A 405,521-nucleotide genomic window follows, 5' to 3' on the forward strand; every position below is an offset into this window, starting at 1 on the left:
AACATTTATTTATTTTTGAGACAGAGAGAGACAGAGCATGAACAGGGGAGGGTCAGAGAGAGAGGGAGACACAGAATCCGAAACAGAGGGAGACACAGAATCCAGGCTCTGAGCTGTCAGCACACAGCCCGACGCGGGGCTCGAACTCACGAACCGCGAGATCATGACCTGAGCTGAAGTCGGACCCTTAACCGACTGAGCCACCCAGGCGCCCCGGAGATGGGCTATTTTAACGAGATCCATTTGTGCAAGTTTCTCTCAGCCTGGACTCCCCTTCTCTGATGATCATGCTTCTTTCTCCTGATATAGGAGGGCAACTTTCACAAGGGGACGTCATCGTCTGCTCTTAGGAAGAAAAAAGAAATGTCAGATGGCTTTTCTTTCATCTGCTCTTTCCAACTCGAAGTGATCGACATGCCAAAGCGGCATATTCTGGGGTGGCATGTCCTGAACTCTTTCTGCATATTCCATGCTGCCTCCTCTGATGTCTTTTCTCCACAGTGTTAACAACTGTGATCTCAACTGCCATGACCTGGAAGAATTGTTCAAAGCTACCAACTTCGGAGAAAGCGCCCAGGAGAGGAGCCCAGGGGCATTGCCCCGCACAACCTTCGCTTCTGCGTTAGCCCACTTTCTTGAGTATCGCGTTCGGCACTGCGATATTCAAACTCACAAGGGCACCATGTACACGTCTTGCCACCGTTAGCAGAGCCAGCCGTGGCCCACGGAGATTGATTTCCAAGGAAAAATTAAGCCACCGAGGATTCACGGATTCAGCAATAATTAACCTACGTGATAGTGTCATAGATACCACATTTGATAAAATCAACACCTTTTCCTAATTATAAAGTCAACAGTTAAATACACTAGAAGGAGGGCCCTTGAATGTGATAAAGATGCTCTTGGCGTAAAATGAATAAAGATTATATTTAATATGGAACTATCCCAAATCAGGCGCAAACACAAAAAATGTCTTCTGGTATCATCATCGCTTAGATTCTCTGGCTAAATAAGGCAAGAAGTCATGAAACAGAAGGATTCAGTTTGGTGAATTACAACGCTCAAGCACTCGTAAACCGCCTAAGTATATAACTGGAAAAAACAAAGAAATCAGCTAAAAGTGTTCTTAATTAATAAAGACCCATAAAGTGGCTTGGAATAAGAGAAATGCCTAAAAAAGAATAGTATTCCTATGTACTAGTAATAACCAGACAGATGATATCACAGAAAAGAAAAGCAATTCCAAAAGCAACAAATATAAAATACCTCCAAATTCAGTGAGAAATGGATTAAAACTTTTTAAACATTCATCAAGAGATACAATTTTAATAATTAATAGGAAGGGCTACATTTTTACTAGCTGCAAAAATTCAACATAAAGATGTCGAGACCTCTTAATCTGAAATTATTAAAATAATTATATCCAAAACCACAGCAAGACTTTTCTTGGAAGTCATTAGAATTAGCACTAATTCCCAAGCGGGATGCGTTATCTTATAACAAGCACTCAAAACTCTGAACGGGAAAAACTATCAAAACACATTCTTAGGGATCAATCTTGTTGGATATCAGAACATTTTGTAAAACATCCATAATTAAAACTGTGAGTCTGATACGAATATAAAAACATAAACCAAAGGAAAGTAATCAAATACTCTGGAATAGACCTTGTTATATATATGGGTCATATTTATAGAAGGCTTTATAGTTTATGAAGCTTTCTACCTGCATTATCTTTTATGCTTCAAAACCATGCAGTGGAACAAGCACTATTATTATACCTATTTTTTTTTATGAAGCAACCGATGCTTAGAAATTAAGCGACTTGCCCAACGTAGTAAAACTGAGATGAACTTAGACTTGAACCCAGATATTCTGACCTCCCAAAGCCGGACTCTTTTTACTATTGTTCTCACAAAGCAATGAAGAATGCCTTTTTTCTTTCTTTAAGTGATGTTGAAATTTGGGGGGAAAAAATTTAGACTTCTCCCTTACACCATATACCCCTGCTTTACAAAAAACAAAAACAAAAACAAACAAACAAAAAACTGTCCCTGTTTCAAGATACAATACTAAAAATCAAATTATGGATACCTTGACCAAAAAAAAATATATGCTATGTAGAGATATGAGGCTGGGGTGATGTCTGATGGCCTTTCCCTGAACCCACTCAAGAAGTAAGGGGACAGGGCTTTCCCGTTCACTCCTGTTCCCCAGTCCACACAAACCCCATCCACTCCAGATGAATTTCCCATTATTATAAAGACGTAGAAGTGCCCAAAGTGAAATGGAAACTCTCCAGGAAGCAACTGGTAAAAGAAAGTGTAGTCATTCCCTTTCTGGGGAAGGATAGCCATGATGAGAGAATGACCAATGAGGAGCACATATTTAAGAATTAGAACCGGGGCTCCTGGGTGACTCAGTCAGTTAGGTGTCTGACTTCGGCTCAAGTCATGATCTCATTGTTGGCGCGTTCAAGCCCCAAGCTCAGAGCCTGCTTCAGATTCTGTGTCTCCCTCTCTCTCCGCCCCTCCCCCACTCGTTCTCTCTTTCTCTCTCTCTCTCTCTCTCAAAAATAAACATTAAAAAAAAAGTAAGAACCAACATAAAACAAAACGGGTTAAGCAACTAATCTAGAGTGCATCCTATTATGTGTAGCAACTATTCAACTCTGACTTTGCAGCAAAAAAGCAACTGTAGACAATAAACAAACAATAGCCTTAAATGAATGGGCGTGGTTGTGTTCTAGCAAAACTTTATTTCCATAAATCGGCAGCAGGCAGGCGGTACTTTGACAACTCCTGTGTTAGACTGTTTAAAATTAGCCCTTTAGGGGCGCCTGGGTGGCGCAGTCGGTTAAGCGTCCGACTTCAGCCAGGTCACGATCTCGCGGTCCGTGAATTCGAGCCCCGCGTCAGGCTCTGGGCTGATGGCTCAGAGCCTGGAGCCTGTTTCCGATTCTGTGTCTCCCTCTCTCTCTGCCCCTCCCCCGTTCATGCTCTGTCTCTCTCTGTCCCAAAAATAAATAAACGTTGAAAAAAAAAAATTTAAAATTAGCCCTTTAAATCATCCAAAGTACCCTTTAGCTAAGAAATTGGAAGCCACAAAGGGTTACTCAACTTGACCGTTTGACAGAGTAAGACAGGCACAGGACAGAACTAAAAGTGGGGCTCAGGTCTTGTGACTCAAAAGCTGAAAAGTGTGTAGACTTCTCCTTGAACAGCCTCCTATGACTTTGGGATGCTAATTAGATCTCACAGATGTGAAATCTCAGGAGGTGGAAAAGAACCCCAAACAGGTCGGGTTTAATGAAACTAACACTTTTCACACCGAACCAGGAAGGGATTGTGTGAAGGATCCCTGTCATGAGGCATTTCAGGTGGTGGGAAACTATGGTGTGCTCATTGACCTCATACACCCCACCCCCCCCCTTCCATCCTGGACATGAACTCTGCTCCTCTGAACACAGAGCATGCTGGGGTTGTGGAAAGGGGTGTGTGCTTGTATGTGTGAGAGGGGCAGAGCGATTGGTGGTTGCTCACAGAAGTCAGGAAATCCCCGAAACTAAAGTGACCCAGAGCAATTCGTTTCACTTCTCTGAGCCCAATGTCCCCTTTGTGTAGAATGGAAATGTCTTTCCTCGTCCTCTTTTTTTTTCCTTTTTTTTTTTTACAGGATGTCAGAATAATAAAACAGAAAAAAAAAATTGTACAAAGTTCATTGGTACCTCAGGGACACATGTCATGAAATGACACAGTCTTATTGTCACCTGGTATCTCATGACTTCAGCTGGCTCCAGCCCTTTGCATTTCCCTTTCGGCAGGAAACTTTGCCATCTTCGCACTTAACACATCTCTGTGGAGGGAGCAGCACTATTAAGCTTGTACTTTGACAACCACGTCGACAAGAGACCAGGATATATGACATGTAAAGGTGGAAGGACAGTGACGAAGGGGAGCAAATGAGCTTTTAAACAAGCCTGACACCATCCAGCTAGTTTTCATATTGCTTCCTGTGAAAAATCTTGACATATTGGTACATTGCTATGAGTTATTTCTTCATATAACTGTGGATAGTGGCCTAACATTATTTGATCTTGTAGAGTGTTATCTGAGACTACAGACTTATTTTTATTTTAAGCTCAATGACATTTCATCAACAGTTAACACAGCATGAGTAGCTAAAACTCACTTCAGTATGGTACAAGAGGCCCCAGGATTTTGCTGCTTTATTTTTCTTTGAATAGCTAGCTCTCCCACATCCTCGACGTTTGTTGGTTTCTGTTTTTACCCAGCTTTGTGTGTTTTGAGCCACACGTTTTAGTCCGTGATCACACATTATAATATTTATTTCACCGCAAGATTTATGTATTACCTGTAATAATGAAAATTAGTTCACTTCATTTGCCCACATTAGCGACGTCTAAAAAGGGAAGACTTTTCTCTGCAGGTCCTGCTTAGTGGCGGTAGAATGGAAAGGAGGTGGAGACAGTCATTAAAGATTCTCTGGGAAGGTTCCATCCTGGCAAACCTCTGCCCTGGGCCAGGAGAACGAGGCTCAGACGCAGAGAGGGTTCATGTTGAACCTTCGGCGGATTCTCTTAATCTGAGACTGAGACTCTAATGGTGCCTGGAATTTGATAATGCTTTCTGGAAACTCAAAAACTATCCGTCTTAATCCCAATTCAGCTACAGACTCTGTGGTCTTTCCTACTTAAAGCCACAAAATTGTTTATGTTCTAGTTGTCGTTTAATTTTACTTTGTTTTAGGCTCTCTTACTCGATTTCTGCCCAATCAGTAAGATAGGCCATACATTTCATCGGTTTCTATCATCAAGACAGCTGAAAATCCTGCTGATCTTTCAATGTACTATGAGTAAGTTCAGCCTGTATGTAAACTCGGCCCACTTTTCATCAGCTCTGTGACAGCTTTCTCATCTGTAATATGAGAAAACACCCACCTGGGTCAGAGAGTCACCGGAAGAATTATATAACAAACAAGACTGCATTGTATTTGGTGATTGGCAACATGCATTTTCTTAATAAAACAATAACAGCTTATGCCTCCAAGAAGAGAGACGCTAGGTTTCTTGGCCGCTCTGTCTACTGCAGCACTTGGCTGGTGCTTGACAAGAATTCTTAAATCAGGGCGATCATATTAATGAATAAGGGTAGGTATTGATTTTCGCAGTTCTGCACTAATTACAATTTAGCCTTCCCTTATTTTATCATTTTTTTATTCATGGAATTACACAGTGTGAGCACAGGCCTTTCTGAAGCTTCCTTAAAGCTTACCATGTAAAGAAGGGCTAAGCCCTGAAAAAAGTTTGCCTTTTCTAGGCTGACTTGAGGAAAGAGGGCAGGAGGAGGGTGAGAAGTAGAGGAACCAGATAATTTGTCATCCAAACTGGAACACCTTTGAAAGTGAAAGAAGGTTCTCTGCACAATGTCGCTGGGACTGGAGGCATCAACAGTGACTGTCCCCGGCAAACCAGGACATGTAGCCACCCTGGTGAGAAGGAACAGTAGAAGGCAGCAGGGACACATTGGCAGGGAAGATCTATCTTTAAGGTCATAAAACAGAATCCCCTCATGTTGCCTGAGGTGTCTGTGAGACTGGGGGGCTCGGGGCACACTTCCCTCATGTGCTAGAGTGCAGTCAGTGGTAAAACTCAGGTCACCAGATAGATGCTGAGTTCTGGCTCCATGCAAGGCACGACAAGAGCCCAAAGATAGTTCAGGCACTGTCCCTGCCCACAAGAAGCTCAGACCCTAAGAGTGGCTATAAGTTCACAAGTAGGTAAACTGTAAGGAAGCAGCCAGTGGAATACAAATATACGGCATGGGTTCCAAAGACATATACAAAGTGTTTTACGGATTCCAAGGGAGGAGAGATCATGTCCATTGGTGGAATGAAAAAAGCATCATGGGACAGGTAGCAGTTAAGTTACCTTGAGATACCACTCCAACAGCTCCCATCTTTGCACATTAGAATTACCTGGGGAGCTTTTCAAACTCCGGATACCCAGGCAGGACCCCCAGACCAATTAAGTCAGAATCTCTGGGAACAGGATCCAGGCATAAACGCTCCCAGGTCATTCTAGTGAAGACTCAAGTCTGAGAACCCCTATTGTAGAAAGAAGGGTAGGCATTGGCTGGCAGGGGAGGTAAGAAAGAGAGGAGACTGGAGAGAACAGCCGTTAGTATATTCCATCTTTGATGGGCACACGGAGGAGGGTCATCCACTGGGAAATAAATATGGAGGAAAAGCAGCAGGGCAAAAATAATTTAACCCCCCTCAGGAAAAAAAAAATTAATTAATTATGAAACCATTTGCTAAGGCCAATAACAGGGATGGATCGGGAGAGGATGCACTGAACATCAAGGGAACTCAGAGTGGTAATAAATCCATCATAAATCGTACAAGCCATCTGATAACTTCTGTTCCTCACATTAGCATCCCATTAAGCCGCTATTAGGGAGAGCAAGCTGAATGAAACCGGCTTCCTGGCTCAGCACTAGCAGCCGGGAGAGAGTTAACAAGCTACAATCTTTCACCGGCACCTTTAAGGACCTGAGCTCCATTTGTAAAGGATGCCTAGAGGCCCCAAACCTTGACCTATCACGCTCATGCTGAGGGAGTTTGGGGGGGCCAGAATTAATCACAGCAGGGACACAATTTACCGATCAATACCAGCCAATTAGAAGGCTCCCTGCAGCGGAGAGTTCCCTTGGAATGCCAGATGACCTTTGCCCTGGACTTTTTGTGGGGGCAGATGCTGCTTTATCACAGCTACTGATAAGGATGGTATTGGGGGGTGCATAGCTCATTTCACATCATGCCAACCCCGCCAGGGCATCCTGAGGCTGAACTTCTTTAAGACTTATGCATGAGCCACCTGCCAGTGGAGAGGCTAAGGGAAAACAGAGATGGAAATTATATCAGTAATAAATTCACAGCCAAAGTGCCACTTTTCCCATGAACTCAGCCGTGACCTTCAAGAAGCCATTGACAACAACTGAAAGCAAGCAACTCAGTCTCTCCAGTGAATTTGCTACTGTGCCTCTCTCCTACTCTGCTGCTCCTGCTATGTTAGAGAGGAGATTCTGAGGCCTGGAGCATGGCCAGAGGAGCCGGATCGTTACAGGGATTTGCCAATGGCCTACTGAGCAACCACCTAGAGGGAAAAATCCTAGTGGCTATCGCCGTGTCCTATGATGTGGCTGGGACACCCAGACAGAGCTTGAGAGTGGGTCCCAGGGCCTTCCATCCTCCCTTACTTTTGATAGCTGTTTGCCACTATTGTTTACAGAGTTCAGCCAATATTTTTTTAAGCAATTTTCTAAGATCTTGGCCACAGAGGTGGTATGCCCCAGGATACAAAAGTTTAGAAGAAGAAAAACAACTAGATAATTCTGGAAAGTTGTTTATCATTTATTTTTCTGTCATTGACTTGTTTATTTCTATTTTCGGAGAACGATCTATTATTTATGGGGTTTCCTGGAGACTCGAGAACTTCAGCCATTTGGCCCCAATCTCCTCTTGGTTTCATCTCTTCTTGAGGGATTTCAGTCATGGTTCCTTCAGCAGCAAGCTTAAGGAGCACATCACAACTCTACTCCTAAGTCGTCTCCTGCTTCCTGCCCCTAGAGACTCATGGTTTTAAAATTTTTAAAAATAAATAAACAAGTAAAACAAAGTTTTGAGCTGACTTTAGCAGGTACAAGGCCAGGCGCAAATCATACAATGATTCCCTCCCCTCACCTTACCCCAATCCACAAACCTTTTTTATTTAAGTCAAGCTTGATGTAAATGACTATCAAAAATACCCTTGAAGGGAAAAAACAAACTTTTGGAAGGTCAATCTAGGAATTGTGAGTAGTGTGTTAGGGACAGCATCATAGATCTTGTCTTGGAGATGCAGGAGGGGGAAAGTCTCATGAACTGATGATACAAGCCTATTAGCTTCAAGAATACCAGAATATTTAAATGCACCACTTGGCAGGAACCACTTATTTCTGTCTTAGCCTCCTCATCCACTAAATCCCTAAGTGACTAACTCTCTAAGCCCTTCCCCAAACATGCCACAGTCACCCCGTGTCACCTGACCTGAGGGATGGCTCTGTCCCTCTTCTTTACTTCTATAAAAGGGGATAATTGTCACCTTCCTGTCTCATCTAAAAGCTTCGCAATGTTGGCTGTGTTCCAGTCTTGCCAAAAATGTTTAGCCTGAATCTTAACATGAGAAAAAAATTCAAACAAATCCAAATCAAAGGGCATAGATGTGTGTGTGTGTGTGTGTGTGTGTGTGTGTGTGTGCACAAAAGTGGCAAAGTGTCAAAACAATCATTGAGTCTGGTAAAGATTATCAGGATTATTTTATTTTTTCAGCTTTTCTGCAGGTTCAGCATTTTTTCAACATAAGGTTCATCTCTCACAGACACAGCGCTCAATCTGCTGCATTTAGCAGTCCACGGATTAACTGATATTCAGAAACTTTTTTTTCACACTGATATTTGGCACAGAAATGAAGCAGATTATTAAACCAGTTTTAAACAAATTTGGAGATTCTTCATGAAAAGCTAAATTCTCTTTATCAGGAAACAGCCCCTCAAAGGAAAATAATCCGTATCCTCAAAGAAAATAGTTCACCAATTTCCTCATGAAGAGAATTTAGAGAAAGGTCTTCCTTCCATGATAACAAATCCTATTTAAATTACCTCATCAAAAGAGGGAGAGTTCTGGAAATTAACTGAATCAAATGAAATGACAAAATGGCACATTTTCAGGAGGAAACCACTTCACCAGATATGGGAAAATCTCAGAAATAATTTTATTAACTAGTAAATAGGTTTTCTGCAGTGTGAATGACACCAAAAATGTATAACTGTCTTATTTTTGTCTAAGAAATTTTAGACTAAATTATATTTTAAATTTCTTGATTTAAGGTGGCCAGTGATATACATTTATATGTATATCTACACACACATATACACACAAGGATAAATTTAAATACAGATTATTAGTTTTATTTGCCACATTGCTCAGCATTTTTGTGACCAAAGAAAGATTTTCATCAACTTACAGTGTCTGTAAAGAGGTATATTTGACGGGGTCAATAAAAATAATAGACAAGCTTGATAAAATTTCATATTCTAAGGCAAGTATATCTAAGCAGGTATATATACTTATTTATATATATTATATACATCACTATGTATTTGTTTATTTAATTTAGTATTTTTACTTTTATGTAAAATTGCCTATTAGTTCATATCTTAAGAAAGCATTAAAAAGTATAAGAAAGAAAAGACAGGCAAAGGATGAGCCCATCACAACTGTGTATATAAAAGGCAAATATTCAGCACCATCATGTATTTCCAAGGCGATTAACAAAGCTAATAATCTGCATTCAGAAGCATGTGGTCCATGGAGCATGGGCTCCATACGGGCTCTCAGGTTAAGGATCAGAATAATAATTACCAGGAACTTTTCCTAAATGCAAGGGCCAGGCACCCCATTAGTTGCTTTGTATACATGATGTGTCTCACGCAACCCTCATTCTGCAGAGGAAGTTCCTAAGACTCAAAAAAGTTACACGACCCACCCAAGGTCACACGTTTCATAAGGGGTGACACTGAGGTACAGATCCAGGTGTCGAACTTCCGACCCCACACCCATGAACGTTCCAGGCGCCACCTCAAAGTTGTACTTCGCCCCAGGCCGTGGAAGGGAGTGAAGACCCTCTCCCACAAGTCACATCACATGACAAAAACAGTGTAACTTTTATGGTCTCTGTTTCCCGGACCTAGAGCTCAAATATAAGATAAACTCTGCACAGAACTATCTGTAGCTGACTGCATTGTGTGCGGAGTCAGTCATGTGACCTCGGCCCACTCACGTGGGGACTTGGTCACGTGACCTCGGCCCACTCGTGAGGGAGTTAGTCATGTGACCTCGGCCCAAGGCCAGCCCTGCTTTATAGGATTCTAGTACTCAGGCTCTGACTGAGCTCCCGTCTCTGGTCCCCCACCTTCCTACCCACTGTCAGCTTGACCTTGAGCGAACACCTTTGCCAAAGCAGGCAAAGGCCCTGCTGATAGGGAAAAGGATCAGCCTGGAGGGAGTCTAAACAGGAGAGAATTTTTCTCCTCCACAGACCGGAAGTTGAACTAAAGATGTTTGTTGTATCTGACTCGTGAGGTTGACAGCTAAGGAGGAATGAATAAAGCGGCAGGTACTGAGCTTGCCACCTATGAAACACGCAGCAGAAGGCTCTTGTGATAAAGTGTTTCTCTGCACGCTTTCCCGAACAAAGTTGCGTCATCCATCTTTAAAAAAATCTCTGTGCTGGCCTCCAGGGCGGGAGAGGGGGGAGAGTTACCACCAATACAGTCTGAGCGTGGCAGACAGATGGGGCCCCAGGGACCAACACTGTGCAGGGAGACACCCGGATTCTTTCTCCCCTTGAAGTAGTGGCACAGGGCAGAAAGGCGAAATCCTTCCCCGGACAACCTGATGAGAGCACGTGACTTTGAGCAGCATCTACGCCATCACAGGCTACGCTAAATCAAGCTGCGCACAAGCCGTTGTTTCATAAAATTTTTCTCTTTCGTTCCCCCTTCATCGACAATACCATCAGGTTGCCATTTTATGTATGAAAAAGGGTATTTTGTAAGCAAAACATTTTTTTTTCAACATTTTTTATTTATTTTTGGGACAGAGAGAGACAGAGCATGAACGGGGGAGGGGCAGAGACAGAGGGAGACACAGAATCGGAAACAGGCTCCAGGCTCTGAGCCATCAGCCCAGAGCCCGACGCGGGGCTCGAACTCACGGACCGCGAGATCGTGACCTGGCTGAAGTCGGACGCTTAACCGACTGTGCCACCCAGGCGCCCCAGCAAAACATTTTTAAACTGATAGATCATTTCCAGCACACCCTGTCTACAACGTCGCTATGTTTCGGAGGTTACTTGGATTATTTTAATCTGTCAAAAAGAAAAGCTGACATAATACTTTTGGACACTTCAGACTTCTTCCCTTCCCTCTGAGGATGCTCTAGTCTTCTTTTCTCCCCCTTAGCTCATCTCTGTTCAAAAGCAAAATTTTAAAGCCTGCCAAGTAGAAATTGAAGCAACTTCCAGGTTTTGCCCAGCACCTCGCTGCTTCCTCAGGATATTCTTGGTTGTTTTTTAATGCACATTTTAGAGGTAACAATATAATAAACTTTGACCTTTAAAGCCTTCAATTAGCAATAAGTCAATTAGCAAGAGAAAGCACTAGGTAATAAGTAGAATGGAAAAAGATCAAACAAGGATAGGAACTCTGAGAAAAGTCTTCAAATGGAGTGTGTGCGCGCATGTGCTTACTGTTCTCGGTGTGTCTTAAGCAAGCAAATATTGAGGTAAAAATGCAAGAAATGAGAAAAGTAGTAAGCTGCGTTTCAAATTCTTTTATAAGGCAGGGGCACCTGGGTGGCTCAGTCGGTTAAGCATCCGACTTTAGCTCAGGTCATGATCTCCCGGTCTGTGAGTCGAGCCCAACGTCGGCTCGGAGCCTGGAGCCTGCTTCGGATTCTGTGTCTCCTTCTCTCTCTGCCCCTCCCTTGCTCATTCTCTCTCTCCCCACCCCCCTTCTCTCTGTCTCTCTCTCTCTCTCAAAGATAAGTAAACATTTAAAAATTTCTTTTATAAGGCAAAGATTTCAAAGCAAAGAAAAGGGGAAAGGAATCCCAAAACTCAGTGCTATTCTCCATGGCACCTGTTTATACCATGAAGCTCTCACTTTTGCCCGCACTTTGCTTCCATGTTGTCATCGGGTTCCTTGCCCTTGGCTGCTTGGAGGAGGTGGTGATGCTTCCTCTATATCCCTTCTCCTCTTTCTTCAGTTGTCCTCCTCCTTGTCTTCCTTCTCCTCTTCTTTCTTCTTACTCTCCTTCCTTTGCTTGTCATTGCGGTTGGGTACAGAGGGTCTTTCCTGATTTGCTTATAAACATTGTTCCTTTTCTTGGTACAAATGACATTTTGTTTGATAGAGGGAAGATCCGTGAATTAAAACTCCTTCTGTGACTGAAGTTTCTTCCACGTTGTAGCACACAGAAATCTATAATGGAGCCCCCAACATACTGCCACGAACATAGGAACAAAGTCAAAGCCAACGCAAGATGTGTTCAATTGCCGCCCATACATGAAGCGAAGGGGTAAGTACTTCTAAGAGAGGTAACATGTCACTTGAAATTCACTGTGAAATATAAACAGCTAACGTCAAGTCTTTTGCTGGAGCAGACATTGATGAGGGGGAGGGTAGAGAAAGGAAAGAGTGAGAAGGCCTTTAAGAAAGGAGCTCTCAGGGGCGCCTGGGTGGCGCAGTCGGTTAAGCGTCCGACTTCAGCCAGGTCACGATCTCGCGGTCTGTGAGTTCGAGCCCCGAGTCAGGCTCTGGGCTGATGGCTCAGAGCCTGGAGCCGGTTTCGATTCTGTGTCTCCCTCTCTCTCTCTGCCCCTCCCCCGTTCATGCTCTGTCTCTCTCTGTCCCAAAAATAAATAAACGTTGAAAAGAAAGGAGCTCTCAGCAGAATGATAAAATATGCAGGAAAAAAAGAGGCTGGAGCTTGAAGGGTACCTGGACCCGGATCTCTCTTTTGCCCTGAACTTGCTCTGCCCCTCAATTCTTAGACGTGTGAAAGTGTCCAGTTATATTCCCTCAAAGTCAGACAGGAAATAAACACCTATCTCAGAAAAACGGGAAGCATCTCCAGAATGCCAAGCAGTCATGGCCTCATGGAGCCTCTAGTTCGGGCCAGCCAACAACTTTCTGCCCCAACTCCCTCCTAAAACCCCCACCTATTCCCGTCTCACCCAGGAGGTTGGGCAGAGCCAAATTTCCAAGTTTATCACAAGATAGATGTTGGAGTGCTCCCCACCTCTCGTTCCCTGAGCAAATGGGCATTCTGTGAGGCTCTGTTGTCTTACAGATCCTCAACATTGTCTGAAATGTAAGAGTCCTGTTTTTCACTTTTCCCGTCTAACTCCAAAGGTCCATGGCAAGAAACAATTTCTCATTTGCTGAGCATGAATTTGAATGTTTCACTACCTGGGGTGGAGAGTTGTTTTGTGAAACTAAAATATCTCCTTGAGACCGAGTTGCCCCCGTCCTCCCAAAAGTAGTAACTTAATAGGATATAAAGGAAAATTTGTTACCAAAGCTGTGTTATGGCATCCCCAAATTTGGGGATTACCAAAAGTCTCCTAATGTATGTTTTTTCAATGAATGTCAATAATCTGCAATAGCATTTATGTGCGTGCTAATAATAACTGGTCCATTTATGAATGCTCATAATGATTCCAATACTTTACATATATCAGCTCATTTGTGATCAAAATAATCCCATTTTACAAATGATAAAATTGAGCTTTGGTGAGCTTAAGCTGCTAACTAGTGGAGATGATAGGATATGAACCCAAGCAGTCTGACTTTAGAAGCTGGGAGCTTAACCACTGCACCGGAATGTCTTGCTGTATGCTTCTAACCACTACATAATTCCTGTACATGAATCTTTTATGACAGATCAGAAGCTCCTCACATGCAGCTTGTGTTCAGATTTATTCAACTTCATATGAGTGCCAAGGCCAGACCTATAGGAAGATGGTCCATATATTGAGACGTAGTGCATTGAGGAGCCTCCCTGGATGGTAGACAGAACAGCCTCCTATACCTTCCCGTCATACATCTAGGGCCATGGCTATCTACCATGCCATGGGAGAGATACACTAAGCAAGGCTCTACAATGCGATTTGGTCTAGATAAAGGTTCAGTTTTGCATAGGTGGACCTCTTTCTGACTCGAGGAGCCTTTGGTAGCATTTACTTGGAACTAATATGCCTGTCCCAATGGATTTTAGACCATTAAATGAATGGCTTATCTCATCCTAACCAAAAAGGTTAGGTCTCTCTCTCCCTCCCTCCCTCTCTCTCTCTGTCTCCCTCTCCCCCCCCCTCTCTCTTTCTCACACACACACACACACACACACACACTCCATCTGCCTCCTTCTTGATTAAAATTAGACTACACTAGGCACAGTTCCCAAACTTCCCCGACAGGATACCTGACCCATCACCTTTTTCCCAAGGCTGCATTCTTGCTTCTTAAAGAGAACCAAGCCAGAGATGAAACACAGCTTCCCCCCTTGCCTCCCCATATTCCTACCCGGGCAGGCCACTCTGTTCCAAACATGAACGTTGTTCAGTCTGGCTATTTCTGAAGCCTGGGCCATTTGTAACCAAGAAGGAAGCTAGAGTATCACCCCATCTACACTGAGGCAGTCTTGACTGCCATTCAGGTGGCTACTCCTGGTGATGATACTTTTAAAAGTGACTGCAGCCCCTTTAGGAAATTTCAAATGTATCTGGAACATAACAACGGAATGCATCTTGTAAAACTATGTATAACAAAGCCATTTCTGCACCAGCTATTTCAGTGGCCCAGAGTCTGCTTATTTCAGAAGTCCCAGGATGCCTTAGGAATATTTGTCTCATTATCCCCATTATTTTCCCCTCCAGGGAACTGTCCCTAATAAACTTTGCTATGTCTTTTCTCCTGGCTAGTTTTAATGTGAGCCAAGGGAAAGATTTCAGGAAAGCATGAGTTCTTTTCTGCCTGGGCTTGCAAAATTGTCTTTTGCTGCAGATGCATCTGTTAGTAATGATTGAGCCAATCTGTGCCGCACAAGACAACTTGTTGAGAGGTTACTCTAAAAAAGATCCTCTCCCAAAGAACGTTTAACCCTTAGCACCTTTCTATAACAATGGGATCTTTAATGAATGACCACAGAAGCCTAGATGATGCCTTCTCACTAGCAGGACCGTCCTAAAGTAATGCTTGCACCTTGGAGCCAAGAAAATGTTAAGAACTTCAGGGTCCCCAAAACTATTAGTATCACCTAAAGGAATTCTTCAGGTTCAAGTACGATTTCAAGTTCTCACCTTCTTTTAGGGGGCCCAGAATGATTGAGTTTGATGCAGATTCTCTTTGAGACGACTAGAATCCTTTAGCACTTTTTATATGGCTGAGAAGACCTCAGATCTAAGCCAAATATTCAGGAGGCTGAGAACCTCAGAAAACCTCTCAACTGCTTCTATAACCCACTTCTCTCATCTTTCTGCCTCAGTCTGAGAATAAGATCGGCATGGTTTCCAGCTAGAGATGTAGAGTAGCCTGGATATGAACAACTGACCCAATGGGCCCACGACAAAACCAGAGTCCTCTTTGGGTGTCCTATTTCTTTTGTAGCTTTGCTTGCCAATGTGTTAGCTGATACATAAGGCCACCCTGCTGAAGCCAGGGATTACAGACGCAGAGGAGTACGTAGTGACATGCCAGGAGAACAAGAAGCCACGGGATAGACATGGCACATTTTCCTGAAGGCCAATAATAGAGGAAATGCCATTATTTGAGAGCATCACAAACTAGGGTAGAATGCAGACTCGGAGTAAAATGCAAATTTCGTGGACTTTTAAAATAAATCTTAAAACTGCAAATAAATTTTGAGCTCAAGGCAAGAGCTTCCAACTCCTTCCCCACACATCTCAGGGGGTCTAACATTCATTTCCCTCCTCCGTTATGAACATTTTGACGGGTATTTGAGAAAAACTGTCTCAGTATACCTCTCGCAGAGCCCACAGGCATTTTTAAGCTACTCTTAATGAAAAAAAGAAAACTGTTACCAAAAAAAAAATGAATTAAGGAAAAGGCGAAAGAAAGAAAGAGAAAGAAAGAAAGAGAAAGAGAGAAAGAAGAAAGAAGAAAGAAGAAAGAAAGAAAGAAAGAAAGAAAGAAAGAAAGAAAGAAAGAAAGAAAAGAAAAAGTAGGTCTGGGAATCTTCCTATACTTATGACATTAGTCCTCAATACACCTTATTTTATGAAGGTGGAACCTGAGATGCAGAAAGGTTGACCAGGTTTCGCAGCATCACATAATTCTAAGTGGCAAGGCCAAGGTAGGCGATGAGTAGGAACAATGAGATAAGGACAGCCTTCTCCGAATGCCTTGTGTCATTGCCCACTCACCTGACCTCCGTGGAAGAGTCCTCTGGATTTCTGCCAGTCGGTGTGCAGCTGCGGTTCTGCCGCCTGCCCTAGGAAGCATCCCTTCCGCATCACATCCCTAGCAGGAGCCACCTGCCAGACTCGGGAAAGGACAGGGAGCTCAGGTTGATTATCTCCAGAGATACTACTCTTTGTCTCCGGTTTTAATGAGATATCATTGACACACAACATTGTGTCATTTTTAGGCATACCCCCTGATGATTGGATCCGTGTATACATTACAAAAGGATTATCACAATAAATTCAGTTAATATCTGTCACCTCCCATAGTTACAATTTTTTCTACTTGTGATGAGAACTTTTAAGATCTACTCTCTTAGCAACTTTCAAATATACAATACAGTATCGTTAATTCTAATCACTGCATTCGTTGTACACTGTATCCCCAGAACGTATTTATCTTATAACTGAAAGTGCGCACCTTTTGACCACCTTCTCCCGTTTCCCTCATCCCCGAACTCTTGCCTCTGGCAATCATCAATCTATTCTGTTTCTATCAATTCACGTTTTTTTTTTTTTTTTTTTAGATTCCGCATATAAGTGAGATCATACAGTATTTGTCTTTCTCTGTCTGACTTATTTCATTTAGCGTAATGCCCTCAATGTCTATCCATGTGGTCTCAAATGGCAGGATTTCCTTCTTTTTTATGGCTGAATTTATAGACCCATATACACACGTACACATGTATGCAGAGGACACATTTTCCTTACCCATTCATCTATCAACTGACACTATTTACTATTGTAAATAATGCTGCAATGAACACGGGAGTTCTCAGAAGATACTTCTCTGCTGACTTCTATCTATCCCTCCAGCAGGGCTGGAAATAATTTTGATGAGATGCACCTTCTACTCTTGGTCAATAGAAAGGATGTCTTGGAGGAGGACCACATGGAAATTAGGAAATGAACAACCCAAGGATGTTTGGCCAGGTTGATGCTCAGTCTTTGGTTGTCTCTGTGGGCCCCTCTCTGGGTCTCTGAACTATAAATCTACTATTCTGTTTCTTCTTTGGTTTCTATTTCTCTTTTTTTCTATCAATTCTCTATGTCTTCCTTTTCTATACATTTTCTCTTTATTGGATGTGAAAAATTATATCATTTGCCTACAAGCCTGAAGATATACGCATCACAATATGTAATTAAAATACGTAAAGCAAGTGACAGCCCTAGTATATTGCTTGGTTTTGTCACATATTTATTAGTGAATGTATTTATTAATTGTGATTTAACTTGAAATATTTCGCCCCGCACTGTGAGATATTGCGCCTATGCTGGTAAGTTTAAGCTTCCACTCTAGGAGCAATCAGCTGCCTTCATGGGAAACCCACACCCCTGGAGTGTTCGGTTAGCATCATATTTGAAAGGAACACTCTAGAAGCAGCTGCTACAAATGCTTCTGTCTCTTTATCGCAATTGGCAACGAAGGTTTTACTAGTTAGCAGAGTGAATTTTTTAAAGTTTATTTATTTTGAGAGAGCATGCACAAGCTGGGGAGAGGCAGAAAAACAGAGACAGAGAATCCCAAGCAGGCTCCACATGGTCAGTGCAGAGCCCAGTGCAAGGCTCGAACTCACAAACCGTGAGATCACGACCTGAGCCAAAATCAAGAGTCTGGCGCTTAACCAGCTGAGCCTCCCCGGCACCCCTAGCGTAGTGAATTTTAGGAATTTTTAAAGTGGCTCTATTTAAAGCCATTAATTGAATTGTGGCTTTTTAGCTGGTATATCATGAAAGTCTCCACGTATTTACAACACTACTTTTTAAATACCTCATTTAACAGAAGTGGAATCTGAGGCTTTATTGGTGAAATTAAATGTATACAAGAAGCATATCTTGGCTAAAATATTGAAGACTGTCCCCATCCTTGCTTCAAGAGTATCCGAATCTGGACTTTCTGAGTTGGTGCCCAGGGCTTGCTGTCCGAATGGTCCCATCTCCAGCTGTTAGCCAGGAAAATCTCTGGTTGCCTGAACTGTAGAACAGAATCCTGCCTCTGGAATATCACCATGTCTGCCTCAGGTGGACCTTTCACACAGGTGGGGACAAACACAACTGAAAGGACAGAGACCTAGGATGCCATCATGTTTGCAGAGCAGATCATAGAAGCTATTTTGTGCCTGCCTATTTATCTGACTGTGTAACTTTCACATGATGAGGGGTGGGGGGGGGGGAGGAATTTTCTTGAGATCTGCTTTCATTATAACCCAGTAGAAAGGTTGTGTGGGAGGAGCTAACTCTCACCTACATCAAAGTTCTTCAAGGCCCCTGCTACCTACCAAAAAGGACTTGAGAGTGTGCATTAAAAATTGGCTTAGGTCAGGGCTCCTGGGGTGGCTCGGTCGGTTAAGCATCTGACTTCAGCTCAGGTCATGATCTCACAGTTCATGAGTTTGAGCCCCGAGTCAGGCTCCACACGGACAGTACGGAGCCTCCTTTGGATCCTCTGCCTCCCTCTTTCTCTCTGCCCCTCCCCCACTCTCTCTCTGTCTCTCTCTCTCTCTCTCAAAAATAAATATAAATCTATTTTTTTTAATTGGCTTATGTCAGTTCAGAGAAACAATATAAGAAAACCAGAAAAGGCAGCTTTGCTTCGTTTCTGCTGCCTCCAAAGGACTCTGGAAAGAAAACTCTGGGAAGGGCTGGTATAATGACAGAACTCCGCACTAAGAGGCTGTGACGGGCATCTAGGTTCTCCACCACTACCATGAACTATCTGTACAACTTCGGACGGGTCATTTAAGCCTCTGAATCTCAAGTGGTACATCTGTAAAACAGGAATAATTGCTTACTTACAGCAAGGTTCTTGAGTTTTAGAAGTTATTTTTCAAAGAGTTTGCAGCTTTGCTTTTGGGGAACAGTCACCTTCCACAACTTCAAATGCTCCAACTGTTTTTCAATTATTGGAGGTTATGATGTTTGTGGGTAACAGCTCTGCTAAGATATAATTCACATGCCCCACAATTCAGACCTTTAAAGTATACAACTCAATGGCTTTAACTATATTCATAGAGTTTTGTAATTACCACCACAATTTTAGAACATTTTATCATCCCCAAAAGAAACCCCATATTTTAGCTACCCTCCCCAGGGTCCCCATCCATTCCCCTGCCTCCAGCATTAGGCAATCACTAATCTACTTGCTGTCTCTACTTTCTGCCTATCCTGAATATTTCATATAAATGAAATCATATAATATGTGGACTCTTGTCTTTGGCTTCTTTGACTTAACATAATGGCTTCAAAGTTCATCCATACTGTAGCATATGTCAGTACTCCATTCCTTCTTATGGCCAAATAACTTTCCATTTTATGCCCATGACACGTTTTGTTCATGCATTCATCAGTTGACGGACCTTTGGTTTATTTCTACCTTTTGGTTATTATAGGTAATGTTGCTATGAACATTTCATGTACGGATTTTTCTGTGGACATATGTTTTCACTTCCCTTGAGTGTATACCAAAGAGTGGAATTGCTGGGTTCTACTCCGTATGCTATCTCTGTGTTCAATCTTTTGAGGAGCCACTGGACTGTTTTCCAAGATGGCTACATCCCACATTCCAGCAGCAATGTATGCAGGTCCCATAACAAGCTGACAACACTTGTTATTGCCTCTTTTTCACTTTAGCAAGTGTGACATAGTACCTCATTTTGGTTTGGATTTGCCTTTCCCTTATAGCTAATGATGGTTAGCATCTTTTCTTGTGCTTGTTGGCCTTTGGGCTATCTTCTTTAGAAAGATGTCTCCTCAAATCTTTTGCCCATTTTTAAATCTGATTATTATTGAGCTTTAAGAATTCTTTATGTATTCTCAATACAATCTCTTATCAGATAAATGATTTGGAAATAGTTTCTACCATTCTGTAGGTTGTCTCTTCTTTTTTTTTTTAAATGTATTTATTTATTTTGAGAGAGAGAGAGAGCGTGCAAACACACACACACGCACACGTGTAAGCGGGAAAGGGGCAGAGAAAGAGAGGGAGAGAGAGAATCCCAAGCAGGCATTCCACTGTCAGCAGGGAGCCTGACTTGGGGCTCGATCTCATGAACCATGAGATCATGACCCAAGCCAACATCAAGAGTCAGACACTTAACTGACTGAGCCACCCAGGCACCCCTGTGGGTTGTCTTTTCACTTTCTCCATGATACTCTTTGAAGAATAAAAGTTTGTAATGTTAGAGAAGTCCAATTTATCTATTTTTTTTCTTTTGTTGTTCGTGCTTTTGGCATCATATCTGAGCATTCATTGCCAAGTCCAAGGTCACAAAGACTTAGCTCCACATTTTCTTCTAAGAGGCTTATGGGTTTAGCTTTTATATTTAGGCTTTTGATCCATTTTGAGTTAATTTTGTATACAGCGTAAGGTGGAGGTACAACCTCATTTCCTCGCATGCACCAGCACCATTTGTTGGAAAGTCTGTGTTTTCTCCATGAAATGATCTTGGCCCTTTTACCATATAGAAGTTGACCACAGCTATGTTAGTTTACTTCTGGGCGCTCATTTCTACTTCATTGATCAATATGTTAATGCTTATCCCAGTACTGCACTACCCTGATCACTGATGCTTTTTAGTAAATTCTGAAATTGAGAAGCATGAGTCCTCAAACTTTGTTCTTTTTTGAGATTGTTTTGATTATTCTGGGTTCCTTGTATTTCCATACGAATTGTCAACCCCTTTTCAAAATTTCAAAAAGGAAAACTATTCTAGTGTTTGTGGGCTGTAACGTCTATAAATGGGTTTTGATTTTTGCCTTCTGGAGATGTAAAAGCAAAGGAATCTAAAATTTCTACAGTTCTGTGGCTTCAATGTAGTAGGAATTTCCCCCAAACAAGTTCATCCAACTGAACATTCTTTACATTTCCTCTTGCACTAGTTATCCTGCCCTTCCCTAATGAGAGATCCTTTAAAATGGTTCAGCTTGAGGAGTTCTCCCTGCTAAGAATGGTCTCAGACACTGGTATATCTTCCTTAATTCGAAGCTCCTGGAGGTTGTCACTGGTTAGTCAGAGAAGCAGAGACAATGAGCAAGAATTCGCCCAGTATCAATTCAATCTGAAGGAAAAAAAATTCAAGCCACATTCTCTGAAATGGCTCTCTTATTTAAAATTCTTGATCCAGGCATCACCTAATAAAAAGCTGTATGCCCTTACCCCCACTGGGTAATGCAATGATCTCAAGAATCCATATAAAAACCCCTCTCAAATGAGCACATTGAGAGTGGAGGAAAATGGTGTTGAAAGCAGGGGAGACCTGCAGAGAGAGGGGAAGAAAGGATAGAGAGCAAGATAAGGGCAGAAACCAACAGCAACAAAGAAGAGAAGAGAATGAAGAGAGGACGGGGAAGGGGAACTCGGAATGGGAGAGAGAAGCATATGGCAGGTATCAATTATTTACCATTTATGTACATAAAAAAATGCACTTTAACTACAGGAAGAGCACCAAATCCACTCAATAACCATTTAAAAGAATATGGAAATAAAACACAGCCATTTAAAGGGCTGTAATAAATGTGCAAAGCTCTTTGTAATGCCCCTGAAAGAATACAAGTGTTAAGCCTTGGTAAATTACACTTAAAAGTACGTGTAACATAAAAATGAAATTAGGCATACAAATAACCTCACACTTAGGCTTTTTTTTTTTTTTAAGTCTCTTCAAACAGTTAATTGGAAAAGCCTCTAAGGAGCATAACTTTTCTTCTCTCATATTCTCTTCTCTTAACAATAGAGCCAAGCAACTGGCAGGAGCAAGTAAACACAGATGATCCAGGATGCACAGAAGGTCTGCCTTAAATCGTCTGCCCTGGAAAAAGAAGGGAAAAGGAAGGGAAGATAGAAGATACTGCCAGAATTGTCCCCTTCAGTTTTTAGAGGGCTGAATGAAACCCTTTAAACAGGGTCGCAAAAATATGCAGATGGCATCACAGCCTCTGTTTCCCAACCGCACATTTTTTTTTTTTAATTTTTTTTCAACGTTTATTTTATTTTTGGGACAGAGAGAGACAGAGCATGAACGGGGGAGGGGCAGAGAGAGAGGGAGACACAGAATCAGAAACAGGCTCCAGGCTCTGAGCTATCAGCCCAGAGCCTGACGCGGGGCTCGAACTCCTGGACCGCGAGATCGTGACCTGGCTGAAGTCGGACGCTTAACCGACTGCGCCACCCAGGCGCCCCCAACCGCACATTTTGATAGCTTCAGCGTTCCCTTCAAAATGCAATAAGCCAATGAGAAAGTACAATTAACTTCATGTGCCCATTTTTCATGAACGCCTCCTGTGTAATCCCCTCTTATTTCCAGTAAACCAGTCCCAGCACAGTCCAGACTTAAAGGGGAAAGAATCAAAGAGTTTGGCTCCAAGAGGACTGGAGCCATTAGATGCCAGAGTAAAGCCGGGGTCTGGGGTGGGGTGCAGCTGCTGGTGGCATTTGCTGTATTCCAGCCTACAAATTCCACATAAAGGTTCCAGACACAAACAAGAGCTCTCTCCTCAATGAGTAGCACATTGTCTTTTCACCCTACCCCGTCGGCCCTCAGATCTCTTCCATATTTGGGACCTAACACATGACATAACATATCATCAATGTTACAGCTTGGGTTGCCCACGAAGCCATCTCTGGGACAGAGATTAGTGTGCAGGACATTTTTAGGGCATGCTCTTGGGATCCAATACCTGCGGAAGAGAAGCGAAGGTAGTAAAATTGGGTAGAGGGAGAGGTTGGACCACAGTGAAATTGCAATGAACAGCTCAACAAAGCCCCTGGGGAATTCTGAAGATGGACTGACCTCTAAACACTGCCCCCATGGGCAGAGACAGCCAAGTCTCACTGTCCCTTCATCATCAGTCATTGGATGCAGCTGCCCCAAGAAGGGGGCGTGACCTCACCCAAGCCTTCTCTCCTCATCTGAGACAACCCAGAGGGCCTGACAACCAAGGGCACCCAGGGCAGCTGGTGGTGTGAGACCTACAGTCCTGAAATAAGATCTCCGGGTCCACCACAGTGAGCAAACAGAATAGGCCTCTTTGGGTTCATCTATTCATTCAGGAAAGATTTGTGGCATCATTTTAATGGACAAGCCACTGATCTATGATGACCGATTGTGTTAATGTTTTCAGCCCGTCTTTAGGCACAAAACACAAAGAGTTTTATACCCCTTGCCTCCCCGAATTCTCTGCGAAGCAATGTTCTATGAAGGACTCATCTAGGGAAACCAACAATAGTGAAAGTAACCAGGCATTGTCTTTTACGGGCAGGCCCTCCAGTATTTATAGGAAGAAAGGCATCTTGAGGAGATGATAATACACCTTGCCTAGAAATACAAGCAATCCAGGGGCACCTGGGTGGCTCTGTAGGTTCAGCGTCCGACTTCAGCTCAGGTCATGATCTCACGGCTTGTGAGTTCGAGCCTCGTGTCGGGCTCTGTGCTGACAGCTCAGAGCCTGGAGCCTGCTTTGGATTCTGCGTCTCCCTCTCTCTCTACCCACCCCCCCCCCCCCCCCCCCGCTCACATTCTGTCTCCTTCTCTCTCAAAAGTAAATAAACATTTAAAAAATTTTTTAAAGAAATATAAGCAGTCCATTGACACGGAGTTACAGATGGACAGGAAACAGAGATGTCGCTAATGAGAAATTTCCTGGAGCTTTGGATTCTTTCCCCCTCCCTGTCTTCTTTCTATCTTTGTCGATGCTGGAGGGCAAGATCTGGTCCATAAATTATACTCTGACCCCATTTTCTAAATTTCATTAAAAACATTTTCTCTCTCCTTTATCTGAAAATTCCTCTTTCAACTCTTACAAAGACACTCCTGGGTCTGTCTTATTACCCAATAAGTAACCTGCTACTGTTCACCCTGACTGTAATCAAGCCTGTGCTGCTGCCCTCGCGATACACCTAAGTGTGCCACAGACCGCCAGCACTCACCCTCTTGTGTCATTTCACTTAATTAATAAGCAGAACGAAGATTCCGGAAAAGGAAAAAATTTGATTATGCAGCATTGTAATGGCACTCAAGTCTGCTGTAAAGACTGAGTGGGGTCTGCCCCTTAAAATCTCCATTTACTTCACCGCAGTACCATGGAAATGTCAGCTCCAGCCCCCAGCCCCCCGCCCCCACTCGAGGTGACCTTTAGCTGCATCCCTCAGTAATACTAAACCATTAGTCATGCCTGGGTCAGTGATGTGTCAATAACAGAATAATTATTGAAGGAAGCCTTAAGAGGAAGGACAGCAGTCTCGATTCAGAATCGGCGCAACCCAAACCGGCACCACGGCTTGTTGAATAAATGAATGGATGTCGAATAAATGGCCCCTTTGCATCTGGAGACCTAGAGGCTGTTGATTCCATTAATCCAGGGGGGTTATTTGTAGCTGCTAAGCACCTTTTTAGACCAGTAAGTGGCATGGCTTTTACTCCTGCTGACTGCAACCCACTCTTCTCCAGTGGAACAAATCTACTGTACTTAATGGCTCTGGCATTTTAAAAGGAAGTCAGGCAGCAGGCTGTTCAGAGCACCTACACCTTTTGCAGGACACTGGATGCGAGAACCCCTCCCCACTCACAGGAGAGACCATCCTGAGACCCCGAAATTAGAGATGCCTCAACTCTATGCTAGCGCTCCGATGGAAACTAACCAGCAAGGCGCCGAATGAGGGCCTATGAGAGAGGCAGTGTGGCCTAACAGAGTCGGGAACACAAGAGACAGGCCCACACGGGGAAAATGCCACGTGAAGACTGGGGTTCAGCTGCCACGAGCCAAGAAACTACCAGAAGTTGGGAGAAAGATCCGCAGCAGAGCCTTCCTTGGCACCTTCTGCGGGAGCATGGCTTTGCTGGCATCTTGCTCTTGGACTTTCTAGCTTCCAGGGGTGTGAGACAGTAAGGGTCTCGTTATTTCCCCCACTCAGTTTGCGGTGCTTTGTTACGGCAGCCCGAACCAGCTAACGCATTAAGACCGCAACTTGCAGCCGTCAGGGCTTGTGCCGAGCTCTGTCCTCGAGACTGCTTGCTGACCAGTGTGCCATCCAGAGCAAGTTATTTAAGCTTCTTTTCCCTCTATTTCCTATAAGACCGAGACAATAACACACGGTTTACCTACCTCGCAAATTTCTTACGAGAGTCAAAACCTTACGTATGCAACAACACTTTCCAAACTCACAAAGCACGATGGGCAATCCATAGGACGTTAGTGTGTCCAATACAGCATTCTGTATGGTAGTATTTTCCACCCTAAATACGAACAAATTGGGGTCTCCAGGATTCCATCGAGCTCAAAAGGTATTCAGGAAATACACAGACGGACAAAACCCACAAATATCTCTCTCCCTTGCCTTCCAGGCAGACAAGATGGACTTGAGTAGGGAATGGGGAGCCTTTTGAGGCAAAAGGAAGACCCATCTCTCTAGGGTCGCTTCTTCCTAATAGGTTAATGCGGGTGAAAGTGACAGCACACCGAGTAGGCGCCAGCCAAGACAACTGCCGGAGATCTTTCCTTCCCGCTGGAGCGCAGGGGCTCAGGGAAGGAGACAGAACTGGGGAGAGGGGATGGAGCGATGCAGTGTCAATGCTCAATGGCAGCCTCTATCCTGTGACGGTCTTATTAGAAGCCACATGTAATATTCCCATAACGCTTAGTTTGTTTTAATAAGCAGGTGTTTCTTCTATTCATTTGCAACTAGAACAAACTCTGTGGTTCCCTCAGGCCCAGTTATTAAATGAAGCCGCATGAAAAACAACAACGAAGTCTAAGAGGTAAAATGAGTCTGAAAGCCAATCCACTGAGAGTACATACCCTTCATACGATACAATGAAAATGGCACTTCACCCCTGTGGTCTTCCTCCCGAAAACCTGTAATCTCAGTCCAATCATAAGAAAAATAGCAGACAAATTCCAATAGAGGGACATCCTACAAAATACCTGCCCAGTACTCCTCAAAAGTGGCCAGGTCACCAAAAACCAGGAAGGCCTCAGAAACCGCCACAGCCAAAGGACTCTAAGGGCACATGACAACCACATGTAATGAGGTGTCCTGGATGGGATCCTGGGAGAGAGAGAGAACATTAGATAAAAACAAAGCAAATCTGGGGGAGCCTGGGTGGCTCAGTCAGTTAAGCGCCCAACACTTGATTTCAGCTCAGGTCATGATCTCACGGTTCACGAGTTCGAGCCTCATGTCAGGCACTGACGGCTCAGAGCCTGCCTGGGATTCTGTCTCCCTCTCTCTGTGTCCCTCCCCTGCTTGTCTCTATCGCTCTCAAAATGAATTAAAATAAATTTTATTTACTTTTTTAATTTTTTAAAGTATATTTTATTTATTTTTGATAGAGACAGAGCACAAGTGGGGGAGGGGCAGAGAGGGAGGGAGACACAGAATCCGAAGCAGGCTCCAAGCTGTTGGCACAGAGCCCGATGCGGGGCTCGAACTCACAAACTGCGAGATCATGACCTGAGCTGAAGTCGGACACTCAACCGACTGAGCCACCCAGGCACCCCTAAAATAAATTTTAAAAGAAGGAAATCTGAATGAACTATGGACTTTTAGTTAGTAACGAGATGTCAATACTGGTTCATTAATTGAAACAAACATACCACACTGATGTGTGTTCATGATAGGGGAAACTGGGTACATGGTCTTTGTTTTAATATTGCTCTCAAATCTGAAGCCCATTAAAAAATAAAAAAGGCAATCCAAACTTTGCTTTCATCTTTTAAAAAGTATTAAAGGACATTAAATGTATGACTCACAGAAAGACTTCTTTAAAATCCTCTTTCCTCTTCTTTCCAGATATTACACAACCTAACATTTCTCCAGAACCTCTTGCTCTCTCGAGTACCCCCCCCCCCCGCCCCGCACATGCACGCATACACAGACCTGCACGTTCTGCCTGACACCCAGGAACCATGGCCCTTTTGTCCCTCATCCTCGTTTGCCAATACAATGCTATGTCGCTGTTACCAGTCCCCGTCCACAGGTCCTCCTAGAATGGGTCACCACTAAGACTTCTCCAGCCAGCCAGTCACAGCCCCTCTAGAAGCCTGCAGGACCTAATAGTTTCGTGTTCCTGCTCTTCCCTGGCTGCCCATGAAAAAATAGCATGAGGTGCTTCCTTCTCCAGGTCTGTCTGATTTTCTCGTAAGAATTCCAGGGGCACCTGCGTGGCTCAGTTGCGTAAGCATCCGACTTCAGCTCAGGTCATGATCTCACGGTTTGTGGGTTCGAGCCCCATGTCAGGTTCTATGCTGACAGCTCAGAGCCTGGAGCCTGCTTCGGATTCTGTGTATCCCTTTCTCTCTCTCTCTCTCTCTCTCTCTCTGCCCCTCTCCCACTCGTACTCTGTCTCTCTCTCTCAAAACTAAATAAACATTTTTAAAAAAGAATTCTACTGGAGAATTTGAAATAAATACCTCAATATATGATAAATATTTTGAAAGTCAAAAAGTAGATATATTATTAATTTCATTTTCTTCCTACCTACATTTATGAACTAGTGTTGAGTTAAAAGAATGGTACTATTTTGATAAATCTCAAAAAATAAGCAAAAGTAAGGATTATATTGTTTAGTTGTACCTAGATAGGTGATAGAGCTACTTTTTAAAGAAGGAAAGGAGTAATAAAGACAAATTTGGGGACAGTGTTTATGTCCTGGGGAAGGGAGAGTAATGTTCTGGGTCTTACTTTCGATGAGTATTAGTTTGTTTCACTCACACTTACGTTGCATACCCTTTGTTATGCATCAAATAAAAATATGTGTTTTTAAAAGACAATAGGAGGGGCGCCTGGGTGGCTCAGTCGGTTAAGCCTCCGACTTCAGCTCAAGTCACGATCTCACGGTCCGTGAGTTCGAGCCCCGCATCGGGCTCTGGGCTGATGGCTCAGAGCCTGGAGCCTGCTTCCGATTCTGTGTCTCCCTCTCTCTCTGCCCCTCCCCCGTTCATGCTCTGTCTCTGTCTCAAAAATAAATAAATGTTAAAAAAAAAAATTTTTTTTTAAAGACAATAGGAAAGAAAACTAAAAGACCCTAATTGGAATACTGTATCAGTTAGACTCCTGCAGGCAGGGAAACCAACTTCGGCTCATTTAAAGAGAAAAGGAACTTGTTAATAAGAAATTTGGTGGCTCACAGAACAGAAGAATCAACAGTCTAGGGTCAGCCAAGACCTCAAGCAGCAGAGATGACACCACTAAACACAGACACTACAGCTTACGTCTCCAAAGTCACCAACATGAGACACTGACCGCTGATGAAAGCACCTAGAACCCTGTCATGCTGTCTCTCAAAACTAGATGGGGGAGGGGAGGGAGCTCCTGCCACCAAGTGTCCTCAGAGCCCCTGCTTCTTCACACCCTCTAGCTCTAGCTTCCAGCTCTGGGTAAATGAGCCTCACTGGTGGAACCCAGGCGGTGCTCATGTGTCCTACCTACAAGGGAGGCTGGGAAAGTGCTTGGCTTCTACAGTAAGAAGCAGACTCAGCTTCCCCTAAGACTCATAAGGTAGTGAATCTCCCACACAGAAACAGAGACTTCAGATGCTGGGTGTTGAAACAACTGACAAATGTCCACTGTTTTAGCTGTTCAACATCGACATACATCCTTCTTCCCATGCATCTGCTGTTTAAACATACGACTGCTAAACATAATGTAACTATCCCTCCTATAATCAATCGAGGGTCTATACCTTCCGCCCAAAATGGGGACAGGGTGGGTATCCAGACACCCAAGGTCTCATCAGGTCCTGCACCCAGCTTCAAGTGCAAGATTTCTGAGTGTCCATTCTTATAGTAGTTCTATCATGATCTTTTCCTGGTACTTTGTAACTTCTAAACCAAAGTATTAAGCTAACTCTCACCAATACACCCTATAAACATAATGGAGGAAACAGAAAAATGGAAGAGGAAAAGAGGATGAAAATTCAAGTATAAAAACATGTGTTTAACCCAATCAAAAATACTCTAGCTGGTCATGATTCAATAGGTGGTATTTATGAATCTCCCCACCCATTCTTTTTTTTTTTTTTTTTTTAATTTTAGAGAGAGCAAGAGCAGGAGAGAGGGATAGAGGAAGCAAGAGAAAGAATCCCAGGCAGGCTCCATGCCCAGTGCAGAGTGTGATCTCACAACCGTGAGATCATGACCTGAGCCAAAATCAAGAGTCGGTTGCTCACCTGACTGAGCCACCCAGGCACCCTGATCACCCCACCAATTCTAAGTTAGCTTTACCTTTAGCCAGAACATCAACTAGGGATTCTTGACCTTATGGAATGACCCAGAGTCTTTCCTGAGAGATCTGAGTCATTGATGGCCCTATTTGTACCAGATGATTAAGCCTTCCTTTAATTTTTACCACTTCCTTTAAACTGTCCTCCTCCTTCCTGTCTCCCTCTGGAGCCATGATCCCATTTTCTCTCTAGAGTCAGGATCAGTCAACCCAGCAGTGCCATAGCCCTCTCTTTGGCCTTTACCCAGTGGCATGAGATTGTAGTTGGAGTCTCCAGAGTAGGGATGTTTTCATGAGTATATTAGGTTTCTGGTACTGCTGTAACAATTTATCACAGACTTAATGGCTTAAAAATTTTTTTTATTCTCTCTCTCACAGTTTCTGAGATTGTGGGTGATTTTTCTGGCGATTTCTGAAATTAAGATGTCAACAGGGCCATGCTCTCTCCAAAGGCTTCTTGATTCTTGCAACTTCTGTTGGTTCCAGATATGCATGGCTAATAGTAGCATAATACCAATCTCTGCCTCTGCATTCACATGGCCTTCACCACTTGGGTCTCTGTGTGTTAAATTTCCTCCTTATTTCTCTCCTATGGACACCACTCACTGAATCTAGGGCCCACTCTAAATCCAGACAATCTCATCTTGAGATCCCTAACTACATCTACAAAGACCTTACTTCCAAATAAGGTCATATTCACAGATCCTAGGATTTAGGGCTTGGACACATCTTTTGGAGGAACACAATTCAACCTAACACAATAAAGATGCACAAATTCTCTAACTCTGGACTCATTCTGAGATCTATAATCCCCATTCTCCATTCTCCAAATCCTAGGCCAACAATCTATTCCTCTTACCCATCCTGCCCACCCTGCAAAGCATTAGACCTGCCCGTGAATCAGGGTAGATCCTCATCTCAGGTTCTTTCCGTCCAACATGGTCAGTGAGATGTAGCGAGCTGAACCTAAAGTGTGCAGACCAGATCTTCACCTCCAAAAGGAGGTGGGCCGTGAAAAGGAGATGCACTAACCTTACTGCAACTCCAAATAGGTGATACTAGTGATACCCCGCACATGTGATGCTATTCAAGATGCCCTCGGGGGCACCTGGGTGGCTCAGTCGGTTGAGCATCCGACTTCAGCTCAGGTCATGATCTCACAACTCGTGAGTTCAAGCCCCGCGTCGGGCTCTGTGCTGATAGCTCAGAGCCTGGAGCCTGCCTAGGATTCTGTGTCTCCCTTGCTCTCTGCCCCTCCCCCATTCATACTCTCTCTCTGTCTCAAAAATAAATAAACATTAAAAAAAAAAAAAAAGATGCCCTCACCCAGTCAATGATTGTTCGAGATAAACATTTGTAAACTGCTCAGCTCTAGGACAATTACATACGGATGGGATTATTGCGTTGAGACATAGAACTAGCCTATATTCTTCTCTATAGACTGGGACTTCCTCTGAATATAATAAATGTTTCTACTATAATCATTCTGAAAAGAAGCCCATCCTCCGGCCTTGAATGGTGGAGAGCTGGGTTTCTGGAAGGGTGGTTTTCAATTTCCAAATACAACCCATTTTCTGTTATATTGTACTGTCTCTCAAAATATGCCCCAGGTAAGGGGAAATGTAGCCCACCCCCAACATACACTTTGGGCCATATTCCAGTGTCACATAATCATGCACTTTTCAGGTCAGCATTTTTCTTCTTATCCTCACAGATTATTTAAATTTTAGAAAAATGAAACCAAAAATAGGATGGAGACCTTTTTCTTCCATTACTTCCGAATAAGGAAGACCTGACTATCCTCCTCTTTTGTATTTCTTTTTCCTTTACTAAGAAATTTGTCACTCATGCTGTTTCTCTGACAATCAATTCATTGATCTTTACTATTCCACTCCAGGAATATTTGAAATGCAAATAAGGTCACACGTCTCTTTTCCATCAAAAAAAAAAAAAAAAAGGTCGTTCAAAAACAGTACAACAGTGCAGTTCTACGAATCCATCTTTCTAATATGTGTATATACCAACCTTTCTTTTTCCTTAATTTTCCTCTTTGTCAAAGCAGAAAAATAAACTACTAGCAAAAGCGTGCACTAATCTTTCAAAACACAGGAAATCACTATACTGGAAGAATCTTTATTCATTTGACGGAAACCCCTCAATTTCTTAGACACTAAATATCAGCAGACTTAGCAAAGCTCCTTGTATCTATCATCTACTCATGCATCATTCATGTAAAAGGTGACCTGGGTCCCATTAGTTGACTAGCTGATCTGAATCTTTTGGGTTACTCAGATAAGTCATTTCTAGTGGTCCTCCTTTTAAAATTAATGGAATAGAACAGAATACATGCTACTTAAAAGAATATCCTGCTGGGAATTTCTCACTAAAGTAAGGCTAATTCTCTTCTGTATTTCCCCTTTCTTTCTCGCCCTTATTTTTGCTTTCATTCCAAAGGACTGTATTTCTGAATTTATTTCAGATCCAGGAGTAAGAAGATCAATGTCAAGGCCCAGCTGGGACTCAACAACACACATGAATTTGAATCAGTAACTGCCCTCTAGTACAAAGCCTTCTTCTCTCAAAGTGCTGTCTTTCTGCTCAAGGCCTTTGGTAAAGCCCCATGAGAACAATGACCCAGTCACTCCTTGGAAGCCCTGTTGATCAGAGCCTCATAGATAGTCAAGGCTTTCCTTATAACACCCTACAGGTGAGAGTAATTGCTCATTTCCTTATTTGCTATGCAATTATGACTAGCCACAGATATAGTGATAGCTTTTAAAAGCTCATGTCGTGGGAGATTTAAAGAAACGGTCACCCTCTTGCTTTAAAACCCTTCAGTGGTATTCCATATATTTCCACCAGAGTTCAAATTCTGAAGCTTAACACACTACGTCCCAATGATTGCCCCTGCCTGCCTTTCTACCATCATCTCACCCCTCTCCTACACATAATTTTATTTCCACCAGCCTGAGCTGTGTACTGTCCCCCGTGCTTCTGCATTTATGATATCTAGGATGCTCTCAGCCCCTCTATTGTCTAGCTAACTCTTAACTCATCCTCCAATATCAGTTTAAGTCTTATCCCCAGGAATCTTTCAAAACCCACACCCTGATCTAGAAATCCCTACTCTTTGCTGTCAATTACCTTGTACCTACCCCTAAAATAGTGTAAGAAAATTAAAATAACTGTTTACTAATCCAGCTCTAAGTGTTAAAGAAATGGGCACTGGGCTTGACTAGTCTCTAAAATAAGGATGGCCAACCCGACCAAGAATTGATGCTGTGTTTCTTAATATCTTCATTAATAGAACTTTCTTAATCAACTAAGGGAGTCACCATGCGGTGCAGGCCTAAGCATAATTCACTCTATTCAATTAATTATTTGTACATAAAAGTTATTTCAGTTTTAAAATTAAAAAGTTATTTTAATTTTCTTTCATGCGTTCTTTAAACCACAGTGGAAGCTCTGTAAAGCTGCCTTTAGCTGCTGTCTCATGACTTGACCATCTCAACCAGTAGCAAAAACGCCATCCTCCTGAGGATTTATTATGTTATTCTGTAATTTGTGCTGTAATGTCTCCCTTGTATCTCCAAACACCATAATGTTTGCTTTGTTTTAGCCCCTTACATAATCATCCTCTTTTCTACCACCTCACTGGCTTCTTGCTTTCCTCTATAAGTCAAAACTCAGTTGCAAGTGTCAGAAAATACAGCTCAAACCATCATCGACAGACAAGCGAAAAATCAGGCAAGAGTGATTTTGCTGGGACATGTAACTGAGTAATTCAGGGCACACAGCTAGATCCAGGGGTTGAAATAATAGCATGAGGAATCTGCCTCTTTTCCTCTTTATTGATTTTATTCTCCGTCAGGCTTTTTAACAAGAAGAAATGGCCCCATCCACACCTCCAACCTTACACTGCCCTTTCAGCTAGCAAATTCCTAATAAACGGCCACATTCCTGAGAGTTGAAGTCCCAAGGGGAATCTTATTGGCCCAGTCTGAGTCACATGCCCATTCCTAAACCAATCACTGTGGCCAATGAGATGGGTTACTCTGATTGGCTGGGCTGTGTCAAATGCCAACCCCTGGAGTAAAAGTGGGTGAGTCCCATTCAAAGTACAGGGATAAGATTCCCCTTAAGATGGAGGCTTTCTATTACCAGGAAAAAAAAGGAGAAAAGAAAAGTATGCTGGGCAGAGCAAAGCTGGAGACAGATCCTATGTCTCCCCACCCCTTGCAGTGTTTCGGAAAACCAAAAAGGAAGGCAATCCCTAGTACCCTCCAAACGTTTCTACTGAAGAGTTCCTGATGACAAGGGTGGAGTACGTCAGTCAGGGTTCTACCAAAGACACAGACCCAATAGGATATATGGAGATAATATATATACATACATAATATATGCATATGGGTATCAGTACATGTGCATGTATAAATGGACATACACATGTACACAGGTAAACATGCATACATTTCCGGTATCTGGTGAAGGTCCACTTCCTGGCTTGCGGGTGACTATCTTCTCCTGGAGTCCTCATATGGCAGACAGCAGGCAGAACAAGCAAGCACTTTGGTGTCTCATCTTAGAAAGGCGCTAAGCCCACTTGTGAGAACTCCCCCCTCACGACCTAATTACCTGTCAAAGACCCCACTTCCTAATATTATCACATTGATGGTTAGGATTTCAACACACAAATTTTGGGAAGACACGCACATTGAATCCATAGCAAGATCGCATTTTCTTTTACCTCCCCTCACTCAATTCTTTTCTCCCCGACACATCCAAGTGCTCGATAAATACGTGTGAAATAGATACATGAACAAATTCCATTTTAAGTTTCTCATTTGTTCCACTGAATACGAATGGTTGCTCTGTTTCTTTTTATGTAGCTTCTACTGGGTTGAGCGAAATAGTAAAGAAAAAAATTGAACAATGCAAAGCATCTAGCAATCTATAAAATAATTTTTCTATGTATAATAATATTGGTATTGCAGCCATTCATATTCTCTCTTGCAATACAATTTGTAATTGTAATTAACTTACAGATTATTTTGCATGGCAACGTGCTAGGTGCTTCTAATGTTTTATCAGGAGAGTAGCATGATGAGAAGGAAAGACTAATTCAGTTGTGATAGCATATAGGATAGATTGTGGACTAAAAGGGCTTCAGGCCAGACTTTAGGATTATTGCAATAGCCCAGGGCTGAAAGAGGATGGAGACAATAAAATTGGAAAGAAAAAAATGGGTTTACAGACAGAGCAAGAGAAGAGCAGAGAAGATTTGGGTTAATCAATTGCCATGGAGAGAAAATTCCAATGTTTGGAATGGCATGAATGAAAGAATGATGATACCTTAATGAGGCTGGAGAACGAAGTATTTTGATGAGTTAGTTTTCCACTCATTAAGTTTGAAGTTACAGAAACATCCAAGTCAGCAACGTCCATTAGGTAGTTGATAATGCAATAATAACACTCAGAAGTTGACTAGAGTTTCAGATTTGGGCATTGCAGCATGATTGGGCATCAGCAAAATCCAATTTCCTCCAAATCCCGGGCCATGTATCTGTGTGACTGGATGGGTCATATCCAATGCTCTGATCTCCAGAGCATCCCACACCATTCATACACGATCTTCATCTGTGGTCCAGTTTAAAGAAGTTCATTAAGTTGGATTAATAAATATTTGTTGAGCATAGAAGATGGTTCAGGAACTTTGTTCACACTGAGGAAAGAAAGATAATGAAGACCTGCTCTATGCCCTGAAAGAATTATGAATCTGTCAGGAAGACATTCAAACAAGTAGGGAAGGACAATACGTGGGATAGAGGAAAGAGGAAGAGATTTACTCTGCTTATAGGGTTTAGGGAAGGCTTATTGAAAAAGAGCTTCCTAGGAGGACAGCTAGGAGACCACCAGAAGGTGAGAAGAAGCAAGGCTTTCCAAGCAAGAGAAAGATTATGTGGGAGGCACAAGGACTGTGAACCACATGATCCATTAAAAGAAACGAAAGAGACCCCATTGGAGGTCCACTGGTACATACAATGTGAGGCAGCTAATGACTGGAGGTGAGGCTTAAGAATAAGAACCAGAAGGGGTAAGCCTTGTTTGGTGATATGTTTTCATTGTAAGGCATCAACTGTGTGCAGTTGAGGCCCATCATGAGTAAATCTCACATCACTCAACAGCATATAACCTTTGAGCACTAAAGACCATTTCCAGTCACTGGAGGTGTTTGTGAACCTTCTGGCCACAAGGCACTTCCCCCAGATGCAGTGTGTGGAATAAGGGTCACTGTGATTTTCTTGTTGATCTAACCTGTTTCCCCTCCCAATCAAGAGTTCGTTAGCTCTCATTCTATCTATCCCGTACCCTTTAGATTCCTGTCATATATTAGGATATTTAACTGTATGTGACAAGAAACCATTTCAGACTAGTTTAAACCAAAAGGTTGAATTTATCTCATAAAGTTATAGGAACAGCTTACAGAAATTCAAAACAAAAATGCATCATGGACTTAAAAAAGACTGGATCCAAGAACCAGAGAAACATGTAGAAGAATCTTTCCATCTCTTATCTCCTTCCTCCCTGCATGTTGTAAACCAAAGACTGAAGCTAAACAGGCCAGGGAGCTTTCAGTGGCTCAGCTCCCCAGTAAGAATCTGTCCCTCTGTCATTCTCAAATCCAAATCCTCAGGGAAAGGACTCAGGTCCAGGCTGCACTAGGGGCATACCCTTGGACCAATCCATGTGACCAGAGAGCACGGTCCCCTTGTTAAAAATGTACTGTGGGGCCCATCACTGTGGCCATTTGGGCCAGTTGAGGGGTTCATTTGAGCTGGGCAAGTCCTCTAAGGTGGTATCTACACAGGTGAGAAATCCTAATATCACATCACCTGTGCAACTAATTCCTCAGCCTTTCCCCACACAGATCCTTGACTGGCCTTCTCCTTGTACTGGGGAATATCCTAACTTTCATGAGCTGGGTTTTCCATATCAATCACCATTACTAACATTCTTTCTCTGGCCTTCAACCTATTTTGTCCACCTACCTCTGATCCTTTAAACTAGGTCTTTGAGCCCCATCCTACCCTTTGTTCACTTGCTCCAACACAGAAGTCTCATTCTCCTATCATGGATCCACCGGGTCAAGAAAACTCATGTCCTTCATTCGAGATAATAGGCTAGGTGGTGATAGAAAGACTCGTTTAAATCCTTTGCATTAGTTTTTCCACCAACTCAAATGCTCTCAGTCTGATAAATCTCATTAACAAAATTTGGGGCGAAGCACTTATTTTAAAAAGACTACAGGCAGTTGTCACTTTGCATGGTCCCAGGCTAACTCAACTGAGTGCATATCAAAACCATGTCCGCTCTTTTGCACAATTCCATGGTAACATTGTTGCTTACCACTGAACCTTGTGGAACAGTAACAGTTTCTATATGTAAACATTTCATTTAACGTAGTATTGTGCAAAGTGAGGACTGCCTGTGTTCTAATTTGATTAATGGACTAGTGGACAAAAAATTATCCCATGTAATCATGCACCCAATACTCCAAGAGTTCCCCTATTCTGTTCAGCATCCTCCTCAAGACTTACAGTCTTTTCTGCATCAGAAATTAGAGAGATTGGTGGGTGGGAAAGCTGGGAAGCTTCCCGGGCTACCTTTCTTGCTCATTTATCCTGTCAATTTTCATTGTTACTCTTTTATTGTTATCAAGTTTATGGGAGAAAAAGATGGCATCATATTAAGGCATAATTAGGATAATAAACGGGAGCTGTGGTTTGTTTTTGGACTGATTCCAGTTGGGTAGCACACATAATCACCTCTAGCTGACTGCTTGATGATTATGACTTTGACAAAGTGGCATTATTTACAGCTAATGGATGAGATGATGATTTATTACTAATTACTCTCTTTTTCTACAATTTTTATATTATGTTAAATGAAGGATTACCATTGGGGTAATAAATATTCACCAGAAAAAATGTCTAGCAGCAGAGTTCATGAAAGTAGACCCTGAACAGAGGCGCCATTTTAGTTGCTCAGGACTAGCATTTACAGGGAAGTGTGGGCTTCTCTCCCACCTCTCATGTGAGCTTCTCTTTCCTTCCTTCAGCAGTCCTCGCCCCCATCTAGGTCTTTCAAGTCACTCCATCCACCTTCTCTTAGTTTCAATCTGCTTGTCTCCTAACAAGAGGCTTATAAAAACTCAGGCAAAAGAACTAAATTGTAACACAAGCACCTTCGCTGGACTATTCTGGACTTCAGGAATCTTCTGGAGAAGAAGAAGAAGAAGAAGAAGAAGAAGAAGAAGAAGAAGAAGAAAACAAAAAGCTTTCTAGATGCAAAAATCCAAACAAGGGATTAAGATCCATTCCTTTACAGAAACATGAGTGTGCAGAGAAAGTCAGTGTAACAGAAGTGGATGTAATTAAATGTAAATGGGGGGTCCTAACTCTTTTTATTTTTAATTTTTTTTTAATGTTATTTACTTTTGAGAGGGAGAGAGACAGAGCATGAGTGGGGGAGGGGCAGAGAGAGAGAGGGAGACACAGAATATGAAGCAGGCTCCAGGCTCCGAGCGGTCAGCACAGAGCCCCATGCCGGGCTCGACCTCACAAACCATGAGATCATGACCTGAGCCAAAGTCAGACACGGGGGGCAGGGGTCCTAACTCGTATAAACAGTGGTGAGACCCCTGGGGCAGGATGGGGTTCACATTAACCAGTTAAACACGCTCCTCTCGGAAGAGGGACAGATGCAGATCAGGGTGGTCTGCAGTCAGGATAGACCAAGTGTGAGACTTGATGAGCTGAAGGGAGAAGAACTCGTGCTGATGTGGCAAAATGCAGAAGGGTAGGGATACAGGCAGTGTTCGCTGATCTGTCTTGAAGGCGAGGTCAGGCAAGGGAACCAGAGATGACACTAAGGTGAGTGAGATACTAGCCTAAAATCCCCTTGAAGACAGGAACAACGTCTTTATGATCTCCACAATGCCTAGCACGATGTCCAGAGCACAGAAAGCACTCTGAAAACGTTTGTTGACTGATTTTTAACACGTTGGCCAAAGCGGTGAGGAACAACATTCTCTGTCTGCAAATCAATGAATAACTACTTCATTTAAAGTTTGCAGATCTCATTTGTAAAAGATGGTATATTGTTATTATCAGGAAATGCGGTATCATCAACTTAAGCAATATTCTTTTACTTCCCTTTCACTAGGGGTTTTTCATTGCAAGCTAGAATTTCATAGACTCCATAATTAGCAGACACAGCACTATCTGATTTTAATGTTGTATCTGTGATCAAATTTCATTGTTGAGGAAGTTGCTTTTGAAGTTGGTTTATGTTATTCTCTCTTGACTGAATCTGTAGGCCTCTTGTTGCAAACTGTGGCTTCTTATAGCATGTTTTAATATTCTATCAATATTATGGGTGATGGGCATTGAGGAGGGCACCTGTTGGGATGAGCACTCAGTGTTGTATGTAAGCGATGAACCACGGGAATCTACCCCCAAAACCAAAAGCACACTTTACACACTGTATGTTAGCCAATTTGACAATAAATTATGCTAAAAAAATATTACACCAATATCAGATGTATAGTGCTTTATATACAAATATATAATATACAAATATTAAACCGATTTGTTTTGGCTTCTTTTTTCAGATTATAAACATATGAATTGCCTTATTAAGAAACAGCATGTAAAATAAATTTAGTAGTATTTTTTTTTTATTTTAGAAAGAGAGAGAGCACGAGCAGAGGAGAGGGGGCAGAAGGAGAGAGAAAGAGAGAGAGAAACTCTTAAGCAGGCTCCATGATCAGCACAGAGTCCAATGCGGGGCTTGATTCCATGACCCTGGGATCACGAACTGAGCAGAAATCAAGAATCAGACACTCAATAGACTGAGCCACACAGGCACCCCGATATTTTTAATATTATGTGCTTATGTGTCCTAACTGGGCTGTCAGCAAAAGGGAACCCCCCCCACACACACACCCCAATCCTTAGGATCCACTAGAGAAGCCTTTACTCAACCAGTGGTCACAACACTGGACTCTCACCAATGTCACAGGATTTATAGATCTGAAGAAGTCATGTGTGACCTGGGTGCTGAAGGATGAATAGAAGTGAACCAGGCTGAGGAAAGGGGGCAGGATATCCTAGATAGAAAAAACTACTTTTCGGGGTACCTGGGTGGCTCAGTCAGTTGAGCGTCCGACTTCAGCTCAGGTCGTGATCTCGCGGTCCGAGAGTTCGAGCCCCGCGTCGGGCTCTGTGCTGACAGCTCAGAGCCTGGAGCCTGTTTCAGATTCTGTGTCTCCTTCTCTCTCTGACCCTCCCCCATTCATGCTCTGTCTCTCTCTGTCCCCAAAATAAATAAACTTAAAAAAATTTTTTTAAAAAGAAAAAGAAAAAACTACTTTTCAAGGCAGAAAGGCAGAGCACTCAGACAACGGTAAAGAGAGCACAGTAGCAGCAGTGTGTGGTGTGTGAGGGTAGAAAGGAAATAAAATTATCTGGGAAGGTTATTTAGAACTAAACCGTGCTAAGCAATTGCACGGTCGAATTTTAACCTACGGGCGTCTGGAGGCTCAGAGGCTGTACTTGTCAGGATTCTCCAGAGATATAGACCCAATAGGATACACATATCCTGTAATAGGCCAGAGAACTGGAGCGCCTATGGTACAAGTCTCGGTTCAAGGACAGGAGACCAATGTGCCAGCTCACCAGTCAGGCAGAGAGAGAGAATCCCCCCTTCTGCCACCTTTTTGTTCTATTTAGGCTCTCAGTGGATTGGGTGAGGCCCACTTATACTTAGGAATACAGTCTTCTTTATTCAGTCCACCCCTTCACATGCTGATCTCACCCAGAAACACCCTCACAGACAAGCCCAGAAATCATGTTTAACCAAGTATCCAGGCACTCCAGAGCCCAGTCATGTTGACACGGAACATTAACTATCACCGAGGCTTACGAAGAAAAGGAAGATGATTATATCTACACTTTAGAAAGATGGAGCCAGCACAATGCGGCGAATAGAGTTGAAAGGGAAGCGAGCTGCAGAGAGCAGTTGAGAGTTATCCTAGCGACAAAGTCAGAGATGAAGTGTCCAGGATGGTTTCCAGGGATAATTCCGGAGTAACACAAACATCACTTGTAACTTACTAAACATGTGATCAAGAGAGAAAGAGGTGACCCCAACATTTCCAGTCTGACCCTGAGTGTGTGTGAAAAATTCCATATGAAATTGTTTTCTTTTGTTTTGTTTTTTTGTTAACAGTTGCCCCACCAGTCTTTGTCTTCTACACAACTTTGGGCTAAATTGAGTAAAGAAAAACATATACCGTAAAGGAAGAGAAAAAAGAACTCTTTGAGCACCTACTAAGTGCTGACTTTAGGCAAAACATTGACATTTATCCTCACAAAAGCCCTGCAGGGGCAGATGTTATTATTCTTTTTTTTGCAGATTAAGCGACTGGTGCACAGAGAAAATTAATAACCTGGGCAAGGTCGCATAGCTAGTAAATGGCAGACCCCAAAAAATTCAAACTCAGGGTTTTAGTGTCTGAAAGAAATATTTTTTCCACCCTCTTATGTTGCTTCTCAGTAGAATAAAATACATCTTCATAAAACGCTACATTCACATGAGTAATTTCATCAAAGAGAATTCAAAAGGGCTTTGAATTTCCACCCTGGAAATAATAAGGAAAGAAATTAAATAGTCATTCTAGAATTCTGAGTACACACAAACCTCGAATGCCTCAGGTTCCATTAGCAGCTTTAAAACTGGCTGGTGGAGCAGCCATTAGAATTGTTTTATGCGGCTTCATTTGTATTCCCCAGTAGTATTATTAATAGCAATAAAAATTACTCACAAACAAAATGTACCACTTATAATGCATATTCACATTTAGTCAAAAAAGGACTATTTTAAAAATACCAAGTAACATTGGTAGTTCTTTAAAAACTTGCAAAAAACTGGATTTCTAATAGGATATAAATTTGGGTTTTTTGTTGGATTAATATATTCCACAAGGTTCTTCCAGGAAGATACAATGAGGATTTAATATAGCAGAGATGGTTGATTTCACTGGTTGAAAATTGATCAGCACAACTGAATGCTAGTGATTATGGAGTGGTGTCAACCTTCCCATATCAACTCTCCTTTATGGATTTTGGATGGCCAGGACTAAAAGATTCCCTCCACTCATTCCATAAATATGTATTGATTGATTTATATGTGCCAGTCATGTTTTGTGTGCCGGAAATACATATAGCAGTGAGCGGGATAGTCGGGCATGGAGTTTACATGACACAGATGATGAGTGGGGAGGAAAATGGAGAGTAACTAAGTAAACAAGCATAGGTAATTCCAGATAGTCGATTCATGCTGTGAAGACAACTAAAACTGGTACATGGAAGAGTACTGTATTGGGTAGGCGGGCAGGGACTCCTGGGGAGATGGTACTTGAACTGAAATTTGGGAATTGAAGAGAACTATCCAGGATAGTTTCCAGCCAGAAAGAAGAGAACACAGAAGTCCTAGGATGAGTTCCAAGGATGGAACATGTTTGTGGGGGACGTGGGGCTCATCAAGGATGAGCTTGAAATTGGAAGAGGAGGAAGACCAGCATGGCTGGAACCTAGTCCCAGAAAGCTTTTAAGAGGTGGCTGGAGGGCGGTTAGAGGCAACCGGTGGGGGTGTTTAAACACTGTGTGGGGGTGCGCCTGGGTAGCTAAGTCCGACTTTGGCTAAGGTCATGATCTCACCATTCAGTTCGTGAGTTTGAGCCCCGCATTGGGCTGTCAGCGCAGAGCCTGCTTCAGATCATCTGTCCCCCTCTCCCTCTGCCCCTCCCTTGCGCGCGCTCTCTCTCTCTCTCTCTCTGTCTTTCTCTCTCTCTCTCTCTCGAAAATAAGTAAACGTTAAAGAAAAATTTTTAATAATAAAATAAACACTGTGTGTGACAGGATGTCTGGCTTTCCCCAAAGATGCATGCTGACCTCTCCAGACTTGTACCTTTAAGGGTCTCCCTGCCAGAGACTACATTTCCCAGCCTTCCTGGCTTCTGGGTGGGGCCATGTGATCAATTCTCACCAATGGTATGCAAGCAGTATTGGAATGTGGTCTTACGAGTGCCACAACAGTTACGAAGTGGGTGTGCCCTCTCCAGCCACTGCCTCCATCTGCCTGCTGGATGCAGAAGACCCTGGGGCAGCTAGTGAACAGCAGGACCACGAGATAGAAGCTAGGTCCCGGAATCATCCTGTGGAGGCAAATTGCTCTAAACCAGGATCAACTGCGCTGACTGTTGCTTGAACCAGGAGCGAATTTTCGTACGTTAAGCCACTGAAATTTCGAGTTCCATTTATCACCACAGCTAGAATCACTTTAACTATATACCACGATAAGGAGTTTGGATTTTACTCTAACTCCAAACAAATGCTACTGAAAGGTTTGAGAGAGAGGATGAAGATGACCTGGTTTATGTATTTAGAGACCATTGTGGCTGCTGTGTGGAGTCTAAGGGCAAGAGAAACTGAGAAAACAGAGAGGTCTCTACCTTACTGCAGGCGAGAATTAACAAAATTGGTGGTAACAGCAGAGGTGGAGAAGAATGGATGAACTTGAGATTCACTTTGGAGGTTGAGCCAAGGATTTTCTAGCTGATTAGATGTCGAGAGTGAGGGAAGGAAGAATCATAGGGGACGGACCCCTTGCTTGTGGCTTGGTCACATCCTCTGTTCCGATAGCTTGAGGAACATGTTTGTGGGGGACGTGGGGATTTTTTTTTTTTTTGGCTGTGTTATTATATCCACTGTCCAGATGAGAAAACTAAATGTCCTATTTAGTAGTTATAAAAAATTTAAAAACCAGGTACTTATTTATTTATAGCACATAGTCTAAAGGAAACCCTTAGTAACTTGTTTTGCAACCAGTAAAGGGAAAATGCCAGAACTAGAACAAGTGTTGAATTAAAGACACTGATTATTAAACTTTCCATTATTGAAAGTGTAGCAAAGTTAAATAATAAAATTAAAGGCTGTATGAATTACAAGTTGAATGATGAAATCCTGATGAGCAGCACTATTGTTAATGCAAATGTTCGATCAGATTTTTTTTTCAAAGCAGTTACATTTTTTAAGGGTATTTTTCTTTCTTTCTTTTTTTAAATGTGTATTTATTTTTGAGAGAGAGACAGAGAGAGAGAGAGAGAGACAGCATGAGCAGGGGAGGGGCAGAGAGAGAGGGAGACACAGAATCTGAAGCAGGCTCCAGGCTCTGAGCTGTCAGCACAGAGCCCGATGCGGGGCTCGAACTCCAGAACGGTGAAATCATGGCCTGAGCCGAAGTCGGACGCTCAACCGACTGAGCCACCCAGGTGCCCCATAAGCTGGTCTTTTTCAATTCTTACCAATATGAATGTACATTATGCAAATGTTACAAATTATTAGAGGCCTGAAGGATTTTAACACTTACTGAGTAAAATCTTCTCAAATTTAAAAATAAAACAACTTAGCTCTGTAAAAATGCCTTGTCCAAGGTGCCAAAGCTGCAGACCTAGTCTCAGCATTAAGACATCTTGAAACCCTGTCAGAAACTGGAAGCTCTAAAGCCAAGAATCGCTGCCCATATGTTTCACTATGTAGAAGGTTTCCTCAACCAAATAATATTTCAATGAAAATAACTGCTCAACTGAAAGAGAAATCTACAAAAAGAATACTGCATTCAAATCTCACTCAACAAATTTAGCCTCTATTTTTCATCTATCTAATTCCTGTTTCCTTAATCATATGCTTTGAATTCGGTAATAATACGTGTGATATTATGCTAAGACAACAAACATCTGGGCTTTCAAAGTGCCTTGCTTTCATATAAGAACCATCTAGAAGAATCTGGAATAAACACGGAAAGAATGTGCACCCGTGCTTTATTTTTCATTAGAGAAACATAAGACCTCCAGAAATCCTCTGGAGAAATGTGTGGGAGTGGATTGTCCCGTCCTTGTCCCATGGAGGAAGAATTGGGGGTCCTTTGACCCTCTGCCCACCCTCTGCCACACAAAACACCCTGCTAACTAGAAGGGGCTTTGCCACCACCACTTGCATACAGAAGGCAGGCATCTTAGTCCTTGGCAGAATGATCTTAAAGAATGGGGCAGGGGCGCCTGGGTGGCGCAGTCGGTTAAGCGTCCGACTTCAGCCAGGTCACCATCTCGCGGTCGGTGAGTTCGAGCCCCGCGTCGGGCTCTGGGCTGATGGCTCAGAGCCTGGAGCCTGTTTCCGATTCTGTGTCTCCCTCTCTCTCTGCCCCTCCCCCGTTCATGCTCTGTCTCTCTCTCTCCCAAAAATAAATAAACGTTGAAAAAAAAAAAAAAAAAAGAATGGGGCAAAAAAGCGTTGTTGGGAGAACCTAAAGTGTCCTCCAAGATCGCGACTATCCCTGGAGTATAAGCAAACCGAGGAGCAGGCCGTACTTCCATCAGGCAGCAGAAGAATAAAGATAGTCCATGTGAATACCACAGAGGGGAGCCAGGCTGGCACCGTCTTGACAGGACTCTGCCTACAGGGCATCGGGACCCCAACAAAAGAAAGTGCAGTGGGGTATAGAACCAGAGCAAAGAACGGAGGGGATGTCATAAGAGGTCAGCCAAAGAACACATTTCCCCATGCAGGACAAAGATCCCACAAACATTCCTGAGTGAAACCCAGTGTTGGGTCATCTGCCACACTGAGAACAATGGCACCGATTATGCCAGCAGCAGTCAAGTTGGAAACGGTCACTGTCTACCTCTCCTCCCAACTTAGCACCCCAACTCTGTAAGAGTCCAAAGCAGCAGTGTTCTGAGTGGAGACGGGGAGTGAAGGAGCACAGTAGACAAGAGGGAGACCGAGCCATGCCTCCCTGCCCATCTACTGCACTGAGGGATCATGTCTTCTCTGAGCAATGGGGGATGGGGGGGGACTGGCAGGCAGTGTGTGATTAGATAAGAGATTGAAATTTTTAAAAAATTTTTCTTGACGTTTATTCATTTTTGAGACAGAGAAAGACAGAGCATGAATGGGGGAAAGTCAGAGAGAGAGGGAGACACAGAATCTGAAACAGGCTCCAGGCTCTGAACTGTCAGCACAGAGCCCAACGCGGGGTTCGAACTCACGGACCGCGAGATCATGACCTGAGCCGAAGTCAGACGCCCACCAGACTGAGCCACCCGGGCGCCCCGAGAATGAAATGTTTATATTAGATTGGGCTGTGCTATTTGTTAACACTTTGACTGCAAAGCTGTGAGATCAGCCTCACCAAGGAGGCCAAGAAGGAAAATCTAAGTACAATTAAGGACAGTCATGGCAGGAAAATAAATACTGTCTCCTGGTTAACCCCTACCAAGTTTAGCACACTTAATAAACCAATTAAAAGTAGTAACTAGAGGGGCGCCTGGGTGGCGCAGTCGGTTAAGCGTCCGACTTCAGCCAGGTCACGATCTCGCGGTCCGTGAGTTCGAGCCCCGCGTCAGGCTCTGGGCTGATGGCTCAGAGCCTGGAGCCTGTTTCCGATTCTGTGTCTCCCTCTCTCTCTGCCCCTCCCCCGTTCATGCTCTGTCTCTCTCTGTCCCAAAAATAAATAAACGTTGAAAAAAAAAATTAAAAAAAAAAAAAAGTAGTAACTAGAAAACCACAAACTAGATGCCGAGTTAAATATGAGGAAGATATCCAGTTACAGTCCACGCATCTAAGATTCCTTTCCAGTCAAATCCAGTTTCGATAGACCTGCAACTGGGCAAAATGGACTTATAAAGAGAGGCCTAAAAAATGGCTTATAAACAGTTTAAATATTAAATATTAAAAATAAATTGGAGGGGTGTTTTTAAAGTAAAGCAAACTACTGCAAATGAAGCCAAGACCAGGAAACTGATGCTACCAGGGAAGCATCTTTATTAGCCATAGTCAACGTGGTGAGTGGTATTTAGAGGCATACAAAGAATTAGAAGATACGGTTCCTATTCTTGGAATCAGCTGGATGAAATAAATCCATGCTTAGAAGAAAAAAAAAAAAAAAACAACACTAGAGACGAGAATAATAGAGCAGAGTAAGTATAATCAAGTGCTAGAATAAGAGTAAAAGGCTATACTCCAAAACGGAAACGCACACGCATGCAGGTAGAAGCAAAGTGAAGAGAATCTGGAGAGCGACAAGAGGAGAAGCAGACCATCCGGGGAGACAGAGGATCTTGAAAATGCTTTGCTGATGCAGATTTACAAAAAGCTCAGCTACAAAACTCGGATTCACGGGAGTCAATGGAGACTTCCATTCTATGGGCATCTGTTGGCAGTCTCATTATGGAAAAAAAACGAGCACATAAGAAATTGTTAAGTAGCCTTGCTGAGAATTTTACTGCTGGGAGGGATACCATGGGGAAATGGTTAGCAGGGATTTTTTTTTTTTTTTTTTTTTTTTTTTTTTTTTGCTGATCCAAAAGGAAAAGTCAGTTGGCAATCTAAACCTGTCAAGATGCTTAGGGAAAGTGGCAATGGTATGATGGTGTTTTAGCCTTCTAAATACTAAAGGAAATAAATGGAGGTAGCTTGGACTTTCAGAAAATAAGTGTGCCTAAAGCTACATTAATGAAATAATGAAGGCCGCAGTGCAACCCTATCAGAGAAACTGTGAATTTAGCTGACAAAAGGATTTCTTTGAATTTCAAGTTTGACCAGGACAAGAGGTCCTTTGTAAGTGAAACTCCAGCAGCCACTTTCCCCAGTGCCACATGGCCTTGGATTTAGGTCTACCTATAAGGTCTGGTTTCTTTTCGAACTACCTTTGCGATTCCAGGCAGACGTTGCAGGGTGTGTGGGTGGGTTTAGTGGCATAAATGATGCACCTCCTGCCTTATTCCCAGAAGTGTCGGCCATCACGCAATTACCCTGCTGTCTACTTGTTGCGTTGTGGACGTGCTGTCCGTAGTCAGGAACACATTCCAAGAAGTTCTCCCATTCTTTGGGTGTGACAAATCATTTGAAAGAGAGGAAGAGAACACTCTGAACATTAGAGAAGGCTGTTCAGGTTAGGTTTTTGTCAGTTAGAGCACATTAAATTATGCTGACCCAGATACTCTGATTTCAACTGTTTTCCACATCCACTAGAAAATCCTGATATCAGCAAACATGCGGCTTGGCAAGCTGGGAATATTAACCTGAGGTCCCATCAGGGTTCTTCATGACTTTAACATGGTTCAGCCATAGTTAGTAAGGCCGTATGATTCTCCCACTTTGGGTGTGATCCTTGTTGGAACTTGGACTTACAGCAGATGTACATAAGGTAAGACCATCTCTGTCTTGATTTTTTTGTTTTTTGTTTTTACTCTGGCAGTTTTCAGTTAGAAAGGGGGGTATTCTTTTGCATGCAAAGAGGCAGTGCTGGGATCTAAGGCACAGCTCTAGGTCTGATCATTTTCTGAAGAAAATAACACTGTACTGCATAAAACAAGTTAGTCTGTCCTTTTTACCACAAGCTGTAAACTGTAGATTATAATGGACCTCAGAACAGTACAAACCAAAATTATAACTTCTGATTAACTAGTATGGCCTGGCCTGCTGAATCACCAATGTGGAAACCCATCCCTAAAGGATGTGGAGTCCAAGATGACATCGGTCACTATTGTCCACGGAAACAGTGTGATTTTTTTTTTTTTAATCTTTTTATTTAACTCTTTAGTAACCAAACTCATCCTCCAAATTCTGCAGCAAAAGCCCAATCAAAGCAACCAAGGAGGTGTGACAAGTGTCAGGAAATAATTAATAAGTTCTGGGGAACCATAAGTAGTGTTCATGGATCCCTTCCACAAATGTTTGTGAGCATGTGCCGTACATCAGGCACTGGGAAAAGACCAGCGAATTACACCTGTGAGACTTGCATCTGATGTGTCCGGAATCAACATGCACCATCCCAAGTTCAGAAGGATGTCTAGGGCTCCTGGATGGCTCAGTTGGTTAAGCATCTGACTTCAGTTCAGGTCATGATCTCACGGTTCGTGAGTCTGAGCCCTGCATGGGGACCTCTGCTGTCAGCAAAAAGCCCACTTCGATCCTCTGTCTCCCTCTCTCTCTGCCCCTTAACATTTAAAAAAAGAAAGAAGATGGGGCGCCTGGGTGGCGCAGTCGGTTAAGCGTCCGACTTCAGCCAGGTCACGATCTCGCGGTCCGTGGGTTCGAGCCCCGCGTCGGGCTCTGGGCTGATGGCTCAGAGCCTGGAGCCTGTTTCCGATTCTGTGTCTCCCTCTCTCTGCCCCTCCCCCGTTCATGCTCTGTCTTTCTCTGTCCCAAAAATAAATAAAAACGTTGAAAAAATAAAATAAAATAAAAATAAAAAAAGAAAGAAGAAAGTAAGAAAGATGTCTGCATTACCCATATAATCTCAGAGCATTAACCCTTGAGTGACTTCAGATGTTATGAAAACCAGTAAGTGAATCACTTAGGATGTTTTTGTTTGTAAGTAATAGAAAGCCCAATTCAAACTGCCATTAACAATAAAGTTAATTTGTTGGCTCACATAATAGAAAAGGCCAGAAGTTACAGAGGCTCTGGGGATGGTTTGACCAGGGTTCTGACTCCGACTTTGGCCAGACTTTCAACCCTTCTTTCCTTCCTCCCAAGTGTCAGCTTTATTTTCAAGCTTGGTGACCGTGATGGTTAATATTATGTGTCAACCTAACTGGCCACAGGCTGCCCGGATAAAACATTATTCCTGAGTGTGTCTGTGAAGGTGTCCCTCACTAAGATTTAGTTTTTGTGGAATCACAGGACTCAGTAAAGCAGTGTGTGGGCATCAGCCAATCCACTGAGGGCCTTAATAGAGTAATAGGCAAAGGAAGGAGGAATTTAACTCTCTTTGTCTGCTTCCCTGTTTGAACTGGGACATTTAATCTCATCTTCCCTGCCCTTGGATACCACTGGCCCCTCTGGTTCTCGGGCATTTGGCCGAGAATACATCTCGGTGTATTCCGAATTACACCACCAGCTTTTCTGGGTCTCAAGCTTAGAGACAGCAGACCGTGGGACTCCTCAGCCTCCAAAAATCTCATGAGCCAATTCCAATTAATTAATTAATTAATTATGCTGAGATTTTACATATATAAGTATATATTCTATATATGATATGTGGGGCGGGTAATTTTTAACTTTTTTTATTATGAGGAAAAGAGCATGAGCAGGAGAGGGGAAGGGGGGCGGCATCTTAAGCAGGCTCCACGCTCAGGGCAGAGTCCAACATGGGGCTCAGTCCTGTGATCCTGGGATCATGACCTGAGCTGAAATCAAGAGTCAGATGCTTAATAGACTGAGCCACCCAGGGGCTATGTTTTATAGTAACATTGCCATATATATATACAGATATATATATCTCTTATTGGTTATGTTTCTCTGAAGAACACTGACTAATACAGTGACAGAGTGAAAGCTATGCTTTAAAGTCATAGGCCCTCCTTTGCATCAACAGACAAAAGCCTGATTGATTTGGGCCAATGAGGGTTCATGCCTGAACCTGACAGTGGAGGGAATCCCAGCCAACCACACGTCTGCTCTCCCAATAGTGGAATACACGCTAAGAGAGAACCTCTAAGGTGAACCTGAGCATTCATCTCCAGTAGCCAGTGTTAGGAGCACAAAATTTACCAGATGCTTCCTTCCTCTTTAGGCAGAGAACTGGTAAGTTGCAGATAAGGCATACACCCATATTTGTTCACAAAAATCTCAGAATATTCCAGAGAGTTGAGGTGAATTAACTATTTCTCAGTAACATTTCCCTGGACAGTCTGTGAAAGGCAAAACTTATAATGTCCACTTCTGAGAACTTTCAAGGGTTTGCCAAGCTCATGGCCCCTCTTAATGAGATCCTGTACCCTCCTTCACAGTCCTCAATATTTGAACAAAGTGACCTTGAAAAGTTGGCCACAGGTGGCTAGTTCAAAAAAAGAGCTCCTGATCCAAAAGCTACAATCTATCGACTATCCTGGAAGAGGGTCTAGCACAACAGCTCAGTGCGACAGGCAGCCTCCATACTGGATGGTGACCAACTGACCCAGTCAGATCCTCAGAGGGAGTTTGGTTGTAAGACCCATATGTCAGGAAGTATATAGAAATACCACCTTCCTTGCAATCTAACAATTTGGCCTGGCGTACCTTCATGGACGTGGCAGAAAACACAAGACACCTGAGTCAGAGACAAATGACTTACTACTCACAGCACAGCACACAGCAGGAGCTTCGTGTTTGCCCTGGTTCCCCTTCCTTGTCCCCGGCACCGCTCTGAGTCCCAAAAGGGTGACACAGAGCAGCCATGTGATGCAGTAGGTTTGCATCATAGTTGAGGAACATCAGACTTAGGAAACTTAAATCTTTTATACTGGGTTACTGATAAACCTGCCCTACCTTTGTCCCTGACAGAGACATTACTGTACTGAACAGCAGAATGCAGAAATGCAAGACACCGTGGAAGATTGTCTCCCAACAACAACATACAATAGGAAGCTGTAGAAACTGAGAGATGCACAAAGCGTGGGCACCAAGTGCTCACGTGAGGCAGCCGAAGCCACAGGTAGAAAGAAAATGGGAATGAAAATTATTTCATAGCACCAGGAGAAATACGTAAGAAAGGACACAGCATCTTCATAGAATGGAAGCCTCGTGATACTTACAAATACGACTAGAATCATATTCCCTCACTGAAGTACACGACCATGCAGTACTTGTATAGAAGTTACCGGTGAGTGTGGGCAACAACCAACCCCGAGGATCATTTCGTTTGAGAGTGGAAATTTCTCTCATTGTCCACCACAGTACCCATCTTCACAGTTCAGTAAGTCCAGCTAGAATCTCTGGCTCTGTCGGGATTGTGGGTTTTGTAGGAGATTGTGTCACATAGATGTGGGCTAACTACGGCAGGTGATTCACCTCAGAAAGTTAAGCTTTGGAAAAACCATCTCTATCACAGCAGCCATTTCTGTTACAGAAATTGATTTTACACTGTTTTTAGCTTCTCGCATCTTATCTCTTACTTTGCATCTTAATCCAACCCTCTTCTGTAGACAAGAGGTGTTTACTGTTATTTGCCAGTAGTAATGATAGCCAGGTGATTCTAGATATACCCTTGTTAAAGCCAACGCAATTCTCTCTAAGGGGAATACATATTATTGTAGACACTTAGCTTGGCCCCTGTTTCGTATTTGTCTAGTTATGGTGAGTTCATCGTACTTTATCTCCAAAAAACAAATATTTATCGTATTACATGTACACTCCAAGCAAGCATCTTAAGTTGTTACTACCTTTTATTTATATTAAGTATTTTATTCACTTCTACAACAACAACAACAACAAAAAATACTTCCTGTTCATTGATAATTAGATGTTTTGCTTCATTTGGATTTCCTCCAAAGTCTTCTGTTCAGATTCAGCTCTTATAATTAATTATCCTCTTGCCGAACAACTGAAAACTGAAGTCTGACCAAAGTACATCTCATCCCACACAGATGTCCTAGTTACTCCACAAAAGGTTAATTAATCATAAGAGGTGCTTTAGAGCAGGAGGCGCTGGAAGAAATTCAGACCTAGTTTCTGGCAACATAGAAAAACCACCATCATGCCCGTCGCTATTGAGCTCACACTGAGAGAATCGTTTCAATGGAACAAAAATTCAACTGCACAAAATAGCTGTGGATATGATATCATGCCTCAGATAATGGAGCATGCCACTTGCCAGTCACCGATGATTCAGAATCCCAGACTGCCTGTGAGGGAAGGTCAGCCCTGTTTATCCTCATTTAACAGAGGTGCCTGAAACTCCTGAATCACAACAATGGCAAAGCAGTCTTCATTGTTCCTGTCTCTTTGGCTGGGTGCCATTTCATTATATGAAGGAGCCCTCCTCTCCAGCCAAAACAGTCTACACACAGTCTTCCAAATACACCTTCCACTTTTTTCAACCTGTGGTTTTAGTCATCCTAATCCTTCCAAGTCCAGGAATAACCTTGCCTTCTTCCACTGTCTAGCCAGAGCCTATAATTCAGTCGAGAGCCAGTTCAAATACCTCCTCCTCATAAACCTACCCCTAGGACATTCTAACCCACAGGAAGTTCTTCCTCTTTTGACCTAGAAGCAGCCATGGTACAGTAGAAGGAACAGTGTCTTGGGCGACAGAAAATATATGCATTATGGGCTCTATTATGTATACAGCTTTGAGCAAGTGGTTTAACTCCTGTGACCCTAAGGCTTCTGCTCAATAAAGTAGGAAGCATAACAACTACTCTGGGGGCTTTATCATGAAAACGAAATAGAATAAAGTACATGAAAACGTTTGCCATATGCTGCTCAGCACATATTTCCTGGCTTACTTGCTAATTGGCCATTTTTATGTTTTCTTTTCTCTGTTTGTTTTTCTGCCCTTTGACAAAACATATGACAGAATGTCATCGTGGTAGTCCTTACGAGAGTAACCATCAACAAAGTAGGCACACTTAGGAGAATAGGAAGATGGCTCCCCATTCTTCCGGGAACATGGATGTCATAAACCGTGTTTTAAAGGAGTGTGAGAAGACATTTCCAGACCCTGGGAAGGAAACTGTGGGGAGAGCAGAGAAGGAAAGAGATCAGGACTCTTAGACAAAGAATCTGGACCCATCATCTCCAAGCACTGGAGAACCCATTTGTGATACTAGAAGGGGCTGCAGATTGAACGGGAAGAGGGTCCATCCACTACAGTGACTCATGCTGCTGGACATAGCATCCATAGGACATAAGCCCAATTCTGGCTCCCCTCACCCAGTCAAGGGGTGCTTCTGCCACCAGCATACTCTCCTAGACAGTTAGAGAGGCTGTGTATAGATTTCCGGGTCCCTTGGGAGTCAAGAAAGGGGGCTCCATAGTCTGTAGATGGATCAGAAGTGACGCTTTGGTGGCAGCCATAAACTTCCTCACCGTGTCTCATAAGTGATGAGTATGTCTTTTCTCCCCAACTGGACTCTAAGCTCCTGGAGACCAGAAACGAGTTTTACTGAGTCAGTGTGGAGACACAGTAGATTCATTTGTTTCCACGAGCCTCACTAGATGATCCACTTTTCTCCTTCCCTCAGTCTCCCATCCCTTGTCTATTGTTTATTCATGGTTTAAACCATATAAAAGTGAATTCTAAATTAATGCTGAGGATTCTAGATGGCTGATGTCTTCCCCTTGCTGAATGATTTACTCCATTTCTCTTGGAAGCTCCCACTGAAACAAAGAATCAATGAGCTTGAATAAAGGCGAGAGGGCAAAGGAAAAAAGGAAGAGGCTGGGATGCATGGCTCTGCCCCGAGAGCAAAACGTGTGACTTGTCTTTCGAGAATAAGATTCTGTGAGAAAGGCAGCAGTTCTAGTTCCCAGTGGCAGCAAGGTGGCAATGCTGCTTCTGGAGAGAGTCAGATCTTCCCAGCCTCCTTGTCTACTATGTTGATTTCGTTCTCATTTGGAAGTCAGTCTTGAATTCAAGTACAGGGACGATTTCCTTCCTGTCCAAGATGTCAACCTGTAAAACACACTGATTGAAATAAGTAACAATTTGCATTCAGGGCACATTTATTCAAGGGTTCGAGTCTCTTTTCAAGCACGATCATGCCCACTCCTCAGAGATAACAAGGTACTTATCAATTATCTTCATTTCAAAGATGCCAAAACTGAGTCAGTAAAGTCAAATATCAAGTTCAGCCGAATAGAACTGAAACCTAATTCCATCCTTTTTATATATGTAATTATTATAATTATTATCATTCAAAGGCATTTCTGATGCTAACACAGCCCACGGTGCAGAATTCAGCCAGCACCTGAAATGCAGCCAGGGAGACAATGTTTAATAAAAAATAATTCTGAGACCACAGCACTCCCAGTTTTTGAAAGCCTTAAAATAAATTCCAAATTTATTCATAATGGAAATAAATCATAGAATCCAAGGTACAAAATTATTTCCACAGCTGCTCCAATAAACATGAGAAAAGACCTTGCCAACTCCTGACTATTCAGGCGACTGTTGTACAAAAGAGGAGGTTTTTTGTTTGTGTGTGTGTGTGTGTGTGTGTGTGTGTGTGTGTTTTAAAGAGAATAACCCTTTTTGGTCCTCATGAAAAGCGAATAAGCAGGCATTATCAGGTTCTAAAAAGAATATGCTCAATTTCAAGTCTTTTCCAAACCTCCTGGTTATATTTACTCATTTTCTTGATTAGCAGGTGTTTGAAGCCCTGAGAAATGTTCTCACTGCTTTAATTTTATAGTCAATGACATATATACAGACATAGGGAAAGAGATCAAAAGAGACAGAGAGATAGATATGTATCTTGTCTATCTCCCCAACTAGATTGTTAGGCTGTTCGTGAATCTTAACTGGAGTGAGAGTCTTCCTGTATCTCCCAGGCAGATAACGACTATGGTTTACTCTGAAAGGCCTTGAAAAATGCATGTTGATTGATGACTCAGTGTAGATACCCAAACTAATTCTAAATGGTTAGAAAAGTAATGGGTGAGCTCAAGAAATCATCCAGCAGGGTTCCCTGGGTGGCTCAGTCAGCTAAGCAACTGACTCTTGATTTCAGCTCAGGTCATGATCTCATGGTTCCTGGGTCCGAGCTCCATGTCAGGCTCTGTGCTGACAGTGCAGAGCCAGCTTGGGATTCTCTCTCTCTCTCTCTCTCTCTCTCTCTCTCTCCCTCTTTCTCTGCCCCTGCCCCACTCAGGCTGGCTCTGTCTCTCTCAAAATAAATAAATAAAACTTTAAAAATAGATCTAAAAATAAAAATAAATAAATAATCTTTTTTTTAAGTGCTCCTTCCTAATTCTGTGTAAAGGATACATGCTAAAGCCAAACACACCTCCAAAGGTAAGGATGGCCTGTGGTGCTCAGAGAATTCCCCAGAACTATCCAGCACCGATGAGGCTTTAAGAGCAGCAGAGACAGACAGGCAAGGCAGCAGGAGGAAGACACTGCTGTGATAAGGTGGACTAGGGACCCCATGGGCCACAGTGGTATACATTGGAGGTCCCCCTCCCTATCCCGATAATTTAAAGTGATAGAATTGCAGCTATATTGGGCATCAGAGAAATCTGGGTTCAGGTACTAATTCTGTCTCTTACTGGATGGGTGTACTTGACAAGTAAACTTGATCTCTCTAATCCTTACCTTCCTCATCTGTAAAATAGGTGGGACAACAGCTTTGTTGCAAGGATTAAATATGCTAATCCACTCGAATTAATTATTGAGCATAACTGAACATCCAATTCACGTTAGTTTCTTCGCCTTTCTGATTCCTTCTCTACCAAGGCACAGTTTTTCCATAAAAGTGCAGGTTGGATAAATCACTAAATGACCCACCTCTCTTCATCACTGTGCTTCTCAACTTCTAAAACTCCACATGCTCCTCGATCATGCAAAGTTTATCGTTCAACCCCCCTGTTGAGCTTCAGAGCATTGACCACCCCTCCCTAAGATTGGCTGGAAAATTAGAAAGGCAAATAGTACACAGATATTCCCCAAATGTCTCTCCGAACCACAGAGATCGCCGTGGACGAGCCCACATGTCTGCGTGTTGAAGAGTGTGGGTATGTTGTAGAGTGAAGTTTTCATTTGCTGCTCTCCGGTTACTCAGCCCCTGCCATAAGAATTCAATTATTCCCAGAAGTCAGAGACAAGTCAAGTCAGCTATTTTGCTTAAAGGAGCAAGATACAGCTTAAAGCGCCCAGCAGAAAACTAGAGAAAGAAGAAATTGTTTGGGTGGCTAAACAATCACTGACGTTCTTGCCAGCAACCCCAGGCAGGCTCGTACCACCTGACTGTTTTCCAAGAAAAAATGCAAATGAAACATCTATTTGCTTTGCGATTTATCAGTAAGCCAACATGCCTGGTGCTTGCTAAGCCTCTGCATTGGACTATGTGGACCCAGGGAGGAAGGAAGGGACGGAGAAGGGAGAGAGGAAGTGAAACAGGTATTTTGTAGACTTCCTTTGCTGCTTATTCTGTCTGCATCCTGGCAGGAATCAGCCAGACTTGTTCAAATGTATTACCCAATTTGTGCCATCCGTTACACAAAGGGAGCCATGGGGCCCAAGGTGTCTGCACAGGGTTAAGCAATGGCAGGAAAACATTTCCACGATGATCTGTTAGTCTGTAACAGAAAGAAGAGAGTCAGCAGTTTGTATAGCTCACCTCCAAAGAAGCCTCAATGAGAGCTCTTGGGGAGACTTTAAGAAAAAACATTTTTTTTAAAGGGAAAAAAAAGACGTGATATGCAAACTAATTTTAATATGTGCCAAGAAATAGAGATCTCTACAACCTACCCACCACTGTATGTCCCGGTTACCTTTTCTTATATTCTGCAATCTCATTTCTTGATAGAAGCTACATTCTTCTAAATTGGTTTGGTCCAATGCCAATCAACATGTACACACATATATAGCCATGTTCCATGAGACTAAATAACCTTTTGAGTCATAAAATCTGGGCTACAGTAGATATCAGGCATCTCAGGGTAACCTTCTAAGATTTGCAGCTTTTCTCTTCCTAACACACGCCATTTAACACGCATAGGTCATTCTCTGGCAAAGAAAGCAGAGATCAGCAACTGCTTTATCTGAAGAACTCACAGGCATTAGTTTCCAACAAAGCTAACCTAGCGTCGGGCGCGGCCACACAATGCAGCCAGGTCTGCGCGCACACATCACACACACGCGCGCGCACGCTCCAATTCCGCTCTGCCGGCCTGTGATGCTTCCTGCGGGGTCTGGGAGAAACAGACTGAACCTGATCACCCACGTTTACATTTTCTGTCCTCACAACAACCTGATTAGAACCACAGCCTTATTTTTCATTCTGTTCTCTGAGCCATCTTCCAGAAGGAAAATCCACTTGCACAAGGCCAAGTGTGAAGCAATACCTAGAAGTAAATACCGGGGCTCAACGCACGCTTTGTCTTCGACCTGAGTTAAAGGCAACAACCAGCAAGATTGGGAAACAGAGTGGCTCCCTCTCTTAGCCGTGCCTGGCTGCCATCTCTCCGTGTTCAGTGCTGAGCATACAAGACAAAACAGACAGACCAAGTCTTGCTCTCATCGAATTTAGAAGAGCAGTGGCAGAAACAGACCAGTCAAAAGGCAGCCTCGGGACAGCGTGATAAGGATGCCATTGGAGTGCAGAGGGGACCGTCTATCCTGGTGATGAGAAGTTGGCCTGAGGAGGGACAGGAGAGGGAGGCCATGGTCAGGAGCGAGAGCCCAGTAGGAGCCCCGGTGGTCCCTTGTGCCTGGAGTGTGTGAATTCCACAGGGACGTGCTGAGGTGTAGGGCTGCAGGGCTACCCATGGATCAGATCATGGAGGCCTTATAAGCCATGATAAAGATTTGGGGGGTCAGAGAGGTACTTTAAGCAAGGGAGTGACATGATCAGAGCTGCTACTTAGAAGGAGCACTTTGGCCGCAGTGGAGAGAGTGCCCTGGAGAGCTGGGCACAGTTAGAAGTGGGAAGGGCAGTTGCAAGCAGCTGCATTGGTCTGGGGGAAGGCCGACGGTCGCCTGGCTTACCGACCAGGCACAGAAGACCGAGACAGGTGGACAGACTCAAGAATCACTAACTATACTTCCATTAAATGTTTTTTATTAATTTTTTAGTACTTTAAAACATACTCTAAAAAGAAACCTAGAGGGGCGCCTGGGTGGCGCAGTCGGTTAAGCGTCCGACTTCAGCCAGGTCACTGTCTCGCGGTCTGTGAGTTCGAGCCCCGCATCGGGCTCTGGGCTGATGGCTCAGAGCCTGGAGCCTGTTTCCGATTCTGTGTCTCCCTCTCTCTCTGCCCCTCCCCTGTTCATGCTCTGTCTCTCTCTGTCCCAAAAATAAATAAACGTTGGAAAAAAAAAAATTAAAAAAAAAAAAAAAGAAACCTAGAGAGAGAACGAGGAAGGTGAATCCCTACCTTCCTTCAAATAGGGGAACGTTCAGGATGCACCATGCCGGGGAAGGGAACACAAGACATTTTTGCCAAATATTCTTCAACTATAAACTATCATTTCATAGTTTCTCTTAGAAAATCGCCACGTCTCATTCATCTTCTTCACTGGAATTCTTGGTAATTGAAAGAAATATGGAATCCGTCACTATTTTGAACACGGACCGGTCACACAGCCCTCCCGGCCAGCGGCAAACCCTTCTGTAGTCCTCTAGTGGGTACTTTGCAGAGGACCCGTACGGCTACCGTTTCGCTCCTGGCACTTGTTTACCATTCCCCTTTCTCAAAGCGAATGAGTGAGCAAATGGCAATCAATGTTCCCAATAAAAGTTTTAGGAGATAATTACAGTGATGGGAAATGTAGTCATTACAATAGTCATGCTGGGTTTGTTGTGATGCTACCAATCACACCAAGTTTTCTGATTTCATGTAAATTGCAGGTACCTTTAACTCCTGTAGGAATCTCTATTAATAGATAATATCATTATGCTAATAGCTGCTTAAAGTATAATTTCGGAATTTCAAGTGATCTAAGCCAGATATTTTAAAACACTATAATAACCTAACAGATATGAGCCAAAAAAAAAAAAATAAATCTTATCACATTTAAGGAAATTATTTTTAAAGAGAGACACCTGCATTTTGCCAGTAAAAAAAAAAAAAAATAGTTATACTACTTGGAGCTAAGTGATTAAATGTTTGTGTGTTTTTTCAATTACCCAACAAAATGGAAAGTCCAAATGTTCTACTCTCTGAGCTTCGGTTTATTGCTAATCCATGAGTGTTTATACATACACACTGTAGTTATGGAATATGCATATGTATACTGCAATTTATCCATTGGTTCAACAAACATTTATTAAGCACCTACATTATGCCCAACACGATGCTAGGCACTGAGCATCCAAAAAAAGAATCGAACATACTCACAGGCCAGAAGGGGCAACTTATATTCAAATATGCATGATATTGACCTACGTTCCAAATAGAGACAGGTGTAAGGCACTATAATGCTATAAAGATGCGCTTAACTCGATCATGGAGGGCCTCCCAGAGGAGGTGATTTTTAAGGCAGGTCTTAGCAGAAAAGTCAAGAGCTTTACAGACAAATCCAAACAGTGGAGGACAATCCAGAAACAGAAGAAAAGACTGTTCAAGGGTACAGAGGTCCAAAAGGGAATGATGTGATCTGGGAGTTATAAAGGCTAGAACTCAAGGCCCACTAGGGATGGGTCGGGAGAAGACTGAAAAGGGCTTAGTGTGCCATATGAAGGCCACTGGACAAGGGAAGAAGTATAGATAGATTATCTTTGTCTTGCTCTTTAGAAAAAGAAAATCTGTGGGAATGCAAGCCGGTGCAGCCACTCTGGAAAACAGTATGGAGGTTCCTCAGAAAACTAAAAATAGAACTACCCTACGACCCAGCAATGGCACTACTAGGTATTTATCCAAGGGATACAAGTGTGCTGTTTTGAAGGGACACATGCACCCCCATGTTTATAGCAGCACTATCAACAATAGCCAAAGTATGGAAAGAGCCCAAATGGCCATCGATGGATGAATGAATAAATAACATGTGGTATATATATACAATGGAGTATTACTCGGCAATCAAAAAGAATGAAATCTTGCCATTTGCAACTACGTGGATGGAACTGGAGGGTATTACGCTAAGTGAAATTAGTCAGTCAGAGAAAGACAAAAATCCTATGACTTCCCTCATATGAGGACTTTAAGAGACAAACCAGATGAACATAAGGGAAGGGAAACAAAAATAATATAAAAGCAGGGAGGGGGACAAAGCATAAGAGACTCATAAATATGGAGAACAAACAGAGGGTTACTGGAGGGCTGGTGGGAGGGAGGATGAGCTAAATGGGTCAGGGGCACTAAGGAATCTACTCCTGAAATCATTGTTGCACTATATGCTAACTAATTTGGATGTAAATTTAAAAAAAAAATTAAATAAAAAAAAAGAAAAAGAAAATCTATATGGCTAGGACACCATTTGTGTATTTTGTCTATTATAGTTAATGGTATAGTGACCACGTTGTCCAAATCATGACATGGGGTAGGCTACTGCAAAACAAGATTCTTTGCCGACATTCAGGAAATTCTCTCTTCCGCCTCACCCCTTCACCTTGCTAACTCAGACTCATCCTTTGTCTTTGACGTTCACCATCACTTCCTTAAGAAGCACTCCTTGGGGCGCCTGGGTGGCACAGTCGGTTAAGCGTCCGACTTCAGTCAGGTCACGATCTCGCGGTCCGTGAGTTCGAGCCCCGCGTCGGGCTCTGGGCTGACGGCTCAGAGCCTGGAGCCTGTTTCCGATTCTGTGTCTCCCTCTCTCTGACCCTCCCCCGTTCATGCTCTGTCTCTCTCTGTCCCAAAAATAAAAATAAACGTTGAAAAAAAAAATTTTTTTTAAAAAAAGAAGCACTCCTTGACCACTCCAATTAAGTCAATGACCGCACATCTTTGCTTAGCCATGTTGGGAATACACTGTCACCTACATGAGGTCATGTTCAGGCTGTTGTAAAGCACCCTTGCTTCTGTTTATACACACAAATGAAAGCACACATACATACACACACATCCGGGGTTGAAAAGTCTCAATGCTTCCGAAGGGTTTCGTCAGTGTTATCTGGGAGACCCAGTTAATTACCTTGCTTAAAGTTGAATAGTAAAGAATTTATCCAATTAACTCTAGGCCCGTGGTCCTCGCTTAAAATCAGGGCACAGAGGAACTCTCTTTGGAATGGTGGAAGAGGGGCTCTGGGGAGGGGAGGGGCAAAGGGGTAGCAGGAAAGACTGGGGGTAGAGGGTAAGGGCCTTAGTGGAGGGACAGTGGGAAGAAGCAAAGGGAGCCCCAGGAATGGGGGCGAGGGGGCTCTGCAGGGGAAAGAGGTAAGAGCTACTGAGAACTGTCTCTCTGATGAGGGAGCTTCAAGTTCTACGTGTAGAAAATTCCGGAGATATCCAGCGGCCTGACAAAAGCCGCAGAAGAATTTCCTGTCTCAGTCTGGTCTTTTCCGCTCCTCCGGAAGTAGCGCCTTGTTTTATTTAACATCATGATGTTTCTGCCACCCGCATCACCCTTCAACCGTCCCTCCACGACGGAAGCCTGTGGCACTCCGGCCGGGCAGTTGGCAAATGCCTGAAGCCCCACTCAGAGCAGCACTGGCCATCCACATTGAGAGATTTTAATCTTTCCACATAAATCACTCCCTCCGGCTCCTTAATCATAGGTGACACTCGCAGCGCCGGCATCTCGCGCTCTGGTTTCCCTGAAAGGTCTTGCAAGCTAAGCAGGGTGAAGCTGAGTCAGTAACTGAGATGAAAGACACAAGAACCACCCAGGAAATGCACACAAAAGGAGTCCACAGACAGCACATGTCTCTCTGAGCCTCTGCTTCTCACGGTCCGGAAGAGGGACTCCCCGGGTCTAAAACCCCGCTGTTTTCCGAGTGAGGAGCCGGCCCGCAACCCCCACGGCGCGCTGTGCTCACCGGTGGAAACCGGAAGGTACCCCAAAGCCAGGATCCCCCAAAGCCCCTTCAGCTTTCTATGCTCTGCGCCTGTGCTCCCAACTTCCTTTAAGAGGCACGTGATCAGAGTTTTGGCGGAACCAGTCGCGATGGAACTGGCAGGAGGACTTTCAATCCAGCTGGTAAGAATTTTGGGCGTCATCACGATTCCTGGGCCATAGCTGCTGGGAACGAGTCTGTGTTGCAGCACTTTATTATTCTGAGTTTAACCTTCTATAGCCCCATACTTCCTTATCTAGTAAACAGGCTTCTTGCCGATAAACTCTGATCCCTTGCATCTGATTGTGATGTTAAGATTCATGCAAGTCTGTGTATTTGCTTGATCTCCTGAAACGGGACATGAGAAAGGTCTCTAAAGTGCCAATTCTGATAATAACAAGGACCCTTTCCCTCAATGCCTATTTGGAACAGTCCCTCTTCTGAGCACTCTGTTCAGAATCACTAATTTCAGACTTCTCAACAACTCCACAGGGAGATGAGAAATTGACGCACAGAGCCCTTAAGGAACTTCCCTGAGGTCACACAGAGGGCAATAGGCGGTGCCGGGTGGTCTGACCTCAGAGCCCATGGGCACGTCTCCACTGTTCTACCTAGACTTTGCTGTTACTAAAGTTTCTTCCTCTTTTTTTTTTTTCAAACCGATTTTTTAAAGTTTACTTATTTTGAGAGAGAGAGTGCACCCAATTGGGAGAGGGGCAGAGAGCGAGAGGGAGAGAGAGTAATCCCAAGCGGGCTCTACGCTGCCAGCAGGAGCCTGACGCAGGGCTCGAACCCCCGAACCACGAGATCATTGCCCTGAGCCAAAATCAAGGGTCCGACGCTCAACCAACTGAGCAAGTAGTGGTGTCACCTAGAGTGGTTGCAGTGACGTTTGTGAGCGTAAAGCTGGTGGAGGGAGGAAGCGAAGAACGCTGACACAGAAAGGAAGTAGCGAGATCCAGGATGCGGACGGCGCTCAGCACGACTTAGCTCACTCAGGCGTCTCGACCATGCTAGGCTTCCCAACCGGTTCCATTGTCAGGATGAAGTTGAGCCTTCAGTTGAGGTCAGGCAGTGACTAATGCATGGATGTATAGCCAGGCAGCCTGATCCAGAAGCTGAGCTCCTAGTCACTAGGCCCCTGCCTTCACTCCACCGCCCACCCCCTCACCCCCAGGGGGGATCAACAGAGGGTAGAAAGACTCCCCAGCCAAGAAATGCCAGAGGTAACTGCAGAAGCAGGCCTCGGAAGCCGCAGGGAGGGGGTGGTGAGCACAAAAGTAGGGTCAGTCTCTGATGGGAAGACTGGAGCTTTTTTTCCCTCTGAGATAACAGGGCTGAAGTAAAGAAGGAGTGAGCACACAGGGCATCCTAGCAGGGAAGGAGAGGCTAGATCATGTCACATTGGTCTCATTTTCTCAGCGAATTGAAGCAAGGGTCTTCTGCCGAGGTCTGTCATCCTAGAGGGGTTGGTGGGAACTGCAGCCTAAGAGCCTGGCACCTGGGGACAGCAGTTGTGCTGGCCCCCTGCCGATGAATACAAGCAGCGCTCAGCAGCTCTGGGACCTCTTTCTGAGCTTACGGTGTCCTTGTATGAAACCATTCGCCCTGATGTTGTGATTTTCTCCTGCGATGTCCAGCAGTGGAATGAAAGAAAAGGACTGTGGTCTTTTCCTCAGTCTGGGGGGCTACTTATAAACTCACGAACGCCCAGACTGTTAACATTACCCAATTTCTTCTAAAAAGCAGAAGTTTGAGGGCTCGTAACCCCCACAGTGAAAGAGCAAGGCACGCTGAACCCAAGTATCGCCTGGTGGCTAATGGCATTCACACTGGCCTCAAACTTGACTTCACCTCCCATTGGTGCTCTGGGTCGCTGGTGACCTCGGGGAACTCACTTAGCCTCTCTCTGCCTCCTTTTTTGAATCTGTAAAATGGGAGTATTATGGAGCTTACTTTGTAAGGCTGTTGTAAGGATTCAATAATACATACAAAGCACTTAGGACAGTGTCTAAGACATAATAAGTGGTCGATAAATGTTCATTTTTATTAAGACTCAAACAAGGTCTTTACTGATTGTTCCAGTTGCTCAGTGTCCTCACTGATCAGCATTCATTACCAGAAGCACGGCATCTCGTGCATGTATGTGTATGCGCTAAATCACGCGAGAGACTGGAATCTCCCAGCCATGGGCAGTGTCTTTAAATTGTCCCGCTGTGCTGACTAGTTCTTGTTTTCAAATATGAGCAAAGCGGTGGCATAATGGGCCATGAGTTTGCTCCTAGGGAAAGTAGCCAACTGTTCCCTATTTAATGCCAATAAGACCTTGACCTTTCCTGCTTTCTGTGTCAGCCTTCCTCTCATAAAGCAAACCCAGACCACAAGTCTAGCCAGAGAGTCGATATTAAATTAAACTTAGAATTTTCAAAACATTGCCCCGGTCTTTCTCAACAATGACAATCCTTTTGAAGCATGAGCTTTTCCGTGTGGGCTCTCGAAGAGTTGCAGAATGGAGCTAGTGGTATTAATCCTTCTTCCAAATCTCTGTAGTCTATTGAGCGTCATTTCTTTTTATATTCTCTCAGGTGTGAGTGATACTGATTGCCTGGATGTGGGTTCTTATTCTGCCTAACAAAGAGATTTTCTTGAAAATGCGATCAGAATACAGATGCCTCATGCACTTAGACGGGTTAAATGGCTACATTCTAAACTTCCTAAGAATTTCTTTTGCAGGAAAGAGAAATGGTTTTTCTCCTTTTCTGGAAACTGGAAGTAATCAAATACAGAAGCTTAAGAAGCTTAATGACTAAGAATATCCATGGCATCTCTTTCTCCGAATTCTGACGTTGACTTGTGGTCTTTCAGCCATGTCCCTCATTATGGCACATGTTCATCTCTTCTTCCCCATTTGGGCAGGAATATCTTTTGCTTTTCCCACCATTCCTAGCAAGGTCTTACAAGCAGAGAAGTGACCCAATGAAAACTTTTCAATTGACCCAACAGACTTTTTGTTGAACTAATCCATGTAGAACAGGGGACCAGGCAGGTAGCTGAATAATGAAACCAGCTGGGTGGGAGACAGTTAAGAGGAGTAAAAACTGAGGTCATATGGAAAATGGATGTCCCATCTGAGTGGATAGCTGAACTCCACCCGGGCTCACTGTTGCCACCAATGTAGGCCCTGTGTTGCTAAATGTTCCAATTTTTTTTTTATTGAAAAAAAATTCTTTTAGTGTTTATGTATTTTTGAGACAGAAAGAGAGAGAGGCAGAGAGAGAGACAGAGAGAAAAAGAAGGAGTGGGGGAGGAGCAAAGAGAGAGGGAGACACAGAATCCAAAGCAGGCTCCAGGCTCCAAGCTGTCAGCACAGAGCCCGATGCGGGTCTCGAACTCATGAACTGTGAGATCATGACCTGAGACGAAGTCAGATGCTTAACTGACTGAGCCACCCGGGAGCCTCTAAATGTTCCAGTTTTTAGTGGAAGATAGATCTTTAATGTGAAATCTCCCAGGGTTTATGTGCTGGCAACCAATTTTTAAAAAATTACAATTTTAATACAGTCCAGGCCCAATAATAACACATCTGTGGCCCAGGTTCAGCCCAGGCCTAACAGTCTGCAATATCTTAGTTAAAGGAAATTGCTGAGAAATTACGATGAATAATTCAGACTCCCCTTTGTCTCTCCCTTACACCAGACCAACCTTCAAGCAGCTGTGTGGCTGCAGCCTGCAGTCCTATCCCCTGTCTCTTACTACTGCCAGTCACAGCTGCGCTGGTTGTCCTAGCCAGACTCAGCCCTAAGTCAGCATGGAATGACACAAACCACGCATTCGCACAGCCCGCTGAGCCCTTGGATGGTGTCATACAAAAACCGAAATGATGGTAATTGGTAGAGAAGAGGTCCAGGTTAAGTGTTGTGACAAACCTTTTTAAAGGCCTGAATGATTTCGTGATCCTAACGTAGGCCTGGCAAAGCCACCTACAGAAATGACATGGATAATCAAGTGTCATGCTTCAGATGTCAGCTGATTGTCTGTAGTGAGAGACGCAGAAAGGGTGCGAAGGAACATTCCAGTCTTCCCCATCGCTATCAGCTCCAAATTAGCTGGCATAGAGCGAAGATTCCCACTTTCCTAGGAAGCTCGAAAACAAGTCCCTGCTAGAAGAAAATTATTTAAGCCAACAGTGGGCTTGTATTCTTGTCAGAATTCAGAACTTTCCTTTGGCATACCGCTGTCTTCATCCCCCCCCTTGGAGGCTGAGTTGAGGTTCTATACTTTAAAAAAAAAAAAAAAACAACAACAACAAAATGCTGCTGGAATTCCTTGAAAATGGATCCCGTGTCACATCAACCTTTCCATCCCCAGCACCTGGCACAATACCAGTCACGGAACCGAGACTCGACAGATATCTGTTTAATGAATTAATTAATGATGGAATGATTGAGCTCAATCCATGCCTCAAAGGCTCTTGATTTATAGTAATGCTATGGGAAGGGAATGAAAAAAGAAAGAGGACAAAGATCAGCATCTTTAAATGCAACATGCAGTGCTTTGTCTTTGTTTTTAAAATACTTTAGAGAATTGTGTGGTAATTTATCTAATCCACCCTGTCAGGAAGAATCTGAAGACCGAGTCCCTGCCTCCCTGCTAAGTCTTAGCGTGTGCTGATTTCAGGTGGCTCCAGAAGTGAAGCTGAAACAATCAATTGCACTATTAAATAAACACTTTATGTTCCCTTGAAAACCTTTAAGGAGAGCTTCAGTGTCAGAAGAAAAGATGCTGAAACATCAGAACCATGAAAGAGACATTAAATTTCTTTCTGCCTGCAGCCCTGTGGATTCCACTGTCTGCTCCCAAGCCCTGCAAAGTTCACAGTTCTTTAACATGACACTGAGCTTGACAGAGAAATTGCAGGTACTTGAGGACATATCTGCATTACAACAGATGTCAGCATCACGTTTAGGAGGAAATTGAATTACAGATGAAAAGAGCTTGAGAGATGAGAGCATCTGTTACAGGAATCTGGATTTAGAGAATACATTTGAAAAATATGTCTCCTCGACTTCCGAATGAACTAAAATTGTTCATGATTCTCATTGCCATTCTCCCTCTCTCTCTCTCTCTCTCTCTCTCTCTCTCTATCTCTCTATCTCTCACTTTCTCTCTGTCCTTCCCTCCTTCCCTCTGCCTTTTAGAAGGAATGAAAGGAAATTGAAGTTTATCTACACTGCCAAGGTGAAGAGTATTATTAAAAAATACTTCAGAGAATCATGTGTGGTTTTTATTCGTAGTAGAATGCCAATTAGAACTGTTAGAATAGTCTAAAGACTCTTTTCAAATAATGCTAATAACCTTGCCCAAACAAAAAGCACCATCTCGTCTGGGGAATTTTAGAAGTGACCTACCATGCTTGGTCAGCATAAAACACTTAGAACCTGCATGTGACCTTTTTTGTTGTCATTGTCCATTTTGTTTTAGTTAATGTGAGAAGGAACCATTCGATCTGGGTACTTATTATCATTTCATTCAACAAAGAGGGTGCTCTTTGAGCAAACAATTCCCAGAGGAGAGTTTATGGCTCTAAGGAAAACTTCCTGATCAATATGTAGGACCCTTAGGGGCACCTGAGTGGCTCAGTTAAGCGTCTGACTTTGGTTCAAGTCATGATCTCACAGTTCAGGAGTTCAAGCCCCCCATCGGGCTCTCTGCTCTCAGTGCGGAACCTGCTTCAGATCCTCTGTCTCCCTTTCTCTGCCCCTCCCCTGTGTGCTCAATCTCTCTCTCTCTCTCTCTCTCTCTCTCTTTTTCTCTCTCTCATTCTCTCTCAAAAATAAATAAACATTTTAAAAATATATACGTAGGACCCTTAAACTATATACAAGGCACAGCTCAGTCCTTTCCAATCATATTCTATGACTGGTCTCCCGCCTGACAAAACCTATTCTAGTTATGTGGGCTGCAGGCTCCGGGGAAGATTCCCTGAAAGCACTCGCTCATTTTCACTTGGTCCAAACAGCAGCTTCCGGCACTCACACCCTTCAGGTATCCCCAGTCTCATCACCAGGTGTGAAAGGCAGGTGACTTGTGGAGTCTAATAGTGGGACAGTGATAACCTGTGACCTCTTAGGATCACCCTGGAGACCAGCCCACACCTAGACCAGGGTGACTGGGTTTAAATGCCCCTAAACCCTCAGCAAGAATTTAGTCCAGCTTGCCCAACACCCACCCCCCCCCCATCTTCCACCATGAGCCTCAGTTCATCCCTCAGTGTCCTCTAAAAACTAGCTGAGATTCAAGATCCTTCCATGTTGCCCTCGACGTAATTCCCAGCTGGTGCCAATTCAAGCTTTCTACCAACCAAAAGTGGGTGAAAGGAGAGGAACAGGGAGGGCTTTACCCCAAAACAGAAAGCAAATACATAGGGATAGATTCTGTACCAAGGAGACAGGACGGCTGCAGGACCAGGGGCGACTGCTTAAATATAGCTGCGCAAATGACCCAATGGAGGTCATTGGAACTTAGAGCTAGGATCAATTATCCGTAAAATAAAATTGTTACTACCTTTCACAGGAGTTTTTTTTTTTTTCAACGTTTATTTATTTTTGGGACAGAGAGAGACAGAGCATGAACGGGGGAGGGGCAGAGAGAGAGGGAGACACAGAATCGGAAACAGGCTCCAGGCTCTGAGCCATCAGCCCAGAGCCTGACGCGGGGCTCGAACTCACGGACCGCGAGATCGGGACCTGGCTGAAGTCGGACGCTTAACCGACTGCGCCACCCAGGCGCCCCACACAGGAGTTTTAAAGAGACTTCATTCACCTCTACCCCTTGCCCCTTGAGCAGCGGTTCTCCGCTGGGGAGGGGTGTCTCCCTGTGTGAACGAGCTGGGATCAGGACTCTGGCCAGTGTGTTGTCTGACACGTTCCACACCTTCACACTAATCATGATGAATGCCATGGTTTGGACACATCTGGCTAAAGTCAGGAGGGTGAAGCAGCCACATCTGGAGTCTGGCGTTATTTCCTCTCTAATTTAATAGCTGACTTCCTAGTTCTGAAGCTGACAAAGGACTTGAGCGTAGAAAAATGAAAGGGTGTCACTAAACTTCGTTGGCTTCCAAGCACTCGCTCTTGCCTTGGGGAAATTTAGATCCTATTCCATCGAATACGCTGCTCCAGCGACAGTCATAACTCAATAATGGTGCTCACAAGGTTTTCCAAAGAGTGACATCCTTACCGATATTCCTTTAACCTATGGCTGCGGTGAAACCTGCACGGCGGAAATTTCCCCTTGATTTCCCCCTGATGACCATGGGCCCAAGGTCATCAGTTCACCAAGGAAAGAAATATCCATTGCCACTTTCGAACTTCACAATTCATTTTTATTTTCTTTGTCTTCATTAACCTTATTGATCTTCTCACTTGCTTGCACTGTCCCGAGATCATCATTTTTTACATTTTGTTCATTTAGTCCATTAGTTTGTTTTTTAATAATTTTTTATTAGGACAGTCTCTCAAGAGGTCTCTGCTAAATTTTTCCTAGAGATGCTGCCGTTTGGAATATCTTTCTCTTCACGACCTCATTTTTGAATATTATCTCTTGGGCATATCTTTATCTTCTTGAAGACATGGAAACCCCTCACTTTAAGACTCTTATTCTCAGAGTTTACAATTTAACTTCACAATCTTTGCACAAAGCCTGATGGACCAAAGAAATTTACTGTAAGACTTGGAGCCGTGTTAATTTATCTTTGAAATAGAATTCTTTAGGGGAGCCTGGGTGGCTCAGTCAGTTGGGCGTCCAACTTTGGCTCAGGTCGTGATCTCACGGTTCGTGAGTTCGAGCCCCACGTCGGGCTCTGTGCTGACAGCTCAGAGCCTGGAGCCTGCTTTGGATTCTGTGTCTCCCCCTCTCTCTGCCCCTCCCCTGCTCATGCTCTGTCTCTCTCTATCTTTCAATAATGAATAAACATTAAAAAAAATTTTTTTTAAAGAAATAGAATTCTTTATGCAGATCTAATGTGACCATATTAAAACACCTAATTTTGAAAACATAAAGTACGGTACTTTATAACTTCTTTGTGTACTATAATCTTAAATGCATTTAGCTTGTGCTTCTATAGAGGAATATCCACCCATAGAAGTGGTTGGATAATAGAAGACATTACCTGACAACCTGAGGCTCTCAAGAAATTATATTCTCAGAGCACCTGGGTGGTAAACATCCGACTCTTGATTTCGGCTCAGGTCATAATCTCATGGTTCGTGAGTTTGAGCCCCACGTCGGGCTCTGTGCTGACGGTGTAGAGCCTGCTTGGGATTTCCTTCTCTCCCTCTCGGCCCCTCGCCCACTTATACTGTCTCTGTGTCTCCCAAAATAAATAAATAACCTTAAAAAAAAAAAAGAAAAGAAATTGTATTCCCCTTGGAAACATATAATGAGTTCCTACTATGTGCAAAGTGTGAGGCAAGGTGCCAAAGGGATGAAAAAGAAACTTTGAGACAATCCTTGCCTTCCTGGTTACTCATCATCTGGGAGAAAAAGCAGGCCTCTAGAAATATCAAGTAGAATCAAGGCCAGAGGAAATTGGGGGGTTAAGTGCTGGCCAAGTCCTGAATATGCAGATCCTAGAGCAGAAGATGAGTGTCGCTAAACCCTGTCCCCAGAACCAGTAGGTTTTGGAGCCTCCTGTCCCAACAGGTTTGCAGCCAGGAGAGGTGACCCTATGGTGGGGAGGACCCACTACGGTTTACTAGACAGTTTCTATCTGAAGAAACGCAGGTAAGCGTACTCCTAGGGCTCACGTCTACAAAATACAAATGGAGTAGGTGAGCCTCCAAAGGGGTTTATTAGTCCCCGTGTCACAGGCAAAGTCAGCAAGCACGTAGCCACAGCCAAGATCGGAGAGCAGGTGTCGGGGAATGTGCAGCAACGCAGCACATTCCGGCACATTCTCCAACATCCAGGAGCCCCAATCACCTGCTCGTCGGATCCACTTTGGTCACTCTTCAGACACAGCAACCCCTCCCGCGGTATTTCCAACAGTCCACTTCCGACTACCTTTTTATGACTTTACAACACAGTTTTTCCTAGAATTTTATGGCATTTCATTAAAGCCGCCAGAAGGTGATACTGCCCCTTTTCTAGGAGTGAAATAAATTCAAGTTTTATCGCTTCTGGAAATGCCCGAGCAGCTGTCAGGACATTTGATAGATTTTCTCAATTACAGGACTTGTGGAGCATTTTATACTTACATCTGCACCGAAGCCCAATATAGTAGACGCTCCGCCTGCCTCCCTCTCTTTTATCTTGTGCATCTTTTTCCTTTTAATGACCAATTTGTTATTTTTTCTCTTTTATTTCTCCTTACCTCCTTTCTTCTGCATGTTCTCTTTTTTGCTGTTTGGTTTAGAGAATGATGCATTTCTTGTACAAATGTCTACTCTTTGCAGAAGAAAAGGGAAAGAAAAAAAAAACCCTCACTGTGCTCTATAGAAGAAAAAAAGATGTAGATTAAAATTTTAAAGCAAATCAATTTTCCATGGGGGAATTTACTTTCAATACAAGGTACACTTTGCACATGCAGTATTTATTAACGTGACATGACACATGTCAAGTTTTTTCCTAATGGGATAGAGGCTTTGGATTGTGTGACTTTTTGCATAATAGGGCTGTTCGTGGGTATGTTTCTTCGGTATCAGCGCAGAGAATATGATAGAGAAATTAACAGTGACAACTTCTTGGATTATTCAAAACTACAGAACTATGCTCCAAATGGATGCTAAATAAATTTAAAAAGCTAATGTGTAACATAGACCAACCGGTAGAATATGCAGACAGGCTGTGGTTATGGCAATAAAATTTGTTTCACTGACTTCGCATGCATCATCTTGTGGACGGAGCAGAAGCTTCAGAAAGCAAATGGGTGATCAAAATGTCTTTTTTTCTTACAAATGCATTCACTTCGATAACGTTTTTAAATATCGGGGTACTTTCGCAAACATTACTGAGCCTAATTTCCCCAGCAATCCTGGAAGGCAGCCAAGACAAGTGTCATTATCCCCGTATTAGAGATGAGGAAACTGAAGTTCACAAAAGACCAGTGTTCTGGCCAAGGTCAGTAATAGTCTAAGCTCCACTCAAGCTCTTCTAAATCTCAGTGTTTTTTCTCTATTGTTGATCCCCCATACTATCCAACACTCTCAACAAGAAACAACTAATTCCTCTGTTTCTGCATAGGGCACCCTAGCAGTACCTTACATGGGACTTTAAAGTCTTAAGATGTGCTCACATTAGCCTCTCTGAATTTTCCCTGTCGTTCTTCATGCCATGACCCTGTTTAATTGTTTATAACTCAAATTACACTCAGAAATTTTATTCCTTATTTATTTACTCACCCATTTATTTGTTGCAGTTACCAAATGCTGTATAACAAACCACCCCAAAATTTAGTGATTTAAAAGAACAACAAGTTATTATTTCTCGCAAGTCTGTGGTTGACTGGGCTCTGTCGGGTGGTTTCTCTGCCAGACATGATGTAGCTGAGGTCACTTATGTGGTTTCGTTGAGCTGCAAGCTTGATTGGGGCTGAAATGTCCAAGTCAGACTCTCATCTTCCAGGCACTTCCTCCATGTGGCTTCTCAATATTTAGCCATCGAGTCCGAGCTTCTCTACAGCAGAACAGCTGGCTTCCAGAAAGGAAACCTTCCAAGAGCTAAAGCCCCAGTGTGCAAGCACTCCTCAAAGCTTCTGCTTTGTGTCTCATCGGCTAAAGCAGATGACTTGACCAAATCCAGAATGTGGGAAAAGACTACCCAACGATGTGAATGTCATGAGCTACAAATCATCAGGGGTCAACAACGTAACAGTGTAGTCTCGTATTTTGAGAAGAAAGTACTAGAATGTCAACTGTATGAAGGTGGATACTTTGTCATGTTTACTGCTATAACCCTGGCTTTGAACAGCTCCTGGCAAATAACAGAAGCTCAATGAGTATAAATGTTTAATACATGAATAAATGGATGAGACACACACACCTATAAATTAGGATGGGTTTTATTTTTTTAATTTTTTTTTCTTGAAGTCTATTCATTTTTGAGAGACAGAGAGAGACAGAGCATGAGTGGGGAAGGGGCAGAGAGAGAGGGAGACCCAGAATCCGAAGCAGGCTCCAGGCTCTGAGCTGTCAGCACAGAGCCCCATGCAGGGCTCGAACCCATGAAGTGTGAGATCATGACCTGAGCCAAAGTCAGACGCTTAACCGACTGAGCCATCCGGGCGCCCCAGGATGGATTCTGTTAATTTTATCTCCTTTTATTAAAATAAACTTCCATTAATCCAGCCCCTTATGCCCCCTCCCACTCATTATCCCTCTTAAAGGTTAGCTATTAACCCAACTTTTAACACTATTAATGAGTTTTGCCTGTTTCTGGAACGTTTAAATAAATGAAATCACACCGTATATACTCTCTTGTGTCTGGCATCTTTCATCACCATTACGTTCGTGAGATTAATAATCCCTGTTGCTCTGTGAAGCTGTGGATACTCATTCTCGTTGCTGTGTAGTATTTTGTAGTATGAATGTATTTACCCATGTATTTACCCATCCTGTTAATGGGCATTTGACGTATCTCCAAGTCGAAGTTATTATAAACAGTGTTATGAATATTTCTGTTCATGATTTGGGGTGAAAGTATACATTTGTCCTGGGTATGTGATCAATAAGTGGGATGACTGGATCATAGAATAAGCATCTATTCAGCGTTAGATGATACCTGCAGACAGTTGAAACACGTGGTTGTAATGTACACTCCACCCCCAACATGTGGGTGTTCAGCTCATTCTGCATTCTCACCAACACTGACAATTATCTGTCTTTTTGACTTGAGCTTTCTAGGGATGAGAAGAGGCATCCCATTGTTGCTTCTCAGGTACTTGTCCCTGGCAATGAATAAAGGCGGTTTGTTAGTGTATTGCCACACACTTGGGGGCTTAAAACAACACCAGTTTATTCATGGACAGTTCTGCAGCGCAGAAGTCCAAAATCGAGGGACCAAGCGCAGCTGTACTCCCTCTGGAGGCTCTCGAGGAGGATTCGTTCCCTGCTTCCGGTGTCCATCGGCATTCCTTGGCTTGTGTCCGCACCACTCCACCCTCTGCCTCTGTCTCTATGCCACCTTTTCTGTGTATCTGTGCTAAAGCTCCCTCTGTGTCCCTCTTACAAGGACACATGCGATTGCACGTAGGACTCATCCAGATATCTTTTGCCATGCGCGGTGATATTCACAGGTTCTGGGACTTTTGAAGTAAAATATATCCTTGGCGGGGGTGCGTATAGGTGGGCACCTTTTATTTATTTATTTACAGCCAAGTTAGCATATAGTACAACAATGATTTCAGGAAGTCTATTTCTTAATGTCCCTTACCCATCTAGCCCATCCCCCCTTCCCATAACCCCTCCTTTTAACTCCTCTTTTGTGAAGCGTCTGCTCCTTTGCTCACTGTTCCATTGGGTGGTCCGCCCTTAGTGACTCCTTCATCATTCTAAAGACAAATTTTTAGTCAGAAAGACATCTTGCGGATTCTTCTCTCCCCCTGTGACTTGCCTTTTCACTCTTCGAGTAGTGTCCTGTTCTTATTTTAATGTAGTCCAACTTATCTCATTTTTTTTTAATTTTTTTTTTAATTTTTTTTTCAACGTTTATTTATTTTTGGGACAGAGAGAGACAGAGCATGAACGGGGGAGGGGCAGAGAGAGAGGGAGACACAGAATCGGAAACAGGCTCCAGGCTCTGAGCCATCAGCCCAGAGCCCGACGCGGGGCTCGAACTCACGGACCGCGAGATCGTGACCTGGCTGAAGTCGGACGCTTAACCGACTGCGCCACCCAGGCGCCCCTCTCATTTTCTACTAGATTGCTAAATAGGTTCAGAGAAGCCTGGTGACTTCTACAGGACGTGCATCTAACTTGAGAGAAGGGCTTCTGCTCAACCTTGTGCTGCGTTACCCGAAGTTCATTAACGGATGAACGGGGTGCTTTGGCACTGTAAAACCACAGGGTATTTCTAAGTTTCCTTTGGCATTTAGTGTTTTTTGGGGTTTTTTTAATAATAAATCTTTAAATTACATTGTAAAAATCTTAGTTTCTCCAAATCCCAGCTGGCTTCTTTAGAGATACCGACAAGCTGATCCTAAAGTTCACATGGAAATTCAAGACACCCAGAGTGGCCAAACGGTCTGGACAAAGAAAAACAAAGTAGGAGGACTCGTACTTCCTGATTTTAAAACCTACTACAAAGCTACAGTAAGTAAGACCATGTGGTATCCGCATAAGGATAGATCAATGGATTAAGTTTTAGAGTCCAGAAATAAACCCACATATCGGGGCCAATTGATTTTCAACAAAGGTGCCAAGATCATTCAACGGAGAAAGACTAGTCTTTTTTAGAAAACAGTGTTAAGGCACTGAAAACTATTGAATTGTACACTACAAATATGGGAAGAGGGGCAAACACATTCTTTCCTACCCTTCTACAGTAAACCATCTTCAAGTCTATAATTCTATTCATTTGTAATAAATTCAGCAAGACGTTAGCTGGCACAAAAGACCTACACTATAAATGAATAGTGTAAATATAAAATTTTATGAAAAGTGCTCAGGAAAACTCACCACACTTTTTTAAAATGCAATTTTCGTCTGCCTTTCTGGGTTTATTTACCACGTTGTGTTATAACTGCCCAATTATGAAGCTCTTTTTCTAGACCAAAGTCCCATCATAAAGAGCTCAGAGCTTTCTTATTATTGTATTTCCAACAACCTAATGCAGTGCCTAGCAAAGAGGATGCCTTCATTCAGTAAATATTTCTCAAAAGCTCACTGTTTCAAAGTACTGAATACTCTGAATACTTCTGAATCCATTTGCCTAAAGCAACCAGTAAGCACATCAAGAATTATGCCTTTGATTTGCTTTTTAAAAACAAGTTTAGGGGTGCCTGGGTGGCGCAGTCGGTTGAGCGTCCGACTTCAGCCAGGTCACGATCTCGCGGTCCGTGAGTTCGAGCCCCGCGTCGGGCTCTGGGCTGATGGCTCAGAGCCTGGAGCCTGTTTCCAATTCTGTGTCTCCCTCTCTCTCTGCCCCTCCCCCGTTCATGCTCTCTCTCTGTCCCAAAAATAAATAAACGTTGAAAAAAAAAATTTAAAAACAAGATTATTAGGAAAATTTTTGCTGACTTTCTCCTATTTATATGTTTCTGTAAGTTGTTAAACTTCATATTCACACGTCATCACAAAAAGGAGTGTGATACAGATTTTTCACTAATTCAGTCCTTCCCCAAAATTAATCTGGACTGGCAAAGCTTCACTGTGCTAAACCAGTATTTGTTTTCAATTTTGGTTTTAAATATACACATTCTTAAATGCAGACTTCCCATCCCCCATCAATTTACCACTGAATTGGTCATCATGATCCAGGCAAGGTTAGGAGTTGGAAGTAAATGTAAATATGCTTTTGGTTATATTTGCATCAGAACTAATGTTGGCACTTATTTGGGGTGGAGGGTATACAAGTGTTTGTTAGACTATCTTTTGTATTTCCCATACTTTTTAAAATTTTTGAAAAGTAAAAAAGGAGGAAGAAGCATTTGGAAGCTGCCTTGAAAGGTGTCGTAGGAGAAGCTGTTCTGGGCCCGGCAATTAGGATGATCTGGCAGGAAAGCCAAGGACAAGCAGGTCAAACGTATAGAAAGCAAGTCAGTGAAGGATGCGGATGAGCAGTCTAGAGCCTCAAAGGCCAGCACTGGACTCATTGTTTAACTACATGTCAGTGAGCTGGTAGTGTGTTTCATCTGTGGATCAGGGTTTTGTTTTGTTTTGTTGTGCTCATGGATGGTTGATTTTTATATCTGTTAACTACCCAGAAATCACCCTTCAATTCACAATCTTAAATACATTCTCTTTAAAAGACATGCTCATAAATGATGAGCTTTCTATGTCAAGCTAGAATCCAATTCTTCCATAGACCTATCTGTACTTCTATGTTCTTAAACTTCCCTGGCAATGGTTTCTAAGTTGTCTAGGGTGCTCCAAGAAAAAAATAAAGATAGACGGGTAGATAGAAATTTTTACAATACCCAGGGCAACAACAAACAGAGAGAGAGAGAGAGAGAGAGAGAGAAATCCTCCTTGGTGATAATTAGCTTTATTCTGCACATGAGATCACGTTACCCTTGTCTTGGCAGGCGAAGGTTACCCTTCTTCATAAATTTTATCCCATCCACAGACCAATCCAATTATAGCAAATAATTTTGTCATTTCACAATTCTGCTTTTCTCCAACCTGCCCATTATTTTCTATATTTCAGTAATCAGCGGGTACAAAAATTGCATGTTGCATTACTAACTCAACGTCTCTCAAAAAATGTTGCATCCCTAAGTCAATTCCTTCCCCACCCTGCATCAAGAGTGTTATATTCCTCAGTCTTCCATACCATAAAATCTCTCTTCAATAAAGAGTGGTTAATTTTTGATCAGAGAAGTAGGGGTTATAATATTTTTACAACACTGGCAATATTACAGAAACAGAGAAGCAATATTTTATTTGTCAGTGTGGGATGGTAGAAAAAGCACCAGATCGGGAGTCAGGGAATCTAGAGACCTCTTAGCTGTGCGACCTTGGGCAGGTTCCTTTATCTTTCTGAGCTTCAGATTCATCATCTATAAAATATCACCCAGTTTCTAAGGTGACTTTAGGGCTCAAATAAAAAAGTAAAAATATTTGAAAATTTTAAAGAGCTATGCAAACATGGAATATTTTTATTATTACTTAAAATAACAAAAAACTTTTTAAAGGCCTTGCTTCCACTCCATTGGCATGTAGCTCCACATTCCCAAAGAAAACACCCAGATTGAATCTATCTACCATATGTGCCCCCATTTTTACTATTTGTCCCCAGATAAATCTTCCTGCTCTCTCCTTATGTGGCGTTTAGGTTTCTTTTTGTTTGTTTGTTTGTTTGTTTGTTTGGCTTTGTTATTTTGTTGGTTTGGGATTTGTTTTGTCTTGTTTTGTTCTGTTTCGCTGTTTTGATATCAGAGGCGTTGATTTTGTGGCTTTCCCCCATAAGGGGAAGCGAAAATTTTCATAGGCAGAAATTCATCTCCATACGTGCTGTCAGTCCATCACTTCACTGCACCGAGGGAGACAGCCTACAGAACCCTAAACCTTTCTTTAAAGACCCCAGTGATATATGAACATTCATTTCCAAGCGCTCCCACTAGAGTCGTTCTGATCCGGGCAGCTCTGGGACCGTTTGAACGCGGTCTATATGAAGTCGTTTCTCAGACACTTCTTCTCACTGTCATGTCGCCAACAGGCTGAATCAACCACATGCAGTAATGAAAACATCCTGTATTTATAGGAGTATTTCTCCAAGGAACATCCTTCAGCAGGAATGCCTGAAAGAGTTCTAGGAATTGAAGGACATATTTCAGACATGTCCAACCTGTCTCGAAACCCCTATAAAAATGGTCAGGATGCTGAATTGTGCCTTTCCCCGCCTCGCGCTGTAAAATGAAACGAGAGAGTTGTTTGGCTTTATGGCTCTCCGTGTCATTGTGTCTTTTTGCTATTACACGAGTGTAAAAAATAAATAAATAAAAATAAGCTATATTAACCATTACGCCATGTCGCCACCTCACCAAGCACCTACATAACTTCAACTGTGATTTTGTTTTATCTTAAGGAATTTTTTTAAACGTTAGTCTGTGCAAAGTAGCGTACAGGCATATAATTTTTAGATTTTGCCCCACAGACAAAGCTCTTGGCATCCAGAAATACTGGAAGGAGAGAAAAAACAATGTGGAAGATTTATAGCAAACCAGAGTTTATATTTTCTCTTCTTTAAAGTGAAAGGGAGTTAGACTACATTTACTTTAACATCCTTATACTGTTTAAATTCTTGAAATACATAAACAGAGCAAACCAACAGAAGATACAATAGGTATTTTTCAAAAAGCTCTCCCATGGATAGCCTTTATTTCAAGTGACCTAAAAATAGAAAGGCTCTCAGGATTTCTGGAACGAGTGGTTGTTGGCCATTTCCTTGGCCATGGATGGGGGAGGGAGGGGGGCTGAACTCCCCCCAGGAAGGTGCTCACACACCAACGGCCCTAAAACCAGCATCCATTGCAGAAAGGGAAACAAGATAGCAAACCCCACTTGGAGGTTGATAAAGGTAGATCTAACTGATCCCGTTGATCAGGGATTGTTGCTCAAGGATTGGTACTGACCCAAGTAGTATAATTCTCAACCATCCTTTTCTCTGTCCTGGCCAGACTTGGAGAATTGATCATAATTCTGGGCTTCTTCACTTGAAACACAAGTTTAGGGGCGCCTGGGTGGCGCAGTCGGTTAAGCGTCCGACTTCAGCCAGGTCACGATCTCACGGTCCGTGAGTTCGCCTGCGTCGGGCTCTGGGCTGATGGCTCAGAGCCTGGAGACTGTTTCTGATTCTGTGTCTCCCTCTCTCTCTCTGCCCCTCCCCCGTTCATGCTCTGACTCTCTCTGTCCCAAAAATAAATAAAAATGTTGAAAAAAAAAATTAAAAAAAAAAAAAAGAAACACAAGTTTAAAGAAGTGAAACAAGTACAAATAAAAAGTGTGTCCCTTGATCACTATCTAGCACCATGAAGACTGAATAGAGCTACCATATTTTGAGTATCTGTTATGTGGCAGAAACCAGAAAGGTGTATGTATTGCCTTAGTCCAGTGTGGCCAGAAATGGTTCTTTGTTCCCTCCATGACCCTTGTCCCTTCCCCCCACCCCCACCCCTGCACCTCGGGAGGTGACTTCAGCATAGTTATCCAAAGTGATATTACTTCTCGTAATGTGGTCACTACAACCAAAAGGATGTTCTTCTCTGAGGAATTATGGCATGGGGAACAGCTATGACTATACCATGGAGGACCTTGAGAACCTACCATTCCAATGATTTCCTGTCATCACCCTCTAAATATGGAGACAGGAGCAAGAGTTTTACCAGCCTTGGCCATCCTAGTGCCAGGAAAATGGAGCTAAAACATTGGTGGAATAGAGGCAGATGAAAGAAAGAAAGAAAGAAAGAAAGAAAGAAAGAGAAAGAAAAGAAAGAGGAGAGGAGAGGAAAGGAAGAAAAAGGAAGGGAAGGGAAGGGAAGGGAAGAAAGAAAGAAGGAAAGAAAGAAAGAAAGAAAGAAAGAAAGAAAGAAAGAAAGAAAGAGGAAAGGAAAGGAAAGGAAAGGAAGAAAAAGGAAGGGAAGGGAAGAAAAAAAGAAGAAAGAAAGAAAGAAAGAGGAAAGGGAAGGAAAGGAAAGGAAGAAAAAGGAAGGGAAGAAAGAAAGAAAGAGAAAGGAAGGGAGGAAAGAAAGAAAGAAAGAAAGAAAGAAAGAAAGAAAGAAAGAAAAAAAGAAAAAGAGGGAGAGAGGGGAGGGAAGAGGAGGGAGGGAGGGAAGAAAGAAGAAAGGAAGGAAGGGAAATCCTCTTTGATACCCACCAAAGACTAGTTCAGTAGGCCTAGAAGGCAACCCAGTGGAGGAAGTTCTATACCTCACTTTGGACTTTGTGTGAATTCGTGATGCTCATCTGAGACTGAGCTCTCTTAAAGTAACACGCTATTTCTCAAGCCCTTTTAAATGTTGCAGGGTTACAAGATCCTCATTGCAAACTACAAGGTCCAGAAGAAGAAATTGAAGGCCAGAGACGTTATGTAACTTGCACAGGACACACAGCTAGCAAGTAGCAAAGCTAGGATTCCAGCCCAGGGCTACCTAACACCAAAGGCTATGTCTTAGTCACCACACAGCACACCTTCTCACTAATGGCAACCCCTCCACTACGCCCCCTCTATCCCACTAATACACATGGGTCGTATAAAAATTCTATTTTCCGATGGGGGGTGGGAGGGAGGGGAAGGTGGGTGATGGGCATGGAGGAGGGCATCTGTTGGGATGCGCACTGGGTGTTGTATGGAAACCAATTGGACGATAAATTTCATATTGTAAAAAATTCTATTTTCATCATTTTCTTTAGAACAGCTATGTGTGCTGTTAGCATGTTTCTTCACATATTTCTAGGTGCACCATAATATCTGAAATAACTTCTTCCACTATTCACTTCACATTTACTCAACACATAGCTCCTAAGTTCCTGAGCTAAGCCAGGCATTGTGCTGGGGTGCTTTAGGAAGTCACAGTCCACTGGAAGAGATCGCATTAAAATGAAAATAAGTGCTTGGTTTCCCATGGTACAGTAAGGCGTAACCAAGAGATTAGAGCTTGCTTATTGAGCTGCAATCCAAAACCACATTATTGGGCTATAATTTCCGATTTGATTGACAAGGAAGGACTGAGAAACTGGCCCAAGGTCAAGCAGCTAGTCAGCAGCAGTTCATTTCACTTACTTTATTGTCTCTGACATACCATGTTTTCATGATTCACCCTCTCTTAATAGCCTTATGTAATGTTCCAAACATATTTTATGTTTTGCAGACATTTTTAAAATTTTAAGGCCAAAGAAGCAAAAGCGACAAAAGCTAACATTGGGCTGGATCACATTTTGACTGCCAGCTTTAAGGACAGCACAGAGCTTACAAGGCTTGGCTTCCCCCCAAGCGTATTTCCAGGCTATGGAAGCAGTTAATTCTGCCCTAAATGCATGCTGTGTCCTCATCTCCTCAGTAGCCCTCTATCCGGGCTAAGACTTAATTGGTTTGGGTTGGGTAATTCATAGTGCCTCATTAGGGCATCAAAACACATACTAGGCTCTCTAGTAATTTTCTCCCCTGAAAGAACATTGATTGGCTCCTTCATTGGGAAAGGAATTAGCTAAAGGACTCTTGGGTTTGTGCAAAGAGATTAAGTTCACAATGGATAATTTCAAAGTGTGTTCTACAATCAGATTTCTTTGAGCCTTATCTGTCCGATCAAATTTCTCTTCTCTTGCTAAAACCTCTTGCACACCTACCCAACAGCAAGCGAGTGTTAGTTACCTTGCAGAAATTATACAAACTAGAAGGATTTTAAAGTTTTCACCCGCCAGTCTTCCGGTTTTCTTTTGTCTGAGATGAACTTTGTTAATGCACTGATAGGAAAACCACCGAAAGATGGCTTTTCTTCTGATCCTCGTTATTAATGACTCTGCCTCCTGCTCTCACTATAATAGGCTCAGTCAGTGCCCTGTCCATATCCATTCACCGCTACACAGATACTAACTGTGAATACCTATAATTCTCTGTTTACGTGTTCTAGCTTCAAGAGATGGGTCAGCACTCCTATGGAGCAAGCCAACGTGCTGGGGTGTTGATGCCCCTGGAATCAACCAATGACAGAGGGTATTAGGTGGATAAATATCCCAGCTTCCCGGGCAGAGTAAGTTCCAGTTGCCTGAAGTGTTGACTGGCTTAACAACACACCCTTTCTTGACCTCTTTCCCTCCCTGTCTCCCTTCCTTGCTCCACTGCAAGTGTTTCCTGGGATCATCTCCCAAAAATACCACTTCGACTTGACTCCTTGCCTCAGCGTTTGTTTCTGAAGATCCTAAAGGAAAATACTTACCATGGTCCATTCTTTGAAAGTCTTTGACTTTCACCATCTGAAATTTAAATTTTGAGGTCATTGAGACAGTTTTCATGCTGTGGTAAGGGCGGAGCTGTCTCAGTTGACTCTGTGTTCACCATTATAATAATCCAGACATATCTGCTTGGATAAACTCACCCGGAGCCTGTCTTCAGGTTCAAGAAACTTGAACCCGGAGCCTGTCTTCAGGTTCATTAAGGTTCAAGAAACTTCCTGGACAATAACTTAGCCTAAAAGAAGAGAGAGTTGAGACCTACAAACTTGGGCCAAAGCCTTGAGGTCAGTATTGGTGGGAGGAGATGCTGTGGGTTGGCCAGTTTTGAGCATTGTGTTAACATACCTTCTACGTTCTCCTATTCAGGATATCCTTGCTCCATACCCATGCCCTTCTGAAGGCCCTCTAGTGGACAATGGTAGGGGCAAGGGGAGAGAGTAATGAAAAAAGACATAAAAATAACTAGAATAAAACTAGGTTGCTTTCCTTACAGTTTCTGAGGGAGATCAAAACAGAAACTTGCTCTGGTTTTTGTTATTATATCCTATTTTTACCCTCATATCAGTGTGTCACCGGGAAACATTAGGAAAACTTTGATCAGCATTCCATAAATATTACTTCCCTGACAATAGCCAGCCTTGGTGCAGCCAAGACATCCAATTCCTAAAAACCCGCAAACTCTTTTCTCAAGATCGTATGCTGAGACTTTCCTACTGGAAAACAAAGTAAAGCCTATCCCTTCTCTCTACTCATACAAAACATGCATTAGGCACATTGCCATCAACAGTCTCGAGAGGGCTGACCTGCTGACTTCCTTTGTTATCCCTTGCTTTCTTATAAAATTGATATGACCCCTAATATCAGCATGAACAAAATCGTGAATGGGCCATACCCATGGGATTATGGATTCTGAACCCTCCAGGAGTAGTCCCATAATGCCCCTGTCAGTTGGTTTTGCCCTTGGATATCTAATTTAACTGACAAATCTAAAGAATCACATGGAGGCAGCCACCTCCCCAGCAACTTCACAGATGGGAACCCTGCAGTGAATAAGTTATTCCAGCAAGTTTGACATTAGCTTATGTTGAACATTCTCCTGACAGGTCTACTCATTTCTTAACAGCAAAAAACAGCTCACTGTTATTAGGCATGAGCCTCCCTTGACTGGATAAATACTCTTGCCCCCTTTTTGGCTGTTTTTATGGACGTCCTAAAGGCATCTGAATATGGCATTTTACATTTGGCAGACGCTGGTCAACAACAATTGTTTCTAATTAGTCTTGGAGGCCTCAGCCTTCAATGCGCAGGGTCAAAGATTCCAACAAGTGACGGATATCCGACTCTGTGGACAAGTGCACTTTTGAGGGTGCATGGAGGTAGGGAGGGCATTCATACTGCCTGAGCACATGTGGGCACATTTTGCAAAATCAACTTAGCTGCAAATTTAACCTGAAATCAGATCATGTCTTGGCATTATGCCTAGCAGGCATTATATAGTTGTTAGCTTCAATCACAAGAACAATTACTTCAAGTTATGGTGCAGACCAGTTTTAAAAGTCCCCAGGCCAGCAAAGTCTTCATAGGATACAGCTAGCAGAAAAAAAAAAAAAAAAATCGTGGAAGAAAGAAGTGTGGTACTTTACACTTTCAGCTTTTATTAATATTTTGTCAGTCAACTGGCAATAGGCACAGAGCCCTGGCACGATACCAAACACCATGTGCATGGCACCAGGAGAGTACAAATGAATGAAGAAGACATGACCTATGGGCTCAGAAAACGCGAAGGCTACACAGAGAGTCAGATCATACTGAATAAGCACACCCCAAATTGGAAAGAAAATGCAGAACTCTATGCAAAGATCTGATCACGCCTGCAAAGCATTTAGTTCCATGCCAAGGAGGCCCGCAGTAAACACTGAGCCAGGGGGTGGCTCTCATTATTATTTTGTTAGAAAGCTTAATTCCATTAATACTGAGAGAGAACACACTCAGGTTGGAGGGGAGTGATTTCTGAGTCCGATTATAAAGGACTGGGAAGTCAGGTTGGAGCAGAGAAAACATGGGAGCCCGTTCCCACCAAACAGAGCAGCTTAAGCCACAACACAATTGTGGAAGTGGGTGAAATTCGTGAAAGGGCAGCTGGTCTGGCTAACCTCGAAGATTCCATCAAGGAGAGGTTAAAATGAGAGGTTAGCAGTCGCTTTCATGGGTGGGCATTCTCTTTAGGGAGTAGGCACAAGAAGAGTTTAGATTTAATAGGGTCAAAATGAACAAGCTACCATTGGTCCTTTAAGCAGGCCAGCCGCATAATTTTCGGGGCCCAGTACAAAACAAAACTTTGGGGTCCCTTGTTTAAAAATTATTAAGAATTTCAAGACCATGACAGGAGAGCATTAAATCGAGTGCGGAACCCTTCTGAGCCTGGAGCCCTGCATGAATGCGCCGGTCATGAAACCAGCCCTATCGTTCAGGGTGTCATGGCGAAAATACTTCCCAAAGACTATGATTCTAGCATCTGCTCGTGAGATGCATTGGAAAAGAAAAATTTTTGAGGCGGAGATACCCACAAGGTGACTCTTCCCTGTAATTTGCCAAGAGCGATTGCAGAGAAAACTTTGGGAGAAATTGACAACAAAAAAGATGTAAGGCATAAAGGACAAAGAGAGTTTGAAATCACCTCAAGTTAAGCAGGAGGATTAGAACAAGGTAAAATACAGTGGGGGGGGGGGCCGGGGTGCTTTTAACTGACCAACTTATTTCATTAGCCAATGGTGTTATTCCCTCGGTAAAATGTGCTGAGTGATGGCCCAGCACTCTGCGTGCTAGCACGAGATGGACGCTCCAGAAGGGCAAATATTTTTGTCAGTTTTGTTCATTCCTATATTCCCAGATGCCTGACGTAATAGTCAGTGTCTGGCATAGAGATGTCACTAAACAAATATTGAATGAATGAGTGAATGAATGAATGAAATTGTGTTAGTAGATTCCTCTCTAAGACACTCTACTATAAATTAAACTCCTTTTTTTTTAAAAATTTCAGACAGAGAGAGAAAGAGATTGCAAGTTGGGGAAAGGGACAGAGAGAGAGAGAGGAAGAGAGAGAGAATCTTAAGCAGACTGATGCGGGGCTCAATCCCATGACCTTGGGATCATGACCCGAGCCAAAACCAAGAGTCAGATCCTCAACTGACTGAGCCACCCAAGCACCCCTCAACTGAACTCCTTTATCCCAAAACTGTTAATGCCATTTGTATTTGTTGTCGCAATCGTGTGATTTAATCAATTATGGAAAGCAATGAAGTGTGTGTGTGAAGAGAGTTGTGTTTACCAAAACAAAGTTTTCGAATCCTTAGAAAGGCTTGGTGAAGGCTGGCTATTGGAAGAAATTGTATCAATTAGTGGTGGGAAACACAGCCATGCAAGAACAGGGGGAAATAAATACAATTCTAGAATTCTGGACTCAGGTTGCTTTGCAAGTGGCGCTACATTCTCACTCCACTTTAAACAGATAAAAACTGGAAACTACGGCCTATTAGAGATGTGTTTAACGCAAGAGAGACCATGCAGATGTCATGCAGCAGACTCGTGCTCAAAGAAGAGGCCTCAGCCCTACATCAGAATAGAGGTGAGACTGTGCTGTGTATGCCATGTGTTCATATGATGCATTTATCATTTTTTTTTGTAATTCCTAGTGTAACTGAGTTTCTTTGTTAGTTATTGTTACCATTTATTGAGTGCATACTATGTGCTGGGCATAGTAATACCTGCTCTGCTCACATTATCATTGATTTGGAGGCCGACTCTGCCAGGTGGTATCTATCCTTGATCCCATTTTCTAGACAACGAATCTTACACTCAGTGGCTTAGTTAAGTTTTTACTTGCCTCAAGTCTACACAGAAAGTGACAGAGCTGGAGATAAACCCAGGATCCTCTGGCTCCAAATCCTGGCATCTTTCTCCCATATCACAATTAAGTGATTTGCTCAGAATAACTGAGGTCTTCCTACTATAAACCGAATTTACTTTCCATTACATCAAGTTAACTGAATATTTTGATGAGCTGACCAACCACTGGGTCTGATTGCATCAGATAAGAATAAACAAAAGTAAAATTGAATAAATAAGTGAATACGTAAGCAAACTGACTTAAGGGAAATAAACCAAAATGTCAGCATAGTATGCCAATGGCCTAATTATGGATTATAATTATGTGTTATATAATTATCATTATAGATAATAGATTTATATTTATAATTTAATTTCTTTATTATTTTACATTTATATTTAACATATATTTTAATTTCTACTGACCCAATTATTTGCATTCCCTATCCTGGGAAGTCTCTTCTTGACATCAAGTTACCTAGGAGGTGAATTTTCAGCAAAATGCTGATTGGTAAGCACAGAGTAAAAATTGCTTTGGGAGGATATTTTATGCAAACTCTAGAAAACCCTGATGAAATATCCTTACTCCATAACCAAATACACTGCTCTGATGACCAGATAATGACAATCCCAAATTCAGTACACTTTTACATCAAGAGTATGAGTTCCTTTGGCCGGGAAAAAGTGATAAGGAACCAAATTGATAAGCTAGATGTGGCCCCCAAAGGGAGAATGGCCCCCAAAGATGTCCCAGCACTGCTCTCTGGAGCCTGTCGAGGGTGTTTCCTAACATGGCAAAAGGGACCTCACAGAGGTAATTAAGGTCATGGACAGGGACTATACAGGTGAGCCCAATCTAATCGTATAAACGCTTAGAAGCAGGGAATTGTATTTTTCTGTCACTCCTGTTTTTATTTTCTACATCTTCATTGCACACTTACTTCTCATGTAATTAGGTAAAATGTGAATCCAGATGAGAAGAGAAAAGGGGAGATAGAAAACATCTCACCAAACTAAAGGACCTGAGGATGAGCAGGCTGGTTGGAGGGAGGCACGGGAGATATCCGAACGTTCACTTGCCAGCACTGTGTAAGGCTGCAAGTGACAGAAACCAGCTTGGGTCACGTGCCCATCCCTGGACCCAGGATAGTTTCTAGAGAGTGGTGCACCAATTTCGGGTAGAGGAGCCACCACATTCATTTGGAGTATGGGAGAAACAAAGACCCAAAGAAGAGAAGGGCCGTTCACAGAAGAAAGAATCAAGAAGTGCTTACTATCCAACCATGTCCCCAGCCCTAACAGAAAAAGAGGTAAGGTCAGGTGCATGGGGAGAGGATCACAATGAATGGTAGGAAGAAGAGTAAAGGTCATGATTAGTTCAGGGGCACCTGGGTGGCTCAGTTAGTTAAGCGTCCGACTGCAGCTCAGGTCATGATCTCATGGTTCATGAGTTCAAGCCCCGCCTCGGGCTCTGTGCTGACAGCTCAGAGCCTGGAGCCTGCTTCGGATTCTGTGTCTCCGTCTCTCTCTGCCCCTCCCCTGCTCGCGCTCTGTCCCTCTCTATCTCTCTCAAAAATAAATAAACATTTTTTTTTTAAAAAAGGGTCATGTTTAGTTCAGTTTAAACACATTCAAGTCTGCGTGTCAGAAATTGTCTCCAGCGTGGATGCTCTAAAGGCAAATCAAGAAGTAATGAGATTTGCAAGGCGTCTGCTCTGACACGGTAAAACGAGACAGTTTTGTTAGGACCCTTTCTATACCGAGGGACAAAAATCCACCTCCGATTACTTTAAGCCAAGAGACTGAGAAAGTTGGCACAATGCAGAGATTGCACTGGACCTAGTGGTGTGTGCCTTGTTCCATCATCTCTGTCCTACTCGGTCTGCGCTGACTTCACTCCCAGATATGCCTTCCTCACATGGGGGACCAGAGGAAACCAGCAATCTGAGAATCTATGTCACCAAGTTAGTGACACCAGCATAGAGCAGCGTCTTCACCTCAGTCCCAGAGAAGGTCCTGGTGCTCTCTGGGCTACCTTTTGGTCACATCTGGAGCCAATCTCTATGGCAAGATAGGAAGCAATCCGTGGATGGGCCAGCCCTGTTTCAGATGTCCAAGCCTGGAGCCAACAGGAAGGGCCAGCAGAAGTCTGTCAACTGAAAGTGACAGATGCGCATGAAAAGTGCGCCCCGAGAAAAGTCCTTCTCTCTCCCCTCTTTCTTTTGACTTCACCCTGGTTTCCACCCAGTATGTGGACTGAGGTGACCTATACCTTCTTTTTTCTTAAATTTATTTATTTATTTTGAGGGGGAGGGGCAGAGAGAGAGAGAGAGAGAGAGGGAATCCCAAGCAGACTCCACACTCAGCGCAGAGCCTAATACAGGGCTCGACCTCACAACCGTGAGATCATGACCTGATCCGAAGTCAAGAGTCAGACACTCAACTGACTGAGCCACCCAGGCTCCCTGAGGTGGCCTGTATCTTCTGCTGGGCACTCCGTGACTGCTCACTTACTTGCCCAAATTAGATTTGTACATTCACCTCCTTGTCATTATCACACAGGGAGAGGTTCATCATCCTGGATCCCAGGTTGACATTAGTTCTTCCCTGATGAAAATCTTAATGCAGCTGGTTTTCCTCCAAACGTGTGCAAAACATATTATGTTCCTTTGATCAAAATTATGCAAAGAACCAGATGTTTGCTTTTCATTATCTTACAAATAACAGTTGGTATTTGAATGACCTTACCTGGTCTTTTACTGTCCTTGTCCTTCCAATTCTGTTTGGGGGGGGGGGTTCACACACATAACTGTGTTGTTTTTCTCAGATTATTTTCTTAGACTGAACTTGAACATACTAACACAGTGTTTTGGTTTTCTCTTGCTACAGTAACAAATTGCCACACATCTCCAGGCTTAAAATAACATTCATTTATTATTTTGTAACTTCTCGTGGGTCAGAAGTGCGGGCACAGCAGGGCTCAAGGGTTTTCTCTGCTCCAGGTCTCACAAGGCAGAATCAAGAGCTGCCTTCTTTTCTGGAGGCTCTGGGGAAGAATCTACTTCCAAGCTTTTTCAGTTGTCAGAATTTCATTCCTTGCGGTGGTAGGATTGAAGTCCCTGTTTGCTCGCCTGCTGTCAGCCAGGAGCTGCAGTCAACTCCTAGACACCTCTCTTCGCCCCGGCAGGTGTCTCCCTATGCTCAGGGCGGGTAACAGCACTTTGATGCCCTTCTCACGCTTGGAGCCTCTCTCTTGGATTCCCTCTCCTGCCTCCTATTTCACTGCATATCTTTGACTCCAACCAGAGACCGTTCTCTGCTTCAAAGGGCCCACCTGGATTATCCACATCCATAACCATAATTGCAGATGCAAAGCCCCTTTTATCATGCAAGGAAACACATTCCAGGGAGCAGGGCTTGGACACCTTTGGAGGCCATTCTGCCCATCACATATAGCTCATCAGATTCGTTCCTCATCACTTTCTCTACTCCAAAGGAACTCATACTTTTTATGGAAAAGGTACTGAATTTGGGGATTCCATTCTGCGGTGTCACCGGGATGTATTCAGTTTGAAGTAGAGATATTTCATCTGGCTTTTCAGAGTTTACGTAAAATACCTTCCCAAGGCAAATTTTACTCTGTGCTCACCAATCAGCATTCCAAATAAAATTCAACCTCCCAGGTAACTAGATATCATGAAGGAACTCCTTAGGATAGGGAATGCAAAAAATTAAGTCAATAGAAGTTAAAGTAAATAAAAATACATAAAAAAATAATATATAAATGTCAATTTGAAATACATATTAAAATAGAATGATGGCATTCTGATATCAACTGGCATTGGTAATATCAGTCAATAACCAAAAGAATAATCATGTGTAAAAAAAAAAAAAAAGAAAGAATGATCATGTCTAGGAGGACTTAAAACTTCTAGTCTCCTCACTCTGATAGAGTGACTTAACTGAGGCGATCCCGTGAGAGATTGTGTCACCAGGGCCAGATAACAGCCTCATCATCTCTCTCTTCACAAAATCACACCTCTGAAGAGAGATATAGGAAGATAATTTTTACACAGAGGCTGACTGATAGAAGCATAGAAGCTTCTTCAAGAGTGTCTATCAAGACAGAAAATTCAGTAGCCCGGGACCTTGTGAGAAGACACTGGCTATTACTAGGTAGGGGTGGAGAGAGGGGTAATGGAAGTCCCAACTGGGAGGAATGAGCCATTCTGGAAGAGGTGCTACTTTTCTAGCCTTCCTCTCTCAGTATCCTGACTGTAATCGTTAATGAGGCCCACTTGGCATCTCAAGCAATTCCTGGGGATGTTCTTTATCAATGGGTTTTCACATATAACTAAAGAATTCCACCCTGCAGAATGGAAACCAAACCCACATGCATCATACACGCATATACATTATATGCATACACGTACTTATGTGCGTGTGTATATAGATGCATATATATTTAAATAGGATATAGGATTCTATGTGGGATTGTTGTTAATTTACAATCCTTCAGATCTCTGTTGCATCTCTGTGGGGCCAATGGGTCTGCATCAGAGTCTTAAACCCCGCCCCTTTTGTGTCTATATTATTTTGGTTTTCAAGCAGCCATACCTTTATATTATCATTTGACAGTATAGTCTAGGTTCCTTGGCTGGTCTAAATAATTAAGTCAACATAAGACAAGTTAACAACAACAACAATAACCAAAAAAACCTAAATGTAATTTTGTACAAACAAAACCCTCCAAAGATATGAGACTCAGTGGCAGTCAGAGAATTGAGGCTTATGTGCCATCCTGAGCTAAGGAATGTGATAGGGGTCTGGGGCTTCCAAGAGTGTATGGAGGGGGGCAACTCACAGGAAGATAACAAGAGCCCATGTTCAGTAATCAGATGTTTTCCCTGCCATGCAGGTAGGTCTTTCAAGAAAAAAATGCTATCTCTGGTAATAGCTCTCTTTCTGAGCCAGGACGCCTATCTAAATTCTTTAAGGCCACGTAGTATTCCATCGTATATATATACACTGTATCTTCTTTATACTCAACAATGAAAAAGAATGAAATCTCGCCACTTGCCACAACACGGATGAAACTAGAGGGTATTATGCGAAGCAGAAGGAGTCAGAGAAAGACAGATATCACATGATCTCACTCAGAAGCGGAATTTGGGAAACACAGCAGACGAACATAGGGGAAAGGAAGGCAAAATAAGATAAAACCAGAGAGGGAGGCAAACCATAAGAGGCTCTTGAATACAGAGAACAAACTGAGGGTTGGTGGGGCTGTGGGGGGTGGGGGGGTGGGGGGGTGGGGGGGGTGGGGGGGATGGGTTCAATGGATGATGGGCATCGAGGAGGGCACTTTTCAGAATGAGCACTAGGTGTGATATGTAAGCGATGAATCGCTGGGTTCTACTCCTGAAGCCAAGACCATACTGTATGTTAACGAGTTTGAATAAAAATAAACATAAACATTAATTAATTAATTAATTAATTAAGGCTGGTAAGGGATGGGTAAAAGTTTTTCCTGAGTCTACTGGCTCTTGACTGCCTTCAGTTCAAAGTAATCCACATGCTAAAGGGGTCCATTCTGGGGCGCCTGGGTGGCTCGGTCGGTTAAGCATCCGAATTCGGCTCAGATCATGATCTCACGGTCCGTGAGTTCGAGTCCCGCGTCGGGCTCTGTGCTGACAGCTCAGAGCCTGGAGCCTGCTTCGGATTCTGTGTCTCCCTCTCTCTCTGCCCCTCCCCTGTTCATGCTCTGTCTCTCCCTGTCTCAAAAAATAAACGTTAAAAGAAAAAAATTAAAGGGGTCCATTCTGAGGTGGTATACTCCACTCCCTTTCAATACCAAATACTACTTTTCCTTATTAATCACAACTAAACCTACAGAACGAGGGTTCCCCATCCACTGCTTTTCACCTCATATCAGAATTCTTACAACAGTACTGCTTTTTTTTTCAAGTTTATTTATTTTCAGAGAGAAAGAGCCAGAGAGCACGTGTGAGCAGGAGAGGGGCAGAGAGAGAGGGAGAGAGAGAGTCCCAAGCAGGCTCCGTGCTCGGCATGGACTCAGACACAGGGCTCGATCTCACTACCCCTTAGACCATGACCCGAGCCAAAATCTAGAGTCCAATACTCAACCGACTGAGCCTCCCCGGCTCCCCACAGAAGTGCTACTTTTATTCCTATAGTACTCTCTTCAGTATTTTTATTTTTTTTTTTTACTTTCTCGGTGCATGTTTGTTTCTTGTTATTTAGTATTGTATTACTTTCACCACTCGGCAAGAATTTGTGTACTCTCTGTAGACCCTTAAATCACCAGTTTAGGAAGAGGACTAGCAGGTCAAAGAGGAAAGAAGAGACACTCGCCAAACTCCAAATGCAGTCAGACACCATGAATATATCACAAAACAGGTCGACTTTCACAAAGCTTGGTTTTCATTAGATTCCCCTCCAACTTTTTCATAATCTAGGCTTCCTGCCCTGTGTTAATTATATTTCTGACCCAAAACCAACAAACTAAGAGGCTGCATGTTGTGATGGAGAGTGTGCTGGACCAGGAGCCAAAAACTGTGAGGTTTTGGGCCAATTCTGGAGCTAACCAGCTGTGTGACCTTGAACAAGTCACTTCATCTCTCCGAACTGTTGTCCCCTCACTTCTTCAGTGAACACTCAATAAAACTATGTCTATGATTTCTTCCCAACGTTGTGTCATTCTTTGATACTGGTTCCCTTTATTCTTACTGTTAATATACCGTGTAGAACAACATAGTTTACAATTCTTATACCCTATCCTAGGTCCTTATTACTATTTTTTTTTTACCAAACATAAATTATTACTCATGAGCTATATAACACTAAAAATGAGCACTACTGTTTTTGCAATTGCAAAAACAATTTTGTTGAATTTATTCGAGGTATGATTCAGCAAATGAGGTATTTAACGTGACACAGTGAAAGTAAACCTTGCTTTTAAACCCCAGCAAATAAAAACGGGATCTGAAAAGCTGGAGCTAAGACTGGCTGGGGTCCATCATCTTTATGAGAATAGAGGGACTGAGAACATAGCATTTGCCTAAGAACTGGGCAGATAATCTGGAGCAAGAGGGCAGAGGGTGGTAAATTGGTGGGAAAATTAAAGATGCATTTTTCCCCAGCTGTTTGATTTTTCACGCTGTTGAGTTCTGAGGTTACGGTATGTAACTCGAATATGAAACATCACTGGGAGGAAGGGAACTCATTTAATATTATGTTAGTTGTAGAATTATAACTAGGTGTAAAGCAAAGAAAGTAGTTATCTATTATTCATTCCTTCTGAATAGACATTTCCTGTCTGTGAATACAAAGCATGACTAGAATTCACTTGCCGAAACTCAGGGATGCTGCGAGAGAACATTTCATTTTCATTTGATCTGACCTTGTGTATGATAATGGAGCTTCCTTAAAACACTGGCGCTTGTCTGTTCTCCTTCTATTGCACCCCTGAGAATTATTCCTACCCCTGGCCTCACAGGACAGAAAATTAACCTTAGAAGTTTTCGGTGACTTGCTCAAGTCATGGCAGTGTTGTCTCTTTAGGCAATCCTGAAGAGATCTGGCCACAAAAACCAGTCAAGTTACTTATCTGTGTAGCTATATGTGACAGCTTATATGACATGAAACATTTCTCTCACTGACATCTGAACCCACTAACTGGCATGTGAGAGTGACCAGAAATTAACATACCTCATTGCTTAATCCAAGCATCTCTAAACCCGAGAAAGTGGCTTCTCTTTAGAGTGGTGGTAGGAAAGAGTCCCAGTGAGAGACGTCATACAGGACATAGGTGCATGGGACAGAAACATATCGGACACAGGTGGGCTGGCCACACAGATCGATCAGACACACAGTGTCTCAGGATCAACTGCTCACTCGACTGCTCTGTCTCCGCACCAAGGCCACCTTGATCTGAATCAAAGCATAAAACCCCAAGCTGCAAAGAACCTCAGTGAACAGAGATAAGACTCCTCTAGGTTTCCTTCTTTTGTTTTTGTTTTCTCCAATTAAGTTATGCAATAAATCAACTTAAAAATTCAGTTTTGACCTAGAATCTAATCTACTCCTTTGCTAAAAATTATTAAATCAGAACATAATCTCATTGAATTGATGTGTCATCCAGTTCAAGCCTAAATTGATGGCTAGTTGGATGGCTACGTGGGTGGATAGATGGGTGGGTGGTGGAAAGATAGATAGATGGATGGATGGATGGATGATAGATGGATATGAAATGGATGAATTCCCTTTCCTGGACTATAGTTACAGGCTCCAACTTCTAAAAATACATAATGTATATCTTCGTGTAGATACCCCTTTGCTAAAATCCTGCACTGATTAAAAAGTGAATCTAAATTTTCTCTGATAAGCTTTTTATCATGTTCACAAGAAGGAGAAGTCTGATATAAAGTAGTAAAACAAAAATAAACAAACCTATAATTTGGAGTAGCAGCTCTGGGGACAATAACAAGGTTTTCCAATCTCCCAGATCATAATTAACAGTGTAAAGAATTAAAGGGAAGTTCAGGAAGGAGTGCTTAAACCTTTTTGTAAATTTAAAAACAAGTAATGATCTCCATTGCTGTTCTCCAGGTTTATTCAAATTTGGACAATTAGGACAATTAAACATAAAACAGAGACAGTTCTAAAGAGGGAGCTGCAACAAAGCAGAATAATTGCTGGTACGGGCTATCAAATTTACATAAAAAAAGATTAAAAAGCTGATTTACATTTAAAAAACAAGATCAGGCAACATCTAAAATAGATAACACAACCCGCTGAGAAGAGTTCTTTTCATCAATAAAGGAGAAGCAAAGGTGATTATACATAACAAAACTAATCTTCTATATTGCTTTAATCACCTAAAACCACTTTAACTGTTTATTTGGGAACTGTTATGTGAAAAAAAAATATTGCATGTAAAAGTGTCTAATTTCCAGGTTGCATTAAAACATAGACACCATCAGGATTCTGTTTATCACCTGCTCTCTTCTCTAGATCCTGTCTTCTCTTGGTTATCAAAGTTTTCACCAATTGCAAACCTACCCATTCTAGAACTTGAAAATTTGCCATGTAATTGGCTTAACAGATGCTTCCAGAAGAGCAATTCTGTTTATTGTCACAGCATCCCATGAACAATGTAAATTGTAAAGCCTTTTCCTTCCTGGACTGAGCATCTATGCGGCATTTTGAACTTTTTTTCAAAATAAAGAACATAATTACCTGAAGTTCAATGTGTGCCATAACCAGATCCTTTGTTAATATTTACTCTGATGTGGGGTTTTCTTCCAAGAACAGTTATTTATTTGTTAGTTCAGTACCTTCATTATGTGAGCTTAAAGAATCAAAAACACTTAAACAGATCTCAATACTGGGAGCCCATTTGCCATTAATATATATTGTTGTTCTTAAAGCTTCTTGTTAAATCACCCTAGAAGTTAAGAAGAAAATTACAATTATCCCAGGCATGATTTTAGGCTGATTAAAAAAAAACAGACAGAAGCTAGAAATTGGGATAAGTTCCCATTTCAGTCCATTTGTCCACAAGTAATGAAATACTGATGATATCAAGAGATTTTTAAGGTACCAAATGATGGGGTTCAGGACATACTGCCCCCAAATACGGCACCTCAGCATGTTGAATATCTTAAGCTAAAGGAATCTGAGAAACACCGAGTGTAGGAAGGATTCACTAACTTCCCCCTTCTCCCCTAAAGCAGGTGATAAGACCCTAGGTTGGGGCGCCTGCGTGGTTCAGTCGGTTGAGCATCCAACTCTTGATTTCGGCTCAGGTTATGATCCCAGATCATGGGTCTGGGACTCATGAGTCCCAGAGTCGTGGGACTGAGCCCCACATCAGGCTCCATGCTGAGCATGGAGCTTGCCTAAGATTCCACCCGCCCCCCCCCCCCCTCTTAAATACAGAGAACAAACTAAGGGTGGCTGGAGGGGTGGGGGAAGGGAGGGACTAAATGGGTGATGGGCACTAAGGAGGCCATTTTTGGGGACGAGCACTGGGTAGTATATGTAAGTGATAAATCACTAAAGTGTACTCCTGAAATCATTATTACATCTTATGTTAACTAACTTGGATTTAAGTAAAATTTTTAAATAAAAAAAAAAAAAAAAGATGCTCTTGCCCTCTGCCCCTCCCCCATCTGAAAAAAATGAACAAAAATTTAAAAAATGACGATTCTCAGTTGAGAGGCACCCTCCCTATCCCCGGAAGAAACGAACAACCTTGTCTTCCAAGACCAGGAATCTTAACAAACAGGCCTTGCTAAGTTTCCCTCCGTTTACTACCTTTAGCTCGTACCCCTTTGTCCTATCACATTTCCCCATAACTTTCAATTCTTTATCAAACCTATAGCATAAAAACACTGAGGGCCAGCCCTTTCTTTAGGTCTTCATCTCCATATGAAGGCTCCCGTGTCACATGAAACTTATAGTAAAATATTAAACAAATATTCGTCTCTCCGTTGTTACGGGGGCCCCAGCTGAAAACCCAGAAAGGTAGAAGGAAAAAGTGTTTTTCCTCCCTCCACAACAGACCACAGATCAAACGACATGAATGAAAATGAAATTGAAATTTAAGACAAAAAAGGGGAAGATAGATTTGACTTTAGTCTTACAAGTTCTCTGAAAACTCTCAAATTTCCGTAGCTCCCGTAGCTGGCCAGTGCCCGCTGGATGTTATCTACTATTGCGTGTGTTTGTGGATCAAATAGCAATAAAGGACTTCAAATATCTAGCCAAGGGGGGCATCACTCTTCTTCTTGTCGAATGACTCCTATTCCCCACTCATTTCTATTATAAAGAGGACATGTGATCCACAGGAAACAAAGAAAGATTGTGGCCAAAAAAGATGTGGCAAGAAGCCGGTCAGCACTCTGGCCTCTCTTGAACTGTGGTCCCCAGTGTACTGAATTCCCCAGAAACAGAAAACATCAGGTACCTTTACCATGGAGAGGCATCAGTTAACCCCTCCCCTTATCAGGTCGGTAAATCTGTAACTTCCTACATCTGATTTATTTTAAAGTAACGCCTTTAAAGAGTATCACAAAAGCTAGAGGACAAAATAAGTTTAAAGACAAGCCAGTAACCCCCTCCCCCCCCACACACACACATAGAATGAAGCAGTAACATAACTCCTATAATGACAGGATTCCAAAACGTTAAACCTCTACTAATATTTGTGGTTGTACTAATGCATCTCTTTCCTTGGGAACAGGGATGAGAGAAACATGGGATTGAATCCAAGAGAGAGAATGAGCTAAAACTAGGTGAGACCTTCAGTTTTGCCACTAAGGTTCGCCAGGACTCGGGGTCGGAGACTTCACCTCAGCACGTCTTAGCCTCCCCCCTTCAGCAGAATGACCTCGGTGGCTTTCCTGCCAAGCTCTATGAGAAAATGAAAAGATGAACTTAGAAACTGCAAGTCACTATAGACGCCTTGGATACAGGTCCTATAAATATTTATCACTGTCGTTACTTCACCGTAAAACATGCTGCAGCCCCAGACATAACCATTTCAACTACACATACAACAGGAAGAGAAGACACAACTATTTCAACTACACATACAACAGGAAGAGAAGACAACAGCTTGCTTTCACGAGGTACCATATGAACAGGAATCAGTCAGCATTCACCCAGGGAATATTTGTAAACGGCCACGATATGCTCATATAGGAAGTACATAAAAGATACAGCCTATACTTCAAGAATTATGCAAGATAAAAGGGGAAACAGGGCAAAAACATACAGAATATCAAAACATGCAACAAGAAAAGCTGTAAACAAAAGAACAAACAGTAGGTGGCTCTCATAAGCATAACAATGAGTGAAGGAGGCCGGACACAAAGGAATACATACTGCATGATTCCATTCTATATGAAGTCCAAGAATGCCGCACCTAGTCTAGTCTGTAATTAGAAGTCAGAAGAGTGCTTACCTCTTACTGGCAGGTGGATGATAATAGACTGAGAAGGAGCATGGGGCGCTGGAAACGTTCTAGATCTTGATCCAGGTGGCAGTTTCTGGGGAAAATACACATGTAAAAATTCAGCCACCTGCATGCTTGAGATGTATGTCTTTTATGTACGTTATACCATACATTTTTTTAATTTTTTTTTTAAATTTTTTTTTCAACGTTTATTTATTTTGGGGACAGAGAGAGATGGAGCATAAACGGGGGAGGGGCAGAGAGAGAGGGAGACACAGAATCGGAAACAGGCTCCAGGCTCTGAGCCATCAGCCCAGAGCCCGACGCGGGGCTCGAACTCCCGGACCCCGAGATCGTCACCTGGCTGAAGTCGGACGCTTAACCGACTGCGCCACCCAGGCGCCCCTTAATTTTTTTTTTTAAAAGAAGGGTACAGGTGCCTTCAATTTGAGTACAGCTCTGTGGAATTAGGCTTCATGAATGTCAGCGGGATACAGTAGTGCCCAGAGTGGCCAGAGAGACAGGGTCCCTCAGAGATTGATTTAGGCTTCTGTGTGATGAGGGGCTCGATTTGGCAAAAAGGAAGGGCGAGGGCACTTTCCAAAAAGGAAGAGCAAGGAGTTCCCAGAGAGTCCAAGGCCATGTTGGCAAATCATCAAAAATACCAGGGACCTAGGACCACAACCAAAGGCTCATGGACGAAAGATCTGGCCAAGCAGAGCAAGTGGCAACCAGTGTCTCTGACTCAAGAATTTTGGTGACATAAGGTATCCAGAGACAGTTGAGGGTCAGGATGTTTAAAGTCTTCTCACTCCCGGTGAAAGTCAGAGCTCAAACAACTGTTTGGTCCACTGACGTGTCATATGCGGTCATCAAAATGGCGTCTATTTATCCCAAGAGCATCTGAGAAGCAGCGGCTGCCAAATCCACTGCATGCACCACAGAGGAAGAGCACCTTTCTCTCTCCACCTTTCACACTTACCATTTCTCCAGCCATTAGATCAGGAGAAGGGCCAGGCTTCCTGAAGCAGAGCCTGAGATGGGAATTCAAGGGGGTGCATGATTTACTGAGGATGTACTCAAAAGAGAAAACTGTCAGAAGGTGAAAGGGACAGAGTGGGGAAGAGCGAAGGAAGGGAGACCTGGCCGAGGTGCAGCCCTTTAGGCAAGGAGTTTTGCCTTCTGTGCCATCATGTCAATCATTTACCACAGGATGGCTGGAGAGGACAGTAGCCTCCTGTCCGGTGGTTCCTGTTGGCCCCGGGCAATTCCTTGGAGAAAGGGAAGCTGGAGATAATGTGCCAGCCTGGTAGAAGGATGCAGGCTGGGCAGCGGCCACTACAGAAGCTACCAGAGCCCTCCGCTCATCCTTAAATTAGTTCACGTTGGTTGGGGCGCCTGGGTGGCTCAGTCAGTTGAGCATCCGACTTCAGCTCAGGTCACGATCTCACTGGTTCATGGGTTCGGGCCCCGCGTCGGGCTCTGTGCGGACAGCTCAGACTTGAGCCTGTTTCAGCCTCTGTGTCTCCCTCTCTCTCTGCCCCTCCCTTGTTTGCACTGTGTGTGTGTGTGTGTGTGTGTGTGTGTGTCTCAAAAATAAACATTTACAAAAATAAAAATCTTTAAAAAAAAATTAGTTCATGTCCGCAACCAGACCAGCCATTACACTGTCCTCATGATTTCAACTTCTCAAAAAACTTGTTTGTTTGCCCTACAAAAGAAATTTCATCTTAATAGCAGAGACGCAGATTGGTTTTGGTGACACTTCACATCTCCTGTGTTAACAGCAATAGTAAACCAAAATGACAATCATTAGCAGTAGGCTGTGGTAATAGGCTCGTTTGCCTTCAGAAATGAATTCCCTTCAGATCCCGGGAAATTTGGGAATAAGAAACAGAATGAGAGTTCGGGAGGGGGACAGAGAGTGTCTTCTCCCAAGCTATAAATCATAGAAATTGAATTAGATCATCTCAAATTGAGGGACAAAAAGCCAGTTATAGATCCATTTCACGACACTGGCTGACACGGATTCCATTTGTGACTCACTGAGGAGCATTACTTATTCTGAGTGCTCCTTATTGTCAGAATAAGACAATGCAAGCACTTAACATGAAGACATGTGTAACGTTACTGGAGGACAGAGGGAAGAGGGAGATCCCACGGTTTGCCTAGAAAGCAAACAGCGTCAGGCGTATGCATTTCTGAAGACTGCTCTCGGCATCTCTGTGAAATTCTGCTTTTTGCATAGCTCAAAATTTATAAGATCCTATTCTCTTTCCAGACACAGTCAGCACAATCAAATCACTTTAATCGCAACCTTAGGGCTTGACTAGACCAAAACCAGAAACTACGTGTATCAGTCAGCGATCCAGCTAGGGTAACTTAAGGAAGAGTTAGTTAATGAAGAGTTTATTTGTGAGTGTGGGTAGGGTTAAGAGAAACCCACAAGGACGGTGAAGCACCTTGGGGCTAGCATTTCAGAACCGTCACCTGCCCTAGGTGAGAGGGGGAGGGAGCCACCCAGCGGGGCTGGGACCTGAGAGTTGTGGCCTCGGGGGGAAGGCTGCACCTTCTGGGAAAGCGAGCTGGGCAGATGAACACCCCACTCTCTTCTCCTGCCTACCTGTCAATGCCACCCTCGTCTGAATCCATCCAGAATCTGGGGAACTCGGGTCTGCCCAATGCAGTCCACACAGGATACAGAGCAGGTTGGAAAAAATTAGAGGGCAGATCTGGGGCAGCAAGCGGATAATATCCGACTATCCTGAGCATGGAGTTGATATCTTTTCCAAATGTTGGAAGTTACAGTTTTAAGCGGGGGGTGAAAAAAAGTAGTTCCCTTCAATGTATTCCTTCTGGGAAGTGCTTCACGTATTATCGATAATCACAACTGCCATAGGCCAGGCACTGTACCAGATGCTTTACTGGTAGTTATTTTATGTTATTTAACGCTCATCATAAGTCTGTGTGACGGATAAAATTAGCTTCGTTTTGCAAATGGTCAACTTGAGGCATATAGGGGGCCAAGTACCTGGCTTCACAGGGAGGCAGCACAGGAATCCAGGCAAGACCCGGGACGCTCTGATGTCAAAGCGCGCGTGCCGTCTGTTCCATTTCCCTATAGCAAAGATGCTGCCGGTGCTGAAAACACTTTAGAAGTCCTCCCCTGAGTTGCTTCTAGAGTGTTTTTAAAAGCCTTACCCGCGACCCCAAAATCAGTCGCATTACTTTATAGCCACACATTCTTAACAACAAAAGAAGATGGTGATGATTCATCCTCGCCACGTTCACCAGATGTAAGGCCAGATGATGCTTGACTATTTCTAAAAGTCAAATTAGATTCACCCTCAAAGGACTGAGGATATTAAAAGGAAGCTTTGAAACATAACTCCAAGAAAGAAGTCTCAAAAAACAACATCTGTAAGGCTGGACATCCCAATTCAGAAAGGGATGACTTTAAAACCAACGTCGGTTTTCCCACAGAAGACTCCTAGACCCCCAAAAGGGGTCCATCGTTTATTTAGGGGAGCAAGAACATTGGAAACAACCTAAATCTCCCAAAATAGTAATTAAACGTGTTTGCGTACCACCTGTGTCTACACTGCTTCCCACCTCCTCCCCCACCCCCCTTCATCAGATGGAAACCAACAAGGGGCAGGGACCGGCTACCTTGTTCAACTGCTCTACCCAGCTCTGTGTACCAAGCCGGGTACATGGTAGGCCCTCAGTAGATATCTACTGAATGAATGAATGAATGAATGAATGAATGAATGAATGAAATTCCTCTTCCTTCCTAGAGCACAACCTTTGCGTAAATATCCCATACCTTGGTGTCATTCTGCATGAAGAAGAACCAGTTATGATGAACACAAAGTGTTTTGTTCCGTTACATATGAGACCAGCAAATCATCTACGGACTCATCTATGGGAAAGTAAGAAATAAATAACCCCCTCCTCGTCTCATCCTCTACACTACACCCCCACACCAGCTTCCCTCTCTCCCTCACACCCTCAAGTGTCAAAACAATCACCAGTTCTGTTTGGCAGGCACCAAGCATCCTTTTCTTGCGAGGCCATCCAAAAAACTAATGAGTATTATTCCATCTCTTCCACAGCCATACAATCGGCTAATACTAAAAGCGCTAAGAGAGATGGTGTTTTGCTGGTTCACATCTAAAATTTAGACAATCAACCATGAATGCCTCAGGCTGATCACATGCTGGGAGAAGCAATAATAGAACGTCTGGCCAGATTTCCCTGCCAACTGGAAGGCCCAGGTTGGGGAGCAGATGTGCTGGAGAGGTGATACATTTGGTTTTCAGTGGGGAGGGTCTGTGGGTCTCATCTGTCTTCCGCACCCCTACTGGTCAGCTCAGAGCTCAGCGCTAGTGACAGCTGCTTAAGGACCTGCCCTTGTGTGTGCTCTCCGGTCGCGGGGGAGGGAGGTGGCCCACGGAGGACACGGCCCCACAGTGTTCTGTGACCCGCTGGCACTGCAAGGTTTTGCTCACGGGCTCCTTTTTGGTGTAGAGTCACCCCTTCCTTTCCCCACAGCCAGAGTTTGGTGGCATTCTCTTAGGTGATCTCGCCCCCCCGCCCGCCCCCCACCCCGCCACGCTAGGGAAGTCTAGCTCCTGCGTCTGGAAGCAGCCTGCAGATTCCGCGTCAGCTGGAAGCCACGGATGACCAACTGCAGAATCAATAGGCCTCTGTCACTGTCACGTGAGGGAGACCCCGAGCTTATCAGCAGCATCATAATAAGTACCTATTTGCCTGACATCTCTTCAATCAATAACTTTGTTATTGTTTGCATTATCTGACTATAAGTTTGGTCAATATACCCAGCTAATGGGTAACACGAGCCAGGATTGCATTTCAATTTTTTTTCCCCCCTTAAGTTTAACTCTCTGTGTGCCAGGTAGGAGTCGCTAAGGGAAACTCTCCAGCTTTACTTTGCCTTTTAGGAGTTTTATAGAACCTCTCCAAGATATGAGCTGTCTTGAGACAAGGAAATCAATGTTGCTCACGTCTAACCCAAATTAAATAAACCCTGCCTTTCTTTGCTATTATTTTTATTAGGTTTTCACAACGATCGGCAGATGGGTGTGTGTGTGTGTGTGTGTGTGTGTGTTTCCTTTACTTAATGCATTGGAGAGAAGAGAATACACTTGCTAGCAGGTGGATCAAAATGCACAAAGCAAATGGTATCAGCTGGGTGGAAAGGGTGTATGGGTCTAAAGAGGTTTTGAACCCCTCCCCATGATCAGCCCAAGATATATATGGTAACACCACAATAAAAACAAGTACCCTTGAATTGTGTCACAAGTCTGCAACACACTGGAGGGACCTGACCACTGTCGCGTGAATTGCTGGCAGATGGCCCAGCACGTGGCGGTGGCTTTAGCTGGCCTCTGACCCTTCTCAGGATTGCATGTGGCTCTTGGTGGAGATCAGGCCCCAAAAGGTTATGGCTAATAATAACAAAAGGAATAAAACTTGGAGCAACAAAGTGTGCCTTGCACAGAATGCTCTGAAATTCTTGTCACATTAAAAATATTTACTGGCTTCTCCAGTCCAGATTTAGTGGCAACCCCAAGTACCGAAGGAATAAACAAATTACTCACTTACCAGAATGAGTCTGGTAGTATCATCTCCTGTTTCATTTTTCTGCCTTTCGGTGCTTTTTTTTTTTCTTTTTTACATTGGTTCAAAGAAGTCACTCATATACAACTGCACTGATAATGGAGTAGAAATATACAGATCACAGGCAGCTTTCTTTTTAATAAATTAATTTTAAAAGTGTGCTACGGGAGTTTCCCGTCGCAAACCACGGCTTCCCGGGTCGTACCTGGGCAGACCTACAGCCCATCGAGGCTGGCCCCTGAGTTTACAGCTGAGGCCAGAGAGAGGGGGCGGCTGCTCAAGGCAAACCCAGTGTCATCCCTGCTCTAGATCTGAAATCCCTGCCTTCAGTTCCCCTGCTCTCCAGGCCTCCCACACACCTTTGGACTTTTCCGTCCTTATTTCTCCACTTCTCATCCTTCATCTGTTCATTTCTTGGCTGTTCATTAGTGAGGACATGGAGAGAAGGGGTAGCTGCTTAGCATGAGGCAAACATTTGCCCTGTCTCACCCCGGCTGTGTCATTCCGACCCCCTTTGCCTCCTGTAAGGAACAGGAAAACAGGAGGAGGGACATGGGAAACAAAGACAGTGCCAGAGAGTGAAGAATGACATAGGAAAGGTGAGGGCGGTGGCATGCCCACCTAGTCAGCCACAGGAGGTGTGAATAAACTCCTGCCCCAATGCTCTCCTTCCGTCCTGCTCTGACTATTAACCTAAAGTCCTAACAAGAATTGATCCAGCTAACAAATAGATCCAAAGGGGCTAACGGGATGGATATGGATGTATCATGGGAAATAATGAGTCATGGAAAATTATGAATGGAAAACAAGTGTGATCAATACATGGCTATAGATGTGAGGGAGTGGGTAATGATTCCGAGGACTGACTGCTTTGTTTCGCATCATGACTGATGGCGTTCTGGATGTGCTACCCTAAAATACGCACCTTGGTCTGTTCGATATATTTAAGCTATAGGAGTTCAAGATACAGCAGGTGTAGGAGGGACTCTCTAACTTCCTCGTCCCCCCTGAAAGAGGTCACACATAAGAGCGTCACGTGAGAGGTGCCCTCCCTATAAGTGGAGGAAAGGAGTGTCCTCGTCTCCCAAGATGGAGGGACACTGAAAAGAACCCAAGCCAACAGACCTTGCCAAGTTTCCCACAGTTTACGCCATTGAGCTCCTACCCTTTGCCTTATCACATCTTTCCATGACTCTTCATTCCTCATCCAACCTACCATAGAAACACTCAATTTTAACCATTTCTGAAGGCCTTCATTTCCTTATGAAGGCTCTTGTATCACATAAAATTGATGTTAAATAAATATGTTTGCTTTTCTCCCATTTATCTGTCTTTGTCACTTTAATTTTCAGACCCAACCAGGGATCCTAAGAAAGCAGAGGAAAACTTTTTTCCTTCCCCACATGACATTTATCACTGGAACACGTGTGCCCCAGATTGAGCCATACGACCACGACCAAGGTTCTAGCATCCTGTGCTGATGGACTCGACTGAACCCAGCATACTTTTTTTTTTTGATGTTTATGTTTATTTCTTTGTGTGAGAGAGAGAGAGAGAGAGCAAGCAGGGGAGGGTCAGAGAGAGAGGGAGACACAGAATCCAAAGCAGACTCCAGGCTCTGAGCCGTCAGCACAGAGCCTGACACGGGGCTCGAATCCATGAGTTGTGAGATCGCGACAAGAGCCCAAGTCAGATGCTTCACTGACTGAGCCACCCAGGCATCTGAACCCAAGTTACTGCTTTAGCTTTCTTATCTTCTGGCTAAAACCAAATGCCGAGACTCCACATTTAGGTCCTGCTCTTTATCTTTCAGTCACATGATCCTATCTTTCAAGTAGAGGTGACATGCAGAGAGAAGGTTATTGACAGGTGCCACATGATCTCGTGTGCCCGTGAACCTCAGAGAGAGCTCAAGGAGAAAGGAGGGACCAGCTGGGTTGCGTGGAATATTCCTGCACCGGGCATGCTGAGTCGGTGACATAGTCAGTACTCCAGCCTGAACGCAGCCTGTTCCTTTCCCCTTCTGTGCAGACGTGTTGTCCACTTTGTTGCCCACTCCACAGTCTACAATCCTAAATTCTAACCAGGTGTCCCCAGTCGTGAACTGGCAGGTTTTAGTTAATGATCTGCCCTTTCCAACACAGAATTCTGATATAGGACTGACTCAAGGTTTCCCAATTCCTGGCCAGCAAATAACAGGATGCTGTAGAAATTAAGTTCGTTTAAGAAAGCCGGTCCTTTGGGGCGCTTGGGTGGCTCCGTCGGTTGGGCGTCCTGACTTCGGCTCAGGTCATGATCTCACAGTCCGTGGGTGCAGGCCCGGCATCCGGCCCTTGCTGACAGCTCGGGGCCTGGAGCCTGCTTCAGATTCTGTGTCTCCCTCTCTCTCTGCCCCTCCCCCACTCACACTCTGTCTCTCTCTCTCAAAAATAAAATTAAAAAAACATAAAAAAAAAGAGAAAGCCTGTCCTTTGTGCTGTAAACTGAAACACAGCCATTCAGCCTCTCCAGTCATCGTCAGACCCGTGTTTCTTGCACACAGAATGAAGTTGGAAGGTCAAAGCCCGAGTCATCCGTCGCTGCATCCTATGCTCTTGCTTTGTTAGGCTGGCAAGGAAGTGCCTGATTCTGGTATATTTGCATTAGTCCTACTAACACATTTCCAAGTTCTCTCTCACTGCCACATTCCTTGAACCGGGTCAACTCTGGGAGGAGAGGTTTGCTTTTCCTTCCTGTAACCTCCGAACTGATTTAATTAAGCATCTCCTCCAGCCCCGATTTATAGGCTGGAAAGTGTTCTCGCAGCAACCCCTCGATGTGCTGTGTTTTTCAATGAGCAGAAAGGCAGGAAGTTCAACGGAAACACCATTCTGAGTGTCTGCCGCCACCTTGAGAGCAGGTGCCAATGAGCACACTCTTCTCTGAACATTTCATGGCAAAGGGTGAGATAAATGAGCAGTTTTCCTCTGGTAACTTAGCGCAGTTCTAGAAGTGTTGATGAGAGGATCACTAAATCCTTCCCCACCCCGGGCTCCTGGGGAGGGCAAAGCTTTCTCCAGCCTCCTGCCGTGAGGAAATAACCTTTATATCTTTATTTTGGAAATCACACAGTTTTGGGGCGCCTGGGGGGCTCCGTCGGTTAAGCGGCCGGCCGACTTCAGCTCAGGTCATGACCTCGCGCTCCAGGAGTTCGAGCCCCACGTGGGGCTCTGCCCTGACAGCTCAGAGCCTGGAGCCTGTTTCGGATTCTGTGTCTCCCTCTCTCTGACCCTCCCTCATTCATGCTCTGTCTCTCTCTGTCTCAAAAATAAATAAACGTTAAAAAATTAAAAAAAAATTTTAAAAATCACAGGTTTTTTTTCAAGGTTAAAACTAACACTAAGAAAACCTGAACACACAAGGGTAGGAGGGCTGAAGAAAGCAAATGGGCAAAAAGAAGAAAGGATGTCTCTGCTGAGTCTGCCCCTAGTGACATTTGGCTCTACGGTCAGACCCCGGATGTCCTCTCCCCGTTTGACAATCCGGACCTTGCAACCTGCCACCCGGGAAGGAAGGAAACCAAACTTCGCATAGGAAATGCCCTCTCCTGGTCTTTCAAAAGCTTCAACCTCAGAATGAAATCTGACAAAAGAAACAAATTAGATAAATTGCCGCGCTAAGGGTTTTGGATTGCTCAGATTAAAGAAACTGCAGCGTTGTTGGGCCAGGGCGCAATCATCTTCTGCAGTCTGGGGCAAAAATAAAGTTTTCCTCCCTTCAGCTGTCCTCGCTGGCCAGGGTGCATTTTCTGAAGATAATGAATGGACCCAGGGACCTACAGAAACCTGAGCGTCCGTGAAAGCCAGGCAAGTAACATGCGTGAACGAGACTGGATTGGTAAGAAATTGTATGCAATCTTTCCAGATTTTTAAATGTTAACTCATTCAATTAAAAGAAAACACACTGTTCCTTTGATGTTTATTGAGCACTTTCTATGTTCCAGGCATTTATAAATCCATTAGAAAGTACATCCTCACAAGAGCTGTGCGAGGCAGACACCGATCGCGGATGGGGAAAGGTGGGTCTAAGACGCAAGACCAACGTCTGCCCACAGCAGACTCCGCGTTTTATCCGCCACCCCAGACTGCCCGGGAGTTTTCACAGACAGAGAAGCTGAGGCTCCCTGGGGTTAAACAATGTGGCCAGGATCTTAAAAGAGCAGGGTGATTTTTAAAAAGAAGTCATCAAACCACAGAAACAGAACAGAATGTGAAAGAGACCCGCTGGAAAAGAAAAAAGAAACATGAGAAAAAAGATAAATGCCATTGTTAGATCAGGACAGCCTTGACCTAATGGCTGCCCAGGCCATAAGATAAAGATGTTTTATTGAAAAAAATTGTGACATTTCCAGCATAAAGGATGTTGCTTCTATTATTATTGCTTGTGTTTGAAACCAAATGGTGGATGTTTGAAACTCAAAACAGTATCTGTGAGGTTCAAATTTAGTAACCATCCTGTGATTTGTGTGGGCAATGCTGCCCTCTCATGGCCAACTTCTTCATAACATGATTCTGTGAAAAAAACCCCGGACGTTTTCGTGTTCTTTATTCTCCCAAAGTACTTTGAAGAATTTTGCATCCATTTACCGTCATATAGGTGCATATAATACATTAACTTACATAACAAAATACCCTCTGCACATTTTTATATCTATATCTGGAACTGGTTTATGCCATTTTTGCATGTGTTTTATAGGGCATTGGAGGGAATGGAAAAGAAATCATGGTGCTGCTGGGCTCCTGAATTCAGTTCTTCAGGGAGAAATGTTTTTCTCATAACAGAAAACTTAGAAGAACTCCAGAGCAGGAAATTTTTTTTTAATGTCTCTAATCTGAACACAATCTGACGGAAATGACTGTCCCCTTCTATTCCGGGGAGAAGGTTTTGTTACATTTGAAGGAAACAAATCAGTTCATGAATATATTTTTAGGCAAAAACAACTGTTCATGGTTGTGAATGGAAAATCACCTTCTAGTTTCCTGCAGGGACAGATCACCTGAAAATTCAGAGAAATTGCAGACCAGGAGGAGACTGTCAGATAAGATTTATCAAACCAAGGGTAGACACTGCAAGGCAATTTTCTTAGACTGAGTGACAGGTCTCAGAACTACTAACCAGAAGCCTGCTGCCTCCAAGCCTGTGTCATCAGCCCCCGTCCCATGACAGGGCACACCTATGTGGGAGCCGTGATGCGGACAGTGGGTAGACAGCAGCCCTAGGAGAGGAGATGTCTTGAATGGAGACAAAATCGGGGAGCATTTTGTAAAGAAGAAGAAATCGAGCCACCCTCAGGTTCCCTCTTGAGGAACATTTCCAAGTTGAAAGGCAGATTTTCACCCACCAGATCCATTGTTGTTCCTGATGGAACTTTAAAAATATTTGAGCGTGCCAAGAATACACCTAGGCCTGCAAGGCACCCTTGACTTGCTAATCTACTGGTGTGGATGGCAGTGTTTGTTTTTAATCAAGATACTTTCCATTAAAATCCTAGTTTTGATTTTTCCGTAAAATCAGGAGGCCTCACAGCACTGGGTGCATTTTCCCACTAGAGCTGAGGAGTGGCTGTCCCCTTTGGAGGGAACATGCACACCGCCATTTGTCACAGTCACCACCTCTCCCTAACGCATACCCAGCCCATTTTACTGATTTATAATATGTGTCTGTGCCTTACAGGCCTTGTGGTTATATGTATCGTTTTGCTCTAGTTCAGAGAATTGCGATGCACACACTTATTCTCTAGCAGCCACAAGGCTCAGCTCATTTAAAAATTTTTTTTAACGTTTTTATTTATTTTTGAGACAGAGAGAGACAGAGCATGAAGGGGGAGGGGCAGAGAGAGAAGGAGACACAGAATCGGAAGCAGGCTCCAGGCTCTGAGCCATCAGCCCAGAGCCTGACACGGGGCTCGAACTCACGGACCGCGAGATCGTGATCTGGCTGAAGTTGGACGCTTAACCGACTGCGCCACCCAGGTGCCCCGGCTCAGCACATTTAAATGGCAATCCAGTTTGAGGGAGGGGAGAGCCAAGTTTATGAGCACTAATTCTGATATATCTCTTTTCATCTCATGTACGCTTTTCCTCCACTGGCTCCCTTTATCATTACAACTTCCCGTAAGGGGTTCGGGCATTGTCTGGGTTAAAAATTATCCCTAAAGCACCTGAAGTTTTGGTAAAGACAGTTTTTATATAAATCTATACTTAAAATAATTAAAACAGACTAATGGAAAGCACATTGAATTAGGAAGCAGAAAACCTGGAATCTTATTCAAACTTCTTCCCCTGATAACTCTGTGGCATTAAGTAATCCACTTAAACCCTCTTTACCTTTTAATACTTCATAAATAAGAGATAATAATACTTTTTCCTTCTACCTCGCTGGGATTTTGCAACAATAACCATAAATCAGAAGACATCTGAGTCTACAGAAGAAATGTATCCTATAAAGACCAAGATAGCATTACCATGATGCAGCAGTAGATATCAAGTACATATTAAAGTGTTATTCAGGGTGGGCTTTATGAAAAAGGAAGCTACACAATCATATCTTTGGAGAATATACACCAAGAGGTTAATACTAGTTCTCTCTAAGCGTGGGATTTGGGATGGTTTTTCCCCCCTTTGGCTCATATCTACCTTTAACTGTTTTTATAATGAACGTGCGTTAGCTGTGATACACACACACACACACACACACACACACACACACACACACATATAACAAACAATAACAAAAAAGACAAAGGTTGGGAGCAAGGACATAAAACTTCTTACATTTTTCATTTTAATGGACGTGAGCAGTCATTGATTTCTACTAAAACCATTTGTAAATTTCTTTTTTTATAGTTCATGTATATGTAATGTTAGAACCCTAAACATTGAAAACTCCTGGGAAGTATCTTTAACATAGTGCCAGCTGGCAAGCAGGCTGGACTAACCAGAGGGACAACTAGCTGTTTTCTGCCTTCCCCATCCTAGTATTCGTCTGATCAGAAGCAATCAGGCAGACTGATCCAAGCACTGCGGAAGTTTAATCTCCAATTCCCCCTTTCATCCCCAAGAGCACATACACTTCTGTGCCTGGGCTTCCATATCAACAATGTGGGGTTTCTGATTCTCAGCATGCTCTAATAATTTTGCCCTTTGTAGAGAAACTGTCACTACACTCCCAGATTGCAGATCACTGTAAACCAGCCCTTCTCAACTCAGGGAGATATGGCACCCCCCTCGCTCCAACAGGGGACATCTGGCCATATCTGGACATGTTTTTGATGTCACACTGGGGGAGGGACACTACTGGCATCTAGTGGGTAGAGACCAGGGATGCTCCTACATATCCTGTAGGTCACAAGACAAACCCCCACAGCGAAGAATGAATGTGATGACCCCCGCAGTGAAGGGGTTGAGAAGCCTTGCTTAAATGAAAAATGCTCTAAGTTCATATAGAAGTGTCTTTCTGGAGTTACAAGGATGAGGGTTATCAACTTTATGCCTAATAATTAAGAGAGGAGAGGCCTTGCATATCCAGCAAATTTAAATTACCTGATAAGTTGGTATTTCATAAAATATTTGCTACTCCTTTTCATAATATCAATTGCTCCCTATCGAATGAAATTATTTCTTCTTAATACCCAATGTATTTGAACTCTGTGGACGGTGACACCACAGAAGAAAAATCCGGGAAAGAGTCATGAAGAGCTCGATTTGTCACTGTTTACATTTCTCTTTGCTCAGGAAGATGAGAGAGAGAATGAGCTAAATGCTTTGCTGGAATAAAATAAAACCCACACCCACAACATCAGATAATGCTGTGACAAGACATCACTCCCTTGAAACTCAGAAACACTCTCACCAAGAAACGTGGAAGCTCGGGGTTGCATAAATAAAAAGGAATTAAAAAAAAAAAAAACCTTATTCCAAAAAAAAAACAGTGTCCTTAACAAAGGAACATCAGCTCTACATGAGAATTTTTAAAACACTCAGGTTGGAGTAGAACAGGAGCAGGAAGATATATTTAGACACAAATGTCATAAGTGTTTTCCTTTGAAAATCACTCTCCCGAAAGTTCTCTAATTAGGTAAATTAAAGGGATTTTAAATGCCTTCTCATATTTGTTTATTAGTGTAGATTATTGTTTCTTTTTTTTGTTTGCAAATAGTACAAGACAAAACGGGTTTCATCAGTCAAGGATATTATTCAGGATAAAAACTAGCAGTTATTTGGGGGGGGGGGATGAAAATTTATACTTGCTTTTGAAACTCCTATCACCACCTACAGATGAGTTACGGAATAAGAACGGGAAAAGGGAGAGAGAGAAAAAAGACTCATGGAGACTTTGCCTTTAACATCTTTGAGCTGAATTCTTGATATTCATTATTAATGCGTTATGTTCGTAATGGTCATTACAATCAAAACTTATTTGCCCGATTATTCCCTTTTTGACCCATGGGTTACAGAGTATCTTATTTACAATTCCGGTTCAAAAGGAAATTGAAGAAGGGGAAGAACACAAAAATAGCCTCGTTGCTGTGTTGATGAACAAGCTGAGTTGGGCCTCTAAACCCCTGACCTCACTTTTGGGATTTGGTGCAAGACAAATGCGTGTTTAAGGGAGGGCTGGGCAGAATGCCGGCCGAGTACGCAGCACTGGCTCTCATGTAGCCGCTTAGACGCCAGATAACGAGAAAAAAAGACAGACGTGAGGGTTAATGAAAGCCTAATAAAATCTACTTCAAACCACGGCAGGGTAGGGTCAAGAGACCTCGGGAGAATCCCAAAGCGGACATGAGTGACAGCTGAAGTCAGCATCTTTCCCGGAAGGTCCCATTGCCTTACTTTGGTTGGTACCCAGCTCAAGAGCCCATCACACTGGCTCAGGGTCACTCAGCTTGCAGAGCTGCTTCTCCAGCCTTCAAAGCCATCTTAGCTGCTCCCGATGTCCCCCTCGGACCCAGTCAAAGATGTCAAAGCAGACACAGGCTGAACATGCACGGAGGAGGAGGGGGAGGAGAAAGAGGAGGGAGAGGAAATAACCAGAAAGCACCCATGAAAACGTGCATGGGAGAAAAGCAAGCCCATACTTCCAGATGGAGTCTATTTTACTTTTAGATAAATAATTGGAAATATTATATAATACAGGCGACTGGGTGGCTCAGTCAGCTGGGCATCTGACTCTCGATTTCGGCTCAGGTCATGATCTCATGGTTTGTGAGTTCGAGCCCCGCGTCAGGCTGCATGCTGACAGTGCAGACCCTGCTTGGCATTCTCTCTCTGCCCCTCCCTTGCTCGCATCCCCGTTCTCTCTCTAAATAAATAAACTTAAAAAAAAAGAAAAATTATATAATAATAGCTAACTTTTATTGTTTACTACATGCCAAGTTCTTTCTAAATACTCAGCATATATTAACTCACTTAATCTCCACATCAGCTCTCTGTAGTTTGGACCACCATCACCCACTTTATGGATAAGGAAACTGAAGCATATATCCCTGGTTACAAGCTAGTAAATGACAGACCTGGAAAAAGATTCTGGATAGTCTGATTTATGAGCCCGTGCACGTCCTTCACTGTCTTACGTCGGCACTCACTTGCCCAATACCTATACCGGATAGCTATTACCGCATTCTATATTTTATACAGAGACTGAGAAGTAGAAAGGCTGTGTGACCATCCCACAAGTGATGATGCAGTGAGAATCCAAGTGTCTAAGGCTGCTATTATGTTTTTCGGCAGGACTGATCATATTTAAGCAAACAACTTAACGAAAACACCCCTGGAACCAAGTCTTATTCAACAGATACATTAACATTATAAGTAAATAAACACACACACACACACACACATACACACACACACACAAATGAAGATAATATACCCTCTGTACCAGCGAGATTGTTCTCTAATTACTTTATGTACATGAATGCCTGAAATTGCACCAATAAGCCCCTTGAGTGCAGGAACATATATTTTGTTTGTAAATATCCTAGTATACTGACATGAAGCATGCCTGGCAATTACTAGTATAATGAGTCAATCAATCCATCAATCAACCCACATTTATTTGTTGAATGTCTACTATCAGAGGCATCAGAAGATGAAAGGTCATAAGAGAAATAGATTAACCTTAACTTCCATTTAATGGCAAACGGGGTAAAGTAAATACTTTAAAAACCAGGAACAGAAGCATACCCCCCTTCTTCATTATCAAAAGAACTCAATTTTATTGGGGGTGGCAAAGTACCCCTCCCCTCTCCCAGATTCCCTTATGGATAGAGGTGACCGTGGAAATCAGTGCTGGCTGATTGCTAATGAAAGCAAGAATCACAGGGCGGGGCTTCCAGAGGACCGTCTGGGGCAGGGGCACGGGCCTCTGCCTTTCACTCTGCACTTCCTCCTTGTTTAACTTGCTAGAGCATAAACACAATGCCTGGTGGTGAAACCACGGTGACTGGAAGGAGCCCAGGTCCTCAGTGACTTCCTCAGGCACCAGCACCTGCTTTGGACCGCCCGCCCAGATTCTTTGTCCTGTGAGGACAACGCCAGTGTTCTTTGTGCAAGCTGAAGAAACCAGGTCTGTCTTCCGTGCAGGTGAACTAAATCCTAACTGACGGGGATGGCTTACTGGGTCTGAACTTTCTCTCCTTTTCCTGGTTTTGAGGAGTACGTGTCTTCTGATTCCGCCTACATGATCACAGGTAGACATATGAGAAAAAGGGAAAGAAAAACCAAAAGGGGTACAACGAAGCATTACTAATTGTGCATTATGTAACTTTTACAGGTTTAGCTATTTGGGGAAAGTATCTGGAAAGAAAAACAGATTTGTTATAATTTTTTTTTCCTGCCATGTCCCCCCATCTGTTTATTTTTTACACCTCATTTTGATGAAATCACTGCTCATGCTATTTTCCTCCTAAGGTCTCTTCAATATGAGGTTTTGAATGATTTCCTACTTGGCTTCTCCAGTTGGTTTTAATTTCCATTTTTTGCTCCAAAATAAACTCCTAGCGTGACATACAGGATCTTCTAGACCACAGTGGGTTTGCAACATTACGTAGTGTATTCTTAGCGTTGATATCTTTATCACTCCTGAATGGTAGTTGTTCCACTAAAGTCTTCATAGAACTTCTAAGGAGGCCATTAGAAGACTGTTCAAAAGTATTGCCAAAGGAATCAGCATGCCCTTTCCGATGTTCAGATAGTCTTCTGCTCGCCGCCCAGCCCTAATAACCTCAAATAGCAAAGGAAAAAAATATTTAAGTCAAGCTCAGTACTTGTTAAAATATTATATATATTTTCAACTTCACAGAAGTTAAAAAATTAGAAACGTAAAGGTAACGTTAAAAAAAACTTTACGAAGTTAATGTCAATATATCCCCAGGTAAACTCTATATCTCAGGTAAAAACACCATCTCACTGTACTTAAGTGCCTCATTGTTGAGAGAAAACTTGACTTGAGATTAGGAATTCATCAGAATGGCTGCTTTATTTACCGCCAACGTGAGTCCTCCCCAGCTTTCGATTAGTCCATCAACCTAACTTTGAACTTGGTCATAGGAAAAAATAGTCCAACATAGACGTAGTAAATGAAGAAGCAAACTCAGAAAAACTTGCCTGGTCTTTATTCAAGTTCCATAAACTCATAAATAACTAGGAGACGAAGTGTGGGGCGGACGAATTGCTCTGTGGTATGGGAAATTTATTCTCTCCGGCAGTCTCTGGCTACTCTTTGCACAGCCCCTAAGTACAGAGGACTACGCCACCCAGTTTTCTCCAAAACTCCCCTTTCCTCTACCTGTGTTCTTAGGCACTTCTTCCTCCTGGCTCTCCTCTCCCTTCTCCTCCCTGACTATAACCCGTGTGCTATTATTGCAGGACAATTCTGTGGGGGCAGTCGAGGAGAAACAAGGAAAATGTGGGGAAGGACAAAGGGGTAAACCTTCATCCTTCACTCCTTCTGTCCCTTATAGTTTCTTCCATAGCCTGCTGGGGGAGGGAAGAGAAGCCTCCTACCACACACAGCGCACACAAGTCCTTCGTGGCCTGTTTCCTGCATTTTCAAATGTAGCGTAATTGCCTAAATGGACCAATTCCTGGAGGAACCGTACCCAGCTCAGCTGGAGCATCAGCCGGTGTGGGCTAGGCAGCCCCCTGACCTCTTAAGCTGTGCATTCTTCTCCTGCACTCTTTCCGCATTTCACACCTTTCTACACAGGGAGCAGCTTGAGAGCAAAAAACATCTTTCATCTATATTTCCAGGGCCTAGCAGCCTTGCTCAGTGACTGGCTCAAAAAACCGGTTGTTTAAAAAATATTTGTTGTAGCATGAACGCATAGCCCCAAGATTTTTCCAACTGCCTCCTCCCAGAGCCCCTGCTCTGGTCTCCACCCAGGTTTCCCCTCACCAAAGTAACTCCTACGTGGTGAAGAGGGAAGGTGAAGTGAATTGAGGTGTTTTCTTGAAATGGAAATGAAGCTACTTAGGTCCTTTTGCTAGGCTGAGATCCAGAATTATCACCCGTGTGTACCTTGGTTTCTAAATGTGGGGGGTGGGGGGAAGACATAGTAGGGTGTCCCTGGAGAGGCTGACTTCCCTTAAATGGGTGGGGCTTTTTAAAAGAACAAAGGTGAAGATATGGTTACAGATAAAAACAGCCAACATGCAGTTAGCCTTTATTCTTTTAAGATGCTATTGTAAATATGTTACATCTATTGCCTCCTCTACTCCTTTAGTTAATTCTATGATGTCTTAATGTTCTCCCTGAGTTAGAACTCAGGTACCTTTTCTTCAATCCATTAATATCTACTCAACGAAGTATTACTAGGCATTGAGAAAAAAAAGTGTGTGTCTGTGGAATCTTAACAACAACAACAAAAAAGAAACAACTTAGAGAGAACAACAGATTGGTGGTTACCAGAGTCGTGGAGTGAGGGGTGGGGCGAATGGATGAAGGTAGTCAAAGGTACAAACATCCACTTATAAGATATGTACATCCTGGGGACGTAATGTACATCATGGGGACTACTATATTGTATATTTGAAAGTTTCTAAGAGAGTAGATCTTAAAAGTCCTCATCACAAGAAAAAAATATTGATGTTAACCAAACATATTGCAGTGATCATTTCCCAATATATATATGTATGTCAAATCATCGTGTTGACCCCTAAAACTTACACAATGTTGTGTGTCAATTATATCTTAGTAAAGCTGGTGGGTGTGGGGGGGGAATGGAACAGCTTCCAAAAGAAAAACACAGTAAGACCTTGGTTTGCAAGAATAATTCATTCCAGAAACATGCTTGTAATCCAAAGCCCTTGTATATCAAAGCAAATTTCCCCATAAGAAATAATGGAAACTCAGATGATTCGTCCCACACCCCAAAAATATTCATATAAAAATGGTTATAATGCTGTAATATAATACAAAATAATGAAGAAAATACAAAATTTAAAGAAAAATAAATTAATCTGAACTTACTTTTGAAAACCTTCGTGGCTGGTGGGAGGGAGACAAGAGAGAGGAGAGTTATTGTGTAGGACAACTTTCACTATCACTAACGGAATCACTGCTATCTGTTAGCTGAATGGAATCTTTTTTGTAGCACAGTATTAATAAACTTGTCATATACTACACTGAATGTAACTGGCAATAAGGAGCAGAAGAAAGGGTCTCTATCTGCAGGCAGCCTGACCTAGAATGAAGCAAGGCATTCCTAAGCTTATTCTTGTATGGACAAGCAAAGGACTGTATGTAGGTGCTTTGAAGTGACCAAAAATACCCTAGTGCTAGTTGTGGGCACCTCCCAACTTTCTGAAAAATCACTGATTTCAGCCAAACACTGTGGCCTGAGACCAAGCATCTGAGCATGGGAGACGATCACCCACAATCCTACAGACAGAGAGAGGCAGAGAGAAAGGGAGAGAGAACCATGGCCCAGTTGTGATCATGTGACATTTGACATCACGTACTATTCGTATTGCAAATCATCGCTCGTTTATCAAGTTAAAATTTATGAGAAATGTTTGCTCCTTTTGCGGAACACTCACAGAACAAGATACTCACAATCCAAGGTTTTACTGTAAGTAAGTAAATGTGACAGGTACATAGGAGCATAGAGAAACGTGTATTCATTAGTAAGAATGCTAAGATTAAAAGTCTGTGCCCCTATAATCTACAGCCATACAAACATGTAATAAGGACTGAAAGGGAATGTCCAAAAATGAGAGCACTTAGGTTGGAATGATGGATAGTATCTTTTTTTATATGCTATTGCTATTGATAAAAGCTTGTAATATAGAAATGTACTTCCAATGAACTAGACATATGTTTCAATGAATATCAAGGCCAACACATATGGGACTCTATTAGAGAAATTTTTTTTTTTAATTTAAGTAGGCTTTTTTTTTTTTTTAAGTAGGTTCCCAACATGGGGCTCAAATGCATAATCTTGAGATCAAGAGTTGTGACTCAGCCTGACTGACTGAGCCAGCCAGGCGCTCCTCTTAGAGAATTCTTTACTTTCCCGTCATCTTTTATTTTTAGTCTCTCCCTTTTCCCCCAAACCCCCAAGCAGAGTTCTCGCTTTAGACACTGAAAAGAGGGAAGAGAATTGACTTTCATTGAGTTGGTTAAGAAGACTGGGGCTTGGGGCAGTATCTTGGCCTCAGCCTTCGTCTCTCCATTAGCCCCCACCCTATTGACTAGGGACAACCAGTGTTGCCTCCGTCTTGTCTAAAATGGTACATAGAGGCGCCTGGGTGGCTCAGTTGGTTAAGCGTCCGACTTCAGCTCAGGTCATGATCTCACGGTCTGTGAGTTTAAGCCCCGCGTCGGGCTCTGTGCTGACAGCTCAGAGCCTGGAGCCTGCTTCGGATTCTGTGTCTCCCTCTCTCTGACCCTCCCCCGTTCATGCTCTGTCTCTCTCTGTGTCAAAAATAAATAAACATTAAAAAAATTTTTTTAAATTAAAAAAATAAAATGGTGCATAAATACAACTTCAAACCCTTCCTTCCAACCAAACCAGCACCCCTCAGCCCTCCTATAAGGAAATTCTGGAGTCACCAGCAGCAGAATGTCGACTGTATAGCAGGCCCCAGGAGGCTTTTTCCTCCATGGAACAGAGGAGAGAATCTTGGGTCTGAAACAACCAGGGTGGCAGTGAAAGAGGAAATAAAAAAGGTCTTGGCAGAAAGTCAGTGAGAGATGACTCTAAAGCTGAGGAGGATAAAGAGTGGTCTCAACTCAAAGGTTTGCGCTGGAAGGTTGGCCTCCCCATATCTCCTGGCCCCAAGGCCATCCACCCCCAGAAACACATACTCCAGATTGTCCTGCCAAATAGGGATCCTACCTCGCCAACCTTGACTGGCTCAGAAGTGTGAGAATCCCTGACCCCCAAACTGGGCTGGAAGGGAGGTCCAGGGAGGATCAGGCCAAGGCTGCCAGGGAGGATCAGTTCCCAGCTCTCCAAGCCAGAGGAAACTTTCTGAGGGAACTCCTTCTCAGTCCTGCTCATCTCCTTCCGTGGGTCAGACAGTCTGCGAAGTTCATGGGTTTCTGTGGGCTGGGCAGACCAGCCTTGTCTAGGCCTTTAGGCAACTTGCTCAACTGTTTCTATGGGAAAATCCATGCTAAACGTCGAAGAACCAACTACAAATGAGCCTTTGGAACTCAGTTGCCCCTAACTGGACCCTGTCCACACAGTCAACGTGAGTGAGGAATTTGTTGGTCATTGCCCACAGGCTTTTGCCAGATGGTTAATTTTTATTGCCATGGCTCGTTTTCTCGCCATACTCTTTCCCAGCAAATAATTGCTTAAACAGAAATTTATTTTTTTAATTCAGATTTTAAAAATAGATCAATAAGACACTACAGATACAGTTAAATCCTCCCAAAACTCCTCCTTGATTTTGTTGCCTATCCTTATTCTTCAGGTGGGACCATTTCCCTGAATTTGGTCTTTCTCATTCTATGCATGATTCGATAGCTTCACTACATATGTACATACCCATCAGTAACATATAGGTTTGTTTGCATATTTTCAAACTGGATGCAAATGGCGCTCTGGACTTGCATCTCTGTTACTTTGTTTTTACTCAACATTGTTTTTGAGATTTATTCATATTAACACGGCCCTAGTGAATTTATTTTTTTATTGATTATTGTTTTTTTAATTTACATCCAAGTTAGTCAGCGTATAGTCCAATAACGATGTCAGGAGTGGAATCCAGTGACTCGTCCCCTATGTATATAACACCCTGTGCTCATGCCAACAAGTGTCTTCCCCTTACCCGTTTAGCCTATACCCCCACCCACAACCCCTCCAGCAACCCTCAGTTTGTTCTCTATAATGAAGAGTCTCTTATGTTTTGTCCCCGTCCATGTTTTTATATTATTTTTTCTTCCTTTCCCTTCTGTTCATCTGTTTTGTATCTTAAATTCCACATGTGAGTGAAGTCATAGGATATTTGTCTTTGACTGACTAACTTCACTTAGCATAATACACTCTAGTTCTATCCACATTTAATACTCCATTGTGTGTGTGTGTGTGTGTGTGTGTGTGTGTGTGTGTGTGTATGCCACATCTTCTTTCTCCATTCATCTGTCAATGGACATTTGGGCTCTTTCCATACTTTAGCTATTGTCAATAGTGCTGCTATAAACACTGGGGTGCATGAATTTTTTTTAAGAGTAGGGGGGAGCATGATCAGGGGAGGGGCAGAGAGAAAGAAAGAGAGAGAGGATCCCAGGCAGGCTCCACACTGTCAGCACAGAGCCTGACACAGGGCTCAAATTCACAAACCATGAGATCTTGACCTGAGCCAAAATCAAGAGTAAGACACAACCAACCAAGCTACCCAGGCACCCCAATCTAGTGGATTTATCTTCAATTGTAGCATTCTATTATGTAAATACATCACATTACTATTATTAGGGTTGACCCTTGAACAACCACGGGGGGGTGGATGCCCCGCACCGTTGAAAATCTGTGGATACATTTGACTCCCCCAAAATGTAACTGCTAATAGCCTACCATGGACCGGAAGACTTACCTAATACAAACAGTAGATTAACACATATTTTGTACGTTACATGCATTATATACTGCATTCTTGCAATAAAGTAAGCTAGAGAAAAAAATGTTACCAAGAAAACCATAAGGAAGAGAAAATGCAGTTATAGTACTGTACCGTATTTATTGAAACAAATCTGCACATAAGTGGATCTGCACAGTCCAAAGCCACACCAAAGGGCCAACCGTGTTCCATGTTCTATGCCCGTTCCTTTCATTGTGGTATTTAAGTGTAGCATTCTATTACATAAAGATCCCATAGTCTGTCCCTCAGTTCTCAGAAGTGGAACAGCTGAGTGGCACAGCACGAACAGAGCAGATGATAACGTCCAATAGCGGTTGAGCAAGGAGCATCCCAGCAGTGGCTGGGACTTCCTGATGTTTCACAACCTCAGACACACCTGGTATTGCCAGACTCCTGCGTTTTTTGCCCACGTGATGGACGTGACGTGTAATCTCATTTTGGGCACGATCTTTTTTCACAAATTGAAAAAGGATTTTTTTCAAAATTCTCTTTTAGGTCAGTGGTTCTCAAAGTGTGTTCCGGGAACCCTGAAAGGCACCTGAGACCCCTTCAGCCAGTCGTTGGGGCCACAACTATTTCCTAAGAGCACCAAGACGTTATTTGCCTCGTTCACTCCCAGTCTCTCACAAGTGCACATGGAATTCTCCAGAGGCACCATGACAGGCACAGGTGCAGCTGACTGCATCATCACCCAGCTGTCCTCTCTGAAGCCAGACATTAAGGAGGTTGGCAACAGTCTAAAGCAACGCCACTTTTCTAAGGACTTTTACCTTGGCAAAGATGATGATTTCTCATTTTTAAAAAATACGGTACCATAATGGGTTTGTTATCGTTCTTACCTGAATTAATAAATATTTTAACTATTTTGGTATTAATTTCTAATGTAAATAAATATCACAAGATATACATATAAACAAAAGCTCTTTGAAGTCCTCAGTAATATTTAAGAGTGTCAAGGAGCCCTCCTGAGACCCAAAAATTGAGAAGTCGCTTGGATAGAGTACACACTTTTGTTCTCACTGCCCACTTAAAGTAATGCCAGCTGACTTTTAGAGGGTGCTTCCTGCCCTGGACCGTCATGCTAAGTGCCTGAGGGCCACTTTTTCTTTGATCTCCTTGATACTCCTGTAAAGCAGCTACTGTCATTGGCCCCAGCGAGAGAGAGAGAGAGCGGGCTGAGGCTGTGGGTGATTGGGTGGTGTGCCTGAGGTCAGGCACGGGGTTGAAGCCCAGCCCCGTGGCCGGCCGGCAGAGGCCCCCCGCCCTTCACCAGCCCAGACTCTGTCCTCCTTCTCTACCCCTCCGGCTTTCTCCTCTTAATCATTCTCTGAGTCAACCATCTTGAAGCTATCTACTCATCTTTGAATCATCCTCTCCTTTTCCCTTGAAATGAGGTGAATTCCCTTCCCAGGGCAGCAGAGGGGCGGGGGCTCCGAGGCCAGCTTCCTACAGCTGGAGCTGCATGCAGTGAGCATGGCCAGGCCCCAAGCTTCCGGGCAGGGGAGCCAGGAGACCAGGGAGATGCACAGGATGCAGGGCTGGAAACAGACCCCCCCACCCCTCCCAAGAGGGTGCTGCTAAAAAGGACAGCATCTGCAGGACGAGATCTGGAAGGCCAGATTGCCAAGGCCTCGGAATAGAAAGGTAGATCCTTTTCCTCTGGATTTCTTTGCTTCAGGCCCATAGGTGGAGAGGAAGTGTTAAAGCCAGACATCTGCCTCTTACTCATATCCATCTCTTAATCTCTCTTCCCACTCACTGACTTTCTTCATTCAGCAAATACAATGGTGTGATAAGTGGGTTGTGGCGGGGTAATAATAACAGCTGACATTTACTGGTGCGAAAGGACGCAGGTGCCTGGAAATGGGGCTGGAGAAGAAAATGAGAGCCAGCTCCTGAAGGAATGAGATTTTACAAGGAAAGTTTAATCAAAGGAGCAATCTGTTCGGATTTGCTCTTTACAAAGATCCTCTGGCTGCAGAGTGGAGAATGGATTGCAGAAGAGTGAAGCAGAGGCAGAAAATAACGGTGCCTGGAATCGGCATGGGACTAGTAGGGACGGATGAAGTCAAGTGATGGAGAGGCAGCCAGAAGCAAAGATGTGAATGGCTTCTGGTATGCCTCAGATGATTGCCATAGCCTCCTAACTGGATTGCTCACCACCAGGAGTCTTTTCCTTCCAATTAACCCTGAATATCACCACCAGATTAACCTTCCTTATATATGACTTATCACTATAGGAGTCCTAAACACACTACTGATTAAATGCATTTGCTGTAGAGCCAAGTAGCCTGGGTTCAAATCCTATGTCAACCACTTTCCTGTGCCCAAGTTTCCTCACTTAAAAAATGAGACACTGAAAAGAGTGTTTACATCACAGGGTTGCTATGGGTCAATGTATACAAGAGCACTTATACCATTATCTATATACAAGAATCTTCAATTAAAACATTTAAACTATTGGGGCGCCTGGGTGGCGCAGTCGGTTAAGCGTCCGACTTCAGCCAGGTCACGATCTCGCGGTCCGTGAGTTCGAGCCCCGTGTCGGGCTCTGGGCTGATGGCTCAGAGCCTGGAGCCTGTTTCCGATTCTGTGTCTCCCTCTCTCTCTGCCCCTCCCCCGTTCATGCTCTGTCTCTCTCTGTCCCAAAAATAAATAAAAAACGTTGAAAAAAAAATTGTTTATAAAAAAACATTTAAACTATTATAGCATTTGTGTACTCAGAAACCTTCAATAGAAAACCTTCTATTTCCATTTGCTAAAATTCTGCGGCCTCCCTCTCCAGAGCCTTCATAATCCAGGCTCACCACGTTACCCAGCCGCATTAGATTCTGTTCCCCAAATGCGTCCATAAATACACCAGACACAGCACCTTTGTGCCTTGGTCACGCTGTTTCCCTCATTTCAAATGCCTTTCTTTTCCCCATCTCCCCTCCCCAATTCTTCTGTCCCTTAAATGCTCATCACCACTTGTAGAACAATGACTCCAAATGCAATGACTGGTGACCACACCTGTGTAATCATTTTGCTCCAAGCAGGCAGCATGTCGTTCCTCCCAGGAGGCTATCACCCCAAATAACTCACAAAGCCACTCACGCTCATACTTGTCACTGCTTTCTAAATGCTAAGTACTCACAGAAGGCCCAGAGCATAAACTTGTCTTTCTCATGCTTCGTGGAGCACCATGGATGCCCTCAGAAGCCCATAAATAAAAAATAACTTTGGTATGAGTTAAGTTTTCATCAGGACCATCAGCTATGAAATATTTAAAGGCTCTCTTGGGTTATTAAACCAAACCAATGTTGTGTGTTAAAAAGAGACAGGACCGGGGCGCCTGGGTGGCGCAGTCGGTTAAGCGTCCGACTTCAGCCAGGTCACGATCTCACGGTCCGTGAGTTCGAGCCCCGCGTCAGGCTCTGGGCTGATGGCTCAGAGCCTGGAGCCTGTTTCCGATTCTGTGTCTCCCTCTCTCTCTGCCCCTCCCCCGTTCATGCTCTGTCTCTCTCTGTCCTAAAAATAAATAAACGTTGAAAAAAAAAAATTTAAAAATAAAAAAGAGACAGGACCAAAAATATATGAATTAATTGACCAAAATATATTTTAAGGGGAGCAAAGACTTAGCCTAAACAGGACTTCATAATGCATATGTGCCCTTCTACACTTCATGTCTTTTTGTTTTTATGGCTTTATTGAGAAATGATTGACAAACAAGAGACTGCCCAATATTAAAGTGCGCAGTTTGATAAATCTCATGTTCTCTTAACCACAAAGCTTTGTTTTTTTTTGTTTGTTTGTTTGTTTGTTTTTAATTTTTTTGGGGACAGAGAGAGACAGAGCATGAACGGGGGAGGGGCAGAGAGAGAGGGAGACACAGAATCGGAAACAGGCTCCAGGCTCTAAGCCATCAGCCCAGAGCCCGACGCGGGGCTCGAACTCACAGACCGCGAGATCGTGACCTGGCTGAAGTCGGGTGCTTAACCGACTGCGCCACCCAGGCGCCCCTTAACCACAAAGCTTTGTAACAATCAGCATTTGTATCAGACTACTTGAAACTCCCTTCTATTTTCAAACATGATCCTGTAATGATAAAACCCAAGTTTGCCTACAATGGAGGCTCTCTGCACCTGTTAGTTACTAGAAATTCCTCTTGGTTGGGAAAATATGTTCCAGAATGTGAAACTCAGAAACCAAAAGGATTTCTTTTTCATTGACAAATTAGAGCTTTGCATTTTCAACCCAGGACATTGGAGGCACTTGATTTGTTCTTGGCTTGGAAATAAAAGATTGTCTCCAAATTGGGGCCCTCCTTAACTATAATCTCTCTATAGATTGCACTCAATTCAATAGAAGGAGCTTGTTGAGAGACAGAGGAGAACTTCTCTGAGTGTTTTCGGAGAGGTTCACACTGAGAGAATGCCGACCGGTGGATCCTGGCAAATGTTTACTTTTTATTGATTCGCTTATTTAACCAACATTTACTGAGCCCCTGCTTTCTGCTGCTGGGTAGCTCTGTCCCATCAGCGGTTTACAAACTACTGTGAGACATAAGACACAAATTTCCAGTCCTCACAGTGATCCAGCAGGCAACTGTATCCACCTTCCCTGATTCTTAACTTCTCAATATTTTTTCCATGGAATATTCTGTCTGGAACTGAAGTCTTTCCCCGACTTCTAGCCAGCTTAGGGTAAGCCCCAACTGTCAATGACTTTCTCAAAAAAAAAAACAAAAAAAGGCTCCTATTTCCCAAGCCCATAGCTGCCGGCTAATGTCCGGTTGTGAATGGACTCATCATCCAAACTGGCCCGACCACTGGATCACCTTGGACACCTGTCAAAATTACAGATTCTTCGGCCCCAACCCAACCCGATTTGAATCAGCTGTTCTGGGGGAAGGGAGGATCTCCAGATGAGGAAACTGAGGCTCAAAGAGACTAAATCATAGACTGACATCCATACATGTGAGTACAGAGCCAAGAAAGGACCCCCGATTTGTTCAGTCCCACCGCCTTGATGCTATAATTAAACACAGGAGGGGGTGTGGAGCCATGTTTGCTGCAGCCCCACCCCCCGTCTTGAGTCACAGCCTCCTTATTCCATTTCCCGGAGTCATACATTTCCTCAGCCTCTTCAGAACGTAATCCCAGGTCACGAACTCAAAAGCCCAAAATAGACAGGAGGGCACAGGGAAGGACTAGAACAGATTGTGGTGGGGTGAGTGCAGCATCGGAGGAAGGCAAGGAGTCTGGGAAACCAAAGAGTCTTTCCATGTCCAAGCGGGCACCTGCTACTCACCAACCAGCTGTCTCCCAGTGAGAACGTGGGCCCAACAAGATCCAGATTTTCAGGTGAAATCTCAAAATGCCACTCCCATGGTGGCCTTACGCTGTATAACACTCTGTCTCAGAGACTCGAGAGAGAAAATCTGTGGTTGGTCTTGAAGAAGCAAGTCGCTGTGCTGTGAACTGCCTGTGGAGGGGGCCACAGGGCAGGGAACTACAGGCAGTCTCTAGGAAGCGAGGGTCTCAGGCCCAGGCCCAGGCCCAAGGAACCGAATTCTGCCAACAAACCCTGTAAGCTTGGACAAAGATCCAAAATTCCAGAAAAGAATGCAGCGCAGCCAGCATTTTGCTTGGACTTTTGTGAGACCTTAGGCAGAGGACCCAGCTAAGCCATGCCCTGACTCTTAACTTACAGAAGCTGCAAGATGATAAATGTGTGTTATTTTAAGCTACCAAGTTGTGGTCATTCTTACAGAGCAATAGAAAACCAATACACTCTCTGAGGTCTGCTCTTCTCAGACAGGGCTTCAAACTCCAGAGGTTCCTTCTCCCCATCTGCCATCGACATTTCCATCCTTAACCACCCGAGTCTCAGCTGGCTGCCAAGAGAGAAATTAATTGGACAAACTGATTTGCCATTTATGACTTATCTCCCCCTGCTAGGGAGTCTTTGCATTTTGAAAGAGAGGGCTTGGAGAGACACTGGCTCAATCAAAGGTACGATTGACTCAAAATGACAGAATTTCAGAAAATCACTACAGAAAAGTAGAAGTAATTTGGTGCCTGGAGATTGTCCCAATGGACCTCAAGCCACACCATTGTCTTTACCTAGCAATAAAAGTCAGCCCAGCCAAAAACACTCTAAACTTGGAACGGGAGCCAGGAGCCACCTAATTAGGAAGACTTATTAGGGAAAGTCTCCATTTTCCTCTTTGTTACATAGGAGCCAAGACTGCCCCTGCCTGCCTCAAAAGGTTGTTGTTGCACTGTTGGTGGGAATGCAAACTGGTGCAGCCGCTCTGGAAAACAGTGTGGAGGTTCCTCAAAAAATTAAAAATAGATCTACCCTACGACCCAGCAATAGCACTGCTAGGAATTTGCCCAAGGGATACAGGAGTGCTGATGCATAGGGGCACTTGTACCCCCAATGTTTATAGCAGCACTTTCCACAATAGCCAAATTATGGAAAGAGCCTAAATGTCCATCAACTTATGAATGGATAAAGAAATTGTGGTTTATATACACAATGGAATACTATGTGGCAATGAGAAAGAATGAAATATGGCCCTTTGTAGCAACGTGGATGGAACTGGAGAGTGTTAAGCTAAGTCAAATAAGTCATACAGAGAAAGACAGATACCATATGTTTTCACTCTTATGTGATCCTGAGAAACTTGACAGGAACCCATGGGGGAGGGTAAAGAAAAAAAAAGTTAGAGAGGGAGGGAGCCAAACCATAAGAGACTCTTAAAAACTGAGAATACACTGAGGGTTGATGGGGGGCGGGAGGGATGGGAAAGTGGGTGATGGGCATTGAGGAGGGCACCTGTTGGGATGAGCACTGGGTGTTGTATGGAAACCAATTTGACAATAAATTTGATATTAAAATAAATAAATAAGGTCATTGTGATGATCATACCAGTTGATGTGTGCATGTAAGGTAATGGAAAATACATATTGGTCTCTGCCCCCCAATTACTGGCACAGAGGTCCTTTGTAACTTCCTAGGTGATAGGGATGTCTTGTGTTCTAATAAGGTGAATCTGGGTGGGCTCCTGGATGTCTCCTGGATGAAAGGTAGTCACAGGAGAGACTAGGCCATGATTAGAAGCTTGGAATTTTCAGCTCCACACCCCCCAGCCTCCATTCTCTTGAGGAGGGAGAAGGGCTAGAAATGTAGCTAATCCCTGATCATGTCTCATGAAATCATCATGAAATCCCCATGTAATGGGGTTCAGGCAGCTTCGAGGCTAGTGAACACGTCCATGTACTGGAGGGTGACACACCCCAACTCCATGGGGACAGAAGCTTGGGACCCTCCCAGACCTTACCTTATGTATCTCTTCACCCGGCTCTTCACCTGTTTCCTTCATCAGATCCTTCAATAAACTGCTAAGCATAAGTGTTTCCCTGAGTTCTGTGAACCGCTCTAGTAAAACTAATCAAACCTGAGGAAGAGGCCATAAGAACTTCAATGGTCAATTGGATAGAAGTTGTGGGTAGCCTGGGGACCTACAATCTGCGTTTCCTGACCAAACTGTTGACCTGTGGGATCTGACCCTAATTCCAGGTAAGTAATGTCAGAATTAAGTCGAACTGTAGAACACCCACTGGTGTCAGAGAATTGCTTGGTGGGGGTCACATATCTGGTGATCGATGTGTCAGAGGCACTGCAAATGTGATAGGCACGTAACAGTAAAGGAAAACACGGGGAGGAAAAGACTGCATTTTTCTACTCAATGTGAAATCACTCTGTAAGTAAAGAAATATATTCATAAAAACAAAATGAAGTGATATGGCAACCACAGGTCACTTAAGCCAAAAAGATCCCGGTGCACACATTATGATTTCAGCCTTGCAGCTTCACTACTGACCTTGCCCCGTCTATTGTCAGACCTTTGTTTCCTGGCCACCTCTCAGTTTCAGCCGGAGGCTCCCAGCATCCATGCAGCTGACAAAGGCCAGGGAGGACTGAGATGACACTCACCTTACACCCCAGCACGTGCTAATCAGGGAGGAAGAGGCCTTTGGGAAGGTCACGCAGATGTCTGCAGAGTCCCCTGACACCAGACCAAAAGCAGCCCATCAGAGTCCCCAGGCTCCGAAAATGAAATCACCCCTAGAGGTAGCGAGAGCCCGAGTCCTTCAGACCCAAACAGTCAGGGCCCTGAGACCTCTAGAACTCTCTCTCATCAGCAGGGATTCACTGTAGCCAAATCCCCATTTCAAATGGCAGGAGCAAGCGACCACATTTCTCTGATGTCTATGTGGCTTAGCGCGAAACCCACATTAGGCAAGGTGTTTTATTGTATTCAAATGGATAAGAAAAAGAGTGGGAAGGAAGGACAGATGATGATTTATCCTCTTTATAGTCAAACAGACGGAAAAACACAAAAACAAAACACATGAGCAGAAATAAGCCATTCCTGTTTTAAAGCCAGGGGTGGAAGTCAAGGATCACACGACTGATTGGAAGAGGCAAAAACCCCTCATCCCTCACCTAAATTATTAAATTGTAGAATTTAGTAAGGATAGTAACATAATAGTAATTCTAAAACCAGCCATGACAATACTAAACATTTACTGAGCTCAACATGTGCCTGGCCCAGTGTTGAATGGTTTCCATGCATGCTCTCTCTCAATCCTCACCACAGCCCTGAAGGAAAGCCACCATTATTGCTTTTATTTAACTGATGAAGAGGGGCGCTTGGGTGGTTCAGTCGGTTAAGTGTCTGACTCTTGTTTTCAGCTCAGGTCATGATCTCATGGTTTGTGAGTTCGAGGTTCGAGCCCCATGTCGAGCTCTGTACTGACAGTGAGGAGCCTGCTTGGGATTCTCTCCCTCTCTCTCTCTCTCTCTCTCTCTGCCCCTCCCCTGCTTTCTCTCTGTGTCAAAATAAATAAAATAAAACTTTTTAAAAAATAAATAATTAAAAAAAATAAATAATTGATGAAGAAACCAAAGCTTGGCGAAGTTAGACAATTATACAAGGTCATATACAACTAACAAACAGTAAAGCTGGCTCTTGAAGTGGGCTAGGTCTGCCTCCAGAGCCTGGGCTCTTCCCCATTATGCCATCTTGCCCCCCCAAAATGGATGGGCACAACTCTGCCCCCTTGACCACAAATCTGCTCCTGCTTCTCCCACCCTTGTTCTCCCAAGAGCCTTGTCAGATGTGCCTGGAGAAAGGATTCCCTGCACAGTTCCCCGAACCTCATGATGACCTTCCCTTCTTCAGAGAAAAGGCAATAAGCCCCACACGATACCTGTTAATATTAACAGTAGCATCAACACCATTGGTACTCGCTCCTCTCCAGAAATGAAACATACCGTTTTCAGAAAGTGAGAATCTTCTTTATTGGAGGCAATCTAGATAACTCAGCTTCTCCCACAACTTGGTGCCAATAAACAAATGGATATAGTCTTGGCAACTGAGGAAGAAATTGTTGGCTTTGCCTGGAACACTTTCCCTGCGTGGCCAGGACTTGACCCAAAAGCAATAATACCTTTTTATATTGTTGAGGTACTTTGCAAAACTAGATTTGGTTGCGTCATCTTCTTTAAAGACTTAAAATTAGTAAGCAGGAGACAATTGAGGGCTAATAGGTTTACAGTAGCATCGAAGAAAGAAGCATAGGTTAAAAAAGTATCCAACGTTCGCAACCTGAAATTAACAGTGCATTGGAAGAATGTCAAGTTTAGGCAGAAATGAGAGCAAAAACCATAGGCTCCATAGTAGCCTCTGTGTGGCAGAGTAGATGATCATTAAATGGACATATGGTACCCAAAAAGGTCAGCGTTCACTTGAGGTTGCTTTCTCGGTGTTGCTGTTCCACAGAACAGATCTAGTCCTTCGTGTTACAGGGAGTTTCCAGGATTATAGTGGGGACGTGTCTCTAATTATAAAGAAGAAAGGGAAGATGTCAAGGATGAAGGATTAGAAGGAAGACTGAGGGGAAAAGGAAGGAAGGAGAAAAAAGAGGAAAAGCAAAAAACGTGGACTGCAAGTGAAACCCAGTGGGGACAAGTCAAGTCTGTATCACGACAATAAAAAGATTTTCAAATTTCCAAGTATGAAACTTCATACTTGGTAGGTATTAAAAAAATATAAAAACAAAAAAAATCAGATAGCATATTGGAACTCTCGGTATCAGAATCTAACCTGTAATTCAGAAAATAATAATCGCGATGTCTAATGCCACAGGAAGGAGTGGAAGGTCATGGTAAGAGGGAATATTAGTTTGAATGATATCTGTACTATATAGGTAAACTAAATAGCAGTTTTCCAATTTTCAGTTTTCATAATAATAGCTATCATTTCTTAAGTGCCTTGTGTACCCATCTCTTTGCTAAACACTATTTTTAATACTCTATTTGATTTCATCTTCCCAACAGGTGTACCAGATCACTATAATCATCCTCATTCATGTGTGAGAAAATGGAAAATGAGAGAGGGTACATTCCTCAAAGATGCCCAGGCAGTAAGAGGCAGAGCTGCTCCTGAGGGCCAGCCCCGTGTGACCGGACTACTCTCAAACCTGCCCGGTCATAAGCGTCACCACCCCACCACCAGCACATCCACAACAACACCTACTGAGCAGTTTACGTGGAGGGTCACCTCTAACCCCCACCATAACTCCTTGAGGTGGTAACTATTGTCGCTCCCACTTTACAGAATGGGAAACTGAGTCTCAGTTTAATAATGACTTAATAATGCCCATGTTCACCCAGCTAGTAAGGTGCTAGGGTTGGGATATGAACTCAGACAAGCTGACTTCATATGCCAAACCACTGCATGCTTCAATATTCCATACATTTCAGAAATATGAGACTTTCAAACATACTTACACAAATAATACGGAACTAGCATCTCAATGAATGTGAATGAGTGGCTTGCCCTTTTGCACTCTGAACATGAGAATTAGCATTGAAATCAGATCAAATTCAGTTACAAGTCACCTAATGCAGGGACCCGTCAGTTGTGTTTTATTTCCAGTTTCTCATTTTGGTGGAAAATGCTGTAACGAGTTCATTGCGATAAATCACATTAATAGCCTATCGGAGTTAGACATTCAAAAAAGGAGCTGATGGCGAGTCTTACTATCTTTCTAAAGCAACAGTACATGAACAAATTCAAAGCAATATTCTAAACAGAAGACAGTGAAGAAATCTGGAAACCCTTCCCTACTACAGGCTTTGAGGTGTATGTATGTTTGTGGACACAAACAACCTGGGCCAGTAGGTCTTGGTAAACGATTGGGACTTCAGCCATATTTGTCTGGCAATGAGCAGGAAAATTAACAAACTCTGAAGAGTTCAGCTTCTTCCTTTCCCACTCTCTTCCTGCAGCTACACTTTCACAATACATTGACCAAGTTCTAGGTGTTTATCTATCTAATGACCGAGAGGTACTCTAGAACGCACACATTTTATGAAACGTGGCTCAGTCAGGAGGAGACAGGCTATGCTGCATTAAAACGTGAGCCAGTCACTTCGCCCAGGAAAGTTAAATTTCTTGCTCCCACAGAGTGCTATGTCAACTGAACAACTCCCCAGAGTACCCGTCCTTCTTTGGGGACACAGTCATCCAGGCTGCTTCACTATCTCGGCACCTGGCCTGCAAGCTCACAGCAGCACCGGGAGCAGAAAAGACAGAGCGACAGGATCCCACACAGGCTCTGACCAGCACATCTGCTACTCTGCTGACAGTTCAAGGGCCAGCATTTGACTCACGGATGAGAGGGCCCAGAAACGTAAGGAAGCACACGCATGCCTAGCGGGGAATAAATGTCTGACACCGAGCATCATATACACGTTTCTGAATTATTACTACCACTGTCGCTGCTGTCACTACGAATACCATTTATTTATTAAAACCGAAGTTTGTTTCATTCATTTTTTTTTTTTAAAGAACAAATTTGGGGTCTTCTTAATTCCACTAAGATCATTTTGCTTCATTAATTTTGCTTCTGTATTTAAACGTCTGCAAACTCGTCCATTCTTCGGGATTTTGTTGTTGTTGTTTCTTTTGTATCTTTTTAAGCTGGGTACTTGATGTTCAATCTTTCTTGTTTTCTAATAACCTTCAGGCGAGAAATTTCTCTCTGAATGCCACGTGGGCTGCTTTCTACGGTTTTGATACCTGCTACTTTCCTTGCGGTTTCATTCTGAATATTTTGCGATTTTACCCTGACTCCCTCTTTTTTTTTTTTAATTGTTTTTTTTAACGTTTATTTATTTTTGAGACAGAGACAGACAGAGCATGAGTAGGGGAGGGCCAGAGAGAGAGGGAGACACAGAATCTGAAACAGGCTCCAGGCTCTGAGCTGTCAGCACAGAGCCCGACACGGGGCTCGAACTCAGGGACCGCGAGATCATGACCTGAGCCAAAGCCGGACGCTTAACCTGAGCCACCCAGGCGCCCCCTGACTCCCTCTTTTATCCAAAAACCGAATTACTTAGGAATGTGCTCTAATTCCCAAATGTATAGATTTTGAGTGACCCTCTTGTTGTTAATTTATAATCATATTACATTGTAATTAAATAACATGATACCACCTATATGATAATAAAAGACAAGGGGTGCCGGGGTGGCTCAGTCGGTTAAGCGCCCGACTTTGGCTCACAATTCATGAGTTCGGGTCCCACGTCAGGCTCTCTGCTGTCGGTGCAGAGCCTGCTTTGGATCCTCTGTCTCCCTCTCTCTCTGTCCCTCTCCTGCTCTCTCTCTCTCTCTATCTCTCTGTTTCTCTCTCAAAAATAAATAAACATTTAAAAAAATATTTAACATGTAATTTCTTTTGTAGCCCATTAGTGCTCTATTTATCTCACTCTCTAACACAAGGTAAATAATTACATTGGGAGCTTTTACCAAAAAACCTATAGCCCAATGCTTCTTCAGACTACTGGGTCCGAATCGCCAGGGGCAGGGCTAGGCATTGTATTTTCACCTGCCCCTTCACATCCACCACAGCAATCACATACACCACTGGTTGAAAACCTCTGCTCCAATGATTTTGTAGATCTGGAGTTTGAGGAACTGGGAGATTAGGAAAAGATTGCAGGAGGAGCAGACTGGGTTGTAGTAGAAATGAACAATTCTTCCTGGTCATATTAAGTAACTGTATCTGTTCAGCACTGTATCTCCCTTATTGCATACACAGTGCCCGGCACAGAAAAGGCACCAAGAAACATGGATGATTAGATCAATCGCGTTGCCTATGCAACTATGAGCATTACATAATGATAGCTAATAGTGTGTATAACAGAAATAAACTTTATTTCATCCTCTGAAATACCAATCACTTGTGAGAAGGTGTGACAACATTTCCATTACTTTTGTATCTTCTCCCCATGCACAATGTTGAGCACACAGCAAACACTTCATAAATACGTCTTAAATGTAATTTATAAACACATGCTTTCATTTTTTCTATTGCCGCCGGAATAAATTATCACAAACACGGTGGCTTAAGAGAACGGAAATTGATTATCTCAGAGTTCGGGATGTCAGAAGTTCCAAACGGGTCTCCCTGGACTAACCAAGGTGTCAGCAAGGCTACATTCCTTTCTGGAGACTCTAGAAAAGAATCTATTTTTCTCCCCTTTTCCACTTCCAGAGGCTGCACATGCCTTAGCTTGTGGCTCCCTTCAAAGTCATCCGTGGGAGGCCTTCCTCACAGTGCCATTTCCCTGTTTCTGAGTTTTGTTTTGTTTTGTGTGTGTTTTGTTTTGGGTTTTTTGTTGTTTTTTTTTTTTTGTTTGTTTGTTTTTTTGCCTCTGCCTTGCCCTGTAAAGGAATCCCATGATTACATTGGCCCACCAGATAATAATCCAGCATAATCTCATTATTTTAAGGCCAGCTGATGAGCAAGTTTAATTCCATCTGCAGCCTCCATTCCTCTTGCCATGTAGTGAAACATACACACCATTTCTGGGCAGGAATACCTTTGCAGGGGGCCCTTATTTGGTCTACCACAACATGTAAGACAAAACAAAACACCCAGGAAGAACAGAGGAAGAAATACTGGGCAAGAAGTGAACGGCCAAAATGGAGTGGTAACATTAATAACAATAATAAGTAACAAGATTCTGGAACAAAGCAAAAAAATTCTCTAGTCAATGCTACTAACTAAATTTCAAGGGAGCACTGGGAGCACACACATGCACACACACTCACGAAGCCACTAATATCCTGGTTAACTGATGCCACAGCTGGGATATAACCATTTCCTAATTAGACAAATTGAGCAAGAAATGAGTGACATTTTGTTATATATAGAACTTTCGCAGAAAAAGTTCCCAAATTCCTTTCTTCCTGGAGACAGATTATTTTCTTGCCCCCTCCATTCCAGCTCACCTCTAACATTTCTGGAAATTTTCTAGGAGGATGGATAAAAGTCTCAATACTTGCTTACCTGCCTTAACCCATCACTGTGCAAGGATGGCCGGTGACTGTCCCCGCGTACTCACGAAATGGAGCACCACCGCCCTGGTTTACAGGCGAAGTCTGGTCAGCATCACCCCCTCGTGCAGAGAGGCAGAGAAATCATTCTCTGTGGTTACCCAACCAATTTGCTGGATGAAACTTCTCGGCTAAAACTCCATGGAAACCAGTTGTTTGGACAGTGATGTTCCCCAGAGATTTTAGAATCAACGTTTTCATCATTCGAAACCTACATATTGGGAAATCTCTCCAAAATATTGCGCAACAAGAACAATGGTACTGAATCGATACTGCGTGAAAAGATACAACAGCAAAAAACAAATCCGTCATCTCCACGCCTTGGAAAGAGCACTCCGAACGTGACTGCGACAATTCTTTCTGGCTGCGAACCTCCGTTCTCTTCCTGTTCCACAGAGTCGGTAAAATACCAGTATTCTTTTGCATGTTTGGGACATTTTTAAAAAAAAAAAAGGTTTTGGGTTGTTGTTTCTGCTGTGTTGTTTTTGTTGCCGTCTGTGGTCCCCCTTCTGGTTTGAGCTGGCAGTGTGGCTTCCTTGAGTGGCTTCCTTCCCCTTGTCATTTGTGGAAATAGTGACTAGGATACCAAGCTAGTTAGAACTGTAAGCAAAGTGAGATTGGACAGGCTAACAAAGCTGTCTCTTACAAGTACGTGAGATTTCAGCCCAAGCCGGAGTGACATCGCACACACGACTGCCCATTCCAGCTGGAATTTGTGACTCTTTGACACCTATTTGGCTACTTAGAAGCTATTTTTACCTCTTTTCTATTTTTGCTCTGAATAGGTTAGTGTGAATTAGTTATGTTTTGGCAAGATGAAATATTGCTGTATTTTTTCAATGTGCCAAAGTCCCGAAATGGGATGAACGTTCCTTGGTTCTGGGACCAGAGCGGGGCGGGGGGGAGCCCCTTTCAATGTTTATGACAACTTGATATAAAACCAGTGTAAATATCCATTAATAGAATACATAAGTGTGGTTCATCTGTATGATGATGTGGCTATGGACTCTGTATACCACATACACATACGCTGACTGGAAAATATATTTACTGTCATATTGTTTTGTTAGGGGAGGAGGGAGCTTGTGAATAGAAAAATGTTTCCCTCTTTGTCCCCCAGCAGACAGTCCTGAGATGTAGTTCCTAAGCCCCTCGGGAGGTGCCAGCAGGTCAGTAATGCATCCTTCTGTGGGCTGTCCCTCTTTCCCCGATTCACTCCCTCAGTCCTTACCCCTGCTCCCTGCCATCATCTCCCTGCCATCACAAAAGCCTTTGTCTCAGGTTTTGCTTTTGAGAGAAGCTGGGCTGCCTGGGTGGCTCAGTCAGTTAAGTTCAGTTAAGTTCGACTCTTGGTTCTGGCTCAGCTCATGATCTCTCGGTTTCATGAGTTCGAGCCCCACATCAGGCTCCGTGCTAACAGCACGGAGCCCGCTTGGGATTCGCTGTCTCTCCCTCTCTCTCTGCCCCTCTCTGACTCACACGGTCTCAGTCTCTCTCCAAATAAATAAACTTAAAAAAAAAAAAAAAAGACACTGTCAAATGAGAACATGATGTTTACAGCTGCTGTAACCACCTTGCAACCCCGAGGGGAAGACAAAGAGAATTGCCAAGAAACTGACCCAGATCTATGGCATCACTGGGCTACAAGAACAACCGTGTACCTCTAGACATCTTGTTCCATGAAAAGAATAAACCCCTATTAAGTCACTCGCTCTTGGGGTTTCTGTTATTTGCAGCCAAAAGTACTTTAATGTTTTTTTTAACATTTATTTATTATTGAGAGACAGAGACAGAGCATGAGCATGGGAGGGGCAGAGAGAGGGGGAGACACAGAATCCGAAGCAGGCTCCAGGTTCTGAGCTGTCAGCACAGAGCCCGACGCTGGGCTCGAACTCACAAACTGAGAGATCATGACCTGAGCCAAAGTCAGATGCTTAACCGACTGAGCCACCCAGGTTCCCCCCCAAAACACCTTAAATGATACTCATGACCGATCAACATCCTTCTTGGGAATGCTTTATTTAGCTGAAGGTGAGGGATAAGCCCTCTGCACGGGAAGCCTGGAGTGGGGAGCCAGGCAGCTTCTCGTGACCAGAGTTCCAGCTTGTGGAGAATGCTGGTCTGAGAGAAGCAGAGACAAAAGGCCAAGAGACTGAGTCCTGTGGTTTAAATTCTTCTGCCAGTAAGTTCCTCTTTTTGCCCCAAATGGTCAAGGTAGAGTTTCTATCACTTGCAAACAGAAGTCCCACCTAAGTGAAGTACGAGCGCATCCTTGTTAAAAAAAAAAAAAAAAAAAAAAAAAAGGGAGTGTAGTGTGTGAGCATATGTTCCTCTAAGCATGCAAAAAAAATGCGGATAGATGTACTGACAGTAACTAGTAAGACTGGGTCATCATTTCTCTGGGAGAGTTGGAACAGAGTAGGTTCGGGACACACACATCATGTTTACTTTATAATCTTGTTCTTACCAGCTTGTACCATTCATGTAATTTTAAGAGGCTAAAAACTTCAGAAACCCTGAGCTAATAAGTGTGTGTTGCTTTGTGCCGTTAAATTTGAGATATGCGGTAACTGGAAACTAATAGGCGCGATTCATTACAAACTTGGGATCCCCTGCTTTACAAACGACCCAGCAAACCTCAGCCAGCCAACCACAGATTCCAAGACCACATAAAACTAGCAACAACGTGCCCAGTAAGGGACTGAGGCTGGGAAGTTGTATCCAATCTGCCTCTGACTACGGCCCCCAACCCCCCCCCCACAAACATAGTTTCCATTTCCCCAAAAGCCAACCCTAGTAAGTCCACAGTGTAAGTTTTAAACAAACAAACAAACAAACAAACAAACAAAACAGCATGTTTGCTATACAAATAAAAGCAAGCTCATCCACTCACCCCTCTCCAGCCCAGTGCATTTCTAGACAGAAAAGTCTAGAACGGCCACAGCCCCGAGCGTCTGCACAAGTAGCCTGCATCGCTCAAGAGGTGAGCAGTATGCTGGGCCAACCTAAGCACCCAGGCTAATGGGATGGAACCAGGACCAGAAAGGAAGGGTCATGGGAAACTGATACGGCTGGCTCAGCCACAAGCCACTAGGTAAATGGACCAAAGTGCGTAATTGTAAGGACATGACACTCTCGGGGTGGAGATGGCGTCACCAAGTGGAGCACAGACAGCTGAAAGAAAGGCAGGTGACAGTTCTGAGCAAGGCCGGCTGGACCGCAAATGTCGGCTGGAGGAGGCCAAGAGGAGGACACAGGGAGAGCAGCAAGATCTTGTGTGAGACTAAGGGGTTGGAGACAGCATCTGATGATAGGTGGGACCCAGAATTCCAGGCAGGGATACCGAGGCAGAAGTTCAAGGGTCTGAACAGCAAGAGATATAGGTGCATACTTACTGTATGGCGAGTGCTCGTATTTTGCTTCATTCTCCCAAAAACCCCGTGAGGGGGGAATTCTTATTATCTCCATTTTTCAGATGAAGAAACTAAAGTAGACAGATTTGCTCAAAATCACACAGCCCAGTATATTAGTCGGCTCAGGCTGCTGCAGCACAGCACCACGGCCTGGGTGGTTTCAGAACAAAAATTCATTTCCTCGGCATTCTGGAGGCTCAAAGAGCAAGATGGCTGTGCTTGGCAGAGTTGTTCTCTGGTGAAGCCTCTCTTCCTGACTTGCGGACGGCTGCCTTCTTGTCGCCCTCGTACAGCCTTTCTTTCATGTGGGGAAGAGAAAGATCACTGGCTTCTCTTTCTCTTCTTTTTTTTTTTTTACTAAAAAAATTCTTTTAATGTTCATTTATTTTTGAGAGAGAGAGACACACACACACAGAGGGCAAGCAGAGGGGTGGAGAGAAAGGGAGACACAGAATCTGAAGCAGGCTCCAGGCTGTCAACACAGAGCCTGATGCGGGGCTCAAACCCACGAACCATGAGATCATGACCTGAGCTGAAGTCAGATGCTTAACTGACTGAGCCACCCAGGCACCTCTCTCTCTCTTCTTATAAGGACACCCCTCCTATCAGATTAGGGGCCCACCCTTATAAACTCATTTAACCTTAGTGACCTTCTTAAAGGCCCTATCTCCAAGTACAGTCACATTGGGAGCTAAGGCTTCAGCATATGAACTTGGGGGGTGGAAGGAGGAGACACAATTCAGTCTGGAGCTAGCTATTTGCAAACAGACAGTGGGATTCCAGAGCCTGATGTTCTTTATGTGTGTGTATTTTTATGTTTTATTGAGGTATAAATTAAATATTATAGTTCAGTGCTTTTTGAATAAATGCATACATCCATGTGACCCACATTCCTAGCAAGAACTATATACAGTAATTCTCTTGACCACTACGCTCTCCCGTACTAGCCGCTGACAGGAGTGGTAGATTTCATGGCAGCCAGGAGTCATTTCTGGTACTGCACACACAAGCTTTGCTCCCAGGAAGACTCGATTCTGAGTGGGAGCACTCTCTCGAGTGATGTCTCCCTACCCCCCTCTCCCCCCCCCCCCCACACCTGCACACACAGCCTCCTTGCCTGGGTCAGCCCTTATCTCTGCTGCTCTGTGCTGGATCCCAGGAGACTGACCCTTGTGAGCTGTGTTTCCCGGGGTATTTTGCCCCCCCTCTCTCTCTCTGCCGAAGGCAGTGTCTCTGGCATCTCCTCTCTGGCTCCAGCTTTCACCAGACAGACCCAAGGTGGTTTTCCATCACACGATCCTCATGCCTCCCCCGCTTTAGTAAACAAGCATCTCCCCCCGTTGGCCTCCAGTTTAGAAGTAACTGTGGCTTTCAGCTGTTACTGTTCTTTGGGTTCTCAGCTCTCCCCCCCCCCCCTCCTGTATAAACAGTTACGTGCATTAAATTCCCTCTGTTTCAACTGCTCAGCACGGTCTCTCTTTTCCTGGTTACACCTTTATAGAACACTGGTACACTCTCTACTCGTCAGGACCGGCTCAGAAACTGCAGTGCTTCTAGGGGTTAGATGGAGCCCACCCACAGAGGCTGAAGGCTGGAGGACTCATCAGCACAGATTTCCCCAAGCGGGATGGGGGGGGGGGGGGGAGGGCAGGGACGGTATTTACATTTGTTGTGCACTGGTTGACATCTGGTTGGGCCACCTTGTTAGCAAATTAGCGCCTTCCTCCAATTCATTCCTTGCCCAAGGCTCACCTGGTCTTCAGGTGGACCTCTGCAAGCTGTCAAGACTAGAGAGGCTTTTATCACCTGGCTCTTCAGCTATTGTCATGACACTAAGCTACTAATTGGATTTGCCCGACTGCCACTTATTTTCAAAAACACATGTTCGTCTCCGTGAAGCGGTTGGGAAGAAAAGAGTGACTGAGGAGAGCAAGACGGGACACTGCAACAAGAGAAGCCTTCAACAGCCTGTGGGTATCCCCTGGGATCCCGCCAAGCAGCTTAGGGGGTCGGGGAGGAAGCCTGCAACGGAGGCTTAAAAGAGACAGGATGCCTGGCCACTCCGGTTCCAGGTCAGCAGCCTCTGGCGCACTGTAAAATCCGTATGGAGTAGATCCCCAGGACCACAGCAGAAGGACCTCCATCTTGACTTTGGCTGCAAAACAAAGCCTTGTCTTCCAAGAGCCTTTGGCTCCAGGAGGGAGAACCAGGAGGCAGACTGCACCCCAACTGGCTCACTGCCCCATATCCCGGGCCTTCTCCAGATCGGTAACCGCTGTGAGTCAACTTTCCTTTTCTCGCCTCACCCCACCTAAGTAACGGCTGTTGGCCTGTCCCGCCTGCAGGAGCAGGAGCCCGGCTGGCAGGAGGTAAAAGGAGAGCAGACAGTCCCCACTTCTCTTTCCCCCTGCGTGATAAATCACTTCAGCCGGGAGAAATGTTGTGAAACAACCTGGCAGCTAATGGGAGAAATGTAACCCAAAAAAAGAAAGAAACGAAGAAAGAATCCTGTTAGTCACAGAGCTTTTCATCTGAACCGCCAAGCAGGCCCTGGCTTTCTGCGGGAATAATAAAATCACACTGTGTTAGCTCCCTGAACAAAGGCAGCTCCCTCGAATGTAACTCTTCAGGGCTTCGGAGTTGGATTAGTTTTCCCCGGGTCAAGGCACACATGAAAAGGAGAGACCAAGTGCCCTTGAGAAAATCAAAGACGGAAATAAGCTTGCTATTCAAACGAGGAAAGCACAGGCTGTGGGGCAGCTCCGCTCTGTGGTCCGTTCAACACCTGGTGAACAACCAGCATGGTCCCCGCCCGAGCTGGAATTTTCCCACAGTGGGCCGGCAACCTTACAGGCCCAGGAGCACGCCAGCACTGTCTGCTGGCCCTTGGAAAATAGGGTGAGAAGGAAGGGCTGGAAGAGATACTCCGTGCCAAAGGAAAATCACAAAAGCTGAAAGTTCTCGTAAGAGAAAGACCTCAAAGCAGGAGGCTGGAGTTATTTTAGAGGTAAAGAAATACTCTTTGTGGAGATGTGTTTAGAAACACACACACACACACACACACACACACACACACACACAAAGAATGTATGATATCATATGATAGGAACAAAATGTTCTCTCCACAATAAAAAGCCAGTACGGAATTGGTTATTTTAACATCACCTAAGCCTGATGCATGCCACCTAGGCAGCAGTCTGTTCGAGGCAGAGAAATTGGGGCTTGGTAACTCTATCTTAGCCTTCTCCACCCTCCCACCCCATCCTGCCAAGCGCCTGCCTTCAGCAACCCCTTCTTCCAAAGGCATCCAGGACTCTCAGGATTCTCTGAGAAGACTGTTCCTCTAAATTATTCATAATTCAGTGCCACTTACGTCCACCCTTCCCTTCCCAGAAGTATTTGCTACGTAAGAATCCGGCAAAGATGAGCAGTGCCTGAGCACACAGTCACTCCTGATAAGATTTCAAGCACCTGTAGAGATTTCATTAGGGGTGGGAGGAGAGGCTCTTACCCTTGGCCTGTATCATACGACAAATAAAAATATACTGTAAACTTGACCTCTTTTAGAGCATTAATTCACAGTGAACGGGTGTGAGAACATTACTTTTTAAACGCTGACTTTCAAAACTTGAGATCACAACTTTCAATCAAAATAGCCATGTGCCTAAAGAAGGCCAACAGGAAAATACTTATGAATTTATTTCCAAATCGCGTTCTCCTCGTGTTTGAGCTTTTATATCTATAAAGGCGTGGGAAAACCTTTTACAATAACCAACAAGACTTTCTACAATCCTGATTGTAAAAAGTAATTGCTATCCTGATTGTAATATGATACCATACATTGTGTGTGTGTGTTTCTTTTTTTTTTTTTTTTAATTTTTTTTTTCACCGTTTTATTATTTATTTTTGGGACAGAGAGAGACAGAGCATGAACGGGGGAGGGGCAGAGAGAGAGGGAGACACAGAATCGGAAACAGGCTCCAGGCTCCGAGCCATCAGCCCAGAGCCTGACGCGGGGCTCAAACTCACGGACTGCAAGATCGTGACCTGGCTGAAGTCGGACGCTTAACCGACTGCGCCACCCAGGCGCCCCCGTGTGTGTGTGTGTTTCTAAACACATCTCCACAAAGAGTATTTCTTTATCTCTTGTTGATCTTGCCACACTTCTTTTCTTTTTAAAATTTTTTTTTTCAACGTTTATTTATTTTGGGGACAGAGAGAGACAGAGTATGAACGGGGGAGGGGCAGAGAGAGAGGGAGACACAGAATCGGAAACAGGCTCCAGGCTCTGAGCCATCAGCCCAGAGCCCGACGCGGGGCTCGAACTCACGGACCGCGAGATCGTGACCTGGCTGAAGTCGGACGCTTAACCGACTGCGCCACCCAGGCGCCCCGCCACACTTCTTTTCTAGAGGTGCACCAAAAAATTTTGGAAGTGCCTGGTCCTGGTAAGGATAAAATACAATGAATGGTCTATGTTCATAGTTACAAGTGTAAGGGATTCCGATTATAAAATTGACATCCTCATTCCCGATTATGTCAGACTATTACCAGACAGTTACAATAATCCCTCTCAACCGCGTGCTCTTTTTTGAGGTGACTTTGCCACTCTTTGTTCCCAGCAGGAGTTGGAGTCTACTTCCTCTCTCCCCTTGAATCTGGGCTGGCTTTGTGACTCGCTCTGACCGACAGAATCTGGCAGGAGGGACTGACTCAGTGTGATGTCTAGGCTCAGGACTTAAGAAGCCTTAGAATCTCCATCTCATCCTCTTGGAGCCCCAAGCCTCCAGGTAAGGCCGTTCAGCCTATACTACTAGAAAGAGTCTCCTGGAGAAGCACCAAGGTGCCCAGCCCCAGCTGTGTGAGTGGAGCCGTACTGCACCCTCCAGCCCTAGTCACAACCGGCCCGCATATGGAGAAGAGAGACAAGTCTTCTCCCTGAGTCCTGCTCAAATTGCAGACCTCCAAAATCACAAGCGGATTAATTCAGTTTGTTTGGGGGTAGTTTGTTCCATAGCAGTAGACAACCAAAACACCAGGCTCTTACAAAAATGACTAAATTATGCATAGCTATCCAGACTTGACACATTAAAGACATTTGACCTCAGAAAGCATAATCTGTCTCAGTCCAAACACGTGAATGATCAAAGTCCAAGTTACGCTCCAAATCAGAGACCGCTCCCCAAACACTCACGCTCTCCATCTTCTAGGGGAGTGGTTCTCAAAGGGTCGTCCTGGACCAGCATTAGCAGCAACACCTGGGAACTTGCTATAAATGCAATTTCTTGCCTCTTACTGAATGAGAAACTTGTGTTTCAACAAGCCTTGCAGGTGATTCTGATGCATTTACAACTGCTGTTCCATAGCTATAACACTTCTTTGGGTTTTTTGTTTTGTTTTGTTTTACTACTTGTTTATTTTTGAGAGAGAGAAAGCGAGAGACAAAGCATGAGTGGGGGAGGGGCAGAAAGAGAGGGAGACAGAATCTGAAGCGGGCTCCAGGCTCTGAGCTGTCAGCACAGAGGCCAATGTGGGGCTCGAACCCACAAACCCTGAAATCATGACCTGAGCTGAAGACGGACGCTTGGCTGAGCCACCCAGGCGCCCCTGTGGTAAACACACTTCTGATGTTTAACTGGTATAACTGGCCACCTGGATAAAGACTAGGTAAAATGGCCAGGTAAGGCCACAGCTAAGTTTAGGTCAGCAAGAAGTAAGCAAAAATGGGAAAATGGCTGTCCCCTTGTCTGTGTTGTTCACCTTCATGCTGGCTGGAATTCAGATGTGATGGCTGGAGCCCCAGAAACTGTCTTAGACCATGAGATGATCCTTGGGAATGAAGCCATGCACAGCAGAACAACAAGAGGGAAGGAGAAAGAGTCCTGACGCTATGGAGCTGCCACATTGGCTCTGGACCACCTCCTTGACTTCCTGAACATGACCAAGAAATTCCCATTTTGCTTAAGCCTCCGTTTTTTGTTTTCTGTTCCTCCTAGTCAGATCTGACTCTAACTAATACACCATCCTAATAAAGTAGCCTAATAAAGTCGTCCTCCTTCCTCTCCCCTACTGAGATATTCTTTAATATACAAATGTCTTATTCTCCTTGCTTGTCACAGGCTATCTTTCAGATTATTCCTTTAGTTGCTTATTAACTATCTCCCTATTTAACCAGAAACTCCACGAGGAGAGTTTTGTTTTCCTTGTCATCCAGTCCTCAACATCTAACACACGTCTACCCTTACAATAGATTTGGTGAATATTTACTGAATCGAATGGACAGATGGAAGGGTGGATGTAGGCAAACCAGATCTGTCCAGTTTTACAGCACTGATAAAATGACCAAGCCTCAAAATAAATCTTTCTTTTAAACACTGACCGTCCACCAAAACTACCTCCCCCCCAACATCCCACCTCTGCTCCACATTTTAATCTGAATATGAAGTAATAATACTAATAGCCAACACTTTTTTAAGCCTTCAAAGGTGCCAAAGACAAATTTCACGAGAGGGGCATTTTACAGTATACCTGACCGGTATCCCTCAAAACTGCCAAGGTCATCAAAAAATGAAAGAGAAATCGTCATAGCAAAAGGAACCTAAGGAGACACAACTACTGGGTGCAATAGAGTATCCTGGCTGGGTCCTAACACCGAAAATGATATTACCTAAAAACTAGGGAAATCCAAATAAACTACAGACTTTGGTTAATAATAACGTATCAATATGGGCTCATTGATTGTTAACAAATATACCTACTACTGCAGAATGTTAATAAGGAGAAACTGAGCTTGAGGCAGGGTGAGGGGAGGATATATAGGTATATATATTCCATACTGTTTCCTTTTTTTGTGGATCTAAAACTGTTCTAAAAAATTAAATCTACTAATAAAAACAAAGACTTCCATATATTAACTCCTGTTAGGCATACTAATTCTCATAAAGACTTAAATAGGTACTATGATGAGTCCTATCTTATAGACACGAGAGTACACTAAGTTTAGGGGCACCTGGGTGGCTCAGTTGGTTGAGTGTCCAACTTCGGTTCAGGTCATGATCTCGCAGTTCATGAGTTCGAGCCCTGCATTGGGCTCGCTGCTGTTAGCGGAGAGCCCGCTTCTGATTCTCCATTACCCCTCTCTCTCTCTGCGCCCCCCTCAATAAAACTTAAAAAAAGTACACTAAGTTCGGTTTCCTTGACACCTTGAGGCTTAAGCCATATGTTTCTTCTGGATCAAAATTTATTTGATGTAGTCGTTTAAATAATGCACATTGATTAATGTATGTCATCCAGGGACCGAGCTTAGGTAATTCTATGAAAAGAGTCAAAACTGGGAAGGCAGAAAGGGCTTTGGATCTGCCTACTGAAATTCCAAGGGCGCAGCTAAGCATTGTAAAGAATGTACAATTCTAAAATGTGTTATATTTACATGCTGACAGCACATATACTCCTCCAACAGCTAGAAACAACTGAGCTTGATGTCTAATTATCAAGAATATTATTTAATATGAAGCCACCAGATGGCACAGATTGTCAAGAACACATAAATCATACACTGTAAGTTACAAAGCTGATTTGAGAGTGGATTTGTGTCCCAAGTACTGAATAGCTAGGACTCTATCTCTGAGGCAACCCTGGTCTGCACAGAAAGAACACCTCAAATGAGAAAAAGCTCTGTGCCATTGCATTTCTTTCTAAAGATATTCATTATAAACTTCCTTAACTGCTACTTTGGCTAGCAGAACCTTATCATTTCATTACCGGCCACTCTACTGACCGAAACGGATTGGGGCTGGTCAGATTGAAATTCCTGGCCAATGCAGTTTGACCATGAAATGTTATCAGTGCTGACTGTGATAATGAGGTACAGCCAGACAGACCTAAGCTTTATTGATACATTTGTTTACAAAGGGTTTTCCCAATGGGACTTGACTTCCTTACTCAGAACGGTAATATAAGTTGAGTCCGATTTAAATTTCCACCTGAAACAACACCCAAGGGACTACTTTGCATCTGTGATCTCATTGCTTCCCATGGTTCCTTGGGTCTCCTCACTCTGTTTATCCAGAAACAAGTCCAGCTGAGACATTAGCTCCTTCACAAAGTCTTTCTTAACCTGCTCAGTGCAGGCCATTTTCCATATATTTCCACTGCACCTTGTGGAGGTCTCAGTCAGCGGATTTATCAGAGTTCAGTACAATTCAACAAGTATTCAATGGATGCCTCTGAGGCGCCGTTCTGGGCACTTGGGAACCATAGTGAACAAATCAAAGATGCCTGCCCTTGTGAGAAATCTAGCAAGCAACCAACCATAATCAATGAGTCCATTTTATAGCCTGTTACACTGCTAAGTGCTGTGGAAAAAGAAAATGTGGAGTGTGTTCAAGAGGGTGGGGTGGCCCGGACTGCAGTATTAATTCACGTGGTCAAGGGAGGCTTGCTTCAGTGAGCACACAAGCAAAGACCCGAAGGAGGTGAGGGAGTTAAGTCTGCAGATCCTGGAGGCGGTTTTCTGGAAGAGGGAAGAGATAGGGCAAAGACGCTTAGGCAGGAGCATGTCTGGTGAGATTAAGAAACAGCCAGGAGGCTAGTGAGTCTGGAGGAAGTGCCCAGAAGGGAGTAGGAGGGGAAGAGAGGGGTGAAGTGGTGAGCATCCATTGTGCAGGGCCAGGGGAGGAGGGGAACACTGCAAAGACTTCGGCTTTCACTCTGAGTGAGAGCCACAGCTACTGCTGGGTTTCAGGTAGAGGAGGGACGGAGAGCTGCCTTAGCCTTGCAAGATTTATTCAGGCCACTGCGCGCTGACGACAGAACTGTAGTAGGGCCAAGACAAAAGCAGAAAAACCTGTTGGGGGTGATTATAGGTGAAAGATGATGATGCCTTAGGCTAGAGAAGCAGCAGTGGAGGAAGATAGATGGGAGCCAGGTTCTGGATTTAGAGTCTTGGTGGGGTTGGAGGGGTGTAACAAACAGAGGAGAGCCAAAAGTGACTCCAGGGGTTGTGTTCTGAGCGACTCTTACAATGGGGAAGACCATGGAAGCAGCAGGTTAGGATGTGACATGCAGCAACTCAGGAAAGAATGTGAATTTGGTTGTCGCCTGAGAATGCCCTCTGGACTCTTTCTGGAAAGACAAAGCAAGTGCAAGGAGGGTCCGTGCCAGTGGTTGGCGAGAAAATCTGGGATTCGGCAGATGAGACGTTTTAGGAATGCTGCATTTCTCATTTCCAACACTTGATATCACAGAAAACATTGCAAGAAAAAAAACACAGAAATCAACGTCTCTGAGTCAAAAAGTGATTTCAACGAACTAGACTCTGAACATGCGAGAGTTCCTCTTTATATGTGGCCTGAGAATGGAACGTGGTTTTTAAAATCTGTCTATATACGTCTAAAATCTTTCGATATGTAGAAAATAATTTTGACGGTAAGAAATTATCATGTAACAGTTTAATCGGCAGTTTTTTTAATTCGAGACACAAAACTACCCTTTAACTGCATGCAATGAATATGATGGTAAGAATATCTAATACGAATCACTCCCAATGGGTCAGGGACCCAGCGCTAAGGGAGATCCATGGATCTTCTCGTTCTTCCTCATAACAACCCAGGGATGTAGTTACCATCCTCAACCCTGCCCTTTGTAGAGAAAGCTCGAAATCGTGAAGAAAACTACTATGTTTCCTGTATACCCCAAACAGTCTTTGTACTTTGCCATTTTTTTCTTGGAAAAAATCCTCGGCCTCTTATTTAATAAATCCTCACCTTTAAGAATTTTAAGAACACAATCTTTAGCACAAATCTCCCATGCCTCCCTCTCTATTCCACTCAGCTCTCTGATTCTAGTCTCTTGTGTTCTGTGTTTCGGGTGTTGAGTTTGGTTCACTCTGCTCAGGTCAATAACCAGGCACAGAAGGAGGTGCTGGACGAGAGCAATGAGTAAGACTCTGTCCCCAGCCTGGAGGCACTTAGAGTCTATCTGGTTGGGCAGATTACTGCCTGAATGGGTGATACACTTCCTACCACAAGAGAGGAGCTCTGCCTGTATGTGTGCAGCAAGCTCTGACAGTGAAGCCACAACTTAGGACAAGCCCTCATGGAAAGAAAGGGAGGGTGTTTTTTTAAGCTCCTTTGGCTTCATGCTGTGCTATGGGTAATTCCAGTAAACATTCCCGGGCTGCAGCAAGCCGCTTAAGGAGTGTTTTGATCATAAGTCTTTTCACACTTTGCATCACGAAGGCCACAAGAGCAAATGCTATCTGTCTAATCTTGGACTGACAATGACAGAGTAGGTCATATAAAAGCGAAACTAATAGTATGTCAATTATAGCTCAATTAAAAACAAAACAAAGTCCTGAAAATGATTCAGTTCTGCCTTCCTGGAAGAAGTATGAGAAACTCTGACACACAAATAGAAAAGCATTCTACTGGTTCATCTCAAAACCACAGTTACAAAAACGATTTAGCAACTGTGCCATAGAATAGAAATGAGTAACATTTACAGGGTGTTAGAGAGTAACATACTAGATGATAACACCTGCAGATTCATTAGATGAAGCTACACAAGGTAATTGTACTGGGAGGCAGGGGGGTGTTGTCCATCCTGGAAGAAAATCAGTCTAGATAGGAAAACTCCATGAACCTAGAATGAGAAGCCATCCTGTCAAGAGCCAGGGCTGTGAGCACACCAAATTCTAGCAAGTTCAATTCCATTTCACTGATGTTTATAACCCTCATTTGTAGTTTGAGAATAGATTACTAAGGGGCTTCTCATTTTATTATTATTTTTAAATTTATTTTTGAGAGAGAGAGAGCACGCACAGGGGAGGAGCAGAGGGGGACGGAAGGTCCAAAGTAGGCTCACGCTGTCAGCACAGAGCCCGACTTGGGGCTCGAACCCATAAACTGTGAGATCATGGCCTGAGCAGAAATCAGATGCTTAACCAACTGAGTCACTCAGGCGCCCCTAAGGGACCTCCTAGTTTAAGAGGATCTCAGAACTGTGAAGATATTCATTCCAACCGATGGATTAGGACGAAACAAAGTTGTTTTTCTGATCTGCAAATGCACAACCCTAATGATATAAAATCTGCTTGTGCACGTGTGTCCTCCTCAAAGTTCTGTTGGCAAGAAGATATTTCCTAAAAGAAGCAACACTGTGGTTGATGCAGCGTGCAGAAACATACACTAAATCATCATTGACAAGTCCCTAAAAAAAAAAAAAAAGTATGTCAAATACTGAAATATAAGAATTTAGCTGACAAGACCAGATTCCTTGCTAAGTCTACACAGAGCAGGGACACTAGCAATCATGACATTGAAATTTTTAAGGGTTCTTATTCTCATTTGCTGCCTGGAGATGTGTATGGGTTAAAAGATTTATTCCCTCCTTCTCTATCATCCTTGCACACTCAAATAAAAATACTCTTTAAATTCCTTGTAAAAGGGGGGAGAGTGGGGAGGGATTTCAAACGTGGGTGGGAGGAGCTTTTGAAAATGGACAGCACCCCTTCCCCCCGGTACCATCTTTGGATGCTATTGGTAGAAATGTGTTGTGTGAGAAAAAGAAACTTGAGAGCCCCTCACTAAGTACCAGACCACAAAGGTCAAATACCTCGATATGATTAGTTTTAGGAGCCCCACTGACTCCTCTCTCAGAAGCTAACCAGGTTTTGACAGCCTTTCACTTTGCAGAGATGCGATGCCCCTCGGGGCATGGTTTAAACCTCTGTATCCTCTACCTGAGTGTAGGTAGTAACAATTCCTGTTTGGACAGGAGTCGGCTGTGTTGTTTTGCAGCGTCACCAAGACAACATTCATGACTAACCCACAACTAACAGAGCCCAGAAGTGTTTTATCAAGACACATGTGAACTTCAGCGTTAAAATCGACAGAATTACTGACCACTTCATCATTTTCGCCCATATATTGAAAAGAAATGTCACTATTCTGGAGAAGAAATGTGCTCTGGTATTTCTGAGGTGCATCCTATGATAAATTGTATTTTACTTAATCACAGGGAATCATCAAGTTTTTGAAGCCCCCAAAGACAGTTAGTATGGACGTTTTCTTTGTTTCCTGTGAATAGGCACCCGTAGCGTGAGCATAAAGCCCGAAGGAAAGAAGCAAGAACCTAACGAACTAGTTAAAAAGGCAAGAGAATCCCCATCTTTTTATATTATTATTGCTAACATCTAAGGTATTTGACTGTTAACATGAGAGCAGCGCAGACAAAAATGCAGAATTTGGATAGGACTGCATAAAGTAAGCTTGTTATCCTTAGAAAGTCAAATGTCTTCACCTCGGGCCTGCTGATGCTGTTTTCCCACGGTTTCTTGGAAAACACAACTGTTTTCTTTGGGTTCTTTCCAGGTGCTTTACTGAGGGGCCAAGATGGATGAGGAGGAGGTTGTCGCAAATAAGTTGTCACAGAAGAACAGGGAGAGCTGACCTCAATATGCTTCTGTTCTTTCTACATAAAATTCTCTGAGTATAATGCGGAGGGGGCAGGACAGTCAGAAGTATAGCATGGTCATTTGCTGATTGTCCTAGGGCAGCATTTCTAAATATTTTCATCCTAGAGCTTTACTTTTATCCCCTCAATCAGTGTTTCTAACACTATGGTGAAGGACCAAATTTTCTGAATTTCCAATCCAATGTAGGTGTTTGTAAAAGAGGGTAGGAATGATTTACTAGAAGAAATTTAAAAACCAAGAATATAAGACATAACCTCCACATTTTGCATTATTGATTTCGATAGACATACACTACTCTGTTGAGTTGCTGTTAAAGTATTTTTTTAAGTTTATTTATGTATTTTGAGAGAGAGAAAGAGAGGGAAAGTGGGAGGGGCAGGGAGAGAGGGAGGGAGAGAGAGAATCCCAACCAGGCTCCACACTGTCGGCACAGAGCCCGTCGCGGGGCTCGATCCCACAAACTGTGAGATCACGACCTCAGCTGAAATCAAGAGTCAGTCACCCAAACTGACTGAGCCACCCAGGTGCCCTGCTATTAACGTTTATAATAGCTTACTCTTAATTTCTTTTCTGACCTTGTGGCAGACAGGTTAACAAAAATTCCCAACTACAGTTTGAGAGGAACCGCCCAATCCCACACAACACAAACACAGGATGCGTGCGCATCAGAGGCACAAACACACAAGACACGGTTGAGGTAAACTATCCACTTAACAAGTAATTTAAATTTGTATTCGAAAAACTTCACACGAGAAACAGTTTTCAAAACATTACAACTTTTTGAAGAGACTGCTTACCTCCCCGCTCTGTCTTCTCGTGCCCACCCAGAGAGGCCGGCATCTAGCTGTCAAACCTGTCACAAAGCCACCAGTGCCAGTTTCCAACCCCCCCCCCCTCCCCGCCCAACTGACCTTCTGCCTGAAGCTCTCTTCCTCCTTCTCACAGATGCTGTCCTGGTATTCCCTTTGCCTCTCTCCAATGCAGGGGTTTCCTTTCGGATAGATTTTATTACCATTCAAAATATCTGCTAATCCTGCCCTGGGGTGAATTATACTTCCTTACCCCCTTGATGGCCTAGGCCGTGACTTGTGACGTTCCTCTCTATGGAAGGACTGTACATCTCCGCCATGTTAAACTCAGAAGTGACCATGTGACTTACTTTGGCCAATGGCGTGTGTCACTCCAAGGTGGAAGTTGTAAGATCTACTACCTCTTTCTCTCTTTTCCGTCTGCCGCAAGACTAGCCATAATGTCCCAGATAGAGGACTGCATCAGCCTCCGCCCCACTAAGGTGACAACAGAACTACCTGATGAACACATTGGGTGAGTACAAGTTCCACTTCGTTGGAGCCTTTTCCTGTTGGTTGTGACTGTCTCATAACCTAAGCTGACAGATACTCACTTGTTTCCTGGATCTTCTTTATTGGTTTACATTTGGATGATGCATATTGTCTAAGAGTTTCCTAAGAAAGTGTGAAAACCTGACAAGCCTAAAAACAGAATACTGTATTTGAAATACTTTTCCCTCAAGATTAGGAAAGCATTGATACATTGTCTTCGAGCTTCCGATGATGCTGTTGAGAAGGCTGGTGCCATTCTCATTTCTAGTCCTCTGTAGGACACTTCAGTCCCTCCTGGAGGCTTTTACTATCTCTTTTGTTTTTATAAACCGGCATTCTAAAATTGTATGGTTGCGGTGCCTGGGTGGCTCAGTCGGTTAGGCGTCCGACTTCGGCTCAGGTCGTGATCTCACAGTTCATGGTTTCCAGTCCTGAGTTTGAGCCCCATGACAGGCTCTGTGCTGACAGCTCAGAGCCTGGAGCCTGCTTTGGATTCTGTGTCTCCCTCTCTCTCTGCCCCTCCCCCACTCACACTCTGTCTCACTCTGTCTCTCAAAAATAAATAAAAACTGTTAAAACTTTTAAAAATGGTATGGTCATGTGCTCAGACGTGGCCCTTTTGCATCTCTTTCAATCTTCATGCTCATGTTTTTCAAATTCAGGAAAGCATCTTTGATAATTTTTCCCCTTAAGATCATCTTTTATTTCTCCCCACCCCTCCCCCCCCTTTTTTTTTTTTTTGAATCTAGTTTTATTGGGCGCCTGGATGGCTTAGTTGGTTAAGCATCCGACTCTTGATTTCGGCTCAGGTCATGATCTCACGGTTTGTGAGATTGAGCCCTACATCAGCTTGGGCTCGCACTGACACGCGGAGCCTACTTGGGATTTTCTTTCTCTCTGCCCCTCCCCTGCTAGCACTCTCTCTCTCTGTCAAAATAAATATACTTAAAAAAGAAAAAAAGAATCTAGCCTTATCAAAGCTATACATGTTCATAGTTTGAATAGTTCACAGCCTTCTCACTGAATATTTACCCTTCCCTAGAGATAGTCACTGTGAATTTTTTTAGCTAATTCTTTGGAATTGACCTCCATATCTCTACACACACACACACACACACACACACACACACACACACACACACATTTAATTTTAGAGAGAGAGACAGAGTGCAAGCAGGGGAAAGGGGCAAAGGGAGAGAGAGAATCTTAAGCAGGTTCCACACTCAGCCTGGAGCCCAATGCAGGGCTCAAACACACAACCCTGTGATCATGACCTGAGTTGAAATCAGGAGTCAAGACACTCAACCAACTGACCCCCTGGCGCCCCCTACACATATTTCAATTGTGGTAACTTGGTATTTCTGCTTTAGGCATTATTCACTTTGCATTATGGAAATGAGGGTTTATTTTTCTCCCTCTCTGCATGGCCACTACATACATGCTCTTTCATTATATATAACTTTAATTAGATTAATAATTAGTGGTTATATTTTTAGAGCCTTGTATTCCAGTTCTATTTGAGCTGTATAATAGGCTATAATTAATTTTCCTCCTCTTCCCAACTTTTTGTCTTTCCTGGAGTTAATAATTGCATTGTTCTTGTCACTTAGTGGTTGTCTTAAGCACATATCACTCATTCAAAACTCTCCATCACTTTAACTCTCAGCTCAATATATCAGATGTAGCAGGTTTTCTGTTTGGTTGGTTAGTTGGTTGAGTAGTTTGTTGGTTCCTCTGTTTCATGCTGAACAATTTCTTTAAATTCACTGCTGTGCCCCCAAATGGAGGTCCCTTCTCTGCATTTCTCAAGATAGGACAGAATATACTTTAGATAGTGGTTTGTTAGCTGGATTTATAACTTAAAATATTTAGCCAAATGTTCTGTAGGCCTTCCTTTGTACTCTTTTCCTGGGCTCTGTAAATGGGATGTATTAGGTATGACCTCTAATCCCTGAAACCTTCTGGATTTCTATGGGACAAATTACTTCCTTCTTATTGATATCCCCCTGCCCCCCCCCCAACCCCCCCCCCCCCACCGCGGGCACTCAGATGTCAGCTTCTTCCATCTTCCATCTGTTACTTTCCTTCCATCTATCCCATCTTCTAAACATGTGTGGATTCTCTCAACTCCTATGGTTTCCTTTCTTGTTCTTTTCTGTCCTTAGGGAGCAGAATTAATTTAGTATTGCCAATATAACAAATCACCGCAAACTTAAGGCTCAAAACGCAACTGTATTATCTTACAGTTCTGAAGGTCTGAAGTCTAAAAGCAGTCTTAGTGGGCTAAAATCAAGGTGGTGGCAGGGCTCCATTCCTTCTGAACACTATAGGGAAGGATCTGTTTCTTTGCCTTTTCTATCTCCTAGAGGTTTCCGTATTCCTTGGCTTGTGACCTCACCATCTATCTTCAAAACAGAACCTCTTTAAATTTTTTTCTCTCTCTCTGACTCAAACTCTCCCGCCTTCCTTTTGCCCTTATAAGGATCTTTGTGATTACACCCATATAATCCAAACTAATCTCCCCTTTCTCAAAATCTTTAACTTTATTGCATCTGCAAAGTCTCTCTTGCCATGTAAGCTACTATATTCACAGGTTTCAGGAAGAAAGACATGAGTGTCTGGGGGTGGGGTGGCATTATTCTGTTTATACCACAAGGGCTCATACTTTTCTTATTATGGTCCTGTGGAGTGTCAGGGAAGAACAGAGCACAAAGCATGTGTTTAATCATCTTATTTGATCAGGAGCCCAGATAGTATGTGTCCTGGTTCAAATCTCTCAAATTTCTCTCATATCTCTGAAATAGATATAAGTAATGAGAACATACAATAGAAATAACCAAATATCACTAAAGCCGTCAACGTGTATATAAGATTAGGATAGGCTTGAGAATGTTTTCATAAACCCCGAGTGCCACTGTCTGGGAGAGAAGCTAGCAGAGTGGAAATGGAAAGGAAATGAATAAAATGTAAAAAACAGAACCAAGGGGAGGGGAGAAAAGGTTCGTGGAGGAGGTACATATGATAAGATTATGGAATATGGCTGTCACTCAATAATGTGGGTGCCACCTAGGGCCTAGTAGACACAGATCAGAGATGGGAATAGGAAGACAACATTATATATGAAAAAAAGAAAGCTACAGTTATAATTGGAAGCCCTAGGGGCACCTGGGTGGCTCAGTGGTTGAGCATCCAACTTGGGCTCAGGCCCTGATCTCCGGGTTGGTGAGTTCAAGCCCCGCATCAGGTGCTGTGCTGACAGCTCAGAGCCTGGAGCCTGCTTCGGATTCTGTGTCTGCCCCTACCCCGCTAGCTCTCTCTGCCCCTACCCCGCTAGCTCTCTCTCTTTCTCTCTCTCTCAAAAATAAACATTAAAAAAAATAGAATTGGAAGCTCTAAATCCAAACTCTATCTTCAAATTTCTGCCCCTACCCCGCTAGCTCTCTCTCTTTCTCTCTCTCTCAAAAATAAACATTAAAAAAAATAGAATTGGAAGCTCTAAATCCAAACTCTATCTTCAAATTTACAGTTTTATCTTGTTCAAGTAAACCAGGTATCTTGGATATATAGGTGAGGAAACTGAAACTCAGGGAAGTTATCTCAGCTTAAATTAGTACACCTATGTGAAAGACCCTAGTGAGACATCACACAGCAGTTGAATGATAGTTGAATCTGAGTCAGAAAGAAACACCAACTGGAAACTAGCATTATAGCATAGACAAAGATAGCATGAAAACCCAAAAGCTAAAAGGCAGACGAAAAGAAAATTATCTTTGCCATCTCAGGCTAGATGAACTTGCTTCGCCATAAGAAAACTCACCTTGATGCATGGATATATTATTCTATAGAAAAACCACTTTTATTCGTTCAACACAATTTTACTGAACCCCTCCAATGTGAAAAACATCATGCTAGGCATATTGCAATGAATAAGGCAGATGTAATCTCTACCCTCATAGAGATTATAGTGCAGCAAGGAACTAGACAATTCAATCATGACAAGTAAGTGCGATAGGCACTTTGATGGAAACAAAACCAGAGGCGCCTAAACCAGACCGGGGTGTTGGTATGGTGGGGAGAACGGTTAGGACGAACTCGGAGCTAAGGATATACCCTTCCCAGCTCAGCTAAAGAGTAGGAGCCAGTGAAGCAAAGAGAGAAGGGAGTGGTTTGGCAGAGTGTTTCAGGGAGCTTACTCTTTGCCTAGGAAGCATGATATCTTAGAAGCTAGTTGGCCTGATTCTTGTGGCATGGATGAAAGTGGCAATAGGCTGATGTCGGCGGCGGGGGGGGGGGGGGGGGGGGGGGTGCGGGAAGTGTTTGGGTTACGATGGTACTTTCAGAATGGTAAAATTACAATGAAGAAACCATAATTACTTTGCATTCCTTCCAATGCAGAGTCTCTCCCCACTGTTCCCTCTACAACCAGGCAGTGGAGTGCAATGGTTAAGAGCAAAGCTCTAAAGCCAGACTGTCTGGGTTCACGTTCTGACCTTGCCACTTACTAGCTCTAAGACCTCAGAGACATTTCTTCACCCTTTTGTGCTTCAGCTCGCTCATCTATCAAATGTTCGTAATGTTAATATTCTCCTCATTGGGTTATTGTGAGGATTAAATTAATTCATACAGCCAAAGTGTATAGAACAGCCCTTGGCACAAAGTAAGCACTCAATAAATCTTCACTTGTTACCACTACTGACCTCAAATGCCAACCACCGGCCCTCTGGCAATTTCTAGGAGGAGAAGAGGCCATTGACTTTGTTTACATGGTATTGCGTTCAGTCACAGGAAGCTGAGAATGCAGCAGTACTGGAAGCTTACCATTTAGTCCTCAAAATAGAAATTAAAAGTAACCAGAATCTTGCTGGCCAGATCCCCCGTTCTGACTCTGGGACATGAAAAATCAGAAAGCTTCAAAGAGGTCCTCATCTCTTTCAGGTTATATAGAACCAAGACAGAGAGGGTGGCCGTGCTGAAATCAAGCCCCACAAGAAGGCAGTACCTTGGGGGAACCACCATGTTTCAGGCTGCAATATGGAAACTCAATTATCTTTAGATGCATCCAGAGGTGATCAGGCCGAAGGGGATCTGTTTTGACAACCAACGCCAGGAGATTAATATTAGATCCTGAATTTCAACAGCACTCAGTCAAATATTTGAACACCAACTGTATATAAGACACCGTTCTAGACGCTAAGGACACAGCAGTGAAAAAAGAGACAAAAGCCCCTGCCCCAGAGGGGTTAGATGGACAATAAACACAATCAGTGAGTTAAGCAGACAGCACACCAGAAAGTGGTAGGTGCCATGGAGAAAAATTAAGTGGCAAAGGGAGATAAGGACAGCAAAAGAAGAGAGGCGGGGTGTAGGGTAAACAATTTTTATCAGGGTTGTAAGGGAAGGCTTCACAGAAATGGGGACATGTGAGCAAAGATCTGAGGAGATAAGAAAGACGTGGAAATGTCTGGAAGGAGCATTCCAAGCAATTGCACAGTCCCTGAGGAGAGAGTGTATCCGAGACATTTGAGGAACGGCAAGGTGGCCAACATGACCAAACAGAAAAGTAAGGGGAAGAATATCAGAGAGCGAGGGCAGGGAGGTAATGGGGCTTGTAGGCTAATTGTAAGAATCATGGCTTCCACTCTGAGTGAGATGGGGACCTGTGGGAGAATTCTGGACAGTGATGGCATGGTCTGCTTTACGTTTTAAAAGGATGGCTCTGGCTGCTATGTTGAGAATCGAATGAAATTAAGGGTGACTGATACAAAATCATAGTCAAAGCTGACAGTGGTGGCATCAAAGAAGATGGGAAGAGGGGCCATATATTTTGAAGAAAGGGTAACAGGATTTAATGACAGGATTTGGACACGGGGTGTAAAAGTTGCTGAGTCAGCCTCTGCGATGGGAATGATGGTGTTGCCGTTAACTGAGATGGAGAAGGTTGTAGGGAGAGGTTTTTGAGGGGAGAGGAGATCTGGAGTTCAGTTTTGATATAACAGAATGGAGAGGTCCATTGAACATCCAAGTAGAGATGCTGAGGTACTTGGTTATACAAGTCTGGGTCTGAAACTAGGGAGTTGTGAGCTTACTTGTATCTAATGCAATCAGATTGAAGGAGATCACCAAGGGAGAGAGTACAAGAACAAAAGAAGTTCAAGGACAGAGTCCTGAGGCATTCCAACACTAAGAGGTCAGTGAGCAAAGGAAACTGAGAACAGTGACCAGTAGTGTAGGACAAAAACCAGAAGAGCATAGTGTCCTGGAAGCCAAGTGAAGAAAGTGTTACAGGGAGGGGGGAGAGGGATCACCTGTGTTGAAGGCTGCTGACAGGTCAAGCGAGACGAAGACTTAAAAACAGGTCACTGGATTAAGTAACATGGAGAGCAGTCGGGTGGAATGCTGGGGGGCAAGAGCTAGTTGGAGTGGATTTAACAGAAAATAAGAGAAAGGAAACTGGGACAGTGAACATAGAACCCTTTCAAGGGTATTTACGGTAGAGAGAGAGGAAAAAAAGAGAAGAAAAGGAAAGAAAAAAGTGCAACAGTAGCTGGAGGAGGAAGTGAAGTTACGAGTTGTTTTGTTGTTGTTGTTGTTGTTCTTTAAGATTAATTATAGGGGCACCTCAGTCAGTTACATGTCCAACTTTGGCTCAGGTCATGATCTCACCACTCATGAGTTTGAACCCCGCATCGGGCTTTGTGCTGACAGCTCAGAGCCTGGAGCCTGCTTCGGATTCTCTCTCTCTGCCCCTCCCTGCCCTCAAAAATATATAAACATTCAATTTTTTTTTAAAAAGATTAATTTTAAGAAGCAATGTATTAATTTACATGGAGAACTATAACTGGTAAACAGACCAGGAATAGTTGTAACAGTTCAGCACTTCCTCTTTGTTGGAAAACTATCTGGAAAGTATGATGAAAATCACAAGATGACTTCGTGAGCATTGATAACTTGCACTGACTCCAACTATGAAGAGCCTCAAGCATCCCTCTACACTGCAGGGGAAGAACTCAGTAGATCATAAGCCTGCATTGACTGGGCAAGGAACCTCTCCCACTTCAAGTCCCACTTCAGGTGAACATGAACCCTGCTTTGTGTAAAACATGAGCCCGCTTCGGGTGAGCCCCGCTTCTCTCTCTCTCTCTCCCCCTCCCTCCCCCTCCCTGTGCCTCTCCTCAGATGTCTCTCTCTCTCTCTCTTTCTGCCCCTTGCTCAGTTGCGCCCTCTCTCTCTCCAAAAAAAAAAAAAAAAAAAAAAGAAAGAAAGAAAGAAAGAAAGAAACAAACAAAAAGAGGTACATGTACATTTAAGGGACAAAAAACTGAATTAAATAATTAACTATTTGGTATTGGTATTGGAGATATTTGGGCCGTCCAATTTTTTTCTTTTTGCTGTTATAAAGAGGGATATTAATGATTCCAATTGCTTCTTGAACTAGAAATATTTGTTGATATCTATTACATTAAGATTATGAGAAAATTACCAAATAAGAAAACCTTTTATATACCTCCTCATTTAAGTGCAAAAGCAACCAAGAAAATAAATCTGAAGAGTATGAGCCATCTAACACCAACAACAGGCAAGTTGGAAATTCATTCAACAAATATATATTGAGCACCTAATTTTATGTCAGGGCAGGGTTCCAGTATTTGAGATACAGCGGCGAACAAAACAAAGATACTGCTTCTGAAAACTTGTATTTTAGTAGGGGAGTCAGTCAACAATAAACATGAAAAGTAGTAAAATAGTGTACTTGAAGGCAATAAGTGCCACAGAAAAAAAGTATTAACAGGGCATGGGGATTCCAGAAAAGTAGGGTGGGAATGGGGAGTGGTTGAGGTGGGTGTCAATTTGCAATTTTAAACAGTATGGTCAAAAAAAAAACACCCCAAAATGAGGTACCCTCTTTCGCCCATAAATAAACAATCGGAGTAAAGGTGGACTGAGGTGGGACATACAAAGGAGTCTAAATTGCTCTTGTCCTTCTAAATAGCAACTTGACAGCCAAGGACTTGGGAATGCTTCATTATCTTGGCTCCAGTAATTTTCCATCCAGCATGAGGAAGTAACTCTATGTAAAACCTCATGAATAAAGGCAAAAAATAGATAGATGATCGATCAATCGACTGATCGATCGATCATGGCTTTAGTGAGAAAGTGACATGTCAGCAGACTTGAAGGAAGTGAGGGAGTGAGCTCTCTCCATATTTGGAAAAAGAACATTTTACGCACTGGAACAGCCCCAAGGCGCTAAGGCAGCAGTGTGGCTGGTGTATGGCAAGGTAAGAAGGGAACTTCTCTAGAAGCGATTGCAGTCATCCAGACAAGAGATGAGGCTCTTGTAGACTTGGCTCACTTGCAGTGGAGGTAGTAAGCAGCCAGGTTTGGGATACATTTTGAAGGGACAGACAATAAATTTTCCTAAAGGAATAGATGTGGGGTATGAGAGAAAGGAAAGCACTAAGAATCTTGCCAAGATTTTTAATCTTGGCTACAAGGATAGGAAAGGCTGTCAGATATAGATGTGAGGGGGAAAATCAGTTCAGATTTGGATATATTGAGTTTGAGGTATCTGTTAGATGTCTATAGCATCTCAGATCCCTTTGGTCTCCTTGCCTGTGGAGCCTTTGGCCTTTTTCTGTCCCCACTGCCATGGCCAACATACTTCAGGCCGTAACCACCTGACAGTGCTTTGTTTCACGTTCGGGCCCATACAAAATGGAAGTATCTGTGTTTTGGGGAGGACGGTAGCATTATCATTGCGTTGACAGAATCTTGACCAATTCCCCTGACACACTTTTTTTCCCTACTCTTTTCCCAGGAATTATATTCCCAAATAAAATAATAGCACAGAGCTCCTGCCTCAGGTCTGCTTTCTGGGGGTACCCAGGCTAAGTCAACAACCAAGTGGAAGTGTGAGTAAGTACTTGTTTAGATGAGCCTGGAGTTTGGGGGAGTGATTTGGAGGGAAGGTATGATTTTGAAAGTTGTAGCGTAGACCTAGTATTTGCAACCATGAGACTGGCTGGGAGCACAAAGGAGTGGACAAAAAGAAATGTCCGAAAGACGAGAGGATGAAAATTTTAGTGCCTTTGAGACAGAAGCAATGTTTTGTTCAGTACGATAGCCCCAGTTTCTAAACATGGCACAAAGCAGGTATTTAACAGATACTTTTAGAATAAATGCAATGGATCACCATGGCCTTGGAGTTATGTAGGAAAGCAAATTAAGTCATGAGAGGTGTTGAATTAGAATAGGCAGGGTTCGTTGAACTTGAGTTTGTAGTGAAAGTGAAAATTAGGTTCAACAGTATAAATAATAGAGAAAAATAACAGGAAAAGGAAGCCGTGGTTAGAGAAAAGCTCTCAGATATAACTTTCTCCTTGAAGACTTTTATAATCATCTCATGAGACCTTCCCCTTTTCTGATCTCTATGAGGGCACTTATATGTCTTATCTATATTACATTAAGTCAAGTTATATCTTATGTGCTCTTCTCTACTTTCCCCAATATAGATACTTTCCAGGGGTACAACTGAGTCGAAAATAAGGGTAGCTTCTAAGTCCCAGAGACAGAAAATGGATGCTGAAAGTTTGACATTCCTAGTTCATTTTTATGGTTCATGGAGACGGTAGGGAAGAACAGATTAAATCGCGAGACTCGATTTCAAATCTGGAGTGGATCCGAAGGTTTAGTAAAATAACTTGCACTTGGATGAACGGAGGACTGAATGCACGAAGTTAGGTGAGTACAGAGGCCAAGAGAGCAGAGCTCAAGAATACACGGTTTGAGGCCTGTGGGTCTGAAGGCAGGGCACAGGCGAGGAAGTGAAGTGGGCCTTCAGTCAGAAGGCACCTACGAAGTTAGCAAAGTACGATATGAAGAGAGAGAGCCTACATGAAAGTCAGTGTGACCAGACAGGAAGAATATGCGGAAATTTCTACAAATTATAAAAAATGACCATTTTGCTGGGTGATAAAAATAGGCCATGAGGCAATAATTCCAAGAATTTGGCGTTAGGTACAGGGTAAGAAGAGCAAGAGAGCTCAATTCTGAAAATGTATTTGACACAAGGCTGAGATCTGCAAGGAAAAGCTACTAATAGGCAACATTTTAATCAATGCTTGCTACCTGCCAAACATTGTTCCAAGTGCACATTCCCGTCAATGGTCTCATTTCATTATCACAACACTAGGATGATATACGTGTTATGATCGTCTTTATTTTACAGATGGGAAAACTGAGGCACAAGGATGAACAATTAATTGCCCAATGTCACATAGCTAGTAAGTGGCTGAGCAAGGATCTGAACACCAAAATATTAAAAAAAAAAAAAACTTTGCCCAGGACCACTCATATTCATTCTTTATTCAGTAAGTATTTAACAAGCACCGCTACATTCTAGAAATGGCGCTGGTGCTAGGAGTGGGAAGGGAGGGAAACAAGACAGACATAATGCCTAACTTACATGGACATTAAACAAATAAGTATGTATGGTGAGTCAGAAAAGAAAGTGAGAAGTTACTGTTTGGTAGGGGGAGTGGGTAGTAGAAAGAATTCCAGAGGGTAGGGAAAAACAACCGTATACCTTGAAATGAGAGCCTACAGTAGGGAAAAAACACAGAGAGAGAGAGAGAGAGAGGGAACAGCCTAGAAAAAAATGAAAAGAATAATATGGCTGGAGTGCTGAGAGCTAGGGAGACAGCTGGGGGAGCTGGGGAGTATGAGAAGCCCAGATGGTGGAGGGTCTGGTGTTCATGATAAGGAGCTTAGACTGTGTTCGGTAAGCAAAGGGAAACTATTAAAGGAATTCAAGCAGAGTAGTGACTAGATCAGATTTATATTTTTAAAAATATTACTACGGCCACGGTATGGCAAATGGATTGGAATACCCCAAAAACAGTTCTGTAGGACCTGGATGGTAGTTATTGCAGGAACTTCAAAGAATGAAGATTGTTTATACTAGAGAATGAAAAGTGGCTACAGGAAAGGAGAGAGGCCACAAATCCAATTTTCTAAGGCAGACAAGTTTAGGGGGTTCTGATGTGTGTCAGAAGTATCTTAAGTTTCTGGCTTGAACTGAGTAGATGCCCTTTACTAATCCAAGGGCTATGGGAAGAGGATTTTGGAGGGAATATGATATACAGGTTGAGTTTGACATGGCGCAGTCATCCAAACGGAAGTGTAGCAAGGTCAGTTAGGAATATGAATCCAGAGTCCAAGAGCAAGATCTAGGCTTGAGTTATGGGCTGGACAGTCTTTGGCAGAGGGAACCTGAAGCTACTGGATGCGGATGAGACCACCGACAAAGTACACATTAGGGCTCACCTCAGCAGGATTCCAATATCTGGATAACGGAGAAGCTGGTTGTCAAAGAACAATCAGAAAAATAAGAAGAAAACTTTGCTATAAGAGCAGAAGGAAGAGCATATTTAAATGAGGGGTGTGGTCAATAGTGTCAAAAACTAGAATGAGGTCTTGTAAGATGAGGACGGGAAGCTTGCGTGTGACAATTCAGAGCTGCTTCAGGTGAGTGGCAGGAACAGAACCTAGACTGGAAAGGGCTGAGGAATGGAACACGTGAGAATGTCCCCTGGGGAAGAGACAGCTGCAGTCACAGCTGGAGAAAGATTGAAGGAGAGAAACATTTTAAATAAATGAGAGAGTTAAGCATGTTCAAGTAACAGAAAAGCCAGCAGTGAAAGAAGGGTTGAAAATAACAGAAGGAAAGGGGACCCCTCTTCAGCCCAAAGTCCCCAAGAAAGCAGAAGGGGATCTAGGGCACTGGGAAGAGCAACTCTTCTTTGTAACAGGAAGCCAGTAAGGGGTGGGGCTCAGATTTGAACCCTCTCGTTCAGCTTCCGAAAGATAGAGGACAGAAGGAGAATTATAATAGACATGAGCCCTAGGAGAGGACCGCAGAGTTCAGTAAAAAGAAAAAAGAGTCAGAAGCGTGGCCTTGAGCGACCTCTGAGATAGCAGTTTCGGTAGTCGAGGGAACGTTAGTCACACTGTCAGGTTTAGAGTGGGAGTGGGGTGGTGAAGAAAAGGGCACAATGGGTGTAAACCACTGAGGTGGAAAACGGCTATGAAAAGACAGCGACCAGTAAGGTGCCAAAAAAAAAAAAAAAAAAAAAAAGCGGGCAGGTGGGGGAAGGGAGGTCATATTTCGGAGTGTCCAAGAGCAACCTCGATCTGGACAGGTGATTGCTCGGAGGCCCCCGAGGACCGAACAGATCATTCCCGGGCCTGGCTGCCCGGTTGCACCCTGCGAGGTGCCACAAGTCCCTGGAGCTCCAGCTACAACCCCCTCCCCCCTACCCCCCCCCCCCACTACCCCCCGGAGACCGAAGAACAGGGCGGGCGGCCTCCAGGTTTCTCCGCTCACTCACGCAGAGGAGAGGCCGCCGGCGGGGCAAACCCCTCCCACCGGGCTACCACAACGCCGGGGCAGCGCAGCGACCCCGGGTCCCAGCACCCGGCCCGGCCCCCGGGCACCAGGCTTGGCGGCGTTTGCAGAGCCTCCGCCGCCCTTCCTCCCGGCTCGCCCTACTCCGGCACCGAGCCGCGTTCCAGACCCCGCGGCGCGTCGGCCACGTCCCCGCAGCGTTCGAAAGTTCCCGGGGTCGACGGCGTTTAGGGACTAGGGGCTAGGGTCCAGGGCCCACGGCCCAGGGCCCAGGCCGGTCCGCCGCAGCCGCCTTAGAGCCCGCCGCTTACCGCCGCAGGGGCTGGCCCGCGCGGGGGTTTCCACCCAGCCGTCGACACCCCTAGGGAATTCCCCACGGGGCCACATTCACACACACCTTCCTCCGGCAAATTTCCGCCGCCGGGTTTTTATCCGCCAAAACGGCGCGGCTGGACTCAGACCACTCCTCCCTCCCGCCCGTCCCTTCACACTTTCGCCGCCTCCCCCCACTCCCCGCGGAACGCCTTCGCCTTGGCCGAAGGAGCCCGAAGGCCTTCGGCGAGTTCCGCCTCCAGCGCGGGGGGCGGGGCCGCTCGAGCTCCTCCGGGCCGAGCTCGGCTGTTTCCGTGCGCGGCCGCTGCGCACTCGGCACTGGGCGGCGCTGGCTGGCTCCCTGGCTGCGGCTCCTCAGTCGGCGGCGGCTGCTGCTGCCTGTGGCCCGGGCGGCTGGGAGAAGCGGAGTGTTGGTGAGTGACGCGGCGGAGGTGTAGTTTGACGCGGTGTGTTACGTGGGGGAGAGAATAAAACTCCAGCGAGATCCGGGCCGCGAACGAAAGCAGTGACGGAGGAGCTTGTACCACCGGTAAGAGGAGCAGGAGGAGGAGGCAGGAGCCGGAGAGAGCCGGGGGGACGGAGGGGGGACGGGGAGGCGCCGGACACCCGCGCTCGGGGCCTTCCCCTCGCAGGAGGGGCCGCGGTAAAGATGGAGCCTCCGCCCGAGCCCCACAACATCGCCGCCGCTCGCAGCGAACAAAGAATAATGGCGGCGGACTGGAGCCAGCGGCGGCCGGGGCGGCAGCGACTCTGCCTGCAGCCAGCGGCGGCGCTCATGGCGGGGGGCGGCGGGCGGCGGGCGGGGTGGGAGCCGGCGGCCGGGGGTGTGTGCGGGCGGCCGGCCGCGGCGAGCTGGCGCCCGCGTTCCCGCCGCCGCCGCCGGGCCGGGCCGGGCGCGGAGCCGGGAGCCGGGAGCCCGGAGCCGCCCCGGGGGAGGCCGCCCGCCGCCCGCCCGGCGCGGCCCGCCGCTGCCCCCCGCGCCGCCCGGCCGCTCGCCCGGCCCCCGCCGCCCGCCTCGCCCCCGGCCCGGCGTGATCTGGCCCGGCCGTCCGCCGGGGCAGCGCCGCCGGGGTGCCCGCGGGGGGTGGAGGAGGAAGAAGGCGACAGTTGAGGGCAGAGGAGGTGAAGGTGCCTGCCTTCCCGGTAGCCTCGGTGTCTGCCATGCCCGCTTCGCGAGGGGAAGCGCTGCAACGTCTGACCTACTCTTCTCTCCACTCTCTTTGTGCAATAAAGTTCGAAACCAAAGGTTTCCTCTCGTTCTGTATTTTATTCATGCCCTTTTCCCCCGCTCCCACCCCATTGGGGACATACTGTTTTCTGTACTTTTCTGCTTAGTTGAGATGGTGAGAGCCGTGCTTTTTAATATAATTTTTGACTCTTTTCCCTCGCTCTTTTTTTTTTTTTTTTAAAGGCAGTAGTCATGGAAATGCATTCTTTCGGGGAGGAAGGGGGGGGCTAAGAAAAACATATTTGTAAAACTTTTTAAAAAACTGTTGGGATCCTGTAAAAGGGAAGCTGGTGTTTGAAAACAGTTTCGGTTTTAACCCTTTTCAAAAAGGTAATAACCACTTGAGATCTATCATTCTGAAGCACTTCGTTGAAGCGAATATTAGGCGATGCACTTTTGTTTTACATCTATTTTTTATATCTTGGGGGCCAACAATGCCAACCGAGTTTTGGTCCTCCGGATCTCCCACCCCCAACCAAGCTTCCCACATGTCTCTATCTAAACTTAAGTAAGAGATTAATACTAAATCTAAAAATAAGCATTTAGAAGTGTCCAGTGTTTGCTTCCCATGCAGTAAGTAACCCTTGCAAGGAGACGGACAATAGTTGAAGCCACAAGGCTTGTTTTTTCTTTGCCTGTTGGTAAAAGGAACCGCAGAAAAGTCGTTGACACGTTAAAGATTAAAAGACAGTTTTTAAGGGACCTGGAATATGACCTATTTAAGTTTGTCATACCTTCCTAAGAAGTTGGAATTTCATCCTAGACTTCGTTTGCATCAGTTCTGCCTTTAAAGGTTTGGTTTAAAAGATAACTTCGGTTGCCAGCTATTGAAATCTTTTTGCACTCACGGCTCATTTCCTGATTTAAAAGTAAAGCCAAAACGGTTATTTTAGGTGATACAAAAAATGAACACGTTATTTGTTTTGAAAATACTTACTGTCATAGTGTGATAGCATTGTGATGGATACTACAAGGTTTCTTGTTCAGAATAAATACTGATTGGTAATAGAAGCACTGTCTTTTGATTTTTTTCTGTATCCAAGTCACTTTTCCAAAACCTACTTTATCCTAGTGCAAGTCTTAAAAAAAAAAAAAAAAAAAAAAGAACCTTAGGGATTTATCATTGCTGGGAAACTTCATTAAGATACAGTAAAGAGTTTACATAAGGATTGGGAAGATGATCTTACTTCCAAACACTGAAGAAATTATAGTATTGATGATGCGATAGTTTGCTGTGTGTCCTGAAGATTTTCTGCAACCCAGCATCAGTTGAGTAGACTATTTGTCTATTTGTCCCTTACAGAGAATGTGTGACAATGACTCTTTGTGAATTAAAAAAAAAAAAAAAAAATGTCCTGATGGATTTTTTTCCTCTCGTATCCAGGAGATCTTTTACGTTCTGTTTTATTTATAGATTGATAATCTGCAATTCTTAGCAATTCCAAGTGGAACTTTTCAAACTTTTATATTCATTAATATTTGAATGTTCACTTGGAGCATGGCCATAAATTATACTTAACGTCACTTCCCAGGTCAGTAGAAATTACAGTTAAATATGCTTGCACCTTTTTTTTTTTATTGGACACATGTATTCAGAAAGCAAATGAATCTTTGACTGAGACAGACTGAAAAATGTTAAAAGGACACTTAAAACCGATGTTACCCCTTTTTGAATGACTTTTTTTTTTTTCTCACCTGAGAGCCTAAGGAAACTTAGAAACCCAATCCATAAAATGGTACCTTCCTTTTCCTGCTTTTTGACATTCATTTTCTTGATTGTATCTAATTAACAGCATTTTTCATTTTTGTAGAGAAGTAGCTTTACGTTAGCTCTCATCCTAAGACATTGGGTTTTGTTTTTTGGATGTCATGTGGTCATAGTAAAGCCAAGTATGTATTCCCTACTTCACCTCATTTAAAAAATCTTTTCCTGTTTTTCCACAGTACAGAAAATTGTATCTTAATGCTTACAATGTATCGCTGAAATTTATAATTTCACTTACTCCATAAAGTAACTTGTAGAGACGGTTATAAAGACTTGTTTACAGCAGCCTGTGGCAGAGGCTTACGAACGTGTATTCCTGGATGTACAGTGTCACTTTCCTGATGGCTGCGGAGCTCAAATCTGAATTTAAGAACAGCAAATGGAAAAAAATGCAAGGATTTCTTTTTTCTTAGTCCTGTGTGAACTCATCTCTGCTACAGAATCACTTGAGGCAATAGTTCGTGGTAATTCAAATATTTGGTTAGCATTTACTGTGACAATGTAGTTAGTGGAAAGAGCACGGGGTTTGGACTCACAGGCCTGGGTTTCATTCCTGCTGTTGCCACCGCTGTCATGTGCCCACCCTCAGGAAATTTTGTGACCTACGGAAGTGCCTTAATCTTTCTCAACCTTAGTTTCCTTACCTGTTAAATTAGAATACCGCCCAATTTATAGGGCTGTGAGATAATTATAAAGTACCTCCTTAGGGACTCAATTAATGATAGCTATTCATTTTTAAGCTTTATTTTAACTTCCTAGCTATGGGACCTTCAGATTTTCTCCATTCCTCAGTTTCCTTCGTCATAAATATACTCTATCTACCTCATAGAAATGGAGATCTTATATAAGTTAATACATATTAAATGTCAGGCACTTCACAAATGCTCATCAAATATTGCCTAAAATATTAAAAATTATTCAGTAGTAGTAGTAGTAGTAGTGCATTTAGTCCACTGGGCCGAAAGCTACAGAGACTCCAGAGATGGATTACACTGTTTTATCTCTATCCTCAGGAAACTTTGGGGGACATGACGACTAATAAGGCAGAATGTATGTATTTATATTTTCAATTTAATTTTTTTAGTAATTCATTCAGATAGTCCATGATTCACCATAAAATGTAATACAGTAGGTGGTCATGTGATACACCCTCACTCTCATCCCCATTGCTCAAGTGTTACCAATTTGTCCTTGTAGATAATTCTATCCATGTAAAGGCAAATATTGTATGTACTCCCCGCCCTGTGTTGCACATTGTTTTTCTTTTTACAAATGGTATTATATACTAAATACACTATCCTGTATCTTGCTTTCTTTCACCTAATACACCTGAGTAATTGTTTTATTTCAGTATATTAAGGGCTTCATTTTTTTTTTTTTTTTTTTTTTTTTTTTAATGAGACAGTTCATCGTATGGATGTGCCTGTGTTTAACTGGTTAGTGAGCTGGTTTTATTTTTGGGTCTTGTATGACCTTTTAAACTAAGGGAATCTGTCATTATGCCTTTATTTTTTTCAATGAAAGACATTTCTTTTGAATAAGAAATACCAGTTTCTGACAGGAAGTGGTTATTTGAACTGTCTTACTACCTTTTTAGCTCCAGTTTTTAAAAGTTTTAGTGAAGTGATCCAGATGTGCATGAAAAGGCAAGTAAGTTGGGTAAGAGTTAACTCACAAAGTGAGTTTAGTCTGAATGTAACTCTTTTGTTGAGATTCTTACACCCTGAACAGACTACTTCCATTATTGCACCAAAAAAGTGTCTATAGTTTTTTCTCTAAATGAGAAAGAACACCTCAAGTACTTTTTTTTTTTCCGCTTAAGCAGACTGTTCTCATGCGATATTACTACCTCCTAATGCTGATTGGAGTACTAGCTTTGTCCCTGTGGCATTTTGTTTTCACATTAACTTTTTCTTTGATGATTTTCTAGTATTTCTTAGTGTAATTATCAGTGAGTTTTATATTTTATACCTAATTAAGTAGCAATAAATATAGCTAATATATAAATAGAAAGAATGCTTGTCTATATGCTTGCCTACTTAGACTTTACTGCTTACATGGTGTGTGTGTGTGTGTGTGTGTGTGTGTGTGTGTGAGTCCTTGGTCATCCAGTTGGACCAAGTAATACTCATTTCAGCTAGAACACAAAACAGGTTTCAGTACCTCTCTTTTTCTTTTTTTTTTTGGCTCTTCTAGGTAGCATTTAACTATTTGGTACGTTTTACATGCTGTTAGTGTATTTATCTGTAAAATACACATGCTGTAAGTATTTTAAGTTGATTAAACTTAGAAAGAAAATGATAACTAATAATCCTGCAGCAGGGACACACTTAAGGCCCTTATCTTTCAAAAAACAAGTCATTAAATGAAGCTGTTGTGGTGTATCTCATTTTTTGTTTGCTCACATTGCCAGTTACTTGAGCTGAAGTTTTTAGTGTAAGAATATTGCCTTACTATTATTTTGAGGATTTACTAGTATTTCATGTTAAATGCTAATATTTTCTGTTTTTACCTGCTCAGTAAAAGCACTAATCTTTACAGGTTTGGGGAGTTGGAGGTAGATTAGTGAAATCTGCAAAGGCAGAAAATTTTCCTTCTGGAACACATCTGTGGGCGACAGGGAATTAAATGATTTCTCACAGTATGCTGAAATCAGTAAATTGCCTTTTGTGGTAGAAGTAAAGATCATGAACTTAATGGACAAACTGATAATGTGAAAATGACTGTTTTCTGCTGCCAGTTTTACGTGCTAACTCAGTCATGGTTTAAGAGGTGAACCCTGGTCGACTTTCTGAATCCGTAAGAAGAAAAGATGGTTTCAATCTTATTCTATACCATAATATCTGTAAATGTAGGTTTTGAGACATGTTTGTAACTTGGATAAAGAGTAGCCATTGGATTTTCTTCACATTCAGAATGCTTCTCCCCCTTAACGTATACATACTCCTCTTTGTTTTGTTTTGCATTCTTAGCTCTGCCAGATGTGGCCTCATAAAGATAAGTTATGTTATATTTTACCTAGAGTTTTACTCACCTGTTTTCTAGTTTATCAGAAAGAAGAGGGGGAAAAAGGTTAGTCATTCATATTCTGGTATGTATTCCTATAGATAAGTAGAAGACAGTATTTTACATCTCCAGTGATGAAAAATTACCTTCAATATATATTTAATCAGTTCTTGGGGCTAGCTCATGAATTTCAATTTAAAAAAAAGTAGTACTTCTTGATAAACTTTTAAATGTCTGAGTTGCTTTTTCTTATGCTGGGGTAAAAGTAAAAAAGGAGTTTACCACGAATGTGATGGGCTGTCTGAACAAAGATGAAAAGCATTTTTATCAGTTTTCTTTCTGCTGTTGGATTAATCTAGGATCTCTGAATAATCTAACAAAGAGCAAATTGGGAGAGTAAAAGGTGTGAGCGATCATTGGTGAGTTTCTTGCCTCAAGGAGAGAAGTAAAGACTGACCTTTTGTTGTAGAAGAGAGAATCCAGTAGGAAGTTAAAATTGATAATGATGTTGGTGTAGGAGTAGAGGGTAGGTCTGAAAGTTGACTTACACCAATGGTAATAGGAAATTTCTTTCCGAAAGGTTAGTGAATCTTCTGAAACTGAGATTGCTTTCTTCAACTTTAAGAGTATATCTAATGAGCTGGTTATCTGTGTGAGTTTCTGGTTATGATTTTATGACCATATAAATGTAACTAAAAATGTTTGTAATTCAGCCAAAGCTGAATAACCATTATTTCTGAGGGTCATTATCCCTATTTGTGTAGATGGTTGGCAATAGGAGACTCAGAAGTATCACTGAAGTGAAAATTATTGCTTGTTCCGAACTATTTGTACTCTTAAAGGGGTATCATTTCTTTAAAAGTTATCAGTAGCAGCTTTGTTTGCTGTGACGAATAATAATGATGCTTTGGTTTTACTTACTGTCGTTTATCATCCTAGTCATTTATTCAGTGAACATTTATTGACCATTGACTTTAAAGTGAGTGAAATAATCATAAGAAGATTTATTCAGTTAAGTATTTTTGTAGATGTTAAATGAAGTGTCATGCTAGTTGCTGTAAACAGTAAAGCTGGAGAACCTTCAGGAACCTACAATATAGTAGAGATGACAAAAATCATGTAAGAAAGAAGGATTTATACATGACGGAATATCAATTTTTCACTACTGTCTTGAAGGGCTATACAGTTTAGAAGAGAAGGAGTTTGGTGAGGAAAAGTTTTATGAGAAAGACAGAATTTAAACTGAATACTGAAGAACTTGGATAGGTAGCATTGAAAGGCAATGTGTTCTAGGCAGTGGTAAGGACAACCAAAATGAAGACATGGAAGTAGAATGAGGTATAAATCAAGAAATCACAACTTTGAATGAAACATTTTAATTTGAAGCACTATATTTGAGAATTATTTCTTCTGAAGAATTTATTATGATGCTTGTATGAGTATAGTGTATTACTCATAATACTCCACCATATTGGGGGAATTCACGCTTAACAAACTTTTACCGTTAAGGGAGGGAGTAACTCCTTCATTTTTTGCAGATGACTAAACTGAGCTCTGGAGAACTTAAATGATTTATTTGCTGGAAGAGCCTCTTCTCTGAGCAAGAAATAACAGTAAAGCATAGGCTTCATCACTTTTTTGTAGCATTGTCTTTTTGTGATGAAAGTTTTCACATTTCTAGCTTTATTAATGATCTAGAATTTTTGTTTCTAAATAATAGTACTATATAGTAGTTGTATAAATAGGTATATAAAAGTTCACTTGGAGGAAATATTCTAGCCAAGGTATTAAAAAAATATACCGTTATCTTGCTAATTAGATCTACATCAGTAGAAAGACATGATTTGTTTTTTTCCATAATTTGTTGTATTTCTGTCATTTCAAACTGGAAGTTTATGGTTTTAAATCATTGTTATTAAATATTTTTTGGAGGGAATTTATAGGCAAACTGGTCATAACGATTAGTTTATAATTGCCTAGCCCTTTTGTATATAACACATATTTTATCTGTTATTAGCTTGTAAGCTCTTTGAGAGAAAGTTTCTTGTCTGTTTTAAACTGTAGTCCCCATAGTTTTTGGTGGAACACTTCTTATGTAATAGGGACAGAAAATGTATTTGTTTAATGAATGATTCCCTCTTGGGATGGTCACAGCTTTGAAAGGCAGGATTAAAAACAGTTCCTGTAGAGTTGCACAGATTAAAGGAAGCAGACATACATGCTTTAGATAATTAAAACTTACTGAAGTTAAAGATTTATTTTTTTAAACCCAAGGAAATTATGCTCATTTTCCCATAGCTTAAAAAGAAGTTTTTCCACTTTGAGTTTTCATTAACCTCTGATGCCTTACTAATACTTTTTGCCTCTGAGACTTGAGAAATGGCATAAGATTGTATAAATCAAGACGACCTTACCAGAAATCACTACCAGGTCAGTAAAAAATAAATAAGTAAAATAAAATAAGTAAGCTTTATAAAAAGGGGCTCCTGGGTGGCTCAGTCAGTTGAGCGTCTCACTCTTGGTTTTGGCTTAGGTCATGATCTTGCGGTTCATGAGTTCAAGCCCCTTGAGCCCTGCTTGGGATATTCTCTCTCTCTCTCTCTCTCTCCCTCCCTCCCTCCCTCCCTCTTTCTCCCTCTCTCCTGTTCCCTCACTCATGCTGTGTCTCTCAAAATAAATAAATAAGCTTAAAATAATACATCTACCTGAAAGATTGGACTTCATGTTGATTCTTTTAGGAGTAAAAATAAAGATACATAAAATTGAAGTGAATCTTTAAGTAAAACTTTGCTGTTGTCTGTCTGTAATTTATCAGCTTTGTAGCTCAACCACAGCTAATGTTTATTTTTATTTTTTTAAGTTTTTGAGAGAGAGAGCATGAGCACGTGAGCCGGCGGGGGTGGACAGAGGATCCGAAGCAGGCTCTGTGCTGACAGCAGAGAGCCCGATGTGGGGCTCGAAATCACAAAGCCGCAATCGGCCACCCAAATGACTGAGCCACCCAGGCGCCCCAACCATGGCTAATTTTTCAAGGTAGTCCAGTGTGTCCTTGGTCCCTTAGGTGCCAGGCTTTTTCTAGTGAGCAAAACATAATAAAAATGCTTAGCACGTGGCTTAATTGTTCATGCAGTTGCATTGCCAAATATACAAAGAATTCTTCACATTTTCTAATATTGGAGGCTGTGTGGTATAGCCCTGCACAGTCTTGCAGATTCCTTGCAAATCTCTCAACATGTCTAGTTCTCCATCTGTGAAGTCAGAACTAAAAGCAGGATTCCTGTCTTATGACTTCTCCTGTAACATGTGCCGTCTCACTTCAGGAAAAGTGAATTTTCACTCTTCCATGTCTAATTTGTAAATAATTCACCAAGAATAGCATTTCAAAATTTAGTTCAAAACAGAGCTGTCAAAATAATAAATGTTTAACTTTATAAACACACTTGGATATTCATTTTCCATTTGAATGTAGTGATTTTCACATAGTCTCTCAGGTTTTATTGAGTAAATGAAGTAGTAGGCTTTAAATATTTAACTTCAGAGCATAACTTTTGTGGGTCCTTACAGTTTTAGCATTGAGCTAGTTTATGAATCAACTTAAAATTTTAAGAGTTTCACTCTTTAGTCAACACAGAAATTGCTTTTCTAAAAGTAACTGCATGTAGGAGGTGTGTAATCCTTTTATCCTTAAGTCCTTTAAAAAAAATTCAGCTCCAAAAAAACCATTTAGTGGAACTTCGTATGTAGAAGTTTATATAGGCTCACTTCTTTGAAATGCTTAGGTGTAAAAAGCTGTAAACATAGTATTGCATGGGAAAGAAAGGAGAATGGGAAGTAATGGGATAAAATGTTATCTAAAATAATGCACAGTCATGGTTGCTTCCTTGCTAAGCAACACTGTTTGTCTCTTGGTGACCAGATACATGAAGGCTTGTTTGAGAGCCGTAAGTAGTCTTACTTGAAGGCAAGCGAGGCAAATACATTTTGCCAATACTTAAAAAATAATGACTTTGGTTTGAGAAAACACTAAAGCTTTTCTGTTGAAAGGTACTATAGAATTAGTCCTAGGAAGGCTGTCATCGTGCAGTGCATTTCTATAAATCATGTAACATTTTTCTAATTCACCGTGGTAAGTACTTTGAGAACAGTCTTTCTTGTAGCACATGCTACACATTTAAAAATGACTTTAAAAATAGCATCCAGATACTGTGGTAATTATAAAACTGCAATAAATAATAAAATATAAATATTTAACTTAAAGCAGTTTCTCTGAGTTGAGTCCAATAAACAAATAAGGAGTTAATTTTATTAAATAAAATTGGAAAGATTTCCCTTTGCTATATGCTGCCTTCGTTTTTTGGTAGTGGTGGTTGGGTTATACTGATATTTACTACTGATAAAAAGAATTTATAAAAATATATAAGCAATCTTTAGGCTTTTATTTTTGTATTAAAAATGTTTAAAATTCATTGAGTTCAAATCACACAGAATTAACTTCATGTACAACTTCTTGCCTTCCTCTAATATCTGGACTAGAGGCAGATTTATTCTCCCAATTAAGGAAGAAAGACCTTGGTAGGAGCACAGAGTAAACTGTTTCTGAAAACTATGTTAGAATTTACTTAACTTGATAAAGACACCAATTTATTTTAGTTTGTCACATTTCCCATTCATACTCTTTTTCAAAAAATGTATAATTTCATTTTGTTAGGGTGTGATTATTCTAATAAAATTTTACAGTTGAAGTTGATACCTGTTGGAGGGGGGTATATGTGTGTAGGTACGTATATACTTTGAATATGCTGTTTTCCTCTCTGGTTTTAGTGAAGATACGCTATTTTTAATACCAAACGACCATTTACTACTAGCATCAGAAACCTGAAGCATTGCTAAATTTCCAGTATTGATTGCATACATCTCCATTCCACTAGATTGAGCATATTAAAGAGTGACATGACAAGTACTTCAAAGTTAACAATCCCCAAAAAATGTACGGGGAAAAAAAATAGAAGAAAAAACGGCAGTACAGCATAGTTATTGACTGCTGGAAAGCCGAAGTCTTGTGTAGCACCTGAACATTTCATTACTTTCTTTACTAAATTAATCATAACACTTTAGAGAATTAATCAAGACATGCTGGAGTTGTTAAAGAATGTGTTAGAATGCTTTTAAATAGTCATAATATCCTAAAAACGAAATAAGAGGTACAAAACATGTAGAGAGTATTCAGTATCGTCCATAGATGTTTCTACTTATACTTCTGCAAAATATTTCTAGTAATATATTTGACTATGACAATATAATCATATAGTTTTTTGGGTTTTTTTTTTTAACGTTCATTTATTATTGAGAGAGAGACAGCATGAGCTTGGGAGGGGCAGAGAGAGAAGGAGACACAGAATCTGAAGCGGGCTCCAGGCTCCAACCTGTTAGCACAGAGCCCAAAGCGGGGCTGGAACTCACAAACCACAAGATCATGACCTGAGCTGAAGTGGGACGCTCAACCTACTGAACCACCCAGGCGCCCCAAAATAATCATATAGTTTTAAAATCATGTGCCCAAATCTACCTTTCATACATCAAGGAGGTTACTCTGGAGACTTTAGGGTTGTGCTTTCCTTAAATCCCTGGGCTTTGAGTTTAGGAGGCATCAGCCACTTGTTAGGGTAAGGGTGAGGTTTTTTTTCTCATTTATAATTAAGGTCATTTGCATTTAAAAAAAATCAACAGCATGTAATCTTATGTTCCATTAGTTATGGCCGCGTTATTCATAAATCAAAATCCTGGATTAAATTGGTCATAGACTTAAGGAATTAAAAAGTAAACTAGATTGTGGAGGAGATGGGTTTATTTTTTATAAAGTTGAACCTGAATAGAATGTTTAGGATTGTAAGGACTGGGGCACTTCTTGAAGGTCAAAATATTTTGGGAAGCAGAACAAGGTAAAATCTGCAGCATTCATTCCTTTTGTAATGACTTGTCAGCAAAAGTGACAATATGAACTTGCTTTCTTGTTTGCTGAGCTTTGCTTAAGTTGACAGAGGCACATAGATATGAACATAGTGCTGCCAGAAATCTGTCCCTGACTCAGTATAGTGACTGTAGAGGTTCTGTAGAGGTGCTAAGAACGTGAATTAATTAATTAATTAATTTATTTATTTTCATTAAAACTCATTTATTACCAAATTTCAGTTTCAGGTAATTCCCATAATATTGATTCCTATGACAGTTACTTAGAAGGTAATTCCTGACAAGTTCAGACAATTTGATTTAAAAGATTACCACTAATGTATACATGATATACTGGGTCTAGCTAATCTGAGTGAATTAAATGCTGCTTTATTAATGACGTTTTCACTGGTCAGCTTTTAGAATCTTGGAAATCCCTGCAACATCCTTCTCGGCTTTATTTTTTATACACTACCTCTCACCATCTGATTTATTATACATTTTACTTACCTTCTCTCCCTGCTCCCACACACTAGAATGTAAGTTCCACAAAAGGAAAGTGTTTTTAAAAATTTGTGTATTTCTTTTTCCCGAGTGATTTGACAGTGCCTGGCATGTAAGTGTTCAGGTCTGATATCCTAATAAAAGTATAACGTATATAATGTAAGTTGTGAAAATTGGAGATGTTGTTGGTTTTATTTAGTTACTTGTGGTGAATTCTCTCAGGATATATTGCTATATAGAGTAGAAGTGAAATTCACTGCAATATAGAAATTCTAAACCCAGTAACTTTAAAGAGACATCATTCTCAATTCTCATTTTGTCCTAGTAGGTGATTGCTGATAGCTTTAGAGTGACTATTCTGTTATCATTTGTCTTCTCTCCTTGCTTCTGTACAGAATCTGACCCCAGCCACTGATTCACTCATTTCTCTAAAAGCATACTATAATGTCAGCCTTGGCTCATACCATTTTTCTTACCAGAAAAGTTACCCTCCTTCCCCACATTTTTGACTTCTGTGTCCATCCTCAGTGCTGCTTTGGAGTTCCTCCACTCTCTTGACTATTGCAGAACATTTTCTTTTCCTTTAAATGTCATGGAAGCACTCATTTGACGCTTTACTGGGATGTTTTTCTAAACTACATTGTGAAGTTTTCAGTATCTACTGTCTTTACCATGTAAAGGGTACAAAGTGATACCATCTTAGATAAATTTCTTGAAGCTTTCTAAGATGGAAAGGAAAAACTTCTTTATCCTCTTTGAGAATTAAGAAAGGGGACTATAAAACTATTTAATAACTATTTAGTTGATAACTAACAATAAATGTGACCAGAGCAATGTAATGATAAAAGAGACGCTGTCCAACATTGAAAGAGAATCTTTGTTGACTAGTAGTCTGGTCTGGTAGCAATTTTTTTTTTTTTTTTTTTTTTTTTTAAGTACTGCTAATTATCTCAAGTTGTATTGCATTCTCATGATTTTATAAATCAGTAAGTGGTAATAGCTCTGTACTAATCCAAGATCAAGAGGCAGGCTAGGTGACCTATTCCTAGTGAATCTGTCTTCTTTTACTGTGTAAATATTATTATATAGTAAAAGGAAATACTTCATTTATATTAAGTGGCCTGCATAATTAAGTGCACACATAATTACATGTGTGTGTACATGTATCTTGTGTCATTTCTCAGGGTCAGAGCATTTAAAATTGAAAGAACTCTTTTTAATTCATCTTCCTTGTTTTCATGGATGAGGAAACTGAAAATCAAAAAGTTTAATTTTTGCAGTGACTGCTTGGTGACAGATCCAGCTTCCCACCAATTGTTAGGCTCCCTTTCCCCACTACTCACAGCCGCATTGTTTATTTCTCTGAACATTGGGTGAATAATGCAAAGAATCACTTCACTTTTTATTTTTCATAATGAGAGGCAGAACTCTAGAAGACATTATAGCAAAATGGTATGTATCCTTGTGAATTGGCTTAAATATTTTTGATTCTTTTTTAATTTTTTTTTTTCAACGTTTATTTATTTTGAGACAGAGAGAGACACAGCATGAACGGGGGAGGGGCAGAGAGAGAGGGAGACACAAAATTGGAAACAGGCTCCAGGCTCTGAGCCATCAGCCCAGAGCCCGACGCGGGGCTCGAACTCACGGACCGCGAGATCGTGACCTGGCTGAAGTCGGACGCCTAACCGACTGCGCCACCCAGGCGCCCCAATATTTTTGATTCTTTTAGGCATGATACTGTTTTGAAATTTGTTACAAACTTAGGGTTTCCAAAGGATTATATTAATTTTTAGGGAAAAATCAGGAAAATCTCCAAATTTTAAATATCAGTAACCCAGAGTTTTATAATTGTGAAAGTATTGGAAGAAGAACCCCCAGACTGTCAAGCTGATACTACATTTTCAGTGATATCTGAGATCCATTCTGTTACTGATGTTCCAGGCCCAGTATTTATACAACATTCTCTCTGAGCTTATATGTACCTAATCTTTTACTTATTTCATAGCAGTATTCAGTCATTCTTAATTTTTGTATTCCTGAAAAGCATTCATTTGTGTAATGAATTAAGAATCTCCTTTCTTCAAACGACTTTGGACACCCACATATTGGCTGTAGTCATTGATCCTGTGTCTGCATACTGCACTTCTGGCTAGACTGCTCCTGGGATGTTAGCAAAATTGAAGATTGTACATATGATACTGTAACATCTCTCTCCACCTGAAGATACAAACAAAAAAGAGCAAAAGTTTTCAGAGTCCAGAAAGAATGCACCAACTTTAAGTGTTAGTTTAGTCTAGTTGAGAGACTGCTATTTCAGTACCTTGATGGTGAAATAGTGTCTGATTCAGTTCAGTCAGTGAGTTTCTAATCCGAAACAAATTGTTATTACTTAAACAGTTCTCACCTACACTTTGAGAAGAGCACGTTGAGAATTTTCTGATGAAAGACAGTATTTGTGCTGTTGCTTGAGATGTTGATACCTACTTAAGCTAAGAGTTATAAACATTAAGAAGGCTGTCCCCATATCTGAAAAAGATTGGTAATCTTTCTGGATGAAAGAAATGAAAATAAAACAGTGGCAGTTTAGATGAGGGAATCCTACCTGTTGAAAATATTACACTTTTGTTTTTGTTTTTGTTTTTTAAGAATATTACCTAGTTGGGGAGGGAAGAAGGATGAAAGTCCCATTCTTATTTTGAATGTGTCCTTGTAGCTATAATCATTGATGTTAACTAGTGGTTTTGTTTATTATATTTTCTTTTCTGCAACTAAAAGTTATAAAGATGTTCTGTACCTCAAATGTCAGAAAAAAATTAAGTAGTCCTGATGTTGTATAGCAGGGGAAAAAAAAGATACATGATCCGTACCTTAGATTGCTTTTAAGCAAATGGGGGATTGAAACTATATAGATGACAGCACAGGTTTAAAAAAAAAATGTGGCCTGGAATAAAGTTTTTTAAAAATGGTTGGTGTATACTCTGTCTACAAAGGAGGTATGATGATAAAGTTATATTTATCTTTATTCGCATTAAAATGATGACATGGGGGAGAAGACGGAGAAAGTTTATGGATTTCTGCCCATACTTAGCTTGACTCAGTTCAGTCTTGTCCTCAAATGGATTCACTTGCATGTTATTGCGATTAGGTGGTTTTCACATGCTATTTTCTTGCTGACCAAAAGTATGGACAACATTTAGGGTACAAAAACCATTTTATTGTTGACGTTGCCTTGTTGTTAATGTCTTTCTTAAACTTTTTAGTTTAAAAGAGCACAGACTGTAAGTATATAACTCAGTTATCACAAGTGATCATAAAGTTACTCGATAATTTTTAAGAATAGTGTTTCTGCTATTTAGAAATATGGGGTAAGCAATTGAGGCAGGAATTAATAAAAATAGTAATTTCATATAAAAATATCTGAGATTAAAATTTTTTTTCAACAGGTATCTCAAAATCATGATTGAAATACGGTTTTTTGGTTCATAGTTTTCAAAATGTTGTTCATGACTTCTGGAATTAAAATCTTTTAAATCGTACAAGTAATTCTGAAGTGATGCTGATGGGAAGAAAACAAAATACTAAACTATGTAAAAAGTACAAGGTGAAAGTCGTCATCCTATCCAGTTCCACCACATCTTCCTCTGTCCAGAGCTGCCGCTTACAGTTTAGTGTGTAACTTCCCATACTTGTTCGATGCCTACATACGGCGTGTTTTACAACAGTGTGACTTGGTTTTTTTTTTGTTTTTTTTTTTTAATTTTTTTTTTCAACGTTTATTTATTTTTGGGACAGAGAGAGACAGAGCATGAACGGGGGAGGGGCAGAGAGAGAGGGAGACACAGAATCAGAAACAGGCTCCAGGCTCTGAGCCATCAGCCCAGAGCCTGACGCGGGGCTCGAACTCACGGACCGCGAGATCGTGACCTGGCTGAAGTCGGACGCTTAACCGACTGCGCCACCCAGGCGCCCCGTGACTTGTTTTTTTACATAAGTGGGATTCTCCTTTACGGTGTGTTCTGTGACTTGCGCTTCCACTCAGCCTTGGAAAGCTTTATCTGTCGTTATAGTACAGACTCCTTTTTCATTGTTGTAATTTCTTTAATGGTCACCACTTCTGATAATGGATACTTGTTTCCAGTTTTTCAGTGTTACAAAAAACACTACAGTGAATATTCTTGAGCATGTATTTTTGTGAACTAGTCAATAATGAAGGAGTTTCTTGTTGACTAGTAGTTTCTCTGTATTCTAGATGTTACTGTGTCAATTATATATGCAGATGTTTTCTCCCTATGCACTTGTCTTAGTATCTTTTGTCATATGAATGTTTTAAATAACTATGCAGTTAAGTCTGTTGATCTTTTCATTTGTAATCTCCTTTGTGGATTCTATATTTCTATATTATTTATACTCATTTCCACAGAGATATTTTTACTTCCTTTTTTTTAACTGTCACTTGTAAAACTTTTTCTAGAACTCTGAATGATGGCAAAATGTATTCGTATATTATACATTACGATGGTATGTAATAATCACATAAGGATCAGTCACAGTTCTGATGATCTATCAATTTCAGAGTTATAAAATAAATATAATAAATTCTGGAAAAGCATTGGGGCTTTTGTGTTATTTATGGAATCACAGTAGGTAGTCATTATTTTTAGTAAATTCATTTTTGACAGGTAATATGCCAGGCACTAAATGATAACAGTGGTACACAAGTAAGAAGTAATCTCTTTGATTGTGAATCCTTTAGACACAGTTATTACCAGAAATTTATTTCTGTTGTCAGAAATCTTTCCTCAGCATGTAGCTGCTGCTAGGGATTGTTCTCTGCTTACCTATGCTGCCAGTCAGTGCCAGATTACCCAGCAAATATACCAGCAAAGTAGGGTCCCAAAGTAAAAAAGAGCAGCCTTCATTAGCTTACTCAGTTTTGTTTCCTGTATGTGTGCATGTGTAGTGTGGCACACTATACATAGGGTGAGGAGTCAGAACACTAATACTTGAAGTGTCTGCGGCCTCTAATTTGGCTCTGTGGATGTTTATCCCACCTTTCTATCTCGATACCCCACAAGTTGGGCTGATTTTGTCCCAACATTTCCTGTGGAAGTAGCATATAATTTTCTGCTTCTTCCCTATAATAGGAGGGAATACCCTCATAGCAGGTACCATGAAGCCGATACATCTCATAGACCCTGTCATCAGCTCACTTCTACTCTCTACCTTCTTTCCATACCTAATTAGTACAGTTTGAAAAAATTACAGTTTTACTGGTACGCTCCTCCCCTTGTTCATAGAGGAGATTCATGGAAGGGAGGAATCCCTTCTTTCTAGATGGAATACTGTCCCGTTAGGAAGAAGTGACAAGTGAAAAGACAGGTGGTTGTTTTTTTTCCTTTTTGAAGGAACTAGAACTTATACAGCTCAGCAGATTTGGATGAGTTTGACAGTATTTCAGCTAGGTTACTATTTTTTTTGAACTAGATTTGAGTGCATTTGCTAATGTAACCAGTACATATACCTATTCATAACCTGAAATTTGCCTTTAAAGTCACAAAAGCACAAAGCACTGTAGTGCTTGTAACACTCTTCCATGTTATTGTAGGTAACTAAATGACCATGGAATCTGGAGCAGAGAACCAGCAGAGTGGAGATGCGGCTGTAACAGAAGCTGAAAACCAACAAATGACAGTTCAAGCCCAGCCACAGATTGCCACATTAGCCCAGGTATAAAATACATGGAGAGATTCCAAGTTATGTCTCTTCTAAGAGGAGTATGTTTCAGACAGGAAGATTTAGTTCTTATTATAGAGATAAGCATAGAACGAGCGGAGACGTTCTTAGGGTATCAAAGTTCCTGTTTACTTAGTATTATTAGCCTAATTTTAGAAATGATATAATTAATTTAGTAACATAACAGAAAACCGTATTTTTAAACACTAGTTATCTATTTGTAGTGACCTGATTCAGAATAATGACATTTTAATAATGGGTAGATTGTCTCTCTTAAACCAAGGAAGAAAACCTGGTAATGTTAACTATTTCATTTTGTTTTTTTGTTTTTTGTTTTTTGTTTTTTCATATCACACAGATTTATTCTGAGGTATGAGAATTTAGATAATCTGAGAGGCTAAGTTTTCCATGTGCTTAAACTAAAAAACAGGATAAACAAACTGACACACAAGTAAATTTCAAGGATGATAATGGTTTTTGTTTCCTTTAAATATAATTCACGATTCTTTTCTTTGTCTTAAACATTCTATCTCTAAAGTCATATTCTCTCATCCTTATTTTTTGTTCTGGTGTATTTTTCCTCAAATATTTTAAATAATATTAACCATTATTTGCATATAAGTGAGAAAGGTAGTTAATATAAGACATAAACCTGCTAGATAAAAGAGTGTGATACTGTCTCTTTCTGATAAAGGCTCCCAGGAGAATATGATCCTAGCAGAGGCTCTGGGATGTTGAACTTCAGCGTCCTGAAGAACTGAAAAGCCTTCCTAGGGGAGTCCCTGAGTTTGAGTGGGTCTTGGAGAATAGGGGGCTAACCACAGACTAAGGGGGGGCTACTACACTAAGCCAAAGTGTGGGCCAAATACTGGAGCTCCAGCAGGACAGAGTTACAAGGAGTGGGCTGCTGTCTGTTTTCTCCTGATTACTAGGGCCCATCTCCACCCCTCAGGAGTTAAGGCAAAGCAGAATGTATCTGGGGGTGAAGTAAATACTTGGATGAGGCAGGTGCAGAAACACAGGGGGAAAATCCAGGGCTTCATCAAAACGTGGTGGTCAAGGCAAACATGCAGAGGTGAGAGTCTGGATTTATCCAACCATTTGGCCTGGTAAAAAGGTACAGTGCCAGCAGGGATCTTAGTGATGAAAACCTTCCACTTATCTGTCCCTTGGGTGGCACTATTGTGTCTGATCTGGTTGTCCTCTGAGTCTGCTATATAATGCATTCTTGGAAATTCCTTTCCCCTTACTGTCTTTCTCTTAATCGAGTTTGTGTTCTTGACATAGTAAAGCACGTTTTCCGGTGGTTTCTTAAGCAAGTTTGGGTAAAGAAGTCTTGGTAAAGAAATCCTTTTTCTTTCAAAGTTTGAAGGCATTGATCCACAATCACCAAGCAGTGTTGCTGTTTGAAAGGACTGAACCACTTTTTTCTCTCTCTGGTATCTCTTCACAGTGCTTCACCATTTCATTATTAGGACCTTGGCTTAAATAGTTTTTATCCATTGTGCTATATATATATATATATTCAATGTTCCCTTTTATAGTGGAACTCATGTCTTCAATTCTGAGCAATGTAAATTATTTGGTTGAAGATTTTTTTTCTCTAGGATCCTTGTGATCTAGATGCTACACTATAGGATTGTTTCTCTAACTCTCTTTCCTTCCTCTTTCTCTTTGTCTTTTTGCTTTGTTTTCTGGGAGATTTCTTCAGCTTCGTGTTCCAACCCATTTGTTGAATTTTTTATTTCTGCTGTCATGTTTCCAACAGTTCCTTTTGTTCTCTGAATAGTCCTTTTGTGTTTTGTTGTTGTTGTTGTCCTTTTGTGTTTTAATAGCATCCTGTTTATGTTTCACAAAGGCAATATTTTCGTTCATTTCTGAGAATATTAATTAGGTTTTAAGTTTTCTTCTCCCCATATAGATTTTTCTCTGTATAGATTTTTGCCCTTCAATTTGTTTTGGTCTCTCCATCTTTAATGTTAGAAGAAGCTTTCCTCAGATGTTTTATAATTTGTGCTTGTCTGCTCAGGTTTAAAGTAGGGGACCGCAAAACTGTACCAGAAGCTCTGGATATGTTTGGGGCCCGATGCCTATAAGTTGTGAGCTTTCAGTGTAGGGTGATTATGGCCTTCCCAATGTCAGTATCTTTCAAGTCTTTATTCAAGCCCCTTGTGGTTGGTTAAGTTCCTCGGGGAAAGCTTTACTAATCTCTTGCTTACAGGGTAAAGGCCTGGGAGCTAAGTGAGAGAAGAAGACTGAAAGTTAGTTACCCCACCTTCAGCAGTGTCTGGTGTAATTTCCCCTATCCAGAAATTAAATCTCCATTTTTCTGTCAGCATGGGGTAGATTAATTATTCTTCCACAGGGAGTTATGGAGAGGGGATCCAATTGCTTCTCAAAGAGCCTCCAACCAGCCTTCCTTATTTTCAGCTCTCCCTTTACTCCACCTTTCAGCTCTCCCTTTACTCCACCTTAGATCCTGAACCTCTGAAGGATTTTGTGGTGCAAATCTGGCTTTCCCTGCATCTGCCTCATGAGTTGGCCTTTTTTAGTACCATTCATCCATCTTTCCAGCCTCCAAAACTCTTCCTGTTGCCTCCTTTCTCATTCTTTGCTCATGTGATTATGCCTGTAAAAACAGAGTCAATTTTATGAAGTTTAATTGGAGATTAGGAAGGAGCAAAATTACATGCGTATGTTTGATTTGTCATCCTCGTCAGGCAGTCCTCTAGGATTGACCTAGAACAGAATGACATGATGTTTGAGCTTTAGGAAAGCTAGTTTTCTTTCTCTTCCCGTTTGTATAGTTTTTGGTTTTTTTATTCTTAATTACAGAGTTTTTTTCATTTGCTCATCCATGTCCTTAACACATACGTTTCACATTTTTGTCATAGTTTCCTTTCATAAGTCTAATACCCAGTATTTTTTATTGTCATATTTAATATCAGAATATAATAAAAATTGTCAAATCCATGATTATAGTGGTCAAGGAACAGAAAAAATTTCAGCCCAACTAGTAAAGGAAGAAAATCAATCTAAAACAATAATGAGAGGCCTCATTTTACTTTGAGAATTTAACAGAGATTTTTTAAAGTGGAAAGGAAAAAAAATAATCTTGGTTTTGGCTATGAGAATGTAAATTTTTATGGATTTAACTAAAGAAGTAAAAGGATGATCATTGAATCTTTTTGTAATAGGCAAATTTGAAAACCTAAATATCTAATAATGAATTTATTAAACAAAGTGTGTGATTTTATTGTGCAGCCATTATAACCACTAAAGAAAATTATTACTGGTATGGAAAGATATTTATAATGGATTCAAAAAATAAAATAGATTCCACGATAGTATGTTATAGAAACAGCTATATACCTACAGCAAAAAATATTAACAGCGATTAGCTGTGGATGGTAGGAACAGAAGTGATTTTTATCTTACTTTGTCTATCTGTACTGTTTGTAAACTTGTGATGAGAGGAGCCAGTATATAGAATGATCAGGGTAGAATAGGGATTATTCATTGAGTTAGCTTGCTACGTTTATTCTGTAAAATAGAGAAGATATAATAATTGCTTCAAATATCAGAAGAGCTTTTGTATGGAACTAAGAGGAGATATTCTGAGTGACTTAAGCTGTGATTCTCAAACTTAAGTGCAGGGGAAAGTGTCCTTGGGTCCACTGAGATTCTGACTTTGTAAAGAGGCATCCTGTGTAATGCTAATGGAGGCAGTCCATGGACCACATTTTGAGGACCACATAAAACTAGATAAGATTTATGTCAGTCAGAGAGAAAATGATTAATGAGGAGGGACTTCCTAACTGTCCAAACATGGGTGCTTAATGGTTTTAATCTCTACTTTCTTGGATATCAGATCAATTCCACCATCCCCCTTTGCCCCGCCCCCAACCACCCCAACCACCCCAAAGCTTACTTCTTGTGTTCTCTGAGTTGATGGCATAGTTTACCAATTTTTACCGAAACATGAATTATGTGGGTCATCCTTGATTTCCTCTCTCACCTCCTTCAACCAATCATTCATAAAGCCCTTTCTAGTCTGCCTCCTGAATTTTCATTAAATCACTTCTCTCATTCCCCCTCCCTACCACTAGTGCTTTACTTCTGGCTTTATCATCTCACCTTAACTACTGTATAATCTTTCTCAATCCCCTCACCTCCACTTTTTTCTTTCTCTGAAATGAACATCTTTCATACTGCCACTGAAGTGATCTATCTAAAATGCAAACCTCACCATGATACTCCAGAGTTCAAAAGTTCTTCAGTGTCTTTCCCAGTCTCAGGAAAAAATGCACGTTCTTTAAGGTGACACCTAGGTGGCTTTTCATGACTAGCTCATCTAGCCCCAACCTTCCTTTGTTACGGTGTTCTCTCTTCCCGGTTCCTACGTTCATAAAGTAACACACTTAGGTGGTCAGTCTAGTAGTACTGACTGCTTTCCATCCCTCTCTCCCTGAAGGTCTGTCCCTGTCCCAGGGAGTCATAATATACCTAATGTATATTCTTTCCTTCAAATTCACATCCTTGCCTCCCCTCCTCTTAGATGCCAGTGGGTAGCTCTCCTCAGTGTGTTCATTTTTCTTTTGGCAAGCCTTATTATCTGGATTATACTTATTTATGTTCTTTTCCTGATGCCTTCACACATGTAGCCCCAGTTATTTTCTGCATGTTTGTAGTTTCAGTTCTGACTCCACCCTTGGCACCTGGGTCCCCAATAACTGTTTAGTGAATGAACAAAAAATAATGAATCCCTGAATGTATTCAAACATAGGAACAGTAAATACCATCTAATAGACACATATGACATAAGAACCCTTTGAACCTGGATATTGACTCATTAAAATTGCCTTTGTGCCTCAGGAGAAAATTAGTATCTCTTATATTCCCTCAATTCTGCTTTTATTCCTTCAAGAGGAAAATAAATCCTTAAAATACCAAGTATCATACCAGTTTGATTTGGGGGAGTGGGAACTTTGAGTTTATAATACGTATTCATACTTTCTCACTAATGAAAGGCATGCTTGTAGTTAAAGAGAGAAAACTATGCTGTATATTTTAAGATGTATATTTGTTCTAGACTTAGAGAAGTTTTGCCTAAGTTTGAGAGCAGGTATATTTTAGAATATGGCTTATTTAACACACAATATTCTGAAGACTTCTATATTTCTTCAAAGCTAGCATATCTCTTGACCTTGGGTAAGTTACTTAATCTCTTGAGCACTTGATGTTTTTGTCTCTAAAATGGAGATAATCCTTATTACCCAGTCTTGATTTCTTCGAAGAGCAAAAGGAGAAACTGGACATGAAAGCAGGTAGGAAAATGTAAAATGTAAAGCACCATACAATTAAAGTGTATTTACTATTCAGAGGAAGTCTGTGTTACAAATTTTGATACTGAATTAAAATAGTTTTTTGGTTTTTTGTCATTTGGAAGGATTTGAAAGGGAGGGGGCATTTATGGTCCTTTTTTTTTTTTTTTTCTTTTTTTTAAGAATATTAAATTTAATCATTAGTTTCTTTCACACCAGTGAAATACTTATCTAGCAAAAAGGTCATCTTTTTCCTGCTAAAAAATTGGTGCATATTGAGCATGACTACCTCGAAGGAGGTTATCTGTGATGGTAATTTTTTTCCATGTTCAACACCATAGGTATCTATGCCAGCAGCTCATGCAACATCATCTGCTCCCACCGTAACTTTAGTACAGCTGCCCAATGGGCAGACAGTTCAAGTCCATGGCGTTATTCAGGCGGCCCAGCCATCAGTTATTCAGTCTCCACAAGTCCAGACAGTTCAGGTATGTGTATAAAAAGTTCTGCATCTACTTTCGTAACTGTCGTTTATAGCCATATCTCTCTCCTTTCAGTAGTTATGAAAATAGATACATATCTAGTTCAGAGTTTATTTCATTTTACAGTAAGGAATATGCTGCGTCTGTATAGTCACCTTACGTATAGGAACATATATATATATACACACAAGAACAGACCTAATTAAAAGACTTTTTCTTAAGATATGGAGGAAAAAGAATTGATTGGGGAAATCATTAACTATGTGGGATAAAGTGGAAATGTTTGGGAAAGACTAACTGATATACCTTAGTTCAGGAAAATTAGGATACAAAAATAATAACTTAGTAATTATTTTCTAAACGTGCCATTGGAAAAAACTAAACCCTTGTCAAAATTAGTAACCTTACCTAAGCTATTACCTGAATTTTGAGATCATTTAAAGCATTGTAAAACCAGCTATGTCTAGGCATGTAAGTTGGAGTATATAACTTTGAAATAATTATATATTCAGAAAGATCACCTTAAGGGTCAGGGATTACACTATGCACGTTACCTAATTCTTTGGAGACCTTGTTCCTTTGGATTGAATCCATGGGGAATAAAGGCACCTAGAGCTCCGCAGGTGACTGCTGAACTGGGACCTAGAGCAGTATACATCTTTGCAGTGAGCTTATTGAAAGAAAAAAAAAGACTTGAACGTTCATTCAAGTAGGCCATAACCCCAGCCTCCCATTTCATATTTTTTGCTTCACAGTCTTCCTGTAAGGACTTAAAAAGACTTTTCTCCGGAACTCAGGTGAGTCCTAGGTCCTAGATTTGGAGAGAACTATTTTTAGAAAGGAAGGTGAGAAATTATTCTTTATGTCTTTTTCCTTCTATAAACATGCAGTTTAAGGTTTGCATAAAGATTTTAGAGATCTTCTAGGTCTAGGCCAAACTTGTTAACCTGCGCAGCCCTTAGTGTGTTGCTTAATTTCCCTGTGTATCCTTTCTTCTCTCCTCCAAATGGTAGTCCAGCATTACTTTGAGAAAGGAAGCTGTGTCTCCTGAGTTAAACAGTTTATAAATAGGGGTCATTGCTAAACTGTTCTTCCTGTAGTGAACCAGAATATACCTTTCTAAAACTTCTATTTAGTGGTCCCAGTTCCATCCTCAGAAACTAGTTAAGCAAATTTAATTCCTTTTCTGTTGGACCACTCCCTCTCCCTTATCTCCCACACCCTTCCTACTTTACAAAAATGCCCAGACTAAACAAACGTCTGTTTTCCTTCAGCCATTTATTATATGGTATATCTCTGATTGCTCCTGACCATCCTTGCTATCTTCCTGTGGAGGAGAGCTGTTGTGTTTTCCTTGAGTATGGTAGCCAGACTGACTGATTGATATTTGTAGAGGGAGAAGTGCCTCCTCTGCTCTGGAAGCGTTCTGTTAATGTCCTCAAAGGACATACTAGATCCAGTCAGCCATATTATACTATTGAGTCATTTAGCCACTGTTCCCTACCTCTACTTCATTCTGTTCTGGTGCTTTTGGTTTGCTTGGACACTTATGTGGGGGGAAAAAATGTTTTCATGTGAAAACATCAAGGTAGGGGCGCCTGGGTGGCTCAGTCGGTTAAGCATCTGACTCTTAATTTCGGCTCAGGTCATGATCTCACAGTTTGTAAGATTGAGCCCCGCATCAGGCTCACGCTGACAGCGCAGAGCCTGTTTAGGATGTTCTCACTCCCTCTCTCTGCCCCTTCCCCCACTCTTACGTGCTCTCTCACTCTCTCTCTCTCAAAATAAATAAATAAACTTAAAAAAAAATCAAGGTGTATGAATTTCCATAATGAAAGACACTGGGGACCGAACTTGTTAACAAGATGGAGACAGTGTTGTCCCAGTGACAGTCGAAGTATTTGGTATTTCTGTGGAATCGCACTACTGAACAGTAGTCTCCTATCTTTTGTCTCAGTTTTTATTTCATTGAATGCTACCTTACTATTTTCTATACTTTGCCATTACTAATTCCCCACTCATGTTTTCTTCTTGATAACAGTAGAAAGAACCTGACCTGCTAGTCAGAAGACATAAATTCATCACTTTCTCTTTTTCACTTGTAATAAGAGTTTGGTGTGTTATAAAGAATACACCAAAATTACCAAATTTGTTAAAATTACAATTTTTGGTCATAATATGTGATATTTAATTATTGATTATATTTTTAATTTTAATCTTTGTGACAGTAATAATTTGGATCTGAGGGTTGCATGGCTATTAACTTTATAGAAATACTTATTCATCTTTTCAAGAGCACATTTTTCCGTTGAGGTGGGCTATGCTTATCATTGAAAGCCTGAATTCTACGAATAGAGAGACACAAACTTTTTTTTTTTTTACTTCTTTAAATTTTTTATTTTATTTTTTTTCTTTAAAGGAAAATAACCAGGGAGAATATATTAGACTTAATGGCCATTTCAGCTGGTGAGCTGTGATTAGTATATTAGTAATTAGGAAGTAGTGTACATCAGAAGAGATGTTCAAACAAGGAGAGAAATGGTCCCTCAAACTTCTAGATGGGAAAATACGAGTAGTGTAGAACAGCCTTTTCAAAATCTACAAGACACATTTCTCTTGATGTGAGAGTTAGATATTAGCATCTCTTTATATTTTTTAGTCTAAAAATATTAGAAGTTATGCTGTACTCCTGTTTCATTTATGACTTGACATTAGAGCCCTACCTTTATCCTTATATATATTATCATGTCTCACAGATTATGTCAGAATCCCCCCAAAATAATGGGATTTATGCACATGGATAGAAGTTAACAGTGGCATCTTCACTTTTCCTTTGTTAATTTTGAATGCATTTTTAATACAGTGCAGCTTAAACATGTCAGGATTGATGGATTATGTTACCTTAAATTATTAAATTCATTCCTTCAATGAATTTTTATTGATCACATGCTATGTGCCAGTCACTGTTCTAGGTGCTATGAAAGACAGCAGTGAACAAATAATACTTCTCTATTCTCATGAAGATCACATTTGAGCGAAGAGAGACAATGAGAAAATAAAATATGTCAGGTGAGGATAAGTGCTGGGAAGATGATTGAAGCAGGGGAAAGGGATAGATATGTGGAGGGAAGGGTGTTCTCTTTTACGTAGGGTGGTCAGGGAACACAGTGAACAGAAACCAGAAGCCAGTGCAGAACGCTAAACCATGCAAATAGTAAAAAGCAAGTCTGAAGGCTTAGGAGTAAGAATATGTTTTACATATCAAGGAATAGTAAAAAGATGTGCTCCAATAGAGCAAGAGGGAGAGCGGTTAGATGAAACGTGATAAAATCTTCACAATACTTTATAATATGATGGGAACAATAATAACCTTTTGTGCAACACAGGGATTCAGTGGCTCTCATGCAGCAAAGTACTTAAGAGTTATCTAATATAAGGATGAGTTGCTGGTTTGTTTTTTATGAGACAAATGTTCCAGAGTTTCTGATCTTTTCAGTGATGGTAAGCAAGGATTTGCAAGGGGTATATTACCTAATATATTTTTGAAAAAAAGAAATCCCTTTCAACTATCCTGGGATAAAGTGACGTTTTTGAAAGAAAGTCGTGCCGTGGAGAGACCATTTGGAAAGAAGTTTGGAAATGTATTCATAGTTTTTTTATTTTTTTTAAACTGCAAACAATATAAATTTGTCACCTAAAAACTCACATCTATATACTTTTAGACCCTGTAAATAGAATTCTCTAAACTATTCAGGTGTCTTCTAGAGTTTCAGTAGTTGTTGCGCTTATTTGTTAAAATAAATATAACGTTGTAACACCTATTATTAGCATACAATAACTGAGAGCCAGGGAGATGAAAATATACTAGGTAAATCTCATCAAAAGTTTGTATAATTGATAGATGAAAATGAAAACTGATTTAGTATTTAGTAAGCCCAGCCAAAAATGCACTTACTTTTTCATGAGTTCTCTTTTTCAACAATGGCAAATGTTAAATCATGTTTTAAAAAGCCCAAGCTTAGAATCAGATGTTTGAGTCACTGTTATGAAATATTAAATGATTTCTTAAGCATATTCAATTACATTTAATAATAATTTAATAATTATTTGAAAAAGCATCTGATTTGGTTTTGGCACTGTATGTTTTATTTTAAAATTTCAAATAACTTCAAAATAGGAAGATTTTCCCCTCTTACTAATAGGAGGTGCAGGTTTTTAATAAACTAAAGAAAGTTGAGGAATACAGATCTAAAACTTTACATCTACACATGGTGGTTTGACTTTTTGAAAATGTCTCAACTTCTAAGTGGCCAAGGTTAAAGACCTATATAAGGATCTGAGGAAAGGGCTAATAAGAGAGGTGATAAGAGGTAAGGGCCAGAGGAAGGGTCTCTATCATTGGAATGTGGTAGTGGTAGTTTGGAATATAATTTTTCATATGGTTATTTTTAATAACCTATTAAATATATATTAAACTATAATTAATAGTTTTTACTTATAAAAAGGAGTTTTGACATGATTTTTATTAGTCTCAGAAATGTGGATCCAATGTGTGTTTGGGATTTTTGTTTTTGTTTTTGTTTGTTTTGGTAGATAGTCCGTAGGAATTGACTTCATAGCTCTTAAGTTCTCCCTGGATAGTATTCCCAAAGACGAAATGTTAACACTTGTTGTTATTATTTTTATTGAGTAATTGTGAACTCCCTTTACATTAAAATGGTTATAATCACTACATAGTGATAAGTTAATTTCCTTTTGACTCAATTGACAAAATCTTACAGATCAGAGGAAGGGAGGCTTTTTTCCTGCTAAGAGCAATAGAACCACTGAGTTTGGGGGGGGGGGGGTGTTAGGATTAAAGGTCACATGTTAAAAAGCAGCATTAATTTATTTCATTTCACAACTTCCCTTATGGATGGTTTATACAGTATGTTTTGAAACTGTTGTTTTAATGACTTTCAACTTCGAAGAGTATGCCTAAGTCACTATCTGTCCTTACAAGAAGGTTGTAAGGATGAGGGTCATGCAAAGGAGGCAGAAAGAACAGAGGAACTGAGGTTCTGAGAAATATTAATGAAGGTAAACACTTGTGATAGTACTGTCCACTTTGAGTTGAGTCTTGTTATTCCTGGAAATCCTGACACTCTGCTAAGGTCTTTTCATAGCTCCTCATCTGCTGTGTATCTGAGAAAGTCTGTGCAGAGACTGTGCTGAGCGGGCTAGTTACAGCAGCTACAGATTAGTGGGAGTGTTCTCTGTGCTGTAACTGTAGCATTATTACTCTGCAGAGAATCACAGACTAAATTCAGCCTCTGACACAGCTTTTTATCTGTCATTTCTGGATTCGTTAAGTGTTGCCTGTTAATGTGTAGGTCTTTAAAGTTCTTACATTTGAAAGTGTTTAGATGGGGCACATTACTTTATTGTAGATAAATTTTGTGAAAAATTACTACATTTACCTAATTTCATTTGAGAGTGAGTGCCTATTACAAAGTGCCCTGTCAAGATGAGCCCCCACTCTCCAAAACCCATAGGCCCAGACCACATACAGAGTACCTGTGGGATTTGTCAGGTTCCTCTGAATATGTTTTTTCTTGTTGCAATTGCCCTAAATTTTGACATGGAGCTGAGCCACACAGACTCTTTTGCCTTCATTAAACCGAATTCTCACTCTGATAGCATCATGCACACCTAGTTCAGGAAGGAGCAGGAGGCCCCTGCTGATGAGAAGGGAAGCTGAATGAAGCAGACTAGAGAAGCTCGGCTATATCATCTTGACAGACAGGCTTACCTACTAGGCAAGTGAACTGTAGTCTGAGAATGGTCTAAAAACACCTCTGGGTTGCTGCTTCTGACAAAACTGGTTTGAGATTGGAACCAACAGGATTTTGATGCTGGTAAGGATGTCTAAAACTGAGATGCCAACTATTGACAGTGGCTCCACTACTTCCTAGCTTTGTGACTTGGGTGAGTTACTTAACCTCTTTGTACCTTGAGTTCTTCTATCTATGAAATGGGTTTAAATACTGTACTTAGCTAGTACCTGATGTTATTGTATTAGTGAGTATTAATATAATACTTTACCATTGTGTGTTTTACCATTGCACCTGGCACATAGTAAGTTCTCAGTAAATGCTAGTTGCTGTTACCATTATCATTATTATTATCCCATGTAAAATCTTTGTTCAACTTCATGACTTTTCAGTCCAGGGATACTTTCCAGAAGTACACAGTTCTTTACCTTGAGTTTTTGCATAGTAAAAACTTTGAAGGTCTATACGTAGACTAAGTTGCTAGAAACAACCATCTGGGGGATCACCAATCTTATTTGTGCAGTTATAAATATAGTCACAAGTGTTTAACAGTAAAGGATAATACTTGTATGTCACTGTATAGACTTATGACCAAATATTTAGTCATTTATTCTTTTCTTCATGTCAGAAGTCTTATTTCACTTGGTAGTTTTGTTCTAACAATTTTTAGAAAACAACTGACAGTAATATTGATGCGTTCAAGATTGGTTACATGAAGTCCTGGAAGAGATGAAGCTGAATTTGTATATCACAAAAGTTTGGTTTTGACCAAAAAAATCTTAGGACTAACTGACTCCTATAGGATAAGTAAAAGGGAGAAGAATGTGATTGGTGTGGTTGTCTCCCATAAAAATTGATTTTTTTTCTACTGAAGCATGTGCAAGGTTTATGTACATCGTTTTATATTTTATTTTTTCTTAAAGTTCATAAAAACTTTATGGGAACTAAATTCGATTATCAAGATAAAGTTCTTCTTTGTTTTCAGATTTCAACTATTGCAGAAAGTGAAGATTCACAGGAGTCAGTGGATAGTGTAACTGATTCCCAAAAACGAAGAGAAATTCTTTCAAGGAGGCCTTCCTACAGGTATGGAATTTAATAGTTAAAAGATTCAGAATCAAAGATGTCAGGCAGCTTTAGGTAGTTGCAGATGAAAAGATGTCGGAAGACCAATTAGCTGCTCAATTCAGGACCGTCTAGGTTACTTCTCTTCATCTTGAGTTACTTCTCAAGTTGAAGTTTATCGTACAGAATAAGAGAACTAACTTTCTACTCTGAACAGTCCTAGATAAACAATATTTTTTTTCTTTTTTTGCTTCTGTTTTTGTAAACCATGCCAGCTGCTGCTTTTATGTTAAAAAGTTTGGAATATTTGATAGGATTATAGCACTTCTAGTTTGTCAGTTCTGACACACTACACTATTTATCTCTAGCATCACATTTGCAGACCATTTCTCACGCCATGGTACTTAGTAAACAACTGTTTATTAATGTAATCCTTATTGCAGCGTGACACTTTGCTGATATTCCCTAATTTTAGGGACACCTTACTATAGTTTCTGTGTTCAGCTATAGAGGTTGCTTTGCCTCTATCATGGACCCAAACCATTTTTTTATATGTAGAAACTGTCTCCATGCTCAATATCTCCAGGAAGAGCAATTCCATAAATCTTTGTAAGCTTACTTAAGAGTTTAATACATTTCAAACTTCTAATATTCTTTCTTGTTATTAGCCTAAGGTATTTCTGTTTTTCAGTGAATGGTTAAATTTTTTTTTTCCACTTGGCTCCTATGCTAGCCCTTTTCTCAATTAAATGAGGGATCCTAAATGAATACCAATAAACTGATTTTGAGATCTTAAGAAATTTTATATTACCAAGTATGTGTTGTATGCATTTATGCTCATTTCTTTTTTTCCTAAATACATCTAGTTTTAGATTTGAACTTCAAAATACATCCCGTGTTAGTATTTTAACACATTTGATCCTGAAGCGGATCCAACCAGGTGTTGACGAGCCACTTGGCTTCTCTGTCTATAAATTCCAGGCAAATAGTTGTAAATAAATTCTGTAGATTCTAGTTGTAGACCTGATAAAATAAGAGCTCTGTGTGGAAAGAAAATATTTTGTTGTAGCCTGTATCCTAGCAAAGATCACTTAAATAGTAACACCTTAATTCGTAATCAGATAAACGATGCCTGAGATGCGCACATGCAGAGAAGGAGCTACATTCATGAGAAATACTGTATCTTTCCTTATAGTCATTGTGTATCTGTTATTTTGTTTTAAGCTTGTAAATTCTTGAAACCTAGCTTTTATGTCTTGACTCCAATGAGATCTTTAACAGAGTCCTTATGATATGCTTTTGTAAGATTGGAGAAATGGGGATTAGTTGATAATTCAAGATAAGTTTTTCTTAGAACAACCCAGCTTTGTAGTGATCAGTTTATACTCAGAGGAAGTTCTTACAGCACTCTTACTTGGTCTCACCTGGTTTGGTATTTTTACCAGCAGTTCACCTGAAAAACAGAAAAGCCAGCTCATCACCTTTGCAAGTGACAGAACGTTAGGGGAGAAATACCCTAATGGGTGGGAGAACAAGTACTTTGAAGGATCATAGCAGCCCGGGGAAACAGACTGTCAGTTGTTGGTGATAATTACAGAATTTCTGAACTTGAGTTTAAAATCAAACCAGTTCTTCAAGTGCAAGATTCTAGATTAAGAATTTGTTTTCAGGACACCTGGGCGGCTCAGTCAGGTCATGATCTCACGGTCGTGAGATCGAGCCCTGCCTGCTTAGGATTCTGTCTCTCCCTCTCCTTCTGCCCCTCCCTGATGCACACTTGCACTCAAGCATGTCCTCTCTCTCTCTCTCCCTTCCTCCCTGCCTCCTTTCCTCCCTCCCTCCCTCCCTCCCTCTCTGTCTCTCAAAAAAAAAAAAAATTGTTTTAGAAACGTAATTATGTTATTTAATTATCATTAACAGATACATACAGTTGCCAAAAAAAGCCAATATAACATAAGGCTACATTGGTAAAAACCTAATGTCTAGATTAAGGGAAGGAATTAATCCCACTGCTGAGACCACATCTTGAATCTACTTTAAGAGAAAGTGAATTGTATCTCTGTGATACAAGAATGACCAAGACGGTCTGGAGCAACAGTATTAGAAACTGGAAAGAGAAGACAAGAATGATTACTAGCTTCAGGCATAAGAGAAGTAGATTTATATTATATGCAGGTCTAAAGTAGTAGCTTTGAAACTTTTATTTTTTTACTACAATCCACAATAAGAAAAAATCTTTATAGTTTTCTCTCTGTATACATACTATTATTTCAAATTCATATTCATATACACATAGGTGTATATATATACAGGTACACACATATATAGGCATCTGAAGCAAATAATACAGCACCGTATTGCGTGTGATGTTCAGTTGTTTTTTGTTTTACGTTGGTTACAACATACATAACCATTTCCATGGTCCACATACGGGTTGTGACCTGAGTTTGAAAAATGCTGCTCTAAAGACCAGTACTTACTCAAAATGTGTGCACAGAGTTTGGATGGAATGTCGAAATTTAAGATGTCAAAAATTACATGAATTGAGTTTTTTCCCCTCCTCTGTGATTATGTTACTCGTTTGAAATAACAATAAGGTTAATTTGCTTTTATTTGTATTCCTTTTTAGAATGTTTCCTCCATCCTTGTTGATACTATTTTTTAATATGCAAAACATTAACATGGTTCCAAAAGTCACAATTGTACAAAAACATCCACACACTTATAAGTGCCCCTTCCCAATTTTTTCTTTTTTTACTTCTTTCTTACCCATCCCCAGTAGATTAAGTAATTTCATGAAACTCTATCTGGTTTATCCTTTCTGAGTTTTTTCTAGAATAGCAGAACAAACATGTTATTTCACTTTCTTTCATATACAAAACATATGTGCTTTACTCCTCACCTGGATGAGCTCTAGTTTATTCAGCCACTCTCCAACATGTTGGCATACAGATAGTCTTCAGTATTTTGCAGTTACAAACAGCGCGACCATGAATAACCTTACATGTATGTATTATTGTACTGTAGGAAGTATATCTTAAGGGTAAGTTCCTACAAGTAAGATTGCTGTGTAAACATAGTTTTGTTACATCATCACATTCATTCCATAAGGGTTGTACACCAATTTTATACTCACACCAATGAGAGTGTCTGTTTTCTCACAGGTTTTTTACTTTTTACCAATCTGAAAGTTGAGACATTTAAAGTCAGGTTTTTAATTCTTTTTTTTTTTTTGGCCTCAATTTTTTTAATGTTTATTTTTGAGAAGGAGAGCTTGAGCGAGTGAGGTGGGGCAGAGAGAGAGGGGAACAGAGGATCCAAAGCAGTCTCTACGCTGATAGCAGAGAGCCTGATGCAGGGCTCAAACTCATGAACCATGAGATCATGACCTGAGCCAAAGTCAGACGCTCAACCAACTGAGCCACCCAGGCACCCTGTCTAAATTTTTAAGAGTTCTTTATATATTGGGGCTATTGCTCCTTCATCTGTAATATATGTAAACATTTTTTTCTTAGTGTTGTTGATCATCTTTTGACTTTGGTTTTGGTGTTCTTTGCCCTACAAAAGGTTATTTTGTTTTGTTTTTTTGTGTGTTTTTTTTTCTGTAATCAAGTTTATTAACCTCTGCTTACACCTAGATTTTGAATGATTGCTTCCCTTTACATTCAAATTAAAGAGAAATTCATCGTTTTTTCTAGTCCTTGTATGATTTCATTTTGACACATTGATTCCTCATCCGTTTATGGTTTATTCTTGTTCTTACATTTTAAACTGCTGTCCTAAGCACTAGCAGCTTTCCACTCATTTTCCTTTCCTGTTATTTGTATTTAGCCAGTAAATGTTACTTTTATTTTAGTTAATACAGTTCTCTCTTTTTCTAGGAAAATTTTGAATGACTTGTCTTCAGATGCACCAGGAGTGCCAAGGATCGAAGAAGAGAAGTCTGAAGAGGAGACCTCAGCACCTGCCATCACCACCGTAACGGTGCCAACTCCGATTTACCAAACGAGCAGCGGACAGTACAGTGAGTAGAAGATATTTCTGCTTTGGAAAGTGAGACCAAAACACTAATGGCTGCATTCTCCTTAAAGGAATCCTGCAAGTACCAACTCTTTCCTCAGTCTTGGATGTGATCAATTACACTTCCTTTACTGTTCACTGTGCAGACTTCTGGAACAGAAGTATTTTCTTTTCTTCGGGGTTTTTGTTGGGATGACTCAAGCACTTTAGCCCTTTAGGTGGTCCTTTGTTTTGTGCAGACACCGGGAGAGTCTTGAAAGTTTTTTGAATCGCTGCTTGGAGCTCTAGATTGTAGTCCTCGTGTGATATATGATGGTCATAGAGGACATACTTTTTCAGATAAGATAACCATTCTCTGATTATGTTTAAGGATAAAAACGGTTTATCTTTATTCACTTTCCGTTCTAAAAGTAGCATTTTAAAATCGTATTTAATGTTTTGTGGTGGATGTCGACAGGCTTGGTTATAGTCTACCAACACATTCAAATCATTATTCTTTTTAATGTAAAAGGTAAAATAGTGAATTATGATAGCATAAACATAAGGACTGCCAAAATTAGAGCACAGTTGGCCTTTGGGCTCAGAGAAGGCAAAGATTTCTTTTGCAAAACTATCAAAGTTTCCATTTCTGTCATGTCTCTATCTGACACTTAGGTCTCTCTCCTTATCTTTCACCCAAATCTGTTACAAAGTACTTTTGAGCTCTGCTTTTGTTTGATCAGAGGCATTTATGTGAATGGTGTGTTTTCCTGTCTTTTCCCAGTATCTTTTGCCTCCTTAAGTGCCTCACACGTAGATTTCTTCATTTTGATGTGTTCATTAAATCCAGTACTTCCTAAGGGCACCTGGGTGGCTCAGTCGGTTAAGCGTCCAACTCCTGATTTCAGCTCAGGTCATGACCTCACGGTTTGTGAGTCTGAGCCCCGCATTGGGCTTCACACTCACAGTGCAGAGTCTGCTTGGGATTCTCTCTCTCTACCCCTACCACACGTGTTGTTTCTGTCTCAAAATAAAGTTGAAAAAAATCCATTGCTTGCCATTATGTAGTTTCCCCCCCTTTCTTCCTTATTGCAAATTAAATGTACTCATTGACACTCCCTTGTTGCATTAATTTTCTAATGCCGAGGGGTGGTCTGTGTCAGGAATGTGTATAAAAGTTTGAGTCCCAAATTAATAGTTTGTGTGTAGTTCAGCCTTTGTTTACATAACTAATTTGCATTCCAACTGTATTAAAAACAGATTCCTAAGTAGCAGACTTTTTAGCTGTCCTGAAGCTGAAACTTTTGAAAGTGAGTAGAAGGAAAGCATTTTTTTGACTAAGCTTCTTGTTCACACTGTGCTTACTGGAGTTCAGTCACCTTTTTTCCTTCTTGAGTTCTTTGTTGGCGGAGACAAACAGGTACCATCTATATACATGTATGTGGGTTTTGTAACCCTTATATCCAAATAATTTGAAGTATTCAAGATGTGTGTTCTGAGACATTGATATATGACATTTACTTTTCTCTGTACTTCAACAGAAACCTGAGGGATACACCACACTTCTGTTAGTAACAGTAATTCAGTTGTGCAGGGAATCTCACTTGAACTAGAAAGCATGCTCTTTAGAGAAAAGGCATATAGAATCTCAAATAGGGAAGGGAAATTCAGAAATGTAGATGTTTAATTTGGCATACCACTCTGTCCCAGCAACTGAAAATTGCTAGTTTTAGAAAGTTCATACTTTGAGATTTTAAAAATTTTATTGCATTATCCATTATTCTCTTAGAGTATACACCTATTTCCTTGATGGAATTGATTTAACATTATGTTCTTGACACGTATACAACATTTATATGTTTCTTAACTTAATCCTTTTCATCTCTCCCCAGTAGTAAGAGTTTGGTATATATCTGTCCATTCTTTTTCATTTTATTTATACATAAATATGTTACCATGTACAGTATTTTTATACAAGTGAGACCTACATTACTTATGTACTATATATATAATTTCTTCAACAGCTACATTGTGTTTCACTATATAAATGTAACTTTTATTTAAACATCCCCCGCCCCCCCCCCCCACACACACATATACAAACACACACACATTGGTAAACATTTAGGACATTGCTATTGTTTTAAACAGCAAGACATGAACATTCTTATATATGTGATAAGGTCTCAGTGGGATAGCATCCAAAGAGTGGAATTGTTGGGGCACTTGGATGGCATAGTCAGTTAAGTGTCTAACTTGGGCTCAGATCATGATCTCCCGGTTTGAGCCCCATATTATGCTATCTCTCCCTCTCAAAAATAAATAAACATTAAATTTTTTTTTTTTTTTAAAAAGAGTGCGATTGTTGAATCAAAGCACATCCTGCCCAATTTCCCTTCCCAGTGGCTGCACCAGTTTGTATTCCTTCCATACATTGTTTTTTTGTTTTTTTTTTTTTTTAATTAATGCTGTTAGTAGTTTTATCCATTACTTTGTTCACTGTTCCTAGTAAAATAAAGTCTTTTTTGAGGAATTCTAAGTTAGAAACACAAGTGTCTATCATTTGGAACTTGAATCTTTTGTTTCACTAAATACAACTATAACCTATGATGTTTTCCTCATGTTCACTTTACTCAGAATCTCAGCTGAGTTTATGTTTAATTGTATTCTTCCTCTAGATTTTCTGGTAGAATCTCTGTGGTAGAGACACGTCAGTTACTTGACTTCTATCTTTTTCTTCTTGTTTTAATGAATTTAGTTTTATTGAAAGCCATCCCAAATCCTTTTGGAATAATCAAGTATATAAATAAATAGTACAGAGAAAAACATATCTGATAGGATCAGACTTTTGTTTTCAGAGTACTTTCCTATATATGACTTCATTTGATTTTTATAGTTGTAGTTAGTATGGCTAGAACCGGATATTTTTACAGAAGAGATGACAGGTTCAAATAACAGTGTACTGATGGAACCTGGACCAGAACCCAGATCTGCTGATACCTAGTTTCCTACTTCTTTTCTCCCACCTTGAGTTCATTGGTATGTAGCCAAGAAGAAATTGTGGTTTGATTGTTCCCCTTCTGATTCTTTCAAGTTACCTGCCATTTTAATCTGAATGCAGTTCTTACATATTCCTTTTTTTTTAATTGCCTAAGAGAAGTAAAACTTACAGACTTAGCTAAAGTAGATGGATTATAAATGCCAGTATCTTAATTTCTAATAGGTATCATTTATCATTTGCTAAAGCAAATCATAGCTACTTACTGTTATTATTTCTTGACTGAACAGTAGTTAATCAATGTTGCTCATACAGATGACTCAGCATATTAGTTTCTTAGAGCTGGCAGATAATTGATCCCAAATAACTCCCTTCTAACAGACAAAATAAAAAAGTAAAATGCATAAGTCAGACATGTTGACTTATTCAGTTAAAATCCATTATGCAATTTTATATGTAATATTGTGGTTTTAGTCCTCTTTCTGGAAAACTTTTAAGAGGGAGAGTATCTCGAGAGGATCCAACCACCAACTTAATGCTGGTAGCTAAAGGATTGCTTTGTTCAAATAAAATAATAACCTACCTCTTTCTCTTAACTTTTCCATCTACTGTAGTATGAAGGTGAATTCATTTTTTTTTTTAATAAAGTGAAATATCTTTTAGTATGAGCCAAAGTTGATTACTTCATCACAGGTGAATGACAAGTGTGGTTAATTAGGGAATAATCAAAGGATCCTGTATGAGATGCTTGGATATGTAACAGAAATAGCAGTTAAATAGTTTTTCTTTTTTAATTTTTTTTTTTTCAACATTTATTTATTTTTGGGACAGAGAGAGACAGAGCATGAACGGGGGAGGGGCAGAGAGAGAGGGAGACACAGAATCGGAAACAGGCTCCAGGCTCTGAGCCATCAGCCCAGAGCCTGACGCGGGGCTCGAACTCACGGACCGCGAGATCGTCACCTGAGCTGAAGTCGGACGCTTAACCGACTGCGCCACCCAGGCGCCCCTAAATAGTTTTTCTAAATGATTGATCTTGAGCACTAATTTTTAACTTTGCGAGATACTCTATGATAAATGAGTCTCACAGGATGTATCAGTTTCGCTGAGTGGACGTTTGTTACAGTTTAAGCATTGCTAACTGAGTTAGAGAACAGAATGCGCTACTGAACTGCTTTATTAATTGTGTATTAAAACACCCATTTATTGGGTGCCTATTACTGCCCATTTCTTTGCTAACTATGTGAAAATAGAAAAGAAAAATCACATTTTCTGCCTTCAAGAAATTTACTTTCTAGTGGGATAGCGAATATTAAACAAAATATTGCGTAATTAAGACTAGAATAAAGGAAATATGGATCACAAAGTGGTACCTCCTCTGAACCAACCACTTACAAAGGAATTTAACATTTTTTCATTCGGTGTTACTATAAATTACAATATGGTTCATAGAGTGCATTTATATTCTAGCAATAGGATATGGGTCTCCTGAGCAGAAAGTTACTTGAGTCTACCAAATCCTACCAAATCCTTCTTGGCCGTGTCATTTGCTATAATAACTTCTCCTAGATCAGGTCTTACACATTATTCTACTGAATGTAGTGTGTTGTAAAAGTTTGATATGGTATTAATTAAACTGATAACCATAAAATCCATTGGGTTTTAGTTGCCATTACCCAGGGAGGAGCAATACAGCTGGCTAACAATGGTACCGATGGGGTACAGGGCCTGCAAACATTAACCATGACCAATGCAGCTGCCACTCAGCCGGGCACTACCATTCTACAGTACGCACAGACCACTGACGGACAGCAGATCTTAGTGCCCAGCAACCAAGTTGTTGTTCAAGGTAAGAGAATTCAGAATTCATAGGTGTGGTAAATTCTTTGAAAGGGTAAACATTTTATAAACTCAGATAAAGTAAGTATGATACTGCAGAGCACTGTGAAAATGTAGTTAATTTTGTTTTCATTATAGATAATGTTCTCCATAAACTCTTCTAATTTTTCCAGTTGGACCCAAATGTCATGGCATAAAAACAACTATTTTCAGTTTAAAAAATATACCTCTTTAACACTTCCAGCATTTGGGGATAGGAGAAACAAGGGTAGGTTACAAGGAAAGATAGTGAAATCAGGAGTTAGGAAAGCTAGATTCCAGATCTAACTGCATAGTTTTGCTGTGTGATCTTGAGTAGGACTCACCTCTCTGGGCCTCATTTTTATTCATGTGTCAAATAAGAGTTTTATTAAACCACTGCTAAGAATCATCAGAGGTTCCAAGCACCTTGCTGCCTCAGTCGGTAGAGCATGCAAGCTTGATCTCAGGATTGTGAGTTCAAGCCCCACATTGGGTATAGAACTTACTAAATAATCTGTTTCTCTACTTCTTACTCAAGAAATTGACATCCTAATTTCTAAGATCATCATTTTTTATTTCAAATGAAAGCAGTATGTTCTGAAATATCTTATACCAGTTTGTAAGTCTACTGGTTTATAGAGAAGAAGTAGTAGTTAAATCCTTGATGACTGTAGAAATAGCTTTTTTTGCTTTGTTTTAGTTTTTAAATTAAATAATTTATTGGTCTTAGGAATCTTTACGGATAGGAGTTGACCGTTTTTCTTTGAATCTATTTGAATATTTTAAGAGTATGATTTATGCCAGATTGAAACTTGCATGTTGAGGAAATACTTTTAAAATCTGTTTCTAAAAATATTTTTATTAATAATAATATATTTTGCCTCTGTTAGGCAGTGACCATCTTACCCCTTCACCATAGATGATAATTTTTGAATAATCCTAAAACACCCAACTAGAGAGTCATCATTTATTTAAAAGGCCCTAATGTATTTACAGAATATATTCTATTACTAAACAAATAATATTTGAAGAAGATAATATTTTGCTTATTAATGGGAGTAAAACACCTTTTCACTTTACATGCAGGTACTCAAAAATTGTAAAGCAGGATGTCAGTGAATTTGAATTCTGAACGTCAGTTTGAAGATGGTAACATGTTTAGTATATAAATCTTTTCCACTCAGACTACACATTTTAATTGAAATTAATGACTAACATGGCTAATTTTATACAGACCTTTAAATTCTCTCAGATAGTGTTAGGTTCTTTATTCTTAGGAGGGCATATTCCTAAGCTGTTTCTAGAAGCAGTTTGACAAATAATGGTTGTGTTTCTTTTCACAAGTGATAGATCATTTAGGTAGAAAAATAAACTTTGGTTTATTTAGCCATTAGCATTTACATTAAAACAAGTAATATAATTGGCATCACGTGGTACACGTTTTCATACTTACAGTTTTGTTTCAATTAGAAATTTATAATAGTTGACCATAATGCTTTATTTTCTCTTCCATTTTGCTATTTTATGAAAAAATCATGGTCGTTTTTATGTCGTGGCAAGAGTCTACTTGAAATTTTTTAATATGAATTTACCAATATCAAAGGAAGACATTGAGGAGTATACTCTATCTAGGAAGATCATCCAAGCTGTGCCCTACTTACCTTTTAGACTTAAGGTTGGTAAGCATGTTAACAGAATAGAACTGCATTCCAATGAAAGATAAATACAAGACCTAGAAGACATAGGTGAAGGCCTCTTTCACCCACGTGTCTATACTAATAAATACATTAAATTGGAAATTATTTGTCAGTAATGACCCAAAGAGGGCTGATTAGTTCATTGTTTTAGTTACAATCACATTCCTTCTTTTTTTTCCCTTGCAATCCAAAATGTATGTTTAGATTGATGATTGACACAGCGTAGTTTTACCAAGTCACGGTGCTTCAGTGTCTTTACACCACGTTCACGGTTTTTCTTCTCAGCTGCCTCTGGAGATGTACAGACATACCAGATTCGCACAGCACCCACTAGCACCATTGCCCCCGGAGTTGTTATGGCATCCTCCCCAGCACTTCCTACACAGCCTGCTGAAGAAGCAGCACGAAAGAGAGAGGTTCGCCTCATGAAGAACAGGTACATACAGTGCATTTACTCAGATTGTGGGAGGTCAGGTCGTCTTCAGATTCCGCCAGACGTGTGTCTGTAAGTCTGCTGAGAATATGATCTTGGTGTTGAGCTTTTTTTCTGGTAGAATTGATGGATGTTGCTGAAACTTCTTTATTTAATAAGCAGCACTTACGAAATGGTTAATGGGATTTGGGTCAATCTTTACTCATGGTTTTCTTTTGTGTAATTGCTCCATGAGAGATTTAATACACAACTCTGCTATATTTTCACTATGCTCTAACCAACCAGCTAGGTTATTTAAATATTGTTTCTTTTCATAACAAGTCTTATTCGAGAAGATCAAGAGGTTCAATATGGATATTAAAACTGTTTCATTTATAGTAAGTTACTTGTAATAAAGTAAATGTATGATGGCCACTGTTTTAATGAATACCATCTTTATTGAAAAATAACAGTTTAACACCTAAAGGTTTCTTCAGAAATAGATTAATTCTAACACCTTGTTCTTAGATAAAATCTTAGAGTTAGTCTTCAACAATGAAATTGCTACGTATCAAAATCTATGAAATGTGGGTAAAGTAATTCTCATAAAGTAAATTCATAGCTGTAAGTAGTTTTGTCAATAAAAAAACAGTAAGATGTTTTTATTATATTTACTTTAGTATTTTTTATTTATTTAGCTTAGGATTTAATATGGAAATGACTTTAAGACAAAGCAAAGAGAATGAAAATAAAGGTATATATAAAGATCTAAACATTTGATATTGGCGAAAATATTCCTCTGCTGTTCATCCCAAGATTTTTCAAACACTGTGATGAGATAAAAGAAATGTAGGGATTGAATTTAGATTGTCTGGATGCAAATCCTGGACTGCCCTTTTTGCTGTGACTTTGGAAGAAAACATTAACCCTCTCAGCTGCAGTTTTCTTCTTTGTAAAACGAGATTCCACCACCTGCCCAAAGGGCTGCTCTATGGGACAAGTATCCTATTCCTCTAAAGGCACTTTGTAACTGCAATGTTCAGTTGAAATTTTTTTTTTAATGTTTATTTACTTACTTATTTATTTATTTATTTTGGGAGAGAGAGAGGGAGAGAATCCCAAGCAGGCTCCACACCATCAAGCGCAGTGCCTGATGCTGGGCTCAATCTCACGAACCATAAGATCACGACCTGAGTTGAAACCAAGAGTCGACACTTAATTGACTCAGGCACCCCTCGAAATATTTGTTTTTATGAAGTTTCCTGTTTCTGTTCAGTTCAACCTCTTTTGTTCCTAAAATATTCTTAGCTGTTATAGAGTGTTAGTAAATTACATCTAAGCTATGAGAAATGGCAGGGCTTTTTCTGGGATATTAGGAAAAGAGTTCAAAATATGCCAAGTGGCTTATTTTATTTGTGCTCCATCAGTCTGTGATTTTCCTTAGGAATTATAACAGAAGCATTAAAAGCTGCATTCATTTAAATATATTTTAAAATATAAATTAAACTTTGTATTTAAATCTTTTCAGTTTTAAAATGTTTGTAAAGAAATGTTTAACCCTTTCCAAAATTTGAAGTAAGTCCGATTAAGAAGTCTTTAGTAAAGGCCAGGTTGTAAAATTTAAAACAGTAGCGCTTAGTAAAGAAACCAGTTCTAATCAAGACACAGTAGAGCAATCCGATGGAAGATAAACCCTCTTGATGATAAAAACAACAGAAGGACTTCATGTTGTGTCTATGTAGTTGGGCTCTGTGGGACAGAAATGTTTCCCCTTATATAGAAAAGACTAAGAGGCGGTGTAATTAGTGGGTAAGGAGGCAGCACCGTATAGCTTCTTGTCTGCTCTCTTGTATATAGCAGAGAGCTGCCTATGTATGAAAACTTGTTAATTTGGCTGGCAGACTAAATTTCCTTTTTTATCCATGTAATTTATGTCTCGCCCCTTCCTCTCCCTCCCCCTCCCCTCCCCCCATATACATACACCCCAAGTTAGGGACAGGGCATACATAGCTACAGTTCCTAACAACCTTTGCTGGCCTGAGATCTTCAGGGAAGCTACCTGACTTACCACGGACTCTTTAATAAAATACTTTGTCTTGGATTTAGTTTCACTATAAGGAAACTTCCCATTGACTCTGCTATGATTCCCTTTTCCCTTTATTCCCATGTTACTGCTGCTGCTACTTTTCCAACTTCCATTCATTAGAATGTGGCTTCTGTGACCACCACACCACTCTTATGTCTTTAAAAGATACAGATTCCTTCTCACTTGGCAATCTAGTATTCTCTTTTCATTTTACCTTTATGGAATATTTGACATTTTTGTCTATCTACTTTTTCTCCTGAACTCTTCTTTGGTTTATTCACCTGGTTTTCTGACTACTTTTGAAGTTTTCCCTTGAGACGTTCATTTATACCCGTGTATTTATTTCAGGTATCACCTATATGTTGCTGTCTCCTGATTCTATATTTTGGCTTTGACCTTTTTCCTGAGGTACTTTTAATATTAGGGGCCAGTTTATGCTGGACACTGTACCTAGTTTCTTTACATATTAGTTCTACCTACAATGAGTAGAAGCTTATCTCCACTTCACAGAGGACCTGTACTTCAGAGAGAAGTTAACTGTCTTGCCAAGGTCACACCTTTTAAGAAATTGGTGCAGGGGTGCCTGGCTGGCTCAGTCAGTAAAGCATGCGACTCTTTTTCATCTTGGGGGTGTGAGTTCAAGCCCCACATTGGGTGTGGAGATTGCTTAAAAATAAAATCTTTAAAAAAAAAAAACAGAAAACTTGGTAGAGCTGAGATTTGAGCCTATTATGTCTGGCGCGAAAGCCTGTGGGCATGGTGCTTCTCGGATTCCAGCCTGCAGCTCTCTCCTGCTGTGCCTCTCAAACCAGAGCACATGCCAGTGTGCTGAGATATACGTAGCCCCAAGAAGTAAACTTGGAATGCTTTCCTCCAATGTTTAGTTCACAAAAATTTGAGCAAAATAAACATTTGTAAGGTAAGAAATTTAAAAGAAATTCACACCAGCAGTGGTATTTTGGCTTGTGTCCCCAGAATCCTCATTTTTAGTTTGCTCTGCCCATTAAGGGTACTTCGGTGGAAGAGTTAGAGGAGCGCTGTCCTGAGCATACTCCCTAGGATGAATGTCCCTTATGTACCTCAAACACAGCCTGTCTTAAATTGACTTTGATGAGAAGAGTTGCCATTCCCTAAATTCTACACCGTCCAAGTTACCATTTACTCAAAAATGAAGATAAGTGATAAGAAGTCTAAAAGAAAGGACAGATGGTTATTATTTTACTTTTTGTTGCTGCAGTAACAATAACAAAAAACCCCAAATCTCAGTGTCTGAGAACAACAAAGCCTCTTCCTCACATTACATTTGACAGCTGCTAGCCAGCTGCTTGGCCCTCTTCCACATGCTCCCAACTAAAGGAGAAGCACCTTTTCTGACAAAGCATGTCACTTGTGTAGCAAAGGGGAAAAGGCAGTGCTTTTTAAATCATCTGCTTGCTGGGGGTGAACATGGCATCCACTTGTGTATTCTTCGCTTGGGGAGGGAGGAGTAAAAAATTATGACAGTAATACAATTCACTATCCTTGTTGTATAATTTTAGAATGCAGGAGGATTTTAATAGATTTCCTAAAGGCAGAAGTAATAAACGTAAAGGTTACATAGGTTTGACTACATGTATGAAAATATAAAACCCCTGTTTAGCCAAGCAAAAGATACAGTAGCAAAGCAAACAAACTAGGAACATTTGACAAGTCAGAAGAGAGTTAAGGATATGAATAGGCAAATTCATGAAAATGAATTAGAAATGAGGTAAACAAAAAAATAGTTTTGGAAAAATTCCAGACAATTGAAGGGTATGCCATGTAAATTAAGGCATGTTCATTGTACACATTGTATACATTCAGCCACATACAATCAACCTTTAAGAATGAATAGAGATGGGGGGAGGGGAGCGCCTGGGTGGCTCAGTCACTTAAGCGTCTCTTGGTTTCATGATCATGATCTCACAGTTCATGAGATCAGCCCCCGCATCCGGCTCCATGCTTCTAGCTTGGCGATTGCTTGGGATTCTCTCTCTCTCTGCCCCTCCCCCACTCATACTCACGCTCTCTCATGCGCGCACACTTTCTTTCAAATAAACTTAAAAAAAAAATAAATTTAAGAATATATAGATGGCATTTTTATTGAGATAGGAAGATGTTCATAGTGGAAAAAAGCAGGTTACCAGAGAGTATGTATAATCCCACTTTGTTTGGGTGGTGGGAGCGAGTTTGTTTGTTTTTATTTATTTTTTTTAATGTTTATTTTTGAGAGAGAGAGAGCACCAGCAGCGGAGGGGCAGAGAGAGGGAGGGAGACATAGAATCCAAAGCAGGCTCCAAGCTCCAGGCTCCAGGCTCCAAGCTGTCAGCACAGAGCCCAATGCAGGGCTTGAACTCATGAACCATGAGATCATGACCTGAGCTGAAGTCTGATGCTTAACTGACCAAGCCACCCAGGTGCCCCCTACTTTTATTTTTATTACACATGTGAAACATGCTAATTATACAAGCACATTAGAAAACATAAGCTAAAAATCTAATCGTCACTAATTGTGCCACCCAAAATGTTAACATTCTGGAGTATATTTTTTTCCCTAATATATATGTGCAAAAATAAATAATATATTTTTAATGTATAGTTCTTAATTTTTTATTTTTAAATAATTTTAGGTTACAGTAGAGTTGTGAAAGTAGTACAGAATTCTAGATACTCTTTATCCAGCTTTCTTTGATTTTAGCATATGACATAACCAGGCTTCAGTTACCAAAACTAAGAAGCTAACATCTGTCATATATTATGGGTATTTGACAACATATTATATGTTATATTAACACAGTCAATATGTTATATGGTGTAGTATACAACGTAGTGTTGTGTACCATAATACTATACTATTAAACAGACTGTACACTTTATTCGGATATCCTCAGTTATTCCACTTACATTCCTTTTCTCTTCCAGAATCCAGTCCAGGGTACCTACCCACTGCATTTAGTCACCATGCCTACTCATGTCCTGCAAACTGTGACGCTTTCTCTTTTGACTTTCATGGCCTTGTCACTTTTGAAGAGTAGTGGTCAGGTTTCTTTTAGAATATCCCTCGGTTTGGGTGGGCTTATGTGACATTTTCTTACAGACTGAGGTAATGGATTTGGAGGGATAATACCACAGAGGTGTAACGTGCCTTTCTTGTCATACTGTATTGAGGTAGCGCATACCAGTATGACTTGTTAGTGGTGGTGATGTTAACTTTGATTCCTTGGTTAAAGTGGGGTCCAGGTGTCTCCTGCAGAGTTACCATTTTTCTAGTTTTACACTCTATTCCTTAGAAGCAAATCACTAAATCTAGCGCACATTCAAAGAGAGATGAAAGTCAAAAAGGAGAATATCAAAGAATTTATGGTCATAGGCAAAAAACCACCGTAGTAATTGGTATATTTGAGGGGAGAGACTTGAAGGCTGTGCAGATACCTTATTTCTCTTTAAAGTTTTGCCCATTAATTTTAGTATTCACTAGTGATATTCAGATGAGGGTTTTTCTATTTCCCCTGTCCCTAATACATTTATTAACTGGAATTCTTTTATAAGGAAAATCTGTCCCTTCTTCCCTACTTACTTATATGTATAAATAAATATATTGTGGATACTTACTTTATAAATTGCCCTATAACTTAATACTCTTTATTTGTTATGTTCAGATTATTCCAGCTTTGACTTTTGGGAGCTCTTACAAGTTGGTTTCCTTTTATCCTTTTGACATGTCCCCTTTTTTTTAAACATGTCCTTATTGTCTGACACTACAAGATTGTCCAGATTCAGCTTCTTATTTGTGTGTTCCCTGCCTTAGCCTTGGAACTAACCATTTCTTCCTAAGTTCCTTTTATTGGAAAATGGTACATAGAAATCAAGAAGAGGGCATCACCTATGCTCTTTGCTACCAGGTATCGCACTTCTGGGCCCTCTCAAAAGGTGGTGTCACTAAATATGTATGTGTACTAGCCGATGTATGCACACATCTAAATTTCTGTATTTGTATATTACTAAAATAAATATGAATTCATACTAGCTTCTCTGACTCTGATCTATAGCCACAGGGTTCATTTTAGTCTTCTCCACTTTGCTTATTTATAACTTCTTTCTCTGACCAGAAACTTGGCTTCCCACTAAGTATAGTTACACACTTAAGTGTAGTATACATTTAAAATAGTTACTGAATTGCTAACTTGTACATCCATGAGAAACAGAGTCACCAATTACACTACAGTATGTGCAGTTCTTTTTGTTCTTAGCCTTAAAGTACCAGTGTTTTTAAAGCTATTAAGTTGGGTCTCTTCCTTTTTTCTTTACCTTCTTCAGTGAGGTTATATCACACTTGTATTATGGTTAGATTTGTCATCATCTTCATTCAATTCTGGGATTGCATGTAGTTTACTTTTTATCTTCTGTTGGTTTTGACAGATGTATGGTACCAGGTTTCTACCCCCACAGTGCCTTACAGAACTGTTGCACCATCCTAGAAAGAATCCCATGTAATACCCACATGGTAATCCTCTTCTACCCCCTTTCCCATACCCTCAAAACCACTGAACTATTTTCTATCCTTTGGATTTTGCTTTTTCCAGAATCTCATATAAATGGAATCATACAGTGTGTAGCCTTTAGGATCTGGCTTCTTTGACTTGGCAGAATGCATTCAAGATTCATTGATTATCTTGCGTGGATCAGTAGTTGGTTTTACCCCTGGTACTGCCTTGTATGATTTTACTGTGGTTTGTTTGTCCATTCATCATAGTTTCCAGTTTGGGAGCATTATGAATGAAGTTACTATAAATATATACAGGTGTTAATATGAACTTTCAGTTCACTTGAGTAAATATCTAGGAGTGGGCTGGCCAGCTGGAATGGTAAGTGTATATCTAACTTTACAAGAAACTGCCAGATTGTTTTCCAAAGTGGCTGTATCATTTGGCATTCCCACCAGCAGTGTTTGAGAGTTCTACTTGATCTCTATCCAGTGCTACAATGTATGTTTTACGTTTAGGTCTATGATCCCTATCCAGTTAACTTTTGTATAAGGTGTGAGGTGTATCAAGATTCATGTTTTGTGTGTGGACATCCATTTGTTCCAGCATCAGTTGTTAAAAAGATTATCCTTTGTTGAACACCCGTTGTACTTTTGTCAAAAATCATCTATCTGTATTTGTGTGGGTCTGTTTCTAGCTAGCTTGTCTCATTGGTCTTTGTGTTTATGCTTTCACTGATGCCATGCTGTCTTGATTAGTGTAGTTCATAGTAAGTTTTGAATTTGATAATGTGAGTCCTCCAGCTTTGCTCTTTTACAGAATTGCTTGGACTGTTCTCTTTCCTTTGCATTTTCAAAGTATGTGTCTTCCATTCTATGAATACAGTTACATTTTTTAGCATATAGATCCTACATACATTTTGTTAGATTTATAACTAAATACTTCTGGATTTTTGGTTTTGGTTTTCTTGATGGGTATAGAAGACTAGTAGGGATTTGATTCCTAATATTGAAAATCTGTGGTTTTTCTCTCACCCTCCCTCCCTCCCTCTCCCTCTCCCTCTCCCTCTGTCTCTCTCTCTCTCTCTCTCTCTCTCACACACACACACACACACACACACACACACACACACACACACACTTACTTGGTTAGTCTGGCTAGAAATTTATAAATTATTAAAAACAGACTATGAGGATTTGACCCATGGGTCACAGGTTGCTAACTATGGTCTAACCCAAGTAAAAGACAAACCAGATTAAAAAACCAAGACCTAACTATACATTATTTATAAGAATCTCCTTTCAAATATGAAGCATAGGTAGATTGGAAGGAAAGGGGTAGAATAGGGTAGGCCATGCAAATAGCAATCTAAAGGAAGCTGGAACATTGTCAGGGATAAAGGACATTGTATAATGATAAAATTATTATCATTATAGGCCTCTAATAATAATATCATTATTATCATAGGCCTCTAATTCTACTAGAGTAGGTGTATGTTCCTAACAATTTTAACATACAGTAGGCCAGGGCTGATGACACTAAACAGAGAATGGAACAAATCTGTAATCATAGTTGAAAACTTCAGCATTCTTCTCTTCAATAATGATAGAAAATAAAGATACAACCTGAATGACATCAACCAGTTATACCTATTTGGCATTTTTATGACACTTGTTAATCTGAAAGAATAGAAATAGAGGTGCCTGGGTGGCTCAGTCGAGTCAGCATCTGACTCGATCTTGGCTCAGGTCATGGTCTCATGGTCTGTAAGTTTGAGCTCTCTGTTGGGCTCTGCACTGATGGTGGAGAGCCTGCTTGGGATTCTGTCTCTGCCCCTCTCCTACTTGCTGTCTCTTTCTCTCCCTCAAAATAAATAAATACTTTTTTTAAAAAAAGAAGAGAAATAATATAAAGTATGTGCTTGGCCCATAAAACATCTGGGAATATCCCCAATTGTGTGGAAATTAAGTATCAAACATTTCTAAATCTATAGGTCAAAAGGAAGTCTTAAAGGAAATAAATATTTTGAACTAAGTGCAAATTAAAAAACAACAAAAATTTGTGGGATACAGTTCAGTCAGGGCTTAGGGGGGAATTTGTATCCTTAAACACTTAACATTAGAAAAGAATCCTGTGTGTCAGGCAGGGGTTGGCAAACTGTACCTCATTGCCTGTTTTTATAAACTTTTATTGAGGGGCATCTGGGTAGCTTAGTTAAGTGTCCAATTCTAGATCTTGGCTCAGGTCATGATCTCACAGTTTGTGAGTTTGAGCCCTGCATCAGGCTTTGTGCTGGCTGTGCGGAGCCTGGTTGGGATTGATATATTCTCTCTCTCTATCTCTCTCTATCTCTCTCTCTCTAAAATAAATTTACAAGGAAACTTTAAAAAAAAGTTTTATTTGGAACACAGCCATGTTCATTCAATTATGTGTTATCCATGGCTGCTTCCATGCTACAACAGCAGTAGTTGTGACAGAGTCCATTTGGTCCAAAAAGCCAAAAAAATGTTTGCCAACCTAACTTCTATCTTAAGAAACTAGGGGGAAAAAGAGCAAATTAAAATCAATATAACTGAAGAGAAAACCAATAGAGGAAAATCAGCGAAACAAAAAATTGGTTGTTAAAAAAGAAAAAGTACAATTGATAAACTTCTTTGAAGACAAAAGAAAAAAATCAGGTAGTTTGGAATTATTGAAGATGCTGAAAATGGAAAGAGTAAGTGAGACAGAATAAGAGTATCATATGGAGGCAAAGAATTAGGTCAGTGAATGGAGGAGGATGTTGAGACACATTATGTGAAAGAACTTTTTTCTAAAAATATGCCTATCACATCAATTTCAGAATCTATAGGCCATCTGTTTGCATGAATGCTTAAACTCCTAAAATCCTGTTTCTCTACTGGAAGAAACATTCAGTGGTCAATTTAATCTTCACACTGTGTCAGACCAATCCACTGGGAGAGTCCTATCACTTTCTTCTGTTTTTTAAAAAATATTTAGCTAGAAATTTTTGAGAAGCTTTAAGAAGCATTCTCCGAGCTAAGGATTTCTTTAAAATTTTTATTTAAAGCTCATTTGTATTTTGTATTCTACTCCAAAATACAGTAATGCTTATTTTAACATGAAAATGCTTGCCACCCCTCTGACCCATTAATCAAAATTGGTGCTTTAGAATGACATGCCACGTTTATTCCCTGATTTTGCAAACTCCTTAATATGAACCTAACAGTCCTGGTTGGAGGCATCTTGATTAGCCCTGTTTTTAAAAAACAGAGGAAGAGGGGCGCTTGGGTGGCTCAGTCGGTTAAGCGGCCGACTTCGGCTCAGGTCATGATCTCGCGGTCCGTGAGTTCGAGCCCCGCATTGGGCTCTGTGCTAACAGCTCAGAGCCTGGAGCGTGTTTCAGATTCTGTGTCTCCCTCTCTCTGACCCTCCCCCGTTCATGCTCTGTCTCTCTCTGTCTCAAAAATAAAGAAACGTTAAAAAAAAAACAGATGAAGAAACAGTTCTTGCATGGGACCTATTGGAAGCTACTCAACTAGTTAGTTTCAAAGCCAGAATCTGAACCCAAGATTTCTGATTTTCAGTTTAGGATTCTTGCTAATATGTCATACTGTATCCAAATTTGTATCCAAATTTGTTTATTTTAAACCGTGCCTAACTTGAGCCTAACTTGAGCATCGTTCTGCAAGACTGTGTGTTACTTGAAATTTATTTGGTATCTTCCCGCCGCCCCCGCAAAAAAGTGTTGTATACTCACGTTCAGTTTAGGACATGCTAGTTAGAATTGCTCTTTGGAGAGAGTCTCATTTCACATTAGTATATGGAAAGGATCAGAAGTCTTAGATGAAAGAAAGCAGTTAATTTTCGTAGCCCAGTGTTCTTTTTTTTTTTAGAATCCTAGTCTAATCTTTCACAACACTGTAGTATACTGATTTTTGTACAACAAAGTTAGGAGATACTAACTTATAGGATCATGTTAGTTTAGCTTTTGGAAACTAGCATGTAGATATAGCATTCCTATGAGTACTTGTGGACTGTAAATTCTCAGATGATGGAGAAGGAGAAAGCAAGGAAAACAAGATGAGTCAGCCCTGGATAAAATGAGATTTGTAAATGTGTATATACATAATACATGCTTTCTCTTTGTTAGAATTTACCCCATACACAGAACATCCAGCCTGACCTCTGAATCAAGCCCACTGTGACCCTTTAGATCACTCTTGGCCTCGTAGCACTTCTCGACTTGTGATCTCCATCATGCATTTGAATGTTGGGCCATTTTTAACTTCTTTCCAAAAAAATTTTCACCAGTGGTACAGTGATGCAGTGGATCATATATTGTCTGTATCTGTCATGGATAATACATCATCAGGTGCAGCTTTTTTTATTCCAAAAGTCGGCTTGCTCCTTTTTTCTGAACCAGTAGGCTATGTGGGCACGAAGACATTAGAGTTCTCTAGAAACAGTCATTGCTAACACATATGTAGTAGCATTTAGGAAGTGCCAGCCACCATTTCATTCACTTTTTACAGATTAACTCCTTTAATCCTCATAAAACTTTTGAAGTAGGTGATATTACCTGTTTTACAGTCTGGTAACTAAAGTTAAATAATTTGCTTGTGGCCATGTAATTGGTAAGAAGTAACCACTTAAACCTAAGAACCGGACACTGAAGATAATACTGCTCCTAAGTACTGCCACTGCTGCAAATGAGTGATTAGAAATTGCTGCTTTTTTCCATTGTTTAAAGACTTAGGACCGTTTTGCTTTCAACTCTTGGTTCACTTAGTCATAAGGACCTACCTCATGCCAGTCCTAGTGACTGAGCATATAATATATGGTCCTTATTCACATAGAGTTAAAATAAGAGTTTATTTACTAGTTTAGCCTTCATAGCGTGCTAGAAAATATTTTATTCTTAGTGTTAACTTTTTTTTAGTAATTTTTTAATTGTGCTAAAAAATTTAAAATTTACCATCTTAACCATTTTTAAGTATACACACAGTTCAGTAGTGTTAAATATGTACACAGTATTGTGCAACAGATCTCCAGAACTTTTTTGCCTTGCAAAACTGAACCTCTGTTAAAAGCAGCTTGCCTCATTTTCCCCTTCTGTGAGTCCTTGGCAGTCACCACTCTACTATCTGTTTTTATGAGTTTGACTACTTTAGATACTTGAAATAAGTGGAATCCACAGCCGTCCTTTTCGTGACTGGCTTATTTTGCTGCGTTATGGCCTCAAAGTTCATCCACGTTGTAGTGTGTGATGGTATGTCCTTCCTTTTAAGGCAGAATATTATTCCATTGTATGTGTACCAATTTTTTCAGTGTATCCGTCTGTTGATGAGTACTTGGGTTGCCTCTGCATGTTGACTATTATGAATAATGCTGTTATGGATAGAGGCTTGCCCATATCTCTTTAATATCCTGTCCTGTGTTCTTTGGATATATATCCAAAAGTAGGATTTTTGGATCACAAGGTAATCCTATTTTTAGTTTTTTAAGGAATCACTGTAGTGTTTTCTGTAGTGGCTGGGCAATTTTACATTCCACCAGCAGTACACAGGGTCCAAATGTCTTCTCATCCTTGTCAACCCTCGCTGTTTTCTGTTTAAGTTTTTGTTTTTTAAATAGTAGCCATCCTAACGGATGTGAGGTGGTATCTCATTGTGGTTTTGATTTGTAAGTTGTAAAATTTCTTGATTATATCCTGGATATTAACTCCCTGTTAGATATATATATGATTCGCAAATATCTTCTCCCAATTCATAGGTTGCCTTTTCACTCTGTTGATTGTGCCCTTTCATGAACAGAATTTTTTAAGTTTGATGTGACCCAATTTGTTTATTTTTGCTTTTGTTGTCTATGCTTTTGGTGGCATAGCCAAGAAAGTGCTGCCAAATCCAGCGTCTTGAAGCTTTTCTCCTGTGTTTTCTTCTAGAAGTTTTATAGTTTTAGGTCTTACATTTAGATCTTCAATCCATTTTCAGTTAGTTTTTGTACATGGCATAATTAAGGGTCCAACTTCATTCTCTTGCATGTGGATATACAGTGTTCTCAACATCATTTGTGGAAGAGACTCATGTTAGATTGTTGTTGTCTTTTTTTAATGCCCTGAAATGATGAGTTTGTGAGAATTTTCTGTTTAATTTACGATGTTTTGCACACTGACATTTAGCTTTGGTATTTTCTTAGTTATTGATATTTATAGAATTTCAAGTTTTATAGGTATGAGGCAGATCCTGTCAGTAACCAGTGATATAATTTTAAGTGATCATTCAGCCCTTTGGGTTGTTTGTGGGGTTTTCACATTCGGGGTTCTTTTTTTAAATCAAACATCTATGGTATATTAAAATTTTACATGAGGCAATTTCCAGGTCCTTCTGTGTAGTTTTTTCAAATGCCTAATGTATATTAAAATATTTGTTGCTTTGAGCTAAATATCTAAAAGCATTCTAAGCCAAAATAAGTGATATAGAAATAAATGTTGCATAATTTTTCCTGTCCTCCTTTGCTCCTAGGGAAGCAGCACGAGAGTGTCGTAGAAAGAAGAAAGAATATGTGAAATGTTTAGAAAACAGAGTGGCAGTGCTTGAAAACCAAAATAAGACTCTCATTGAGGAGCTAAAAGCACTTAAGGACCTTTACTGCCACAAATCAGATTAATTTGGGATTTAAATTTCACCTGTTATGGTGGAAAAGGACTGGCTTGGCCTCAAGCAGAAAGACAAAATAAACATTTTATTTTCTAAACATTTCTTTTTTTCTATGCGCAAAACTGCCTGAAAGCAACTACAGAATTTCATTCATTTGTGCTTTTGCATTAAACTGTGAATGTTCCAACACCTGCCTCCACGTCTCCCCTCAAGAAATTTTCAGCACCAGGAATCATGAAGAGACTTCTGCTTTTCATCCCCCACCCTCTTCAAGAAGTAATAATTTGTTTACTTGTAAATTGATGGGGGAAATGAGGAAAAGAAAATCTTTTTTTAAATGATTTCAAGGTTTGTGCTGAGCTCCTTGATTGCCTTAGGGACAGAATTACCCCAGCCTCTTGAGCTGAAGTAATGTGTGGGCCGCATGCATAAAGTAAGTAAGGTGCAATGAAGAAGTGTTGATTGCCAAATTGACGTGTTTTCACATTTTCATTGTGAATTATGTAAAATTGCAAAGAGATATACCCTCTAAAAAAGAGTTTTAGTGTGGTGTTGAAGAAATTAAGAATGAATTCGAAGTGCTTTCTATGTACATTCTCTTCTTCAATACTGACAACTTGTCCTTGACCTTCTGTATTAACTGTAGCTCTTCCATAGGGCAGTTGTTGCTTCTTATTTCAGTTCTGTATGTGTTCAACATCTTGAATACATTAAAAGAAGTAACCAACTGAATGAAAAAGCATGGTATTTGAATTTTAAATTAAACTGAAGTAAATAAAAGTACAAAGCTTGTTTTAGTTAGTACTAAATTCTTAGTAAAAAGATGCTCATTAGTAAACCAGCCCCTTGAGTTACGTAACAAGGTTTTTAAATAAATGTTTTTGTCATCGCCTTCAAAAATACTTATGTCACTCATTTACTTAAAAAGATATTTCTAATTAAACCGTTCCCATTTGCACTTACACTATACCACCAACAGGAAAGCCTTCCAGATGTTAAATAAAACAAAGTGATATCTTTGTTTATAAAATGTTGTGTTGTAGAAAAATACTGATTTTAAATCTTTTCCATATTAACATACTTTAACAGAGTATCCTTAGTGAATTTTTTAATGAAAGTGTAAGGATATAGTTATAAAAAGTACAGTATTAGATGTACACGAGAGTTATTTTCTTCAGACGTATTTGAATGACTGCTGTACTACAATATTTGGATTGTCATTCTTACAAAACTTTTTTTTTGTTTTGTTTTGTTTTGTTTTGTTTTCTCCTAAAAAGGATAGTTGTGCTTGAGCTTTCCAATATGCTGTATAGCCTTTGTTGTTCTGCAAAGGAGCTACCTGTTTTAACCCCTGACTATACCAGTCTGTATTTATATGTATTATACATTGTTTCCAATTACTACTTCTAATTATTAATTACTCATTCACTAAGCTTGATAAATCTTTACAAAAGTTACCCTTTAAAAAAATAGGACTAAGGTGGATTTTAAAAATTGGAGACTGACATAATGTTAGATATAATTTCTCATTTGAAAAGGTTATTCCTTTTAAAAGAAGAGTGTAGAAAATTGTTTTATATTTAGTCATGGGTTATTTTTAAAAGTTTGTTAATGTATTAACAAAATATACAGATGTGGGTGTTAATTGTTGGGTCCCTTTTGAAAAGTAAGGTTTTTAATTAATATTTGTAAATGGTTTATTTTTGTTTGTAACAAACCATTGTCTCTTTTCAAGGATGAACAGAGTTTATGAAGGAGCATCATTCTAAGAATTGAGTGATGTAGTCTTATATTTGGACAATTCACCAGATTCTCAAGAAGGCTTTCAAACGACTGTAAAGTTTGATGTTTATCCTGCTGAGCTAATGGGGAAAGTTGTAGCATAAAAATTATTTGTATACCAGCATAGATGTGTCATTTTCCAAAACTTCAGCAGAAACCAAGCAAAGTGACAAATCTTTTCACAAACTAGAATTCTTTCTTAATGAGTCAAAATGTTTTGAATGTCATAAACTTTATAAATGAAAATTGCCTAGTATTTAGCAAGTTGTATTCTCCAAAGTAAAATGTTTCCAAAAGTTGAGGCATTCTGTTTAGTTAGAAAAGTTGGTGGTCCTCTTAGTCCCTGATGAATCAAGGCAGTCACATCCATATTAGCTGGTTGAATTTGTAAGTTTTTACAAACACCAGGTCCTTTGTACCTTGAGGATGATTGCACTGGTTTGAAGTCAGTTACTTAATGGTGAGGTAAGAAATCTATTCTGTTGCTAAATCTGTTTTAGACCCATAAAGAGACTTGAAAATTTCAGTTTATACAGATAGAAATTAAGCATCTTTTGTGCAGACTTTTTTTTTTTTTTTAACAAGAATTGGAAAAAAGGTGTTTGTTTTTAAGCATGCAACTTTGAGAATCTTTATTAAGGAAATGACATAATTAAAAAAAAAAAATCTTGTAACCAAGAACATATATGGCCACATTACCAGTAATAAATGTTTTTTTTCTCTTCATATTGGCCAAAAGGGAATGAAAATGTCATCATAGGAATCTGTACATATGCTACTGATTTGCCTAGAAAATAGCAAGTTTGGTATCGCTTACTTTGCAAATATAGGGCCATGTGGCACTTTTATCTATAGGACAGATTAACTCTAATAAAAATGAAGTGGGAGGGGTTTATTTTTGATATATTACTCTTACGAGTTTTCAAACTTTGATAGTGTTTAGCTGAAAAGTGGTTTAGAAAGGGCTAGATCCAATGTGTCCACCTTATTAAAAAATTGATATCAGATCTAATTTTAATTTCATTCTTTTCAAACTCAAGTACCATATTGGCAACCATCATATTGTCATAGGTGCTCTGTTTGTTTAGATATTATTGGGGGGGAAATGGCATTTGTATAATATATGTGTACATATATATAAATACATACAGTATATAATCTGAAGCTCTGAGAGCTCCTAAGTCAGGAATGCTGAGTATTATAGTATATTGAGGTCAGATGAAATTTTACATCTTTGCGTGTTCTGTTGCATCCCGTTTGGTAGTTTCTTAGACTGCATTACTCCAGCACTCATGATTGATTTTCGTCTTCTAATTTTCTTCCAAGTATTTTATTTTTACTGTTCGTTTTCTTTGGCTTGATACTTTTATGTATGTTACTAGTCACTTGAAAACTCCCCCGCCCCCAAAGTATTTGGTTTTTATGCTTTGTCTCTGGCAGCTATAACAGTGGTAAGAACATTTTGCAGATAGCTTCTAAAAGGTACCACTGACTTTTCAAAACTCATCCTGGGGGAGGAATTTGGGTGTTTTCATTTGAGCAGGGATTTTTTTCAGAAAAATGTGTTTTGATGGTAGGTCAGCAGCAGTGCTAGAATCTGAAAGCACAATACCAGTCAGGCAGGCTGTCCGATCAGAAGTCATCTGGCTGAAGTTTATCTCTGTCTCTCAGGCCTAATCCCTACTATCATTTTGACCACTTGGGGTGACATGTGGAATCATACAAAGGCTTAGGAAGAAACAACCAGTGTGTTTAAACCAGGATGCTTTTACTTACTTGAAGTGACTTCAATCTAGATTTCTTCTTTACATTTTAAAAATGTTTTTAATTTTGTGATCAGCAACAGTCAATTTATTAGCATAAATTGGTCTCTTTATTTCGAAGATCAAAAAGTGCTTCATTTTGCAGGATTAAATAAGGCGAATATAAAGTTATGATTTTTGAATTAACGTGGGTTTTTAGAACAGTCATTACACACCTTTTCAGTTATTTGTAAGAGGCTTCATTTTGTTGCCTTTTTGGCTCTGAAAACTTTTGGTATGCTGTTTCCCGTTGACGTGATACAAAAGTTGTATATTTATTTGGATTATATTTACATTATATTCTTTGTAAATGTTTGGTGTAACTTGCACTTTTAAAAAATGACCCTGTTGGGTGTTAGCAACTTGAGAAAAGTTCCCTCATCAATTGATTGTCAACTGGCTTTTTATGTCATTTTCCTCTCTTCAAATCATGTGACTTTTTTAAATGGAAAATTTCATTAAAATATTTTAGCACCTAAAGGCTAGCCTTATAAATAGCTGTGAAAGAAAAGTAACAGGAAATTAGATTTGACTAGCCCAGTTAATTAAAAGATGAGTTTGAACCCAATGGGATTCTTTTACATCATGGATAAAGATAGAAGGAAAAGCAACTGGAGTAAATTGATACTTATTTTCAATTTTAAATGAGACTGTATTCCCATTCCAACATTAGTGTTGTCTGTAGGGTGCCAAGATATCCATCAATTTACCTAGAACAGTAAAATAGTTTTCAAGGCAGTTAATTACCATCATCATGGAGACCACATGGAATGATTTGACTGAGGTTTTTTCACTTAAAATTGGCTTTGTTACCATCAAACACCTAAATCGGACTGAGGTCCGGTGAGCAGGGAATGCGCAACGCGCTTCGGTAAGCTGCCTGGAGGCGAAGAGTTGAGGGATACATTTGCTCACTCTGTTGTACAAAGCACAACTAGAACTTTTGTTGGATGGTTTGCCTACATCTTGAATACTTTTAATGTTGATACGTTGACTTTTTTTAAGTTGACTGCACAGTCACTGTATGTACTAGGAACTGGTTTCCTTGACTTTCTCGAATCAATGGCTAGGAGAGGCACTAATCCCTGAGGGGTTGAACATATCATGAAGCTGAGTCAGTATGGAAGAATTTCAAATAAATCAAACAGGGTGCTGAAGTTCCATCTGTCTCATATGCTTCTGGTAAGTTCGTACTGATTAGTGAATGTAGCTTAAGCCTTTGTATGTGTCCTCAGGGGGGCAAACTTTAAGAGGGACCAGATAACGTTTGAGTGGAGGGATTATATTTCAGGTGTTTTAGCTTGAAATTTATTTTTTAAAAAAATAAAAATAGAAAAAAAAAAAATAGAACAAAGCCTGTGAAGATGATATAAACAGGCAGAGTTGTTTTAGCACAGAGAGAAAATATTGACCTGTCTGCATTCTGGTACTGTGGGTGCAGGTCCTAGCTGGGTATATAACCTGATACATTTTTAATTATTCTCACCAGCAAGTAAAAGGAAAATGAACAATCTTTGGGAAATGTCTTTGAAAAGGGGCAAATGGTAGGAAAATCAGATTTTACCTCCTTTATACAGGCATTATGTGATACTTGCCTACAGAAGTATGGGCGTTTCCAAGCTTCCGAGGAGCATCTCAGAAATGTAAGAGTCAATCTGAGATAGTTGAAAAATTGGTAGGGAAGGAAGAAAATCCCTGCAAATAGTAATCTTATGTTAGTTGGCCAAGTGAAATGATCTATCTTTGTGTTTGGGAGGTTTTATTTTCTTACGTTTTTAAAATTGAATTGGTAAATGCTTTATAGACATATTTTTATCCAGGTGCCACTCCAATTTGTGTATGTAACAAAAATTATTTATATTAAAAGTGGGAAATAATTTGTCACCATTGTTCTGTGAGTATGGATTTATGGAGGGGTGGCAAAGAGGAGTGCTAGTTAGCAGTTTTCCATGTAGAGTCGTCCCCAACTGATTTGTCCACATGTCACTTGTCCTCCCCACCCAAAAAAGGAATTATTTCTAACCTAGATGTATCACTTGAGACTTTTTAGAAACAAAATAATCAGGGAAGTTTCTAGAGAGAAAGATGGTGTTTGTTTTTGTTTTAATTTTTCCTTGAGGATTGGGGTAAAGAATACCTCCCCCCAAAACTATCAGCACAAAACAGGGTATCGATTTTTAACTCTGATGTTACTATTGGAGTTGAATATTAAGTAAATATAATGAGGGAAATACATTTCTAATAAAATTCCCTACATTCTAGAAACATCCCTGTTTTAATTTTTTTACCTAAATCTTTTTGTGCTCTATCTGTGTAAAGAGAGAAAATGTACTGAGTTATAATGCATTTTATTAACACTATGTACATAGTAGCTGCTTTGTGTTCAGAATGGTAGCAATTGCTTTGTATATTAAAGTGATCCTTGTGAATTTGTGAAATATTGTCAGAAAGTGCTTTTTCTTACTGTAATCTTTGTGGTATCAACTGTCCTAATGCCCTTTTTACACACATTTATGTGCAGTCACATAAACATGCTTTTAAAAACTCTGTAAGTCTCTTTTTTGGGGATGGGATCTCTCGATTTTGGTTTCTGACAGTAGTGTTAAGCTGTATTTTCTGGGACTTCAGTTTATTACTTTTGTTAAATGAGCAAAGTTTATGTTAGAATATATCACAAGCTTGTGTTGCACGGCAACGGAAAACTAATTTGAGAAACCAGGACATATCTTCAGTTATTTAATTTTACTGTATTCCTCATTTTTAGCACAAGATTTCTTTGTTCAGAAAGATTGAACAGTGCCTATTTGAAGATGTGGAGATGTTACCGCCCTATTGAGAAAACCAATGGAGACATATGACCAGCTGTCTCCAGTGTCAGAAAATACATGTTTTAATTGGAAGAACAATGAGAATAGCTAACTTGTCAGGCCCCCTTGTAATTCAAAAGTTCTGTGATCATAGGAAATGGGAGGAGGTGTGGTTAATCTGCTCTTTGCTTAAAGCATAATAAAAGATTCTCTCCTGTTGATTTAATTTCTGAAAATAAGCAGTTGCATTTATCCTAAGGTACTTTTTAAAAAAATTGCCATGACGTATTTATTAAGCTTGTTACACCTGCTGTTGTATTGAAGGAATTGCACACATTTTATTCTTTCTCTTCTACAAAGTGTGACCACTTAAGGTGATTGTACAAGCAGACATTTTTGAGAGTGAAAGGGTGACATTAATAGGGACAACAGGTGTAAACCAGGATTGTGCTGAGCAAATCGGGACCTTTAGTCACCCTCCTTGTAACCCGTGTCCAGGTGCTTGAGCCTCCAATAAAAGGATAGAGTGCCTCTCTTCTCTTTATCCATACCTTTGTGGTCACTTGCTTATTTCACCAATACTTGAGCACTAAGAAGTACCTGTCCTCAAGCAGCTCTAGGACACAGCCGAAGAAACCATTCTAAGACGTTCACACAATTTTAGCTCTGGTGCTACACTCTCCTATTTGTCCTCTCCACTCAGATTGCAAAACAGAACCTCTCATTTCTCCTCTAAATCCGTTCATCTCTCAGCTGGCTTTTTCCATCTTGTAAATGATGCCACTATTCCACTACGCTGCTTAAGGCAAAACCCCAGAAAATCACTGCCTTAGTGTTACCTTCCACTGTGCATTTTTCATTTTTCCACATCTTTCTTTTGCATATTGACCAAACTGGGGCTTAGGATTCTGATGAGGTCCTAACAAGTGAAGAGGAAAGGTATTTCCAGGCACTTCAATGCTATTTTTTGCTATTTTTTTTTTAAATTGAGGTGCAATTCACATAACAACATTGACCATTTTTAAGTGAACAATTCGGTAGCGCTTAGTGCCTTCTCAACGTTGTGCTAGCTACCACCAACCACATATCTAGGTCCAAGTCGTCACTCCAAAATCAAACCTTCCATCTATTAAAGAGTTATTATTTTCCCCTCCCTCTATCCCCAGGCAACCATGAATCTGCTTTCCATTTCTATAGTTACCTATTGTTTCTTACGTATAGGATCCTATGTGACCTTTTGTGCCTGGCTTCTTTCACTTAGCATGTTTTTGAGGTTCCTCAAAATCATTTATCGGTACTTCATTCCTTCTTATGGCTGAATAACCCGTCATATATGCCACAGTTTATTCATTTATCCACTGATGGACATTGGGATATTTCCGCTACTTGGTTTTTGTGAATATGCCGCTATGAACATTCACGTGCAGGTATTGGAGTCCCTGCTTTCAGTTCTGAATACATACCCAGGAGTGGAATTGCTGGGCCATATGGTAGTTCTATGTTTACTTTCTAAGGAACTGCCAAATTTCTCCTGAGCTGCCGCACCACTTTACATTTCTGCCAGTGATGATTGATATGTGAGCGTCCCAATTTCTCCGTGCGCTGACCAACGTTGGTTTTAATTATGCCCCTCTTTACAGGTGTGAAGAGCTAGCTCGTTGTCAATCGTATTTGCAACTCTAACATTTAACGATGTCGCGTATCATCATGTGTCTGTGGTTATTTGGAGAATAACCAGAATGCTCAGAATGTCTGTTCAAGTCCTTTGCTCATTTTTTAATGGTGTTTTTTGTTGTTGAGTTTTATGAGTTTCTTACATATTCTGGATACCAGAGCCTCACCAGGTAGTACGATTTGTCATTATTTTCTCCCATTCTCTTAAGTTTTCGTTTCACTTTCTCCATAGTGTCCTCATTTTTTAACTTCGTTTCCTTAAGTAGTATGTACGTTTGGAAAATATGACAAATGGGGAAGCAGTAAAAAGCAGTTTCTTGTGTATCCTTTTAGAGACAATCTGTGCATATACATGCAAATGTAATGTCTATTCTCTCCTCTCTCCCCTTTTTACATAAATGGTACTTTTTCACTGAATGTGTCTTGACAGTTCTATTTCAGTTTATGTACATCTGCCTCAGTCTTTCTAACGGATGTGTGGTATCCCATTGTGTAGATGTATCATAGTTTAATAAGCACCCTCTTTTGTGAACATGTAGGTTGTTACTTTTGACTCTTCCAGATACACACAAGTTAGTATAAATATAAGCTAGCTTATCTTTAGGATAGATACTGAGAAGTGGGAATGTTTATTAAGTATGGTTTTCATATTTGAAGGTTGCTTCCTAAGCATTAATAATTTGCTAAATTAATAAAAAGATCATGTTGGTATTTTTTTAATGTCAAGCTTTATAGTGTATGTAATTTTTAGGAGTTAGAAGTGGCAGAGCCAGCCTCAACACAAGGTTTTGTAGCAGATAGGCCCCCCTTTTCACACCTCTGTTATAGGGATTTCCCCTCTACCACAGAAACAGTTCTCAGGTAGGAAACTTAATTTTTCAGCATACCATGTCTTCTAGTGTTAAGTTTTAACACTTCCTGGCTGTAGAAAGAAAAGCATAATATGATTGAAGATTGGAAAGAAACGTCAGAGCTAACAAATCCTCAATTTTTAAAGTCACAAAAAAAGAACGGAGTTCTGCGCTGATTTCATGCAGTTCTTGTCAGTTTCTCTTTTTCCCAGAACAAGGCTCTCCGCATTCACTGCAACATGTTGCCTCGTTCTTGTTAAAGACCTTGAAAATGCTACTTTTCAGGGCATCTGGATGACTCAGGGTTAAGCCTCTGACTCTGGCTCGGGTTATGATCCCATGGTTTGTGGGTTCAAGCCCCAGGTCGGGCCAGCTACTATCAGCGTGAGCCCAATTCGGATTCTCTGCCCCTCCCGCCCTGCTCTCCCATTTGCCCTCTCAGAAATAAATATTAAAAATTTAAATTAAAAAGAATGCTGCTTATGTCTAGGTAGAGGTTCTGGGGTAGCAGTACAATTATGACCATGTCTCTGACACAAAAATAAATCACAGGACTATTTCACCAACTATGATGTCAGGCCCCATGCTGGTATATTAAAAAGTGGTTTTTAAAATTACTTTAAAATTTTTATCTTGAGAGAGAGAGAGGGTGGGCAAGAGGGGCAGAGAGGATCTCAAGCAGGCTCCACACTCAGAGTGGAGCCCAACACAGGGCTCAATCCCACAACCCTAGGGTCATGACCTGAGCTGAAATCAAGAGTCAGACACTCAACCAACTGAGCCACCCAAGTGCCCCTCTTCCTGATTTAAAAACTGCTATCTTGGGGCAGCTGGGTGGCTCAATCAGTTGAGCGTCCGGGACTTTGGCTCAGGTCATGATCGTGGCTTTGAGCCCCGCATCAGGCTCTGTGCTGACAGCTCAGAGCCTGGAGCCTGCTTCGGATTCTGTGTCTCCCTCTCTCTGCCCCTCCCCTGCTCACACTCGGTCTCTCTCAAAAATAAATGAACATTAAAAAAAATAAGTAATCTGCACAGGGAATGACAGCGTACTTTATAGTGGTAGTTCTAAGAACCTGACGTCCTACATATATTTTAACATAGCATCTTGGCACCAGTATTTGATCTTAATTGTGGGAAAAGTCACTGGAGAACTAAGAGTTCTAAAACTGAGCAGTGTGAAAATCAATGCTTAGCATATAGTTGGTTTAGACTAGGTTTCTATCCTTGAGGATAAGACAGGCACACTTAGAATGCACGTTCCCGAGGTCAATCCTTTAACATAAGAGAAAGCCATCACAGCTTTCCTGACATTTATAGCGGACACTGTGGCACACTGCCCAGATATAACGTCTACCCCCAGCCCCATCCCTCACCGCCACACACCCATTAAGCACTCACTTCCCCAGCTTCTGGCAATGTTGGATGATGGCTCTCAGCTGAGTTCTTCCAGGTCTTTTCTTCATCCTAAGGGTATGCCCCTTAGATCACATGACTAATCTATGCAGGGATAGAAAACCCTGCCCTCTTGGCTTAGTATGGCCCAACTACAGGGCCATCCTAGCTCTCGTTTCTGAGGACTCCTGACTGCCTCCCAGCCTAATTTCCCCCTATTTCCCAATCCTACTACTTTTACTACCTCAGAGATGTCGACCTTGAAATCATTCCCATTTAAACTTTCTACACCCTAATGTCCATCTCTGAGTGTATTTCCCCAGGGAACTTGGCCTGAGACAACATTTTAAACCCAAACACACACACACATACAAAATCATTTGATTTTTCACTTAAACACCAAACTATTCCTGTTGAATTTTTCTTGCCTTTTATTGACATCTATTAAGACAAGAAAAAAAATTACCTTCAACCTTTTCTGACCCTCAATGTTTTATGAACATGCAACACCACCAATTAATGCTTCGTTCACTCGGTAGAGTACCCAGACATCTTGAAGTTTTCCATCCCCACCCCAAACCACTTTAATGTCTGTTCTGCAAAGTCAGGGATATTAAAGGAGCTGAACCCCAATTAAAATACTCATTTCGAAGAACATACCTGAGTGGGGGACCGGCCTTTCATTTCATTACAGTGTTGATACTGCAGGGCTTGTGTTTTACTTGTTTTAAAAGACCTTCCATGTTCATAGCACAGTATTGGCGTTTTACGGATTTGCTGGACTATGGATATTTCTATGTCACGTGCACTTATCAAAATTGTGTTGAACCTGTACGTCACAGAATGCTCAGAACGTTTAATTCATAATTCATCTTTATTAAAAGTAAAACCTCTAAAATATATGTAGAAAATAATGTATTGGGTATTTTCACATCCAAGGTAGTCATTAAAAGGTTAAGAGGAAGGAGATCTTGTTTCCGATGATTTACAAAGATCTATCTCCAGTACCCTCGACCATACTGAGATTTTAATTCTTGTCATCTGAATTTGTTTAAACTGTTAAGCTTTTACATTGCTTAAAAAAAAAAAAAAAAAAAAAGTGTGTGTGTGTGAGGGAGACAGAGAGAGACTTCATTCATAAAGTCTGTCAAAGATAATCATAAAACATGGGGCGCCTGGGTGGCGCAGTCGGTTAAGCGTCCGACTTCAGCCAGGTCACGATCTCGCGGTCCGTGAGTTCCAGCCCCGCGTCAGGCTCTGGGCTGATGGCTCAGAGCCTGGAGCCTGTTTCCGATTCTGTGTCTCCCTCTCTCTCTGCGCCTCCCCCATTCATGCTCTGTCTCTCTCTGTCCCAAAAATAAATAAACGTTGAAAAAAAAAAAAATTGAAAAAAAAAAAAAAGATAATCATAAAACAATGTAGCAGTCATTTAACCCAAATACCAGTACCCTCTAAATGGAATGCAGTTTTTCATTCAGTGAATATTTGGCCCTGAGACACTGGCTGCTGGGACGCAGCCCTGGAGGAGGCACCAGTCCTGGCCCCCAGAGGCTCCCCATCTTCTGGGGAATCCAGACACGGAATAAGCAATTACAAGCACAACGTGGAAGGAGCTTCTCGGGGAGCTCCTCCCACGAAGGGGTGAGATTTCGAACTGTTTTCAACGTCATCCTATGCATTATACGAAGGAGGGGAAAGCCTAGGAAAGAAATACAAACACAACATCTGAGAAAGGGGAGTGCCCGGGGAAAGCTACAGCTATTGAAGACGACATCCCAGGCACGGCACATGGTGGTTTCAAAACGTAACTCAACTTTTACTTTTACTTCATTTGTTTGTATGCCTAAATCGGAAATGAAGCCAAAAAGCATGAAATGAGACCTCAGGGAACTCACATCCTAATCTCAAGTAACCAAAAGTAATACTTAAAACCTAAATGGGGCAGACAAAAGATTTCAAGAGCATCAACAGCTCAGGGAATATACATTAAGCCTCTGGCTTTATATTCAGAAAATTAGAAAACTGGGCTAAACATGTATCTCAGAATGGATTTAATAGAATTTGCATGGGTTAGCCTCACCGAAACAAGCTCACTGCTTTGAAGGCCCTTTTATACCAGCCCTTCATTCTATCACCAGTGAAAATTGTTTACCAAGAGGGGGCAGTATGGGATACAGATATCTCATACATTCCTTTAACGCTAGTTGGACTTTTCAGAGTAAAATAGGACTATGAAGTCACAGCAGTGGGACAAAGCGCCACTTTGTTTTCAAACGGCACGTGTGCTTTGTCCCTTGGGAACCTTTGGTTGGTTAGACTTTTTGTTCAGGAGCCATTTCATCAAATGTGGTTCAATTCCCAGGCTAAGACCTTCACCGACACGCTCAATAACAACATTCCTAAAAATTACAGCCAACTAGAAGTCCTCCCTCTGGTTTCTCTTCTGTGCTTTGTAAATATGTACGTCTTTGTCAGGATCGTAGTGAACCTTAGTCACAGTAAACTGCCTCTCCAGCATCGCCAAGAAGTCGTTATCCCGTTCATAGCGAATTCGGCAAGCTAAAAGAATCACGGAGCGGTTGCTACAGAGATGTTCCAAAGTCTGAAGAAGATCTGTGAATGTTTCTTCTAAATATATGATATCAGCTCCAAGTATCAGGTCAAATTCTCCAGGTGAATAACTCCCCAAATTTTGTCCCCAAGTCAGCTCCTTAACAACAGCTTTGGATTGGATATGGGGAGGTAAGTTGGCTTGAACATTTGATTTAAGAAATTCTAATGCTACTTTTCGATCCGTGATAGTCACATGAGCACCTAGAATGTGGGACAGAGAGAGAGAGTCATGTGCACATCAATACAACTAACAGGTAGGGGTGTCAAGTCAAGCGGGGGGTGGGGGGGGGAGTGTCTCTAATATTCCACCCGAAATCCAGAAGCTCATGCCCTTCAGGGATGGCTGCAAACGATCAGAAAATGACCAGCAGCTCCTCTGCACCGCTTACTGGTAAAAGTGAACTTTGGATTTGCCCCTCTGACACATCTGTTTGCTAAGTTGTGCCTCTGAAGTGCAGAGCCCCCCAGTGACCCTACACTGAAGCTTCTGGATTCTGCAGGTGGAACTGGCCCACCTCCCACAGGTATCTACCGCTACATTTTATTCATTAGCTCATGATCTTCGAGTCAGTAGACCTGAAGGTAAAATGGAATCCACAAAAGAAAAATCTAGGAGCAAATGATTATAAAGACGACAAGATACCAAAAACAGGGAAAGGCTACTTTCTCAGGTCTAAGCTTTAAAAAGAGTCAAGGAGGGATTAATTGGCTATTAAGAAATCCCAGTCCACGTCTCCTTATGCTGTTAGGAAGCAGCCAACCTGTATGTATGTAAGTTATATATATATACATGTGTGTTTGTATATATATATACAAACACACATGTATATATATACACGTAAGTTATATACGTATATGTATGTATGTACACATATATATGTATATATTTTGAAAAGTGGTTAAACTTAGAAATTCCTAGATTGTACTCAAGTACCGTAGGTTAAAAACGTGAGATCATGTTTACTAAATGCTAAGTTCCTGCGTGCATACGGCAAAGGAGGCAGTATTTCATTAACGTTTCTCACGAGTTGTTTACCATGAACTAAATGTTTGCCATGAACCAATACGGCTGGGAGAAGACCGAACTGTAGTCACCCTGACAGCAGTGAAGCAACTAGCTAAGGCCGGCCCTGAAGTACCTCATCTGCGCTGCAGGAACCGTATGCATAATCCTGTTCAGTTCTGACTTTGTAACTTCTGAAATTTAACGTAATTTCCATTCTTTCATAAGATTCTCGCTTCCGTGCCTTCTGTAGTTTGTGACCTTCGTGGGTCACGCCCCCACGGGGTTCCACACCGGCTACGGCAAGCACCCCCTCAGCGGCAGCTGGCGGAATTCAATCTGACGTTTACAGTGCTCCATGTAACCCTGACAAAGGTGCTACGGTTGCTGGACTTTACAAGCACACACCCACTGCGTTGACCATTCTGGCCGAGCAGTGCGCTGCCTCGACGAGTCAAGTTCACAGACAGCCTTTTCCTGGTTTGACTTAGAAATTTATGTCTGGATTTCGTAACAACGGTCTGTATTTGCTGGCAATACTGGAGTGATCTAGTCTTTTGTAGATCACCTTGGTGTTCATTTGAATACTTCTTGCGCATAGACCTTTCCGATGCCTGCCTCGGAGGGTTTCTGAGGCTCTGAGGCTACTTCTAATCTGCTAGGTGTTCCAGGAGTTTCGGTAGGACCTTGATGCGACTTGGCCACTCCTCTATCAACTGCATAAATATCCAAGTGGCTGCTATCGAGCATGGGACAAAAACCCCTACCTCAGAGCTTAGATTCAAGTGAAGAGACAGGCAATAAGAGGTGTTTTTGGAATCAGAATGACCAGTACGTTAGTTGGAGATACTCACTCCCTAGGGCAAAAATAAAGCAGGAAAGAGAGACAGATGCCCAGAGGTAAGGAAAGCGGGTGGGACATTGCAGACTGAACAATAAGGGAAGGCCCCACCGAGACAGTGACTTAGGCGAAGTGCATTGCAGGAGGGGCAGAATCCCCCGCAGGCAGAAGAGCAGGTACACAGGCCCGCGGTGGGCAGGCCAGGGCAGCCAGAATGGTAGGAACGAGTGCAGGAGGGACAAAGCGGAAGATGAGGCCAAAGGAGTAATAGGCAGGAGGCAGACCACCGAGGGCCGCACACGGCAGGTTTCAGAAAGGCTTTGGCTTTTTCTGAGAGAAGCTAATGGAGAGTGCTGAGCGGAAGCGCCAATGAGGTTAGGCTTTAACAGACTTTCTAGCAGTAGGGCCAGGCCGGAAGCAAGGGGTCTTGTGACGAGGCCCCCACAGTGACCCAGGTGAAGGAGGCTGGTGGTGTGCCCCTTGCTGTAACCACGCCACGCACCCACCCCGGGGCCAGCTCCCAAATACGCCCACCCAAGAGCAGCCAACCCTGACTCTGCCGGGAAGCTCTTCCTTACCACCCACTCACGTTTCGTCACCCAGACGTCCGTCCCTGAACACGGCAGCCCTGCCTGTGGTTTCCTTTTGGGTGTTTGTTTACAGAGAGGAGCACAGGGATGTCTTAAGTGTCTTTTAATCTATCAGTTTCCCTACAATCTTTTGTTTCCCCTTTCAGTTTGGGGAAGAAACAAATCATTTATCCTGTAGTTTCCCACAATCTGGATTTCACCGACCGTGCCATTTTATATAGTCTGTTCCTCTCTCCTCTGTATCTCCCGTAAATTTGACTTTTTTGAGCAAGGTTATTTCAGAGGTGGTGATATGTTCTTCATCAAGGGGTATGTAGTACCTGGTAAGCTTACCACCAGGGGAAAGGGTGAAGAAAGGGCATCCGAGGCAGAAGGGACAGACCAGAAGCAGCGTGTGCGTCCCTGGAACCGCAAACAGCGTGCGGATCTGCAAAACGAGCCTGACAGTCCGTCAGAATGAGGTGAGAGCCTCAGGGGTGTTCGGCCGTGGGGAGGCAGAGGGGTGTTTAAGCACCGGCCACCCCAGCACTTCTGCATCATGGATGGACCACTTCAGTCTACTGGGAAGTGGCTCTGAGAAGACAAAGCGGAGGCAGAGAGGTCAGGAGGTGGGGACCTGCAGAGCCTCACGGAGGAGACAGATGCTGAGAGCTCCAGCCAGGCGGGGGCAGCGCAAAGGGAGAACTGGAATCAAGAAATCCTTAGAAGATGGGTCAGCGGGGCTGGCGGGAGGGGGGGGTATGGGGGTGGGGGGGTTATGGGGCGCGGGTCAAGGGGTGGTCCTGAGTGCGTACTTGGATGGCCACACTAACTCAAGAGAACAAAAGGTCGAGTTTGCAAAGGGAAGAAGAGTTCAAGTTTAAACACACATACTGTTTGAGGCGCTGAGAAACAGGCAGGTAGAGATGCCCAGCCTTCAGTGAAACATACATACAAGTGGAAAGCTCAGTGGAGATTTACACTACAAGTACAGAAAACTAAAAGACAACTTCTTCCTGAGCATATTTTAAGACTCTTCCCCAGACTTGGTTGAGCATCAAATCACCTCAGAAGCCTTTAAAACCCAGATTCCCAGGGGCCTGGGTGGCTCAGTCAGTTAAGTGTTTAAGGGTCCGACTTCAGCTCAGGTCACGATCTCATGGTTTGTGGGTTCGAGCCCCACATCGAGCTCTGGGCTGACAGCTCGGAGCCTGGTGCCTGCTTCACATTCTGTCTCCCTCTCTCTGTCCCTCCCTTGCTTGTGCTCTCTCAAAAATAAACACCAAAAAGAAAAAAAAAATTTTTTTTAATTAAAAAAAAAAACAACCCACATTCCCTGACCCCACCCCAACTTACAGAACCCTATCTTTAAAATGGGATGATTTTTTTCTAAGAATACTTTTCACACAGTATAAAGAGATTTTCAAACTAAGGACGAGGGTGGGAGTCAGAACAGCATTCCAATTCTAACTCCACAATCCAGGAGTGTTGTGACCTTGTGCAAGTTACCTAACCTCTGTTAAGCCTTCATTTCCCAAGGGGAAGAGAGCTCCAAGTAGACCTACCCACCAGGCAGGGGGGCGTGGTGAGAAGGACAGACTAAATAGACAGAATGTGGGAACTGCCCAGGAATTAAAAGCTGTTTTGTTCTTTTAATAGGAAAATCTCATCACCCATTATTCAAGTTCTGCATAGAACTTACCGGGTTTTCTCCCCTGGCTTTTTAATAGAATCTGTCTTTTCCTCCCTCCCCATCAGAATTAGAATGGAAGCTTCCTGAGAAGACCGGAAGCCTCAGCACCTAAACCCAGGCCTGGCATATGGTGGGTGTTCACTGAATTTGGGAATAAATGATTCGGGTTACGAAAAATGAAAATACTTTTTTAAAAAGGAGAACAATCAACCTCTGACACGTTCAAAATCACCACCTATTCTAGTTCTCGCTGCCTCCGTTCTAAAGAGAGTAACTTTTTCTTACCCTCAGGTCTCACCCTCAAAAGCAATGCCTTATACTTTGCAGTCACAACAATAACGGGTGTGCAAATCACACAGGAGTGCAGAGAGATGCGCACGACAGAACATGAAATGAGACACACATATGTGTACGTACATACATACATGCATATACACACACATACACACACCTCTATAGCCACAATTACAACTGTGATTAAATATACAAGTGGAGGGGTGCCTGGGGGGCTCAGTGGGTAGAGCGTCCGACTTCAGCTCAGGTCAGGATCTCACAGCTCCTGAGTTCGAGCCCCGCGTTGAGCTCTGTGCTGACAGCTTAGTAGAGCCTGGATCCTGCTTCAGATCTGTGTCCCCCTCTCTCTCTGCCCCTAACCCACTCGCATTCTGTCTCCGTCTCTCTCAAAAGTAAATAAACATTAAAAAAAAAAAAAAATTAAAAAAAAATACAAGTGGAAGCAAAAGAACGGAAGGAAATAAACCAAAATGCTAACAGTACTTATGTTGCAGAGTCATGAATAACTAGAATGTTTTAGGCTTTTTTCCCCCTTTATTCGATTTCTAGGGCTATTTTTGAAAAGAGTTACATCACTTTTGTAAGAGAAACATTACTTTTCATGATTTTCTAGTTTGTCCAACTCTTATTCCAGAACTATTTGAGTATCTACCACATGGCAAGTGGGGTCTGGCTGGGGCCAAGGACACACAGGATGAGACACAGTCCCAAGCCTCAGGAGCTTCAGCCTGCCAGGAGAGATAGACACAAGAAACACGGGCTTGTAAGAAAGGCTGGGACAACGTGGCAAGTATACCAAGGGCTGTGGGGAGAAGAAATGAGGCAGCAATGAATTCTGCTCCGCGGCAGGAAAGGATTGAAAGAGGGGGCGGTGAAGCTAGGCCAGGAAGCGCACCTCCCCCCAGTCACGAGAGAACACCATGCTGTTCTGTCCCAGCCCACTCCCAAAGCCGATCATCTTGTGGGGCGACAACTACCTAGTCCCCCACTCTGTGCTAGTCTTTAAAGAACCTCATCATCCTGTTTTACCCAACCTCACAGATCCGCATTTCTAGATCACAAACAGATATACTCAGAGGAGCAATTAACATTTATTGAGCATTTACTTTGCGCTAGTCAAGGAGCTGATTTCTGTGCATGATCTCATTGGATCCTCAATGTGGCAGGAACTGATTATTATCCCCATTTTATAGGGAAACTGAAGTGGAGAGATTAAGCAACTTGCCCAAGGTCACACAGCTAGTAAGAGTTAGAAAAGGTGTCAAAACCAAGTATAACTCTAAACCTATGCACTTTGCCAACTAGCAAGTCTCTGCACCAGCCGACGCAGCTCTGCATGAAGACCCGCTTGTCCAGAGGAAACAGAAGAAACCTCATTTCCCTTCCAGTTAACTCCTCCCACATCAGCAAACTTAGTGTCAAGGAAAGACAGTAAGTGTCTGATGCACCTGGTTTGAGTCCTCAGGTCTCCACTGACCAGGACTCCACAAAGTGACTTAACCTCCCAGAACCCCAGTTTCACCGGCAAAATGAAAAATTTTTAAATGTGGGGCGCCTGGGTGGATCAGTCAGTTTAAGCATCGGACTCTGGATTTCAGCTCAGGTCATGATCTCGCGGTTGTAAGATGGAACGGAGTTGGGCTCCTTGATGGGCATGGAACCTGCTTGAAATTCTCTCTCTCTCTCTCTCTCTCTCTCTCTCTCTGCCCTTCCCATGCTCATACGCACACTTGCCCTCTTTCTGTAAAAATAACATAACATAATAAAATAAATAATAGAATAAAATAAAGTAAAACAAAATAAAAAAATGAAACCTAACACGCACGGGAATGCCGTAAGGCTAACCTGAGGAGAACAAAAGGCAGTGTACGAGCGAGGGCCTCATCAGTACCTGAAGGTGCCGTGGTGTTGGATGGAGACCTAGATCCATTTACACACCGTTAACTACCACGCTGCCCATGTTCCCCACCACATTTTGGAAGGCTAGATCTAAACAGAGAAAAGAATACTAAAAAAAGAAAATAAGTTACCGGAAAGAGGACACAATAAAGGAGGGGCGTAAGTGGGTCCTCGAGCACCTGTCCACAATGGAATGGAATTCTAGCTCCTCACCACCAAAGTGTGGTCTGAGTACCAACAGCGTCTGCATCATCATCCCCTGGGAGCTTGTTAGATATGCAGGTTCTCAGGCCTGACCCCAACCTACAGAAGCAGAAGCTGCATTTTGACAAGAGCACTGGGTGACGATATTGAAGTGATGAATGTTATATATTGTATCTTAGAGGCTGGTCTACCCACTGGGTGGCTTGAATGGCATGAGCCAGAAGCTGAAGAAAGGAGTCAACAATAAATAACAAAATAAAAACAAAGCTTAAAAATACTGTAGGCCTAAATTAATATCTGTATACCAAACCAAAAAAAAAAAAGACAAACCTCGATACCAATTCAGAACTGTATACCGCGAAGAGAATTTTTAAATATAAGATGTCAGTACAAACTACAGCAGGGCCGGCCCTTCTCAGAAGAGACGAACCAGCAAAGTTTCCTCAGCAATGAATGAGACTATCTGTTCTACCTGCCTCGCAGGGTTAAATCCAACAGAGTACAAGAAGGCCCCTAAAGTGTAAAAAACTATGTACATGAATACGACAATTTTCTTTGAACTGAAAACTGCCTTCTGATCATACTGTTGGCATAAAACTGAAAGGGACAGGGACCTAATTCAGACAACCCAATTGTCTCCTGAATTGCAATTCTAAATGCCCAAATAAACGTGTGTTTGCTTAAACAAAACGAAAACAAACAAACAAACAAACAACCGAAGGGGGCAAAGCAGTCTTTCATGGGAAGTATAAATAACAGGATGAGAGAAAGAGTAAGAGAGAGAGAGAGAGAGAGAGAGAGAAGAAACGAGGCTTACTGGAGTTAAAGACACCAGCAGGTGACTCATAAGTACAGGGGACAGAACATCCAGTAAGGGAAAACCCGGTCTGGGTCTGTGTCAGGGAAGCAGCAAACACACCTGTCAATGAGCTCCACTCGCAAAGGAGGGAGCCAGCATACGGCACTCACCCAGCAGGGCAGCCACTATGCCCACCAGCCCGGTGCCGGCCCCCAGCTCCACCGCGCGGCGGCCCCTCAGCTCCACAGCTCCCATCTCCAGATACGCAGAGAGAACGACGGCCTGAGTCAAAACACAGCGTTGTGTGTCAACGAGTGCCGGAGGACCCCAAGGGTTTCGGACGGGCTTTACACTGGCAGGAAGACATCACACCCTCTCTCCCACTGCAAGGTTGCAGTCCCAGTTTAACAACATACACAGAAACTCGGCTGCTGGTGGGAGATGATCCTAGAGCGGACGCAGCCTAGGCCCCACCGAGGTCCCTCCTGGGGACAGCAGGGGTCGATGACGCTGCCCACACAACATAGGGTGCTGCTCAATCTGGGAAGTTTCATTTCTTACTGTGTCACTTAAAGTTTACAAAACGACCCCGGTGGAGCTTACATGAACAGTCTCTGTGATTTCGCTTAAAGGAATGTCCAGTTCCTAACCCAAGTTCAAGGCAGCTAGGCCACGATGTCACCCAAAGGAAGAGGCAGAGTGGCTCCCGCCCGGGGTTCCTGGAGCTGGGTGCTTCTCTCGTGTTGTCCTGCATCACTGGGGGCCCTCACCACATATTATCAGGCATGGGAAAGGAAGTTTTGGACACCTGATGCATGAGTTAGCATTTGCATACAATTCTATAAAAGCATTGTAGGAGCGCCTGGGTGGCTCAGTCGGTTAAGCGTCCAACTTTGGCTCAGGTCATGATCTCATGGTTCAGTTCACAGGTTCAAGCCCCGCATTGGGCTCTGTGCTGTCAGCACAGATCCTCTCTCCCTCTCTCTCTCTCTCTCAAATAAACATTTTTTTTTTAAAGCATTGTATGTTGTTAACATGATTTTTAAATAGAATTTGTCTTTCACAGCCACATACTGGTAGCATAAGTAACAATTCCTCTTCTTGGTGAGCATTCAAAAGGCTCACCCATTCCTCACTATTATGTGCCCTATTAGTCGTTCTGGGAATACTTTCCATGTAATCACCTTGGACTAGATTCCTAGAAGAGGCTACAATACATTGAGATGTTTACACCTGAATGTTTCTCTAGCATCCCTAACGCAATGTTAAGACCACAAAATTACATCTATCATTTATCCAACATTAAATGAGTTCCCACTGCGAGCTGCTTGAGGGCAAGTCACTGTCACAAAAGCTGACAGAACAGTGCTGTGAGAGGAAGCAGTAAAACAAAGCAACTAATAGTATAATTTTGTGACCATTACAACTACGGAAAACTTCAGGAAAACATGTGATTTTCACTTTGGGCTCTCCCACTTTTTACAGTATTCTTTATGCAATATTTTCAAAATGAAACTTAAGTGAAAAATTAACTTAATGAGAGTCCAAAGCAGTTAGGGGCTTCCTGCCTTCCTTCCAGCTCTCCCTCCCTCTTTCCTGTTGGGTATATTACTGGCAAGTAATTTACTTCCCCTCGGCTTTCCTTCATTCACCCTCAAAATGCAATCTTTTGGGGTTGGGGGAGAGAGCAGGGAAGTAAGAGATTCCAATGGGTATAAGTATTTTTGGAGGGGCTGGGGGATGAAAATGTTTTTAAAACAGAGCATGGTGATGGTGACACCTCTCAGTGAATTTACTTTTTAAAAAAATCACAGAACTGTATAAACAAGTGAAATGTATGGTATATAAATTATATCTCAATAAATCTGTTATTTAAAAAAAAAGAAGAAGAAGAAGAAGAAGAAAGCCAGTCTTAAAATCAATTGTGGTCAGAGGCCCCAGGGTCTTACTTACCGCGTCCCAAACCACGGCGGCCACTCCCAGCTGTCTCCAGTCCTGCCGGATCCGGATCGTGTGGTTCGCAAAGGAGAAGGTGGCAAGAGGTTTGTGGAATTTCTGCAAGCCCATTACCGCTGTCTCCTCGTAGGGCACCAGGGCCATGTCACCTGCATCCAGCTCTCTGCTCCCTCAAAGCTGTTGGGCAAAAGAATCTCGCGTGACGCTAGGGCCAGAAATACTCCTTCTCTTTTAAATCGCTCCAAATGTTTTTTTTAAGGTCGTTTTACATGTTCAAAAGAAGAAACACAGGTGGGGGGAACCTTTGTCTAATTCCTTTTGCATGGCTCTTCCCCCTCTGGGGAGAGAAATTTAGTCCTGAATCCATGCTAAAAGGTGTCTTTGGGCACAAGAACCCAAGACCGTGCAACTCCTGCAGGATGCCCTACGCACTCTGCTGTCCCCACTGGCTGAATTCCGAACCCAGCCGCGTTAGAAGCAGAGCGGAGCGGCGCTGACAGCCCAGGGCCGCGGAGAACGCGGCTCTTTCTAAACTGGCCAGGCCCACGCAGACTGCAGCTACCGCCCGCTGCGGCCGGCAGGGTAGTTCCTGCTGTTTTGCTTAGGTGTTCCCTCCACCCCCTCTAAATTCAGTGCGTTCACTAGTCACCGCCGAGGACCCGAACCAGCACTTGGACTGGGTGTTAACGGCTTGATTATCCGGCTTTTTGACACCAGCTGGATATACACAGTCGACGCAGCTCCAACTCGCCGAGACGGGAAGGGAAACACACTGGCGGATTCCGAGTCGCCGGCGGGGAGAGCGAGAGCCCGGGTCCGGGGTGGACTCGAGCGTCCGCGGCTCGGAGGCCTGCCCCGAGTCCCCCGAACCCGCCCCCCGCCCCCCTCCTAAGGGCCGACCGGTACGCACTCGCTTCCGGCGGGCCCCAGTGCTCCGGGAACCGGTGGAAGTGGGGGTCGGGCAGCCGATCCAATGGGCCCTTCGGCACCCCCAGCCACGTGGGACGGGTCCTACACCGGGAGTGCAGTGACACAGCCCAGCCCGAGGCGGGCCTCGCCCCTACTTACCGCTGCGGATCCGGCCCCGCGTGGCGCGCATTGTTTGCCCCGCCCCGAGCGCGGCTGCCGCAACCACCCGCCTTAAAGGGCCCGGACCCGAAAGACCGCCGGGCGCCTGCAGCGAGTGCGGCAGGCGGCGGGGGTGGGCGGTGCGCGCCGGGCGACACGCGTTTCCGGTCCCACCTCCCCCAGACAGGTGTTTCCCGAGCGCTGGGGCACGCGGCGTCGCAGGTGTGCTGGCCGCGCCCTGGAGGAGGACACTGGGGGAGAGGGCATCAGGCCTCCCTCCGGTGGGTCCCCAAAGTATTCAGACCACCAAATCGGTTTCCCGGCCGCCGAGGGCAGCGTGGGCGAAGGCAGCGAGGTGTGGAGCCGCGGGTAGGTGCGCGGAGAAGGCGCGGGGTGCTCTGGCGGCCGGTGAGAGGGAGACCACCAACCTGGCGCTAAGGTCTTGCGCTGGTTCCACCTTCCTGTGAGCTCGTTCTCACCCCTGCGCAGGCGCGCGCGCACTGTGTGTGTATGTGTGCATGTGTGTATTTGCGTGGTTTGGTTTTGGTTTTTTTCTAGTTTGTGTGCTCTCCTGTTTTTCCTGTTAAAGGTGGCCAGTTAGCAGGTGTAGGAGAAAGTTTGCTTCGAAGTATACGTGGTCACCCATTTGTCCTCGCGTCACCAAAGTGAGGACCAAGCGGCGTCATCACCGCTTGGTGGCAACAGAGTAGGAAAAGTGACAAAGCCCTTGTCAACTAGAGAGCGAACTCGGAGTCCGCACGCGGCGCCTGGGCCTCCATAGTAAAACGGGCTCCGGGGGCGCAGGGAAGCCGGGGGGCGCGCGATTGGCCCCACACCCGGTCCCGGGCGTTGCTGCAGTCCCAAGGCTCTAGCCTCCCTCCTTCCAGTGCCCACGTTGGTGCACCTGCCGATACGACACCTGTGTTTGACGTGAAAGCTACTGACCTAGGCTGCTGGCCCTTGGAAAGCGCGGCTGGAGTGAGCACCCAAGCGTGCGACCGCGCGGGCAGCGGTGTCCTCTTCTCGGGAAAGGTTTCCTTTCCTTCCAGTACTCTGACCTCCAGCCCCGTCCCCCACCCACCGCCGCTCGGTCACGGCGATTCTCAGCCCCGGCTGCACATTAGAATAGGAGAGCGCTTTTCACCTCCCCCTGCCTGGACTCTGCCCAGGGAACGTCTCAGTGTGAGGAGACCCGAGTACTGGTACTTTTAAGAGCTTCCTGGTAATTCCGCTTGAGACCCACTCTAAGAGCCTCAGGCCAACCCTAAACCATCCCCTCGCCTCACCTCACCCCTCCCCTCCTGCAGGGGGCGTGCCGGCCTCTGTAGGCATTTCTTTAACCTTCCAGCAGAAGGCTGGGGCTGCAAAGCAGACTTAAGTGAACTTCCAAGATCAGCAGTGAAGGTCTTTTACTAACTTTTTTTTTCTTTGCTCAGTTTATTTTTATTTAAAAAATTTTTCTGTAAGAGAATTTATTTTTGAAGCAGTCTTAAGTTCACAACAAAATTGGAAAGAAGGTGCAGATTTCCCATTCACTCCCAGCCCCAGCACATGCAGAGCCTCCCCCCATTATCAATATCCCCTAGCAAAGTGGGACATTTTTACAATTCATTAACCTCCATTGACACATCACTATCACCCAAAAGTCCATAGTTTATCTTAGGGTTCGTTCTTGGTATTGAGCATTTATGAGTTTGGACAAATCTATGATGGCATATATCCACCATTATAGCATCATGTAGAGAAGTGTCACTTCCCTAAAAAAACCCGTGTTCCACCCATTTATCTCCCTCCCTCCTCCATAACCCCTGATCTTTTTACTCAACTCCTATGATAGGTCCATACAAAAGAGTGTGATTACTGGATCTTATGGTAAAGGAATGTTGAGTTTTATAAGAAGCCACCAGACTTCCCAACTGGTCGTACCATTTTGCATTCCCACTGGCAACAAATGACAGTTCCTGGAGTTCCTGTTGCCCCACATCCTTGTCAGTATTCAGGCGTTGTCAGTGTTGTGAATTTTAGCCATTCTGGTGGGTGTGTTGTAGTTGTCGTAATTTGCAATCCCCTAATGACCTACGTTGTGGAGCATCTTTTCATATGCTTATTTGCCACCTGTGTATCTTCTTTAATGAAGTGTCTGCTAAGTCTTTGACCCACTTTTTTCTTTATCCTATCATTTATTTTCCAGCTTTTTTTGAGATATCATTGACATATTTAAGTTGAAGGTACACAGGGTGATGATTTGATACATGTATGTACTGCAAAATGATGACTACAGTAAGGTTAGTTAACACACCCACCATCTCACACAGTTACAATTTTGTGCATGTGTGTGGTGAGAGCATTTAAGATTTACGGTCTTAGCAACTATCCAGTACATAATACAGTATCGTTAACTGTAATCACCATGCTGAATATTAGATGCCTAGAATTTATTCATCCTATAACTTTGTACCCTCTGAACAGCATCTCCTCATTTCCCCCACCCCCAGCTCCTGGCAACCATCATTCCACTCTGTGTTTCTATGAGTTTGGCTTTTTAAAAAATAGATACCACATATAAGTCATATTATAGAGTGTTAGTCTAGCTTCCATCACTTAGCATAGGGTCCTCAAGACCTAACCATGTTGTTGCCAATAGCAGGATTTCCTTCCTTTTTATGGATGAATAATATTCTAATACATATGATATATATTATATGATATATATGTCACACCATACACCACATTTTCTTTATTCATTCATCTGTCAACAGAACTAGGTTTCCATGTCTCGGACATTGTAAATGATGCTGCAATAAGTAATATTTGCAATGCTGTAAATAATGAGGGTGCAGGTATCTTTTCAAGATAGCGATTTTGTGGGGCGCCTGGGTGGTGCAGTCGGTTAAGCGTCCGACTTCAGCCAGGTCATGATCTCGCGGTCCGTGAGTTCGAGCCCCGCGTCGGGCTCTGGGCTGATGGCTCAGAGCCTGGAGCCTGTTTCCGATTCTGTGTCTCCCTCTCTCTCTGCCCCTCCCCCGTTCATGCTCTGTCTCTCTCTGTCCCAAAAATAAACGTTGAAAAAAAAAAAATTCAAAAAAAAAAAAAAAAAGATAGCGATTTTGTTTCCTTCAGATATAAACCCAGAAGCAGGATTACCGGATCACAGGTAGCTCTCTGCTTAACTTTTTGAGGATCTTTCCACACCGTTCATATTGTTTTCCGTAGTGGCTGTACCAAATTGTATTCCCACCAACAGTGCACTAAGTTTCCCTTTTCTCCACATCCTCTCCAACACTTGTTATCACTTGTCTTTTTGGTAGTTGCCACTCTAACAGATGTGTGGTGATATCTCAGAATGCTTTTGATTTGCATTTCCCTGATGAGTAGTGATGCCGAGCATCTTTTCATGTACCTGTTGTTTGGCCCTTTTTTTTTTTTTTAATTTTTTAATGTTTATTCATCTTGGGGGGGGGGAGGGGCAGAGGGAGAGGGAGAAACAGAATCTGAAGCAGGCTCCAGGCTCTGAGCTATTAGCACAGAGCCCGATGTGAGGCTGAACCCATGAACCATGAGATCGTGACCAGAGCTGAAGTCAGATGCTTAACTGCCTGAGCCACCCACGCACCCTCCATTTTTAATCTGGTGATTTGCTTATTGTTGAGTTTTAAGAGTTCTTTGTATATTTTGGATAACAATCTTCTATCAGATATGTCTTTTGCAAATATTTTCTCCAAGTCTGTGGCTGGTCTTTTAATTCTCTTGACAGTGTCTTTTGCAGAACAGAAATTTTTGTTATAATAAAGTCCTCCTTACCAATTCTTACTTTCATGGATATTGCCTTTGGCATTGCATCTAAAAAGGCATCACCAAATCCAAGGTTATCTGCATTTTCTGTTGTGTTATCTTGTAGTTTTATTGCTTTGCATTTTAATTTAGGTTTGTGGTCCATTTTCAGTTAATTTTTATGCAGGGTGCAAGGTCTGTGTCTAGACTCATGTTTTTGCATGTGGATGTCCAGTTGTTCCAGCACCATTTGTTGAAAAGACTGTCTTTTCTTCATTGTATTGTCATTTCCAAGATCTTTGTCCAAGATCAGTTGATTATATTTAGGTAGGTCTGTTTGTGGGCTCTCCATTCCACTAATCTGTTGGTCTGTTGTTTCACCAGTACCTCTCTGTCTTGATTATTGCAGCTTATAGTAAGTCTGAAGTCAGGGAGGCAGTCCTCCAACTGCCTTCTCCTTCAATATTATTTTTTCTTGTCTGGGCTTCTCTCCCTCTCCTTTTCCCTCTCCTGGGGTCTCCTTTCTCTCTTACCTCCTCTACGTCTCTGTGCTGCTACTGCCTCTCAGCTTTCCTCTCTTCTCATTTTCTTCTTCTCTCTCTTTGTCCCTTTCCTGTGGGGAACCAGGATGGGGCACAAGAAAGATGGTGAAAATGTAAATTCTGCCTCTAATACTTTAATTGGGATGGCAAGTAACTCCTAAAGCTCCCTAGACCCCAGGCTCCTCACATATAAAGCCTGGCCCCTCCTTCCTTCCTTCTCCCTCCTTTCTGCTGTTGATTCTCAAATCACACCGAAGGCTGTAGAAAACAAAACCTTCACAACCTCTCCAGCACTCCACTCACATAGGACGTTTGTCTGATTGTATTTACTTACAGTTTATCTAGAAGCTGTCATTCACTTTTTCTCAGTACATCGAATAGCAGAAGCTGACAGAACACAGGTGTGAAAGAGATGGAAATTTCAAGCATTAGGTAGAAGTTTTGAGTGGGTGGCGTAGTTTAGCTTTCCAGTAAAGTAGATCTTGTTTTGGAGCTCTGTCTAGGTCATAATGACTCCTGGGCCCCCAGTGGCAGCATCAGCTAAGACTACAGACCACCTTTATCCATCCGGGATTCTAAGACCTGAAGGCAGTTCTCCTGACAGTCTTGCTGGGAATATGCAAAAAATAGATTCACTTTCTCCATGACCCAAATTTCAAAGTGCAGTTCAACCATAACAATCTGTAAATGGTTGTGCTTTTTCCTAACAGCAAGGGGGAACTGGGCTTCTTTTCTGGGTCCCCTCCTGGACCCAGACAACTGAAAAGGGAACGTGTTTGGGCGTCTCCTCCAGCCCAGTGGGTTCCCTATGCACCTTTAGACTGTTGGCCTCTTCATGCCCACGCACCCCCTTGTAGGAGACAAACCTTTGGATGGGATAAAATATAAGTAAGTACACCCAGAGGCCTAGGGTTGATAGCTTTTTCTTTTTATCCCCATGATCAAATTGCCTTTTCCCGACCACCTCCCCAGAGAATAATGATGGAAGGGTGCTTATTGTATTGTCCCTTCTGTTTTTTGGAACTAGTCCATGTACTAGGTCATAGCAGAAGCAGCCACCTTGGTACAACATGATATCACCCTGGGCCAGCAGGCTGGGGACGTAGTTCTCTCCACAGAGCGAGAGTTCAGAATGGCTATTGGACATCTGTTATTGTGGTCAGCCCAGCATCCATGTCCCATTTGGCTGGTAGCAGATCCCTTCTGCTAGTGGTCAAGAGCCCGGCCTTTGTGGCCTGGGAGTCTAGGTCAAACCCCAGCTCTTGCAGCTTACAACTCTGAGGCCTTGACCAAGACACATTCATAAGTGCCTCAATTTCCCCACCTATAAAAGGAGATAAAGTGCCGATTCAATTAGTAAACAGACATGATGCTGAGTTTAAAACAATTTAACTTATCTAAAGTACCATACCCAACAGTCAACTTCATGTAGCATTTGCTCTTAATATGTTTGGGGTAGGGCTGACCTTGGCCCCGGCTCCAGGCCTGGGCAATGAGCATTTCCTTCCACCTGCCTGTGGGTGGTCCAGAAGCGGGCATGTGACCAAAGCTGGGCTTACCTACAGCGGTTCCTGAGACCTGCTGGGACTCTCCCAAAAGCAGAGTGTTGGCAAAGGATATAAAGTCTGGAGGTCCTGTTGGTCACCTGGTCCCAAGAGGGCTGAGCCAGCAGAGGAGGGGGAGGCTGCCTCTTACAGTGCCCTGTGACTACCAGGTTCCAGCTGGCTGGGAATTTTCAGTTATTTGAGCTGTTCAATTCCCTAATTAGCTTAAACCAGGTTGAACTGCTTTCTTTTGTCCCCTGCAGAAGCAAAACAATCCTGACGCATTCAGTCTGGGCTGGACCCTTGAACAAAGGAGATGTAAAGTCCACCAGCATGGTGTGCGTGGAGTGTGTATGGGGTTGCAGAGAGCAGCTGGGGGCTCTCCTGTCCACAGCCTTTCCTGGCTGCACCTGGGTTCCCAGGGCCCATGGGCCACAAGTGTCACCTGAAGATACATTCCCTTCTCTTGCTTAAGCTGGCTTGAGTGCCCGATGCACACAAGAGTCATGATGAGTAGTATGTTTTCTGTTGTTTGTTTTTAGAAAGTGCAAAGTAGACCAATGTAAACATTCTGTAAGATCCCGGTGTATAATTTAGCCATAGCTAGCTTACTGTCGTACTTGCCAAACAACAGATAACGATCCTAGCAGATGAACATGTGTTTGAAAGACAAAAGTCTCCTCTCCACACTCACTGTCAACAGATGACCAGAGTTAGCACAGACTTTGATAAATGTTGGTGGAATGGAAGCATGATCTCCGGAGACATCTTTCTGCCCATTCTAGGAGGAAGAGGTGGCCCCTCCCTATACCAAAAGTGCCACCTCCACCGCAGTGCAGTGCAAGAGTTGGGAGGTTGGGGGGCACCTGGGTGGCTCCAGCTTCGGCTTAGGTCATGATCTCACCATTGGTGAGTTCGAACCGCTGTCCGGTTCTGTGTTGACAGCTCGGAGCCTGGAGCCTGCTTTGGATTCTGTGTCTCCCTCTCGCTCTGCCCTCTCCTGCTTGCATGCGCACTCTTTCTCCTCTCTCTCTCTCTCTCAAAAATTAATTAAAAACAAACAAAACACACACACACACACACACACACACACACACTGGAGTACTGCTTGGCTGCCTGCCTGAGGCCTGACTCCCCAGCCAGCACCCCACCACCCCATGGGTCAGTGCCCTGTCTTGCTGGATGACCCTGCCACCTCTCCTTCTAGAAGCCCACTGCCATCACTCGGCCCGCACATGATCTTTATAGCTATGCATTTTAGTAGTTCTCCATTACCTAAAAGTTCACTGCATCAAAATTCAAATTCCTTTATATTCTGCCTTGTTCCAGAAAATATTTAAGGCAGTATCTCTCTCTCTCTCTCTCTCTCTCTTTTTTTTTAATATTCTCCATGATCTCACTATAAAACTAGACCTTCAAAATAGTTTTAGAACTCATGCCAAATTATTAGCTCAGTTTGGTCCTGTCATCTGTTGGTTTGAAGGGGATCTCTCCAGGGGGCATCTACTCTGTGCTGGGCACAGGACTGCAGTTGAGACCTCAGTCTTAGGGTCTTAGGTTCAGCTGGGCCTCCAGCCCATGAAGTCAGTGTATTAGTTGCCGAGAGCTGCCATAATAAGGGACCACTAACTGGGTAACTTACAAAACACAGCCTCCCAGTTCTGGAGGCTGAGTCTGAAATCGAGGTGTAGGCCAGCCATAGCCCCTCCAAAGGCTCTATGGGAAGAATCATCCTTGCCTCTTCCAGCTTCTTGTGGCCCGTGGCCTTCCTTGCCTTGTGGCAGCGTACCCCAGGCCTCTGCCTCCATCTTCGTGTGGCCGTCTTCGCCCTGGGGCTCTGTCTCCAACTCTCCCAGTCTTTATAAGGACACCAGTCATTGGATTTAGGGCTCACCCTAATGCAGTACGACCTCATCTTTAAGTAAATCTGCAAAGACCCCATTTCCAAATGAGGTCACATTCACAGGTCCTGGGTGTTAAGGCCTCAGCATATCTTTTGAGAGGACACCATTCAACCCATAACAGCCAAAGCAGCAAGAACAAATGAGGACAAAAATTCAACGAAAAACGTTTTTTAACTCTGGATTTGACTAAAACTCACCATTTTGTAGTGGAAACTGGAATAGGATAGTGGTTGAGAATGTGGGTTATTGGATCATAGTGTCTGAGTTGAAATCCTGCAAAGATCTGTTTCCTTCTTTTTGTGAAAGTAGAATAATAGTAATGCCCACATCATTGGACTGTTTGGAGGAGGGGGTGGTCAGTGAGCTAAAACATCAATCACCACATACAATACCTGCATGTAATCTTTTTAAAAAAATTTTTTAATGTTTATTCAGTTTTGAGAGAGACAGAGTGTGAGTGGGGGAGGGGCAGAGAGAGAAGGAGACACAGAATCTGAAGCAGGCTCCAGGCTCCGAGCTGTCAGCACAGAGCCCAACACGGGGCTCAAACCCACGAACTGTGAGATCATGACCTGAGCCAAAGTCAGACGCTTAGCCGACTGAGCTACGCAGGCACCCCTGCATATAGTAATCTCTTAATAAGACCATCTATTATTAACTCAGCAGTATTTGACTATTCTGGTTTACTTTTTTCCATTTCTCATTTAGAATCTTAAAATTTCCAAAAACAAGAACACTTTAAATAAATCCACTCTGTTAACAGCCTTAAATCAAAACATTGTGTGCTTAGGCAGGTCTTATCTGTCATTTTGTAAATGGGCTACTCTGTGTTCCCCTTCTGTTAAAGCAACAGGGATTATAAATATCAAGTTCTTTTGACATTGGATTCTATTACAGTGAATGATCTGCTCACATGGGTAACCCTCTATGTGAAGGTAAGATGGACTATAAATATCAAGCCATTGTGGCATTGTATAGCCACTGCAGTGAACAGGAAGAGAGTGGCCACTTGATTTATTTAAACTGAAATTTGCCATAATGATAGCAGCATGAGACAACACCAAGCCATCACCCAAGTTCAAGAGCTGTCTACACGGTATGCAGTTAAAATGAATTTTGTTACCGTGAAATTTCACCTGTGGTGATTTTTTTCATTAATGTGGGCCAAGACAAATTGGTTAGACTACTAATCTCCAAAAAGTATACGCCCTCAGGGACTGAATGTTATGAAAGCAAATTGGACACATTTTTCTACTATTCTTGAGAAAGCATGGAGTTGAGAAAAGGAACAGAAAGTTGAAGAAATTTCTTTAAATTTATTGTTAATGTTCCTCTCCGTATTTTTTAGAATGCTTGATTCTAATCCAAGCTACTATGATGAAGGTTTTGGGTTAATCTTTTATTTAACATAATATAGATTAGTATTATAGTTGTACTATAACCTCATTTTACAGATAAAGAAATTGAGGGGTGCCTGGGTAATACAGTCAGTTGAGTGTCCAACTCTTGATTTTGGCTCAGGTCATGATCCCAGGGTCATGGGATGGAGTCCGCATTGGGCTCCTCGCTGAGCAGGAAGCCTGTTTGAGATTCTCTCCCTGTCTCCCTGTGCCCTTCCCCGATGTGTGCACACTCTGTCTCTAAAATAAAAAAGTAAAAAAATTTTTAAAAGAGTAGAAAGATAAATTGAGACATAGACATTTTCAAAAAAATTTTTTTTTAACATTTATTTATTTTTGAGAGACAGAGAAAGAGCGTGAGTTGGGGAGAGGCAGAGAGAGAAGGAGACACAGATCTGAAGCAGGCTTCAGGCTCCCAGCTGTCAGCACAGAGCCTGATGCGGGCTTCGAACCCACAAACTGCGAGATTATGACCTCAGCCAAAGTCAGATGCTTAACTGACTGAGCCACCCAGGTGCCCCTCAGAAGATATTTTTTAATCTGAGACTCTTAATTACTATACACTAGAGTTTAAAGTGTCATCAGAAAACACATTGCCTTTAACTTCTAACCCAGTAGCACTTCTCAAACATTTTGGTGTCGAGATCCTTTATGCTCTTTAAAATTATTAAGGACCCCAAAGAACTTTTCTTTGTATGGGTTCTATCTACTGATATTTATCATATTAGAAATTTTAAGTTTTAAGAAATTAAAACTTAACGCAGTGGGGCTCCTGGGTGGCTCAGTCAGTTAGGCGTCTGACTTCAGTTCGGGTCATGATCTCACGGTTTGTGGGTTTGAGCCCCGTGTCGGGTTCTGTGCTGACAGCTCAGAGCCTGGAACCTGCTTCAGCTTCTGTGTCTCCCTCGCTCTCTGCCCCTCCCCCACTCACACTCTGTCTCTCTCTCTCTCTCTCTCTCTCTCTCTCTCTCTCTCTCACTTGCTCAAAAATAAGTAACCATTACAAAAAAATTATAAAAAAAGCCCAACACAGTAGATTATATTGTTAATTCATTTTAAGGTAACAATTTGACTTCTGTTACACATTAGCATCACAGCAATGACATCATCATGTGTAGAGCACTTCTGGAAGACTCCATAGTATACTCTTGAGAGAATGAGCAAAATAACAAACATCTTAGTATTATTATGAAAATCGTCTTGATCTTGTGGATTCTCTAGAAAGGTCTCAGGATTCCCCAGGAGCTGAAGGCCAGACTTTGAGAACCATTCATCTAAACCATTCCTACATCTGCATAACAAAACTGTGTTTTTTGTCCAAACTACTGCTTTTAAGGAATAAATAAGAAGAATACTTGTAAAACTCTGAGCTTCTAACACTAAATATATATATATATATTAGATATGTTATCAATTTTCCTGTTCTCTTTAACATTGAAGCAACATAGGCAACACAAGAGTTTGTGTCTGAGGGGACTCTGGAAGCTGGTGTCCTGGGTTCTAATCCCAGGTCTGCCACTTAGCTGCATGGCCTTGAGGGAGTCATGTAGCATCTCAACCTCAGTATCCTGTCTATAAAATGAACAGGTTATTCCCATTGACCTCAGAGGCTTGCTGTGAGGATTAATTGAAATAATCTCTGTAAGGGAAGGGCTTTCCCAGCCCCCTCCCAGGTAACTTGGGGCCGTGTAGCTGGGCTGTGGCCACTGGGATGAGGACCATGTCACGTCCCTCACCCCAGAGCCCTCTCTTGCCCATTTCACACCCTCAGAGGCGGACAAACTGGAGGAGCTGGATTTCTGAGTCCCTGGATTGTGACGTGAGCAAGAAATAAACCTTTGTTGTGGTAAACCACTGAAATTTTGGAGTTTACTCACTATTGCAGTGTTTGTTGCCTGGCCTCTCTTCACTAATACACAAGGACCGGCCATGTGAGTGGAAGGACAGGACTCTAAGGGGGTGACATTTCAATGGAAGTTTAAAAGATTAGGTGGGGTGCCTGGGTGTCTCAGTCGGTTAAGCATCCGACTTCGGCTCAGGTCATGATCTCGTGGTCCGTGAGTTTGAGCCCCACGTCGGGCTCTGTGCTGACAGCTCAGAGCCTGGAGCCTGTTTCAGATTCTGTGTCTCCCTCTCTCTCTCCTCCTCCTCCACTCATGCTCCGTCTCTCTCTTCCCAAAAATAAATAAATGTTAAAATCAATCAATCAATCAATCAATCAATAAAAATAAAAGATTAGAAGTTTCAGAGAGTAGAAGATTTGAAGGAAAAGGCTCCCTAAAGGTGGGGGCAGGGAGGCATTCCCAGCCACGGAATAGAAAATGCAAAAGCCTCCCTCACCCCCGCACCCTGACCCCCATCCCCGGCAAGGGGAGAAACTTTCCAGAGACCAGCCTCAATCAAGGGGGACATGGCATGAGACCACTGTGAAGACTAAGTCCCACTGAAACCTTTGTGGTCCCCAAACCCCACTAACGGCTCGCAGCAGGTGGGAGAAACGTCTCTGCATCATCTACCCAGCCCCTCTGTGGGAGCCACAGAGCCCTGCGTGACACCGCGGGGTGAGGCTGGCTGCCCTGGATGCCACTCATCTACACTCAAACAGTGACAGTCTTAAGCACATGCACGAAGCCTAAGGAATAAAGATCGGGTTGGTGTCAGTAAAAGATGAGCGTATATAGTCCTGGCATTACCACCTTCACCACCGTCCTTCTCAAGTTCTGTGGCTTCTCAGTGTCCAAGTTTTCATAGGGCCTGGCTGCCGCAGAGCAGAGGGGAGCCACCCAGCAGCGTGCTCTGAGGGAATGTGCAACATAATAGCAACGTGTGGGTTTTTCATTCTGCCAGGGAAGGAACACCTGTTCACAGCCTTTTGGCCTGTGAGCCCCATGTTCTCCTTCTTCAGCACAACGGAGGCAGCAACTTGGGGAGAAGTTTTCAGTGTTGCCTCCCGGTGGGTTTCGAAAACACAGCTATGGTATTGAAAGAACTGCTGAGTAAATATCTGTTGAATGAACGAACGAACGAACGAATGTTACGATTCAGAACCAGAACCATCATACCACATTACTGCCCACCTTACTTCAAAGGTGTTTAGTTCAAATTCCACTTATTAGACACTTCTGAGTCAACGGTGCCTAAGAGTTCGTAACAGCTTTCATCTTTTACACGTGTTTTAACAGCCTGGGGTTCAGCAATACCCATGGGGTGGTGCCGTTTGGTAAGGAACTGTTAACTTTATCTTTTGATGATTCTGGGGAGAGAGATGGAACCATTGGCCTTTCATTTGCCTGTGCTTGTTAATTTATGTGTAACCATCAAAGTGGATACATTTTACATGAGATCAAAAGAGGTCATCGGGGCACCTGGGTGGTTCAATCCGTTAAGCAGATGACTTTTGGCTTCCGCTCAGGTCATGATCTCACAGTTTCATGAGTTTGAGCCCCGAGTTGGGCTCTGTGCCCACAGCTCAGAACCTGCTTGAGATTCTCTCTCTCCCTCTCTCTCTCTCTCTGCCCTCCCTCTCTCATGTAAATAACTCACAGCAGCGCCCCTCCTCAGAAGACGCAGGGCATTTGGAGTTTCCTGATGGGTATAAGGATGTTTTCCAGGTGGGATGATGGAGGTAGAGTCACGTGCACACGTGACCAGGGAGGATGGGGCCCTGAGGGTCCAGGGCAGGACGCAGGCAGCTGTCCACAACCTTCAGACAGCTTTGGCCCACAGAGGCCTTTCGTATCTCCGACACCACGGTGTTTTGTTTTTTTAGTTTTATTGTCAACATTTAAGAGTACGGAGGTATCAGGTAAAAATCAGGGTCTCAGGCTTTCTTTAAAAATTTTGAAATATCTGGCCAAAGTGGGTCCAAATGCCCAAGATAGCGACGAGCTAGAGCTGAGCCAGCCCTGCCCTCACTGGACGGTACGCTCTCTCTTCAGTTTGCCACAATACCCGCCCCCCCAATCCCTGTTCCTTATTGCTTTGCCCTTAGCCGCCTTCATTCACTGACAATACTGTTGGGGTTTGTGAAGGGACCCCAATAAATAGCATCTCTGCTCTTCCTTGGGTCCTAAACAAGCTGAGAAATAAGGCAGTATATAAAACTGGAAGCAAAAAACGTCTCCTTTATTCACTGAGAACGAAGCAGTTGGAAGGCATGGCTTATGTCAGGCAAAACCAAGCTGACTCAGCCGGCTGCATTCAGGGGTCGCTGGATCAGGACAGGCCTCCCACGTCATTCTTACAGCACGGAGCAGCAGCAGAGAGCTGAGGTTCTGCGTGCACGCTTGTCCCCCCCAGGAGAAAAGAGACAGAACCGATCCACATGTCAGGAGTTTTGTCTTCACGGAGCGTGTCAGAGGGCAGAGAGCATGGCAGTCAAGGAACTGCCAGAGGAGGGAGGGAGCACTCCTCACTGACCTGGCCCTCAAAGGCACTGGGGCTGATGAAGGCTGGAGGAAGATTCCTTGTCTCGACAAGCTAAGCATAGAACTCGGGATGTGCTCCCATGCTTGTGGTGATTTTCTTCAGGGGGCCCTTAGATCAAGGTAAGTAAATGTGGCAACCTTCAGCAACCATGGAAACAAAGTTTCTGGAAAGAAAGAAGCAGCACTCACCATCTACTGGGGTAAATCAACTGGAATGAAAGACATTGAAAACAAGAACAATAGAATAAAAAGACAAAGAACTGAAAGGGAATCCAAGATGTACTTTATGATATAGGCACTAAACTTGCAGGAAAACAAGAGAGAGCCCCAACATAGACTGGCCACCAGTAGAGTCTGAGGGCCGGTCACGGAGGCATAAGCTTGTTCATTGAGTGCTGGTAAGAGCCACACACATTCCCAACTGTGCCAAGTATGTAACGTTAACCCCTTGAGAGATGAAGAAACCGAGGCCCCGAGTGATTGATTCGATGGGGCCAGTGGAGGGATTGCAGGGCCAGTGTCAACGGCTCCAAAGCCCTTTCCCTCTCCCTGCCTGTCCTTTTGGCCAAGAGTAAGCTGCTTCCCTGAGGGCAGGGGCAGGCTGAGGCCAGCGAGGTGGCCAAGGCAGGGCCTTCAGAGAGCTGCAGGGCTGAGTCAGAGCCCTGACAGGGCTGGGAACTGGGAACTGCAGCCTGCCCTGCTGCTGGCCCTGGCCTCTCCCTGCTGATACGCTGGCTACCTGGGGTCTGTGATGCTGTGACCTGACCTTTCCCACCCTCTGGCTGCCCACTCCCCACAGAACAGACATGGGGAAAAGGGCATGAAATCGGCCTCCACACACACGGTGTTTGACCCTCTGCTCCATCAGCAGCAAGTTTTCCACAAAAGAGGGAGAGCTATGGGGCACGATTTTGTTGTCGGAGCTTCCTTGACTCTTGGTTTATTTGTGAGGCCGCCAGCATGCAAACCTCAGTCATACCTACACAGGGTCGTGTTCACTCAGTGGTTCTCCAAGAGATCAACTAGGGAAAATCCCTTAACAGGGAATGTTTTTAGAAGGAACATATGGGGAATCAAAAAAAGGGCTAAATATAAACCTGTATTTACAGAACGGAATAAGGAGCAATGGAAAGCCGAACAGAAAGCTGGATGGAGAAGTTTTCTCCTAAAACAGGTTTTTTCAGTGGGTGTGAGTGTGCATTTTGCAGTATATGTGAATTTGTAGAACACTAGAGTTGCCTGTAATTGAACAAACAAACAAAGAACAGCTTCTGATGCCAAAAATAGTTCTGATGCCAGTCATATTATGGAAGTGCCTGAGGCCACTAACTTCATCAGAGATAAAGCCCTGTGGGGGGCGCCTCAGTGGCTCAGTCAGTTGAGCATCTGACTCTTGCTTTCCGCTCAGGTCACGATCTCATGGTTCCTGGGATCAAGCCCCCAGGTCAGGCTCTGCACTGACCGCGAGGAGCCTGCCTGGTATTCTCTTTCCCTCTCTCTCTTTGCCCCTCCCCTGCTTGTGCTCTTTCTCTCAAGATAAATAAACATTAAAAAAAGAAAGAAACCCACTTGATTGTATTACAGACATAGACATGATCAAATGGAGCACAGACTTTTAAAATAGAAGTTCCAGGGGTGCCTGGGTGGCTCAGTTGGTTAAGCGTCCGACTTCAGCTCAGGTCATGATCTCATGGTTGTGGGTTCGAGCCCCACGTCGGGCTCTGTGCCGACAGCTCAGAGCCTGGAGCCTGCTTCGCATTCTGTGTCTCCCTCTCTCTCTGCCCCTCCCCTGCTTGTGCTCTCTTTCTCTCTCTCAAAAATAAGTGAACATTAAAAAAAAATTTTAATAGGAGTTTCATATTAAGGGCATTTATTAGGTAGCTAAAGCAACTCTGAGAAATGAGTTACGTCATTAATGCTGAAAGAAAAACGAAACAAACCCTGAAGTTAGGGCACGTTGCAGGCGTGAAAGAAATTTCCATGGCCCAATGAGGGTGAGGAGGGAATGAACAACTATGTATTGAGCAGCTACCACATGCTGAATGGGTGACAGGCATCCTCTTGTTTGACCTTCATGATGTTGCTAAGATGAGATGATTTCTCCCCTCCCTGGAGACTGAAAAACCTCAATATCAAAGGTTATATTGCCAGCGTACGGCAGGCTTGCGATCCAAAGCTAGTTCCGATCCGTTGTCTGGCTCCAAAGACCCTTGCCCTTTCAGATACCGCATGGCCCTTCAGGGTGACATCAGCAGGCCCTGGGCCTGACTTTCTCATGCCTTCTCTGTACAGAGACTTCACATGTTTGCACAATAAATACTTCACTCACTTGGATCATTCTGATGCAAAATCTAACCTCAAAGGTGGGTCCTCATGGTGCTTCTGCTTCACTTTCCTTTACTCAAATGTCAAGGCAGTCTTTGAACACACAGATTAGCCACTGATTGCTAGATAGCAGAGAATAAGAAGAGCGAGAAAGGCTTCTGGTAGTCTGTCTTCTCTGGACTTGGCCCTCATAGAAAGTTTGCATCAGAGGGCACAGCATTCATTTTACTGAACAGTAGTTTAATGGGCCCGTCTAGGGGTGCCTGGGTGGCTCAGTTCGTCAAGTGTCCAGCGTTGGCTCAGGTCATGATCTCACAGTTCATGAGTTTGAGTCCCACGTTGGGTCCTGTGCTGACGGTTCGGAGCCTGGAGCCTGCTTCGGATTCTGTGTCTCCCTCTCTCTCTGCCCCTCCCCCGCTCATGCCCTGTCTCTCTCTGTCACTCAAAAATGAATAAACGTGAAAAAAAAAAAAGTGCCCATCTACAGCACCCCATAGAAAGTGCCTACTTATACAGCCAGCTGCTCGGCGGTAGAGGAGGTCTCGCTGCCTAAGAAATGTATAAATAGTCCACCTGCTCAGACAGGAGACAACCCACTTTCCTGCAAGTACCCTAGAGGGCTGCATTCTAACGTGCAGAGCCCAAAAGACAGTATCACTGAGCAGCAAGAAGGAACATTGGAACTGCCAGTTCTCTATGTCTTTTTAATCTCACCCTTTAAAATTTTGAGTTTCATGTAATAGGTTTATATGTACTTAATACATGGGTATTATAATACATGCATAGATTTTGTTAGTAGAGGTAAGCTGGAAAAACATGCTTGAAAATTGCCAACGTAGGTGCAAAACCAAAAAATCTTGGGGCCTCTCTGCCTAGAGGAAGGTGAGTATCAGAGGAGGTGGTGACAAAAGCTTGCCCCTGGATTCCTAAGATCCAAAAAATAAACTCAAATTGCCTGGGTCATGGTGCAGGGAGAGGTGAACCTGCCAGAAGCAAGGTACAACTGGACGTCTCCCTGCGTTTCTTTTTCCCACTGAGGATGATACCCTGTGAAACTACCTGAGAAGCAGGTGGATCGTGAGTCACAGAACTGCCCTTTTGTTACCCGAGTAGCCCTGGGCTGTGGCCCCCAGGACCCTGAGAGAGACCAGCCCTCCTTCCCAAGCAATAAATTTTGCTGGTCAAAGGAGCAAATAATAAAAGACATTTAAAAAGTTCAACATCACTTGTCCTACAAGAAATGTGCATTAAAACTAGTAAGAATACCCTGTTCTTCAACCATCAACTACATAGATTTCAACAAATCAGTAGTTGGCCAGGGTGCAGAAACAGGCAATCCCATGCACGCCCGGTGGGTACGTAAATGGGCAAAAACTTTCTGTTGGCAATTTGAAAATACTGACCAAGAGTTTGAAAAATACATAGATCTCCCTAACCATCAATTTCTCCTCTAGGCACTTTTTGAAGAAAATAATCAACTTTGTATAAATAAAGGTTTAAATACATAAAAGCTTTTTTTTTTTTCTCCACTTTTTAATTCTACACACACTGGTATCTTTTTTGAGGCAGACTCTGTGCTAGATGCTGTCACACAACAAAAAAATAAAATAGGGCTCTGCACTCCTAAAGATCATTAATGATCACAGTGTTATTTATAATAGGCAAAAATCAGAAACTGACAAAAATGACCAAAATCAGTGTTGTTTGTTGTTTTGCAGTTATGAATTCCTGTGCAACCATTAGAAACTATATCGTAGAAGACACTGTAAAGTGTTCACATCAGGTTGTTTGGGGAAAAAAAACAGTTATCAAAACTGTGTGTACATTGTATGTCTCATCACGGCCTTGAGTGCCCAGAGAAGGGTCACAGTTTAGCCTAGCATTTGAGACAGAGGTAATTTAGAATGAACAGACTTCTTTTTAGTGAGAAACAAAATAGAACAACAAAGCACTGGGAAATAATGCCCATCATTTTTCCTATTTCATGAATGTTTTCTGAGGATGATTCAAGGAGAAACTCTCAAAGCAGGTAACAATGGCATTGATGGAAGATTCTCAGAGGCAGTAAGACTATGTAAGGAACTACTGCCCAACTAAAAATAAGTATCTCATCCAATATTAAAAAGAATCTCCAGCAAAATCAATAAAAAGTCCCTAAGAGAAATGGGCTTGCTCAGACATTGTTGGTACAAGGGCACCTTTATTACAAGCTTTTGAGAAGGCACTTAGCAGTATCTATCAAAACTCAATGTCACTGCCATAACCTAGCAATTTTATCTGTAGGGATATACCTATTGGAGTATTTATACCTGCATGAAAAAAATTTAATATGGAAATGGAAATTAACCAGCACATGTATAATGGGAGTCCACAAGGAGACAGAGAAAAAAGAAGCAGCAAGAATACTTGAAATAATGGCTCACATTTCCTAAATTTGATGGAAAAGATTAATGTGCACATCCTAGAAACTCAACAGACTCTAAATGGGATCAACCCAAAGAGATCCACACAGAAATACATCATAGACAAACTCTCTAAAGCCAAAGATGAGAGAATCTTGAAAACAGCAAGAGAGAAACGACACATTATGTACAAGTGACCCTTCGTGAATTAACAACAGACTTGCTCGCCCGAAACTGGAGGCCGGTAGTCCATGGGATGACCTATTCAAAGTGCTGAAACAAAAACAACAGAATTGTACATCCAGCAAACTACCCTTCAAAAATGTACTACTGGAAGACATTCAAATATACAAATATAAACAGAATCCTGAGAAAATTTGTCACTAGTAGATCTGCCCTGCAAGAAACGGTCCAGAGAGTCCTGAGGGCTACATGCAATGACCCTGGACAGTAACTGAATCCACATGATGAGATAAAGATCTCACCCTTGACCATATTGGGTACTAGAAATATGGAGAAAAAGGCCAGACATAACAAATTTCTGGTTACCTTATCACCTTCTTACTCGTCAAGCTTTACACACTGATTTTTAAATGTGATATCCAATAAATACCCAGTTATATTGAATCAGCCTGAAGTTCCATTTGGAGAGCTGATGACCCATACTTGTTTTGACTTGGTGGCAATTGGAGCTTGGAGCTAACCGCTCCCTTTTGTATGACTTAGCACAACCTAAGAAGTAACACCAGCAATAATAACATCATCATGTTACAATGAAAGTCTAATTGGGAGTATGAACAGAAGTGCTAGTGGCCAAGGTTCCTATCTACTAGTTATGTCTTATTGGAAAGCCTGACCCAAGAATCTGACAATCACAGAGGATTATCTTTCATTTTACCATTATTTGTTCACAGTTATGCCATCTGGCTCATATAACCAGAAGAAACTTGGCATCCACATCCAACTAGAATGACCGTCAATTTTCAAAACATCCTATTTTCTCTTTGCCAAGAACAAAGTGACAACTGGTCTCAACGTGGAAGCACTCATCATGTAAAACAAATGACTTGAGGGGGGAGTATTTTTTAAGAAGATAGGGTTGGAAGAGCATTTTGATGTCAACAGATATCTCAAACTGTGTTCTAACAATATAATTCATAATTTTTGTGTTTGTCTCTGAATTTTCCCTTCAATTGAACAAATACTTTTTGAGCACCTGCTGTATAAAATAGAATGAGCCAAACACTAAAAGGCTACCAAGCTATATTGGTCAGGAAATGGCTCTAGCTCTATAAGAAAGAAAACATCAGATTTCAGTGGCTTAACCTAATGGAAGTTAATTTCACGCTCACTTAGGAGCTCAATGATGCTGTCCTAGGTCAGCAGGCAACTTTCTTCCACCTGGTGATTCAGGGATTTGGCCTCCTTCTGTCTTGAGCTCCTGCCATCCCCTAGCACATCAGAATCTTTGCTTCAAATTGCCTAAGAGGTAGGAGAGTAAAGAAAGAATGCACACTTCTTAAAACACCCAGCCCACAAGCGACACCTGTCATTTCCACTGGCATTCAACTGGTAAGAACAAGTCACCTGGGCAGACCTGTATGTAGGATATTGGCCAAGATGGTCCCTGGCTGGATAGTCACTTCCTTGCAACAACTTTATACTCAGGAAGGAGGGGAGAGTTCTGTTATTCCTATTGTGTAAGATGTAGTTTCTATCTTCAAAGAACCTTTGTCAGAGTAGAGAAAAAAGTCCACTGGAAAGAAATGTCATGCAGGAGGTGGCATTTGGGATGATCTTCGATTGACAGACCTGCCAGACCATGTTGGTAAGAGGGGCATTCTGGATGGTGTGATTGTCACTAACAAAGCATGGAGGTGAGGAGGGAATGTTGGGTAACTACTTTTCCTGGAACATAGATTTGCATAGGGGAGAGATCAAGCTTAAAAGTTTTGTTAGGTCACAGTTATGTAAGGTCCTGAATGTCGAGATAAAGAGTTGGAATTCTATGCTTCCTTTATCATGATTATCATGCATTTTTAACACAAAGTTTCCAAAACAATGATAGCATTAATCACCAACAAGTAACAGTCACAGACCAGACAATACATTCACTGTGAAAGAATTTCATTTTTCAAATGGTAACACTAATGACAGCATCATATTACATTCACAGGCTGTAAAAGATTTCAGAAGTTTGCATCTGTTCCCATGTGTCTTGCTATTTGCAAAATACAATCCAAACATTTCCATTTCACCCTTGCTCCTTCACCCAGGATTATCTCACATAGTTATCTAGAGACGCTGAGGGTAGCTTTACAGGCTGGCATCACAAATCAGCAGGCACCTCCCCTCGGGTGGGGCAGAAGACCTTTCCAGGGCTGTGAGGTCTGAATACTGTTGACACAAAACGAACAAACATTTTTAGAATCTCTAAAAAGTAAGAAAGTCTTATTTGAGTCCAAGTTAGGACAGCTGCCCAGGAAACATCCTCTTTACAGGGAAGCAAGTGCTCCGGAGAATGAACAGTATTAACAGAACTCTATGCTTTTTACATCTTATGAAAACTCAAAAGATTATAGATGAACATATAAGCAGGAATCACAAGTTCTAACATCAAGGAATGCGGGGAGTGGGAGAGCATCGGTCGATATTGTAAGGACAGGATGATTTTCCTCTAGGGCACTCGCTGACAAAGCAAATGTGCAATATATGCTTGGTGGGCCATAAATCAGGCTTTTGGTATAAAGTTTATGTACATTCATGCTGACTTAGAAACCTAAAGTGGCTTTCCTTATATGTCAGGTCTGTAGAGAGTTTTTCTCTCGTCAATACCAACCCCAGTCACTACATGCTCCATAAATGGGATTTCCCTTCATCTTCAACAGGCATTGTAGTTACAATGTCAGGATCAACGCTGATACATAAATCATACCGGAAATTTAACCGGTAGAAATATTTTGTCTAAAAACATTCAGATGCAAAGGGACAGGAGGGGCACATCCAACGACGTTGGGGAGCTTCAGGAAAGCAGTAACTGGACCAGAAACTGAAGTTTTTCTATAGGCTTAAATTTAGGTTTCTAACTGTAGTGTCGTGTGAATCGTGATTTTGCTGTATATCCCTGTGGCTTTAAAGTTGGCAGTGGCTTTAAAATATACACAAATGGGCCGTTTAAGAAATTCTGATTGCAGGTGGGCTCTGTCTTCATTGTGCTCACGTATCTTCCCTTTTTGGAATGAGGTAGAGGAAAAGAGGCAGACAGACTACAGAGACATGCAGCCTTCGTCTTCTATAGCATTTGTTCTTGAAATTTGTTCTTGAAGCTCTTTGACCTATGTTACCTGGTACCTATTTTGTTGACTTTCATTTAATGTAATGTGATTATTGCAAAACTTTTTTTTTTTAATGTTTTATTTATTTTTGAGAGAGAGGGAGACAGAGCATGAGCACGGGAGGGGCAGAGAGAGAGGGAGACAGAATCCATGAAGCAGGTTCCAGGCTCTGAGCTGTCAGCACAGAGCCCGACGGGGGGCTTGAGCCCGTGAACCATGAGATCGTGATCTGAGTCGAGGTCAGACACCCAACCGACTGAGCCACCCAGGCGCCCCTGCAAAACTGTTTTTAAGCCATTGTTACTTTGGTTGAAAATAGTCTAAATAGGGGCACCTGGGTGGCTCAGTCAGTTGAGCCTCCCACTGCAGCTGAGATCCTGATGTCACGATTTGTGAGTTTGAGCCCCACATCGGGCTCCTTGCTGTCAGCACAGAGCCTGCTTCAGATCCTCTGTCCTTGCCCCCTCTGCCCTTCCCCTGCTTGTACTCTCTCTCAAAAATAAATAAACATTAAAAACATAGCCTAAATAGGCATGATAGAAGCTACAGTTTAGTTATACAGAGCTCTTAATATTATATGCTTAACCTTATTTGCCTCATAAAATGAGACAATTAAAAGCAATAATTTTCACAACAATCAATATGTTAATGAGTTCACATTCATAACCATTTTTCCCATCATAAAATAAGCAAAAGATTTTTTAAAATATCTAAAGTTGGTGAGGACATTGTGAGATGAACACATTCACTGATGCTATTGATTTAAATAAGCGCAAACTTTCTGGAAAGCAATTTGGCAAAATGTATCAAGGGTTTAAAATGTCTATTCGGGGGTGCCTGAGTGGCTTAGCTGGTTGAGCATCCAACTTGATTTCGGCTCAGGTCATGATTCCAGGGTCATGGAATCTCTCTGTCTCTCTCTCCCTCTGCCCCTCTTCCCCACTCATGCACACTCTCTCTCTAAAATAAATAAATAAATAAATAAATAAATAAATAAATAAATAAATAAATAAATACATCTATTCCATTTGTCTCAATTACACACACACAGAGCAGAAAACATTCTCCATGGTGTGTGTGGGGAGGGGGGGATTGGGGGGGGACATTAATGATGGTTATCCCTTGATGATGGGATAATAGGTAGTTTTCACTTTGGAATTATATTTAAAAATTTTATCCCCACTGAGAAAGTATTATTTTTATGATTATGGTAAAAATTCTTTCCATCATTTAAGAATATTTATAAAGAATTTTAATAAAATATATTCAGTGAGAACAATGCCATATTTTATAAAGAATATAATATCAACTTACTATATTTGTACATGTGTATACATACAAATATATAGTCATTTGTCTAACAGATACATCTATTTTCTAAGGCTGAAAATGAGGTACCAATGAGCTAAGTCTAAAGTCATGTTTATCAATAAGTGTTAGGGTTGTTGGGATATGAATTATGGATTTAAAATCTTTCTCATTTAAATTTCGGTTTCTCAGCACTGAGCTTGTACTACTTTTAAATTCAGAAAAGAACGCTTAAAAATCAAATAGAAAAATCTCTGAAGAGCATGATTATATCATTTTATTCACTGTAGTCAGGTCAGCTTCCTCATTTGTAAATTGAGGGGATTAGACTTGATGTTCTCTAAGGTATCTCTCAGGCTTAAAAGACTCTAAGGCTGTGAACCGTATAGCACATACCTAATAAATGATTATCAAAACAACGACCATGTCTATTGTAAATCTAAAACAACTCTGACCTTTAGGTTCACGATATAACAAAGAGAGCATGGCCTTAGCATTAAAAGTAACTTGGCTAGCATCCTGGCCGGGTGTCACTTCCCTCATTAGAAAAATGAGGGTAATAACTCTTCTGTCAAAGGATTGGAAAGGGGTTGAAAAGTGGCAACAAATCTGAAGGCCTTTGCATGCTGGCTGCCTTGCAGTAGATGCTTCTTAAATGATACTTTACACAGTAATCCAAGATCTGGTCGCCTATCTGCCAGACCACACTGGACCGTCATCAGTTTGTAGTCCCTGGATCTAAACTCCCATTTTGGACCCTACATCAGAAGCAGAGGGTAAGCTTTGTGAGGGCTGAGCCATTTCAGCTTTGGGAAGTTGAGACAGCGGTTCGGGTGGGACCCGAATATGGCAGGCCATGTCACTGGGTCTCTGGAGTTCTCTTGTCCTGTGGGAAGAGAAGTGGGCAGCACAGGGAGTCAAATCACAGAGGAGAAGCCTGGTTATGTGTTTGCCTCCATGCTGGCTTGCTCACCTGCCTGCCAGACCTTCTTCCTTCTCCCCTCCCTTCCTTCAGAAAATATTGCCACTACGTGGCAGTCTCCATGGTTGGCATCAGAGTTTGAATATTAAATAAGATACTGACTCTGACCTTAAGTAGCTTATTGTCTGGTAGGAGAGACAGATAATAAAAATCGCAGACCCACCTCATCAGCCCTGCACACAGGGTAAATTGATGGTCCAGAAGTGAGAGAACACAGTGGTTGGAGGGAATAGTGCGCTTCAGGACGTGGTGAGAGAAGTCCTACCCAGGACAATTCCCTCAAGGTAATTTTTCTTTCTGGCAGGGATAGATTTTGCTCCAGTCGTCAAGATGTGTTTGAGGTAGGGAGGGGAGCACCCTGTCAGGAACAACATGTGAAAAGATCAAAACACGGCTCCTCCATTAGAAGACCTCATGAAAATGAGCTCCCCACAGAGAAGCATATGAGGTACAGAGAGAAGGGAAATGAGGCTTGCAACCAGATCATGGGGGATGTAGACCAGGCTTAAGAATTAGGAATGACAACTCAACAACAAGAGAACAAAAAACCCGATTAAAGAATGGACAAGGGCCTTGAATAGACATTTCTCCAAAGAAAACATACGAATGGGCAACAAACATGAAAAGATGCTTCATTTCAAAAGTCACCAGGGGGTGACAATTAGTGAGGATAATAGAAGTGTTGGTGAGGATGTGGAAAACTTAAAACCTTTGTGCACTGTTGGCAGGAATGTAAAATAGAATAGCCACCATGGAAAACAGTATGGCAATTCCTCAAAAAATTAAAAAATGGAATTACCATATGATCCAGCAATCCCACTTCTTGGTATTTATCCACAAGAATTGAGAGCAGAATCTTGGAGAAGTATTGATACCCCTACACTCACAGCAGCATTGGTCACCATAGCCAAGAGGTAGGAACAACCCAAATGTCTGTCCACGGGTGAATGGCTAAGCAACATGTGGCAAACATGTACAATGGAATATTATTCAGCCTTAAAGAGGAAGGAAATTCTGACACAGGCAACCACATGGATGAATGTTGAGGACACTGTGCTAAGTAGAATATACCAGTAACAAGAGCACAGATACCGCATGACCCCATTTATGTGAGGTATCTAAAGTTGTCAGGCTCATAGAAATAGAATGGTGGTTGCCAGGGACTATGGGGAGACAGGAGGAGGGAGTTATTGTTTCATGGGTACAATTTCAATTTTGCAAGGTGAAAAAGTTCTAGAGATCTATCATCACACAACAATGTGAATATAGTTAACACTTAAGTATTGTACACCGAAAAATGACTAAGATGGCAAAGTTCGTGTTATGTGTTTTTTACCACAATAAAAAAGAGAGAATTGGAAACAGTCTCTTGAAGGCAGTGGACCATTCCCTGGAGCATTTTAAAGCTGGGAGACACATGGCCACACTTGCATTTTCCGTAGTAGCCTCTGGGGAAAGCGTTTTCCAGATCAGTGATAGAACAGACTGGAGCCTGGGGAGACCAGCTGGAGGGACTTTGAGGGTCCAGACATGGGCTGATGAGAGTGTGACAAGCTCAGAAAGAAACAGGAAGGAGATGTGGCAGTACGAAGGAATGCAGGTATGGCTGAGAACACTATCATTATTCCGCCTGCGCAATTCTGGGCATTGTCCAACTTGGTGTGTTAGTATATTGCCCAAAGAGATTGTGAGGACTTCTTGTCAGGAATCACGTTAACTGCTTGTGGTGGTTGTTCTCTATGATTCTGAGACAGGGTCCTCTCCCCACTATAATTCCCTCTCTTCCTTTTTTCTCTTTTTTCTGTTTTTTTTTTTTTTTTTAACAGTAGCACCGATTCCCTAGTACATCATCTTTCATATTCAAAGTTGCAACTCTCCTAAAGCCAGCTAAAGAGAGTCTTAATTCAGGAAATATCTCTAGAAATTCGGTAACTTTCCATTTATTTCTCTTCTATCTGATTCTAGGGAATTTTCCAGTGATTATATCATCCTCCAGAAATGCATCCTGGGTGAAAGCTTTTTGAATCTCCACATTTGAGAAAAACCATTGTAGTGAATGTTTCCCTTCATACCAATGCATTAACATGTGATTTCTGGAGACTGGGTGTGTCCCAGTCAGTGGGCATCTTGAAGGATGAGGCCACCCTCAAAGTCAGGTGCTGGGGGTCAGGATACTTTCCAGTGAGGGACTCTGTCAGGCATACCATGTTCTCAGCACAATTCATATTTTGCCTCAACAAAATAGCATAGTTCTTTATGTTGTTGGCTTTTGGAATTACTTATGAAATGTGGACATCACTGAATACCAAAGGCCAAGAATAATTTCTTCTAAATTAATCATGAGTGACCTTGGTAAAATAACATTGCTTGTTAAAATCATATTTAATATTGCAATTTACAAATTATCAACTTTCTTGTTTTTGTCCTTTGATATTTCATTTATTGCTTCCAAGCTTAGGTAAATTACAGTTCCTCTAAAGATATCATAACTAGGGGCGCCTGGGTGGCGCAGTCGGTTAAGCGTCTGACTTCAGCCAGGTCACGATCTTGCGGTCTGCGGGTTCGAGCCCCGCATCAGGCTCTGGGCTGATGGCTCAGAGCCTGGAGCCTGTTTCCGATTCTGTGTCTCCCTCTCTCTCTGCCCCTCCCCCATTCATGCTCTGTCTCTCTCTGTCCCAAAAATAAATAAACGTTGAAAAAAAAATTTTTTTTAAGATATCATAACTACTAGTTTCTGTTTTCTGCTACTTTGCTATGACTTGATTTATATGTTTAACTGTCAAATCTATCTAAAGTGGGTTTTTTGGTGTAATGTAAATTAAATCATTTTCCAATATTGCTAGCACCAAGAAGTAAATCCAAAGGGAGTTTTCCTTCTCTAGAAAGCAGATCATTTGCATGTTTTGTAAAATGCTTAGCACAGTATAAATTTAACCCATGGGGAAAAAATGTTTTCACTCCACATCTCCGTTGGAAAATATTTGAAGTACAGCAGTCATATACCTAATTTTCTTTGAAGGAAATTTTGGATAGAATCCAGGAAAACTACCCTTTGTAAAACAGATGAATGTTTCATCTGAAAACTTGGTCCACTTAAAAAAATTAACTGCCAAGCATGTTTAAGTGTCTGTGTTAGTTACTGTGGTACAAATTATATTCAATAGAAGTTTCATGCTGAGAAAAACCATGAAGTACAGAAGATGAATGCCTTCACTGTGATTATTCTCTTCAGGAGCTAGAAAATAACTACTTAGAAAGATTATGCATGAGGGTAATTGCCGTTTAATGGAGAAAAACTGAGGAAAATAATTATAAGCGTGCAGAAGATATTTCTTAACCATCTGTCATTTAAAAAATAAGAAGAAGAAGAAAAAAAGAAAACAGTACACTTTCCAGAAAGACTTGGATGTGATGCCAAAAGGCAATACTCTGATGCTACACACACAAAAGGACTTCCTGCGAAGAATTCTGGGATTAACTACATGTAGATGACTTCTAGAGCCATCGCCAATATGTGTTTTACTATTACAGTCAGTCACCTTTATTTGGCATTTCTACGTAGCCAAGGTGGGAGAACACACGCAACTAAGATGTCAGTAATTGGAAGGAGATGCCAATAGAAAGACATTTCCTCCTACCGGGAAAATAAAAGTAGGGCCAATGGAGAAAGGCAACCTTTGAATTTCATATTTTGTTTAATGCATTGGAGAAATTTTCGTGACCTAATAAAGGTCTATATTTATGGGGCTATAAAGGCTTTCTTCAGATAATATTTTATTGATGTTCTCTTCTGTTGAAGCTGGGATTCTTAAGTATATTCTTAAGATATTAGCCCCTGCCACATGCCTGTCAGTTCTTCTCCCCTGCCTCAGAGAAGCTGACGCTCTGGGGGCAGAGGAAGGAGCGATTCCGTGAATTATTCAGCATGACTGGTTTGCTGTTGTTCAATAATATAGGATTTAATAACCAGACAAGACAACAATACAAGAGATGTTGTGAGGCAGTGTGTGATTAAGGGTGCAGCTGGAAGTAATCTCTCTCTCTCCTCTGAATTTCCAGAGCACTTTATCTATGCCTCTTATGGCACTTGCCCTTTTCTCACTGATATTACTGTTACTTTCTTTTCCCCATACTAGAGAGTGAACAACTGGAGGGCAAGCTCCAGGTCTGACTCATCTCTGATCCCCGTGACAGAGCCTGCACCTGCCTAGTGTTGCTGCAAGTAGACATTTGTTATTTGAATCAAACAAGGAACACAGAGAATAAGTTATGAGCGTGAAGGGGATGAAGTGAGATGCGTGGGTTTGTGTGAAGATTCTCATGTCGGACAAAAATAGATTTAAAACAATAAATGCTGGAAGCAAACATTGTTTTTAACCTCTGTAGCATCCATTCATCCTTTTCGTGTTGAGAACACATTGATTTTCTTCTGAGGAACCACAGCTCTGCTATTGTATGTCCTTGGTTGGACTGTGATCAAGGGGGCCTACCCTTCCTTGGCCTGGATAATCACACCCTCATGGAGTTAGAAGTCAGACAGAACAAGGACAAAAATTGCCAGTGACTCATCCCAGTGGTAACCTATCCACTAGGATAATGGAGATTGGCCATTCGGCTGCCATTTCTTGGCAGATTAAAGATGGCCACTCATTCTATATCAGCCTTCTCATCAGGAGGCAGAGTCTATGTTCCCTTCCTTCAATCTGGGCAATATGTCCCTTCCCTGATAGAATAAATGGAAGTGACCATGTCAGTTTCAGTGCCTAGGTCTTCACAGATTGGCAGCTTCTGCTTCTTGTCTCTTGGAAGGTGCACTCTTGGAGCTCTGAACCACCATTTAAGTCCAGCTACCTGGAGGCCGCCATGCTGTGAGGAAGCTGAAGCTAACCACCTGGAGAGATCCTGTGGAGAAACATGCCCAAACAGCACCCAGCTCTCCTAGCCATCCTGGCCCAAGTGACTAACCTGTGAGTGAAGAATCCTTCCCATGACTCTACTCTCAGAAGCCATCTGACTATAACTGCATGAGTGACCCCAAGAAGAACTTCCCAGACGAGTCCATCAAACCCCAAACCATGAGAGATAACAATAAATTGTTGTTTTAATCCACTGAGTTTTGAGGTGATTTGTTACACAGCAAGATAGCTAGAACACATCTAGACCCTGCTTTTCAGAACACTGTTGTTCAACTTTCCCTCAAATGCTTCAAAAGAGTCGTCTTCTCCTCCGTTAGAATTATAGTACTGCCTTGTGTTCCTGTAACACGGTCTGATGTTCATAAGCATGCTGATGTGCATCATCTCATCTGTTCTGTACCTCAATTTCTTACCAAATGAGGCTACAAGGTACTTTCATCATAGGGTAGATATGAGGACAAAATGAATACCTGTAAAGCACTTCAAACATTGTCTAGGACATGGAGCACCTGGGGGGCTCAGTCAGCTGAGCATCCGACTCTTGATTTCAGCTCAGGTCATGATCCCAGGGTCTTGGGATTGAGCCCTGGATCGGGCTCCATGCTGAGCGTGGAGCCCGCTTAAGATTCTCTCTCACCAGGGGCACCTGGGTGGCTCAGTCAGTTAAGCATTTGACTTTGGTTAAGTGTTCTGACAGTTCGCGAGTTCGAGCCCCGTGTTGGGCTCTGTGCTGACAGCTCAGAGCCTGGAGCCTGCTTCGGATTTTGTGTCTCCCTCCCTCTCTGCCCCTCCCCCGCTCACTGCCTGTCTCCCTCTCTCTCTCTCAAAAATAAATTAACATTAAAAAAAATTTGTTTAAGTCTCTCTCTCTCTCCCCACACACACTCCTCTGCCCCTCTCCTCTGCTCGTGCGCTCTGTCTCTAAAATTAAAAAAAAAAGGGGGGGGAGGGGGCGCCTGGGTGGCTCAGTCGGTAAGAGTCCTACTCTTGATTTCGGCTCAGGTCATGATCTCATGGTTTCATGCACTCGAGCCTTGCGTAGGGCTCTCTGCAGTGTGCAGTCAATGCGCAGAGCCGACTTGGGATTCTCCCCCCCACCCCTCCCCTCTCGCACTCTCTCTGTCTCTCTCAAAGTAAATAAACTTAAAAAAAAAAAATGGCCTAGCACAAAGTAAATACTTAATGAATATAGCTTTTGTTATTTTTAAAAAGTATTAATCCATATAATAACCCCATGATTTGCAAGGGACTGTTCAGCTTAAACAGGTCAAGTGAGAAACTGCAAACTGGCCATTCACTATTGGCCTGCTCAGTTGAAACAAATATTTGAATTAGTTTCAGCCATTTGCAAACCTGATAGACTATCTAGAATCCTGTTCTTTTGTAAAAAAAAAAAAAAAAAAAAAAAAATGGGACAGTCTCTTAGCCTGGGCTAAGGAGCCGGGCCTGCGTTCCTGCAAGGCGCCTAGTGGCTCTTGCCGACCAGTGAGTTCCCACTTTCCGTGGGGCCCGTGCTGTCTGCTTCACCATTGCCCCCTCACTCCCTACACTGGTTTGAGTTTGTAACTCAAGGAAGACAGCAAAGACAGGAAAGAAGAAAGGAAGGAAGAGAGGGAGAGAGGAAGGCTGATTTCAGCCACTGGACGTGTGCTTTCGGACTATAGCTACATTGGCAAATGTTGTAATAATCAAAACATGCTTTACTTGGTAGGAGGATCAAATACACCTTTATGAAACGAGAACCTATTTCAATCATTAAGACAAAACAAATGTTTGATCCGGGAAGTGTTTTCATTCAAACGCTTGCAAAATACAATTTCTTGCCTGGGAGATGCCGTCTCTCTTTAGAGAAAACCATGGGGAAAATGTCCAAGAATGTCGCGAAGACAGGCCAAAATATTTTGACTTGAAAAGAAAAGATGCTTTTTGTGGAAAATTTTTGTTTAAATTACTTAGTTCTCTTTTGTAATCTCACTTTTCTGTGTGGTCTCAGTATTACATTTACACCCCCAGAGTTTTTAGAAAAGGAATCTATGTGGAGGGACTCTGTACTCTTGCAGTAATTAAAATCCTTTTAGGATCCTTTGACTTGCTGCTTTGTTCTAAATTGCGGGAACGATTTAACTTTCACATTTCATCACGTGGCAGCCCGTATAGCCTGAGTTTCAAGATTCCCTGTCTTCCACCTGAACACATGTGCAAATCCGTCTCCCCTCTCCCATCCCAGTTCAGAAGCAGGGCGATTATGTCCATTGCAAATGGAGGGTTGAGGCCATGGCTGTCACCTGCAGCCAGCTGAGGACCTGAGTCCAAGCCAGGGCCTCAACGTGTTCTACTAACAGGAGAAAACCGTGATCCCGAAGAAGGAGCCTTTGTTTTGCTAAGGTCCTGGTAGGCGCCTCACAAGGGGAGAAAGTCCACAGTTTATATTTAACAATCTGCCAATCAGTCACGACCTGGGAAAAATGCAGGAACATTAAAGCAGCCCGTGTAAAGTTTATTATTAAAGTAATATCAACACAAAGAACAATAGGAAAATAAGAATAATAGAAAAAAGATGACCCATCATCCAAAAAAATAACCAGGTCTAACATTTTGATGTCGTCACTCTTACAAATATTGATAATCATAACGAATGGCTTTGAATTCTGTCTTTTCACTTGACGTGCTGTTGTGAGCATGTTCTCTGTTATTACCTAACCTTAGTAGGCAAGATTGTAATGGCTACAAGATATTTCTAGAGGATATGTCATAATTGATGGGATTGTTTTCCTGATATTTGTGTATTTAATTTGTTACTAATTCTTATAAATAACATGGCTCTGAGCATCATTGTACATAAAGATTTTAATATATTTCGGACCATCTCCCTGTGCCAGATTTTCAGAAATGGAATTACAGAGTCAAAACACATGGGAAGTTTTGTAGCTCTTGTTGCGTATTATTAAATTGTTTTCCAAAATGTTTTAACCAAATTAGATTCCCACCTCAAGCGAATGACAGGGAATGTACTATCACCTCCTTACCAACAGTAGGTATCATCAGTTTTTTAAATCGTAAATTGGTTAGCACAGCACTTCACAATTTTAATTTTTATTTCTTTGACTCTACTCAGAAAGAATGTCTTTCCATTTAAGTACTTGTTTTTCTTCACGTTCAATATTAGTCCATGTCTTTTGTGCACTTGAATATAAACCCTTTAGAGTTTTTTCTTTTTGTGGGCTCTTTATATAAAGTGGTATTAACTTGCTGTTGTATTTGTTGGAAACATACCTTTCTAGTGGTTTGAATTTTTAAAAATATTTTATTCATATGTTGCAAACATAAAGAAGCCTCTAGAGAATAATAGAGCAAGCACTCATGAACCTACACCCAACTTAATCAAATAATATTTTGCTGCAACTTCAGAAACGTCTCAAGAATGAAAAATTACAAATTACAGATTTTTGTAATCTATATGCTATTTTTTTGAAATTTGTTGGAGCCTTCCTCTGTGTATGTTGCCAGTTTTTATAATCGCTTCATGTGCTTGCGAAAAGAAGAAACCGTCTCTGTTTTTACCCTTCCAGGTTCTCCCTATCCCTACTAGATCAAGATTGCTAGCTTTACTTTCTAAATATTCTTTATCCTTGCCCAAAATTTTTGTCTTCTTGATCTAGTAGTTTCTGAACAAGGCGTTGAACATTTCCCACCATGATTTTAGATTTGTAACTGTCTCCTACCATTCTGTCAGTTCCTGCTTCCCATATGTAGTAACTATGTTGTTGAGCCCATACCGTTCATGATGCCACATGGCTTTCCCCCTTGATCCTGGTGTGGCATCCCAGCTTACCTAAGGGTTTGCTTCATATTCTATTTTGTCTAAGACCGTAACTGCTGCACAGGCTTTTAAAAACAGTATTTCCCCTTTTTCTCTCTTTGTCTTTAATCTCTCCGCTCTCTTTCCCATTCTCTTTTTTTTCTTTCAAATTCCATGTGGTTTCATTTTAGGCATGATTCAGTGGCTTTCACCTTAGCAGCACATTAAAAATCACCCGAGAGGTTTTTAAAAATATCCACCGCCAACCCTCCCTGCACTCCACCTGCCCCCAAAGATACTAAGTTAGAATTGCTTAGGTTTGTTTTGTTTTGTTTTGTTTTGTACTGTGGTAAAAAAAAAAAACAAAAAAAAAAAACAAAAAAAAAAACAAATAACGTAAAATTTACCATCTGAACCCATTTTTAAGTACACAGTTCAGTAGTGTTAAGTATATTCACCTTGTTATGTGATGGATCTCCAGAACTTTTTCATCTGACAAAACTGAAATTCTATTAAACAACATCTCCCCATTTCCCCCTACCCACCCGGCCCCTCGCACCTACCAGTCCACTTTCTGTTTTTATGAGTTTAACTACGTTAGTGGAATCATACAATATTTGTCTTTTGCAACTGGCTTCTTTTGCTTAGCATAACGGCCTCAAGGTTGATCCATGTTGTAGCATGTGACTAGATTTTCTTCTTTTTTTTAAGTTTATTTATTTATTTTGAGACAGAGAGAGAGAGAGAGAGAGGGACAGAGAGAACTAGTGAGGGAGGGGCAGAGAGAAAGGGAGACAGAGGATCCGAAGCAGGCTCTGTGCTGACAGCAGAGGGCCCAACATGGGGCTTGAACTCACAAACCGTGAGATCATGACCTGAGCCAAAGTCGGGTCTTCTGTCTGGGTTACTGGCCATTAAGGCTTTAGTGGTAAAATCGTGGATAGGTCTGAGCAGGATTGAGATGGCCGGAGCGCACCTGAGTGTTTGGGGCAACAGTATTTACTAACCAGTAAGGAAGTGTTCAGAGGTGATATTAAAGATATCACATCCTAGAATAGCATGGGTACTCATCAACAGTAACAGACACTAACCATAAGCAGCCTCTTTGCTCACGCCAGTGCCATACTGGATAAATAGCAGCCCCGGTCTGCAGGTGGCTAATCTCTTGGTCTTACACTTGGTTATTTGAAATGGTTTCATTTTTGCATACACATAGCAAGAGTTTAGCAGTGTAGACATCTATATTTCTCAGTTCCTTGAAGCTATTACTTCACTGGCTTTTTTGTGTCATCTGATGTGAAGACTGTTGCCTAATTGCACACCCTGTCTTTTACTTATGATAGCCCTTAAGATTTTCTTGTTGTCCTTGCTGTTTTGAACTCACCCTGCAATTTAACTTTTTTATCTTTTTGGTACGTACAATACACTTTCAGTCTGAGGATTTTGGCTCTTTCCCTTCGTTTTCTTCTTCTGGAATCCTTGCAATAGATCCTCAGTACCGCTTCATCATTCTTTCCTATTTTTCTTTTCTTTGGCCAGGAACTGGGTGAATTTTTCTCTTCCAATTCTCTCTCTAAATATTTCCAGCCTAAAATTCATCCTTTCAATTGATCTTTTAATTTTAATGTCTATATTTTCTATTTCTATCTCTTTCTCTTTCAGATCCACCTGTTTCTTGTTTCATTATTGATTTTTTTGTTTCAAAATTTTGTGTTTTTTATTGTTTATTTTTGAGAGAGAGAGAGAGAAAGAGAGGGAGAGTGAGTAGGGGAGGGGCAGAGAGAGGGGGACAGAGAGTCTGAAGCAGGCTCTGTGCGCTAAGCACAGAGCTTGGACGCAGGGCTCTAACTCACAAACCAATGAGATCATGACCTGAGCCAAAGTCAGATGCTTAACCAGCTGAGCCACCCAGGCACCCCTGCTCTTTTTGAATACAAAGGTTACTTTCACTTATCTCTTTGTGCATCATCAGCATTTTTTATTTTGAATTCCTTGTTGAATAATTTCATAAAATCAATTTTATCTAGAGTGGGAAAGTAGGACTCACACTCTTTCTTATGTTAGATATTTTAATATGGTTTTGGAATTTTATTTTTCAGGAGGTTCATTTTTTTTTTTTTTTTAATTTTTTTTTTCAACGTTTATTTATTTTTGGGACAGAGAGAGACAGAGCATGAATGGGGGAGGGGCAGAGAGAGAGGGAGACACAGAATCGGAAACAGGCTCCAGGCTCTGAGCCATCAGCCCAGAGCCTGACGCGGGGCTCGAACTCACGGACCGCGAGATCGTGACCTGGCTGAAGTCGGACGCTTAACCGACTGCGCCACCCAGGCGCCCCCAGGAGGTTCATTTTTAATAGAAAAGTGCTTAACCTTTTATTTTCTTTCCTTCTCTTTCCCTCCATGATCACGCCTTCCTGTGTGACTATATTGCTTTTGTGCCTCACAGCACACCGGCACCCCCAATTCAGAACTGACTACACAGTAGTATTTTGGTATTCCTGGTTAACTTTGTTATTGTAGATGTCACAGATTCCCTCTCAACACCAAGCGTGTCTGAATTCCTACTTCCCAACATTTGCAGCTTTTTAATGAATCCATACCTCTAAGCAATGTGTGAGCAACCTTCCTTCAGTCTCCTATGACAAGGGGGAGCTCCAGCTTGGTCTGTGTCCTCAAAGATCTGCTAGAGGTGGTTAGTCTTCATGAACCTGCGGGAGCTGAAGCCTTGGGTATCTCACAGACTGTGAGATCATGACCTGAGCCACATCAGGAGTCCGACATTTAACTGACTGAGCCACGCAGGCACCCATTTTTCCTTTTAATGTCCTATTTACCGTTGCTGTGGGTTGTAACGGGTGTGGGGACAGAGGTGGGAGGGGACATTTTGTCAAGCATGAGGTTGCTGCACCACTTGACTGGACATTGGTTGTTTACTTCTGCTTGAATTTAATATGCGAAGTTTGGGAGTTCTGTGATCAAATACGACGCTGCTCTTCTTTTGATTCTTCTTCATACTTCCGAACTCAAAGAACCCTCTCCTCCTGATGTTGGATAAGTGTTCACTTTGTCTACTTTGTCTGCAGGCTTTACTATTTTATTTGAACCTTTCGTTTTTCAAATACCACTTGAAACACATTTGATTATAGAGTATGAGATGAGGAATTTCTTCTTAAAGAGCTAAGATCTTCTCAACCCCCTTTATTGAAAAATCCTCTCTTTTTTCATAAATTTCTAAAGTATTCTATATACTAGGATTTATTTCTGAGCTATCTGTTCCGTTCTATTAGCTTACTTCTCCAGTCATTTTCCAATAGCATCTGCTTGAATTATTGCAGCTTTTATTTATTTTAAGATCAGGTAGAACTAGTCAAATACAAAATAAATATTTGTACTAAATTTGAGGAAAATTTATAGGAGCATGACATACACTAATATGTTATTTTTTAAAATTTTTCTTTAACATTTATTCATTTTTGAGAGTGAGAGAGACAGAGCATGAGCGGAGGAGAGGCAGAGAGAGAGGGAGACACAGAATCTGAAGCAGGCTCCAGGCTCTGAGCTGTCAGCACAGGGCCCGACATGGGGCTCGAACTCACGGACTATGAAATCATGACCTGAGCTGAAGTCGGATGCTTAACCGACTGAGCCCCCCAGGTGCCCCCAATATGTCATTTTTAAAATCTCCCTTTAAAATGGTTTTGATTTTTTTCTTCTGGGCTACATTCATTTTTAAAGGTCATTCTAGCTTTTTAATTCTTTCTTTTTCTTTTTTCCATTATTTCTTAGAAATAATTATTGGTGGTCCATGGGACAACTCTATCTTGTTACTGTTTCCTATGTTGGCTAGAATTTCCATCTCTCTTTTTCTTATTGGTGAAAGTATTTAAAGGCACAAATGTACATCTTTGTTTCTGAAAGAACCTCTTGCCCTTTTCAAAAAGCTATGTTCAAGTTTTATTTGAAAGCTATTAAGTAGTGTTTAGTTTTTAGTTTTTAATGAAAACATGGCAGCGTTCGTGGAGTGAGGAGGACACACACAGGAGGCCGGCGACGAGTCGGGATGAGATTTTGGAGATCTTACTGTTGGGCTCAAGAATTTGGCATTTCAACACTCCAGGAAGTGACAGTCCAAGTTCCACGTTTGTCCTTAAAAACTCAACTTCCGGAACACACGAAATTCCTGTAAAGCTCTTTCTGTGCTACAGCGCAAGGAGCACAATGTTACATTTGAGAATGACTATTTGTTCATTTCCTGCAAGGCATGTTTGAATGTAAAATGGGAGGAAAAGCCTTGTATTTAAGTTCCTTCCTGAGTTTTTTTTCCTTAAAGGGAAGGGGGAGCATTACATATTCGTCTTCCATGGTTGAACACCAGCAAAACCCCACACCTGTGCTCCACTGTAAAACACAGTCACAGAAGCCGTGCTGTTTTCTATTGCTCGGTTTTGTATTGCTTAGAAAAGCCAAGTTCCAAGCGGTCAAGAGTCTTTGTGATGTTATTTAAAACCTGAGAAATCTGTAGTTAAGTTGAAAGGGCTTTTTTTTTTTTTTTTTTTTTTTTTTTTTTCTTAAATCTTGGGTTCAATTTTTCTTGGTCTCAGGCCCAGTGTATCAACAGTGGTGAGTCAGAAGGGATGCCTGAAATAGTTCATGTGCAGTTATCTGTGTTTGTGTCTTATCTCCCTAGGATGGCCAGGACTGGCTCTTATTCATCTATTTATTCCACAAAATCCCAGCAAAGCGTTCCTGGAGTAAATGTTTGCCGAATTATATTCAAAAGGTTTCAACTCATCTTTCAAAATTGGGAGACGACAAGTAGTGTTTTATGATGTGCACGTTGATGTGAATTTATGGCTTATAGTTAGAATCCTAAGGCCACGAGTAACCCAGAAATGCCCTGTCCCTTTCCTTGACTGGGAGAAAGCATTGCCCAATAAATGGGATTAGCCGATGATGAGAAAGTTCTAGTAAAGATATTTTTCAAAATATGAATAGCAAAGGAAAAACATGTAGAATACATACACACAGAAAAGTGATTTTCCTGGTCTAGAAAAATCCCTCTTTTGGGGGTAAGATAGAATAATAGATGCACAGTCACTGAGCCCCTTTTCCAAAACCCTTAAAAAATGAAAAATAAGTTAGCCTAAGTAATATACTAGCAACGTGTAAACTAAGGAAGGCCACACATTTTGAAGAAGGTCATCCTGCAGTAGAATGAGAAGGTTTAAGGAGGCTTCTCACTTCTGACTTCTCCCCCACCCTCCACAGGCCATGGTGGCCTCCAGAGCACTTCTCAGAGGTGCCACAAGTATTCCTATAAGAGCTTCTATTGACCATACACATGGGTATCAAATCCAGACAGCATAAGAAGTTGGATAGGAAAGGTTGAGGCAAAAATTGTTACTGAAGGTTGTCATTAATGCCAACTGAAAAAGAAGGTATGCCCTAGCTATGTTTTTGCAAGAGGTAAGTTGGGGTTGCTCTAAACTAAAGAAACAGGCACACCTGGGTGGCTCGGTCGGTTGCGTGTCTGACTTCGGCTCGGGTCATATCTCACAGTTTGTGAGTTCGAGCCCCACATTGTGTATTTGAAAATTGCTAAAAGAGCAGATCTTAAATATTCTCACACATGCACACACGCAAATGGTAATTATGTGAGGTGATGGATGCATTAATTAACCTAATTATGTTGATCATTTTGCAATATATACCTATATCATATCATACCACTGTTCACCTTAAACTAACACAATGTTATATGTCAATTACATCGCAATAAAGCTGGGGCGAAAAGGCATGGCTCTCAATTTGCTAATGAGTCTGGTGGTGGAGCTTCTTCCAATCATTCAACATTTTTGCAGCACTTGTGTGGCATGAATACATGACAGGAAGGCAGAGGGTTTACCAAATGAATGGTGCTGCTAACTCCATGTGGTGGGGTTTAGGAAGCCACGTTTGTGGGTTGGATGGCCTGGGAAGGCATTGCCAGAGTACTCATGATTTGGTGGGACTCATGGAATGTGTCAGATTTGGACTGGAAGAGAAAGAGAAGGTGATGGCTGGAAGTGCAAAGGCATGAGTAGGAGACCTAAGAGAAGTCAAGCAGTCAAGGGAGGTTTGGGCCAGGTTGGGGACACCCGTGGGGTTAGGAAATGTGGGAGGGAAGAAAAAGTATGGTAGGCAGAATAATGCCCCCCCCCAAGATGTCCATGTTCTAATCCCCAGATTCTGTGAATATGTCACCTTCCATGGCAAATGGAGCTTTACATGTGTGAGTTAGTTGAGGCTCTTGAGAGGGAGAGATCGTTCTGGATTATCAGGCTGGGCCCGGTGCAGTCACAAGGGTCCTTGTATACAAGAGGGAGTCAAGAGGGTCAAAGAAGGAGATGTGACCACAGAAGCAGAGGCTGGAGGGATGGGGGGAAGAGGCAATGAACCACAGAATGCAAGCAGCCTCTAGAAGCTGGAAGAGGCAAGGAAATGGATTCTTTTCTAGAGCCTCCAGAAGAAATGTGGCCCTGCCAACACTTTGGTCTTAGCCCAGTGAGACCCATGTTAAACTAACTTGCAGAACTATAAGACAACAAAGTTGTGTTGTTTTGGTAATTTGTTTCAGCAGCAACAGGAAACTAATACAAAACAGAAGTAACATTGAGGGATCCTTTAAAAAATCTTTACATCTTTTAGAAGCTGGGACTACCCTTACTACCATTTTACCGGGAAGAAAGTGAGGCTTGGAGAGAGAGTGCAATCGGCCAGGATCTTATACACAGCAAACCACGAAGCAAAGTTCCAGCCAGTCCTACCTGACCCCCAGACTGCTGCCCTCTCTGGGTGCCAGGCTGCCTCTGGCACTGGGGAGACCATGAAGTGGCCTGGGCAGGACAGGTAGGGACTTGATTCCGAGGTGTGTAGCCCCATGGAGTGTGAATCCCCACAGCTCCAGGACAGAATGCCTCAGACACGGTGGCTGCCCAGTCAGCACCGATTGTCGGAAAATAACACCAATGACAAAATGTCGCTCCAGCCTTACCTGTGATTCCACACATTCTTCCTCACCCCAAGGTGGATTCTGGTCAGGGAAAGAGTGTTTGTCCAGAGGCCAGGCAAAATGGAAGAAAGTGAGGGAAGAGAAAGGGAAGGAGAAAAAGAGAGTGGAGGGGTGAGGGGTGGGGGGCACTAAAAATAAATTTTGTGTACGTCTACTTTGGCTCAGGGTCGCCAGGCTCAGAGGAGCCCCTGCCATGTCAGTGAAGGGGCCAGTCAGAACTTTCCCCATCGGCTTGGTCTTTCCTTTCCAAATGTTAGAATCTGAATGTCCTTTTCTTTAAGAAAATCTGTAGAATTACTTAAAATGAAATCTCTCTTTGCTCTGTAGTTCTCTTGTGCCATGTTAAACTGATCATTAAAACCAAATATATACCTTAAAAGAATATATTTTATGCTATGTGAATTATATCTCAACTTAAAAACAAGTTCAGGCTATTTAGTTAAGAACCCCAGAAGGAATTAAAGTCAATGTTGAAATGTACTCTAAAATCAAGACAAGAGTCACTGTTTCAACAAAGGTTACATTTTACACAGCATGTCAAACAAAAATTGTATCTGCTGTATGACAATCACTCTGGAAAATCCCTTGGATTGCCCAAGGTATAGTAATAGTCAGGATTAGGATATTCTTTACCATTTCTTTTTTTTAATTTTTTTTTCTTTTTTGAGAGAGAGAGAATGAGTGGGAGAGGGGCAGAGAGAGAGGGAGACAGAGAATCTGAAGCAGACTCCAGGCTCTGAGCTGTCAGCACAGACCTGACAAGGGGCTCAAACTCATGAGTTGCAAGATCATGACCTTAGTCGAAGTCGGACGCTTAACCAACTGAACCACCCAGGTGCCCCCTTTACCATTTCTTAATAAATGTAGCACAGCCAGCTTTTCTTCCAGGAGTCCATCACTGTTTCTATTGCTAGGGTAACAGATGAAGTTGTTGGCTTGCACTTCAGCCCTAGATTGTGTGAAAAATACAATTTGAGTGTGCAGAGTTGACTTGTCAGAAATTAAAGACATACATGATGCGATTTCATTGTCTTGTTAAATTCTACTATTTACCTCAGATTATTTCACTTCATCACTTTCCTCACTTCTGTTCAGCTTGTGATTAATTTCAACTATCTAGTCCTAGTGAACCTTTCTGTATATTATACATGCCCCTGCAAAAAAAGGAAACCCTTCCGTATAGATAACATAATCTTGACATTTTCATACATTTCCTTCTAATCTTTTTTTCCATCTTTTTAAATACAGTTGAAATCATTCTGTACAAATTGTTGCACATTTTCATTGTTTTTAGTTTTCTGATATTATAAGTAATGCTGCAGTGAACATATATGAACAGAATTCTTGGCCTTTCCGGCTGTATGTTTTTCAGTTGTGAAATTTTGAAATAACAATAGATTTAAATTTTTAAAACAATTACAGGAAAATTGCAAGTACTGTTCAAAAAATTTTATTTTCCCTAATCATGAGAGTAAGTTGATATCAACCTGCTAGCACATCACCCCTAAATATTTCTCTGTGTGTTTTCCTAAGAACACTCTCCTACATGACCATAAAATAACAACCAAAATCCAGAAATTAACACTGATACTCCACTACCACTTAATAATACTTAGAGCTCAGAGTGCCTGAGTGGCTCAGTCGGTTGAGTGTCCGACTTCGGCTCAGGTCATGATCTTGCGGTCTGTGAGTTCGAGCCCCACGTCTGGCTCTGTGCTGACAGCTCGGAGCCTGGAGCCTGCTTGGGATTCTGTGTCTCCCTCTCTCTCTGCCCCTCTCCCACTCATGCTCTGTCTCTCTCTATCAAAAATAAACATTAAAAAAAATAATACCTAGAGCTCATTCAAGTTTGACCAACATTACATTCCAACCATTCCATTACAGCAGAAGCATCCAATTCCAAATCAGGTATTACATGTGGTTGCCGTATCTCTTTAGTGGCCTGCATCCTGGAACATTGGTTCGGCCTTTTTTTTTTTTTTTTTTTTTTAAACATTTATTTATTTATTTTTGAGAGACAGAGACAGAGCATGAGCTGGGAGGAACAGTGAGAGAGGGAGACACAGAATCTGAAGCAGGCTCCAGGCTCTGACCTGTCAGCAGAGAGCTCGATGCATGGCTTGAACCCACGCACCTTGAGATCATGACCTGAGCTGAAGTCAGATGCTTAACTGACTGAGCCACCCAGGAGCCCCTGGTGCAGCCTTTTTTTGTTCTCATTGGCTTCACACTGTGGAAGAGTCCAAGACCGTTATGTTGTAGAATGATCCTCAATGTGGGTTTAATTGCTGTTTCCTCATGATTAAACTTAAGATTAGCATGGATTTTTGGCAAGAAGAGCACAGAACTGAGGCTGAGTTCTCTCTGCATCCTACCAGGTGGTGCCTGATTTAACTCTGCCCCGTTACTGATGACGGCCACTTTGATCATTTGATTAAGATAGTGTCTGCCAGACCTCTTCATTGTAAAATTACTCCTTTCCCCTTTGTAGCTGATAAATATCTTGTGGGATGGTCCTTTAAAAGTATGAAAAAAATCCCATTTCTTACTAAACTTGCAGTTGATTTATTCATCCATGCATACCAGTGTGGACTTGTGGATTCTTGTTTTAGATGTTGCATTGTAATTCACTTTTTTCATCATTTATGTTGATGCTCAAATTGTCCCTGATTTGGTAGTTGGAAGCTGTCCAGCTGACTTTTGTGTCCTTAACATGACCACTTTATTCTTTAAGTACCTTTTTGTTTTCTGGTATAGCAAAATATTCTAGGCCTGCTTTGTACTTTCCTTGTACCAGTCCTGGAATCAACTATTTCTCCAAGGAAACCTGATTTCCTTTACTGGGAAATGGTATTTGGAAGGCAAGATCTGGTCACTGGATGTACTTCTTGCTACTGGGGTGTCACTGGCCAGGAGACAGCACAAACACACCCACAGGCAGACATTTACATCTAGAATTATGTCTGACCTTACCTATATATATTGAAAACCATCAGTTAACAGTGATACACCCAATTCCAATTCAATGTCTTTTCAAACTACTCTGTAGGAAAAACCAGGCTTGCATTATCTTTTTGTGTGAAGGGTGCATATTTATTTTTTTATTTTTTTAATATAATTGTCAAATCGGCTTACATACAGCACCCAGTGCTCATCTCAACAAGTGCCCGCCTCAATGCCCATCACCCATTTTCTCCTCTTCCCCACTCCCCATCCACCCTCAGTTTGTTCTCGGTATTTAAGAGTCTCTTGTCGTTTGCCTCCCTCCCTCTCTGTTTGTAACTATTTTTCCCCTTCCCCTCCCCCATGGACTTCTGTTAAGTTTCTCAAGATCCACATATGAGTGAAAATGTATGATATTTGTCCTTCTCTGACTGACTTATTTCACTCAGCATAATACCCTTCAGTTCCATCCATGTTGCTGCAAATGGCATGATTTCATTCTTTCTCATTGCCAAGTAGTATTCCATTGTATATATAAACCACAACTTCTTTATCCATTCATCAGTTGATGGACACTTAGACTCTTTTCATAATTTGGCTATTGTTGAAAGCGCTGCTATAAACATTGGGGTATATGTGTCCCTATGAATCAGCACTCCTGTATCCTTTGGATAAATTCCTAAGTAGTGCTATCACTCGGTTGAAGTGTAGTTCTATTTTTAATTTTTTGAAGAACCTCCACACTGTTTTCCAGAATGGCTGCACCAGCTTGCTTTCCCACCAGCAGTGCAAGAGGGTTCCCATTTCTCCACATCCTCGCCAGCATCTATAGTTTCCTGATCTGTTCATTTTAGTCACTCTGACGTGTGTGAGGTGGTATCTCAGTGTGGCTTTGATTTGTATTTCCCTGATGATGAGTGATGATGAGCATCTTTTCATGTGTCTGTTGGCCATCTGAATGTCTTCTTTGGACAAGTGTCTATTCATGTCTTCTGCCCATTTCTTCACTGGTTTATTTGTTTTTCAGGTGTGGAGTTTGGTAAGTTCTTTACAGATTTTCGATACTAGTCCTTTATCCGATATGTCATTTGCAAATATCTTTTCCCATTCTGTCGGTTGCCTTTTAGTTTTGTTGATTGTTTCCTTTGCAGTGAAGAAGCTTTTATCTTGATGAGGTCCCAATAGTTCATTTTTGCTTTTAATTCCCTTGCCTTTGGAGATGTGTCGAACAAGAAATTGCTGCAGTAAGGTCAGAGAGGTTGTTGCCTGCTTTCTCCTCTAGGGTTTTGATGGTTTCCTGTCTCACATTTAGGTCTTTCATCCATTTTGAGTTTAATTGAAGAAGAAAACCAAACTGGGAGGCATCACAATCCCAGACTTTAGCCTCTACTACAAAGCTGTAATCATCAAGACAGTAAGGTATCGGCACAAAAACAGACACATAGACCAATGGAATAGAATAGAGAACCTAGAATTGGACCCACAAATATATGGCCAACTAATTTTTGACAAAGCAAAAAAGAGTATCCAATAGAAAAAAGACAGTCTTTTTAGCAAATGGTGCTGGGAGAACTGGACAGCAACATGCAGAAGAATGAAACCAGACCACTTTCTTACACCTTGCATTATCTTTTTAAAAATTTTTAAAATGTTTATTTAGTTTTGAGAGAGAGAGAGAGAGAGAGAGAGAGAGAGAGAGAGAGTGCACAAGCAGAGGAGGGACGGAGAGAGGGAGACAGAAAATCCGAAGTAGGCTCTAAGCTCTGAGTTGTCAGCACAGAGCCCGATGTGGGGCTTGAACTCACGAGCTGTGAGATTCTGACCTGAGCCAAGTCGGACACTTAATCAACCGAGCCACCCAGGCACCCCCAGACTTGCATTATCTTTAAAATATTTTCTTATTTGATCATTTCCCTATATGTTACTAGACTGGGTTGAATGGTTGCTCCCCCCCCTCCCCCGCAAAGACATGTCCACATCCTAACCCCTAAAACCTGTGAATGTGACTTTATTTGGAAAAGGGGGCTTGGGGATTATGAGTGAGGCCTAAATCCAATGACCACTGTCTTTAGAAAGGATATACACATGGACACCTGGGTGGCTCAGTCGGTTAAGCGTCCGACTTCGGCTCAGGTCATGATCTCACGGTTCGTGGGTTCAAGCCCCACGTCGGGTTCTGTGCTGACAGCTCGGAGCCTGGAGCCTGCTTTGGATTCTGTGTCTCCCTCTCTCTCTGCCCCTCCCCTGCTCATGCTCTCTCTCTGTCTCTCAAAAATAAATAAATTTAGAAAGGATATACACACAGGGGAGAGACACACAGGGAGAAGAGGGGAAGGCCACATAGAGACCCAGGCAGGGATTGGAGTTGTGCAGCCACAAGCCGAGAAATATGCCCGTGGCCACCCAAAGCTGGAAGAGGCAAGGAAGGATTCTCCCCTAGAGTATTTGGATGTGGCACTGCCAGCAGACATCTTGATTTCAGACCCCTGCCCTTCAGATCTGGGGGAGAATAGATTTCTGTTGCATGAAGCTCCCAGATCTGTGGTCATTTGTTACAGCAGCCCCAGGAACCTCACAACTCCTCTGCCATTCCACTTCCCACGCCAAGGCCCTCCTTTCCCTACTCCAGCTCTGACCCCCTCCTTTTGGGCCACTTCCCCATCCTCATGGATGCCCTCCCCACCCCGCTCAAGCTCCAACACCCCCGCTCCAGGCCACCCTCTGGGTCGATGTCCCCCGTCATCCCGTTACCAGGCAAAATATAGGATGTCCAGTTAAATTTGAATTTCAGAGAAACTTCAAGGAATTCATGCAAGATATTCATACTAAAAATATTACTTATTGTTTATCTGAACTTCAAACTTAACCAGGTGTCATGTTTTGTTTGGTTTCGGTTTTGGGGTTTTTTTTGGGGGGGGGGGTTGGGTGTTTGTTTGTTTTTTTTTTTGGTGTTTTTTTTTTTTGTTTTTGTTTTTGTTTTTGTTTTTGTTTTGCTAAATCTGGCAACCTTACCTCCTCAACCTACTCAGGCTAGAACCTCCACCTCCACTATACCAAGACTGGTCTCCACGGGATAGCCTTGGCACACCACCAGGGCTCTGACATTTGTGCCAGGCTACCCCTCTAACGGGGTACCTGTTCTCTCCGTGCAGACTCTGGTACCCCACCCTGGGCCATTCCCCACTCGGCCCCCTACTCCCACAGACACATCTCTTGTTTTGCTCACCCCATGGCTTTAAGACTGAACTGTTGAGGAAGAGAAGAGAAAAGAAGGAAAGGGAATAGAAGAAGAAGCCTGGTTGTATTTTTAAATGTGGTTTATATTCTCCCTATAATAGAAGACTTTATGTGAAGAAATGGCCTGCATTAGAGTTCTCTGGAGAAACAGAACCAATAGGATATGAAATGTGTGAATGTATAGATCATAATATACATCATAGGAATTTGGGGAATTCGAAGAATTGGCTCACGTAACTATGGAGGTCAAGAAGTCCCGTGATCAGTCCTCTGCAAGCCAGAGAACCAGGACAAACAGTGGTATAATTGAGTCTGAGTCTGAAGGCCTGTAAACTGTGTGTAGTGGGTAGGGGTGGGCCTGGTGTAAGTCCTGGAGTCCAAAGGCCTGAGGCCAAGAGCACTCATGGCCAAGGGCAGGTGAACACCTCAGCTCAAAAAGAAAAAGCCAAGAATTTGTTCTTCCTTTGCCTTTTGGTCCCATTCAGTCCCTCTGCAGATTGGATGTTGCCCACCCACACCAGTGAGGATGAATCTCCTTTATGCAGTCTATGGAATCAGATACTGATCTCCTCCAGAGATGCCCTCACAGACACACACAGAATAATGTTTTACCAGCTACGTGGGCATCCTTTAGCTTGGTCATGTTGACACATAAAATTCACCATCACATGGCCTCTATGGGAAATTGATAGCCCCTTTGTCAGTCATTAAGTAGAAAATAAATTATGTTCTTTGAGGATTGCCTGAGGATAGTGAGATTTCAAAAAGTTCAAATGCTGAGAGAAATCCCATTTGAAGGGTGTTCAGTGTCTTATCTTTTGACCTCTTCACCGTTTTTCAGCTCGTCCTTGTCAAAGTGCCTCATGTTTCTATCTTGTGTCTACTCCTGATTTTTATGAGATTTCTGAATAAGGACCTCTACGTGCCGACTCCAGATTTCCCACCCATTCTCACAAGTCCTTGTCTTGGCTTCAATCCTTTGATTGAAACAACAAACAACTGGATGAAACAACATCCAGTATATCTACAAAGTGTGGTCAAGAAATCAATAATTCCACTCACAGTTATTTTCCCGCCAGATTCAGTTGCTCGCCGCTGGGATCCTCAGATGATCCCAGACCAACCCTACGAACATTCCACACCAGCGACCTCTCAGCGCCATGACCTTGCGGATCTGGGTTTCTCATCTTCTCTTGGGGCCGATGCTGTACCACCGTTCCTGTGCCCGGGCATGGGGCAAAGCCGGGGACCTGGCCTGTCTCCTCTCTGCCCATTTTCTGTCACTGACACAGCTACGTTCATCTTTGTACCACAGACCTGTTGCTCACGACCCCTTCCTCTTCCACTCCCTGCTATTTCTTGCTCTTCACACATGGAAGATCCTGGACAGGTCCATCTCTCCAGGCTGAAGCAACATGAAGAGACTTTATGACCTTTTAATTACCGACTTAGCCCTTTTTTTCTTTTAATGTTTATTTATTTTTGAGAGAGAGAGAGAGAGAGACAGAGCAAAGAATCCGAAGCGGGCTCCAGACTCTGAGCTGTCAGCACAGAGCCCAACGCGAGGCTCTAACTCACAAGCCGTGAGGTCATGAACCATCCCCGAAATGGGACGCCCCACCGACTGAACCACACAGGCGCTCCCCTATTTAGCCCTTTGGACTTACCTGTATAGCTTTTACAAAGTTACAGGGCCAAAATCAAAACTCAAGCGTGTTTGGGGCTAAAATAGGAAGCAAAGCAGAAACACTAACTTAGGGAAGCAGCTCTTTTTTCCTAAGTGCTCTCTAGGCTTGTTTTTAAATCTACTCTCAGGCCAACTACGACCATGAATTAAACTGCTATGGTTAGAGCACACATTTCTGATCAAATGAGTCACAAATCCAAGTCAGCCAGTCAAGGCATAATTACGCTCTTTTCTGTGTGTCTCGCCACAAGAAGCAATAAACGACCAAGGGCTATCATGCAACAAAGCTGTTATCAGACTGTGAGAAAAACCCCAGCTATCAGTAGTTACGTTATAGCTGTGCCAGCCTAATAAATTCAGATGCCTCTTGTGTGTCAGAATATTTTCCCATCACAAGTGAGGTACCAAGTAGTGTTTGGCTTTCCAAAGATCTGTCACAGTCGTTTCTACCTTTCCTGCCTGAATCACACTGGTTCATCTGTTGGCACTTAGAAGATTGCGGCCAATGGTTAACACAAGCGGAGGTGGCAAATGTGCTGTTGGCTCATGTGAAAGCCCGTGTGGACTGAGTTCAGGAATAACGAGGGGAAGATTTACGGTGGAAGGGCAGCGATATGAGTGGAAATTCCAGTAGTGGTGGAGCGGAGACACGACGGATCAGAATGAGAGGGTTAGACCCGCCCACTGAGCTACGAGCAAGGAAATCTGGACAGAAGCACCGAACCAATTTCAGGGCTGCAAAGGGAAACTTGTGTCAGGGAAGGTTGCAGGGCAGTGCTAACTTCGGTGCCCTGGCTTTGCCCAGTGGACACCTGGGGGCCTTCAGCCCTGGGCAACTTCTGCAGTGAAATGAGTGATAACAAGCCAACGAGGTGACAGGTGGCAAAAAGAGCTTCCAAAAATCTTGGTGGTGTTCTATCCCCAGCAAGAAACAAGTTTTATGTCTTTTTGAAAAACGTTACTCTCTGTTGAGGTGTCCACGCATTGGAGGAAAACTCATCTTATTGATGCAGATAAAAATCAGAACCTATTGATCAGTTACCCCTGGGTTGTGCTTATGTGTACCCAGCATTCCCCCCCCCCCGCCCCCCGCCTTAAATTTTTCTCCACCAATAAGGAGGACGTGGCTATAAATGCCAGCGATCTCGGGAGCAAGATTGACCACCGGCCTGGAGAAGAGGCACAAGGTGCCCCCATTAAGGTAGGTTTCATTTTCCTTCTATTGGGCTCTTTCCTTCAGCCAGGGTTGAACTCACGGTGAGGGAGGAAGCCCAGTTCACTTCCCTATTACGGTACCTGGGCAGCCACAGCACATACTTTATAAATTATGTTTCATCTGGGTGACACTGCCCTTTGGAATTAATCATAAGAAAAATCCTGGGAAAGATGCAGGAAGTAAATCTAGTTTTCTGCTGGCCATTATGAAGCCTGGTATTTACTTTTTAAGAATTAGTTTGACCATGGTTTGGTGTTGAAGCTGTCTTCAGATGATACTACGAGGGTGGTGGATACAGTCCAGAGAAACTTCTTAGCTTTTTTGCCCACCTCAACACACATAAAGGATGACATTCTTAGAGCATTTCTACCCAGTAAAGAATTTTAAGGAGGGGCGCCTGGGTGGCGCAGTCAGTTAGGCATCCAACTTCTGCTCAGGTCATGATCTCACGGTCTGTGAGCTTGAGCCCCACATCGTGTTCTGTGCTGACAGCTCAGAGCCTGGAGCCTACTTCAGGTTCTGTGTCTCCCTCTCTCTGCCCTCCCTCGCTCGTATTCTGTCTCTCTCTCAAAAATAAATAAACACTAAAAAAATTCTAACAAAAGAATTTAAGGAAATGAAGATCATATTATCATACATGAAGAGCCTGGAATTTATTTTTTTTAACTAATTTATTTATTTTAAGTAATCTCTCCACCCAACGTGGGGCTTGAGCTTAACACCCAAGATCATGAATCGCACACTCTGGGCGCCTGAGTGGCTCAGTCGATTAAGCGTCTGACTTCAGCTCAGGTCATGATCTCATGGCTTGTGAGTTTGAGCCCCGCCTCGGGCTCTGTGCTGACAGCTCAGAGCCTGGAGCCTGCCTCACATTCGGTGTCTCTCTGTCTCTCTCTCCCTCCCCGCCCCTCCTGGCTCACCCTCTGCCCCCCCCCCCCAAAATAAATAAACATTAATAGTAATAATTTTAAAAAGTTGCACACTCAACTGATGAGCCAGCCAGGCTCCTTGAGCCTTGAACTTATTTTAAAAGGTGAAAAATTGGTAAAACGTAGATGCTCTGTTGTTAATGACTAGTCTCTTGTGAGTCTCCTCAAAAGGGACAGCAACACACCGGGTGTGCTAATGATACGGTCTGAGGTGCTCTTCTCCCAAAAACCTCTTGAGGACTTGAAATTTAGCTGAGGCAATTCTTTCCACTCCACACCATAGGATTCCTGAATAAAATGCAATAACCCTAAAAGTGTGTGTGTGTGTGTGTGTGTGTGTGTGTGTGTGGCCTTTGAAAGGAAACAGCCAGGTACCAAAACAAAAGATGGAACTCAAAATGAGAGCAATTGGTATATGAGACAACAAAGAAGTCCCAGGGACACTGTTACCCAGACGTCGGCCCTAATGGCCATGGGCTGGCATTTTAGTGCTATCTTTGTGAAGAGGAAGGCTGTGACTGAGGGCTCATACCAGCTGGGAGCTGGAACCAAGACCTTTGCTGCAGAGCAGAGTCCAGGGAGGGCTGACCGCTCTGTGACAAGAATGTTAGACAGACCACACCCATGGCCTACAGGAAGCTTGTGCCCTGCGTGCTTTGTGTGTAAGAGGGAGTTTCCTTTGAGAAATAGAAACCTGTGCAAAAGTATAAGATCTAAATTTATACTGTCCACATGGTATGGGACTTCCGAGCCCAGAAATTAGTATAAAAGTGGGTGCTGAATGGAATGGAATCCCAGAGAGCCACGCCAGAAGCAAATGCAAAATCTCTCTTTGAGGGCACTTTTGTGACTCAAAGCACATGCAACAACAGAACAAACAATGCATCTTGCTAAAGATATGCTCACAATGAAAAACTACAGACCTCACGAGGAAATGATCCAACAGGAGAGAAAGTCAGGAGACAGTGAATGGGAGAATTAGCACCCCAAGAGCCTGAGAAAATAGATGCTGCAATAAAAACAATCAAGGGATGATAAAATAAGGAAAAGGTGAGATGGTAGGTTGTTTAGTAAAAGAAAGATGTCAGAATACGACAGCACACATATTTGCTATAAAGTCACTAATTCATCGTGGATTATATTGAAACCAAATAATGGAAGGTAAGCTTGAAATGTTTGACCATCATACTTTGGAACAGATTGCCTACAAGGATTATGGAAACTCAATTATGTGACTCTTACAGGATTATATTTAAAACCACCCGATGGGTTTAACTTATATCATAAATGTATAAACTTTTCACTGATTTTGAGTTGCTGTATGAATAAGTTTTGTCTGTAGAAATGTTTTCTAGTTTTTTCATTTTTTCTAATTATCAAAATAAGAAATCTTCATTATTTGAGACAAATTCTGAAAAATGGAAAAGCAAGAGAAAAAAGTAGTCTCACTACCCTGAAACCCGATTAACATGTGAGCATATTCCCTTCCAGTTTTTCATTCTGTTCAATGTATCCTTTTTTTTTTTTTTCAAGATTTTATTTTTTGGGGTCGCCTGGGTGGCTCCGTTGGTTGAGTGTCCGACTTCAGCTCAGGTCATGATCTCATAGTCCGTGAGTTCGAGCCCCGTGTCGGGCTCTGTGCTGACGGCTCAGAGCCTGGAGCCTGCTTCGGATTCTGTGTCTCCCTCTCTCTCTGCCCCTCCCCTGCTCGTGCTCTGTCTCTCTGTCTCTCAAAAACAAAGATTAAAAAAAAAAAGATTTTATTTTTAAGTAATGTCTACACCCAACATGGGGCTCAAACTCACAAGCGTCGCATGCTCTACTGACTGAGCTACCCAGGCACCCCTTCAATGTATCCTTATGGAACTGAACTTATTTTTTATTCCCCTTATTTGATAAATTTTGCATTACAAAAGCATTTCTCCATGTTCTTAAAACACGTTATGAGCATCATTTACATGGTTGCATAATATTTCTTCATGGGTATGCCATTTACTTCATAATTCTGTTATAATTGCCTATTCACATTGTTTCCATGTTGTCTGCAATAAATATCTGTGCATAAATCTTTGTTTATGGGGTTGGTTATGTTCTGAGGCTATAACTGTGTTTTTTAAATCCAGGGACAAGCCTTGATCTTTTATAATTTATGTTTTCAAATGTATTTTATTTCACTTTAACAAAATGTATTGAGTGCCTGCTAGGTGCCATATAATCTTTCCTTATACATTTATTATTGTGTATTTCTTTTCTTTGAAGACTCAAGCATTGTAAGTCAATTTGTGATTATATGAATATAGTGCGTGTGTGTATACCTACATATATATATATAAATAAATAAATATATATATATATATATATATAATACAATAAAATGAGATGATTTCAGGAAGAAGAAATGACGGTGGGTTATTGTGTGAAAGACTCATTTCTGAAGGATCAAAGCAAAGGGACAATTGTGTATATGGTTCAGGAAAATGAAGCACCTCTTTTTCAGGAGAACTATCTCTGGCACAGTGCACCAGCCTGGCCTGGCACCACGGCCGGATTTTTGAAGGTTGCTGTCAAAAGCTGAGGCTGAGAATGTATGTCAAAAAGCAACTTAAGCAAATAGAAATTGCTGCAGCTTCGTACTTCAGTAATTCCTTAAACAATGTTCAATGATAAGGAAGAGGAAACTCAAAATGAATAACAGGAAAAACCACTAAGCGGGTTTTCACCCTGCAAGGATGGTTTCTCCGGTGCTTCCACTTGAACCTTTCAAACACTGGCCCTCACAAGTGGCTTAAAACCCTGTGGAATCAGCACCGGTGAGGCCACGTTCTGACCCCATGTCTTCCAGACGTGGCCACAACACTGCCGGAGGCCTTCTAGGGCTGGTTTCTGAAGACGGCGGCCTCATCTGCCTTTCTTTGCTCTCTGTTTCTTGGGCCAATGCTGGAAGGTGCAGGGAGACCCATGGAGAGGGTGCCGTCCAGTTGTCCACGCCTGTGTGTCTGACGTACAGCATGCTATACTGATCGAGTGTTTCTCCTACGTCAGGACCTGATTAATTGGATTCCCACAAAACATAGACTTTTCCCTCAGAGTCACCAGGCACCTTCAGAAGGCCATACCATCTTTTCCCGTGCAATACAATGGAAAGAGAACGAGCTTGGGAGTCAGGCCCGACCAGGTTTTGAACCCTGAACAATTGGCCTGTGCCTCATTTTCCTCATTTGAAAAATGGGAAAACAATGAGCTCCTCAAGGAGGAATAATTAACCCATGAAGATCACTTGATACAGTGCCTGACACACAAAAGGCTCAAAAAAAAAAAAAATGTAATTTGTGTTGAGCAGCTGCTTAGTAAGGAAGAGATTAAGCTTGGAGACAGACAGTTTAAGTGTTGGCTCTGTCACTTACAGCTGTCTGGCCTTTGGCGGATCACTTCAACTCTGTGCCTTAGTCTCCTCATCCCTAAAATGGGAATAATGAGAGCACCTGCTTTGTGGAGAGTTGTGAAGAATGAATGAGTTAATACGTGTCCAGTGCCCGGCATATAGTAGATTCTCAATAAAAAATCTTAGCCATTCACTAGAATAAGAATTAACAAATTACCTATCTCATAAGGTTGTCAGGAGGTTTATATAAAATAATCCACAAAAGTGCTTAACTAGCAAAGCTTCTAGCTCATATTAAGTACTTGCTTAGAGTTCGATATTACATTAGTGATTATTATTACTACGATTATCGGTATTTCACTATATTAAATAGTTCTGTAATAGAAGACAAAGTTCCACATTTCTAAAAACAGTGATGTGTTAATAGTAATGAATTAGATGCTATTATGAGTTGGTAAAGACAGCATTTTCACATACGGAATTGAAAAAGGTTACAATAATATAATTAAAGAAAATACAAAATGTATTAGCCTTTATGGAAACGTCTTACTTTACTACTTTACAACCCTTTGTAACACAGATTTTTCATGTTTTTCCATCTGAGTTGGTTAAAGATATATTTTTTTCCTTCAACGTAATTTGAGTCAGTCCCCTGGTATTCAGCTAAATTGAACTCCGGTATTTTGGAACAGCGTCTGTTGACACAAATATATTTGGCATCACTGGGGAATTTAAAACTACATACAGACAGTGTCATGATCCCTCAAACTCAAGATGACGGTATTATTATGAAGTATGAGTGTCACTAAGAAGTTTTTTGCTGTCATTTCTCTACTGAACCTAGAGGCACCGTTAGTGTCTGGTTAGCAATGACAATTACAAAGATTAAACCACAGTTTTGCTAACGTTCTTAACAAAGTACACCAGGCACTTTGCTCTTTTGCCCAAGAAAATAGGAATGAGAATCTGGTAAGATACGCAGAAACCTGTATAATTTTTCACTCACCTTCTATCTGATTTTGAGATGACTGTGTAGGGTGAAAATCAATTCCCTTGCTCACTTCATCCCAGAGGCATATCTGATTCTCACTCAACCTGGAAGATGTGGATTCACCCTTGAGATTTTGTTTTGGTCTTGCTTAGATGTTTCCAGTCTAGAAAGTTCCCTGATAGCCAAATTAAACAAAAAAAATCTAAGAATTCAGAAACTGGCTGGCCTAGGAAGAACATTTGTAACTCGGGATCTTCTGCAACAACATTTTATTTTTCTAAGTAAAGAAGTAACATGAGGAGGCCCTACTGCTAAATGACCAGACTTTGTCACCTTGCCTCGGTTTCAGGTTTTCATAAGGCCTTTCAGAGGTCAGGAGAAGCACAGGCCACTTCCATATTAAAGCAAACCAACCAAACCAAAACAAACAGAAGAAGAAGAAGAAAAAGAAAAAGAAATGCCAAAATAGTGTTACAACTTTGGGGTATATTTTAAATGTCAGTATCTAAGAAGTAAACAATTTCAACCCACACATGCACACCCACACACATTCAGTTCAATATAATTATGCTATTCCCAGGATGATTAAGGGAATTATTAGGGGATTTATTAAAAATACTGGTTCAACATTCACGACAGATGTGGCCCAGTAATGAGAAACAGAGATAAGTTGGGAGGAAATGATCTTCTTTCTTCAAACCTACCAATGCTTCTCTGTAAATACTGGTTTAACCGGGTGGCATTGAGGCCCTTTGTGAGAGCAGGGACCCAGGCCAGTGACCCTCCTGGGGTTCCCCTTCTTCAGCCCTGCGGTGTTTGCACTTGGGAATATTCAGCTACCTGTCTTTTTAATGTCAACTCTCATCTGTGGTCAAGTGAACAGATCAGCCCAAGAGTCTGGGCTGAACTGGCACCCTTACTGATGGCATCCATTTGTTTTTTTCCACTTCTATGTGTTTATTGTTCTTGAGAGAGAACAGTTTGATCTCTCGTCTTCATGAAGTGAATAACAGTCAAAATGCAGCCTTCAGCGGGATAAGTATACATTGATAGAGTCAATAGGCCTCGGGGGCTGGTGGAGGACATGGACAGACCTTGAACGGGAGGCAAACATCTGTACATACATTCTTAAAGGAAGCTACTGATGAGGGCTCATGAGACAGGACCCCTCAGGAGCCTAAGAGGAATCTGGAAACTAACAAAAGCTTCCCTGGAGGAGCACGCTGGTCAAAGTTCAGTCCAACTCCTAGCTACTTAACTGCCCCTCTACCCATTACCTCTGATTTTTTTTAAATGTAATTTATTGTCAAATTTTATTCCATACAACACCCGGTGCTCATCCCAACAAGTGCCCTCCTCCATGCCCATCACCCACTTTCCCCTCTCCCCAACCCCCCATCCACCCTCAGTTTGTTCTCAGTATTTAGAGTCTCTTATGGTTTGCCTCCCTCCCTCTCTGAAACTATTTTTTTTCCCATTCCTTCCCCCATGGTCTTCTGTCAAGTTTCTCAAGTTGCACATATGAGTGAAAACATATGGTATCTGTCCTTCTCCGACTGACTTATTTCACTTAGCATAATAGCCTCCAGTTCCATCCATGTTACTGCAAATGGTCAGATTTCATTCTTTGTCACGCCAAGTAGTATTCCATTGTATGTATAAACCACATCTCCTTTAACAGAAGGCGTGAGGCTTCCAAATGGGGCAGAGTAGTCATGACTTCAGTCCCATATCCGACTAACAGACATCGTCTACTTCCCTGAAATTTCACTTGCAGATATCACATAAGGCTTCCATTTCTCCATTCCCTGGGAATGAGGGCATGAGAGGGAGAGAAGCAGGAGAGAAGAGTAAGTTGGAATTCTGGCAGACGGCAGCTGGTGCCAGTGAGCTAGGAAGGCTTGAGTTGGGGTAGAGGGAGCCTGAGGATTGAGAACCTGGGTGTCAGATCCAGCAAGAGGGAGAAGAGATAAGGGAGAGAAAGGGATAGCCACCAGAAGGCCTTGAAATGGGGAAAGAGGTCTTGCTGAATGACCCTGTGGAAGAGGACTCATGGAAAAAGTCTGAGGCTGGTTTAAAATGATGGTTTATCCAGTTTATCAGATAGGGGAGTAGGATGGCCAAGCGGGACGGTGGGGGTACAAAGAGGGCTTAGGACTCAGGGCCAGTGTCCCTGAAGCCTCTCGCTGCAAACCTTTACCATGCTCTGCCACATATTGATTGATGGATAAGAGGGTTCCAAACTTTTTGATACATGGGCTCCCCAAAGGAGCCGAGGACCTTTGTTAAAATATGCTAGGTCCGGGGCGCCTGGGTGGCTCAGTCAGTTAAGTGTCCGACTCTTGATTTGGGCCCCGGTCATGATCTCATGGCTGGCGGGATCAAGCCCCACATCTGGCTGCACGCTGACAGTGCAGAACCTGCTTGGGATTCTCTGTCTCCCTCTCTCTCTGCCCCTCCCCTGCTCGCTCGCCCTCTCTCTCAAAATACAAACATTTTTTTAAAAAGCCAGTTTTTTAACTGCATATATATATATATATATATATATATATATATATATATATTCTAGTGGTTCTCCAGCGGCTGCCTATTTTGCAGACAATATTCTGAAGCCCTTTCTGAGGCCCGCAGGGTGCTCTAGGACCTAGTGGTACCCTTTCACTGCACTCGGACCTCTCTGCACCTGTTAGTTCGCTAGGGCTGCCATAACAAAGTACCCAGCTTGGTAGCTTAAACAACAGAAACTGCTTTTCTCAGAGTTCTAGAGGCTGGAGGTCCCAGATGGTGCCGAGAGGGTTGGCTTTTCCTGAGGCCGTGTGGGGAAAGACCTGTAGCAGGCCCCACTGCTCGGATTATAGGTGACCATCTTCTCCCTGTGTCTTCACGTGGCCTTCCCTCTCTGTATGTCTGTGTCCAAACTTTCTCTTCTTTAACATTTTATTTTCGAGAGACAGAGCGTGAGTGGGGGAGGGGCAGAGAGAGGGGGAGACACAGAATCCAAAGCAGGCTCCGGGCTCCGAGCTGTCAGCACAGAGCCCGACGCGGGGCTCGAACCCACAAACCATGAGACCATGACCTGAGCCAAAGTCAGACGCTTAACCAGCTGAGCCACCTAGGCACCTGAACTTCCTCTTCTTAAAAGGATACCAGTCATTTGGCTTAAGGCTCAACCTAATGATCTTATTTTAACTTATTACCTCTCTAAAGACACTGCCTCCAAATACAGACAGTATTTGTGCCTCACACTTTGAGGTGGTGGGAGTTACGACTTCAACATATGAATTGGGGGAGCAGGGGGCCACGGGGGGGGGGGGTGGAGTTCAGCCCCAAACAGCTTCCTGTCACAGAAGACTCCCCGACACATCCAAAATAGTGTCCCTATTAAGTGACACAGATTGATTCATTTATTTTTTGAAGGTCTCCCTCTATTTATTTATTTATTTATTTATTTATTTATTTATTTATTTATTTTAAGAATGAGTAAAACATTCATGGAAGGTCTCCCTCTATTTAAACGTTAGCCCTAGAGGGACAATTTTTTTGTTTTGTTAACTGACACATCTCCAGTGCCTGGTCACTGCCTGGAGAGTAGCTGGCCTTCAATAAATATTCATGAACCAGTGAATGCATATTATGAAGCTATTGCAAGTTACTCTGCAAAAAAAGCAATGACAGAAAAAGATGTTCACAGCATACTGTTAAGAGAGCACATTAAAAACTACTGTGTCTGTAGCTTAGTTTTATTTTTAAATCATACAGATATAATTTATCCTTTTTAAAAAATGTTTATTTATTTATTTTGAGAGAGAGAGACAGAGAGAGCACATGCACGCATGCCCAGCAGATGGGGAAGGACAGAAAGAGAGGGGGAGAGAGAATCCCAAGGAGGCTCCATGCTGTCAGCACAGAGCTGGACGTGGGTCTTGATATCATGAACCTCGAGATCATGACCTGAGCTGAAATGAAGAGCCAGACTCTTAACCAATTGAACCACCCAGGCGCCCCAAAATATAATGTACCTTTACTAAAATAAAACTTGGAGAGAGATGCAACAAAACGCTAATAGTGGGTGGTTCTTGGGGTAGGATTTTGATTTATTTTGATTTCTCTCCTTTATGTGTATTTTCTTATTTCTTTTCCATGAATATATACTACTTCTATATGAAGAAAAAAGTTACTAAAAGTTAACAGAAGATATTGTGTCATGACTTTTAGCTGAGTGTTAAGAAAAACAAATACATTATTTATCATTTTTGTGGGGAGTGGTGGGATGTACAGCCTGTGGAGTCGGCCGGGTATGGATTCAAGTCCTCACTTGCCACTCTCTAGATCTGTCATCTAGGCATGTCTGTCACACTCACTGAGACTCCGTTCCTCATCTGTAACATGTAGTAATGGTACACAGAAGACTTGGGCTGTCTTTAATCCCAGACTAGAATTGGATTATTCCGTTCTCAGTAATTTGGAAATTTCAGGACACCCAGGATCAGAGGATTTGACTCCCTCCCAGGGATTTGACTCCCTCTATTCCCACCTACAGGTCAGGCCAAGCCGTATCCAGATGCCCCTTCCATTGTTTCTGGGCTAAGGAGAGGTGAGTGAGGCACTTGCCACAGGAGCCCAATTTAAGGGGGCACAAAAACTCGGCAATCAAGATAAATAGTAAATAAGTGGAATGTTTTGAAAAACAAAATTATGTAAGAAACCTGTAATGAACAAACTATCAACAATTTTAGTAAAGATGGGGTACATATTACTGATTTCCCCTTTGTCTCGGGCTCCATGATGGCTCAGTGTTACTGTCTCCAGCCCACAGCCTGAAGGTAGGGAACCCTCAATTATTCAAATCATTATTAATTACCACTTAATTGTAATTAATTATCCAAACTCTCTCTGAGCCTCAGGATTGCCACTGTTCTCTCTGTGACTGTTTGGCCTTGAGTTAAGCCCCTGCAGGGATACCAGGAGGGAACTTGTATTTTTCTGCCCCTGTTTCTTTCTTTCTCCTCTGAAGACACCTAATCACAATTGCTAACTAATCACGGCTTTCTTACTTCACTGAGGACTCTGAGGGGCGAGTGTCTCCCTGTTCTTTTATAGAAACATAAAATGCCAGCAAAGCATGATTTCTACCCAAGATAGTGCTAAGCAGACTTTGCAAACGTTGCACCCCCCCCCCCCATTCTTCTGGGGAAGGGCACAGAGACCTTGGCATACCTTGTTTCAAAAATAGGCAACAGCAAACAGCATGCTTCCTCCATCTACTTCCCAAGAGAAGGGAAAATCCTTATGTAATGGGATCGGATGGGCAGGTCAATGGTACCGTGTGGAGAGTTGCCCTGAGGGGCTTTCGTATTACCACATCCTGAGATTTTTGTGGCTGTACTAGTTTATGCACGTCAAGCCTTCACAGTGTGCGTTCACAGGGCAATTACTAGTTAAACATTGCAACGATAGTAACATTTAAAGTCTTGTTTTCAGGCAGTGGCTTTATTTTACACTGGACACTTCATTTGCTGAAACTGTAGATACTAAGTTGCGCTACCGAAGTAATCGCTAGAAAGATATGAGGTTTTTAGCATGTAGATTTTAGGAATTTTCTCCTATTGCTCCTATATTTGATTTAAGGTAAACGCTATTGTCAAACATACAACTCGAAACATCACAAAAGGAATGTAACCAATGGCACATTTGTTTCTGAAGGCGCCTGCAGAAATCCCCATTCTTTCTCAGTACTAAAACACTCGAGAGACCAAGGGAGGAAGGGGATTACTTAGATGCCAGGCAGTGCAGAAAGATTTGCTCACAGAAAATTTAACATAATCTTGCTGGGGTTTTTTTTTCTTCAGTTTATTTACTTATGTATTTTGAGCGAGTGCAAGCTGGGGAGGGACAGAGTAGGGTGAGAGAGAGAGAATTCCAAGCAGGCTCCACACTGTCAGCACAGAGCCCGTTGCGGGGCTCCATCTCACGAACTGCGAGGTCATGACCTGAGTCGAAATCAAGAGTCAGATGCTTAACCGACTGAGCCACCCAGGCGCCCCGTAAATTTAACGTAATCCATTGTAAGGTGATGTTCTGGATGAACTTCCTAACTTCCAGTAAAGGAACTGGCTTTGAAGGGTTTTTTTTTTGTTTTAATTGAAGGAATGTTGCTCACCACACCTCTCCCTTCCTCCCCCGTATTTTTATATTAAATAGTGTTTACCAGAGAAGTGAAACGTGCTGGGATTTATACCTGTGTCCGGGAAAAGGTCTGACTGCTAGGAGAGAGCCATGCTGGGAGGCACATCCAACCAGTCCCAGACGCTCCGGCCTTGGCAGGCCAGGCCCCCCATGTGTGAGTGAAGAAGCAGGCTTGTGAGTCATGACACCCAGAAGCAGGGGGAGCCCGGCTGACGGGTCAGAACCGCTGCTTCAGACCTGTGGCCCCAGATGAGCCTTCCTGCCCAGCCCCGGTTGCTAGACGCGCTCCAGCTAAGGCCGCAGTGGTCCTGGAGCAGGGATGCCCAGGTCCCACTGTGACCTGCCTGCCTTCCTCACCCACGCACTTGAGAGGATTATAAAATAGCCGCCGTTTTCAAATATGCTATCAGGGAACAGAAACTAGACACAGAGGCACAGAGGAGAAAACTAGAGAGGACTGAAAAGTAAGGAATCGTTACAGTCGTTCTTGAATTGTGATTTTTGGTGCTCTCGACTCAACTTTTTCATTCACGCACCCATTCATTCAAGAAAAGCGTGTGGGACAGTGGCAAGCCAGGCTTCATACTTAGCGCCGGGGATACAAACACCTAAATAAAATAGCTCTGTCTTCAGAGAGTGCCTGGTTTAATGGGGAGGAGGGGGAGGGTTCAAATAAGAAAACAGTATCATACATGCATACATACATGCAATTATCATACATACATAACAATCATCATATGATACAAGGCTGTGTCACGGTAGAGATTTGCAGAAGGTACTAATTGCAGTGCAGATGCAGAATTATACAGCCTTAAGGAAGTCAAAGAAGCTTGGCAGCCAAGCTCCGCTTGGTAGAAGCCTCAAAGAATGAGTAGAGGTTTATCAAATGGTCCAGATGGGCCAGCTCTAACACTGTGGCTACAAAGAACAGGGCAGATCGGGTTTGGGCACTGGCTTCAGCTGTTTTCAGGGGGCTTTTTTGTTTTGTTTTGTTTTGCCTCTTCTGGACAAAGCACTGACTATATAACTAGAGTATTTTTTTCCCCCAGAGGAGCATTCTATGTTATCTGTATAGTAAATAGAACTGAGCAGAAACAGCTCATGGGGTGTGTGGCATTACTCAAAGAATCATCCTTATAGAAACCAAGGCTGCTCAGCAGAGGGGCCAAGGCCCTAGTCCCCCCAAAATGCAATTTAAATTGTTCATTTTTTAAGTGCTATTCAAATGTGTCTCTCTCTTGTGAAAAAACTTATTTATTTATTTTGAGCGAGCAAGAGAGAGAGAGAGAGAGAGAGAGAGAGAATCCCAAGCAGGCTCTGCACCATCAGTGCGGCTCGGGGCTGGCAATGGGGCTCGAATTCACAAACTGTGAGCTCATAAACTGAGCTGAAATCTAGAGTCAGATGCTTCACCAGTTGAGGCACCCAGGTACCCCCAAACGTGTCTCTTAAGACAAATTTCCTGGCCCCTACATCAATCCAGTTTGCTATCCTAATCCCTTCTGATAGAAGAATTCTAGGGGCGCCTGGGTGGATCAGTCGGTTAAGCGTCCGACTTCAGCTCAGGTCATGATCTCGCAGCTTGTGGGTTTGAGCCCCGCGTCAGGCTCTGTACCAACAGCTTGGAGCCTGGAGCCTGCTTCGGATTCTGTGTCTCCCTCTCTGTCTGCACCCTCCTCCACTCGAGCTCTCTCTCTCTCTCAAAAATAAATAAATGTTACAATTTGAAAAACATTCTAGAGGTAGTACAGGGTGGATCTCACACTGTGGGGATAAAAATTGATTTGTCTCCACAACAGGCAATGGACTCATCATGAGGAAAAGATCATGCCCTAAAATCTGTGAGTTTTGTTTCCAGGGAACAAACTTGGTTATAAAGACTTCTTTAAACTTTTCCCTGCTGTCAGGTTTAATGAGACTCCTCTTCCTACAGTGTTTCTAATATCAGCTTGATTTTAGGAGGCTGCTGTCAAAAAGGCTACCAGAAGAAACCGAGGGAACACGTGAAATCATTGCAAGAAAAAGGTTCTAACTTCAGTAAACCAATTTGGCCGAGGATTCCATTTTAAGAGTAAAATTGACACATCTTAAAAGCACCAAGATACCACTCAAGTGAAACAAGTGGAAATAGCAAAGCATGGAGATGCCGAGGGAAGGAGTATTGGCAGGATTGGGTAAAAAGCAACTGAAAGCATGTAACGTATTTATTCATACTCTGCCTTGTTCCAAAGTGGATTTGGCAGTGAGTTTGTCTCCGGGGCAAGTGTGGAGGGCAGTTCCCTCCTGAAACTAGTGGAGCGCAGATCACAGGCGGTTGGTTACAGCCTTTGGAGCTAGGGGTAGAGCCGCATCTGCTGTAGAAAACCAGGATCCTGAACGGAGCACTCGGCCGGAGAGAAAGGCTCTTCCAGCCCTACCGGAAGGTGATCTGAGGAAGCACCGGCTGTGGGCTAAGATTTTAGATTTCCTATAGCACTTAGACAAATGCAACTGGAAGCAAATAAACCAGAGAACGGCAGAGAGGAGAAAAGGCTCCAGGAAGGGCAAAAAGAAACTCCCAGTCTCTTAAAACTGCAGGCCCTTCCTAGAACTTGTCTTAGCGCCCTAATGTTCGGAGTTGTAATCACAGTGGACATGTGGGGCCAGAACTACGTGTCCAATGAACATGAACTGCCCTTAATGGAATGCCAAACTAACACATTTTTAATTTTTTTCAGAGCATCAATTCAAATTAACATTCTTATCTCGACTGACTCACTGGACAGAAAGACACCTGCAGGCTATGAGAAGAGAGAAGGTAGAAGAACTGTTCAGAAGGTGTAGAAAGAGTCAGATGGAAGAGGCACTGGATAGATTACTTAAATATGAATGCCAGCACTATCAAATGCCCTACTTGCTTAAAGATACCGATTATAATTTTCCAAACTCAGAAGTGAGAAAAGTCCCGTCGTTCCACATCAAATCAGGTCTAATAATAATTCTTAACATTTTTGTTCACATATGCCGTTGAGAATATGGTGATAAGGGGAGACTCTGCCCAAAGAAACCCTACCTATTACTTACACACAAAATCGTATTCTATATGACCAACTAGTCACAATACTCAAGATGGAATCCAATTAGTCACAATACACATATAATATGCAATCCTAATCACCTGACCACCATAAAATCTTTCTTGTATCTGAGGTAGTTTATTCTATAGTTTAAGCCTCTCTCCACTTTTTTTGTCCTTTTAGCTTAAGGTCACTATAGAACTCTTTGCATAAGTTTCCATATATGCTTGCAAAGGGATATGAAATTGTATTATGATCTTCCTTGCTTTAAGCTGAGACTTCTCTAATCTTACCTTAAGATTGTAGGGTAGAGTTAGCATCCAATGCCCAGTTATTCCCTACGCATTAGTTCCTCAGCTATATGACTACATTTTCTGATCCTTTCGTAGAGCTGTGTGTGGACATATGGCTAAGCTTGAAGTCAGTGATATGTAAGTTCTATGCTATATGCATCTTCTTAAAAATCTCCATTCCCTTCCTCCACCCTACTGTTTGGAATAAAGATTCAGTAGTTATTCCTGGGCCATGATTTTGAGGTGTGATGGACAACACTGCTTGTTGACTCTTTTATTGGAAGATACGTTTCATGAGAACAGGAACCTTGTTTATCTTGGTCAAAACAACATCTTCTGTACCTAAAAAGTATGTGGCATGTGGTAACAGCTTAGGTATTGAATGAATAAAATGAATGAATGGGCTTATTCCGAACCCATGTAAAACACTAATCACAAGATATATCCCAAGAGATAATTCAGCCATCAGCAGCCATATGCAAGGTCTCAGGTTATATCACAGAGTCAAACTCTTGCTTAATTCAAATCACATTACTATTCTTTGCTTCCCTTTTCTCCATCATTGAGGATGGTTTTTTCTTAATGTACCCCTTAACCATACATCTCCCTCTAACTGCTACTGCATGTCTATTCTCAGCCAAAATGTTTAGGAAAAGAAGCTCTCAGTTGGGGTCTTCACTTTCTCAACTCCTATTCATTTCTTTGCCCACTGCCGGCCACCGGGCTCACAACACATCCCCAATCACCCAGTTGCCATAACCCATGGCATTTGTAGTTTTCCCACACTTGACTCTTCAGGGAATTGCTTATTGCTGCCTACTGACCAGGCACTGTTCTAGATGCAGCCATTGCAGATATGAGAGGCAGATGTGACCCCCCTGCCCCCCACACACCTCATGGAACTCACCCGATCAATCAGTCTTTTCTGATTAGTGCTCAGGTCCTTGGACTTCACTGCTCACCTTTGCAGGTTTCACTTAAATGCCACTTAAATCTATTCACCTAGTCTGCCTTTTTAAAAAATCTTTAAAATTATACACATCTTCTCAAGACAATCACTTCTGTACCCATGGCTTCATTACTTTCTATATGTTCTAATGACAATACAATTGTAAATAGTTTTTCATTTAACAGTTTTATTTTACATAAAATGCACCATTTATTAAAACCATAGATTCCAGGCTGTTCTATGAAAGTAACCACCAGGAAATGTTATATTCTCAGCATGTCAACTTTAGGAAATCTCCCCAATTACTTTTTGGGGGGTTTAATATGTGTGTAATTTTTGAAAATGTAACTTGGGATATCACAAAACAGACATAGTCAAAAGAGCTATAGACCCAACTTTCCCCCGGAGAGCTCCATTTGGATGTTCCACTTCATAGGGTAAAGATTATCTTCCTCCTCAAACCTATTCCTCTTTCTGTGTTCTCTCTCTGGGAAAAAGTCACCGCTCTCTATCCGGTCCTCAAAGCCAGAATCCTAGCAGCCATTTCTGCCTCCCCTCTTCACTTCTCCCTCCATACCCAGTCATCAAGTATTTCAATTCTACCTCCCCGAAGATCTCAAGTCCTTTCCCCCCACTTCAGTCACTGCCACTGCCTTCTCTCCTAGTTGAACATAAAGTCTCTGAATTGGTCTTGCATCTTTCAGTCCTTACTGTTGGGAGTGACCTCATGACAAACCATCTGATAGTGACACGCCAGCTTCCTATTACTCAATCGTCTTGTGTTTCCAGGGTAAAAATCCATCCTCTTTCCCCCAACATGTACTTTGGGGTCAGTTAGATCTAGGTTTGAACCCCAGGTACAAGCACTTTCCAGCAGCGTGACCTCAGACAATTGGACTCTCTGAGCCTTTGTTTTGTCATCCCTGAGAGCTCACTGAGGGCCCGAAGGTTTCCCACATGCAGTGACGGGCACATGGGAGAGAATGTTGAGTGAAGGGAAAACATTTACAAATCTACACTAAAAAAAAAATTGTCCTCCCTTAAATAAATATCCTGATATACAGTGTCACTTCCTCTCAAGTTTTACTTCTACCTTTATTTTCTGGTAATCACAATAAGGTGCCTGTGGGGATCCACAATATCTGGGCTCAGATCCTGGCCCCACACCTGAGCAATCACTTGGCCTTGGGAATGTTAATTCGTCTCACTTTCTTCCCTAAAATCTGTGAAAGGATTGTTGTCGAGGGTTAAACGGGTACCTACCTAACTTGGAATGGGGTTGGGCGCGCTATTAGCTAAGCACTACCCAAATGTTAACTATCATTATCATCATCTCCATCAGGTCAGGACCGTGCCACCTCACTCTGTGGGTCTCAATTTTGTATGAGAAAATCGTGCTTTATGGGTTGTTGGCCAAAGAAGGGAAATCTGGAAACTCCTGCCATCAAAGGGGGAAGCAGAGGGGAGAAAAGCGAGTCGGTGAAACCCAGCGTTTCCGGGCCGGGAGGGACGAGTTCGTTCCTTATTTTAGTGAGAAAGAAGTGAAGGGTGACGTGTCCTCGGGTCTCATTCAAGACACAAAGCCACAGCGCTCTACTGAGAGGAGGACCAGGGCTCCGGGGGTTGCTGTGGTCAAGTTGCAGGCGAAAACTAACGTTTGGAAGGCAAGAGAGGAGGAGCGTTTAGTTACAAAAACGGTTCAACAATTCGGGGGGAACTAAGTTCGGTGGCCGATCAAATGAGTCAGCTGTCACACCCGGTGAAATCGAGTTGCTAACGGAATCGGGTCTTTACTAACGAGACTTTCTATAACGCCCACCGACCCGGGACGGCTTAGAGTAACTAATGCCCGGTGCGCTTCCCACGGGACCGGAAAGCTCCGGGCTGCGCGAGATGAATGGAAACCGGGGTCTGCGGCGCGCCGCGCGGGGGGCGGAGCAGCCGCGGGGCGGGGCGGGGGCGGGGCACTGCGAGTCACGTGCCTCCGCTCCGAGGCGGGCGCGTGGAGGGAACTCTGGGTGTGATTGGTCCCTCGTAACCAGGTGACCGCAGAATGTGTTCCGGTTGGCAGGCGCCAGCCAGGCCAGCGGACGGCAGTCGGGAGGTGGTGGCGGAAGGAGGAGGAGCTCCGACCGCGCTCTCTGCCGGCAGTGGCTGCGCCTCTCAGCGCTTGTCGGGTCCCCACCCCTTTTAAATAAGCCGGGCTGGTCGCCGCCCTCACAGACTAGTTGGCTCGGGGGAGGCGGCGGCGGCGGCGGCGGCGCGGCGGCGGGGGTGCGGCCGGGGCCGGAGCCCTGCCCGGGGCCCGGCGGCGGGGCGTACCGGCGGGCAGCGGGCGAGGCCGCGCCTGCATGCGCGGCACAGCCCCGGCGTAGCCCGGGGCTGCCGGTGCCGACCGCGCCATTGTTGGGGGAGGGGGCAGCTGCTGAGCGCCGCGGAGTCGGGGGCGAGCGCAGGCAAGGAGTGGAGGCGCCCCATGGGGAACACGCTGACCTGTTGCGTGTCCCCCAATGCCAGCCCCAAGGTGGGCCGGCGCACGGGGCCGGTGGAGGCAAACTACGAGTCTGAGATCTACGAGGCGGCGGCCGGGGACGCGGTGGCAGTAGCCCCGGCGCCTGCTGCCGTGGAGCCCGCCGAGTTGGATTTCGGAGCCGGCGAGGGCCACCACCTGCAGCACATCAGCGACCGGGAGATGCCCGAAGGTGAGGAGGAGGCGGGGCCCTCTTGTCCCTCTCGGGGGCCGGTGCTGTCCGCTCTCTGGCGGACCGCTGGCCTGCGCCGCCCCCGGGGTCCCCCGGGACCGAGCCGCCGCCTCGGGCTCCTTCCTGCCCGGAGCGGGCTTTCTCAGGGCTGGGCGCCGGGGATGAAGGCTGGCTCTGCCTGACGTCCCCATCCTTTCTTCTTTCCCCGTCGTGTCCGGCCAGTTTCTCTCCCTCTTCCCTGCCCGAACGCCTAGTTCTTTCCCGTATTCCCGTTTCCCAGCGCGGCCTGAGACCGTCCAGTCCGCAGCCCTTTCCTGTTTGGGGGTCTCCTGGACGTCTCCGGAGACTTTATAAAGACTCTTTTGGTATACGCGCTCCCCTTTCTCGGTGGAAATGTAAATACCCCAACTTGGGAGTATCCACCTCATCTGCCTATCCTTACTTAAGTAAAGGGACCCAGTAAGGGCCTGATGGTACCCTTCCTCCTACCATTAAGGTAGACACGCGGGACGATTCAGACGAATTGTAGGAAATTCAAAATAGAGATTGGCCTGCGGAAGTCTATGCGGTGTTCTTAAGTAGGCTGTTTCCAGTAGCCTCGATGGAAACTGCCTAATTCTAACTATAGTTTGAAGACGGAAGGAAAAGGTTGGCAGAAGAGACTTGAACTCATTGTGAACAGTGTGAAATGTTACTGCCAGGGCTGCGAGAATATAGTTTTTTGTTTCTTGTTTTTCTTTTACTGAACGGAGAACCCAGGGAGTTTAAAATTCCCACTTTGGCACAGAAGTGTCTTCTGCCCTATCTCAGTGATTTAACAGACTTAACTTACATGCTGCCAGTTCTAAAAATGAGCGGGGCAGTGGTTCATGAGGTTATTGGTAGAAAGTTTCCAAAGAGAAAAAAACATAAATTTAGACCTTAATTTGTAACATAAACGTTTGGCAGTGAAAGTGTCAGATCTTGTACAGAATGTTTGTCTCCATGGCTCCCTCTCCTTCCTCCCCCCTCCTGCCAATAGAATCCTGTTCAACTTTAAGAATGTTGGGGTAAAAGTTCTTCAGACTAAACGGTTGGGGGAGGGGGGAGGGCAAAGAGGAAGTGTTTGATTTTTGCCTCTGGAATTTTGGAAAGGGAGGACTAGGTAAAAATAATTCTGAGTAACAGCGTGGCTCTTTAATAACCATGTGGCTCTTTAATGAGTCTTATGTTCTTTGAAGTAGAAAACATTGTATCATAAAGATGTTAAAGCCCCATTAGCCCATTCGTTTCATTTAAATGCCACAGCTTATAGAGGAAATGTCTTACAGCTCTTTTTCTACTTAAACTTCAGCGGGGCTCTTAAGAATTATAATAATTAAGCCTGTGGATTCACCCATATGAGGGACATGGCTTTGTAATGGGGAAGTACTGCTTTTTCAGAACATTCAAATATTGTAGAAGAATGAACAAATTAAATGAATTAATTGGATGTTTAAACACAAAGCATGTGAATACTTGTGAAAACTTCTATTCTGCTTGGTGTTGAAAGGTAAGCTTCTGAGTGATTTTACAAACTAGTTAGTAGATGGGTAGTGTTGGATGAGAGACCAAATGGGACCTTTACATAATTCTTTTAAGATTTACAGCACATTTTCATGTCAATCTCATTTGGCCCTTCCGACTACAAATAAGCCTGCAGGTATTCTCCCCATGTTGCTAATGAGGAAAGAGAGACCCAGAGATGGGCAGTGACTGTGTAACACAACTACTAAACAGAAGAGACTGACATGGAGGTGACAGATTGCTGGGTTCAGCTCTTGTACAGCTCTCATAGTCAGCTCTCACCTTATTTATACATAAGGTAGACCTCTCCCAATGTAGTCATCATGATTGTTTCCATTCAAGGTTGATTGTTCACAACTCAAAGCAACTTTTACCTCTCTCCTGTCTGTACATTCATTACAATAGGTAAGACTAGATAAAAGTGGAAGCCATGAGCCTAGATTAACCTGTCAGGGAAACGGGTTGATGCATTTTAAAGAGTTTGTTCTGGTGACCTCAAATTGAAGCCAGGAATACGCTGGACAGAGGAACATTAGGAAAAGCAGATGAGAAGGATGACTGGGAGGCTTAGTCGGTTAAGCATCTGACTCTTGGTTTTAGCTCAGGTCATGATCTCATGGTTTGTGAGTTCGAGCCTCACATAGGGCTCTGTGCTGACAGTGTAGAACCTGCTTGGGATTCTCTCTCTCTCCCTCTCTCTCCGTTCCTCCCCTGCTTGTGCCCCCTCCCTCTCAAATAAGCTTAAAAAAAAAAGAAAAGCTGATGAGGTAAGGTACCTTAAGCATAGGACTGTAAGGAGTATTAAACCAAAAAAGTTAAAGAAAAAAGTTTGTAAGTATAGAATTTACCCTTTATGTTTAACGTGATAGTTAAAATTTCATTTCAATTTGTCTTAAAATTTTCTTTGAAATTCAATAAAGTGATAAGAGAACTCCCAATTTCAGCATTTGCCTATTAGATTTCCATAGAAACAAGGTCAGAACACTAACTCTAAAGTGCAGGCACATTGAAAGTTTGCTTTTAATGTCTTTATTTCAGAAAATTTTATATCAGTTTCCCTGGAAACTAAGAAATACCTACTTAGATATAAAGCATTTTGGCTTTTCTATGATGAAGAATTTATTTACTTCATTTCTTAGAAGTCATCCATAGATAATGCTGTGCCTTGTTTTTCTCAAACATTTCAGAAAAATGTGATTTCTTCAAACCTTTTCAAAGAGATATTCTAAGAACCTAGCATAGATTTCAGATAGACTCAAAAAGAATTTTTCTAGGTGCACCTGGGTGGCTCAGTCGGCTAAGCATCCCACTCTTGGTTTCTGCTCAGGTCATGCTCTCGTGGTTTGTGAGTTCGAGCCCTGCTTTGGGCTCTGTGCTGGTAGTGCAGAGCCTGCTTGGGATTCTCTCTCTTTCTGCTCCTCCACTGCTCACTGTCTGTCTCTCTTTCAAAATAAACAAACATTGAAAAAAGATTAAAGAATATCTCCACTACCTTGCCTTTACCTAACCCTGTATCTACTCTAACTGGTGTATCAATGACACAAAATAAGATACTGAAGTCCTATTATCCAATTTTATTGTTACTTACCAACTTTTCATACAGTCTTTTATGTTCTGACCTTACAGGCCTCACTGATTTGCTGGCCAGAGTGCTCTCTGAAGTGACCCCTTCTTCCCCCTTCCCCCGAGGAGTGAGTAGGGAAGGAATTGGCAATATGATGTGGAAAAACCTCTGAGCAACGGATCTTTCCTCTTTCCAGTAGCTATTTTAAACCCTCCTTTTTTTGGTTTTTTTTTTGGCTTTTTTAAATGACAATAAGCATTTGATATAAAAGATTTACAAAATATAAAAAAGTCGTTCACTTAGAATATCCAGAACTTTTATTAATATTTTGGCATTTACTCTTCCTAAATGTGCTGCATGTATATAAACATATCATTTTGTTTATTTAACAAAAATGAGCTAACTCTTCATGTACTGCTGTATAGCATTTTGTTTTAAAGGAAAGCAACGACCTAAAGCTCCTAGCACTGTGCTTGATGCCTAGAGAGCACTCTAGGATGTATTTCCGTGCAGCTGCACGTAGCTCGACTACATGCCTTTTCATAACTGTGTAGTGTACTGTTGAATGGTGGGAGCACCATTCATTTACCTACCCATTATGGTTGGGCATCTTTTATAGTAAAACCGTATACAATCCCATTATTATGCTTTATTCAGGGGGCACAGATAAAAACTGGTGCATTGTACCTCCCTTTAGAATTCAGATGGTATATGGAAATTAAGTCTTATGACTTAATTAAGTCTGCAGGATGAGTCCTTTTGTAGGTAAAGTAGTTTAACACTAAATGTCCTTATACTGAATTACAGTTACCATTGGTTTTTCACTGGATGTTAGAATTCCTCTTTTAGATTTTTGTGGTTCTTGGTAGCCTGTCTTGTGTCTTTAATTCTGAATAACTACTATGCTAAGAGATCTGAAAGTAATGCCAGTCTAAGATGACTAATCAAAAGAAGCATTAGAAGAAATCTTAGTAGAGATGGGAAAATAGGAAGAAACTTAACTGGTTTGGGGTACACTGAAACAGATGTTTATTGGGCACTGTTCCAGATGCTGGGCAGCCGGTGGTATACATGACAAAGCCCCTACCCTAACTCCTTACATTCTGGAAGGACCTAGGGGCAGAGAGCACATGAATAATAAAGAATGCCAGGTAGTGAGGTGCTGAAAGAAAGTGAAAGAAAGCCAAGGATGGGAGGGCAGTTTTACTTGAAGTGGTTAAAGACGGCTGTTCTCAAGTGACAAGTACACAGCGTTAAAAGTGAGGGGGAGCTGTGGGAGGGTGTAGGACAGGAGGCTTCCTTGCAGAGGTCCTCAGTTGGGAATATGCTTGGTGCAAGCAAAGGACAGAAAGACATGGACTGGCTCCAGAGTGAGAGGGATGCTGTGAGAAATGCCGTGGGTTAAGACCTTGTATGCCTATTGGGCCTTGACTAAAAAACACGGATCTTCGTTTAGTTGTAATGGGAAACCAATGGAGGATTATATGTGGGGGAATGATGTTAATTCTTAAAAAAAAAAAAAAAAAAAAAAAAAAAAAAAGAAGAAAGAAAAAGAGACTAGCTACTGTGTGAGAATGTGTAATGCAGGCACGGGTTGGAGTCAGGGAGAGCAGGTAGAAGGCTGATGCAGTAGTTTAGGTGAGAGCCAACAGTGAATTGAACAGAAGATAAGGGTCTAAAATATAGGCTGACTTAAATTAAGTGAATTTAAAAGGCAACAAACGTATGGATGGGCAAGTCACAGAAAAAGAAATGCAGATAACCTTTAAACATATTTTTACGCATAGAAGAAATGTGAAATAAAACTATACTGTAGTTTCTCTCCTGTTGGGAGAAAATCCATTGATGCTATATTCTTTGGTGAGGCTGTGAAGAAATAATCATGTATTGCTGGTGAAAATGTAAAGTGGTTTGACCCTGTGAAAGAGAAATTGGCACAATCTCACAACACTGCAGGTACATTAAATCCAGAAATCCTACTCTAAGGAATTTATTCTAAAGATATACCCCACAGATATGAAACCACATATTCACAAAGGTTTTGTTGCATTATTTTCAAAAGCAAAATATCGTTAGTACCTCGTATCTCCAGTAAGGGGCTAGTAAAATCAAGTGTTGCATCTACATAGTAGATAGCTATGGAGCTGTAAAAAAAAGATCAAGGTCTGTCTTCACTGCTATGAAGTGATCTCCAGGATATGTTACATGAAAAAAACAAGGAGAGGACATAACAGTAATCTGCATGACAGAAGCAAGAGAAATGCATATTTGCTTAAAGAAACCAGAATCAATGAGAGAAATTCTTACTGATTGTGTGAGTATTATTCCTTTCCCTTTAGTGGTAGCCAAAGCACATATTTGCTTAAGATGATATTTGGGTATGAGTAATGAGTGGACATTTCATACACTTTCCAGTGAAAGCTAAATATTCACTTTTTGCTTTTGAGTTCATTTGTGAAAGCTTTGTCATTTATTGTGCTTTAGATGATATATAGATTGCTCTTACCTTTCTTTTGCTCCTCACAAAGTTGAGTTACATAGTATAGGAATGATATGTTTTACACATGAGAAGACCGGCTTTGAGAGGTATAAATTGAGTTGTCCCAGTTTTAACAATGAGACAGTAGATCAGGAATGTAAATTAAAGATACATGGTCTATAGGAATAGAATTTATTGAATGACTCATCATGCGGGCTACGGTGGGATACTATTTTTTTTTTTTTAAGAGTTTATTTTTAAGTAATCTCCACACCCAGCATAGGTCTCAAACCTACAACCCCGAGATCAAGTGTCACATGCTCTATACCGAGCCAGCTAGGTGCCTCTGTATACTACTTTTTTTCCTCTTTTGTGCATGTGTGTATTAAAATAATTAAGCTTTAGAATTAAAATATTAACATTGCACAATGTAAAATGAAATAGAGGTAACTTTCAACCCAGAAATGTTCTTAAAAGTTCAGGAAACTGAGAAAAAATACTCTTTAGAAATATATAAAGGAAGAAAGGTGTACTTCACTGTATGAAATGTCACATCTCAGTTAGAGTCACCAAACCATGGGTTGAGGATTAAAACAAGGCAAGACTGAGAAGCAAGGTAGAGTCAGGTACAGTAGTTTGAAAGCCAGAGTTAGAAGGATTGTCAGAGGCTAGGAAGTGGAAGGAGAGCTCAAGCAAGGAGTAGATTGGGGGATGCGGGAACACGCTGTGTGCCCTCTGGTGACGCAGGCCAGCTCAAGGCCATACGGTAGAAATGACCTGACTGGGGTGGAAAAGTGTGGACTCAGATAAAATCATCAGTGTACATGGCAATTGTAAGACTTGAAATGTTTTTGTTAATGGGCCATAAAATGAATGCACGTACAGTATAAGGATGATAGTGTAGTTCAGTAAATGCAGGAAGCCTTAAGTGAACAGGTACCCAGCGGTTAGCCCAGAAACTGCTGACATCTTCTATTTTAATTGGGATATATTGAAATCAATATATTGAAATCAATCGCTTTGTGAAATATGCTGCTCTGTCAGGTCGTTTCCTGGTCACTGCCTTCTCCCTCTAATATTTTGACAAGGAAAAATCATTTACTGACAGTTTCTAGTTGCCTAATTTTGCCACATTTAGCCTCTAATAATGCATTTCCTTTATTCTAAGTTGCCTGTGTTTTCACATTTTTAACATCTGTGCATTGTATAACTGATAGAATCTTAGGGGAAAAGCAGTATTGGATGTCAATGGTTTTACAGATTTCCTCTGTATTTATATTAAGACCCAAGTTTAATTTTTTTCTGAAGTTCTACTTTTCTTGCTTCAACCTGTCATGCTGTCAAATTAAGTTGCAATTTAAATTGATTTATAAAAAAAGTGATGGGTATTAAAATACAATTTTAATCATAACCTCTAATCATGAACTCAGGAATATTTCTCTTAAGTTAAAAACATTCGTGGGGCGCCTGGCTGGCTCAGTCTGAAGAGCATGTGAGTCTTGATCCTCGGGGTCATGGGTTCAAGCCCCACATTGGGTGTAGAGATTACTTAAAAAATTCTTAGAGGCGTCCAAAGAAATAATTTTGGGCTAGATTCGCATACAAGATGTATAGTAATTTCGTGCCATCTCTCTCACTGCGTGTGCTTGCATGAATATGTGAGTGCATGTTGGTGGGAGGTGGTAATGCTTTGCTTAATAGTTGGCAGTATGACCTTTGTGATAGTATGATTTCGCATAGTTATCTTAGGTGCTTGAGAAGACAGTAATGGACAGCACGGAAATGTGTGTGTGTATCTGAGTTTACAGTCTAGTGGCTTAAATATCCATTCTATAAAGTAGCAATGTGGTTTTTGTCATTAGCAAAAAGTGCAGGTTATATAGACAACTGTCCCAGGCTAAAGACAGGAGGTTACTATTTTCCGAAAACCTCATGCAGACTGACAATATCAGGGTCTTAGTAGGTGTAATACATACAGTATATACAAATCATAGCAACTCACCAAAGTGGCAATAGCACTGTTAACTGTGGGGAAAATAGTCAAACTGTGTAATCAGAGAAATGCAAATTAGAGACTGTGGACTTCCTCATTTTTATCAGTAGGAATCTTTTCTTTCAAGTAATCAAAGCCGGGGTAGGAGCTGAAACTGGTAGAGTTGATACCATTATACACTAATATCCCTCCCCCCCCCCCCCCCCCCCCCCGCCGCCCTTTCTTTAGAAAGCAACTCAGCAATACATTGAGCCATGACAATGATCTAAACTTGTGGCCTAGTCATCCTATTTTGGAGATCTTTCCTAAGGAGATAAAAAACAAAATTGTTTTTTAAAAACTTTGTATATGAAGATTTCCCTCATAATATAAGAAGTTTGTAAGCACCTAAACCCTAAGAATAGGGATTGGCTAAGTAAAGTATAGGAATAATACTTGGTAGGCCATTGTATATACATTAAACAATAAATATACTGAATGGGGTAAAGATCACTTGTCAATAACAAAATAGGACATAAATGGTACACTGATTACAGTTGTTTTTCTTTTTTTTTTTTTTTAAAGAGTGTAAGTAACAAAGTAATGGTTGTGAGTTTATGAGTAATTTTTAAACAAAGTATTATTTTGACTCTTGTAAATTTTTGTTCATGATATTTGTTAAAGGAGTGAGCAAGTGACTTTTATCTATTTGCACCTTTAATGTGATCATCATTACTGCCGATTAACCAGATCCCTTTCAGTGACAAATTAAAATTGATCTTAAAATTTTTTAAAAACAATTTTGACTCCTATAACCAGAGTTCATGGAGTAAACTGGGTTACCACTTGACCCAGGAATTAAATGGCCTTCTTAGAACCTGTCTCAGTTCTGCTCTCTTCTCTTGATATCTCCTAGCAAGGTCCCCCTCCCCCAGTGATAGCAAAGGAAACATGGGACAGCTCCAAGCTAGCTGGGAGCCCACAGCTTGGCCTTGCTCAGTGGTTCTTTGGAAGTCCCAGGGCACGTGCCACCCTAGAACTCTAGGTGGAGTAGGGGCAGTGCCAGTTTCCTTCTTGTCGCTTGGGCTAATTTTGCTTTTGTTCCTGCATGTTGCCATTTCTTTTATCCCAGCTCTTGACTTTTGTACTTAGATCGGTAGTAGAACATCTTGGTTTGGGGTGTATGTACATGTGTAGCCTGCTTCTTCTCCTTTGATTCTGGTACTTCTTTTTCCTGGATTTAATTTTTTTTAACTTAAAAAAATTTTTTTTGAGTTTATTTACTTTTGAGAGAGAGAGAGCACGAGGGAAGGGCAGAGAGAGGGGGAGAGATAGAACCCCAAGCAGACTCTGCACTGTCAGCATGGAGCCCGATGTGGGGCTTGAACTCATGACCTGAGCCAAAACCAAGTGTTGGATGCTTAACCAGCTGAGCCACCCAGGCACCCCTAATTTTTTTTCCTAATTTTTAAAAATGTTTATTTATTTTTAAGAGAGAGAGAGAGAGAGTGGGCAAGAGCAGAGGAAGTGTAGAGAGAGAGGGAGATGCAGAATCAAAGCAGGCTCCAGGTTCTGAGCTGTCCGCATGGAGCCTGATGTGGGGCTCAAACCCACAAACCGTGAGATCATGACCTGAGCCGAAGTCGGATACTTAATTGACAGAGCCACTCAGGTGCCCCCCCATTGAAAAGATTTAATTAAACTTCTGTGGTGCCATAGGCACTGATACATAGTATGTTTACTTCTGCAAACATTTCTGTTTATTTTTTGGATTCAAATGCAGTATATTTGCTTTCTTTTTGGTAGGAAGTTGGTCATGAACTCTTTTGGAAGCTTTAGGTTAGAGGCAGCTGTGAGAGTCTTTGTCGCTTTGAGCACAGCTGAATTCATTTATTTTCCCAATAGCTGACACTGTCTCATTTTTCAAATATGTGAAAAAAGTTTAATTTTTATGGGTCTTTTACATAAAAATGTTGAATAGTTTCTCCAAAAGCAGTTTTAACAAACTTCAAATTCAGTGAAGGAATTTCCATGAAGAACAAAGCTATGTTTAGCTATGTAAATTTCTAGTGCTGGCAGCACCATTAAAATGGATGGTTCAGATTCCTGTTAAACCAGGAAGTCCCAAATGATGTTTGTGCAAGATTCTAACTATATTACTTGGAGGAAAAAAGGATTCTAGGTAGATAAATTTTATGAAATGCTGAATTAGACAGGATTCACTGTAAGAATGATTAGTTTTTAATATATCATTGGACATTTTGATTCTCTAATAGCCACAGATAGTGTTTAAAGAAAAAAAAAATTAATGTTTTATTTTATTTTTTGAGAGATGGAAGGAGACAGAGCATGAGCAGGGTAGGGGCAGAGAGAGAGGGAGACACAGAATCTAAAGCAAGCTCCAGGCTCCAAGCTGTCAGCACAGAGCCCGATGCGGAGCTCAAACCCACCAACACGGGATCATGATCTGAGACAAAGTCATATGCTCAAAAAAAAAAAAAATTTTTTTTTTGATTGGACTGCCAACACCCCTTTTAAAAACAGAACAATTATTATGTGGTTTCTTAACCATACTCTGTCAGGATCTTGGTCCAGTTTCTTACAAGATTGACTAAATGCTTTGAGATGGACATTGCTGAGTGTCATAAAGTTTTGTGGGTTTTTTTTTTTCCTTTTTAAGAGAATTTTGAGTGGTTCTTACAAAGGTTGTTGTAATATGAAAGTCATTTATTTGGTAGAAATATCAAGCTGTCTTGTCAAACACAATGAAGTAACCCAAAAATACATTTCAGAGCTTAAAAAGAGCAAAGATTATATGGAACCAGACAAAACCTATTTGTGCATTTCCTATTTCTTGCTCAAACTGCTTTGCTTACCAGACTGTCACTAAACATCTTGAGGAAATGCAGGGATCATTTTATTTGGAATCTTAGACACACCAGAGGTTTTTTGTTTTGTTTTGTTTTTTTATATGACAACTTTGTTTCCCATATGGTGGCAAACCTTGTTCTATGAAAATTCAAGGACCTGTTTTTGTATTCTTGCATGAATAGAGAGACTTTTTCCCACCTTGGTGCAGGATGGACTATAGACAGACATACCTTTTACATAGGCATGGGAAAAATTTTTTACAAGTAGCCTCATGATCTGCTCCAGAAAGTACTCTTATTGAAGCCCCAAATGAATCATGCAGCATGGACAGAAGAAGCAAGAGTTTGGCTTTAGAAATCAAGGGCAAAAGTTAAAAATCACTTGCTATTATGGAAGTGTACCTAAAGATGAGAACATTGAACCTTGTATACATACAGTCCTCTTAATTCTACCTGTGTATAGCTCCCTACATAAACCACAGCTAATTCAGTGAGTTCATTTGTTGAATGGAGTTAGAATTAGCCATTTGATTATCTAAGGAACACAAGCTTGCCAAAAGCAACTTGTTTGGTTTTGGCACATTTGATATATTGAGCTGGTATCTGACAGTAATTAGCCACAGCATAACTTGCTTCTTGGGACTGTTTCTAGAATATGCTGTTAATATCAGCTTAAAGGATGGTAATGGGATTTTTAGTAAGTAGGAGGGGGAAGGCACATATTTCATCTAAAAGTTGCATAGGTTATTTAGGTGCAAGTTAGAATAAAAGTCTAAGACATAGCCTGGTTTTATTCCACATGTGTGGAGAGATTCTACAATTTTGCAGTGTCCTGGTATATTTTTTATATTGTTCCTGTTACTAAAATTGGCTTTTTGTCATTACTAAAAACTCTTCCCAAGACTGCTAAGTGATTCAAATTGATGTGTAGCTATTTTTAAAATCATGTCTTTTTCTACTCAAACCATCATACCTTTTCTTCCTATACAGACTTAGCTTTGGAATCAAACCCTTCTGACCATCCAAGGGCAAGCACAATTTTCCTGAGCAAATCTCAAACGGATGGTAAGACAGTATTTTTTTTTCTTCTGAAAAAAAGATTGAAAACCGTCTTTGTTTTGTGTATTATAGAAGGAACCTAGAAGAACTCATACGTTGGTTTAAGTGTTTCACTTTTTCATGTATTCACTTATTTTAATGTGATGATATACTTTCGTTGTCACTGATTTAGTTAGCAGAACACGTGGACTGTTCACACATTTGCCACCTCTTTATCAACACAGTCGGTTGACCACATGATTTAGATGTGGTCTAACTCATACCACTTTGTCTTTTTCCCCTGTTCCAAAGAGCACACATTTTAGAGATGAGTGGTAGGATTTAGGCCACAGTTAGGTTTTCATTTAACAAATTAAAAAAATCATCAATTTATGGGGATTAAATCTGTGATTCTGGCCCCATTTTACACAGTGCTCAACCAAACAAGCCTATCTCACATCCACATTTATGCCATTCAGAACTTTTGAGCTATTCAAAACTTCCTCATCCTAACGTAGTGATGTGGCAGGATTTGTAGGAACAAACATAGCCTTTGGGGTTTCCTAGAAGGTTCACTTCCACAAGTGAAACTAGTATACATTGCCTGTGCCCTTGATTTAGAATGAGAGTCTGAACTGGAGATTTTTTAGCACTCCTGCTTTCCTGCTTATTTTCCTTAATGTTATGTTAAATCCTCATTTATTTGAACTAAAAAGCCATATGTGACCAAGTTTTTCAGTTGATTATGACAGAAATAAAAGAAGTGAGGGTTCCATAATATTTGAAGTGATGCAGCACAATAAATAATGGAGTGTTTTAACCTGCATGTTCATAGTGTGTGTACTTAGCCTATCGCAAGCAGATCACTTCTGGTTAGCATTGCTGTATTTCTCAGGTTCATCCAGAAACATGGATTGCCCACCTGATACAGACAGTGTGGAGACAGTCAAAAGCTATCTCATGTCTCTCTCGCCTCAGTCATAAGGAGTGCGTACCTCTGATGTCACGCCACATTAAAGGAGACAGTGTGGGAAACAAAGTGTGGCCCGAGACCCTCATTGGACCCTTTTATTCTACTGCTGTCCTTTGTTAGCGCAAAGTGATTTTGTGTGCTATAGATATGTCCAGTTAGGTTAACATACTCATTAAAACATAAATTTAAGGTAGATTACTTTCCAGTTGTGTAATGACCCATTTATTTTTTAGTAAGGTGTATTAGTAGATTACCAATAAGTGCTTCAGGATGCTTCCAGGATACTGATGCATCTACAGATCGGTGCCTGGCCAGAGACTGGTTCTTAGAGCTGGCAGATCCTGGTAACTAAAGTAAGTTATATAGAGAGAATTAGAAAATACTACTGTGTAGTGGTTCAGATATAGAACAGATAAACATTTTTATTAGCTAAATTTTTACCTGGTGTGGTTTGCTTTGTCCTTTTCTTTTGTACGTGGGGAGCCTTTCATTTGTACCTAACAGGGAATATCTGTCGAGTCAAAAAGTAAAACTAAGTCTTTAGATTTTACTATAGGATTCATCTTGCTAGGTGATTTAAATTATGAATTTTGTTGGAAATTATATTTTAAAAATGGAATTTGATCTCCTTTTGTATGTTGGTAATCCATCAGATAATTAGCAGCTACTTTTACTTTTCTATGGCATTTGTATCAGAATTGATCAGTTAATCTTTTTTATTCTTAGTGCGAGAAAAGAGGAAGAGCAACCATTTAAACCATGTAAGTAAACAGTTGAAAAGTTAAAAAATTAATAGTTTGAATTAAAAATGTGTCTGCCATTATTCCTAAAAAATGTAATGGATCCAGTATTGTTAGTGTGGACCTCTTTTTGTAGGTTTTCTAAATCTCTTCTATTTTCCTCATTATGAAATGTATTCAGGAAAGTCTTTGGCTTAGTAATCCTCATTTTTTAAGGGTCCTGACATTTGACTTAAATTTTAAAAACATGATTGTGATATAAAGTTCTACCTTCAATTTGTTCGCTTTAATTTTTTAATCTTATTTTTTAACCAAAGTAACAAAAATATACCAAGTTAGTTTGTAGCACTCTCTATCCACTTGCTGTCATGCCAGGTGAAAGCTTAGCTCCCTCACTCACCTTGGCTTTACCTCCCTCCCTCTGTTCCCTCAGCCTGTATCATGGTTCTTATTAAATCAGCACCAATGTTTTCTTATGACTATGCAGATACTCACTGCTGAGCCATGTAGTTCTCTGCCTTCTCCTGTATACACTTCATCCTTTTTCTTAAACATTTCTGAAACCTGAGCACTTCAGCACTTCTCCAGGGTAATCCAGTCCCCGTTTTCCTAGCCAACATGATCTCACACAGCCAAATGCTGTAAGTAGCTCCCTGGCGGGCCTTCCTACTTTCACATACCCCATTTTTTGTGTGTGTGGAATTAATTTCCTGACGATATTCACTTGCCTATTTTCTAACAGCTCTTTTCCCCCCAAATGCTGTAACATTTGTCACATGTCTATCAAAAATATTTTTCGTTTACTAAAACACATCTGTTCCATTTTTTTTCTTGGAGACAGCCTTTTGTCATTCTACTCCAGTAGAGTAGACTGGTTTTTGCTAGGCCAGCTCTGTGTCTGTTTTCCTAGGATATCTCCTTGAAGTCATCTGGGATCTCACATAACTACTGTCATGTTTTGGGTCCCCCTGTGTCCTAGAATCTTTGTTTCCCTTTGTCTTGTTAAATGCCCTTGTTTTACTGGAGTCCATTTTTCTAGGAATGGGCAGAAGTTTTTAGAGATCTAGCCTGTCTCAAACTCCTGTTTGAGAAAGTATAGAATTCTAGGTTGAAACTAATTTTGGCAGTCCTACAGACATTTCTCTTTTGTCTTCTCATTTACAGTGTTGCTCATGAGTCTATTGACATTGTGCATTATTGATTTTAGTCATTGTTTCCTCATCCCTTCTTTCTCTGGAACCTTTGAGTACCTTCCCTGTCCCTGGGATTCTGAAATTTCATAATATGGTTTGGTATGGACCTTTTCATTTTATTGGGGCCAGTAAGTCTGTAGACCATCCCTCCTCCTAGTAAAGTAATTAATTAATTTATTTATTTATTTATTTATTCTGTTTTGGTATTTTCTGTTATTCAGATGTTGGGCCTCTTAGACCAGTATTGCTGCATGGATCTCTAATCTTTTCCCCTTCTGTTTTCATTTTGTCTTTTTGTTCTACTTCCTAGAGATTTTCTTGACTTTATGCTCTGACCGTTCTCTTGAATACTTAGTTTTATCTTATTTTTAATTTATAAAGGTCTCAAAAAATGACCTTTAAATGATTTTTATTTATAGCATTATTATTCTTATTATGCTTATTTATCGCGTTTTAATTCTTTCACCAATGCAATTTCTTGTCTTTCTGAGGGCCTTTAAGAGTTTTTTAAGTTTCATTTGCTTCTTAATTTTATCATTCCTATCAGTTTCTTTTTCCTGTTTCAGTCTCTTGTTGGAGGCTTCTCTTAAATGTGTAGTAGTCCCTGCCTATCTCAGATCTCATTGGAAGTCCTTGTTAACTGATGGGCCTCACTGTGGAGATTTGGGGCTGAGCCTCTGAATTCTGAGCCTGCCATGGCTTCTTAAGACAACTGGCTTTCTTGTTCCTGTTCCTGTAGCATCCTGGTTGTGTTTTCTGTGTTCTTCCATGTCACCTGCCATTCCTTTGTCTAGTCAGGTCATCTTTCACACGTTAAAAATCACCTGCTGTTTATCCTGTGTTGTGTGTAACCTCTGAAAGGAGGGGGAGCGGAAATAGATACGTGATCGTTTACCATGTTTAACTCAAACTTAGAATCTGTTTTAATTTAATACAATTAATCATATTAAATCAGACAGTATTTTTGGTTATCCCTGTAATTTGCGTATTATACTTTTCTACTAAGGCTTTGGTTAACAATTCAAACCATGCACCTTGTCATATTGCCCCATTAATGCACAACATAGATAAAGCGTAGTTTTTATTAATGCGTAAAGTGCTGGGAATTTTTAAGTTATATTGCAAGAAAGACAAAACTTGCCCTGTGAAAAAGGGGAGACACAAAAGTGAACTTCAGCAGTAGGCACAATGGAAAAGTCAGTGGGTGGGGGCAGGATTTCAACAGGTACTTGACCTTTGATGGTAAGTTTTGGGTTGTGACTTCCTAGACTTCTAGGTGTGATTATTTTCTAGTCTTTGCCATTGAACCTTAAGTCTATGAAATAACCTCTCCTTTTGTTGTAAAGATTGTAAAAGCCCACCTATTCTGTTAGTGCTCAATGAAGATAAATCCTGCCTTTGTCTCTTCTAGTGACCACTGAAATAATATCTATGAACACTACACTGCCAGTACTGTTTTTTGCTCTTTGGTTTTGTTTTTTTGTTTGTTTGTTTTTTAGTATTTGCATTTTATAACCCTGTGTTTGTCAGTATAGTTTATTGAGGCTGTAAGCCACCAACAGTTAAGCCTTTAACCATAGAAGACAATTGTCTTAAAATTTCAGCTAATTTTAAGCTAATAAATAATTACAGCTAATATATCCAGGCTTTGCTCAGAGACTTAATTCTGCCACTCTCTAGTTGAATATTGGATATTACTGAATACTGAAAAGTAGGCCTGGACTGATGGGGAAGTATTCAGTGTTTCTTTGGTTAGATCTAGTCAGTAGACAGTAAGTTCCTGATTCACTAACTCCCTCCCCTGCCCAATATGGCTATAAGGCCACATGTAATTAAAATTTCTTAATGTTTCACACTAATATTTTTAGAAACAAACCAATATACATTTATAATAGAAAAAAAAAATTTTTAAACATGTATTTTTGAGAGACAGAGCACAGCAGGGTAGGAGCAGAGAGAGAGGCAGACACAAAATCCAAACCAGGCTCCAGGCTCTGAGCTGTCAGCACAGAGCCCGATGTGGAGCTCCAACCCATATACCATGAGATCATGACCTGAGCCGAAGTCAGACGCTTAACTGACTGAGCCACCCAGGTGTCCCAGAAAAAAAATTTTTAATGGAGGAAAGTGGGAGTAAATATAACCAACCCAAAGCTTTACCAACTAGTCTACACTTTGGTGCATTTTCTTCCTATTCTTTTTATAGCTCCCCAGTGTAGGTTTTTGGTCAGAATTGACTTTTCTTATGATGTAATATACACTATATTATATATACCCAGTAGTAGTGGCCTAAAAACATAACTTTCTTCCCATTTAGAATTTTTTTTTAACATTTATTTATTTTTTAGAGACAGAGACAGAGCATGAGTGGGGGAGGGACAGAGAGAGAGGGAGACACAGAATCCAAAGCAGGCTCCAGGCTCTAGGCTCTGAGCTGTCAGCACAGAGCCTGCAGCGGGGCTTGAACCCACAAACTTGCGAGGTCATGACCTGAGCCGAAGTCACTTAGGGGACTGAGCCACCCAGGCGCCCCTAGAATGAAAGTATTTAAATGAATTAATTTTCATTTTCATGCTGTATTTCTTGAGATTCTTAAAGTAAATTACATATTAGCTGAATAGCTTAAGGAACATAACAGAGTTTTAGATACAGTTGAACATTTCTGGCTTAAAGGAGAAGTTAGTGATACTTTTCAAAAATATAATGTCTGGAATTTTTTATTAATAAGTGAAGTGGTGTTTTTATAGGCCATGTGGATATTTCTGATTATTGGCTGCTGGCAGTTTTTAAATGCTCTATAGTTTAAAAAGTATCAACTAGATTTTTTCTCTGCCCCATCTGTCTTGTATTTGAGGAGGATGCTAGTGGGAGAGTATGACAGGATGGCAAACCCTATTTTATATTAATAGGAGGAAGGAAGGCTCATCTGAATTAGTAAAAAAACAGAAACAAAAATAAAACCCAACAAACTAAGCACTAAAATTGTTGGTATTTTGTGGTATTGAATGCTGCCATTTTGACTTCTCAGTTATTGGCCTTACTTTAAGGAAGAGATTTGTCCTACCAGAGTTTAGGCTGTTTCAGTATTTGACTGCTGCTGTATACCCCGGCTCTTCACAGATAAATGGATACTTCTAAAGTGTTTTAAAGATCATTTATTATTGCATAGAGGGTCTCCGGAAGCTCACTGTCACCTCTCCTGACACCACTGCAGATAAATTCCGCAGATAAATTTGTATCTGTAGTAAGATTTACCTTCCAACTGTAATTGATTTTTAAATAATTTGTCAGACACTTATGGAACTCCTGATTTGCCCCAGATTCTGTGCTCAGCAGCTGGAGGTGGGAGGAGTAAGAGTCCTCCTTTTCCTGGAGAAGCTTACTTTCTAAGGAGGGGGACACACTGTAAGCAATTGATAGCATGTAACAAGTGGCAGATGAGCTGTGTGAGTGTACAGAAAGAGAAATTTTGTGGTGTGGCTACTGGCAAAGGTATCCTTCCTTGGAGGTAGATGAGATCAAGCTTGCTGAGACATGGAGGAAGAAAAAGACATTGTAGGCAAAGAGAGCAGCATGAGTGAGGCAGGCACGTATAGAATAGAATAGAATTAATAAAAATTTTAAATGAATGGAACGTATTCTGAGGTTCTCACCTGAGTAATGCGATGGCAATCTTATTCAAACATGAAGTCAAAGTTAAGTTGTCGTTAAGCTGTTTTATCTGTTTTTGGATGTGAGGGAATCTTAAAGCAATACTCTTACCCTCCAAATAAGGAAACTGAGGCCCAGAGGGACCTGTGGCCCCTTCGCTTATTAGTGATAGAGCAGCCCTGGTACAAACAGCCTCTGACTCCAGGACGTTTGTTTCATCACACTGTCTCCTGAACTGACACATTTGTTGTTGGCTTTCATTTACTGCGATAAAATGTTTTTGCATCAGTATTCTACAAGGCATTACATTTTATTGTCGTAAATGAATAGTAGAAATGGAAGTCTCAGCTGCTTTTCATTGCTTAAGAAAAAAAAACACTGAAGTCTTATTCTAAACTTTTTACCTTGTTATAAAGGGAATTTATAATAGGTGCTTATCAGGTTTGATAATAGGTAATTTATCAAGGGCAGTAGTTCATAACCCATTCCTTAAACCTCATGTGGGAATTTAGAGTATCCACTGGGTTTCCCATAGCACTGCACATGATAGCACACTCAAGCAGTTCATGAAGTATAAGAAAAAACGTAATGCTTTATCGTTTGACATTTTAACCGAGGAAAAAACACACTTTTATAGGTTTAACTTACTGTGACATTTTCTTCTATTTCCCTTCCCCTTCAGGTATCTCCAGGGCAGCTTACTAAAAAGTATAGCTCATGCTCAACAATATTTCTAGATGACAGCACAGTCAGCCAGCCTAATCTTAGAACCACAATAAAATGGTGAGTACAACTAGGTTGCCAAGGGCTGAGTGACAGACCCCCTTATGCTAAAACAGCATCCTAGCCATGCTTGGTCATTTCAGTCACTTGATTGTCCTTTTCAGTGATCAGGTTAAGAAACTGGTATCACTTTTATATTGCTTTCAAGGACCTAAATCTGAGTATTCAATTTCCATTTTAATCTTAGAGTACCTGGTGGAAGGGAAAGCCAGTTAGCAAATAAGAAATCCCAGAGAGAGTGCACCTCTTACTTGGTGCATTTCTGTTGTGAAGACATTGTTGAACATGATGAGGAGAGGGAGAGGTGCTTTTTATTGGGTATTTCTAGGAAAAAGTATTTCTTTATCAGTCATAAGTCTAAAACAACGTGTATTACTTTGGAAGCTACTCTTGAAAGAAGGAACAGTTTGTCCCCTACTGGCACCAGAGTGTATCTACATTTAAATGTAATTGAATTTTTGTCAGATTTTCCCTATCGTGCGTTTTTTTACCCTGCCCTTTTTCTGTGTGAAAATTAACTTCTCCTTCCTGTCTCTCAGAGAGGGGGAAAATAAATATCGAGCCTATCTTAAGGAACAAATTCTTCAAGCTTTATGGATGAGATTTGCTCAACTGGAAATTTTAACTTAATAGATATACTTAATTTTAATTTTATGTGTGTGTATGGATACAGAAATATATCTCCAGGCCCCACTGTATCAGTCCATATATAAAAAAAGTACAGCAGAGAACAGAGATGGTTTTGGAAACATAGCTGGTCAGGTTTATAGTTCAGCAAACATGAACAGCGTTGTGATGATGACAAGTATTCCTTAATTTCTGAGAGCACTTCATAATCCACGGTTGGAGTTGCACTTTCGGAACACCCTAAAGATGAACCTTTCAAGCTTATTTAAGAGGGAAAAATAGAACAGGATGCAGTGCTTCTTGACTTCTTTGAGATTGGCCAAGGAACATTTATTAATGTCTCTTTGAGACAGGAGTGTGGATTTTCCAGAACACAGTATGGAAACACTACTTCAAAATATTAATATTCTCATCTTTACTTTTATTTTTCAGTCTTCAAAACAGTTAGCTTTTAACTTATTTTTTTTCTAACATACCAAGCTTTTTCAGCTACTTAAATTATTAGTAACTTCTACTTTAATTACAGACAGCAGGTTCACAATCACAAAAATGTAACTTTCCTCTCTCCCTTATAAATAACAGTAGTTGAGATTAAATTGTGTTTCAGCAAAACCTGAGCCCCAAAAGTCTAAAATCCTGAGTTTTTGCACCTAACAAGTGATCACTGAATGTTTTTATTCAGCCAAGACACTAAACCCACGTGTAAAAGAACACTTTACTTTGGCTAGAGTCCCCAGCTTTTGAGTTCAAAAGATTCTAATGTTTTAGTATATAATTCAAAACTGGTTTTAAAGATTAATCTTGCTCAGACAAGTAGGTTTCATACTTGTTTCTCCCAACTTAGTCTAATTTGTGGAAGTACATTAAGTTTAATTTGCTCTAAGTTTCAAAAATATGAATTCAGTGCAATCATTATTGGTGAAATAAAGGTTTACTGAGAAAATTAATAGGGCAAAGTGGCTTTTAGGAATGATTTTGAAAAATGTTTACATTGGGGTAGGGCATTGTTCTCAGTGGGGAGGGGGACTATTAGAATCACACAACTTTTTTCAAGATCTGTGTTTCCAAATACATGCATTTTCCCCTCCCCCACCACACTCTCACAACCCTTTTGATAGGCTGAGGCAGGATAGGGGGCATAATTATATGGACAAAAGCATTCTGGATGATTCATTCATTCCCAGATTTTGTTGCACATTGCAATCACCTAGGGACCTTTAAACACCCGTCTGATGCCCAAGTCCTACCCAATGCCAATTAAATCAGAACATCTTGAGGTGGAAGCCAGGCAGTTTTTAAAGCTCCTCAGGTGATCCTAGTGTGCAGCAAGCTTGGGGAACCACTGCCTGGTTAGAGTGTAGGAGAATGAGAACTGCTTCTGACCATCTGTGGGGCTTTGGGCAAGTCAGTTTTAAGCCTTGGTTCCTTATTGGTAAAATGGGTTGTTTCATTAAATGCTACGTAAGGTTTAGTGGTCCTTTTCATCATAGAACTTTGAATTCTGTGATCTTAAAATCAAATTGAAGTTGAAACTGTTTGAAGCACTATAGAAGTATCCATCTTTGATGCTAATAACGTTATAGGCCTTTTTACAAGTGCTCACCCAACAGACCTAGTTAAAATTCAGATTTGCCTTCCCTCAGTTGTTTTGAGCTTCATTTTAGATGCTTTGAGGGTAAAGGGAAGCATATAACTTAACCAGGAGAACCCCTTTGTTGCCTAATACAAAACATCTGAATAACTTAGGACTAGTGATTTAAAGAGTGTCTGAGAGACTTCTATCTATCTGTTCGTTAATATTTTATTCAAAGTAATTTGGAAATACCTGTCATTAAATACTATACTGTGTAGTATGATGCTGCATTGTTAATACCGCTTATGTCGGGACAGCTAGACCTATCATCGATTTTGTGGGTACTTACACTTGCCATTAAATTTTCTAATTATGCAAAAGTGATTTTAAATGATTTTATTTGGTACAGAACACTTTAATTTACTCTTAGGGAAATAATGGAAAATGGGTGGGTTGGTGGATAGTGAACTAAATCAACTGAAATGCAGGGCCTAACCTTTTTTTTTTTTTTTTTTTTTTTAATACAAAAACTACCTTATGGCTTAAATTTAAGCATGTGTAGAAACGATAAAACTTGTACAGGAGGAAAGATTCTGTGGGTAGAAGGACAAATGACAGGGAATATATGTAATAAATTTATAATTTGTAATTATCAGCCAAAACTTGTCTTCTAACAGCATATTACCTAGCAGCTTGGTCCTCCTATTTTTGCCAAAGCCAACGAACTAAAACAAGGGGGGAAAGTGCCCATATAAACTGCTCTGAATTAGAGCATTTCAGGGCCACTAGACCTCTGGGAAGATCCTCTCTCCCTCCCAACCCCTCTTAAGAAAATGTCTTCATGCCTAACATGGTAAAATCAATTGTTACAGTTTTCTTTTTCCCTCCACAGTGTGACCTTAGCAATATACTACCACATAAAGAACAGGTGAGCTCTTTTCAAACCTGTCTTGTTATTCCAGCTAATTTGCTAAATATCAAGTTTAGTGTTAGGTAACAACTATAGATATCATTAGAGTAAACTTATAGAGTGCTTTTATTACAATATTGAGACCCAAAGAGTATTTGTTCCTGTGGGCTATATTTACTATATTAGAAATTAAATTTGAGAATTAAAAAATTAAATCCACTGTATGTTAAAACATGGTTTTTATGGCACTATTGGAATTTTGAGCTAGATGATTCTTTGTGTGGGGGGATTGGCCTGCATATTATAGGATGTTTAGCAGTATCCCTGGCCTCAGCTGACTAGATGCCAGTAGCACCCTCTCCCTCCCTCCACATTGTGTCTCCAGACCTGGCCAAATGTCCCCTGGCGAACAAAATCATCCCCGATTGGGAAGCCCAGTGTTAACAGAAATCATATCTTTTATTAAAAAGTAGCTATTATCCACAACAAGAGAGTGAAAAGTATGTCACTGATTTACAGCTTTGCAAATCTCTTTAATATCTGGCTTAATAGAAGGCAGCTCATTCTCATACCCTGTCTGTCTTCAGTGATTTGTTTTGGAGAAACACTATGAAGAAGAGCTGGCCTCTTTCAGATACATAGTTGGACAAAGGTGTGCTTTTAAAGCCTTCAGATAACCGTGGATGTTCTATGATGCTGCACCGAAAGTCCACAAGGGCTAGTTTCTTAAATTGTAACAGAATTTTAAATCCTGTCCGTGAACTTGTACTCTGTTAATACATTGATCTATCTGTCTTGCACACTGAATGGATCTTTTACATGTATGTGATTTTATAATAATATGCACTGATCAGTTGGAAAGTACTAGTTCACATTTCTTTATACAGTATCAAAATCTCACTTTTGTTAGTGATACTAACAAAAAAAAGACCAGCAGTCTTACCAGAAAAGTGTTTTAGGTATTGAGAAGCTGTCAAGCTCACAGTAGCTGAAGCTCCCATTGAAAGGTACAAGTTTTCCAAAGTCCTGATTTTTTTAGCTTGATAGCCTGAATTTTATCATTGGCAACAAATACTTTAGTTATTTCCTTGAAGTTTCAGGCTCACTTTAATTTAAAAAAATTTAAAAAATTTTTATTTTAAAGTAAACTCTATGCCCAACATGAGACTTGAGTTCACGACCCTGCGATCAAGAGTCACGTGCTCTACCGACTGAGTCAGCCAGGCGCCCCTCATTTTGTTCATTTTTAAGAGAATGACTATCAGTTGCACTTTCAAATAAAGATGGTGCTCTATGAAAAAAGCGGCTTGTTCGGCTCACAACTAAGTCGCAAGTGCTTTTCCTTAACTATCTTCCAGTATGCGGAAGTGTTTCATATATACTTTCTGCTTATTCAGAATATTAGAAGGGTCAAGGCTCAATAACTGTTAAATTTTCCTGCTTTACCAAAGATGTTCTTAAGTACAGCAGAATTTTTTTTCAACTGCAAGTGGCAGTGAAGACTAGAATGACTAGGTACAGTTGGCTACCACTGCCTTGATTCATGCTCAGAACCCAGCAGTTTTACTCCCTTTTATTTTTTTATACAATCACTGCAGACGTCAAAAGTGTATGAGCGAGTAATGTCTTTAATATTTCCCTCGGTTCTGACTTCCTGGGTCTCTGAAAAGGGGAACCCTAGAGACCTGTAGACCACACTTGGAGAACCACTGTTTAAATGAGCGCAATGTATTAGTGTGGTGAACTTTTAAACAGAAAGACTTTGAAAATTAAGAAGAAGATTACATTTTTAACTCAAATTATTTAAGAGAGACAAGAAGAAATACGTGATACGAATGTGTAATATAGAGAACTACAGAGAGGGAAAACACAGGGAAAACCATGAATTTCATATTCACATTTATTAAAATTCTGAAGACTTTATTGCCCACCACTACGGCTTTATGAAATGTTTTTCTGTGTTCCAGTGTGTGGTTAGAGAAGTGAAAATATATTGGCTTCAGTAGCATTGCCGGCTAGGGAAAGTCGGTGTTAAAGGCAACTCTGGCTTGGGCTGGTCATTGTAGGAAAGATTTCACAGAACTTGATGTGTTGAGTAAAAAGAGGTCAGGAAACCCTCTTACGGCCAGAATACAAAAGAGTTTATAAAACTGTTTGCTTTGTTGAAGGTTAAGCTTCTTCCACTCCCCTCTCTACTCCCAGCAGATATATTACTAAGATATTAATTCCTGAATTAATTTTTTAAATGCATTCTTATTTTATAGAGATGCAAATAGATCCTTGGATATTTTTGATGAGAGATCACATCCACTCACAGTAAGTGTCAGTTTTATTGAAGTTGTATTTTTCTCTCATGCAGTTGTGTTTATTTCATGCTGATTCGATTTGATATTAATTGCTAAAAGAAAATTACTCGCTCCAGCTTGAAGTCAGACTCATCTTTAGTCTTCTTCCCTACCCCATGTTGTGTCATCATTTTACAAAAGGAATGTTGTAGAAGGGATATGAAAGAGTAAGAACGGATTTGCTGCTTTGTCTAATTAGTGAGCCAAAGTGAGTAAACGTACCCAAATAACAGAAAATAGACCTTTTTAAAAGCTAATCTTCGGGGCGCCTGGGTGGCGCAGTCGGTTAAGCGTCCGACTTCAGCCAGGTCACGATCTCGCGGTCCGTGAGTTCGAGCCCCGCGTCGGGCTCTGGGCTGATGGCTCAGAGCCTGGAGCCTGTTTCCGATTCTGTGTCTCCCTCTCTCTCTGCCCCTCCCCCGTTCATGCTCTGTCTCTCTCTGTCCCAAAAATAAACGTTTAAAAAAAAAAAAAAAAAAAAGCTAATCTTCAGTAACATCAGACTGTATATATTTATAAATAAACCTAATGAGTATGTTATGATCTCTGTGAAGAAAATTAGAAGACTACTTAAATTTTAAATCACTTAAAATAACAGTTTTAAAAGTCACTTTCTCAGGTGCTCTACGGCCACAGGTGGCTGGTGACTGTTGCATAGGTCAGCACACACTTAGTGCCTTGTGGTTACAGGAAACTGAAAATGGTGTTTCAAAGTTGACTGCAGAGAAGTATGACTTGTCTGAACAACCAGACTTTTGAGCCTAAAAATAGTTTGCATTTGGTTAGATTGCTGTGGGGGGAAAGTAGGAAGGAACACATAACAGATTTTCCAAGGTCGTGCCTGTATTTTTCTTTAATGAATGGTGGTGAGTATTGAATCACTGTGGTATTTTAAGATCCCATTGTTTATATTCAAAAGACTGAAAGACATGTCACGCAATCAAAATTACTCTAAGGGGCACGTGGGCACAAGTAAAGACTGCTATATTACGGCCACTTAGGTATTTTTCTTTGACAGATATTTACACTGCATTTTCTTCTTCTTTCAGCGAGAAAAAGTTCCAGAGGAGTACTTTAAGCATGATCCTGAACACAAATTTATTTACAGATTTGTTCGTACTCTTTTCAGTGCTGCACAGCTAACAGCCGAATGTGCAATAGTAACTTTGGTAAGATATTTCTTCTTTCCTAAAGCATCTTTAGAAATTTCTATCTTGCGCACAGGGTATGGTCCTGGTTTTCACATAAAAGTAGGTTCCTGAAATGATCATCAGAAATGTATTAGGAGAAACCTATTGAAAGTCACATATACACATTCGAGTTTAATATAATTTGAGTTTGAGAATAATCATTATTCTTTAAAATGTTGCCATTGCTTTTCTCATCACAAAACAATTGCTATTAAAGGCAGCAGGAGCGATTTCTGGTTTCTCCCTCCATACCTCAGGACACAGATGCACACACAGCACACACATGTTCACACACAGAGGATGTGCTGGTGGGCGTGGGTAGGATGGGGGCAGTCACAAAACCATCTGGTCCACAGGCAGGCACTCATTCAATGTAGGTCTCAGCTGAGTCCCAGATTATTTCAGTATTCCCCAGACAGTTCTGACGTGGGTCCTGATTGAGAACTATTGCCTTCAGTTCTCTGTTCCTTGGACGATGGGTGTTAATCCATCCCTGGTGTCCTCTCGTGCCTGCCTGTGAAGTTGCCCAGGGTTATAGTGCCAGAAGGACTCAGAAAGGCTTTGTTAGTCAGCCTGCAAAGCTACAGCTGTGTAAGGGACCTTTGTGTTCTTCATACAAATTCCTGTGATAAGATTTTATCATTTGAAAAATAAACTCTATTTAAGTGAGAGGTGGTTGGGATTATTTTTACTGCTCCCTACAGCAGACCTATAGTGGAGGCTTACCCGCATGGTCTGTAGGGAAAGAATACTTAGGTCAATGCCTGCACTCCCTTCCTATCCAGTTAGAATTCAGGAGAGGAGGCTTACGCTTTTGAAGAGAGACCCCTCTGTGGGCACTCAATCAGACAGGCCTTTTCATTGAACTATAAACCATTTGGAGTGCTTAGCCCATGCTGGGGAGGGGCAGCAGTGGTACTTGCATCTGAAGAGCCAGGTGATGCAGGAAGGAGAATATCTGGAATGGAAGAAGGGGAATTCTGTGTTAGGTTAAGTGTGACATTACCGTGAGACAGCAGAGTGATCTTGCCTGGTCATCACTGGAATAGATGGAATCGAGCATAAACCTGAGCTGTACAGGTAGGGAATTAAGAGTAGTAGAGAAAAGTATAGACTAAAAAGTGGATAGAAGCTAGACCTGGAAGGACTAACAACATATAAGGGACAGGTCCTCAGAGGAGCGGCTAGAGTGATAGGAGAGAGAATAATAGTGGTAGGACCAGGAGAGAATAATAAAAGAGATGCCAAGATGAGAGGTTCAGTTCAAGGAGAGCGTGGTCCAGATGCCAAAAGCTGCCAATCAGTTGCTCATTCCATACCCACTGGATACCTCGTCACTATTCCCAGTGTTGGAGGTAGAGGAGACAACAGGTTGAATAAAGGTCTTGCCTTTTATATGGTTTATATTCCAGTGAGGAAGAGAGAAGTGTGTGTTTTTTTCAACTGAGTGTTAACCTAAACATTTCAGGCAGTGGTAAATAACCAAGAGAAAGCAGGGTGCAGTGATTGGAGGAGTTGCCATATTAGACTGATCGGAACAGCCTCTTTAAAGAAGTAGCGCTTGAACCGTGACCAAACTAAACTGGGGAAGATGATGAGCAAGACTCTGAGATGGGAACACATCTTGCGTGTTCAGGGAACAGCAAGTGTCCACTGGTCAGAGTGAGGAGTGAGGGGAAGAACATGGGAGATGAGGTCACAGAGGGGCAGTGCCGTATCTCATGGGGTCTTAAGGCTTACAGGCTGTGGGAAGAAGGTAAATGGTTATTTGTTTGGTGGGAAGCCTTCAGCAGATCATCCCCCAGGGGTATGAAGTGCTCTTAATTTAAGAGGCTGTCCTGGCTGCTCTGGGGAGAATAGACTGTAGCGATAGTCAGTGTGGAGGCAGAGAGGTCAGGAGGCTGTGACAGTGATACAGCTGAGGAGTGACAAATAGAATAGAAATCAGCCAGATTACCAATGAGGGTAGAGATAACAAAAATTGCCAATGGATTGGAGCAGGATTAACTTAAGGGAGGTTTGGGCCCCAGCAAGTAGGTGAATGGCAGTACCCTTTGGGTTATTGGGCAAGGCTGAGGGAGTAGACAGTTGGGGTGAAGAGCTCTGGTTTCTGTGTGTGAAAGCACCAGTAACCTCCTGAGTGACAGGGGCAGGGGGGCATACTGCCCAGGGTTAAGACAATGGGAGATGAGAAGCCAGCAGGGGGCATTTTCCCATGAGCAAAACTGAAGGAAGCTTTGTGCTGGGGGGCGGGGAAGGGCAGGTTAGGCTGGGGGCAATGTAAATACATTCACATTGGGGGAAATCTCTGGCAAAGAGGGAAACATTCTTCAAGAAGAGGGAATTGTGAGATGGGATCACGGAAAAAAGAGTTCACTTCAGTGAGAAGAAACCTCCCTTCCACTGACACTGTAGAGCCGGGGGCATGAATGATTGGGCAGGTTCCAAGTTTGCCAGGGAAGGTGATAGGAAATCAAGACATTGCCAGTGTCCTACACATGCCTCTCATTATTCCCGTAAAGTAGAGAGTGAACCTTGTTGTAAGCAAGGGTCGTTCTTAGGACACCTGAGAATGCTGGGTTTTGGGGGTCGGGAGCAGGATTTCACTAAGAACATGTAGTGTTCAAGAACCACTTGTTTTTGAAAACACAGTTGAGTTTGGACAATATTGCAAATCTGAGCTGGCAATCTGACAACCTTCAGACAGTAAACATAACTCTAAAATTGGACTTTTCTTCTTGTCAGATGGCACCCTTCTTCTTCAGAGCACCCTTTGAAGTAACGAATCCTAGCTTAGCTCTGTAATCTCTACTCAGCTGCTCACTCCACCCTGGTCTTTGCAGACTGGGCATTTGATACACAGTAAAAGAAATCATGAAATCACCTCATAGGCGGCTTTAGAGAAGCCCCAGTGATCTAGAACCTGGCAGCTGTGAGCCCTTTAAAACCAACAGAATTGAGTACGCTGTAGGTTGTGTAAGACAGGGTGAATTATCACGAAGGGATAATAGAGATGTGAAGGAGAGGGGCCAGGAGGACTGTCCTTTGTATGCGCCTATGTTCCCGTAACAGACACTAAATAGGGGATTACTCGACAGTTGGAAAGACTGGCCCAGGCACACCTGTTGCTACTTCCTGTCCTGCTGTGCCACGCAGCAGCCACTGGGAGGCTCTCTTGACCACCAGTTTTTATCTCCAGGCTCATGCCGCCACAGGACTGCTTGTGAAAAGGGGAAGGCAAACAAGTGCTCAGTATCACCAGGGTTTTACATATTCAAGTATTTGTACATTACCATGTAACCACCAGCCAGCTTTGGTACACAGCACATGGTAGGCCATCAGGCTTATTGAACGGCTTGAATCTACAATCGGTTGTACTGAATCTTTTCCCTTTATGAATGGGAAGGTTAATAGCCCAGTGCCTGTCTTCAGGATGCCCTTTGCTGAGGCGTCCAGTCATTCCTGTGACCAAAACTGGGCTGGAAATCCGCAGGGGCAGAGTAGGCAACAAGTATCCGACCTACAACTGTGACCTGGCCTCTGGCTTTGGCTGGCGGAGCAAAGTCTTTGTAGAACCTAAGACTAAAAGGCATGTCAAAAACAGATGAAATCTGTCATTCCTAACAGTTCTTATCACAGCACTTAAACTGAACTAAAATGAAAGACCAGTGCTCTACTTTTGCAGGTTTACTTAGAAAGGCTTTTAACTTATGCTGAGATCGACATTTGTCCCACTAACTGGAAAAGAATTGTTTTGGGAGCCATTCTTCTTGCCTCCAAGGTTTGGGACGATCAGGCTGTATGGAATGTGGACTACTGCCAGATCCTCAAGGACATTACAGTTGAGGACATGTGAGTTTGTAAGGTTTTGGTGAACTTTCTAACCATTTTTCAGTGCCTCCTTTGCTCCGGTAAAGTTTACATTTTAAGAATATTTTTAAAGGTTACGTTGTGCAGACAACTGCAATAGGCATTAAAATTACATACTATCTGGCTATGGTATAACAATTCATATTTCCCCATCATTAATTGATAGGTCTTGATGTGTTACTTGTAATAATCTCCTTGGTAAATTGAAGTGTATTTTTCTGGTGGTTTTTGGCATACATTTTACGGGCTTACTATCAACACAGTACAATACATATCTTCACGGCTTTCTTCAAGCTGCCTACGCGTTCCAGCCCATCTTTAAGAGGCATATGTCTGGCCTTTGAGATAAATGTTTGGCCACTGTTAAGGCCTTAGGGTCTCTAGACTATAGAGAGGTTATACCTCACCCTGACTCAGCTTTTGCTGGTCTTTCCTTTTTATCTCAAGTTCTGTTGTTACAGAAACCATGGTACAAAAGTAGCCACATGTATGAAGGTTTCAGATCCCTGTTCTTCTGCCTCCTCCCCTCCTAGGTGTATTGCTCCTGTTTAAAAATAGCTCTGAGAAGTTAGGGAGCTCCTGTTTCTCTGGCATCCCTGGGACATCACGCGCTGCCCATCCCATTGAAGAGTCTCGGGGGCACTCAGCAACCACAGTAGTGCCTCGTGGGACTTTCGATTAATCCTGAGGGTGCCCCCCACAGATGACATGTGAACATGGGAGTGAAATGCCAAACTCAACGAGGGCTTTCGATTTGGCCACCCTGGCTTTTGTGAAGGGCCCCGAGGATGGTAGGCAGAATGAGCCACAGAGGGATTCGCAGTAGACTCTCGGAGTGCCCCCCTGAGAGTGAACATGTCTTTGTGGGTGGCATTGGAGAAGATGTGGAAGAACATGTCTTGATTATACAGAACAGCATAGGAAGATTAAGATCTTGGCAGGCAGTGGCAAGTTTGTTTTTGTTACCTTTCCCTGTTGTTCTAGATAAGATCGTCATTCAGAATTACCAAAGTGCATATTTACAGCTGAAGTGAGGGTACTTCTGACTAGCAGAAGGGACCAGTCATTGTCGGTAGCAGTCAGAATGGCTTTTGAAAACAGCGTGGACGGAGTGGGTGTGGACATACTGCTTGCGGCCCCAGTAGCAAAATGGTGTAATGGCAAATAATGGATTTGAAATGAATAAAAGTGGTTTGGGAAGTTGCAGAAGCTAAAGAGACTTTGATCACCACTGTTGTCAGTCTTCAAGCTCTGGTCCCTTAAAGGAAGAAAAACGTGTAGTCCTGAACACTAGCCCTGCCGTGGCGGCAGCTGAGAACCCGTGTTGAAGCTGGCTGGGCCTCTGATTCCAGTGAGAACATCAGAGCCCGCTGGGAAGTGTGGAAGCTCGTAAGAGCGAGTTCCAGGAGCAGTGGTGGCAGTGTCTAGCCACAGGAAGACTCGTTGTAAACAAGTTTTTTACACGATCAGAGAAGCACCAGGAGCTATGTTTATAATAGGTTGTTTTGTTTACGGTCTTTGGAAACTGGAAAGTATCACAACGAAGTGTTTAATACACATTTGTGTTGTCCCCCTGCTGTTGCCTTCAATGTGTAATGGTCTCATTTTGAGTCTCAATTGAAAAATCGCTGTCTATCCACTTTTTCTTCGCACTTTCTAGCATCCACGCTTTAGAATATATTCCCTTCAAAAGAGTAAGTTAAACTGAGCAGCTGCTCTTCAGAAAATTTGCTGTGCCCGTAAATGGTGTGCTATTCAGCCATCTAGCTATTTAAAACACAACCCAGAAGACGCATATCCTATAGGCATAATGCTTTTCTTCGGTGATTAAACCTTGATTATAGACATGTTAATCCTATGAAGTACTGTATTTCTACACAATTAAAATGTATTAGTGGAGGAAATATAAAAGGGATAGTGAAGTGCATTTATTCCTGTAGTAAATTAAGTCCTGATTAGCTCATTATCAAAACATTATCTGATTTACATTTCTATAGACTTGCAGCCATATGAACAGGAAATTAAATTTGGAAGTAGGTTCGATTGGGTTTAAAATTCAACAAACGAGCACCTCATCTCTTCTGTTCATATTCTGAATGTTCTCCATACAGGAGAGCATCAGGCATTTATCGATCTGTCCAGTGGATTAAAATATTAAAACCGAGAAACCAAATAGGTTATAAAATTAGCCTCTTGCGTTTTTTCAGGTATTTGCCATTTTTATGTATTTCTCTAAAAGGATTACTGTGAACATGGTAAATTTTTAATTTATTAAATATTTGGCAAGGAACCTGTAAAGTCACGTGTAGCAGAGGACTGCTCCCAACACTTTCCTTTCCTGTTTTATTGAACTCGCCCCAGGCGGCTGTGTTCACACTCTGTTCTGACAGGGGGTGGTGACACATCTTGGGGTTGCATTCCCAATATGAGACATGCTGTTGGAGTCCAGTGCTCTATCAGAGGTCCTATCGTAAAGTGAGTTGTCTAGCCATGACATCTCTTTGATCATTCTGCCTGTCAGAGTTTAAAAAGTACATCCTGTCCTGTCATAGTGACAATCTCTTGCCCTAGTAAGACTAAGGTGAACAGAAACTTACATTTATGAATGCCCTTTGGCATAGTCCCATGCACTGGGGGAGGGGATTCCCTTTTCCATCGAATGTAGCTTATTTATTTATTTATTTATTTGAGATGAATCCTTATTGCTTCAAGAGTTTTTCCCCCTCAGAGATAATAGCAGTGGCTCTCGATGGATCCATTTGTTGCCGTGGTGATGTGCCCACTCCTTTTGTTGGCGTGTCTCTACTTCAATAAGCCCCTTCCTGTTATCGGCCCGGTGAAAATGTCTGCAAGTTCTTCAGAGCTAATAAACAGCACACATCACTCCTTTCATCTGATCACTATAGTGGGGCCTTGTGAGTGAGCGTGGAGCATGAATCGTACAGCTGCACTAATGGAACTCTGAAGAATGAGCCCCTGAGTCAGCAGCAGGAGTGCATAAGAGGGCCATAACCTCTTCCCCCTTGTCCCAAACTCAAAGTGCTGGGATGCAGAAAGGACCACAAATAGCTGTACCTTGTTGGAGCATTAGTGTATTAATCCAGCCAGGGAGCCTTTATTGTTTCAAAACAGAATTTAGAGCTCTCCTAGTAGCTCAGAATGATAGTTTTGAAGATAGCCCAGTTGACTAAAATTGTCCTGTGTTGGTTTTGTCTCTTCCCCCAGGAATGAGATGGAAAGGCATTTTTTGGAGCTACTTCAGTTTAATATTAATGTTCCTGCCAGTGTTTATGCCAAATACTACTTTGACCTTCGCTCCTTAGCAGATGACAACAACTTGAATTTTCTGTTTGCTCCTCTTAGCAAAGAAAGAGCACAGAACCTAGAGGTAAGGCTGTGAAGTCATCAGTCAGGCTTTTCTGTCAGCCACCAAAAAACCCACGTCTGTGGCTAAATCTTATTCAGCAGTGATTCGCAAAACGGAAATCTTTTCAATAAACACATCGAAGAGCTTATTAACCCTTTGGCAGCATTTTTCCGGTGTCTTTTATGATTTATATAAAGACCTCACATCATTTTAAAGAAGTATGTAGGTATCTCTTCTGTGACCATAATTCAGAATATCTTAAATCAGATTTAACCTGTTCTTAATGGTTTTCCATTTGATCCATTTGAACCTCTACCCTTCCATATAACCATTCGTGAATAATGTATGGTTGTATCCCTAATCATGTCTACATACATAATCGACTCACTGCTCTTAACTGTCTTTTACTCGGTTTGCAAATTCATGCTGGTGTTTTCTATAGATAGCACAGTTCAATCCCATGAGTTTATTAAACATAGCATTAGTGGCTCATCTGAGAGACCTGTACTTAGACTGTGTATCGCGTGTTTCGTGTTTCCAGTACTGGTGTAGGGCTTTTAATGGAAACGGTAACATACCGGAGACAAAGTAGCACATATGCCTTATGACTGTTGGTGAGCGTACAGCAGAAGTAGTCACAACTGAAATTTCAAACACATTTACAGTGGACACTTTTGGGGGTACCTTGGGTGGCACTTTGCAATCAGGTATTTTCTGCCCTGGTTGATATGCAAGTGAAACAGCCCTCTTTGGCACGTCAGGCGTTAGACCTCCTACCTTCCAATCAAGTCCAGCACGTGTCTGCCCTGGGAAAATTTGCTGAGAGTATGTGATAATCACTGCAGACTGGAAAGACGTTGACTAGCTGAGAAAATGCTGATTTTTGCCCAGGTCCACGTTCATTATGTTGAAGGAGCAAGTGTGGTGCTATTAGGAGCCTGTCACAATACGTTTCACATCTTTGGAACCCAGTTTTTAAATTCTTCTTTGCCCCAAGGATCAATCATAGCCTCTTAAGGATTTTACCTTCGTGAATTGGCAGGAAGGAGCATCCCCAGAATCTGGGAGCATAGACCCCAGCTCTCCAAGGTAGCAGTAACTGTGAAGTATCTGGAGGAGTGTGGCTGTGTGGCTTACCAATGATGCTTTTTTTTTTAAGGTTTTTTGTTTTTAAATTGTTCTTGTGTTCTGTTTGACTTTCCAGGCCATTTCCAGATTGTGTGAAGACAAATACAAAGACTTGTGCAGAGCTGCTATGAGAAGGTCTTTCAGCGCTGATAATTTCATTGGTATTCAGCGCTCTAATGCCATCCTCTCTTAAGGGAGGAAGGAGGGGTTGTAACATCACAAACCCCTCACCTACAAGGACTGGAGAAATACCACCTCTCCTGCTCAAAAACCAGCAAAGTTAGTATTTTCATCTAAAAGAAAGTCAAGAGACTCGTGGACCGCAAGGATTATGCTCATAGGAAAGAATGGAACTTGTCAATGCAACACACTCGTTTGTCCTTTTTAATGTAAACAGAGTTACAAAAACCACTCCAAAGCAAAAGCTCCAACCCACACACAGATATTTGCTTACTATGTAGGCTTATAGCTGTGAGCTAAGTGAGGTTTTAAAATTTTTAGACAAGACACTAACTACATAACTTTTATGTTTTTCTATTTTTCTTGCCCCTCCCTCACATTGCTGCATATTTCTTTAGAATCAATGCAGTATTACCATTAAAACATGGGACTCCTAACAACTCATAAAGCCACTTAGGAACAGACTGTAGCGTCGTGAGGTATCGAAGGGTTCTTCCTCCCTACTTTACCATTGAAGCTGCTGGTCGTTATTGGCAATCAGTTTCAACCAAAAAGCTGCCCAATAACACTTGTTCAGATTCTTTGCAAGCACTACTTATTAGCATTATTAGTATGTTTGGGATCATAAACAAGAGAAAGTACGTTATCGATTATCTACTTCTATTGGGTCCACGCTGCATTTCTTGTGAACTATAATGGTGCTTCTCATTTTCTGACGATTTTCCTCTTTGTTAAATGCGTGTATTAAAATATATTTTCATAATTCCAACCAACATGGTGGTCCAGTGGTAACAGGCAGGTAGTGAAATAGAAGGTGTCCTGAAAATCTTATTGCAACTTTCAGCTTAAATATGGTGTGCTTGGGCCCTCCAGGGCCCTGCTGAAGTATAAATGCCACAGACTTACAAAATATCCCTTGAAAGTTTAATTACATTTCTAGTAAACTTCTGTAGTTTTGTAAATTTTAAATATTAAGCTTTTAATTTTAATTTTTTGTTTCAGCCCCTCTTGAAGATGGCAAACATTGGCTGAAGCAAAAAATTAAAATTAGAAGTTTAATGTTTAGAATTTACAAAACTAGTTAAGTTTACAAGAAATACCTAAACTTTTAAATGGTGTTTTGTCAGTTTGTAGCATTTATACTTCCACAGGTATCAAAGCTTAAAGTTGCACTAAGACTTTAAAGATACCTTGTACCTTCATAGACACGCCCTCCCCTTTGAAAGTAGTCCTTTGCAGGGCTGTGCCGTTTACCTGCTTTGATCACCTGAGTTTCTTTTTTCTAGATTTGGTAAGGATTATGAAGAGCAATGGTAATTCACATGTAATAAACTGAAAGGAATTGGACTCTAATAGTAGTGATATGAAAGTAGGGGATAGGAAACCGCTTTTCTATCCTGCGTGTTAACCTGGCTGGAGATGTCTCCTTTCAAGTCCTGCTATTTAAGAGGAACCCTCACCTCAGGCTTTAAAGGGCAGGGAGTTAAGAAATCAATCTTCAAGGCCATTGGTAATGATGTCACCTAAACTTGAAATGTTAAAAAAAAAAAAAAAGAAAAGAAAAAAAAGATTCGTGTTCTTAACCACGTGAGATCTTTCTCCTACCTTCTCAAATGTAATCCTAGGAATTTTGCCTGTAAACACAGCATTTCTGGGCCAGGAATACTTTCTCTCAGTATAGCAAGGCTTCATATTCTATTGAGTGCTGCAGGTTCCATCATTTTTAAAGGACAGAGACATAAATGATAAATAACAGTATATAAAATATTACAATCTACCACCTCAAAAAAATGTTTTGTGGAGTTCGGAGCTTGGAGATTCAAGTATTGATTACAGTCTTATTTTGAAAAGAATGCTACAACGTATGTGGTTTTTCTTCCTCATGTTTATATTAAAAGAAAAGCTAATAAACTCTATTTTAATTAAAATATGGCTAGTGTGTAACATTCAGTTCACATAGTATTCTAACTGAAATGCTTTCAGTCAGCTCTAATAGTAGGGTCTTAAAGCATTTTCAAACTGACCATTCGTGATGGGTTTGATCCTTGCCTCTGGTTCCAATATAGTCATGTATTTCTTTGGCTTCTGCTCTTTTGGACCTGCAGGTAGTTTGGTACATTTAAAACCACTGGCCATTGGTTTTGGTACATTTAAAACCTCTGGCCATTGGCTCAGAGGCACAGTGCAGTAGATGGCATCTTTCAACGGTTCATTATTGTGCCAAGAGGGAAAAAAGCACACTGAGAGTTTCGGTAGAATATACCAGAGAGAAAGGAATTACAGGAATACTGTAGAATCAGAATGTGAGCTATATGAGGATCTCCAGCAGTTTTGAAAACCTGGAGGCTGGTTGGAAAGGGGAGCCTGGGTGCCTCAGTTGGTCGAGTGTCCTACTCGTGGTTTCAGCTCAGGTCACGATCTCACAGTTCATGAGAGTGAGCCCCCTGTCAGGCTCTGTACTATCAGCAGAATCTTGGGATTCTCTCTCTCCCTTTCTCTCTGTCCCTCCCCCACTCACGTGCTGTTTCTCTCAAATAAAAACTTAAAAAAACAAAAAAGAAAATGGAAGCACAGGAACATTGCTATAAAAAGAAAAACCACCCACATATTTTGACTTTAATATGCTATCTTCAAACTTAACATTTCAGTGAGAAATATGCCAAATCTCCATAAGGTGTCTTTAAAACTAAGACCCTGCGGCACCTGGGTGGCTCAGTCGGTTAAGCCTCCAACTTCGGCTTAGGTCATGATCTCACGGTTTGAGTTTGAGCCCCGCGTGGGGCTCTGTGCTGACAGCTCAGAGCCTGGAGCCTGCTTCGGTTTCTGTGTCTCCCCCTCTCTCTGCCCCATGCTCATGCTCTGTCTCTCAATTAAAAAAAAAAAAAAAAGTTAAAAACTAAGACCCTGTCCACTCGAGCAATGCTCAGTAAACTGAGAGTCTGGCCGTATTCTCTTCCACCTTCATTCATTACCGAAGGTCACATCATCAGCTAATCACTTTGTTCTTGAGAAACTGGTGACGATAAATGATCTGATTTCATTTAAAAGGGAATTCTGTCTCAAAACACTGTTAAGACTGTCTCCCCTTTACTATGCCAGCCACTAAGCAGAAATGCTGACACGAGGGGTCAGATGTTAAAGTCTGGCGGGGGAGGAACACTGTAAGACTAGCTTCAAGAACAAGTTGGTGGCAGGAGAACCACAAATTACTCTTTCCCCTTTGGTTTTAATTCTAGGTGGCAATATAGCCATTGTGATAAAGGAGAAGTCAAGTCAACTTAGGGTAAAGATAATAAACATCACTGAAAGCTGGTAGGTTCTCTGACAGTTGCTCCCTGAGAGAGAAGAGAAGGGTTGTATCGAACCGTCTCATCTCATTTATCTTCAATTTTAGTTTTTCTCAGTGAAATTTTAACTCTGATATATTGTGAACTGAGCCTTTATTCTTTCCTTTACAAGGAAAAGACAAAGGTCTGAAATCTATGTTTGAACCAAATGAAATTGCCATCTCTGGAGGTAAAAAAAAAAAAAAAAAATGCTTGCCTATCAGCAGTTTCATATGGTTCATTCTAAGATTCTTCGGGCCCAGTGCTTCTGGTTAAAGAGAAACTCTCCCTGCTGTATCGGATTCCATCACGACCTTTTCTTTGACATTTACGCTGAATGTGCCCCATATGCTCATACATTACTGAAATCCAACACCACTTAATCTTGGTTTTGTAACAGTGTGAGGTTCATCTCTTGGTTTAGTTTTCCTGTATGTATAAATACTACTTGATTTAAAGGAAAAACATGCTGAAGCCAGTATTCACAGGAAAATAATTCCCTCTGTATTCAGGTTATACAATGTTTTTTGGAAAAGTTTAGCTACAGCATAGAAGTTAGCTAAATTGGTCCTTCATCACCGAAACTTCTCTCTAGTCACACGTAAAACGACTACAGCTGTTCCCTCAACCAGAGGCTGCATCCTGGAGTGTGGAGCTGCCTGGAAAAGCGCTCGGCAGCCACTCCCAGGTAAGTGCTCGTTTCTATGCAGAATCTAGATTACACGCAGCATCTAGCAAGTTAAGGACCTGATTGCCTGAAGTCTTAGCCACGTACTGACCTGGTTGGCCAGACACTGTGCCGGCAAGAAAGCAGATCTGGGAACCCTTCGGCAAGGCCTGTTCCTGAGGTACACGGGTGCGGTCGGTTTGGTTTCTGAGGCAGTTTCCACTACCCTGTCTTTAATGGGTTTGGCACATGAGCCAACACGTACTTAATAGGATACAAATTTTAAGAATATCTGTGGTTTAGCATTTATAGGGTACAGAAAGAACTAAGTGAAATAGTACAGAAATGAGGAATCTCAAATCAAATGAAAGAAGGTTAACGTTCTTTTAAGAGGCAACAGGTTAGGTGGTAATGATGGGAACTGCTGCGGAGGGAACCACGTCCTCTGAGGGGGGTAGAGAAATTCAGTGATTGCCTCCGGACCTAAAGTCCTCAGGAAGGTTTCCATAGCATCTACTTCAAGACCGAAAGTCACTCTGCTAGCTCTTTCTTAAAACATCTATTCCTTCCTCCTCTTACCCTTCTCAGTTCTACTAACCTTGTCTTCTGGCACCCAGACGGGGCCCCTCTGATCTCACTGTGGGGGGAGAGTCTTCCAAGGCAGAGCTTCAGTGTGTGCACCTCCCGCCGCTGGTGAGGGTCCTCCCTCAACAAGACCATCTCCCCGCTCCACCTCTGCTAGTGCCCAGTGTGGTAGTGCGTGATGTCAGTTACTACTGTGACCTATTTCTAAAGCATTTTCATCAGGTTCCAGAAAATACAGGACTATGGGGCTCCCAGGCTGAACCGGCCCCTTGTAAGCTCCTACAGTCACCCACCGGAGCCCTCCCTGGGTTCCCCAAAGCAGCTCCCCACACACTGCCTTTGTTGACTCCCCTGACCTGCTCCCAACCCAAGATGGATCTCCTCACTCCAGGTAGCATCCCCACCTTCCAGCTCCAAGACTCATTTCAGCTGGCATTAGGAACGGGCCCCTCACTTCCTGACGTAACCCTCCTCGTCTCATGGATGGGATTCCCTTCCACCTTTTTAACACCAGCCGTCTACATCTCCCCCTTGTTCTTCAAAACTGCTTCGTCTTCCCAGTGTGAGGATGGGGCGATTGCTCGGTCCTTTACTTGCTCTATTATTTCCCAGGATACGGTCCCCAGACCACCTACCTCTCATCAGCTGAAAGTGCCTATGAAAAACGAAGCTTCTCTAAATGCAATGTGGAATCCTGTATTGGATCCTGGAATAGATAAAGAACATTAGCGGAAAATCTGGTGAGATCCAAATGAAGTCTGGAGTTAATGGTAACGTGCCAGTGTTGACTTCTTCGTTTTGACAGTGACCTTTGATGACATGTTAGCATTAGGGCAAAATGATTAAAGGGTATACAGGAACTGGATTATCTTTGCAAATTTTCTATAAACATAAAGTAAGTCCAAAATAAACTTTTCTTTAAAAAAAAAAACAAAAAAAAACAAAAAACAGCTTTATGGGCCCCAGACCTACTGAATCTCAATTCCTGGAGCTTAAGCCTGGGAATCTACATTTTTAGTAGGAACTCCAGAAGATTCTACCCATTCGCTTTCCGTTCCATGCCTAAACCGTTGCTTCTTCCTTGCTTTACCTTAACCTGATCTCATCTTTTAGCTCCCCTCAGCCCTAAGATCAGTGCTATTCTGCCTCTTTCACAGATGAGAAAGCTGAAGAACTCAGAGATTAATATGTCCAGGGTCACACAACCCATAAATGGAGGAGCGGGAACTTGAATCCCTTGCTGTCTAGCTGCCAAGTCTTTAAAGACTTGGCATCCATTCTACTGCCTCTCAATCCCATTTCCATTGGTGACAAACTAAAAAGCTCTAAATCACTAAAAGAATTATTACCGGGGCGCCTGGGTGGCTCAGTCAGTTAGGTGACGGACTTCAGCTCAGGTCATGATCTCAAAGTTTGTGGGTTCGAGCCCCGTGTGGGGGTCTGTGCTGACGGATCAGAGCCTAGAGCCTGCTTCGGATTCTGTGTGTGTGTGTGTGTGTGTGTGTGTCTGCCCTTCCCCCCCCCCCCCCTCACTTGCTCAAAAATAAACATTTAAAAAGAATGATTACCAATAATACTCTGGACCCCACCTTTTTCTCCAACCTGCTAAGTCCCTACAGTCCCTTTGCCCCGGCCTGTGGCTTTACTCCTACCCCCTTTTCCACTGGGGAGAAATGAGCAATGAGGAAGCCCTGGGAGCGTGTGCCACCACCAGAGTCCTGCACGTGGAAGGTGCAGCTCTGTTCTTCCGTCAGGATTCAGCTCAACAACAGGGTCTTCCATTCAGCTTCTCCCAACCGTCCTCACTTCTATATGAATCTGACAACGTTCACAGCACTCACTCTGACATTAAATTACATACGCTCATATTGTTGTCCACCTCTTGGATTTGTCTTATCTCCCTCCAACAAAATGTGAAGACCCTAATTACCCGTCTTCGACATACTTATGCCTCAGAGCGATGCTGGAGAACACGGACATCCCAGGCATTAACAGGTGATGGTGGTCCATAGACTGGGGACTACTGTGCATTTGGCCAACAGGCAGCCAGGAGAAAGGACTCTGACAATAGTATCTCAGGTTTATCAGGCAGCAGATGATCAGGGAGGTGCCAACTCTAAATCAATTTCTAGCCTCTTCTCTGGGCTCCCTGACTTGTATTCAGGGCTTAATACCAAGTTGTGGATCTAACTGCTGAATGACAAACGGTTTTGAGAGTCCCTGCCCCCCCCCCCCCCGCCCCCAACCAGACACACAACAGCATCACCTCTATTCAAAGAGGTTCAGTATCAAGTACAGATGGAGGGCTGATAAAATAGAAAACGATCTCAGGCAAGGTTGCTGGTCTTACGTGTATTTCCCTTCATTTCTTCAAGGGATTCATGAAACAATCACAGGATCGGCAGGAGAAACCTAAGCACATTCAAGTAAAACATGTTTTCATTAGTTTTGCTGCTGGTGACTGGAATTGGCTTGATTTTCATACTAATAAAAGCATCGCCTCTTTAAGTACCTCTGAGAAATCTGATTATGAAGTTAGAATCCACATATCTCCTCAAGCACTCTTAGAAAGCAGTGTGTGTCTTCATAAAAGCATGAGGAGAAAAAGACTTGTACAGCATCTTTTTTATTTTCTTTACCATTGTTTTAATGCACTTTAAAATTTATCTACATTAATTGGGAACAAAGAAACAAAAATAGACATTTCTTTGTTTTTCATAAATAACTACTCTCCATATCTGATAAAAATCTCAAACCATTACTTTACCTCCCCACAAATATAATACATACAAAATCTTTTCTGAAATAATAAGGTCAGCAAATTAAGCATCTTGAGACTAACATAACCACGTACAACTGCTGCTCTACGGACTTCCAGGAACAAAACCAAACCAAAAACTACCTATCGAGAATGTCTGGGTTTCCTTTCGTTAATGTTACGGAGTCAAAATTATAATCCTCTGCCAATAATAATTTATAGATTCAAGTTGATTGTCTACAAAGAAAATATCGCTGGCTCTGATTGAGGAATTCTGGGTCGGACGCGACGGCGAGGATGCTGCAGTGATAGGCACTATACACGGGTGAAAATCAAAAAAAAAGTACTGAATGCCCTGGATGCCACCTACTGACTCGGTATGTGCCTCATGTGGCTCAGTAATAAGTTCACCTGCACCAAACCCGTATCAAAGTCACTAAATCTCTCATATATATAATATATATTATATGTATATACACACCCACAACACATACATACTATACATACAGTTTGTAACAACACGAAGTAATCTTGTCTCACAATGGTGTACCAGACAGTGTCCTGGCTGAAATGAATCCTGCAATTGTCAGTGAGCTGCTCGAAGCTTTTGAGAGTTGAGTCAGGTTACTTAGTCCCTCACATCCTGCCCACCCTTTGCCCTGCTTTAATGTCTTGGTAGCTTTTTTTTTTTCTTCCCCTCAGAACCACCCTCCCCCCTCCAAGCATATTTTCCCCCCTGGGATCACTTGCTTGGACTTTGGAGGCAAGAAAGGGCACGCAGAGGGAGCAGGCAATTCTCAGCCACTGTACCTCACACCTGCCTAGATGTGTGACGTTCTCTGTCCTGTTTGCCACATTTGGTGTTAGAAAGCAGTTATTCAAAGCTTTGTCCCTCCTGCCCCCCTTGGTCTTTCTGTAGAGCACAAAAGTGAAAGAAGCCCCTTTAGCAGGGGTAGCAGTTCATTAAAATATACAACTACGTTTCCTAGCTCTGGGGTTTCCATTCTGTACCTGAGAGTGCAGGTCACGGATACTGTTATTAAGGTTCGGTGTGGGATCCATGAGGTTTTCTCCTGGCAGCCAGTGTCAGGATTAGTGCAGCCCTGGCCCAGGAGGAAACAGCCTAATGAATACCAACTTGGAAACAGTGCTGTCGGCACATTATTTAAGCCTGTACATGCACACAATTACACACGCACACACACACACAGGCCCGTCATTGGAAACGGTCATGTGAAAAGATGACAAAGGTTTGCAAAGATAAACCAATAAGGCACCAAGAAAAATTATTCTCAGCCAATTTAGACAACATCAAAATGTAAGGAGGGAAATCATATAAATTAAAGAGACTTCCTAAAAGTCTGGCCAGCGGATCCGCAGACGGGTCATATTAGTTCCTTTAGACAGCTTTCTAAATCTTCACCCCTAACTCATGAAGCGAGACAATGCTTAAAACCGACCTGTGAAAGGGACAACCTGGAAGCTGTACATGTGACATTAAACTGAACCATAAATCCTTTCCAACTCCACAAAGCTACCTGTGAAGAAGTTGCTAGACCCCACCGCCCACAACCTTTCATTTTATAATTGTTTTCATGAGTATGAACTGTCTGCATAATAAAAATGCAAATCAGGGGGAAATAGCAAGTGGGATGGAAAGAGAGGGCGGCCATAAATAGATCTGGCTTCTCTCCCCTGGGTGGGGGATGGGGTAGTTGACATTAGGAAGACTCTAGGGAAGCAGGTAGGCTTTATCTTTGAGGGATGGGAGAGGAAGAGCGGGGGCAAGAACACAGACTGAAAACAAAGGGGCATCTCTGAAAAGTGGTGTGCAACTAGACCCCAAAAGGCATTACTTATATTGCCCCTCCTTGGCTCACTGTCCTTTTTCAACTCCTTTTCTTTTTTTTTCCTTCACAGTAAATTGGTTGTTTTTGTGAGGCTTGGCATGTTGCCCAAATGAAACACTAATTTTTTTTTTAAAAATGAAGAATTAACCCACTTTCATCCATTTCATCCCACAACTTTTAGATGCACTGTGCATCATTTTCTAGATTCTCCACAAAGAAAAAAGTCAAGGGGTCAACCCAAATTAAGCACAATGACCGGAGGCGGCATGACCATCTGTGTACTTTCTGGGAAGACATACTAAAAGAGGGAAGAGGTCAAGGTGATCGGGAAAGGTCCTCATTTGAAAAACACAAGAATTGGCCCTCAGACAGGGGATCTATTCGAAGGTCCTAAGAAGCAGCTTCTGAGTAAGGGCAAGAAGATGTGCAAAAAGTTCTGTAGCTCTATGTACTAGGTTTTGTTGAATCCGCTGAAATTTTAACTTTGATTCAGAGTATGAGTGTGTAAGAGCAGTGCGTTTTTATAAAAGCGAGCAGCTTTTGAGAGTCCCCAAAACTACAATACCAGGCTTCTCCCTGAAGCAAAGTGTTTAAGTTTGCTATGGGAACTGTGCATTTGTTTCCTTAATATCCATGAAGTGAAAACTGGCCTGGGTTTAAATCTTACATTCCCAACTTTGGTATAAATAAAGCACAAATGCCTAGACTCGTCATTTTCCTAGGGAGTCAGTCTAAAATTTTAATTGTTTTTGTCACTTGAGCTTCCTAAATTCGGTCCCCACTCAACCCTGCTCACTGGTATTTTGCTGGTCATTGCACTGTCACCTCCTTCTCCAAGTCATGGCCTCACACTCTTCATGAAGGAACAGTTAAACAGATTAGAAAAGCAAACAGAATTCTTAAATAGTAAAGAAACCTGTGTGTGTGTGTGTGTGTGTGTGTGTGTGTGTGTTCATATATAGGCTTTCATATATTAATGAATGGTTAAGCATGTCGGAAAGCAAACAGAATTCTCTAATAGCAAAGTGCATGTGTACGTGCATGTGGGTGCATGCAAGTGTGTGCTCGGCAAAAAGAAAAACATATTGAGGTGGGGGAGAGAGGACAGCTTTCCTCCTGCAGCAGTCCCCTGAGCCATATTTTAAAAGCTTCTGCACGTGCATTATGGGTGTCATTTGTTTGGGGAGACTGCAGAGAGCAATGTTTGGCTGCTTTTGGAATATCTGCCTAATAAACGAGTCCAAAGTCCAGGGACACTTATTTTCCCTCATTGCTGCCAATGTTTGTTCACAGGTAGCCAGCCTCCCTGCCCCCAGCTCAAGCACCCCATTCAAGGGTGGGTGGGGTTTCTTAATCACAGCTCTCCAGGAGAGGAGGACTGAGAAAAGCAAAAAGACTGTTTAACATGATAAAGGTGGGATGGGGTGGAGCAGATAAGTGTTAGAAATTTACCTAATTACTGGAGGTATATCCATTTTAGTCCTTAAATCTAAAAAGCAGCTCCTTTAACAACCATCTCTAAGTACTTCCAGAAGAAGGGAGTGGGTTTACCTTTACCAAAATCAGAACACGAGTTCTTAAAAAAAAAAAAAAAAAATGGAATCACTGAAGCCTGTTAACCACCCACTCCTTCTCTGGCACAAAGCTGCCATTTTACCAGTCTAGAATTCAAGCTCAACCAATCCCCATCCTCGAGATTTTCACTTTTCCAAATATTCATACCGGCACTCTATGATGCTACCTCTAACTTATTCAAGACCATGCTGGGTGCTGTTAGGAATAAGAATGATTACCAGAACTACAGAAAAGAAACCGAAGGTCGATAAATAAACAAAACTAGTATGGCACACAAAATCGTTAAACGCTCTCCTCTCTAACCTTGTCACTTTGGGGAGGCCCTAGCCCCATTATGCTCCCCCTCCTCGACATGAATTGGGGTTTCCTCTAACTTAGGGACTATAAACAGCGACCAGCAGCTCAGCCTTAAAGCGTCTGGGACACTTTAAGCAGTGAAAGAAAACAAGCTGAAAAATCACACCTGACAACCTCCCAGTCGTTCATAGCAACCTAAACTTTCACTGTTCACATTTGTTTTAAAGACACAAGTATAGGAAATATATTTTCCCAATTTAGACCACACAGTTCAAAGAAACCTGAACCAAGCGGAACTTCATTATAATGCCAACCTTAGGATTGTAAAGCCCCCAAAGCAAAGGTAAATTTTGTTGCCAAAATGCAACAAAGTTAAAAATTAAGAAAACTACATATAAATTAACAACAGGGTTCCCCTAAAACAAAAACAAACAAAAACAAAAACAAAAACAAAAGGTAGTAAGAAACACAAAATAGAATACACGTGGGCTGAGCCCCTTCGAGAAGTCCTGGGACCGGTACGGCCTTTGAAAGGGCCCCTCTCCCCTCTCTCCAAGTTGCCCCAGGAGGGGGCATCAGCACCATGAAGGTAAACGGAAGTGAACTTGGCAAAACTACCAAACAAAACAACCCCCCTCCCTCCACTCCCGGCCCCTCTGGGCCTCGGCGTCCTACACGTGCGACAGGGACACCTGCTTGTGGTAGGCGGCGGCGGCGGCGGCGGCGGCGGGGGGGCCCGGCGGCCCGGTCCTGCCCGTGAGCGAGGCGCTCGCCTCATAGTCCCCCGCGGCCGTGGCGCCGCCGCTCTTGTGGCCCCGCCGCGGGCGGCAGCAGCATCGGCTGGTGAAGCGCCGCCACGACTCCACAGTCTTGCCGGACCAAATCCAGACGCCCGACGTGATGCCCACCACGAGGCACATGAAGTACTTGAGCATGAGCACCCAGTACTCGGGCTTGGCGCGCGGCTGGCCGGCGTCGGGGCCCGGGCACGCGCAGGTGAGCGCGGCCTCCCAGCTCTCGCGATAGTGCTGCTCGTACAGGTAGCAGGCCACCACGATGCTGGCGGGCACGGTGTACAGGAGAGTGAAGATACCGATGCGGATCATGAGCTTCTCCAACTTGTCCGTCTTGGTGCCGCCCTGCTTGATGACGCTTCGGATGCGGAAGAGCGACACGAACCCCGCCAGGAGGAAGAGGGTGCCCACCAGCAGGTAGAGCACCAGCGGGCCCAGCACGAAGCCGCGCAGCGAGTTCAGGTTCTGGTTGCCCACGTAGCAGATGCCGGCCACCGGGTCCCCATCCACGGAGCTCAGTGCCAGCGCCGTGATGGACTTGACGCTGGGGATGAGCCACGCGGCCAGGTGGAAGTACTGTGCATAGCCCGCGATGGCCTCGTTGCCCCACTTCATGCCAGCTGCCAAGAACCAGGTGAGCGACAGGATGACCCACCAGATGGAGCTGGCCATCCCAAAGAAGTAGACCAGCAGGAAGACGACAGTGCACAGCGCAGGGCCCGTCGTCTCGTAGTGAATGTGGCTGTGCTCGCGGCTGCAGGCGACGCTGGCGTGGCCCACCACCAGGCGCACCAGGAAGCCCAGCGACACGCACAAGTAGCAGGCAGACAGGAAGATGATGGGTCGCTCAGGGTAGCGGAAGCGTTCCATGTCTATTAGGAAGGTGGCTACCGTGGTGGAGGTGGAGATGAAGCACAGCACAGACCACAGCCCAATCCAGAAGGTGGCGAACGTGCGCTCGTCGGGGCTGAAGGAGGGCTGGTAGCAGGGCACGGCGCAGTTGGGCACCTGGCCCGTGCGCACCTTGTTGTAGAGCGGGTGAGACTCCTTCAAGATGGGGACGAAGGGCTCGCGGCATTTGCACACTGACGGGCCCCCGGCGGCGCACTCGCCCCCTGAGGCCGGTGCGCCCGCGGGGCCCGGGAGGGTGGGTTTGGCCGGGAAGGGCCTGGGGGGCGCCGTGGTGGCCTCGCTGCGGTTGTAATCCATGCACAGGACCTCGGCGTCGCGGCCCAGCACCGGGAGGCGGTCGCAGCTCATGCGCTCCGGCCAGGCGAAGCCGTACTGGCGCATGAGCGGCGAGCAGCCGGCCTTGGCGCGCTCGCACACGGAGCGGCAGGGCGGCAGCGGCTTGTGGTAGTCGGGCAGGCAGATGGGCGTGTACATGGAGCACAGGAAGAAGCGCAGGTCCGGCGAGCAGTGGATCTCCACCAGCGGCCAGAACTGGTGCACCTCCAGGCCCGCCTCGTCCTGCGTGTCGTGGTTGAACTGGTTGGGCATGTGCGTCAGGTTGTAGCCGATGCCGCGGCACATGGGCACTGTGATTTCCTGGCACACTGGGGCCTTGGAGGCAGCCGCAGCCCGGCCCGCCAGCTGCGCCAGGAGCAGCAGCAGCAGGGAGGGCGGTGCGGACGGGTCAGGCCGAGCCATAGCCCCCTCCCTCCCCTCGCCGCGCCCGCCGCAGCCCGCGCGGGGCCCACGCAGCCGGGGGAAACCGGGCCGGCCTTTCCGCCGACTCGTGTGTGGCGCCGGGGCTGGCAACCTGTTGGTTTCTTTTTCTCTTAAATCCGTCCAAAGATAAACTGTTTCGGGAAGGCGCTGCCTCCGCAGGCAGCGCTCTGCTCTTCGCCAGATAGGGCTGGGGAGGGACGGTTAGGGCTCCGATTCCAGGAGAAGTACTCTTTAAAAAAGAAGCTGAGGGAGAAGAAAAATTGCAACCACTCCCAGTTAGAAGGGAGTCAACCGCTCAGTCCCCGCAAGCGCTCTCCAAATCTCCAAGTTAATGTCTCTTCCTTCCCTCCCCTCCACCTCCGGGAACCAAACTACTGACTCCCGGCCCACCCCCACGCCCCTCCTCCCTTAACGCTGGGCCTTCTAGGCTGTACCCCGGGGTCAGAGAGCTCAGCCGCCAGGAAAAGCGCGGAGGAACCGGGAAACGAACGGAAAGAAAGGGGTTAGGCGCGGGCTCTCACCTTCGCGGATCCTGAAAAGCAGATAGTCGTCAGCCAGCCTGGGTCTCCTGTTCCTGGGGCAGTCTCTCAGAAATGCGACTCAGAGACGGGCTGGCACCCGGAAAGTTTGGCGATAGGCTGGGTACCCGAGGCGAGGCACATGGCAGCAGGTGGGGGCTTCTCAGAGAGGGGGTCGCACCCTGAACGCGGTCGCCGCAGGCCAGTCACTCGCCCTCTCCTCCTCCGGGGCCCCCCGCATGATCCGAGCGGGGCAGAGCAGGAGCCGACCGTGCGTTCTACCGGGGTCCGGGAGCCGGACGAAGGGCGAGCGCGCCTGGCAGCACCTGGGCGAGAGGAAGGCGGTGTGCGGCAGCCTGGGGATCCCGCCGCCTCACTGCACCGCGAGCAGCTGGCGCTGGCCCCGCCGGGACTGCATGGTGCTCGCCCGCCGCCGCGTCCCGCCGGCCGCTCGCCTCCTCCCCTGCAGGGGGCTCCGCGCTCCAGCGGACTCCTGGGGGCGGTGGCGGCGCTCCCGGGACGCGCCCGGCTCGGCTCCTCCCCCGCACTCTCTCACTCTTTTGCCCACCTCCAGCGGGCACCGAACGGCGCGCGCGGCGGCGACGACGGTGGAGTCACGGCCGCGGGCTGACTGGCCTCTCCCGCCCCGCCCGGGTCACCTGCCTCTAATGCCCGCCGGGAGGCCCCGCCCCTTCCCCGCCCCCTCGCGCTGGGGCTCGGTTGGTGGGCCGCCCCGCCACGTTCTCCGCGCGTCCCCGCCCACTGCCCCGCGGGCTCGGCCTCTCCCCCTGCGCCCTCCGGCCCCGCCCGGAGCCGGCCGCCGAAGAGCGCCGGCCAATAGCTGGCCGGAGAGCGATGGGGGCGGGGCGAATGCTAATCGCTCTTTCTAGAGACCCCCGGCGGGAAACCCTTGCCAGAAGTCCCTCCGGAGTTCGCTGCGGGCGCACAGCGGTCCCCGGCTCACTTTCCTGTAATAGGCTGGCTTATGAACCCTTGCTTCCAGGGCCCCTACCAGGTCTCTCTGCAGCTAAAAATCTTGACAGTCCAGCGCTTGTTTAAAAGAACCGCTCGAAGAATCATTCTTAACCGTGCCACCTACCTCCGCTCTGCGCTGTCCTCCTACCAGGTGAGCTCACACTGAGAGAAGAGCGAAGGTGTATTGAGTCCCTACTGCGTGCCAGACAGCGCGTTAATCGTTTATACCTTAATACAAGATCTCAGATGTTTACAATCCAGTGAGACAGGTACTCCCTACAGGTGAAGGAACAAAGGTTGAGAAGCTTGACCAAGGCAACCGAGCTAATACTTCCCCAAGAAAGCCGCAACATAGGCAGCCTTCACCCCAGTATTCCGAGCGCCTGGCACATAGTAGGCGCTCAAATGCTAACTCAGGATTCGAACCCACGTATCTGCATCCCAGTTTTAACCACTGTCCCCACCCGTGTACTACCTGTATCTCCTAGTCTTCAACCTTTACTGTTGCACTTAACAAACTCTTATTGTCGCCATGAAGTGATTTTCTTCCTGTCTTTGGAAGACTCGAGAGATGTTAGTCCTCTATCTGTCGAAGTTTAAAAGCCCAAGCAGTTCCGAAATCGCCTGCGGAGAGAAGCCGCGCCAGCTCGCGGATCCGTTGCGGGTAGGGCGCCTGGCCCCCCGGGGCTGCGAGCTGTAAGAGCCGTGCACTGGCTCGCCTCTGGGGAGCGGGGGCGCTGGGAGCAGGCCCGGCAGGAGGGAGAACCAGCTGGGTGCCCCGACTGCTGGGACACACAGTGGCGCTCTCCAGATAGGTTATTATGCTGCAAGTTTTAAATGTCTTAAAAATGCCTCTTTTCTACGTGTTCTAATTAGGTTGGGAGACTGAGGTGTTTAGCATTCTTGAAATTCATTCACACGCTTACAAAAGGGTTTGCATTGTTTCCTGCTCCCCCCACCCCTTCCTTCTTCTGGGAAGAAGGCGCGGGGGGGGGGGGCGGGAACAGGAGGGCCTGGGTACTTCAAGGAGTCAGGACTGGACTAAAGGGTTGAGACATATAGACTGCAGTCATCGTCGTTCTTCTGTCCTGGATCCCGTTTGTACAGACTGGGAGACTGGATTGCAGAAGGGCCGTCTCCCTCCGGCTCATCACCAAGGCTTTGTGGAAAATTATGAAGATATGTGCATTAATCCCAGACTCAACGTTTAAAGTGAATAAATACAGTTGTTTCACAAGCATCAACACTATTAATAGATATATTTAGAATGTACCTTCCACCTTTCATGCCCTGAAATTCTACAGGTGTTCATATTTAACCTCTTTGGTGTTTTGGAAACACTTGCACTCTGGGTCGGCAAACATCCCAGGGTTGAAAGTAGTGGGAGTTGAAAAGCTATGGAATAGCAATCAGAAAGAAAGGGAAACCCTCAGTGGAAAGTATGTGCAGACTGTGAAAATGCCAAGCAAGGGCTGTCTCATTCTGTGCCCTTTATGCAACGTGTGTATTATTGGGGATGGACAAGTGTTGGCTAATAATAAAAATTATTTGAAGTTGGAGAATGTTAATCACTCACACTGGAATTTAGCCAGAATACTTGTGTTATTTCACTTGGTTCTGATTCAAACGATGTTATCTACTGGTCTGTAAACCTCTCCCTTCTTAATCAAGAGCGAAATGTTATTTTTGCTTGGAGATCTCTAATAATAGTAGTAACAACAACAGGAAACTTTGTCAAGAGAGACTTATTTTGCATTGTATAGTTTTTGTATCATTTAAAATTTTGCTTTTTTTACACATACTACTTCAGTTTAAAGGCAGTTTAAAATACGCTGTTTAACATGTATTAGGCAGGCTGCTAAATAATTCATTTAAAGCTCATTTGATCGTTGCAACAATCAGATGAAATGGGTACCATAATGGCTTGCTTGAGGTGACCAATTTAGTCCATCAGAAGGGTAGAAACCAAATTGGTCTCCCGACTCATAATTTATTATTTAACAAACTAGAAAACACTACGTGATTTTTTAAAGGTGCAATTTGGAAGCATTCTTGTCAGTGAATTCGCTCATCTGTACTTCCACGTAGCCATTCGTCCGTCCATCCGTCCGTCCGTCCATCCATCCATCCATTCATCCAAGAAACATCAGTTTCTGAGTTGAAGACACAACTATGTTAAACATGTTTCTGCAAAGCGAAATTCATGAAATTCAACGTAAATTATTGTCCAGCGTGTTTATGAATTGATGAAAATACAGAGAACAATGCTAAATATTCCATCAAGGGGGGCATCTGGGTGGCTCAGTCGGTTGAGCATCCGACTTTGGCTCAGGTCATGATCTCACAGTTTGTGGGTTTGAGACTTGCATTGGGCTCTGTGCTGACAGCTCAGAGCCTGGAGCCTGCTTCTGATTCTGTGTGTCCCTCTCTCTCTGCTCCTCCCCCACTCACACTCTGTCTCTCTCTCTCTCAAAAATAAATAAACATTTAAAAAAAATTAAACATTTGGGGCGCCTGGGTGGCTCAGTCGGTTAAGCGGCCGACTTCGGCTCAGGTCATGATCTCGCGGTCCGTGAGTTCGAGCCCCGGGTCGGGCTCTGTGCTGACAGCTCAGAGCCTGGAGCCTGTTTCAGATTCTGTGTCTCCCTCTTTCTGACCCTCCCCCGTTCATGCTTTGTCTCTCTCTCTGTCTCAAAAATAAATAAACATTAAAAAAAAAATTGAACATTTTATCAAGTAAGTGTGTGATGTTCCAAAAGTGTTGAGGTACTGGCTTTGGATTTTGTCATCAGGGAATAGTTGGAGCATTTTGAATCTCACTAGACTTGTGTTCCTTATCTATGCATTATTCTGTCGACACACTTGAGAGTTCCATGCTATAGGAATGACTGGACAGGTTAACTTTGTATAGTCTTCAGTGTCTTCATAATCAAGCCTGGAACCGTATGCTGCACACAAACACCTTCGGTAAATATTTGTGAAATAAGTGGATGAATGATTGACAACGTGAATGAGATTACCTTCCTAAACTTCAGCAGCTGGCATTGAATCCTTGCATGCAGCTTCTCTTACATCTCTGAGGTTGACCATAGACAAATGCAGCATGAGTCCGAGCCTTGTCCCTGCCTAGCAGCTCAACCACCTAACAGCTCCAGGGGCTCTCTGCTTGCCTGCAAAATGGAGTTACAGATAGTTAGCTCCTTCATAGTGTTGTAGTGAGGGGATAAATGAATTTATACGGTAAAAGGCTTAGAACCTCATTTAGTGCCTGGGAAGTCTATATAGTCTTAGTCATTATTATTAGTTTCCACTATGGTTCATTCTACTTTTCTGTTTTCCCAACCTTTTATATTCTCTTTTGCGTATTACTTTAATAATGGGGGAAAGTTACACTTTTTAGACGCACTTTCTGTTGGAGCACACTCTCAGCCGTCACCAGCCATCTCTGGTAGTTAGATATTAGATACATTTTATGCCAAAGCAGAGATCATTTCACTTGCCCTGAATGCAAGTGCAACCGGCCAGTCACTATGCAAACGTACACAGTGCTGGCCCAGAAGAGACACTGCCAGCCGACATGAATCCCTCGCAGGTGTTTCCAGACTGGCTCCTTCCATGTCCTAGAGCGTTTCTGATCTCTTCTCTTACCAGATCACACACCTCTACATGAGAAACCAAGACCCTAATCAGAGAATTAACAAGAGGAGTCATTTACCCATGTGCATAATGAGAATGCCTTGTTCACATTATAAGAGGAATAATTCAACGATAATCTTTAGTCCCTTCTGCTCCACCACGGTGGTATGGTGGAGATTATAGAAAAGTAAAAGCTTTTTCTTCCCCCAAAGGTAATGGAAGTACTAATCTTTCCCACATTAAACTGTGGCTCTTAGCGGCACATTATGATCACCTGGGGGAGCCTTAAGAAACACTGATGCTTGGGCCCTATTAAATCAAAATCTCTAGTTCAGGGACCATTGAGATCTCATTTTTTGGTTTTGCTTGTTTTTTTGCCGGCTTGTATTGCTGTTTTGTTTTAACTCTCCAGGTGATCCTGATTTTTAGCTAGGCTCAAGAATGACTGACACAGATGATTTTGTTATTTTCTCAGTCCAGCCCCAAGCTTGGGCCCAGCTGGATCTTCTGCAAAAGGGGTTAATCACATCAGTGGGCAAATGGGGCACCTCAGGAGAAAGTATAGAGAAGCGCAGCCTAATTGCACGTGAGTCTGTTTGGACTGAAGGAAAAATTGTGTAAAGCAACAGAACTGTGGTATGGTGATGAGATGGTTAACAGCAGTGGGGACAATAATAACACTTTATGTATATCATCTCTTTTGCCTCTGGAATCTTGTAAGGGCGATATTATTATTTCCATGTTATAGATTAAGAAACGGAGGTTCTTGGGGCGCCTGGGTGGCGCAGTCGGTTAAGCGTCCGACTTCAGCCAGGTCACGATCTCGCGGTCCGTGAGTTCGAGCCCCGCGTCGGGCTCTGGGCTGATGGCTCAGAGCCTGGAGCCTGTTTCCGATTCTGTGTCTCCCTCTCTCTCTGCCCCTCCCCCGTTCATGCTCTGTCTCTCTCTGTCCCAAAAATAAAAATAAACGTTGAAAAAAAAACTTTTTTTAAAAAAGAAACGGAGGTTCAGACAAGTTAAATAACTTGTTTTTTTTTTTTTTTTAAATTTTTTTTTTTTTCAATGTTTATTTATTTTTGGGACAGAGAGAGACAGAGCATGAACGGGGGAGGGGCAGAGAGAGAGGGAGACACAGAATCGGAAACAGGCTCCAGGCTCTGAGCCATCAGCCCAGAGCCTGACGCGGGGCTCGAACTCCCGGATCGCGAGATCGTGACCTGGCTGAAGTCGGACGCTTAACCGACTGCGCCACTTGTTATACAGGGTTACATAGCTTCCAACTTAGATTTTCCTGACTCCAATGCCTATGCGGCCATCGACTGCAGACCTCAAGTTAAGCCCAGCAGAGAGGGTCCTGAGAACCACCAGATGGTAAATCTTGAGAGAAGCAACTTTCCTTGTTCCTTTGCATCACTTTCCTAGGGACCAGGTTGAATCTTCAATTCTGGTGCGGCCTCTTGTGGAGGAGGGGCTAATGTGTGAAGAAGCTGAAGACTCTGGATTCACCTGGACTCCAGTGTGAGACTAGAGCCAATTTGTTCTCTGAGCTTTGCAGACCGGGCATGAGGTGGGACGCCCCTTAGACTTAGAACCTCCCTGGCATCTCGGCAAATCCAGGTCAGTAAATATTGATGTCACGCATGCTGTGGGCCAAGCACTGGTGCTGGGGTGCAAAGATGATGAGGCAGGGACTTTCCAGGCAGGGCATGGTGGGAGCATAGCAGATGCACCTATCTCAACCTGGTGGCTCAAGGAAGACCTGGACTGTGCCCAGAAGGCCTAATAGGAGTTAGGCAATTTATCAGTCAGAGTTTAGTACAGGAAAGAGAAACCACCCCGGGTGTTTCAAGCAGAGGAAGACTTAATACTGAGAATCAAGCAGGGCCTCACAAAATTGTTGGAAAGGCTGGAGGGGCAGAAGTCAGGAGGCTACCTGGACTGTTGAGTTCAAGGGACCACCACAGTAGCCGAGTCCCAGAAATCAGTGGTGTTGCTGCCGCAGCTGCCTTCACGCCCGTGAACCTGGCGACTAGACACTGAGACAGGATGGAGTCCAGCACTGAGGGCTCTCAGCATTACCTCTGAAACTGGGCTTGCCAGCCTCAGCTGAAGCAGCCTGGTGCCTTCCCTTTGCTCCTGCTGGATCTGCGAGGAATGCACCTGGTTGACCAAACATATATTGTATCCAGACCCTAGCTGCAAGAGAGTCTGGGAAATGTCATTTTCAAGTGTCCAGTTTCTCCAACAAGATTTCTAGAAGGATATAACAGAAACAAATCCTAGTATCTACTACAGGTGAAAAAACTGAGAACTTCCTAGACAGAGGAATCTGCACAAGTAAAGGGCATAAGGCCACAGAAGAGCACAGGCCAAGTGGCTCTCAGGGAGTAACAGAAGCATCTGAATCAACGTTTTTAGCTGAAATCACACTCATGTCTAATTAATGTTATCTTTAAATTTAGACCCATACATATACTCTACAAATAACATGCTTTTACTGATACGGTGCTGGACTTATTCAACTGACTACTAATGCAGAAGGAGAAAGGAAATGAGCAAAAAGCACAACAAAGAACTAAATGGAAGTATTAGGTGAGAAAACAGAACGTTAACCTTCGCCAAGCATGATGTTGCAAACACTGTTGATACTCAAGACTCATCTCTTCTCTTTCCTAACAGAACCCCAGTTTTGGGTTTTGTTTTATTTTGAGTCTACACTTTTCTGCACAGCCATGTGCTCCAAGGGGACTCAGTCCAAGCCTCAAGAAGTAACATGTATTTGGTGCAACCCGTCATGCTCCCCCATTTCCTCTTATTAGTATATAGGTTAGACAGGTGCACAGGGCACAGTTCTGGCCAATAAGGAGGCGTGCTGATGGGAGAGATTTTACTCCAGAGGAGAAGCAGCCCTCTCTCTGGTTGCTGGATATTATTTTGTCTGCGTGCAGCGCCTACCATTGTGGGCACCGTCTTGCCACCGTGAAAGGGCTCAGGTGACACATGAGGAGGGATGACATTGAGGCTGCCTGAACCTCCTGCCTCCAGACTTCTTATGTGATGCAACACACTGCTAGTTTCTTAAGCCAACTGAGTCACTGGTTTCTGTCACTTGCAACTGAGAACATCGTGACTACTACGTGCAGTCTGGATTCAGGATGACGATCTGCCCACTTAAACTTGGGTAATAGAAGTCTCTGAAGAAATTTAAGGACAAACATTTATCCTCTTCCCCCCCTCTTTTTTTTTTTTTAACCAGAAAAACTGTTATTCATCCTTCAAAAGTATTCAAGACCCACTCAAATGTCATTCCTGTCTGGCTGAGCTGTTTGTTGTAGACTGTATTCCCACAACCCTTCCCCCACTCCTCTGTTACAGAGTTTTACTCCTTCTCTTTCAACAAATATTTATGGAGTGGCTATTATGGGTTTGGTAATCTTTTAGGCAGAGGAGTTGCAGCAGGGAACTAAATGCATGGAGATTCCAGTCTAGTGGCAAGACAGAAAATGATGGAAAACACTTAAATGTGATGACTCTTATCAAAGGGGGGGGGGCGGGGAAAGAATTCTTATGGCAGCCTTTAAAAGAGGAGGAACTAACTACCTTGAGTTTATTTTATTGTGCTGTGATTATCTGTTTATGTATCAATTGTCTCCAATCGGTTGTATGTTCCTGCAACCTCACATCCCTCACCGCCTGCCTAAGAAATCGGATTTTCCAAAGGTGGCTGCAAAAACTTCTCCCATCCGAGGTGTTCTGCAATGTAAACTTGCCATTCCCCGTAGAGGAGGGAAGTGGGAGGTCCTAAGTGTCCCCTCCCCCTTTTTTTTTTTTTTTTTAATTTTTTTTTCAACGTTTATTTATTTTTGGGACAGAGAGAGACAGAGCATGAACGGGGGAGGGGCAGAGAGAGAGGGAGACACAGAATCGGAAACAGGCTCCAGGCTCTGAGCCATCAGCCCAGAGCCCGACGCGGGGCTCGAACTCCCGGACCGCGAGATCGTGACCTGGCTGAAGTCGGACGCTTAACCGACTGCGCCACCCAGGCGCCCCTGTCCCCTCCCTTTGAATCTCAGTGGGCTTGTGATGACTTTGACCAACAGATTATGCCGGAAGTGATGCAACGGGACTTCCGTGGATAGGTCATAAAAGGTCATGCAGCTTCTACCTGCTTCTCTTGGAGCACTGGTCTTTGGAAACGTTTCTTCGATGGGGCACTCCCTCTCGAAACCTGTATGTAGGTGCTCCAGGTGACATTTCCAGCTGAATGAGCGGACAGGTCATCCCAGGCCAGGAGTTGGACGTATGCAAAAGGAGCTTCCAGATGATTCCAGCCCCCAGCCTCAAGTTTTCCCAACTGAGGCCCCAGGTATCAGGAAGCAAAACCAAGCCATCCCTTACTGTTTGTCCTGCTAACTCGTGGCCGACAGCATCCCTGAGCATAAAAAAATGCACACTGGGTTTACGCCACTAGTTTGGAGTGGAAAACCCCAAACCTGCCTTCCTGTGAGACCTTAGATGACCAAGTAGACAACTTTTTTTCTTTTTTCCGGACGCAGCTGGTGATCAGCTTAGGCACTGAAGCTCGAGGACTTTCATCCTGTTGAACCTCGCTCACGATGATATGCATGTGAAATGTCTAATCTTTTAAAACACAAATCTTCACCATTGATCTTAATATCCCGCTGCAGTGAGTTCCCCGGGTCAATTGTGTAGAGTGGGGAAAAAAGTACCTTCTTTTATCCATTTTAAACATGCTGTCTTTTCATCCCATCCCGTTCTTCCCCAAGTAAAGCAATTTCCATTTTGTGGCTACCTGGACACAGGGAGCTGAGTTGAGACAATAATCTTGCTTTGAGCTGGTTACCCACAAGGCCTCAGGTGTGCTGAGACACGGCACAGTGGATCTTAGCTGGTGGCTTCAAGGTGGTGGGGCACTCTTCTAATTAGTCACAGGTTTAGTGCCAAGCTTTTAAAAACTAATGTCTGGGGCGCCTGGGTGGCTCAGTCGGTTAAGCGTCCGACTTCAGCTCAGGTCACGATCTCGCGGTCCGTGAGTTCGAGCCCCGCGTCGGGCTCTGGGCTGATGGCTCAGAGCCTGGAGCCTGCTTCCGATTCTGTGTCTCCCTCTCTCTCTGCCCCTCCCCCATTCGTGCTCTGTCTCTCTCAGTCTCAAAAATAAATAAACATTAAAAAAATTTTTTTTTAAATAAAAAAATAAAAAAAATAAAAACTAATGTCTATGGGTATCTTCTTGTGGGGCTGGTAAACGGAACACAATATGGTGGGAAGAGCATTGGCTAGTACATGCACGATCTGGATTCAAGTCTTTTTTTTTTTTTCCATTTATTTATTTTTGAGAGAGAGAGAGAAGCAGAGAGGGAGACAGAGAATCCCAAGCAGGCCCCGCACTATCAGCGCAGAGCCTGATGTGGGGCCTGAACTAACAACCCATGAGATCATGACCTGAGCCAAAACCAAGAGTAGGATGCTTGACCAACTGAGACACCCGGGCACCCCCGGATTCAAGTCTTATCTTGTGAGTGAGCTGTGTGTCCTTGGACATAACACTTAACCTCTCTGGACCTCATTTTTCTCAACTATAGAATGAGGAGACCAGAGGGCCCTGTGGCACCCTTTTGCCTCTAACATTCTATGAATTATAAATATTTGCCAGTCATTTTGAGACATCTACTACATGAATTCATAGAAAGAAAAAGTTTGTTATTCTCAACACTTTTCCCTTTTTAGCTCTAAAGCAGGGCTGGAGAGAACCCCTTCTCCCCCTGAAAAAAATCCCCTAGTTTTTTTTAGAACAAATGTTATCTTTTTCCAAAACCAGAATCCAAACTAGGCTTCAATGACCGAAAATAGGTTCTCACTGTGGCTCTCACTGTGAGAGCTCCTGTAGCCTGAGTCCTTTTGGTTTGGGGGTGCGCCCCTAGAACTCCCTTCTGTCTTGCTTCCAGGAGCCTACCCTTGTCACCACTGCACGCTGGATATCTGTGCTGAGACAACTTCATGCCAAGGGATGAGAATGAATGGTTGAGGCGACCACCTTGCTGTATGACCACCTTGGGGAGGAAAAAGAATACTGTCCAGTGAGCAATGCAGTAGGAACTATTCAAGTGCATCTCAATCTGAAGTCTCTTCGCAATCCTCTTTTCCATACAGAGGGAGAAAGTAGTCACCGGCTGGAGCTTAGGGAAAGCCTCAGTCTCACTGAGCCTGGACTCACTGTGCTTATTTGCTGGTCTGCTAAATATTTCTTCAGCAGTTGTGATACTTAGAACTTCACAGGCTTGAACCTGCTTCTTCAGTTCTGGATCCGGTTTTCTCTTACTGCATGCTCACTTTCCAATCTCAAGTGGGGGAAGTGCTTCTTGTCTCTGATTTTTAAATTCATTGCAGAACCACCACTCTTGAAGAGCTATCGGGTTGGAGGGATAGATTGCTTCTCGCTTTTGGGTTAGCAAATTTATCAACAGAAGGCCCTGCTTGACAGAAACCTATTTGCAGGGCTAATATAACTTCTGAGGTCTTTATCATGGGTGGAGGGTATGACTCTTAGCTTTAAGGTATAGAGTCTTAGACTCTTAGGTGTCAAGTGACAAGTGGGTGAATAACAGCAATGAAAGTAACAAAATCTCTAATCCCTAGAAAAGCTTTTTTAAAAACAGGAATCCTCAAGAAGAGCCCTACTCTATCTTCCTTAATAATGTATCTCGTGTCCTAAAGGATCACGCATATCCCCTTCCTTATCATCATCATGAGACGTAAGAATGTTCCCGTGTGTTTGTTAAGAACGTCAGGGAAGGCTTGAAAACATCACGGCAACATCCGTAGCAACACCCTCACTTGTACCAGCGGGGAAACTGAAGATCGCGGAGGATGAATTATTTGGCTGTTATCTGCTTATTTAGATTATTTGGTTAAACCAATCGCAAGTGTAGCTCTTCTTCAGGACGCTGCCACCCCTGCTGGGCTGCCTTCGTGTGTGCTCGGTGACTCCTCGGTTGTAACTAAAAAAAGGAAGCTCGTGTACCATACACCACAGTCTGGTCCCCCTTCTGCCTTCCTACTCACGCTGTAGTGAGGGGATGGCTCTGAAGGACTTGCTGGCTTCCAAACCCTTCAGCCCATATGGGCTGTGCTGTGTCATTGCTTGTTGCCCAGAGGCACACTGCAAAAATGACTTACCGTTTAAATAAGTGGTACATACAGAACTGGTCAAGCAATGGGCTGCACTTTTTTTTTTTTTTTTTAAACTAATAGACTTTAGAGCAATTGCGTGTTTACAGAAAATTGAGCAGATACTGGGGATTCCCAATATGCCCTCCTCCCACTCACATCTCCCCCTGTTATTTTTTTTTTTAATGTTTATTTATTTCTGAGACAGAGACAGAGCATGAGTGGGGGAGGGGCAGAGAGAGGCGAGGGACACAGAATCCGAAGCAGGCTCCAGGCTCTGAGCTGTCAGCACAGAGCCCGAGGGGCTCGAACTCACAGATGGCGAGATCATGACCTGTGCCAAAGCCGGACGCTCAACCGACTGAGCCACCCAGGCACCCCTCTCCCCCTGTTATTAATATCTTGCCTTAGTGTGGCACATTTGTTACCCTGGTGAGCCAGTATTTATATATTATTATTAACCAAGGCCCGTAGTTGACATTAGGAATTCATTCTTATCAACAAAACTAAAAGGCAACCTACTGAACGGGACAAGATACTCGCAATGACCTATCTGATAAAGGTCGGTGTCCAAAATCTATAAAGAACTTATAAAACTCAACACCCAAAAACAAATAATCTAGTCAAAAATTGGGCAGAAGACACGAATAGATACTTTTCCAGAGAAGACATTTAGATGACTAACAGACACACGAAAAGATGCTTGACATCACTCATCAAGGAAATACAAATCAAAACCACCATTAAATACCACATCACACCAGGCAGAATGGCTAAAATTAACAACAGAGGAAACAACAGATGTTGGTGAGGATGTGGAGAAAGTTGCGCTGTTGGTGGGGATGCAAACTGGTGCAGCCACTCTGGAAAACAGTATGGAGATTCCTCAAAAAGTTAAAAATAGAACTACTCTATGACCCAGCACTACTGGGTATTTATCCAGAGGATACAAAAAGACTAATTGAAAGGGAGACATGCATCCTGATGTTTATAGCAGCATTGTGAACAGTAGCAAAATTAGGACAGAGCCCAAATGTCCATCAAACAATGAGTGGATAAAGAAGATGTGGTATGTATATACAATGGAATGTTATTCAGCCATCAAAAAGGATGAAATCTTGCCATTTGTAACAACATGGGTGGAACTAGAGTGTATTGTCATTCTAAGAGAAATAAGTCAGAGAAAGACAAATACCGTATGATTTCACTCGTATGCGGAATTTAAGAAACAAACACAGAGGGGGGAAAAAGAGAGGCAAACCAAGGAACAGACTCTTAACTGTAGAGGACATACTGAAGATTATCAGAGCAGAGGTCGGTGGGGGCATGGGTTAAATAGGTGATAGGGATTAAGGAGGGCCCTTGTGCTGAGCACTAGGTGTTGTGTATAAGTGATGAATCATTACATTCTACACCTAAAACTGAAAAAAAAAAAGCACTCATTGTTTATATTGTACAGTTCTATGGGTTTTGACAAATACTATCAGGTATCCACTGTTACAGTATCATGCAGAATAGCATCCTGCCCTAAAAACCACCTGTGTTTCACCTAATCATCACTTGCCTACCCCCCACCCCAACCCCTGATAGTCACTGATCTTTTTACTCTCTTTACACTTTTGCCTTTTCTAGAAGGTCATATAGTTGGAATCATACAGTATATAGCCTTTTAAGACTGGCTTCTTTCACTTAGTAATATGCAATTAAGTTTCCTTCATGGCTTTGATATGGCTTGATAGCTTATTTCTCTTCTTTTTTTATAAACACTTTTGGGGTGGTTTGTTGTTTTTTTTTTTTTTTTTTAGAACAGTTGTAGGTTAACAGCAAAAATGAGCTGAAAGTACAAAGAGTTCCCATATACCTCCTCCCCCGCAAACACACAGCTGTACCAATCATCAACATCCCACACCAGAGTGGTACATTGTCACAATAAATGAACCTCCATTGGCACATCATTATCACCCAAAGACCACAGATTACATTTGGGCTCACTGCTGGTTTTGTACATTCTATGGATTTTGACACATGTATAATGATAAGTATCTGCCATGATGGTACCGTAAGGAATAGTTTCATCGCCCTAAAGATCCTCTGGGCTCTGACTATTCATCTGTCCTTCTCTCCAACTCCTGGCAACCATAGTTTGGCCTTTTTTTTCAGAATGTCATACAGTTGGAAACATACAGTATTTGGCCTTTTCAGATTGCTTCTTTCACTTAGTAGTGTGTATTTTATGGTTTCTCCATGTCTTTTCATGGTTTGATAGCTCTTTTCTTTCTGGTGGTGAATAATATTCCAGCTTCTATATGTACCACAGTTTATTCATTCACCTGCTGAAGGACATCTTGGTTTCTTCCAAGTTTTGGTAATGATGAATAAAGCTGCTCTAAACATCTGTGTTCAGGTTTTTGTGTGGACGTAAGTTTTCGACTCCTTTGGGTAAATACCAAGGCATGAGGCTTGCTGGAGTGTATGTGTGTGAGGGGACGTTTAGTTTTGTAAGACACTCCCAGACTGTCTTCCAAAGTAGTTGTACCATTTTGCATTCCCACCAGCAATGAATGAGAGTTCGTGTTGACCCACATCATAGTCAACATGTGGTGTTGTCGGTGTTTTGGATGTGGGCCATTCTGATAGACGTGTAGTAGTTACTCATCGTTTTAATTTGCAATTCCCTAATATGGCATGGAGCATCTTCTCATATGTTTGTTTCCCATATGTGGATCTTCTTTGGTGAGGTGTCTGTCCAGAGTTTTTGACCATTTTTTAAAGTGGGTGTCGTTGTTTGTTTTTTTATTGCTGAGTTCTAAGAGTTCTTTGTATATTTGGATATAGATCCTCTATCAGATACATGTTTTGCAAATTATCTTCTCCAAGTCCGTGGCTTGTCTTATTCTTAACAGTGTCTTTCACAGAGTAGAAGTTTTTCATTTTAATGCAGTCCAGCATCAATTTTCCGTTCATGGATCATAGTGTTGTATCTACAAAGGTGTTTAAATGGCTAGGAAACAAGCCATGAAGAGAGCACTGGACTCCAGGAAGCAGCTTGAAGAATCTTGGAAGAGACATCATGAGCGGTCCTTCTAACATTTAGAGGGACTTCGGGCTCTGCATCAGCCTGAACCGGTAGCACCACTGTCTCCAGACCATTCTCGCCTCTCCATCAGCGCTCTTGTACTGACCACGCCATTGCTTACATCCTTTGGCAGAATGTGGACTTCATCAGTTTGAATTTTATGAGGACATATTTAGGTTTAGTTTTGGGGAACACCATTGCTCCTGAATCCTTGATGGTTTATTAATTAAGTGATTTTTCTGAGGCTAGCAAAGTATTCAAGTCTTTTTAGCAAAATTATGCAGTCGATCTCATCTAACACAGAAGCAAACAACTCTCGCTTATTTTTAAAAGATGGTAAGTTACTCTTTCTAAAGAAAAAACTTCTGACTCTAGCATAAGCATGAAACTTCAAATTGGAAGTGACATTGTGAGGGAAAATAATACAAAAATAAATAGTTATAACACTTTATGGACCTTTAGATGATCAGCAATTTTCCAAGTATCCTTGTTCAACCATAGACCCAGCTCTTTTATATAAAGCAACTTTGGTGATTGTCACTTATAGAATTTATCTTTTGACTTCATAGTACTGTGGTTTGCTTATTTGTAAACTATATTGCAGAATGTCTGACAGCCCATCTTGTGTTAGTATTATGTCTTATTCTACCTCAATGTGGGCTCCTTTAAGGTGGGAATCAATGGTGTTCACAGCCCAGCCCAGAATCTTCTTCTTTTTTTTAAATGTTTATTTGGGGGGGGGGGGGCGGGTGCAAAGAGGGAGGGAGAGAATCCCAACCAGGTTCCATGCTCAGTGCAGAGCCTGTTGCCGGGCTTGATCCCATGACGGTGAGATCATGACCTGAGCTGAAATCAAGAGCCGGACACTTAACCGTCTGAGCCACCATGCACCCCCAGCCCAGAATCTTCTATGTAGCAAGCCCCTGTGAGTGCCTGTTGAATTAACTTGTTAAATCTTTATCCAGTAACACTAAGTGTTCAAGAGAATTATAGTTTTGAGGAGACACATTTATAAAAAAAATTTTTAGGGGCACCTGGGTGGCTCAGTCGGTTGAGCGTCCGACTTCGGCTCAGGTCATGATCTCGCAGTTTGTGAGTTCGAGCCCCGTGTTGGGCTGTGTGCTGACAGCTCAGAGCCTGGAGCCTGTTTTGGATTCTGTGTCTCCCTGTCTCTCTGCCCCTCCCCCACTTGTGCTCTGTCTCTGTCTCTATCAAAAATAAAATATAAGGCTGATGCCAATTAAAAAAAATTTTTTTTAATTCATTTATTTATTGACAGTGTGCGCGTGCATGGGCGGGGGGTGGGGAGGGGCAGAGAGAGAAGGAGAACGAGAATCCCAAGCAGGCTCTGCACTGTCAGCACAGAGCCTGACACGGGGGCTCGAACCCATGAACTGTGAGATCGTGACTTGAGCCGAAGACAAGAGTCAGACGCTTAACCAACTGAGCCACCCAGGTGCCCCTATGAAAAATTGTTTTCAGTGAATAGCATTCAGGAAAACAATCCAAAATATTCCTGCAATGTTGAAATATAGAGCAAAGGAGAGAGAAAAAAGTGTATTGATGATGTTCAACTATATGTTGAACAGCATCGTTCTTCCTTTCCCCCCAGACTCTGAGAAGAAGATGTAGGTACAATTGCAATAAATAAAAGGGAGGTTCAGGAAGCAGGTAAGGAACACCTTTTTTTGATTTTAAGATTCTTGGAAACTTGGTGGAGGTAAGCAGAAAGCACAGCCCAGAGCCTCCTCTTAAGAGACGCAAAGCTGGGGTGACTTCGGTAAGCCCCGTGCAGGTGCCGGAGACAGGGACAGTCACAGGACTGCCGGTTCCCATCCACGTGCTCTTGAGGCTTGCATTTATGGATTCATGTGCAATGAGCAAATCACTGATTGCAACAGAAGCTCGCATCCGCGCCTCTTCCTTCCTTATAGGTCTAGTACGAAATGGTGAGTGGTAGGAACACTGCTACCTAGATGCTCCAAGGGCCTTTCTACTTATTGGCTTGAATGCCAGTTCTGAGACCCGGGTCCCCTGTGGCCTCAAGAACGTCCGCAGCATGTTCTCAACTTAGGCTCTACATTGCAACCACCAGGGAGGCTCCACAAAAACGTTGATGCCAGGGTCCCACTCCTGAAGATTTTGACTTTATTGCTCTTCAGTGCAATTTCAGCATAGAGATTCCTGTGTAACTTTTTATTGAAGTATATTATGCATGTAGCAACGTGCGCCGTCCTAAGTATGCAGCACAGCGAATTTTTACAAACGGAAGGTACCGGTGTCCCCTGGGCCCAGCTCACGAATCAGAACGTGACAAGCACTCTAGAAGCATGCAGACGCTTGCCCTCCATCTAACCCCACCCCTACCACTATCCTCACTTCCAACAGCAGAGTTTGGGTGCAGAGATTTTTAAAGCTCCCTCAGATGACTCTGACGTGCAGCCACGATGGAGAACCACGTCTTACTGGTTGAGAGTAGGGAAACGGGATGCAAGAAAACCAAACGCACAGATACAGGTGAAAGAAAATGAGAGCAAATAAGAAACTCAAACTCCCCTCTGCCTCGAGCCAGGCTGTCACCTCTTGTGTTACGTGTATAAGTCCTATTGCACATCAGCAAGTCAGTAAGAATTGAAAAAGTTGGGTTTTTTTTTTTAAACAAAATCCTTCATTTATAAACAAATTTTCTCAGCATTTCCTTCTCAGTAAAGAAATACCTGCCGTCCCGAGGGTTGCCGAAGTCACATGTGCAGCTAATACTTTAAAAAAACGCATGGCGTGCTTTCTACGTGCCCAAGCCCCTCACTGAATGCTTCACGCGCTGTCTCACTCAGTCCTCGGAACTCTCAATAATAGTAGGTTATTTTATTTCCCCCATCTTACAGACTGAGCAAACTGAGGCACATGAAGGATGAAGTAAGTTGCTCGAGGGCACACAGTTTGGCGTAGCTTCACTTGGAGCATTTCTTCTTGCTGTTATCTCCGCTGTGGTTTTGATTTTATGTATCTGTGCCAAGCAACCTCTGTTACTAAATACCTGGGCAAAGATTCCTGGCACTCTGATTTCACTCTTTCAAGGCGCAGTTGGAGGAGGCGGGTGGGGGGAATCACCGAAGTACTATGTGTGCTGGCATGGACGTTGATGAACATGTAGTTTGACCACTTTCTTTTTCAGGTGAGGAGACCGGCCAAGAAAGGTTTTGGAGGCCTTACACTCAACGAGAGAAAATTGGAGAGGGCCTGAACCCCTGGGGGCGGGGAGGGGTGGGGCGGAAAGCGCAGGTAGGGGCATCACTGGGCTGCAGGGCTTTGACTTTTCCTCTAAGCCACAGACGCACAGGTTTGTGATCTTTGTCATTACCACTCTGTGGCTGGTGAGGTGATGTTGCTATGACTATTTAATCGAACATTCGTAGCAGAGTCACGTGTGAGTGTTGTTCTTTGTGTAACTACAAAAGTCTCTGTGCAGCTAGCTTCCAACCTGAACGAGACTTGGAACGGATGACCACCGAGCTATCTGAGTTGGGAGCTGGAGGCTCTCCGTTTCCCCGAGTTTGTTCAGTTTGTTTGCATTTCGTGATGTATGCGATTGCCCTCCTAGCATGTTTATCCTGGCAACGGAAGGGGTAGAGCATGAGAGAGATCGTGTCGAGAAGTTTTCATGGAAAACTTGGTGTCACACGTGTAAGCCTTATTTCGTAAACGCTTCCAGAAAGCAAAACACATCTCAGAAACTGTGGGGTTTGTTGCCTCTTTCTATTTCTGCTCTAAGACTGCTTTGGGGTTTCTTGCGACTGTCCCTTTTATGTCTTTAATGTTTATTCATTTTTGAGAAACAGAGACAGAGCGACAGAGCGTGAGTTGGGGAGGGGCAGAGAGAGACACACACACACAGAATCCATCCGAAGCAGGCTCCAGGCTCTGAGCTGTCAGCACAGAGCTCGACGCGGGGCTTGGCCGCGTGAACGGTGAGATCTCGACCTGAGCCGAAGTCGGATGCTCAACCGACTGAGCCACCCAGGTGCCCCGCTACTGTTTGTTTGAGATCTCTCCCCAGCCCCCACCCCCAGGGGTCTGTCTCCTCTCCCTGCTTCCCACATCCTTGGACACTGGTTGGTTGAGTTGCTCTGGTCTTTGGCAGGAAACTCCCTTGGAGCTAGAGTGCTGGCTCTGTCGCTGTCTAATTTCCTTCAGAGCAAGTCTTCCAATATAAATTATACCCTCAATTACTTCTCTCTTCCTGGAGCAGTGAATCACGTGCGAGGAGTTGTTAGGGTGGGAACAGCCGGAGACACAGCCGGGAGGTTGGAGCCAGTGCCGGCTTGTCACCCTCATTCTCTGTTTACCCGTGGCAGCCGCCGAAGTGCCTCCTTGCACTCAAGTCGCCAGCGACGGAAGTGCCTTCAGTGTCTGCTCCTGCTACACCCTGTACTCTGTGGGCCTATGTGAAGAGGGGCTGTGCTTTGGAGAACGGGTCTACACTCTTAGGCAAGAAGAAAACTTAGCTTCACTAGGATGGCTTGATATTTGACGGCCATGGTAGATTGCATTAGGACCTCCAGTTTTACCCTGCCCTCTATCACTACCCTCTGCCATGTGATTCTGTGGCTCTTCCCATCATCAAGAGTTGAGTGTATTCTCCGACCCACTGATTCTGCCCATGACCCCTGCTTTGGCCAATAGGATGCTAGCAGGTGGGATACAAGCAGAGGCTTGAAGGCATGCTTGTGTGGTTGGGCTTGCTCTCCTGCATCTCTGCTATTCCCGTGAGAGGAGCCTGCCTGGGCTAGGCCACTGGTCCCAGGGTGGAGTTGAGAGACATGTGGGGCAGGGGGCCCCCAAGGAAGCTGCCCCAGTCCAGCTCAGCCCCGCCCAGAACAGAGCTGTCCAGCTGCCCCTGAGATGCGTGTGCAAACCCAGCCAAGATCAGCTGCTCTGCCTACCCGGCGTCCCCACGAACCGCAGACGCGGGAGCTGGCGTAGGAAGTGATGGTTATTTTAAGCCTCTGAACTTTGAGATGGTTGGTACCTAGCAATAGCGATGGGGCCATGCCCCCTGAGACTGTTATGACTATATGACAAACAAAAGCACTTTACAAATGTGAAACCATGGGGAGTGAGCAGAGGGAAGAGGAGGGCTGTTGAATCAGCTCTGGACCCAGAACCTGAAGATCAGAGGTAAAATCCGCTCCCCTCCCCAGTTCGCTCTGTAAACTTGGGTAGAACGTTTAGCTTCTCTGGGTCTTTCCATAAATTACAGAGCTGGCTTGCAGACACAAAACCGTGAGAGCTCGAGAAGATGTTGGAAAAGTAATATGGGTCCTAGAACTCCATTGGTAGAGAGTTAAGGAAGGGTTGGGGTAGGTGGGAGAGAGGTTCCAGGGGTATTTTAATTTCGTCTAGATAAAACATTTTACCCAAATAAAAGGGAGAGATCCATTAAGTTGGAAATCGGATGATTTTGGAGAATATGTGGGTGTTTTTGTTTTTGAGAGACAGAGAGTAAGAGTGGGGGAGAAGCAAAGGGAGAGAGAATCGATTTTCAGCAGGCTCCATGCCTAGGGTAGAGCCCAACACAGAGCCCACTTAGAGGTTCCATCTCACCAACCATGAGAGTGTGACCTGAGCTGAAATCAAGAGTCAGGCGCTTGACGGACTGAGCCACCCAGAGGCCCCGAGAATGTGTTGGGTCTAAGGCTGGGAGGTAGACTTGGAGCCCAGATGTAAAGTCTCATTTCCCCAGAGACCAGAGACAGTGTCTTAAGAATGTGGGATACATAAGCAAGGAAGGGGAATGACCCTGAAAATGGGTTATAGAAGGCGCCTTCCTGACAGCTCTTCACTTGGAATAGAGCAAAGCTGGGGACAATTATGGAGTCTTTGGTCAAATTCAAATGGAGAGGTAATGGGCCAGACCAGTAGGTAGATGTGCCCGTGTGAGCTCCTTCCTTGACCACCTCTAACTTTTCTTGGTCGTTTATTATCTGACCTTTGACGAGGCACTCATCCTATGGACAAGTAGATAAAATACTGGTCATTTATTTGTTACATATTGATTATATGCCACATTCCAGGAACTGCTGTGGACACTGGGGATGAAACAGTGACTGAGGCATGGTTCCTGGGCTGGCTAGCAGCTCAAGCTAGATGGGTTTTTTTTTTTTTAAACATTGTCATTCATATCAAAACATAAAATACTAGGTCCCTTTTCAGAGGGGAAAATTATAGCTCAGAGAGATTAAGCGGCTTGTCCAAAGTCTTACAACTTGTAAGAAAAAGATGAAAAATTATACCTTTGACCTTCAATCTGTGTTGTTTCTACGGAACTATGCTGAATCCTCCGGTTGGTTGTTTGACTTTATTTACAAAAATGTCATTTTTACACACTGTTTTAGGAGTACATCTGTGTATATGAAATAGTTGGTGCTTGGATTTTTGTTGTTCTGTGGAGAAGCTACGTGATTTATAAGTCAAAGGATCACGTTCTCTCACTTTCTGGGACCACGAACGTAGATTTCTGTGTTGAATAGGGACAAAGCTTAAATGTACACAAATAAGGGAATCGTTTAATCAAGTGTGGTTCTTCTGCTCAATGGATTCCTTTAAAAACACTAAATACGATGGCTGTGCCTCAAACTTTATGGTTAAGAGTGTGAATTATTACAGTTCCTCAAGGAGGACAATGTGAAAATATATTTCGAAACTAAAAATGGATATGCTTTTTGTTCTAACAATTCTCACCGGAGGAAGTTGTTCTACAGGAATATTCACAGATGTACAAAATTATTCAAACAGCATTTCTTTTCTAGTAAAATACTGGAAGTAACCTAAATCCTCTTTTTTTTTTCATTAGTGTTTTTAAAATTTATTTTTGAGGGAGAGAGGACCGAAGCGTGAGCTGGGGAGGGGCAGAGAGAGAGCGAGGGAGACACAGAATCCAAAGCAGGCTCCAGGCTCTGAGCTGTCAGCACAGAGCTGGCCACGGGACTCAGACTCGTGAACCATGAGATCATGAACCAACTGAGCCACCCAGGCAGTTGGGTGTCTAAATACTCTTAATGAATCTGTACCAATATTTATCTGCACCATGTATTATATGGAAGGTGCTCACACATATTTTACAGAAGATATAAAGTGATATGTGAGAATGGTACAGCCTAGTTGGGGTGTACACAATCTTTATATATAAAAGGTAACTAACAATCGAAACATGGTAAGATCAGAGAAAGGTTTGGGCTTGAGGGACTCAGAAGTCTTTAGGAAAACTTCACTTGAGTTAGGGAAGGGTTTAGAAAGAACAAGAGGATTGTGGGAGCTGACTGTGAGAGCCAGACAGAAGCTCTCTTAGCAGAGGCAGGGTCTGGAACGAGCAAGACCAACTGGGGGCGAAGAGGACCTCTTTGGTGGAGATGGGAAGATGAGCTTAGAGAGTGACTCGGTGGTAAGACCAGAATGGTGGGTTGGGGCAACACTGAGGACGACCTTGGATGCCAAGATAAAGATCTGGAATCTTGTTTAGGTATTTGATCCAAGGGCAACATGCACAAAACAGTGTTCGGGGGAGTGTAATCTGGCCACTCCATGCCAAGTGGATTGTACCAGAGCGTGTCTGAGGTTAGGAGGCTCCTGGAGCCCTCAACAGGAGTCCGGGGACGAGGCGAAAAGGCTCAAGGGAGGTTGGTGGCTGGAAAAGTAGAAAAAGAGAGGCAGACACTACGGTGTTATTCTTCCACCTACCCTGCCTGGACATGACTTTGACATTCCCCTGGCAAGTCGTAATTACTGGGACAGTTAGTTATTATCTTGGGTTTTACAGGTGTATAACGCAGCCGATTGTGTAAGCACCTGAGGGGTAAAGACGTTGCGTTCAGTTGCATCTCTGGCTGTTTGCAGACTGTTAGGGATTGAAAACTAATGAGCAACACGTTTTCCAACACAGCCAGAGCTGCCCCTAGCTTGCTGCTGGGAGAAGCCGTAAACATAAATCCACTTCCTGAAAGCAAAGACTAAAGGGTAAAAGTCGTTCTTAAGAGGTATTTTTCCAGTATTCCATCAGAACTTTAACCGATGTTTTCATTTAAAAAGAGGATTATTAAAAGCACGTGTAGCTATTAAAAAAAATTAAGTAGATCAGAGTGCTATCATGTAAAAAAAGTCCATGCTTTATTGTTAGGTGATAAAAGCCAGTCTCCTGACAGTATCATCACACACTGCTTCTGCTAAAAGCACTGTGTGTGTGTGTGTGTGTGTGTGTGTGTGTGTGTTTTAATGTTTATTTATGAGAGAGAGAGCGAGAGCGCACGAGTGGGGGAGTGGCAGAGAGAGGGGGAGACAGAATCCGAAGCAGACTCCAGGCTCTGAGCTGTCAGCGCAGAACCCGACATGGGGCTCCAACTCACAAACCGTGAGATTATGACCTGAACTGAAGTCAGATGCTTAACTGACTGAGCCACCCAGACGCCCCTCACTGTGTATGTTTTAAGTATGAAGTCTGGGAGGCTACCCTCCAGTGGGAGCACTGGGGATGTGGCGGGGCGGGGGGGGAGGGTGCAGAATGGCACAGTCACTTTTTTGCTTCTGAGCAGTTTTAGTAATTTACAAACAGGTCATTGCTTATAATGAAAAAATTCTTAAAGACATTTAGAACATCCCAGAGAAGCATAGCCCCCACCTGCTCAAGCCGATTATAGAAAAACAGATAAAAATGCTAGTTAAGGAGACAGAGTCAGGGAGAGCTATAGTTAGTAAAAGTCTTCCTTGATCTGATCGCTTCTCCAGGGTAACTCCCCAGTAGAGACTGGTGTGTTTCATTAAGCAAGTTATTTGTCCCTAGGCTTCAATTTCCTCAAAGGTAAAATGAGGATGTTGTGATAAAACAAAATAAGATCTATAAAGCATTACTTGGCACACTGTGGCCATCTCTAAACTGTCAGCAGTCACTGGTTATTACTCTTCTCTACTTGGCATTTCAAACATCTAACAATGACCTTGTACTTCTCCTTGACTCTTCAGTTCCTTGCTTGCTTGACCCCCTACTAGAATGCTCACTCCTTGAGGGCAGGTTCTTAATTAAAAGTTCTTTTAATTGTTTTTCTTCCCTGCTGACAAAAATAATATCTTATTATGGGGTGGGGCGTGGGGGCAACTAAAAATCTGCCTTCATCCCCACCCTAAAGGTAGCCATTATAGACTGCAGTTCCTATAGATTCTTCTGGAATGGGGGTTGGGGCAACACTGAGGCCCCATTTCTATAAAGGGCCAGATAGTAAATATTTTTGGCTTTGTGGACACACTGTCTCTGTCACAACTACTCAGTCTTATCCTTATAGCCGGGAAGTAGCCACAGACAGTACCTAAACAAATGGGCGTGGGTGTATTCCAATAACACTTAATTTATAAAAGTGGGCTTCAGCCTGATTTGGCCCCGGGACAATCGTTTGCTGGCTCCGAGCTAGAATAGTGCTTGCTGTCTAATAGAAATATAATATGAGCCACATACATAATTATACATTTTCTTGTGGATATACTCAAAAGCACTTTTTAAAAAAGTAGAATCAATTTCAGTAGTATGTTTTATTTAGCCCACTATATCCAAAATGTTATCACTTCAACAGGTAATCAAAATAAAGAATAATTGAAATATTTTACATTCCTTTTTTTCGTACTAAGTCTCTGAAATTTGCTGTGCATTTTGTACTTCCAGCATATCTCAATTCCAGCCAGCCACATTTCAAGTTTCATGGCTACCATGTTGGACAGCTCAGCTGTAGACTCTAGATAGACCTCGTATGTATATAATTGCATACATTAAAAAAAAAATTGATATATATGCTCTTTTCACCGAATCATCTTTCTTGATGATCTTTCCTTATCTTCCATAAAGATCAATCTTTTTTACAGAACCATCATAAGATCCAGCAATTTCATTTCTGGGGATTTATTAAAAAAGAAAAGGAAAACACTAATTTGAAAAGATATGTGCAGCCCTACGTTCATTGCAGCGTTATTTACAATAGCCACGCTGCGGAAGCAGCCTAAGTGTCTGTCAGCAATGAGTGGATAAAGAAGATGTGCTGGGTACACACAATAGGATATTAGCCATGAAAAAGAATGGAATCTTGCCATTTGTGATCACATGGATAGACTTGGAGGGCATAACACTAAGTGAAATAACTCAGAGAAAGACAAATACTGCGTGATTTCACTTGCATGTGGACTCTAAAAAACAAAAAATGGGCTCATAGATAAAAAGAACAATTTGGTGGTTGACGAGGGGCTGCATGCAGGTAGAGTCTGGTAAAAGAAAGGAAAGGGCTTAAAAGGTACAAATTTCTAGTTGTAAAATAAAGAAGACCCAGTGATACAATGTACAGCATCGGGAATATAGTTATTAATATGTAACAACTGTCTATGGTGATGGATGGCAGCTGGATTTATCACTGGTCATCACCTCTCCATGTATATAAATGTTGAATCACTTTGTGGTACACCCGAAACTAATATAATATTGTATCAAGTACGCTTCAATAAAAAATAAAGCGAAATCAGCATGGAGGCACACATACTCATAAAAGATCAACCCTTTTCTTGACCATTAGAGTATCCTATTGCTTACATTTATCATAATCAATTTTATCGGTTCCCTATTGGTGAACCTTTGTATTATTCCCAATTTTGAATTGGTATTTAAAATAGTTCAAGAATTGTCCTTTTATGTAATAGTGTTGGCACCTGTGGGAGTGTATCTTTAGAATAAATTCTTGGGAGTTGAACCTGCTGAGTCAAAGGCTGTGATGACATTTAACTTTCAATAACTGTTGCCAAGGTGGAAAGCTGGGGTTCTGTCTTGTTTTTCTTTGTATCTCTGGCATGTTGGTACTCAATGGATAATTGTTACATGAATGGATAAATTAAAATCTCACCCCATGGAGAGAGGAAGGGAGCAAGAGAGCAGAGGAAGAGAAATAATATGGCATAAAGTGGGAACAGTTAATTGCACATTAAGGAGACGAATGGAAACACCCTGAGTTGCTATAATGAAAGGTGTTTGCTTAATGTTCAGTTAAGCTCCTCTGAGCTCAGCCCAGTTCCTTCCCTCTTGGAAAGTCTCTGAGCCTCGGGTCTTGGGCTCTGTATTGTGGGTTGCACTGGGAAATTGCTCCCTACATTTGAAGGTCAGTGTGAGCCCCAGTATGCCCTGTTGTGGACCGGACAGAGTTTCTAGTGAAGGGCAGGGGGTGGAGGGTGGGATGTGGTTAGAGGTGCTACCTCCTCCCAGGGGTGCTGGGAAAACCCCCGCTCTTCAGGGATCAGACAAATTCCTGGGATTCTGGAGTCCCCTCTGTGGAAATCTCTCATGCCACCTTGTCCCTCTACCTGCTGAGAATTCTCCTCTGGCCTGTCTCCCAAACCAGCCCTCTGGCCACCCTCCGCTCTGCCTGGCCTGGCAGGCCACGCTAGCTTCTCTCGGCTTCCCCCCTACCCTCCCCAGGGTTCTGTTCATCCAACCCTCCTCCCCACCCCCATCCCCAAATCCCTCCTAAAATCTGACTTCTGTAGCCATCTGGAGGACAGAGCCCGGTTTCTTAGTCTCCCCAGAGGCTGCCATAGTGCCTGGCACACAATTAGCACTTAATGTTCGTTGAATAAAAAGACAAAATAAACACTAGATTTTTTTAGTTTGCCATCCATGGTTTTCCATATGGACGAACTCATTGGGTGAGTGTTGGTCACGTGCTGACTGTATGCCATGCACTGTGACAGGAAAGATAGCGTTTCAAGCAGTCAGAGCTCAGGATCTTGGATCCCTTTCTGATTGTATCTGACGCTCCACGACTCCCCGAACACTCATGCATTATCCTGTATTATTATTGCCTCCCGTATTTGTTTGAGCACCTATTATGTTCCGGCACTATGCTGAATACATACTCTCTAATTTAGTCTTCACGAGAATCCTCCAAGGAAGCTAACACTGGCCCATTGGACACAACAGGGAGAATACGATCCAGTGATTCACTCAAATGCTCATGTGCCCAGGAGTGCATAGGGCCACTGTCCCACACCCAGGGCCCACACCCTGGGAAGGAAGCAGCTGACCCTTAGGGGCTGAGGGAAGGGCATTCCAGACCAAGTAAACACCTGGAGCCCAGAGGGAAATCGTTGTGTGGGGGTGGGGCGTGGGGATGGGGGGTGGCTGAGGGGCGGTTGTATTTGGCCGGGACACCGGAAAGAAGGAAAGTGAGAGACAGGCGGGGAGACGGCAGTTCCTTGAATTGCTTTTCTTCTCATCCCCAAGCCTTGGTGCTCGGCACTCACCGTAACCTCTAAGGACACCCTTTGTCTTTGTTACCTAACTCTTTTACTGGAGTTTCTGAATGGAAGCTCCCTGAGGGGCCCAGCTGCCCAGTGGCTCCTCCCAGTCAGTTGGAGCTGTGCCAGGACTAGAGCCCGAAGAACCTCAGCTTACTTTACACGTTGTGTTGATTTTTATTTCGTAAAGCGAAGTCAAAGTCCGTGGCGATGCTGCTCCTTGGGCGCTAGAATCAGAGGGCGCCGTGTGCGTGTCCAGAGGAGAGGCGTCCGCTCCGCATCCAGGCCCGGTGCCCCCGGCTCCCCTCCTGCTCCTTATGCTTCTCACAGCTGCCAGACTGTCTCCCTCCCAAGGCCGTGCCTGCAGGAGCGAGGAAAGAAAAACAAGAGTAAGTCACTCTGATAAAACAAGACCTAATAGATCCAGGCAAAATTATTGTAATCAGAGCCACAGCCATGGCCCTGGCCAGGAGGGGGAAAAAATCCAAAATAATGCTCACATTATCCTCTTTTTCTCCCCCCTCCCCGAAGCTCTACTTTGAGCGGTGTGCTTTTTCAACATCCTGACGATGTTTAAAGCCTTGCCAGAGGCAGGAACACAGAGGGGAAATATTCCTGCCTATAAACAAAAGGGAAAGTCTCATGCGAGGGACTGAGAATTTTGAGACTTAACTTGGGCTTGGCAGTGGGAAAATGTAACGCTCTGGAAATAACGATCCCGGCATTAGGTCACTCGGGCAACGCAGCCATCCTGCGCGGCCTTCAAAGGATCGCCTCAGCCTCTTCCCAACGTGAAGGCACAAGAAGGATGGTGTGTTCCTTTGTCCAATGGGCTCTTACTATTTGCAGGGAACTGGGGGAGACAAGGAGCGAGAACACGGCTCTCCAGGACTCCATCGGATCACAGAACAGCAGGAGGACAAGCGTGTGGAGTAGCAGCCGCGGGGGCAGGGTGGCTGGTGATGCGGTCGCCCAAGGACCAGCTCTCAGCCTTCTGTGCCTCCTCCCCCGGGGCCAACAGCTGAGGTCCCATCGAAGAGCTCCCCTCTACAAGCACCGAAGGGCATCCCTGTCCTTTGCCTGGTCCTTCACGTGGCTCCCTCCTCTCCCAGGGGACAACTGGCTACCAGCACTCGAATCCGGGCCCGGCCCCCCTGCCAGGATTACGGAGGAAGAGGTGTGGAAGACAAGAAGTTGGCCCTGGGAAGCTATGAGCTAGAGACCATACAGAACTGACTTTCTGAAGCTAGTCACTCATCCATTCTTCCCTAGCTACCTAGACAGCCAAGACGAGCATGACCTTCTCCTCACTTATGCCCAGTGATAGGGACGCCGGCCATGCTTTCCCACCTCCAAGTCAGGGCGAGAGGTCTGATAGGGACCCGCCCATATTCTTGGTGGGTCTGCCTGAAACCACCCGCTCCCGCCTTCCATCTTCTTTAACATGGTGGCTGTTCTTTTCCAGATGAGGAAACTGGACCCCCGACTTGCCCAAAGACGAAGACCGGGGCCTTCCAAATCACCGTCCATGGCATCTTCTGCCCTAGAACGCCACATCCTCCTCACTCCAGCCTTCCTCTCCCACCCACCCCCACCTCTCTGGCTCCATTTCATCCTGATCACGAGGTCCCCAGTGAGAACGTGTAACATCGTCAACTTCAATCCAGCGACCCTGCTCCCAGATATTTGCCTATGGGAGAGAACACATGTGCCCTCCTACAGGCTTGGAGATGAATTTCTCTGCATCTTTCCTCCTAATAATCAAAAAACTGAAAGCAGGTGACGGTTGACAGACGACAACACGAACTGGTGGGGGTCCATGCAATGGAATATTGCTCATCAATAAAAAGGAGCAAATTGCTGAGGAATGTGACCACATGGATGAATCTCACTGACGTGTTGAGTGAAAGAAGCCAGATACAAGTATGTACTGTATGATTCAGCTCATATGAAGTTCTAGAACAGGCTGAACTAGAAATTAGATCAGTGTTTGTTTGCAAGGACTGGAAACAGAGGGACCAGGGGAGGAGATTAACTGGGGAAAGGACACGGGGGGACTTTTGGGGATGAGGAGAATGTTCCAGATCTTGGCAGGGGTGGGGACTACCTGGGTATGTACATTTGCCAGAACCGATCAATCAGTATACTTACGATCTGCGCACTTCAGAAAGATGAATTATATCTAAATTTCTAAAATAGGGAAAGAAGTGGTATGTGATCGTCACAAAACTTTATAAAGAAGTAATGAAGTAAGCAGAAGCCTTTTTCCTACATCCAGATTTCACACTTCTGAGCTGACTGCTGTTCATGACTTCATGCAGTGACCTTTTGGGGCTCTTTCTGGGCACATACTTGCACACAAGCGGACTCAGCCTGCCCACTGTGCCGTAATCTGCTCCATGACTACACGTCCAGCTGAAGGAAAGCCTTCATGCAACAAGGTTGAAACGGCCATTTCTGAGTGTCAACAATTTCCCATTTTCATGTTAAAGAGTCACCGCTTTTCCGTGTCAGCATGCTTAGAAAGAGTTTGTGGGTACCACGGCGGGGTAGAAGAATGCCTTGGTGACATCATATTTTTCTAAATGGTGTCTTTTTTTTTAAATATTTATTTATTTTTGAGAGACAGAGAGAGAGAGAGAGAGAGAGCACAAGCAGGGGAGGGGCAGAGAGAGAGGGAGACACAGAATTTGAAACAGGCTCCAGGCTCCGAGCTGTCAGCACAGAGCCTGACATAGGGTTTGACACACGGGCCCGCGAGATCATGACCTGAGCTGAAGTCAGCCACTTAACCGACTGTGCCACCCAGGCGCCCCAAATGGCATCTGTCTTAAGGGGGTCTCGTCCTCCCTCTGCTTGCCTCAGACTCCCACACCTCATGCTTGCTTCCCTCTCTTCTTGTCCTCTCCGGTGGCGCTCTTTAATAATCCCTGTTGCCTTTTTGCCATTTTAAGTGTGCACAACACTGTCATCTTTCATGGGCTTGAGCCCCCCTGAGGGGCATGGAGAAAATGCTCTCTCAGAATCTAGATGAGTGCGTTCTGGAGAGTGAGGACCCTTCTTAAAGGGTAGTCGTCCTGGGGCGCCTGGGTGGCTCAGTCTGTTGAGCATCTGACTTCGGCTCAGGTCATGATCTCATGGTTCATGGGTTCGAGCACCTCATCATGCTCTGTGCTGACAGCTCGGAGCCTGGAGCCCGCTTCGGATTCTGTGTCCCCTCTGTCTCCGCCCCTCCCCCACTTGCACTCTGTCCCGCTCTCTCAAAAATAAACATGAAAAAAAAAAAATTAAAGTCTAACCGCCCCAAAGACGTGCCCTATGCTACTTTTAATATTTACTGAATGAGAAAATACATGGAAAGGAATAACTATTAATAGATTTGTATCAACGATGACAGTATCCACGAGCATTACAATGATAATAGCAGCTAGTCTTTCTTGTGTACTTATTATGTGCCAGGAACTTTGCTAAGTACCCTACACGCATTACTTATAATTCACCCCACAACCCCACAAGTGGAAATCACTGTTATCCCCATCGAATGGATGAGGAAACCGAGCCTCAGAGAAGTTAAATAACTTGCCTGAGCTCACACTGCTAGGAAGTAGCAGCCCAGAGAGCTTAGTGTGACCGGCAGGCAGGGTTTAGTGTCACTTGACCTTGCCTCCTTTATTTACCTATTCTGTGGACAATGCATTCTCCAGGCCCACTGGGTCACGCTCAGGCGGGGGTGGGGGTGGGGGTGGTCCTGGGAGCGGAGGGAGTCAGGACAGAGTCACAGGCTATGTGGGGAACTAATGCAGGTGTCAGTGCTCAGCCTGCAGTTGAACTTCATTTGTTCACTAGCACAGGACCCTTCTAAACCCAGCCTCATTTTTTTTTTTCTTTTTAATGTTTATTTTTTGAGACAGAGAGACAGAGTGCCCATGGGGGGAGGGACAGAGAGAGAGGCAGACACAGAATCCAAACCAGGCTCCAGGCTCTGAGTTGTCAGCACAGAGGCGGATGTGGGGCTTGAACTCACAAACGGAGAGATCATGACCTGAGCCACCCAGGCGCTGCGCACCCTCCCCCACCCCTGCCCAGACTCCTTCTTTTAGCATCCCTCAACCCCCTGAGCTCCCAGGGAGGTTTGCCTCTGCCCAGTCTGGCTTGTCCCTGTGTCCCCGGAGGCTGGAGGGGTTAACAGCTGAGAACCTGTTTGCAGACCATTAGAAACAATAATCACCTTGCCAGTAACCTGATCTACCTCAAAAGAAGGGTCTTGGTTTTAGCAAACAGATCAAGTGGCCTCGTGAAGTGGAGGGGAGGGGCGCAGGCCTGAGTCAGTTCTACACAGCATTTCTTCTGGCGGGTTGGAATTTGTGTGGTGATCGAGCCAGGCCCAAGGGCCACCTCTGCCGCTCTCGCCCTTCTGGTTGCTTCTTCCCCTGGAACTCTGAAAACGGCTCCCTTGTAGGTGGTGATCTGACACAAGCCCCCACATGACGGCCTTCCCAGCCCAGCCCCGGGAGCAAGTAACTCTATCTGATGTCCTCTAGGTCAAGTGCACGCACTGGGTCCCACCGCACGCCCCAGTGCACGGTCTTCCTTCAGCCTCGCCGCTAAGCGTTAGAGCTGTGATGCCTCCCATTCATGGCTGCGAGACGGAGGGACAGCTGTATACGGCAGCCGGCACTGACCATTAAACTTACGGGAATTTGGCAAGCTAGTGGTTAAACATGGCCATTAATAAAAATTAAATAGACCCATAACACATAAATCATATTAAAAACAAAGGTGATAAGTACTCAAAAGTCATCACTTTCCAATTATTTTCTTATGAGTCGTTCGTGTCTGCGCTTGGGAGTTATGCATGTCTCTCGTGTCAGGACCGTGGACATTTTGTGTGACAATGTGCCACCCCACACACCTCCAGGCTCTGTGTTTTGTGACAGCATGTTGGTAACTTGAAATCGGCCACGGTACGGTGGACACACCAGAGACATTGGCAAAAGTACAAATCGGGGCTTGGATTTCCCCCACTTCCCCTCCTCCCTTGAGAGCTGCTTGTTAAACATTTACCAGTAGCCCGGTGCTAAGAGAGGGTGACTAACTCAGCAAGGTCACGAGCGCGCAGCTGGACCCCAGGGAGCTCACCACTATGCTATTCTACCTCTTAAAAAGCCATAAACATTCTTCAACAAGTTAATTGCAAGGAAATAAAAGAATTAAAGGAGGATTAATGGTTCAAGACGAAAAGACATTAAGACACATCACACAATCCTAATATGGACCTTATTTGGATTCTGATTAGAATACACTGTAAAAAAAAAATGATGACATTTATGAGGCATTTGGAAATTTGAGCCCTTACGAGGTGTTTAATGACATTCATGAATTATCCGTATTTTTCAGGTGTGATAATGGCATTATTTGTTAGAGCACTGAATATTTCAAGTGAAGTGACAAGCTATGGGAGATTGGTTTTATAATAATAAAAAAAAGGGAGTGAGAATATCGATGAGTGGTTCTCAGGATGTGATTGCCTGACCAGCAGCACCAGCAGCCCCTGGGAAAATGCAAATTCTCAGGTCTCCCTTCAGACTTCGTGAAACAAGCCCTCCCCGCCCCAGCCCCCACCGAGGTGATTCCGATTCAGACTCAAGTCTGAGAACAGCTGGTTTCGATGAAACGAGATTCACCTTGAGCTGATGGTCATTGAGGCTGGGCAACGCGTGGCTGGGGTGGAGCTTCGGGTTTACGGGGGAATGTTCTATCTTAGAAAGTTTACGGAAGTAATAACACACTAGACAAAGGGAGTGCAGGTATGACAGGGAGGGGTCACGGCTAGACGAGACGGATGGACCCTCTTGGATGCCCGTCACCACCCCGAACTGGGAAATGCGTCTCTACTGTCTTTTGAAGTAAAACTCCAGGGTAATGGCAGCGTGGGCGCCTGACTTGAACGGGCCACTCTTCCTCCTCAAATCTCTCCCATCCACCCCGCGCCACTAGTGTTAATAAGGTTTGATCCTGAAGTCACGAATCTCTTAGAGGAGCAACTCTTTTAATTTTCAACTTCCACCTAAGGCTGCACAACTTGAAAACAGCCACCCTTTAAGACCTGCTTTATCAGCAACAGACGTGAGGCAATTAATTAACTTTAGGCAGCCTCTCACCGCACGAGCTGCTTAACTTCTCGCCCATTGTGGTTGTGGTTTACTTAGCAGATAGGCCCTGAGAGCCTGTGACTGTTTACCTCCCTCCGGAGGGGCTGTCCTGGCCAGACGGATTCATTAGTTGGTGTTTGCAAAGCTGCAAGAAACACACACACACACACGCACAAAGCAAGCAAGCAGCATTTTAGGTGAGTCTTTATTTTTATATATTTTTTTGTTTACAAGGTACTGAGAAAGGGACACTTAGACTTGGCCCGAACGTACATCCACGTCACGTTGTTATGTCCGGCACTTGTCCGTTTGCAGCCCGCCCCGTGCCCGCTCTGCACCCCTCTTTTTCCTCCAGCCCAGTTTTTACTCTGTCTCTGATTTCTGCTACTTCTCCAACTGGAAGACAGACTCTTTGGATGTTGTCGCAGGGGATGGAAAAGGTCTGTCTGTCCATGAGATGGGATCTCGAAGGAGTTTTCGTCTTTCTGGGACAAATGTGAAGGGCTTCCTTAGAGCCCCCTGTTTCCTGGCATTCTCCTGCCCACCTCCAGGAAGCCGCCCTTTCTTTTTTCCTTCCTTCCCCACTTCCCTTCCCCCTCCTCTCTTCTTCTTCTTCTTCTTTTTAAGTTTATTTATTTATTTTGAGAGAGAAACAGAGTGAGCGGAGGAGGGACAGAGAGAGAGGGAGAGAGAGAGAATCCCAAGCAGGCTCTGACATGTCAGTGTAGAGCCTATCACGGGGCTCGAACCCAGGAAACCGGGAGATCAATGACCTGGGCCAAAATGGAGGGTCGTGTGCTTAACCCACTGAGCCACCCAGGTGCCCCCCCTCCCCCCCCCCGCCGCCACTTTCTGTTTTTAAAAACAGTCCTGTGGAGGCTTTGTCAAGAAACAGCAATCACATTTTTTTCTAGAAACTGCACTTCCCAAAACCCTGGAGAAGGAAGAAGAAAAAGAGGGGTCATTTTCTTGCAGAGAGGGAAGAGGAAGCAGAATAGGGGAAAGCACACTTGGCGGGGGCAAAGGAGGGCATTTGAGCTCTGCCTCATCTTTTCCAAATAGTTCTCATAGAACAGGAGTTCTTAAGTGCACTCTGTCCAGCACTGGAGGTAGACAGCAGGTTCCAGGGCCACACGCCAGCCCCACTGAGTCACAGTTGCTGGGATGGACTCTGGGAATCTGTATTTCTAACAAGCCCCTCAGACCATTTGGATGTTGGCTGAGGTTGGAGGACCGCGGATCCGGTGGGTAAGGCCCAGGATCTTATTTACTGAATGCTTCTTTAGATGCTGGGTTCTGTACAAGGGAGAGAACTGGCTTTGGCTTTGGCTTTTGAGACTCCACGCACCCTGTTAAAGAAATGAAACTTTGTTGTGTATGTTAATGGTATTTCCTGGGCGTTTGGTACATGCCAGATGCTTTATAATCCTCATAACCGCCCCCCACCATCTGTATTCTTGTTATACCCATTTTACAGATGGGAAAACAGATCCTGGAAGGGGTTAAATAGTCTGTCTACCTCGCACCAATAACATGTGGTGTATCTAGACTCCTCTATTTCTGGCTCAAGGCGGAGCTGTTACCTACCAAGCAGAAATGCGCGGGCCATATTTTCCACACTGAAAACTGAAACTCGTGATTTCACAGATACGTTTTATTTTTACAGACAACTGTTCATAATATTCGCAGTCCGAAAGATCTCCTTCCCCCTCCGCATGTGTTAGCCTGTTTTCCACTTTGTAGTAGGTTGTCCGAGTCAGAGATGGCAGTCCTGGACCCAGTTTGCCAAGCCCACTGGGCAGGAGACTCCAGCCTTCCTCCCCTGATACTGGGGAATTATGGATCTCTTTTAAAATTATTCCAGGGGCGCCTGGGTGGCTCAGTCGGTTGAGCGGCCGACCTCGGCTCAGGTCATGATCTTGCGGTCCGTGAGTTCGAGCCCTGGGTCGGCTCTGGGCTGATGGCTCGGAGCCTGGAGCCTGCTTCCGATTCTGTGTCTCCCTCTCTCTCTGCCCCTCCCCGTTCATGCTCTGTCTCTCCCTGTCTCAAAAATAAATAAAACGTTAAAAAAAATTAAAAAAAAATTATTCCACAGTAAAAGTAAATCCAAGTTTCCATTTACTCCCCCCACCCCGTTCTCCTCAGAAGCAAGTTTTGTGACCAGTTTGGGGTGTTTCCTGGGAGACCTTCCTCTGTGTTGTACACATACAATGTATTTCTTTTTCTTAACATAAATGGAAAGTATTGTATATATCAGCTTTTTCACATTATGGTTTGTCTTAGACTTCTTTCATTGCCTACCTCATTCTTAAAAAAATTTTTTTTGCATTTCTTTAAGTTTATTTATTGAAAGAGAGAGAGCATGCACATGGGGGGGGGGGCGGGTGGGCAGAGAGAGAGAGAGAGAGGTAGAGAGAGAGAATCCCAAGCAGGCTCTATGCTGTCAGTGCAGAGCCGGATGCAAGGCTCGAGCTCACGAACCGTGAGATCGTGACCTGAGCCAAAATCAGCAGTTGGCCACTTTACCGACTGAGCCACCCAGGCACCCCGGTTTTTGCATTTTTAATAGTCAAGGCACACTAAAGAAGTTCAATGATGGGAGGAGAAAGAAGGATATATTTAAGGCATATTTTTTTGAAAGGGTGACAGTGATTTTTTTTTTTAAGATTTTGTTTTATGTTTTAAGTAATCTCTATACCCAACATGGGATTCGAACCTACAAACCTGAGATCAGGAGTCACATACTCCACTGACTGGGCCAGCCAGGTGCCCCTAGGATAACAGCGTTTTTGGATCCAAGTTTGGAAATACATTTTTTAAATTGTGGTTAAATAGTCATAACATAAAATGGACCATTTTAACCATCTTTAGTTCAGTGACATTAAGCACATTCACATTCAATCACCACCCCTCCATCTCCAGAACATTTTCGTTTTCCCTCCCTGAACTCTGTGCTCACAAGACGCCAGCTCCCCCTTCCCCCCTCTGCCCCACCCCCTTTTTTGTCTCTTCTACTTTGTCCCCATGAGTCTGACCCCTATGGGTCCTCATAAAAGTGGAATCATACGGCATTTATCTTCCTATGTCTGACTTATTGCACTTAGCGTTGTGCCTTCAAGGTTCATCCATGTTATAGCCTGTGTCAGAATTTCCTTCCTTTTTAAGGCTGAGTAATAATCCCTTGTATTCATGTACCATGTTGTGTTTATCCGTTCCATCAATTGTGTCTACCTTTTGACTATGGACACTAATGCTGCTATGAACAGGGTATGCAAAGATTTATTTGAGTCATTGCTACCATTTCTTTGTGGGATCATATGTAATCCTATGCTAACTCGTGCCTTTTAATCATCTCCCATTATATCTTTTGTGGGCTCAGTGGCCATTGGAGTTCTCTTTTCCGTAAATTGCCCGTTGTCTGGTATGATTTTTTAATGGGGTTTTAGACAATCTTCATCCAGTCTGGATGTTCATTGTTTTATCGGTTGCACACAATTCACATTTCAAAACCGGTTTCTCCATCATTCCAGATCTAAGCACTTGTCCTTATCTCTTTGAGTATTTAAGAAATATTTATTGATGAGAACTTTTACTTACGAGGGCACAGGCGGCCACCTGGGACGCAGCATAGGGCCTGCCTCCTAGTAGGCGCTCTCTCAGTGACCGAAGTGCTTTTCGACAGCACATGGTTTCTTTAGTTTCTTGTTTAGGATTCAGCGTGGTCAGTCCAATCCAGAAACTAAATTAAATTTTTCTTGCTAGCCTCACAGCACCGTTTTCCTTAAGTTTAACCCATTCTGCCAGTCTCAGGGGGAAAAAAAATTAAGCCAAATTGCTATGAAAATAGTAGATCATTCAAGTTTCTGTCCTTTGAAAGGCACTGCAGGGAAACCGTACTGCAGTGAGCTGGGTCAAAATGAGAATAGTTTGTGATCAAACAACCCACAAATTAGAAAAGAAAAGCGCAGAAAAGAGAGTAGTTCTTCACGTAGCCTTCCTGCCTCTTCTACAAAAGATTGGTATAGGGCTCATATTATAAATATACATTATATAAATGATTTGCTGGACATTGTACATTTGTTATTTAATCATACTCAGTCCCCACGGCAGTCCTGCAGGGGAACCATTATCATCCACCTGTGACAGATGTGGGGGGCTCCGGAAGGCTAGGTCACTGGCTGGAATTCATAAGTTGACACAACTCACGGTAGATAGTAGAGCTGGGAATTCGTCCCTGTCACTTTGGTGGCAGACACTGAGCTTTTAACCATTTTCTCCTCCGTGTCCCTGGTACCCCAGCATTGGATCGAGGTTACTACCAGGAACCGTGGCCGAGAGTGGCTGACTTTGGGTATGTGCATGGAAGGGGGGCAGGAAGGTCTGCTCCTGCCCCGTGGCTGGGTGCGGGACGCAGGTTCGAGCGACCCCATGAGCCTCACAGGCCCACAGCTTCAGTGGCCAAGCCCCGCCTCCTCCTGGGACCGCTTCCCTGAGGCCCCGGAGGGGCCTCCAAGGTCCAGCACGAACGCTCCAACCTGTCCCCCCTCGGGAATGGCTCTGCTGGTCTCCTGAGTAGAGCCCACAGAGATCTCTGCCTTTTGAACCCTGACCACACAGGGGGTTTGCAACTCACAGCTTAATACGGGCTCATATTTGTTCCTGTATTGCTCTCTGAACTTTGTTTCTTGTCACGCCAGATAAACAGTGACGTCTCCAGGGCCAGAGGCCTGGGGTACATTTATTTTTTTGTACACAGCTCTTCTTAAATAGTAGACCCAGGCATTGACTGATAAAGTCTATTTGCAGTGGACAATCATTTCAGAGCCTCTGAAACCTCAGAGTCAGCTGACGATAAGTAGTATGAACACCTATCCTCAGAGAAGAAAGATGAGGAAGAACTCTTTAAATTGAATTTTGTATTTCTGGAAAGCATGCCATGTGCCTGTTTTTAAATGCGATCAGCAGAACTTTAAAGGGAGACCCCCACCCCAAAGTTCCAGCTCTCATTTCCCCCGTGCCCATCCTAACTTCCAGTCTTTAGTGTAACTCATTTTCTAGAATTGCCTGCTGCAGGGCCTATTAAATAGGAAAGGCCCCTAAAGAACCTGGTGGGGGTAGCAGTGGGGGGGGGTGGCAGCAAAGGTGAGAAACGGACCCCCATTTTACTGGGAGGTATGAAAAAATTAATCTGTCCTTTTGATGATAATTTAAAATAGCACTTGGAATTATAATTCAAATCCTTTAGGGGTTTTGTCTTTTCTGCAAGCGTGTGGATCATTTTAAATACCAAGAAGCTCAGGGGCTTGTCTGTGATGTGCCTGTGCCGTCCTGGTTCCTGGCCATCGAGATCTGCTGTGATTTTTACTCACCCAGCTGCTCTCGTCTTTGAAATCGTCCCCAGGTGATCTATGGTTACCTGTATCAGTTACAGAAGTCTTCACTGAAAGAAACAATGTACCTTGAAAATGGAAACCTCTCTCTCTCTCATTCTCTTTCTCTCTCTGCTTCACTCAAAGTCTTTAACAAGCCAGCAGCCAGATGACCCTCCACTGGTTCGCACCCAGAACTGTGGCCCCGGCCTCGCAGGCCCTGTGGAGAGCCATCACTAAGGTTAATGGGAATCCTTTGACAACTTTGGAGGAAAGGAATGTAGACTAGACTTATTGCCCTTGGAAACCATAATAGAATCCCTTGACTCCCCGGGGTATTACCCCCCCCTCCCCCCCCCCCCCCCCCCCCCCCCCCCCCCCGGCCGCCCAGACACCTAGGTGTGGAAGGCTTCTTTTTCTCACTTCAAGGTAAGGCCATGTGTGTCTACACCGGGGAGCCCCAAATTGTGGTTGTCAGCAGAACGTGGGTAGAGAGAAGTTGCTGGTGTCGGTCAAGGGAGACAGAAAAGACTGTTTTTGCCTTTAATTAGAAATTTTTCTCCTCAGGAGGTGCTCAAGGGCTTGTGATTTGGGCAGTTGTCTTTCTGAAGCAAAAAGATTTGGGAGCCGACTTGCTCCCTGGCTGTAGCAGGGTTCAGTAACATCACGTAAGGCTGTGCTGTCCAATGTGGGAGCTCCTAGCCACAAGGGGCTGATTTATGCTATTTAAAATGCAATAAAATTAAGCGTTCACACTCGTAGTGGCACTAGCTATGACATTTCTTTAAAAAAAATTTTTTTAACGTTTATTTATTTTTGGGACAGAGAGAGACAGAGCATGAACGGGGGAGGGGCAGAGAGAGAGGGAGACACAGAATCGGAAGCAGGCTCCAGGCTCTGAGCCATCAGCCCAGAGCCCGACGCGGGGCCTGAACTCACAAACCGCGAGATCGTGACCTGGCTGAAGTCGGACGCTCAACCGAGTGAGCCACCCAGGCGCCCCTGACATTTCAAGTGCTTTACACACATGGGGCCGGTGGCTTCCATACTGGACAGCCCAGCCCCAGGGACGCTTCCCTCACCGCAGAAAGTTCTTTCGGACCGTACTCTAAGGCACGCGCCACTGGACAGAGGCTGCTTCACCGGCCCCAGACAGTGGTGACCTGTGCTGTGGCCCTGATGGCCCCAAGCGAGGACAGTCACAATAAACCTGCACGCACAGCGCCAGAACGGTCGCTGGAGTGACCTTAACGTAGCATGTGTTTCCTTAACGTAGCATTTCATTAAGTGTCACTCAAAGAAGCACCGGGAGCCCTGACGCACTTCCGTTGCCTTGGAGTTCGCCATTCAGAACTTGACTGAGGCGGCCTGGAGAGAGGATCTGGACAGGAGCAGGGCGAGCTGTACAGTGAGGGGACCGGGCCCGAGGGATGCGTAGGCAGCGGCCGTGGCAACTTGGGGACGGAGACTCCTCGGACAGCCCTTGGAGCGTGCGCTGCGCACCTGAACTGCCCGACTCGGGGTCTTCAGGCTCCACGTCCTAGTTGGCTGACCCCCACCCACGTCGCCTGCAGGTCCCGGCGTCCTGGGGCTCCCGTTACCCCTCCCAGAGCAAGAGGCCGAGGGCGGGGGGCAAGTGGGAGGTGCTGAGTCGGTGCCACGGGCCACTCGCCAAGGACCCTTTCAGGGCGCCCCTCACCCTGTTTGCCCTACCCCGGATCTGGGGCAACCGAGCCAACCCGTCTGTGCCCTAGAGGCGCCGCCCCTAGGAGGCTCGGTCATCCTTGTTTCCAGCATCTCCCGACTTGGGTACTGGTGACATGGCATGGCCACCATCAGAGAGCTTCACTTTTCATTTCCCGACTGAGTCAGGACGTGCCCTTTCTCAGGGTGGAGTGGGGGTGAGGGAGCCTGGAACAGTCCCCCCAACACACAAGGAGGGATGAAAAGAGCCAGCGCAGGGCACCTGCCGGCGGTCGGCAGGGAGAGAAGCGGGCGTGCGCAGTGCCAGCACGGCTGTGCGCCAGGACTCCTCCCTTCTGATCCGATCTCTCTTCTCATCCTCCTCCTGGGCCTTGGAGTGAGCATAGTGACTCCAGTGAGCTCACCCAAGTGTAGAGCCACCTGCCTTGGCCGCCGGTTGGGGATGTAGAGGAGAACTCTGGTCTGCGCCTGCCTGGGTGTCCCCCGATATCCCTCCCTCCCAAGTAAATGCCTGGGAACAGCCCCCCACCCCCATTTTTTTCGCTTCCACTTCACACATGGAAAAGCAAAAAGAGACACAATGGTTAGACAGTCCCAGGCAAATTCTGACGGCTTTGTTTCTAAGACGGGGGGGGGGGGGGGCAGCGATTTTATGGAAACCTTGCAAGGAGCAGATGATGCCTCCATTAGCTTATCTGTGAAACACATTAATAGGAGTCTGGTCTGAGCTAGACAGAGGAAAAGGGGAGGCATGTTTTGTGCCCTTGAAGGGAAATAAAAAACTGGTACAAGTTAGGAATTGACTGCATTGGGCTACATTGTTCCAAGAAAACTGTTAAAAAATAGCAACACAAGAATATTCTTGCTTTTTTTTTAGGTAGATTTTTTTTTTTTTTTTTAATTTGAGAGAGAGAGGGAGGGAGCAAGTGAGTGAGAAGCAGAGAAAGAGAGGGAGAGTCCATGAGAGCGACGGAGAGAGAGAGAGAAGGGCTCAAGCTCATGAACCATGAGATCATGGCCTGAGCTGAAGTCAGATGCTTAACTGACTCAGCCACCCAGGCACCCCGAGAATACCTTTGTTCTGTGGCAAACTGGACTTGGTGCGTCTTTGCACTTTCTAGAAAGTGTGGTGTGGGCCAGGTGGGAGGGAAGAGGGAGGGAGAGAGGGAATATGAATGTGGAGAATGAACTTGGGCATCCAAGAGACCAGCCTAACTTCAGGGTGGCTTCTTTCCCTCAAAGAACTTTCCTTGTGCCTTAGCTCTAAGAGGCACGGAGCATTTCCGATTGTTTTAGGGATCAGCGAGGAGGAAGAGAGAGAGGAAAGACACAGGGGAGGTCCTGTTATCAGCCCAAGAGCTGTCGGACAAGTCCTCAGGAGTGAGGCTGCTTCCCCAGATTGGTCCTGTGTTTAAACTGGGACATGAATTTCACGAGCAGAAAAGGCTCTGGACGTAAAAGTCTGGCTGATAGGAAAAGTCCACCACCGGTGGGCCCTGGATGGAAGAAGGGCCGGGCCTCTGGGGGCATCTTGCGGGCTGCGAAAAGGGCCAGGCTGCTCGAAAGGTACTTGAAACAAACAAAATAGTGACTCTAAAACGTACCCATATGTCGCGTTCTTACAGAAAAATACCCTCTGTAATTAGTTACAAGCTTCAGAGAATAAAATCCAATTTACCTGTCAAAGAGAAAGGCTGAGCTGCCCCCACCCCCAGTCTGGGGGTGGGGGGGGGGGAGAGCGTGGCCTGCAGGCCCTCCCCTCCCCCAGCCCCTACTTTTCTCTTCCCACCCCCTTTATTTGTGAGAACTGAAAAAAAAAAAAATAGGAAAGTTGGAAAAACCCTCTAAAGACGCACAGTGTTCTAAGCACAATCAGGCCACTAATTACTGTTAAGCCCGAGCCCCTTTTTGTGTTCTGAGGGGGACTTCAGTATGTAGCAACCACTTGGGTCTTTTCATGAGTTCGGGCCAACTCCTGAATAGCACTTTTTTTCCCCCCTTCTCTTTTCAACACTCGCTGGCTTCCAGTCCTTTTCCTTCATCTTCAACTTCACCTTCTTCTTTTCCTCTTGTTTCTTTCTCATTCTTCCTTTTTCTTTTATCTCTTTGGTGCTTTTCTCCCTTTCTTCAGCCCCCCCCCCCTTTTTTTCTCTTTGCTTTTCTGATAGCATTTTTCTTCTGGCGTTGTGTTTTAAGTCTCTAAATGAGACTTGACTGCCCCCACGGCCGACTGGGGAAGCACAAAGACCTCCAATTCCACTGGCTACAGTAACGCCATTGTGTGTCCTAACAATGCACTAATTGGTGGTGACAATTGTGGGGTTGGGAGGAAGAGGGGGGCGCTCTGTTCCAATCACCGGCCACCGGAATAAAAGGAGAGGAGGAGGAGGAGGAGGAGGAGGAGGAGGAGGAGGATGGGAGGCCCAGGTTCCTGAGGAGAGGGGGACAGATCCGCAGAGGGGGCACAGGACTGGGGCTTGTGTGGGGCTTTCTAAATTAATAATAAAAATGAAGGAGAAAAAAAATAGTTTTGGGAAAAAAAAAAAAAAGCTGACTTTGCCTCAGACAACTTCAGGGTCCTGGTGATGGTGGAATGGCGGGGGGGTGGGAGGAGGTGAGGGCCCCTCCGGTTGACCCTGTGGGACGGGAGCCTGAGTGACGCCCGCTGACCTCTACATCCACCCTTCTGGTGTTTCTGCTAATTGATAGAAAAGTGGGAGACCCTGGTGAGGAAAGGCTCTGAGGAAAACTCTCCACAGGAGGGTGGAAAGGCGGGCGCTGAGGCTGGTGCGTGGTGATGTCCCCACTTCCACCACGTTTCTCAGTGAGGCCGGGGGGAGGGGGTGCAGCCGGAAAGGGAGAAGGCTGAGTCCCTTGCCGTGGGGTGCAGCAGACTCTCACAAAGTCCAGGAGCTGTAGAAGGACCACCTTTACGCTGGTCCATAAGTGGAGCTGGGCAGGATGGCAGACAGGAACAAAATGGTAGCCAAATAATGCCGTGGGACTCTTGGGGCCCGCTGGAGAAGCCGTGGGAAGCCCCTGAATGCCACCCGGAGTCTGCAGGAGCCTCAGAGCCACCTGCCTCCAGCCCACACCCTTCCTTTACACACGCTGACTCACCTTCCCAGACCAGCCTCAAACGTGCCCTCCACCGGAAACTCTGCCTGGCCAGGTGGAGTTGACCCACATCCTCTTTCAGGCTCTCCCTCTGCTCCCTGAAAACAGCACCTGGCATCCGGTTCCCTCTCCTGTGTGCCAGGCCCGGTGCTAAGTGCCTTATCCACATGATTTCACCTAACCTTCACGACGGCCCCATAACTTGAAGACTATTTTTTATCTCCACAGAGGAGGCAGCGGGGCAACCGAGGCCTCGTAGCCTCGCTAAGCGTTTCAGGGTCTAACCCAAGGTCACCCAGCATCCAAGCGCAGGGGTCAGGAATACATCTCACTGTTGCGATAACACTGCGGGTTAACAGGCCCTATGTGCGGCCATGCTGGCCTTTCCCGGCCACTCTGTGGCTCCAGAGGGTGGAGGCTGTACCTGTGTGGTCTGTGCATCCCCAGCGTCTAATGCAGCACTCTGCCTACAGGAGGCTCCAGAAAGGCTTGCTGTCTTGAGGAGGCGGGGAGGGCTGAATTATCCGCAGACCTCCTCTATGCCCCCTTGGGTCTCAGACTTCAGCCTGCATCAGAATCCCTGGGGTTGAAGGTTGCTAAAACACAGATCCCTGGGCCCTACCCCGCCCCTGCCCAGGTCTGGAGCCTGAGAACGTGCATTTCTAACATTTCCAGCTGCTGCTGCTGCTGGGGGGGTGGGGGGGCAGGTTGACAACAGGTGCTCCGGGGGTGATGTTAACGTTGCCGCAGGGAATCCCTTCCTTCCATTATCTCTGTCTTTTTGTGGCCTGAGATCCGGAGTTTTATTAAGGCAAAATTAAAGTTGGCAAGTTTTGATCATCATAAATAATCTCAGGCTTCTTCCTGCTTTAAAATAACAATCTGATAAAATAGCCATTTGTATCTGGTGGGGAAAAAAAAAAAGGTCAGCAACGTGCCCAACTAACCACATTGCAAACAGCAGCATTTTCAAGAAAATATCTGGACTGAGTCTTTTATTTGGGAGGACTCCGCCAGAGAGCCCTCTGTCTCACAGGTTTTTGTACCTTTTAATTTTATTTCATGAATATTTCTTATGCTTTCAAGTGAAAGGCTCATGCAAGGGGAGAACTGAATAGAGGGCCTTTGAGTTCTGGTCTTTCTGATGAGGGCATCGAGGGGGACAGACGAGGTTTGAGGAGCCACCGGAGAAGACCAGAGTGTCAGAGCAGGAGCCAATGGCTTGGGTCTCAGCGCGCGCCAGGGAACCCCAGATGGAACCCTTGGCCGTGCCTGCAATAAAGGGTTGTCTTTCCACCCAGTCCTGTAGGAACCAACCCTTTCCTATGAGCCCATCGTTTCAGTTAGTCGGTTCCTCAGCACCCTTAGTGAGCTGCTGTCATCACACGGGGGCTGTCGCCTGGCTACAGAGGCCAGGGGTGGCGCCCTCCGTCGGTGGGTTCACTCTTGCGTCCTCACGTGGCAGTGCTGTTGGGTACTCGGTCGGGGCACGATGGCGAAGGCAGAGAAAGGGAAGGAATTGTGCTGAGACGGTTCCCTGCGTGGGAAGGGCATTGCGTTGCAGAGCAGCTCCGGGTCACTTGAAGAGAAGTCGCTGTTGCATAGTTGATAGGATATAAGGCATAACCCCTGACTCCCAGGTCTTGGGCAGAGCAGAGCTCAGGGCGGCTCCGAGGGAGGCGGAGGAACCGACAGGCCCCTTCAGCGGTCGGTCGTAGTCTCGTGCGTGCTCAGCTGCCCTCAAGTTCACGCTCCCGCTGGCCCAGCTCCGGGCCGTGGGTCCCAAAAGGGAGGGGACTTTGACTGAGAGGCCACTGGGACTACCCAGCCTGGAGAGTCCTGTCCTCTGCAGGAAGAGTGGGACAGGTGTGCCTTAAAGACGGCAGGAGGGAGGCTGCAGAAGCTGCACAGCCTTTTACAGTTTATCAAGCTCTGGGGATGGGCGGGGGGGGGCACCGCATAATCTTATTTTTACTTTGTAAGAGCTTTACCGTTTGGGCAAACAAAACAACAAAAGATGTGTTGGACATAGTAAGATGAGTTTGATCTGAAACAGTATCGGGTGAAAACAAGGAGCCATTGCTCACTTTGTTAGGTGTGTAATGGCATTGTGACCACCCGGAAAAGAACACACATCTTGTTTAGACGTGTACTTAAAGCACGCGGAGATAGACTGTCATGATGTCTGTGATTGGCTGTGTGATATTTCCTCAGAAAAGTAGAAAATGAAAAACAAGGCAAGGGTGGGACAAACGAGGCAAAAATCTAACAATTTTTATTAAAAAAAATTTAAATGTTTAGTCATTTTTGAAAGACAGAGAGAGACATAGCACAAGCAGGGGTGGGGTGGAGAGAGGGGGACACAGAATCTGAAGCAGGTTCCAGGCTCTGAGTTGTCAGCACAGAGCCTGACGCGGGGCTCGAACTCACGAACCGCGAGATCGTGACCTGAGCCGAAGTCGGCTGCTCAACCGACTGAGCCACCCGAGCGCGCCTCACAATTTTTATTTTAAAAGATGTTTATTTTTATCTTTGAGACATCCCGTGGGGGGCTGCATGTGAGCTGACTGGGTGCTGGGGGGCGATGCAGGCAGGTGTAGTTTTCAGGGCTCGCTGCCGGCCGGGCCACACGCGGACAATGCTCACGGCAGCACTGGCACTTTATCAGCCAGGGCCCAGCCTGCACGTTCCCCTCTCACCTTGGCCTGGATTTGAATGTGCATCTGCTGGAGTTAATTCCTGAGATACCTGTCGTAGGGGTGCTACGGGGTCGCTGGGGCTGCCCGATGGCTGCTTCCTCTGTTG

At 42.8% G+C, this 405,521-nt stretch overlaps 5 protein-coding genes and 4 long non-coding RNA genes across 29 annotated transcripts; 5 read left to right on the top strand and 4 right to left on the bottom strand.

The window, feature by feature from the left end:
- Nucleotides 1-61,504: 61,504 nt before the first annotated feature.
- On the top strand, nucleotides 61,505-64,669 carry LOC123599377. Its single transcript, XR_006713117.1, has 2 exons — nucleotides 61,505-62,009; nucleotides 64,600-64,669. It is a non-coding gene; the product is annotated as an uncharacterized LOC123599377 (long non-coding RNA).
- Nucleotides 64,670-89,267: 24,598 nt separating this feature from the next.
- On the bottom strand, nucleotides 89,268-165,800 carry LOC123599380. 5 transcript variants are annotated; one of them, XR_006713122.1, is made up of 5 exons: nucleotides 135,530-138,332; nucleotides 98,350-98,434; nucleotides 97,686-97,796; nucleotides 95,619-95,826; nucleotides 89,268-90,065 (listed from the first exon to the last, which is right to left on the bottom strand). It is a non-coding gene; the product is annotated as an uncharacterized LOC123599380 (long non-coding RNA). The 5 variants fall into 5 exon arrangements; XR_006713124.1 differs by lacking the exon at nucleotides 89,268-90,065 and adding an exon at nucleotides 90,130-90,726; XR_006713123.1 differs by lacking the exons at nucleotides 89,268-90,065; nucleotides 135,530-138,332 and adding an exon at nucleotides 165,608-165,800 and having other exon boundaries at nucleotides 94,975-95,826.
- Nucleotides 165,801-165,835: 35 nt separating this feature from the next.
- On the top strand, nucleotides 165,836-226,756 carry CREB1 (cAMP responsive element binding protein 1). 7 transcript variants are annotated; one of them, XR_006713118.1, is made up of 11 exons: nucleotides 165,852-166,072; nucleotides 181,439-181,663; nucleotides 183,601-183,722; nucleotides 189,394-189,540; nucleotides 190,290-190,331; nucleotides 196,333-196,433; nucleotides 200,294-200,436; nucleotides 205,076-205,258; nucleotides 207,252-207,402; nucleotides 220,491-221,058; nucleotides 222,361-226,756. XR_006713118.1 is itself a non-coding variant. In XM_045480957.1 (10 exons), the coding sequence occupies exons 3-10, from the start codon at nucleotides 183,609-183,611 to the stop codon at nucleotides 220,633-220,635; spliced, it is 1,026 nt and encodes a 341-aa protein (XP_045336913.1). In that variant the 5' UTR covers nucleotides 165,852-166,072; nucleotides 181,439-181,663; nucleotides 183,601-183,608; the 3' UTR covers nucleotides 220,636-226,756. The 7 variants fall into 7 exon arrangements, 5 of the variants coding, with proteins under 5 accessions (XP_045336915.1, XP_045336913.1, XP_045336917.1 ...); XM_045480957.1 differs by having other exon boundaries at nucleotides 220,491-226,756; XM_045480959.1 differs by lacking the exon at nucleotides 181,439-181,663 and having other exon boundaries at nucleotides 165,836-165,956; nucleotides 220,491-226,756.
- A 5,032-nt stretch (nucleotides 226,757-231,788) lies between these two features.
- Nucleotides 231,789-244,388, bottom strand: METTL21A (methyltransferase 21A, HSPA lysine). 9 transcript variants are annotated; one of them, XM_045480969.1, is made up of 5 exons: nucleotides 243,873-243,986; nucleotides 242,802-242,981; nucleotides 241,019-241,130; nucleotides 232,349-232,632; nucleotides 231,789-232,099 (listed from the first exon to the last, which is right to left on the bottom strand). In XM_045480969.1, the coding sequence occupies exons 2-4, from the start codon at nucleotides 242,946-242,948 to the stop codon at nucleotides 232,385-232,387; spliced, it is 507 nt and encodes a 168-aa protein (XP_045336925.1). In that variant the 5' UTR covers nucleotides 242,949-242,981; nucleotides 243,873-243,986; the 3' UTR covers nucleotides 231,789-232,099; nucleotides 232,349-232,384. The 9 variants fall into 9 exon arrangements, 8 of the variants coding, with proteins under 8 accessions (XP_045336925.1, XP_045336927.1, XP_045336922.1 ...); XR_006713120.1 differs by lacking the exons at nucleotides 231,789-232,099; nucleotides 232,349-232,632 and adding exons at nucleotides 233,636-233,747; nucleotides 234,686-234,990; XM_045480971.1 differs by lacking the exon at nucleotides 231,789-232,099 and having other exon boundaries at nucleotides 232,521-232,632; nucleotides 240,969-241,130.
- On the top strand, nucleotides 243,170-291,206 carry LOC123596933. Its single transcript, XM_045475149.1, has 4 exons — nucleotides 243,170-243,274; nucleotides 243,522-243,754; nucleotides 243,841-244,241; nucleotides 290,840-291,206. The coding sequence occupies exons 1-4, from the start codon at nucleotides 243,170-243,172 to the stop codon at nucleotides 291,190-291,192; spliced, it is 1,092 nt and encodes a 363-aa protein (XP_045331105.1). The 3' UTR covers nucleotides 291,193-291,206.
- Nucleotides 267,347-272,923, top strand: LOC123599381. The gene is made up of 2 exons (XR_006713126.1): nucleotides 267,347-269,412; nucleotides 272,622-272,923. It is a non-coding gene; the product is annotated as an uncharacterized LOC123599381 (long non-coding RNA).
- Nucleotides 291,207-306,343: 15,137 nt separating the features above from the next.
- Nucleotides 306,344-309,509, bottom strand: LOC123596903. The gene is made up of 2 exons (XR_006711879.1): nucleotides 308,408-309,509; nucleotides 306,344-306,601 (listed from the first exon to the last, which is right to left on the bottom strand). It is a non-coding gene; the product is annotated as an uncharacterized LOC123596903 (long non-coding RNA).
- A 1,042-nt stretch (nucleotides 309,510-310,551) lies between these two features.
- CCNYL1 (cyclin Y like 1) lies at nucleotides 310,552-347,077 on the top strand. Of its 3 annotated transcripts, none has more exons than XM_045480973.1 (10): nucleotides 310,555-311,151; nucleotides 322,572-322,646; nucleotides 324,319-324,353; nucleotides 329,859-329,959; nucleotides 333,052-333,087; nucleotides 335,334-335,385; nucleotides 336,464-336,583; nucleotides 340,386-340,456; nucleotides 343,700-343,862; nucleotides 345,046-347,077. In XM_045480973.1, the coding sequence occupies exons 1-10, from the start codon at nucleotides 310,926-310,928 to the stop codon at nucleotides 345,160-345,162; spliced, it is 996 nt and encodes a 331-aa protein (XP_045336929.1). In that variant the 5' UTR covers nucleotides 310,555-310,925; the 3' UTR covers nucleotides 345,163-347,077. The 3 variants fall into 3 exon arrangements, with proteins under 3 accessions (XP_045336931.1, XP_045336929.1, XP_045336928.1); XM_045480972.1 differs by having other exon boundaries at nucleotides 310,560-311,151; nucleotides 340,290-340,456; XM_045480975.1 differs by lacking the exons at nucleotides 329,859-329,959; nucleotides 335,334-335,385 and having other exon boundaries at nucleotides 310,552-311,151; nucleotides 340,290-340,456.
- Nucleotides 347,078-352,066: 4,989 nt separating this feature from the next.
- FZD5 (frizzled class receptor 5) lies at nucleotides 352,067-359,828 on the bottom strand. The gene is made up of 2 exons (XM_045480976.1): nucleotides 359,194-359,828; nucleotides 352,067-358,915 (listed from the first exon to the last, which is right to left on the bottom strand). The coding sequence occupies exon 2, from the start codon at nucleotides 358,649-358,651 to the stop codon at nucleotides 356,879-356,881; it is 1,773 nt and encodes a 590-aa protein (XP_045336932.1). The 5' UTR covers nucleotides 358,652-358,915; nucleotides 359,194-359,828; the 3' UTR covers nucleotides 352,067-356,878.
- Between the last annotated feature and the right edge of the window lie 45,693 nt (nucleotides 359,829-405,521).

This window comes from Leopardus geoffroyi, chromosome C1 (assembly GCF_018350155.1).
Source record: "Leopardus geoffroyi isolate Oge1 chromosome C1, O.geoffroyi_Oge1_pat1.0, whole genome shotgun sequence".
NCBI lineage: Eukaryota > Metazoa > Chordata > Mammalia > Carnivora > Felidae > Leopardus > Leopardus geoffroyi.

Bases quoted from the DNA above. Each gene is read 5' to 3' on its own strand.
- CREB1 (XM_045480959.1), top strand. From the start codon at position 183,609: ATGACCATGGAATCTGGAGCAGAGAACCAGCAGAGTGGAGATGCGGCT. The intron at 183,723-189,393 runs GTATAAAATACA...TCAACACCATAG, and splicing joins AGATTGCCACATTAGCCCAG to GTATCTATGCCAGCAGCTCA. The intron at 207,403-220,490 runs GTACATACAGTG...CTTTGCTCCTAG, and splicing joins GTTCGCCTCATGAAGAACAG to GGAAGCAGCACGAGAGTGTC.
- METTL21A (XM_045480966.1), bottom strand. From the start codon at position 242,948: ATGGCCCTGGTGCCCTACGAGGAGACAGCGGTAATGGGCTTGCAGAAA. The intron at 241,131-242,801 runs GTAAGTAAGACC...GTTTTGACTCAG, and splicing joins CCGCCGTGGTTTGGGACGCG to GCCGTCGTTCTCTCTGCGTA. The intron at 233,748-241,018 runs GTGAGTGCCGTA...CCCACATTCTAG, and splicing joins CATAGTGGCTGCCCTGCTGG to GTGCTCATGTGACTATCACG.
- LOC123596933 (XM_045475149.1), top strand. From the start codon at position 243,170: ATGCTAAAAGGTGTCTTTGGGCACAAGAACCCAAGACCGTGCAACTCC. The intron at 243,755-243,840 runs GTGGGGGTCGGG...GCAGTGACACAG, and splicing joins TGCTCCGGGAACCGGTGGAA to CCCAGCCCGAGGCGGGCCTC. The intron at 244,242-290,839 runs GTAGGTGCGCGG...TTTTCCCGCCAG, and splicing joins AGCGAGGTGTGGAGCCGCGG to ATTCAGTTGCTCGCCGCTGG.
- CCNYL1 (XM_045480972.1), top strand. From the start codon at position 310,926: ATGGGGAACACGCTGACCTGTTGCGTGTCCCCCAATGCCAGCCCCAAG. The intron at 322,647-324,318 runs GTAAGACAGTAT...TTTTATTCTTAG, and splicing joins GAGCAAATCTCAAACGGATG to TGCGAGAAAAGAGGAAGAGC. The intron at 343,863-345,045 runs GTAAGGCTGTGA...TTGACTTTCCAG, and splicing joins AAAGAGCACAGAACCTAGAG to GCCATTTCCAGATTGTGTGA.
- FZD5 (XM_045480976.1), bottom strand. From the start codon at position 358,651: ATGGCTCGGCCTGACCCGTCCGCACCGCCCTCCCTGCTGCTGCTGCTC.